Raw genomic sequence first — 531,664 nt, 5'->3', positions numbered from 1 at the left:
TGCAAAAGGGAGGATGTGGGACAGATGGAGACACAGAGGGAGAGGGTATATGTGGCTTTCCAACCTCTTTTTCTGTGCACCTCCCTTAAGGAAGTAGACTTTGTCCCTTTGTCTTCTCCCCACTCCTAGTTAAGCTCTTAGCTTCCTGTGTCCTATAAAAACCTCGATTGTCTGTTCTCCTCAAGAAGGCAGGAATATAGGAAAAGCAACTTGTTAAGCAAGGTATGGCTCAGAGGAGCGTCACTCCACAAATGGCTCTGGCAGAGGACAAGCCCATTAGGGAAAAGCTGTCTGTTTTAAGTGCCCCTGCTGACCAGGCATGTGCTCTTTTACCTGTTGTTTTACCTGTTGCTGATCCTCTTCATCTCTCTCCTTTTTCTCTTTTGGTTATTTGTACTTTTGTCTCTGTGCAGTGCATTGAACACAATATGGTTTCAGTCTGGCTTCTGGGCTCTGCTGTAACAGAGGTATTTCTGTTACTAAGAGCAGTCAAATAAAATCCAGCAGTCTTGGGATGTGAACATTTGTGGTCGGCCTCAAAACCAAAACCAAAGTAGCAGCTTTGTTCTTTTCAGGCAGATCATCAATTAGGGCCAAAATTGGTAACGTGTCAGTATGACTTACTGACTCCAGGCTGCTTTTTAAAAAGCGTCCAAGATACATAGACCATTACTTGGCATGATATAGATATTTGTACAACATTTACCCTAGAATTATTGAGAAGCTTCTGAACTCTCTGGGATGTCTAACTTCAGAGCTTCCTCAGTTTACTATTTATTTATGGCAGCAGCAAGCAAACCACTATTCCTTATGTGAGGCAAAGATTTGTAAGAAAAGAATACAGAATATCATGAAATGCCATCCATTTCAGGAGAGTTGCTGCCTGAATGAGAATGACTGGAGCCTTCATTACTAAACTGTGCTATCAGGTACTTTTGGGGTAATCAGAGATTACCACCTCTGGAAAAACTGCCTCTGAAAGGAGAGCCTGGCTGCCAGACAGGCATCTCTAAAGGGGAAGGAGCTTCTCTGCTGCAAACCAAGGAACATATACTCTTCTCTCCATGTGGCACTGTATGGTAATGAACAGGAGCAGAGCTCTTAGCAGAGCTGTCCTGGCACACCAAACATGCATTTGATGTTCAGTGGCCCAACACGAGTGGAAGAGGAGAGCTTGGATGGGAAACACATGAAAAGGTATTACCTGAGGCCACCAATGCACTGTGGATCGGAGCTTGACTATATTGCTTGAAAAAAAAAAAAATCCCACAAAACCCTGTTCCCTTTTTATTCAATGTCTCATATTCTGTTATTTACTGGTGCCTTCTGTAATTTGCACCACTACGTGTTGGGACTTGCTGACAATGAAATGTGAGCTTGAGAGAGCAGATTTCAACTAGTATGTCATATCCAGGCAAGTTTCCTTGATAAGAACTTTCCAAAATTTCTGGACCTGACTGTATTTATCTTGGGAACAGTTTGCCAATGCCTGTATACCTGCTGCAGATCCAGGGGACCGAGAACCTTTCTCTCATTGTAGCTTGTTAAAACTGTACCTCTGTGAGCTGAGAGGCGCATCTTCACAGTTAAAATAATCTTTGGCCAATGGAGTTTCAGTACTCTTTCTGAAAACTTCTGCCTACAAACAGGTATCTGTAAGAAGGGAACATCTGAATCCTCCTTTAGGCATAAGCATAGTAGGCTCTTTTTTTAGGTAACATGCTGTGGGGGCAGGGAAACAGCCATTATTCCATGGTTTTAATTTGCCATGTGTCAAAGCTCTGGGGAGTCAAGGTGGCTGCTGCTGTCATTGATGGGAAAGAATTTCAGACATTGCAGGGTGATAAATCAGAAATGATACCCCATAGGTAAGCAAGGCCCCAGAACAATGTGAACCCGAACATGGATGTGGTAACTCACTGGAAATCAGGAACTGACCTGAAAGCCTCAGTTGACTGGGCTTACTATGCAATTGGAATCAGCTGGGTAGGATTGGCAGAGGATTTGCCTTCTGAGGGGTTGTTTTATTGCTGCATGATAGGATGCACCTGGAGCAGGAAGGGCATTTGTCTGGCAGTTGGGAGAATAGGCCACACCTGAAAATTCTGGCTTGAGTTTTTTAGCTGGGATGGCAGTGCTACATAGCAGACCAAGATGAAGGGAAGATTTGAGGCTGTGGCTGCAGCCACACGTTCCTAGGAATTCAGGGGTGAGTCTTTTCTGTAATCTGTCCTTGTCTGACTCAAGGAGAAGTGATTTATAAGAGCAGTATCATGGGGATTTTTGTGGCAAAGTGTGTGCTGTACTATGAAGGTGTTTTATTGTCTAAAGAGGGCTTTTTTTGAAAGTGTATTTTTAATCTCTAATTAAAACATGGCTGAAAGTAAATCTCTAGAAGTAAAAGTAGGATTAAAACTTAGTTTGATTTTATGAAGTAATTAGAATGGCATTCATAAAGCCTGTGGCCAGATCAAAAATGCAGTTTTATCCAAAGCACATCTGCTGTATCTTTTCTTATTAAAGAACTTTGACCTTCTACTGCGATCAGCAGAAGGTTTGGCAGGTGATATGATGGGTTCTAATCAAAAAAGTAGGAGAGTTGCAATAACCCTGGAGTTCATGGAGTTTTGCTTCCAGAGAGCTTGTTATGATTTTCACTTGTCCCAATAAAAACTTTGCACTGAGAGCAGATTTTGTGTGAGCTTAGAAAGAAAACAACCTAAATGGTCGTGTTTGCATATCTCTTTCTTCCATGGCTAACCTGGGCTCAGGCTTATCCTAAATTTACCTATTTTTACCTATTTACCTCTTTTATCTAGATTAGACAGAAAAAAAACCCTTTTATACTTGAGAACCTGTTTTATTTTTTTTTCCTATCAAAGATACTACATTTTCCCACTAGCTTTGCCTCGTTAAGATCCTCCCTAAAATACCACAGTGGCTGTGAACAGTTATTTCGTGCTTTCTGCAAGTTGGCCAAAGCTAGCATTAGCTTGTTGCTAAATGATGCCAGAGGTTGTCCTTGCACCTCCTATCTGCAGTGTCATCCCAAAATGCAGTTTTCTGCACAAGGTAGAAGTTGGTCACTTGGATCTGTGAGAGCAGCAGAGAGAATCCTAGGAGCTGGAAGGGCAACAGTTGTATTAGATGGTGGACAGGCTTCTCGGAATTTTCTTTAGAGCCTGTGAAGAAGAAGTGATGATTTTTTGGTCAGGGTTTTAGCATCAAAGCTTGGGGGGGGGGGGGGGCTGGGGGTTGCTTCCAGCTCTCTCTGACAGAGATCCCACACTTGTGCTGATTTTCTTCCTGCCTCTGTTCTGACATGTGGCCCAGCTCTGAACAAAGGTAGAAATTTGCACCCTCAAGTTAGAATATTAAGTATTTCCAGTAGAGCATAGAGAAATTATGTGGAGACAGGTCTACAGGAAAGATTCTTGAACAGAATAGTCACAGGTGAGGTATCCTGTACCCTGGCACAGGGCATGGGGCTCCTTCCCCCTCTGTTCCTTCTGTGTGTTGCTAGCATGGCTGCAATTATGAGCATGGGTTCTAATCTTTCCTTTATAGTTCAAACCTTTATTGATGATAACTCTCCACTCCGTGGACATCCCTAAAATTTCCTTTTGAAACATCTTATAGAGACTCTCTGAAAAGAATGAAAAGCTATCCTCACAAAGCAGATCTTTGAGAGAATATTGCCAATGGGGAAACCCCAGACTGTAAGCCACATCTGAAGAAAATATGGATGGTTTTCAAAAGAAAATGTGGATTTTATTTTCTTTCTATAAAGATAAGATATTGAACTAAGTAGGATCCTAAATAATGTGGTATTAAGTCATTGCAATCAGGAAAACATACTGATTTTCTGTCTTTTGTATTTTTCATGCAAAGCTTCTTCATACGAGAGCTTTGCTTGGCAGCTTAGCTTTCCATGGAAATGGGGTGTGGTGACAGTACAAAGTTTCCTTGTCTTTTCCAAGTATTTATCTGGTCCCAGGGGGTCAAGTTCAGGCCTTAGACAAAAACACAGACCCACCCTTGTCAAACCATCGAGGGATGGAGCCCAGCTGTGCATGTGGGGGTTGCTTCTGCTGTAGAGTCCTCTGCTAAAGGTAAGGGAGAGAGACTACTGCTGCTCAAAGGCTTCAAAGGTTAGAAAAAAAACTTGGTTTCTTTAAAAACAGTTGAATCTGATTTGACTCCCATTGCTTTTTCATTCATTAGCCTGGGCTGCAGGAAATGGCATGGCTTGTATTCACACTGGAACGAAGATCTGTGTAGAGACACCTTGAGAAGGGTCTCATATGCAGTTATACTCACCTGAAGCATGAAGATGCTCTCAGTTCATGTCCTGCAGGTACAGGCTGGCCAAAAAAACACCTTTCCAGGCCCTTGCCTGAACTAAGGCAGCAGAGGCCCAACCTGCAGTTAAAAGTGTAGTTGGCCATGCTGTGGGACTGCTTGATGGTGCCTTTGATTCCAATTACAGCGGTGGGAAATCAGAGGGACTAAGCATGTTCAGAGTGGGGGATGTTTTGGTTTGTTTTCCACCACTGCTTGATTCCTGTTGTAACCCAGCCTCCTGTCAGCTTTTACTGAGAAATGTCCAAAGCTGTTCTGGCTGCTTTTTTGGTAGTTACAGAATTAAGCAGAGTGGGACCTCCTCCACTGCAGGTGTTTGTAGAAGCCAGGGTCACAGAGATAGCTGTGCTGCACAGAGCCACAGCTGTGCTTGGGCCAGCTGCTCTGTGTTGTTCCAGGTGCTGTCAGACTGTGCCCAGGCAGGAGCAGGCTGAGCAGTGCCCTGGTGCGTGGTGGTGCCCATTCCCCAAAGCTGCGCTCATGGAGAGTGGCTGCCTCTTGAAGGATACTGGTCAGGTAGCAGCAGCAGCGCTTAGCAACTCTGCTACCCTGAGAAATCCCATCTGGCAGTGGGATGGGCAAACACAGGGTTTTACTCCATTGTTAATAGTTCTTGTAAATGAAACAGCCTTCTGGAGAACTTAAAATTCATGTCCTTGTATTTAAAAGAAAATTCTTTCATTTTAGTGCTCTGTAGTCAAGAAAGTGAAAATAGTCCCCGCCCTGTTCTCTGCCTTCCAGGCTCTATGTGAATGGAGAGGGAAGGACAGAAACTGCTTGAAACAGACACTAATGGCACCAAAACGTGACAGAACTGACTCTGTTTGAATCCTGTTTGAAGTCCTTCAGATCTGTCATTGGGATGGCTTTCCACCATCTTCAGTCAGATCTAGCTGCAAGCACTGTTTTCCAACCCTCATCTGTCATTTAGGCACTGCCACAAAGGATGTGTGAAAGCAAAATAGGAGGGCTGTCCTTCTTGCAGAAGTGGTTTCACATGTGTCTAATTACCACAAAGTATCAGGGAAAGGGGATAATATGGCTCCAACACAGAGTGCATTCGAAACACATCACGAGTCTTTGATAACAGGTGACCACAGGGACATTGATCAGTGCTTGATTTGTTTTGCTGTTGTAGTAATGCTTTTCTGTGCTGCCCTGAACACAGGGGTTTTTTCTACTATTTTTTTTTTTTTTAATTAGAGAATTGTCCCAGGTATAGAGTGCTGAGTTATTAACCCCTTCGATGCCAAATTCACCAGGATTGTGCTTGGTTTTTTTGCTAAAGCTTTATCTTATGAGTTGCTTTATTTCCACCAATATATATATCTGTCTTTGGAAGAGAACACAGTGGCTTATTATGGTTTTATTTTTATTATTTAAAAATTAAGACACGTTCAAAGGTGTAAACTGACTTGTCATCTTTCTCTGGCTTCATCATAAAAATTAGGGGTATAATATTTATATAGTAAAATGGCAAGGATTAAACATCATTCTCTTGAGATTACCATATTCTTCCAACAGCAGGACTTTCCCAGAATTTATTTTCATTCTGTGTATTGGGACAGGTGCATAGGTGTGAAACAAATAAATAATATGGAAGAAAGTTTCCATATAGAGAGAGAAAATACATTCTGAGATGGTTATCTTGGACAAAGTGAATTTCTGTACAGTCTCTGCAACTGCTGAATAAACCCAGCTGCAGAACCTCATAGAAGTTGTTAATCTCTCATTCTGTTTATGCTTTAATCGAAAACTTTCATTGCATATTCAGAGGTAATATCTTATATAGCAGTGATACTGAATGTACAGCACTGTATGTTAAATCATTCTTACAGGTTTAGAGATTGCTCCCTTTAAAGGACAGTCTGGGTTTATTAAGGCTTTGTTTAGCATCTGGAAGCAGCTCAGGGTGAAGGGAGTTTGTTTTGCCAGCAGCAGTTGTGTCATTAACATACAATCTGTTGGAAAATGTTTTGCTGTTCAAAAATCCAGCATATAGTCGTGGTGAAGTGGACCTGCATCATTTGTATGCATTCAAAGCTGTTCTCTTGATTATTGATTAAGGCATTGTTCTGTGAAAGTCAAGTATTCAACAGAACAGTTGTGCTTGCAGGGATTCTTCCATTGGAGAAATACTATGGAATTTTTTCTCAAGTTTACAAAGGTGAAACTGAGGCAGCACATGTTGACAGGGTTTTCATGGGTGGCCAGTGGGACCTACAGAATTAGATGAGATAGCTTTCTGTTTCTCTCTGGCTTTTACACAGTCAGCTATTTGAAGGCCTTTTCTAAAGGTGTTAAAAATCAGCCCTTGCAGTTTTAGTGAACATGTCTGAGCTGGCCTGCAGAAAATGCATGTCCAGCTCAGACTGAAAATACCACCATGGATCCAGACACAGGCTGAGGTTCAGCCCAGCCAGTGCCTGAATAGGTAATGCAAAAGCATAAAGCTCTGCTGGCAGCGCTGAGGAGCTCAATTCAGGCACATTTTGTGCTGTAAGTGCCCTCTGTGCATGCCCTTGCTGTGGGCAGAGATGCAGGCCTGCTGCTGGCCCCTGTCTGCTCCTGCAGCACTGAGTGTTTCACACCCACTGCACAGAGAGGCTCCCGCGGGCTGCTGCAAACCCTCATCCTTCCTGAGAGTGAGCAGCTCGGATTTACTATTGCCCTGCCCTCCAAGTGATCCAAACTCTTAGGAAAAATGGGGTGGATTTTTTTTTTTTTTTTTTTTTTCATTCACTTTCTCTGTACTACTGAAAAGAAAGAGAGAATATTATGAAAGCATATGTTTCTCATTTTGGGGGTGTCAAAATTGCTTTAAAAAGTAGTTGCAAAGAGTATTTCACACTTTTGCCTTACAAGTTAATCTTCTGTCTCTTCTTGCTTTTTAAAGCTGTAAAATATGCATCATTGTGTGGACCAAGATAAAATTTATTAGTTCTTATTTTGCCAAAGCTTTTTTTTTTTTCTAAAATAAGTGTGAGTTTTGTTTCTAATTAATTGGTAACTAACCAGTCTGCTGAGGCTTCAAATGCTCAGCCAGACCCCCCCGTCAAATCTCATCTTTCAGCAGTCTGATCTATTCATGTCACCAAGCTTGCTGGAGCTGTGCAGTAGTCAGCCAGCAGGAAAGTCTCTTCCATCTCATATCTGTGTGTGGATAGGGAAGCAGCGACTGAAGAGGACTGAGGGGATTCAGCGTGGTCTGCTGTGTCTCAGAAACAGTTTTCCTTGGAAGGAAGTATTGCTGTTGCTTGTCTTTCCAGGGAAGTGGATCCATTTAGTGAATCATGCCAAATCCTCAATGCCTTGCATTAATAGCAAACAAACAGACCAATATCAGCAGGCCCTGGGAAATGGGAGGTGACAGCCAGCCAGGCTGGGTGGTGGTACACAATGGAGACAAGGCTCTTGTGTAACGTGGGCACGTGAGCCCAGCGTTACTCCACTGTGCAGTGAATTTCCTGGTCACTGCACAGAGCACCCTACGTGTTGTTCATCCTTCCCCTGGCCTGTGGATGGGATTGTCTTGTAATCAGTGATAGACGTGGGCATGGTTTTCTGTCTCTTGATCTTGGGGGCATAACCACAATGGAAGGAGAGGGGTGTGCATCATTTCTGGAGTTAGACAGACGGGTTAAGCTGGATGGCTAAAATAAGATCCAGCCCAGGCATACTGTTGACAGCACTCGGGAAAATTCCCAGGGACAGATTCCAGCTAACCCTGGTGCAGCCTACCCGCCCTAACTGCAAATCTAGCTGTTAGCAGCTTGAGATGTGTGCAGAGCACTGAGCTCTCCTGTCTCCTTTATTTTTCCCCAGATATTTATTTTAAATAGCCTTTTCCTCTTGTATGTGTCTGGTTCCACATGTTCCCATGTTAAAGTCAACATAAGGTTCCAAATAAATCCCTGATGCAACTGGGAGAGCGTCATTGAACTTAGTGACAACTGTGGTGAGCTACAGAGGATGGTGACTTCATTGGAAACTACAGCAGGAGGAGGAAGCTTGGATGGAAAAAGGAGGTCTGGTTTTGAATTCTTCTCATGTAGGCTTAGGGTTGAGTATCCAGAGATCCCAAGAACACTTAATCCACATTAATTTCGAATGTGAATTATTTCAAATGAAGGAATCTAAACTTTGGAAATGAAGTTTCATAATATGTTGTGACTCTTCATTTTTGTTGCTTTCTTTTTACAAGTGTTTAGACAGTGTGCTTAATGGACTTTACTGAATAGAGCACCCCTAGCATTGTGTACCACAGGCTCTTAAAGCCTTAGAAAGAAAGCAGGTACATGTTTACACACACATTATACATGACATCCCTCTTGCTGGGGGCTAAGCATAGAAACATGTGCTTGTTTTGTTTAGGCATGATTTTTATCCATAGGATTTGTGGAATTCTTTCCAGGTGTTGCTCCTCCCTGAGCTTACAGCTGTTGAATTGCAAATATTGGCAATCAATGACAGAGCCTTTAATTTCTTTTCAAGGTCAATCTGTGCTCTTTCTCCTGGGAAATCCCTGAAAAGAGTTGTAGGGCTATAATCTCCAAAGATGAAAATCCATTGGTTTTAATGGACTTGCCTGTGTCAGCAGGGAACTTGCCTGTTGGATTTGGCAGAGCAATGGAGACAGCCTGATGGCAGTAGCTTCTGTTGTTGTCCCTGCAGAGGGGAATGAGGACATGGATAATCCTCTTCAAAAAGGACTGGGAATCTCTCTGGATTCCTCACACAGAATTTCAGAATGAGTTTCATGCTTCATCTGTATTTCTCTGTAGCAAAAAAAAAAAATAGTAGTTGAAGTCTGGATAACTGAAGTTGCTTAAAAAATATATATATTCACACAGAATCGCTGGTTGGGACTCAGGAACAGAACACGAGTAGGAAAGCAGGTATCAGCAGTAACTTGCTATAACATGCAGTCTGGGGCAGGATGCTTCTCCCATGAGAAGAAGCCTGGCTTTCTGTTTGAGGAGCCCAGCAGTAAACACCATCTTGGGCCTTGTGTGCTTTGGTGTCGAACCATGGCTCAGCCCTAGGCTCTGGCTGGAGATCTGTTTTCCAAGTGGGCTGTTGGATGGGGCAGACACCAGGCACAGGCCTGTCAGGGCAGCACCCTCGGTGACAGGGCCCACAGTGCCTCTCAGCTGACTCTGCTCTCTGCTGCTGCATCAAGGCTGCTCTGGCTTCCACTTAGGTTGTGTGAAATGGCTCGGGTGTGTTTACACTGTCCTGCAGCACTGACACAGCCTCACCCTCCTGCTCCTTATCAAAGCAGGGTTTGCACACTGGGATTGATCAAAGCTTTGGGATGCTGTATCACAGAACCGTTCTCTCTGTCCCTGCTGCAGAAACTCTGTAGATCAGAAGCAGTACTTTAAATATCTGTTATTTTGCTTTAATACTGACAGATTTCTAGGGCCTTCTGAATACCTATGCCTTCCTCTTGGGTGGAATACAGTGGACTTTGTGGTATATCTTTATTAAGTACTCCAACTTAATCCTATACAATTTTTATGAAATAAAACTAGATCGCAGTCCAGTTTAATGTATCTGCATACATACATGTCAGTTCCTACCTGTAGGAACCCAAATATGTGTTTTGCATATAGTTTACATGTAGGCATATGTACATAAAATCACACATGCACCTTGTATGGAGAGTTTGTGGATATCCATAATGTGCATGTGTTTGCCTGTATAAAATACTTGAAAAAATAAATTAGAATGTATTTATTATAGTATATATTTATTCTGTAATTCTGGTAAGTTCTAAGAAGGATAAAGCCTGTCAAAATTACCTCACAAGATGTCTGGAAAAGATGTCTTTTAAACATCTCCAATATCCCACTATATTTGCAGAAAAGCCAAATGAAGTGGTGACCTCACAGGAGTGATCCAGAAAACTGGAGATACCAGGTATAATGTCCATATGCTGTAAGTTAGTATGAATACAATCACACATGCTTTCCATGCACATGTGTGTGCTAGTCCTCCAAACTTCATTCTGCAGACTCAGCCATGGCTGCATGGAGCTTCTCCAGCTTCACTTTTAGTTTTCTTCTGAATACTGAGAGGGTCTCAATGAACTTTGTCTACGTTAATTGAAATAAATTATATTTTTCCTCAGGCCCTAGATGGTTACAGACAGCAAACTGATAACCCTTTTTGTAGGAGAGACAGGGCAAAAGAGCAAACACTGCTTGCCTCATGTTCATGTGAACTAACTGCTGCTGTACAATCCCACGAAAGCTCTCAAGCCAGTAACCCCAACCCCTATTAATCTTTCATGCAACCGGCAACAGAAGGGTGCAGCAAAACAGCAACTGCAACCTGAGGGCATGGCCAGTGGCTTTATGTGAGTAAAAGGAGGTCAGTTCAGTAATGTTTCTGCTGCCTAGAAATTATTCGTGCCAAATATATTTTCATTAGTGTTTATTTTTTTAAAAAAATCCAGAAAAAAGTAAGACTGAGGGCCTTTCAAAAAGCTGCCTTCACTTCTCTTTTTTTATCCCAACTGGAGAATATTGACTTGCTTCAGTTAGAGGCTGGGAGTTGTGAACGCTTATTGCTGCATTTTCTGATAAGCTAAATCCGCTAATGGTAGGTAACACTGGGAGAAAATTAAACACTACTTCTGTGAGAAGTATAAACTCTAGCCACTGACTATATTAGCAAACACTGAATGATAATAGGCTCCTGTGCTAAAGCATCAATTAAGCTTTCTGTAAGGAGTGCTTATTGTAAATCAGGACCACAGTTCTGTAATGGAAAAGTACATGGGGGTGTTTTTTTTAAATTAATAGAATAATATAGTTATGCCTTAAATGAAAAATATATTTGCATATGTTTACTTTTACAGGAGAAACAAAGTGCCAAGTAAGTTTGAACAAATGTGTTCAAGAGGAAAGGAGGCTTTTGTATGAACAGTCAAACAAAATTCCTCTAAAAAATTCTTATTTGTTGAGTTGCTGAATGACTGTTAGAGAGTAGAGTCTGGTAAGCACTTAGATGAAACCTTCCCATAAGGAGGAAGGAGGAGAAAACAGATGCCCATTTGACTGGAAGCGTGAAAAGTGTGTACAGGGGGTCAGAGACTGTCAGGACAGAGAAGAAGATGAGATGCGTGGTCTACCAAGACACACCACCTGTCTGAGGCAGCAGAACAGATTGTAAAAGCATTGGTGGGGGGGAGAAAGACATGCTAATGCTTAGTACTTTAAACAAAGAGTATGGTGTAAGGAGCCAAAATAACAGGGAAGTCAAGCAACTGGGGAGAGAAGGTGAAGTGTTCGACAGCTGCTTTGTTCAGCTTAACAGAGACAGAGTGAAACGAGAGCTTTACATGGGGGCAGTGCTGCTGAGGTCAGAGGGCTTATCACAGCTCAGCAGTGCCCATCCTGCACAGGTCCATCAGCAACTGTGAATGTCATCACCCAGGGACCCTGGTTCTGCCATGAACCAGGCTTTGGTTCAGATGTTAAAGCTGTAGGTGTTTGGAAGGCCCCAGTCTCTCTCAACAGGAAAGGTGACTCCCTCAAGCTGGTGTGTCTTCACATTACATTTAGGAGTACAGCTCTGAAACAGGAGATTTACTTCTTAATTCAGGTACTGAGAAGTACAGAGCACCTGGTTGGTAGCTGAGCAGGCTTGCTGAGCTTGTGTGGACACCTGCCTCCAGTGTGAGCTGTGTGAGGCAGGAGGAAGGGCAAACTCCAGCCAAGACTCCACTGCCAATGAAGCATCGATCATCTGCTGCACAAACCACACTGACAGCACTGCCTGGGGACAGGGAGAGGAGTTTAGGGATATTGCTTCTCCTTTTCTGGTTGTTTAAATGCACCTATGAGTCTTATAGTTTCTGTTGTACAATGAAGATCTGGGATTGCGGATGACTCCACATTCTTTAAGGATTCTTTTCTCTGAAATTCCTGGTGCTCGCTCTTTACTCTAACTCCAGTTTAACTGCCTTGCCTGACTGACTGAGGAACTAGCTGATAGCCAGGATGAACTTTGTCTGTTTAAATGCTTGTGGCTTTGGTGTATAATGTAATACGATGCTGTCCTCTGGGACATCGTGGGAAAATGTAAAAAACAATTCCATACGCATGTTTACAATATTAGAAAGGCAGCTTGATCAGGTTGGACAGGCTTGGATTCTTTTTATAGTAGGACAAGTAAAACAAGACCGTTTCTCAAACTCTTTGGATTAAGGATTTCTTTCACATGAGTAAATATTTATGGAACTTATATTTAATGGTTTCTTCACTGCAGAAGGATAGCTTATTTTAATTTTTTAATGAGGCTTCTATAAACTGAGGCAGCTTTACCCAACTTTCTCCTCATTTAACCATGTATACCAGGGTAAACAAAAAAAAAATTCCAAAATCCACTTCAGTTCTGGTAGTCTTAATTGCTTAAAAAGGTTTATATGGATACTTAGGTAGATAGTCATTCAATTACACACCTGCCTTTTGCTACATAAAGTAAAATTGCATGTTTCCTGTATGCAACAGAAAATACTTTCCCAGAAGTATTTCTATTTTACTGTTCTTAAAGAAAGGATGATACTCAAGTGTTTCTTTTGCCAAATTATTAGTGATTTATAGGGGAAAGTGTAACTTCAGACACTACTCTAAGGTGACTGAAGGTTAGCTGTGATGCCAGTGGGGCACATGGCAGACTGTGTCCCTGCAAAGGCATCAGGAGCAGCTCTGGTCCCAGAGCCCTTCCCATGCCTGTGAGAGTCCCCTCCACAGGAGGACCTCAGGCACAGCCTCACATTCTCCCTGTATATCAGGAAGCAGTTTGCAGAGGAGTGTGATCTTAATCCTGTAAGGTGTCCCAAGCTACAAGCATGTGGAACCTGTCCCGGGGAAAGCATCAAGAACAGTGGCATGTGGAGGTAATGCAGCCAAGTTTGAACTGCGAAGCTATTTCAGAGTGAACAGAAATAAGTTACAAGATCCTTGCACGCTCACTTCCCTGGTCATAAACAGTGAAATTAGACATTCGTCTGGAGACAAGAAAGAAAAAGCGATCCTCAGTGCCCTGGGCATGGGACCGTTCTGGTCCTGAAAAGCTTTAAGAGGTTCCTCGTCATTCAGTCCCAGTTACTTCTGCCTATCTGAACACAAACTTCTGCAGCCTCTTCCCAGGCTTCTTGTTCCTGAAACAAAGCCGTTTCCATTTAGAGCCCTCCAAGCCCCATCCACCATAAGCTTTTCTTTGACCTGCTGGGTGTGGACATTTTCCCCAGAGCACACTGTCCTGCCCACCCTCCCTTTACTAGACATGGCCAACAATTAAGCTAATTAAGCTATATGCAGGATTAAGTCTATAGGGCCAGATTCACAAAAGGACTTTGGTGTGTGAAATGGGAATTAAGCTGATTATCAGCATATCACTCTCATTATACAGTCTTTGAAACCTTCATAGCCTTGTGCTTGTGCACGTTTCCTCTCGGAAAGTTCCTGTGTGCTCAGAGAGGGAACAGAATTCCCTTTATGCTCTTCCCTCAGTGAGAACTGCCCCAGGGTGAGTCCTGGGCTGGGGGTAGGCAGCCCCCATCTCACCCATCCAGTCCTTAGGATCCATGAAAAGCTATCTTCCCCACGTCCCTGCAATAGGCTCTCCTTGCTCCGTCACAGGAAAGCCTGTTTGAGCCGTCTTGTTTCACACCTTTATGTACAAAGTCGTCAGAGAACAAAAGACATTTCTGTTTGGAGAGGCTCACAGAGCTTTTCTTTCATGTGTGACAGATGCTTTCAGAATCTGTTTGAGGGAATCTGCATAATTGATACACAACACCAGTGACCCAGCCTGAATGACTTAAAGTCTATTTTCATCTCGGGTGGTTCAGAAGCAGCCAGAGGAATTTGTAAGGCTCCATTAAGATGTTCAGGTCTTCAGGCTCTCTGGCAATGGGGACCATGTGAATACCTGAGGACAAATACCCTGGGTTTCATTAGCAAGATAAAATCCGCAGGGCGAAACATGGGAAATCAAATGCAATAAGGAAGTGATTGTGAGCTGGTTATGCATAATGTCAGCCACAGCGGGCTGAGGAATAATGAAAGGAGGGAAAAATGATGAGCTCTAAACTGCAACAATTGCCCTGTGAGCCTTGACTGCTGCAAGACATTTCCTTCTCTATGTCAGTCCTAGAAAGACTTAGCAAGCTTTTTAATAAAAAGCCAACACAGAGGTTTTTTTGATAATGTACACCATTCAAAGTGGTGTTTCTGTCAGCTGAGTGCTATACCACCAATCTCTCTTTGGATTTTTATCTTCATCAGGCATAAAGGCTCATCCCAAAATGAGGAGAGCTCAGGTAGGTTATTTTCCTCTCATTGGACAGAAAGTGCTTGAATTCCCCAGGCTGAGAGCTTGGCGATTCTGGTCAAGACTTTTGAAGAGGCCAAAAGTTTCCCAAGGATGAGATTTAGATAAACACTCTTTCATTTTAAAGACATTTTGCAGATCATTACTTTGCTCATTAGTGGTTCCCTCTTTTATTCTCTGATTTTTCTTCTCATTCCCTAAACCCTATGAATGACTATAGTGACCATGCTTTGGTTTCCAGGGTATGTAGGACTGCAGCCCTCATGGGCTACTGGAATTCTGCTTGGGATCCATAGCAAGGTCTGGCCTACCAGAGGGTCCCTAACAGTAGAGACTTCAGCAATGTTCAAAAGGAGCTGAGTGTTCTAAAAGTAATACACCCAATCATACAATACTCATTTCCAACACAGTGGGTTTATCCCATGTTCAGCTCCCTGAGTCACTGCAAATCATTGGATCTGTTGCTCTCTGTGTCACTATCCTCCATTTAACTTTGGGATCAAGCGTAGTATTTCTTCACCTGCCAGGAACACCGGCTTTGCACTGATGACTTTATGTTCCAAAATAAAGATCAATATAAACATGTAGTTTCCCCAACCTCCCTGTGCAGTTTCGGGTATCTCTGCATGAAGGGCTTGTGTGGGACACCTGTGAGAGATGGGCTGCAAGACCATCTGGCTCAGAAGGAGCAGGGCAGGTCCCAAGTCCCTGAACGTGGCGTGGCAGCACGGTGATAGTACCTGTTCTCTGTCAAGTATCAGCATGGTGAGCAGTACCAGTCTCCAAGACAACATTTGTTCCCTTTCCCGCTCCCCTTGCAATAGTGTTTGCAAACACAATTGTAGATTTTCTTCTGTTCCAGTTCTCTGTGTAATGACAGAGTAAAGATGTCTCACAGAGAGACTGCATAAAAAAGCTTGGGGAAGTATGGAAATCACATTAAAAATTATCGTTATTGGGAACCCATGAATAAACTGTCAGCACCATTCAGCCTAACATTATAATCACTATAAAACATTTTAAGACACGTTTGTGTTTAGTGGCTAGTGGGGGAGGATGCTTGCAATTCAGTTCTGATTGGCACAGTAGGAGCCTCGTCACCAAGTGCCCTGGTTCACAGGGGTCTGCGTTACTTGCAGCCCCCATTGCCTAAGGAAGCACTGATATACTCTCTCTGTGGCTGCTTCAGCCAGCCAGCTGGGTTTGTACCAGTGAACCCAGCGTGCATCACTTAAACAGAGACCAGAAGCCAGCCGCCAAAGGCCACTGGAAGCCTGAGCTCTGAGTTTCAGGTCTTCATTTTACTCTTCCCATTGGTAAAGCCCCTCTTCCCATTCCAACCCAAACTATTCTGTGATTCCCTACAAATGGGCAAGGTGTGTTAAACTCCTACAACAAACTTTTGCAGCTCCAGCATAGGCTTCTCCAGACCTTCAAAAGCTTCCCACCTCCCTATCCAGTGGGATGGCACATGCCAGGAATTGGGCAGGGCCCCCTTGAGTAACAAATTGGCATTTCCCTGAAGGAACAGTGTAATGCTCTTCTATCTGTAGGTTACTAGAGAACCAGCTTTATTGCTTGCTACAGGAATGTACATTGGGATAATTAGACTAAATTACAAAGAAAAGAAACTACAGAGCATGTTATCCGATTTACTACTGAATAAGAGAGATACTCTCTAACTTCTGCAGCCTTTTACTTGCTCCTGAGGAGGCTCGTTAGCTATTTGAACCTCGCCCAGACTTCATGTGTCCTGGAGAACTCCTGCTGGAATGTCTTTCCTACTCTTGTTTGAAGTTGGGTCTGTGCTACCCAGACCACAAGATTATTTGCTCTTTTCTGTAAACCAAGTGGAAAGATCCAGCTTTATTTTCTTGCCCATTCACGATTCTTCTGTTTGGAAAGTTGGGACATCATATGACCCTGAAGATGTTTGGGTCCTTTGTGTCCTCCCCTAACACTTTGATGAATATGCCTATTCCTATTCTTTTTCTAGATTACATATTACCTTCATCTTTGTGCTCTTTCTTGTTGATTACTGGAGCCTTCAGACACAGAAGCAAGATTTTATAAATCTTGTATCACAACACTTTATAATTCTACATGCATTTTAACAAGACAAGTAAAATTTACTACTAGCAATCCTTTGAGTTAAAAAACCCTATTCAAACATGAAGGAATTAAAAAATGGAGATGACACCTCTTATAATTGTCACAAGATCACACTTAGAGTCACCATAGCGTGGCGTGTACAGGAAAATGTGTTACTTTGGCTGGGAAACAGTGCAACTGCATAATTTTTTGTTCAAATCTGCTGCAATATTAGTTGAGGTCCTCGTATTACAAAAAAATTCACTGTGATTAAATGGAATTAGTGGATGATACAGTACTTAATGCAGAGGTAATAATATGATTTCCCTCATTAGCGCAGGACTGCTATAGCTTCTTAATTGATTTTAATCGGCATTTAATTAGAAAATGTGAATCCCCTGTGGCTAGTTCATATTTTACACTATTCCAAGGTAGACTATTATTTTTTTTTTTCCACAAGTGGCATCCCAATTTCAGGTTAGGAAAAATACGAAATCTTGTATTTGGCCTGTGACTTTTGAGGGTCTCTATGTCACAGACTTGGGCTGTTTATCAGCTCTGAGCCTCTAAAAGTCACTATCACCTGTCTCAAGAGAGAATCCCCTTTTCTGTCTCAGCTTTTCCTCTGGAGTAGAGTTTCCTAGTGCCAAAGTACCTCACAGACTGTTATAAAGCATATGTCCAAATATTTCTTAGGGAAATAATGCAAAGACTCTGTGTTCAGAACTTGTGGGAAGATGCAGACAGGAGTTTTATCATTTCTGTAAGACTGAAAACACCTGTGAGCCCATATATTGAAAGGGTGGTGACAGGTACTCGGTGTAATCCCATATTGTTTCAGTTCCAGAAAGGATGACTTGAAACAGAGAGCGAGAATATCCCGCTCTTTGAATGAATAGCACAAAGAAATCCCTGTGCTAGCATGATATGAAAGTTTTATTGCATTCTGGATTTTCAATTGTGCTGTATTAAATCATATTATTATTTGGTTTTTCTAGGGCAGTCAAAAATCATTGGTAATGTTGAATTTTTCATTTACACTAGTGCCAAATGATCAGCCTTAGTGCTCCAAGGTCAGTGAATCATTCCCCTCTGGTGGAACATTTCTGCCTTTAAGGCAAATGAAACTTTTTTCTCTCAATCTCAAGTGCAGATAATTTATGGGACAAACTCACTAATAGTTCATGGTGTGTGCCATGGCTGTTGCCCTATGATCCATCAACATACCCAAAATGAAAAGTGATTTCCCTGGAGACTCAGGGTAGAGCTGCTCACAGCTTTTTTTTTGTGTACCTGAATTTGAGTAGATTCTCTATTAAGCATCCAGATGAAGCAGAGTCTCTCTACCCAGCCATGTTGTGACTTGCTAAGAAGGAAAAAGATCCCTAGAGTCTGATCCAAAACTGGGTTTAATATATGGAGATCCTGATTCCAAGGGCATTCAGAATAGTAATCATTCCCACCACTGGAACAACGTGAGTTCATGCTGAAGCAAAACTGCATTTAAATAAAATGATCTCTGAAAACATTAATCCTAATAGTCCATTTTGTAATGGAAACCTACAGGGCTATTGCCTGAATTGTGGTTTTGCTGTGAGTTGATGTACAGTGTAGGTTTAACAGTCATTTGCCTCGTACAGCAAAGGAGAAGGCAGGTGTGGCCGGCCTTAAACCCTGCTTACAACCTCACATCCAAACAAAAGCATCTGACCCTTTGGTTTCTGGCTTTATGTGGCACAGAAGTGTAACCACAGAGATTTTTCAGTGAAATTCACTCATTTTGTCTTTCTTTTAATATTGCTGCTCTGAGATTGCTGGTATATGGAAACTTGAGTAATTATATCTGTCTGCACAGTGTATTTAGCCTTACAACACAATATTCCTTTCTTTGCTCTATGTCATTTTTTATTGCCTCTGTTCTGAAGCCTTTGAATTTAGCTCAGACTGTAAGGTTGAAGGCTGTTGATTTCTGAAAGGTAAAAATGAACAAACAAGACCTCCTCTAAAGCTCACTAAATCAACATATTTGTTTCCAAACCGGAACCAACAAAAATGTTGCTGAAGAGACCTGTTTGAATCTGCTTCGTGCTGCATGCCAATCCTGCTTTTCCCCTTTTAATTTCTTTTTTAACAGTGTGTCTTTGTTGCTTCTTTCCCACCTGCTATTGCATTTTTTGTCTGCCTTCTGTATTTGTCTCCTGTACCATCTTCAAGTTTCTCTCCTGAGCCAGCTTCCATCCTGAAGATAGTATTTTTTGAGAAAATGTCTTCCAGTGAATTATCATCAGACTGGGTTCTTAGATGCCCTGTAGAGGTGGAAATCAGACATCCTGCATGGTGAGCACGATTGACCAGAAACTGTATTCTTTTTCTACTAGCATTTGAGTTTTGTACTACCCCACTTAAGCTGGCAGGAATAATTCCAGTGAAAGGCATGACATGAAGTGTAGTTGGATTTCAGGTTGGTTTAGGAAGGTAATCCTACAGATCCACTCCAGCTCCAGATTGGTTGTTTTGGACTTTCAGAGAGAGCAGAACACCATTTTGAGTACATCTCTGTGGTGCTTCAATGAGCAAGGTGCCCGAATCTGAGGTCATGTAATCTGCAGTTGTCATTGTTGGTGTCTGCACAAGCAGTGTTCATTTTGTATCTGCATTACCAGTTGTGTGTGGACATCTTAGGCATTTGAAAGCACTTAGCACTGGTCTAATTACGCTCTTACTGGGGGCACTGCTAGAACTGCTGTTGACCGCACTGGAAAGAAGTCTGACAAATGCAAGTGGTTTTGAAAAGCCCAGTGAAGTGTTCTGCAGTTGTCCTGCTCTTCTGGAGGATGTTAAGAGCACTCCCTAATGGCCCTTTCAGGCCTCTCCTGCAGTGACGGCCGCTGCTTTTGCCAAAGCCAAGGTGGAGAGTGAGCATTGCACAGGAGCTGCGCTACGTGACCTAGCCCTGCTCACACAGCGATTCTACTCAACATGAGACCTTTCAGATTTACTTTTAAAAGTGCTTATAAATGTTGTTTGGGAGTGCGTGTGTCCAAGGGGAAGTTAGGGTCACACATCAGTTCTGTGTTGTTCTGCAGCAAAGACAACAGGCATGAGAAGCACATGGCAATTTGAATAAAAATGCAGTGCTTGAATCTGCTCTTGAGACAAACTTGTGAAGTGGCCTCTTCATGTTTCTTAACAATGAGGATCTCTTACTAGCCCAAAGTGGGAAAATGCATTATGTTTGTATGTAATAAAATGTGTATGTCTTTGAAAAATCTATTTATAGGCCTTGTCGATGGCAGCCGTTCAGCCCACTGCCTCACTGCTACCTGCCAATTTTCTCTTTATGCTTCTATTAACTAGAGCTTTGGGATTCACAGTTTATTCTAACTCATTCTAAAGGATAGTAAGCCAAAGTCTCTTGTGTACTCAGTACTTATGAGATACACTGAAGCACTCGAGTCAAACTCCTTATGAAAAGGGAATTTTTTAAAAATTTATTTCTCTATACTTCTGGATGATTTTTGCAGTGATACATTGTGAGTATCAGGATCAAGACTGGTGTCAGAACAGAATGTGTCAGTAAAAATAAAGTTCTGCAATCTGCATTGTCTTAAAGAATTTTGACCCTGATCATCTATGTCTAATTTCCTGGTCTCAGGAATATTCTCTAGTCTTTTAGATAGGAGCTAAATGAAGGCTTCTGACACTTTTACTGAGGCAAGCTTTATATATTTGAGATGTGATTCCCTTAAAGGTGTTACAGACACTGACGGGAGGTCTGTAAGTGAGTTCAGCACACTCAGGGCAGGCTGAAAAAGTTCATGTGGGTCAGGAAAAACTTTACTCTTGAAATATCATTTTCCTTTATGTGTCTCAGTAGCAAGTGCTGTTGCCCGCTCTGTATGTGAGAGGGTAGAGATGAGTGCATTTTTGTAATATTTAGTTGATCCATTTCAACAAACTTGGCTTCATTTCCTCCACACGGACAGCAAGTCCAAGGTAGATGTATTTAGCAAGAGGCATCCTACTTAAGTCAAAATTAGAAGTTATAAAAAGAGCTAATGCTTTGAGTTAGGAAGACAAAACAATCCTTTATTTTCCCAATGTGGCTGAAGCATGGCAGAAATGAAGGCTCAGTACGAATGAGTTAATAACAAGATCTAGTGGCTTGCCATGTTCTCAGAGCTGTTTAAGGGTACTGAAGGAGAAAATACAGTCTCAGGTCATATCATGATAATAATAGGTGCACTATGCACTAGTGTCCAAGGGAATTGTGCTGTTTGTGCCAGGACTGAATTGAAAACTTCATGGCTGGTTTTTTTCAGATAAATGCAGTAACAGAAGACTGTCGGAAAATTATCAGAAACATTATCAGTGGTTATCAAGACTACAAGCACTTCTGTCCTGATTGTATTACCCTTGGGCAGCCAAGAAAGCTATAAAAGAAAACAAATTGTCTTCTGTAGCAAACTGACTGCTTTAATTTCTACTTTCATTTAGAGATGGATATTGGAAAAATATTAAATGTTTCTAAGCTGTAAAAAACCACCACTTCAGTTAACCCCAAAGGAAGAGCATGAACAATAGGTGCAAATGCAGTGGACTCAAAGAGAGAAATTAAATTGAGGTCCTGGAAAAATAAACACAGATCAGGGAATCCTCTCACTGATCAGTGCCCAGAAATCACAGATGCATAAAATGCTCAAATACTCCTTTTATCCCCTTCCCTCCTTTTTAACCTGAATTTTAAAAGTTCTATGTATGAGATTATTTTTCTTCTTTCTCCATACTGAGGGTTTTTGTCGAAGCGCAGTAAAAATATGGAAAGGAAATAGAGAGTCTGCTGAGGACAAGTGACCTAATTTATGGCTTTATGTCCCAAGTCTCACCAAAATGGCCAAGGATAACAGCAGCTAGCCTGCTCACAGTCAGTAATTATGAGAAAGCTTGGCAGGGAGACCTGAACCTTTTTATTAGACTAAGTAATATAGCTGTGGAGAAAAGGAAAATACCTGGAGTAAATAAGAGCTTCTACAAGTTCATTAAAAATGCATGGTTTAGACTGTTGGAAGATGCATGTCGTCCTGACAAGACCGTGTTGGTTACCATGCAAACCTTCCAGATGCCATTAATGTATGCACAGCAGCTTTGGATAATTTATTTGTTCCTGTTCCAGGATGCAGGGCTTTGAATGGACATGATTTCCAGAAGTTACCTGATAATTTTGGGGGACATATGGCGAACTCTGAGACAATTTGGAGTGGGTTTGCCAGAGTCACTGGAATTGGTTCTGTGTATGCTGGTTGAGAAGCTGGCCAATACACAGATTTGGGGGAGAAAGAAGGAAAAGGTGGAAATTTGAGTGAAGTTGCTCTGAAAATGAGTAGTTTAAAAATATCAAGAAAATTTTCTGAGGGGAGGGGAAGCAGAGAAGGCAATGTGACCTTTTCAATGCAAAAGAAAGCTCTGAATCAACGCTGAAAAAACAAATGGCAAGGTCATTAGATTGACAATGAATAATAGAGCAGCTAAGAAAGGCAATTGTGTGCTTCCATTCTTAAGAAAGCCATTTCTTCTGGCAACCAACCATCCCAACCAGAGACTGGAGTCTTATTAGAGTAGGAAATGAGTTGTTCTGCTGACTTCACGCATGTAGTGAATTGGCTGCAGAACTTCTACAACAAAGTTCTTTTAAAAAAAGTAGCAAATTACAGATGAGATTCGTTAATATGCCTCATGGCACTCAGCTGTGCTAATACATACCAGAATGCACACAACATATGGAGCCTAGGTATAGATTGAGACATGTTAAATTTGACTCTCAAATTAGATTGATTATGTTAGTGTTAGACAAATATTATCTGAAGGGACACAAACACAGCAGTTGTCAAAACAGAGCACCAAGCAGAAAGATGGATGTGGCATGCCCAGGCTTAGCTGGTTCCTGTACTGAACTTTATCAGGAACTGAAGCTGTGCTGATTTCTCACTTGTGTGAAGTGATTGCTCTGTGTGACGGCAGCAAAGTCCCAAAGATCTGATTGCAAAGATTAGTGAAAGGCTTGCTGTTACTAAACCTCTGTCATTCTTCCTCCATTCTCCACAAGCATGAAGGAAGTGTGTTTTGAGGTATAATAAGAAGAGACAATTAAAACTTCTGTTTCCCGTGCAGGGAGAGTACAGGATATGCCATAACTCTTGGTGTATCAGGTTCATGTGAGGCGATCCACCCAGAAAGGCAGAATGCCTGCTGAGAGAACTAACAAAAGACCATTCACTGACAAAGCACCAGCAATTAATCCTGGAGTTATACAGGGTTGTAGGCTAGTTAGAGGCCTGGTGTAAATGAGCATAGTCTAATGGTACCCTAATTTACACACAGGTCCTATGGCATTTAAAGCTATTTACAGTATAAGCATTAGTTTTTATAATTTGTCCAGTCAGAGGAGAGATTCTCTTCTATATTGCAGCGTGTAAGTGCTGGTTTCAGCATGTGCTGGTTTCAGCATTTGCTGGTAGAAAAACAGTTAGGTCAGCTTTTCCAGCTGGAAACTGTTGTTCTATTGAAAGTAATTGCAGTTTTCATGATAAAAATGTTGTATGTATTATATTAAATGTATTCCTATACTCTTGTATTGAGCAATGGTGTAATTAAGGGATATACCAGGGATTCCCACTGTAGAAACCAACCACCTATTCTGAAGACTTTAATACAGCTGTAAAAGCTGATTATACGTTGGAGTGTGAGTGTAGAGATCTTGGAGAAAGAGCTCTTTATCGCACATAAAAGACATCTCTGTATAATGGCTTATAAACATCTTCCCTCAAAACCTGACAATATTGAAGGGAGATGATGAAGAGCTACTCAAAAATCCATTTAACTGATAAGCTGAATGCTCCTAATAAGCCAATTTCAGGCATCGCAATGAAATAAGTGAAAACACAGTCTGAAGCAAGAGTCTCAGCCATAAGAAATCCTGCCCTTGCAGGACAGTTTCTACACAGAGTGTGTTCCTTAGAACTCGTGTCATGTTGACAATGTCAGCCCCCTCAATTGGCACCCGCTGCCAGTCTCTCAGTGCCAGGTACAGTAGGAGTAGGTGCTATGTACCAGAGACTCTGGGGCAGCTGATCTCATCAATCACTGAGAGGTTGTTCTTAAAAATGGCAGAACTCTATTTAATTTCTGGACAGGAGCAGTACCCACCTCCTGTGGGACAAGCATGTGGCCCAACAGGCCATAATGCTGAGGGTCTGTCTCTGCCTGAGTTTCTCCAGACTGGAAGTTGTTCTTTGCCTATCACACCAAAAGCAACCTCATTCCTTTTCAGTGTATTCTTCAGAGATTTTTGGCAGTAGTTTATTCAGTAACTAAAATTTTCTGCTTAGCAATTCAGTTTCAGAATAGGAATAGAAAACCAAACAGAGGGTACAGATGGGAACAGCAGCTGAACAGGGCAGGGTGAACCTCAAGTGAGTGACAGTTCCTAAGCAAAATGCTCTACATTTCTTAAACTCTTGGATTTTTGCTATTCTGGCACAGCCTGTCTAGAAATAGCACTGCCTGGGATCAGCTCTCCTTGCAGCAGTGGGTGATGTGGCAGAGAGCAGCACTTGTGCAGTGAGGGGCAGCGTGAGCACTGTGCACAGGGAGCTGTGCAGCCCATCCCCATGAGTGCAGGCACCTTGGGTGTGAGCCGAGGGAGCCCTGGAACCTGCAAGATCAGAGCAGTTTTCATGTGCCATAACCAGGCTTTGTTTTCAAAATAAGGGGCTCTGGCCATTAAGGCTGAGCTCTGTGCTCATCTGAGTCTGAAACTGCCTGTTACTCTCCAGTCCTACATCATCCTCTTCTTGCTTCTGCCTCTTTAAGGACAGACCTTCAGGCCATAATTTGTATATATGGCTGATGTAATTATGCATGTAAATTAGACATGCTCTTTTAACTTCATCGCTTATTTGACTACCCCATTAAAGAGATTTAAGGGCACCTCTGGTCAGTGAAGGTGACTTAAAACTAGGTTGTTTCACACCAGGTGAGTACACTTTGTTTCAGCTGGGTCCTGACCAGCAGAAACATCTTAAACCATTCAAGGTTTGTTCTCAGCTCATGTCTGATGGGTCCCTTAGGGCCATTATATTTATATATACAAGTATATATTCATGTCCATATCTATATATAACCTCATTTTTAATCTAAATTCACTTAGATAAAATAAAGGATTTCAAAAATTTAGAAAAGAAAGGAAAGGACAAGTTTCTTTCTTGTGAGAAGAACTGAGTCTTCCTTGAAGACTGAGCACTTTGGCAATTTTCTGCAGCAGTTATCTTCAACACCAGATTTTGGCAGAACAGGATTGAATTAGGGCCTGAGGGTAAAAATTCTGTTTCGGGAGTGTGTTGGAAGAAGGAGTCTGCCAGCACAAGGACAGAGACAGTATCTCCAGTGTAAAACTTTGGGAACAGAAGGGGTAAGGTCAGAAGAAGGGGGCATGGTGGGAGACTTGACTGGTGAGGGGGTAGCAGACAGAAAGCCTTGGCCAAAGTCCCCTTTGCAGTCCGTGGCAGAGCCAGTCTGGGGCCAAGACACCTCAGTACAGGTGAGGGAGGCTGCAGGCAGAGCTGTGCACTTCACTCCCCTGGTGGGAAAGCACACCCTGTATGGGCTGAGGGTAAGGTGGATTTCTCTGATCCTAGCCCAGTATTTCAACAAAATCCTTCTCCATCCCCGTACGTTTTTTTTACACGTGACTTTATTTTGCCCTAGCTATGGGATGAGCATGTTGGCAGTAAGTGCCAATGAGCACTTTCTTCCTTGTGGTTGAAGACCATACCATCAAAAACAGGACCAGGGACGTTGGTGTTATGCACAAGCTTAACTTAATCCACCCCTGAACTTCAGCTACTTGCATTGTGCCTTTTTTGTTTGTTTTAAATCACTGTGACAATTACATTATTGTTGAGGCTGGCAACATTTTATTTAATGAAGAGCAGTCACTTAATTCATTCTCAGTTTCTAGAGCACATATCTGTGACGGGGTAAGAGCTGGTTACAAACAGCATCACTGAGAGTGAGCGGCCCAACTCCTCCCACCCAGCACAGCAAAGTTCAAACTTATGGAAAGCCTGGAGCAAACTCCAGGAGAGGTAAATGTCTGGTTGGGTGGAATTGCCTATAAATGTCAGGGGCAATGGCATCCTGCAGCACTGTGCGGTGCTCCAGGACAAATCCTGTGTGCAGACAGTGGAAAGGGAAGAAGGCGAGAGAACAACTGATAGTTTTAAGTAACTGAGGGAGTTTCTGGAAAAAGAATAGTTTTTTTAAAGTAAATTAAATATGAAAATTTCCATGTCAATAGATGGAATGTAAGAAAATAAGGTGCTGCTTTACCCCAGTGTCTTATCAAGCCAGGGTAAGCATCTTGCTTTGAGGACGTGCAGCGGGGGAACTGTGGATTCTCTCCAGTTCTTCAGGCCCTGTGACTGCTGCCTCCAGTAAGCTGGACTGCAGGAGCTGCATGTCTGCTGAGCAAACTGCAGGAGAATGAACAAGTATTAACCTTTCTCTCAGGGGTCAGAGCGCAATCAAAATGCCCTTCCACAGAAAGTAACAGAATGAGATTAATTTTACATGCTACAGCTATGATTGTCCAAGTGTTATGGGTAAGGCAGTATAAATCCAGGCAGACAGGGTTTCATTAATTGAGGGAATTTCCAGGCTAATTTCTAGGTGTTCAGGGACCTGACCTATTTCAATTTGAATAATAGCTGATGACAGAGTTTGATATGCACCAGCCTTCTATTTAAACAGAGGGGAGAGAATTGTTTTGGGTTGGGGCTTCTAAATTAGTATTCCACAAATATGGCATCGTTTTGCTAAATGCAGCTAGCATGTCAGATTTAAACTTAACGGAAAATCAGTGCATTTAACTTTGCTCTAGGTACAAGATTTTTTTTAAAAAGCCAAAAAGCAAAACTAAAACACAATCTTGCGCTACACCTGGTTATTGATTTAGGTTTTAATCTGAAATAGAGGGGAAAAATAAACCAAAAAAACTCTCAGATACTCTTTAAACTCTTCCTTTGATAATTAGACTCTAATTTCAAGTTTCATTTAGTTAACGGACAACTATGTTGGCCATTAACTTTATCTAAAGTGGTGCTAATTAATGCTAAATTACACTTCCTAAGGTACTACATTTTATACCCACCTGACTACCACCAGTCACTCACCATTCACTGTGTCAGTAAGAGGGAAACAATGAAAGAGAGGATGACCAGAAGCCAGGGAAGATAATTCTATTATCAGCTCTGGTCTTCCAATTATTTACTGTAACTTGAAGTTACTTGCTGAGTTGTAAAATTTCAGCTATAATTTTTAACTGTAGGGTTTTTAGCCTATTTAGAAAGAAATAATCTCTAAACCTCTGAGGAATCAGTTAATATTTAATGCTCTTTTACTCTGATGTCAGAATTTCATGAGTAGGTAAGAAAGAAATGTGTTGAGCTCACAAATTCCTTGAAGCACAGCACAGTATGGACTACACACCTCTAATACTGGGTTAATTCAGCTGTTTTCAATGTCAGTTTTAAGTTAATACAAAACATTATACTTGCCTAAGGTAACAGTGGCACTGAGCAGCTGCCTCCTGGTAACTGTTGTTTGTATTTCATTAGGGTCCCGAGCGCCTGACAAAGATACTTCTGGTCCTGCACGCTGTGCAAATACTTAGAAGACGAAAGACCCCATCTCTGGGATGTTGGCAGTCTCCTAGATGTAATCAAAAGGCAACCCGCTGATTTTGTAGATTGGTGTAATAAGCTTTAAGTAGAGCAGGGTGCTTTAAATGTGTAGTCTCTCACTTAAAACCAGGTTTAACCTGGAGTAGGGTACTGCCTGGCAGAGCCAGATATCCATTAAATCACTTAGATTCCCTGCAGATTGGTTTCCATCCATTTACATTTCTCTGCTCTGACTTCTCCTGGCTGTAGGGGGAATACAGTATTTCTCACTGCCTGGCCCAAAATTTTGGCATAAATACACCTGAGAGTTTGGGATTCAGCGTGCAGCAAGGTTTAGAAGTAAACTTGTGCTAACGGCAATCCGACTCCTAAAAATAGAGCAGTAGTAAAATGAGACAGCCCCAAATGTCACCATCAGATTAATGACAGATATGCACTAGAAAACCCAGGGGATATTGGTTCCTGAGAATAACTCCTGTTCTCTGTGCCATCCTCTCAGAAACTGAGCACAGACTGTTGATCACAGACATCTGTGAATGGCATTCCTCCATGTCGGGGTGAAGCGTGCGCACTCACGCCCTTTCTCACAGACTGTGTCACACACGGTACCTGTGGCTGGGGAATGCTGGTTCTGTGATGCTCAGTACTTCCCACAGTTCTTCCCAAGATACATTGTCTTGGAATTTGTGAAATATTAAGTTTATAAAGAATAGTGACTTCTTGTTCAAGAAATAGCATTAAGCTCTCCCGTGTCATTTTATTGGTGCTCATTCTCATGAAGGCTAATAATCTTGTTTAGTTCCTTGTCTCTGCTGTGAAGTACATTTGCAGCTTCTTTAATCTTTTCAGGATAAGCAAGCCAGCCAGAGGCTAAATACTTACTGACAGCTGCTAGGTACTGTCTGTCCTATTAGATGTGTTAATCAAATTTTGTAACAGTATAGAAACATCGGCATTAGCAGAGCAAGGTAGCTTTGTCTTTTTTTCACCAGATTCATCCAGAACGGTGTATTCTGCACATTTTTTCTACATAGTTTCTCAGAATCACAGTGTGAGTTGGAAGGGACCTTAAAGATCATCTACTTCCAAGCCCTCTGTATGGGCAGGGACCCTTCCACTGTACCAGCTTACTCAGAGTCCCATCCGTCCTTGCTCCCACCAGTGCTCTTGGGCTTCTGGTGTCCTCTGGGTCCCCAAGCCATCCCCAAACTGACTGTGATTCCTGCAGTGCAGGAGTGGGACCCAGAGTGGCTCCATGTGCAAAAGGAGTGAGAATGACATATCCCTTTATTCATGCAGCATCTCCCAATACAGTAAGTGTAAAATTAGATTTTGGATGTAGGACACAGCAGAGATTAATATTATGGGTTCTGGCCAGAAAAATGTACTCTAGGCAGATGTGGTCTAATGGGTTTAGTAGAAGCATGCTGTGCATGTGTAGGTATATCACCAGGCCAAGTCCCTTGTGCTGTAACTGCTGCTTTCAAAAGCTAATGATACAAAAATGTTAATTTAATGACCTATCTCCAGGACTTCTCACAGAGCTCCCTCTCCCTTGGGATTTGGGAGTGAATTGAGATTTAAGGTCAGGCTGCTGTGGAAGCCTTATGTGTTGGACTGGAGTAGAGAAGAACAAAGCCATTGCTTACAGTGGGTGGCTACTATTTATATGCAGTGACTAAAATAGGTCCTCTTTGCATTTGTCCTGGTGTCCCCAGGCAGGTAGAGCACAAAGAGCCTGGGCCTTGAGCTGTCTTCATGGTCAGATTCCTGTGCACAGAGGGAGCTGCCCCAAGGGGTCCCCCAGCCCTGTCCCTGATAGCCCAGTGGAGGCTTGGGGCCACAGCCTCAAACCTTTCCTGACACACTAATGAGCCTTCAGTCGGTCAGCAAAACTGATCTGCTGCTGTCTCTGCCTGGTTCCTCCCTACCATCACATTCAGTCAGATTTTCTCAGACCCACTGGCCTTCCTTGAAGCCCTCCCCTTCCCCCCAGTAATAAGTATCTGTTGCTTTAGGTTTAGGAAATAAGTACAAGCCTAATGGTTATCAAATAATCCCAGCAAAACTGAGATTCCTCTGAGTACTGGGTCTAAACTAGTCATATTTCTATACCAGAGATCACAGAAAGGAGTAAAACCAAAATACCTGTTTATTCCTATTTCATCTCAAGGAATGCTGAACGTGAAATCAGATCTCAGGGAGAAAACCTGGTCACTGCCACTTGTTCTGCTGTCACTTGTCAATTCTGAGCTCTTCCTGCAGCATCTCTGTGCCTCGCTGTGTCAGTTTTGCTGTGCTCCTTGTCAGCTTCACGATAAGGAGCATTGGGAAAAAATTGGCAACTGGCACACGGGAATCAGAGGTGGAATAAATTGATAAGGAGTGGTTAGAGAGGCATGAAGGCCTTGGAGCTCAAGAATACTGAAAATCCAGCAAGGAATTACAGATGTATTTTAGGCATGCAGTTAAAAACAACACAAGACATCAGGAATGTTCTGAACTAGAACAAAAGGTGAAGAATCTGTAAACATTGCCAAAAAAAGGTAAAATATAAGAGATGGTGCTAAACTCCAGCAAAAGGAAGCCATAAGAGGCAGAAGTTATGGTAATCAAACTGAAAAACAGATTGCAAGTTTTTGGTCTTCTGCTCTGGTTAGTACTGAAGCAGGAGCTTTGGGACACCAGGAAGTTTTGCAGAATAACTGCTGCGTGTCTGTCTGTGATTGCAGAGGCATGGACAAAATTTTGGGAAGCCAATGGGTTTTGAGTGCACAGTTTAAGCACATACTAAGCTCATACTCACTAGAACTGTTCTGAAGGCTCGGTAGGCAACCTCTGCTGCACCCTTGTCTTGTGGGGATCAGCTGCTGTCATGGCATCGCTCCTAGGAAAAGGAGAGGTTTGGTGTGCAAACTAAAAGGAGAAAAATGATTTAAAGACCTCCAACTACCCAAAAAGCAATAGGCATAGGTTTCAGAACAAAAAAATCTCATGCACTTGACAAGATAGTCATGGTAATTCAGTGTGTTCACTGTATGAAGAGGAGCATTTGGGGGCAGAAGGAATTCTGTAGCCTGCCATCCTACACAGCTCTGGCCACTGCACTGGAAGATTCTGGCACTGATCTCCCAGCATCTGTTGGAACCAATGTATTTTTAGTTGTATGTCTGCTGGGGATTCTAAGACTTCAAGAAATGGAAATTTTAACACATCCCTGAATGGGCTGCTCTCATATCTACTTCCCTGGTGGTTAAAAAAAGAAGAATCTTATATCATCTGAATCGCTGCCATTTAGAGGTTTTTGTTACACCTGTATCTCTCAGGTAATGAAGATCCTTCTCTGCTTTGAGGAATTCTCTCTCCACACACACACTTAGGACTAAACTCACTCTTTAACAGCCTAGGCGATATATATAATGGTTGCTCCATGCTTCTCACTGTAGGATTCTTTTCTTACCAATTGCTTATCATTTTGCCAAAGTGGAACCATTAGGTTCATTTTCCAGTCAGGGTTATTTTCGTTCCAAAGTAAGGAAATACTTGTAGTGGTTTTTGGTTTTTGTTTTGTTTTTATTGTAAGTTTCAGCCAAAATGATCCAGTTTGTGCAAGAATAAGGAGAGGGAAGGGTTGTTTTTACCAGTTAAAAAAAAAAAAAAAAGGCAGCCTGGATGAGCATTTGGTATCTTTGTTGTGGAAATACATTCTGTGATGCTTTGAAGTGTTCTGATACCATCTTGCCACTTAAAAAAACCAATAAAAATTAAGTGTTCTATATTCATAGCTGGGCTTAGTGAAAGTACAGCAAACAAGGCAGCGTTTAGGGCCTTGCTTGGAAGAACAGTGCTAAAGCAGAATGTTGAATAATGCCCCCATGAGTGTGCCCTGGTATGCCCTGTCCCTTTTATGCCCCAGCTGAAGGAGGTGATGAATACACCCAAGCATACACAGCTGAAGGCTATGGCAGAATGCATCGCAGAGCTTCAAGGTATAACCATTCCAGCATTCTCAGTGTCTCCATTTGGCCCTTCAAACACACATTTTGGTCTTGTTTTCATGTTGTATTTTGAATGCAACGAGCCACAGGTTCGCTTTATTTAGTCTGTCAGGGTCAGGCAGGTTTCCAGCCTCTGAGCCAGAGCTGTAGCACTTCTGCATCTCCCTTCGGTCTTGCCAGCGTCCTTTCTCTGAAGGAGGCCATGGAGTTCCAGTAATGCTCACACAAATAGTTGCTCTGTAATTGCCATCATTCCCGTGGTATGTTTTATTGGCAAACATCAAGTGTGTCTGAGGCCCGCTCTCCATGCCAAGGGCTCTTTAAGATGTACTGAGCACCTCTCTGCCTCTCTGAGTTCAGCTGGCGTTGACAGCTCCAAATACCTTGCAAGAGTAAGCACTTGGCATATAGGGCAAGTGAGACAATCAGCATTTTATGCATGTCAGGATGTGATCATGCTTGTTTTAATCCACTCCCCAGTAAGCTTCCTTGCAGAAAAACAGCTCTTGCACTTAATAAAGCCTGTGCCATCAACCAAACAGCAGCAGCAAGTGTAATTACAGACTGTTTATGAGAAGGCTTTTGCATGAGAGGGTTATCTTTTGCTTTAGCCATGTTCGTAGCCTATTAAATTTTAGATTACTCAAATAAGATTTTCTTTCTTGTTCATGTAAAAATGTGCCCCATCATTTCATGCAGGTAATTGCATTATCTAAGCACATGGGCTCTTCACACGTTTTGTTAGAGAGGCACTCCTGATGCCAGGTCGGTGTCCCAGTGTGTCTGTGCATGGAACAGATTTTTATGACAGTGCATCACACTGACCATGGGCTGAGCATTACAGGATTTTGGAATACTGTAATATGGTGTTTCCCATCATAAGGAAGGGGAACAAGGTTTGAGGTCTCTGTTAATGGCGCTTTCACCCATTTTCTGCTGACAAAGCACATGTGGTATTGATAGAAGAGAAGGAAAGGAATGACCATCTGAAGTGAAAATATGAGGAGACAGAGCTATTCAATCCCAAATCATATAATCTGTGCCTAAAACAAGCATTTTGGGTTGGAACACCACACAAAAGTGCTCCACTGATGTTCCACACACCAAGTCTTTCCATGTTAGCACCAGACCCCTGTGATCAGTGAAAAATAAATACATTTTTCAGTTTAGTTCTCCTTGGCACCAGAGAATCATTTGTATCACCCCACCATGGCAAGGCTGTGCTAGCGACCCTGGCTGTGCGTAGAGAGCATTTTGTTATTTATCACCTTAAAGTGTGTTCTTCTCTGGAGAACTGCTGCTTTTAATGATAGATTTTTGGTGATGTGAATGTAAAATACATCACAGTTTTGGGTATCTTTTTAATTTTATGGATGGCACAGCTTAAAACCAGGTACATCAAATAAAATAACTACTGCTGAGAGTGAATAAAAGTTGGCAGGTATGGCAGTTGAAAATAACCCTATTTTCACCCTAAATATAGCCTGGTTTAATTGAAATCTAGTGGTAGCTATGAGACAGCTGCTATATCAAAGACCAGTGACAGCCTGCTGAGGTTAAAAGAATACAGGCTGCCTGTGTCTCTGCTGAGATAAAGTGGCATCACAGAGAGCAGAGCAGCAGTTAGATTGATGAAAAGTTAAGTTTTTAAGGCACTGATTTGTAAAGTCCTTATGCAGTTTTATTTATAGTTTGTTTGTCTCTGTCCTCCTAATAAAACAGGTTTCATTCTGAAACCAGAAATGTGATGCAGATCCCCAGCTGATGTTAACTGATTTAGCTCAGCTGGGAAGGAAGCCACGGATACAGCAGGTCAGTCACGTGTCCCCCTGAAATTCTGCCAGTGTAGGAGCAACAATGATAGAATTTTGACTTTTTTCCATGAGAGGGTTTCTTAGAAATGGGTATTTCAGCTTCATGAGGTCAGCCTAAAACCACCACATGGTCTAGGGGAGAAGGGTACATTAAGGCACAATCTGATGCTTCCATATCATTAAGTAAGTGATCTAACAGTGATGATGTTGGTACTCCACTCTAACAGCACCATGTACAGAAAGACCAGCAACTTAATTCTAGGAAGGAGTTGTCTCCGTTGTCACAGGTGAAAAGTGGACATTTGTTATTATCCCACTGCTTTCAATATTCTCTAATTAACAAGCACTTCGTTTAATTCCTATGCTTTCTGGTTATTATTTTTTTACAGTCTAAACCCCAATCTCTCAGACTTATCCTCCCTGGTCGCTATTGATATTCTTTTTAGTCGCTAGTACTTAATTAATATTTGCCATGTTCTTACTAAGGTAAGTCCATACTTTCTCATTATATGAAATTAAAAGTAGATGAGCTTAGTTCCCAAATAAGAGAAGCTTTAGAAAGATATAGAGCACCCTCACATATGGATTTTTCTTTTGATTTTGATTCTCAGGAGAGCCCTTAAGACCTTCTATCAACCCTGTCAATCAAATAAATTGATGAATCATTCGGAGCTAAGGCTACAAGCAGTCCTGCATAGCAAGTTCTGAGGTGAGTTCCTGGCTTTCTTGATTACTGCACGCAGACAAAACCTCTTCATGGCTGTGGGTCACTGCTGATGGAATTCAAAACAAGGGAAATTAAAGCTCATCCACCTCAGCTTTTGTGATTGCTCTTAGGAAGATGTGAGTTCAGTTCCCCTTCTGAGCCTCGTGCTCCCAGGACTGGCAGGACCAGGAGGAGCATTAGAAAGGCAAAACAATCTGCCCAAACAGGAAGAAAAGCATCCTAAAGTAGCCCCTCTAGCTGAGTACAGGACAAAACCAGCAGGCAGGGAAAGCAGGGAGATTCATGGAGTGTGGGAGAAGAGAAAGGTTATGTACGGTGTTACTGAAGGGTTTGCACAGACATGCTGAGAGGTTTCATCAGGATGGATGAGTGAAGTGTTCTTATGAACTTTCCTGGGTAGCTGTAACCTGTGTTCTTTGTTGGCATCATTATATGTATGTGGTACAAAAAAATATCAAACTGGAAAGGGGACCACACCAAAGACATTAACAAACCTCAGAGGGTTTTTGTACCTGTTACTGCCCAAAGTATTCCTAAGTATCACATGACACAGCACACTTCTCTGGACTGCCCTGGGAGTGAAGACTGCACAGCCATTCACAGGAGACTCCTGGCACACTGCAGGACAGGACAAAGGGTAGGAGTCTGTCCTCAGCATCCCTCTCCAGGCATACAGAAGCCCTGGAGCTAATCTGCTTGGTCCTGGGAATGATGTGCTGCTCTGGAGGCATCTAAGTACACAAAGAGCCTCTCTGGGAGGCTGAATCCTTTATGCTGTTCTTCGTGCAGCTGTAATTTGAAATGGTTTCAGATAACCACATTAGTAAATTGAGAGTCTGCAAAGTGCATGTGAGAGAGGGGCAGAGCACAGGGCTGACTTTGGCAATGGCCACTAGTGAAGAGCATACAACAGTGCTTCCACACGGACCCTCTGAGCTTCCAGCACTCTGTGCCTCAGGATCTCTCCAGCCAAGAGTGGTATCTGGGATAAACAGCAGTGTGACATTCCCACTAATGTTAAGGAGAGTTTGAGCAAGGAGGTTCCAGTCATCCCTACTGAGCTGACAAAAATAATTTTGTGGTTTTAGCTCTGCATTTGGCTATCTCAAATTTTGTTTTTCATATACAAAAGCAGCGACTAAAAGAATCGCATCAGAACTTTCAAATCCACATGAACAGAACACTTAATCAAGCCCCATAAATGGAGAATAAGAGGACTTTTCTGGCAGGCTATGCTGCATCTCTTGAAGAATGAAGAGTACATTCATTATGCTTCTTTTTGGAAGGGAAGGATTTTCATCTCCTTTTCAATAGATAGCTTTGAACAGTTCATTTCACAAAACATTAAGAAGGAAAGATTTGGGGAAAATTGTATTTCTCTGCCTTAAAATTGAATTATGGGCAGGGTGTTTGCCAGCTCATTTTTCTTGTTTGTGTGAAACAGACATTTGTGAGTTGTGGAAAATGAGCAATGGGAGGAGGGAGGAAATTGTCCAAGCCTACATAAGAAGGTTAGATAGTATAGTGGTATAATTTATAAGGATTTACAGACACTGCTGTGCTTCCATACCCAAGAAGGCCATTGTGGACACACTGCACGGTGTTTTTGCCTTGTGACCCATCAAATCAATGGCAGCCATTGATGGGTCAGCTTTTGTCTGCCTTGAGGTCATGGGAGCAGCTATTAAATGAACAGCTCTAAATTCTCATACTGGCATTGGTAATTGAACCCGAGCTATCAGGCTGATGCCAATCACACAGGTGTTGGAGCCTGCAGCGTGTATGGGAACAGGGTGTCACAGTGCAAGGCAGGTTACAAGTTCATTACAGCCAAGCACTTCATGAGCTTCTTATGTCAAGAGAGTCAGGAGGGAGTCTCCTGTTCCCACCAGGCTGGAGTTAGGAAGGACAGGCAGTTAGAGATTTCAAAAAGCTCTCTCCTGTGACACTGGGTCAGTCCCCTTCTAAGCAGAGAACTCTGCATATGCTGGGATCCAGTACAAGTCCTTCCCTGGCTAAGCAAATCCATGCAGTTTCTGATAGTGTGGTAAATTCTTCTCACTGCTCAGCAAGCTTCACAGGGGACTTGGTTACCTCAGACTTTATGGACCTTGTTAATGTTATAAAAACAAGAAAGCACAGAAATTAAGCATTTTATTATGCAAGTTTGAGAGGACAGCAAGGATAAAATACAGTGTTTCATTGTAGGACCCAGTCTTTATTTTTTTAATATCTGAAAACATGAAAGAGTAATCTCTTATCAGTTGCATGTTCCATTAGGAAACCACTTTGTCTTTTTCATTTTAAGCAGCTATAGTTACGAAAGCACTCTGTGCCTAATTGGTTTAATAGCAAATTCTCATACTTAGGATATAGGAACTATATATATTGTATCAACAAATAATATTTGTTAGCTGCTGCGCTGGAAGGAAGAGGGAACACAGCACATTAGGCCTCCTTTGTTTTTGCAAACTCATTTTGATATCCCACATTAACATTTCCAAATTTCTTTATAAAGGGAAGGATGCTCTGTTTCACTTGGAAACTGAAAGAGTCTCAATTAGACTGTAATTAGTTTTATATTCACATAATACTGGGAAGAAACTAACAGAGTCCTCTTTTGGGGAAGAAAAAAAAGGAATACTTTGTGAGCTAGCAGTCATTGAAAGGACTCAAAGCCAGAATATCTGGCCCTGATTTTAGTCTCAAACCTGAATCTGTGTTAAAGTCTGTTGAAGGTGCAAACATCAGTCACATCACTATGGATGCAAGTTTATTATATTGTAAGCTTTTTTTGGTTTATCTTTTCCTTTAAATCTGATGGGAAAAATAGAGGAGACTGGAAAAAGGAAAAGAATGGTGTGGATAGAGCAGAACAGAACAGCCACAAATAATCCAATATTTCATAATTTAATTTCACACTCACTAGGCTGCAGAGTCCCCACTAGACTGTGGGGAAAATAATCTAAGAAGGGTATTGGCTTAACAATGGTAACGTCAGGGCTTAAAGAGAGGTCTGGCAGCTTTCTAAAAGTAAATGTGTGTCCTTCCTTCTCCCTCTATTTCTCTACTCAATATAGATTAAAGTGACCTCTGGAGATAAACTCTACTGAACCCCCCCAAGTAGTTCTGCAGTGTAGTTTTTATTTGTACAGTATGTGAAAGAAGAGTTCAGATTAAATTCCTGGCCTTTCAGAAAAGTTTTCTCTTCCTTAAAAGAAGGAAACAAAAAGAAAAAAGGGTATTTTATTTTAAAGCCAAAGCCTCTTTCATGGTCCCATGATCTCACGAGTTCTTTGGCTGGCCTGTGACCTTTCAACCTTGCACTACATGTTTCTTTTCTAAATTAGCTAGTGTTGAGACATCAATGGAGGAATATCAATGTTATTATAAAAGGCATCATTCTCTCCCAAAAATGTCAGTGTGAGTGAGTCATTGCACCTAACTGCTTAGCTTTTGTAAGGCAGCAAGGAAGATTTGAAAGTGTGCTCCAGGGTCCCCCAGTCCACTAACTTCTATTTAAAATGCTTTAAAAAGCGATGTCCCTGGCATCTGCTACAATAGAGGCAAGGGAACTAAGCTTTGCTCCTTCAGCCACAGAAGAAAAGTCCTTCCTAACACAAAACTATGTCTGTGGTGTGAAAATACATAGCTATTACAAACAATTTATTTTGAAGGCTATACTCAAAAGTAGCACTGTAAAAACAAACCAGCCAACAAACTGAAAACTTGGTGGGAAAGAACTGAGTGTCCTGGTGAGTTTCTAACACCCCATGTCTCTGCATCTCCTTGTATTCATGCTCTCTGGCTTCTAGCAGGTTGAGGAAATGAAATCAGATTAAGAGCTCTATTTTTAATCTTAAGAAGATGGGTTTGTGTTGTCTGGCATCTTGAAAAATCCAACTCTGGATGTTTATGTGGTGGTGATCAAAGAAACAGTGATATTACATGAGGATGTGTAATTATAAGGGTACTTAATCTTCAGCCAGGATGAACTGCTGTACCTACACTGGCATCACACTGTCTTCTGAGGGCTTGGTCCTGGAGCACCTTTAAAATGCTGTAGCCATAGACACAAAGACATTCACTGTCTTTGTGTTACAAAATGCATAGATCTCAAAATGAAAAACACACTGGCCCAAATTCATTCCAGCTGTAACTCTGCTCATGTACAGTTACATCGGAAGTGAAGCTGGCACACATTAAACATGTGTGTCACCTGGTAATTATCTCACTAACAGTGCAAAGAAAAAGGCATGGGAAGGACACATTTCCAAACTCCAGGTCAGATTTTCTCCCCTGTGTGTGGAAAGCTGCCCAACATTTGCTGTGAGCTGTCCTCCCAGCTACCTGGTGATAACCCAGGTTTACCTGCTCCACGGGCTGACACCCGCTCGGCGCTGGGTGTTTCCTGTAGCACAGACATAGCCTGGAGTGGGAGAGCCTCTGCTCCCAGCTGGAGGTGTTGGGTGCTTTTAATACAGTGATGTTAGTGTTTCCTCACAGTCAGTTTCCCTAGAAAAACAGGTTATGTTGTACCTAACCGAATGTGAGGGGAAAAAAATAAACACTTGAGCAGAATGCAAGATAATTGTATTAATTCATCTAAGTGCTTTAGTCTGTAGTGTTTAATGTAGCAACAGCTGAGGATAAAGTGCCAGCTGAGAAGTTCCATTAGGGATGCCAGATGCCCGTATGGTGAGTCCACACATCTTTCTTCATGGCCGTAAGTTTTTCTTCTCAAAGAAGTCTGGGATGCTTATCCCACACCAATTTACCTTGGACTAGTGCTCAGGAACACGCTGTTGAGCTGGCATTCCTAGGAACAGAGTGTGTTCCTGCTCGTGTTTTTCTTAGCTCAGTGCCACATACAGATGACAATGAGAATGAGGGGAGATTTCTACCTGAAAAATCTCTTTCAAAAGCAGTTAGGTTCAGGACATAATCTCTTGAATTATAAGAGGAAGTCATCTGATTGCAACTTTTGCAGGAAGTGGGAGGAATCTTCTGTACATCATCATAGGAGCATGCTGAAAGGACACGTTTCTCATCTAATTTTGGGAGAAATTTTGAGCCATTTCATACCATCCAGGCAAGCTCTGCTTATCCAGCATAAACCAAATTCAAGTCCCACATCCATATTCTTTGTTCATTACTGCAAATGTTTTGGAGAGTGGGAAAAGCTTTACTGAAAGTGTCCAGAAAGGATGAAATGTACTTCCTGGGGCAGACCAAATTAGCAGCAGTTTCTCTAACAAGTTTATGGCATTTATTTATTTTTTGGCCTTTTAGACTTCTTTCTGCTGAGAAATCTCTGACTCATATATAATACAAGTACAGTCTAGCAGGCTGGAGTCATTGGTAAGAGGTCATTAAGCAATACATTCCTTTAAGTTGCTGCTGTAAAATTGGGTGGTTCAATTCAAAACACAGCACAGAGTGGCAATTACCTGCATTAGCCAGATTCTCTGTCTGACATTACTTAGTTGTTCCTAATATTCTTAGTACTAGCCAAACTGGGGAAATACAGCATTCCATTTAAAGGGAATTGGTCTGTTCCACCAAAGGCTCAAACAGGAGCTTGGCCCAGCCTTGGCGTACACTGCTGCACTTGTCCTCTGTGCAGCCCCTCTTCCTGTATTACTCGGCAGCCAGAATTGTGATTGTCCTTGCCCTGGGGCCTCAGTCTGGTTCCCTCAAGACCTGGGAAGGGTCCCCAACTCAGTACATCTTCTGAACACTATCCTTGGTTAATTAATCTGGGCACACAAATCCCAGAAGGTCTTAGTATTTTGGGAAGGCAAATGGTGTCTTACAAAGTCAACTGAGATCAAGCTGGATTTGTCGGTTGTACATAGATGCCCCAGCAATTCAATGGGATTGATCTGATATTTTTGGCGCTCAAAACAACCAGACACATGCTGTTTGCGCATGTCAGAAAGGCTTCTTGGGGGAATGTGAGCAGAGGGGAGGGGAAGATGCCAGATTTCCAATGAAGGGAGAACGGTGAAGAAGTAAGTAGCTGCAGATAGCAAGGTGTAATCTAGTAAATCCTCTGAATAACTTAATTAGATTTGATTCAGCAAAACACATGTCCAGCTTCTGCTGAACACCAGCCAGTGTTGTGGGGCAGGGACCAGCAGGGACTTTCATGAATCCCGCAGGAAACAGCTATTTCAGAGATTAAAGGAATTGGGCAGAAGAGGTACTAAAATACTCTTGCTTTGATGAAGATTTTTAATCTAAAGGTGCCAGATTTGCTGATGCTGCCAGAGAATCAAAAGTATCATAAAACTGGCTAAGGGAAAGGGGCAAAGGGTTTCATTACATGAGGTTGGTAAGAGCGAGGAAGCTTTAGCTCAGTTAGGCTTTGCCCATCTCTCTTCCTTCCCTACTCCCCATTCTGAGTGAACTTTGCACTTGATGCATAGGGAAAAAAGTAGAAACACCACTGAATTCAAATGAGAATGCACTATTCTTTTATGTGGCATCAAGGATACACTGCAATTTAATATGGCTATCTGGGTTTTTTCCTGTTTCGGTTTTGCTGTCAAACTCCAGGTTGCTGTAAATGTAACTCAGCATAGGTCCATTTTGGAACCAGCTGGAAGTCTGGTGGGCGTAATTGCATTGCTGTCTGTACAGTTGTTGACTTGTATCAAGGTGAAAAAGAGAGGCATGTCCACTGCATTGCAAAAGTTTTGGAAAGTGCTAGAGAAACAAAGACATCTCTGTGAAAATTGAGGTTGTAGAAAGCTTCTTTGTTCACTTCTTGTTTTTAAAGGGTAGCTTTCCCCACTTGTGCCAGATGATTTGGCTCTTCATCATTCTTGCTTCATAATGCTTGGATCAGCTTTTCAGTGGACAGTGCTTTTTGTCAGGACTGTCAAGAGGTGATCTCCAGAGCAGGATGGATTTTCTGTCTTCCTCTGGCTATCTTGCTGGCTGGCTGTGTGCTTTTTGCCTCCTCTGCATTTTGTCTACTCATCTTTGTGTTTTACCCTGCCTTTTCTTATCTTTACCAGTTCTGGCTCTTTCTGCCTCTTTCTGGACAATCTTTTGTTTACTTTTTGCCAAGTTCCATTCTTTTAGCTGAGGATGTTCAGAAACTGGATCTGGTCCTCAGATATATACACAATCCAATTTATAATGGATGCCAAAAATACATTTTCATCATGACACTTTGAAGATGTTTATTTCAATTTGCTTAAAATGTACCTAGGTCAAATCCTGCATGTGCATACAAACTTAACAGCAAAATGAGATGTGCCTCACCATTTAAGATTTGTTTGCTCAGGATAGGATCCTGTACAGACTTGCAGATATCTTCTCCGTTGAAGAGCTCGTATCAGCTTGGGTTTATTTTAAATTTGTCTACTTACAAGCGTCTCATTATGATAGTATGTGAGCATCTCAAAGGCAGGTGGTTAGATAAGAAACACTCTTGCCACTGTTTAGGAGATAAATGACCTGCTGATGGTCACTTAATCCTGGAGGTTTGCAGCAGAACTTGTAGTTCAGCTGTAGCTTCTGAGAAGAGCCTGGGAGCTGGCAGTGTGATCTGTGCTGGGGCTGGCAGCCTGGTGTCTCACCAGGGAACAGCAGAGTGCATGTGAATAAGCAGAGTGCGTGCTGTGGTCTCCCAGGATTTTATCGGGAATGACATGACTTTAGTCCCTGCCGCAGGCACTGTCACCCATCTGGGGGAAGTGAGATGTATATGAAGAAGGGAAATACTTTGGCCTGTGAAATGATCTATAGCTCAGGGGATGGTTCCAAGGCCAGAACTCAAGGGTTTCAGTCCCAGTTCTTTCTCTGCCAGCAGTTGGTGTCTCAGTGCACTTCAGTAGCTGTATGAGTGCAGAGAGCTCTTCGCTCACAGAGAGCTTTCCCAAAGTCACTACAGGCAGAGCACTCAATATACAACAGCAACAAGTATCCAATCCCAGGCTTTGAGAAGGAAAAAAGGAAGTTAGGTACTGCTTTGGTCCCTCATGTCACCCATCCCAAGTAATTCTGTAGCAGCCAGACCAGGTAAAAGGTTTATGACTCTGCCTTTCTCTCTATCAAGTGCTTTGTCTCTTTGGAGTTTGCATTCCTGGAGTTCATTCCCCTCAACAGACCCAAGTGAGACTGTTGTTACCTGTGTGTCTGCAAGTATTTGATTTTCACTCGTTGATTTTCCTCCAGTCACAGCAATATATGTACAGATTCCTCTGCTGCTTGTTTTTTCTGCGTTATTGTAGTCAGGTTAGTTAGATGAAATGTCTGACACAGGTCTTCAAGTGATATGTTCAAAGCCTGGGGAGAGGAAAGGGCTATGGCTATAAAATTAAAATAAATCCCCAGGAGTACAGGCTGAAATAACCTCATGCCACATAACCTACTTGGTAACCTCTTAAGTGTGCAGTATTTTTGCATTTACAAAAGACTTCTCATTTAAAAACAGGGTAGGTCAGACTCCATCCATGGCGGATTCTTCCCCCGCCCCCCTCCATATTTCCAGGAACAACAGTATTTCCACACTCCAGAAAGCTCCCAAAGCAAGCTCCAAGATGAAGTGTACCAAGATTTGGGACTCTGTGAGCCTTGGGTTTCTAAACTGTGCATCACTGAGAGATGATGCAAGAGGCCAAAAGGCGCAATGTCATCAGTGAAAGAATTAAGATTTGGACCGTATGGGGTGTATCTGACTCATAGCTATTAACTTTTGGCGGTAATGATGTGTCACCTTAGTCATGATCTTCATTACAAAATTCTCCCTGTCTTTGCAGGGATTTTCCCTGTCCTCTTAATCTGCTTTGCCGTATCTCATAGATGAATCTAATTAGGAAGATTTAATAGGAAATCATTAGGTGATTTCATAGGAAAGAAACAACTTTTCCCTACTGCCATCCTTCCTCTCCCCTTGGCTCCTACTTTGCAGTTGCTTCTCCCTTACTCATTTCTCAGGAGAACAAGCAGTTCTGAAGCAATGAGATGAACAACACCAGTTTCCCATGTATTCCTGCATATCTGAGTGACTGACTAGTCCAAAAGCTACAGTTTCTGATAAATTTTGCTAGGTTTTTGGGAGGCACAGTGATGGTGTTTATGTGTGGGGTTGCTGCTATCTTGTAAGGTTTAAGCGCACACAAGTGCTCCAGCTGAGGCATGGGCAGATTCCCTCCCCTTTTTTCACAGAGAACAACTGTTCTCCAAAGGCTCAAGAGTGATCACGGCGTCTTCTGTCTGTCGTGAAGCAAGTTAGATGCTGGCCAAGAGCCTGCAAGCTCATTTGGGGGAAGCACACGGGCATTGCCTTGACACACAGGTGATCACAGATGCCTCATTTCTGTGGGAAGCAGCTTAAAACGCGGCTGGCAGAGCTGCAGAGCACCAATTTCAGGAGCTGGCAGGCTGTTGTAGGAAGTAAACTCCAAAGCTGACAATCTGTCGTAGAAAATTGCCTCTCTTCCCACATCTGCTCTTAAAAGGGCACTTTCAGCCTCCCCGGGACCTTGCTGGCACTCTCCGGCTGTCAGCTGAACTGCTTTCTCCTCGCCGGTCTAAGTGTGGAATGATTTAAGTCTCCTACACGGCTGTTTTCCCACCACGCTGGCGCAACTCGGGCTCCTCAGGTTAGGCACCCGGGCCGCGCCGCAGACAAAGAAGGGCTCGATGCGCGTTGTCACCGCATCCTTCCCAAAGGACGGCGTGCGGCCCCCGAGTGCTGTCCGCGCTGTGGGGCTGTCTGCGCCCTGCCCGGCCGCGGGCTGCCGGTCGGGGATGCTCCCGGCCGCGCTCCAGCGGCTCCGGGCGCTGCGCAGCGCCCGCGGCGGGGGCGCGGGGCGGGGCGGGGGCTGCGCCCCGCGCGGGATTGGCGCGGGCCGCGTGATGCCACGTCCGGCGGGGGAAGCCCTGCCCGCCCGGAGCCGCCCCGCCGCCGCTCGGCGCGCAGGTGGAGCGGTGCCGGCACCGCCCAGCCCAGCCCAGCCCAGCCCAGCCCGGCCCGGCCCCGCCGCGGGAGCAGCCCCGCAGCCCGCCCCGCGCCCCGCCCCGCTCCGCCGCGCTCCGCCCGGCCCGGCGGCGCCGCAGCCGGCAGCATCGCGGCGGGACTGCCCGGGGATGCAGCCGCGCTAAGAACAAAAGCCCTCTGCGCGCTCACGCTCCGGGGCTTTGAAGCGGCGCGGCCGAACTTGGATCTCTGCCCCCTCTCCCGAGCCACGGCGGCGTCCGGGGCTGAACTCGCCGGCGTCTTCCCCGCACGCCGCGGGCAGTCGGGGCTCTCCCGCCCGCCGCCCTCGCCCGCCCGTCCCGCCGGGGCTGCCCGCGGAGGGGGCCGCACCCCGCGCCCCCCCGGCCGCCTCCGCGCCGCGGGACCTTGGCTTTGCCCTTCGCGCGGCAGGTGGCGGGGCCAGCGGAGAAGGATGCGTGTCTTCCCGTGGGGATTTTGGCTGCTGTGTGTCGCCTCCGCCCCGGCTCGCGGTGACAGCGGCAGCAAGGCGAGGAGCTGCGCCGAGGTCCGGCAGCTGTATGGAGCCAAGGGCTTCAGCCTCAGCGGCGTGCCCCAGGCCGAGATCTCCGGTGAGTCCTGCGGGGGGCCGAGGGCGCGGTGCCGCGGCCGGGGCAGCCCCGGAGCCGCTGCTATCCCGGGGATGCCTGGGCACGGCTCCGGGAGCCGCGGGGCGGGGGAGCGCTCGCTGCCCCACGCTGGAGTTTGTCTCGGGTCGTGGGTGGCGAAAAGTCGGACCTGAGAGGTTTCCCTGAGGGCCGGGCTCCCCTCGCCCCTCTCGACACCGGTGGTAGCATTGCCCGGGCTGGAAGGGGTCTCTCCCCGGCAGTGGCGATGCGAACGGAGCTGTGTGAGTGGGGGTGGTCGCACCAAGTGTTCAGTGGTGGTTCTTTCTTTTTTCTCATTGTCTCGTTGCTTCTGTTTCGAGTACAGCTGAAGCGGGTTTCAGGGTTTTGGTTCAGAAATCAAAAATAATCAGCCTGTAATGGGTTTTGGTGTCGGAACTGGAAAATGCCACAAGGTTATGAGAGAGGAATTGATTTATTTAAATCTTTTTCTGGATGGGAAACAAATGTGTAAATGGTATTTGCCACTTACTAAAAATGAAGCAGGAGTAAAATGACCGTGTCAAACGTGAAGTGCAGAGGAAACCTGTGCAACCTACATTAGAGTGTGTCCTCTTGCCTCCATTCTGGCTTTGGATAAATATTGGTTGATTTCCTCCTCTTTGTAGAAACAACTGAAATAACAAAGAATATTCAAGGTCTAGTTCGTGTTGGGTTTGGGTTTGGTTTTGGTTTTTTTCTCTGAAGGTCTGGGGAAAATATGCTGATGTATGGTCAGGTTTTTTTAAATTCTCGTCTAAGTTTTGATACACTAACTTGTGACCCGTATCTGAGAGCCTTCTCCACACTTGTGGGAGCTTCCTCCTTCAGACAAAGCATAAAACATGCAGGCGTACGTGCCAGAGCCAACCTACAGGGACACCCCAGTAAAACTGCAGTTTGTAGTGCACATCTGAGCTACAGAATGCCTTATGTTGAATATTTCATCAGGTATTTTTTCAGAGAAACCAATTTATTGTCTGACCTATGAATGGAGAAGGCTGAACCATGTACATCCCTCATAAATGTGAACAAATTAATACTTTCTTTGTCAAGTTACAACTGAGAATAAATTTCCAAAGTAAAACGAGCAGTCCTCAAACAGTGGGGAGTTTCAGAATCATTTGAACATCACTATTAATAGAACAGTAATTCAGTTGAGCAAGAAAGTGGCTTTTTATAAATTTGCATCTAATTATTGCAGATGTGAATATATTAGCAGTCGTGTTTCAAGTGGAAAGTTCTTGGAAGGCTAAATGTTTACAAACACTCGTGAAGGTGGCTCCGGCATTGTACACAGGGATAGTACTACAGGGCAGTCGCGAGGCTCGCAGCAGCTGTGGCTGCAAGTATCGCATATCGCAGGTTAGCAGCAAGTAAAACGTCTTGTACCTGCAAATTGTTGAGGTTCCAAAAGTGTCAGGACACAGATTTCCAGGATCCAGGAGTTCTGTTTCCTGCTGTTTGTTGGTATGAGCACATACGCTGGCAGTCTCAAGCCACAGTAGTTATAATTGTAGTATCAAACCAGGCATCTCTGGCTGTTACTGTAGACAGGGAAACTCTGTAGATAAATGCTATGAAAACTTGAGGAATCCACATGGAAAGTAATATGAAGAAGTGCTTGGAGGAAGAATGTTCCACATATAAACCTGCTGCTGATACCATTAGCCTGGTGTTTAAAACAGCTAACAGACTTGATGATTTTCATTAGTTATTATCGTGTGTATCTCCTGACTAATACATGTTCTGGAACGTGTTTTTGTGTTGCTGTAGTACTTGCCTTGAGTACTTGCTCAACATCAGTGAGCGCAGATAGAACCTTAGAAATGTCCTATACAGCATTGTATCCTCTGTGCTTTTTAGCAGCTGTGCAGGTTTTTGCAAAGGTTGGTGCCAGTTCTGCTGTCTTCAAGAAGAGTCTCAAGACCCTCCTTGCAGTATCCCCACAAGTACCAAGTACGGGATCACGCAGTTTATAATTCCATATTTGGTCCAAGTGTTTGTTGCTTCAGGCTGGTTTCAGTGGCACCAGTTCAGCTTGCTGACCATGGGGGTTGTCATGTGCATGGAGCCTTGTCAGGTTACACCCACTGACACCTGTGAATGCATCCACGGGCACACAGCTGAGGAGGGGTAGGTGTCTTCTGCCGTGTCTCAAGTGAAAGGAGAGGAAATGGTCTTAGGTTGTGCCAGGGCAAGTTCAGATCAGATATTAGAAAAAAATTTTTAACTGAAGGAGTAGCCATGCATTAGGATGAGTTGTCCGGGGAGGTGGTGGAGTCACTCAGGGATGTGGGTAAGGGGTTGGTTATGGTGGTGCTGGGTTGACAGTTGGACTAGATGATACTGAAGGTTTCTTCCAACTTTGGTGATTTTGTGGCTGGACAACTTTTGGCTAAGTTAAGAGATGTTGATGAAGTGGGTTCAATGTTGTCTCCAGTTGGACCTGTGCTGAGATTTCCTGATGGTGGTCTTCTCCATGTTTTAAGAACTACCCCATGAACCATGTTTTTATTTTATTTTTGAGCTGTCTGGAGATAAAAGCCCTTCACTTTGTTCCTCTCCAAGGAGATCTTGCTGTTCCTTCTCTCCATTGCTTGCCCTAAAGCAAAGGGGAACATTAATTTCTTAGCCCAATGGCCTTGTCCCCAAAGTGGTGCTGCCGTGCTCGGCTGACCTTGCTCTTGTCTGCTTTGACCTGGCTCCAGGCACTGCTTGGTGTGTGGATGTCACAGCAGGCCAGCCCCAGGAGCCAAACCACACACTGCCTGCACCCCCAGAGCTGCACTGCAAAAGGAGTTCAGCGAGCTCCCAGGATGCAGGCTCTGACTCAGACTGAGATTGGCTGTGTTTGTGTTGGGTTTAGAACACTTACTGCACGCTTTACACCTTCTAATCTGTATTCTTAGTTATCATTTAAGAGGATTATGAATAATCTAGCGTCTCCGCAGCTCACCAGAAGGTAGCCCCTGCTTGTGGGCATATGGATCAGTTGGAGAAGCAGTCACACAGTTATTACCTGGCTAATAGATAAGCATCTGATGCAGGGATAGACTCTTGGCTTACCAGATTTCTCATGAACCACCTAGACAGGGTTTCCTGGTTTTTTGCTAATGTTGTACAATGCCTTTAACATGTCTAAGCACTTTGAATGTGTCAGGTGCTGTTATTAAGTGTGTTTAGGGAATACACAAGGTGTTATATCTCAGTACTTTGAAGTCAATGGCAAAATTCCCAAACATGAAAGCAGTGTCTGCTCATGTTAGCAATCCTGACAGACAGCCATGCACCCGGAGTCTTGGGTGACGATCTGCCTGCAAGAGAGTTTCTAAAGCTGGGGGAAAAGCCCCCTACTCCTTGAGTTTGGGAAAGTTACACCACTTGCTCTCGTAAGATGGTAAGATGTACTACTAACTTGATCACAGTTTTCCTGCATGTTGGAGAGCGTCCCCACTCTCCATCTGGATGACCCACAGCCCCTTTCTCTGATTGCTACAAAATATGGGAAATCAGTTGGAGAACTTCCAGGTTTTCTGCTTCCTCTCACGTCTTCTGGAGGTAGGAGGACTCTGTTTTTACTGTCTCACGTTCTTGCTGCCCAGACACCATCACCCCACTGCAGGTCCCCTGCTCTGGTGACTGAAGGGGAGACATACCCTGCTCTAGGGGTGCTTCTTAGTGCCTGTGTTAAGGGCTGGTCTTAGGCTCACAGTGTGGCTTGTGATGGAAGAGAGTGAGCCTACGCCACAAAATATCGCACTGTGGGGGATATCCAGCTTTCTCTGACTTAAGGGAGTGTCTCGGGGTTACTTATGTTGGATGGGTGACTGCTCCCCAGAATCTTGAGCAGAGGTAGTTCCCTCATGGACTGGAGAAGACCTGAGGGTTGTGATTTGATGTGGATGTGCTTGGGCCTTGCTCTGTGTTTGGTTCGGACTTCTGCTTTGGTTTGTTTATTCCTGAGATTAATCCTTCCTAGATGTGGCTCGCTGCTAGGTTGAGCTTGTTGACATGGGCAGTGGGGGCAAGGCAGCTAAAGAAGAGGAGGGTACAGCAAAAAGCCAGCTGGACTTTGCCAGGCTGCCCATCCAGTCACACATCGCGCGCAGATCCTTCCCTGGCTCCCCAGCTGAAAGGAGTTACAACAATTTTTTTAACCTTTTAGGCTGTATAATTAGGTTTTATGATGAAAACATTGTCAAGTGTATGTGTTTGAGCCCTTTAGAGAAGTGTTATCTAAGTAGAGAACAGGTCTGGCAACCGGCTGGGACTTGATCAGGCTCTTGGAAGGGGGTAATGGAACCCATCTTGGAGGGTGTTTCAGCTGCTGGCACTTCCAAAGTGGGACAAACCTACGTCTGTGCTTTGAAACGTAAAATCTGGGGCTCCTCCAATCCCAAGGAAAGATCTTCACCCATGATTAAAAGGGGCACTCTATTGATCCAGTGCTTTTTGAGGTGGTCATTGTATTTGGGTTGTAGTTCGTGAGGGCAGAGGGATTTCTCAAGATTAGCTCCACGGAGGACTCCCAGATGCAACAGGATCCCGTGAATGAACTGGATTTGTTCGGGGCGGATCAGAATGGCCTTTGTATCCTGCTGGGTTTAGAGTGCTGTTTCTGACGAGGCAAAACACAGGGAGCTGTGCCTTTTCCTCCCTCTGGCAAGTGTTTTGGTGGGAATGTCGGGGGCGGCCGTGCCTGAGCGGTGCGTCTCCGTTTGTGCTGGGCCCGAAGCCCCGGGCAGGGTGCGCGCTGGGCGCTGCGGTGCCGGTGCGCGGCCGCTCCATGTGCGCGCCCGGGCGCCCGTGGAAACGGGATCCATGGAGAAACGGGGCGCCCTCTAGCGGCCTTCCCGGGCCCGGGGAGCTTCCTGCCGGCGTCGGGAGAGTTGTGGGGTGCTGGCGTTATTTTTAAGAGAATCTGCTTTTCTGTCACCGTGATATGGATGACTAAGCTCTCACCACATAATTATCCTTATCAGCTGTGTCTGAAAAAAAAACCTATTTCAACAGCTGCTTTTGTTGGTGAAGCAAAAGCCTGCTGTTTCTTTTTCCAAAAAATTTGCACGGATGTATAGCTGGAGACACCCACCAGCACCACTGTGTGAAACTGCAGAGCTCACCTCATGTCTCCTTTTCCTGTTCCCGCCCTGCAAGTGCCCTGGTTTATTTAAGAACACATGTCAGTCAATGTCTGGGTTCTCTGGATGGGTTTAATAGGATATGTGTGGTTTTTGGCAGTGATTGTAAAACAGTTGGTTTAATGTACTATTGCTTTCAGTACAATTGTCTCACATGGAGGGGACCAGATAGATATATTCCTCTGGGTGATTTCAGTAATTAAGCGTGCTTTGACTTAGCCAAAGGCAGGGTGGGAGCTGGTAACTTTGTTATCAAAAATGTGTATTTAAAGCCAGAGGTTTTATTTTCCTTGTAGGTCACAACAATAAGTGAAAACAGAGGCCCTGGAGCACCTGTCCATGAGCAGCAGCTGAACACAGGCTCTGTGCCTGATCCACCAGGGCCCACTGGGCTGGGGAGGGGGGGTTGAGGATCATCTATTTTTATTGCAGCATCAAATTGCATTAGGCACTGTATGGCAGGGGAAGGCAGGATAAAAGGATGGCTCCAGCCTCAGAGAGCTGTTGGTCTGAGCAAGATCCTGACCCTGCTCCTGCAGTAGTCTCAGCACTGTGTTGCTGGGGCCAGTGCTTCAGCTTTGGTCTTGTGGCAGAAGCTTGTGTGCTCTTCTCGCTTGTCTTGTGGGACTGTGGAAGTGAGGAGCAGGGTAGTTGGGGGAGTGACTGACAGGTGTCACTGGCACAAGGAGAAATTCTGTATTTGCTTCCAGCATTCAGCTGAGAATTTCAGGGGAAGACCAGGGAAATAGACATCTCAATTCTGTGGAAATACACAGGCTTCCTTGGGGAAAACAGCTTTAATTTCTGTTTGCTGCCCAGGTCCCTGCTGAATGCTACATGTTTCTGTATATTGGGTTTCTTTCTGCGCCCCGTGGGATGCTTCTGTGTACACGTAGCAGGCAGGTAGCCCCAGGGAGGGGATAATGTCAAAACAGCAGGCTGCTCTGGCACACAGTTGGCTCAGCTGGCTCTGCCTGACTCCTGTTACAGGGCAGGTGTTGCCTCCAGACAGGAGTGCTGCTTTCCTGCAAGCAGCTTCCAAGGTGGTGAGTGCACATGTTGCTCCTGCTCAGGGAAGCTGTAACAAAAGCCCCTGCAGAGAGTTGCCTTCAGCGAGGTGTTCTGCAGTGGCGGGGTGTCCCCTGATGGAAGCACATCCAGCTCCCCGTGCTCCGAGTGCTGCGCAGCAGCAGGGCTGGGTTCTACCTGCCCTGGGTATGGGCAGAGGGCCTCCCATGTCCCTGGAATGTCCTGCCCTGCAGAGGGCATGGAGCAAATGTAGAGTCACCTTTTTGGCTTTTCCTCTGCAAGAGCTTCCGCTTAGTTGAGTGCTAATTCAGAAAGGAGCTGGATGTGCTACTTCTGGTTGGGCGGCAGGAAAGTCACCATCAAGTGCCCTCCTCAGCTTTCATCTGCCCCTTCTGAACTTGCTGCATAGATTGAGTCTTTCTGAAAATCCTAAGTCACTCCTTTCTACCTCTATAAGTTAGGCCAGAGTTGGGCCTTCTTTTTCAATTTTCCTCCAAATACTGATTCCCAGGCACAGCTGGGAGAAGGAAAGAGAGGTCCAGTGGCAGCTTGTGGGGCAGACACGCCGCCTGCATGGGTGGTGGCCTGGAGCAAGTCCATAACAATCTCTTCATCTTTCAATTTACCTGGGAAAAAGTGACACTTCTCTTTTGCTGTGTTTTACTGATGGCTGTAAGGGTAACTCTGCCCCATCATGATGGGGGGAGACCTAGGGGAGATCCTAAAGCTTGTAGGAGCCCTCATAGCAGTTGCTTGAAGGTTATTCCACTGTGTTTTGTAGTTTGTTTGCACAACATTGCTGTAGCTGCCATTGCATTAGAGTATTTCCCCTCAAAGTTACAAAAAATAGATAAAATTCAAAATTCAAAGCAGAAAATTTCCTTTATTCTCTGTTAGCTGTGAAGGACAGACTGCCCTCTCCTCTGATGTATGTATACCCTGACACTTTGTTGCTCAGAATATATTTTATCCCTGACAGGTGAAACCTGTCTGTAAGTAACATTTGATTCCCAGGGAATCGGGTTACCTCTGTTGCCAGATTGTTCTGCAAAAATAATGAAGCTTTAGACTGCAGACACTTAAAATGCTTGTCTGAACGTGACAGAGCTGTGAGCTTGGTCAATCACTGCTGCCCAGTAATGCGTTCCTGTTTTACTTGGAATTCTTCAGATATGGAAAACTTTTCTTTCTCAAAGTTCAAATAAGCAGAGCGCTGTGACAGTTTTTCATAATGCTCTTGCTTCTGAGTTTTAAAAAATACACTCATCACAACTGTGTTGCCTGTATAGAAATTATAAAACTAATTTGATTTTATGTGCCTTTCTGTATAGTGCAGCATGAATCAGAAATACAGAATTACCCAGCTGTTACAGACTCCTGTGCTAGCAACATGAGTAAAACCAGTTTTTCAATTGCCATGCATTCTTCTGAAGCATAAAAAAGAGAAGAAAACAACAACAGAAGTTTTGTGTGGTTTTGGGGAGCAACATGGTAGTACTATGTAGACAGTCAAGCTTTTATATGACTAAAATGCAAATACTCTGACAAATAGTTTTGGCTTGCAAAAAATTAGTATTTTATAGGATTGTAAAACTATCCTGTGTAATTTAGTTGGACGGGCATATTTCTAAAATATGAGTATTTAAAAAATTCTTAGTTGTAATTTTTATTCATAAATATAATAAATGCGCTGTCAGAAATTAGCATTAATTTTACATTTTGTAAATTACAGATATAAAGAGTCTATTTCAGTCTCTTCTGTTCTCAGTTCATGTTGTTGCATTGAAGTTTGCAGTGATTTCATTGTATAATTGATCCTGAAGTGAGTGCCAAGCACAACAGACTTTTGTATGAGGGCTGCTGTCCCAGAGTCTCGTCTGTTCCTCCCCAGATAAGCTGCGTGGTGCAAATCGGGTGCTGTAATTACCGTCTGGGTCTGGAAGGAGGGAGGTCTAGTCCTAGTCCCCCATCTGGATGCAAATTTTCACCATGAAGCTGGAAAAGCCACTTCACTTTTCTTGTTTCAGCAGTTTCCTCTGCCATAAACGCTAAATTGGAATGAGAGAGCTTGAATAACTCACGGGAAGTTTGGTTTATTAAACTCCAGTCCCTAGATGTAAGAGCAGTGGTCTTCTCCCCCGATGCAGTTGCTCGCTGTGCACAGCTGTGCGAGTTTAAAACAGTTGTATAACCAGTTTAGATTTTTAAAAACATCTGTTTGGCTTTGTGACAGAGTACCAAACAAGCCCTGCGAAAGAACCCCTCTCTCTCTCTCCCCTTGCATTTGCGGGAGGTCTCAGAGAGACTTCCATGATGAGGGAGGAGGAGGAGGCTGGTATTTTTATTAGAGAGGCTCTCGAGGCCACAGCGTAGCTAAGGGACTCATCTGCTGTGAATTGGAGGAAGGGCTGCACAATAGTGGGAACGCGCTGGTAGAAATGCCTTGGACTCTGCTGCCGGCTCCCCAGGGCCTGTGCCCCAGCGCGTACAGTGGCAGTGGGTTGTAGCAGTGCCCCAGCTGTTTGTGTGTTGGGGGGATTGGTGTGGAAGAGAGAGTGTGAAGAGCCTGGGCAGGTCAGAGAAGTGCTCCAGTTTGCCTTTTGCAAGTGGTGAGCTTGGCAGTACTGGGTTAACAGTTGGGTTTGATGATCTTAGAGGTCCGGATTTCCAACCTAAACAAGTCTATGGTTTGTGGCAGGTCTGTTCTGTGCCCAAAGCATGAACTTTTGCAGGTGCATGGTGGCCATACGCTGAGCTTGTGATGGGTGAGTGTTACCTGGCCATGTGCCCTGTGCTCACAAACACAGCTCTCATGCAGGCAAAGTCCTCTTTGGGGCATGATGTGATCCCTGTACTTGGATGTGGCACGTGCCTTTGCTTAAGGAATCACTGGTGTGGCTTTAAGTGTATCCATAAACGGAGGAATGGCTCATCCCAAAGCTGGGCCTCCATTGCTCTACTGTCACAGTTGGTATAAAAGTGCCATTGGCATCCACAGCTTGCTTCTGACACCTAGCTGTTTGTCCCATCTGGATGGCAGCATGGGGGACAGTGTGTTTTGCCGTATCCATGTTTCCTGCACTGTTCAGTTGTGGGATCACTAAAGCCCCAAATGTCTCCATGCCAAGCCTTTCATATCAGGATGGCTGAGTGGGCTGATTGTGCTGCTCCTTAGGGCAGGACATTCAGGGAAAACCTAAACCAAATGTTGATAGAAATTCTGCAGAACTAATTAAAATGAAATTTTTATTGGTAAATCTTCACAGGTGCCAGCAAATATAAATAAGCAAAGCTTAAGCTGTGACTTTATTCCTAAAATAAATAGAGAGCAAACACCTTTTGACGGGGCACATTTTACTTGTAAACCAGGAGAGAAAGCCACTGTGTTGAAATGCAGTATCACTTCTCACACTGTCCTGGATCAGCTGTCTGGGAGCTTGAGTTTTGGTTTAATTAGTAACACTGCTGCTACTGTTTGTGTTGCACTGAAGAGATCTCCTGTCACAGTCGTAAATTAAATATTTTTTACTGTTAGCAAAACACTGTGTGACAGATTTTAGGACTGAAATTCCTAAACGTATCTGCTGATGTATGTGTGTCCAGCAGCATGGTGTCTTGTGTTATCCTGCTGTCACTGATATATTTTGAGCACGTTACATCACTCAGGCTGACCTGGCTATCCTTTTTGTCAGCTACAGAAAAAGACTTGTGAAATGTCCCTTTCCAGGGTTCTTCATAGGAGCAGTGGTTGCTCTCAGGGCCTGCTGTGCCTGCATGTGCTGAGACCCTTGGAACAGCAAACGTCCACAAGTGGTGTGCAAAAATAATGTTCCTGTGTTGTTCTGTAAACTGAAGGCTGCAGGGTATGTGTAGTGTAAAATGCATAAAAATGCAACAACTGATAGAAGAAAATAAGTATTTGCATCCTTTATTTTAAAAAATAGTGTGAAGTGCCTTATAGTCTTGTGTTTGGTGTCTGTGAGGCTGCATCTGGAGTATGATGTCCCATTTCAGGGTGCCTGTCAAGGAAAGGTATGGCTGCACTGGAGTGGGTCTGGCACAGCCACCAAGCTGCTGGTGGGTGCTGGAGTGTGTGGTGCCCAAGGGGAAGCTCTGAATGCTGGGCTTGTTCAGCAAGTGAAGTCTAGAAGAAAGAGGGCTAGAGGAGAGATCCCATTGCTGCCTGCAACTACTCAGTGTGTGGGAACAGAGGAGACAGAGTTAGACTGTGTGTGTGGCAGCAGGATAGGAGGTGGTGGACACCAGCTGGAGCTGGGGAAAGACTTTTTCAGCCTGAGTGATTGAACACAGGCACAGGAGTTCAGAGGGGTGGTGTGATTCCCATCTCCATCCCTGGAGATACTCAGAGTGGACCAGGCCCTGGAGCATGTGCTCTAGTTTGTCCTGCCTTGAATGAGGCGTTGGACTAGATGGCTGCAGAAGACCTGCAGGCTTCAATTATTCTGTGATACTGTGCAAATGTTGTAATTGTGCCATACAAGGATCAGGTGTAGGTGTAGGCAGAGGAATGTTGTTAATGATGGTCTTCTGAGGAGAGAGGCATGAAAGAAAATCCTTCCAGTACTGCCATGTAACATTAGCAATTTTTGAACTTATTTATTAGCTTATGAAATATGACGTCTAGTGAAATCAAAGAGGAGCAACAGTGTTCTCCTACATGAGTAAAAACCTGTGCTGGTACTCCAGAGATCAGTTAAGTTTTCTTCTCTGGCACATGTGTCTGGCATGACCTTGGGCAAGTTGCTTAATCTCTCTGTCTCTCCAATCCCCATCTGTTCATTACTGTCTTTAAATTACAATACCTTGTTTTTGTAATTTGTCTTTGAATTATAAAGTCTTGGAATACTGATTCTCACTATTTCTCGGTATTTCACTATACAGTACTTAGCACAATGGGACCATAAATCTTCATCAGCCCTGTGATACACAAATAATAAACAGTAACAGCATAATTTAGGGCTACATTCTGCCTCTGATCTCATGATGCATAAAGACAGGGGGGTTTTGTTGATTAAAATGCTGTGCTGTTCAGCCTAACAAAGATACATGGGCCTTACTGAACAGATTTTTACGAGCCTGTTGCTGGCCCTTTGGTTTGTTGGGGTTTTATTCTGTTTCATCATTACTCATTGATTGCAGGTATCTAAACAATTTGCTTGGCGGATCAGGGAATAATAAATTCCTTTAATCTGTGTCTCTTTCAGTTTAATTATTGTTAACTCATTACTTAGTGTTTAGTTCAATGGGTAATGAACTCCGTTCACTGTGTGGTGAAACAGAGTTGGACTACAGAGACAGAACTGGCTTCTCTGGTTCTTTTGAAGCTACAAACCAAAATTGCAGAGTCACTGAGTGTTTAACTCCAGGTTAGATTGAAGGTTACCAGCAGGCACACTGTGGTTACCTTTGCAGGCTCAATGTAGGTTAACATTATTTCGGTTGGTTCCATGTCTGGCACTGCATTACATTTGCTGCTTTATTTTTAGGCAGTTAAGAAACTGGTAACTACAATGTAGGCAGCTATTTTAGTCTTGATTATAAGACAGTGTCTAATAAATCATATGTAGTACAATCCTAATTACTGCAGACAGACTTTACATTTGTGACTGTGGTAATACTGCGTTGGACTACTTCCTGCAGAGTTTAGCAGTGTGTTCAGACCTTCCCATTTTGGCTATGGCTGGGGGAATAAATCCTTCATTCACTCAGGGGTGCTGTGGTCTCTAGTGCCATGCCACTGAGCATCTGGGTTCTTTTAGGACATTACCCATTTCTCTTGTTTCTTCTTCCTGTAATTTTCATCATCTTCTCATCCCAGGAGGCTCTGTGAGCCCCATGCAGCAGGCATTGGCCTTGGCTCCACGTTGTGCCAGCAGCACACAGGCAGTGCTGGTGCTGAGGGGTCTGTTCCCAACCTCAGGGGAGCACACGTGGGTCAGGGTCACCCCCATGGCTTCGATGTCACATCAGCAGCTTGGTTCAACCCCGAAGCCAATGACCACCGTGTCACATCTAACACAAACTGAAATACACCTGTGTGGTTTTTAACACCTCAGTTATGTATGTTAAGTTTTCTTGCTAAGGCTGGACACCAGAAACTGGGGGAGACTAATGCACCAGGGAGGGGAGTAGGTCATGTGGAGTCCTGTAACAGTGAGCAGCAGCTCGTTCAGCTGCTGCTGCCTGCTCTGACACCCGGCAGGCTTCTCGCATCCCCCCTCTGTTCTGCAGCTATTCATGCAGCAATCCTTTGAGCAAAAATGCTACTGAGACTTTCCTCTTATCACCAAGGCTGGGACTCGGGGGGAGAGCATGAAGCCTGCAAACACAGCTGCCCTCAGTAGAAATGTGACTTTCCTATCATTAGCCTTTTCAGCTAAAATGAAGTAAAGAAAATAGGGATTTTGGTGAGATCCATGCTGAATGGCTTCTGAAAGTTTGGCAACGTGTCATGGAAAGCTTGAGTATGGCTATATGTCAAAGATCACTGTTGAAATGTTTATTTTGGGCTTGCCACTGTATCCTGCTCAGTCATCAGGAGAAGACAGTTTGTAGCATTCATACTGTCTGACCATTTTCAGCACAAATTTAATGCAATGAACTTTCTTGCAAAGTTAACAAGGAGAAAGAACTTGAGAGCCCTAGATTATTAAATTGCTGCTCTGGAGATATTTTTCCTCTCCTGAGGAAGGAGTTGTTTTTTTGCAGTGTCCCCCACAAAAGGCCTTTAATACAAATGACATTACCCACATTTGCAGAAGGAGAAAATGGCACTTGCCAAATCTGCAAATCACAGTTGTGTTTCTGTCAGCTTTGGCAGTTACGTGGCTTCTGGTAACGCTAATGAAGGCAATCTGCTTTTAATTTAAAATCCTCCCTGCAGAAAAAAAGTAGCTGGCAGTTGAGGGATTCGGCAGTATCCTTGTGTGAAACTTCTCTTTCTTTCTTTTCTATGGTTTGCTTTAGCCAAGGAGAAACTGTTAATTAAAAAATATTCCTAATGTAGCCAAATATGCAGGAATGTACTTAGGCAACAACTACCTGTACCCGTTCTGCAGTAAATCACTTTTTTGTTTTCATTTGATGAGCAATTCTAATTAACCAAATAAAAATACTGCTTACCATGCACTTAACTCAGCATGTTTGCTGCTTCTCAGATGATTGAGGGACCCAGGACAGCAGGTTTTGTTTGGATGACTCCTTTGGATTCAGCAGGGCTGAGGTGGTCAGGCGGCACAAGGCGAGGATAATGCCCAGGGAGGACTCAGCCTAGGGAGCAGCTCCTGCTGGCTGTGGTGGGCAGGGTGGGAGCACCCAAGGGTGCAGGCTCTCCCAAAAGGCTTGGCCTGGCTCTGTACCTCCTGCAGGCACAGAGCAGGGAGACAAAGGACGGGGGGAAGACAGCATTGCTCAGACCACATTTAAATGCAGTTTCTTTGAAGGCGTTTTTCCATAGTTCAGAAGGTACTGGACCAAATCATGGATCCAGTCTACATAATTTGGTGCTTTGCAGAGCGGTAAACAGTCTGTGCTTGGAGAAGAGTGTGAGCAAAGTGTCTGTGTGTTGAACATACACAGTGATGGTGATGTGGTCCTGCAGCAGAATCATCTAGAAATTATCCAAGTGCCTGTGTGTTGTGATCCCTTGCTTCAGCCCTTGGTCCTGCCCTGGATCCTTTGCAGCAGTTCAGAGGAGCTGCAGGCAGGAGCTACACCCTAGTATTTTGCTGTACAGAGCTTAGGACATCTCTGGAGCTGTAGAATGAGAGAGTTGGGCAGGAGGTACCAGAAGGCTTCCTAACAAGTGTAAAGTGATCAGATAGCCTGGTCAGTAATTGTGGTGCTTCAAGTGCAGTATTTGCGCAGGTCCCACTTGATGGAGCACCGTCAGCTGCAACCAGTCTCCCACATCTGGGAGCAATGGAAATTTTTTTTTTCCTTTTTTAAAACTATATAAAGATAGAAAATTTTCTCTAGCTTTAGGAAAACCAAAGTTAAATCTACTGTGGAGTTGTCTTGAACTCATCCGTAACTAGGGTAGGGATTTATATTGTCAAATGATGAAAGCATTTTACGCGTTATTGGATTGTGGTGACTTCTTCAGCACTGCATTTTATGTGTGCAGGAAGGTGAGGTTTGGCTTGTTTCACAAATATTTCACAATGATTTGAAACTTACTTGTTCCTTTTTTCATCACAAATGAAAAATGGCCAAAGCTGTTGGGCCTGTAGCTTATTACCCCTTCACACAAACACTCGTTTTGAAAGGGATGGGGAGCTGATGGAGGCATTGATACAACCTGAAGCAGATACTGCTGCCCTTTGCTGTAATAGGAGTTGTTATAAGGCAATAGCTGGAGCCATATTTTTCTACCCAAAGTCTGGGTGTTCAGCAGGAGTCACGACCGCCCCGTCAGGGCTGGTGTAGCAGCAGCTGGTACAGGGGGTTGTAGCTCCAGCAGATCTTCAAAGAGCTGAGAAGTTGGGCACAGGCTTTTGGGGCGCCCCAAGAGTGCAGTTTGCTCGACAGAACTGACTCCCTGCTCCCATCTGCTTTAAGGCTATACCACAGGGACAAAAATCTGGCCTCATTGCTTCCTCCCAGGGGATTTATCTTGGAACTTTGAAACCTAACCTCCTGCTCCATCCCTAAATTTAAATCCAGAGTTTCTCACTGAAGATAGAACCATATGTCAGTGAAGACTGGGGCACAGCCATCCCCTGTATATTTATAATCTGCTGTTGCTTTGGGAGTTTGCTGTAGAAACAGGAGCCAGAAGAGGGCCCAGATTGGCAAGAGGGGTTGTATGGGATGTGCACTTGGGCTGCCAGAGTGCTGCCCTGTTAAAGGCATGTGATGAGGCCCTCCCCCCCCCCCCCCCCATGCTTGGCAAATGAGCGCTGGGAGGGGTGGAAGGATGCTTGGTGTCTAATCCAGAGGTCACCTGAAGTAATCCAAAAGCACTGTGGGAGTGTCATGGTCATGTTTCCCGAAGCAGCCGTGGTCTTGGAGCCTTGCTACACAAAGGAAGTTACTTAAACAGAATGCTCACCACCCCAGCACAGCCTTCTGGAGACTGCAGGCCAGCTGCATCTTCCCTGGTGACCTCGGGGAGGGAGCAAGTGATCTAACAGATGGAGAAAATATATTCTTGTGATTAGTGGGTGATGGGCTCCTCCTAAGCAGAGAAGCTCTGTTCTTTTAATTAATTAGCTGGTTAATATGTTTGTGCAATGGCATGCCTAACTAATGGGCAGTTACTATGAATACACATACAAATGGTAGTAATGGGTGCAGATGGCTGTAATTACCCAGGTTGGTTCCTGCAGTAATCACGCATGCAACACATCAAGTTGGCATAAAAATTGACATGTATTGGGTGATTTGTTTCCCTCCCCCATTACATGTGGTGATGCTCATGTGGCCCTCATCCATACACCCAGATTGCCTAGACTCAGGGTTGGGCTGACCCATTGAGCTGAGGCAAGGCTTTAGATTTTGATGTGTGCACAAGGAACTTGAGCAAGGTGAAGACAACTCTAACTTAGGTTTCCTCTGCAGTGTCCTCCACACTGTGCTTTGGACTATGTATTCTGCCTGATGATGGTGCAGAAGCAGGGCTTCAGAGCTTCCGAGGTCTTATATGTGGTGTCTGTTTGGCCTCCACAGGGCAGCTGGCCCTTGCTCTGACAGCCAGGCCGAGGAGGGGTGTGTGAGGGACTTGGGTGCCCTGCAGTTGCATTGTAGGAGCATAAGAAATGTCTTACTAGGCCACTCCATGGGCTGACTCGCCCTGCAGGCTGTGTCTGACAGTGCTAGCAGAGGACACACTTAGGAACTGAGTGCGGCTGTGCCACCTTTCTGAAATCTGTCACTTTGTACTCCCGAACACCCACAGCTTCTGCAGAGCGGGTATCAGGGGTACATCTCTGCCCAGTCCTTCACAGACCTGTTGTCCATGAATATTATCTAAACTCTTTTTAAACCTGCTCGTTAAGGTCTGCCCCACAAAGCCCCATGGCAGCAAGCTCTGTAAGTTCATCTCCTACTACATAAAATAGCACTTTTCTCTCTTTTAAACTAGCCAAGCCCTTGACTTGCATGACTGTTCTTCACTTGGATGAATCTGTAAAAGGGCTTTTATTAATAAGCCTAATACTGAGGAGGAGTTGCATTCAAAAGACAATTCAAGGTTTGGGGAAGTGATTGCATCTTCCTTTCTATAAGAGCTGCCTGGAGTAAGGGGACAATATCAGATAGCTGTAGTGATGCAGCTTGAGAAGGGAAATTGAGCTGCTTAGAGCGATTTGAGGACCTGGAAGATCCTGGCTGGCAACAGTAGTGGGTGCTGCCAAAACCTCTTTTTGCATCCATGCTGAGTAGCGCTTACTGGAATTGGATGATGGAGTCCCGTTGAGCCAAGTGACTGAGGAGCTACTTTTCCATGAGGCTGAGTTCCTGTTAAGGAAATGGCAAAGACACTTTAGGGGCAGAATGCATCAGAACGCGTTTCTGAGATTGCTAAGCACTGCTCCAGGTATAAGCCCTGAGCACCATCTGCTCTGGGATTGCTCAGCACAGAGCAGGAGAAGCTGTGAGAGCTGCTGCCGCTCCATGCAGTGCGGATCCAGAGGGAAGCACCCCCAAAGGAAAGCTGCCGGCTGCTGCCCTTCGCCCCCGAGGGGGGTGGCTCTGCTCCGGCCATGGGTGGATGTGTGTGTGTGTGTGTACCTGCCTTGCACACTGCTCTGGGCAACAGGCTCTGGAAGAATGAAGGACCTGTGGATAATTCATGTGTCTGCACTTCTTTGTGGAGTGCCATTAATCTTTGCATCAGGAGGCCGCTGCTTTGTCTCCCAGCGTTAAACCTTGAAGACTCGTGATGGCAGTTAAAAAGCTGGGGATACAAAGAGAAGTTTAAAGAAGCCTTGTAAGAGAAATTCATGTCAGGGAGTGAATAATCTGAAGGCTCTGTGCAGTGTAAGAGAGAGCCGAGCTCAGGCTGATGACTTCTACGTAGTCAGTAGTGCAGAAAAGAACTGTAAGTATTTCCAAATCCTATGGCCATCCTTTCTTTCCACAGCAAGAACCATCTCTCTTGTGATCAGGGTTTTTTCCAGGCTTTTTTGTCTTTCTTTTAGCAGGTATGGGCCCTGTTAAATATTTACTTTCCAACTAACATTTTTCCTCTCTGGTTCATTTGTTTTGGGACACTATTTCTTGTTTTTTTGAAGCTTATTTTGTTAGGCTGCTGGGTAAAGCCTTCCCTTTTTTTGACAGCCTTTTTACTCGTTCTTTAAAGCTCTTCTTTGATGTGAGCTCAGAAACACAGATCTTACTCTCTTATCGCTTTCCCCTGTCAGTTTAAAACCAGTTATGAGTACCACAAACTATTAAAAACAATCTAAGCTAACCTCTCAAGTGACAGATACTCAGGGCCTCTCTCTTATTTTCAGGCATGTGTATAGGGCAGAGTTTAGTTTTGAGGAAGTGAGAAAGGATGCTGCTTAAAGAAACATGATTGTGGAGGCTCAAAAAATTGTTTTGGAACCTTCATGTGGAAAAAGGCAGAGCAGTGGAATGTCCTGGTGAGTTTAATATACCAAGAAACTCACTATCCCTGAGGTCTTGCCTATCCTGATCTTCCATTTTCTACACTAATTTTATTGATCCTTTGTTGATAATTGAGTTACCTGAGTTCATTCCTTCTTCAGGAAGAAGGAATATTGGCCTGACACATGGAGTGTGGAGTTGGAAAGGACAGCTGGGTCATGACTTCAGTCCTCTAATACCTCATGCAGACTAATGCACTGAGGTTTGATGAAACACCTCCCTGTATCCTCAGGCATGTGAAGTGCTGCAAAGGCCAATAATGAGGAGAAGTCAGGCAGAGCAAAACCATCACTGGGGTCCCAGTGCATGTTAGAAAAGGAACGGTAAAGACGAACTCCCCAAGCTTTTTGTTGTTCTCCATGAGAGAGCAGCTTTAGGATTCTCTGAACAGCCCATCTCTGCCACCCCATGAGGCAGAAGACTCAGTTGGTACAAACTAAGTGATGTTTTATCACTTGTCTTGTGCAGTAGTGGTGCTGCTACTCTTTTCTTGCAAAAATACCTGCCACCCTGGAGGCAGGTGTGTGCTGGCAACCCCTCATCATGCACACCAGGGCTCCCCCAGTGCTTCCACCTGCTCCAGCCTTTGGGTCTTTGCTGTAATCCACCCACAAAACCTGTTAGGTCAGGACAGGCCATCTGCAGTGGAGCCTTGGTCCTGTGGGAGTCGGGTGAGAGTAGAACTGAGGAGTTCTTGGGGTCTGTGAACCTTAGTAACTAACAGACATCTGTTTGCAGACTTCTGTCCATCAGAAGTGGCTGTGTCTGCCAGGTCCTGGAGCTGCTGAACTAGTAATGGGAACTGGTAGAAACCTGGAGTGGAGCACAAGAGGGCCAAGCATAGCACTGGCAAAAGGAAACCAGCTATTCAAGCTGCTAGGAGAAAACCTGGATACCTCCTTAACAATTTTTCTCACTTCTGCAGCCAACTCTGGCATGGTAGTACAAAACACTGGTGGGACACACAAAAGAAGGAAGCCACCATCACCTTGTGCTAACTAGGTGAAACTATTTAAAAATTTCTTATCTTCGCCTTTTTCAACACTGTCATAATTTAAATCAAAAATTAGTATTTTTCCAATATGTAACTATTCTCAAATAAATATGATTTTTTTATTTTTAGCTGATGGTGTACAATTATCTGGCACTGCTCAGAGGTCCCTGATGTGCTGGGAAAGCTGTGTTTCTCTAGTTCACTGCTCAGAGGTGCCACTGTAGCTCTGAACAGCAGCAGCTGGGCTGAACTTGGCTGGTTCAGGGCTCTGACAGGCTAAAATAGTGTCTTTTAACTCTATCAGATTGAGTTTCCCATATCTAGACTTTCAGTAAGTGGGGTTTGTAACTTTGTCCTCAGAAGATCTGCCAAGCTCTTTTGCTCTTGCCTTTTTGGTCTGAATTAACCATTTTCTTATGGGCAATTTCCTCATATTCCTTTGCACAGCTGCCTGACAGTCCTTCAGACATCTGCAAAAGCTAGAGTGTTCCTTTGCTGTAATGTAAGCATTTGACTTACCAAATCCCACAGAACCCTTTATCTTTTTTACTCAAAGGGGGGATGATTTTTAAGGCCTGTGTCATCCCTGATGGAGATAACATTTTCTGATGGCTTGCATGTGCTGCCTTCTCCCCGCTGGGTTCCTGTGGCCAGATTTTGCAGAGCCCTTGGCACCCAGCACCTGGCAGGAGGCACGAGGCTCTGCCAGCCCAGTGCTGGGTGAGGCTGCAGGGCTGGGAGCGCCGGAGCTCTCCCCAGTGGCCCACGCTTCTCTCTCAGCTGTCGTTCTCAGCTGCTGGTGGACACGGACAGCTGCTGTTGTCTCAGCGTGGGTTTTGCTTTGTTTTGTTTTAATCTGTCCACTTCATTATGTGCCTGAATTAAAGTGTGCTCTTTGAAGATCTAACCACTTGTCTAGAGCCTTATGGGAGTACTTTTAAAAGTGTGTCCCTTGGCCTCCAAAAATTTTTGATTATAAACTCACACCAGGTTGGGAAATGAGGTGTGTCTGCATGGGTTTTCTCCCTCCTCCCTTGCATTTAGCTGAGCATCAGGATATCTGGCACTTGCTGCATCAGAGGGCTTATCTACAGTTCATAAAGGGGAGCTCTCTACCTTGTCCAGCCTGAGAGTTAACAACAGTACCTTTTAAACAGTGCTGCTGGGATGCAACCTGTCCTAGTTCCTAACCTCTCTTGAGGCTCTCAGGGCTTGTCTCTCACCACTGTAGCCTCTGCTTTCACTTTGTTTATGTAAACACCAGCCTCTTGCAAAGGAACCAGAAGTCAAGACAAATTGGAGCTCTTCCTGCGTGTCCAGATCACAGGTTACAGGGCTTTCCAAATCAGCCATCTGTCTGGGTTCCTCTCCTTTCAGCAACATTTGATAAGGCCCCACAAGGGCTGCCCATGGTGTGCAAGGACAGTCTGTAAAGACCTTTCATCAGGATTGACAAGGTGAAAATCGGACTTGTCACACACAGGGGTCAGGGTGCTGAGGTTTATTGAGCTTAATCATGAGGAAAGGATATGCACTAGTGGCTCTGGGGCTAGAAATCTCTGCAACAGAGATGCAGCCAGGAGTTTATGACTTCCCTGAGCAGAGCACCTTAGTCTTCATGTTGCTGTTACATCCTCTGTCAGCCAGCAAGGCTCAGGCCAGGCAGGAGCTTCTGTGCTCACAACAAATGGGGAAAAGCAACGGGGCTGAAGCCCCAGGGCTTCTCAGTTGGCAGCTGCTGGCACACAAAGGATTTTAAGAGTAGAATTTTCAAACCCACCTGTGTTGATTGAACTGCTTCCATTAAAGCTTCTCTTAAAGCTAAAGCACTGGGCTGGGAGCAAGTGCTTTTGGAATTCCAGTCCAACAGATACCAGAATCCATTCACCTTGCAGCCCACTGGCTGGTCTCTTTCTCATCCACCGACACCCCCAAGTCCCTCTCCTCAGGACTGCTCTCAATCTGTTCTCCTCTCAGCCTCCTCCAGGGAAGAGGCCCTGGAAAGGGAAGGACTGTAAAATCTTGACCCAATGAAAGCTGCTCTTCACAAACCACCCTGCCAGGGACAGGGCCTTGTTGCATGGAGAAGAGGCAGCCTGTGCCTTTGGGTCTGTGCTGTGAGAGGCTGAGAAACACAGACCAGGGGTTTCCAGCAGCAGAGACCTGGTTGTAATTAGGACTGAGCTCCCGCAGAGCAAACTGTCTGTGGTTTGGGTGCATGTGTGTATCCGGAGTGCATTTCCTCTGCCCTGTTCAGTGACAGAGGGGGAAAAAAAAGCCTGTCCCAGTTTGGTGCATGTGTCTACCAGTATGCCTCCATTTGTCTACCAGTATGGCCCCTATTTGATCAGCCTTGTGTGGTTTGCAGCACTTGGCAGCTGCATAGTCGCTCCTCTCCTGGATGGGATGGAGCCATGACATGAATTTCTCCTCTCTTGGGAGAGCCATATTAGTGCTGATGATAGTACTGCATTTCCTTCCTGCATCGCTTGGCTCTGTAGCATATGCCTACCCTGCTCTAGGGGCAGCAGGCTGAAAATTGGTTTGACGTTGGCCTTGGTGCCACCTTCATGGTGCATCTCCAGAGCCAGACATCCATGATGGGAGGAGGAGAGCTGAAGAGAGGGGATAATCCATCAGAGCAAACATCTGTGTGGCTTGGCAATCCAAGTGCAGATGTTTGAGGAACAAAGAAGGACCAGGGTGAGAACATTGTGATCATTTGCCCCAGGACGGTCTCCATGCCTTAAGAGGTCTGTGGCTTCAGGTATTTAGGGGTTTAACAGCTTTTTTGGACTTTCCCTTTAGGGCTGTGAAATGAATGAAGAACATGTTGGGAGTTTCAAGCCCCTTTTCTGTACTTCATCAGGATGGAGAAACATAGCACATGATTTCCTGCACAAATTCTCCCATCCTGTCACAGAGTAATGAGATGAAGGGGTCTGCCCATCTCAAATATTAGGTCCCATTTTGTCAAGCGAGGCGCAGGAAATAGCAGTGTGGTTTCTGCGCTCTTCTTCAATTTCAAGTCGCCTTGGATTTCAGTCCCTCTCAGAGATAAATTTATTGCAGAAAAGCTCGGCTTTCTGTGTGGTGGGTGCTGGCTGCCCACAGCCTGACAGGGCCAGGGCACTGCAATTGCACCTGGCAGAAGCAATCTTCAGGCTCGGAGGAGTCTGTGTTCATGGCTTTTAAGGAACCCCATCATGTGCCTTCTCACTTAAATGGAAAGCATTAAATGGCCTTCTGCAGCCAAAAGGGGGAAATAAGGATAGTCTCCTCAGGGCACTTCTGACACATGCTGACTGCCTGACGTTTTTATAATTCACATTTTTTTCATTGAGGAAATAGTCTGTCGGGTACGCTGTCATTTTGCCCCATTGCCTGCAATTTCAATTTCTTCATTCACTTTCTGCTTTTGAGACTCCAATTTCTTGGAATTATTCCTTGTGTAATGACTTCCGTTGCTAATTTAGTTCTAAGTGATCCCTGGACAGCCACAACCATAAATGCATGTAGGTGGCTGGGCGATTTGTCAGGGCTCTGCTCTAGGAGATGCTTAGTTCCAGTACTTTCATGAAGTATTTTAAATAGTTATCATCTGGTTTATGTCTGCATTATAAAGAAATCCTGAAGTATTGCTTTTTTCATTTTTAAGTCTAAACTTGTTGATTTCTGTTAGCAGTCCCAATTCTCTGGCCTGCCTAAGACATTCCCATAGGAAGCAGAGCTGGCTGTGCCCTGCGTGGTGCGAGCTGCCCGTGGGAGCACACAGGGACGTGTCTGTACGGATCTGAGGGAGAAGCATCCCTCTCCTGGTTGGCACAGTCGTGATGGCAGGCTGGTGGCTTGGCCCTCTGCACACCCCTGGGAAGAAGGATTTGCCCCTTGCAGGTGCTGGATTCACTTTCTGGCCCTCAGCAGTCACCAGACATGGAACTTTGAAAATCTGTCATTGTTATGCAGTGGAGTTGACTTCAAGTATTTCCTTGCTGGGGGTTTTGCATGGATCTGGGCTGCCTGTCTTTAATAGTTTAGCAAAACACAAACTCTTCTGGGAAATAATTTCACAATTAAGCATTTAGGAGATGGGTGCCATGCAGAGCTAACAATTTTATCTGGAGACATTTATGCAATGTTCTTCAGGCTTGTTAAGACCTCTGTTCCCACAGGTCCTAAAAAATATCTGCAGTCTTCTCCCTTGTTAAGGTATTTATTTTCTCCTGTTTGTCCAAGTCCTAAGACAGGCAAAAGTGTGTTGCTAGTGACCAGCAAAAAGGATGAACTGATCATAGCTGGTAAAATGAGATCCCACCTCACTTACCCAGGAAAATGCACCTGTGGAAGGGAGGAACTCACATTGTTACACTTTGAAAGCTACCATCATGAGTTAAATGATATTTTCCACTCTCTTATTGCCATTGCTGCTTTGCCATGTTGGAAGCTCAGCACGCTGGGGCATATGAATGTTTCATATATGCATATATATATATATATATATATCTTTATCTCCTCATCAACTTCTCCATCTGCAAAGCATATCCTAAGAGATTTCAGAACAGCCACTCAAATAAAGTAACAGCACAGCATTTGCTCTCCTGTTTCGTGGTTGGGGAAATCAAGTTGCCATGAAGTAGAATGATTTGTTCAAGGTTGCTTTGAGCACTCAATATTCAGAATTACATTTCCTATTTTCCTTGATTTTCATTAATATGGTTTCACTCTTTACTGTATTTTAAGAGCGGCACAGGATGGTCAGGGAACAGTGATTGATTCAGCCAGGCTAAGAACAAAATGAAACTGTATTTGTTATATAGACAAAAATGTGATTCCTCTCTCTCTTCCTTTTCTCCTCCACTGCAGATTTAGGCTTGCTCTGAAACTTGTTTTACTCTGGCTGGCAGCATGGTTCTTGCTGGCCATGTCACCTTACACCAGAGAGCAAAGGTTTGCTGACTGAATCCAGCTGTTCCCAGGCTGGTGATCTAGGAGAGGCTGACTGGGCCAGAGGGACCAGAATGCTAGGGGTGCAATAAAGAGTGTGAATAGGTAAAACCTGAGCTACAAACTAACATACCACAATGTTAAAAAACAGATACCATACAGTTATGGAGGTGTCAATTCACATTAATTGAGAACCAGCTCTTTCCTGGCTTAACATGAAATTTATTTTTTTTAGTTCTTAGTGCAGACCGTGAATAGATACAATGACTTTTTACTGGCAAGATCATCAGAATCTAGTTGTGTCTCTGGCATGGTTGGTGTGAGGACAGAAGGAAGTCAGGCCAGCAGGTTGGAAGGGAAGTCTGCAGGTAAAGGGTTGTATTTCCCATTGACACTGTATGGAGCAGGCACACATTAAAGCTGTAGTCTGAAGCCTGGCTGCCAGCCTCCTGGAGACCTACTGTCTGAATGAAAAACTAATTATGTGTCTCTGCTCCTCCAGGAAAGGTGGCTTTGTACAAGGTGTGCTGCTCTGTCTGCAGTGGTGTTGGAACACTGCTAAAAACTGCATGTGCAGCCTGTAGAGAAAAGAGGGGGACAAAGGTCCTTGTCAGCATCACATAATCCTCAGTTCAGTTACCCTCAAACTCCAGACAAAGAGATAATACACCACATTTTCCTAGAGCGTGAGAAAAGCAGATCTTATATCAACACAAATGCTCAATTTGTCATGTATCTTAGTGGGATATCCCCTTTGGAGTAGCCCAGTCCTCGAGCTTGTTCCAGCTGTTGAATCAGCATGTTATGAAATACCATTTTTTAAAACAAACAAACACAAAGCTGTGTGTTTCCATGCATTCATATATTCACTATAATGTTTTTCAAATGGACCTCCAGGGTAGCACCTTGGTGGGAAAACATCTGCTTGTGCACATGGACCTCAAATGGTGCAAAATACACAGCTGAGAAAGTCCTTCTGATAATGGGGGAAGCTCTAAAGCCCAGAAGAGTCAGTTGTTGGGTGTTGCAGGGGAATGACTTGTGTGTAAATTGAAGCATCGATATAAGAGCACATGGATTTTTAAGGCCAGAAATATTGTCTCCATCTCAAACTGTGGATTGTGTTCCCTTTGAGAGCTAAACAAGGATTTAAAGCATAGTGGGCTTTGAACTTTTATTAATAACCTCATAAGGTGGTTTGTTTAAAAAAAAAACCAAACAAATAACCCTTGCCAATTATTGTGAAAGAAAGCAGGATAAAAATAAAAATCAATAAAGTTAAGTGGTTGTATACACCTTTTCTTTCTTACTCAAGTGCTGATTGTGAAATTTTACCCATTGTTTCCGCCTGCAATGGGTTTTATGAAGACAGGTGAGCCATGAAGCAAATCAAGTTTTCAGAAAGTTTGATAAACTCTACTCTTTTTAATCACCCTGCATAGCTCTGGGTGTTAAATTTACACAGAATACAGTTTGTAGGTTCAGGGTCTAAATAATCATTTTTCCAGAGCTGTAGAGCAAGCCCAAGAGAGCTGTTAGACAGCCTAAAATAAATAAATATTGAGCCCAAGGGAGAGATGAGTATGTAATTACATGAGGTCTGGCTTTTGTGCCCTCTCAGAAAGTTAATTTAAACTTTGGTTAGCTGAAAGCTCTCTGCAAGAGGCGGCACCAGAACATCACTGCTGCTGGTGAATTTGTTTGGTGTGGCATTTTTATCTGTCTGCTTTCTGACTGAAATCGATGCAGATGAGGAAATGGCATGCTTTGGAGGGGAGGCATTGCGGGGCTTAAGTAACAGTTGGGACCATGAAAGACAGGAAAGAGAAGGAGAATAAAAGGCTGGTTCTGCACAGACTTCAACAACTTCAGCATTTCTGTTTGCACAGCAATTTTTGGTTGGTTGGTGTTTTGCTTGTTTTTGTTTGGTGCTGATTTATATCCTCCTGCTTGGGAAAAGATGAACATGGGATAGCTGGGGAGAGTCAGACTTCAAACATGTTCAGTTAAACAAAGGCAAGTCAGTGGCATGATACAAGTGTTGAGGATAGAAGCAAAATGTACTTACTAGAGATGAATTGTGGGTCAGGTCTTGGGAGACGTGTTTTACCCAGTTACTCTTTACTCTGTCTCACATCATCGGGAGCTCTCTTACCTTGGGAATCCCATGTGCCTCAGTGGGGTTGCCCTTATCTCAAATTCAGTAGCACACAGGGATGTTATAAAACCCACTGTATGTTTATTTTCAGTCTCTTTGTTTTTAAAGGTCTGCTTTTAGATGTATTTGGCAGTGTACAAACTGATTCCTCATAAATCTTAACAAAGTCTTCTGACTGCAGAAGTTAACCTATAGCTGAAAATCTGAGTAGAGAATTCAGAGTTTTCTTTTTTTCTCTTCTCTTGCTGTTTTAAATCCCTCTACCTTTGCCGTACCCAAGGATGGTCCAGGCATGCACAGGAGCCTCGTTGTGTTCTTTGGTCACTCCCTCCGCTTCTGTTCAGCCTTCCAATCTTTTTATATTTTGTCTACTTGAGGCAAGTAGCAGCTGTAGCTTTAGCCCAGTGTGGAGGAGGTGGCAGTTTCTGTATATTGGATGTATAAATACTTGTGATCACTTCCCTAAACATTACAGCAAGCTATGAGTAACTGGTGTCTGACTCATTGCTGCTGTAGCTTTTGACGCTGTGCCCAGGTCTCCCAATCACACAGCACAGCAGAGCTTGGCTGCTTCAGGAACTGCTGCAGCTCAGGAACAGTGTCCTTGGGGCAGGGAGCCATGGCTGCCCTGTGCACCTTTGGCATGGCTGCAGGGGGGTTTGGGATTTTACTGGAGCTCCTAGGTCTTAGACCAGGAATAATAAGAAGCCAGATCTCTCTGAGCAGTGCTCCCTCTGTTCCCAGTCTAGGAGGGCTGTGAGCTGGGGTGGCTGGGAGGAAGGAGAGGAGTCCCCCCAGGCCACCAGGAACAGCCTGGTGCTGTGGCTTAGGAAAGCTGCAGCACTTCTTGTGATAAATAAGTGCAGTGGATAAGCATTGGGTCATCCTTCAAATGTACCATATACAGCAGTGTGCAGATGGAGCTTCACCAGGCTGATGTTATTTTGTTCCTCATGCTAATCCCATTTATCTTCTTCTGTTGTGCCTTGCAATCCTACACAGCCTTTAGAATCCCAGCTTTTGGGAATGTTACACAAGGTTTGCCTGTTATTTTTTGCCTTAAGATGCTCATGTTTGGAGATTTTCCAGAGGCGTTCTGGCAATTTTGGATGTGAATGTTCTGTACCAACAAAAGAGAAAAGGACAGTGAATCTGCCTTTCTCTTTCAGCTCCTGAAGAAAGTGGCAGCAGTCCAGTGCCTCAGCAATGATACTCAGAGGAGGATGTTATTTTTACCTTTTTGTATTTGCAGAATTGCCTTGGCTTTTGGAGGAGGTAGCTAAGTCATTGTAAGTAAGGGCCTCAGATCCAAACTGTACTTCTTGTACTATGTCCTTTGTCCTGGACCATTTTTGGGTTATTGCTTATGAGGTTTCTTTGTCTTTAGGCCTCTTTTTAGTGCCTTTGGTTGCTAATGAAACTACATTAACACCAGCTACAGTGGGTTTTAACCTTAGGCTTGAACACATCCTAAATCACAGCAAAATATCAAAAAAACTTGGTAAAAACCCTGTATCTCAACAGGACTATGCAACAAAGCTGTGGGAGATCACTTATTTTGCATTTTTATAGTGCAGTAAATCATTTGAAGTTGCTCTGAATTGAAGAGAAAACCAGAGGAGGTGTTTGTGCTGTAAAGGTACTTCACTTGCAGCAATTTGGTGCAGCTGCTCACTGTTGCTCTTGAAGGTGGCCTGTGACCTTGGATAAGTAGCCCCACAGACGCATCCCCCTGCTTTCAACCACAGAACCTTGGGTGGGATTTTGCACCCAAGTGCCAAAGACACCTAAGCAAACACTGGTCTTCGAGCATTAGTTATTAAATTAGCTCTTCTACTCCGTATGCGAACACTCAGGACTGGAGAAGCTGAAAAGTGCGTGTTTTTCTGCACAGGTGCTCCTGGCCCTGGCTGGTACATGGCTGTTAAAGTCTGGCCTGAATCTGCAGACTTCTGAGGCATTAATCCTGTAGCCTCATAATGCTCTTGGATCTTTCTGCATACCTTCCTTGTTTTTAAGAGTGGGGATTTTGAAAGAGGTCTTACATTGTGTGTTAGGCTTTGCTAGTGCCTCCTTCACCTGAAAAACAGCGCCAAGTTAAATTCAGGGTGACTCTACTGAGTTGCATAAAACCTTCCTTTTAAAATGCACTTCTTCTACGAGGCACTGAACTTTAAAACACTGTACACAGGCATAGATACAAAGTATGAGGAGTTATAAGTCTAGACATGATCACTTTATATAACTGTGTAGAAATAAGGGCAGCTCCAAGTGTGTTCTTCCATGGTATGTACGGTTTGTGACTGTTAAGGATTGTTTCTGCTTCAGTTACAGTGAAATCTCTCTAGGGAAGAGACAGTGTCTTCTGCTTTTCCAGTGCAGGAAGCACACCATTGTGGTCTATAAATAATAACAGTTTGTGTAGCGTTCACCTTTCACCTTCCCATTCCCTTGCAAATAAATAACTGTACTGCTGTCTTTGCAGTATTCTTTATATTAAGCATAGGGAAAAACAGCATTATTTAGAGCAAGGTAAATTGCAGCATAAGGGCATAATATATTTAGTGTGGAAGACCACTACAGTTGTTCCTGTTTCTGGTTTCTAGTGAAGGCAGACTAGATTTACAGCTAGTGATTGATGGTTAATAGAAAACTGTTGCAGAAATCCTGTGGTTAAAGTGTACGATTTGCATAGATCTCTCTGGACACTTTCCAGGTTTTTACTTTAGAAGGCAGTATTACTTCTCTATAATTTATTTTTCCTGGCATCCCTCATTAGAACATAACAAGGTGCTTTGCAGGAAATATCACTCATCAAGTTCATGACCAGTATGAAATTGTGCAGCAAACACACGACTTTGGCTCCAGAGGCTGTGGTGACTGCAGCAGGATGCTGGTCTGGGTACACAGTGCTGCCCTGCATGGACATCCCACTTTGCCTGCTCTCATGGGCCCCCTTGTTATCATCATCTTCATGGCCACCTACAGCAAAGTCACTCCCCTGAGGAGGGGAGGCCCTGGCTCTGCACAGGGCTTCTCCCTGCCCTTCAGTGAGCTTTATGGGCTGCTGCTTATAGGGAAATTCCAAGCCTGTAAGGCCTTCGTGTCAAATATCTGGGATGAATATGAAAGCAAATGGCTGAGTGATGAGTTTGTGTGTTTCCAGGCGGCTTGGGCATTGAAGAGGGCTGGTAAGTGATATGTCTGCCCCTTCCACATACACATGTTGAGCTTTCAAGATTTTTAGAGTTTGACCAAATGATGATATGCCCTGTATGGGCAATACTTGAAGTACTGAGAAAGTATTAGCTCATTTCCTTTTGCAAGAATGCTGGACATGGGTGGCCAAAATATCCTTTTGCACGTGGAGTTTCTGCCTTACCAGAGAAGGTAAAACTGCAGGCAGTCAGAGTGGGTCTTTGGAAAGCTGACCTGGAGCTCATGGGACTTAATGCAGTTCTTGCAAAATGGCATACACTGCACAGAGGGGTATTCCAAGGGCAGCTTCAGGTATTTTACACAGGCCAGCCTGTGTTTGTTCCTGCTCTCAAGGTTCTGATCTGTCTCCATCACTTCTGTAAGGAGATTAGCCTCCTAAGAGAGCCAGGGTAAATATTTATGCAAATAATGGTACTATATCTTCATCCTGTATTTAATGTGCAGTGCTTTCACTTGGACTTACTTTCTTACCTGTGAGAATGACGAGTAACATGGAAATCTGTTCTCATTAGGTTCTCCAGTATGTTGTGTAATGTGGCTTGCACAGTAATTTAAATGCAAGTATAAATTTGGGCTCCAAGACATATTGGCTTTTGAAATCCTGAAATTGCTGCATTTCTACCCACACAGAGCAATCTAAACCCCCTTGATTTGGAGAAGACTCCTTGAGGTGTTTATCCAGGGGCTCTGTGAAGCAGCATATAAAAAGTTTTCTTGTTCATTACCTCCAGTCTGACCTCTGAAGACCCTTAGTCCATCTTCCAGAAAGTAACTTATTCACTGTGATAAAGAAGTGCAGCTTCAACATCCAGTCCCAAATTGCTGAGGCTGCACAGGAGACTGCTTTAGTGGAATACTCTGGGGTGGCCTGAGCCACTGAACAGACTCAGAGTTAAACAGACTGTATTGTTTTAAAATATCTGTCCAAATGAACTCTTTCTTTTCACCCAAGAGCAATCTCTCCTTACTGGCTATATGTTATATCGACTAGCATTCATGGCAGCTACACAAAGCAGGAGGGAGGTATTTTACTTCCAATTCTTGGAACAAATGTTGGGAATTAGTGCTTGCAGCTCATAAATAAAATAGTTTTATTTTATATGCAACTTTATTCATTGGATCAAATGTCTGAGAAACACGTGAAAAAGGTAACTGGTGGCACATACCCAGCTTTCTGGGGGAAGTTACCATTAAGATGAATGACCACATAATAATCACAGAGGAAAGAAACCAAGAGAGCTAAGAAGTGACAGGAGAGAGGGTTTTTGAAGAAAGTTTGGAAGCAGTTGGAGGATTGACGTGGCTGACAGATAAGAGGGCTGTTCAGACAGCAGAGGTAGGCGATGGGGGATGCAGTGTTATGAGTAATGTTAAAATAATCTGAAAGGACAGCATAGAGAGTGGTGAGAGTTGAACTGGGAGAGGAGGAAATGTGCTTTGCATTGAAAACAGTGACCCAACTTCCACTGAGCAAAGGGGAGCTTCCTGCATGTGTCCAGAAGCTGATTTGTCAGCTACCACTGATGGTAGATCAGCAAGGGAGAAAACACTGCAAAATACAGAATTCTGCTCTGATACTTAATGCTTTTCTGCATTGCTAGAGCTGCGTGGTGTGGATGGAGGAGAGCTGGTGGCCTTTCAAAGGGCACCTCTGCTCTGGTCATTAGTTGGCTGTACACAGCTGTGATAGAAGCACACACACAATACCAGAGATCAAATTCAGATCTGTCAGGGAGGATAAAACAAACCACTTCCCTCTCTCTTCCATCCATGATTTGGATAGCAGTGAATAAAAAACCCCGGGTGTCACGCACAAACCAAGCAAGTTGTGATGGTTTCTTTTTTTCCTTTCCCTTATGCATGGCTAACTCCCAATTTCAAGTATCAAAATGCAGTTTCTAGTGCATAGGATGGTATTTTCTTGCTGCTATAAAACTTGTAGTGAACTATTAAAGCGTAGCAGCTGCAGCATTTCATCCCTGAGCAGCCCACACCTCAGTGTTGGGTGGAGTGACCTGGAAAGAGAATGTGTACTTCATCTTGTTAAATTCATAAAACACTGAGATGTTTTTTGAGAGCTGAAGTGCAACATAAGTGCAGGATCTGATTATTTTGGGAAAGATGCTGTGGCAAGTGATCCTGATGTATAGTGGCTCACCTGAGGGCAAAGTGGACTTCTTAAGGGAGAGGAGTCTGTGCAGGAGACCTTGGCATTAGTGCTGTGGGCAAAGGTCCTGCTGTAAAACACCTGAGAACCTGAGCTGATGATTGTGCTCAATGAAGCGCTAACTCTTAGCTGATGCAGGTGCACAGCTGCTCCCAGAAAACAAGCTTGCTCCCTGCAGAAGAACAACAGTACTTCATTTAGTCTTTTGCCCTTCTGAAACTCTCTGCTCCATCCAATGCCTAGATGAAATGGGGTGACCGATAGGTAAATGTACAGTGTGTTTATTATTTTTGTGTATCTCTTCCTCTTCTCCCTTCTTGGTTGTTTGCAACTGGATGGAACATGTGAGTCAAATCCTGCCTTAGCAGACTGGAGCACCCTGTGTTCTGCTGGGTTTGCCAGGCTGGCTTTAGCTGTGTTCGTGCCTGTGTGATAATACAGTGGGGTGGCAGTTTTTGTGTTTGCCTGAAATCAGGTTTTAGAGATTCTTTTTCTCCTCATTTACACCATTTTATTCACTTCAGCACTGGGTTTTTTTTTTAATTAGGCCTTCCTTTATACAGAAAATACTTTGGTTTTAAAGCTGTTGTCTAACTGGCAGGGACAGAATGGCACTTCCAGCTGGGAGAGGAGAAGATACACATTTTTTTGGCTCAGTGAGTTGCACCTAGGAGCTTTTCAGAAAATTGCACTAATTTCCTACTAACACCCAATACAGTGCACTTTATGCTGACACATAGCTTGAAATGGAGGTGAATAGTACCGGATGTTAGCTTGTATTATTATTAATTGTTTGTATGACAACAGCACTTGGTGGTCTGGTTCAAAGTGGGTGGCACTGCATGAGGCTGTGCCACAGCAAAGGAGGGAGTCGGGACCTCACCTGCTGAGCAGAGGAGGGGGATGAGGATGACAAGGGGCACAAAAATCTCAAAATGTGACTTGCCCCGAGTCATCAGCAGGACTGGGAATAGAAATCAGTTCTCATGAAACTCGACAGAAACAATAGGTAGGTGATAGCAGTTTTGTCACTTAATCCCACTGTAGTGTGCTGGTTTATAGGTTTATAAAGTGACTGATCAGTTTGATCCTCTTTAAAGGTTCAATATCTTTAATCTCACTGTCTGTAAGTTTATGGGGAAATCTGGAAATGGAACAGGAAAGTGACAGTTGCTTGAATTTGTCCTAATCCCACAGGTTACAGTAAATCAGCGGTGGAAGCATATTGCCTATCACGGTGCCATGCATGACCGATCAGCTCTGTCCTTCAAATGCTATTAACTTCGGGCTGGTTAATCTATATTCCTGTGTGTTGAACACAAAGCAGTGCTGGCTGAGGGATTAAAGGAGAATTAAGTATTTGTTCTCTAATCCTGAATGTTTATAAATCAGTATTAATTACTTAAGGTGCTTTTAGAGAGTTTACATCCCAGTTCTAATAATTTCATGATCCATCTGGCTAATAAAAATACTTAATTGCAAGAAAAGAAATAAAATCTGTGGCTGTGAACCGTAAGCATGCAGATCCCACACTTAATGGGGACTAAATGCTGCTATTATGGATTCTGATAAGTTAAAATTAATAGTGGGGGTAGCCACATCCCATATCACTGTCTGTAAACTACTGCAGAGATTGGGCCCAGTCCTGGGAGACAGAAAAAAGCTGAACCCAGGCCAGTGGAGCCCTTCCTGTTTCTAAGAGTAAATGTATGCCTTTGGTGCTTTTAAGGGTGTATGGGGATTTTGGGGATGGCATTTTGGGGCGGGGGTGTGTGCGAGACTGAAAAGATTGATGCCTTGAGAGACTTGGAGGTACATGTGTGTGGGAGAGGGGGCAGGTCAGGCCTGAGTTTGGTTTTTTTGGGGTAGGGGAGTTGAGTTATGAGCACGGGAATACCGATGGGAGCTGAGCATCCTGCAGGGTTTGTGCCGGGCTGGTGGTGGCATCCCAGGCACTGTGCTGTAGTGCAGCAGTGCTGAGGAATGGGTGTGTGGGGAAACAAAGACAGACATTGTCTTCAAAGGATCATCTTTCCACTGATAAGGACAATGGTCTCAAAGCAAAGAAAAGGGGGTTTGACTGGAGCAGGAAATCTTGCACTAGGCATTAGGAGGGCTATTGATTGCCCTAGATTCAGCATTTAATCCTTCCTTTAATCACAAATCAATTCCACTGTGTCTTTGAGGTTTTTAAACTTTTCATCCAAATGCTTCAGACTTCAGAAGAGCAGTGTATCCTGTGCAGGGCTTTGGGGACCCCCAGCCCACCAACACCCTGACAATTGCTGCCACTTTGGGGCAACCAGAAAAGAGATATTTGGGGCAAGTAAATCTCTCAGGCCCTGCTATGTTTATATCTTTATCTTGGAAGGAAGGAGACCTTTCTAATACTTTGTCTCCTAATGTCCTTAATCAACTTGGAATTTTGCTAGAAAGAGAGTTTGTGTTTCCTTCCTTTGATCTGTGTGCAGCTCACAGAATAGTTTGTCTGACAGGGGTTACACTCCTGTCTGCCTGACACTCAATTTTCTGTATTGGAATCATGGACTCATTTAGGTTGGAAAAGACCTCTAAAATCATTGAGTCCAACTGCTAAACCCAGCACTGCCAAGCCCCCCACTAAACCGTGTCCCGAAGCAGCACATCCCTTCCATTTAGCCCCAAAACTCAGCTTTTGGGCCTGCTGAGAAACAAAAGGACTGGAAAATACCATGGATATATGTGAATGAGCATGGCATACCACCATGATTCAATCAGCCCCATGTTTGATGCTGCCGCAGCCTTTCTTGGCATTAAGACACATCCATTGTAATTTACAGGGAAGTGGTATGGTTGAGCCTGGGTCCCTGTGTGCATCCTGCTGGCTGCACATCTGCCGCCAGCAGAACACCTACAGGTTTTTAGGGTGCAATGCCTCAGCCTGCTGACAGCTGGCTTTTAGGATCCTGCTTCCTGTGGGTTGCTTAGCTAGTAGTCATTGCTCGCTCACACCAATTTAAAGGGAAGGGACTTGGTTGTGCATATATGTCACAGAAGTGCTTTTTAACAGCTAAACAATAATCTCCACATGAAAGAGAAGACAAAAGGGTCTGAGAGAGGAAAGAATCTCAAAGCTTTGGTGCTTCTTGTTCTTAATTAAATGTGTTTTGTCATAATGTTTTGGGGTATAAATTTGACTGGAAGAGCATTACACAAAGAAAGAATTGAAGCTCAAGGCTTCTGAATTGAATGACTTTTTTTTTTTAATTATTTTTCAATTATAGTTACATTTTGCTCTTGAACTGTTGGAGTTGCTCAGTGGGACAGTTGAATTGGTGGCCAAAGCCCCAGGTCTACAGCAGTGCCTTAAATGTTAACACAACTCTTGGGGGTGTCCCTGCCTTCCATCAGTCCGTAGCACGAATGCTTTATGTGATCATTGTACTGTCAGTCTCATTTGAAGCCTCCTTCAGGCCCACTTCTCTTTATTAGTTTCTCATGAGGAGTTTTTAACCACTCTTTTGCACCATGGCGAAATGTATCAGCCTACCTGCAGAAAGGGCATGTGGTGACTGTGGGTGTTCAGAAGTGCTGTTTGGTTGGGTTTTTATTGCCATGGCTGACAACAGCACATTACTCCCAAGCAGGATGGCCACTACTGACTTAGAGTTGCCCCATTGTAGTAAAACTCCAAAAATTTCACACTGCTTCATGCCATTGTGTTTATGTTTATGCCACATCTGTTTGGTGAATAATTTATCACCTGCTTTTAAAATCTCTCTCTACTCTCTGCCACCACAGGGGCAGGCATCCTGTTTATTGAGCAAACAGGAGTGTTCCTAGTAAAATTATATTGGAGAGAACACGTCAGTGGAAGGAGAATTATAGGTGGGTTTGGGGGACTTTTCCAGGTGGTTTTTTTAGCTCGTGGAGTTTAGACTGCTGTCCCTCAGTTATAAAGCAAGATCTTAGCTGATGGTCTACGTTCCCTGAGAATCAAAGGCCTTACTGGGACTGTAATGTTACTGTTGGTTTCTTTTCTGGCTTAGAGAAGATAATCATCTCTGTCTTGTATCAGGCTATGAAATAGCCTTTATATGTCAGTCTTGAACATGTCCCAGCATTTTCTCATTTTGCACTTTTCTGAGAATTGTGCCTGGACTTGCCATATCACAGTGGCTGGCACAGGGGACACCTCACTATAGTACATCCAAATTGGGAATGAGTGGTTTTGGACATGGGGAGGTTGTATTGTTCTTGGCATGGGACTTCTTTTGTGTTTTGTTGGGGTTTTTATATCCAGCAAATTTTTTTTAACATACTAATGTTCCCATTAGCTATTGCTGACTCAAACCCTGAGCCCCTGAGGTGATTCTTTCAGTACCTAACCCTTAGTCAAGTTCAACAGGATTTGGTCATGGCTGTAGTGAGTTTGATACTGTCTAATCCCAAATGCTCATGCCAGCACAGTCACCTCACCAGGGTAATTTTAAGAAATACCAAATTGACCCTAAATATTCTCATGTAGGTCAAGGTTTTACATTCCATGATGGTTTGTCCTTTTCCTCCTGAGCTCCCTCCAGTATTGTTTTGATATTGGACAGGTTGCTGGAGCAGAAAGTGGGCTTGGAGGATAGGCTATTCTTGACACAAAAATAAACCACAAGATTGGAAAAAAGAAACCATCTTTAGCAATTAACCAAAGAAAGAATGTGAAGGGTGATGAATGATGGAAGGTATGAAAGGCTGGTTTTCAGCCACTGAGTTACTTTACTAGCATGTGGTACTGTGAGAGAAGCAATGTGATACATGAAAATAAAAACATTGACTATCTGAGCTGGAGACTTCCCTTGTGAAGCAGAAAGCTAAGGGCGCCAACTCCTGTTAAATTTTAATGAGATTTTAGATACAACTCCTTGTGTGTCACTGCTTGAAAAACAACACTTGAGACTGATAACAGCAGAGGGCCTGTGAGTTAACACCTGCAGCCCAGCATGTGGCCTTCAGAGCTGAAATATTGGCCACTCTGGAAGGCACTTTGGTCGGGAGTGGTGGGAAGCAATTCCTTTGGCTGAGCTGTCAAAGCTGCTCTGCAGTTGCTTTTGCTGCCTCTGAGCCCTGTGAGCTTACAGGGTATGTGGGGCCTTCACCATGAGAAGGGGAGGACTGGCAGAGCTGCTGTCCTTCCCCAGCCACCGCTGTTTGCCAGCCCTCTGTTCCCCAGATGCCCCAGAGCAAAGTGGGAAGGAGGTGTGGAATCCTAACTGTATGTGAACAGAAGAGTGAAACTTTGGGGTTTGTTTTACTGCTGTAATCATAGCTTGGCCAACAGGTGATATTTCCGGTTTTGTTCTTGTTTATGGGCAGTGGAGAGGTGTGATCCTGCATACCTCCTTTTTGGGCATGTTTTCTTAACGGGATACTATTTTTGTACCAGGCCCATCCCTTTTTCTGGTGGTTGCAGGAAGTGAAGTGTTCCTTCAATCTTCAGGTATAACAAGTAGCATAAGAACAACAACATCATTCAAGTGGATGGGATTTGTGAAAACACCTCTATTTTTAACAAGTTTTGCAAGCAAGCTTTCATGAGGACTGAGAGGAAGGAGAAGGGGGATAAGAAAGCTAAACTATCTCAAAACATTACTTTAAAAGTTTTAAAGTACCAATACTTATTAATTCCTTTGGCATGTATTAGAATAATATTAATCCTGATGAAGTGAATTGGTAGTAGTGCAGATGTCATAAGCACTTCTGCAGGCAGTCAGCTGTAATTTAGCATCAATTAACTAGACCATTATTTAAAAGTGTTTTTTTCATACATTAAATTTCCCAGTGTGTCCTCAGGCAGTTGCTGGAGCTGCTGTTAGCTTCTCTTATCGCTCTCCATTTTTCTTTCTAGCTGTTCCTCCTGCTGTCCTTTGCTTGACAGTGCGTGCTTCATGCAGCCACAGGACTCCTCATGGTGCTTGGCAGTGCAGTCTCACGTTCTGCTTAACCTAATTTAGCTGCAGGAAGCTGCTGCAAGGGACAGTTCTGCCTTTTTCTGCATCCCCTCCTGATACTCTTTTCCATCTAACACTTCCAGAGGTAGGATTTTGAAACTTAGCAATTTTTGGTTGATTTTGTGACCTTGAACACATTGTCTGAGCCACACAGCTGCTGATCAGTGCAGTGCCGAGCTCCTGGTTGTGTAGGCAGCACCCAGGAATGTGGCATTTGTTCCTGTCCCTGCCTGGAGCTGTGTGGAGATGCTGGCTCAGGTGCTGGCAGCTCTGTAGCCATGCGAGCACCCTGCCGTAAGGGACTGTGTAGCCTTGTCACAATGCTGTGACAAAACAGCTGCTTGTTCAGGAGCTGCCAGGGGAATGCCTGTGCCTCCAACTGCACAACAGACAGGGTGATTGCTCATTTTATCTCCCCGTTCCTGGGGAATGCCCTGAAAACAGCTTCTGCCTCCAAAGATTGACTCTTACCATGTAGATGGAAAATGCCCAGTACAGCAAAGCGTTTCTATACATTTCTGTAGCACAAATTAGATACTGGAGAGTGGAACAACCTTTTCCCCCATATAATGTGTAGGAACTAACCTGCAGTCAGTCACTGCTGTGAAGTAGAAATATTCCAGTGTTTTTCATGGAGTTGTTTTCATCTCAAGGAGCAATAGCTGCTGCCTTGCTCTTCGCCTTGGTAAAGGCGGTCTCTGCTGATGCATAGGGCAGCGGGTCCAGGATGTGCTACAGAGGGCAGAGGGCCCTTCAGGCACCTGCCCTGGCCTTGGATCCATCTTCATGGGGCTCAGGATACTTCCCGAGGAGCCTGATGAACAAGCTCCCACTGTGCTGGCAGCGCCCACCCAGCCAGTGAGCTGTGTTCCAACTCACATGCAGCATGTCAGGACAGGCAAAATTCCCATTTGTAAAGAGTGCTGTTAACAAATGCATTCTTTAACCTCTGCATCCAGTTTGCTATTCTCATTTACTCCCTCTGGAAGACAAATCTGTGTGTTCTCTGCAAATGACCTTTAGGATCTACATTAGTGCCTGCAGAAGGCAGGGAAATGGCTCTGTAGAAGCAGCAGCCTTTGAGTCTGGCCCTTACCCATGGGGACAGGCCCCTCTCTGTCTCACTTGTCTGTAGCAGTGTTTCTATTTACATCATTCTGTCATGATACAGAGACATGTATTTTGGACTGAAGAGTTTTATGGTATCTCTTCCCCCAGCTTTATGGTCTTTGCAGTCTTTGTGCTCTGAGTGTGTCAGCCAAAGGCCATAAGCAGGGCTAGGTTGGCTGGGGAGGTAATAACTCCTGTTAAAACCAGCTGATAAATTGAGACAATCTGGATCCTTGCCTTTTCCTTGGATAGAAAGCAGGAGCCCCTCACCTGCTCCTCACCTCCTCACCCTCAGTGTTACGCCATTAAGCAATTTTTCTGCTGACCAACAGAGGCTTGAGTGTGAGCAGATCATGGCAAATTGGCAGCTTCAGAATTTCTGAAGCAGTTGGCAAATCGCTGTCAAAACCTCCAGTAGAACCACCAAAGTCACTGGTTTTATACAGGTGCTGTACTGCAGTGTGTTTTTGGTTTTGTACAAGATGCTTTTGAGAGACTGGTAGGGATTTGAGCAAACAACTGAAAAGCTCTGAAGTCACTTGTAGAGCATGGAAATACCCATTTACTAATGGGAGAACATTTATCACCACACATCCACATCATCTTACTCCTTTCAGTAATAAACTTCATGGGAGAGCAATCAAACAAATCTGTAAATGAAAGTTTATAAGTCCAGTAAGTATCTGATTTTTAACTGTAGTAAAGATGATGGGGTTTATGTCACAATTGGATTTTCCCCAGTTCCCTCCTTCATCCCAGATACACAGGCAGTAATTGTAAGTCTCCCTCCTCCTTCTCCTGTTCCACAAGCACTTTTCTCTTAAACTAGATCAGAGTAAGTAGCATTCTTAATTTGTACTTAGCTTAATTTATGGCTTCAGTTTTAGTCTTTAAGGAAGACCTGTGACCATGAAGTTTGTCATTTTCCATCAGTCTGATAATGATACCTCTCCCTACGGTGTATTCCTGCGTTTAGTTATGTTTCACTTAGGGCCAGTGTTAAGATTTTTATATTATATACTTTTTCCCTTTTAAACAATCAGAATTCTTTAAAGTGTTTTTCAAGTCTTCTTTAACAAAGCAGATGATTGGTATGTCCTGATGATTTTGTTTGCTCTTTCCCCCGTCTGTCCCTGTTCAACGTCAGTTCTGTTGGACACTGTTTAACCTCAGGGCTGTTCATCAGGCTGAGACTTTGATTTGCCATCTGGCCGCTGCATTTGACCGTGCTTTCTGCACAGTGATGTGGCCTGAGATGCCTGAAAAATGATGGCCTTTTGTGTTGTTTTGCATGGATATCTAATCAGTCATTAGGTAATTAAACCCTTGTGACCAGTGCAATGGGGTTTTATTTGTGCGCTTCCCCTTGGCTTTCGTACAAGCTTCTGCGATGAGTTTGCTGAAGTATTTTAGGGTTTTTTTTGCAGCTCAGCAGTGTCCCCTGTCAGTGGTGTCATCCCTCCATCTCCCTGCCTCTGCAGTTCCTCCTCTTGGACTTGTGTAGCCAGAAACGAGCTGATGTCACACACCTTGTGAAGATTTCATCGCAGAACAGTCATTAACTTCCATCTTATGTCTTTGTGCAAAGCAAAGAGCTGCAAGTCCCAGCAAGTGAGGTCCCAGGGAGTGAGGTTTGGTTCAAGGCTCACATAAAGCCAAATTTGCAAGTCTGGTTGGTTTTCTTTTGCCAACTGAATCAGGAGTCTTGTCAGACATAAAACCAGAGCAGCCACTGCTCTTTGGCTGACTCGCTTGGACCCAGCTGCTTCTGGGCTTCTTGCTGCTGTCTGTAGGGGCTAGAACAGGAGCTGCCAGTGTAACTCCTGCTTTCTGAGGATAGAAAATTGACATAGTGAAACCCTGGGAGATGATATTAGTGCCAAGATCTCCTGTGACAGCAACTGCCCTGACTGTAACCATTGGTTATGGCCTTCAGAAATCCTACAGTAGCACAAGGGATCAAGAGGTCTAATCCAGGCATTTATGAGGACAAAGTGTGCAAGAAAAGCAGTGTTTTATCTAAATAAGTCACTAAGGCATAGGGTGCAGAATTAAGGCATTTCCTAGTTTCATTGTTTGAAAGCAGAATTGATCTTCTATTCAATTTCTGGTACGTGTAGTCAGTTGAGATGCTATTTATTTATTTTGACGTTGGGCACAGGTTGTAATGCTCCCTGGAGACGTTCAGCTGTCTCTTGATCTGCTCAGGTTTGGATATTGGTGTCACTGTGGTTTCTGAGTACCTTCCAACCATGTGTTAAGCAATATGACTTAGCATATGTCTCATTTAATGTCTTCTCTGATCCTTCAGTATGATACTGGTTTGGATATGTTCTGCTAATTAAGCTTTTTTTTAAATTTCTCGGTTGTAATGAGCTACACATGTGGACATTTAAGCCACTAAAATTTGACCAGGTGCCTCAACAATGTCAGTCTTTGCTGTGCATTTGGAAAATTGCTATTCCTACCAGTTAATCCCGAGGGATGCCAAATGTTTCAACTCCTTAACTTCAAGAACAAGCAGTGGGTGCTTGACTCTCAAATTGAGTTCCCAAACTTTACACCACCCCACAGCCAATTTGCTGAGATGCTTTCATTATGCAGCATTCATGATATGTAAAACTCATATTGTTCTGAGAGTTCGTTACAGTTCATGGAGATGAAACCAGCTGTGAGTTTTTACCTTTGACTCCTGGGATGCCTATTCTGTTCATCAAATCAGTAGTGTTGTACTTTTCTCATTTTGGAAATAGTGCTGTAACATGGACTGCAGCTTGAAAATGCAGGGGACGAGGAGCGGTGTCGTGGTCCTGTCTGTGTCTCAGTTCAGCTGTATGCTTATGTTGTTTTCTTTACAACAGTCCAACAGTTTTCAAAGTTCAGCTGTTGGAGCTTCTGCAAACAGAAACAGGCATAAACTCTGCTCAGCCTTTTGTATTAGAGATTGCAGAGTTTGAAGTTGTGTTTCAACTGCTTGTGTTACAGTGTCAGAATAGATGGTATCAAAAGAAAATAATCTCTTCCTGATAAAATTTGCTGCCTCATTGATACTCAGCTTGAAATAGAAGATTACAGGAGACGGTGCAGGTCTCGACTCTGTGTTTGAACACGCTTGTAATCAGATGTTTGTGATGAGGGAGAGACCATGAGTGGGTGTGGGTCGCTCCACCTCTTGCTGCCTATTGCGATATGGAGGTTGCAAGTTGTTAACTTAGGGAAGATCACTGAGTTGGTGGCTCTCTGTGGTTGTTCTTGCATCAGCTGAGTGTGATCCTTGTTACAGAGTCAACGTCACTGCCATGTCTTCTCTCAAAGCCCTGGAGTCGTTCCTGCACTTGTTACTTAGTAAGGAAATAGGTGGTGCTTGCCTCAGTCAGCCCCTGTGACTGGGCTGGTCCCTGCCAGCAGCGGAACGCAGGGAGGACAGCTGGGGGATGGAGACATGTCCAGGAGAGCAGCAGGGGCATGCAGGGTGCTGGGATGAAAGCGTGGGGGTCTGCAGGCAAGACTCTTCCTCAAAGATTTGCTTAGAGTCACTGAAGGAAGAAGGGGATTTGATGGAAACTGGTGTGTCCAAGCAGGGAAGGACAACACTAGCGATGAGGGTGCAGTGATGGGGAGCCCGTTTATGTCTTGGTTTCTATGCAAAGCCATGAGTGTTTTCTCTCAGCTCCCTAGCTGTGTAAACAGACGGCGAGGTTTCTCTAGAGGCAGCTTAGTTCCAGTCTGTGGTTGGTGCTTACTCACGGGGCGCTCCAGGAAGATGCTGAATTTCAGTCAGTGATTTTCCTCCTGGTGTGTGAACCAGATTGGGGTCATCATGTAAAGGGCCTGAAGATGACAGCTGATGCTTAATCACATGGAGGGGTCTGGATGGCCACTATATCTGTACCTGCTGGAGTGCTTCTCTGAGCGCATCACATACTGACATGAAATTTAGCTGAAAATGAGCTGTGGGGTGGAGAAATGCTCTTCGCTCTCCTTACAGAAGAACAGACAAACCTCTGCACGGGGAGGTTTTATAATTAAATAGCTAAGACTTAGCTCCTGCTGTCTGAACACAGATTAATTTATGTTTTTAAAATCTCAAATGACTTGCAGCTATTAGGTAGAAATCCCCTCCCTGGAGCTCTGACTTGCACCTTTCTGTGTCTGTCCTAAGGTGTCTGCTTAAATGCATCAGTACATCAGCTAAACAGACACTACCTGTGGGAATGTCCAGCCACAGGGAGTTCTGCCTTTTGGTCTCTCCAGGGATCTGGGAGAGCTTGGCTGTGTAGTCACTGTAGTGGCTCCGTGGTTAAGGCAGGAGTTCCTCTCTGCACCACTTCAAAATGCATTCAGAAACACGTGCCATGGGAATAGGAGTGCAGGAGGGAGGAGAGGGACAAATTAATCATCTGTGTGCCTGGGACACCAGCACTGGCACAAAACTGTCCCAGACATGGGAGGAGCCCGCAGCTCCTCCTCAGGGACTACTGGTGCCAGTTTCCCGTGGTCCCATTGGTGTTGTTAGCTGCACATTTCACATCAAGTCATTCAGTCAGTGTGTTCTGGATTGCTCTCTTTTCAATTAGTGGTTTTTAACAGCTCAAACCCAGACACCTCCTGTTTGAGTTGTGCTTGGCTTTGCTGTGTGAACGCTGGAAGTTGGTTCAGTTTAGCATTGTTAACCATGGATGTGCTTTATTTATTTAAAGGATGTGATCTAAAGAATGCACTTCAACTAGTTTATTGTTTTTTTCTCTTCTCTTTTGGTTAGGATCTGGTTTAGGTGCTATAAAAAGATCTCACCTCATATTTAATTGGAACATGTTTTATTTTGGAGAGGTCATGAAGTGCCATTCCCTAATATGACATTACTGTTAATTAGGCAAAATTCCTGTTGCAGGTGCCTTGTTAAGGAGGCCCTTCTTGTCACAGTAAAGAGCAGTCATGAAAAGTTGTTGGTTTTTACGTAAAGTGGCAATATCCATGTGCCTGGAGGCTGGCAGAGTGCAAGGCACACAGAGCAGTCCAGATTTATTTTTACGTGTGCTTCTCTGTGTGACCAATAGCTTTGTCACAGCCCTGCTGTGGTTGAGCTCTGAAGGGGAAATTCTTGCACTCTGCTGCTTCTGTACACAGAATCTCAGCGCTGATAAGTCATGAGGTTTCATCGCAAGCCTGACGATAGGGAGCATTTGGTTGCCAAGAGTGGGGCTTTGTGAGAAGTTTGTCTCCAATTAAAAACACACAACCTCACACAATAGAAAACAAAACCTCTTCATGATGAAGGGGAAGAGATAAAAGATACAACCCAAAGCATTAAACTCTAGAAGGCACATACAAAAGATATGTATAAACCATACAATGTTTTGGTTGTTTGGATTGTTTTTCGGTAATTTTTTGTAAGCCTTGTGGTTGGATGCTTTAGTTGTTTTCAGGGTCTTGAAAGGGTGACTTTATTTTTTGAGGTTTGGGTTTGCTTTTTTGGGGGGATCAGACTTTCTGATATACCTGACTCTGTAAAGACACCTCTTGGTGGTCTCCACTGGGCTCATTCGAGAAAAACAGCTGAGGAATTAACAGAGCCAAGCAAAAGGTTTCAGGCTGGTGGGTTCAGGATTTGGTTCAGGTGCCTTTTGCCTCCTGCCCCTCTCAGGGACCTGGTTTGGTGGTGAACACGGTGGTGCTGGGTTAACAGTTGGAGCTGATGACCTCAGCAGTCTTTTCCAGCCTTAACAATTCCATGACTGTCAGGTGCTGATGCTGTAGCACCTGAACGGTGACCAGGAGGCCTGATGGGGACACCTTCCCTTCAAGCAGCAGTGTGTCACCATCACCATGGAACTGTGCAGGCACGTGGCCACTGTCTTGCCTTAGAGGAAGCCCGTGGGGGGGGGTGGCAGCTGCTCCATTCTGTTTGTACTCACCTCCATTAGTCCTGCCTGATTCCTCTGCAAGACCTAGTTTAAACCAGGGTGATTCGATGTCCTTTTGAAAAATTGGCAAAAACACTCCCCTATGGCATCTCTTGCTGATTGTGTCTGTTGACTGATTAGAGAAATTCTCATTATATTCCATTGGTTTTGATCACTGCAATCAAGTGAAGATAATTTTCAAAAGAAAGAGCAGCTTTATGCACTGCGGAACAAATAATGAGAGACTACTATGGAATAATGGATGGTAGAAGAGAGAAGATTTTGGAAAAAACAAGGATTCAGGAACTAAGTACATTTAATGAAAGCTGTCTTTCAGAACTCTTTGATACAGCCCTAATAAATCTGGCATATGTAGTAAGCAAGAATTTCATGTAAAAGCCCATAGAGAAATTGAGGTGGACTTCAGATTGTGTGCCTAGATGTGACATTCTCCCTTCATTCATTCAGACATCCTTTTATTTCTGCGTGATCTTACCGTGAATACTGCTGAAGTGGGATCTGCCCACACAGCATATTGCAGCTTCAGTGCCGAAGGCAGTGTCAGCATCCATCCACTTTCTGAATTTGGTTGGGAGGTGGGGGAATCCCTTCTCTTTTGGGTAGCAGATGTCGGTCTCCTACTCTCCCACAGCTCCCAGAAGTGAGCTCTGCCTGGCTCGTGTGGAGTATAACACGAAGGAAAGGATCTCCCCTGCAAGCAAAGCATGACAAATAAGCATAAGAGCTTAAACTCCCTTGAACAGCATTAGCCATAGCTCTGCTTCCAGAGTAACAAATGCCAGATCAGGTTTCTCTGTCTCCTCTCATGTTTTACAGCACCTTTGAAATGAGTGCTTTGGTCAAGAGCAGCCAATGCTTCCATCTTCAGCTGCAGGGTTCCTCTGGCTCTGAGCAGGACTTGCCAGTGTGTGTGGGGCTCAGGTGACTGTCCTCACTGAAGCTCAGTTGGTAGTGCAGTGCTGGGGGGCTGTGTAAGAGCCTGGAAGCTGGGAGAGGAGGAGCAAGGATTATTGGTGCTGAATAGAGATGCAGTGGAGGCCTTTTTCAAGTGCCTGGCTTCAGATTGCTTCTTATGATGGGCACCTGGCACCCAAAGGCACTACTGGAATAGCAGTGGATTTTAAACCACTGCTGCTTGCTGAGGTGCATGTGCTCTCCCATGGAAGAGGGTCATACTTTGGGAAGGAGGACAACCTCTGTAAATGAGGAGAGTGAGCAGACTGCAGGCCAGGATAAATATTTGAGTGCTGGTCACCTGCCTCACGTGTCATCTTCCCCTGCAGCCGGGCTGGTCCCACCACTAGGACAGTGCCTCCCTCTCACCACAGGGCCTGCAAGTACCTCCTGACACCACCTCTGGAACCAGCAGTCCAGGGCAAACTCTGCTCCCAGCAATCAGTCTGTCCCAGAGATCACCCTCCACAGGGCCCTGTGGGAAGGGCAGGGCTGATGGGAGCAGAGGTGCAGCCTGGGCAGGCAGCGGTGGCCACCAGGACGCAGAGTAACGGGAATGTGGCTCAGCACTGTCTGTGCCAGGACTTTTGCCCAGCTGCCTCTGAGCACAGGGGACTCCCTGGGAATGGTGCCAGGCTGGAGCAGCCCTGGTGTGCTGCCATTAATTGTGAGTGCCAGGCAGGCTGTCACATGGCTGGGGACTATAACAGGTGGTAGTCCCTGATGGGTCTGTTGGCAATCTGGAAACCACTGGCTTGTTGGATAATCTCAGCTACCCCCAGAGACAGCTGTTTTTGGAAATGAGAGCAGACACGGAGAGTTGTGGTGGCCCCATTGACACATCCAGCTCAGAGCTTGCACCAGAGCTGTGAACTTGTGGTGGGTGCTGGCCTCCAACTTTGCAAAGAGAACAGAAACTTGTGACATGAGATGTTGCTGTCACAGCTTTGCTCAGAACATCATGCTATAGTCCCACCAGCTTCAGTTTGATTTCGATGACTCCTAAAGGGTTGCCACAGCCTTTGTCTGGAGTACAGCATGCTCATGCTCATAGCTGTTGTGGTGATGGTTAGTGGCAGAGGTGCTGGGGATCTCCTCACTGACCCCCACCCAACCCCACTGGAGAGCTGGGATGCCCTTGGCCCTGCTCATGGCCTGCATCTGGCACTGGTGAGATTCCTGGAGCAGAGCTGAGCTGAGGCACTGCCTGGTTCTGCCTCACCTGTCGAGAACAAGGGTCAATCCATGTATCCTTGGGCTTCTCCCCAAAGCCAGCCAGCACTGTGCCTTCATTGTGTGGGTCTGCCAGGAAAAGATCCCCTCCTCCATGGGAGAGGAAGGGGATAAAAGGGGAATTATGCTCTTTTGTTGGATGGACAAATGCAGCCTTGATGAAAGGAGCCACGTCCCCACTGCCCACAGTCAGCCTGTGGGAGCACTGCCTAGCACAGGTCTTGAGGGCTTCCAAGTCTCCTGTGCCTGCCCTCAGGAAAAGCCCCGCCATTCCAGCACTTTGGCAGAGGTCTGAATGCTCTGCCAGCCCTGCTATGATTTATAAGCTGCTTTGTGGGTGCAAAATTGCAGATGGCTGCATATTATAACTACGCCAGAAACAGTGTTTTCTGGAATCGCCTTTGGCTGCAGTGTTGAATGGAAAACCCTCAAAGTGCTGTGGGCTAGTTCAAAGAGACAGGGGTAAGCTTGTGGCAGACAGGCCTCATTCCGCAGTGGGACGCTCGTGTGGGACCTCGCTGGCCCAGGCAGGCTTCCCCTTCCCTCCCAAGGGGCCAGCTGCACCATAGAAGACGCAGTGTGTGCCCTGCAAAAACAAAAGGAAAAGACAGAATTCGTACCTGCAGGGTTTGGGAGTGGGGTTGGGTTTCCCCCCACCCTTGTAACAAATCATGCCCTGAAGTGGTGAGGCCTGGGCTAAAATTACCTGTGATCTTAATGACTTGAAGTTTTAAAAATTAAATTCTAGCAGCAATTGATGTGGCAGATGTAGTGTCTTCAAATAAGAGATGATGAAAAGTAAAGAAGGATGAATAGATTATTGTTTTTATTAAAGGTATTACAGAGAAATAAATTCTTCTCATGAACAGGCTTTCTTTGCTTATTCCCATCCTCTCAATAAATCATTGCCACAGTGTCAGTTAATGCTGTTTGGGGATCTTGCTCAGGAATGTTTTAGATTGGAAGAAAGAAATTCATATCACAAAACAAACTGTGTCTGCGATTACCATAAGGGTTACTGTAGTTTAGAGAAAGTAAAATATTTACCATCTGATTCACATAATAGGTAAGATAAAGATTGAATGCTAAGGTGGGGAGAACAGCCCGAGGGCACAAGCCACTCCTACCAATACCAGCCGGGATTAATGAATGGCTTTCAGCTCCTACACGGTTTGCTTTGCTTTGTACTTGAAAGTCTTTGCTGCATTAACTTCAGACTATAATTAGATAGACTGGAAAACTGAATTATATGCGAAGAACTGCTCAGATCACAATGAGGTGCATGAACTTTATTTGTCCACCCTAAACTTGTGTCACTTTCAACAAGCAGCAAAATGATTCCAGCATTTAATAAAATAAAAAAGATGTGTCTTAGGAAGTTGGGCATAAAGACACAGCAGCATTAGTTTAGAGAAGGACAGAGTGTCGTGGCTTCTTCAGCATGACAATCCTTAATAAATGGCTTTGATAAGGGTACTTGAGTGGCAGCATGACTCAAAGAATAGTGTTTACCTACTTGAAACTGGTGCTCTTGCTATGAGAATGAATAGATTTCATTGAGCATTGTTCTTTGAACTTAATTAAGCAACAGAAACTCTGCTTTCTAAGCTTGTAAGAACAGTTTTGGTGATCATCTCGGTTTCCTTTTAATGAGCTTATTTTTTTCATCTTACCTTTCTTTTTGATTTAATGCTCTCACAGTTTTAGTGCAGTGTGTGATAATGCTGGTAGACAAATGTGGAGAGTCTGAGCAGCCCTGGCTCTGGCACTGTCACTAAAGGCATCTGATGTTGCTAAGCAGCTCGGCAAGATGGACCTGTAATGGGAGTGTTCTGGAAACTTTGCAGATGTCTCTAGGCACTGAACTGTAGTGCTGAACTCCCACAAGCTCTGGGGAAAGGAATGGAGCTGGAGGTAACTCAACCACATGTCCAGAGCAGTCCATCTTGCAAACCGTGATCCCTAGGGAAGCTTTGCCCACAAGTAATCCAATTTCTGTTTGAAATGAGCTTGAGTCAGCTGCAGAGCTGCAGTCTGCCCTGGCCTTCCTCTGGCAGCAAACCAGAGGGGACCACCAACCTTTTAAGCCCACACTTCACATTCCCCATCCCCTCTGCCAGCACCACAAGTTGTAGAAGTGAGTGAGAAATTATTTATTGATAAAAAGCCTCTTTTTGTGGGGTAAGCTGTCAAAAGGGAAGCTGAAAAATAGGTTTTCTTGTTTTCTTGTGTGGTGGGATAAGCTGGGGTGCTGATCCTCTGCAGTGTCCATCTGCCTGCAGCTTCCTGCCCGCAGCAGTGCAATGCCAGCACTGCTGCACGGCTGCAGGCTTGGGCTGAGCTCTCTGACAAGATCTGGCAAATGAGGGCAGGAATTTTACAACTGAATAAAATGTGAAGTCTATAAATTTAACGGGGCTTGCATTTTGAATTACAATGGAATAAATTTTTCTCTTAAAAGGAGAAATTGTCTCACTTGTGACTTTCTCCAGTGTTTTACAAGGTTATGAAGGAAACTTCTGAGCATGTTTTGGCAGTTCACATTCTGTGGTCTCTATTCAGAAGATATTTTTTAATTTTCCTTTACAGTTAAGTTTCTCTTGGGGCATCTCCCCTGGCTACCTCTTTGAGTTAAGCACCTAGAAAGTTGGCAGCACACTTAAAACTTCAAATGCATTTGCAGCAAAGGCTCTTGTTGGGACATATGAGTGTGATCAGATGTGAAAGTGAGTTTGACTGACTTCTCTTGAGATGTGCTTACCTTCAGTTTCAGTGAGACAAGCTGTCCTCCGAAGAATCCTTTGAAGAGTTTCTCTTGCATGTGCTGATGAGGTACCTGCAGGAGGAAGAATTACTTGGTGGCTGGGAGCCTAACTTTAGCAGACATATCGTATGTCACTGTGATTTTTTTTTTTTTATAAAACAAGGGTGGAATGCAGGGTCAAAATTACCTCATGTGCTTTAACTTTGAAGTTAATGGGGTTTTTTTTGGCTGCCATGACAAGCGCCCTTTTAATGAGCTAACCAGTGATGGTACTGGCACACATGTGCTCCCAGGCAAAGGCAGCATTAGCGCTGTGTCCAGACTGAGGTCCGTGGAACACGGGGTACGTGACCTGTGGCTCCCTGATGCAAAACTGCAGCCTGGCCTTTGGGGGTACACAAGCACAGCACGCTCTGTAGGCATTGCAGATGTCTGTGTTGAAGAAGATGACAGTGGTGGTTGTCCAGTAAGTACCAATGAGGAGGAGCAGGACACTGAATGCAGAGTAAGTGCAGGATTTCAGGACCTGCCACCGCTGGTGAGCCTCCCCACAGCACACGGTTATGAATAACCCCATTCACTTCTGCCGCTCATGGGCTCGGCATTTCCTATTCTCTTTTGCTCTGAGTTCAAATATCAAAGGTCAGCATAAGTTCATGTTACTATTTTACCACAGAAGTGTTACATGGTTATTGAAAAATAATAAGAAATACAAGGGCATAAGGTTCTTTTTAATACCTGGGTTGCTTCAAGGAGGCATCAATTGTTCTCAGAATGTCTCTGGTGAGTCTATGGCAATAGTTTTGGTCAGTATGTTCTTACACACTTCTGTAAATCTTCTAGTCACTGTGCTTGCTAAGCTGTCCCACAGTGTTAGTTTTTAGTATTTGCTTGATTTATTTTTTTTTTTTGATTTATTTTTTCCATCTAGTTTGCAATGTCCCTCCTCTCTGTGATAAAGCAGAAACAGTGAAACTCTCATACTGCTCTGATAATAAATTTTTAGTCTCTTATAAACTACAGCAAAGTTGAAGGAATTAAAATAAATGTGGAGAGCAAACACCTGTTTTCTCAGGAGGCAGCAGTAATTACGCTGCTCCTTCCTCTAAGTCCAGTGCATTGGGTACCTGTGGAAATACTGGACTATTACACCTATGGAACGTGCTTAGCATTAAAGGCTGAAAGAGAGGGCTGACCTCAATATCCACATGTTTCTGGCTGGCTTCCAGTCACAAAATCAGCTTCACTTAAAGATACCCCACTTCATTCTCCACCCAGCTGTGGTAGAAAACCTCAGTCCCTTGCCTAAACATGAGTGTCATTGTGTGGCTTCTTTTGAGAGCACACTGCAAAGAGGAGTAATTGTGCAGAGGCAGAGAAGGGCTAAGCTCAAGTATTAAAGTCCTTGTAGAGGAATGAGCCGAGTGCTTCATCTCAGTACAGCACGTGGCACTGTGAACCCGACCTGTGACTGAGTTTTTCTAACAACAATTAGTCACTTTAAAGCCTTTCTCATAAACAATTGAAATAGTTTGGGAGACTTGATGAAAACAGGAAAGAGTAATAGTCCATGGGCAAAAACGCAAAGACCAAGAACTGAACGGCAGTCTGTGTACTAGGGCAGTGCTGGGGAGAACAGGAAAGGTATGAGAAGAAGAAGAGAAAATGAGAGCAGGACTAAAATGAGTGAAAGGTGGGTAAAAGGCAGAAGTAGGAAAGGAAAAAAAGATGTGAGCAGGAAAGTGTAAGAGTAGAACTATAGAAAGAACAGCAGAGAGATGGGCAGAGACCCTACTCCGTGTGTTGTACCCTACGAGTGGTGCTGTACAAGTAACATATCTAAAAAGGCAGACGGGCAGATTGTTGTTTCCTGCAGATAAGCATTGGTTGAGAATAGTGCCCATGGGTGAGACCTGTTTGGTACTTAGACCACTGCATTAATGCAGGATAGGTGGGATTTCTCCCTTGCAGCATCGAGGACCTGCTCTAGGAAGGGGAACATTTAGGGACAATGCTGAGCACCGAGCACCAGATATGACTGAGTAATGAATAGAGTAAATGCACTTGCCCACAGCCTGATGGTTGAGCATGAAGACAGGGGCACAGAAGGCTCACATGTGGACTAGAGCATCTCAGATCTGAAATACCAGGTCCAAAAGTCGGCTCTCTTCAGGCTGTGAACATGTGCATGCACTGTTGCAGGCTGCACGAGCTTGCTTCTCTCCAAAGGTCAGTCTCTGTCGCTCAAACCGAGCAAAACCAAAAGTAAAGAAAGAATTCAGACTTTGACTAATACCAGCTTAGGCAGGTGAGGGAAGCTCGTCATAAAATGGTATCCAGGTCTTTAAAAAATTGCTTTCTTAATATTTGTAAAGTGGCAGCATGTAAAGGTCCCAGACACGTACTCCTTATAAGGTGGTCTGGTTTTTTCCCCCAAGTACAAGGTATATGGGCTGCATAAGTCTATAGAGCTCATGGACCAATACACTGGGAATGGATTTGTGTACAAAACTCTCAAACGTATCCAGATGCATTGCCCAGTCCCCCGCTCTTCAGTTTGACATAGGCTTATTTTAGGAAATAAATGTTTGAAAACAAACCAACAAATAACACTATTGTGTAAAAATTCTCTGGAATGAGGGTTTGTTTTTATTTCTGTGGGTGTGGAGCTAGGGACCAGAGGCAATAATACTCCCTATTATTTAAGATTATTCATTTTGAGAATTTCCCCAGTTCAGCTGGGTTTCTAGTCTTTGAAGGTCACTGCTATTACTTTTCCATGGGTTATTTTGCATTATGTGAGCAAGAAGCTGAGGACCAGTATCGTGTGTTGGGTTTGTCCAGGACTCTGCCAAATTCATTTGCCATCCTGGTTTTGACTTTCTTTTTTTGAAGCTTATTGCAAGTCAGGTCACACAGTCCTGTCTCGTTTTTTCTGATGGGCCAGAATAAATCTCTCTCAGGCTGAGAGGTATAATGACTGCACCCAGCTCGCTCATCACCTCTGCCTGACTGGCTCTGTAATCATACAGGACAGCAGATCTCCAGTGAACATTGCATATTTGCTTCCTGGGTTCCCAGTGTGTTGATGGTAAAAGTCCACATTTAAAACTTCCCTCTCAAGCGTCATGTCCCATTTCCTGCTGAAGTGCCCTAGTCTCAGGTTTATGAGCCTCTGCTGGGTGTGAGCTGTTTACTCAGCCAGTGGTTTGGATCAGATCTGGCTGTTTATGCCAAGTACAGAGCATCTGTCTGTGTGTGCATATGTAGGAATAAGCAGCTCCAAACTGTCGACTGGTACTTCTCTCTCCTGTGTTTGTGGAATGACATGGAGAACTGGGGTCATCTCCAGGTGAGGAGATGTGAAGTGGAGGAAGACCTACCTCACCTTGCACTAACTGGCCTTCACAGTGACTGACTTTATGGAGGGGTCAGGGAGCAGATGGACGAGGTGAATAAATATTCCACAGGCTTCAGAGGCAGGAACAGCATCCTGAGACCTGCAGGCCACGCTGGTTTGGAGCAAGACAGAGCTGTCTTTTTAGCTTCTCTCTATTCCAGCTTTAACTAGCTGTCTGTTAACACTGCTTTGGGGACACTATTGTGTTTGTAACATCTCAGCACTACATTGCCCTGATGCTCAGTCTAAATTTACTTCTGCTGGTTTCCATCATTCTTTACTTCCTTAGAAGACCTGCTATTCCTTCTCAGCTATTCTTGCCTCTCCCATGGGCCAGCCCAGTTTCCATCTGGGATGTACTGTAAGAAAGCAGCTCATGGGGTCTCACCTGCATTTTATTGATCACTCTTTCAGCGCTGGTTTGGTGAGTTGTGACATGGGAGCAGAAACTATCAAGAGGCTGTTCTGATTAGGTGGCATTATGGCACAAGATGCCACTCTGAGCAGGGGTGAGCTAGTGGAGATACATGCTACCACTCTTGCTCTATTTCTGCCTTGAATAAATAGTACAGGGGCAGTTCACTGACAGCTATTTCGTGTTGTGCTATGTGATTAACTGCAAACCACTCTGCTGGCCTCTGCCCCTATTTATATAGAGCAAAGCAAACTGCTAAGAGCACTCTGATTATTATGGTTCTGAAAATGAGTGTGTGAGGGAGTGCTACATCCTGTAACTGCTGGCTTTTAGGTACTACCATGTTTTTGTCATCAGACTCACTGGCAGGCACAGCTTTAGTCAAAGCCTTCCTGCCATGACAGCTCTTAGCTCTGTCCCTTGGAGAGGGAATATTCTTCAGCCATCAGCACAATCCTGCTGTCATGCTTAGGAGCAGCAAGCCCACAACACAGCTGAAACTCCAGGAGCTGTGCTTAGTTCCTGGCAAAATGCTTCAAAAGGGAGGTAGACATTTATCCTGCTATTTTCAATGGGTGTTTAAGTATGTTAATATGTGTGTGTGTGTGTGTGTGTATATATATATATATGTATGTATGCTCAAAATATCAGCTTAAGGGACTCTCTTCCCTAGCTAAAATCTATGCCATTCTGATCTGACATGGGAGAAGTTGTGCATTGCATCACTTGAATATAAAAGTGCTGCTTCAAGCACTGCAGTCTCTGATTTGAATCAGAACCAGACTGCTGGTGACCACAAGCTTTGCAGTGTAAAGGCTGTTCATCTGTGCCCAGTATGTGCTCTGATTTATTGACCCCACTCCAGTTCCTAGCAGACAGCTTCCCACATCACACAAGTGCCCAGCTGGAGGTGTTACTGGGAGCCTCACATGGGAAGTCTGGGAATGGAAGAACCTGGAAACTCAGAAGCTTCTGGGCATCAGAAGCAGACCCTTTGGATCAAAGTTAAAGCAGAGCATTGCAGAGAGTTCTGAATTGACACTGACTATGTTTTTTGTGCCCTAGGTATCAGTAACATTGCTGCTAACATGCTGCCAGTGCAGATTTAAAGGGAAGATATTTTTAAAAGCAGTGACTAACATGTCAGATTTCACTAATCAAGAACTTTATTGTATGCCTAATATCATTCCTGCCGGTTTCTCAGCAGGACTCGTGCCAGTCCTGGGTAACCTGAGTCAGGCTCCCATCTGGAGGCCCTTCCTACGCCCACCCTGGGGAGGAGAGAGGGAAGATGGTGTTTTGCGTTCCCCTTTGGGCTGGACCCTGGAGGCTCTGTAGCAGCTCCTCAGTGCCAGGAGAGGGGCCACTGAACTCAAACTCAGTTTATCAGTCTCTCAGTGGTGGAGTGTTTTATGGTCAAAAATTAGTTGTTTGGCCTTTTGTAAATTCCTCTATGGTCAGCTTTTCCATGTTGGGTAGCCAGCCTTGTTTTCCAAACATGCATACAGCAAATGACCCTTCTCTGTGTAATCACAGTGCTGTGGCTTCTCCTCAGGAGCTTGGTGCTCCCAAACTCCCAGCAGTGAGGACCTGGGGGCAATGGGGATAGTCTTTAAGTGGAGTGGGACTTAGTACAGAAAGCGTCCATGATGCCACACAGAGAGTGGAGGAAAAGCAGCCCAGCCCTTTCCACTTCATCTTTTCACCGTCAGCAAAACTAATTCCAGACCCCTGATAGAAAAGTCTCAACCCTTTGTTCATCCTTCCCTTTTATTACTTTTTTTTTTAAACAAATCTTAAGACACATGCAGGCACCCACACACATGCACGGAGCTAGATTTCAAGTCCTAACAGGAAATGTGTAATCTGCTTGAAGATTAAAGTGCCAAGTGCTTCTCTTAAGATTGGGAACCTGACACGGATGTGATTATGAATTAGAGATTGCTTTGTGGTATCAGTGAGGGGGAAAAATGAATGGGAAAATAGAAGGGTACAGACTTGTTGAGTTCTGCAACCATCTTCAAAAAGATATGGGGAGCCTGGAGGTTTTGAATGTTAGGGGATATGTGGAAGTTAAGCCACAGTGTTACAAGAATATATTTTCACTTTTGTTAAGCTTCTGTGGTAGGAGAAAAATACTAATTTTTGACAAAATGTTGCAGAGTAGGTGTCTGAATACGTGTCCTCAACACTAAAGGTTACAGGTGTACTGTATAAGTCTTCAGAGAGAAATTCCTTAGTGCTGTATCTTGGTGGGAAAAATGAATCGTCCCTGCTCTCAGAGCAGGAGTAGCAAGGGAAGAAATCTACATTCTACTAAAGGCAGAACTGCAGCTTTTTGAGGAACAGAGCATAGTACCTGCCAGATTATCCGAAGTTTACTCCTAGTGTCAGAAGAAATTAAAAATAAATATTGTCAAAAAGCATTCCAGCAGAGGGAAAGTTTTGTACCTGGCTTGCAAAACTGGGAGCAAAGAAGCAAGGTGGAGAGACAGCAGATTAAGGTGCTCTCCCTGGTGACAGCTCTGCTCATCACTCCTGGATGCTGATGCCCAATGCTGGATGTTTGCCCAGCTGCCAGTACAGCTGGAGCTTGTGTTCTGCCACTGAATGTGGCTTCCCAGAGAGAGCAGCTCTCCGAGTTTACTGGGGGTGTTTCCTAAATGTACCCTTAGTTTAGGAAGTGTGCAAATACCTAAACCCATTTAACTTTTCTCCCTTTTCTGTTAGTCATAATATTGAAAAAAAGTGCTTGGCTCTAGAGTTCAGAAAAAAATGAAGTAGTAGTTGGCTTTCCTGAGACCAAAGGTAACTTTAATCTGCAGGGTGATTTCCCTGCTTTTCCTGTTGTAGCTGGGCTGTCAGTGCTCATCTGAAGGCCATCTTTGCCAGGCTGCTCTTCAGTCTGTGACATGTATTAATACATGTCAAAGAATCCTGGAATGGTTGAGATTGGAAGGAGTCTCTGGAGGCATCTTGTCCAACCATACTTCTCAAGCAGGAACATCCTGAGTGTTTAGACAGCACCGCCTGTGTTTGTGCCCATGGCCTCTTGTCCTGTCCCTGGGTGCGCTGAAAAGATCTGGTTCCATCTTCTTTGCACACACTGGTGAGATGCCCCAAGCCTCCTCCCCTCCAGCACTGGTGCCATTGGCATTGACTGCATCCTCCTTCCTGCCATGGCAGGGACTCCCGTGTGCTTGATCTTACTAATGTCTGGATGAACTGCACAAAAACCTAATGTGATGCATAATTCTGTCGCATGGGAGAAGAGCCACAAAAAGGGAAGACAAAGTCCTCCTTTGTTTTTAGGATGAATTCAAGTCTGGTCAGGAAAGCTTGAGACCAAAAGGTCTGAGAGAAGCTTTGAGTATATTGATGCTACCCCAGAGGCTTTTGCCTCCTTGTAGTCATCTGTAGGCTCTGGGGCAGTGCTCTTACTCTTAGCTAAGAAATGTTCAGGTTTGCAGAAGCCCTGTTCTGCTGATCACTTGCCCTCACTGCGACACCTGCCCGTCCTCTCGGGGCTGTTTGGGCACACGGTGCAGGCGCGTGGCTGACACGGGCACAGGCCCATGTGAGCAGCACCACAGGTACACGCTGCCTCTCCACAGCCGGCTTATCAGCGCCGCTGGCATTTTATCTCACAGCACATGTACTGCCCGTGCATTATCGGAACGGGCTTCTGCTTCCCTGAAGTGCTCTCGGGCTGTTCTCTGTACAAAGGGTGACAGGCTGTGCTCTCCCTGCTCAGCCACGCTGGACACTGCAGCAGGAACGTGCTCAGGCAGGAGCAAGGGTTTGTCCGGGCTGCTCCATGGAGCAGCAGTAGCGACGGGGAAAACCTGCTACCTCCCTGTCAGGCAGTGCCTGCTGGCAGAGCAGAGCTGCTCTGTCCTCTGGGGTACCTTTGGAAAAGATATGTTGTTACCCCATCAGGCATAAGCAGAAGAGAGCTATTTCATTATTAGTTCTGCTGGTTAGCAGACTCCCTAAGAGTTCTCCTTCTTTCTTCCACTCATAATCCAGAGCATCTGGTCTCTGTATTCCCTAGTCTGCTCTTCCATGGGGGGTTTCTGGGATTGCCTGTGTCAGAGGGGTGAGAATGGATAAGCTGTCAGTGGATAGGGGTATATAGTATTGCAGTAATGCAGAGCCACTTACTTGGAGAGGTTCTATCTTCGCAGTTATTTCAGAAAATAATTTCCAAATACCCAAGAATTTACAATACTACTTATTTCTTTTCTTTTGGCTTTCTAAATCTGAACACCTGTGCAAGCCTCAAGCTCTCTTTCTCTGGGTTTGCTGGTGGTACTGCTGTGGGCTATAAGGACAAACTGACCACTAATTTCAGGAACTGGAAGAGTTTCAATTAAAAAAAACCAAACCAAACAAAAAATAACAACAACAAAAAAGTACCACAAAAGAAAAGGGAAGGTTAAGAGAATTAGGACATCTGTTTCTGAAAAAGCAAATATATGATGGAAGGCTGCAGGACAGTTTCTCTTGATTTCTCAAAAGCATTAAGATTGTCTGTACATCTGCAAGGAAGGAGTCACAGAAATAACATTTAACCAAAGGACTTGGTTCTCAGGCAGAAACAGCATGCAGGTTTTGGCACTGGTGCTGCTGAGGCAGGGACAGGCAGAGTGTTGTGTGGTGGCTGTTAGCAGTGGCAGAACACCAGCCTGTGCCAGAGCTGGAGCTGCCAGACAGGAGGAGTGAGGGAGAGCTTCCTCACACCCCTCTGGGCAGGGGGCTCCTTTGGCCGCAGGGAATTTCCCATTGTGGTGGCACAGAACTGTCTCCTTGCTGTGACAAGGGAAGCCTCCAGATAAGAGCACTTTGACCATCACAAACTTCTCTTAGGGGCTTTCTTTCCCTTGGGACTCCCAAGCTGCCTTGCTTTATTTTGCACTTCTGGTTTTTGCCTCTCCTTGTAGCCCCACTGTGTTCTTGTCCACTTTCAGCCAGCCTTCCCTGTAACCTGGAACAATCCCAAGCAGTACCAGGCAGAGGTGGCTCTGGACCTCATTTGGCTTGGGTATGATCCATTGCAGTTCACTGGGGCCATTCCTGGCCAAGCTGATGCCTCTCTTCCTGGTGGATCACCTGGAGATGGGCTGGGCAGTGGGCAGGAACCCCTGGCAGGAGCAGGTACCTTCCTTAACCATGGTCCCCAGAGGCCTGAAACCCATCCCTGCTGCACTGTCTGGCTCAGGACACGAGGCACCACCACCACAACCTTGCTGGATACCAGGGGAGATCCAGGTGCTGACTCTGTCCTCTCCTCCCACTTCCCTTTGGCAGCACACCTGGGAAAAACCAGCTTTCTCCGTGCTAAAGAGGGGCTGAAAACTGGTGAGTGATGTGCCTGTTATTGCAGCAGTTCCCATCCCCCAGGATGTTCCACTATTTATTCTCATAAGGGTAGGATGAACCCAGTCAGCCCCAATAATAGAAATGTCAGAGGCTGCCGAGGATTTGCTGAGATAAATGCTTATTGGAATTTCAGCATGGCAGGAAGCATCAATTTTGATAGTAATTTCTTTTGTGGAAGAGTTTCCTTGGTTTCTTCTTTTTCAGGTATGATTTTGTACCATCTAGACTTCTTTATATCAAAATTTTGAAATGTAGACTCTTAAAAATATATATTAAAGAACTTTATCAATATTGCAACATGCCAGTATAAGTTTGCTGAAGCTGAGCTCCAAGGCAGTGCTGGAGCTGCTATCATGACTGGGGTTTTTCCATTTCTTTTTTCAATTTGTGAGAATATTTATTTCCAGAAGCAGCAGCATAAATATTTACTGGGATTTGCAGAAAACATTTAAGAAAAACAAGAAATGTGTCACACTTCAGGCTTTCTACCTTGATTATATATGTGAGAAAACTGTTGTATTAAAATAGTTTTTGCTGTTGTAAGCTTGCGATATTTGTTCTTCACTTAGACACCCATTGCAAGAGCACCTGATCAAGGGAGGTGACTTCTGGGATGGTTTTGTTTTTTTTCCTTTCTTACGGTTTGGTTTGTTTGGGTTTGTTTTTAAGAGACAGAATCTGCTCAGAAAAGTAAATCCTAATATCACAGCTCCCTTGCTGCAAAATAAGCTGTTGTTATTTTATCACCTTAAGTGTTTGGAAAGCAAGTACACGAAGTTTTGATGGTAATTTGTGATGTTGGGGCAACTGGAGAAGCAGACAAGGAGAACAGAGTATCTGCCAGAGTGGAAAAAAAAAAAAAAACCTATGAAGATGAAAGAAGACTGCTCTCCTTAGACTGGTATGTACTAGTAAGTTCGGCTTAAGGCCAAAGTTGGTATCAAAGTATCACACTTCAGGACTAAGCCCACAAGAGAGATTTTTAGGATAGCTCTATCAGCTTTCACTGGGTTATTTTTAGGGACCTTCTATCCTGATGGAGAGAGGCTCAGGAGTTCCTTCTCTAAGTAAATGTGCCAGATGAGGCCAACTGAACTCTTGGTTTTTGTTGTCTTCTCAAAAGACAGCTTTGGGGTTGCTTTTCTTGACCAGGCTGCTTTGTGTGTAACTTTACAGGAACAGCCTCATCCCTTGGCAGAAGATTTCCAGAGAAGTTCTGGAAACTCTTTTCTTGTCTCTGTGATTTTTTAATTTCGATTTTTTTGTTGTAAGTATTTGGACACAGCTGTGGAAATGAAATTAAACAGCTGCAGCACAGACCCACGGCATGTGCTGTGTGATGCAGTGTGAACAACCAGCTGTGGAGCTTTTGTGGAAGCTTCTCGATTCCTGTGAGCACTAAAGAAAAACAGGATCAATTTGGAATCTTCTCTGCTACATGCTGAATCTCCTGCTGCTGCTTGCTTTTATTGCATGGTTTCACTCAGGGGCCGTGGTGTCCCTGCTGTACGGGGAATCGATGGTGGCAGCATCTTCATACTGCCTTGCTTGTGTTTGCGGTGAATGCCGGGGAGCTGGGCAGCCATCCGTGTCCAGTGACCACGAGATTCAGTGTCTCCTTGCACTGACACAATGCTCGCATTGCCCCTCTTTGCGGGTGTGCCAGCAGTGGTTTCCAGCTGTACATCCCTCTGAGCTTGTGCTGGGTGATTCACCTGTTGATGGATGGGGGCTTGGGAAGTTCTGCCCTGTTTGCAGAGGTCACTGCTTCCCTTGGCTTTGTCCTTGGAAGAACAGCAACCCCTCAGGAGCTGCTGCTGCTTTCCGAGCCTGGTGCAGAGGTGCTCACATCAACCCTCCGGCCTGCTGTGCGGCCACTGCCATCCTCAAGGTGTTCGTGTCCATGGGCATGACCCATGTCACCGTTCCCTCTTTGCTGATCCAGCCCAGTGTGCCCACAGAGGGCACCTCAGCCTTTGTGCCACAGCCCTCCATGCTAAACAAGGCTGATTTGTTCTGTGCTTTGCCACCCAGCTCAGGCGCTCGCTTGGATGTGAAGGTTAAGTTGCAGTGCCAAAGGATTGATTTTTCAGAGCCTCACCAGGGACACGTGCTAATCACTCGGTTGGGGATTTTCCTGCACATCTCTCCACAGAAGTACACCTTAATCAAGTACTCACTTGAACATAAGAAGTGCTTTTGTTAAGAGGGCTGGCATTTCAGAGATGCCCTTTGCTTAATTCCAGTTGTCTGCTTAATTAGACATTTGAGAGTGCCGTTAATTGATTGATGAACAATTAAAACAGCCCCAGCTTCTCTCCTAAGATGCATTCAGCAACTAACCCTTCTTGTCTTCCCCTCTGGGAATTTGCTCTGTGTTGGGTAGCTGTTACCTTGCCTGTTTTGGTCTGTAGCTCTAGAAACACACAACACAAACACGTTAGAGATGTCTCTAAATAAACACACATTAACGTTCTGGGCTTATCGTGCACTCGGAGCCACAGTTAACACCCTGGGAAAAAGAAAGCTGGAATGGGAAAAAGTAAAAGCTGCAGAAGACTGGGATTTCTTTCCTAGGATCTTGTACTTACACTTCCACATTATATTTTATAATTAGACTGAGGGTCATGGGGCATTGTGACAGTCATGCCAACTATAAATTGCCCTTTATCAAAACAGGAAAAAAAATCGGTGTGAGCATGTATTAATTAACTCTGGCCCAGGCTATCCGTGACCGCCAGCCTCACCCCAATTTCTGTTGCTGGGCATGTTGTAATAACCTTTTTTCATTTAATATTTAGAATCCCCGAGGGAGTTGGCAATTTGCAGACATTTAACAGATGACGGGGTGGCATTAAAGGGAATGTCTCGCAGGGCAGCGAGTGTGAGTGTAATGCCTGCTCTCCTCCTGCCTCGAGAGTTGCCCCAGCGTGGGGTGCAGGGCCAGCAGCATGTGCAGGCAGGTTGTGGCTGCCTGTCCCAGGAGGAGCACGTGCAGAGGGATCTGAGTACCCCGGGCAACACAAGGAAAAAGTCTCGATTAAAATTAAGATTAGGTAACAGAGAGAGCAGCTGCTCTGAAGTGTGCTCTTCACAGCAGCCTTGGGGCATTTATCCCTTCTTTTCTCCCACACAGCTTTGTAACAGAGCCCTTTGCTGTGAAACAAACCCAGCTGGAAGGCTCATGGTGGTTTTCTGGAGGAAGCAGTGGGCTCCTTGCCAAGCTGTGAGGAGCCTCTCTGCTTCTTTGGGTCCTTCCTGCTCTCACTTGTAACTCCGACGTGGAACTGCCATATCCCAGCCTGCAGGAGCGAACTGGACATGCCCCACGTCTGAAGTGGGGCTCCCACATGAGCCGTGAGAGACACCATGTCCTGCAGGAGAAACCACATCACTCCCTGGCCCTATTTCTCCTCAGCACTTGCCTTGGTGGTGGCATCTTACTTCGAAGGCAAAACATTGCCAACCTAGTGGGCAGGGGCTGTTGTGTACGTACTCCTTCATTATCCTCGCTGTGTGTGGGCCTCAGGTTTGCAGCAGATTGTGCTGTGGTGGTTTAAGGCCAAAGGAACAGATGTCTTGTGTGTTCATTGCTGTGCCATGATGTGGAGGGGAGCAGTGACTCAGGTGGACATGGGCAAATACGGTCTTGGGCAAACACAGCAGCCATTTCTTGAAGAAAGCTCGGTAGCTGAAGAGCAGTGGACACAGCTGAAGGGCTGCACTGGTGTTGGGAGAAGGGGCAGTTTTCTTCCTTGTAGCTTTGCATATTTTCGTACTCTGTGTTTCATATGCAAACAGCACTTGCAGTTTTCCTCACCGCCTTTCTTCTGGAGCCCAGCACGCCTCTGGCTGGCTCCCCAGCAGATTAGAGGTCCTTCCGTCTGACAGGAGTGTGAGACTAAGTGCACTGTTTGTTCTCCTTTTTCCAGCAGCGAAAACAGTCAGCCACTGTTTGTGTTACTGCCTTTACCTTGGGTTTTGGGCAGATTCCCTGTGCTCTCCTGCTACAGGATACATCGCATGGAGCAGTTGTGAGTTTGGGGATAGCTGTTAGCTTTGGACAGAGCTTGTAATTGGTTAGAAAACCATTGCCTCCGCCTTACGCTGTGACACTGTGGCTTCAGGGGCAGTGTCCCTGTTGCCTGGAATCTCTTAAGGTTTGGATTATGGCTTTCTTATCTGCAGTGATCCTTAACAATTTGTTAAACCTGCCTTTGTGCTAGTAAAAGGCAAAATGAGTGGTAGGAGACTTGATTAAAACATTAAGCAAGATCAGAATGTGTTTTAAGGAATTTCCTTGTTCTCCCAAATGCGATTTAAGTTGCTTTTAAGTGAAAAAGAGATATATCCGCCATGCTAAGGAAAAACCTCTTGAAATATCACAGTGTTCTTGTTAAAGAGGGGAAGAACATGCTCTCAGTGGTCAGAGGTGTGATGTTACAGTCTGAGTTTGTATAAGGTAAGAAGGGCTGGCATTTGAAGGTGTTAATTGAAAAGCACAATAGGAGATAAGACAATAAAGCTGCTGTCTCTCCACCTTTTCTGGCTACTGGGAGCTGACAGGGGCAGAACACTGCACACATGCTGACTAATGGTGCTTGGATTTCTGCTTTGAATGCCTCCGTGGCTGCTTTGATTCCCTCTTGGCAGCCTCCAGGAGGTGAAGCCTTCAGCAGGGGCTTGGTCAGCGGTGTGCTGTAAGGTTAGTTAAGCTGGGTGGGGAACGTGCCTTGCCATACAGGAGATGGGAGAACTCATGTGCTCATCCTTAGGGCTCATTAAATCGTTTGTTTTTTTCAGTGAAGTTTCAGAAAGTCCGAAGTTGGATGGGGAACCTGGTTTTAATGAGCAATACTTCCCACTTCTTCCTGCCAGGTAGCTCCACCATAGGCGCAGCCCATCGTTACCTGGTTTTTTTTCCTGTTCCTGGTTTTTTCAGGCCATCTTCCAGGCTGAAGGAGTGCTGGTTTGTGGGGGGCTGGAAGCGTTGAAGGTGGGAGTGATGCAGACTGCGGCTGACATAATGCCAAGCCCAATGAGCCCTCTCCAAAAGACTGATGGATATTGGTATTATTCAAAATATCCTATCAGAATTCCCTTCTCACAGTACTGATATTATTGTAAAACAGTTGAAGCATATTTCAGCTTTATATGAAGTCTTGAGGATCTTGTTTTTTCAAGCACAGTTTTCTGATATCTCCAGTATTGTTTTCCAAGAGGGTTGAGTAATATTGTCACCATTGCTGCTGGCATTAACACAGTGAGGCCAGAGTTTGAGTCTGGGAGATGGACAAAGTCAAAAGTTCAAAATCCTGTTCCTATATGACTTGAAGGCTTTCTTGACACTGCACTGGAAGAGCTTGCAGCAGCCTTGACATAATGAGTATGTATGTAGAAATCTTCAAACAGAAGAACCCAATATGGCTGATTCAACCCAAATTGAGGATTTTTTCTCAATTACAGAAGGGCAGCTCAGCAGCTTCCAGAAATCTGTATGCCCCTTGGTATGACTCTGATTTTAGACTTTAGCACTCAAAACCCTTCACTGTTCATTTCTGAAGCTCTGGGGACCCTGCAGAGGACTGCCCTTGGGGAATTACCTTTGTGTTAACTACTGGAAATCTTTTGTTTGCTCTTTCCATGTATGCAATGACATGTGCTCATGGCTGGAGCCCCATTTCAGTGCGTGGATTTCCAAAATCTCCTGAGATACAGAGAGCTTTCTGTCGGTGCAAAATTTCTGTGGGAACGGCCCTTCCTGTGGCCCTTGAGTAAAGTCCCATGAGACACATTCAGCCATATGAATGGCTTTAATGTTTAATTCATGCTGTCAAAGTCAATCATCTGGTTCAGATGAACAGTGCTGGAATCGATTTTGAAAGAACTCAAGTGCTTCCCAGACAGACAGATTTCCCTGTAAGTTCTGTGGAGTTTTGCAGGTGGGGTGCTTGGTGAGGTACTGAGTGAGCAGATGTCCTGGTGGGAGGTGGTAGCTTGCTTCTAGCATGAGATTTTCTCCAAAAGGAAGGGATGTTGATCTGGTACCACCTTTCTCTGTCAGCAGATGGTCTTCAGTGCCCTCCTAGGAAGATCACAGCTATCACAGTGGATATAATTTTGATCTAATTATATGATGCCACTTTATACCATGGTGGAAAGCTCAGTAGTTGGCTTTCTACACGTCAAGTTGCAGCCCATAATGCAGCAGCAGTAGTGCTAACAGAGTCAGCAAGGGCTACTTTGGAACAGTTTTATTTATTTGGGTTTATAAAGTGGTTTATGCAAAAGTAAGGAACAGTTTTACAAAGCAGTTGTCGTAGACTAAATACCAGATTCCCCAAACATCTGTTGCAAAAGCCCTGTTAAATTGTCGTTCCATTCCATGGGGAAAGCCTGAGAAAAAAACAAGCAGACCTTTCAGAATGAGCTAAAGGAAATTAGTTGCAGACTAAGGAGGAAGGGAGTTGAGGTTCCCAGGAACGTGTATTCTCATTTTTGCTATGGTGAGCTGTTAGCTGGAAAATTCCAGCTGCCACAGACAGGATTGGACAGAAAACAAGTCTATTAAGCACATGCATCTTCCAGAAGAAAATAGTTTAGTTAACCTGTATGTAGACAGGCAGTGTCTTAATTTCTTGGGACAGACCCCTGCCCTCACACGTGTTCCAGATGAAGCCAAGGTGCCCAGTTGTGTGCGGGTGTGGGTGCAGAGGCTCTGGAAAGGTGTTCGGGCTGCTCGGGGCAGAGATCAGCCCTGTGCATATCTGGTTTATGCAGGTGTGGGCCCTTTGCTTGCAGTTCAGCTGCACACTTGAATCAGCAGTCCTCATCCAGCCTTTGAATGGTTGTACTTGTTTTCTTTTTCCTTAATTTTCTGAGGATGTAGCAATAAAACCAACTGTTATTTGAACTCAGATGGACACACAGGATGTACAGAGCATGCCAAGTGCAGGCTGGGTGGTGCAGCCCAGCCAACTGCTGTGGAGACATGGTGCATCTAAATGGTCTAAAATACCTCCTTTTTAAACTCATATGTTCTAGAGTATTTTTTGGAATGTAATAAATAGCATTAGTCTGGTAAACTGGTCCAGGTAGTTCCTTTCTTGAGCTTCCAGGTTTTAATCATAGTCTGTTTTCACATTAATAAAAGAGCGAGTTATGTAAGTAATTTCACTAATATTAGCCCCAGGCTCCTCACTGCTGAGAGTTTTGTGGTACAGAGCTATTCTCTGAATCCCAAAGCTATGTGTAATTGTACAATACACAATTCAGCTCACCATATGCACTTCATGTAATTGAGAAAATTTACTTAATTTTATCCACTATTAAACCCAGCTTTAAATGAGAAATGAAACTAATTAATACAATGGACAATTCCTCCTGACTCTAATAAACCCTGTTTGTATTTTGTTGGTTTCAAGCAGGGTTTATTTTATTATGGAGCAATAAATATGTCTGAGCATCCAGCCATTTGTCAGTGCAATCAAGGACAGACATAATTAAAAGGTAGAGCTGACTGACCAAATAAAGTTAAAAACCCAAACAAGCACACATTCATATCTTCTTGGAGATCTCTGGTAGGTGTCAAGTCATGCCCACATCTTGGAAGGGAGAGGTTGGTAGTTGCACAGCAGCCTGTGTGTGGCAGGAGGGAGTGCTGCCAGTAGCCCCAGCCCCAGCTCTTGCTTTGGGCTGGTGCTGGGCAGTGGTGCAGGGCCATGAGCCCACTGCAGCTTTCCTGGAGCTGCTCTTTGGGGTTGTACCCCTGCAGCAGGACAGGCTCCTGCTGGAGGCTGCTGAGGATGGGGATTTGGCCTCATAGATCGGCTGCTGCTTCCCAAGCAGTACTGGATCCATGCTCATGTCGAGTGCTCATTTTGACAAGCATTTATATCTCTCATAACGTTCTGGGTTTGTTGCTTTGTTGTTTCTATATGTTTTGTCTTTCTGATACTGCAGAATGGCCTCCTAGGCAGAAGTGTAGCCAAAAGGAAGAATGGGTGTGATCATGGACTTAGGATTCAACAGATAAAACTCCTGTTGATATCACTGTGAGTCAGATCATGCCCACCATTTTCCCTGCCAAAAGTCACTACAGTCCGTTGACATCAGGAGAGCAAAGTGCTAGGTGTCCCTTGACCCTTTGAGGTCATAAGGTGTAGAGTTATGTTAATGTCCAATCACTGGAATCTCAAGGTACTTTCTGTATGGCAATCGAGAGGAAAATAAACCTGGTTCTTCAAATGCTCTCTGTGCTGTTGACCCACCTTTGGAAAGCCATCAGCACATGATGCTGTTGTTGCTGTGTGGATCACACAGACCTCGTGGGTACTCCTGTACAACACCTTCTATCTCAAACAGCTGCTTAGATCAACATCTGGCTTTGCCCCAGACCATTTTGCAGTTTGGTGGAAGTGGAGTTTGTCACATGGGCTGCATGTGAGTCAACCCCACTTTGCCTGCAGCAAGCAGAACGATTACCCTTGTGGAACCCTTTCTCTGTAAGACTGGCCCACGTTCCTGTGGGGTTGTGTGGTGGATCATCAGCTTCTCCACATCTCCCTGCGTGTGAGAGAGGGGCTGGTGGCTGGGCTGTGCTGAGCTCAGCTCTCCTTTCTTGCTCCCTTTGTGGAGACTGGGTGAGGGAGAGCAGATGTGCCAGAAGCCACGTCTGTTTTATATTCATCTTTTGTGTCCTAGGCTGGGAAGATGCTTCTCCTCATGACAAAAATTGCACCTATGGGTGGGTGCATGAGTGATGCATGCTTGCAGTTCTTGTTGCTTAATTAAACAATTTAATTAAGATATCGGTAAAAATACGTGTCAGTGTTTATCTGCAGTGCAAGGGGAGACGTTTCTGACTGCTGGGATGGACAGTGCAGAGTCACTTTTCTGGTAACTGTAAGCAAACAAAAAAGATGGTTGTTTATGGTCTTAAAAGTTTTTCCCAATAAACTAATTTCCTGCATTTCATTCACTCTAACCGGTTACCAAGGGGGCATTGGGAATCTTCTTTTCCAAATCTGCTTTAATTTTGCGTGTCACGCGAATTTACCTCTCAGTTAGGAACTGGTGTAACAAGATAGTGGAAATAATATCTTTGGCTGAAATATGTTCAGAACAGGTTCACGGTTAAGAAAACCCTCAAGTAATTCAGTGCTTGTTATTAAAGCAATAAGAAGCTTAAACAAGATTTCAAATCTATATTTGACCTTTAATTTACCTCAGCAAGGCAGAGCTGAATTAGCATCATGCATCTAAACAGAGATTTTGATTTCCAGAATGATGTGTGAGCTTTGATATCGTTCTCCAATTTTGCAAGCCATATTATAAAAATGAGAAATGTCGGTTTTTTCCAGTCTGCCTGTTTGTGGAGTAAATGTTAGTGACGTATTTCCCCCTCTTTTATAGGCTTTTATTTGTGAGTACTAGATCTGATCTCTTGCTCCATGACTGTACTCACTTGGCATATAAATGAGGATTTATAACAGAGTTTAACTCTTCCAAATGATTGTGGGGTCAGAGGTGACTGCTGCTTTATGGTATGGTCTCGAGCACAGAATGTTGTGATGTTTTAGTCCGGGTAGGAGAGTTTATGGTATGAGCTTCCTGTGGTAACACAGTTTTTAGGAGGAAAATGATTTTGTGCATCCTGGTGGTGCTAAACAAGAAAAAAGGCTTTGTTAAACAGTGTGTACGTGGCTGGCTTAAATTTTTGGTACCTCAATAAGGCCTTTAAAATACCTGACATTTGGAGCAATGATGCATGCCGTGGAGAGCATTCTCTGTACAGGATGGACTCTTCACTTGCTCTTCAGAGGTGGTCTCAGCAGGTCCAAGGGGAACTGCAGTAAGGTCAAGAGTAACCTCTTTCTTCTTAATTCATCAAGGCAGCCTCATGCTATTGCAGGTATAAAGCTTGCACAAGTAAATGGAGTACAGCTCAGTCTCAGCCTTCTGGTACACAGATCCAGGAGGTCATGAGAGGGGGTTCTCTGTGCTGGACTTCCTCTACTGCAGAAAAACATTGTTGTTTCCACAGGTCTAAAGTGCATGGGACAAAGCATTACAGGTTATGGGATCTGTATGTCTCCTGACATACTTGTGCAAGCCAGGAGAGTGAGTGAAAACTCCTATGGGTTTTCCTTCTTTTTCTCCAACTTTTCTTTTTTGTTGTTTAGTGGAGGGAGGAAGGGCTTTGTTACGCTTCTGAAGCCAACTTGTGTCACAAGCACGCGCAAAGAAAACGTCGTAACTCATACATGTGTGATTGCTCTTTGTTTACTCACAGGCAGTTCTTTAGGTAGGAGGCCTCCAAAAAGGTTTCTTAACATTACAGGAGGTCCTTGCCAGAATGAGGGGACAGAGAGTGAATTAACTGTAATATGTACTGGAAAAATCATGCTACGGCAAAGGTGCTGAGTGCAGTCTTGCTGCCATTCTGAGCTGGGATTTCCAGGCAGTTCCTGAGGTGAGAGATCTGCCCCATGCTGCTCCTCAGCTGGACAGCTGACTCCTTCCAGTGCCTCTGCAGAGCCAAGCAACACTCTCCACACAGTGCACTAACTGTGAAATATTTTGGGTGCATTTCAGTCCCATCCTTCTGCGGTGGCTACCTTTCCCTTTACTTTGGCTTTCTTGTTCCTCTGTCATCCTCTTCTGTTCTCGTTCCTCATCTGCTCTCACTTACCTCTTGGTTTATTCAGGTGTTTTGGTGGCACTCTAAAGTTGGACAAATTGTAGCAATTCTTGTCCCCACACTGGCCTTCAAACCATGCCCCTGACAGCAACCCCAGAGCAGAAGTGTTGAAAATGAACTTTCAGGACTGTAGTGCCCCCTTGTCAGTGCAAGGAGGAGGATTGAGGCATCTGAATCACTGGTTTTGATTCTGGAATAACAGTAGGACAGTGCATGGCTCAGGTTCCTAAATGAAAAGAAATTCTGAGCCAGCTTGAGTTCTGTAAGCAAGGAAAGAAATATAATGTGGCTTGGTGCATGCAGCAACACGCTTATTTTGTTGAGCTGATTTTATTTTATTTTTTTTTCTTGACCAGGGATAAGAGAACTGATAGAAGGCAGCTAGAGGTGGCCTTTGCAGAGGGATTATCATCAGAATTTAAGTGCAGTGATAAGAGTCCTGCCTCTGTCTTCGTAACTCCTCAGTTTAATTTGCCATCCTTATGGAGTTCCTGAGCTTGTGTTTAAGAACTCAGGAGGATGTGAATGGTTATGTAGCCAAGCACAGAAAGGTTTTAAAAATTACTTTCCCAAGAAAATCCCTTAAATATCAGGAGCAGCAAACCCCACAAGGAAGATCAGTTTTTTATGATTACTGCAGCTTATTTGGGTCAATGAAGAATGTCTGCTTTTATTCAGAGAAAGTGTGACTGGGGCATAAAAAAACATTACAGGGACTGTTAAGGGATTTTTAAGTTCCTTGTGATATGTGAGGAATACCCAGGAGGCTCTCAGAACTTTTTTTATTATTCTGAAGTTGTTTTATGTTGTGCTTGGTCTTTATATGGAGCACCAGAACTGTCAATGCTTCAAGCTCTAATTGAGTCGGAGGCAGTTACTGGGCTCAGCAGGGGAAATGGTACTTTACAGGTGGTCACATTAAATGATCCAGTGGCCCCCTTCTGGCCATAAAAATGTAGGATTTTTTTCCCATTATCCTCAAACGTAAAATATGCACCGAGCTCTTTGTTAGCCTTTAAATCAAGCTGCAGGAGTTGCTGAAAGCAAACCTAGAGTTTTATACCAGATTATGAAAAGTATGAAGAGAATGAAAACAGGAAACAAAGCATGTCTAAAATAAGCCAGTGTCCAGCCCAGGAAAGCTAAATCAGAGTGTTACAGTGTCAGAATATAATACAAAGCATAGCAAACTGTTTTATGCATTGCGGGGCCTTCTGCTTGCTGTACTGCTCTGATGTTCTGTGTGACACCCACAGGAAGGTCTGTACCAGGTACCATCAGAACCTGGTAAACCCAGGAGTTGAGGAATGCTCCCACATTGCTGGGACAGCTCATTACCTCAGCTCTTGGGCTCTCGCTGGTGTCACCAGCAGAATGCTGTGTGTGCAGCAGTGCCCAGGAGAGCAGGACCTGCCTGCAGCCCACAGTCCCCAGGGCTGAGTGTGCCATGGCACCCCATCCCAAAAACTGCCATGAGCGTGTTCTGCTCGTGGGGACTGCAGCAAAGGGCTCTGAGGGTTGAGGACTTTGTCAAAAGCACTTGGAACAGGAGGACTTCCTTTAGCTTTTGTTACATACAAGTGAGTGCAGAGAGAGTGGGAGTCAGCCAGGGGTTGGGGCTGCTGCCCCACATGGAGGTTAGGAGTGCTGGGGTTCATCCTACCCACTGACACTCCTTAAATAAGAGAGGGCTTTAGATTATGGGACTGGAAACATAAAGCCTATTACAGGGCATAGAGTTGCATTAAGTTCAAAGATCAGCTGCGTTTTTTAAGAAATCCTTGCTGAAGGTGAAGTGTGTCCATAGGGGTGTGCATGTGGAGATTGTGGCTCTGTGAGGCTGAACAGCAAACATCAGTGACAGAAGAAGTCACTGAGGTAATTTAAGCCAGGTATGATTTAGCAACAGCAACAACAAAAAGATGTGAAACTGCATACTCTGGATTGTTGTTAGCTCCCAGCTATAGCAAGGACTGACATGTTACATCTCCCACTGCCCTGAACAGAGACAGCGCTGTCCTTGGTCACTCACTCACATCTCCTGGCTTTTTGTCCCCAGTGAATCTTCTGGAAAGCTTGTTTTCTGTTCTGTGCAGCTCATAGATTGGGTAAGAATATGTAATCCTCTTTTCTTATTGCATCATTATTTTATTGGAAGCCATGAGGTGTGTGCAGGTATGTGTGTTGTGAGCCACGCACTGTGGTCACACCATTGAGTTTGCCACTTACCCTAGAGGGGCTTTAGTTCTCGGTGGCACGGAGTGGTTTCCTTCTGGACTTCCTATCCCAAATGGCACAGCTGATATTTCTGCTGGTACTGAGAGGTCAAAGACTTTGCTGCTTTGAAGTAGCCACCGAAATAATGCTGACTGGAATCCAAGGTGTGAGCAGAATGAGAATTCACTGGTGGTTTGGTCTGCAGACAGTGGCGACAGGTCACAGCTGTTTACACCTGGGTTGCTGTCTGGCTGTGATAGGTCCCTGGAGGTGCAGGTGGCAGAAGTTGGCCTCTTGCAATTGCTGGGGTGGGTAATAATTTTGCTTTCTCCTCCCCTAATAACATCTCCACTCAAGAGAGGCTCAAAAAACTGCAAGGCATGTTCAACCTACTGTTAAAAGCCCTTTGTAGGCATTAGGGCTGCCCCTGTGTTGGGGTATTTTGGCAAAAACTTCCCTTTAAATATAATGGCATTACCTTGAAGCCTCTGTGCTGCCCTGGTGAGAGACAGCACACAGATATTTCAGGCAGGTTTTAGAAATTGGGAGGGGAGGAAGGAGGAGAAAATGCTGCACAATTGTTTGATGTGCTGATCAAAAGATAAACTAGAATCAAATTAAACCCCAAGGGTTTGTACAACCTTGCTTATGTTTTATGCAAACCTTCCTCTACCAAAGGAAATAAAACACTGTTGCCTTTCAAGGCAGATGGAGTGCAAATGATGAGCAACTTTTCCCTTTTTTATTCCACTACTTACGTTGTTGTTTTACAATTTTTCCTTACCTGTACCACATCATTTCTGATTATTAGGAGTATGGTACTTGCTATTCATTCTACCACTTTGAGTCCCTCTCTTGTGCTGGCTGGAGAAATGGAGCCGTTTGTCTCTTGGCTTCTCATCAAACGGCCAAAGGTGCACAGTGGGCAGGCAAGGAGGCATTCATTTCATTCCCTGAAATCAAGGGGGAATTCAAAAAATGGACTCTTTCAAAGGCACAGGCAAAATCTCAAAATATATCCAGGTATCTTCTGAAATTAAACACCTCTCAAATGTTCTAGGTCACCTAAAAACACAGAGGAGAGTGTGTAAGAAACAGTTTGTCTCAGGTATGAACAAGTCCCAAAATATCTTAGAACAAAACCTGCCAGTGCTGCTGGCAAATGTGAAGCCTCCTGTAAAGCAGGAGAGCTTTGCTCTTCCAGCAACAAGTACTGCACAGTTCTCCCCTGTCCTCTGGTCTGTAGGAGCAATCCTGGGAACAGGAGATAGTCCTGAGCTGTGGGACTGATTCCATCAGCAAGGGGGTTTTGATTTGTTTTCTTTGGCTCCTGCAGTTTTTGAGCCAGCAGAGCTCCTCAAGGCACTGGCAGATGCACGTGTACAGATTTGCATGTGTGAGCACAGATGCTTGTTTGGCCTCAGCTGGACTGAACACACAAGTGAAGTCTGCACAGACCCTACAACAGCTTCAGGTGGTGACAGCCTCTGTCCTGCCCAGGCTCAGATGAATGGCCTGACAGACTCTTTCTCCCCATCCCAGCTGGGCCCTGCAGTTGTTTAGCAGCAGCAGAGGCAGTTCAGGGGGCATGTACTGGCTGCCCTGTGCTTACATCATGTTTGCTCCCTAGTGAAGTGTTTCTCTGTGGAAGCGAAATGCAGAAGTTGGCCTGTGCCAGGAGAGCCAAATTGAGTTTACAGTATGGTTTGTGTCTTAAGAGTTTGACTTCCAGCAGGTCTGCTCAACTTGTGTTTCCAAGTAGCAGGAGTCAGTGTTTTCCTTGGACGAAGGACAATGTCAGGCAGTCACTGCTTCCAATTTCTGGTTCTTTATCTTATCATGAAAGAGTGTAGGATGGTTTTTAGAAGGTGGCTATTGCCATAACTGCTATTATCATGTTACTTGCTTGGCTGTATTCCTGGCCTTTTGTCTTTGGGGAGCTGACTAAGGAAATGCTAAAAAAGCTGCTCATGGTTGAATCCACAAAATGACAATGCCAGGTACATAGGCAAGGTTTCAAGGCACTGTCTCATTTTTCATGATACCATGTTTATCTCCTCTTCTCTGAGGCCAGAATACCCTGTGCTAGAGAGCACCTCTGTGCTTGTCCAGGGTGTTGTACCTGTGCAGGGTGACCCCACCCTGCCAGCCGAGTTCGGTGACACCCTCTGACACTTGGGAATTGCAGGCTCTGCTGGAGCTGCCCTGGCTGGCTGGGTGTGATGTGCATGGGTGGTTTTTAAACAGTGCTGCAACACAGGATGCAGGAGACAGCCCTTCCCTGGGCTGTTAGTGCTGCCTGTCCCTGGGCTGGGATGCTGTGGGGACAGGCAGAAGTGCGTCCTTGGGTACAGCACTTCCCTTCCCAGCATCTGAGTTTGTCAAGTGTATTTAAAAGAGAACATTAGATGAATGAAAACTGATGAGGCCTGCAAGGCACTGAAACTCCTCAAGACTGTCAACTTTAAACCAGTTTTTATCTTTAAATTTCATTTTTTTAATCTTTTAAATTCTCACTGCCATGGCAATCTATGTACAGATGGTGATAATATGGAAATGCTGACATTCACAGAACCTTTTTCTATTGCAAAACTTCTGTATGAAGATGGAGTTTTGAGATTCTTGAGCTGGATATACTGCATTTTCCCGGCCTATGCAGATGGCCCTTCCTGCTGTATGCCTGTCAGTCATAGCATAGGGACAGACAAAGAACAGCCTGGTGGTTAGAGGGCAAATAAGAGATGCAGGAATTGTAGTTACAGTTTCTGGTTCTGTTGCAGACTTGCTGCACAAACTTGAGCACATCAGTGCCGCGTCTGCACAGAGCTTCCTTCACCTTCCCTTTTCCTGTAATGTCCAGTGAGGCTGTAAATTCTTTAGTACATGGAAAGACCTTTTCCAGAGCTAAGAAAGCAGCTCTGTACATCCATACAAGCATGCAGCCAGAACCCATATTACACTGATGGCTGTTGGCAGTAATTGCTAATGAGGAGTGAGCACTTCCCCATCTGCCTTTCCTCCCAGGATCTGCCCATAGCAAGTGCCTTGGAGCAAGTCCTGCAAGGACCCGGCAGTAGCCCAGCTCCTTCCCAACCATCTCACACCTATCCCTTGTCCCTCCAATACATGCAAGGAGATCAAAAGTTCTTCCTTGGCAATAGCATGGAAAAGCCCTTGTGGGGAAGTCTGTGGCAGCAGAAGAAGCAGCAGTGCAATTCCTGCATTTGAGCAGCCCTTATACATACTCCTCTGCAATAAGGGTAATTAATGGATGCCAGCTATTAGCAAATGAGGCCAAATTCAGCTGCTCTGGCTTACAGCAGCCAATTCACTGAATCAGAACTAGATCCATTAATCACAGGTTGGTGCTTTTGTTATTGTAATCGAAGGTTGGATTCAGGCCTCACATCCAATCGAACTCACCTGACTATCCTTGACGATCGTTGTTATTAAAAAAATGTAATAGAAGTCTTATCAACCCAGGTGTTCCTTGAAGCAAGTATAGGAATGAATTTTTAAAGCAAAAACAAACACACATGGCTGACGTGGCCGGACTTCCCATACCCAGTGACTCTCTGCTGACCTTATTTCTCAGCTGAGATTCACACACGGTCAGCCTGCTTATCCTCTGGAACAGGCAGGATATTGATATGTACAAGAATTGTGCTCCTGTAGCCTTCAGTAATCTGTCAGCTCACAGAGCGGAGCAGACAGGCGTAGGACAGGGAAGGCATGATGGAAGCCAGGCCTTGGGAGTCTGCTCATCAGTAGTGAATAGAAAGAAGGCCATGGGGTGGGAGTTGCGGCAGAGCTCAGGCTTTTGGGGGTGAAGCTGGGGAGTTTTGCCCTAGTGTAAGTGGTGTGCCAGCTGCCAATCTGCTGCTTCTAGGTGGAAAGTGTAAAGGAAGGTGTGCTTGAGAAGTAGGGCATGGAAGCTACCTGAGGCGGGAAGACACCATTATCCTTCCTCTTGGGCTGACAGTGTGTTATGTTTCAACTGATGTTAACCAGTAGTTTTACAAAGTAAAAAATCCACTTCTCAGATGTTGTTTTCCAAATGGTGAAGCACACAGTGATTATGGTGAAGTATTTAATGGTAAGGAGTAATCACAATTACCTGTTGTCCTCTTTGAGTGGGGTAAATACAGAGCGCAAGACCTGCAGTTTAGCAGGGTTGTGTCCTATCCAGACTGCGATGAGATACTAAGGTACTGCAGTCCCTCAGAATGGCATTGTCTGTGTTGAAAGTGGAATGCCAAATTCCCAAGGAAAAGCAGTGTAACAAGGGTTCAGCTTTGCCATCAGTTTGTGGACTATAGGATAGTTGCTGACTTCAAGCTGGGCTGTCAGACTTGCTGGTTGCAAAAAGCAGCAGGATGTGGGGCTCATACAGCTGGATTTAGGGTGGACACATTTAGCCTTCTGTGTCCAAGCCTGTGCTACTAGGCGGCCTGCTGCATCTTCTCTGCTGTTGGGTTGTAATGGAGTTTGACAAGGATTTTTCCCTCTGGAAAACTCGCAAGAACTAGGCTTTCTTGCACATTCATGGAGATCATTTAGTGACACCAGTACCAGGGCCCTGGTGGAGTTGAAACAGCAGATGAGTAACAGCCCGTAAGTAACTGCGGCGACACAGCCCTCGCAGGGAGCTCTTCTGTGATTTATTTTAAACAAAAACAATTTGTAAGTTGTGATTCATGGAAACAGTTGATCCTGAAGAACACTTCTCTGGAAAATGACTGTGCACAATAGGTATGCAGGTGGGCTGTATCAAGAGTCTGGTCTATTTAAGTTGCAGCCAAAATAAGCAAGTATTGCTGTTAAGACAGGGTGGATGTTGACTCCTCTGCAGCTCTGAGCATGAGCTTGTTTCCCTGTTCTTTCTTGCATCTTCGGCTAAAAGTTCACCTGTTTCCAGTCAGGGAACAATGTAACTGCACTAACCCTGCTGAGTCTGTATTTAGTATTTATTGGCGGTACCAGGGAGCAGAAGCTCTCCTAAACTGAATTTGCAAGGTACCCGTAAGGGAAAGAACGTGCGTGTCAGCTTCATGCATGCACACAGACGTGCATATATGTATATATCTACATGCACATCTTCTCCCCTGAGCCACTGCAGTAATCAGGCAGCAGTACCTGGAATTGCTGTCAAGGAGCTCTGCCCCTAATTGCTTTTCAGTTGGTGCACACATGAAGCACGAATCTGTGGGACAAAGTAAGCATAAGGCTGCAAACAGCAGATGAAGCATCTGGTGAAGAAGGCAGAGGTGTACTCAGCATGGATCAACTGTTCAGCACTTGGAAATTGGGTAATGCAAATGACAGCTTTCACGGTACCCAGGGAGCATTTGGGGACTGGGAATTCAGCAGGCAGGCTGTCTCACTCCCGGCCTCTTGGTTGGTTTGGATGAAACACGAAGATACACAGGCTTAGCTCCACAATGTGCCTTTTCAACTGATAGGGGCCATGAAACCACTCTCACCATGAAGACAACAAGAGGCTAAAGGCAGGGAGGAGGAGGAGGAGGATGAAGTGCTGGTTCTTGAACTTCTTTAGCTGCTGTTGCAGTGAGTCAGAAAGGTGTTTTCCTAGTGGGTGTTCTCAGGCATGGCTGCATGTGCTGCTGGATGGGAACTGCCAGGCAGATCATCTGAGCAGGATTTATTCTCGTCACTAACCCAGTGGAAAGAGGCAGTGGGGGAGGCAGTGTCTCTGGAAACAAGGGATGTGTTTGATCTTCAGTGTCTGTCCTGGGCTGAATGCACAGGGTTGCATCTAATTTTGCAAGCAAACAGTTCTAGCCCTGTCCAGACCATGGATGGGAGGTGGAAAAGAAATTCCAGATATTGTTGGCACATACCAAGGAGTCTTGGGGTAAGAACTAGACCACAGAAATGAAGTGAGTCTAAAGATCGCGTTTTGGGTGCTGTGGCTTCTGCAGGCAGGTGGTAGGAAAGCATATGCTACAATCTGAAGTGCCTTAGGTGGTTTAGACAGGGCTTTTCAGGCACTTCTTTTCTCTTGTTCTTGGGTTGTTGGAGGTGCAACTGTATTAACAGTCCAGTTACTGACTTAAATGCTCTCTTTACATGTAAATTCCTTACTTTATATACAGACAAAGCAAAGAACTGATAGAAATCTTTAGATATGCAGTGGGCCTGTCACACACAAGAACCCCTGTCCAGTGGATATCTGCTCTCAGAGCTGTTCTGCAAGAGAAACCTAAACAGCAAATAGCAAACTATCCCTTCTGCATCCTATTGCACATTTTCTCCAAAGGAAACTTAGAAGAAACCATGAATATCTTTTACTGCCAGTGGTAGATATCTTAGAAACAACCTGGGTTCAGGAGACAGCCAGCTGCTGTAGTGTCAAGAATACTGAGTTTATGACTACTTAAACCAAGCTTGTTCTAGCTGTGCGCCATTGTACTGCATGTGCACTATCTTTGCAATGGTTGTAATACCTACTGTAGCTTGTGATTACAATGGCATAAAATTCATACCCAATGTATCTGGACTCCAGCTAGAGGGCTTTTTTTATACCCCAAGGAATGGGGGGAATAGCAGGTGTATAGAACCAAAATGCCGGGGAGCAGAGCGCTCTCTGCTGGGGGAGCAGCAGCCAAGGTTGCACTAGAGGACACTTGACAGTGGCTCTGTGGGTTTGCCCCAGAGCAGGGACTGGCCCTGGGTCTGGGGAGGGCAGCAGGCTGGGTGCCTGGGCAGCCAGCACTGCTCTTCCTGCTGGCTTCTCTGGACAAGCTGTTCTCCACCCTGTCTCCTCTTCCTTTCCTCCTGGCACGCCTCTGATAGCATGGCAGACAAAGACAGCAGTGTCAGCCGCTCCTTGTCAGGGGAAGATCAAACCCAGCCCTGTTCCTGGGAGGTGCTTTGCCACCACTTGCAGGGTGCCACTTGCTCGTTTGTCTCCTGCACTCTGTCAGCAGATAAGAGGATGGGAGATGTACTGCAGAGACCTGGCAGTTGTTTGAGGAAAGTTTCAGGCTTGCCCAAATGATGCAGAAAAGCCACTGGGGGCTTGCAGCATCCACCCAGGGTGGAATGGGGAGTGGGAGGGAGGGTGGGTAGGGAAGCACACTTTGGCTGGCTGGGTTTGTCTCTGTGGGGTGGGTGATGGCTTCCTTTGATCCCACAGCTTGGCGTTCTCTCCCCCTGAGTAACTCTGTCTGCTCAATTCACTGCCATGTGATTTTGGCACAGCAGCATCCTTATAAACCTACTGCTGTCCTTAAAGACACCATTTAGCTCCCTGGTGTTTTCAAAAAGGCTCCATGTGGTGATTCCACTCCCATCTCAGAGGAACATCTGCTGTTTTGAATAAATACAAACCCAATGCCTTTGCTCACCCCGGGAGCTGCAGCACCCTTGCAAGGCAGAGGTGTGCAGCTCTGAGCACCGTCTTTGTCCTCTCTCTGGTACCGACTGTTCTGGTGTGTCCTGGCTTGCAGGCACAGTTGGAAGTGCATTGTAGCTCCCTTCATGCTCAGCGAGGTACATTTTTACCTCATCAGAGGGACCCACATTCTGCTCTCTCAGCATAGCTGCTCGCTCCTGCACTCTGACATGAGGGAGCCGAGGAATGTCCCCTGCAGGGAGCTTGCACCTGCTGGTGTTTTGGAGAGGTCCAGAGAAGTCCCCTGCTGGGGAGAGCTGGAGCTGGCAGCTCAGGTAAAGCTGCAGCTGTGGTGCTGCTTTGTCCTGCTGCCCGTGGTTCCCATGCCATAGGCTCCTGTCAGCCAGCCAGGATGTGTGAAGCAGACCTGTCAGAAGCTCCGTGATGGCCTTCTGAGCCCCCTCCCCAGGGACCTCCCCTCTGCGTTCCAGCCCAGGTGTGTGCTGCTCTCAGCCTCCCACCCGCAGCCCTTCGCCCAGGCAGGGGCTCTTCACAGGCAGAGGCTTCACCTGGTCCTGCACCACACCAGGAACCCAAGCGTGACACAAGGCTGAGCCTTGTTCTGCTGCAGGGCCTGCAGCTGGCATCAGGCATGACTTAGATGGTCAGCGTTTTCTTCACCTGTGGCTACCTCATCGTGCTCAACAGAAAGAGAATTTAAAAATAAATCCATCTGTATTCAAAACATTGGAAATGTGGGAAAAAGGGTGCAGAAAGATGACTGCTCCTGAGTAGCACATGCCCTCCATTTGCTACCAGATTTTCATAGTTAACTTCCATTACCTTAGCTTGTTCGCATCAGGAGAGACTCTGAATTTTGGAAGGCAAATTTCAGTGGTTTTTGAGACCTAGGCTCCTAAAGATCCCTGGAGTTAATCACTCAAAATAACAAAACATTCTTGAAACTAATAATCACATTATTTTAATAGTTCAGCTCCCTGGGGAATAATGGCTGGAGTGGACAGGAAGATACTCAGACAGAGGGCTTCCCTCATGAGTCACCTGCCCTGACCTCAAGAGCCATGTTTAAGGGCTGCCACATTCCAGGGCCATTGACCTGCTGGTTGGTAGCAGTAAGTGCATGGTATCCTGGATCCAAACAGTACCAGTTTTCACAGATCCAGCTTCACAGTCTTGAGCATGCTCTGGAAGTGGGGGGGACACATCCCTCCCACAGCAGAGGCAAGAAACTTGGCACAAAGCGAAGAGGAGCCCACATGGGCCTCCCTGCAGTGTGGTCCCCACCTGGGGCTCTGTGGTGGTCTGGCCCCAGTGTGTGAATGTGAGCAAAGGTTTTTCTGGGTCCAGATCAATAGTCTCAGCTATTGATCCCATTTCAACTAATGCTGAACCAAATTTGCAATGACTGAAAAATACGAGGGATGAGAACATGAGCTGAAAAGGCTGGGTGTTAGTCAGGCTCTGGGGGAGAAAATACCAGTGACCAGTGGGAGATATAAACACCAGATACTGCTTAATTTACTGGCACAGAGGTTCATGGGCTGGGAGCTGAACCAAAAGCAAAACCGTGGCTGTGCTGCTGGGAAAGACAAGGGTTATAAGCTCTTGTAAGAGCCTCCCACAATCTTACTTTCATCAGTTAGTATAAAGAAAATATACAGCCTAGCTGACAACAACTCTTTACTGCTTGGGGAAACAAATAGGGATTGCAACCGGGAATGACAGACAGACCAGAATTGTGCTTTCCCAGGCTGAATAGAGCTGTTAAGCAGCATCTGAAGGGCTTGAGCAGAGGTGATTAAAGAAGATGCTATCTCCCAGCCCCAGCAGACTACAGAAGGTGTATTTTCAGTGGCTAAATCCTGAAACAATTAGGGCCTGGAGTGTAGTCAGGTTATTTCTTATCTTTCTGATGGCCTGCTGGCAAAATCTGTTTTCTTAAATGAGGTTTGTAATGTCTAATACTTCTAAGGAAAGATGGTATTGCCGCTGCAATGTGTGTGGTAGTAAGGATCGAAATAAACACAGCAGGCATTGCTAGAACTGCGTAGGCTTATAATTAATATCCCATTCCTCGGGGAAGTGATATTTTCATTTCGGTTGTGGAAAGACTTGTTGCTTGTTATGCAGGAGTGCAGAGGGTTGTGCCTGCTCCACATTGCCCCTGTGCTCCCTCAGCACAGGCGGCTTTGACATTTGCATCTGAATTGCTGGGCTTGTTCCTGCTGGGTTCTCCAGACCCACTCCTGTGGAGGGGAGGTCGCTGCACAAGGAGGCTGTGGCAATGCCGTGTGCCTGTGTGGAAGTGCAGTGTGTGTGGATGGGTGGGTGCCGACACCCAGCCCAAGGCGGTGGTAGGTTTCTATGGATGAGCTGTTTCACAGCACACCATGGGTTTTTTTTCTCATCCTGGCCCTTGACCATCTTGCTGTACCATTTTGCTGTGCCTGTCCAAGATGGATAGAGTGCCAAAGTCCGTCAGTGGTATAATTTGTCTCACCTTAGACAATGGTGACCAGGTACCAGCAGGCAGGACGACCCTTCAGGGGCTTCCCTGAGCCTGCCCAGGGCTGAGGGCACATAACAGTGCTGAGCTTTAGGTGTGCAGCTCATCCTGAGAGAAACAGTGCCTTTGCTTTAGTGGTTCTGTGAAGATAAGCACAAATTATTATTGTAAGCTTTAGTGCAATACACCCTTGTAGAAAGGCTGCTTCATTCAGCGTTTCTTTTTCTGACATCCTGAGAGCTTTACTGTGAGGAGTTTGTTTTCTTTAAAAAGGAACACCAAAGGGATACCCATTCTGCCTTGCAGAGACAGTGAATCCATGGCACTGCAGCTGATGGTGTTCATTTCTTCCCACTATAACATGCAACCTCAGCATTGCATTCAGGTAGTTAAAATTCCCAGTTGACACACTGCTTACTTATGAGATGGGGAAAAGGACATGATGGCAAAGAAGTGTGGATGAGTGAAGTCAGAGGAGGAGAAAACAGGCTGCTGAGAAAAGGGAAGTCTGGCCGAACGGCACAGCACGTTGTAACGCAAAGGTTTCCCAGCAGCAGCCGCAGGTCTCCAGAATTTAACTGGTAGGTGGTGAAGCCACAAGTGATTGTGATCTTCTGGAGTGCCCTTCTGCATAATCTGTTCCATAGGATTAGTCTGCATTCATTCCTTTATAAGGCAAAGCCTCCCTTTCGGCAGCCGATGTCAGCCCCGGACAGCTGAGCAGGGAGAGGACGGAGCAGACTGAGGCGCTGCTGCCAGGGAGCTGGGGAGGGATATGGAACGGGCAACCAGGGCTGGCTTCTGTGCTGGCTCACAGAGGTCGATTAAGCAGATGCACTTTGGGCTTGGGCTTTCTACCTCTTGTGCTCAGGAGCTTCCTGGCCTGGTACATTGGGGGTTAAGAGAAAATGTATTTTCTCTCTCTCTCTTTGGTCAGATGAATATATGAGGATAGTAGAGACTCTTTCAAATCCCACAGAGAACCATCAGAATTGGAATAGTGTTGTGGGTTTCTTGGGGTTTTGTAGGGGTTTTTTTAATGAAGCACCCAGGGAAGAGGGAAGGAGTAGGATATTCCAAAATGACAACTGTCCTGAAAAGTGTCCTGAAAAATTTCTGCTGCATTGCAGGCTGCTCCATTTGGCTTCTCTGAATACAAATCAGCAATGAAAGTGAAATTTGCTAGGAACTGAAGTAGATAATATGAATAAGGGACACACTGAAAGCTGTCCATGTTTAGAGTGTGGTGAGGCTTTGAGATCATTTTCCTGTTCTGGACCTGTTCTACTGTTCTTGTTTTCATACGAAATCTTGGTGGCTTTGAGCTGCCTCGGGAAGTAGACATTGCCTGGTTCTTGTGACCCTTGGGCCCCTTTATTGAAGTGTCACGTGTCAGGCTGGGAAAAAACAAACCCTAAAATTCATCTAGAAGTCTGCATCTTCTGGCAGGCAAAAGCATGGAATTGGAGTACTTTCAGGACTTATGAAGGAAGCTCATCTCTGACAGTATCTTTAATTACAGTCTGAAGGCCACAGCTAGAAACTAGGTGGCCATCTGGCACAGAGCTTTCAAAGTCCACCTTGGAGGAACTGGAGGCCAGTAGTGTCTGTAAAGCATCTGACTTGCAGCACGCTTCACTTCTGAAAAGCAGCACTTTATTCAAGCTCCTGACACAAGGGCAGTCGCTGTGTAGTGGTTGTGATTAAAGTAATGGAGCAGAAGCCTTGGGCAGTGTTTGGACAAACCTCTCTCGTCTGCTCAGAAGATGGATGTGAAAGCTCTTCCCAATTTGGCTAACCTACTGTTAAGCACACAGATGGGTTACAAGAGTTGGAATCGCTGGGGGTCCAGTCCCTCTGCCTTTGAAGGCAGTAGGAGTTTTGTCCATCAACTTCGGTGGGAGTACTTTTCAGCCTCAGGTGGCCAACAGCCTGAAGTTATAGCAAGTGCTTTGCATCACATTGAAAAGGATCTGGATTTCTAACAGCAGCTCCTCTGCAAGGAGATCTGATCCATTCCCATTTGTTCCCCCATCAGATGCTGCCTCAGAAACTGGTAGTTCAGTGTCTCTGCTGGTTTAAGGCAACTGCTGACCAAAGTGCAGGTTTTGTTATTTGTGTGCCCTAATAAATATCCTAAGGCAGATGCAGAACTCTGTAAGCAGAGGGGAAGGAGCCAGTTGCCAGTGGAAGGCCATGCTGGGATAGAGTCAGGGATACTTCCTCCATGTTCTTGGTAAGCCAGGTGATCGCAGTGTGCTGCAAGGGATACGAGGACTTTGAGGAAACCCAAGATTTTGTCTCACAGGATCCATAGAGTTTGGAGCATAACTGCTGCTCTGCCACTCCAGCACTGCACTTCTACTCAGCACAAATGTGGGGAACCAAAGATCAAAGTGAAAGGGGTCAAAGGAGGAGTGAGTGGATAATCTGTGTCAGTCGGAACAGCCTGGGGAGGAAAAAGAAGAGGTGAAAATTGAGCTGCCAGTCCACCACGTGGTCTCCTTTCTGCAGGAGTGCAGTGTGGGCCACAGCTGATGAGGCCTGTGTAAGAGGACATGTGGAATTACATGTTCATCATCTGTTGATTACAGGAGATCGGTCATGTACCTTTCATAAAGGTAACAGGGAAGTCTCATGGCTGGATTTCAGAGATGGGGCCTGAAAGACACGTGGAAGACATTGAGTTTGTTTTATTAAAAGGTGAAGTTCTGTATGCCATGGGAGGCAGGGCAGTCTGGAGTGCTGAGGAAGCTGAACGAGCCAATCATACTCAGAAAGGGGGGGAAGGGGATATTTCATGCAGGGGAGAGGTATCCACAGCTGTCTTCCTGCTCGAGTGAGGCTGAATGATGGGCATCACAAATCCCAGGGGGCTCTCAGCAGGAATGGGACAAACATCCTCTGCTGGTGGTTGGAATTTGAAGTAGATCAAAAATAGACAGTGTATGAAGTGTATTAATTAAGGGGGTTTCAGCTGTCACAGGGAGTGAGGTTGTAATTAAAGGTGCGGATCTTGTTGCACTTTCTTATTTCTAATGCTGGGCAAGTAGAGTTTCCTGTCACTCTTGCACACTGATGGGTCTCTCGTCCTGATTCCCAGATGAGGGAATGATCTATACCATTGCTTGACACCCCAGCCAGGGAGATGGGCAGGTCATAACATCCTGGGAAATGGAGAACAAAAATGTCATCTGCGGCCACATGGTTTCAGCAGATACAGCAACTAAGAGTTGATCAGTGGAGTCTATTTAGATCTGTTTGCCCAGCCTGTTTCTAAGCATCCCCAGTGATAACACCTGTTCCCATGAGATTTCCACTTGGATTTTCTCCAGTGCAGGTGCACTGAGGCTCACTGTGACTGGCATTCAAGCTGTGTGAGCACATATGGTAGGGGAGCAGCAGTCCCTCAGCAGTACCCTGAGTAAGCCTGGAGGCTGGAACATGACTTGCTTATAAATACCAAAACCAAGAGAATTGCGCAGTTTACTTCCATGGGTGCTCAGAGGAGCAAATCCTCTCCACTTTCCTACCAAAGTGGTCAGCAAAGGCCACAGAGTTAGCTGGTGGGAAGCAAGCAACCTGCATACAATTGTGATTGCTCTACAGAGCAGTCTCCTGCTCTGGAAGACTGCTCCTCTGTGGGCACTTGGTTTTATGTCAGTAGCTCAGAAAGAAGCCCAGAGGTAGGCGGGGTCAGGGGAAAGCATGCTGCAAGGCATTGCTGAAACACATACTGACAGTGATGGTAGTCACTGTCACTTACTGGTCAGACTGGTATTAAATTTTCCTAGCAGCTTGCAAAAGGAGAAAGTGCTTTTGAATTACATTAATCATTTAGGCAAATAGTGGCCAGACTGGTGAATGTCTGGAGGTAGTATATCACATCCTTAGGAGTGCCAAGAACATTTTCCACTGGTGTAACTGAATCTGGAAGCAGAGTTGACTTCTAGACTTGATAAACCTCCCAGGGATGGTCCCTTTTTTCTTATGACAAGAAAGAAAAATTTGGTGACAGTACTGTTGTGCCATGATGCACAAAGGATGTGATTATTCAAGAGCAAAAGCATCTCAGTGAGTAAGGGAACGGAGGGAACAAACAGAGACTTACTGCTTTGACTGGGGTCCTGGGTTTAGACCGAGTAGTACCTGGGACCTGACTCACTTTGAAGCAGTATGGATTTTCCCAAGCAGGACTGGCATACTTACTCGGATACACAGTATCAGGAGAACTAAATTCAGATTTTAAAAGTTGCATTTTTCACTGACTGGCCCATAGTGTCTTCTAAGGTGGGTGTAGAAGACCTATTGCTTACATTCAGGGGAAAAGTGGTGAAGGAGAAGAGTGTGCAGTCTGCATTTGATGTGAATCTGCCACTTCTTAGCAACACTCAAGCAAAAAAGACCCAATAAGCAAAATGTTGAGAATGGACCTTTTTCAAGTTATAAATTCCTGAAATTGCAGGGCTTTTCCTTCAGCCATCTTTCTGCATTTAGCTGAGTGCTTAATGAGTGACAGTTTCTCTAATCATCACCATATTCTAGGGAGACCTGTTACAGCATCGTTATCACCTCTTACTCTATGAACATGTTATGTCAGGTTAATAATGTTGCAGCAGGAAAGTGTGATCCAGCCCTCTGAAGCACAGCTCTTGCTAACATTCCTGTAAATGATTGAAGGTACATGAGTAATCTTACTGAGTTCATTTGCCTCTTAATTTCTAACTACCACCTTGAAAAGCAGATTCAAGCAGTATATGTAGAAATTTTGCTTTGTTCTGTTTTTAAGACATGGCAGGAGTTCAGATCCTCCTTCCTGCAACATAAATACTGTGCTTGCTGCAATTTTTAGCAAACATAAAGTGCTTTCACTCTAAAGAGAGAATTTCTCTTTTATGGTTTTCACAAATCATAGTGGTCAAAGTGGTGGGGTATCTGCAGAGACAGCTGGTGTTGCTGTTCCAGTCCTGTGAAGAGTGCATCGGGATTTCAGGGAGCTTGGAGGCAGCTGCTCTCAGAAATTCTTCCTGGTACCTTGCAGGCACTCATCCTTGTCACTCTGCCAAGCTGTCCAAGGGGAAGCTCATTAGTGCTGGGATGGGGAGCTCCGAGGAAGGCACAAACCTTGCAAGGCATGAGAAGCTCAGAGGTGGCCCAGTTTCCCATATGCCAAGATCATAGTCCAGGAAAACAGGGTTTGAAGCATGGTGATGGTAAATGGTGCCATCTGTTTCACTAGAAAATCAAATTGCATGGATAAACTAGTCTGTTCTTTAGAAACTGTGCACCAAAGATATTGATATGAACACTTGGGCCATTCACAGTGATCCAGTTGCAGACTGAGGCTTGTAAGTCTTCCAGCTCATGGTTTTACACTCGTTTTTTTCAAGCTGTTTAACTGCTGCCCTACTCTGAGCTGGGGCTGCACTTGAGGCAGTTCCCTCTCATGCTGCTTGTGGCATGCAGTGACAACCAGGCATAGTGCCAGAGGCTTCTGTACCTTTCTGGAGTGTGGTCTGTATATGTGAAAGCAAATCTCATTCATGCCCAGGCATGCTGAACCCCTAGGATGCTTCAGCCAAAGCTAGTTGGAAAAGAGTAGATGCATCCCTCTGATGTTCTTACAAATGCAAACAGCAGTCTGTTTTTATTGAGTAGCTGAAAATGTGAAATGCTCTAATTTTATCTGGGACAAAATGTCCCATGGAGATGTTTCTCCTGTCTGTTTCCCTTCCTCATGACTCCTGTTAGTGGTCCCCACCATGCTTTTTGTTCGTGCTGAAATGTGAGCCCTTATGGAAGCGTCAGGTAGGTGAGGAGGAAACAGACAGGTGAATGTAGGGCTTAGGGTTGAGTCCAGCAGAAAGTAATCTCTTATAATCCCTGGAAAATGTTCTTTCAAAGCAAAAAGATGTAAAGAAATCTAACAGCTCTATCCCATGAAATGTAAACCCATCTTTGTCATTAGATGGATATGCAGGTTTACTCAGTATGTGAAGGTTCCTTAATGCATTAAGTTAACAGTGTAGATACTAATGTTCATGGACATATCCAAAGGAAAGTTGAGTTGTAACTCTTGTGGGAATCGAACTACAAGTTTTTAAGACTTCTCTTTGAAACCCCCTGCTAAATTGATATTTTTGGTCCCATTAACCACACGGAGACATGCACAGAAACCAAACATCAAACAGCACACAGAAGTGTTTTTTGTTTCTTTCATAAGTACTGCTACAGCCTCAGAAGTGAGAGAGCAGTTGAAAGTGAGGGGAGAAAAAAAGATCTTTAAACGGTTTCAAAAAAAATAATCCTTGCTCTACAATTTCTACTGCCAAATTTCATCACAGACTAATTCCTTGCAGCTGAGCTGCAAACCTCTATGAAAATAGGGGTTTACAGTGGAAACACTGACTAACTATAGCTGTGCAGTCCCATGAATAATGACGCTCTAATTACGCCTTACGATTTACCAAGACCTGCTTTCTGTATAGCTATTGCTGGTTTGGGGAGCAAGATCTTTTTTTTCTTGACTGTGGTTTGCTTCTTTCTGTTCATATTATGTTGGCACATAGTTTTTGAAAAGCTTTTCTCTGAAGGGAGCTGGGCAGACAGCTATGATTAAGTATGAAATGATTGGTTGAGCTGTTTGTCAAAGTTATAAATAGGATACCACACAAACCCAACACTAATCTCACTGAAAGACAGATACTGGCAACATTTCTTAGTCATCTGTTCCTGACGCTCAGGGGAGAACAGCTACACTTCCATTAAGTTTTCAAACAGAAGTTGCCTAAAATACATTTCTCTGGTAAAATTTTGGGCATATGCACTGTAAGCCACACTGAGATCTAGCAGGATGTTGGAGTTTTAAATGTTTATCTCAGTTTAAACCTGGTCCTCTGGATCCACCCCTCTGTGTAGGGGTGAAAGGTGATGGTTTGATGTTTGTGGAAACAAAGATCTATTCATGAAGCAGTTCTGGCATGACCAGACTGATGTCCTTATCTTCTCATAACCCTGGATTAATTTTAAGGGCAGAAGAGGAAGTCTGTAGGGATGTCCTTTGCATCTTCAGGTTTACAGGCAGCTTTCTGTAATGTGCTTTTGGAAGATCAGATGGAGGCATAAAAAGAAGAGCAATGGCGCAGGTTTCACTTACGTGCGTCTGCAACCAGAAGGGAAAGGCAGCATATTGAATTCCTTCTGCTGCAGATCTCTCACACAGCAGCTTCTCCAGCCTTGATGCTGGTCCTTGTCCATCTGAGTTCTGCATCAGCTGCATCTGTTCTGTCAAATTGGAAGTTTGCAATTTCATGTTCCCACAAGATGACCCCATATTTGCTGTTTGCTTTCATGGTGCCTCAAATTGTAGGGAAGGGCTCCACAGTTCGGCACTTTTACTGCCGGCCAAAACATTCACGAGACAATTAAAGCAAAGCAATAGCTGAAGGAGAGGCAAGCATTTCTGGGGCTGAAAAAAGCTTCAAGTTGCGAAGTGAAAAAGCCCACAGCAACCAGAACTTGCCCCTCCAATCCCGCACCTTCCCACATCCCTGCCAACACATACAGCAAAGAGTTTTAGAGGAGGTATAAGCACTTCTAATTTATGGCATAAGTCAACAGCTCTTCATAGGTAAAGTGTCTTAATTTTTTACAAAAATCTAAAAAAAGATGATCTTGAATTTGTGGGGTTTAGATAATTCAGACATGCATATTTTTATTTTTAGCTTTGATAAGTGTACACACATCTATGGAATTTCAGATTAATGAGCTTCATTAAATCTAATTTCTTAAATTTTTAGGCATAGACATTTTGGTTTTGCAAACTCTCAGAATGAGATTCGGGTCCAAAAACTTTGTTTAATAACTATTTAAAAACAAGGTTTTCTTCAAATTCAGGAGTCATTTTCATTCTTACCAGCAGACAGAGTGGTTGAGGTTTTTTTAGCTTCCTGATTTTCCCTTGGGAGATTTTTGTTGCTAGAGAGCAAGCCCCTCCTTGTGTGCATAGAGCACCTCACCTGGGTGATCTGGCAGCCAGGAGTGCAGCTATCGGGGTGGGCAGCTGTGGCCTGCGCCCTGTGCAGCCTTCCCAGCCTCCTCCTCTGGTGTGGTACATCCTGCTCATCCCACTGTCCTGCAAGGGTGGCAGAGGGATAAGGAACAGGGAGTGCCTTCCAGGAGCCCAGGGTTGAGCATGCAGCTGAAACCCAGAAAGATGATTTTCATGGTTTTCTCACCAGCGTCAACTGTTTGAATTTTGCTGGGTTTGTAAGGAAATGTTCCCTAATTGCTGACTTCTCCATGAGAGGTTAATACAGGTTTGTTCTTTGCACTGAAATGATTGGGAGCAGCCATAAGCACTCCCCATTCTTGAGCAATGTTTACAAGCTTGCTGAAGCTCTTTAGTCTCTATCTCAAACTAGCCCCAAGTGCAGTACCACTATTTTCCTTGCAGAGCTTCAGCAGGTGAACTGGAAAAGCCTTTTGGTTTTGTCCCTTCCTCAAGTTCCTGACATGGACTATATGAATTACTGCCCCAAAATTTGGGGTTTTTTAATGGAGAATAAACCAAAGGCCTTCGGCTCTTAAACTTCTTAGTGTGAACTACATCTTCAATCCATAGTTTACTACCCAGATTCCTTTTGCAGTCTGATCCTACTGACAGTGAGCTGCCAGGGCGTGAGGAAGAGCTGACAGTTTCTCCAGTAGATATTTTTCTGAGAAGAAGCTGGTAAAAAAGATTCTGCTTAATGAATTGCTTTGCCTCTTATGTAATAACATATTTATGTTGTTATGAAGCCTGCAGTGAAGCTGTATCTGATAAGAGTGATAGGTTTCCAGTTTGATCTTATTTTAGATTGCAGCAAACTGAGGATAAAAAGACTCTTTGTTCCAAGAAGAAAAAACACAACTAAACATCTGGGGAGAAGCTGATGTGCTCAGGACAACTCTGAAAGAGGTTGATAGTGATGGATTGCGACATACAACTTCAGTACGACCCCACAAGTGTTATGTGAAGAGACAAGATAATTCTTCCCTTGTCTAAGATTAAATTTAAAAGTTTTCTATTTGTCGGGGAAGGGGGGAGGAAAGGGTGTAACAGTGAACTCCCTGTGTGTTTCTCCACGATTCTTGCAACTGGTCTAGTTTGAACTGAAGGCTTCTTTCAGGATTGATTTACTTGGAGAGTGTTAATTGTAGACCATGTCCTAACTCCCAGTTGAAGCCTTTTATAATGGATCATCTCATGTAGCAGCCCTGCTCAGAAGCACCCCCACTGTGTGTCCAGTGCCTAGAAGAGGATCTGGGGCGTGTTGGATTCAGTGTGTTCAGTCAGTTCTGCTAGCTGGAGGTCTTTCACTGCTTGTGGTACATGTGGATTTGGCCCTTTTTCTTTCATTCCTCTCTCAACCACTGAAAAAGATATTTTCTACTGCAAATTATAAAGCATTTCCTACTCTGTCCTTAAATACAGGCTTGGATCATTTCACCCTGTGCTGATTCCTGGTGTGTGTACAGGTCAAAGGCAGAGGCAGAGTCAGGCCCATGTAGCTAAAGGCAGGTCCTGAGAGAAACTGGGGGAGCAGAGTGATGGGAAGGGGTATTCTGTTTCATTCAGAAAGACACTCCCAAAACCCAAAGGAGCAATGCGTGGGTGAAGTGCTTTCATGCAGAGCATTTCACTAAGAATCAAGTCTGTTGTCAGCACTTGTGACATTTTCTCTGTTCCTTTCCTCTGGGCAGTTTGCCACTGTAACATACACAGATGACATTAGGATTTTCAGACTGTCATTTCTGAAGGCACTCTTATCTACTCTGTACTTAGTATTTTTCCAGGACACGGAGGTGCCTCGTTCTCCTCTGTTAATTAACTTTTTTGCCCATGTTTGTCTGCCTTATAAATTCCTCTGACATCAGGGTCTAGGATTAAACAAATTGATACCACACTTCCAGTGTGTGTGAGCTTGACACTGAGCTGACAGCCTCAGAGCCTGAAGTATTTTGACACACGAACAGAGCAAATACAGAGGAAATTGCTGTTCAGCCTCCTCCGCACCAGGCTCCCGGTTTGAGCAGCCTGTGTCGGTACTAACGGGGCAGTCCCAAAGTCCTCCCACCCATCAGTGGGTTTCTGCTCGAGGTGCCAGTTGTGACATTTCTCAGAAGTACCTCTATTTATTCACTCTGTCAGGTTTTCACTGTAATGCAATTACAGAACAGCACTAACCTGGTAGGGAGCCAACTCCATTCAGTAGCCAGATTAAGTTGTCTTATTTGGTTAACAGTATTTTGATAGTTTATTAAATCCTAGTAGGAGTAGAAAGATAAGAGTGGAAAGAACAAATCTTACGGATTACCTGCTCTTGGTTGTTCACTCCTGTTGGTATAATGCTGGTCTGAATGACGAGCTGTGGGAACAAGTGTTTAATGTTTTGCTGTTGTCCCATCTTAAACATGTGCATTGCTTTATAAGAATAAGCATATTCTCCAGCTATTTTTTCCAGTTTGCTGTTTTTGTCACTGATGTGGAACGTAGTGCTTGTTTTCTTTATCTGGAACGAAAACATTAGTTCATCTCAGCGCAACCTGTTTGATCAGCCTTTAGATGGTGAGGCATTACAAAAGCTGCTGACATGGGACAAATTCAGACCTGTGGTGTGCAGCTTGAAAAGACTTCATGCCCTTGTTATCAGTTCCCCGAGATATCCCCAGCTACTCCCTCAGCAGCAGCAAGGAGATAGGATTGATTGTGCTAGACCCAAATCCCTCTCTCCTTACTGAGGCCGGGAGGCAGCAGGGATGTGCGTGGGGTCACCAGTGTGGATGCAGCAGATGAGAGAGCCCCTGCCTCTTCCACAGTCATGCTCATGTGTCAGCTGTGACACTGCTCTGTCGTGGCCGTGGGCCGGCTGAGATTAGCCTGGGTCTTGCCATGTAGCAGGCACTGAGGTTCCTGAGTGGTTCCTGCAGGGTGTTGGTGAAGCAGACAGCTTCCCTCCTCTCCACCTTGCTGCATTAGCTCCCAGGCCAGCTCGTCCAAGATATCCCTGAGTCCACGGCAGGGCTGGTTTCCAGCTACACCCTGCCACTTCTGCTTCTCATCCTGAGAGTGCATCTTCCTAGGAAGTGCAGGAAAATAAGGACTTCATTTGAGCACAGCTCTTCCTCATGACCATATTTTGCCCCCGGTTTCTGGGCCAGCCACCTTGCCTATCCTCAGCCTGCAGTATCACTAAGACCAGGGAGAACATGGTTCAGTGCATTTTGATCACAGTGTTTGCTGTAGGATACTTGATATTCAGGCCTGTGGTGACTCCCCTGACATTATGTGCAAACTGAAGCCAAAATGACGATACTCTTAATACATGATCAGAAAATAGAATAATCGTATTTTGCCAACAGCTGACTGCAAATCAAAGTAGTAGGCTGCACAGCTAGCATCTGTTTTTGCAGTATGGGAAAATATCTGATTTTCACTCTGCTTAAGAGAGCAGTCTGGTCTCTGGTTCAGTTTGATGGTAGCAGCTACTGCAAGAGATGAGCTGTACACCTGGACACCTTACACAGGTGTTACGGGGCGTAGGTGTTTGGCAGAGCTTGCCAGCGGATGGTTCTCAGTGAAAGAGGCATGAAGAGCTCTTCCTAGGCTGGTCAGCCAGGACTATCTCCTAGTCCAAATGTTTTTTGCGTACCCCTGTTTCCCCTTAGGAGTTATCTGTGACAAGACTGGGATTCAAGGTAGCATCATAGTAGCTAGTGCTGGCTGTGCTGTCAGCTACTTATTAGCACGTGCCAAATCATGTTCTCCGTAAAGATAAATATTTGAAGATAAATGGGGACAGGAACACCTGAAGCAGGAAAAGCTGGGAGGCATAAGGAAAGGGATTTACTTTCATTGCACTACCTCTTTGCGAGGTATTTTTAACATCTGTACCACCTCCAGGCTCGTTTTGCATCAGCTGCAGACACTTTGACATGGTTAAAAAAAAAAGAAAGAGAAAAGAAAACCCGTATTCTAAACTACACTGTTTTGTCCTCAGTTCCTGGCTGTGATGCTCATTAGCCTGGATGGGATTTAGGTGTGAAGAGGGAGAGGCCAACAGAGACTAATGCCTACCAGGGACAGTAGGAGAGGACTGGAGCTCCTCAGCTGCCAGGTGCTCTCAGGCTCTCTGGCTGCACCTGGCCAGGGGCTGTGTCCTGGCATCCCTGTCATGCCTGGCATGCCTTGCACTTCAGCAAGACTGATTGCCTGAGACATGTCCACCCAGAAACCCCCCAAGAGGGAGCTTGGGCTGGAGTTGTCCTGGCATGGGGGGGCTGGACTGAGGCTAGGAGCATGAAATGAGCTGTTGGAACAGTTTGGAGAGCAAGTGGGAGGAGGGTTACAAATATGAGGGAAGAATTATGATGGATTTATCACAGCCTGAAATAAATTAACCTCTGGGAGGAATGATTTTGTAATAATTTGCATTTAGATACTCTGACACAGCCACATAACCCCAAACCTTCTGCAAACATTGTAATTAATTCAATCTCCAACATCCTGTGAGAGGGATAGAAACAGCACTATTTACATGGTTAAAGGAGCCAAGGACTCTTCTCTCAGTATTGCATTTCACACCCCTGGGACTGCCCTTCTGTCTTGTTTTCAGAGCCTCCTGGTGGGGTGATAGACAGGAGTAGTGAACAGCTGGAGAGCTTTCCTGGGCACAGTTAGCTGAGCTCCTGTGTGTTACAGCCTGTGGCAGGCAGCCCCGGGAGCCCATGTGGGCCAGGGCAGTGAGGCTGGAGAACACAGTGGGAGAAGCAGGGAGCTGAGCCCTGTCTTAGCTCCTGGTAGTGGTGGCTGTGGGCAGGGCTATTCCCCCTGCAGGGACCCTGGACCTAACTCCATCCCTGAGTGGAAAGCGGTCAAGTGATTTAATATTCAGCACTTTGAAGTGCAGTAATGAATTTGATGGCCAAAATGATCTGCTAACCCAGCCAGCTCGAGAGGGTATTTCAAGGACAATCCAAGCCTGTAGCTATGCAGTGTGATATTCTCTTGTCATCAGCCTCCTGCCTATTCCTTTCAATTCCAGGGCAGCTAATCATAAATTAGATATTTGCTTGATGCTGTTTTCATGCATGCTTTACCCTGTTTCTGTTTCCAAGGGACCACGCAGTTGGTGGGTTACATCCCACCCCAGTTTCAGCAGCTTTTGCAGGGGAGCTGGCTCTTCCAGAGAGACCCAGATTGAACCTCACACTGTGACTGTGGAAGACTTGGCCAAGCTGATTGTTTTCAGAGCATCGAAAAGTGCATCTTTTCTTACTTACAAAGGTGTCTTAAATCCAGAGTTCTTAGGGCAGCACAGAGCTGGTGTCAGCTGAGCCATTGAGTGCAGCCTGGGCACCTCTGTGCTGCACTGCCAGACCTGCTCAGCTGTGGGGTTGCAAGTCTAGGGCTGAGGAGAGATGGCTGGGTTTCAACTACAGACTTGGGATAGTGCAATTTTCTTTGGGTATGACCCAGAGCTGGCCTTGGTGGCTGGAAGTGTATCTGTCATCTTCAAGATTTGAGCAGCCCTCCCTTTGCTGCCAGTTTGGCTTTTGCCATGTCTGTCTGCTTTCTGCAAAGCTCTTCCAGGGGCTGGGAGCATGTGCTGTCCAGCAAGTGGTGATCAGCAGGTCAGCTGTATACAGGGAGAACTTGTGCAGCACAGCAGCGGGGAGAGAACACACGCTCTGTTGTGGAGATTTACTTCTCGTAAAACGCCTCTGGCTCTCCACAGGTATCTGCAGTTTTCTCCTGCCAGGTGAACCCAGAGATATTTATAGTGCAAGCTTCAGCAATGGGACAAAGGCAAGTTGGCAAACAAAGGGACTTTGAAATATAAGGAGAACCAAAATATGGTCTGGAGCACATTTATTTTGGAATCAATAGAAGAAGGTTAAATAATAATAGTGAATGTTTCCAGGGTGGGTCAGGTTAAAAAGCAAAGAAAGCAAAGCATTTTCACAGTGCTGTAAGACTGTTCTGTGTGTGCTGAGTTTGAGTTACAGAGATAAATGATAAAAACTTTGCTTCCCACTGAGAGAGTGTGGTGGTGCTGAGCACCACACAAACACCTGCTGAGTACCTTACAAACACCTGCAGAAAGCTAAGATAAATGCTACTTCAAAAGGGATTGAAACTGCTCTGAGTTCAAGAATGGAAAAAATTCTATTTTCAATTCACAAAGTTGTGTAAAATTAAGCCATTTTAGCTATAGGTGTGACTTTCCCCCTGCTTTCTGCCTGTTTTTTCCAGTTGTGTGGAGGCTGTGCTATCACAGCTGGGTTGGAGCCATCCTGCCCAAACACGCTGTGCCTCGCCCGGGCTGGGAGCGAGGAGGGTTTGTCTGGACATGTCACATTTTATTTAGCACACCTCACACCACTGCTGCCCCTTGGTGTCCATCAGGGAACTCAGGCACAGGGTTCTTCCTCCCCATCTCTCCTCCTGGGGGCAATCCCCACACTTTCCCCCTTCATTTCTGAAGCCTGTGCAGGGGACCTGCATGACGGGCAGCTTTGGTGAACACATTGGTGTCTCCTTGCAGGGATGTCCATGTTTGCTCTCCTAGTTTCAGGCAGGTCTCTTGCCTGAATCCTGCTGGCAGCAGGCCAGGAGATCAGAGATCCTCAGGGTTCCCACTGATTTGACTCAGTTTCCCAAAACAGGGTATTTGTAAAGGGCTATTGGAGGCTTCACCTGAGCCTGCCAGCCCTGGTGGGAAATGGCACCCAGAGGAATGGCGAGAGTGCTTATGTTGTTGAGTGCAAGGCCTCTGAGCAGGACCAGGATCTCACCAGCAAAATTCACCATCAACTGAGGTGGTAAAGGCACTTTTGGAAACAGCTGGGATCCCTTGGGATCCATTTCTTTGTTGACTGGCTTTTCAGAGAGGCCAGACCCTGTAAAGGCCAAGCTTTGTCCTGAGGGCATCGGGGGCCTCATGGAAGGATGCATCCCACAGTAAGACTGCTGTCCACAAAGCTTCCATCCTTGCCAGAAATCCTGTGGCAGCAGAAATTGGATGGAAAAGGCTGGACAAGAAAAAAGGTTTTAATTTGCCGTGACAGGAATCAAAGCCATGTCTTGTCAAAAAATTACAGCTCCCTTTTCCTGCCTGTCTGTCACATGTCAGCAGCCCTGACACTGTACAGATAAATGCAGCTCTCCAGAAAGGAGCCCAGGGAATGACTTGGAACAATCTAGTTCATGAGGGAAGGAGAGGCTCAGGCAAACCCCGGAACTGAGACTGCATTTGGTATGGCAGGCATTGAGCCACATGATATTTATATTTGACTCTAAGTTTTTATATTGAAGTAAGTTGTTGCTTTTCCTGCTGCTTTGGCAGTGGTGCCTGGGCACTCATGGGGACAGGGAGTGGGTCTCATGGGAGACGGGCAGCCCCCAGGACACACCACCCTGACACTCCTCTCAGCTGGGAGCACAACACAGAGCTGATGATGGGAGTTACTCTCCTACAAAAGCTGGTGAGCAGCAATTCCCATCACATAGGCAGGAGGACTGGCAGTACAGATGCCCATGGTAACCTGTTTTCCAAGGGCAGGCTCACCCCACACCCTGCACAGGTTGCTCAAGGGTCATCTGTGGGCAGGAATCCAAGGAGAAGCAAAATGCAAACTCAACCTGAATGCCTTCTGCCTAAAATACATCAACTACAGAAGTTGCTCTTAGGCTGCTAATGAGATACCTTTCACAAGGGTAGGACACATGCCCAGTTTCAGAGACCCTTTACCATGCATTTGCTAAGAGCTTTACACTGAAAATAGCTAAGGACTTTAATGGGAAAGTCTGGAGACTGTGTAGGTTCAGGATTTGAAGCTGTTGAGACACACAAGATAAAACACAATTTTAAAGATGTTTAGGCTCAGCTATGACATTAAGACAGCAGTCCTGTAAAAGTGCCAGCAAAATCATTGGCATTCCCAATCAAATTACCTTAAACATGGTAACTGCTTGGTAATTGGTTTATGTCAGAACAGGCTTGGAACAAGAGGGGTATTTTTTTTTAATAAATGTTTGATTTCATTCAAATGAATTCTTATTGCTTGGGTAAGGAGAAGGGATGTGTTTGCAGGTGGATGTGTCTTTGTAAGGACTCACAAGAACTTGAGCAATTATTTTTAAAATAATATATAATAATATTTTTTGCTGACTCTGCCTATGTGAGCACTTGCTTCTTTACAGTAAAGAAATTGCAGAGGGCAGGAGAAGCTCCATACTGGAGAATTTTTCAATGTGACTGCTGAGTCCTCTCATCTTTCCTGTTCTTTCTTACAGGAAAGGGTATATTCAATCAGTGATTGTCATAGCAACCTTTTTTGGGGTGGTCTTGTCTCTTTCTGGGAGATAAATTTTTCACTGAAAATTTCAGTATGTGTGGAGGGGAATCAGTCACCCAAATTCTGCTGACATTCAGCACATCTCTGTCTCTTGAAAACTCACTGGCCTCGCCTCTCTGGTTAAGGAAATGGCTTCTCAGGATAGATTTGGTAGGGCGGGGAGCACTTTGGAGTTTTTTCTTTTTTTCTTGACAAGGCAGTTTCAAACAGCTGTGCTAATATACATATTAAGTCTAATGAATACAGCTGTCATTTAATCAGACTTCCATGTCTTCTGGGGTTCTAGGCAGAGATGGATTCTAGGACAGATTTGAAGCAGGAGACACTTGTATTTCCCTTCTCCTTGCTCCATATATGAATTTTTTTTCCTTTGCATTTTCTTCCCTCACAGTCACACTGAGAAAATTTGTGCCTGCATTGACACCAACTACTGTATTAAAGCAGGAGAACTCAAATTAGGTGGTAAATTCAACAGAAAGACCTAATGCAGATCTAGGTTACCAGGGAGCTGGGATATTTTTAAGCTGAGATTGTCTGGGGTGAAATCCTCCCTTTCCCAGACCTGGCCATTAAACTGCATTTTCTCTTATTTTAGGGGAGCACCTGCGAATCTGCCCACAAGGCTACACCTGCTGCACCAGCGAGATGGAGGAGAACTTTGCAAACAAAAGCCAAAGTGAATTTGAAGCCATGATGAAAGAGTCTGGTCGCTCTGTACAGGCAACCCTAACAGCTCAGCACAGAAGCTTTGACAGTAAGTAAAACCTGCCTGAGTCCCTCTGCTCAGGATCCAGTCACTGCTCCGTTTTCCAAGCGCTGTTGGAGCCAGGAGTTCGTGTTTTACACACTTTTCTCTGCATCTCACTCAACGGTTTGCGTGAAGCGCTGACCTTCAGTAGGAACTGTACCTCTGGCAGTGTTTCTGTAAGACCAAGGCATTTTGAGAGCACTGTTTCAGAGCAGCCACTGGAGGAGGCTGGCAGACGCTGGTGTGCCTTGGCACCGACACAGCTTTGACTGGCGTGGTGTAATCAGGTCCTACCGCAGCAGAGTAACATTTGAGGCAGTGATGTAAAACCTGGCACTGTGCCTTGAACTGTAAGTTAAACAATATGGTAAAGGTACTGGCTCAGTAGGTGGGGAGAGTTTAAGGAGACATGGATTTTTCTTGCCCTTTCCATGTAGATTGCAAGTGAAAAGGAGGTTAGTTCGTATTGGATGCTTATAGCTGTCAGCTTCATACAAATACCAGGAAATGTTACAGAGCAGGGAAGGTCTTAAGAGACTGTGGTGCATAAGATGTTGTGGACAAACATTCTCTCCAAAGTGCAGTATCCCTCCTAACATGCTAAGCAAAGGCTAAGGATGGCTCTCTTACTTTTATTGTTCCCTGAAAAATCCATTTTGCAGTGCACAATAAGCCTCGAGGTCTGAAGGCCACTGGAAATGAATGGTTTACTGGCAAAATTGAGATGACCTGTGATTCAGAAACTGTATTCATTATCAGATTTTGAAGAAGGTCAGACATTTAGAATCATGGCCCTCCTAACTTTATCAACAGTCATCATATGGAGTTACTGTGAAAAGGAGTCAGGGAAAGAAGCTGTAATAGCCAGAAAGGTGGAACTGGAAATTCAAGTAGTAAATAATAGATCTAAAGAAATAAGCCTGACCTTCAGGGAGCTGATAACCAAGATGAAGTGCTTTTACACTAAATAGGAAGAAAAGGCAGCGTATCTCTGCAAAAGGCATTGTGAGTGTGTGGCCAAGGTTGGCTACAGCAAAGGCATTCCCTTTATAAGCTCAAAATTAATTGATTTTCACCCGCCTTAAAAGGTGACAATCAGGATTTTCAGAAGAGCCTGACAATGGTGGTTGCTCAGACTGATGTCTGAATGGGACCTGATGTAGCTGGTGCTGAGCACACTCCCTGACCTCTCAAATCCAGCCCTTTGCAGGGGTTAGTGCTTGGCACCCTCGTTCTCCGCTCCCTGTCACCGCAGTGGCTGGTATATCTGCTCTTCATTCTTGCCACAGACACTCAAAAGAGCAGAGTTCTGCATCTGTCATGTAAGAGAGTGCAAAATTTGATGGAAGCTTTGAGGGTTACATTAACAAGCAGAAATTGCCTAGTGAAGAACTGGTTTCGCCTGAGTGTGATGTTTTGGTGGATTAATAATAATAACAGCAATAAGAGTAATAGTAAGCAAAACCAAACATATGAAAGGGAGATGCTTGTGTTGAGATGTCAGTTAGAGCCATTTGTTTTTATTCCCCACTATTTTATTTTATTTTGGTTTTATTCCCCAGTATTTTACAAAGATAGAGCTTTGTTTCTGTGGTGCACACTCAAGTTTCTTTAAGTATCAAACTTAATAATAAGTGTTCAATAAGCCAGGTATCACTTTAACAGACCATAATGCACAGATCATTGGTGTTTTGCAGTGGGAGCAACCTCATTTGAGCCCACAGGCCAGGAAGATGTCTCCTGCTCCCATTATACCCTTTTAGTTTGCTTAACTACCCTTGCAATCAATATAGAGTTTATAATTTATGCAAGACATGATTAAAAAAAATTATCGTGTTGTGTCTCAGTTTCAAGCATGACTTTACCTTTTAGTAGTACTATTACTTCTTTCTTTAGCTACTGCATAAATGGTTTAAAGTAGAGGGAGTTCTGGTGATGGGGCAATGGGATCACCTCAGCTCCTGAAACAATGCCACACAAACTGCCCTAGCTTCCAGTAAATGTTACTAGTCTCACAGTTAACAAGACTTTCTGCAGGTAGTGCTGCTTAGAGCTGTTCAGTAAAGTAGCTTTTTTATGTCAAATTGATGAGTTGTAGTCTTGCTGGCCCCGGATGCCTGGGTTTGCTGGATTTCCTTAGCAGCAGCTTGGAGTGCAGCTTTTGGGGTTGCAGAGATATCAAGGCACAGCTCATCTTCACATTAGTGATTTCATTTGGCCTTAGGAGGGAAAGGTTCCACTGGATGGGGATAGCCAACCCTTTCTCAAAGTATTTGTAGCCTGGAGATCAGATTATTCATATATTCCCTGCTAGCAGGTGTGGCACATTGAACTTTAGGCCTGGAGCTGTCTTATTTTTGGATTCATCACAGCAAATCTTGTGCCTGTAATCTCACTGCTGATCATGGCAACAGTCTCTACTTGTAAATTCCCCAAGCTCCAGAAAGAAAATAGCAAGGCTACAGCAATCTGCCTCTGAAGTAGTGTTCTCCATGCTTGTGGTCAACATTTTGCTTTGGAGAATAATTCATCCTTGCAGGCTGTGGTCTGTAAAGCCCTAAATTGTCAGTATGCCTCTGCTCTGAGCTGCAACTTCGTCCTGTTGCAAGGAATTGCAGAGTCTGTTGTTTCAGTCTCCCTGGCTGCTTTTGGGGTGAACAGTTTGTGGCCAAGAGAAGAATGTCCTTTATCTCATACAAAGTACTTTCAGAGAAAATACATGTGTGAGATGCAGATGACAGGCAATAGGTATAGCCGTATATTCAAAAGTGAGGTATGTGGAATAGGATCCTAGGGGCTGAGTGCTCTCTCTGCGTAGCAGAGGACACATGGCTTCTGAGATGCCCTTCCTCCAGGATCTGCCAGGGCTAAATTTAAACAGCCTATGGTATTGCTTAGCTGCTTACTAGCACATTTGTTGTTTTGCTTTATGTTACTGTAGTTAGCAAAATTTGAGGACATTGGTTTCAAGCAATACATGTGGTCACAGGCTTGCTGTTAACGTTTTAACTGAAAAGGTAGCATTTTGCTCTATGACCAATTGGTTTTAATTTAAAAAAAGAAAAAGAGCCAGAAGCACAGACCATGAGTGATGGGAGCATATGCTTTTGATAACTCAGTGCTAGGAAGGATGTTGTGGTCAGAGTAGAGGTATTACATGAGCAGGATTATAGGCACAAATTCTTTGTAGATTCTGATGTCCCAGGGCTCTTGGTCAGACAGAAAGGGAAATGTAGTTACCTGGAAGCACAGCCTGTAGCAGAGACCTACTAGAGGCTGCTAGGTTGGTTTTGGTTGGCATTTATTTGCCTGGAAAATTGTATATACCCTATACTTAGAAAGAAAAATATTAATAATAAGAACAAGCTGGGGGTCTTAAAGGGAGCTGGGGTACAGTCTCTGAGACTGGTACTAAATACTGTTTCAAAGGTGCTTACAACATTGCTTGCAGAATATGCCTCTTTTCAAATTGGTATCTTGTCAGTGAATGGGAAAGTTTTGGTATCTGTTACTACAAAATTAAATGCATTGACAAGGAGCTTTGTCCACGCAGTGGTTCAGGATACGGATGTGAGCTGGCTGTGCCCCCTGTGACAGCTGCAGAACAGGACTTTGGCTCTTCAGTTGCACTGAGAGCGAGTTACAAACATTGGTCAGGTCTGGAGGAGATTCCTGCAGAACATGAGCTCTTTTTTGCACATCACACAACTGCATGTCAATGTTGCTCAGTCATGGGACTCCTGAACTCCTGTCCCTCCCAGTACAAGTGAGACTTGTACTTCCATAATCTGTTGCAGCAATGAGCCTGGAAAAACTTCTGGACTGTGCAGGAAAGGCTCTAGAAGTGATCTGTGGTGCCTGGTCAGAGCAGTCCCATTCCAAGGCCATGCAGCTGGGGATAGCTGCAGGGTGGTGGAAAGAGGGAGCAAGAGAAGTGGTGCTTGGGGTGACAGTGAGGGGCTGCAAGCAGCAAGGAACAAGGCTGGTTTTCTAATCTTGGTGAAAGCGCAATTGTTGAGAGTCTAATCTTTGTCTGTCTCTCTGTTTTCTCCCTTTTTCCCCACTTAAATCACTTTTTAATAATACTGCAATGTTGCACCAATCTTTCCTTTTGGTACACTTAGCAAGCAGTCCCTGTGTGACTGCTGACCTTTAGCTGTGAGCCAGGAAATCTGTCCTTTTCAGAATTGTTTCATGTTTTCAGGAAATATCAACAAGCCAAAACAAAAAACCTTGGCTTTTAGTCTACACTGCACAGTGTAAAAACGATTTGTAGCTCTCATAAATTCTGTGATTTTTAAGCTGTGACAATCAAATGCAGATTAAAAATTTTGTGGTTTATAACTGTCGGGTCATTGGAAAGCTGATGTCGTGTAAAAGCTTTCATAATGTCCAGTGTTGGTAGCTGGAAACTGCATATACAGAAACACAGGCCATGCAGATAATTAACATAATTTGAGTTAGTTTCAGACAGTTACATATTTCTTATGAAGATGAATCATTGTTTTAAATGTTACAAGGTGCTCAGGTTTCCTTGGGAAACGTCCTAGAAGCTGTTACACACTGATGGTTAAAATTTTACAGATTTCTAAAGGTCCCTTGTTTAAAGTTCAACCAAATGTGTCTGTGTCAGAGGAACTGAGTTACATAACCCTCAGTACCTAGAGTTGCGGCCCCTAAAAGCACTGTTGAAGAGAGGCATATATAAATATTTTTATTTACATTCATTTATACTGTGAATGCTTAAAGAAGCTGATCAGGAGGTTGTGGAGTAAGCCCAGCAGGCAAAGCTCTGTTCTACCCTGATGTCTTTAAACATGGACTACAAAATCCAGACCTGAATCTGAATTTTGCAGGCATTTTCTCAGTTGATGAGAACATGAACCAAGCCCTGATGACCTGAAATTGTAAAGTGTCTGAATTTGGTGGCCCATGCACCAAAAGATGTATTCTGAGAGATGCAGGACTTCTCCATGCAGAAAATGATTGACACAAGAACCAAGCAAGGGTTATCTGTGTCACAAGGGCTGCAGTGCCTGTGTCCCCAGATGTGTTGTCCCAAAAGCACTGCTCCACACTTCCAGTGTCCTGCCGCCACTGCTCTCGGCTGTGGGTGTTTCTCGGAGGTATCGCATGGTTTGGGTTTGGTGAGGTGCTGTCTAAAAGATGCTGCTTATGTAGAAACAGGGGAGAAGGGACTGGTTATGCCTTAAAATGTGGAAATGCTGCTGCGTTTAGAAATAAATTCCTTTGTTTCGGAGATGGTGGAAGGGAGCTCTTGTGGAGTGAGCAGTGTTGCTCCAGCAGTCGCAGGCTGCACTCTGTGAGGTGGCTGCCTCCCGCTGCCCCTGGCATCAGCACTGGCTGCTCCCTAGGGCCAGGAATTTGAGTTGGGACTTCAAATGTATTGCTTTTGAACCAGAAACCCCTAATTGCCCAGGAGCACTCTTTCTTGTGGTGACTCCCCAGGCCAGGGCTCTGCCCTGAAATTGTGGTGTGTGGCTCAGCTGGTGGCCTTGGCCATCGGTTCAGCACTGTGGGAGAGCACTGACCTCTGGGGCATCCTCGGGCAGATGGAAGGCAGCAGGACTCTCAGCACCCCATGGGACAGTAGGCTCAGCTGTCCCTCTGGATATGTGCTGGGAACATGGGATGGCTTCCATAGCTCACCTGAGGTTTGTCTTTCCTAACATCAATCTTGCATTGGCTGCCTGCTGTCTCCCAGCTGAACATCTACTATGGAACAGGACCTGGGCATAGGCATTTTTTCCAAATGGAAAAGAATGAATGGGCCCAGAACATTTCAGCTCCTGAACAAAAAGCTAGTAGACTCAGGGGGACTGAGTTAGAGGGGAGACTTAAGGGCAGGAAGATGTCTGATCATTTTTTCTAGTGATGTGACAAAGGAATAGGAGGAGAAGAAATCTGGGAGTGAATCTCTTCTGCTGAGTGTTCATCACCTGCACTGCATTTTTCTGACAGGCCAGGGGCAACCTTTTTGGTAAAACTGGACTACTCAAAACACCACTGTTTTGTGCCTCTTTCTGTGCAGTGCTTGGGCAGCATCATTCAGAAGAAGCCCATTTGTCCCATAGCTTTACCTCTGGGATGCTTTATCAAAAGGAATTAGAGGCCATCAAATATGATTCCTTTGGCTCCCAAGGACTTCCTTCCCTTAGGGTTGGTTTGGAGACAATACAGACAGAGAGAGCACCTCCTTTAGCTGAAATAAAAAAGCAGATCCAGGATCAGGATCCAGGACAGAGAAACAAATAAGGGGGTTCCCTTGGAGGCATCCATAGGAGGAAGGCAGCAAACACCCATGCTCGCTTCGTATCTTATTCCCCCCAAGGAACCACCTTAAAAAAAGCCCAGCACAAGACAGGATTGATGCTGGTTGGGCTGTCACTCCCCCACAGTCATGGTCCAAAGAAAGGAGGTGCTTTCATGTGTGGTGCTGAGCATCTCATTATATATTTATGGGTTCCTGGAATGGGGTGCGGTGTCTACCGAGGCGCATTCCTGGGCTGACAAGATTAATGCTGACAGGTAGCTGCCTCGGGGAAGCAAATGCTTAGGCTCACCTGTAACAGCTCCAGCACCTGGAGTTTTCTCTCCCCTTACAGCCACTTCTCTTCACATTTAATCTGCAAGGCTCTGTTATGTGCTGCAGGGTATATTGCAATGTACGTGCAGTACTTTGCTTAACAGATGGCATAGGCAGGGTACTCTCTTTTATTGCAAGAAAAGAGAGCAAAATGCTGGAGTGGCTGGGATGAGAGTACTGCACTGGGGTCCCTCCTGCAAGGGCCTGCACACCCCAAGAGATGAGCTGCTTCATCCCTGCAGAAGACAGTTTAGGTGGAAAAGGTACATCAGGCATCTCAGTTTCAGCAGCTGTCACCATGTTTTGTCACACACTCAAAAGAAGCTGCCTCTGAGTGCTCAGAGAACAGTGAAATGTGCATCTGCTTGGGGACATAAAAGAAAGCACCTGCTCTTCCGAGATACGGGATAACACAGGCATATTTTGCAAGAAATTAGTGATGCCCAGATAGTAATTTCAGAAGAAAGTGTTGGCAGAGTTAATTTTAACATTCAGGACACAGTGCATGAATCTCTTTGAAAGCCTCTGATATCACAGAGTAAGCAGCCACGCAGCCTAACTTTCATCACAGGTGCTGGGTGTTTCCTTCAGTGGCTGCAGAGCCTTACTCCCAGATGGCTGGATGGAAGTCAGGGCAAGGGATGGGAGATGAACAGCTGAGGTTTTTCTGCAGAAGAGCCTGTGTCTTTAACCACTTTATGCTCAGCCATTTTCTAGCTGGTTTACTGCCTTCTACATGAAGCAGTTGTCACCCTTCATCTTTCTGATGCCCAGTGTTTCTCCTGAGGAAAATAATAGGATCTCCTGGGCTGCTCTTACCGCAAAGAAGCGTAGGTGCTCTGAATCAGCTCTTGAGGGGATATTTTTGCTCCAGCTCAATGTTTGTCAAGAATCCAGTCTCTGTTGCAAGCCAGGTGCTGTGGGTATTCGGGAGCATGGAGGGCTCCAGCAGCAAGGTGCTGTCCCTGCTTACAGATCGGCAAACACAGTGAGCTGGAAAATATGCTACTGAGCTATGTGGCGTGTCCTGACATAGGAGCTTGGGTTATTTTGAGTACTTCAAGGTATCTGTTCTCATTTGAGATGATAAAAGTACTTTGTTCTTTCTCACCAGAAATGCTTGCAGCAAACTGTTGATTCTGCTTTATTAATTATTGCCATTGAAGTAGCACATCCATGGAGCCAAGAAGTGCAGTAATGCACTGCAGGGCATCCTGCCTGTCTGAGCCTCAACCTATGGTCCAAGGACTTTGTTTGAAAACAAAAATAAACAAACAAACAAATATCTGGTTTGGAGAAGTGGATTATGGAGGGAAGGGATGAGTGGAAGGTCATATGATAGGTTTGTGCTAGAGATGGGAACAGAGCTCAAGTCCCTGCGTGTTGAGTGAGGTGCGGGAGTACCAACAGTCCCTCTAGTTGATGAAACAGTGATCCTTTTCTGGTAAGACAGCAAAAGACATCATGTCATGCCCTGTCTTACAGGGATTTATATACCAAGATCTATGCAGACATCTGTTCTCAGCAACCCAGCCTAAGAGGGAATAGGCACTGGCTCTAAATGCTCTTTGGTCATTGGTTTTTCTGTGCAAGGCTCCTTCCGAAGTGGAAGTAATAATCAAAATCATGAGGGAGGTTTGCAAACAACCTGTGTAAATGGGAGCAAGTGTGTGAGAGTTTTTTGGTGTCGGGTAACCTGTTGTGATTAAAGGAGTTGATCTGTTTTTTGAGTGTAATATGAGTAGCAGTAGTGCCAATAAGAGCTTGAAGGTGATCTCTGCCTATGAAAAACAGGCTGAGAATTAATTGTCTACAGGGAGACTCAGAGATAATCCCTTCTTGTGATAGAAGGAGGCTGAATACCTTTGCTGATGAACATTCCACCTTTGTATTTTCTGTAGCTGCTTAAGGATGTTTTACTTCTTCCCCCCCACACCCCTTCCTATTCTCCTTTTATTTTCTCCCTTCAGACCAACACAGCTTCCTGCATTTAAAAGTACAGTTAAAATGGTGTCATATGTGCAGAGCTTTTTCCAATGCTTCACTTCCTGTCCAGGCAATGTTGAGGTATCTTGATTCTATTTCTTGTATTTTCTGAAATTAACCATGATAGAAGGAAAGAAAACTCACATTTTACCCAGCAGTCCATAGCTACTTCTGAAGAAAGCAGCTAGTGTTGAGTCATTCTTATTAAACCTGTAGATTTGGCCAAGACAAATCTGAGTTTGTTTCACTGTAAAGAAAAACAGAAATCAGGAAACCCAGCTTGCATCAGGCCTGATATTACAAAATGTGAGTGCAGCATCAGGTGCTCTGAGGTGGTGAACCAGGCAGGATACACAATGGATATTACTTCAGCTGGGTTGGGATCTTTAGGAGATTATGTGGAAGAAAGATTGAGGGGTTTTAAAGATTTGTCTTTAGTAATACTCCTTCTAATCCACTGATTTCCCAGCAGGATCTACCCTTTGCAGGAAGTTGTTCAACATTGCTCAGCAGTGATTCCTGCTGACCAAGGGGGTAACATCAGCACACTCTCCACCCCAAGGCCAGCGTGAGGGCAGCCCGTGGTGCAGCCCCAGTAGAGAAACAGTGAGGCTGGTCATTATTAGAGAAAAGAAAAAGGATTCATTTTTTCTCTCTGAAGCACCTTGTTATTGATTACCCAGCTTTGTTTTTACATGTACTGCTGGAACTCTTGTTTCCATTTGTCATAGCTACATCTCCAAGCTGTACATTTCCACATTGTTCACTGTACCTGCCACATATTTTTCAAAGCAGTACAGTTAAGACTGTGAATTCATTTAAACTCAGTGACTTGGAGATGCTGATAAAGGAAGAGGGTCAAATCTATAAAGGATATATATAAAGTATGTGTGTGTGTATTTCAATGGAGAGGTGGCAAGCCCAAATTTCAGGAACTGCTGTGTTCTTTTATAGGTGTTGTTGGGAATGAATATTATAGTAGTATTTACATGTCGAGAGGTAACAAGCTTGTTAATTTGACTTTGGAATGCCACAAATACCTAGTTAAATGTGAATGCTGAATTGTGGGTCTCCAGCTGTTCTTAAACAGAAAGGAAGCGCCAAACGAAGGAGACATCAGATACAAAGAGGAGTGACCTTACTGTGAGTACAGAGGGGATTCAGTCTTCTGCTTTTCATTTCCAGTACTGTTTAGCAAGAAATGTACCCAGTGGTGACTGTCTCTGCTCTGCAGGTTCCCAAGCTGTGTGGCAATGATAAAATAAACAAACCCTAGCACTCCCAACCTCCCTCCCAAAACCTGAGACAGCTGTGAGCTGGAGATCAGCCTGTGGGTTAATCAAGGCTGGGGGAAATGATGTTTGTTACAATTTAAGATGAGTATTGAGTCTGGATTCAGCTTTTAGTGCTCTGGAGATAATTGAGCGGCTTCCTACAGCCCCAGCAGTAGAGCAATTCCCTTGTAGAATGCAGCCTTGTTTTAATGCTGCTAAAATGAATAAATTAGTCCTCAAGGAGTAATGAACACCAATAAAAGTATTGTGTGGCAGCATGTAGTAAGCTTCTTGTGGAGAAAATGGCTGGAATTGACTTTTCTGAGAGCAGGATTTCGGCTCTCTTCTGATGCACCCATCTACACCTGCAGCTCTGCTCCTGCCCTCCAGGTCATTAAGAAAGGCAAGGGCTTAGGTGGAAATAGCCAAGAATAATGTATAGCCTCAATTTTCTGGCTTTGTGCTTTTTTTGTGACATCTGAGGGCAAAGTGGAGCATCCTGTTTGTCTTGGTTCACTGTAAAGAAGGACTTGTCTGTGTCTGCTCTCCATTTCTGGCTCACAGGTAATAACGAGAGAGGTAGGGTTCCTCCTCCTCTAGTGCTGACTGCTCTGGCTGGAGCACGGACTGATCCTCCTCCTTCACACCTGCAGGTGAACAGGAAGGCTGTGCAGTTGGCTGTGCCCATGACAAATACAGCCAGTATTTTATATGTCAGTGTGCATTTGCCACAGCTCTGAAAAACCATGGCTGTTTCAAAGCTGACTTTTGTCCAGCTTGAAGAGCTCTTTGAAAGGAACATAATTGTTCTTGTTTCTGCAGGATTTGGCATCCTCTGCCTTTTGCATCTGCCATGCAGTTTTCAGTCAGGTTGAAGATGACACAGCTGAGCTAAGCCAGCCCAGCTTTCCTCTCATCTCCTCGCTGTCAAGCTCACAGCAGGTCATGGTGAAGCCCATCCCAGTAGTGCATTTGCCTTCCTGGTGGTGCCTGACCTGTCACCACCAGGTCCCTGAACTGGTGCACAGTTCAGCTTCTGTTTGATCATGTGTGAAACAGATAAGAAACATTAAATATTTTTATGTTTCCGTAGTCCATATTGAAAAAGACAGAAGGCAAAAGACTAGAACTGAGATTTTTTTTTTTTTTTTTTTTTTTTTTTTTTTTTTTTTTTTTTTTTTTTTTTTGTAGTTTTAATTTGTGCCTCCCTGTCTGGCACAAATAAACTATTGATACTTAGTTTTCATTGAAGTGACCCTACACTATTTTTTTCCTCACAGGCCCCTTACCTCTTGCAGGACACATGAGATATGATGTCTGCTGAATCATCAGCATTTGTTGGGTAGCGTGGTATGTTATTTACTGTACAGCAGCCAAATCCTGCACTCAGAAATAATTCTTAATTTCCTCATAGGCTAATTAAAGATTGTATCATAAAGCACATGCATCAGGGGGTTGAATTAAGGTTTCACCAGCAGCTTGAATTTTCTCAGATCCTTAAGTATGGGGGTGTTTGGCTTTGGAGTTACAAGACAGCCTTGACTGGAGTCTTTAAAGTCTAATGTAAGGCCCCATTTGCACCAGGAGGTGCCAGTCTGGCTCCCTCCCTGCCATCGCTGCCCACTCCAGCGTGCCAGGGCCCGGCAGCTTCTGGGGGAAAAGCAAAACAAGGACAGCTGATCCTGTTGTAAAGTACCAACTCCTTTGCTTAATCTCAGCCTCACACACAATGTGTTTGGCTGATCTTCTTCCCTAAAATTCATCTCAAAGCAGATTCCCAGCATGGAAGGTTGGTGTAAGATGTGCCAGCTAAGTTTGTTGTGAGGTGTATAATTACACTGGGAGCTTTTCAGTCTGGAATTTGCATCAGGAATTTGCATCAAGTATGATTAGTTAAGTGGAGACCTCCTTATTTGATTACCACTTTTTTGTTGTTGCCTAAAAGAGAAAATGACATAGTTAGGCAGGAAAAGCTTTAGAGAGGGGTGATCTCTTTATTATATGTTTCTTTGGTGTTTGGCACAGTGTGGTTGAGAGCTTCCAGTGCTATAATAACAGTTATAATGAATGTGCACTGCCAGTGAAATTGTACTTCAAACATCACAGGTGAACTGATACAGACTCAAACTGTTACCTAAGAAGAAAATAGCTTTTATTTGTTGTTGCCTTTAGACTGTGACAAGTGTTTCAGCTGGAAAAGGAACAAGTACTTTTTTACATTTTTAAAGTTAATGCATAGAAAGTCTTCAGTTGATTAGCAGAGGTCCTGTGTAGGATGGCTGTTTCATTACTAAGAGTTTAAGTGAGCTATAAATATATTTTATGCCCTTGTACAAGTTCAGAGGACCATGAAATACAATTAAAAGATTCTGGGCACTGCATGCACAGGAGCAACATAGGAAATAAACGTTTGACCTTTCTTACCTTTGGTCACCAGTAAGCAATTGCTCTCTGTGCTTCTTGCCTGCATTACTTACTGTTTTGGCTTAAATACAAGATTCAGCTGCCTATTGAAAATGTTGAATGAACATTCACAATAGAGTAGTTCTTCTGTCTGGATTTTTCTCTTCTCTGGAAGAAGAATAGCTAAGCTATTAAGAAGTTAACAATTACCTTTGATTATGCAGACCAGCTTTGGCTATGAATGAGAACGAGATTTGGAGTCTATTGTTATTTCCTTTTATTTCTGAAAACAAAACAAGAAATGCTAATCAAGACATTTTATACAACTGAAACACAGTGTGTCTGAAGCAGTTGTTTTATTTCTAGCCAAGGGAAACACCATATATGTATTACACCAGAGTAGGGTCTGCCTGTGGATTAACATCCCTCAAGATTTACTGGGAAGCTGACTCACCAAAGAGACTTCTCTGTAAAACTGAGCCAAGTTTTGACACTGAATAAGTTGATGTAACTGGGTTAGGACATGGCCCAGTGATTTTCAGGTTTGCACTGGGGAATATAGCTGTGACAGACTATCATTCTGAAAGAAAGCCTGAAAATTAAATACACAGTAACAAATATAAATTTTATCTCTTGGGGCCAAAGAAAATAGAACAAGCCCTTGTCTGCTGTGTGTGAAACAGGGGAAGAAGCCAGTGGCTGTCGAGCTAAGGGAAATGAGTTTGCAGGATCCAGTTATCTGTTATTTGAGTCTGTAGTCACTGAGCTCAGAGCAAGCCTGTTGGCCTCAGCCCTGCAGTGCCATGGCTGCACACCACAGTCTCCTGAGCTCCATGGGATCATCCTCTTGGCTCATCCTGACTGCTGGTGGTGCAGGCTCAGAGCTGGGAGCCCTTTGGTCAGCGATGCTGCAGTCAGTAATGCTCCTGGAGGAGCTGGCAGTGTCTGCGGCAGCAGTTTGGGACTTTTGCTGGAGGTGTCCACAGTAGACTGTCATTAGTTACCTGCTTTGGGCATCTTCAAAGGGAAGGGAGGAGGTAGCCAGCATGAAATGTGAAAAGCTTGCTGTAAGCCTGCCCTCACCACCCAGATAACAGCTGCCTCAGGCAGAGTGCCCTGGTGAAGCGATGGTGGGAATGAGTCACCCTGAGAAATCAGCTCATCAAACCCAACTGCTGAGTGAACAGCAGTAGCAGAAGTACAGCTGTGGGAATAGATGTCTTTATTAGAGCAGAGGTAAGCCTTGTGGCAAGACTTCCTAAGGAATGGGTATGTGTACAGCCTCTAAGTGCCTGTGGTGCTGGAGGGCAGTGATCCAGGTCACCGCTGCTCTGGATTCCACATGGGAGCTGGTGGGGCACAGGGATGAGGAGGAGGCACATACTTCATCCTGCACTGAAGGGCATGACCATACATCCCTATTGAGGGATCTCTGACTTCTCTCTGCAACAAGCAGAGATTGACACCACCAAAAAAGGACCAGTGATACAAACTGGGCTGTCCTCACAGCAGCTTTTTCCCTGGTATCTCTGCTCTTCACTGCAAAATGAATAGACATGCTCCTAGTCCCATGGCCCTTCTTACGGAGTGTAAAGCCTCCCTTCTGTTTAAATAAACATACACATGGCAAGGATCTGACACAGAGACTGTTGAAGTTGCTGGAGGAGCACTTCCATGGCCACTGAAGTGGACACCGTGTGGATATGGTGAAAAACCACCTTGAGACATAGGTGTGAAGAAGCTGGAGAGGCTGAGTTTTAACAGGCTGTCCCTCCTGAGGGTAAGGACTGAGAATGTTGCTGCTGTGCCTGATCCATGTTTGCAGAACAGAAAGAATCTCTGTGGAAGGTGACCTGGCTTCGAAGATGTGGGTAGCTTATCACCAGGAGAATATATAAATAATGGGTAAGCAGTAACTTGCATACGCTCCATTCAGGCATATTCCTGAGCACAGAGGAGGGGGATTTGGGCAGACAGCAGTCAAGAGAAGACAGCCTGATCAGCAGCGGTCATGTTTGAGCATATAGGGGATAGATTGGGATATAAAGGCAAAGAGGGAACAGGGATATTTCTTACAACATGAAAAACACATTTGAAGGAAGTAGAAGTGAACACTGTCAGCAGAAACAGTTTAGGTTTAGTCTTTTTCCATTAAAAAAAAAAGTATTATGGTTAATTTTCTTTAAAAGGACTATAAAGATTGGAATCTCCACTGTCATAAAACTTACAGGTCTCTGTAGTGCAATATATTTTTAAAAGGCAGGCACCTGACAGATCAGGTGATACCTGCACAAACCACAGACCACAGCAGGGATAAAATATTTCCCAGTCATACCTGAGTGATAGGACACAGCACCTTGACTGAGCACTTCCACCTCCAGAATTGGACTGTTTGATATTTGTTGTGTTCTGTACCAGAAGTTTCCCAAGCAACCCAGGAAGGAAGCAGGCACCAACAGCACAGTTAAATCTTCTCAGGTCTCTTCTGCAGTCATAGCACTGCAGTAAATCTTGCTAATTATTTCACTGGAGTTTTATCCTCTTTGTATGTAAGCCCAGACATTTATCTGTAGAGTTGCACATTTAGGGTATTTTGTAGTGGTGTTAAACTGAAAATAGAGTGCATATTCTCCATAATTCCAGAGAGTCACAATGAATTGAAACAATTTGGAACCTGAAATCAGGTACTGTGAGTTCTTTTTCTTCCGATAATAGAAATTCACTGTGTCAACCTAAGCTGATAAAATACTTCCATTTCAGATTGCTGCAAACAGGCAATTTGGGCAAGGAAGCAGTTGTACTTTGAACTCCTATTAGGAATAGAATTAGTTTTCAGCACAGTCAGATTAGCAAATCCAGTATCTAAGGGCCTATTTGTAATTTCTTATTTAGAGCAATTGCTAATCTGATGAATGAGACCTGTGTTCATACTCTGAGGGACTGCAGTCATGGCCATGCTAGCATGTTAGCATCTAAGGCAAAGTGAACAGTGCAAGCCCCAAAATACAATCTAATCCTTTATGGAGGCAGTTCTCATCTTTATCCATAAAGGAGTTCTCAACTTCATCACTTCCCCCCTCAATGCACATGGTTGTTGTGTTTCTTAGCTTTATACAGAATCCCCTATTTTTTACATTCTAGAGTTCTTTATGTTAATACAAAAATCCACCTAAAATAATGAGACTGGAAATAGATAGTATATTTTTTCTCAGCTTCCACTTTAGGGAATTTAAGTGGTCAATTTTCAGACAAAATTCTGTGCTTTTAAAGTAACGAGCATCAAAGACTGTTTCTAAGATGCTGAAAGACATTGAAAACGTTCAGGTAGTTAGCTTTGGATGATTTAATACTTGGCTTAATTTAAATCCTGGAAAGATTGAACTAACGCGTATCTTAAGAGGTAATTGCTTTGAGCAAGTGGAAAATACCGTCTCTTCTTTATTCAAAGGAGTGTGTCTGTGGCAATTAGGATGGAATTATTTTGGGCTTACTGTGGACTGCTGAGTGACCATGGAGGAAAAAATCATATCTTCCTGTGGTCTCAGTTAGAAAAAAACAGCCACTTGTGTTGTCCTGATGAATATTTGGCCACTAAAGGTCATGGTGCCTTTGTATTAGGAGGCCAGAGTGCTCATGGTAACACTCCCAAGGCAAGAAGTTCGGGGAGCTACATGTGGGACCACCCGAAGGTGCCCATATAAAGCCTAGCTTTGACACAGTGAGCTGTTGTTTCATTATGAAAATTGCATACTATTACCTTGTATTAGACTGGTTTGCCGTTTGCTTTTGGGGAGTTTGATGCTGGAAATAGATACCCATGTTTGAAAGCAGACTATGTTTAGACAAATTCCCAGGTGTGGAGGACAGGAACTACCCTGCTCCTGTTGTGCCATGTGGGTAAGTGGCTGGTGTGTTTCGTATGTCTGTTGCTCAGAATTAGGTAGGGAACTGGTGGAGTCCCCCAGGAATGATGGAAATTTCCTTTGTAAGTGTCCGTGCTGGTGAGGAGGGGGGTGTGTGGACACTGCACACCCGCCCAGCCCTCACCTCAGCACGCTCTGCTTTGCAGGAGCAAATGCAGAAAACTGGTGCTTCAGCAGAACAAAGTCAGGTGCAGAGGGCAATAAAAGTCTGTTTGTTGCTCTGTAAGGAAGGAATCCAGGAATGCTGAGCTAAACAGGAGATTGGGTAGTTACTTTGGCAGTTTTACGTAGAGCTTTGTGAGGGAAAACTGAGCTGGAGTAGAGCAGAACACCCCGAAGTGCTTTGCAGCCTGTGTATGCCAACAGTACTGAAAGCTTTTCAGTTACACGTAGACAGAGGAGAACAGAGACAGGGTTTTTACCTTATCTAATACCTTCATCCTTGGGCAACGTAAGACTAAATCAAAACAGGAAAGCTGGTCCAGAAATGAGCCCCCCAGCCTAGGTAGTGAGACTCTTACGAGTGGTTCCCTGCTTCATTTAAGATGTCCTTTGTGATTTTAGGGACACAGTGGAGGCTCTGAGCCAGAAAAGCCATGGGGCAGCTAATCCCATTATCTCAGTGGCAGGTCCCTAAATATCTCTGGTGTTCCGAGCCTGAGACTGTAATAGGACTTTCCCAGCTCCCCCAGGTATTACTGATGCCTTAAGAGGCCTCCTAGAAACAGAGACTAGAAAGGAGTAAGGGAATAAAAGTAGGTGTTTGTTTGAAAGGCCTTCAAAGGTACACCCTGGGAGCCAGAGGCTACTGCCAAGATGGACCCTGAGATGGACGACAGGTCACGAGTTCTTCACACTTTTATAAGTTTGGTTCATTTGCATATCAGGGTTAATTCTCCAATTAAAGCTTCAGTTAATGATGTAGTTTTCCCAAGCTTGCCCCTCCCTTTAGAGGCTTTTGGTTTATGCTTTTTTGGCCTAGGATGGTCTGAGTGTCCTTGGAGAGCAGGCCTGGAGAGGCTTTGTTATGTCTACCTAGCATGAGAGAGCAGAAGTTAACAGGCTACAAGAAACTTCAGAGTTACACACTAGGCAGCACAGGGTTTGAAAAATACGGAAGTTAAAACCTAAGGCATCATTACAAAGATAGATAAACTAAGGAGGTGCTCAGATCCTTGAGCCATCTAAGTACCTTGAATGCATTTTATTATGCATGGAAGGAGTAGGACACAGGAAAGATAACATTGTGTTAAAAACAGAGTTTGGCTCAGTTAAAGAGGAGCAGTTGAGAATTAAGCCATACCCAGGAGAAATCCATGTTAAGAAGCATTTTTGTAGACAAATCTTTACCTCGTCTTTCTTTACCCTCATTCCTCTTTATTCCAAAATGAAGTAAGTGACTTCCTTTTCAGAAAGTCCTGAACCCAGAAATTGACTAAAAACTTGCTGCACATAATGAGGGGGACGCCAAAGTACATCATCATAACTCTGAGAGGTAATTTCCAGAGCTAGATGGCCCTACATTTGCAAATGTTCATCCGTCAAAGCCATTCACTTTCTGTACTTCCCAGGATTTTCTGGGTTACTGGAACTTTACAGCACAGAAATGGGTTCTACTCTGCCTAATTTCAGGGCAGCATAACGGAGCTGGTGTACTTGCCAGTGTCATTGCTCAGTGCTCTGCACTCCCACCAAAATCAATGGACATTTGAAGGAGGCTCAGGATGGCCCAAGGTAGGTGCAGTAATGACCATTAAAAGATGTTTCCTAGGCTTTGAAGTGCTTGCAGTGATGATATTTCTAAATGGATTTCACTTGACATAAGCATGCTGGGAAGATGAAACTGCAAATTGCTAGGAAATACAGCTTTCTATGTGCCTAACATTTTAAAGTTATTTTGGGTTAAAAGGATGACAAATTTACACATTGGTAAGGAAGCTGTACACAGCCAGGCCTGTTTACATAGTGGTGCTTCATGGGACACTTCTCTGTCTTGTTTCCATGTACTCTGAGAAATAATGAAATGAAGAAGACATGGAATTTAGCATTAATTCTAGAAACAAAGCAAAGGCACTTCAGTATTTTCATGTACATTTACTTTTTTGTGGCTCTTCAGACTGATGTAAATTCTATAAAGTTCTATCACACTATTGCCTTATAAAATGGAGTTTTATGCAAAGATTTGCAAAGCTCCCACAGCACAGGCTCTATAGACTTTTTCTTAATAGATGCAGAAATCAAGCCACAGTGAAGGTGTCAAAAAATAGCCCTTGAAATATTTCCTCTTCCAGCTTCGAAAGTAATAACATTTCTACTGCTGCTAAGCCCAAGCCTGGCAAATATTTTTCTGTCATTAAAATAAGCATTTCCCAATGCTATTTCCTTCCTGTCACAGTGAGTATTGGGCTATAATTCTCCCTGCTGCTGCTTTGCTTTGTGAGCAGGTGGAGGAGTCTAGACGGGACGTGGTTTTGAAGGCGTGCCCTTAGCCCCGCTGTCCTGGGAGTGGATGGGTTTGCTACAGGCAGCTTGGTGCTGGTAGCTCTTTTCCTGCTCATTTGAGGTTACATATCTTTGCTTTTGCAAATAGGCCCTTGGAGCCGGTGAGAATAGTTGTGTGCTTGAGGCAAACAAGATTTGACCTTAAAATAACATAATAGCAAATATACGGGTTCAAATTGATGGGCTGCTGGATGGAAGTACCGGGAAGGACCTGCAGCAATTAGTTGCTCATGGATTAGAAATTTTATGCTCTGCAGCCCTCATTGTAATCCCATTTATTCTTTCACATATTTCAGGAGAGGTACCATTTAGTTTACATTAGCATGAATGATGAGTGCTAATCTGAGATGACAGAGCAATTTAAAGCTGGCAGGAAGTTGCCGAGGTAATATCTCAAATATGAAATGTCTCATTCATTAGGAGAGGTGAAGATGGTGAGCTTAACTGCACCCTCCCTCAAACTGATTTTATGCCAAGGCTGTAGAGCTGGCTTCAGTTCAGATTAGAGTCAAGGTCCAAATATCACCTTCTTCACAATAGCTCAGCAAGGTGTGTATGGAGCCAAGTGCTGTATATATGTCAGCAAAAATCAAGCAAAAAATGTTAATGGGGACTTCACCCTTTCTTTTTCTAGCGACAGGTAGGATAATTTAGAGTGATCCGAGAAAAATTAGTTCTCTTAAGCAAGGCAGTGTGCTTCCTATCTTCAGAGAAAAGGAATGACAGCTGTCCTTCTCCTTGAAAGCACAAGTGACACTGTGGCACAGCTGGCATAATTCAGATTTTTAGAAGGATGTGCAACTTTTTTCATTACAGGCTCCACTAAATGATCTTGGCCAGAAATATATGACCAGATGGCATTAGAACTGCTTTTCCTATAAGATTACAAAGTGCCACTGTTCACAATCTCAGCAGCTGAAAGATTATAAATTGCTAGTGCAGGCGGTCATTGCTTTTTCAAGCTCATTTTCTTGGTGCATGGGGAGTCTTTAGGTTTTTCGTCATCATACCTTCAACTTAAATATGTCAGGCTTTATTAGTTCCCTGGTTTAGCTGTCAAACCCCACCTCTTCTTTGTTGTGAAATTAGTGTGATGTTGTATCCTCATCCTTTACTCTTTTTTGTGCTCCATCTCTGGTCTTTGTCCACGTTTGCCGTGTTCCCTGACCCTGCAGGGTGTTCTTCTGACCTGGGTATTGACTTGGGTGAGTGTGTTTAGACATCTGCCAACTGAGAAACAGGCTGTGGTGTTCCTGTGTGACAGATGTGCTGCTGAAGAGGTAGAAGTGCTTTTCTTGCTGTTTTATTCTGGTCTTTGTCCATCTTGGGTGCTAGGGCTGCCAAAGGAATATCAACCTTCTCTGGACCCAGGAGGTGAGCAAGTGGGATTGGGGATGTGCCTGAGCAGAGAGTGGTGAGAAGAAGAGATACTCACTAATCCTGGGCAGTTTCTGGGCAAGAGGAGGCAGCAGTAGGGAATGAATCTTACTGGATAATATTCTTCAGATCATCTTTGAGTATCAGCTGTTATTTTAGCAGGTAGATCTATCAAATGAGCCCAGTCTATCCACATAAGATGTGGATTTTTGTAAGACCACAAAAGGCAAAGATGAAAAAACTTCACTATTGTAGACTACAGCAATGTCCATTTTTTGAAAGTCAGCTCCAAGAAGTGTAACATGATCCCAGAGAATCAAAGAACCTCATGGGGTAAGTGAAGGAAGATCTGTGGATGCAACCTGTACTTTGGAGGGATGCCCTCTGTCCCTCTGCACTTCCACTGGCATTCCAAATGACATTTTCTATGGTGGGTGATGCAATTAGTTTGTCTTACAGGTTTAAGAGCATCAGTATTTCGCAAGTACAATGTTTGAAAATATCTGCCTCTGCTGGAATCCTTTGAAATGGAAATTAAAAACACTCTGGTTGCTGGTCCACTAACCTCTTTTTAAGTACAGAACTCCCTAAGTCTTAAGAAAATGGTTTTAGAGGATGTGAAATAGGTTTCTCATTAAGCATTCCAAAGGATGTTTTTCAGATGTGTATTAAAAGACATCTTCTATCCATATACACATTTATTTATTGCCTGTAATTTTCTCAGCACCGTAACTCTGCTTGCACAGTGCAGCTGGGCATAAATCTCATTTTTAGGAGCACTGCTCATGTTATGTTTCTTGACTTTCTATAATAACAAGAAATGGGATGCTTTGAGATAATCTAAAAAAAGCTGTGTGCAATCTAATAACATCTAGAGGAGTTACAAAGGGATCACTGAAGCTGGGGGACCTAATGACTGAAGGCTGATGGTCACTGTGATGTGAAGGTGACCTGAGCTGGAAATCAGTTGCAGCTGTGCTGGCCAAAATGCTCACTGGAGCTCCAGAGCAAGGTACAAGGATCATAGTGTGAAAGAGGATCAGCTTGGCCAGCATTCAGAAGGTACTGTCCTGTTCAGCCCACAGCTGCCTCTCCTCAAACCATGTGGTATCAAGGGAAGAACAGACTGGGCAGAGGAATGGTTTACCAAAGGAGGAGGAGGTCAGGGAGAACAGACTCTGGAGCCTGGCTAGACCAGAGTCAGGGTGGGCAGAGATGCTGTAGATGAGGGTGTAAGAGTCTGTTCAGAGATGGATCCAGCAAATGGGCAAGAGTGACTCCAGAGTCACAGCCACTGCCAAATAAGCAGGTACTGCAGGGTTTATCACTATTGCTTTATTATTATTATTATTATTGTTGTTGTTGTTGCTGCTGTTGTTGTTGCTGTTGTTATTATTACTGTTTATTGCTCTGAGCACTGCTGTGCAGTAACATGCTGTACTGTGTTCTGGGCAAGAGGGGAATGCCAGACTCTGGAGGGGGTCTGGCCTATGTCTTCACCCAGGCTGGCTCTGTGTGTGACCTAAGGCTGATTCTAAGCAGAGAGAAGAAAAGCAGCCTTTAAATTTGCAAACAGTGATTAATTCTAGCTGTATTTGAACTGATTATGGATGGAGAAGGAATCAAAGCTGGGATTAGCGGTTTAGCAAGCGTGAGCACATCCTTGGGCAGCTACTGCTATTTTGCAACTCTGTTGCACTTGAATGTCAGTGTGCTGGTATAATGCTATTGTCCCAAGGAACCTGCAGAAGTCCCAGTGGTTGCACCCGGTAAAAAATCATCTTGGTGCTCCTGCCTTCCTGGTGCTCTCTTGTTGTGGCTGCTGGAGCCAGACTTGTTACATTTTATTATCCTCACCATGTTAGGCTGATATTTGCCTGCTGTTGAACGTGAAGGATTGTAATTTTGTGCGCAGGTGAAATTTCAAAAGGCTAGAAAAGTTCCTTGACAAGGTGACATTTCTTGGCAGTGCCTGTAGTCACGGGCAGTATTTGCAGTAGTATTTCTTGCATTACATTTAGAGCTGATCTCTCCAGTATTAACTTGGAAAGGTTGTGGCCTCTTTCTCCTGGACTCTCAGTGCCTCTTTCTATTCCAGTGCCGAACTACTGACAAATCACCAGGACAGGCAAGGTCTGTCTTTCAGGACATACCTTGGAGCAGCCTATGTTACTGAAATGCTGTGGCAGTGCTGCCTGGCCAGGGCAATGTGTCTACTGTGTCAGAAAGCACACAAGCCACTTTTTAGGGGCACATTTCTGGGTTTGGCACATGGACATTAATTTTTTCCCAACTCAGTATTTGTTAGGGTGTAGAGATTTCCAGGCTTCATTTGCCTCCTACCCTTGTTTTAAGAAAATTAGTAATTGTCACCATTGGTCTTTATTCTTTGCAAATAGCTCTTTATCAGAAAAGTATTAACAAAAACTTAGTAAAAGAAGTTTGCTTTATCAAGTACTTGCCAATTAACGTTCTATGTGTATGTATTTTCACATTTGAAGAATATTAGCACTCAGTGTTTCTTGAGCTGCACAGCATCTCTCTGAAGTTGGCCTGAACATTTTAAAACATTACTTAAATAGGATCAAGAATCTTGAAAATAAGATTTGTTGTAAGCTTTCTATTGTTGCCTCTCATACCCTTGCATGTCTGTTTTTCAAGCATCACTTTATAATCTGCACTAAGCCCTAAAGGATGCTTAGTTGTTATGGTTTGACTTAATATCATCTAAAAATGGCTAGCAATAAATCCAATCATTTCCATGTAAAGGAAACGTAGGATTGGACTGGTGGAGCTATTATACCTCACTCAGGGGAAGAGCCAATAAATCCAATATATTTGTTCAACTCCAAAATATCCACCCTTAATTTGGTACGAGGGGGGAAATTAAAAAGCACAAGCCTATATTTTGAAGTACGGTACAACAGTCATGGGAACCATGTCTTGCATTTCTGAGAGTGGGGAAGGCCGAGACGAGTGGGATTTGATGTGATTAATACTGGACCAGGGATGGGGAAAGCTGAAAGGAAGACAGAGCTGTCTCCCAAAGGCTGTTGATCTCTGCTCTGGGCTCCTGGCCAGACTAGCTGTCCGCTGAAATGGCTGTAATTTCCTGAATTATACAGAGCCAAACTTCCATTTTTGAAAAGGACAAATTGGGCCATAGGACAATCACTTGTCTTTACAGCTCATGACAAAGTGCTCCCAACTTAGAGGTTGGCCTCACCTTTCCTTGATTTTATAGAGCTCTTATTGGCAAGTACTAGTCTTGTTATGGTTTAATCAATATTAATCTCAGTTGGAAGGATACTTCTGGTTGCTAATTGAGATCAGGTTCAATTCCATCTCATCATATTTGCTGTATAATTATTAGATGCTTTACATCATGGCAAAAGAGCCCTGGCTAATAGCATTGGTATGACATTCCCATATGCCACAATGTACAGCACAGAAAAAGCTCTCGTGAGCTTGTTGCTGTCTCTGCTCAGGGTATAATTCTCTGAAGTTCTCCAAACTGTGGAAAGGTTCACAAAACCTAACAGCAGCTCTCCTGCTTCTGTTCAGCACATGTTGTTCCTCTCATTTATAGTTTAGGTCTTCCAAACACTTAACATGATGATATGGCTGGATATTTCTGGTATGTGTTAAATAAATTGCACCCTTTTCTGCGTGTTTCCCTTGAATGAGAAAGAACAGTGACCAACAGCACCTCTCATACGCCTGTGATGGGAAAGATGTGAGCAGTAATACCTATCCTGAAACCATTCCTTCTGTCCTTTGAGAAAGACAAGTCTCAGTGAGGAATGCACTGACCAGCTCTGTGCACAGCAAATGCAGCAGAGATCACCCACACTACCCTCACCCAATCCCCACTGACCACCTGTGTATCCCAGGCCATTTTACTGTGCACAGGTGCTTCTAAAGAATTTTGGTTTATGTCAGGAACATCTGTTCCCTGGGCTGCACACGCACTCCACACTGCGTGATTCTGCGCTGCCGCAGGGTTTGCTCCCCTGTCCCCGCCCTGTCCCAGCTCTGGCACTGCAGCATTTCTCGGGATCGCTGCCTTGGTGCAGATGGTTCCAACCCCTACACTTGCTGTGGGAATCAGGAACACACAGTAAGAAGTGGCTGTGCTGGCAGGACCTGGGCATCCACCAGGCAGTTGCAGAAAGCCTGGCTGGAAGGGCTGTCCCCAGGAAAGCTGCTCCCTGCATAGCTCTGTGTCTTTGTGACGTGGTTTGCTTGGAAATACAACACTAAACTTATTAAGCTCCTGTTCCTGGCACCAGTTTCTGATGTTGGTGGGACCACTTCAGCCCCAGGAGATCAGGACCATGCCTGGGAACAGGACATGGGATGGGAGGGGTGGGTGGGGATTGTTTCTATACTGGGATTGATGCCCTTGATTGAAGTGTGCAGTGTTCCCATAGGAAAGGGAGTCAGGTGTGGGAACTGTAGGAGTTGGTGAAAAAAATAACTGTTCCCTCCATTGCTCAGTGTCCCACACTGACAGTGAATGGCCTTTTACAGGTTAAAAAAACATGGGGGCAAACATCAGTGCACTGGAAGGTTTCAGTGAAAACTGGAACGTTTTGACAAGAGTATGATTTATTTGTTCCCCTCTTTGGCACAGCTGCCTAACTTTGATGGTGCCAAATGTGGCCTCTAACAGGTTGGCTCCAGCTGAAATGGCTGAGACTGACCCAAAAAAGGGAGCAGAACTTCTCATCTCTGCAGCAGGAGGTCTGCAGGAGTCTCTGGCCACGGGGGGTGAAAGTGCCATGGCTGGGCAGCAGCCGGGGCAGCTTTTGGGTGGGAGGGCATTGCCCGAGTGCCACAGGCAGCGGTGCTGGGGTTGGGTTTGATGTTCAAAGAACTCCTGGGGAACCTTGCTGCAGAGCAATCTGGCCACAGTTTGGGGATGCACATGGGTATTTTTAGAGCTTATATTGCAACATGTGCAAATTTATTAGAGCTTGTTAATTAAAATTACTGTGGTAAGTGCTCGTTACTGTATCTGACCAAAAAGCTTGCACAGTTAAAAGAAAAACCACCAAACCCCATGTTAGAATAAATGCAGGTTAGTAACTAAAATGGGGTATCTAAAAATAGTCACATTGCAAATGAATTTAGGCCTTTATGTGGTGTAGTTGCTGCTTTTTCCTGCCTTTCATTTTATGAGTTTCTTTAAAGATTTTCTGGTTTCCTCTTTGTCATATATATTTTTTTTTATTCATATGTCCAGAATCCATTTTTATTTCCGTGCTATCGATCCAGATGTACAGCACACAGCATTGATTTCTGCTCGTATGTAATACATACACGTTACCAATGGCATCCACCTCTGGCAATAGTGAGAGCCTGGCCAACTGTGCTCTGCAGAAGAATGGGAGTGATTTTCTAGGATCAAATCTAGGTGTAGTAAGGACTGCAGAGTGTAGTGAGATTTAGCTCAGCACTGTGCAGTATTTCGAGAGGATCACAGCCAATTTCTAAGTAGATCTACATGAAAAACAGAAGAGGGTGGAAATTTAAGCTGTGAAGAAGAAGGAAGAGAATGTAAATGGATAAGAGCATCGGGACAAAGAACTGGCATTGCAGAAGCAGCTTAGAAAACTAAAGAGGGTATAAAGAGGCCAAAGGCTCATCCCCCCAGCATCCTCCCAGCTCTCAAGTGTATCTGTGCTCTTGGCTCTTTCCTGCAGCAGGGCATGAGGAGTTTTTAAGATGGAATCCAGACCCCATCGCTCCGGCATGACTGATGAGCAGACTAAGGCAAGGGAGAGATTTTTTTTTTTGCATGGTTGGACTGGACTCACCCTTCCTGTGGAGGGGATTTCAGTTGTAGCTTGTAGAGCAGGCTGGTTTTGCCCTCACAATTAATAAGTGTGGCTTAATCCTCTCTACCTTCTAGTTACTGATTATTGGCACCACATTTTTCTGTCAGAAGAGCTATTTGTAGACAATGTCCTGTGTTGGTTTGACAGGCTGTAAGTTACCATCTTCCTATACTTCTTTACAAGTCATACCTCAGGTCAGGCAGGGCACTGGCATCAGGCTGGCAGAGCTGCAGCTGCTCATTTACCTTCTTCAGAACTTGTACAACATTCACAGTTTTCTTCATCTGAAATTTGTCCAGTGTTTTATGGGTTACTGAAAGTAACTATAAAAGTTACAGCCGTTTTAGCACTTGCAGATACTGAGTAGTTGAAGGTTTTGGATTTTTTAAATGTGCTATTTCAGTTGTTACTGCTTTACTGCTGGAATGAGAAATTTGGTCATCACCCTGTGATAACACTGCATTCATCTGAATTTTTTCTAAATAGTGAGGAAATATAATTATTCTCCCCCTTGTGTTATCTTTGGCAAGTCTGCTAGTTCTGCAGAGAAGTAGCTCTATGTAATTGTAAAAGCTCTTTGCGGTATCCTTAATTTTTTCTTAATATCCTTCCCCTTGTCCATTTTGCTTCTGGCTCCAAAGTCCCCTTCTGGCTCTATTCTGCGCTGGAGCATGGGTCTGTGTGGGCTATGGAGTATTCTTCAGAGGCTCTGCAGAAAGACCACTTTGGCACAGCTGTTCTGTTCAGGTTACGTTCTTCTCCTTCTACAGGAAATCCATGGTAATTAGTATTTTTAATAAGCAACCACACAGAAGAGACAAGAAAGGAAATTTCTCACTATCAACTTTGAGGAAGAGGAGCAGAGAAGATGGTTTTCTAAGGTCCCTCTCCTACCCCGAGGTGGTGTTGCATTTTGACCCTAACTTCGAAGTCTGTGCTGTCAGAGGTTTTTGGTTCTGGAGCGCAGAGATGTGATGCTGACAGGCTGCAGCACTGGCTGTGTGTGACACTCCTTGGAAACGCCTCCGAAAGGCGACATCCCTGAGCGAGCCCTCCCACCTGACAGGAGAGAGAGGCTGCTGTGCCCTGCAGAAAGCCCCTGGTACTTGAGCAGGAAGAAGGGAGGTGCTTCTCTGCTTTTAAGGCATGCATGAAATATTAAACAAGGTTTTGCTGTTCTCGTGGTGTCAGAAGTTGAGACAAGCCCTAACCAAAGCCTCCAGGACTGCATGACCACAGAACTGAGGAGAGAGGTATGGCTATAAATACCAGCTCTGTGGTGAAACTTAGCACTGCTTCATGGGAGGAGCTGGGTAGGGAGATGCTGCAAGTGCAGGTGGCCCTGTGGTCCTTGGCAAGTCTTTATCTTGAAGAAGGAACCTTTGGAATGAAAATATGAGAAGTGTCTGAAAAGATGTGAAGTATAGGCTTGTCTTGCAGCTATGGGGTGTTTAAAACTCCTTATTTCTTACAGTACCCAGACACATGCCAGACGTTCCACAGCATGGAGGTGATGCTGTACTGCCTTACCTGGAAGAACGTGCTGTAACAGTACAGGAGAACAGGGTGGATGCAAGAGGGACAATGAGTGTCTGTCTGATAACCTGGTAGCTCACTGGAGCTCCACACAGGCATGTACACCATAGGGAGTATGTTTCTGAAGAAATAAAATGAATTACAGAGCAATGGGAGAGGGAGGAGAAGAGGGCAGAGGAAGGGAGCAGTGGGGGAAGAAAACACGAGACAACTGCGAGAGGAACAAACACTGCTTTGAGGATTTGTGCTTTGTGCCTTTTGCGGGTTTTTCTACATTGCCTTCAGGCAGTTCAGGATGTGCAAGAGAAATCGGGAGATCAGAAGTGGTTGGATAAAAGTCTGCTCAGCCTCCTTCATCACTAAGCACACTCTCCTTGTTGGACATGAAAAACAAACATTGGGTGCACAACCTGCTGTTTACACGCCTGGTGGGTCTGTTCACGCAGGGCTCTCCTTGCAGCCATGGAAAAGACTTTTTTCATGGCTTCTTTTTGAGGTTTCTTGTTATTTTCACAGAAAGGATAAATGTGCAATCTGAGTAGGGCTGAGCAAATGACTTGGGAGCGTAGGCCTGGAAGGGCTGGGTCTCCGGGATGGCAGGTGGCTCTTAGAGAGGCACAGGGTTTCTGAGAGCAGTGCAGATTAGCCCTGAAGCAGGAAGGAGCTGTGGGTGCTGCAGGCAGCCCTGTGCCTGTGTGGAGAGGCTGGGATAGCCAGTGGCATCCTGCCCATGCAGTGAGCCATTGTGGAGTGCAGCTCTGGGCCCTGCAGCAGGATATTCCCAGGATCACTGGATGCCTGTGTGCATCATCCTGGCCCCATCCTGGGGCTGTGCTGTGTTTTGAAGCAAACAGACATGTTGTTATGATGCAACTGGTGGACTTTAGAAGTTGCAATAGTTCCTTACTGCAGTATTTCAGAGCATGGACTCGATCCCTGTGTGGTGGTGTGTTTGGAGGAGCTTGCTGTGTGCCAGGCACAGGTGTCCTGCGCAAGTGCTCCAGCAGTAGGTAAGACTTCTAGAGACATGTACTATAAATATACCCTAAAATTTAGAGTTACTTATCAAAAACAATTGAGAAAGAAGAAAATTTATATGCAGGGAGTGTTCCCTTCAACTGTGTCAGCATTGTTTCGGTACTCCATTGCCTGGGAAGCATTTGTTATCACTGAGCTTTAGTGTTCCATAGCAGCCTTTCATTGTCAGATGGATTTTCAATCTTTATTCACTGCTCTGATCGTGTTTCCTGTTCATGCCCTTCATCACGCTGTCTCCTGAAGAAGAAATCCCAATATTACATGTACTTTCAGAGTTAAAAAAAATTACTGTTATCTGAAAATACAATGCTGATTTATATTTCTAGTCCTGTGAGACATCAGACATGTCTGAGGAACCTTTGCTGACATGAGGCTAGATGTGACAAGCCTGGTGCACCCAGCCTGCAGCCCCTCGGTGTTCCGAGGGTGCCCACCAGGTACAGCACAGGCCTGCTTTGTCAGAAGTGTTTGTTCCCTTCAGCTGCCCACTTGGGAAGTAAGCACCTTGAAGCCTGTAAACACTGCTCTTTGGTGGTCCCTTGACAACAGTCATGAATTTATGGAATATTATGGTGGACATAGGGAAAAACCTGCATCAGTTTTCTGTAAACATATTTATCTTTTCAGCTGCAAATTAAACATTACAGATTTAATTGCAAATTAAACATTTGGGCCAAAACCCAGTGTTGTTATTTGGAAGTGGTGCTAGGAGCTGTGGGTTGTTTCCATCCTTGCTGGCTGGGCTGCCTGCCGGGGCTGCAAGGCTCCACGGCTGTGTCTCGGGAGCTGGGAGCATCCTCAGGAATGTGTATTAGGGAACTGAACTGTGGGTCCCTCTCACAGGCTTTCCAGACTGAAATATCTCAGGTTCAGTCCCTCCTTGGAAAATGACACTTATGGCAAAATGCTTTTCCCAGCTGTACAAATTTCCATAGAAAATGCTTATCAGCCTTTCCTATTTCAAAGCAATTTGCCAATTAAAGTAATCCATAGTTGTTATTTAATAGAAGGTAATGGTCACACCAGCCCTAGGCAACATACCCACAGATTGTCTTTAATGGCAATATTTAGTTGTGTTCTCTTAGTTATAAATGAAATAATTTTTCTTTGTTATTATAATGATTAACAATACAACAAATTTCAATTATGACAGCAAATCATTACAGTATATTAAGATAAAATCAAGCTAAAACATGTTGTAAATAAGAATCCATAACTTACCAGAATTGCATGGCTAATACGTTATTGGATTTTTTCCCTTAGTCCCATGGCAAAAAGAGAGAGATTTTATTAAATGTCTTTTTGCTTTTGAAAACTTAAAGTTCATGCTACTTTCATTTTTCACTAATAAATTCAAGATGTCCATATTAGTTTAACCTGAAATGAATTTGGTTTATTGCTGAAACTGAAATTCCCCTGTGAACATCTCAGTGGATTAGATATATATGTTGGTTATGTTCTTCTATGATTAAGTTTTTATTGATTTTTTTTAAAGTCAGTCAGTTTATGTATGTTACTCCTCATTGCCCACCAATATTCTGCCGTACTGCCCTTGACGTGTCAAAAAGGATGGTATGTATTTAATTTACTTGGTTTCTCGAGAAGTTATTAATGGCTGTTTAATACCCTTGAAGGTATGCTAATTTGGGTTCTAAAATAGATGGTGTTTGGTACAGCAGGATTCAATGCTGCTAATCTGCAGAACAGACATTGTAGCCTGTTCTTTCCTTGTCCACTTTCTGAAGTGCAGCCCAGAGCAGGTGTTGGTTTTCCTTTGCTGCGGGCTGGGTGGTGCTGCTGCACCAGGACAGGACACAGGGCTGTCTGTGATCGTGGGGCAGAGCAGGCTCTGGCTGTGTATCCTCCAGTCAGGTTTGGGCTGTGCTAGGAAGGGATTTGAAACACTGGCCAGCCTTCAGTAGAAAGAATTCCCTTTTTTGTAGATAACTGTTAAAGTAAGCAGTGGTCAAGCTTTTGGAAGGGGAAAAAGATTACTGTTACTGTTACAAACATTTTGTTGATGAGGTGCTGAAATCCGGGCCCACAGAAGCTGGATCAAGTTTAGGAGATTTTGAAGGAGCGACCCATCACAATATTGCGTATTTAAACACAAGAAATACCAGACAGAGTCAGATTTTTCTCTGTGTTTGATTTAGATAATCCTTATTTGTCTCCACAGGCTGAAATTATTTTCTTCCCAAGCATGTGAAATAGCTAAATTATTTTTATCCATGGTGTCATGACTCAGTAGCAAGAACTTTCTGATGGCTTTTTTTCATCCACACCCAGCAAAACTCCCTGCTTTGCTCCAGCACAGAGCCAGGCAAAAAGGCTTTAATCATAATAGGGTCACACCTTGCATTTTGCAAAAGCCAAACAGCTGCACTTCTGCCCTTGCTGCCTGTGTCACATGCTGTGAGCCCACTCCCTCTGAACATGGGGCCCTTTTTGGGTTGGGTGGTGTTTTTTGGGGGTGGAGGTTTGTTTGGGGTTTTTTTCCCCACTGGAGGATGATGTCAGAAAAATTCAGTTACTTGGGCAGATAAGTGATCCTCATCATCTTCATCACCTTAAATGATTCAGAGGAAGGGGGACTGTGTCCAAAACTACAGCGAAATCCATTTGGATAGGAAGAACAAATATTAGAAATGCAGATATTGTTTTCCTAGGGTTTGAAGGTCATTTTCACACTACATGGAGATTTTCAAATGCATCCATGTATAACACGCCGCCTGTTAGCATTTTGCTGTCGTAACTTTATATTGATTGTCCTCTGCAAAGATTTTTAATAACAGCAGTAACATGAATTCATTGAATGTGAATAGAGGCTAATTAAGAACAAATGTGCTGGTCCTGTTAGGAAGTTATTTATCACTAATTATGTACCCTTCTTCTGTGACTTGCTATAAATACTCTTGTCCAAGCTGATGCTCTAAAAAGGCCAGTCCTACCTGTAGGTGTGTGGGCTGCCTGTCCTGCAAGGCAGCCTAGCCCTGCCACGGAGGAGGAGGAAGGAAGAGGGCTGTGGCTGGGGCAGCCCAGCCCCTGGGTGGGAGTGGGAATGTTTGCCAGAGGAATCCAGCTCTGCTGGGAGAACTGGGGGAAGCTCCAATTTGAACCAGAAACCCTTTTGCAAACTTTCACATACTTTGGCACTGTAAATCCCCTTGTGCCTCAGCCCACCATGAATACCACCAGGTGACTCCCAGAGTGGCTGAGTTTGAAATCGTGACACTTCAGCTGTTTTCTCTCTGAGTCCTTTGCATGGCTGACAAAGAGGGATTTGCAACAGGTTGATGCAGAGGAGAATTTTAAATGTGCCCATTTGAGCATTTGCAGTAGGGTTAGCATTTCCCTGTGCATCAAGAGATACTCTGCTTGACAAGCCCTACTGAGGAGCCCTGACATCAGGCAGTTCAGGGGCTGAGAGAAGAGCCCAACAGGACCATGTGTAGGCAGGACCACCCCTGGTCCTTTGTGCCAGGGGAACAGGGCAGTAGTGCATGTTTGCAAGGGTTGGGACACTGCTTCCCAGCAGCACGAGACCAGTGTTTACCACACTCTGGCAGCTCAGGCTGTGGTATCACATAGAATCCTGAAATACAGAGTCTAAATCCAAGCAGTGGCTCTTACCTCTCATCCCCTTTCCCTTGGAAAGGTGCCTGTGCCAGTGTGGCTTGCCCTAACAGAAGTGCAGTTACCTGGTGGTGCTGGTTCTCCACCTCTCAATGAGCTATGGGAAAGCCCCAAAACATTCTCAGACCTTCTCATCCAGCTCAAGAAACTGAAACTTGCTCCTGGTGCTGCAGAGACAGGCATTCCTTGGAGCTTATGATACAGAGCAACAGTTGTTCCTTGCAAACAGTTTGTGAGAAAGCTCATAAAATGAAAAGAGCCTGTGAAAATCATTAGGGTCCTTCAAATAAAAGGTTGGTACTTAAGAAGAATAATTAATTAAATAATTGACTACTGTTTCCTTGCCTGTATCATGCATAACTGTCCCACATCACAAATTATGAACTTAAATCATATTTTCTAAGGGAATAAAATCCCTTGTTTAGCTTTTCTTATTAGTACGCTTTTGTTCTTGGGAAGTGATGTGTTATTACAACATACCTTTTGCAATCAACTTCTATATATTTGCTTAGAGTGGAGGGATTGTATTTGCTGTTCCAGACACGGTTTATCGTAATCTCTGTCCTACCTGCTCCAGGACTTCCCACTGCAATGGGGAGTATTGCATTTCATGTTGGGGAAAGCACCCCAGCAGCCTCAGCAGCTGAGGGGAACTGGCTCACCAGATGGATTCTTGAGCCTTTCCCACCACAGCTGTATTGACAAGAAATTAAGTTTGGGTTTAACAACGCTGTTCTGTTTTCAAGGGATGATATATAGTCAGTGGTGAAATAACAGAGTGATATCATATTGTCCAGTGAAATCCCTTAGCAACTGATTCAATATTTGCAGGAAAATAGTTGGAATGGTGAAAGCCAAAGCTGCTGAATGAGTGACAGTGCCCCAGCTTGCAAAGTTCTCCCCTGCAGACTGTTTTGCACATTGGATCCTCAGAGCTTCTGGGAAGGGTTTCAGAGGTGATAATTCAATGGTACCTGTAGATAACAAAATTATTATTTCTTTTTTTTTTTTTTAACTAACATTTGTTTAATGTCTGAAGCTTGGCTGGCAGCTGCTTCCAGCATTTGAAACGCCCTGGAGCTCATGTTTCAATGACATAAATTGGGCAAGGCTGATCACTGGAGACTGTTGTACAGTGAAAAGCTCAGGTCTGGAGGAAGTGTTCAGTGTCTGCTGCTGACATTTGCCTTAACAAAGAAGCACTGTTCTATTGGAACAGCCCAGAAGACCATAATCATGCTGCTCTGATGTGCAGGCTGCTGTTGTACAGGGTTTCTCTCTCTGTACTCCTCATGGCTCGAGGGGGGAGTGTTATATTTTTTGTTTGGTGGAGGCTATAAGGGGGGAGGGGCAAATTTCACATGAATCCACTGGGACCTCAGCAACTGGCTGTGTTTTAGCAGGCTGTTAAGATTTATTGCACAAACCCTTCTGAAAGCTCTGAAGAGATTTGCTATGCATTTTGGTGTCAGAGGAGCTGTGGGAACAGAAAGGTTGGCATTTATCTCTAAATGACTCCCATAAAAAATGAACTGTTCTCTCCAAGTAGATGAGAGCTCCTGCACTGGCTGAAGGCGTTCGGTGTGTTCATCACCTCGTGTGGTAATGAGCAGGCCTGTTAATGTGTGATGAGAGCCCAGCTGGGGTCACACAAGCTAAACGAGCAGGAGAGCTGAGCTGGGGAAGGGGAAACCTTGGAGTCAGCAGCTGAGGCAGCTAGAGGGGCACAAGGTTTTTTGAATATACATTACATTAAATTTAGTTCTTTTTGTAGGTTTTGCCCTCAGAAATGTTCAGGAATGGTGCCAGAATTGTGATACATAAATCCTACTTTTCACCACGAACTGTCTTCCTTGTCTTCCCTGTCATCTGCTTCTATATTAGTGCTGTCAGCACTTCTGCTTTCTTTGCCCTCCAGTTTGTTTTCTTTCTGGCCTACTCATCTTTATCTCTTCTCCTTTCCTAAGCTTTCTAAGTGCTTGTCACTCTTTTCACGCCCCCCCGTCCTTTCAACCCAAACCCATGATATAATTCCACTTTACCTGATTTCTCTGCGGTGATGTCTGGCTGAGGCAGCTGTCAGTAATCCCCTTCTATCAGTGTTCAAACTCTTGGATACAGCAACCAGGCTAGAGTTTTGTATTTCTGAGTTTATATTCTGTTCAGTCACTTGGACTTTGAGCTCTTTCCTTATCTACTGCTTCTGAAAATGCATATTCCCTGTTATTATGGGCTTACTTGCAGTGTCACAATCTGGAATCCAGGAGGAAAAGTAATAAATAAGAAAAGGTCAAACATGAGTATTTAACTATAAAACTGAGAGTAGAAAAAATACATAAAATTTTAAAATTGACTGTTTTCTAAATGCTTTATTCTTGTGCTTATCTCTTTATTTATAAGAGACTGTAATTTGGTTCAGATGTGCCTGTTCTGATACTGGAATTTGATGGGGTTTTTAATAGCATGACCATATAGAGGCTTGAACTTCAGCAGAAAGGAAGGCTTTGATCTTATCATCATGCTGGTGTAGTAAGGGAGATTAGTTCTCTATCCAAACCACATCTTGCTAGATTGTAGAACTGTTTGGGCACATTCAGCATTCAGGCTTTTTAATCAATTGTCCTTGATTTCAGCCTCTTCAAAACTCGTGCAAGAGTCATCTGGAAGAATTTGGTTTACTTTTAATGCACTTGAAAGGGAAAGCCAACCAACAATTGGATTTGTTTATTTGGTTTTTGTGTGTTTGCTTCTGAATTCATCTGATGTAACTGAACATTTGGTGCTTTTCAACAGTCTGACATGTTTTCTACCAACTCTTTAGCTGGCTTAGGTTGGCAAAGGTACTGGACATCAGCAAAGCTAAGCTGAAGATTGGCCCTCTGATCTAAGCAGTTCCATACAGCTACAAAAATTCCTGCTCCACACATATGGGGAGAAGCCATATTTTTGGTCTTGTCCAGCTGAATACCAGCTGCTTTGATTTTGCTCCAACTTCTCAAAAGCAGAGAGGGTTGAATGATGAAGCAGAAATAAAGCAAGGCAGGAAGGCCTGGTCAACCAGAAGCACCTCAGGCATACTCTCTGTTTTGTCTCTGCCATGGCCTCTGAAGAGCCCGTGCTGTTGCATGGATGTTCAGAGAGGGGAATTAACCTGTGCTGCCCTTGGCAAAAGCTCTGCCTGTGCCTTCTGCCTTCGTGCTGCTGCCCAGAGCAGACAGTCGTGTTACTCGTGCTGCTGGGAAAGCACAGAAGCTGGGGAAAAGGCATGGAAGAAGCCCTCTGAGGCCTCCTTACACAGATAAACCATTTTCTCAGCAGGGAGAGAGGGTCAGTGTCTCTCTGTGCACACTCCCATGGGCCCATCCTCAGTGGCTGGTCTCTCAGAGGATCCAGGGAAAACTGGGGCCATTCCCATTATGGCCACTGATGTTGGCATGGTCTTTAGCAAGCTGGGGCTTGGCAGCCATGGCAGCTGCCAGGCAGTTTGATAAGCCCAAAACAGGCTTGTGCATGCTTATCTCTACTAGCTGAGGTCCTCACTCTCTCTCCTCTCCTAAATTTTTATGGCCATGTTATGAACAACTAGATTATAAGCTTCTGGTTTGGGAAACATGCTTTGCCCTTAACTGTAGTTCCAGGATCCCAGGTTCATCAAGACACGTGTCCCTGTACCCTTTTCTATTTGGAGCCCTACTGTCATTTGCACTTTTAGGACTTAAGTTTGCAGACCACCCCCAGTACTAACAACTGCTTTTGCCAAGCCTCCTATGCTCTGGGAAGCCTCCCATTTCCTCTCAGCTTTTGGTGAGTCCTTGGCATCTCCTCATCCCCAGGGCTACTCATCAGCTCACAGCGTAGCTGATGGCAAATTCCTCATTTCTCCTACTGGCGCCAGCTGTTTGTGCAGCAAGCAGGGGCTTTTCAGGTTTCCACAGCATTAATAATGTGCCTGAGGCTGAGCAGATGGAGCAGGGATGTTTGCACAAATAAAAGCAACATGTCCAGAGAACAGCGATTTGCAAGAGCTTGCACTGTGTTGAGTCTCGCTTTGATGGAAGGAGAATTTCACTGCAGAGGCACTTTTCAAATTGGAAAGGAGAAGGGTATTCCTGCAGTAGCCCAGGCACGGTCACCAAGTGGGTTCCCCATTCATACTGCACCTTGTTTGAGGTTGCATGGTTGAGGTGGCACCACCTGATGACTGTATGTGACTCCTCTGCACTTGATTGTTGAGGGAGGAAGTGGTAGACTTGGGGAAGAGAAGGGTCTGGCTAAAACCAGGCACATGGTATGAAGACAGAAGGCTGAGCATCAGAGATGAGAAGTGTAGTCCCAAATGCTGTGTACAGATGGAACCGAATCTGCTCACTGAGCAGCATCTGCACAGGTAAAATACTGAGAGAGTTCTGATGAGTCTGAGTGCTTCGCTAACCTTGTTTGCATTGAAAGCTGGTTCTGTGGGGATAAGAGCACAGGTATGTCAGAGAAACAGGGAAATGCTGCCCAGCATGCAGCCTGCATCTGGGAGGGCCAGTCCACCATGGGAAGAGCTTACAGGAGTTTTATTTAGTTATTCCCCCTCTGCAGAAGGGTACAAGGGTTTAACAATTTAAGCTTCTGCTTAAAGTTGTTTTTTTAAAATGTTTGATTTTCACATTTCCAGCTTAACAAACCAGCTTAAAACCAGTTTTCTTGCTCAAGTATCCTGTGGAGCTGGAAAGAGGAGCAGAGGAAAGCTCTTCCTTGCACAGAACGTGTGGTTGGTTGGCTTGCCCTGGCCACACGCTTTCCATCTCTGCAGTGACTGAAGCCCATGCTGCACTGGGAGCCAGTCATACCCTGAGCCATGTCGGTGACACAGGGGTCTCTCACAGCTCCCCAGGGCAGGGCTGTGGCAGAGGGAGCTGGCTCTCCACACGGTACCAGGAGCAGGGCAGCTCCCATGGGGGCTGTGTGGGAGCCTGCACACTTGCTGGGCTCTGTGTATTTGGCCAAGTGTTCCTGCTTCACTTCCATGCCTAAGGGGGCTTTTCTTGGCACTTCTGTCCATCCCTCTCTAAAGATACTGGGTCATTTGGGGGAAAATCCCAGATTTAAGACCAGCCCCAATGAAGGCTAACTATTCTTGGCTGTTTGAGAAATAACATAGTTTTTGGTTTGAAGCACTGTTCCCTGGAGCTTCTTTCTGAAAATACAAATAATATCTTTTTACTAAAGATAACAGCACATGTTTTGAGGGCTGGTGTGTTTGTTCATTTTCTTAGAGAGTAAAGCCATGTATTTAAAACCCTGAATAACCTCCCCAAAGGTGCCCTGACTTCAGTGAGGTGACTCCAGGTTTTTAAGCAGAGGGAAGTGCAGCCTCCTGAAACAAAAACGGGTCTTTGACAGCCTTGTGGCTAAAGACCTGGTTATTTTTGCTGACTGATGGTTCCTTTCCATTGTGTGGGGTCTTTTTAGATATTACCACTCCGGACAAATGGCTGCAGTTTGCCGTAGGCAGCACAGCGTGGATGGGGCAGGCTTTCCCTCTGGCTCAGGAAAAGCAGGTTGTGGTGCACTGCCTGGACTCACAGCCAGCCAGGGCTGGGGTCCCCTGGGGCTGGAGTCCCCTGCACCATTCCCTGGGGCTGCAAATGGGTGGTAGGAGCACAGCCAGGCCGAGGTCCAGGCGCTTTGCCCTGGACAGGCACAGCCACATGGGTCCCCACTGCCCCCACCACACATGGGATGCGTGTGGTTAAAATGGAGAGAACAGCTGTAGGAAAGGTGGTCTGAGGGGCCAAGGAAGTGCCCGTGGAGCAAAGGAACGTTGTTTCAGTTGGGAGGGGAAGGGAGGAAAAACAGCACAGACATTCCTTTCCCTACAGGACTGCCAGTCACCAGCCCTTTCTTTCTTCAGGGGGAAATACTGCACCTTTGGAAAGGGATTTGAATGATTAAATTACTAGTTAGTGAGATCCTATGGGACTTGGGTTGGTAACATTTCCTAGCATAAAAATTGTCATGTTGAGAGATTTTTATTTTTGCCCCATTGGAATTTTTTCCTTTGGCATGTCATGTCCAGCTGCTTCTCCAGATGGAGGCAAGGGAGCAGTTGCCAACCCCCTCTGGGACGAGGAGAGGGATGGGAGTGATTATGCAGGAGGCACCACGGCGCAGCTGTTCGGCTGCAGCCACGCGAGGTTGGGCTCCCCAGTGCTGCTGGGCTGCCTGTGCTGCCACTGGACACTCAGAGGCTCTGCTGGATGGCCAGGCTGGTCACTCAGCAGCTGACACCTGGCGTGCGGCCCCTCGGACAGCGTGCCTGTTTGCCCAACCCCAGCTGGCAGGCTGATAGTTTTGGAGGCACAGTATTCTTGCTGGCTCCCCTGGGTTATTCTGTATTCCAGCTGCTTTCAGAAAAAGAAAAGAAAAATTTTTTAAAAAGGAAACCAAAGTTCTAGAGAACTTCCCCAGACGCTGCTCTTGTTTTGCATAGTATGATTTCTGATGTGGGGAAATCAACAGGATTCAGTCTGTCTGGGCAGTAAATGGGTATTTTATCTAGAATATTTTCTGCTGGTTTAGCTTTCCATCAGGGACCCAGCATGGCACACAGAGTCCAGCAGGCCTCCCTTGCTCATCCAAAGCCATGTGGTCATGGTCAGTTTGCCAAGATAGTGAAGTTCCCCTTTAACTTGATCCTGTTTCGTCCTTATGGCTCCCAAAGGGCCAATTCCAAGGTGAAACTTCCTCAGAGTTTGCTATCAGTTTTTACCCATCTAATCTTCCCTGTTAAAGGCTTGCATTTCAAAGGCTGATAATAACCTTTCTACCAGAGAACTCTGATACAGTTGTATCATGCTCTGTGTATCCAAGCTGGCTAACACTGTTATCATTCTCAGCACCTTCTGGGAACAGGACCTCCATTCCTCAGAGGCTCTCAGAGGCAGAAGAGATTCCACTCAAAATTCTGCCTTTGCATCTGGGTACGTGAAGTTTGTACTGAAATTCAAGACACAGAGAAAGGGATGAGGGCAAGACAAAGCTTGCAGTGATCAGCCAATCTTCAAAGTGAACCAGTTTTCCTCTTGCATTCCTGATCAGGAGGCTGGAGGACATGGAGCTACAGAGCAGCAGTGTTATCTGGGAGCTGCTGGGGGAAGAGCTCAGGCATTAGGACCAGTCTTGCAACCTTTCACACATGCAATAGTTTTTATTCATTTGTGTCTCCCCATTATATTCTGTAGACTGAAGATGGCTTCAGCTGGAGACATGCTTTAATTACAGAGAGGCACCTGAAGCCTTTAGGACTGTGATGGAATTACTCTCCATTTCCAGATCTCTTTCCCTGGTATTATTTTCCCTTTGATTTTGATTTCATGTTCTGCACCGCATCAAATTTTGCTTATCCAGACTTTGCAGGTACCTTTCCTCTTTGATTTAGCTTGATTGCAAATCAAACATGTCTGTGGTTTCTGCCTGCAGTGCTTTCCTATGACTTTAAGCTCAGCCTAGCCTGGATTTCCCCTCTCTGGCACTGCAGGCAGGAGGTTCAGGACACATGAAGCCCATCTTCACTCTGTCTCAGGCTGCCACATTTTTAGTGTGTCTTGTCTCCTCCTTTGACGTAGTAGTAGATTCTTTGCAGGTCATAGTGATTCATGTTCCAGTGTTGCACCATCTGAATAAAGTTCTAGAAATCATTCCTAGGGTAAGGCAAGATTCTCACTTGCCTGGAATCAGCCAAGATCCACAGAGATGTGCTGAGCTGCAGCCAGCCGGGAGACCTGGCTCTGAGGCTGGAATTGCGTGAAGAGGGTTCAGTGTGGTGAGTGTATGTGGGTACGGACACAGATGGTACAAGAAGCTCAGAATTTCCTTTAGCCAAAGGCACTTGACAAACAGGACAGCTTTTTTCAGCATGTCTCGTAATATTTATTCATTCTACATATGTGAGATGTTCCAAACTTTCATCTCCAAAATAGCAGGAACAGAATAAGTAGCACTGCCAGCCAAAGGAAAATTAAAGTAAATCCCCAAAGAAGTGATTTATAGGATGTAAATCACTTACAATAATGAATGTAATCCCGTCGAACAAGTTCTTCATTGTAATAACTTAACAGGCATCTGTTGATTTTTATATCAGATCATAAATGCAGTCCCTGCAGTTTTGTAAAAACATTTATTTGCAAATGATGTTGAAAACTGTTTGACAAAGTAAGTCTCATCTTCTAAACAGAGGGCAGAGCTCTGCATTCCTTTTCAATTTGGAACTATCAAGAGCTTGTGAGCCTGCCCTTTCTGCCTGCCTGTGATGTGAGCCGAAGGGGCTCTGTCAGCAGCATCTCGGCAGCGCTGCTCTCGTGCTGTGACTGTAATCAGGGCACTTGTCACCAGATTGTACAACTTCATGTGCAGCAGCTTCATGAGCACAGACCCAGCCAGCGCTCCCAGCAGAGGGGACGTCTGTGTAGGGGAGGCAAATAAGTAGTTAGAATGCTGAGAGCTACAATTAGAAGTTAGATATTAATACAGAAGAATATTTCTTTTCTTCTGTACTTAGTGTTTAGCTTTGAAGTTGTTCAATAACGTCTGCTGGTGACCACAGAAGATGTTATAATTCTGGTACATCAGTTGCAGCTTAGGCTTCATTTGAAGCTCTGTTAGAGGCCCTGGGTCTCTGTCAGTTCTCTGGTTCAAATCAACTCTTCTCCCTCTGAAGACCCCAGCCCTTAAGGCACTGGATAAAAATCTCTTACTTTTGGTACTGCACTAATTAGTTGTTTTAATGAGAGTTTAATTATCTGCCTGTCTAAAACACTGTTTACAGTGTCAGAGAAAACTTTGAGTAAAAAGAATGAAAAACAATTTAAACAATGTAAGAACCCATCCCCAGTTCCTAATCAAGCTAAGCGCAGGCAAGTTCTGAGAGTTAGGAATGGGCTGACACCCGTATGGTTGTTGTGTCAGTTTGCCTTGCCACACTTCATCGGGAAGCAGAAACAGAGATCTCAAAAGAGTGAGTAGGAACACAAATATAAACAACATAAGGAAAGCAAACTGGATGTGCTTGGATAAATGGGCAACAAGCCGTGATTTTTCTGCCTATTTCTCTGAACCCAAACTTTTGAATAAGGTTTTTGTGCAAACCAGGAAGCCAGTGATGGAATTTAAGTGTCTGAGGGTGTGGGAGCCTGAAGCCGCAGCTCAGGCTTCCATCTGCCTCTGTGGTGTGCTCTCCATCAGCATATTACATCATCAGTCTCAAGAGCATTAAGGATTTGGTTGTTTGCCTTTTTTCAACCTTGATTTTTTCCTTCATCAGTTCCTCTTGCGTAGCTCCTCTTTTTGTATTCTCCTATATTTGTCTGTTTATGAAGTTTCTAAAAGGTGGCATTTTGAGTATTAATGAAGGTGTATATTCACCCTCATCATATGATAATGGACAGCATTTGGGATGTGCTGGATGTGATCCAAAATCCCACTGAAGTCAGTAGGAGCACTTCTTTTAAAGGACTTTCAGCTAGACCCCGAGCTGTGAATGTGGTCTGCCTTTTCACAGAAAATGCTGAGTAGCTAACTCATTTCATTCCACATCTTGACATGCATAAAGGATGTTCATTGTGATTTGGGGAATATTTCCTCCTGCTGTCTGTATGTAAGTCAGTGTCCACAGTGCAGACACAGTTGGACCGTGTTCAGCAGAGTACACATGTGCTTCACACGTGGGGTTTGTTCATTTCTCGGGGCAGGTTGAACATTTTTCTTCACCGTTTTCTCCTGTGCTGCAATTAAAATCAGATTTTGCTGTAAAAAATCACCTTGTCTGGAGAGCTCATGTCGTGTCGAGAGAAGTATCTGTAATCTGCTGTTAACTTAAATGGGTTCCACCATGAATACAGAGTTATCTATAACAGATTCATCTCAACAGACTGACTTGTAAAGCAGCTCATCATCCAAGTGGTTCCTACTGTGGCATCACTTGGGTTTAATTATAAAAAACTGTTTTGAATGGTTCAGAGTGGAAAATGTTGGCTTAAGTAAAAGCTCAAATCCCAAAATATTTCTGAAAAATTGAAAGATCTGAGTTGGCATGGGAAGATTCGTGTGTACAGAAGTGTTCCTGAGGTTTAGACCTCACTGCTCATCTGTTAGACTCCCAGGAAGCTTTTTAAGTGCTTAGATAGAACTAGTTTTCTCAACTGGGTACAGGGAATGAGTTCCAAAGAGAACTCTGATGCACAAGCTGAATTATATTAAATACTGTGAAAAATGAGTCATTTTAATGAAAGCAACCAAGAAGTGTTATTCCCTACTGTGCAGCCCTGTGTGCCCTTGGTGTTCAGTGTGGACAGTGTTCATCTGGCAAGGGAAAAAATTCCAGATTTCCTGCTGACAGAAGAAAAAATACTAAATGTTGCTGTAGGCAACTTGCCATCACACATTATTTCTTATGAAACATGTTTTTGTGGTTTGATTTTTGAGTCATACCATTTTTAAGGCACACAGAGGGTGTGTCAGGGTAGCAGGACGGGTGCTTCGTGTGAGGCTCCCAGCACACTGCCAGGCTCCATACCAGCTTGCTGAGTTCTGTTTCTGACCTGTCACTTGCCTGTGGCTCGTGAATCACTTGCTTTAAGGGTTATTTTATAAATCCCCCACAACAGGTGTCTAGAACTAGATTTAAGTATAATAGGGGTTTGTTTTGGTTTGGTTTTACTCTAATTGCTTTTTCTCAGTAGCTTTAGGCTTAGCAAGTCCCTTAATTATGCATCATCACCTGGAGGCTCCTCCCAAGGTTACCACAATGCTTTAGTCATGGCTTTGTATGTAAAATATGCATTATGCATGTAACCACTCCCAATTCCTGGCTCTTAAAGCCCAACTACTTTGGTTACTTATCTCTTTGTATCTATGTGCATGTTTGTAGTATACCAAGCAGCATGATATTTATCAAGTTTGAAAAAGAAGAAACAACATGAAAAGCATATACCGCATGGGGAGGTATGACTCAGTTATTGACATGCCCAAATCTTTCTGTGTGTGCACAAACCTCACTGAACATTACCAGCAAGGTCAGCACCAGGACTGTAGTTTCACCGCCGCCCTCCTGCCAAAGGACTCACCTTGGCCAAACTACACTCGCAGCTTTGTATGTAAGCAATGTCTGGGTACGTTCTCAGTCATTCTGTTTTTTCTCCTTCACCAAGCACCTTTTATTCCTGGCTTTCCAGTTTCTGCTTTGCCTAGACAGGTACGGTAGGCCTGTCAAAAGCATCAAGTTGTGTTCTTGGGAAGCGGGTCAAGGAGGAGCCGTGGCGGCAGCGGGACGTGCTGCGGGCGCCGCGGGAGCTGAGCACGCATTACACATGCACAGTCACAGCCAGGCAGGCTGCAGAGCCCGAGCAGCCTGCGGCAGGTCGGGGACAAATTACTGAAGATACAGAAAACAATAGCTGAAATTAACATTTTGCTATTTCAAAGGTCACTTTTAGTTGCTCTTTTTTAACTTTATGTATTTGCTAGGTTGTGAAAGGCAGTGTGAGTCAGTATGAAAGGGGGGTGCTTGGGAAGCCTTTGTGGTGTTGGTAGCCAGGATTTTGGAGTGTCTCCAGTATAGGGTTGTATACTGTATATTCAGTGATCCACCTGAAGGGAAAAAGATACACAGGAAGTTTGCTGTCTGCCTTCAGCTGCTGCCATCTCTGTTTTTGTTTGCTGGGTCCTAAAGTCAGCCCTTAAAAAGCTTTTTTTGTGCAGGTTAGTCCACTACTTTCTTTCTGAAACTGTCTTTCTGTAGTAGTGACCTAGTAAGAAAGAGTCAAGTCTGTGTGATGTATGAGCTGATTGCTACTAATACCATATCAGTAAGGTGGCAATTTCCATGACTTATCCAATGTTTTGTAGCTGAACGTTAAAATGGAATAAAGAAAGGTCCCTTTAAAAAGTAGGGTAAAGGAATGAATACTTTCCAGCACTGTTGCCCAGTCATCAGAAGTTATTTTCATCAGCTCTAAATTTACATTTCCCTTGACAGAAACACACACAGTTAACAGATGAAAATGCTTGATTAGTTGTTTTGGATACACTTGCAATTAATTGCAGAGAATCCTACTATTTTTGTTCAGACCTGCCCTCAGTGAGAGGAGACAAGGATGTTCTTATTTTGATTTACTGTCATTTATGAGGTTTCAAAAGGGAATGGCCCTTTATTTTCCATTTTCTGTTCAAGTTAGCCACTGTTTCTGGAGTGTACAGATGTTGTATAGGAGCCCATTTTCCCCCTAAATAGAAAATCACTGCTGTGTCACTCTTACGGTCATGCATAGTCATGTACTGCCATGGTGCTCTCCATCTCCCAGGCTCTGGAGCCTTCTGGAAGCAGCACCACTTCTTTTTCCTTTGGAGAGGACAAGTAGAACTTAGGAACTTGCCTCTGTGGCTCCCAGAGAGCACAGTGCTGGGCACAGCCAGTTAAAATCCAAGTTAATGCAGTGGGTCCTGTACGTTTTTTGCTGGGGAGAAGGGAAAGAGTGTTCACTTCTCTCCACGCCTGCTGACAGAACAGCACTGATGAACACCCAGTCCTCAAGGAGGGTGGCCCAGAGCCAGGCAGAGTGAGCCTGGTGTGCCATCAGCAGCTGGAAACAGAAAAGACTGATAATGTTCGAGGGGTTTGGTTTGATAGAAGAGGGCACAGATTGGAAGGAGTGGCATCAGCGAGACCAGAATATGTGCATCGGCCTTTTTGGGAAAACAGCCCCTGGCAGCTTCCCCAGTTGGAATATGTTTCAGCTATTCATGGTACTTAGAGGTGGCAAATACTCAGTAATAAACAAATGGGAGTTAATTTCTTGGAGGGACTCAGTTTGGGTTGGCAGATCTCTGTTGCTTCTGAATGTCTGAATCTCTTTTTTTAGAGTCGGGCAGGAATTTGGGTTGGTTTCAGCTGACGGCTGTCTTTCTGTGGGCAAGCGCTCTGCAAGCTGCCCAGGGATGAGCAGAGATTGGGAATTACATGTGTCAGCCTACCACCAACTATCACTGCGGCCAAGGAGGGCCTGGAAAATACAGGTTTCTTTCATTGGGCTCCAGAGGGACTTGCCAAAAAGCCACACTTTTCAGACAAAACGTGGAGAATTACATCAGTTCGAAGGCATGCCACGCTGAAACCTCCAACACAAACCAGCTGACTTAGGCATGGCAACATATCCAATTACACCACGATTACAGAGCTGTCATCAGCTGTGGCAGGCACCATGAATACTTCTGTAATGACCATGGGCACCAGTGCTCCCAGGGCTTAGAGAGAACAGGAGCTTGTTTTGGAGGGCAGAGAACTGTTGAAGAGGTGTAGGGTGAAGAAATACATTTCTGCATTTCTTGGCACCATTTGCCAAGGGTTTGGTGTTTTTTTAATTTCTTGGCACCATTTCCCAAAAAAACACGACAAGCACATGGTCTCTGAATAAAAATAATTAATTAATATCCTTTGAAAGAAAATAAATATAGTTGAGCAAATAGTCACTCTGTTGCTGAGAGACTGGACCAACAGGACCGAAGAAAGGCCTTGCCAGAGGTACGGATAAAGCACCTTTGGAAGCTTCAGTTCAGAGTCAGTAGGTGCTGTATAAATATAGTCCTTCACCCTGAAGATCCTAGTGGCAAAAGTTCATGTGAAAGACAGACAGAAGTCACAGAATCGCTGATATTTTTGTAGGTTTGGTATGTTTTAAAAAGAGCTCGTCCATGCATGAGAGGAATGATGTGGGTACCTGTGCAAAAACATGCCTTCCCCCAGTTCCTCCTGGATGCCCAAGTGCTTCAGACAGGATTGCTTCAGAGTTACAGTTGTGACCCTCACCTCTGCCACTGATGTCTGAAATATTCCACTGTATCCTAAAGAGAGGGAAGAAACTCCATGCTTCTTGCTAAACTCCTGGACAAGCATTTTGCCACTGGAGCTGCTCCTATCTGGTGTGTTTCAATGAGCTTGGTTGGGAGGTTCCGCTCTCCAAGGCTCCTGCTTGTGTTACACTTGCAGTTTGCTAGCAGGCAGGCAGGGTGCTAAAATCAGTTTGATGTAAACTACGGCGTGTATTTTAGCACCCAGGAAGATTAACTGCTGGAACATATTCCTGAGAGGAGCAATGGAGTCTGGTTTTCACAAACCCTTCTGGAAGATATGTGCTACCAAAAGGCAAGTTATGGTGCTTCTTGTGATGCAGCTGATGAAACTTAGCTGTCTCTGACATGAAAAAACCTTGGTCAGCCTATGTGGCCCACAGGCACTTCTGGACTCAGGGTCTGTCCGGCTGTGGAAGTACTGCACCCAGAGGGTGGTTGGGCACTGGAACAGGCTCCCCAGGGCAGTGGTCACAGCACCAAGCCTGACAAAGTTCAAGAAGCATTTGGACAATACTTTTGGGCACATGGTGTTCCTCTTGGGGTGTCCTGTGCCAGGAAGTTGGACTCGATGATCCTTGTGGGTCCCAACTCAGCATATTCTGTGATTCTGTGAAGTAGGGACACATACGTTGTTGTTAACATCACCATCAGATGCCGTCCTTTCATTAGTCCATGAGACAGGCTGAGTCTAAGGGAGTTGTGTGGCAGGGTAAGCATAATTAATGCTCTGAGAGACCTTCCTATAACAGCTTTGGAGGCAAGTGTAGTATCTGTAATGGTTCCAGTTCCTGCACAGCCTTGAGCATTCAAACCCATGCTATCAGTACAGCAAGGGGGACTGGTTGCAAGCCTGATCCAAGAGATCCTTGCTCATTATAAAATATATCACAGCATCTCCAAGTTTTACCATATCAGTTTCTACATGAAGGAGATACACGGAGACAAGCCTCTTTATCAGGGAAACAGTGCTTCTCCTTTCCAACAGCTCCTGGGCCCTGTGGGGTTTGGCTTACATGAACCAGTGTTCTTTGAAGTTTTTCTGCTCTAAGCAGCATTGCAACATTTCTGTGATGCATTGGTTTCATCTGTGGAAATGCAATTTATTACTGCCATCAACTTCTGAAGAAACAAAGGCATTGTTCTGAGTGGCCCCCCATGGATTAGGTGAGTTAGGGAATGCAGAAGATGTCTCCTAAGGTTTATTAAGAAAAGGAGTGGAGCTATTAAAGTGACGAGCAATGTGCCGTACCAAAGCAATGTAAATTCTTCATCAGCAGCTTGTGCTTAGCTCCTGTACCAGAAGGCAGCACTCAGGAGAATAAGTGCATTGAGTGGACCCCACCAAACCCCCAAGAAGCTATTTGCTCATTTTCCTGCCTTGTTGACTCGTTATGTTGTACTACAGTGTGAAGCTTTGGTGTACCGCATGAGTCAGGTGACACTGTGCCCTGGCTGTCACTGGTCTTCAGGAGGAGCAGGAGGTGCAGAGGTGGAGCTGGTAAGGCAGAGCTGAATCCCACAAGTCAGACTGAGTTGGACAATTTTCTTCATGGGTCTGGCAGATTTCACTTCTATGGAAGAGGAGCTACTTGGTTTTGTTTGCAACTGTGTTTGCCATTTTTTATCAGATGGGAGAGAGGGTCTCAAGGTGTGAGTCAGCTGATTCTGTGTTCCTTAAGTTTTGGGTGTGACCAAAGCTCTCCATAGATGAGGGATGATTAATAACAAAACTGAGAGTATTCTTGAGTATTTCTGCAGAAGCAGCTCATTGAGTGCCGCAATCCATGTTTTGCTGGTTTTGTTGCAGAGGAGGAAACCCCTTTGAGCAGAAAAAGAGTTGCTTTAATGGGCTGTGATGTTGGTTTGTGAATCTTCCCTGGGAACACTGGCTGAGGAACACTGAGTAGAGGACATGGAGTGTCAAGCATAGAGGCATAAAAGTCATGTATTTTTAACTCCATCAGTTCATGCAAAGTCTGGGATGGAGGAACTGTTTGGGTTTTGTGAAAGAGTGACCCTCATTTGAATTTCAGCTCCGGATGAATTCATACTCCTTTACTGAACTGCCTGCTGGCTTTTGGCATCATGCCCCTGGGATCTCTGTGCATGTTTATTTGATTAATAATTTGAAGTTGTCTCTAGTTATTGCTGAGTGGAAGCACTGTAACACAAAGACTAACAATAAAATTATTGTTGGGCTTCTTTAAAGATCATATAGCAGGCCCTCAGATGCAGAATCTTGCTTCTTAAGATAGAGGTGTCACGTAAATTTTCTTTTTATGTCTATAAAAAGTTTTCACATGATTTAGGCAAAACCTTGGCTCAGGGGTAAAGCATCTTACTCGTTATTGCTGGAGATTGTATGTCAACTGTACAGTTTCTAACATGTTCACACTGGTCAGATTTGAAGTTTCCAGCTCATTTCTTCAGGGTTAAGTTTCTTGAAGTGTTCTCATCCTCCCCGATGAGTTTCCCCAGGGCAAGTAATATTTTGCAGTATGTGGGAATTGAAGTGGTATGTCTTTATCCAATGTTTTGTTAGCTCCATTGTTTGTATGCATTGGATTGCCTAGGAAACCATAATAATCTTGTTAAAATAAAGATATAATCTCTCTGTGGCATTGGGGCTAGTTCAAAAGCCACACTAACACTGGCAGCTCGTCACAGAGCACATTAATTTAGACCATTTCCCTTTCTGGGAGGTGGCTGAGCTCTGGCACCTCCTAGCGCTGCCCTGCAGAGCTGGGCACCAGCAGCAGCCCCGCGGTCACTGTGGTGCAGCAGGGCTGGGCTCCAGGGCAGACCACCTGCAGCCTTGTGCAGCTGGAGAGAGCCCTGAGGAGAGCCCTGGGTTAGCACCTCCCGCAGGATGAGCCACGGTGAGTCTGTGCAGCGGCAGCTCCCAAGGACACAGAGCCAGCTGCAGCAGTCACCAGCTCATAGCTGCCTCTCTGAGCCTCTTCTGCACCCAGAAGAGTTGGAAGTAGAATCATCTGCCTTTCCCTGCATTTGGGTTGTGGCCAGCTCATTTGGTATCTGAATGCACTTTTATAAGCTCTGTTCTGCTTAGTGTTTCCCCAGTTACATGTGCTATTACGTTTTTTAGCAAAAGAGTAGGCTGCCTTCTCCTCTAGCTCACTGGGAGATCCCTCTGGTGTAGGCTTTCCAGGAGGGAATATCCTGTGGCTTCCATCATCTCTTCCCAAGAAACTGTCCCAAGTGGCTGGGGCTGGTATGGCCAGACCCATCATCCACTGCTTGGGATGCTGAGACACTGTAGGTGGCTGTTCCTCCTCTCTTGGTCATAGCTTTCAATTTTGGATTGCGTCAGGTCATTTGTACATATGTAGTTAAGAAAAGGAACAGAAGCATTGAGCTCCGTTGACATCCAGCAGCTCCTTCAAACAGCTCCATCCTTTCTTCTCTTCCCTGGTTCTTAATTTGCACTTTAAAGAGCAGGCTGCTGCTCGGAAGGCAACTGAGTTGCTGATGGAATAAAACTTGTCCCAGTTTGAAGATAATCAACAAAGTTAGTCCATGAAACAATTTCTAAGATATAAACAAGATCAAAGCACTATCAGATATGGACACCAAAAGAGTAGGCTTTGATAATTTAATCTACCAAATTACCAATTTTGGGATATTTGATTTGTTATTTCTGCAAATTAGAGGCCAGATGCTGCTGCTCTTAGTTTTTAATCTCTTAAAAATAGAAGAGATTACTGCCAGAGGAATGTGCTGCTCAGACGGAGTGATGCTGGTTAACCCTTTCTTTAAATTGTTTTACTGCAGTTTCTGTCTGTGATAATACAGCCCTGTGCTCAGTGTGGTGGTTCCAGAGAGGTGAGCCCATCAGAGCTGCCTGGTGCAGCAGAAAAGGCTCATTGTGGTCTTGGCAACTTCCTCCTTTGGTTTATATGTTTCTGTCTCATATTTTTCTGCTCTTACTCCTGCTCTCGGCCCAAGCAGGTCCATCCTGCATTTTCAGAGTCTTTTCATTTCAGCCTCTCTCTGTTGCCTTCAGTGCATCTCCTCATCCTCTTTTCTACCTGCCTGGTCTCATGCCAACCTCCTGCTCCTACATTTTCCAGCTCCATGGGAATCCACTGCTCCGTGTTCTCCTGCCCGAGAGGAATGAGCAAGGCTTGTGTCTGTAGAGGGGTGGGTGGAAGGAGGAAGGGGAGCCCTGTGGGGAGAGGGCTGGGAGAGGCGAGCAGTGCTGCAGGAATAGGCTCCAGTGTCAATAAGCATCTCCACTCAGCTCTGCAGGGCATTCTCCAGTGTGCTGGGAGACACTGGGTGGACTGGTGCTTCTCTGGTATCCTTTGGAGAAAAGATAATCAATCTGGCACTGATAAAAGCTGCTCACCTCGTGCCACTGGGCGGAGGAGGCTGGATTATGTGATGGACAAGTCTGTGTTTATGTATTTCTGATGGGATTAAAGAGCCTGTGTTTGACCTGGACAGTTCCCATGCTTTGGGCTGTTTGTAAAACCTCCCCGGGGAAGGGAGGTGTCTTCAAGTGGCAGAGTTTTCTGTTATGTAAAATAATAGAGAATAAGCTCTTGTGTTATAAGTATGTTTTACTGTCTATATTTGCTTAGCCCAAATTAATTCAGCATGTTTTCAGACCAAGAGAACCTAGCTGAGCTCTGCCAGAAGTCAGCAGCAAATTTGGTAGTAGATACATTCTTTTCTTTCAGCAGTGAAAACACATTAAAGCTCAGGAGAACAGCCCCTGGTGGGGGAAATTTTATCCTGGAAGAGTGATTTGGAAAAACTCCTAACTGTGGGCAGAGAGCCTGTGAGAAACAATGAGATGACACATCTCCTGCTGCTGCTCTGCTCTCGTCTCACTCGCCCAAAAGCTGGTGTTGAAACACTCTTTCCTCTTCTGCTGACAAGTGCTTATTATGGCCTGATTTTTGGTGAGAGAAAGTTTGGAAGTGAGCGTTTTTGATTCTCATTATCAGTGCAGGCCTTTCCCCAACTACACACACCCAGCACCCTTCTACCAAGTCATCTTGGTATTTCATCCCCTGCAAACGATGCCGTTGGGTGCTGATGAGCCAGCGCCTGTGTCACCACACAGCTGTGGCCTTGCAGAGGGACAAGCGCCCGCACACTGATGTTTTGCACCAGCTCACACAGAAAAAGGGCATTTTTGTATCCTGCAGTGTTGCAGAGGACACCAGCCTTTGAGCAGCACTGTTTTAACAATGGATGTGGGCCAACATGCAGCCTCCTGCCACAAACCCACGGCAAGTGATGAGTTTTTCCAGGAGTTAAACATTCCTGCAGCTGCTGCATCAGTGGGGATACCCTGGCCTCCTTCACCTCATTCAGTCATTTTGGACTCAATGATCATGGGTGTCTTTTCCAACCTTAATGAGTCTCTTTTCACCTGTGTTCTGATTATCACAGGGCAGAAGAAATGGGGAGATACCCTGGGGAAATGTGATCCACTTTCCTCTTAGCAGGAACAGGACAAACCTGGAACAAAGTGCTTTCTCAGGAGACCTCTTGTCCTTCTATCACTGAAGAGTGTCACTGACCTGGTGCCTCTGTTTGCACCAGCCATTCCATTTGCCCGCTGGAAGCAGAACAAGGACTTCATTTAACCACATCACCAGGACTGGCAGCAGGGGATTCTGGTCTTTTGAGGTTTTTTAATTTAAAGAAATCCAGATAGTTAACAGGCCTTTGGAGTCTGTCTCGCCCATTCGTCAAACACACATAAAAATAGCAACCCTGCTGTTTTTTGAGGTCCCAAGGGAGCTGCCTGAGCTAAGCCTCAGCACAAGGAACATAGTGATGAAGGAATGCCTGGAAGAGTTTCACAGCATGAAGAAGAAATGATTAACCACCTCAGCTGATCGTTGCTGGGCTCTGGCAGCCTGCAGCTACATGCCAAGCTGCTGGGTTTATATCAGAGGAGCTGCAAATTGTGGATGGGCAGAATGATGTCTCTCTGCTGCAAAGTCATCCCTTGGTGGGGTGGGAAAACCTACTGCCTGATCCTTCATGGAGATAAGAGAAAGGAAAGCCCATTCATACCAGCTCAGTTAGCATTCAGTTTTCCATATAGCCAGGCAGTGAATTAACCAGAGATAAGAACCTGAATACATTCATTTTTCTGTCAGGATCCTCTCTCACACAGCTGTGGTGCTGCAAGAAGTTTCCCTTCATTCATGCTTGCAGGGGCAGCCACTGCTGGATGGCTGGAGCAGCCACACCCCCATGGTTTTTTGGCTGGGTACAACAGGGAATGCCATGTTCAACTGCACTGGCAATGGTAGTGTTGCAGGTAGCATGTAAAGCACTACAATTAGCTCCACAGGGGTTGAGCTTGTGATTTATAGTCCCATTAATGATAACCATTTATTTGTTATTGCGGCATATCAACAGGGCTGCAATCTATCAGGTGTATACAGGACATGAAATTATAGATTATAGGTGTGCAGAACACTGGAAAAGGAGGAAGGAATTATTTGTAAAATCTCCTGGTCTTACACATATACGAATTTTCCCGGGGGCAGTTTGGTTTCTACTATTTGCTGTACTCAAGCAGCAGTAATACCCCTGAGACATTGAGGACCTCTCACCTTTCATGCTTGCCACCAAAAACCCTTTCCGTGTGCTGCTGAGGCTGGATGTACAAAGCCACGCTACACACAGCCCCTCAAACAGCAGGGGAGTGGATGTTTGCTGGGTGGGGTTCAGCACTGCCTGGGGCTCAGCAGGATTAACCCTGATGAGCACGTGGAGACGGGGACCAGCAGCATGGGACAGTTAAAGTCAGTGCTCCTAAAAACTGCCTTTCAAAAAACTGCTTCCAAGTCTGTCTGAATAATTTACAGAATGTTTACAACTGCCTTCCATGTTAAACCAGTAGCTGAAATACAAAGCCTGGTGTTTCCAATATCACCCCTAAATAACTCCCACACACCCCACGAGAGTGGTGACACTGAAAAAGCACAAAACCCACCACAGGCAAAAGCAAACTGCAAACAAAGACCCCCAATCCCACAAAGTTCAGTTCTCAGAACACATTTAACTTGCGTGACCTCTCCCATTGACTGCTGTAAGACAATCATGCTGCAAATTAAACACAGGCACAGATGTTGTTCCTGAAAATGTCTATTTGTGGAACAAATTATTTATAATAGGAAATGGCATCTGTGTCAATTTAAGAAAAGCTATATATGCACAAGGCGAGGATAATGGGTGCTTTATAGTCTGAACTGCAGTGGGGCTCAAGGTGAGCTCCCCATGAGCAGAGTGGTGGCTGTGCAGCCCTGGAGAGGCACGGGGGAGTCACAGCCTCCCTGCTCCTTGCCTTGAGGATGCTCAGTCTGTCCATCTGTTGCCAAGTCTATCACTCTGGTAATTTTAGTGGGAGCATTTTTTGCATCACCAAGCCCTAGGCCTGCCTCTTGCAGTTTATGGAATATTTTAAATGTAGAAATCCTATGTGATAACCCTGAAAGTCTTTTAGGAATTACTGGCACTCAATTGTAAGACTGTGAAACAGCAAAGAGGAGGGAATAAAATTCTGGCAGTATAGGGAGAGAAGTTTCATATTTTAAATTCTTAAAAGATTTAAGGTCTTTGAATCCAATAAGTTTAGTTGGAGCCCTCTGCACGCCTTCCTGACCTCAGCTATAGAGTTAACTCCTGAAGTTGCAGAAGTCCGTGAGCCTTAATAATAAATTTTGCAACACTTCTAACTGCAAGCTGCCAGGAGCTGCCATGCAGCTATTGTTGCCATAAAATCATTATTTTTACCTCGCTCACAGAAAATATGGCTGCAAATGCGATGTTCACGCATGGGCACTGCCAGCACGGGCTGTGAGATTTAACCCTCTGTGTTTGGGGGATTTACTATTGTGCTGATGAATTCTATTAATAGCAAAAACTTTAAGAACAATAGGGATTTTGGTTTGAAAACCATGTTTGTGTGTGCATTGTTTAAATCAATAGCTTTTTCTTACTAACGGTAGCACAATGAAGTAATTGCAAAACTCAGTATTGTGACAAATTGATATTTTTCATATCGAAACAAATGGAAATCTCAAAGCTGACTGGATTAAATTGAAGAAACCAATATTACAGCATTTTATTTGCTTTTATGTGTGGAAATTCAGTGTCATCTAATTTTTGCTACTTTTTGTGCAATTTCATGTTTGTTGAAACCACCACTTTCCAATCTTCTTCTCCTTCCCCTGGGATAGCCCAGTGTTAAAACCCTAAAACACACATAATTTTTCAGTAAAAGCAATTACTGGTTTTGCTTTGTTTATGGTCGAGATCAGCAGTACTTGATAGCCTACCTAAATTATCACAGATTCAATTTTTATGTAGTGTGAAATTATTGGAGAATCAAACTCTCCACCGTGGCAGATGACTCAAGATTGTAATAAATACTCTGGATGAAGAATTCTACTACGTGTTCTTCATCCCTTCCTCTTATCTGCCAAACACTTCCTCAGGATCAGTGGGTGTTGTAGAAAAAGTCAGAAAACATGCACAGAGCACTGATCCCTCAGCCCTGCAGTGAGGGGGACATTCAGATGGTGCTGGTTGATGTTTCCTCACACTGGGGCCAGGTGGCTCCGGCTCTATTTTTCACATCTGTCTGTAGCAGGGTGGCTGAAGGACCCTGAAGTCAGCCTGGCCCAGGTCCCTGTCCCAGCAGCACAACAGTTTGTGTTTTTGCAGGCGAGAGGCTGTGAGCTGGCAGTGCTGTGCTCAGCCCCTCACAAGAACAGCACCCCAGTGACAATGTGCAAGCTGAAGTGCCCCCACATCCCCCAGTGCTCCTCCTGTGCAGAGAACACTTACAGGCAGGAGCAGCACGATCTGGGGTTTAATGGGCCCTCAGCGGCAGTTTCTGAGCAATAAAAAGCAGGTTTGTGTTGGAAGAAGACCTTTGAAGTGAGACACCCTGGGATGGTGTGCACTCTTATCTATGCAATAAATATGTGATTTTTATATTCAGTGGCACATGGTTACTGAAAGGCCTCTGAATTGCTGAAGAAAAGTAATTTAATTGAAGTCACACATGAAAATACAAGGCAGACCCAAATATAAAGGAATTAAGTATATTCGGCTGGTCTTATTCTAGCGAGGGATTTATTTTTAACTTTATGATTATGGATTTTTATAGTGTCACATCAACATAAAGGGCTTTTCTTCACAGTGAGAGCAGAACAGAGGAAGTCCAAGTAAATGAGATCCAGTGTCCTTCAAGGGGGCAGTGGTAAACATGTTCTCAAAGATGGAAAAGTTCAAATATAAGCTAACTACACTTGCTGGGGAGAGAGAAAAGAATACGTTAATTATGTTTGAGAAGACAGCTGGTTGAAGACCAAAATCAGTATTGTTATCCCCAAAGTCTGCCACAGTGATATTTCAGAAAGCCATTCAAGCCTCACGTGGCACAGACAGACAAAAATAAATCTGATAGGGCTAACTCCGTTTAAAACTAGACAGCAGAAGCCCTTCAGATACATCAGAACCTCCCTAGGAAAAGGAAGAAGATGAGGGGAAAAAGGAAGAAGAGCATGTTGGGGAGAAAGTTCCACAAAACTAATAATGACAGTGGCTGTGTTGTGCAAGTGAAACTCCCAGGCGGGCAGGGCACTTGCCTGGGATCTGTGCGGGATTCTGCCCTCCTGGGTGCCACAGGGAGCCCAAGGAGCCACTGTCCCTCCTCCACAGGCACTGCCTGTGCCTTGGTGTCCTCAGGAGCTTCAGATAAAATTAGTGCAGAGGCATGAGTCCTGTGATTCAAGCTACACTCTCCTTGCAGCTAATTGTCACCATGCTAATGAACACCAAATAGCTTTGTTTTTAATAACAGTACTTTAGCATCGTGGTCCAATTGTCAGCCTGAATAAACCTTTAAAACAGCCTATTTTAAGAGGATTGGAAAAAGGAGTGCTGTTAGATCAGACCAAGTGATAGAAATGCCAAGGGCTAAAACATTAATTAGACTTAGTTAAAGCTTTCAGTAACACAACTAAAGTTAGTTCCAGAGTGTACACTCCACCTTTGATAGTGTGTGTGTGTGTGTGTTCTCCAAGTATTGTCGTCCCAGTGTCTGTCACACAGCCCTTGTATCCGGTGGCAGAGGAGCAGAGAGGAAGGGCATGGCTTTCTCTGGTTAGAGCTGAACCCCCATTTTTCTCTCCCACCTTCAGGCTGAATCACAAACTGTTGCTGTGGCTGAACAAAGTTGAAAATCCAGCAGATACTCCTTCCCCTTCCACACTCAGCAGGGAAGTCTTAACATCAGCTAGGCTTGTACTAGGTTCTCCCTGCTTTAGGGGAGAAGGGTCCACAGCTGATGACCGGGATTTGTGTTGTTGGTGTTGTGGTGAAGAACCCATCAGAGACCAATTGCCCCATACTCAGGTGCAGAGGAGCTTCACACCTGCGCGTTCTATTCACAGGCAAATGCAGGTGACTTTTTTTCCCAGCCACTTGTATTCAGGTGCTTTCCCCTGTAATTTGCTGAATTGGAAGAGTGTCAGAAATAGTGTAACCCAGCTCCCAAGGGTGGCTGTTAGACTTGAGAAAGTAGTGCTGTGTAATTTAAAAAAAAAAAAAAAAAAGCAGCACAAATATGTTCTGCTTCAATATTGTTACAGATTAGTTCCTTCTATGGCAGTTCTTTAAGGAAACAGCTTTTGCTTTCTCATTTGTTGAGGATGAATTGGTACAGTAGTTTCCATGGGTACAGTAGGGTTGTTTATTCAGTAGATCTCTAATAAATAAGTTGCAGCTATTTGGCTTCTTGTTCTGAACTCATTTTAGCTCCTGGACGTGTGGCTCTGTTCTGCCGATATTTTATGACCAGCTTTTCTATTATTATTTTTTAACATATTGTCCAAGTGGCTCCGTGAGCACTAGAGCTAATGAAGTCTGTTTTGCTAGGGCTTTGTATTTCATGCGCAATTGACTTCCGTGTCAGAGAAGGTGTAGGATCCCACTGAAGCTCTTCCTGAACTCAGTATGTTTGCAGTGGCTGTCCCCTGCATATTTTTCCCCGGAGTCAGTGACACGAAGGCTCCCTGAGCCTTACCCATGTAGAAGTTCTTCACTCAGAGGGTGCTGAGGCCCTAGCACAGGTTGCCTAGAGAAACTGTGGATGCACTATCCTTGGAAATGTTCAAGGCCAGGTTGGGTGGGGCCCTGAGTGACCTGCTCTGGTGGGTGGCATCCCTATCCATGGCAGGGGGTTGTAAGTAGATGATCTTTCAGGTCCCTTTCAACCCAAACCATTCTGTGATTTTATGACTCAGGACAGCATGCTGAGGGTGCCTCTCTTCTCCCTGGCGTGCTCTCCCTCATTTCCCAAGCGTAGTAGGAGTGTGTTGATACCCATCTCATTCAGTCTCTGTGATAGTCCTGGTTTGAATCCACCAGCTCATTCAGCCCCACCCTAGAGGATGGACTAGCCTAGATAGGAAACTGCTGGGGTTTTTTCCCTTTCTTTTAGCTTGTTCAGTCCACTTGCACAGATTTCCACATGCACATATGGGCTCGTTTCAGAGATGTTACAGACACATTGCACACTGTCAGCTATGTGAGACTGCACACAGAAAACCTCACTGAGGAGCATCAGCACCTCTGTCACCAACTCAGCAGCTACAAAGACCCACAGTGGCTTCTTCCCTGTTTCCAGCACCACAAAGCAGCAGTGGTTTGTATCACTGTAGGACACTGATGAAGGGAATTGAAGCAGGAGCAAGCTTCCAAATGCCAGGGGGTTTCCTTCTCCAGGCATTTGCTGTGAAGGGCAGGGAGGTGGTCCCACGAGAGTAGCATGTTAGTTTAATTAATTGGAGGGAGAGTGAAGCTTGAGGCCTCCGTGTGTCTACTGTGAGCAAGTGCATATGAGTCAGGGAAAGGAGGCATCTCTGGATGACTGGCAGAACTACCGTGTGGTACTGCAGGAAGGCTTGGGCAGATGGATCATGCAGAGCAGCTCCTCTGTTGGTTGTGCAGGAGAATGGTAACAGCAAATGATCAAGGCAACAGTGCCAAAAGCTTTGAAGGCTGCAGGTTTGGCTGTCCATGGTGTGAAATGGGGGTAGGGGAGTGTCTCCTCACAGATCATTGCCTCTATGCTACTGGCACACAAATGCCACCCCTTCCTTATAGTTCTTGCCCTTTTCTGTGTGAAGAATCCAATGCTGTGAGCCCTGCAGCATATCAGAGGGACACAGGGAACTCTGAATGAAGTGAGATTACCCTTCAACTTGCTAATGAAGAGTTGAGCTACTTTTTCTCTTTTCAAAGACATAAGAACAGCATAAACACGAAGTTGCCAAGCATATAGCTGAAATGAGCATTAAAAGATAAGGAAATCAGCTGTGTAAAGTGTTGGTTATTTGCAGCAGTTCTGTGGTGTAAATGGGAATTTCGGAAAAGGCACTGTGAGAGCGTGCCCAGTCGGGGGCTGGTCCTCCTCCAAGGCCCCTCCAGTCAGCCACTTCCACATCTGTGGTTTTTAGGGCTGGGAGTGCTCTTCTGCTCCCCCAAACATTGGGAAAGGTCATTCAGTTTGCTTTCTGATACTTAAACTGCACAGAATTGTGCTTAAGTCCTTTTGAAAAGCTCATACAACCCAAAATTGGTTGCTCAAGACACAGATTGGCTTGCTCGGAGGACATTCTCTGGGGAGTATACATCACCTCACCACACTAGTATTTTCTCTTGAGCACACCAGGAATTTATATGACTGTTTTATAGTCAGCAAGTTAAAAGCAGAGTTCAGCTGAAACAGCTGGGTGGGCCATTGATCTGAACCCAGATGGAGCATCCTAAGGGAATTAAAGGCAAATTGTCGAATTACCCACCACCACAACAGGCATGGAAAAGTCAATATGTAGGATGGGCTCTCCTTACCAGAGAGCCTTAATGAGGGCACTGCTCAGGCTGTCTTGTTATCTATTGCCTCTGCCCAGGGCTGACACTAAGCTGCATTTGTTATAATTGTTGTTGTTTCAGTGGTAGTGTAAGACAACTTTGTAGGTTTCCATGGATTCCCTTACAGGCAGAGGAGATGTTCAGGTCTCACTCACTGGTGTGTTTGTAAAGAAAAAGCTGGATCTGTGTCACCTGGACAAGCTGTTACTGGGCTGGCCATGATCTGCTTCAGCCAGTGTGAGCTCCTGTCCAGAAAGCACTTCTGTACATCAGCATCCAGTGGTGTAGCACATGGGTTTTCCTTAACAGGAGGTACATAATTACTGCCCTAATTAAGTTAATCACTGAGCTTCTGGGCTATGGAAGATCTCTGGAGATACATTTAAGCACAGCAAGGTCACAGAAGGGTATTTGCATCAGCAAGAGGGTTCTGGTTAAGATGGCAGTGCCAGAAAGAAGAGCTTGGTCAAGCCCCAGGACCTGGTCGTAGGAGGCTGCGGGTGCCCAGTCCCCAGTGAGCCAAGCAGGACCCAGCAGTGGCTCTGGGCTGGGTTTGGTGGGTCTGTGCTCTGAGTCTTCTTTTCCCAGAGAATAAAATTCACTCTGATTCTTGCCTAGGTCTTGAAAGCATCCTGGGGCAATTAGGGTGATGGCAGTTAGTGAGGTGCACCCTGGCTTACAGAGAAAGGACCAGAGGTACCTTGAGTGCCTTCTGCCCCATGAATGTTTTGTGGTTCCTCTGCTACCCTGGATGTCTTGTTCACTTTGTTTCATGTCCACCTAATGGACTTGTTTTTTTTCTGATTTGATCATCTTCTGCTTTTATTTTAGTCTTCAGTATCCAGGACATTTTGTAACAGGAGTCAGGTTTTCCATAACTTGGCTGTTTAAAATAGTATTTCCTTTTGTCTGTTCTGAGTCTTCTGCCAGATCTGAGATTATTTTGATTGACTTCAAACATTTGTGGTAAGAGGAAAAGGTGAATGACAGCTGCTTGTCAGCCTCTCTGTGCATCCTTATAAATTGATTAATTTATCAAGGTGTTTAATGAGGATTTCAATCTATATTCATGGGAGACATTTTAAGGAGATCAGGATTTATTCTCGTGTCCAATTCACTGGTGCAGTGTACTTTGGATAAAAATCTGACAGGAAAAAAAAGGAAAGTTTTATGTTGGGTAAGTGAATCAAGCACACGCTTTTAACAAGTATTCATTTCTCCCATCATTCAAATTTGGAGCAGAGCCAGAGATGCTTCAAAAGCAGCAGAAACCCCAACTCAGGCAGGAGGAGTATGCCAACATCTCAGGGTAACCAAAGCCTTTTTTTAGTTGTTTAAAATGAATTTTTAAAAAGAAGGAGCACGAGTAGTTTCCTGTCTGTTTTTCCCAAGTGTAGCTGCAGCCAGAGTGCAGTTTAGCATTCTGGTTCCCAGCTAATATTTTCTTTCATGTGTGTTTTTGATGTCCATTCCATAAGCTGGATGCCAGCCAGGGGCGGATGCAGATGTCCTCAGTCACTGATGTGTCCAGCTGATGGTCCTGAGAGGCACCCAGACAGGTTGTCTTTTAAAGTTTTATCATGCTTGCAGATTTGAAAGTGATTTATGTTTGATGGATACAAATTTTGAATACACGTGTTATGTGTACATCTCAGAATGGAATTAGTGAGGATGAGAGATGAGACATTTCTCAACCTTTTGCAGACTCTTTCCCAAGCCTTCAGAATTGTATTTCCTCCAGATGAGGTTCAGATGAGTTTTAAATGTCCATTGGTAGTGTGGAGGTGACTGCCAATTTCCCAAAACAAATAGATTTTGTGGCAGATTTTCCATGCTGGTCACAGTCATGGTGCAACTTATATACAAGTAATAAATCAAACCAGTAATATGCAATGTGTATAGTCCACAAACTAACAAAAAAATGTTTATGTCTGTTAGAAAATATGTTCAGACATAATTATAAAAGGTCTGAGTACTGGAGAAGGTCTTTTTTCTACCTCAGTGAAATTAAGCAAAATCAACCAGTATCAATTCAGTAGTAGTACAGCTACAACATAGGTGTCAGTAGGTGTCTCAGTGTTTTGACTCATTCTAGTGTTGAACTGATCCTCTTCATAAGGCTTTCAACACAAAGTCAAGGGACAGGAGACATGAGCTAGGACTGGTCAGGTGCCACATCTGCATCCATCCATTTAGAAGGAAGTCTTTCTGCTTAGGTGCTTTTCTGTGATCTAACACTCACTGAGTGATCAAGCACCTCTCCATGGCTGCAGCCAGGACTGCCTGTGGGTTTCAGGTGGGCTGCAGCCAAGCAAAGCTCCCAAGCTCAGAGAATCCAGTGGTTTTATCCCAGTCTGGTTATAGCCAGTGTATGCTTAGCAACCTTTAAAAAAATAACAAACGACACTCTGAAGGAAAAGGTTGGATAAAGTAAGCTTAAATCTCCCTTTAGGACTGCTTTTTAAGTGACTTTATGTTTTAAAACAGAAGTAGTTAAATGGGACTAGGGTCTTTTGAAAATCCATCTTTATCTAGGTTTTTATCTTTGGACAAGGTGAAAAGTCAGTGGTGTTTAACTGAGCAGGTGCCGTCAGATGGGGCAGAAACTAAACCTTGCTACTGCATTTATTATTGTAATATCTGGCAGGGAACATGAATTTCTTTTCCTCACCAATTGCTAAAATTTGCTTCTTTTGAAGCAGGCACCTGGGGAAAGAAGTACCATGTGGTTATCCCTAGGATAATCCCCATGCATTGAAGGGCTGAGGGAGGGCTTTGTTACCCACATCTTTCTGACTGTTCCCAATTTCTAAGTGTGTGCTGCAATGTCTTCATGTTATTTCAGAGTAGCTGTTTATAAGATATCCGTATTTCATCTATATCAAAATAGCAATTGAGACTAATTTGTTTATTATTCCAGTAACAGATGTGCATGTTATTGTCTGTATGTACATTCTTTCCACTCCCAGCTGTCAGAGGTACACACATGCTGCATTCTTCAGGTTGCATCTCAACACTAGCTGTCTACAGTCATCTCTACCTATTTCTCCTTTTCATACTGGTTCCATGGAAGCAAAATATTTTTACGAAGAGGCAAGTTATTTTCTGAAGGCACTGAAAGAGAGAGAACTAGAGATTAAGGGCTTCATACAGACTTAGATAAACTCCTGGAATAATAACAGGGGAACTTTGCCTGTCTGGAATATTATCCCCACAGCCAGTAATTCCCATCCTCCTTTTTCCTTTGGGAAAGCCCACGTGTCACATACTCAAGATTCTTAGATATCCAAGGACCTTGTGTCTTAGATACTCTAGACTGCAAAAATGCAGTGGCAAGCATAGATCCAAATGATCTAATTAACCCAACGATAAATAGTTTGTCTAGAGGCCATTTTGAGCAGAGGGCAACACTAATGAAGAAGATAAAAAGCCAAAGTCAGTTCTGTCTCACTGCCACAGCTTTTGTGAAACTCAAACAAGGAGTTTTGATCTGTAAAACCATGTCATGGGGATGCTCAAGTCCCTCTGTGAAAGCAGGAAGTGTCAAAAATAGATGCAAACTATGGGATTGTTTCCTCTGGTTTTTTTGCAGAGACAATTTAATTCTAAATAGATAATAATTCACTGATATTTTTCTCAATTAAAATCATACTGTAAAAAGCCTGACTGAGTGACAAATTGATTCCTGGTATATTTCCTAAGTAAGGAAGAAGTTGAAATATGTGTACTGAAATGTGTAAAGACTTCATTATTTTCAGCCTCGAGCAGTGTGTATGGGAGCAAGGGATGGCCCCTGAGGTATTGTGCAGGTTAAAGTGCAGCTCTCTGGAGCTTGCTGAAAGGGACAGGAAGTCAAACTCAGCCTCAGTGAGGCTCATTGGGATGGTGTTCCTGGAAAAGTGACAACCTTCACGGGCACATCCCGAGCAGATCCAGTGCTTGTCTCATTCCTGCCGTGTCTCTGCAGCTTGTCACCAGCTCCAGTACTCAGCTGGAGTAAAGGAACACTTCTTTCTGAAGTGAAAAATGCCTTTGCTGCAGAGGTGTGTGCTGTATCCAGGGTGTATATCACACCTTTTAAAACTGCCAGCAACCCTCAGTATTGTTAGATACTTCTGAGTTTATTTTACCCTTGGAGAAATGGAGCCCTTCAGGTCTTACTGAGTAAACCTGGAAAGGAACAAGCAGTATTAGCAATTAATTTTACTGCCTTTATGTTCCTGTCAGTGACAGCTGTGGTGCTTATTGCTTGGCCTTTAAATGCAGCCTTTCTTAGAGGGAAAAAATGAGTGCTAAATTTATCTCACAAAATTTCGTTTATCCAAAAGTTTGTCTTGCTCTGGCTCAGTTATCCCAACTCCTACTACAGTCCAGAGGGAGAGGAGTGGCTGTAAAGAAGAGCACAGCTCATGCTAAAGAGGGAGGTGCCTGCCCTTCCTCAAGTGGGGACTGAGCTGCCAGGTCAGACTTGACTCCCATGTTATGAATCCCACCCACACATCTCCCCAGTCCTTATCTAACAGAGAGGTTGCTCTGAAACCTATTTGATAACAGCCTGCTGGGGCAATATTTGCAGTTCATTTGCTGCAAGTCTCTGGTTGTAGCACAGGTATATTTAGAAGGTACCTTGATTAAAATCCCTTGCCAGCTCAGATCCCAGGAAAACACGTGGGTAAAATAATCTTAAGATTCACATCTCTTGTATTTGCTTATCTCACTCTGGATGCAAACAGAGCAAATCCCCTATACAAGGGCTTTCGGTCTGCAGGAGATTTATTCACAGCAGCACAGCTCTTCATTCTCTGCCAGGCAGGCTGGAGAGGTACAGGGAACAGGGTTGGAATTAGATGGGTGAAAAAACTGTGAAAAGTCTAGCCTAGGTGCAGCTTGTCTTTGGTTCTGATGCACAGGCTCAGAGCCACAGCCGCATACAGGCTGTGAGTCCTTGCACTGTGTGTGTGCCTGGGAGCACCACAGCAGCCCAGCTGACCTGGTCACTGCCACACAAAATGGGCACACCTTAACAGCCACCTCCTGCTCCATCATTCCACCCCCTGGAGCACCAGGGCACTTCCCCATGTGCAGCTCAGAACCCCCATTGCCCCACACCTGCCCTGGTGTGGTGTTGCAAGTCCCCAGCATGGAAATTCCAAGCCTAAACAATCAAGGACCTGCCAAGAAACTGGCAGAATATGTTGTGGCATTTTAGATCCCAGGGTCTGTGAAGGGGTTGTGTGGTGCCTGGAATTCCTCTCCAGGCAGGTGCAAGCCGCTTGCTCCAGCTCCCTCCTCGCTCTTACACTGACAGGCAGAAGGGAGTGCCAGAGCAGGCTCAGGTGCTCCAAGGGGGGGATGCTGACTCCTGTTAAAGCTGCAGTCTGTGCACAGGCTTTGCTTCTATGTCCTGCCACTCCTACAGATTATTTTGTGTTCTTTAGCCCCAGCCCCAAGTGACTTTTGTCTCACAAGATTTGCTGAACTTGACTTCAGGGGTGTCTTAAGGTTTGCACAGAGCTGTTCCCAAGGGTCATCAGGATGGTAATACTGAGTGCATTGGGATCATCAAAGCCTAAAGTGGTTTCTTCACCAGCCATGTTTTGGAGAGCGCTGCTGCTGGGGCTGGAGAGGGTCTCTGTGGCTGTGCTTGTGGTATCCAGGCTTGTTGCTGTCACCTTGGGTGACACCCTAGTGCTTATCAGGAGGACAAGCAGAATATCCAGCTTCCTATTGTTCCTGGAGTAAGGGCCACCTCTTTCCTCTGGGGAGCTTCTCTACCAGGGAACATCCTCCACTCCCCTATTTTGACAGCTGGATCCAGTCCTGCTTAACTTAGATAAAAGCAACCTGTCTTGGAAAATTGTAGAAACAGAGGAGAGGCAATATGCAGAAGAAGAAATAGCTGCAAATAATTACATCTCTCTGCCATTCAACACAATGAAATGAAAATGTTATCCAAGTCCTGGCAGAAGAAGTGCAGTTTCTTTGGAGTGACTGGAGGTGCTTCCTCCCAGGCAGAAGCTCCTCTCTTCACTAGTAGCAGAGCCATGCTCCAAACTGCATTTTCATGAAACAGCATCTCTCTTTTGCAGGAAAAGGTTTTCTTTTTCTCAAAAGATCTCCCTTTCCCTACCACAAGAAGCAGTCTGCTGTATGTCCCAGTCTAAACCGGTTTAAGGTTGGCCAGCTTTTGCTCTTATCCAAAGGCAGCTTGAGTAAGAGATTGTAAAGATTTGGTCAAATCCTATATCCAAAGCCTGCTTTCACTGTTCCGCACAGCGTGCCTGTTCTGTCAACTAATCCATCTCAGGAGACTTCAAAGACATTTGCATCTGTGCCTTGAGTAGTTAATTAAGCCAAAGAAGATAGAAATTAGTAAAGGAATTATCAGGTGAACTCACTAAGGGGGAGGCAGCAATACATTGTGTTGAAAGATGAGCTCCTGGGCTGGAGGGAGGTCCCAGGTGTGGTTCTCAAGACAGGCCTAGACCCCATCCTGGCTAACAGCCCCATTAAAAACTGACACAAGTGATAGGAAATGCATTCAGGAGATTAATTGGTAGCATAGTGCTGGGAAAAGTTGTCACTGTTGAAGAGGATAGTGGATAACTATGACAATAAAAATAATAGAAATAGGGTGAAATCCAGTATTTCAGAGTTAGGCCTACAGCTGGGGATTAATTGGTTGGAAATAGCAAGGGGGAGAATTAGGGATGTACCAGTTGCTGGTGGAAAGTTTGTGAAATGCTAATGTGATGAATTCCTAAAAAAGGCAAGTGCAGTCCTTGCAGTATTCACAGGGTTATTGCCAGTGAAGGAAAGGAGATGTACTTTGTGCTTCTGATGACCCACAGTTAAGAAGAGTTAATGCCAAGCAGAAGAGGTGAAGAAAAGAGCTCTTGGAGTGATCCAGAGGACTGGAGAGCCTGTCAGGTATAAAGAGGGGAAAGTACCTTTGTTTGTGTAGCAAGGCAGCATGGATGCTGAGAAAGTGTGGGACTTGCTGTATAAATGTCTCAAACAGTGAACACCAGGGGGAAAAACCCAGCAATTGAAACTACAGGACCATATTGGCAAAGACCAAGTGGATAAAGAATGAACTTAGACCAAAAGTTGAGAAAAGAAATCCATCTATCAGAGGAGGTGCCCTAGACCAACCTTCCAGCAGGATTGAGGTCAAAATCTTGAAGTGCTTTTGTGCTGGGCACTGAGCAGGTTTAGGAGAGTACAAAATTGATCTTGCATGGCAGAGCTGGCACTTGTCTCGTTGACCCACAACATCTCATCAGTCCTCCCAGGACACAGCGTGCAGAGGAAATATGAGTCAAGTGGCTCTTTGGAGCAAATCCTACAGGTTTTGAAGTTGTATTACCTGAAGGCATCATAATTCTTGCATCCTAGCACATTCATTCACACTGCTCATCCTTTGGCTTCTAGGAAAAAGCTAATTTTTTCTCCATTTTTTTGGGCTTTTTTTTTGTTTTTACAATGTACGCCTTGGTTTATCCTGATGCCTCTTTGGCCACAGCCACCAAACAGGGGTGTTGGGAGGGATGTACATGGTAGTGATCCAGAAGACAGCAGAGAGGGACTGTGTTCTCCAGGGTGGCTCAGGACTGAGGAAACAGCTACACAGCAGCAGTTTTACCCATGTGTGAAGCTGTGAGGAGAGCGAGGTGACCCCCCCAGGAAAATGGCACCAGGATTTCTGTATCCAGTACTACCTGCTCGTGGAGCCTATCCTTCAGTCTCACTGTGGTTATTTCCTGTGGCAGGACCCAGCCAAGGTATGAAGCAGAGTATATCACTGCTCTTGGATACATCAGCTCTTCATCACAGCCATGGATAGTACTTAAATTAGTAATAACAATTTTATAAATAAAATATCATTGTACTTGCTGAAGTGAATAAAATAGACATGAACACATTAGAATTGGATTTTAATGGCTTAAATCTGTTGCTGAATTATTCCCTTCTAAGAATAATACAAGAACAGCATTAGAACCAACTGGAGAAGCAAACTGGTATTGGGAACTGCAGCAGGGTATTAAATGGGAGCTCAGCCCAGGAAAAGACTGTTCCTCAGACCAACAGGGCTGGCACCGAGCAGGAGTTCTGCTCAAGCAGACATCTCCATCCTGTTTCTTTCCCTGCTTGGCTGGGGTTCAGGGCATCACAGAACCAGCTACATTTCCTCTCCTGTGCTCAGTCCAGTCCTGAAACGCAGCAGTTTGTTCATAGTGAGCATACTTCCCCAGCCTTCCTCCAGAGCTGCAGAGATGCTCCGTGGCTCTGGCCCTGTGTGAATTCCACCACAGGCTCATGTGCTTGCTCAAAATTGAGAAATTACAATACAGGATCTGATACTTCTTCCTCCTCACATTGTTGCCCCCACCTCCAACTGTGCTGGCAGTTCATGGCTAGGCCCTCGGACCACAAACTGAGCTCACCAGGCAAAGCTGTCTGGGTTTTAATTTCACCCATTGCTTCAAAACTCTTGCAGCATTTTCACAAGAACACCATTGGTGTTTCTCCAGTCTCAACTCTTTCCAGTTGTGCGTAAGACATTTTGTGCTGTAGTTTTCTGCTTAAAATTTTAATAATATTCAGATTGACAGTAATTCAGTCACCTTTCTCCGTTTCTCATATTTCCTCTAGCATGCCTCTCAAATTTGATGGGGCTTGAAGAAAGCCAGCTCTGCTGCATGCCAAAAGAGCATTTGGGTGTTCTTCCTTCAGTGATCTCATTCCCTCCTGCATCCATTCCCATTGTATTAGTTGAAGAAACCCCAGTGTGTTCCAGATGTTGAGTGATCAAATGGTAGCAAAGAGCTTAGATAAAGTATTTGGTGCTGGGGGGTTGAGGAAGGAGAAACTCAAAACTTTTCCATCTTCAGAGGGAAACTGCCGGTCCCTGCCGTGCTGTTCACAGCTTCCCAATTTGAATCCAGAGTTGTGAAAATGTGGAAACTGTGAAAATATGAGCTGCGAACACTGGGAAGCTGTGAAGCAGGGAAATGGGTGGGGATTTGCAATCTCTCTTGAATGCAAAGGTTATAGATTCTGGTTGAAAACTTAATTCTCTGAGAAATAAGTTTTTATCACTACAACAACAAGAGAAAGCACAGCCAAGGTGGCAGAATCGTTTTGCTTGTAAAAACCTTTCATTTCTTTGCTCATAACCTTCTGGCATTTTTTTATTTGATGCAGACTTCTTCAGACCTGGCCTCTGCCAAAAGGCAAATTTCCTTTGAGCAAAGCCAGTTGTCTTGTTTCTGAGCCTGGAAGTGAGAAGCAATGATAATAGTAATAAAACAGACTTCCATTTCAGTTTATTTTTCTTTTGAATACTTTGCAGCAAGGGTGTGAAAGGTGATGTTTCATGTAGGAGCAGCCTTGGTTGAGGAGCCATGCCTTACATTGGCCCAGGGAAAATTGAGTTTGGTTTATCTGAAGTACTGGTGTTGAAAGTCACCTGCTGGGCTTGGCAGTGTTGTGTCCCTCGGCTGGCAGTGGTGAGGAAGGACTGGCCTGTTCAATGGCTCCTGAAGAAAACTTTTTGAAAGAAGGAAAGGCCAGTCGTGGATTTAGCAGGTGACTCACAGGGAGATGTCTCTGGCTAGTGCTGTCAAGTTCCTGGGGCTTGCAGAAGCCCAAGAACAGCCATGGTTTTTCAGCACAGGTCCACAGAATCTGTAGCTGCTTTCTTGTGACTCAGAGTGGAAGCAAATGCATCCTTTCAGAGGGAAGGTGGCCTCTGCAGAGCCGCCTCAGCTGTTCCTGCCCCCAGGGATGGGAGCGCAGTGGTGCCTCCTGGAGCCAGAAGGGCTTTACACGACAGCACTGGCTCCTCGTGAGCCCTTTCCCTCCATCCATGCCATTCACGAGGCTGACAGAGCCCTGTGCTACAGTGCATGAGTGCAGTTCACGGCTTGAGTCTTTTGCTGGCACAGAAAACGTGGTGTCAGCAGAGCTCAGGGGCCTTGGGGCTGTGTCCAGTGTGTGACCTGGGTGATGCTGCCTCCATGTGCTCATGCCCTGCCTGAGCTAAGCACTCTAATGGTGCTCTGGGAGCCAGGGCAGACCCAGCAGCGGTGACCAAGTGGCAGCTGATACATCCAAAGGTACCTGCTTGCCCTGTTACTGGTAACTTCTGATGGGAACAGTGGGACAGCTGCATTATTAGAGACTTGGAGCACCCTGTTACCTGAGGGTCCCCCACCCACCATGACTACAGATAAGGGGTGCTCCCCTTCAAATAAATAATTCCTTCTACCTGAAATCAAGGTAGAATGGCAGGAGCCTGAAGTGTGCTTCAGCAAGCTGTCTTATCCCAAAGCCCTGCATATCCATAATCTATGGCACATGTCTAAAGTCATTAAAAGGCTGGACATCAGCAGGCAGGGAGTGTTCAGGAGGAGATGCAGTGTTACTTGGAGATCTCAGCTGACACTACTGAGGAACAGGGAAGTTGGCATCCCTCTTGACAAAGCTCACTTGGTAGTGCCTTCTGATACTGCAAAATGGGCATCTAAATTTCGTGCCAGGTCAGCCATTCATCACAAACACGTGTAGGCTTAATTGGTGATTAATTTTCCCTGGCTAGTGTAGATTTTTTTTCCCTCAGTGTGTGAAAACTAGAACTTTGTGAGAACCAGCCACAAATGAATTGGCTGTAATCAGTGTTCCCTCCCTTGGGTGAGAAGTAACAGTTCATCAGCCCTTAATTAGCTCGGACTTTTTTGAGAGCAGGCTCCAATTTTTTGACAGGGAGATACACATCTTGTTTCTCTTGTAGCAAAACAGAGGAAGTAATTTTGCCGTGAATTGACAAATTGGGCTGTGTTTGTTGGTGTTTTCTTCCGCCTGATGGTGAGTGCAAAGCTGCATGTCGGACCTGGATTGCTGAGCAAATTGTTCAGTTCGTGTCTCTTGTCACGCAGAAAAGAACACTGATTATACAAGGAAGAGAGTTTGAGCTCAGTTTAATTAATTTGTGAATGGGCAACCAGCGGTGTTTGGAGTGATACGTTAGGGTAGGGAAGAGCTTTTTGATGATGCCTCATCAGCATCAGAGAAACTTTGTACTTTATGTCTGTTGGAGGTGAGTGCTGTTTCTGTTCCTTGTACAGGCAGAAAGGAACAGAAAAATGAAGCCACCGTACATTAGTCAGTTCCAACAAGTGTCCTGCCAGGACAAACTTTCTGCCTGACAGTCACCTGCCTGGCTTGTGAGCCCCTTCGGGAGGCAGTGCTGGGATGCGCTGGAGCTCAGGGCTGCCTGGACCTCACCCCGCTGGGATCTCCTCAGCCCCAGCTTAGGTGTGACACTAGGGCAGGAGAGAAATGCTGGGTGAGAAATTCACAAAGAGCAATCATCCTCCTGCAGCCTCTCACGTGTTGGTGGAGTGGCCGAAATTCCAGAATTGTGTGCACACAGCTGCTGTGCTGGGGACGGAGCGCAGCTGCCAGGGGTACCTGAGCGCTCTGCAGCAGAGGGATCTGCGCAGGGCTCCCGGGGTGGGCGCCGGCTGTGTGCCAGGAACATTTGCCAGGGTTTAATTATGACTGTCCTACCTTGGGAGAGAGCTCCTCTCTGGCGGCTGGGGCAGGGGAGTGGGAGTTGGGACCCAGGGAGAGGGCAGGGGTTGAGTCAGCCTGTGTCTTCAGATTCCAGAGGAGAGGCTTTGATAAGATGTGTTAGCATTGGCATGTGCTGCAGCATCTCTTCTTACTAATCTGATGGGTTCTGGTTTTGTCTTTTTTCCCTATTGAGAACCCCCCACTGCAAGGTCATAGGTGGCTTTGATGCCCTGACACCTGGTGTCTGTAGGGAGAAATCCAGTTTTAGTGGGGAAGATGCATGATCAGTCATTTGAGAGATGGAGGGATCCCAGTAAAAATGATTGGAGATACAAACTTCCAACACAGTCTTGCTGAATAAGAATAAATGTCTTCCCAAAGTACATTTGAAAACCAGTTTTTATTCAACATTCCAGATAACAGATCTTTACTTTCTGCGTAAGTGACTAAACCAGACTTCTGCTAAGACCTAGCTTGCTCACAATCTTTTAAAAGTAAAAATCTCTTAGATCAAATTTTAATCTATTAAGCAGCACATGGTAGTGGCTGGAGAAGGCCAGGCTATTAATGCTCGGTGTTGCTTTGTTAAAATAGCACAGGAATTTTCAGTATTAGCAGCCTGTGGTGTAGGTGCAGAGAGTTCTTTTCACTTGATCAATTCACTTGTTAAGTTTTAGCTTCATTCAAATCTGAGAAACCAATGACAGATCCTTAATGTAGGAAAGCTTCCTTGTATGGCCCTTCTCAGTCGGTGTGTATAAGCAAGACTTATGGATCTGAGTTTTACTGGTTCTACAATTTTAGAGGTCTTTAATTGTAGTCAGTGCCATTCCCTCAAAAAATACTTTTTAATAAAGGTTTGTACATGCAATATGCATTTTTCAGAAGCTTTTCTTTCCTTTCTTATATGTCTAGACCACTAAAGTTAATTTATGTACCTAAATACACAAGCTGTTTGATTTTAATTGAATAACAGTTTCTCTCCAACTAGAGCTTATCGTGCATCACCAAAAAAAATAATAGTAATTTAGATTTAAAGAATAGTTTAATCAGGTTTGCTTCAAAAAGACCCTAAAAAGTAAAAATGTAATTGAAATTAAAATTATTATTTAAATTATTTTTCCTCTCACTGACTTCATTGATGATTTAAGTTACTTATGTAAATCTGTTAATTGAATCAAGCCGATCCTGCTATGAGTTCCCCACTGTGCAGTCTCAGGCTGAAGGTAGCTGGCATTTGAGAGGATGGAAATAGCTAAAGATGTTGGTAAGGGAAGAGTCAAATCTGTCATTTTTACCCTGCTGTGTGTAGCAAGAGCATCACATTTCTGTCACATCTAAGACCACTGAACCAAGGGTGTAAAACCACTCAGTTATTTATGCTGAAACAAAAGCAGGATGCACACCCAAGTAAGCATATGGGATGAGAACCCCAGACCCGAGATAATATTGCCCTCGGTTAAAAAACACTTGGGTACAGGCCTGTCTTGGAATACCCAGGAGGATGTGCCTGTCCCTGACACTGCACTGGGACTCTGGCTCCTGTCTTAGGGGCTGTGCCCAGAGCCAGCGTGGCTGCCACAGCCAGGACTGATGGGATGTCCCTGGGAAGGGTTGGTGCCCTCGTGGCAGCCTCGTTTCATCTCACTGGAGCTTTGGAAATAACATGTGGCAGCTTAGGGTTTGTGTAAGCAATGCCAGTTGTAAAGAAAACTTACGAGTAACACTGTGACACCTTGCGGATTCAGAAAAGAGACCCAGTTTTGCTTCCAGGTAAGGCCGCCAGAAGAGGTGGAGAGGCCCAGACCAGGGTTCTCGAGCATGGGGGGGTTCCTCCTTTTATCTTCATGGCTAAGGCTCAAGTCTGAGAGTGTGGGTAATGTTGGTTGGAGGAAAAGCTGTGTCAGGGCCCTTCTCTTTTCTCTGGGTATTCAGTTGTGCTGCCAAATGACACAGCCTGTTGAATTCCAGCTTGTCCAACAGATGCATCACCTCTCCTTTTTCTTATCTTTCAGGTTATTTCCAGGATTTGTTGAACAAGTCAGAAAAGGCCCTTTATGATGCTTTTCCAAGCATGTATGGAGAATTGTACACTCAAAATGTGAAGGTCTTCAAGGACTTGTACAGCGAGCTGCGCCGCTACTACCGGAGCTCCAACATCAACTTGGAAGAGGCCCTCAATGAGTTCTGGACACGCCTGCTGGAGAGGCTCTTCAAGCTGCTGAACCCCCAGTACCACATCACAGATGAGTACCTGGACTGCATGGTGAAACACGCCGAGCAGCACAAACCCTTCGGGGAGGTGCCCAGGGACCTGAAGGTGAAGGCAACCCGAGCCTTCATCGCAGCGCGCTCCTACGCACAGGGCTTCCTCGTGGGCAGCGACGTGGTCAGAAAGGTGTCTCAGGTATGCTGGGCTTCTCCCTTCTCCTCCATCCTCACGTTGGCTGGAGCCAGTCGACCGCTGCTCTTGGGGGGGGCGGGTATTTCCACTTACGTTTTCATTACAAAGAAAACAGATACTTTACAGTTTTAAAAAATAAATTGCTTGAGGGTTACCCATCAGTGGGAGGGAGCAGCAAACCTGGACTTTTACAGGCACTGACAGCAGCACTGAGGCAGTGAGATGTAACTCACTGCAAATCAGCTTTTGCCTCATTTTAACCTGTGTAGCAGGGTGCCAAGGAGATGTCACTCAGCCAGGCTGCAAAGCCATTCCATTGCTTGCCCACATTCCTCGTGCTTCCCCAATGTGCCTCTAAATCACACTGCCATGTTTCCCTCCTTGATGTGCTGCAGGGCGTGCAGAGCTGGGTTGCCACGAGTGTGCTGGGAATACAGGCAGAGGGATGTGTTTCAGAGGCTGGTGATGGGATCCTGTGTCTGTTTGTGTAGCCTGTCTATTTGTACAGCTTCTGTGTACAGAGAGCGGGAATTTGTAAAGTGCATTGGGATCTTCAGGGATGAAAGGTGCTATATAAATGTAAATTAACATGACTGGATCCAGGGTTCCAGAAGGGAGGAAATTGTCTGTATTCTTTACCGTGGAGGCAGCCTTTCAGAGGCAGAAGAAAGTGATTGTCCTGAAACAAGATAGTCAGGTTTTTCACACAGGTAGCAAGGAGAAAATCCATAATAAAAAAATGGCTTGCATACTGCATGTGGAGATGGGAATCAGCAGGTGTGAGAATCAGGGTGTGATTAAACTGTGAATGTAAAAATCCAGAATCACAATTCATTTCCTCGGAAGGTAACGTGTGGTGATGCGAAGCAGAGGACGGTCCCACTTAATGCAGCAAATCCAGACTTTGATCTCAGGAAGAAACATTAATGTGGTAACAGTGACAAATGCTTAAATTTATCAGTGTGGGACTACAAAACTGTTCTGCTACCCAAAAGCCTTTGTACATCTCATTAACATCACACTCTCCTGGCACTTAAGACAGATAAAAGAGGAGAATGATGTAATTTCAGGGGGACAAAAGCAAAATACTTTCTATAAATCCTCTGAATGGCAGAGATTTCAAGCTTGATGGGCATGATTCTGCTTGTAGCTGAGATTGGTGGGTAAAACAGGCTGGCAAGGCAACTGCAGGCATGGTATCAGCCAAAGGGAAGGACCTGAGGTACCAACATGAGGCATTATTTTTCCCCCACCTTCATGTAGGCTTCTGACTCACTGGATTTTGTTTCTGGTCCCCCTTTCTGAAATTTCCTTCTCTCGGGCATCACTTATCAAACAGGATGTGGGGAATGTGACGAGTCACAGATCCTCCTTTTCCCTCAGCTTTCCCCAGTCCATTCCTTCAGGATGGAGGATTTTCTAGGAGGGTCCCAACCGTTCCTCTCTCACAGGAGCCCTCTCTGGCATTGCAGTTAACCCAGTGTGTTGCTGTTGCAGCACCAGCTATATGAACTGAGTCAGAAAACCTCAGCACAGCCTTCTTGAGAGCTGATTTTGTTATGAGGACCAAAACTTGATTTTATTTGTTTGCAAATCCCAGAAAAACTACAGATTTCTACTAAACCCCTCCTGGTTTCAGCTTCTTGGACACTTCCAGTTCAGTGTATCCCCTGTATCCTCTCGCTGTTTCAGGTCCTTGTGCAGAGGCAGCATCACTGGGCACTCCACATCTGGCACAGGCCAGAGTTCCTGGCTGTCTTTAAATGGGAGAGAGCCTCCCTGAGTGAGCTACAGGCATGGATTTAATGAGATTTCTTTAATTCCTGCTGCCTCTGCACTGTGCCCAAGGGGTGCTTCTTCCCCAGCCTTCAGCTGCCCCAATCTCAGAGGAAGCCACAGCTTCAGGTACCCTTGGCCAGTGGCTGGTAGGGATAGAACAGGAGCCACATGTGGGAGCAAGACCTCTGTGTCCTGCTGGGCATAAATAGTTTGAGGGCAGACAGGGAGAAAATGGCAAAACCATTTTTCATCTTTACTGCCATCCAAGCTTTCAAGGCAAAGTCACCCTGACAGACTGCAGGCTCTGACACCAAGTTCTAAAACTTCTCATTGGTGGTTGCTGCCACCAACCTGGCCTGACACAGACAGCAGTGGAAGCATTGCCATCTGGGCTGGGACCTGGGCTGTGGTTGGTGTGGCTCTCTGGCAGGGCTGAGGATGGATGTGCAGGCTGGCACCCTGCCGTGGCACAGAGCGAGGGGTTACGATGGGCCACGCCTGGGTAGGGGGTCAGGGCACCATCTCTGTGTTCATGTGCAGGTTCTGTGTTTCTGTAGCTGTGCTTTCAGCACAATCTGCAGGTTTTCATTTAAGTTGCACGATGCCAGGTGTGTTTTTCATCACCTGCATGAAGTAGCAGCTGCCAAAATGGCAGCAGCCACAAAATCCTTAGTGCAGGGCACTTGAGGAAGGGGCTTCCCCAGGGATGCTGCCTCATGGTGTGTGCCAGAGTGAGAGAGAACAAATGTCCCAGTTCTGTTTAGGATCCTGTTCATTGGTTGTGAGATTGGCAGCTGCCCAAAACCAGCATTTGCTCCAGCTCTGAGCATCATGTGAACAGGAGAGGGCCTTGTGCTGGTGGAGTCACTGCCTGCCAGCTGCTGCCCAGAGACCCTCCCTCACTGCTGCCCAGAGACCCTCCCTCACTGCTGTGAGCAGTTGCTGCGCTCAGCAGTGAGAGCGAGGACGCGCTCCTTGGAAAGACGTGGTGGAGGTGAACTGGAATATTGCAGGGCTGGGGGGAGCAAAGCTGAGAAAGAAGAAATGGTAAGGGCTGAGAGGTAACCCTTTATAAGCACAAGCAGAAAACCCTGAGGGAGATGCAGCATGGTAAACAGCAGTGGCTGTAACCCTGGCTGGGTTTGTTACGTGCTGCTCACGCGGCTCAGGCCTCTCGGGCCAGCTCTGCTGCACAGAGCGCTGTGGGGATGGGCAGAGCTGGTCCTGTCTGCAGCAGGACACCCGGCAAGGGCAGTGAGGCTGCACAGGTCTGTGCTGGCCTCCTGCATCCCAGTGCCGTGGATGGCGAGGAGAGCTGCCCTGTGCATGCCAGAGAGTGCCCAGAGTCCTCCAATTCCCCTTGGAGCCCTGGCAGCTCGTGACTGTCAGGCAGAGCACAGAGAGCAAAGACGTAATGTCCCATTTCCAAAGGCAGCAAGAGGAAATAATTTGAAATGAATTTTGCTCATCAGTCAGAAAATGAGTTATTATGACAATCTTTCCTTTGCTGGGTCTTCATTGGTTCTTGTTTCTAAATTTTAAGTTTTCCCAAGGTAGTGGAGATTTATGTGAAGCAATACCAGCTACGTAAGCAAGAAACACTTACTCAAATAATCGATTTTAATAGTTGTTTGCATTTCCTTTTCTCAGTAGATGTTCTTAAGGCTGATTCTCATTTGAGTTTGAAACAAAATGTAATGATTTTCTTTATAAGCTTTTTCACTAAATCCTGTATTTCATTTTACCAATGCAAGTTAAAGTCAGCTATCAGTACATTTTTATTTAGCCAATAGTGTGTTTCACAATATATTTCAGCCTTATTTTTTTAAACTTTTCTGTTAGGATAAGGTACATGGCAGCTTTCCTATTTACCATATGAGTAATTTTTAAACACATGCTGGGTCAAGCTGCATTTGTTTGGGAACCGAATTCCAATTAAAAAGTCCTAAAAATAAAATTTTTAGAAATGCTTTTAATGGTTAAGTGAATGTGCTGAAGACATGTGGAAAATAATGTTTATCTAAACATGCTTTACATTTCCAACAAGTCAATAACATAACAAAGACAGTATGGTCCTCATGTCCTTTAAGATTGTAGCCATTTTTCATACCCACTTTTTTCCACAGCTTGAAAGGACATGTTTGACTTCTATCTTTCAGTTTCCAGTTGCTTTTCTGGTGAAGTAAGCATAAAATTGATCTTACTGAACAAAATGAAGATAAAATCTTTTTCTCCCACTTACGATACCACTGTGCTAAAGCATCTCAAGAGCAGTGAACTCTGGTCCCATGTGCTTGGTGGGACATCTCCATCCTTTCAGTGGCTGATCTTTTTTGAGAGCATCAGCAGCAAGTAAACACAACCATAAATAACATGTTATTTCATTTAAAGGATTTTACTTCTGTTATAGTACTAAGCATTTATCTAAATTGGCCTCCTCTTGATCCTGAAAAGACAGTGTTAGTGTTTGTAAATAGATGTTACGAGAGTGTTGTTCCATGGCAATGTCAATACCCTCATATCCCCACGTTTATTTCCTTGTTACTGGATGTTGTCCCAGCTCGGGCTCTGGAGCTGTGCAGTTTTCTCATGGCAGAGATGTGTGGGTTTGTGTCCTGCAGAGTTTCCAGGTGGCAGCAGGAAGCAGCAGGTCCCAAAGGTGCTGGTGTCACCAGCAGGGGTGGGGGTGGGAGGGTGCAGGGATGCCACTCACCACAGCCACGTACGAGCAGCAGCTGCTTTTGCTTGGTTTTCCTTTCTGTCGTTGCAAACCACTGGTGAGGCTTTCGAAAAATGAGCTGGTCAGTGCCTGTGCTCGAGGTTTGTGGTGCTGCAGATTTCAGCAGCAGTTCACAGGGTGCAAAATGCCACAAGGATCCTTTGCAGGACTGGCTGTACTCGGGAGGAGGACAAGGAGGACTGAAGGCCCAGGGTGGGGACCTGCAGTGCTTCAGACACCCCTTCCTGTGAACACCGTCTGAGACTTCAGGCTGAAATAGGCTCTTGACCTTCAGGGACTGGTCTTGCAGCAGCTCTTGTGCTGCCTGCCTTTTGCCCTTGTAGCCTCTGGCACGGCTGCCAAGACCTGCCCATGCCTGGGCAACCTTGGAGGGGGCTAGGACCTGCCCTTCCTTCCCAAGAGAAGTGTCACCTCTGCTGAAGTGCCTCATGTTTTCTTGCCCAGCTGTCCCTGGCAGTTTGTATGTGAGACTGCATGGCTGAAACCATTTTAGATCTAGGTTCCAGTCAGCCCAATTCTCCCTGCAAACCCAGGAGCTTAATATCCCTTTCCCTGAGCTGGCTGTGCTCCCTGGATCATCACCCTGCCATCAGCTGCCTTCCTGCTTTAAACACCTTGGTACAGCAGCTCCTGCAGCCTCACACACACCCCTGCTCCTTTCCAGCCCTGCTGCATGTAAAGCTGGGGAGGGAATTTTGCAATAACATTGGAATTTGTTTGGATAGATTCAAATCAAGCTGGATGAGAAACATGCAGTCTTGAACACATCCTTATGTATTTCACATATTACTTTCCAGTATTTCTATCCCTTATTATGTTTCAGTCACAACCCTTCAGGGATAAAAACCCATAGGTGTTCTGAATAGAAAAGAAATAATACAGGAAAGTAGATATATGTCTCCCATATTTACCTGGTGGTTAAAAGTCAATTGAATCTAGCTTTCAAAGGATTGAAAATTGTACCAGCTGGAAATACCTGTGTTAAATGAACAGAGCAGGGAGTGTGTGGAATAGGCAGGTGTTGGCTTGCAGTGTTTTCCTCTGGAGGGAGAGGACATGACAGCAATCTGTCTATCTACATGAATCTCTCTCATTTTAATATCTGAATGCAGTTAGGTACTAGACAGGAATCAATGACATAGATCCTCCCAATTAGCTGTGGGTGCTGCCTCTGGAGCCATTGTCACTGCCCTCTCCAAGTGCCCTCACCACTGGCTGGAGGGAGACTGGGACAGTGCTGTGTTCTGTTTTGCTGCCTCAGTTTGCCTCGATTACCCCAGCCTTCATATTTTTTTTCCCCCCTGAGTCTGCAGAATGGCCATTTGGCTGCTGGCCTGGCAGGGCTGGACCCAGCCAGTCTGTCTGGCCTCAGGCCTAACAGCAGCTGCTGTGCTGGAGCATGAAGGGCACAGATTTGGCATCAGCCTCCATCCTCCGTGTCCCTCCTGCAGTGCAGCGCTGAATGCAGTAAGGTGAAAGCAGGAGGGTCTCTGAACCGTGTTGGGGCTGTCTGTGTCCTACCTGTGCTACCAGACCCCAGTACAGCCACCCCCAGCACACTGCACCCTGCTCGCCTCTCATCCCTGGCAGGTTTGGGAACGTGCTTGATGGATCTTGAATGATGGGCTTGGCGAGGCTTAAAACTCACCGTGCTCCAAGGACTCGTGGCTGTGCATTTATGGAAGGAAGATGCAAAATAATGACTGAAGTGATTATACAATTCATTAGACTTTGAAAGAATCATATTTCTGTCAGACCTGCAGCTGTTTCTTTTAGAGTTTCACTCTGAAAAATTGGAAGGCTTGGTTCATTTAACACATGTCAAGGTGCTAATTACATCAGGGCTGGCATAAACATGCACAAGGCAGCTGCTGACCGTGTGGTGGAGGGAGCAGGATGTGCTCCCCACAGCAGCTCCCCTGCACCAGCCGAGGGCTGGGCACACCTGCAGCTCCCGCTCCTGTCACCGGACTGCCCAGTGCATGGAGCTGCTGTAGCCTGGATTTCCAGTTACACATGTGGAAGTGCAAAGAACATCACAGCCCTTCTGGGTTTTGATCATAATATTTGAGGGTCCCTCCATGGGGCGACTGTAAAAGTGAAATGTTTCCCAGCATGAAATGGCCACATTGCAGATAGCCCTGATCACAGAGCTGGCCAGCTCCCCTGAGAAACACAAACCTGTCCTCTGAGTGCTGGTTTGTTCTAAAAGAGAGCAAGGCTGGCTTTCCAAGCCCATTCCTGGGCTGTTGGGCATCCCATGGGAAGCTCAGGAGCACTCCTCATCGCCGGCCCAGCAGGATCAGCTCCTCTGCTTGACCCGTTTTTGTAGGTGCTGTTCTTCACACTGACAACTTTATCCCAACTGTACAATTCCAGCCAAAGGATTTGGGGTAATTTGAGTGGCTTTGAATACCTGTCTGCATTTCCCAGCACACACAGCCTGATCTGTGGCTTGAAGAGCTGACCTGCTTTCCTTTAGACACTGCTCCAGAAAGAGCTTTTCACAGCAGGCAGAACTTCCCTCACCTGCCTTTAAAATTCCCACGAGGAGGTAAGAGAGGGTGCCACGAATGGCTCAGCTGCAGCCACCCGTGTGGTTCAGCCCCAGCCCTGGGGAGGTCTCCAGCTGTGGGTGCTTCTGCCTCCAGCTGCCCAGCACCCATTCCTGCCTCTGAGACCTGCCTGCTGTCTGCTGGCTCCAGAGCATCCCTTGGTTTGGAAACCTAAGAGGCCTGATGTCACTGGGTTTAACTGGTGCTTCTGGAGCCTAGAATGGCCATTCAGACAGCAAGGCCTTCTACCTGGGAAGATACACCTGAGTCAGTGCAGGCACATTGTCACAGATATCTGATGCATCTGGAGGCACTTTGTTTCACCCCAACCAACCCCATACCTGACCAAAACCACAGGTCCCAGTGCCCACCTTGGGTCTGCACTGCTCCTCAGAGATGAGACCCAGGAAGGGAATGGGAGAGCAGCCACAGGGCAGGGACGTGGTCAGTGTGGGAAACACCAACACCACGCCACAGAGAGCTCCCTGCAGGCCACCCTCATACTGCCTTGGGCAGGACTTTTAGAGGGAATAGAGCCCACAGAACAACACTTCTACCAGCAGTGTTAAGGACCAGCTGAGCCTCGTCCCTCCATCAGCTGATCTGCCCTTGTCCCTCTGTCAGTCCGGGGGGTGGGGGTGTGACAGCACTTCAGCAGCCTGTAGTTTTCACCCAGGCAGGCCTCTCTCTCCATCCCTGAATCTCTCCACTCTACCTAACCCTGCTTCCCCTGGGAAGCAAGGCACAGATGGCTCACAGCAGCCTGGGGGGAATGTGCAAGGGGAGAAAGGGGGTAGGAAAAATACCAGCAAGAGCTCAATTTATTTTATTGGTGTTAAATGCCTTTCAGATGTACTTAAAGGCCCCTGAAGGCCAAGGAGTCCAGTCACATTGCAACTAGGCTGCAGGTTCTCATTTGCTTTTAAACCAGGCTTCAAAAGGAGAAAGGATTTGGGGCTGGATGATTCTTTTCTTTTTTTCTTTTCTTTGCTTTGTTTGAAGCCAGCACTTCAAAAGCAGCATCTGCAGCTTGGCCTGCAGGCTCTGGGTGCCAGAGGAGCTGGCCATCTCCTGCTGGGCACAGAAGAGCCCTGCCACCAGCCATGGGGTCAGTCTCATGCCTGGAAGGTGTCCAGAGCCAGGTTCTGTGCCCAGGAGCAACAGCCCAGCCCAAACACCCTGTGCTGCTCTGGTAGGAGCTTGGTGCTGCCACTGTTGGAAAGATTGTCCAGATGCCTGTGGCTTCCTAAAGCTCAACTTATCTCCAACTCTCAGGAAGCTGGGATGGGAGGGAAGGATCATTGCTTGACCCTGTAACTCCTGGATGTGATGTACAGAGCTGGACCCAGCACTAGTGCCTCTTCAGCTGCAGTTCCCTGAGGCCTTCCTCTCTGCATCTCACGCTTTGGTCCTTCCAGACACCTTTTCAGGAATAATTGACTTGGATAAAGAAATGGTTTTTGGAGTGAGGAGGGTGTAGAAGTTTTTAGCTGCATGTGAGTCAGATCATCACTTCCATGATTCTTTTGTGCCCTGATATAGCTCAGGGTATTTTTGGAGGCTTTGAATATCTTCGAAGCACTAGGCATTAGGGTAATGATGGAAAATGCCTCTGCTCTTTGCCTCTCTCTGTTCTTCTGTGAGACCTGTCAAATGAGGTCCCAGTTCAGAATAGCAAAAACTCTTCTACTGTTGCAGGTTCAGCAAGGTCTGGGGTCAGGAGGAATTGCATCCCTCTTTTGCACCAAACCTGACACTGTAAAAAGAGGTCTACAGATCAGTGGGTGCTGTTTGGAAAATCAGCATGTAACGTGGGGAGGAGCTTCAGTGGGAGAAAGAACAGGCCATGGTGGGGCTGAGGGAGAAGTGTTCCATGGCTCTAGAAGATGTGCTCTTGTTACCTCTGAGCATCTGTAGGTGTGCAAAGATGGGTAACTTGGGTTGAACATGCACACTGGAAGTTTGATTTGTTCTCCATAGGCACAGAGGAAGGATAAGAAGGTTTTTTCCTCTGTTCTGGAGAAATCTAGCCCATTTTGACCAGTGCTGCTGTGTGTCCTACGGGCTCTAAAGCCCTGGCCATCCCCAGAACTGTCAGCACTCAGGTGTCTCTGGGCCTTCAAGTGCCTGTGCAGGGGTGTGTCATGCATTTGAGCTGAGTGCTTTCCTCATCTACAGGTAGTTTCTCCTCCCTGTGTTTGTCCTTCAGAAAGTTTATAATTGTCCTAAAGTTATGTTAGGTGCTGTGAAGGGTAACTTCGCTCTCCTGAAGTGCAGAGGGAGAGAGTTGGTGACTTGTTATCCACAAGCCTCCTGTGTTTCTGTGATTCTCTGCTTGGAAAACATGTTAATAAAGTACATGGCAGGAGCTTTTTTTTTTTTGTTAGAAGCCTTCACACTGAATGTTCTCTAAATTGGCTGGGGGGTGGCAAGGAACCTAGTTAGTCACTAATCCCCCAGCCCATCCTCTCAGCAAATGGCTTGTGAAAGCCATTAATTTTACTGTAATTAATTTAAACGTTGCTCAGGAGGAGGAAAAATTAAGGAAACCAATGCCACTCTGAATAGAGAATTATGTGTTCTCAATTTTCTGTCAAATTATCTCCACACGTGCCTGTTCTGCACTGGTTGCTGAGCAAACACTGTGCCAGGGAGTCACACAGCAAATCCCAGCTCAAAGAACCTGTGCAGGAGGCAGGAGAGCCTGCAGAGGACTTTGGCTTTGGCAAAGTACTCGCCTCCAGCAATTCACATCTGGTTGTGTGGCTCCACCAACAAAGCATGGGCACGTGAGGCTTTGGAAAGTCGCCATGGAAAAGCCCAGAGCTGGGCTCCTGCTCCAAGCACAGTGACAGGGTAATACCTGCTGACAGCCTCCTTGAAATGTCAGTGCTTGTGGTGGAACGGGGCTTTTTATGAGGCAGCCACCTGTTCCCCTTGCATTACCTCATTGCTAGTACTGTATCCCCAGCTGTAAAGTAGTTTTAATTAAAATTATTTATTGCTCAATAAGATTTGTCCCCTATTTTGGGTGTATCTTAGAAGATAACATTTTTTCCTTATCACTTCATCACTGGGCTTACACTTCAAAGGACTGTACCCGTGGATGTCACTGTGATCAGAATAGAGTATGTGGATTTTAGCTGAGCAATGACGTACAATCAATGTATTTTTAAGCTGAGCTTAGCTTTATTTTGCATTTTTATTTATACTTCTGACAACTGAATGAGTGCCCTGGCTCCAAGCCATATCTCTCAATAATAATAATCTTTTTTTCAGATTCTTGGGAAAGGGCGTCTCCACTGTATCGTGCATGTTCTCTTGACATCTTAATGCAGTTTCTAGGTCACTGAGCTAAGAAAAGACTGTAGGTGCCACTAAAGTCCCCTTAAAGAAGAGCCAGCCACAGGCTGGGCCAGGTTGATGGTACTTAGAGAAATCAATTATTGTCATGTACTATCTTCATGCTGTGCCAGATCAGTTAAAGATGAAGCAGTTTTGTCAGGTTTCTCTCCATCTGCAAGACTTTTCATGCTCCTGCCCTCAGGCCACTTGTGCTGAATGGATGTTGCTCATGGACCCATCAGTTGTTGCAGGTCTGTGCTGGGAAGCTGGAGGGACTCCCTGCAGGTCTTAGCTGGCACCCACTGGCTGTTGGGCAGGGGGTAACTCAATGTTTCAGGTTCTTTTGAGGGCTATGGGATGAAAGCAGAAGCACTAGGAGGTGAAGATGTCTAGGAGGTGAAGTGTGCAGGTGGAGGTCAGTCTTGCCTTTGCCAGACTGGAGAAACTGCCTCACTCCCACCGAGGGAGTTCATCTGGAAGGAGCTGCCAGGAAGGGAGGATGCGTTGTCCCCACAGCTCCAACCCAAGAAGCTCCTCTCCCTAGTGCCACTGCTGGAGCTGGCTGTGCCCCAGAGGTGAGCAGGCAGGACAGCTGCAGCTTTCCCCTGCTTGTGTTGTGGGATCCATATCCTAGGAGGGAAGCTCAGCCCCTCCTAACTGGGGCTGGGATTCCCATGTGTGGATACAGCATTGATGAAAAAAACCTGGAAGCTAACTTCAGCAAACTAATCCGTGAGGACTCAGAGATGTTTGAAAGACTGTTCCTTAATATGTTGCAAGTCCCCCAACTTGCAGGATCAGGGCTGGGAGGGGTTCTGGTTGCCCCAGACCCTCACTCTCTTCTGCCCTGTGTGGAGCAGTAGTGCAAGGGCTGGGTGGAGCAGTGAGAAACTGAGCTCTGGCCAAGCAAAACACAGAGAAAATATTTGGTGTGATTCCTCTTCCTGCTCTCCTATCCTTCTTTTCTCAGTTCACCTCTGCAGCCTGCTTGTGCCAAAGGACTGCTGCTGCCAACAGAAGAGGTTGGAGTCATTCTCTGGGGAAAGGGAGTGGAGCCTGGTGTCATGCACCTGCAAAAATTAGTATTTATCTTTTCTGCCAAGAGATTAGGTTGAATGCTTGACACCTGCCAGATTCAGCAGAGCAATGGTGGTGATGGAAGGTCAGCTGGTTGTCTTCAGAGTAGAGGCTGTGGGGCAGGGAGTAGGGGCCAGGCTCCCCCTCCTGGGGCACTGGGACACTCCACTGTCCTCCAGGAGACAAAGCCACCTTACGAGAGTGACAGACTGCCAGTGCACACACAACTCCATCTGGCATCCAGAAGTGTTCCTTACTGAGGTGCAGAAGTACTTCTTTTTCCCCCATACTCTCAGGAGTTGAAACTGAGTCTCAGGTGCTGTTGTTGTCTGCACCCCGTGCCCCACTGCAGATGGCAGCATCCCAAAGGAGTGCATGGGCATGGACACGGGTGGTGTGGCTGGTGATGGTGAGTGTGGCTGGTGATGGGCAGTGTGGCTGGTGATGGGTAGTGTGGCTGGTGACAAGCAGTGTGGCTGGTGACGGGCAGTGTGGCTGGTGACGGGCAGTGTGGCTGGTGGCAGTGGCCAGGGGAGGAGGACGGAAGGCAGCTCTCTGCAGCACCGGGCCCCTGGCAGCTGCCCACACTCGCCAGCTGTGCCAAAGGGCACACAGAGCCGGTGGGCACCGAGGAGCAGGCGCTGCCCTTCTGCAGCTCTGCGTGGTGGCCGGGCACGGGTGGCCCTGCACGGTCACTCTCCTGTGGGTGAGGGAGTGCTGAGCTCCGGGTGTGAGGGTCCTTTCTGGCACACACAAAGTAAATCCCAAGGCCAGAATGAGTTTTGCAAGCAGCAGGACTTGTGAATGCCCTGTCACAAGCTTCACTGAAATACGGGATCGCTGTGGTCTCCGTGGAGCTGCAGTGCAGGGCTGGGTTTACACTGTACTTTAAGCATCTTGGAGATGCTTTTCTGAGCCAAAATCTGACTCTTGCTTCTTTCAGTGACTCCCGTGGACTCTGGCAGGCTATCAATAGCTTTGTGTCCTTGCTTCTGGTGGCCGTCCTCTCTGCTTGGGGGGGGCTGGCCCACACCACCTCAGGGGTGCTTCCTGCAGGCAATGCTGTGTTCCTTTTTCCAGAGTATTTCAGCTCCCTCTGCTCCAGAAGTCTGTGCAGTGCAACCAGGGATGTGTGTGGGTAAAGGCAAACGATCCGCCTGCTCCCTGGTTCCCCTCAGTGCTGTGGAAAGTCCCACGTTTCAGGATTCACCTGTGCCGCAGGTCCCAGTCCATGCAGTGGGAGCTGACAGTGCTCCATGGCCACAGCTGGATATGCCGGGATGAGCAGTGATGGGCTGTGTCAGTAAAGCACAGGGACCAAGTTGTGTTCAGGAGCTGATGGCCTGTGCAGGCTGCAGGACTGGGTCATGAGTGTCACCATATAATCCATGTTTGTGATTGCTCTGCCTGGGGAAGGGGAGGTCACAGCTCCTTTCCCATCTGCATCCCTGCTTTTTGTGTGAGTTCTCTGGAGCTACAGCCTGTGTTAGCATGCACCATGCTCTTACCTGGTGTCTTTTCAGTCACTATTCAGCCAAGCTTATTTAAGCCCTGAGATGAAAAACGAAGCACTCTTTTGTTTGCCTGTCCCTCTGCTTTGTTGCATTGCTGAGGTAGGAGACAGTGGTGGCTTCAGGGTTTCCCGTGCGATGAGGCGTGCGGCAGCCGTGCGGTGCAGCAGGATGGAGCCTCCATCTCCTGGCGGCAGAGCCACATGGCAGCCGGGCTCTGCCTGCAGGAGTTGTCCCAGGGCAGGGACCCAAAGCTGCCCCAGGAAGCTGAGGGAAGCTCTGGTGTGTGTGGGGGGTTCCTGCTGGGCTCAGCCCCTCTGGCCCCGATGGGACACAGGTTTATCTGCAGTCGTCTCATGGCTTCTTTGGGCTGCTGGGCCAGGGAAGCAGGTTCTGTTTGGGTTCTTTCTCCAAAACTTAAAAAATTTTGTCCTCATCCTGAAGAAGGTTTTCAGAAGGTTATTTTAGTGTATTCCTACCCAATGAAGCCTCAGCACCATCCAGCATCTGGTTTCCAAGGTTTACTGGAAGTGGGGTGGTACCACACAGACAGTTTCCGGAGGGGGGAAGCTTAGGGATTTTCTCTCACAACCTCTGACACTGGGCTCAGCATGTTCACACTCTCCCAAGGGTACCTCAGAACTGAATCTTTCTGGAGGCCCAGGGATTTTTCCTTTCAAGATTTGTCCCTTCCATCACTTTTCTCCCCTCTGGGGTCCTTGGAGAGTGTCAAGTACCTGGAACCAAGGGACACTTCATAGAGACATTCATTTTTTCTTTTGTAAATGATTTAAAAAGATTTACAAGGGAGTAACAAATGGATCTGAGCAAAGATGGAAAAAGACCACAAAAGAGAAGACATTTTAGCAACAAAACAGGGGAACATGGACCTTTGCCAGCATCCCTGCAGGGTCTGCCAGGCTGTTATTCACCCCTCAGTGCACTGTCAGCCCTTGCCCACGGCAGCTGGGGGGACACTGGCCCATGGCTGATGGGCTGGGGGGACACTGACGTGCTGCTGAGGCTGTGGCCCTGCTCTCTGGGCTCTGCACCTGCGCTGGCTCTGTGCTTGCAGGACCAGGGTGGTCTAATTAAAGGTGGCAAAGCCACCTCCAGAGTCAGCTCTGCAAAGCACCAGCTGCATGTGCAGGGCCTGTGAGCTGCTGGCACGGCGTGGCTTGGCCCAGGTCTCTGGCTGCCTGCGGTTCCTGAAGTGCTCACAGAGAGCAATCACTTCCCAGTGTCAAGTGCTCTCAATTGCCCATAATTTTGGAATTGTGCAAGTCTTCCCCCAAGACTATTTTCCTTTCCAAAGATACCAGCTGGGAAGGTTCTGTGTCCAGGGCCCCACTGTGCGTCCCCCCAGGAAGCTGGAGGTGCAGTTTGTGTGGGACGCCTGTGTCTGCAGGACAGTGGCAGCAGAGCCTTGCAGAAGGGGCACGGTGGTGGCACTGATGGCAGAGGCTCCAGGGGCACACGTGCACCATGTCAGGGTCCAGGTTACAGCTGGGGACAGCCCAAGCTGTCCTTGTGGCCACCAGACCTGGCTGGAAGGGGGATGGTGCTCACATACAGGTTTTTCACAGAAGCCTGGGTTCAAACACAGCCTGAGGAACTGGCAGCTGCCCCAGAGGTCCTGTCCCTCCAACAGGAGTGACACCTGAGGAAGAGTGGGGGGAAGGAGAGGCAGTGAGAGGGGAAGTGGCTTTTCCTGGTCCATGTATGCAGGGGGCTGTGCTGCCTCTCAGATCACAGCAAGCTCCTTCAGCCCAGGGAAGGGGGAAGCTCACCCACATGTCCCCCTGAGCAGTCTGTGCCTGACTGACCTGTCTCCCCAGGTGTCCCTCAGCCACGAGTGCACTCGTGCCATCATGAAGCTGATGTACTGCCCGCACTGCCGGGGCATGTCCAGCGTGAGGCCATGCAACAACTACTGCCTGAACGTCGTGAAGGGCTGCCTGGCCAACCAGGCAGACCTCAGCACCGAGTGGAAGTACCTGATGGGTAAGATGGCCTTTCTCTGCTGCAGCACAGCTGCCTCTCACCTTTGAACTGTCTGAGGCTGTGTTTGGCGGGTAAAGAGGACGGTGGGAGGCTCAGGGGAGGTTGTTTGCAATGTTAAAGCTCTCAGTCCTTGTGCCCACACAGCATCACTCAGCAAGCTCCTCTCTCTCTCTCACAAGCACATGCACAGCTGGAGTGATCTGAGACCTGAGGGAGCCTTGGTGTTTGTCTGGACTCACGGAGGGCAGGGACCAGAGGAGATGACCTTGGGCTTGGCCTTTTTTTCCCTTGCCTTGGCACCCGCTGCCTGGCCAGCCAAGCTGCCAGCTCACCTCCCAGCTGCAGCCCCACAGGCTGGCTCAGGGTTGGCATTAACAACAAAAACCCCGCTGGAGTGCGAGGAGTGTCACCTGCCTCTCGAGGGACACTGCAGAGGGGATGCGGAAGCGCTGCCTGGAGAGGTGCCCAGGCCAGCTGTGCCACAGCTAACTGGAAATGCTCCCTGTGAGAGCAACTGGGAGGCTGCTGCAAAGGAGGGGGAGGAACTGTCCCTTCCCTAGGGGTTCAGTGGCCCTTTGGCCTTTCTGACCAGAGCCAGCCAGGTGTTCCTGTCACTCTGTCCTGGTAGGATGACGGCCTGTCTCCTGAAACATCACTGTACAGCTTTCCTGGATTGACAGGGAAGCAATTCCATGTGCATTTTGCATTTATTCTGGCTTCCTCTTCCCAAGAGACACTGCCAAGGGGTGACAGCTAGGAGGAAATTGGAGCTTCTTTCAAATTGCAGTTGTACATTGCAGTGTCAGAGGTCACAAATTGATCAAGGATGGGAGCAAATGGAGTCAAAGGCTGGTTCACTGGTGGTGTCCTTCCTTCACCCTTCTCCAGGCCCTTCTCTGTAGCCAGAGACAATTTTGTTACATGAAATACAGAGTTATTCTTTCAGTTTGACAAATTAGGGCAGGTCAAATCAAGGAAGATTTTTATACTAAGTGGTTCAAATATAATTTATCACTATTTGGGGGTGCAACCTTTGATTTAAACATCTGTATCTCAAGATTAGTGCCTCTGCAAGACACTATTTGTCTGAAATATGCAGTCTCAAAGATGACACCACAACAAAGTGGCAGCAAAATTAAACTGCAAGCTATACCCCCTTATATTGAGAGCATATAGGCTGTCCTTCCTTCAGACCCAACTGGAGTGTTGAGAATTGTCTCTGGAGGTAGGCAGAGATTGGCAATTCTTAGTAAGCCAAGCACAGTCCCAAAGCAGCAATCCAAGCTGGAACTTCCAGGCCAGGCAGGAGTGCTTGGACATCAGAGCTTTCCAGGAGGAGCTGAGAGCAAGAGGCAGCCCTCAGTCACTCCCTGTTTACCAGTTAGTTGTGGGCATACTGGTCTGCTTCTGTACCTGTATAGCCTGATATTTCCCTGGCTGTTGTCCTTCCAGAGGTGAAGGTGAGAAGAATTACTCCTTTTCTCACTCCTTCACTGCCACAGAAGCTATTTCCCACATCCACTACCTCTGGCACCTTATTGACCCCAATTCTCCCACTTTCTGCTGGCTGCAATGCTTTGCTGAAGACATGCACTGAGTTAGGAGGGTGAGAGCCAAGTATTGCTCTGTGTTTCTCAATAATTCTGCACCAGTTTTCTGGCTTTCCCTTCTGTATCACCCAGGGAAATGCTGGTTACTTTGGGTGAACACTCTAGCCAAAGTGCATTTACCATTTGCAGGAGGTTCCTCTGCCACAGAGAGTGGCTTTACTTACATAAAGTGAGGAAAACAAGCGTGCACCTGGGCAGTAATGAAAATGGAGAGGTGTCTCCCAACAAGGAGACCTGCCAAGGGCTCAGCAGCTTCTCCCAGCCAGCATGAGCATGATCCTTACCTTGGTTTGCCCAGAGTGATGATGAGAGCTGTCCCTGCCTTGTTCCACCAGATTCCCTGATCGGGGTGGCTGATCGGATCGACGGACCCTACAACGTGGACACTGTCATAGGGACCATTCACATGAGGATCGCTGAAGCCATTTCTAACTTGCAAGAAAACAAGGATTCAATCACGAGCAAGGTAGGAGCGTGTGCCTGGGCCTGGCTGAGGACACATCATGTGCAACTGCCAGGACCAAATGCTCTTTTGTGCTCACTATTCAGCTGAACAGCAGGAGATGACGAGTGAAAGAGAGCAAATGCCCACTCTTTTAATGATAAATTACCTTGGTTTCCTACCACCCATCTGACACAGGCACAAACCTTTGCAGGTGTTTCCAAATACTGCTCCCTGCCACATCCAGCCAGCCTCCTTTGGGTACAGGCACAGGAGCTGGGACTGCATACACAGTGACGGGGGGAGGCCATGTGCCATTTGCTGTCAAGGGCCTCTGTGCTGAAGAGTTTTGAGATGTTGTGGCTGAGCTGAGGCATTTACACAAAGTGCACAGTCCCCAGTGACAGGAGGCAGCTGCTTTAACCTGCCTCGAGGGGATGTTGAGCAGTGGAAATACTGGGCTATCAGGTTGTACCGTGGGACGGAGCTGCAATCTGGCAGTCCATCTGGGGAGTACAAACCAGGCCCTCCTGAGGCTCACCTGTCTTCCAAGAAGTATGTATCATGAAGGTCTCTTCTGTTGGTCTTCTATTTTTAGTGTATTTATCCACTTAACCACAATCACCTCTGTAGCTGCAGGTAAGAGAAGCTTTGGGAACAAAAGCAGCCCTCCAGGGCTCCTGTCTTTTGCCCAGACACTCCCCGGGTCCTGCAGCTATCCCAGTCAGAGCAGAGATGCAGATGAAAGAAGCGGGACAGGTCCTAACTGGGTTTTGGATAAGGGAAGGGCCAGAGGTATTGCTTGGCAAACAGGAATTCACTGGCACACATCAAAGCACTAACAGCAGCATGCATCCCAGTACTGGGTTAGGTTTCTTTTCTGACATGAAAGGCCATGTTCTTTCTTTCCTTGTTAGGTGAGACTGAGGCTTTCCACATAAAAGCAAATCCATGCTGTGGGAAAACACAGCATCATCTGCAAAGAGAGGTGTTTCCAAGGGGAATACAGTAAATCTGGTGAAATGAAAAGGGCTAAATAGTCTTAATTGGTGTTTGATTGGAGCAACTAAACATGTTTGATAAGCTCCTCAGTATGACCTGGTGACCAGGTGAATGGAGCACTCTTTGCTGGTGGCACAGATAGCAGAGGGCAGGAGATGCGAAAGCTCTGAGCTCTGGTTTTGAGCATGGCAAAGCCATCAGATGAAGGATGTTGTTCTCAGCTGAATTCAGGACTGTCCCAGGCCAGTCCTGGCCATCTCCACTCTCAGAGCCAAGGACAGCAGGTTGGGCTGCAGCTGAAGGCTTTAAACATGAGGGTAACCTCCCAGTCTGGCCAGCCACACTCCCACCACCAGAGACCATTGCTGCTGCGACTGCAGTCCCTAAGTGTGGCACATCACTACCTGAGAGGTCCCCACTTGGCTCCTGCACATCCCACTCACACAGCCAGGCCAGGTCTCCTCGCTGGTTCCATACCAGGTTTCCCATGGCAGTCTCAGATCTCTCGTTCCATAAAGCAATTTATTCACAGCACAGTTACACAGAAGAAACTCGAACTGGTGCCTCTGAGGACAACAAAGGAACCCCTAGGCTTTTATCCCCTCACAGTCCAAGCATGCAAAAGTCTCATCCGGGTATGCCCCATCTCTCAGTGTCTGGTCACCTGGCTGGTGCCCCAGGTCCCTGTGCCCTTTGTTATGCAAAGGGTGGGCAGTGCACAACTCCTGGCTCGGCGAGCCAGAGCTGAATCTGCAGCTCTGAATTTGCAGCTCTCCCTGCAGCTGCACCCCGAGCCACCTGCACAGAATGTATTCCTCAACACTGAACCCCTTTTTTGAGAGGAGCCAGGAGTGGCCCTTGGCCCCAGTGCCACCCTCAGTCACAGTTTGTCCTGGGTTCTGGGGTAAAACTGGAAAAAAGCACTTGTGGTACTGAGCCTTGTGTTCAGGGCACCACAGAGCACTCTCCCTGCTTCCTCACACTCCCCTTTCTCCCTGTGGCTCTCATGGATTTCAGGTAGCAGGAGCTATCAGAGGCTGCAAACACCTACTTGCTCTCATTATTCAGGAGGCTGTCGACCCCCTCAGTCTGCTGAAGTTGTGTTTCCTCCAGCAGTAATTTGCGTTTCTCACTGCAAGCGTTTGGGCTGTCAAGAGGTTTGCCTTGGTACCACACTGTGCTGGAGCTGCTATGGGAGCCACTGTCCTGGACACCTCCCCAGACTTTTATCTCCTGGAAGAGGCCATCTGCCAACAGCAGCAATAGGCCAGTAAAATACAGCAGTGAAACCAAGGTTTTGTTTTGTAGAACCAAGTTGAAAATGCTCTACAAGCAGTTTTCAGGGTGGGTTTTTTGCACAGAGTGAACGAGACTGATGAACAAATTGGCTTGGTGCTGAACTGCTGGAGTCATCAGATCCATCTGGTCAGCAGGATAGGGCACCCCAGGAGGGGCCTTTGGGGGCTGAATGTCCCTCAGACACACCAACAAGAGACTCTTGGCTAGGTTAGGAGTTCACTGTCAGAATCCACGAGCCAGCGCATTCAGCGAGCAGCACGGGCTGTGTCAGCAGAGCTCCTGTCTGCGGTCCTGACTCCTCTGCTTTAAGGGGACACCAGGCAAAGTCACGTTTATCAACAGCTTCTGACAGCACCTGGCAGCCACAACAAGCTTGGAGCCCTCTTTTCAAATCAGATGGCTTCCTTTGGAAAGGCTGGCATTTTCTGACTCAAACTGACAGTGCAAAGTCCCTCCTGACCTCTGATGCTTTGTGCAGCCTGGCCCTCTGAGCATTCCTGCCACCAGTGAGGCTCAGCTGCCCAGCCCTGGTGATCTGCAGCAGAGGTATTGCTACCTGGACTGGTGATGCAGAGACTGGGAGAAGCAGGTGTTTCCAGGACACCCCTCACCTCATCCTAGAGGCCAGGTCTGAGGATTTGTATCTTCCAAGTGCTTCTGCTGCCCTCTGGCTGCAAAGCCCACCTGGGCAGGTAGTTAGGATCATAGGAAGTACCTGAAGGTAACAGACAAATCAATTCTGCTGCTTCATATGCCCCTGAAACGTCCAACCTGACAGATTGTGGCACATCTGCTGTCCTTGCACTGCCCTGGTTGGAGGCACATTGATTTCCCAAGTGTGGATGCTGAGTGCAGGAGTCACAAGGATAGTCCCACATTGGTCTGTTGTCCATTAGTGAGGCTCCCATGCTCTGTAGTCTTGAAGCACATGCCACTGATGTAATGAGTGTGAGCAACTCCCATCTTGTTCTTCCCAGGATTTTATTTTCCAATCATAAGAAGAACAGATAAAATTACTATAAATAATTTAATATCAATATTGGTGACTCATCCAAAAATGTGTTAACTGCTGAATATTTTGCTTGATAGTGGTAACCAAAACCAGTTACAATGTGGTGAAAACACATCTGGCACTAGAAACTAAGCCAGAATCTCTGAGATCTTGGCAATAGGAAGGATAAATATACTTAAGAAGGAAATAAAACCCATAACTGTGGAGTGTTAAATGATTAAAGGAATAGCATCAAAACGTGGGATAGAAAGTTTGGTTTGTTTTTCAGGTATTCCAAGGCTGTGGAAATCCCAAAATCAGCACAAAAGGCTCCAGTAGCGAGGACAAGAAGAGACGGGGGAAGGTGACATTGGAAGCCAAATCCTCTGCACAAGCACTGGAGATGCTGGTGGGTTTGTGTCTGGAGCTGGTGTCCAGGGCAGGGGTGCCCTGGGAGCCTGGCCAGCACGGCCCTGGGTCCTGCAGGTCGGGTCACACCCTCTGGGGGCTGCTGAGCTGCACGTCTGAAGATCAGATCATCAAGTGCTGGTGTGACCCAAGCAGACCTGGTCTTCTTGCCTCTGCACAGGGTTGGGTATACATTGCTGATAACCAATTTCCCAGGGATTTGGTGCCAGACTTATCTGAAGAGGCTCCTAGTCTGATGGTCTTCTCCTGATTATCTTGCGGTATTGGAACAGTCCTTGGCATGTAACCTTTAGCCTTGGGCACTTGGGTTGATGGTCTTTAGGGGAAGGTTGATGATACATCCTTGTTTGCATAAAAATAGATTTTATGATGGTAAAACAAAAAACAGGCAGAATCTTTGTACTTCCCTCAACCCTAGGGCATCCCAGAGCTCTCGTGGCCCTGAGCATCCCATTTGCTTACAGGTTTTAGATGCGAAAGGGAATCTGACAGCTCTCAAGACATACTGGATCACCCTGCCCAGCAGCCTGTGCAGCAAAAAAGTAATGGCCAGCTCAGCGTCGGATGACAAGTGTTGGAATGGGATGACCAAGGGCAGGTATGGAGTGGGTCACAGTGCCAGGGCAGCACCAGCCTGGGGTGAGAGGAAGGGTTTGAAAAGGCACTTACACATCACTGCAGCCAGCCCCACTTGTTCAGAGTGAGCAGTCTGTCCCTGTCCATAGCAATGCTGCATTTCTGGAAAAGCTGGTACCTGGGAATGTCAAGCCTGGTGTCATTTTGCTGTGTGTTGAGGGTTAAGCACTGAAATGCACTCACCATGAAATAACTGTGTAGTTTTCTACTAAGGAAGCAGTTTTGCAATTCCACATGCACTCAAAAGGCAGCAGGGCTGGATTTACCTCACAAGCTCCAGAGCTGCTGCAGAGAATTGCATACATGTCCCTTTATCCATACCTGCTCTGGAATGCTGTTCCCTCTGAAAGGGGGCACCCGGGTGACGTCAAACAGCTGCACAAACAGTTCCTACCCCAGCCAAAGTTAAAGGATGGCTGAGGGGAGACTGGCAGCTGCTGGACATGCACCTTTCTTCTCTTCTCTCCCCAGACCTCTTGGGCTTGGCTTTGCCAGCCTGAAGTCAAAACCTTCAGCTCTTCCATATTTCACATTGTTGCCAGCAGTGTCACAGATCTGCAGGAGCAGGAGGACCAGGGCACTGCAGAAGGCAGCAGTGCAGCTCTGGTTGACAGCTCCCAGCTAACTAAAGCTTCCCTGGGAGCCTGTCTGGTCAAACTGGGCTGGGGCCATTCAGTGGTCCTGTCAGTCTCCATGGGATCTAACCAAGCAGGGATTAAAATGCTCCTCAGCCTCCCATATGGACAGAGACTTTTCCATGGGGGAGTGTCACTGTGGGCCCATTGGTACCAGCCTGAGAGCAACCCCTCCACCTTTCCTGCAGGAAATCCCTCCCCATGCTGGGACAGGGATGCTGCGAGGCCACCAGGCACCTCCTGCAAGCTAAGACCCCTCTGCTGGGGTATGGCCATGGCAGCATGGCTCGGCCATGCAGAGAGCTGGCTGCCTCTCAGCAAACACCAGCTAGAGAGGCTGTTCCACAAGTCAGTGGCACTGACTGCAGCCTCTCTGGGGTTCACAGAGGCTGGATTCTCACTGGTGTCTGTAGAGCGAGGAGCTGAGCTGGGGGGGGAACATCTAAACCTTTTGCCTTCCTTCCCAGCTACCTGCCCCAAGTCATGGGGGATGGTTTGGCTAACCAGATTAACAACCCAGAGGTGGAGGTGGACATCACCAAACCAGATATGACCATTCGCCAGCAAATCATGCAGCTAAAGATCATGACAAACCGGCTGGGCAACGCTAACATCGGGAATGATGTGGATTTTCAAGACACAAGTGAGTGTAGCAGAACCAGAGAGGTTCGAGGGGGTTGAGAGAGGCCAAGCAGTCCTGCAGCCTGCACAGATGCCCCTGCAGATGCTGCTGGGCTCTGGGGGCACAGAGGGGCTGTGGCAGCCTGGCTTTTGGCAAGGGGCTGCTGAGGGGGCTGCTTGAGTGCAGCCAACTTCTTGTGGGGTGGCTGGAGGCTGTGGTGTTCCTAGTGCATTACTGAATCATGGGGAGCTGTCTCCAATCCCAGCCCTGCTGGCAGGGCCATTGCTCCTGTCTGCTCCAGAATTTCCAGCTGCTGCAGCAGCAGGTGATTAAAGCCTGCAGGAGGTCAGGTATGAGCTTGTATCCCACGTTGAAGGATGCAGAGAGGAGGAGGAGGTGGCCAGGGTAGGGCTGGTGACCAGAGCTCCCCGAGGTTGCAGCAAGGGGAAGGCCTTGCCCACCATAAGGAAAGTCTGTGCTCACTCATGTTTGTCTCTGCGCAGGTGACGACATGAGCGGCTCTGGGAGCGGGGACAGCTGTCCTGATGACGTCTGTGGCAAAAGACTTTCTAAGAGCCCCAGCACCAGGCAGCCAGAAACAAACGCTATTCCTAAGCAGTCTGGACACGGCGTCAATGGGGCCAGCAGCAGATCTTTGCCTTCTGCCTCCCTCCTCCTCCTCCTCTCGGTGGCTGTCATCGCCGCGCAGCATTTGTGGCGGTAACTCACTGGCACAGCCAGGAAACAGACTGCGGCTGAGGGCTTCACTTTGCCAAAACCAACCAACCAACCAACCAACCAACCAAAGGACATATTTAATTCACCTTGGCAAAAAAAAAAAAGGAAAAAAAAAAAGGGAGGAGAAAAAGGTTTCAAAAGGTTTCAGTTGTTTGCTATTTCTGGCAGTGCTCGAGCTGTTTTCTTCTTTCTTGGTCTTTCCCCAATGCTGGGCCCTTCTTTCCGTACCTCATTGTTTTACTTTTGTTATTGCCACAAACTGGCTCTTGGGGCTGAAACAAGCCTTTGCAGAGGGCTCCAGGGGAACTTGGCCAACCCCTCCGAGGGCAGCTGTCCTGCTGCCTCCAGTGGAATATGCAATTGCCCTGCCCTTGTTCCCCAGCCGCGGGCCAGAGTGCCGCTGCCGACAGCTCCACAGTGCCACGGGCAGCGCTGGCTCCTAACGCGGAGAGACTGGGATCTTTGGCACGGCTCACGTGCTGCATTCAGGGGCTCTTTCAGGTTCTTCCTCTGTGCTTCCTAGGTGGGCAGAGATGGCCCTTCACTTCCAGTGGTGTACGTAGGAGCGTGAGCAGGTTTGGTGGGTTGAACTGAAAGAGTTTGGCAGTGGCTGTTGGACCCAAAAATGCAGAACTCCCTTTTTCTTTGGAAAGGTCACAAGTGGGTTTCTTGACTAGAGCTCGTAGCTGATGACAATTTGAAGTGTAGGTTTCCTACATCTAAGTGACTGGGAATGAGTGTTAGGGGTTGGGGTTTGGGGTACTTTTTCTTTGCATGCTAGTTGGAAAGCCATTTTTTACCCAAGTAACAATGGTCCAATTTCTACCTGCAGTGCAGTACCATCGTAGGTAACAGAGAGATGCAAATATGTACAGAGGGATTCTCTGTGTGGCAGACAGTTGTGCTGCCTCCTCCTTCTCTGGTCCCAGCCATGGACAGGAATCTCGTTTTTATCTTCATAATATGAGAGACCAGGGACACTTTACTAACTGGAGCTTTGGGATTGGTTGTGCCCCAACCTTAGGGCAGAGAGGGGCTGGTGGGAATCACCATCGGCTCTGGGTCCCTATCCAGAGCACTGGCTCAAGGCAGCACCTACCAGGGGGAATGTGAGGATGGGACACATTTTGTTTGGGATTTCTTTTTAGCTTTAGTGTTTGTTCCAGTTGCGTTGTAGGTTTTTAATGGATTCCCACTTTTCCTGTTCCTTCCCCATCATCCAATACACCTTCCCTAACCAGTGCAGGCACAGGCTGAGCCAGCGGGTCAGACACCCACTGGCAGCTCCATTTTGGCTCAGGGGAGGGCCAGGCTCACCCTTTGCTGCCCCGTCCCACCACTCACCAGCCTTTGGGTGATGTGGGTGGCTGCCCTAACTCCGAATTGCTTGGTAGGGTGGGCTCTGTGCCAGGTTTTGAGACTGGGGGTGGTGAGTGAAATTATAAATGTCCTCACGTAGCTGTAGGAGTGTCTGTGCTTGTTAGGGCTGTGTGTTTGGGGCTTCCAGAGACTTCTGTGCCTGATGAGCAGCAGGCGTGGGCTGGAGGCGTAGGTGTAGCAGATGTTAGATACAACAGTCACTGTGACTGCTTGGGCCAAGAGCACAGGCAGGGGTTGGGTTTGAGCTTCAGATGGGTTTGTATTGGGGTGAGAGGGAGGGCAGAGCTGGGCCTGTTTCTTGCTTTACTGGTCTGCACAGCATTTGAGCATTTCTTCTCTGTCTTGCCAGAGGAGAAGTGCCTTTGGGCTGAGCAAACATTGTAGGGTTGGGGTTTGGCTGTTTTCTAAGAAGGAAAAAAAAAAAAAACATTTTTAACAATAGCAGTTTCTAAAGTGTGCAACTTAGGGAAAGATGTGGACATGAGCAAGGTAATGCAAAAAGCCAGTTCAAGGTGCTCTCATTTCCTGCCCTCCCTGGGGCAGGGATTCCACCTGGGGCCCACTGGCGGCACTGGGGGGGGCCCTCAAACTAGGCAGAGATTTTAGGCCAGCTTTGACTGGCCTTTCCAAGTCACAATGATTCATGTCAATGACTGCCTATCCTTTCTGCCTTGGCCTCACCTTCTTGTAAGGCAAAATCATAACCTAATCTGGTAGGGTGTCAGAAACAAACACCGGGATGCTGGACAATGGCTGAAGGACAGACTGTGCCACTAGACCCATCAGAGCCCTGGAGAGGATAAATGTAAGTTGTGGTTTTGTCTATTTACTCCTAGACATATGGCAAATTCGTATGATTTTTACTGCTCTGAAGAGTTCCTATATTTTCTTTTTAATTTTTTAAAATCAGACTTGCAAATACAAATTTAACCTTCAGTTACAACAATCCCCACAACCAATCTTGCAGAAGCTTTACATCCAAAGCAAAAAAAAAAGGGAGGGGGGGGAGGAAGAATTAAAACACTGTACCCTGTTCAAAATACAGTGGGGTTGGAGTTTTAACACATGGATGCTGAGGCCAATGTTTTGCTTTGCAGAATGGGAGCTTGAAAGTCACTTCCATTTCTGTGCAATTAGTTTTTGCTGTCTGCCTGTTATCCTCAAAGCTTCTTATGGTCCCCTTCACATCTTAAATGTGAAGCCAGGAATTTGCTGATTATCCAGTTACAATTTAATAGCCCAAGCTAGTGGTTCTTTTACAAGAAAAAAAACCTGACAGTGCAAATTAATAAGGCAAAACCTCAGAGAAACAGTAAATTCTGTTATGCAGGGGAGACCCTTCCTGATGCCTTCACCACCAGGCTGGGGTTGAGCTCCCATTTCCACATCCCTCCTGACCCTGGGAGTGGCAGCTTCCACCCTCCAGAAGCCAAGCCAGGGTGAGACCAGGGCAGCAGCCTGAGGTCTGGGCCAGCAGGCAAGGGCAGTGCAGGGGGCTCGGTCCCCTCTGTGCCAAGAGATGGACGATGGTGGTGGTGACGCTTCCTCCTCGGCCCTGCATCTGCTGGGGTTGATTTTTATATCTGTCCATGGTCAGCCTACATTGCTGCTTTTTGTTGGTCCCTGGTTACTCAGTTTTTCTGTTCTCTCTTGCCCTGAAGTGGTTTCCCCAGCTGCTGCCATTAAGTGGCCTGGGGAGGAGCCACTGACCTTCCCCAGGAGCTGAAATGGCTGAGACCCCCCCGGATATCAACTGGGTATCCCTCTAAACTGAAGCAAACCGTAGTTACTGCTGACTAAACAACCGCTGGTGTGGCTGAACAAGCTGAAATCAACCCAGGTCCAGACAAGCCCCGAGCCTGTGGTCGGGTTGGTGCAGAACCTGGGGCCTTTCAGTGCTTATAAATGACATTTCCTGGGCTACTGCCTGCTGGAAAACACTGTGACACACCTCCCCAGCTCCGTGGCTGCTGGCTGCCCTGGGTTGGCCGCATGAGGGGATCTCTGAGGAACTGGGCTGGCTGGGGTGAAACATCTGCTTCAGTGTTGTCAAGATGGTGATCCATGGTGTTCTGGTGTGAACAGGCCTCGACAGGGGTGTGAAGGGGGTGGTGGTGTAGGAAAAAAAAATTTACAAAGGCCCCATCCCTGGGAAGGGGAGAACCACAAGTGGTGGATTTCCTGGTGTCTCCGTCTTTCAGCCTGCTCTTTGTGCCATAACGTGTATGTTTTAAACAATGGTGAGGGTCTCAAAAGGCTTTGAGAGCACAGCTACTTCTCATTTAGAAATGACAAGCTGCCTATTGTTTTCCGGTGGGCTTGGTAGGGGCTGCGGTATAGCAGAATATCTGAAGTCCACCTTTGCTTTAAACAGATGCATTTCTATCTGCAGGAGTAAGAATTATTTCACTTATCAGCATAGCCGGACAGTTATCTATTTCTTTCTGTTACCAAGGTACTTGTAACTCTCTTGCACTGTTTATCTAAAGTTGAAATATGTTCTTTGAATCCTTGTATAAATAAAAAGGCTGGAGACAAATCTGTATTTACAGGGCAATTATTTCTTCTCTATTTAAGCTGAGTCTGGCATTTTCTTTCTTTTTCCCTTGTTAAGGCCAGGATAGGAGCCCTGAGGAATGAAACCATGTTTCAGCCACGAGTCTACAATGGGCTGATGCCAGTGTTGGTGATAGGGATTTGCCTGCATTGCTGTACTGTTCAGAGGAGCAGCTGCTGGGTTGTATGGATGTGTGTTTGTGGGAACAAGGTGAGCCTGTTCTGAGTCATCAAAGCAAGGATCCTAAGTGGTCTCTTTCTCATCTAAAAGCACAGACAGTCATGGCATAACAGTATAAAGAATCAGAAATGCCCTTGGTATTCATCATTACAAAGTGTTGTGGTAATTACAGATCATGGCTTTGCACCTGTGCAGCTACTGGAGGGGCTCACAGCAAATAGAGCAGTGAGGGGGATGTTTGATCACCAGTATGTGCTTGAGACTGAACTGGTGCAGCAGAAAGGTTTGTGCTTCAGCTCTGTCCACTTCCAGAAGTGGGTGACTGTAGCTATCAGGGTGATGTGTTGGAAGCTGCTCGTGAAATGTCTAAGAGAGACTTGGTAACTGGAAACTACTGAAAGTGTATCCTTCTACCCTGGAAGCAAATATCAGCTAAATTTAATAAACTGACTGATACCCTTGAGTGAGTAGGTATTTATTTAGATTCCTCTCCTGCAGCTATAGCTATTTTCACCATATGCACACATTTATATAAATACAAGTGCAAAAATATAGGTTTTCTCCTTGGAGAAGTTTTGTGCACAACAGTCGCCTGCTTTGCCTCCTCGGTGTCTAATTATGATCTGAAGTGATGGCTTCTTACGGCTCTGTGTTTACTAAAGGCGCCTGAAAATATTTCTGCAGTTCACAATGTCACCGAACACTGCATGTTTGCACATTCACTGCTAAGAGCTTGCAGGAGGTGTAGGGTGTGATACAAGCTCAGCTCCCACTTCCTTGCAGCCATACGTCACTGCTCTCCTAAGCAGGGAAGGCTTCAGGGGCTCCAACAGCAGCAGCAGTACCTACTGCGAGCTCACAAAGACAGTGGGTCCAGGCACTTCGCAGGTGCATGGCAAGAGGACAAGACACAGCCATTATGACTGGGGCTGTTGGCACTGTACCCCAGCTGGCAGCGCCACCAAGACCAGAAACCCCCCCAGCAAAATCTGGACTGAGGCATCAGACCTTTTCTAGTGAGGGGGTGAGGCTGTTACCCTGCAGTTCGACCATCTTCTTTACAGAGGCAGCAACTGGCTTCACTGCCAGGAGATGGCATTTGTGTTTAGCTTATAAATTACTCTATGTGTAGTGACAACTGCCCTGTTCCTAACTCCTCCTCTGCACAGAGACACGGTACAGGGCGGGCTGGTGGGAAGGGACAGCCTTTCTGGCATGAATGACCATCCTTAGGTCAACTGCAGGCAGCTTGCAAGTAAACAGCCATAGCCTCAGAGTGAGGGAGCTCAGGTGCAGCCCCAGTGGCATTTGCTGGTGTTAATGTGACAAGAATGCTGCCCTGAGATGGTGTCACCCGGGGAACACCTGGACCAGTGCTGGGGTAAGCTGCAGGGACTAGTAAATCACACCAGAGCAATCTGATGGGCTACTGCCACCCATACAGATCAGTGGAGGGTTCATGGCATGGCAAGTGTGATGCCATGCAAAATAAAGATCATGGTTTTGGTATGAGCTGGAGTGTGCCCATAAAGCACCACCCAGGGACTCTCTACAAGGGCCCAAGAAAGCCCACTGATGAATGCAGGCAGAAGAAGGATGAGCCTCTGCCAGTTTCTGGGCAGGAGGAGGAAGGTAGGGCAGCAGCTGGCTCTTTTCCAGTGTGGGGAATTGACGTGTGCCTGTCCCACAAGGAAATCCCTGGCGGTGATTGCAGAAAGGCTCCTTGCCTGACTGCCAGCCTCATGGCCTGGGAATAAGGGGTGTGTGCCATGGAAATGTTAAATTGAGTAAGAGCCAGTGACAGGGAGGGTCCAAAATCCATGGAAACAATGGCTGGGGAGGAATCCAGGACCCCTCCCCACGCTGCTGGGGTGGGCAGCATCAGGGCAGTGCTCTCCTGCTCAGGTTCCTCCTTTCCAGCTGCAGGGGCCCAGCCAGAACCATGCCTCCTGGGACCATCAGAGCCTTGCACTAGCCACATGCCCTGAGCAAAGGAAGCAAGAGGGCAGATGAATAAGCCTACGTGTGGGAGCTGAGGCATGTGCTGGATAACAGGAGGGGACACCATGCTCTCGTGCACACGTGAGAGAGCTGTCTCCTTTGGCCCCTGAGCCAACATCTCACTGACAAGTTGCTATTGACACAAACGATGGCAGATGTGTGGCAGGTCAACTTCTCCTTCTTCCATGGTCGAATAAAAGCTCATTCTTGTATCTCACTTCTAATTCCTTAATAAGTGGCACTCCATTTCACACCAGTCTGTGCTCTGCTGCCGCGACAGTCCAGGTTCATTTTTGCGTCAGCAGCAAATACCAGTCAAATGCTCCTGTTTTGCCTGAAAGCAAAGGGTTGAAGCAGCACAGCCTCCAGGAAGCAGCTGGCACCTGCGACCAGCCCTGGAACGCCATGCCCAGCACTGGCCAATGTGACCTTCACCTGGCTGGGCTTGGCCCATCTCCACGCGTCCTGTGCAGTTCAAACCCATGTCAGCACAGCCTGGTGTAAGATACTCTCTGCCCTGGCAGCACACCAGCAATTCTACTGAAGTCCAGAAAGATTAGCACTACGCTATCTGGCCAGCTTAGTAAATCATTTCCTGGGTACTGAAAACGTGCTTCTGTTGTAGGCAAGGGGCACCAAGATGCTGTGGAGAAGATCAGATCAATCACAGAATCACAGAATATGCTGAGTTGGAAGGGCTCACAAGGATCATGGAGTCCAACTCCTGGCCCTGCACAGGACATCCCCTGGAGTTACACCATGTGCCCAAGAGTATTGTCCAAACACTTTTTCAACTCTGTCAGGCTTGGTGCTGTGACCACTGCCCTGTTCCAGCACCCAGCCACCCTCTGGGTGAAGAACCTTTTCCCAATATCCAGCCTAAAACTGCCTTGACACAACTTCAGTGTTGCATCACTGCACCAACAGCACCGCCTGCAGCAGCAGCATTCCTTGTGCACAACACAGCAGGTAAGCAGCTGCTGTGGGGTAGGGAAGTACAAATCCACTGGCTTTACAAGTGAGCAGTGTGCTCTGGAAGTGCTTTCAGCTTTCCAAATGCAGCTCTCGGGATGCAGCCGGCACTAGGACCTGCCTGGAGCCTCTACGCCCCAGCCTGCAGGGAGCAGATGAATCCAGCAGAGCGCGGGTGGCACTGCCGTGCTGCCGCCGGGAGCCCCGCACCGCGAGCCCGGTGCAGCGGGGCCGGGGCCCTTGGCCGCCGATGCTCCAGCTCTGCCAGGTCACGGCCTCGCTGCTCCTGGGCACGGCCAGGGCGGCGTGCGACGAGGAGCTGCTGGCGCGCGAGGGGGTCACCTTCTGCGTGAACGTCACCAGGCAGCAGCCGTTCCCCCGCCTGCAGCGCGTCCGCGGCATTCGCGTGCCCGTGTTCGACGACCCGGCCGAGGACCTGTACCGCTACTTCGAGCCGTGCGGCGCCGCCATCGAGGAGGCCGTGCGCGGCGGGGGGAAGTGCCTGGTTTACTGCAAGAACGGCCGCAGCCGCTCCGCTGCCATTTGCACGGCTTATCTGATGAGACACCGCCAGCTCCCGCTCAAGGACGCGTTCGAGGTAATGTACCTACATCCACATTCGTATTTACAGCTCTTCTGGAGAAGAAATGCAAGGCTTGTTATGAGTAATGATGATTTACCGTACAATTATTTCGGTGCTTTCACCTGCCCCTTGCCAGTTATAGAGAGATTAAGTATTTGGATAAACAGTCCCCTGTAAGTTTTTTCATGCCCAGCTTGGTCAAATAAGTTTTCAGTGTGGGGTTTCTAGGATGAACATAAATACAAATGCAAAGAGGCTTTAAGCACAGGCAGCAAACACACAAAGCTGGTTGCTTAGTGAATATTTTTCTCTTTTCTCTATCATTTGCATAGGCACGATTAGTGAAGACAGAGACATAAAGAAAGTGAGTGGGTGTAGGAATTGTTATGCAGGATTTGCTCCTATCAGCATGTGACAGTTCCACACTGTCACAGACAGACTCCGTTAGGCCTGCTGAATGCCTAGGGACCAGCTAGCTATAAGCTATAACTATACTGCTATAAGCAATGACATGTCAGCTTTCCTAGGAAAAGTACAAATTACTCGTGCTCTATGGGCTTTCAGTCTTCACCCATTTGTCAGGTATATCACTGAAGTCTTTAGATAACCAATTTGCTTAATTTAGACTGTGTGCAGATAGTGACCAAGTTTCACACTATCATCTTAAACATGTTAAACATGAGCAGTGTCACTATACTTGCTGAGAGACTTTCCCATTTCCAGCAAATCAACCAAGAGCTCTGTCTTGCCCATGAACCTGTTCTGTAATTGAGCCCACGTGCCTGTTCTTACTAAGCACAGAGTGAAGTCAGCTCACTAAAATAGCTGTTTGTTATTCTGTAGCCAAATCAAAACCAATCTTCTCAAAATTTAAAGTTAAAAATTCATTTGCATGACTCCCACAAATGCAGGATACCTTGCTTCTACCATGTCTCTCCTGTTCCCTAGGCTGTGAAAACTGCCAGACCCGTAGCAGAACCAAATGCAGGATTTTGGTCTCAGCTGCAGAGATATGAAGAAGATTTGCAGATACCAAAGCAGTCTGCTCTGCTGAGCAAAGGACTTAAAAATAGCAATGTGTGAAGATACTTTAAAGAAAGTGAAGTGACTTGCTACAGACTTTAAAAAAAAAGGAAAAAAAATCACTTCCTAAATCACCTGTACATAAAACACTTTACCCCCATAACCTAGTTGATGGTTCAATAAATTCATTCAGAGCATTTCTGTTGACAGTGCCTGGAAACAGAGCAGATAAGCAGGGAATAACAGCAGAAACAGAAAATGGTTGGAAGGGCTGTAAGCAAACCAGAGAAAGGCATGGAATCTTCAGCAGTTATTTTCCCTTGAATGGCACTGAATATGGTAACGATGTACTGAGCAAAGGAAGGAGTTACCACACAGGGATTCTACTCTTGTTTTTTAATTAAACTTCCCAGTGATGCCATTAGAAGACATGATGCCAGACCAAGGAAGTTCGGAATTTCTCTCTCACCTACCGGACCATAATTCATGTTAATGAGCTGACACAACCTTTAGTGGGAAATTGACACTGGTTATTGCTTTGTCTCTGCTATTTTCCTTATGTTCAACTAGACCGAAGTACCTTCAAGAATTACCTAAAAATCCAGAGGACAGAATATGCAGATGATGGTAAGGAGTTCAGCTCCCACCATGCAGGCTAAGTGCCTTTTCAGCTTTTGAAATGATTCTCTAAAACAGCAGAGGAATTCTTTAAAAAACTGAAGATGACAGTGGAGGGAAGAAGATGACACTGGCAATCTAGAAGTAATAACCACTCCTTTTAGCTTTACTTACTAAGTCTAACAGTGCCCAGTTCATGCCCTAATGTGTTAGTTTACAAGTCAGCTGTTCCTGCATGCAAGCAACATGGCTAAATCATTTCTGCTGAGACTGCTTGCAGGTTGCCCTCTGAAATTATCTATTGGGCCATCAAGGAAACCACATGAAACTTCTAGGTCAGACTGCTAGATGTTTATCATTAGCCATTCAAACTAGATTTTTGTCAAACTGTATGAATACATTTGTAATTTTAAAGGGACAAGTTATGGAACCTGTGAACCTGCAAAGTGAAATTCCATTCCACCTTGCTGAAGGCATAAATACAAAGTAAAGTTACCTCACTGCCATCTGCCTAAGTGCTCGCACAAGGCAAACATATGCTCCCAGCAGTGGAGTAGTTGAAGAAAGAAATTCTAATGATGGAACAATGACAGAAAATAAAACTACTGGGGAATTACTTGAATTAGACAATTCAGATGCAGTAAAAGTTCCCAAAGTTAAAGACTGCTCAAAGTTAAAGTAGTATTATTGTTTTCTTAGTTACCACACGGCATTTTGCACCAGGTGCTTTCTCCACTCCCAGCTGTGTTTGGTTCATTCTGTATCATTTATCTTCTGTATCTGCATTACAACCAACAAGGAATTTGTTGCACATCTGCAGATTTGAAGGTGAGTGGTTGCCAGATTTGAAGGTGAGTGGCTGCTAGAATATTTTTTTGTAACTTTTATAAACCTTGACTATCAAAGATAAGAATTTCAGTATAACATCAGATCCTTATTAGAGGATTCCATTCGTCAAAAAATCTGTTTCAGTGAGTCTGTGGAACAAAGTTTATTTCTTGTCAAAACTAAAGCTGCTAAACAAAAGAAGGAAGCTAAATATTAATGAAAACACATTTCTAACTGTGAGGCATATGAACTTGCAGTCAGATACAGCTATCAGTTCCACATGGTTGAGTCAGCTGAAATAGAAACCATTGCTCTTGAGTGTCAGCGTATACTGTGCTCTGGTTAAATTTTACCAGGCTTCTCAGCACACAGAAAACCTTCATGCCACAGGATTTCACATCACAGCATCTTCTGTAGAAAGCTATTTACATCTGAAAACCATTCCTATTTACAGCAAAAACCATACCTCCTCCTTGTACTGCTCCAAATTAAGGCATAGGATTGTAACTTGGAACCAGAACAAAGAAGCAGTTCACAAGCCACTAACACTACAGGTGATGCAGAGTGTAAGCTCAGACATACTCCTTGTTGCTTATGACCGTCTCAGAGTTCCTGGGGTACATGCGTGGCTGAGAAGCTGCCTGGGCTGCTGAATATGCATATTTGTTGTGACTGTAAATTAAGAAAAAAAAGATATAAAATAGTAGGTATTAGACACATGCCCATGGTCTCAGATACTTAGAAGTTACTCAATTAGCTCTGTATCCAACCCACCAATAGCACATTCTTCACAACGATGCAGAAATTAGAGGCCTCCTGTTCTCATCATTCTGGTAGCTAAGGGGTAATAGATGGGGTCCCTGATGGGCTGCACAGCCCATTCCCTCATAACCAAAACCACACTCTGGATTCCTAACTCACATGTGCTCTTCCCTGAGGCATTTCAGTCAAGGCCGTAAAGCAGAACAGAACCTAGCCCTCAACACTTTTGTCCAAGCTGCAGGTTTTAATAGAGGAATCAAGATGATGAAGAAAGAAAACAGAAGTGTCTTCAGCCAACCCCTTCAACTGTCATTCATCACACTGAACATCTATTTCAAGTATCAGTTTTACCTGATTTTCAGGACATTTGGTACTTCATATCAAAGTAAGGTGAGCAAAATCTAAAGTCCAATGTGGCTGATGAAACATTACCATAAAACTGAAATGGTTTCAGATTGGGCAATGGAGTATCAGAGGAACACTCACTCACTATATTTTGACATAACTTTCCTAAGATTAAATACAGCAGCAGTGAATATGCTTCTTCCTTGCATACTGTAATCCTCTCGAGCTTAGCTAGTACAACCTCCAAGCTATTTGAGTTCTGGCAGACATGGACTTCTGCTATTTCTGTCTGTTTCATCCCTCTCTTTCAAAAAGAGACCTTCTGTATGTGTCAAAATTTAAGACTGAAGTAAAAATGCAGGGAAGGTTAAATATTGAGGCCAGAAATCTCAACTTCTGTGATTTGACCTGCGACAAGACATCTCCATAAAGAACAAGAAAAAAACCATATTTGTAGTGATCAGTTCCAGGGGCTTTCGGAAATGCCTTTACACTTTCTTGCAAATTGAACAGTGTTTGAATATTTTACTCACAGTGTGTACTGCAGAGAAACTGGATCATAATACATTATGGGGTTTTATATACTTTTCTTTTGGCAACAGTTTGCTCTTTCACTGCACATATTCACCATGTAGAACTTAGAACCACCAGCAGTGCCCAGAATTACCAAATACAAGTTAGAGGTGACTGCTGATGGTGGTGCATGAAGTACCCTGTCTGGGAGGTGCAAGTCTTTGGGACAGCATCCCCTGCCATCACCAGTCTGTGACATGCCATAGCACTGTTTGTAATTTACACATACTTATACCAGGGGGTGAGAGAGAGACAGAATAGATAGAAACTGGTATGTAATTGACAGCTACTACTTCAACTGAGAAATCCAAGATTACCTGTAATTCTGTTTTTCCTTCCCTTTGCATGAACAGGTCAGTAAGATCCCACCAAGTATATAAAGGACAGATCCAGCCCAGCCTAAGTACAGAGCTTCTCCTAGCTCATACCTGAAACACGAAAGATTTTATGGAAACAACTTGTAACAGGATCACAAAGCCATGCAAACAAATTCTAATCTGCATAGAAATCAGCTAACTGAAAGGCACTCCAACAGTTAACAGAAAACAGATCTGGCTTTGGGTCTGCTCTTCTTTTTATAGAGTTGCTCTGCCAAATTAGTGCCAGTACAGAGAGTACTAAGCAACATAAAGATAAGTAGCAATAAATAATTGTGTGTATTTAACAAATTGTTGATAATAAATAATAACAACATACCTCCTGTGCCACCCACAGCACTTATTTTGCCCTTTTATTGGCTGTGTCACTGAAATGATTTTGTGAAACTGAATGATTCAGATCTTACTGTCTGTATGCTGAGAAAAGGCTGACCAGGGACATCAGTCTTCTGGGAAACACAACGCTAGGTCACTTACAAGTAGCTGGTTGTATAGGGCTAGTTTTAAAATTTAGGTATCCTAAAGGATATTCAGCACCCTCTGTGGCTGTATGGCTGAAAGGCATTTATGAATGTCCCAGGCTGAAAAAGAATAGTTCTCTATTTTACTGTACAGAACTATACCTTTCAGGAAACCTCGTAGTCCAGTCCAAGAAATTCATTGATAATGAATTTCTCCCAAAGACTAGACACAACTAGGTCTGGAAAAGTCTGGCAGGAGTTTCACAAAAAGAGGAACACAAATTTTTATGATCAGAGAAAAACTATATTCACGATCCACCTGTACATCTGTGGTCTGAAATAAAAGGGCAAAATATAAGGGCAAAATAAGTGTCATGAACTGCACTGAAGGTACACTGGAACCAGAGACTTGTGTTTTCTTTCCACTTGTAAACACAAAATCATTATTTTAAAATGTCAAAGCTTCTGACTCTGGAACTCATTGCTAACAGGAGGGTTTCAGAGGTTTACACAGGTTCACAGCTCTCCATGTTCTCATTGCACATGGGAGCCACAAGGTCTCTGATGGTTTAGGTACTTCCAAACATGGAAGCACAGAGTCATTATCAAAAAAACCCAGGAGTACAAGTTGCACATTGCCCAATGCCTGTAATTATTTCTGCTCACCGGTCACCTACAGACAAGAATGCTGCAGATGTCATACCAAAGGAAAGTATATAGGAGACATCTGCAGGAGAACTTCATTTGCCTTCAAAGCTGTAGGAGAAACTCCTCTAAGAATTGGCAGAGGTTAACTTCACTAATTTGCTGAAGTCACACCAAAAAAATGCAGTCTGAAAAACTAGATTTGCCAGTCTCTTAAGAATGAAGATCAATACTGGCATGCAATTGAATTTAAACTCATCTCACAGACTCCATGTCCAGCTTTACCAATGATCAAACTTAATTCATCAAGAACTTCTCAGTGAATCAATAGCTTAAACATGAAGTTTAGATATTAAAAAAAAATATATTTCTTCAGCTACTGAATGCAAACCATCTGGTAACTGATTAACAGGCATTGATGTTGAAGCCCCAAAGCTATAGCAGGTAACTATAAAACACACCAACTATCCGACTAACCGAAATTCCTTATCAACAGTTGTTTCAGTTCTCTGATGTATTTATTACCCTTCACGTAGTTCTCTCAAGGGGATATAAAACAACAAAAAGTAACTGCACAAATACAATTTCTTTGTAAGTACTTCATTGAAAACACAGGGAAAACTGACAAACAATGAAAGCAATTGCTTAAAGTACTTTGATTTATCACAAAGCACTTCACCTCTGACTTCCCTGAACTGATTCTGGGGCAGGAACTTACAAAACACTTCAAATATGATCCTAGCAACTAACAATTTATAGTTTACTGATCTATGAATTATATACTTGGTAGAAGTATGTTATAGATGTCTCATATTCCACAGACAATATATTTCCCTCTTCTTTTCCCCCTCTCTGAAGGAGAGGCCCAGTCACCTCTACCCTTGTTCCTCATTGCTAAACAGGGCACCTAGATAAGGTGCCATAAGCTGCCATTTGGTTTTGACAACTGTTAAGTTTTGTATCAGACAAAGAGTAAGGGCTTTTATACCTCAAAACCTGTTTGCATGCAACTGCACTAGCTGAAAATCCCAAAAATTTTGCCTCATTTTAATTCATAGGGCAAAAAAATGTTGAGCTGTTAATATATAGACATATATAAGACAGGCAGCAAATTTCTCTGCAGATCACTAGTACAAAGCTCGAGCTGCTTTGCATGTGACTTTCCCTTGCATGTACATCTGAGGCACTTTATTCTAGCCAAAACTTGTCTTTTGTACCTCTTTTGGTTTAAATGCCAAAGCAGATTAGGAATTTTGCCGTTTCTTCTTAATAACACTGAGATATGCACTTAATTGAGTCTCTCAAGAATATACAAACACAGTACAAAACCCCTCAGATGTGGGGTTGATATTCCTCACATATTCACTAACTCTTCCAGGAAAGAACTCTCTTCCCTCCCCAATGGCACCTCTGAGGTGAAAAGATTCCCTGATTACAACTTTTTCCTCCTGTAGGACTGGATTATGGGATCCATCCAGGTTCTGAAACTCTGGAGCAGCTGAGGTTAGTGCAGCTGTCTAACACATGATGGAGTTTGGTATGACAAATACATTAACTTACTTGGTTCCAGCGTACAGTTGGTTAAAAAACTGAGCAGTAACCATTGCAGCATACCAAGAAACAGCCACCATGGAGCAGAGACCTACCAGAAAAAGTTAAAAAGCACACATGAGTGATTCATTTAAAGGCTGTAACAGCTTTAAACCAAGAACAAGTTCATTTCATTTAGTCTGGCTGTGAAAGCAATACAAAGTATCAATAGTGCTCTCATTTCAGCCTCTATATTACCTCCTAAAATAAAAAGAAATCCGCCTGTGACAGCAAACTTCATTTTTCCATCTTCATCACTCAACCCAATGTTTGTGCACTTCAAACCAAGCAGTGAGAGTACTGTAGCCAAGAATCCCAGAAGGATGGAAGTAATCATCAGGGCACGGCATGCCTGAATGTGAGCTAAGACAGAAAAAGAGAAAACAAATCAGGATCTATACAGAAATTACATTAATGTTGTGCTGAAAAAAAATAAAAGTGATTCGAGGGAGTGACAAAATTAACAGGTGCAGTAATGAGTGAATCTTGTCCAACTTTGTCATATGGTTCAGAGAAGCCTCCAAACCCAGGTGTGTTTAGGCTTCAAGTCAAACAGATTAGAGAGCTGAACTATGCCTACACTTTATAAGTTTGGTAAATCCTCTTGTGTCTTTAGTAAATCCTGAAAAACTACAGCAAGCCCCTCATCCCTTACATTCCTGTGAAAATGTGTAGTGGTATACATGGTCATTTGCAGGAACAGAAGAAATCTCCTACTCACAAGTCCTTCTGAATTCCTGACACCTGTACAGCTGAGTGCACAGGATACACCTGAAATCCAGGTGCTAGCCAAGGTGTGCAAGCCTCCAGCACTACTGAGGAACTGGAAAAAGGTGCCAGCTTTGCTGCTTCCAGGGAGAGATAGGAAAGAATTGTGCTCAAGTTAGCAGTGCACTTCAAACTTGGCGGAACAAACAGGAGGTCTGAGAGCTGCAGCACTCCTCCCTAAGACATTCTCCTGTGGAGAGGTTGCAGCTGGTGTGGGCATGTTAGGCAATCTGGTATACTGGCAGTTCTGCATCCTTTAAGCTCCTGGTCTTCACATCTAGGTATAGATTGCACAAAATCCAGGACTAGATTAATAGTCAGCCTAAGAAAGAAGGTCAGACAGGGCCTTTGGGCTTCTTTAAAATGGCACCCTGCATTTGGCAGGTTCCAGGTCAAATGGCATTTCGGCACCTTTGTAGTGAGATAAACGTGCCAAGCATCACAGTCTGGCAGGGTCACAACTGCTCACTTTGTTGACTTGATTACCTTTAAGTTCTCTTCCAACCTAAATTATTCTATGACTCTACAATTTTAATCATACGTCAGAAGGGTCAGACCTGACTCCAACTGGACACTGACATCACTGATGCCAGCATTCAGCCTCTTGCTCCCTGACCACCTCCATGTCCTCCACGGTAACCTGCTGTCTAGGTCTGTAGTGGAGTGAGCCGTAACTCTCCAGACAACAAAAATCAGACAGAGAAACAGAAGACAAAGTGATACACTCAGACTCAGCAGGCTGTATTGCCTAGTGTGGCTTTAGAGTACTGGTCCTACAAGCTTTAGAGTTACCAAAGACAGCAATAAGCAGTCATGAGATAAATTTACAGAATTAAAGGCTAAAGTAATTTGAGGAATTAATGCTTTGTTAAACACTAATTTTAAATTTTTCATGGAAAAAAATGAGAACAGTAGTAAAAGTGGAAAGACCCGTCAAAATACCACTAACAGTTCAAGGTTTTTGCCTGCAGAAGATACTGTTAAGGTAAGTACTCAACAACACTGCTTTCAGGTTTGGGATTTTACACCATGCTAGCAGCAATCACCCAGTGGGGTCCAAGAACTCCCATTTCAGTCTTTGGGACTCCTGCAGTGTTAGATGGAACTCCCCCTGTCTTTCCAGGACACAGGCTGGATCCTCGGGCTAACTTCTTGCAATCCGGTGGGAAAGAGTTGTCATACAACTGTACCACAATGCAATAGCCTCAACAGCCTTAACTGAGAACCTTAGTTCACAATTCAGAAAACTCAATTTTTTATTTTAAACTTAGCTTATTTAACAAGATACAAAGTCAGTCCATTTTATTAGTCAACACTAATTTAAGAAATTTTCCCCAAATCCTGCCATTGGAAGAAACACCCATGGAACCTTAAAAAGAAGAAAGGGGGAAAAAAAAAAAAGGGTAGTTTACAAAGCTTTGGCAACTAGTTATATCAAATGTTTGACTTAGTTGTGACTAGATAGACAGTGCTAGCTATATGGAGTAGCCAGTCATGGTTTCAATCTTGTGCAATATTGCATTTAAAAAGCTACTCACTCAAAATAGTTGTCATTTAGACTAATGGTTTAGTGAACTCAAAAGTGTTAAATTGGTTTAAAAGAATCAAGTCTGATATTTCCCATATATTAAGCAAAACCCAGAAGTATTCCACATAGCTCAGTTGCCAATAAGGAAACCTCCACAGAAAATCTTCATTGTCCTTCTGATGAGAGGTAACAAAGACACTTTTGTTTTTTCTTTTACCCCTCCCTCCAATCACTGGCATCCTCACAGCAGTTTCAGCTAAGTTTCTAAACAGGAATTTGAAACACGCCTAAACTGACCATGATTATTTTTAGTCTGCTTTGTTCATATCTGCAAGCACAATGAATGTTTCTCAGAGGTCCCAATATCTGCTGAGCCCTTGTTGTTACCAAACCCATTTTCTTCCTCTTTCCTGCTTTGCCCAGCTGTCCTTTCAACTGTTTTACTACCATCCAGTGTCTTCTGATGTTTCTTTTTCAGTTTTCCTTTCTAAAAATATTTTATCTGCACAGTTTTACAAGCTGTTTTTCCCTTTCCCTTTCCCTTACCTTTACTCCTCAACTATACTGCCATCTTCTCAACTGCAGGACTGATCTCTTCAACAGATCAAACCTCTAATCTTCACAAATTCACTTCAGAGCCTGGCCCAGTCATTTACTTTCTGGCCCCACTTTTTTCCTCCCTGCTGACTCCATGTTATTTGTAGTTCTCAGGAGTCCTGCTGTTGCTTGCCTTCTGTTCTGTTTGCTTTAACACATCTACTCATGATGCTCTTTTCTGAGCCCTACCAGGTTCTTTAAAACCCACTTTTTTCTTGGCAGCCCCCAGATGCTGCTCTCTTGAGGGCCCATCGCCCAAATCTGCACACACTCTCAGAGGCAACACCCTATGCAAACACATCAATGCCAAGATGCTGCCTGGAGTCAGAGGCAATAAGCTATGAACTAGCCCTTGAAGTGGTTTTTACAAGAACCAAATAAAATCACAGAATCATTAAGGCTGGTAAAGATGTCTAAGATGAAGTCCAGCTACTAACCCAGCACCACTGGTGCACACTGACATAAGCGCTCTGCAGAGGACAATGTCTGATGGAATGATCCTGCTGTTACCGGGTCTAAAATGTTTAAGTAAGGTTATGTTCCTCTTCATCCACACACACACATTCTAAAAGCAATTGTTAGAGAAGGCAGGAAGATGAAAAGAGCAGATCATTCCTTAAATACTAGACACAGTTTCAGACAATTGCTATGCTACTGTTAGAGCTGGTCAACAACAAGCCTTTACTTCAGACTGAGGGAGAAAGGGATACCCCATTCCCACTAATCCTATATTACACATTCTTCAGATTAGGAGTATCCTCCTACCGATTTAGTTTAGCCACCTTCTAGGGCAGATTCAGCTAGAAGGCATTTTTATTCTGGATAACTATCTACCTACTGAATTATTCAAGATTAATAAAAAATAGCTTTACTATCTATATGCTTACTATCCACAGAATATTCCTTACTTGGACATCTGAGGACAGCCACAATTATGATGAAAACTGATACAGAGGAAAGGGGCCAGCAGATCTAAATTTCTTTATATTTAAAACCACATCCAAAAAGATGTTAGTTAGCAAGCCCTGACAGTAGTTAGCATTAGTTAACAAGCCTAATCATATATTAACTTATAGCATACACTCCTTCTATAACTTATAATACAATATGTTATAATATGCGTAACATATTCTCATGTATTTCTTGGATTATCTACAATTTTCAATCTCAACTCACAAAAACCACTACCACTTCTCAGCTAAAAACAGTATTTCCTGTAACATGAAAGAACTCCAGCTACAGTACATTAGCTATGAAGTATTGCAAAAGAAGGCTTATACAATAATTCCAAATAAATAAATAGTTAAAAAGTGTCTCTTACTGAGATGTCCCACAAGATTCTAGAGAAGAGAGTATAACCCACTTTAAATGCCTGTTAAACACTTGATCAACTGACTTCATTTGCCTTATTTTATAGCCTTTCCTAACATGCTTGACACATTCTGCTGCTTGAGAGATTTTTATTACTTCAGCCCACAAAGTCCTTCTTGGCCAGTTATTTTCCAGTATTACCAGATTACCAAAACAAAAGCCTTACTGCTTTTTGGCAACAAATTTTTAGGCAATATAAACAAGGCTGCACAAAGTCACCTACCAGGCAGTGCAAGCATAGAGTCAAATTCCCTGCAGTTGGATACTCCAGTGCTGTCTTCTGCACAGCTCTTCCACAGGTTTTCAAACAACGTAGATGTTGTGATGACAGAACCATGTATACTGGAGACTTTCCAGTAATTATTTGGCAAAGTAGCTCCAATAACTGCCAACCCACCCAAGCACAAAAGAAAACCAACAATTTCCAACGGAGCAGTCATGCTTGTGAGTAGTAACAGTTAAATATCCTTATAATTAGATTACAATCAAGTGAAGCCTTTCAGAAGCCACCTTGCTGTTTTATCTCTGGGTTTCACTCCAAAATGAGTCTACCTTTGCTCTTTGCTCTTTCCCCATAGATAAGGCTTACTGGGCATGACAATAAGAAATGGGAGCAGTTCATGATAAAGATATTAGCGTGTAAAAAAAGTAACAATATTAATTCTATTTCTAATAGGAAGTGAAAAATGAGCCTATTCTTTTTCTCAGCCTAGAAAGTCCAGTCAGTATTTCTACAAAATACCTTGCAAGAGTGATAATATAGGCAAATATTTTATTTCTGTCTCTTCTCTGGAGTCAACTAGATTTTACACTAGATTAAAATGGCTTGTAATTTTATTATTGATGTCAAATCAAAAAGCTTTAGTGTATTATTTTCTTGGGGATTCAAACATAAAACAGCTTGAGAACAGGAGCTTTATTCTGCTGCTAGAAAATTTAGCACAGTTTTTGGAGTTACAGTCATAAGTAATCCACAACAACTGTACTGCCAGCTTCTTTCAGGAAGGTTAGGTTTATGGGTGAATGGTTTCCATTAATATTTTACTGTCTATTGATCTGTAGCTGAACACATTCAGTATTAAAAATAGTCCCACTTACACTGTACAATTGTACCATGTATTACAATTGTAATAATGTATGTATCATGGAAATGAAATGTAAGGAAATGAAAGAGCTAGTGTGACAGATCTATCTCCAAAGGATTAAAATGATGAAGAAAAACAGCTATAAGAAAAATAATATATATCAGCAAATTGCACCTGTTTGTTAGAATACCTGAGGGTTTAAAAAAAGCTATTCTAGGCAAAGAATATGTTAAACTCAGTTTAGTTGCTTCTGCTCTTGACTAGACAGAATCACAGGACTCAATTCACATCACCCACTTACGTTAATACTTTAAAGTATACATGTGTCCAAACGGGGTTAACCATCTCTTGCAGTGATAACCTGCTCTTATCTCCAGGAAATGAAGTCAGAGTTTCTTCATAAAATAATTCTGTTATGATGCAACATGGTAACAGAGTCACAGCATTTATGTCAACACTACCAGAAGGATTAGCCTTTGAGAGAGCCACAACTTGTCCCTAAAAGGTATGTGTTGGCTTCCATCAAAACTCACTGGTCACTTTGAGCTGATGCTCTAGATTGGTAGGTGCAGCTGCTAAAGGGTATTACAGTGCCACTATTACATTTTTGCTCCCTTGGCAGTCAAGAGGATCATTGCCACTGATTTAAACAAGACTAGATTTGGCAGTGTGATCCTGTACAGCTCTAAACTTGCAATCTTTTAAGGAAACCAGATAGTGTGGGGTAAGAATTGATCTCTGATGACTGTTACAGAATTCCCTCCTTCTGCTAAGTCACTGCAATTTGAAAAATGATGGCATAGTAAAATGAACACACTGTACCAGTACCCTGGAGTATCTGCATCCCATTAAAAGCCCTTCAAAGAGTTTCCAGCTAATTTACCCGTACTCTGGTGCTATGCTGGTGGTTTTAGCAATCACTTCTGCTGACAGCACTTTCAAAGCTGAGATAGTCGGAACCTTGAATCAAGCGGTCCCAGCTGTTATACTGCTGCCAAGGATAGAAATAAAAAATTAGGAGTATAATTTTTTAATAAATCTCTTTCTAGTTAAGAAATGCATTTCAATGGGCAGTCATAAAGCACACATAGCAACAGAAAAGACTAAACTGCAGACCTGAAAAGCCTGAGTTTTCCTATACAGTACCAGGCATTTTAGTAATTCCCTTCAGGAAATCACTCTTCAATATGTTAAAGAGCGTAAGGCTATTCTTCACTGAATTTTGTAAACTGTGGCTTGTTGAGCAATGGGCATAACAGCCAGTGCTGCTCTGCAAGAGGTTCTGCATCAGCAGGGCTTAAGAGCTGGTGTTGACAGCTTCACATCAGCACCTTCCACAGCTTGGGACTTTTCCTTTGGGCTTGCTCTAACCCGGTCAGTTGAACTGAACACTGTCATTTTTGGCCCCATCTCATCACTCTAATTTCCAGAAACTCAGGAATCCTGGTCTCTATGCAGAGGAGGCCCTGGAGAGGAGCTGAACAAGTACGAGGACGACATGAAAAGCTGACATTGCCTCTGATGCTATAAGCAGTGTTTTTAAAATCCTCAGAAGCATATGATTAGCCTCCTTCTGAGGCTACAAACTCTGGCCTCATTATGGGATGCTGATACTTATTCTTAAACTGGCATCATCATTATGAAGGCAGATGAGGCCACCAAAGCGAGGGCCCTGTGGAAGAAGCATGAACATGCTGAATCTTGAGAGTTAAACTCTCACCTTTTAGAGATCTGCCTTACACCTAGGCAGCTCTGACTCCAGGGGAGTCCACATCTGTGTCAAGAAAAACAAGGTTCATAGTCTGTGAGACATGGTAATTTTACAGTTTGAGCACTGCACGTTCAGAATACATCTGCTGGAAGAGTCCAGACACATAGCAATGACAGTAATCAGGGACCTATAAAGCACAGAAGATTTGAAGAAATGGTTCTATTAACATCACTCATAAAGTGACTGCACAAAACTGAAAGTTGTAAAAGAATAAATACAAAGTTCGTTTTAAGACAAAAAACAAAATACCATTTTCAAAGGCTACAGTGTCATTGTTTCTACACTCAATTTGCTGAGGAACGAGTATCAGTCCTTCCCAGTCCTTTACCAAAAAGATGGTATTTACAGAAATGTATTTTTAAAATCCAGAATGATTCAAACAAATACTTTCCAGCCCCTACAGAGACACTTCTTCTCTTTCTAGCTGCAGATAAACTACCCTACTAGCCTGGTCTACCCTAGAAAACAAAGAAGCATCAATTGCACAGATGTATTTTAGTCTAAGCTCGCCACCTCTGAGAAATTCCAGAAAAAATACCCAGTTACACAGGTTTAGCACAAAGGATCAAACCAGTTCTGGAATACCTAATAATTCTTGTCTCACACCAAAGCACAAACACCAGTGCTCACGGAACTATGATCTGCTTGTATTTAAGAATTAGGCTGAGTGAAATGCTATTTCTTCCAAGACTATTTTTTTAAAAAAGTCTTAAGTTTACTGTGTATCACCCATACCTCTATGCTAACACACCAGAGAGGGCAGCAAAGCCACAGCAGTCAGTGACTGAGCTGAACTGCAGGGTGAGACACGGGTTTCATGGCAGCCCTTTAACCTGTCTGCAACCACTACAGGATTTGTCCATACTAGATCTTCTGGGACAACTGCATTATGTGGCCCCGAACCTGCTAACATGCTGTCCAGAAAGAAAGTATAAAACCACATCCCTGGATTTTATAAACATATGCCATGACCACTTACGGTCTGAACTCAGCATGTAGAGAAATTTCTTGCACTGTACTGATCCAACAGTTGCTGCACAGTCCATCCAAAGACCTTCAGAAACCCAGTCTGCAGTAACCAGCTCTGTTGTGGTGTCCAAAACTTTCCATCTGTTGGACACTGTAGTAACAAGTAATGTGGTGAATCCTGCTAAAGCCAGCAGCAATGCACAAATCTGTAGAGAGGATGATGCCATTGTGACAGTTTTCTTCAAAGAAGTTTCCCAAAGTTTCTGATATTAGAAACCTGTTGAAACAGTTCATACACACACAGTATATGGAGTTACCTTTACTAAAGCCTGACCTTTGCAAAAACATCAAAAAGATGCCTACCTACAAAATAATGTATCACACAAGGGAACTGTAAGGTGGAATTTAAATCCCATTAAGTAACTGGAATAATTGAATATTCTATACATTATTTTCTTAGGATAACTTTTATTACTGTACATGTTTACCACAAAAAAAATGCAAACAGCAAAACCACAGGACACAACTGAGGAAGTCTCTAATTTTAATTTGCAATGTTTCATCCATTCATTACTTGTTTGCTAACTCAAAATGTGTTTAAAAATTAAAACTATCAAATGCTTTAGTAAATTATCTGTCTTCCAATTACAATATCTACCAATTCAAATTTAAAGCAAGATAAATTGTGATACTCACGTTTATGGTATGTTTTTAACCTGTTTCATCTACCCTCCTGCAAGATACTAGTGTCAGCACTTCGTGAGGACCAATTTGATCACTCAAGTGGAAGTTTTGTACTCTTTAGGACCTTTGTCCCATTCTAAAAATCAAGGACCCAGGGCCAAAGCTCTGTCCAAGTGTTGCACAAACATCTGGCATAGCTTTTTGCTACAGCAAAGGGTCAGTGAAAGGGAAAATTACAAGAAAATTATGTAATTTAGTACCAAAGATACTCAGATTAACCTGGCACCCACTTGCGTATAATTTGCTTCATCAGGGCCACAGAGCTGCCCAAGCACCATCAGATTACAAAGCACTGCAGAGAAATATAGCTACAACTTCCACAATGGCTGTTTTACCCGAAATTTTTTATGCATTTGTTTTAGGATGCATCCTAAAGAAGAAATACGCAGCTAGACACCTGTCCAGTGGATGACATTAACAAACCAAACTGCTTTTGACTGCAGCCATGCCCTGAGGAAGGACAGGCCTCCCAGGCTCACAGCCAAAGGGGATCTGGCAGCCTGGGACAGCTCTGCAGCCACTTTGTTGCTGCAGTTCCTCTTCTCTTTGCCTGCCTGTCTCAAGGAGCCACCCTCACTCACCCCTTCCTAGCCCTGCTGCTACCACACAAACCCCATAGGACTGTTCAGATAATGCTTTATTCCAACACCACATCCATCGCCTTTCAGCCCATGACATGGACACCCTACCCTACAGGACCTGATTGTACCAGCTGTCATACACTGTAATGTTTATCGGTTGAGGTGATGGCACAAATGATAGCAAATATGCATTGTAGCTGTCCAAAGGAGAATGACAGTAAACAAAATCCAAATAAATACACAAAGTCCAGAGCATCATATGCAACTAAGAGCTGTAATGTGATAAAAACAATCCCTGGGAGAGCAAAAGGGGTCACTGTAACATTAAAAACAGCACATGTGTGTATGTGGTTTGAACACAAAGCAGGAAGGATTAGCAAAGAAAAATGTTTAAGTCACTTAAATAAATAAATTACTCCTGATAAGGTAGTGGTAAAAGTGTCTAAAATGGAAAGTTTAAAACCTCTTTTACTTCTTTTTCATTACACAGAAAAACAGAGAAAGAACACTGATTACAACGCTACTTTAATTTACGTATGTATATATACATTTCTAACATCAGCAATATATGTCTTTGAACCTACTAATCACTTCTTGGTTCAGGTAAATTCTGAGGCTGAACCATGCCCACCAGCACAATCAGAAAGAGATAAAATGCAAATCTAAATACGGTACTAAACCACTTCGAGCAGTTTCCCACCACCGCTCACAGAGGTTTTCCGTGGTCAGAGTCTGACCTTGGGTTGAGAAGGCAAACTCATTTCACTACTAGTTAAGGAAAAAAAAAAAAAGAGTAACAATGTTAATTCATTTCCTACCACTTCCAAAGAACGTGACTTTGTAACTTTGCTCCTGAAGTTGTCATAACATCTTAATAATCTAATCAGGCTTATAGCCACTTGAAATTACAATATGCAGATCACTCTCATCTTGCCATTAACTTTGCCTTCACACAACAAACTACAAAATAACTTGGGCTGGCAGGGGCCACAGGGATGCCAACCTCCCACTAAAGCACAGTTTCAGTGTTGGGTGAGGTCACCCAAGCCTTATCCAGTCACAACAGAGTCGTCTCCAGAGCTGGAATTTGCACAACACTCTTGCGGAGCATGTTCCTCCCACCCGTGCAGAACTTTTCCTGCTGCAATATGTGGCTGCTGCCCCTCGTCCTCCCCGTGCACCCTTGAGATAAACCACTGTTTATTCTGCTGCTTGATTTTGGCTGCTCTGTACTCTGCCTCCAGCAGCCCAGGCATGACCGGCATGCAGGTGGCTTCACTGCCCCACGAGTATCTCCACGACAACACAGGTAACCAGGAAGGTGCATGCAACTTCTTCAAACTCACAAGGTACTTTCAGAGCAAATGCCTGTTTTCTTTTCCCATTTAATTTCAGGAGGCTGGTGATGTGTACAGTGCACTGTTCTCTGCTAACACAGCTCTCCAGCCCTGCAGAGCTTTGCTGGCATGGAGATGGTGCTGGGAAGAGCAGCACAGTGCCAGAGAGCAGGAGCCCTGGCCAGCAACAAGGGGACCCACAGGGCACTTGAGACACCTGCTCAGCCATGTGTGGGTTACTACAGAATCATGGAATCACCAAGGGTGGAAGACACCTTTCGGATCATCCGGTCCAACCATCCACCCAGCACTGCCACTGTACCCCTGAGCCACTGAAACACATCACCCAGCACTAAGTCTAGACGCCTCTTGAGCACCTCCAGGAGTAGGAACTCCACCACCTGACAGCCTGTTCTGATGCCTGACCTCCCAAGCAGGGAAAAATATGTTTCTAATATTTAATCTGAATCTCCCACCTCAGCTTAAAGCCATTTCCTCTGGTCCTCTCACTGCAGACATGGCAGAACAGACTGGCCCCATCTCACTACAGCCTCCTGCCAGGGAGTTGTACAGAGCAAGGAGATCCCTCCGGAGCTCCTGGAGACTAAACAACCCCAGTTCCCTCAGCCACTCCTCGTAAGACAAGTTTTCTAAGCCTCTCACAACCCTAGGTGCCCTTTGCTGGACACACTCCAGCACCTCAATGTCCTTTTTAAAGTGAGGGGCCCAAACCTGCACACAGAACTCGAGGTGTGGCTTCACCCACACCAAGTGCAGAGGATGATCGCTTCCCTGGTCCTGCTGGCTAAATTATTCTTGGTACAGACGCAGGGAAAAGCCTGGAAGGAGGTTGTGGGGTGGGAACCTGATCAGCCAGCAGCCCTTTGCTGGAGCAGTCTGGTGGCAAGGTGAGGTGAGGTAGGGTGAGGTGAGGCGAGGCGAGGCAGGGCAGGGCAGAGGAGCCAGGGGAGGGAAGGTGCTGAGGTGCGGCAAGGTGATGTGAAGCCACACATGGAGAAAGGCAATGCTGAGGCAGCAGCTCCAGCCTCCACCTCACCTCCTGAGCTGCTGCAGGCTAGGAGGAAACAGGATCTGCCTATTCCATGAGACTTCTAGAGAGCACTACATTGTATCAGCCCTGCAGAGAGACCTTGATAAATAAGAGAGCTGAAAAATCACCAACTGTATTAAGTTTAAAAAAGGGAAGGTGCTGGATTCTGCACCTGGGACAATCCCAGTGTACCTACAAACTGGGGAAAAAGACACTGGAAAGCAGTGCTGCAGAAAGGGACCTGGGGGTCTGGGTCAGTGGCAAACGGAATGAGTCAGCAATGCCCTGGCAACCAGGAGGGCCAACTCTGTTCTGGGGGGCAGCAGGCACAGCATCACCAGTTGGGCCAGGGTGGGGATTGTTCTGCTCTGCCCTGCTCAGAGGTAGCCTCACCTTGAGTCCAGGGGGGAGTTTTGGGCACCACAATATATAAAAGATGTTCAGCTATTTGAGAGTGTCCAAAGGACAGCCACAAGGATGGACAAGAGCCTTTAGAAGCCATGTAAGAAGCAGCTGAGGACACTTGGTCTATTCAGCCTGGAGGAAACTGAGAGGAGACCTCATTGCAGTCTGCAACTTCCTCATGAGTTCAAGAGGAGAGGCAGGCACTGACCCGCGGTGACCAGTGACAGGACCCGAGGGAATGGCCTGAAGTTCTGTCAGGGTTGGGTATTAGAAAAAGGTTCTTCATTCACAGGGTGGCTGGGAATTGGAATAGGCTCTCCAGGGAAGTGGCCACATTACCACGCCTGACAGATTTCAAGGAGCATTTGACCAACACTCAGGGGGTACATGGTGGGATTCTTAGGGATGGTCCTATGCAGAGCCAGTAGTTAGACTCAATGCTCCTTGTGGGTCTCGTCCAACTCAGCATATTCTGTGATTCTGTGAAATCACAGATGTTGTAAACGAGACTGAGACTTTCAAAGGAAAAGTCAACTCGTTTATTTGTTAACTGCTCAGAGCGGGAACCCAGGATAAGCCCAGGCTCCGCGTGACAAGCCAGAACAAAACAACGCTCCAACAAGACACTGAGACCCACTGAGCGCTCCCTCGGACCCCATGTTCTGCAGGAGGATTCCCTCCCCCCCCGGGTGCAGGTAGCTTTTAAAGTCTCTGGTGCCACCGGACTGGTGCATTTTTTAATCCTCGCGCTGGTTGGTCCCTTTCCTGTTCGCTGGTTGGTCTGTACCTTCGTGCATTCCTCACCAATCATTTTCAAACAAGTCCACTTCATTGGTTGGCTCGCTCTCCAATCACAGTCCAGGGCATCGTCCTCATCCCTTGTACCCTACGAGGCAATGCACTAGAAAGTTCCTTCCATTAAACCCATTGGGTCCTTGTTATATCCCCATCCAGTGGTTACATACCAGCATTGCACCCGTACAGTCTCAACTTCCCTTCAATTAACATGTCCATCTATCCACCCTCAACTCCCCTCTTCTACATCCTACCCAAACAGCAATAACCAACACCCTGAAACCAACTCATTTATTACAACTCCCCCCTCTAAAGCTTTGATCGGGCTCTGGCCCACATCAATTATTCAAAATTTAAATTGTGTCTTCATAAACTTGATATTTTTTTGTAGTTTTTGGTACTTCTCCTAAGTTTCCTTTGCTGTTTTTGGGGTTTCCTCTTGTTTTTTTTCCCCATCAATCACTGCATATCCTGATGCTCGTTTTCCTTCCACCACTTTAGAGGAGCCATCCACAAACAGGATTTCTCCTTCAGTTAAGGGGAGCTACGATAGGTCTTCTCCTCCTCTGTGTCTGTAAATCTATGGTTTCAAGATACCTATGTTCTAATCTGTCTTCTGGTTCTCCATACAAAAACTGGGCAGGGTTCTGAACTCTTGTGGTAGCCAGTTCCAGGTTTTCAATGTTATTTAAAATTAATTCATACTTTAGAAGTTGGCTGTCTGATATCCATTGACTGGCTCTCTTGCTTAATATGGCTTTTAAATCATGTGGGGTATTACCAAAATAATTCAAGTCTTATATTTAAATTAACTCCTTAATATAATAATTGGATTATAATTTAAATATTTAATGCATTACTAAAATAATTCAAGTCTTATATTTAAATTAATTCCTTAATATGGAAACCTAATAAGACTGCTGGTCTAGAATGATAACCCAAGGTATCTCAATAATGCGGGAGAGAAAAAGAATAAAAACGATGTGTGGAAACCTCAAAGAGATCGTGGGAACTAAAAAAAAAAATGGCGGTCCGTGGGAAAATACCGTGAGAATTTAAACAAGACTCAGAGGTTACTAGAAACTGGGTGGACCCTGAAGTTTTCCAGCCCCTCTCCTTCCCTAACTTCCAACACCACCCTTCCTGGAGCTGGGGGCGTTCCACAAATTTTAAGATGGCCCTCGTTAGCTGTCGTGAGAACTTTCTCTAGAGCTTTCTCTAGAATTAAGACCAAGCCCTGACCAATTTTACCGAGCCCTGACCGCTCCAGTGAAGTTACCAACAACCACCTCAACAACTCTGCGATTTAAAACCTTCTTATATTTGAAGAAATACATAAAATCCCAACATCATACTGACAAGCTCACTCTTACACAAATACACAAACCTATCCACGTATAATACACTCCAAAACAAATAAAAGCACCTACACAAACCAAATATTTTACATTCATACACTCTCTCCTTAATAGACGGCCTGAGGATTATTGGATGAACCTCACCTCAGGACCTCGCCTATCAAGCCTCCCGCAATCACGCGACCAAATCATCCCCCCCCCCCAAATTCATATATGTATCACTGGTAAGTTATTAAAAAAGTATTTAGATAAAATAAATACTACTAACAGAATACACCCAAGTAGTCTTGGATTCCAAATTGAAAGATAAAATCACTTAGACATATATATGTAACAAAAATAAAACTTATCCCTATCTTGGCAGGTTCTAACACCCCCTCTCACTCCTATTGAGTGAGGGAGCTTCTCACAACCGGTGGCCTCTGTCACCGCGCTGCGAGGAATTTTTCTCACTCCCTCAACGAATCCCCCACACGCAGGATTCCCAGCTTGAGGCGCCGTGAGAAACTTCCCCCCTTGCGAATCCACACTCGGGATCCCTAGCGTGGGGTCCTAATCCCCCTTGGGTTGGGTACCTCCCCCATCCCCTGCCAGAGAAGGGGCAATCCCCTGTTTGCCGGCCACACGGACCTGATGGTCTCCGGGCAGAAGTTATCAACCTCCAACCTCAAAGGTCCTAGTTCCCCGGGTGCCAGATCTCCCCTTGATCTGCCCTGAGGAACTGCCCTCCAGGCAGCCGTGGCCGGTGAGGCTACTGTGCCCCCCCCACCCTCGTTGGGATTTCACCGCGTGCGCCGGCGCCCCACCCCATTGTCCAGCAGCCCTCACACCCAGTACCAAGCCACCCCTCGGAGCCTCCAACCGCGGAGGAATGGGAGCCTACGCGGGTAAGGGCGGCGAAAAGGAACTACTCCCCCGTCTCCCCCTCCTAAGGGTACCACACTCTCTCGCCCACACTAGCTTCCACACTCGCTCCGAGAGCCCGCTCCACGCAGCCCCCGCTCCAACCAGCCACCCTAACACACAAACTCGCACCCCCTTATGCCTCACCCCACTCGCAATACTGACCTGTGTATCTGCGAGCCCCACTCCCTCCCGGAGGGCTCTTCTCCTTCTGGGTTGTCGTGCTCTCAGCCGTTACTCGGGAAAGCCAGCTGCCCCTCCACGGTCTCGAAGAAATCCAAACTCCGGGTAGCAAAAATCTGCCAGACGCGTCTTCCCTGGACTCGTCCTTCCTCGGGACCGGCCAGGGGGCGTGGCCTATCCCAGACGAGCCTCCAGAATTGTTGTAAACGAGACTGAGACTTTCAAAGGAAAAGTCAACTCGTTTATTTGTTAACTGCTCAGAGCGGGAACCCAGGATAAGCCCAGGCTCCGCGTGACAAGCCAGAACAAAACAACGCTCCAACAAGACACTGAGACCCACTGAGCGCTCCCTCGGACCCCATGTTCCGCAGGAGAATTCCCTCCCCCCCCCGGGTGCAGGTAGCTTTTAAAGTCTCTGGTGCCACCGGACTGGTGCATTTTTTAATCCTCGCGCTGGTTGGTCCCTTTCCTGTTCGCTGGTTGGTCTGTACCTTCGTGCATTCCTCACCAATCATTTTCAAACAAGTCCACTTCATTGGTTGGCTCGCTCTCCAATCACAGTCCAGGGCATCGTCCTCATCACTTGTACCCTACGAGGCAATGTACTAGAAAGTTCCTTCCATTAAACCCATTGGGTCCTTGTTATATCCCCATCCAGTGGTTACATACCAGCATTGCACCCGTACAGTCTCTCAACTTCCCTTCAATTAACATGTCCATCTATCCACCCTCAACTCCCCTCTTCTACATCCTACCCAAACAGCAATAACCAACACCCTGAAACCAACTCATTTATTACAACAGCAGCCCCTGGTTTCACGGCGCCAGCGCCGCGCGTCAAGGGGGCCGTGGCGGTGAAGGCGCTGCCACGCTCATCATGGCGGCAGAGCGGGCACCACCCACCCGACATGGCGGCCCCGGGAGGGCTCCGACCCGCCGGCGCTGCCCGCTGTGCCCCGGCGGCGGCACCGGGAGCCGCGCGGGCGGCCATCCACCCCTGTGCGGAGCGGCCTCAGGAGCCGCGGGGAGCCGCGCCCGCCCATGCGGTGACCGAGAGGCTCCCCCGCCATCGGCGGGAAGATGTCGCCCGGCTGCCCCGGAAGCGCTCGGGGAGGCGCCAACATGGCGTGGCGGTGCTGGGCCCGCGCCGGGGGCCCGCGGCCGCACAGGTGCCGCCGGGACGGGACGGGACGGGACGGGACGGGGAGGGGAAGGGGCAGCTGGGGCGGGCGGTGCTGACGGTTCGCGTGTTTCCCCCGCAGGCTGGCGGTGCTGCTGCTGCAGCCGCGGCGGGGTTTCCGCCGGGCGCGGCCGCGGCCCGAGGAGCCCCCGGCAGCCGCCGCCGAGGCGCGGCCCGTCCCGCCACCCCCGCGCCGCAGCCTCTGCCCGCCGTCGCCCACCACGGCCACCGGCCGCCCCTCGCCGCGCCGCCTGGTCAAGCCGCTCTTGTTCGCCGTAGGGGTAAGTGGCTCCTGCGGGCCAGGTGCTGTGCCCGGGTGGGGGGAGCGGGTCGGCAAGGAGCATATTCCATCTGTCCCACGGGAATGCTTTTCTGGGTTTCGCTTCTCAGTAAGTCAAAGTTAACGCAAGGTTGTTGGCCAAATGCTGTGGCATTGTACAGAGATAACAGAAAGTAACTTCAACTAAGTCAATGGGAATATTGTAAAGGTATCCCAGTTTCATTCCATTTCAGTGAACTTAATAATTTCATTGACCAATTTTGTTTGTGAACCTTTTTGATAAAGCATCACCCCCTGCAACTGAACATTCAGTAAACCTGAGGAAATGGCCTCAAGTTGCACCACGAGCGATTTAGATTAGATATTAGGAAAAAAACGAAAAAGCAAACAAAAAAAACCAAAAAAACAAAAAAAGCAGAAAGGCTTGTAAAGCGTTGGAACAGACTGCCCAGAGCAGTGGTGGAGTCACCATCCCTGGAAGTATTCAAAAAACACGTGGATATGGCACTCGAGGGCATGGCGAACTCAGTGGTGGTGCTGGCTTGACATTTGGACTTATGATTTTAAAGGTGTTTTCCAGCCTTAAGGACTCCGTGATTCTGTGAGTCCCGCTGCTCAGCGCAGCCGCAGCTCCCGTTGCCGTGCTTGCACCGGTCGGGGCCGAGCAGCCGGCTCGGCGTGTGGCATTAGCCCGGGATGGAGCGGTCACTGAGCCTTCACTGGTATCGCCCAGTTCACAGGCTCGGCCTTCGGGTCCGCCGCCATCTGGCAGTATGAGTCGCTCAAGTCGCGCGTCCAGACCTACTTTGAGGAAGCTCGAGCGGACTGGATGGATAAAATGCGGCCGCAGAAGAGAGGCGACTTCAGAAAGCAGGTACACGGAGCCAAGCCCGGGCTGCTCGCACAGGGGTGGATCCCTGCAGGAGTGCGAGGCACAGCCTCATCTCTCCTCTGGTGCAAACACCGTTTGTACAACAGATACTTGTCCTGGTTTTTCTGATGTGGAACTTGGAGAAATATTGGGTTCTCAACAAATTACAGTAGATAGTTGACTTACAAGGAAAACTGATAAAATTAGTTCTAGAAAACTGTAACTCAATACCATTGCAAAAGTTATAGTGGAAAAAAATAGAGAAAAATATCATCTTCACCCAGGAATGCAGGAAAGAGAGGTCAGTAGTAGGAATTTGTTCATCTAAACTAGTTACCATTTGCTGTTTCACCATAAAAAAACCCCCAACAAATGTTCTTGCTGTATCTTAAGTGTTCTCGAAAGTGAACGTGAATTCCCAGAGGACAGAGCTAGATTAAATTCTCAACCTTATGCTTAAGGCTTTTCAGTGCTCTGGCTTCTGAAATGCATTTGTATTTTCTGCCTCTAAACCCATAAAAATACAAGGTTTTAGAGGGCTTTTTTACTTTGAGAACTGACACTTCCATGCAAGTACTTTGAAGTTTAGGCAGCAAGAACAAAATAAATGCTGCAAGATTTGTTATAAATTGAGTTGGCATCCCAGAAGTATCAGTCATTTAGTTTTTAATTAAGTATACTTAAAACTAATGTAATCATTCGTGTATATTCACATTTTTTTCAAGGTTATTACTGGCTTGTGATAGACAAGGCTTGATACTCTTTCAGGTCTCCTTGTCCAAGGGAAGTAGGTCTGAGCGTGGAGCTGGAGAGGCTCGGGATCCTGGATAGGATACGCAAGAGCTATTTTTTGAATGCATATTGTGCACACCAGCACTGCTGTGGAAATGGGCATGTGGGATAACCCTGGTTGGCAGCTGAGCTCCATGCAGCTCCTCGCTTATGGCCCCCACAAACCCCCAGTGGGCTGGGTGGAGAAGAAAAGCAAGAAAACTTGGGGATAAAGATAAAACAATCACCAAAAATTTGTTTAGTAAGTGTGAGAAGAGAGAAGAAAACAAGTGATGCAAAGGCCATCACTCACAATCTCCTGTGGAAAGACCAGTGCCCAACCAGTTCATGAGAAAAATATGTTAAATTTCCTGAAATCCCCTCTTTTGAGGGGATGGTATTATTTGGTAGGGATCTCTCTTTGGTTAGTTCGGGTCATCTGCTTGGTTGTGTCCCGTTCCAGCCTGTTGCAACCTGCAGCAGCAGAGCGAGAAATGCAAAAGATCTTGATGTTGTACAAATACCATTCACCAAAATATAGAACAATAGGGTGTTAATCAGTACTGTTTTGGTCAAAAATCTAAACTACGGAACCATGTATAAGCTGCTAGAAAGAAAATTACCTCTATCCTAGCATGCTTTCTTGCTTGGTGTATATGAACTGCAGGGGAGATTATGATCAGCACTTAATATTTTTAAATAATTATGCCTTTATACTTTTTTTTGCCTTCAAAACCTGAAGGGGAAGATCTGGTGATTAGCTATCAAAAAAGAAAACTAAACTGCCCTGTTGTTAATAGGCTTAAACTCCCAATCCCCTTCTTCAGTGGGTAAGTTCTATTTCTAAGAGTTGAGGATTCTCCCAGTGGTTTCTGAGGGCATATAATCCTTGTATTTTAGAAAAATCATGTCTGTGCTGTGTTCTTATACTGAAGAATATCCTCTGCCAGAGAATTAAACAAAAAATGCAATGAAGTTGTTACTTTGATATCAAATAGTGAATACTTTTTTTCATACAGCATTATATCCCCTGCCTCCAACCTGCAGATAATTTTTATTACACTGTCCCCATCAGTATGGTTGGAAGGTCGTTGAGGTATCAACAAAGTATATGTCCAAAATTATTACAAGCTGAGGAAGGAAAAGGGGGGTGCAATTTGTCTGTGGGCTGACTGCGCTCAAAATAAACTTTTTTCAGGGGTTTTAAGCTTGGAGGAGGGCTGGGTGAGCTGGACGCAAGGGGGAATGGATTCCATATCTTGTGAGTCACCTCTGCAAAAGTGATCCTGGCACAAAAGTGGAATCACTCAAAGGTGGGTGGTGTGATGTTAGCATTAGGGTGAGGCTTAGTCGAGGCAGGATTTATGCTAACTTTGGCTAATCTGCTAAAGTCAGCATTATGGGCTAGATCTTTGTTTAATGCAAGCAGGGTAAACCCATTTGAGTTGTGTACAAGGATATAAACCCATTCTTTTTGAAGAAACTCTTCATCCATATTGGGGTATTTTATGAAAAGGAGGGTAAAAAGCTGTTCTTCAGTAAGGAAATGTCAACTTGAACAGCTGAAGCAATCAGAAGTAAAAAAACTTGAAACCTATTTACTTCAGAGATTTCAAACAAATGCTTTCCATTCTTAAAAACTTAGAACCTTACATGACTGTTTTTGAAATTGCAAATGCTTTATGGTGGCATTGATGGACAATAATTCTGTTTTCAGGTTAACAGCTGGTGGAATAGCCTGACTGAGGGTCAGCGGACTGTGACAGGTTTGTGTTAGCTTACAAGTATTAGACATTCACAGGAAGAGAAATATGGCTAACAGGTACAGTATATTAAAACAGATGGCTTTCATACCATGTTTAGGTTGTTGGGCACAAAGCATATGTAAATTTACACCTGCACATACCCTGTTTCAGCTACACTTCCTTCTCACAAACTATTTTTTGTATGCCTTAAAAAAGTTCCTATGCATCTGTGTGAGAGAGTGTGGAGGATTAACTAGAATCCTCCCCCAGCAATATTTTTCTCCGGAATTATGAAAAACAGCAAATGCTTTTAGAAGAAATAGGTGTATATATTCCATTGAACTGTGGAAATTAAATTCCCTAATAGTTACATGTTTGCAGTATGACATGTGAAAAGTAGCAAAAACTTAGCCTTTGAGCTTTCCTTTGGTTATAATGTAGTTTTGATTGGTTAGCCTAATGCCAGTTGAAATCCCCAAGATAAATGTAATGAGTGAAATGAAATTGATGAGAACTTGGTTCAAATCCAATAGCTGAGCCCTATCTCCTGTTACATATTCTACATTAGGTATTTACTGAATCTGTATTAGCAAGCTGTTAGCACAAGGTTACTGAAATGGTATTTCTCTGCCATTTACCTTTTCTACATTTTGGAAAAAATAATTTCAACCAACTTACTAACTCTTTGAGGTATTAACTCCCAGTTTGAAGACTAGATTGCGTAAGTGCTGAATGTTTCAGGCCAAAATCATCTCAGACCACTCAACTAACAAGTGATCTCAGGAAGTTTTGTACAATGCTTTGAATTGCTTCACTGTGCAAGTCAGGTCGTGATACAGATACTGTGCTGGGGCTGTGAGGTGTGCAGTTAAATTCAAGTGTGCAGTAGATGGGTGCCATTTGGGAATAAACAGCAAGAGGGGCAGGAAATGGGACCTTTTAACTGGCTCCTGTTTCACTGATTCTGCAATGGAATAGCAGTTTGAAACTATAGCTTGAACCTTCTCAGCACAGATCTTTCTGGACTGCTGGATTCATTACACTGTATGTTAGAATGGTTGCAATTAAATGTCATATTTCTGAAAGACTTCCACTATATAAATGTAGCTTTCAGTATTTTTCATTGCTTTTTTTAAACTGTATACAAAGTAAGAAGTGGATTTTGTTTTTAATGGGATTGTGAAGAAAAAGTACAATCCTACAAGCTGCCTTTTTAAATACTTGCTTTCAGTAAGCATTATGGTGTATTACATTCATAATTTGCTTTTATACTTTTTTTCCCCCTCTTAATAGGTATTATAGCTGCAAATGTCTTTGTATTCTGTTTGTGGAGGCTGCCTGGCATGCGACGGATTATGTTTACATATTTCACCTCAAATCCATCCTCCAGTAAGTAAACAATAATTTGGGTGACTTTCCTACACAGAGATGTAATAGAACCTCTGATCATACATGAAGCAGAAGCTTCAGGTGGCATATGGTTTACTTAGAGCTCCATCATCCACAAGCAATCTCAGTCATGCCCAAACACATCATTCCATCTAGGCAGGAAGTGGCTTGAGGGGAAGAATGTTAGGAGTAATGGATCTGATTTTTTAAAACAAAGAAAACCGGTGCTTTTATAAATATTGTAATATCAAAACTGTTGCCTGCTATCTGGCCTTTTCCTGCATGCAGTGGGATGCAGCTCCTGCCTGAATAAAAGTGAGAGGTACTCTTCCCAGTGACAGCAGCCGACCTGCTTTCTTGGACAGAGTGCAAATCAAGCCACTCAGCAAAGGAGGAAAATAAACTGTACTACATAATGCCATTCATAAACTAGACTCAAGTGTGACTGTTTCCCTCCTTTAATGTTCTGGGGGATGCAGATAGAACCATCATCAGTCACATGTATGTGTGCTTTCATCAGTAGACAAGCATTAGTCTCTAGGCTTTGTGTAAAGAGTCCTTGTTTCAAAGCTGTGCTTCGGCTTGCATTAAGAAAACCCAAACAAACCAAGCACCAACTTGGCTTTCATTGTGTGTGAAATGTATTGAAGATACTAACCTAGGGAAAAACTTTAGTAATACTTAATGGCAGAAAAATGGGGTTTCCTTTCTACAGCAGAGAAAAGAATTAAAAGGAGAAGGAGACAAAAATGTGGTCGGAAGGTACTTCCTGCTATCCTCTTAATTTCTGCTGGAAATGTGGAAACTCAACCAGTTCCCCCATGCACTCCAAAGCTAAAGAGATCTGCTACCCAGATCTGAGCATGTCACCCCAAACACTCCTATTTTAAATAAAGTTGACCTTCAAACCTGCTAATTGGCTTGTTTGCATTTTCAAGGCTGCTGTTTCAGTGAGGAGAGCTAGTAGCTTTTGCAAAAAGGAAGAAACTGTTTTTTCTCTGAGTTCATCTTCATTGCAAATTAATTTTATATGGCTGCTTATATATTAAAAATCTTTCACCATATACGTATATAAATAAAATACCTTTTTTCTGTTTCAAAGCATAGGACACGTCATAAGATAAATGTTTTCTATGAAACAATCCCCAGTAGGTAACTAAGACTGTTACTGCAGCTTGCATATCTTTGGGGTGTATGTTCTACCTTTCCAAAAGTCATTGCTTGGAATTTGAAATTGGTAGGTTTATTATATAGCTTGTATTTGAGAATCTAAGTGTAATTAGCCTATAGTGTGTCTTGATAAATTTCTAGTCTGCATGATGTGCAAGTTGAAGCAAATGAAAATACTGACTTCTTTATGTGCATTGCTTTCTCTTTTGTAGGAGCCCTGTGTTCTCCCATGCTGCTCTCTACGTTTAGTCACTTCTCTCTCTTCCACATGGCAGCAAATATGTATGTTTTATGGAGTTTTTCCAGCAGCATTGTCTCTCTTCTGGGGTGTGAGCAGTTCATTGCAGTATACCTTTCTGCTGGTAATGTTAAATACTTATATTTACAACACTTTAAAAATATAAATATGTGTTCATACAAGTAAAGTGTGTGCCTGGTTAATAGATGTATGATGACAGATGGCCATTGTTCAATCCCACACATTGCTTTATACTAAGTGCAGTACTACTTTGCTGCCATACAGATTTTTAGTGGGTTTAACATACTGGGCTTTGAAAGATGATAAAACTGTATCTGGTTTTAATTCCTGCTTTACTACCAAAATAAAACAGCTCTTTATACAGTCTCTTGGGATTTTTGTGACAAAAGATGACAGTTAATTTGTACTTCCTGATGCTTGTCTGCATTGCTGCCATCATTTCCAGTAGTAATGTCTCTTTTTCAGGGGTTATCTCCACTTTTGTCAGTTATGTTGCTAAAATGGCCACGGGAAGGTTTGAACCATCCCTTGGAGCTGTAAGTATCTTGGAATATGAGAGACTGATAATGATCTTTGAAGCCAATTTGAAAGCCTGCTGTATTCTTTAACCTGCTTAAAAGCCAAGAGTATATTTGGGGTAATGGAAACTAGAAAGCTTTACCAAAATCAAGGAACCAGGTACGAACTGGTTCTCCTGTGAAACAGGCAAGTGCCTGTTCTTCAGATCTGTTACCTTTGCTGCAGCAGCTGCCCAGAACTAACACCACTTAATGCTGAGGGCTGTAAATGAGTCCTAAACAGCAGGACCTCTTGTCCCTGAGCAGATCAGTTATGTAACTTATTGCAGAAGTGGTATTTCATAATTGTGTAGCAGTCTTCTCTAATTAAAAATAGTATACTTTAGAAAGAGATAATGTAATCAGACAATCAAACTCAGCATGTGATCCCAGTGGAAGTTGTAGGGCATGCTGTGCAGGAAGGGCAGCACTCCTGCCAAAAGTATCACCCAATGAACAATATGAGGCAGGCTGAGGAGCTCCAGTAGCTGCCAGTTCTTTCCAAGTGTTTTTAGTAGTGGAACATTTTAAAACGCTTAACCTGCATTAAATTTGAGGTTAACCTAGACATTTGCCAGATTTTAAAGGCTTAACTTACTATACTAAATAATTCTGATAAAAGCCCAAAGTTAGATTCTCATTATTCTATTGCAATGGAAAAAACTGTTAAGCTGTGCTGAGGTTAAAATTTTTGGAAATGCTGTCTGTGTGTTGTCCTTTTGTCTTATGAATAAATGATATCTAGAGCAAGTTACTTTTCCTTAGTCTTACTGGTCTGAACTTACTGAAATTACCACACATTGCATTAGTTTACTGTATTCAGAGCCTTTCCATTGAGATTATTTCAGGGATACAAAAGCCCATGGTCAATTTAGTACAGTCCAGGGAATTACTTGTTTCATTGACAAAAGGTTCTTGTCTCTGTCTATCTGTTATTTTCCTTGGTTTTGTACAGGCTTCAGAATGATTCCCTTCATCAGATATGTCTGTGCTAGATTAATAGTGTTAGATTTCTAGGGTTTACTTGGGAAAAAGCACATTTACATAAATCATTATCTTAAATTCAGGAGTGACTATTTCTTAATTATATAAGAGGATTTGAAGGATGTTTTTCCCCAGTATTTATAATTTCAGATACTGAAATTAAATAGTGGTGCCTTGTTTTATTTTTATTCTGAACTTTTCTGTGGTGTTTTGTATTTTGAGATTTACCATAGGGCTGCATTTGAAAATAAAAACCCAAAGGAAAACAGGTTCACATGCAGAAAAATGTATTATCCCTTATGTAACATCTTAGCTTGCTTTGCTGTGTTTTCCTGTATTTCCAGTCAGGAGCTATAATGACTGTCCTTGCAGCCGTGTGTACGAAGATGCCAGAAGCAAAACTGGCCATCATACTTCTTCCCATGTTCACATTTACAGCAGGAAGTGTAAGTGCCTTTGAACTTCAAAGAAAAGCTATTCTTAAAACACTTTCCCCATACCTCTTCAGTATCTGAGCATGTGTCCTCTTTGTCTGTGTTTCTAAGCTGTTAAATTTATTTTGAAAGAGAAGAGGGGTCATAGAAGTCCTGGGGACCAATTCTGAGTTGTTGCAGCCTAGCACAGTCATTCCAGCAGAGTGGTGAATTCAGAATTATCCTGAATTCCATCCTCTATGGGTCTGTTTCAGATCTAATCCCAAGAGGTGAAAGAAGTTGGGAGGGGGTCAGGTTCACCTGTCTGAGGAAACCTACATACACATCCTCTTCTTTCTGATGAGTGATATTTTTTATAGCAGCACTTGAAACAGGCTGATGTAAAACTGGTACATGGTTGTTAAAGAAAAATTCATCAAGATGAGAAACAGAGAATTTCACTTCTTACAGGAGATTGCATTCCAGCCCTGGAGGAATATTTGCCTCCTCTTTTGCATATCATCTTTTGATACTTCAGGAACACTGTTGGAATTAGAAGTAGGCTACTGAGACTTTTCTTCGTGTGTAGTACTGGGACTCCTTTTTTTTGTTTCATTAAGTTCTTTTATGCAGATCCACTGCCACGCTTAAGGAAAGCTTCTCATGTATATCTTAACTTGCTTTAATAAGTTAATCATCTTTGGTCCACTACTTAAAGTTGTTTTACTGCTTAAAGCAGTTAAGCCAGGTCATTCCAAGATCATGAGATTTACTACTTTTTGTAAGTGAAGCTTACAGATTTGAACAAACATTCTTAGATGTAGCCTTCATGTTTTTCTTGCACTTCTGCTTGAGTTGACCTGGGGTTTTTTTGGGTTGGTTTTTTTTTTTTTTTTTTTTTTTTTTTTTTTTTTTTTTTTGCATGCTACCCTATAACTGCATCTTTCTTTATAAAAATGGCCAGGGTAGAAATGCAGGCAGAGCCACAGAGAGCATTGCCATGAGCAGTGCTCATTGCAACAGCAAAACAAGAGCAATATCAGCTACTGCAGTATAAACAATACTGTGGAATGATTGTAGCCCTACTATATAATTGTATATCTAAACTTCACAGACTCCTTTAATCTACCTTACGTATACTGTAATGGGCTTTTAAATTAAACAAGCCAATGTAGCAATAGAGCTTCTATTCTAACACCTATGCTTAAGGAAAGAAATCCTGCCTGAAGTACCATTTCATCCTTGTGTTAAATCTGTCAGTCTTTATGAAATGAGGCATTTAGTAAAACCTTGTGTATTGACAGTTCTGGTGCCTTGTGTCTCCTGAAGATGGTACACCATTGCTTATGCTGCTCTGGGTGTGGAATTGTTCACTGTCATCCGGATTTTCTGCCTTCCAACTAATGTTTATATCAGATAAGATAACAGGGATGCTGCCCCACATGTTCCATCCACTAGAGGGTTGTGTTCAGGAGCACAGATGCACATAAATCTAAGCTACATCAGAATTAGAGAATGAGAATGTTGCAATCTTTTGTGGTGTCTCTTACAGCATGTACTCTTTCAAGTAATTTCTGTTTCCTCCTGGCTCAAGTTTGGAATGTATTTGTAGCTTTAGAAATGAAGACTGGAAGAGGCTGAGTGTTCAAAAAAGACACATTCTGCACTATTCTGTAGCTGCTCACATCTGTATTTTGACAGCACAATACAGGTGAAGACTGAGTCTCTTGGTTTAAAACAATTTTTTTACAGTAATTGCTTTGATATAAAATTTATAGGCTGTTTTTTGATTCCAGATTTTTGCTCTGTGCTACAATAGGAAACTGTTATCATTGGCTATTTTATGTTGTGACTGATCCTGTCTGTTCCATGTTCTCTCCTTTCTAGGCTTTAAAAGCCATAATTGCATTTGACACTGCAGGGCTTGCTCTAGGCTGGAGACTTTTTGACCATGCTGCACACCTTGGGGGAGCTCTCTTTGGAATGTAAGTCTGTATTTACTGACTCTGTTTTGTATTTTAAATTAATACCTTATTTTCCCCCCTTCCTATATTGCTGAAGTGTGGGGGGTTTTTTTGCAAAGTTGTCTTAACTAGCAATGAATACAACTCACTGTTACCCTTCTAGTGCTGTAAAATTTTATGGAAAACACTGTTAACAGACACTTAGAACTGAAAGAATTGAGATGAACTGCCTTAGAATCATGGATTAGATGTCAGGTGGTCCTGTAACCATAACCTGGGCTGGTTGTCTCTGTTCTGCTCTTGCCAGCACATTGAAGAGAGTCACAGGGCAGAAAAGATTCTCACAAAGCACAGAATGGACAAATTAAAATAACTTTAAAGAGCTAAAAAAAAGTCTTTGTCTCAGTGTTTTTCCTCTAATTGCCAATTTAGAGTGAGCTACAGAGTTAATACAAGCTCAGGCCAAATTGCTTTGAGCAGCCTCTAGTGCTGTTTTCTCAGTGTTGCTGTATTGCCTTTGTGGGGAGCCTTCCTAATTAGTAAGAACTACTAGAAACAAGTTTGTAGGAAACAATTCTGTATTGTTCCATGTTTGAACTACATTGAGTTTTTCCCCTTCTACCCAATTGCATACCTATTGCTAAGTGCATTTTTTAATATTTTATGTAGGCATTTGAAAAGCCTACCTGAGATTTCACTAGGCCAGACTTAAAGGCAAACCAGTTTGTAGACCAATTTGTTTCCTATTTCTTGACTTTGGTGTCAATAAGCTCTGTGCTGTACAGTCTCCCTTTCTCCTCTTCTCTGGCATCACAAATGCATCAGATGTAGTCTTGCTGATTCATAACTGCTTTCTGTCATGATGTATCTGTATGAGCTTGTTCATTGTAATGAAGGAACAACCTGCACTGGTAATGCAGATTCACATATTAAAAGAGGATAGACAGCAGTTGCAGTAAAAGTGCTCTGGAGTTGGCAAGTTTCTTGCTTTCCTCACCCACATACATTTTACATGTTTGTTCTATTCAATGATGATTTTAGTCACTTCATCCTGAAACAGGGCCTTATTTAGGATATATGTTGAACAACAAAGTATTTTCTATACATTACTTCCCACTTTAGAAAGCAGCTGTATAATTTGGAATGGCCAGTTTACTGGCTGCTGGCTCAAGAAAAGTGCTTTTGTTCCTCAGGACTCAGGTGTGGAGTTCAGCTTGTGAGAGAACCCTCAACCTATTTCCACGTGGTTGCTTCCCCTCGTGCCTCTCCACCAAAACCTCCACTGCTTAATCACTTTTGCTGATACTCATATATTAGCATATGTGAATATAAACAAAGCTAGAACACTTTAATAGATTAATCTTTAGGTGCTTATAGAAGAAAATTCATTTTGAATGGAACATGGTTGTTCTTTATGGGGCAGTTGTATTTATATAGAAGAAGAACACTTTTCCTTGGTGTTGTCAGTAAGGATTAGCACAAGCAACAGAACTGTTTTAACAGTCTTTTAAGTGGAGATAATTTTTTACATCTCTGTTAGTAGAAATCACAACAGCGTCAAATTAAAGGCATGAAAACTGTGCATTCACAGGACTGAGGCAAACAAGAACACAAAGTTAACTGGAGTCAAGAGAACAAGTGGCTTACCTGCCGTTTTCCAAGCATGTTCTTTGTGCCTTAGTTTATCTTGTCTTCTATACTAAGCATTTACTTGGTCTTAGTGCTCAGTCTGGTTTCCCTCAGATGCAGAGAGAAGTTGCAGTTAAGTTTAACTATTATTTCTTTCCCAGGTGGTATGTGACTTATGGCCATGAGCTCATATGGAAGAACAGAGAACCACTGGTGAAAGCATGGCATGAAATGAGGACAAAGAACACAGGAAAGGGAGGAGGTGGAAAATCTAACTGATTCTAATCCTAGAGATTCCTCGTGCCCAAGTGGTATCTTACTTGAAGACATGGGATTGAATTGGTTTTCAAGGTTTTTTTGCTACTCCACATTAAGCCTCTAAGGAGCTGAAGTTTCTAATGTAACAAAATTATGTTACAAAAATGCATATCCATAGAAAATGAACTCTGACAAAAGTGGAACAATAAAGGTTTTTATCCTATTGCTTTTTTGAGGTAATAGTCTGCGTTACCTTTTTAAAGGTGGAATAAAACATGTTTTTCAATTAAGTGACCTAACTCTCTGTCAGAAAAAAAACCAAAAATAAAATGGGGTACAACTGGTTAATACTTAGGAAGATAAACATTTCCGAAACTGAGGACATTAAGGGACCACACACACCCCTCATATCTGCCTGACAATACAAGGTGCTTTCCTAGAAGGGAAAGTGGGACTTAAATAAGGCTAATATGGTGAAGTTCAGTGGTTTTTATTGTTGAAAAGATTGGATGAAATGAGGCAATGGTCTTGTTTGATTTGAAACTTGAAATAAGTGAAGCAATACTGGATTGTTTGCCAAGGCTTATGTACTGGTTTAATGGTCCAGATTTATTTGTCAGCTGTGGCTTTTTCAACTTGTGTTTTTCATTTCTGTTGAGTTCCAGCAAGCTTTCAGATCTTGTTAGATTTTACTACAATGATATATCCTTTTCATAATCACATGCAGGGGAAGAATGTCATACTGTGGTTTTTGACATTCTACCATGAGTTATACTGCTTTCTGTATTCTTTCAGTACATTGATTTGGGAGTGGGGGGGAGGGGGTATTCTTTGAGCTGTGCTTTCCTTTAAGGTTTTTCTAAGAATTTTAAACCTGTAACATTTGGTTCAGAATCTGCCAGTTTTAGAAAATCAGCAGCTTCAGCAAAAATAGATGACGTGTCTGAGATCAGCAACACTGTAACCAGAAGTAACTACTAAAGTAAAATTGAGGGTGGTACCCAGTTCTCCTATTTCACAAGTAGAAACTGGATTTGGGGTATGCTGCTACTCAGGATGACACTGAACCCATTGCAAAAGGCTGAGGAATCTGCCCAGATACAAGCTGGTGGGTTCAAGCCCTTTAACTCTTTCCTGTCACGTGAGTTAGTCCTCCCAGGTGGACTGACCTGCCAAAGAACATGTTATATTTGTAAGAAGCAACTTGTGTTTTTACTTTACAGTAGTGCCTCACATAAAGTATATTTTCTGTGGGGAAAAAGAATACATAATGCTAAGTGGCACCAGTTTTAATAAATGATGGAGTATAAAATTGGTGTAAACTCCCTGTCCCATGCCAGTGCTTGTTTAAATTTTTTTCTTCATTAGAAAAAAGAGGCACTTGAGGATTTGTGACTTCATGTGCCTGTTGACATAAACACTCAAAAACTGAAAGAGCTGCTGGAATACCTAATATTCCTTTGCTCTGCTCCTGAACTTTTCCTGCTTTCAGTTTCCAATCTATGACTTACAAAGCAGGAAAGGGGAGTGCTATGGTACTCTGGACAAGCATGCCAGTTCTCAGGGCTTCAGCCACAGTGCAGCCCTGCCTGCATCAGAGAGAGGGCAGCCGAACATGCAGCGAGAGCACTGCTGCCTGCTCAGCCAGGGAGAAGCCAGCAGCAGCAGCAGATGATGGCCACTGAACAGGCTTGTCCTAAGGGAGTATTTCATGCCCGAGAAGCTCAAAAGCTGTACTTCAGACTACTTCACGTGCTGGGTTTGCATCTATTGTGTTTGACCACTCCTTTTTCTCTTCCTTGTGTTACTTCTTGCCCACTCAGCAACTTACCTAGTCTCTTCAACAATTACTTATTTGCTGAGAGTTTTTCAGAGATCATGGCTGAAAGCAGCAGGGAATAATACTGCAGGAAATGCAATGCCTAAAACCTGAAGAACATTTTATTTTACAGGTCTAGTAGAATAAGCCAAAGAGGTGATTAAGTTCTTCAACATAGCAGCCAGTACCTCCTGCCCCTCTATCATCTGCAGAGTGAAGTCCCACTTGTGCTGTGTTAGACCTCCCTGCAGCGTGTTGCTGCACCCTTTCAGCTTGCAGGCAGGGACTCAAAGCACCTGAAAAAAACATCCTGGAACTGCCACAGAGGTTTGGAAGTCACCAGCTTTTCTGCCAGTGGCTGTGGTTTGAGGGTCTCATGCCTAAGCTTCACCTTAACTTTAGGCATAAGAGCGTTCATCCTTCTAAAGGCTGTTCAGTATCTCAATTTTCCTCATTTATAGAGACCCTAGAGGTGTGTACCATATGTAAGGTTGTACAAAAATCTTCACGTAGCCAAGCAGTGGGTTTCATGTCATTTTACACCTGAGCCTTTCTGCAGCATTGTTTGGTAAAGACAAACTATCTTTTCTGTCCAAAATGACTTTAAAACTGCAATAGGAAAGTCAATTCTCAAGTCACTCAGACAAGGAATGCCCTGAAGTTACAACAGCTCACTAGAGTACATAGGATACCTTTCTGGCAAGCAAATACCCTTCCTCCAAAATGTGGCATCAGCAAGTGTCAGTATCTCAGCATTTTGTCACACCTTTGACTGACAGAAGAATGACCAAAAAAAGCCCAAAATCCAACCCTAGAAAAAAGCAACAAAAAGAACCAATCAGCTAAAGCAAAACCAACCACACGGAAAGACTTTCCCCTCCCTTTTCAAAGAGATTATTGTGAATAAAAATACAATGTGGTGATTATGCGGACACTTGGCAGAGACAACAGCTAGTGTTTACGTGGGAAAATAGCAATAAGTATAAAGTCATGGTTAATCGTGTAGAGGCACAATTCTTCATCCTTTTTCAGTGGCTTTAAAGTCTGCTTTGGCCTTGCCATATTTAAGGAATAATTTGTTGCAGTAATCTGCTCTACTGTAATTTCACTTCAGTGTTAAAACTGTTTGAGCTTTCAGCCCCCATTCCTGGCAGCAAGAGCTGTTTTGCTTTCTGATTTGATGGCTTTTGTCTTACTGTTGCAGTATTCCACCCCTCCTCCTCCCAAGCTTTTAATCATGACAAATCTTCTAAATGCAGACAACTTTTAATCTCATCCAGCATCTTCTGGTTTTCCTGTCTGAGTTAGCCTTTGTGCCAATTTCATCCTACAAACTGTGATGAGCAGCTGCTCAAAGCACTCCCTGATGCTGTAGGTGGGCTCTGAGACAGGCAGTGCCAGAGCTGAACTCAGTACTAGGAAGCGTCAGGCACAGGATGAGCAGAGACATCCAATTTATTCAGCAATGTATTTGCTAAGTCAGGCCTAGGAACAAGGATCAAGAGCATCATTTGTACTGTGCCAGTGGTAACATGATAAAACAGATGTTCTGTTTTCTCCCATGGCTGTAAAGTCTGCTTCTCTTTACCCGATATGATTTATTTTTAAAAATTACAGCATAGAATAGAGCAGTTCCAGAAAACCAAGATCTGCAGAAAATTAATAAATGTCTCCCTGCATATTTTTAAAAGTAAAATTATGTTTGGGGGGTTTTCAGACAACAAATGAAATGCATCTAATAGCCTATACAATATTGTGACAAGAGTTCTGTGTTGGGATCAAAATGTTTTCACCTGACATTTCTGAGTCTCCTTGCCCCAGCTGACATGTGAGGAGGGGGGGGTGGTGAAATCAGAACTGTTAGCAGCAGGGGAAAGTGCTAAATCAGATACTTGGGACAGTAGGATCATCTGCAAAGGAATTTCTTTTTATCTCATGATTGTGTTTCAGAGAGAGGCCAAACACTCATGGAGAGGTTCTGCCCCAGTCCATATCCACATTTCTAGTACTCCTTTGCCCCAGGAGCAGGTGCAAATCTGGACTGAAGTGAGGTACTAATACACTAGGATAGAAACTGCTTAGCTGAAACAAAGCAATAAATCTTACCTTCTCAAGTTCCACTGCATAATTAATTTCTTACTAAAGCTTCATAGAATGGTGTGGGTTGGATTGGAAGGGACCTTAAAGATAATTTCATTCCATCCCCCTGCCATGGGCAGGGACATGTTCCACTATCCCAGGTTGCTGCAAGCCCTGCCCAGCCTGGCCTTGGACACTTCCAGGGATCCAGGGGCAGCCACAGCTTCTCTGGGCGACCTGGGCCAGGGCCTCACCACCTTCGTTAGGAAGAATTTATTCCCACTATTTAATCTAAACCTGCCCTCTTTCAGTGTAAAGCCATTACCCCTCTCTCATCAGACAACCACCTGCAATTGAATTATTATATTCTAAAATGAAATGCCTGTTCTGTTAGCCTTTCAATAGATTTTCTAATAGGTGGCGTATCAGTTTATCTGCATTCTTCACTTCTACAGCTTTGCATTTCCCAGTTTGGTGACCCTTTGGGAGATTCAGCTTTGGTAATAACCCGCTGAATGGGGAATTGTGGAGGAGCATTATGTAATAAGTGGCTACAGGCCATAAGATGTCAAATTTCAAAAGCCTGACTTTATTCCCAATGTAATTCTGTCAGTTTCAATGGTTTGTGCCAGGACTGTTTGGTTCTGAACCTGAATGTACAAAAGGAGAGCTGTAATTTGCAGTCTCAAGCAAACAATAAAGGATGCGGGCCCTATATTAAGATATATAATAAATGCTTGGATTTTGGTCAATAGGTAGTATTTTTAAAGTGAATTGGTTGAACTGTTAATGTAAATGGAAGGAGATTATGAGAGGTGGGGATCTGTACGCAGCTCTTGGAAACCAGCATCGCAAGGCTGCTGTTTCTCACCCAGATCACTTATTTTATAAGCGCCAGGTTTCGCATACAAACGCTTTCTCTAATCATAAGTGTTTACGGCTGCCTCGAAGGTATAACTGAGCAGTACCACGCAGCTAGAGCGGAGCAGCGTTCCTCGCCGGGCCGGTGCCCGTCACTGGGCGCGCTACCGCGCTCCCGGGCACAGAGCGGCTCCGAAAGCACCGACAGACAGCAGGACCCGAAGAAGCACGGGCAGAGCCGGTCCCCCCCCCCGGGAGGCAGACGGGGGGCGCAGCCCGGCAGGGTCCGGTCCCGGCCGCCCTCCCTCCCCTCCGCACCGCCGCCAACCCCCGCAGCTGCACGGGGCTCCCGCCGGCAGCCGGGTCACGTGTGCGGGCCGTAATCCCGGCGAGGGGGTGTCGTTACCGGGGAAGGGGGCGGCAGGAGGAGGGGCTGCCGCCGATGAGGGCTGAAGCCGAGAGCGCGGCCGGCTGCGGGCGCCGGAGCCGCGGGCGCCGCTGCGGGCGAGGCGGGGGCTGCGGCCGCGGCCATGGCCTGGCCCTGCATCAGCCGGGTGTGCTGCTTGGCCCGCTTCTGGAGCCAGCTGGACAAGTCCGACCTCTCCGTGCCGCTCACCATCCACAACTACTCGGACATCGAGGAGCAGGAGGACGGGCCGCCCCAGCGCAGCGGGCCCCCTCCGCGGGGCAGCGCACGCCCGCCCGCCCCGGCGCGCCGCCCGCGGGACCCCGCCGCCACCGCCGCCGGGAAGCCGAGCGGCCGAAGGAAGAGCCGGGCGGCCGCCGCCGGAGAGCCCTTCGCGGCGGAGACCCAGTACCGGCGGGACTTCAGAGCGTGGCCCCTCCCGAGGAGGGACGACTTCCCCTGGGTCAGCGCCAGTAGCGGCGGCGGCGGCGGGAGGGACGGGGCCGCCCCCCAGCCCGCCCCGGGACGCGCCGCCTGCGCCCTGCCCGGCGGCGGCGGGAGACCGGCGGTCGACGGCCCCGAGCAGCTCCGGCCGCGCTCGCAGGCGGACGGCGGCCACACCACCTCCTACAGGTAACCGGGCCCGGCGGCCGCCCCGCTCCGCCCCGAGCCGGGGCTGCTCCTGCCGCGGTCGGGGGACGCTCCTCCGCAGCGCGGGGCGGGGATGCCGGCGGGCGGCCGCGGCGCGGGGGAGCCACCACCGAGGGGAGGGGTACGGGGGCTGCCGGCTCGCCGGCGGGCTCAGCCTCTCGCCGAAGCCGCCTTTGCTTTTGGAAGTGCGGTCCCTAAAAGCGTCGCTTATGCCCCGGGCGGATGCCTGGCCCCGGCGGCCCCTCTGCGTGGCGGAGCTGCGGAGCCGGCCTCAGTGAGCGCCGCTGCCCGCCCCGCGCTCAGGGAGAGGAGGGAGCACGCCGGGGTGGGATCCATGATGCCATCCCTGGCGCAGCAGCGCTTTACCCACCCGCTGCCGGGAGACACGGCACCTCCGACAGCCGGAGCTGCCCGCGTCCCGTCCGTGCCCAACAGCCGCATCCCTTAGTAGCATCATCGGCTTCCCTTTAAAACTCCTGGAATGTGACATTCAAGGAGAGCCAAATTACAGCCTTAAAAGATTAGTCAGACAAGAATACATTTGCAGGATATATCCCCTATGTCATCTAATGGGCAATGGAAAAAAATGTCATAAACCACTTGTCTCAGAACCTTTAAAAATTAAGTGACTTATGTGATTGATGTCTTCCTTTCCCTCTGAACTGTATGACCGATTACAGATGCTTGTTTTCTGGAACAAGAAGTCAGGTGGGATGCACCTAAATCCAACTTTTGTTCTTACTGACATCCCCCACGGGAGGAGAGGGATTTCAGCTCCTACAACACTGCTGTTGAATACTGTATCAGTTTCATGTTGTTACCACATGCTCTCTCATAATGATGTTTGGCAGGTTTTAATATACCTATGAGGTATACTAATAGAGTAATTATTTTTATTCTAACTGATTCATAAGTATTCAGGCACTTACTACCTATTATTATGTACCTAGGAGACATTTCTCTTCATCACTGCTATTTATTAGATTATTTATTACAGTGCTTTTAAGACAAACTGGGGTCCCCAGGCAGGATTACCAGCCTGCACAGCAGTATTGCTTATCCCACTCCTCCTGCAGCTGTCCTGCTCTATGTGCAGTTAACATGCACACTCTGAAAGGATAACTGCAGTGCTTGAATTTATGTGCTATTTTCTCCTTCGCCACATCTCACAGGACAGTCACAGAGAAATTACTGGTTTTGAGGCAAAGCACTTTTCAATTTCAAAGCAGCAAGGAATTACTTCAGAGAAACCTGCATAGAACAAGACTAGCAAGATTCATCTTCCAGAAACACATCCATCTCCACCTCGTTGTTGAAGCCTCCCCTGCCTTTTCAGCCTCACACCAGAGGAAGGCTGCATTAGACTGCATTAGAGCCACAGCTTTCCTATGGCTGTTCAAATGCTCAGTCACTTCTCCCACCTTCCTTCCCTCTGACTTGTCGGTTCTCACATAGGGCTCTGTCATCAAAGAACGAGAAGTTTACAGATCACAGGACAAAATACTGGCTGGGGCAAGATACCAACATGCAAACCAAAACAAAATTTTATAAAAAGTAAGACTTCAAGGTAGTTGAGGAGCTACTCACAGCTGAAAGAAGGAAAAGTGCATGACAAGGATGGAGGCACAAGCCAGGGCAGCCACACCAGAAAAAAAGTTCTCTTGTAAAACTTTTAAGCTGTTTAAAGGCACAGTAAACAACTGATGCAGACAGAAAACTCTATTAATCAAACCACTTTTGCCTTATTCCAGTAATTCCCATAGTTTCTTTAGATTATCACCTGGTAAAACATCGTGTTTAAGTCCCCGTACCACTGAGCACACAGGAGTCACAACAAGCAGCAGGAGAAAAGTTCACAATAGTTTAACAGGCTACAAGAGTCTCTTTTCATTTAGACTTTTTTTTTAAGACTAAGCATGTACTTGGCAGAGTTACACTCATTTTCAGTTACACTTGGGTTTGTATTTGGTAGCTTCAGTGATGGCAGCGCCCAGGACCACTCCCGCAGTCTGAAGCAGGGAAGAGGTGATCACAACACACCCACCTTCGGTAAGCTGAGCACTCACAGCCCACAAGGACATTTCCATGAAAACCACTACAGTTCACTCCTCTCCTCTTACCATGTTTTCCAAAGGCAGCACTGCAGGCTGCAAACATTTGTCCGATATTCAGGTAGTAGCTGAACAGCACCATTAAGGATTGATATTCTTCATCTTCCTCTGTATCAAAGACCATAAACACCCTCCTTGTTTATTAAACTGTCCCTTGCTGGCCATGCACAGCCCCACTGTGCTCTGGCAATAGGGATCTGCCCCACTTCTTGTAGACTGTTCACTCCCAGAAGTGAGAAGGCAGCAGAGAAGTCATATCACCTGTGGTATAGGCAGAGCAAGGGGGTTTCTCTTACTAAGGGCCATTGTGTCCTGAGGAGAAGGTTGGTGAACCCCATGATGTCTTCGGGAGTGTTGGACAAAGGGAGAGTGGTGCTACAGAGACATGCAGGCAGAGAAGAGCAAAGGTATGAAAACACATGTTTTTTGTAAGACAGTCTCACTGCCTTGCTGGGGAGAACATTATGGAGATTCCTCCTTTTCTGCTTGCAGGAGTATCAGCCCTTTCCTGTAGGTCAGCCCAGTGAGGAGGTGGGGCAGCCCTGAGGACCAGGTTCTCTGCATGGGGAGCTGTGTCCACTCTCCCAAGAAATGGGTCATTTGAGTCCTTTGTGCTCCAGGTGCTTCAGCAGGTTCTGTGCACAGCTGAGTTAGGCACATACCATGAGGCTCTTCCTGGAGGATTGGCTCCTGCAGTGTGGGCACTGCTGGTCAGTAGCCTCCACCTGTACTTTGTGACTGTGTCAGGTCTCAGCAGCTGGCTGGGCTTGCTTAGTGTTAAAGACAAATCAAGACTGTCTTGAGCAGGACAGCACAGAAGGGTTGGCATTGATACATGGTCCACTCCATGCTTTTAATGGCAATAGTGGTTTTCTTGCTTAACTCTGTAAGGTGTTGGGACTTTTTTAGGTTTTGTAGTTTGTTTGGGTTTTTTTAATTCAGGAATTTTGATTCTGACTGCCGACTGTGTTTGTTTCTCGTAACACCCAAGTGTTGAGTCCCCTGTAACATTCAACACCATTTGACATGCTTTTGTGTAACAGTGTAATTCTCCTGTGAGACTTCATTCTGCACTCTGCTTTAAGCTCAGAAGGAAACAGAGCTGCACACAAAACTGTCTGTACATAGTGAAGCTGGTCAGCATGACCTAGCATTTCCCAGAACAAAATAAACCTCTGGGATAAGTGACTGAGACTGGAGGAATCTGTCTATGGCCAGAATAAAGATGAAGGTGGAGGGGGTATTGGAAGAATGCCTGTACTCCTGAGCAAGCAAAGATTTTTTGTATTTTGAAAAAATAACTGAATAAAAGGTGAAAGGACAGCACAACTGCCTGCCCTACAAACTATTGCCCTGTGTCCCCAGATCATTGGGTAACTTCTGTCTCCCTCCAGTCCCTGAATTTTGGCTGGAGTTTTGCAGGGTCTGAATGAAGTCAAACCCCATGAGACTGCATCATGGGAGCTCAGGCACACAGGCCAAGGCAAATCAATATAAGCTGCACTTGAAAGGCTAAAATGGGATGTGCTCCAACTGTGAAAGGATCACGGAGACTGCTGCAGAGGGTTGCAGTAGATTACACCTTACTGATGCTGGAGGAGGCAGAAGAAAGTGCTGAGTGGCCTCTCTGCACCTTCCCAAGAGTTTGTCCTTTGGCATCACAAAAGTGACTTCTCCCTTCAGCAGTAGGTTGCAGGTGCTGTGTACTTTTGGCTTTGCACACAATTAATTGTAGTACTAGGTCTTGATTGCATTTAGCAGACATTCTAGAAATAGAGAAGTGCTTTACTTAGCTCCCTTAACAGAGGATGAGAGAATCTGGTGCTGTCAGCAGGTGTCTCCAGCTGGCTCTGTTCTCTGGATGTCATCTTCTTACCTCATTAGAAGGCACCAGGGATGAAGGCACAGCTTCTGTGCCAGGGCCAGTATTGCTGGGAAGAGAACCCTGTTCAAGGCTCAGCTACATGATAAGTCACTACAGACAACAGTTTTCCCTTCAGTAACCTGCCAGCTTTTGGAAAACACTTCAGACATGTAAGTGAAAACGTTGCACCTGAGCTGTGAGCAGTTGTTTTGCCTCTTTTCCCCCCACCCATCAGCTTTACTTGTATTGGCACTTGGGGAACTGGGAGATGACTGCAAATTTCTGCACACACACAACAGCGCAGGCCCCAGGCAGAGCTCAGTCTGTGCAGCTGGGGTTTCTGTGACAGGTATTTTGAGTACGTGTGAGTCAAGAGCACACAACTTATTTGCACTTGAGAGGCACAGCAGTGAAGAAGACCAAACTGGGGCCCTGAGATCAGGAGGGTTTCCTGCTCACCCAGAGCAAGCCATGTTGTTCTGATGAAAAGAAACCTCATAAAGAGGTATTAAGGAGAAAGGTGCCTGTTGTGCCATTGCTCATGATTTTTGGGAATAGTAGGTGGAAGATAACTCAGCAAACTGAATTCCCACCTTCTTGCACAAATACTCAGCACATGCCATTCCGTGACCATGAAGCAGACATCCCCCCACCAGGAGGGATACTGCAGAATGAAGGGGAATGACGCTTTTCCCCATAACTATGGGTGCACTCACAGATTGTGTGGCTGCCTGTACATTCATCTGCCTTCAAATAGTGCCTGTGTAGAAAAACAAAGTGAACTGTGGTGACTCCTTCACATTGAGAAGCATCTAATTACAGCTGTGCAGAAAACAGAGAAAATACCTGCGCTTGTGTTCAGCAATGTATGGGATCAGGGCACACACCTGAGCTGGCAGGGTTAATAGTACTATGTATGAGGAGTCCCATCCTTGATCCAGAAAGATCTTTAAAGGCAAGCTTATCCTCAATAATAGCAGTAAATCTTTTATAATCAAGGCTTACAGTTATCTTTGCATTCTTAAGTATCTTGCTGCTTGGGGAAATTAATACTCAAGCCCCTGATTTTTATGGTATTTAAGAAGTAAGCTTGCTTGGTCCAGGCATTGGGATGGATCCAGAGAGAGTCACTGTGCACTGCATAGCCTGGCTGGGGCAGGGAGGGCTTGGAGGGGCATGGAGGTGTGTGAGGAGAGACATAGCGGGGCTGGGAATAGGGGCTCAAGAGAGGGTGTGTGTTATGCAAACTATGCTGTAGAACTGAAATGTGGGATTCAAAGATGTTCCTTAAAGTAGGAGGAATTTCCTCCACTCAAAGTCCTCTCAGCCTTAGGTTAGAGTGAAAGAATGAAAAGTGGGTTAATGGCAGAAGTCAAGACCCTCAAACCTACCCACACACCACCAGTAATATAGTTCTTATAAAAGGGAAGCAGCTGCCTGTCCTGTCACACCAGTGTAAGTGCTTCTCCCTTGGGCATCTGCCTGTGAGCAAAGCAAGCCCCTAAAACTCACCCTAAGATAACAGTTTGAGTCTTAGGGTTTTTGTCTTGAACTTTCATTCAAGTCTTTTGCTGTTGCTTCCTTCTTGTGACTTATGAACAGCTCCAGGTTCTGCCTGACCTTGCTGGATGTGAGAGTTGAGACAGGAAATATCCAGGTGGCTTCTGTTTTCCTCCTCTGTAATTCCTGTGCACTGGTCTCTATCTTTCTGCTATGTCTTTTCTCTTCCCCTCTGGTTTTTTCCCTCCTTCAGCCTTTCCTTTCCCTTTTTCTGTCCTTATGCTGGGCTCTTTGGCTGGATAGGAGAATGGGCACAATCTGCCACTGTGTCCATCCAAGGACTGGAAGGGCACCCCACCGCTGTCTGACACAGCTCAGAGGAGAAGCAGTTTGATGGCTCCATTATCCAGGAGGGCTCCTGACTTTGTTTGTCATGCAGAGCTCTCACTGTGACCATGACTTGTAACATTTGCAATCCTCCATTTACCAGGAGACATCACAGCACCCTCTCTGACCTATGGAGGTCTTTGCCAACAAGTGGACTTAGCCTATCCCTTGGGAGAGCACTGCTGGCTGCCCAGCTCTGCCTGGGCAAACCAGATGCATGGCCCTGGCAGTAGCCTGTGAAGAGCTGTGTTGCAAACGGGGAGACATTTCACACCCCACACCTTCTGCCAAAACCTCTCACACACCAATCTGGCTTCTCCAGGGGACATCTAGAGTAGTATGTACTTTGAAAAGAAAATAACAGACACCCCAAGCTGTGCCCACAAGTTCCCTTCTAAAGCGAAATTTGGAAGAATGTTAATTATGCTGTTTAATTCTCACTAGTGTGCTGGGTATGAGAAGGAAGAGGGCAGAAGAATGAACACAGACTAGGTCAGGCAGCATAGCTTTGAGTTATGGTCAGCTGTATAGAGTGAGCCTTTTTCTCCAATTCTTAAATAAGAAATGTTATGCAGTGGCTCAGAACCACCACTGATAATTAATCATGCGAAGCAAACTGTGACATAGAGATGAGGTACTAAAATGACAACTGTTCTGGCATTGGTGGTGTATGACTATCAATGCTGAAGATAAATCTGTACGGAAACAGCAGCCTCAGCAATGCAAAGAGCACTGTTGGGATTCCCACTGCCTGTCTCCCTATGCCTAACAGAAGTGTCCCCCACCTTGGTGAAATTAAAAAGCCTTCTAGACTAGATTTTCACTAGGTCAGTGAAGTAAAAAGGATTTTGCAGACAGCTTTCTCAGCAAACCAGAAAACATTAGTGGAGCACATGAAACGGGGAGAGAGCTGGAGGCAGCACATAGATCATTGTGTAGTTCGCAGCATCCAGCAGCTTGAGCTGCAGCAGCAGCAGACACTGTGTTTGGAAAGAACTGAAGGATCAATCCCAAATCCATCATTCCCAAATCTTGCTTGAAGTCTGCAAGGCCACATGGTGAATGATGGTGGGGGCATCTCTCCTGCCTGGCCCACTGTCTCAGCTGTTTGACAGCCTGGCACAGGCAGTCCTGCTCACCCAGGGTGGGGAGGTGGCACATAAACACCAGCTCAGTGAAACAGCTCTCATCAAAGCTGGGCCTCATCACAACACCCTGGTAATTAATAGTCTAGTGCTTTTTTTTTTGGTTTCTAGCCTGTACATTAGTTGTACTTCCACTTGCTCCTTCTCTCATCACCACAGGGGTTAAACTGTCCCAGCAGGCCACAAGCCTCCATTTCCACAATGCACTGAATCAAACCTTCCCCTGCAGACACATCCCCACACATTACAAAAGAAATGCCTTTTCTCGGGCTCTATTAACCAATTTTGAGAAGGAGCAAAGAAACAGTTGAAAAAGCAGTGATTTATATGATCAAGCACCGGGGCAACCCACACACAAAAAGCTGCTTCTTAATTGTTCCTAGAGTGAGTTAGAGGTAAAGAAACAGCAGTACACAAAAAGCAGCCCTTCCCTTTTGATCCCAACTGCTTTAAAGCCTGCATGCTACTCAGGAAGCCTTTCTCTTTCACAACCCCAATGGTTTAGTACTTCAAGTACCACTGGGTCATTTCTATTTATGGAGATCAAAAATCTCACCTCTAGGTTGTAACAGTGGAGGACAAAACAGAACCTAAAGAGAGCCTGGTCACTGAGTTACGGGCCTGGAGGCTACTTTCCCTCCATGCTAGATCCTTGGAGTCCTAAAGTAACCTGACAACTGCTGCTGTCTAGGCACAAGGGGAGGAGAGGGGTGCAGCAGGAAGAATGAAGATTATTATCTCCAGCAGCAAGTCAGTCTTGCATGTTCATCCCCAGCAGCAGCTGGATGTCACACTACACAGGGTACTGTGGGGAAGGAAGACAGTCACTAATCTTGTCACTTGACATCTTAAACTAAGTAACATTAAAAACAGGTCATTCCTCTTCCCCAGGCTTTGATTAGATTGACTCCACTCATGACTCCAAGACTGGTTTCTAGTCAAGTCACCAGACTGGTATTTGGGCTCATGTTCCTTCTGACTCTTGGCTATGCAGCTGGAGATGAGAACATGTGTCTAACCTGCAAGGTTAGAGGCAGAGGAAATTTAGTTAGCTGTACTTTCTCAACCAAAGGTTATAATATTTCTTTCTTGTTTTAAGTACCTCAGCTCCCAAAAGGAGCTAAGCTAAGCTCTCTGTTTTGCTCCACCCTTCACTTTTGGCTCAGAGTTCTGGGTTCCCCCAGAGCAAAATCCCAGTTCCAAATCAGAAATGCTGGTGTGGTGTGGGCCATGACTGTATCTGCCCTTATGTTTCTGATTCTGTGGGGAGCATTTCCTCAGTGCATGTAGGTGCCTCAGAAATAGTTTTGACTATCCAGGCTGAGAGGAGAATGGTTTGACTTCCAGCCAAAATGAGGGTCTTGTGATCCAAAATGACTGTGTTTGGGGGCCTGCCAAATCAGCAAATGATCTGCTATAAAGCATTGAGACAGAGCTGGCTGCACAGACAGGCAGCACAGTCATTCATTGAAAGCTGGAGACACACTCCATTGCAGCGGGGAGACCAGTCAGCACAAGGATGAATGGTTAGGAATCAATGCCACCAGCATTCTTGAGGAAATCGGGCTTTATGTGGAGCAGCAGGTTCCAGTTCCTAGAAACTGTGGGGATGTAACTGATGGTTTTGTACCATTTTCCTGGTATTTTGCCCAGTAGCTGTGTCTTCCCTCTGGCTGTGCAGTAGAGCAGAGGTCAGATTTAACTCTGCTTTCATGTACATCTGGGATTCCCTGATGAAAGGTTGCCTTCCTGGGGCATTGTGGCCAAAATCACCTTTCTTCAGAAATGCTGCCTTATCCTGAGGTGTTACAGGAAAGGAGCAGGAACGCCATCACCAGCACCAGGGGAGCTGCATGGGCACCCACCTGCTGCCTGAGCAGGCCCAAACAGCATGGTGCAGAGAAGGTGGCAGCTCAAGACAGCAAGAACAAACTGATTATAAACAAGATTTGCAATGCACATAGACAGCCCTGACAGGGGCCTGGCTTTGCTTTCCAACAGCAGGAAGGTCTTCCATAGGACATGATCCGTAATATACTAAAAGGATCAAGTCCAAACTACACATTCTAAAATAATACGCCACATTTGTGCACTTTAAATTAGATATTAAAAGAGGAATTCACAGCTATTATAAATATAGCAAATAGCATGCTTGGGAAAAATGAAACTCAGAGAGGCTGTGATCAAAGATAAGTTTGACACATTAAAACAAGCCTATTTCCCTAGCCTGGGCATGGCTCAGGACTGTCTTACCCCTTGATATTGTGTATAAGCAGATAGTAAAATGCAGTTATTGAACCATGCCAGGGTATGAAAATAAGATTGTCACATCTCAGCTAATCACCTCTCCTTTTGCTACAGAAGCTGCCTGAATTGGTTGCCAGAGATACACAAACAGAGCAGACTTCTGTCTTCCTCTGAGCAACAAGACAGCTCAGTTGGCTGCTACTGCAGCATCCAGGCCTAATGGCAAGGGCATTAGTGAGGCCTGTTTGTGACAAGGGATACAGGGAAGCAGAGGGAAAGCTGCAGAAGGAAGCTGGCAGCTGAACTAAGCAGACCCTGCAATGCTGTTCTTAGGTGCTCTTGAAACGTGCTGCCCCTTTCTCAGTGCAGTCTCTGTGCCCATTTCTCAGATGACCCTTGGCTGACTTATTCTTGGAGCAGCAGCTCCTTCTCAGACATCATCATGCGGATTTAAAGCACTTTCCCCCATCTGAAGGAAAATCATTGGCGTAAGCATCTGCCAGCTGAGATGGTGTCTGTCTTTGTGTGCATTTCAGACTGAGCTGCCACACACTGGCAAACATGCCTGCTGTTGAGAGAGCCACAGCCAAGTATGGAAACATCAGCAGGTTTTCTGCATATGTGAGGGCCACACACCAGACCAAGGTATCTTACATTGTAAGTGGTCAATGTGCCAGACAATGTTTTACATTGTAAATGGTCAGTGGGCTGCAAAATGTCACCCTGACTTCTTATCCAGAAGGGAAGTATCAATTACCTCCAGGAGAGAGCACATTTTGTAGGAATAAAAGAAGAGTTAAGTCAGGGAATCCCGATAGCCCAGTCTATGCCCTGTTCCGTCTTTCAGTCTGAGCTTTCTGAGAGAGACAGGCTGGTAGACTCAATTCTTTTATTCTCAGTATGCCTCAGACAAGTTCAACCTTGCAAGCTAATTGTATCCCACCTTGCCTTCTGGCTCTGCAACCACTCTGAGCAGAAGTGCCCTGTGAGAATGTTGTCTTTCACAAGTTCTTCTGTCTTGACAATCTCATTTCAGACAAGAGTATCGCCCATGGACTGGAGCAAAACCATCCAAGCCTATAAAGTCAAAACAAGGCTTCATTATCCCAGAAGACCATTTTGTTCAAGAGACAAGCTACAAGGCAGACTTTAAGGTAATTAGCAGTTTTTAAAAATCCTAAAATCAATGCGAATAATGCCCACAGTACACATCAGGAACTCCTCATATTTGATCATTGTAGTGCATGTAGGATAAAGCCACATCCTCATTGACTACTGTTTTGTCACTGCCCATTAGGTAATGTGGCCATCCCTTGCCTTCAGAAAGGCATGCTAGACAATGTCATACTGTAATTGATCATCATTCAACCCAAGACCAAAATTTTAAACTGCATGACAGAAAGTTCAAGATTTACGATTCCCTCAGCTGGATACCTTATATAAAAGGTGTGTGTCATCACCTCTCTGTGTGTAAGGTGCCATTAACACCTTCTGCACTAACTTGGAGCAGTCAGCGTGCACGAGCACTAGGGCTGCAGAGTGAGATTCAGCCTCTGGGCACAGGTGTTTGCCTGGGAATCTTTGTGGATCACTGCCTAAGGAACAGCACCTGCCTAGACAGCACAAAACTCCCCCTTGCTGGTGTGGGCAGAAGCTGCCCCTGCTAAGAATGCCAAGGAGGACATAGCTGTGATGAACAGACAAGCTGCACAGGTCTGAGAATTCCTTGGGATTTCCCTGTGAGTTTCTCAACTTTTTCTGTGAGTTTCTCTATACCATCAAAGATAATTTTCTTATTGTGAAATGCATGTACTAGTGAAAATCCCATGAGGAGACCTTCTGTACTCAGCGTGTTCCCTGACAGGGCCCCCCACAATCCCCATCCCCATAAGAAAGGAAAGTGCACACTGACAAGGCTCTGTTGTAGCTGCTTTTTGCATCAGACCATGAAAGAGAACAGCACCTCCCATCCAACCACGGGAGTTGTTCGCAGGCTGCACTGAGTCACTTAGAATGCAGAGCCGGGGCTGGGGTGGAACTCCCCAGCCACAGTGTGCTGTGCCTGTAGAGGTAATAGCAGCTACTCCAGGGCCACACGTAAAAAGTAAATCTTTGCCTTGGAGGAGACAAAGCAGAAGTGTTTAATCAGCAGACAGTCAAGTGCCTCCTCCGCAGAGGATTGCTGGCACACTGCTGCGACAAGGCTCACGATGGGTACAGCCAGCTATGCTGAAAGTGGGACAGTGACCTCAGGCAAAACAGAATTTGCAAACCTCACCAAAACTTCCTTCTTGCTCTGATTAGTCTGGGCTGCTTACTGAGGTGCAGCAATGAGGATAGACCTTGCATTTAACACTTAAACCTTGTATTTGACCCTTGTTAATTTAATTTTGCATTTTGACCCTAAGGGGTCAAAATACAGTGTTTTCCAATTTGTCAGATAGGATGCAAAGAAGGGGGTCCTAGATAAACCCCTGAAGGTCCTTTTCCCAGTTCTTGAGGAAGGGAAAGAGAAGACTAAAATCCCAGACACAAACACTTGCTACCAAGGACACTGTACTCTGAATCATGCAAGCAAAGGTCCCACCTCCTGGAGCCCCAAGGCACCATCAGAATCTTCCTAACAGACAGCATGGCAAAGGTGTAGTGAGGAATGAAGATGGTGCCAAGGAGCCACCAGTTCAAAGAGAAGTCAGACTCTCCCTGGTTCAGACACCATCTCAGCTGGCCATTAGGACTTTCCCTCTTACCTGAAGTCTCTGGCTTTGCCAGACATGTCAGAATCAGGTTTATATGTCCTGACAGCCTACATGTAGAACTCAGGCTGCTGGTTTTCCCCAGCCACTGAGCTGTGCATATACTGTTTGTGACAACTCACTTGTTCCTTAGTGTGTCAGATGCATCCCCAGAGGAATGGAAAAATCAGAACAATGAAACAACATCAACCAGAGATCAATAGCTTTCCCTATTTCCCTATACTCTCTTTGCCTGTCGTTTTGCACTTTTTTCTTTGTTTGGATGCAGCATACCCAGCAGAGCATTCTACCCTTTCATGTTTTATGGCCAGATTCACCCCAAGTCCTGGGCTGGATGCACATCTATGGCCAGTCCTATTTCAAATCCTTTGAGTTTTCAGCATTAGGGATGACAGAAGCACCCAGGTGTCCTTCATGCTTCAGTACAACTACAGCAGCTACATATTGCATGAAATTCTGATTCCACAGACATCAGAGAAAGCAACCATTGTTATCTTTGCCTTTCCTCCAGACGTGAGAAGTTTACATCCTTATCCAAGTCCTTGCAGTTTAACAGCCTGGCATGTCCAGTAACCAGTTTTTCTCCTTTGGGTCCTCCAGGTCTGCACCTCTATTCACAGCAGACATAGATTGTGGCCCCATAAAGCATTACAACGGAACATTTTGATGGATCCTGGATGGCATTCTCCAAAAGGCTAAGGACCAGACACACACCACTGTAATTCCTCTCACTTAAATCCAGCACCCATCCAGCAGTGAATTTGTTGTGATGGTCATAGAGTGTTTGCCAGCAGGGCTTTGTGAAGAGGCAGCTCTTCATCTTGCAGAGGCCGAGTTCCAGCCAAAGCCTGCCCAGCATCCCAAGGGCTGGGTTACAACTAAACCCCTCCTCACTGGCCCAACATCACACCTGCCCTTGAATCAACCTGTGCAGCAAGGCCAATCTCACTGATGCCTAGCCAAGGGCTAACACCAGTGTAGTGGTTACAGGGAGAGCAGATAGATCCTCATAACACCCCAATCCCCTCAAACTCTCTAGACAGTTGTATCCTGTGTCACACTAACGTTTCTCTCCCTTCCTCACCCCACTAGATCCCAGAGGTGAAGACCAGGTTCTCCCCCAACCCTTCTGCTGTTTTCCAGGCGCCATCACGGATCCTCAACGTGTGAACCTGGACCCTCCTCACACCCAGGCAGCTTAAACGTGGAGCTTCTGTTAAGATGTATCACTATGCAATTTTGATGAGGAGTGTTAAGATCAAAGAACTGGCGTTATCAAAAGCAGCTCCAGTGATTAATGATATGCACACACACTTTCTGTTAACACAACAAACCGCAAAGCGCTTGGTTCAGAGCTGGCAAAACACACTGCAAGGAGTGACCTAGTTTTTCACAGGAGCAGGTTCATTGCTATGCCAGCTGGCGTCACATTAGGAGATTGACTTTGGGCAGCAAAGGCAGGATTGCAGGCAACATCCCTACGCAGAAATACAAAGGGTAGGAGGGAAAACAATTGCAAGTGGGATGGATAATTAAAACCCAAACCAGTTTTATTTAGCAACACCCTCTAAGTAGGCCACTGAAAGACAGGGAGTAGTCTGGCTGACTTCTGAGCTTCTTGAGGGGTTTTGGGAACAGCACCTCAAATGGCATCACCAGAAAGCACAGCTTCAAAGGGGCTGGTCTGAACTTCCAGAGTTGTTTTAGAAACTGGAGAAAGCCAATGTCATTGAACTCTAAAATAAATCCGGCACATGCAATGTCTTGGGCGTTTAAGGCTGGGAAGCTCGATATTTCCAAAATTGGAGAGCTGATGCAGAAGCAAGAGGGGACTGAACTCCAGGAGGCAGCCCTGACAGCAGTGCACCAGACTGGTTTGGAGAAGAGTGCATGGATGCTGTCAGGTACCCCGCAGACTCCTCCACAGGAGCTAAGATACTTATGTAATTTGTACAGCTGTTAGGGTGAATGTAAATATTGTACATGGATTTTACCTAAAGCAATTTGTGATCCTTTAATGAAAAGGATATGCTTATACTTTTAATAAATGTTAACTCTTTGCATATGCAAGGTGGAAAATATTGCCTTGAAATTCCTAAATTATTGCCTGTATATTGGTAATGCTAATGCTAGGAACAACCACAAGCGAATGTTACTTAGAAATTCTTCTTAAAGAAAAATGTAATGTAGAATGTAAGCCATCTGTCATTTTTAAGATAGGCCGTTTCAAGTGTCATTGTTCTGAAGCTGATTTTTTTAGACTGCTGTGCATTGATCTTTTGCTGAGGTACACGTGTTTTAAGAAACCATTTTTTTAGCCTTTGTTCATCAAGACTGTACAATTTCTATTTCAATAACTTATGCAATATAATTAGTCTACTGCTTATTTAATGGATTTACTAATTATTTTGGAAAACAAATTGAAAAACTTTTACTTTGTGTTTGCAACACATGTGTGTTGTCCAGAACAAAGGGAAACTATCCTCAGACTTGAACAGTGATCAGATGTTCATTCATCTGTAATGAAACAGACTTTTAACAGGAGGATTTTTTCTTAACCTTCCTACTAGCTGAAGTCTAAGGCAAATTTAATGAACTTCGGGGATTCTGCAAAAACATACATATTGCTGACAATTCCCGTAAGAACAATTTTTGAGCTGTTGGCATGTGAATAGTACTTGGAATACATGCAGACAGCATCTTCTCACTGCATGATGTGAGAATTTAATGGTGCCATCTCTGTTCACTACAGTGGGACTGAACACAACCACCAGAATAGGGAACACCTGCAGTAAGCTGCATTTGGCTGGGACAAGGGATGGCTCTTCCCACACTCATCCTTGGATAAACTTACAGCAATCCCAGTGCTTGCCAAAATAATTTTTCAGGAGATTAATTTTTCAGGAAATTCATTTGAAACATTCAAACTGTGCTAAAAGTTTTGCATGTTAGATGTTTCTAAGAATTCAATCTGCTTGTTTAATCTCTTTATAATGTTTTTAACAGTTTTGTTCAAACAATTTAAGTTCATTTCAATTCTGGACTTTATTAACAGCAAGGAAAAAAAAAGAAAAAAGGAAATTGTCTATGATCTCTTCTTAATTGACTGTATTTCTTAAAACAAATTACCCAGGTTTAAACAAATTGGTAATAGAATAAGCTTGTATTTTATCAAATGGACTGGATTTAATTTAATAAATTAAAATGTATTTTGGCTATTGGTTCTCTCCTATATTTTTTGTTGTTGTTGTTGTAAAATACAACCCTCAGGTATTCAACCTTGCAGTATAATTTGTCACTGCATGTCTGTCTGCCCAGCTGCACGAGCAGGACAGCAGGGCACACTGAATGCCAAGCAAGGTGTCAGGGATGCATTCAGAGCCATCAGCAGTCAGTTGCCTACTCCTGGAGCTTACCCCCAGGCACAGCCCCCAGCAAGGACAGCTTCCAAGGCACATTCAGAGCTGTGGCCCAGCTGCCTGTCTGAGAGCATAGCTGCTTTCCAAAGGAAAGCTGTTGCTCTGCAGAATCCATAATCACTTACAGGACTTTCCCCAGACCTTTTCAAAGGGAAAGCAAACTATTCAGCAAGCAGTCCGTGACCGTGAGTGGGAAGAGGGGGTGAACCAATGACACCAGTGTGCTGCACTCCCTAGCGAATGCACAGAGGTTAGATCCACTTCAATGTAGATGCCATGTTCTGAAGACCCCTTTCTGCAGTACCCACACTGTGCCCTGTAAAGTTTCACCTCAGTTTCATTCTGCCATCTCACATCAATCACAGGAAAAGGTGATAGCTTTGAATGTTAAAAGTGACCATTGCTTTACAGTTATTCCCAAGAACATTTCAGTCAGTAACAGTGCTGAAGACACAACCGGCTTCCCTAGACAGTGCAACAGCTCTTCTAGCTACACCTCAAAAGACTTCCAGGAGAAAGCCAAAGTCTCACAAGCTGCTGCTCAATGAACAGAAGGAAAACTGAGCAGGTACTTACCACTGTAAGGTCCAGGGTGATGCCACTGGCTGTCAATGTCTGCAACTTACCTGATTTGTATGAAAAACACCTGCCTCAGCCAAATTAAAAGGTATCACACCAAGTTCCTCTGAAGAAGTCAAATCTACATGAGTTTTGCGGGCTTCAGGGAGCAGTGATGCCAGGATTGCTTCCAACATTGCTCTCACACTAGAATTTGTCTTCCCAGTTGCTCTGGGCCCATGTCCAAGTCTCTCAAGGATTTTTGACTGTGACTCACAATGCAAGTAAGGGTTATTTGACACATAAAGAAATGTCCTTTAAAAAGGAAGGCTTTACACCTGTAACTTTAGAATGTACTACTTCTAGGGTGACACTGAACCTGCTTGTTTTGTTTAATCCTGCTGACACCTGGCCTGTTGGGATGCTGAAGGTGAGTTTTGTGTCAGGGAGCAGTGAATACCTGCACTGCCACATGCTCAATTTAAGCTTTGGCGTGGGAAATACACCATTGCTCAGGAGAGTTCTTGTTGCGAACTTGGAAAATTCACAAGCAGCACAATACTGATTTGCTTGCTTTCATAAAGTGCGCATTTCTCTCTACATTACACTAATTTCTTTGTGAACAATCAGATGCAAACCGGGCTGGTGTCCAGCGCTGGCAGGGGGACGGTGGGATCTTTGAGGGGAGGGAGCTGAGGAGGGGTCTCTGTGAGGGGAAGGGGAATCATGGAGGAGGGGTATCTCTCTGGGGGCAGGGGGTCAGAGGGGGAAGTCTCTGTGTGGCGGTCTCAGTGAGAGAATGGGGGGCCTCTGTGAGGGGAGGGAGCTGTGGCAGGGTCTCTGTGAGGGGAGAGGTTGCCCGTGGCCCCGCCGCCCCCGGGCAGCTGAGGGCGCCGAAGCCCTCGGAGGAGCCGGGGCCGGCCTGAGGGAGGGAGGCAGCAGGTAGCAGTGAAGGACTAAAGACACCATTCTGAGAAAGAAAAGTCGGCAGGGAAAGCATTTTGGGCTTTTGTTCCGGTTTTTTGGTTGGGGGGGGGAGGGGGAGGGTTGGGGTTTTGTCTTTGCCTCTCACCACCCAGCTTCTATTTGGCTGTGAGTTCAACTAATTTTCTCAAGTCGAACCTGTTTTGCCCGTGCAGTAACCAGTACACGACGGCCCTGTTTTTATCTACAGCCTACCTTGATGTGCCCGGGGCAGTGGTGGCGTCCCCATCTGTGGGAGGATTTAAAAGATATGTAGATGTGGCACTTGTGGACGTAGTTAACGGTGGGAGCTTGGCAGTGCTGGGATAACTATTTGACTTGATGACCTTAGAGCTGTTTTCCAAACGCAGTGAGTGATTCTGTGGTACGTTATCCTGACCCACATGAGACATGTTACTGTCTCCCGAGTTCTGAAGGGACGAGTGAGAGCGGCTGGGTGGGTGTTGGGGTCCCTCCCCTGCCATGGAGCCCTGGGAGAGGGGCCCTGAGGGGAGGCTCAGGGTTTCCCTGCCCCTGCTCAGCCTCGTTCCCTTTGGTTGGTTTGTGTTTCCCTGCGCGGGCAGAAGGACCCTCAGCCCAGACTGAGAGTGCCTCGGCAGAGCCCCGGCCGTGCGGCTGGAGAAATAAACATCTCTGAAACATCTACCAAGAGTCTGTCCTTATATACTTCTTTCTACGGGCCTCCTGGTTTGATATGCGTGTTACAGAATCCCCACTGTAACAGGTGTCTGGCAGCTGGCCAACCTCAACCCACCTTGCTTTTCAAAAGTCTTCCACACAAACCAATGACTTGCTATTTAAACAGGTTGCTCTGGAAGATGAAAGGTTGGAGACGCTCAGCTCCTGGCTTCTCTTCCCCCAGCTTCCAAAACCAGGAGCTTTTTAAAATAACTAGAAAAGGGAAAAATTACATTTTCCTTCAGATCAATTCCTCAACTACAAATTCTTATACAGAACTAACTATGACATTCTGAATACACAGAGCACAAAATTATCTGTGGATCTGGAGAAACTGAGTGACAGGTGACAGTCAAGACAATCCTAGCACAGCTAATAAAAGAATTTATTGTAAACATACGTATATTACACAATTATACAGTATAATACAGATAACATGAAGGATTTAAACACTCAGCATTACAAATAGGGGCAATATTTGTAAAGAGATCTTTAACTCTTCAGAAAGCCAGAGAAATATACGAAACATTTCAACACACCGCACCTGTAGCATTCCACAAACACCGGAACGGATGTGTGAAATTCCACAACCTCTAACTTATCTCCAAGCAATTCCCACAGGAACTTCTCACCGACAAATTCTTCTCCCACCACTATTCAAAATGCAAAGAACTTGTTGCAAACTTTTCCTACATCTGAAGAACTAAACAAATGTGTCATTTTCTATCTGCTTTTAACAGTTCATTTTTCTTCAGCAAACTTTATATACTAATAATATAGCATCTCCTAGGAGAATAACCTGTGGTTGCTCAGAAATGTAGCAATAGATCTCCACTACAAGAACCCCATTAAGAACGAGGGGTCTGTACCTGCCTGCTTGAGGGCCAGGTTCAGGACTTTTTCTGAAACTCCATTCCTCACAGAAAAGCAGGACACAGGCAAAAGAAGCCACAATTTGCAAACAGATGCCCAAAGACAAACTCCTGCATCCTCAAAAGCTGCTCTGGGTGTTACAGAATCCCAGAAATAAAACCTGCAAGAGACAGGGGCTGGAAATGCATGTGTATAGAATCCCAGAACATGCTGAGTTGGAAGGGACCCACAAGGATCACTGAGTCCAACTCTTGACCCTGCACAGGTCACCCCAAGTCACACCATCTGTCTGAGAGCATTGTCCAAGTGCTTCTTGAACTCAGACAGGTTTGGTGCTGTGCCCACTGCCCTGGGGAGCCTGTTCCAGTACCCAACCACCCTCTGGGTGAAGAACCTTTTCCTGATACTCAACCTAAACCTCCTCTAACTCAGCTTCATGCCATTCCCTTGGGTCCTGTCACTGGTCAAGGGAGTGAGGAGACCAGTACCTGCCCCTCAGGAGGATGTTGAAGACCACAATGAGGTCTCCCCTCAGTGTCCTTCAGGCTGAACAGACCAAGTGACCTCAGCCGCTCCTCATGTGGCTTCCCCCCCAGACTCTTCCCCATCCTTGTGGCCCTCCTCTGGATGCACTCCCATAGCTTAATGTCTTTTTTATATTGTGGCACCCAAAACACAGTACTTGAGGTCACTGCAGATCATAGCACAACTGAGTTTGCCCAAAAGGCTGTTCCCACAGAACTTGCAGGCTGTCATGATAGTGACAGGGATCTTGAAAATGCCCTTCATAAAAGCTTTCATAAAAGCTGTGTACAGGGATGCCTGAAAGCAGTACAGACCCCAAGTTCACTACAGCCTCCAAAGCATGGGGCCTGCAGTTCTCCAGCTACCTGGATTCCTCCCAACTTAACACTGAGCTGAAACATAATCACTGCTGCTCAACTCCATCACACTGACCTCCGCTGATAAAGTAATGTCAGGGCTAAGCTCTGCCCTTTCCTTTCGCAGGCAATCCTGCACTCAGCTCACCCGAACAATCCAGGATTAGCTTTTGAATCCAGAGCATCTGTAATGTCCTTCCTAGGGGGCATTTAAGTCCTTCTCTGAATGCTGTTTGGATTTCATCCATTGGTCCCATTTCCTAGATTCAGGGGTCAGGTTCTGCCACTCTTATATTCAACAGAGCTGCAGCTCCCTGTTAGCTGTGATGAACTGAGAGGGGCTTTCCTGCAGACCCTAGTTTTATTTAAGGTGGAGAAGACAGGTGGCATCCCATCTGAGGTACATAGTGCTTTCTTCAGTTTAACAACTGCATCAAACTTACACTACTCTCCTTCCAAGTCTGAAACCACCCTCTAACTGAAGCATTTTTCACAGTTCCTGCACACTACTGTAGTTACAATCACCTGTCTTCTAGCCCCAAAAAAGCACCAAAAGATAACATTCTGCTCCCACCCCAGGCCAAGAAAGATAACTGTAGTTTAATGTTTATAAAAGGCTTTGTATTGTCAAAGCACGGCACCAACAAGAGCGAGGCCTCAGTACACCCCTATGAGGTAGGTATCCTGCTCCCCATGCTCAGAGATGGGGAAACTGAGGCACAGAGTGATTAAATCAAAGGCCATGCAGCAGATCAGAGACCCAGCTGAGATCAGCGCACTGGAGGTTCTGGCTGTTTGGCCCATGCTCCACCCATGACAGCACTGCCAGACAAAACAAGCATGCTGAAAGCATGACAGTCCCACAGGAGTCCCACCAACTTCACAATGGCTTATTCGCACTACCAGCAAGCACCCATGGGGCAGGACAAAGGGGTGGTGGATGTGGGGTGGTCAGGATGTTGTCAACGAAGCTTTCTTCAGCAAGATGTTGATAGCCAGGCTGCAGACATGTCTCCCTCACCAGTGGTGTTCCTGAGACAGGTAAGTGCTGGGGTTAGTAGCAGAACTTCTTCCTGCAGTCAAGATATCAGAGGATCTCCCCACAAGCAGCAAATCTTTGATTTTTCAATCCTACCAGGCCTCTCTGTGTTGAACAGAAATTAAACCAAAGCAGTGCTGCTCCCACAGCACTTCACAGTTTAGGTTGATACTTGGTGAACACTGCTACCACATTAAGACTTGTACAGCACAGCTGGTCATCTGCCCTCCAGCACTCCACACATCTGCCCTTCTGGCAGCCTGGGGAGGCACTCGCTGGGCAAGCAAAGCATTTCAGCCAGCCCAAGCCCACAAACCCTAAATACCATCTTTGTTCCTCTCCTTTCCCATGCAGCACAAGTGGTCAGTCAAATCTTACCAAGCCTGATTGGGGTTTGTTCATCTTGCTTGAGGCTGTGCCAGTCTACCCTTTCCAAGGTGACTAAGAAAGGTGGCATCTGGCACCTCCTCTAGAGAGGCAAGGAATTTGGTTAGGTGACAGCTCAGTAAGCGACTGACAGGCCTACCCAGCTGTGTTCTCAGTCATGTACATCATGCTCAGGCAAGAATGGCCAAAATTGCTGCAGCCATCAGCCTTCTGTTCCCCCAAAACCACCCTAATCTACCCATCTACTCAAATGAGCTTTAAGACCTTTAAGAGCTGCCTTTGACTTTTCTCATATTCAGAGTGCCAACAAGTGCCCTGCTCACTGCATGGGGAAACCAACTTGTATGTAGACTGCATTAAAAAACATAATTTCTCATGTTAAAAACCAGTTCAGTCTCACCAGCAGAGCTGTCTCAGAGGGACCAGGCCTGTGGAGTCTCTCACAGCTAGCAACTCGATGCAAACTGACAATGTTTGTTCAGCCACTGAACATACACTTACCAAGTAAACACTGACATTTAACAACTTGATTTGGAACAGAGCATCGTTTTGTTGCATTAAGGTGCATCTTTAATTGGAGGTAACAATCTAGTAGCCCAATGTTATAAATGTATGTAATAGTGTCCTACAGAAATACTGGATTTGTCAACCCAACTTCAGTCATAAATCCACCTTTCCTGTAGCATCTTCTCTGCTCTATTTCATTGCTCCTCATTTAGTATCTTCATATGTTTGTTTGTGAGGAAGTCAAGAAAGGGAATATTACAGATGGCTTTGTGAATATTCATCACTGTGATCTCTCTTGGAGTCCTGCAGGGAATGCACCAGAGATGCTATTATAATACACAAAAAACCACATATCCAATAAAGCAGCAAGTCAATAAATTTACCAACGGGAGGAGGAGGGAGAGAAAGCAAAAATAACAATCAAAGCAAAAAAAGGATATAAGAGCAGGTGTTAGAGCAATGCAGGGAAAGCATTAAAATATCGCAGCACAAAAAAAGCCACTCAGATGACTGGGGGAAACCTGTTGGGCATTGGGGTAGGAAAAGCAAGTACTGAAGCATGAATTCTTGAACTTGTATAGCACAGTTGTTGTGTATGTACTTCTATATACAACATATATACATATTTTCTTATATATTATGTAAATATTTATGTATTGCATACAAGTGAATATTTAAACTGAGCGTTTTCTCATAGTGTTTGGGTTTTTTAAATCAATTTAAGCTATCCCAAATCATGCTGCTGAACAGAAATCAAAATGTGGCCTAATCATTAGGCATTAAAAAAAACCTCTTTACTGTTGAGGGTGGTGAGGCACTGGACAGGTGGCCCAGAGATGCTGTGGCTGCCTCATCCCTGGAACTGTTTAAGGCCAGGTTGGATGGGGCTTGGAGCAACCTGGGACAGTGGAAGGTGTCCTGCACATGGCAAGGGGTGGAACAAGATGATCTTTAAGGTCCCTTCCAATCCAAATAATTTTATGATTCTATAAAAATCACTCAGCATCTGAGGCAGAAAAGTGTGTATCAGTAAAATAAAGAGATTATTTAGGTTAAGTTCTGGCAGGCCACAGCTAAGTTGTCTACACAGTAACCTGAGATGGACAAGAGTGAGCAGGTCCTTCCAGCGTGGCTCTGTAGAAACAGGTCATCTGCCTCTGAGGCATGGCAACACCAGAGAATCCTGCCTTGGTTTTTAATGTTTATGTTCCCATCCTTTCCCACTAGGGAGCCACAAAATGACAAACTCTCTCTTAAGGCTTGGGTCTTCTCAGAGTATAGTCCATAAATTCCCTCACTCTTGTGGTCTGAGCCACACAAAGCCTGACTAAATTCCCGAAGCCATTGAAGTCCTTAGTGCCGGTGTAAGTGGTGGCAGAGGAGCCCTGGTGCTGTACCTGTTGTGAGGAGCTGTCTGGTACGCCACAGCGAGCGCTTGCCGTAGGATATCACTCATCAGCTGTTCAGTGGCCTGAGACAAGAGACAGCATTAGGAGACAGCATGACAAAAAGAGCAAAGGAACTTGCTATTTGCTCAAGTACCAGTGTAAGAGCAGCTGAAATCCTGGCTCACTTCAATCCTCAGTCGATCAGCACAGGGCAGTTCAAGACACCCGAGTGAGTTTTATCACTTAAGACATGAGTTTATTTAACAGAAAGAAACCCAGAGCTCAGGCTGCAACTGCCCAGCCTGGTTTCCCTCCAGACCTGAAGAGCAGTACGTGCCCAGCAGAGTGGATCCAATGTTCCAGTGCCTGTGCTTCCAAGAGCATTTCAGGACCCTTCCTCTCACCCACCAGAGCTGGTTTTGTACATGGCAGACTGCAGATATTCTCCTGGGAGCCAGTACCTGCATCCCAGCCCACTCCCTGTGGTCACCAGGCTTGTGTCAAGACACACTCACAGAAACCTCCCAGCCTGGGCAGCCATATGCCCAACACTTGGCTTAACCAAGGTTCAGTCAAAAGCTAATTAAGGCTCTTGGCTTTCTGTGCTGTATCGAGACCAGAGGAGAGGTTTCTGGAATGTTCAGTGAGGAAAGCTGGCACAACTACAATTAGAATGGAGCAACCTGATGGCTACAATCTGTGTCTACAAATGGATGTATCTGTATCAGAGTTCAACTGTGGTAACAGGAAGCACAGCACAGGCACGCACATGAGTGCATGTGCCACCTGGAATCAATTAACTTTTGTAAAACTCATCTTCTGATAAGCTGCAGTCTGTATAAACGACCCCAAAAATCATCTTTGGCATGAAATGCACCAGAGTGCTGCTAGAAATAATCTCTGTTAGCCTTCAGTCCAAACCCAAGAACTCCAGATCTCTGCTGTTCAAATTTTGGTGCAAAACCATTTCTCTGTTTTTCCAGAAGTGATGAGGATAGAGAAACAGTTTCTCGCACACGGCAGAATTGTTACTGTCCACAGGAATTCAGCAGTCTCCCAGCAGAGACAACCTGGGCAAAGTAACTGGGCAGTATTTAGGAAAATATAGCTAACCTTGTGTAAAATAATCAAGTCTTACACAATATGAAAGATTCCCCCCAGTTCTGAAGGGAAGGACAAAGCAAGGGGTACTTTCAAAATTACAGAATGAGTCAGTATCTTAGTGGTGGTGAGAATTTGCAAATCACTATTCTGTGTCCAAGCCAACAAATCAGTTAGAAAACTGAAAACCCACACGAAAGTGTATGACCCTCTTTGGGCAGCTATGTATCTATCTATTAATGCAGAAAGACAGACTTTGATTTGATAAATGCACATTAATAAAGATATTCCATCTTTTTTTCTAATTGCTGAGTTGATACAATTACAGACAAGCCCTTCCTGTGAAGTAATTTCTTACCTTTAAAATCATATCTTCTATTACAGATGCATAAACATTCTTTTGTACCTCAGCAGGTTGAAAAGAAATCCCTATCTATAAAATACAAGAGAGAAAAAAAATTAGTATATCAAATAACACAACTCACGTTGTACTACAATTAGATAAGATTAACAGAAAAAAACCCTACTACAAAGGGTAGTTAAAAGAGAAGCAAGTAGACACTACAGAACTTTCAAGCAGTATAATCTCAGGCTTAATTTTTAAAAAATCTGGGTAAAATTAACACAGCCTGTAGAAATGCCTCTGAAAGTCAGAAGAAACAAAAGCAGGTTTTAGTTTTTGTTTCAGAGTGTCCACACAAAACCCAGGCTGCACCGGGTATCTTTGGGTTGAGAAGGGAAGCTCCATTTTAAAATTGTACATATCTTCAATCCATCTACTCATCATCTTTCCTGCACCCAGCTATGGCCACTGAAACCACTTTAAACAGTACTCCTGGCACAGAAGTTCCACATCAAAAGAGTGTTTCATCTCTCAGTTCCACTCTCATTGTACCCATGCCTTTGTCACCTACATAGCAAGAGACCAGATACACTGCAGAACCAAAGTTTTGTCCCTTGGTGTCAGCAGGTGAGGTGGGGGCGGAGATCCTTTCTTTCTCCAACAATTGCTCCATGCAAACCCCTCCTGCTGCTCCCGTCTCCTCTGGTACAACAGCAAGCACTCTTTCCTACAAGCCAAGTCAGTCTCCTCTCTCGCTCCTGCTGCTGAGACAAAAGACCTCCCTCTCTTTTGCCCTGAACTGAATAGGAGGAAGATATTCAAGCAGTAGAGAAATTTGCTAAGTTTTACCACAGTCCCTTTTCAGGAACTGCTGTTACACAGCATTGGTCCAAGCAACAAGACCACATCTTCTGCGTGATGGGACAGGAAGAATTCAGTGCTAGTGCTCCTCATCCCTCAATTTATCCTTGCTTTTAGCCTTTCAAGATAATTTTTCTGTACTAAGCCCTGCAAAACAGCTACTCTGAAGTGAGCTCCCAGCTGGCACTCTTCCCTTTCCCCTGCCAGAACTGGCAGCTGCGTGTCTTGAGTCAGAAGGTCCCGTTTTTCCAGGGCATTTATAAAAAAAATCATTTAAAAGTCCTGAGGCCTATATAGATGAAAGAAATGCAACTAAATAAATGTAAGACCACAACCAGCTTCACAATAATTCTAATTAGCTTTATGATTCATTCATTACCTTCTCAGCAGTGTCCCTCACAAACTCTGATGCAGGCAAGGAAGCCATGTAGAACTTCATCTCTTCTTGTTTCTCCTCCTGTTCTTTCTTAATGTTTATTTTTAATGGCTCGCTGAAGTTGAGAATATCTACTTCCTCTTCATGTTCTGGTTCTTGTTTCAGAAATTGCTGTAGTTCCTCCAGTTTTCGGCACAGCTCCTCACCACTGCTGTAAGATGAAGGGCATTCTGAAATAGAAACAATCAATTAAACACATGATGGGTTAGGGAAAGCTGTTTATAAACAGATGCACACTCAAAATATGGTAAGAAACTAAGGTAATTGCAAGTTATTTTTGTAGTGCCTACCAAATATAAGGATGAATAGAAATGCAAACAGTCATTGAGAGCCTTCTAATTATATCTTCATGACACTCATGGTTCTCTCCCACATCTGCTGCTACACCAATCAAGAAGGCTGTATTTCATACAAAACAAGCTTATGTCAGTCTCCCAAACATTCTCACAGAAGCTTTTTAAGCTTTTTGGCAACTGGCAAATCAGTCTGATGCTCTTCAACTTGCTTAGAGAAGTGGAGCTTTTACTATGCAGGCACAATGTAGTGCTAAATCATCTTTTACATTGTGATGAGCGTTATCATGCTGCTTAAAAAAATCAGAAGACAGGTTCCCAGTGGAACAGCAGAAGGGTAAGCTCTTCTCTGCATGATTGACACGAGCTGGTAAAACCTTCAGTGCAAAGCTATGCAGTAAACAGATTCTGCTCTTCAAAGACAAACACAAATACAGTGATTTAAACAAAAATATTATAAGGTAGATGCAGGCTTCCTTTCCACCTTCAACAACTGCAATGCAGGGCCAGACTTTACAACATATAATCAATACCATACACTTCTGTGAAATACCTTAAATCCCTGAACGATCAGAACAGAAGAACATTCAGCTTTTGGAAAGGGATTATCTGAAGGTGAAACAAGACAGCTTAACTGTGAAGAAAGGATGAAATTACAGACATGATTTTAATATATACTAAAATGAACTGTGGGGATCCTAGAGCTGTGCTAGTGGAATAATGTAGCAGCTGTAATGCAAAGCATGAAGCTTCACACGAGCCAATTCACCTCACTTTTGGAGACAAATTAACTCCCACTGAGCTCCACATTGCCACTGCCAGGTTTGTTTTTTTTGTTTTGTACCTGAACTCATTCATACTGTTTGCATGGTAAGTCTTAACAGAGGCTAAGCCTACCCAAGGGCAGAAATGTCATTACTCCCTAAGCTAACTTTGCGTATCCACTTATAAATGATTACACTGTGGAGAAAAAAATCATCTTTCATGAGATTTATCTACACTGAGCCTCCAAGAGCCCCAAAGCACAATAAAAACCAAGAGAAGCCCCAGAGAAACATCAGGACTGACAGGAACAAGGGACAGCCCCACTTGTAGGCCTGCCCTTACAATCTCCAAGTTTTGTTATTCCAGACTGAATTAAGTTAAAGCAACGACAGTAAGAATCCCCTTCTCCAGATTTGCTTGAACACAGGCATTTAATAAACAGTGTCTTTGGCAGAAAGGAGCTTCCTGTCCCTCCACACTCACCTGGCTCACTGTCTATCTGTGTCAGCACATCCTCAATGGAGTCCTCATCGTTCCGCAAGGCCTCGGGGTCAGGGGGAGTGTAGCCATGGCATCGACACCAGTGCACCACGTGCTTTGTTTTCAGGGGGGTGATACTGTGAAACCTGGGATGCTTCTCTATGATTTCTTGTAGGATCTTTCTCACTGTCATTGCTCGTTGCCACTGTGACCAACCAAAAAGAAAGCTCATTACACTGGCCAGAACATTTACGGTTAGCTTACTTACAGCCCAGAAACATAATCCAGGTTGCAAGGGAAACAGAAAAGGAACATGATTTTCTCAGAAGTCAGAGTGACTTCTGACAGGTCATTTAAACTTTGCTTTATCATCCAAAAAAAATCTCAAGAAAAGGGACACACATTTACAGGGGCCTTGTCACATTTGTCTTGACTTGAAATGCCTCATCTCCCAAGTTAACACCAAAGATGGCATAGTGCAAGAAATCCACTAGAGCAAAATATGTTCTTAAAATTTGGTTAAACTCTTTGATCAATTAAGCTGGCAACAGCAGAGGATCTAATTCAGTGTTAGTTAACATCTTCCATGTAAAACTACACAGCAAGATGGCAAAGTTACGAAGAAATAGAGGGAAACCACAATACAAAAGGTCCAGGTTAACTGAAATATTTCTCTTTGGTGAACTGACAATCTATTCCAGCACTAGTACTGCTTATGTCAGATCCCTCAGTTCTCATCCTGCAGAAAACAGACACAATCCCCTAAAAAGACAGATAAAATATGTTGGGTAAAATTCCCTTGACTGTAACATGCCACAGAGGAGAGATGAGGATAAAGTACTACCCCTTTGAAAAAATTTAAAGTTTTAAAATGCTTCAAAAACCATCTTACTATAAATAAACTGAAAAATGACCTTCAGCATCCTTTCTGCTTGAGAAAGCCTGTGAACAATAAACTGGATCACCGTCTGAACACAAGTCAGTGCACCTTGCAGTAGGGGATGCTGCCATTTAAAGTCAGATTTATTCAGGAAACAAAACAGACAACAAGGAAGGTTCCATAATTCAGAAATCCTTCTTGTGTTCCTAGTGACTGCTTCTGAAACAGTGGATGAGAGAATTACCTCGGCTGCCCTCCTCTTCCCAATATTCCAGCTGTAATACTGTTCCACTGAACCGGCACAAAAAGAGCTTACATCCTCACCTAAAGAACCACAAAATCAAAAACACTATTAAATTTTCAGTAAGTGAAGTAAGATGAACTCTGGGTTTGATGTTATTCAGCAAAGAGGGAAAGAGAAATGCCTTTCATGCTCACAGGCTCAATGACTGCAACTAACTCTTACACATGCTGTGCTCTGTCCAAGAGACACTGACACTAGTTTTTGGATGCAAAACCAGCCTCCCTCTTGGTCATATACACAGACACCTGTAGCTATGGGCTGTTTTAAGCCTCTTTCCCACTGCAAGCTCTATTATGTACACCTCTAAGTCTGCCTTACTAGTCAAAGTCTCTTCTTCTGGAAAACTGTTTTGCTTTTTTTTTCCAAACAAATTACAACATAAAAATGAAACAACAGTGAAAAGGTTTCCTGGCAAAAGTGCAAGAGCTGTATGTGATGAAGGCTTTACTGTGCTTCTCACTCCTACTTTGCTGCCTTTGCTTGCAAGGGTCTGCTCTACCCAGTCTCCGCTACCACTTGTTCAAAGTGCATTAGTTACCAGAGAAAGCTGAAACATTTTCAGTTATGTACATGAGTACGAGGAATGAAATAATAAAGTACCACACAAGATTAAAATATTTCTCTGCAAACTATCCCCTTTTGTTTAAAAAAGAAGGCAAAAACGCCAATAACAAGCACATTTCAGTGTTGAGCTATGTTACTGTATTTGCCAGCTCACTGAAACCCTAGTGTTAAATTTAAAAAAAGAAAGAAAAAAGCACATCCATTAAGGACAAACCAGGAAAAAGAAGACCTACTCGCAGCCATTATGTGAAGAAATGCAATCTATTTCTAAGGAAAAAAACAGATGAAAGATTTTAGCTGCTAACAACATACTTGACTTTACTGGAAGAACCTAATTCTAAGCATCTCCAGAATAACCCCTGGAGTAAGCTCTCTAGGAGAATGGCTTCATTTCATTCCACCTTCTAATAACTTCTGCGGCTACGGAGTATGCAAGGCATTCTGTTGATACACTGACAATACAGAGCAAAGCCTTTTCATTTACTGCTTACTTTTTTCAGCAATTAATGGAACCTTCTTCACTATTGCTGTTAAAAGCTGCTGGATGTTCTCCAAATATTCTATGCTGCAAGGGATAAAAAGAATCACAGTGAAGACTGCTGTTGAAAGCAATGAATCAGATGTAAAAGGTTTTAAAATCACTGCATGGTTTAAAGTCTTTAGCCCCAAGGCATTACAAACAGCGGTGTGAGGATAAACTCTTATACCCCAATCCAGTGAAGGTATTTCAAACAGCCCCTCCTCTTGCCAAAATGTCCACATCTGAAGCTGCATCTGTCAGGCTGAAGAAACTGAAGACAGGCTTGGAGAAAACCCCTGCATTATCTTGCAAGCTGCAACACTTCTTTGAGAGGTAACTAGTGCAGGTTGTCCCAGTAGGAAACACGGGATACTGCATAGGAAACTTTCTGTTTACAGGACTTTACTTAACCAGACATAGTCTATTTAACTCTCAGGAACTGTATTTTCCAACTGTTATCTTATAACTGAGATAATTTTCAGTGTGTAGTGACTGGACATTTATTCCTGTCTCTTACACACTCTCCATCAGGATAGTGTCTTCAGGGATACGCCGAGATAACAGAACTTTTCGAAACACAGAGACAGGAAAGTTGGAGGAATCAAGAGCAGAAGAGACATCCTACACACTGCAAGAAATATGCAGAGAAAATTCTGCAGTTTGAGTTCTGGTGAAAAAACACTAAGAAGTACTTGCAAAAGCATCACAAACAAGGCACTGGATTTCACAGCATCCAGTGATCAAATACTCATTATTATTTAATTCTAATTCTGAAGCAAAGCAGCCCTCATACTAAGTAATTACAGAAGTATATGAGTTTAGCAAGACTTGAAAGGCTAGAAGGTGGACAGCTCTACTGATTTCAGATGCCCCTTTTCAGAGCTGCATTTCACTGGGCAGTGTGACCTGACTAAGGACATGCAATGGCAATATACAAGCAGAGGATGATAGAGAGATTTTAGCAGTCTGTGATTTTAAAAAAGCCCAAAACAACTGCAAATCTTCAAATAATTTTTCCTCTTTCATGAACCCTGCATACAAATCCATTCAAAAATAAAACATTGCAACACTGTCTGAAACAAATGCCACCCAAGAGGATTAGTACAGATACAGCAGCGTATGGGACAGAAGATTTAATAATTTATTATAAAAATTATAATTTATATACTTATATATAAATTATAAAATCATAAATTATAAAGTATTTATAATTATAAAATTATATATATATATATATAATAGATATGTATTAATTATAATCTATTATAAAAAGTATTTCTAGGTCAAAGTAACACTACTGCAGAGGCATCCCTAGAACCATCTCCATTCCCTCAATACTTCAAAGATCAGAAATCCTTATAGAGAAATGAACAATTACTTGATAACATAATTCCCAAGTTCAGAGCTCTCTTCTGTTTTAACTGCTGCTTGGCCTTCTTGGGTACCCACAGAACTGCAGTTTTGTCCTGTTGAATCAGGCTCCATCTTAACTTCAAAGAAACAGAACACATTTTAAGACAAAAAGTACAGCCAGCTTGATAAAAGTACCAGACAGTCTTGTGAGACTCCAGTAAGACTAAAGGTCTTACATAACATAATTTCATTTATTGTTTACATTCTCATTGCTAAGCAAGAACAAATTTGACCTTCAATTCTGCTGAAAGGGACCTACCAGAACATGTTCCCCCCAAAAATCTCCACACTCACTTCTCATCCTTGTCAGAAAACCTGCATAATCATTTGCTGCTGTTTTGCATATGACTGCCTGATCTAAACTGAACTGCCTGGCCAATCTGAAAACAAAGAGCTGCATAGAAAGCTACCAAGTTTTAACAAGAAGTGACATTTCAAAGTGACAACTTTTAGAAGACATCACTGATTCTGACACCTGAACTTTCTCATGTCTAGGACAGACCTCTGGTGAGACAGAAGCAGTGAGAGACGTGCCGAACCCAAATAACCAGGCAGTCCGGTCATGCAGCTGGGGTGGAGAGAGACATGACAGTTCTGCCATAACTGGACTTCAGGTGTGTCAGCTCTGCCCCGTGCTTTATTCTGGGAAGGACTGTAGGTACCTCTTTCCCCTCTGTGTGCACAGGGACATGTGCTGTCTACAGCTAGTGCTGCTGGAAAGCAACCTCCAGTCCATCTGTCTGAGAACTGCAGTCTGTGGTTAAATACTTACTGCTCTATGCAGTTCTGCAAATACGGATTGAAACAGTAAGTGTTTAAGCTACACCTTGTAGCTTTCTAGAACATTCTCATTTTTCTCCATACTTGTCTATGCTGTGGGATTTGTTGAGGGGGAAGTCACTGTTAAATTCCTAGTCCCCAGGTGTCATTTTAACTTGATTTAATCTCTACTAATAATGGAAATAAAGGAACCCACAGTCATGGAGTCTACTTTCATAGGCCACTTGCATAAAGCAGCATCAGCTTATTTTTACTACTCATCTTACTAAGAAATCCCTTGTTACCTTTGGCAATGGATGCCGTGGAGGGACTTGGGACAACTGTACTTGCTGCTGTGACTGCTGAAACTGCTGAAACTTTGCTGGTAGAAAGTGACTGTAGCACTGGCGATGAAAACAAAAAAAGAAAGGAGGGGGGCAACAAAGAAGAAAAAGAAAATCAAATTTCATACACTTCGACAAATTAAAATTTTCAGAAGCAACACACTCTTTTTGCAGCACAAAGTTTAGGGATGAATTCCTTGCTACAATTTCTTCTATCTCTACTTCAGATGTATGCCAACAGTGACCAAGTGCTACCCTGTGTCAAAGGAGATTTTCAAACACCATCTGTCATCCTCCTCTGCCCTTTACCTTTGTTCATAGGCATGAGTATTGTCTGAACACCTCCAGAAGCTGTGTTTACACCGAGCTGTTTAAGCTGGCTGGGAACTGTCAGAACAGCCTGCTGTGGACTAGACTGATTTGAGTGGATTTTTAGCAACCCTGCAAGAAGAACGGAAGACAAAATGTTAAATAAAACACACCAGTTAGTTTATCTCCAGCTACTTCTCTCCCTTTCTGCTTGAAGCAGGATGGCATGTAACCTAGCACTGCCATCCTCTTAACAAGCCACAGTTCGGTGAGCTGCCAGGACGAGTTTTCCCTGACACAAGTGATGGCTCAAACTCTGTAGTGCTGCACTGCAGTGTGCACACTGTCACACGCTGCACAGCACTCTCAGAGTTATAAAGCAAATCTCCTAATTACCTAAGGAATCTTAAGCAAAGCTGATGTAACAAACCTTTCAACTGAAGCAGGCTCAGCAGAGTAAAACACTCTTGTCAGGACCAGACTTTGTGTTCAAGGCTGTGATAAGCCAGTGAACTACAGCTCTGTTGTACTCACACAGCTGCTCTCAGGGAGGTATCCCAGTGCCACTCACACCTCTGCAGTTCAGCTTAGCAGCATCCACTGCAGTCAGCAGAGCACAATCAACCCTGTTCCAACTATGGGACAAGCCCAAGGCTGCTGTGCAGCAGGTCTGACAAAGGACATAGCTGAACTGTCGTGTGTCTGTCTGCAGTGTGCACTGAACACACCCATAAGGATGGCTAATCAGGCTGTGAAGTACATTAAACTGGAGACCGAACTAAATCCCTGACTTTAGTCAAGGCCAAAAGAACAAGCAGGACATTCAGATATTAACAGCATTATCAATGGCAGCACTCAGCAACTTCAGGAGATACCAGCACAACTCCAAGCTGCACCATAGTTCCATGGGTGAGGGGTACTCATCACTTGTCTGCCAGCTCTCTCCTCCACAAGGAGATGTCATCTCCTTGTGATGACATCCCAAGCAACCACAGCCAGCAGTCTAACACTGAGATTTGGGCCTATGTCCATCCTTTCTACTGGTAAACGGGCTATTTTCCATGTAATTGTATTCAATCTGTAGCTAACTTTTCTTCAGATTGTGGAAATTTAGCAGGCTTCTATTTTAAAACATTGACAACAATAAACTTCTTAGTTTCACCATGGCAATTTTGTAATTATGATTTGACTTAAAGTTTCCATTTTCTTTATATTATTATTATTAGCAGTAGTAGTAGTACTGAAACACAGCTGGCCTTCCAAGTACTAGACATGCAAGGTCTGGTGAAGATGTCTTGGCTTTTAGGGATGCCCAGCACTGGGCAGTCAGGCTTTCACCTCCAGGCAGGAAGGCTCACCTAGTGAGTGTCCTTTGTGTGGGACATACTGATGTGTCAGGGTAGGATAGCAAGGGACCCAACAGCAAGGCTGGTAAGAAGGGACTTTTTCAACATACCCTATCAGCCTGGTGGGTGGGAGACATTGCTTGATACAAAACAAGGGAAAATTTGAAATCCTTTTTAAAAAGTTGCCTTTAAAAACACAAATGTTCAGAATTTCAACAGTTTTGTTTGGGTTTTTGTTTGTTATTACATTGAAATAACATGTTTTATAGCCACTGTTCCTTCTGAGATTCTTGAAGAAAGAGTTTTCCACGAAGAAGTCAATGCCTCAGGTTACAAAAAACTCCACAAACAGAATCTAGACACCATTCTCATATATAAATGGGAGTTTTAATCTGAAAGCTGTTTAGTATGGCTTATTTCCTACAAAAAACCCCACCTGGCCACTTTCCTTGCACAGAGAAAAATACTGAATTGCTTCCTGCAGGGTTCTGTCAGTCTTAGCAGTCTATGCTGTTTATTTTCAAGCTCTGGGTAAAATATACTCATGAGAAAGGAGCAGTTTAAAAGTCTGAGTAGAGAGGAAACAAGAAGAGCTGCTTCAAAAAGACACTGTCAGATGAGCTCAGTGTCAGTTACTTTCTCTTTTCTGTATTTTTACTCTGCTTTCACTTTATAAGAAACCACTTCAAGTGAACAGAACATGCCAGCAGGTAAATTAATCTAAGCAAAAATTTCCAGTTTTAACTCATAACTCTCAAACCTGCTGTATTTGCTCTCCCTGATATGAAAGATGATGGAATACAATAAAACTAAACACGGAGAACTCCCCTCCACATAAGGGCAGTCCATTTTTTATTACCTCATTTTATTAACTTGAATGATCCAGATCCAGCCAACTTCACCGTATCTAATGAATTTTGACTTCAAAGGCTTCAGTTCCCTCTAATCGACATCTCTCTCCTTTTCAACCCCAACAGAGCAGAGGCAAATCCTCAGAGACAAATTCTGCACATGCAACTTCTCTGCATACAGTGGAGTTTCACAAACTAATCAAGTCTGTAGTACTGCTGGTATCTTCATAGTTTCCCCACTCAGTGACACACTGTGCTCCTGATAGGGAGAATGCATCTTCTAGTGAGGACCTGGCATGAAAACTAAAATCCCTCTCCAACACCAAAGGGCAACTTGTGCTGTTATTTGCAACAGATACAGTCAATGCCAAAAGGATGCCAAATTATTAGAAACTTCCTTGGCTAAGCCAGAAGTGATGCTACTAAGATGTTTTAGAAAGCATGACACTTACACACTCACAAATGCAGGTGACTCTATATTCTTCCATTTACAGTGAAGACATCTACAGAACTCACACCTGGATTCTAAACTTTCTCTAGGAAAGGTGTGAAGGGAGTTTAATACCTGATACTGTAGCTTTTCCCATCACAGGCGTTGGTGTAGTCATCAAGGAAGCAACACTTACAACACTGGAAGTCGCAGTCTTATTCACTACCGATGAAGTAGACTGGCTCTGGCTTACACAGGTTTGGTGTTGCTGTCCAGATGTCTTTGCTGCAGGAGTTCCAGAAGATGATGAACTGGAACCTGCATTATCTGTTTGCTGCATAAGAGGCAGAGGGATAACAAATCCCTTTTCATGTCACAGGTGGTTCAAAAATAAGCACAACAAGGTAATAGAAGCAATAAAAGTAGCAAACCCAAATATTTATCTATCAATTGTCAGGAAGCAAGAGATTCTCAAGCTCATATCCGAAAGCCCCCACACATATAGAATGAAGGCTGTGGCAGCATGGCAGCAACTCTCCGCAGGTATTTGGGAGGCACAGATTAGGGGCTAACAGAAAGAAACAGGCTCAGAGTGAATTACACACTATTTTGCTGCCTCCTCCCCTCTCCATGAACTGCAGCTCCACTGCAGGTGGACAGCCTGCATCAGTTGGATACATGGCTGCATCCACCCACAAGAGCATTCACTTTAGAACGCAAATGTTTTGCATCCTGCCTCCCTCCATGCCAAACCAGCTCCTTCCCAGGCTGCACTGTCACAGCTGCCCTGGGGTGGAGAGCAGTGACACCCTCTGCACACAGCCAGGACCGCAGATGCCTGCTGGCAGCAGCCTGGGCACCGAGCACTGTGCAGGGCCTGTGGTCTCAGGAGCACCTACAGTCTGCTTACTGCTGCTTGATACAAGGAAGAGCAGATCCACCAGCAAGCTGGCTGGGAAGAATACCAACAGTGGGACAAAACAGTAAAAGTCCTTTCCTGGGACTGTTGTGGCAAGAGTGCAAACACTGCATTACAGAATACTGGCAGTGCTGTTTCTCACCTGGGCCACCCCATTTGTGGGGAGGGCCATGGCAGGAGCAGCAGCTGTGGTGATGACACCTCCTGATACTCTCAGCACAGTGGTGCCAGGTTTGGAGAGCTGGGATGAGGCAGGCACTGATTTTATAGACCCATCTGATATTTTCACCAGTGATGTCTGTCCACTGGATGCAGCCTTTGAGAAAGAATGCAGCATAAGGAAAACAGTCTATTAGTTTGGGTTTTAAATTATTTTAGAAAACCAAATCAAAATAGAACAACAACAAAACAAACAAGATAAATGCTTTTTATGTTACTAGAAAGTATTTTCAAAACACTTTTGAAAAAAATCAAGTTCTGGCAATAATCGCTGGAACAAAATTATCACCTCAGGAATCAACTTCATCAGTGCTGACTTTGCAAATATATGTCTATCCATCTTGAATTTTGGATAATCAATTGCAAGTACTCTTGGGGCATTTGAATTTCATAGGGACTACTTGGTAGTTTTTAGAAAGACCTTTGAGGGACACCAAACCCAAGATTTTTAAGAGCTTTAGCAGGTGGCCGATTTCTAGCATTGAAGTATTTAAGCAAATTTTTTTACCTGACTCTATTCACTTTTCCAATTCCATTTCAGTAAGAAATCCCAGAGCCCGTTTACAAAGCAGCAACCCCAAGTTTACACAGATTGCAAGCTGACCCCCTCTGAGGAGAGAAAGCTGGAAATCTGTAGTCTGATGAAAGTAAGCCTTTGTGTGCTTTCCTCATCATGGTACAGCCAGCACCACAATTGTACAAAAACCCACATCAAACCAAACAACTGTGAAAGGAAATGCTCTCAGTAATGTGTGGCTGTGGTTCCTATATTTTATCTGACAAAACTAGTAACAGAGAAACACATCACTTGCACATTACCTGTGTAAACAGAGCTGTTTTCTGTCCAGTTATCACTTTTAGGGCTTGTCCTTGTGTGGAAGATGATCCAACTCCTACACTGCCCTGAACAACTGATGCTGGAGTCAGCTGCTTCCCAGAGCTCTGAGGCGAAGGCTGGCCAACCAGAAAGGTGCCCTGCTCCAGAAATACATCAGGGAGGTCAGCACTTTGAAACACAGTTAAGAGTCAACAGAAATCTAGGAGTGTCAATAACAGATAAAAGCTTGTAGCTATAATGTAGCCACAACAACATTTCATCTTCTTAAACAATGCACTGCTAATTACACTGGATGCTCCTGCACTAAGAGCTGGATACAGCCTTCTTGCTGCAGAACACTTTCTGATGGAGAAAAGTCAAATAAGATCCAGACAGCAGAATCCAAGAACGTTTTATACACTACAGAACCACAGGACATCCACCTAACACCACTGCAGCATTAAGTGTCAATGTGCTTCAACTGAGATGCTTGTGCCACTGACCTGGGGTGTCTGCTTCAGGATGTAGGATGTATAGGTGAGGTGCTGGGACAAGTTACTGCTTGTGCTTTGGGTTCCTCCTCCTCCTCCTCCTCCACTATTTGTAGAAGAACCAGACTGAAGACCTGTAATCAGAGGAAAAGACTTGACCCTTTGGTAAAAAGACAGCGTCAGCTGCTAAAGCATCCCTGTATATACAGGTACTTGAAAAGACTTTGCAAGACATTTGGTGCCATGTCTTTTGCAGCCAAGTAACATTATTCAGTAGAGTTCAGCTGTGCTGCTGTGCTCTCTTACAGCTCAGCTAATGCCATGAACAAGAGGGGCTATTGGGAAAACTAGGAGGGCTGGTGGGCAAGCAAAACTCCTTTCAGGCTGTTTTGAACTTTCTATCAAATGAAAATGCTGTCCAACAGAAGAGCAATCTTTTCATCACTCTTTTGCAGGTTATGGATCTGCAGCAAAAGCTCTGGAAATACTCTGAATTCACTGGCTTCTTAATTTTACTTTCACTGGCTGTCAATGCAATTTTGTTAATAGAATAATGGATCATGGATACCAAGCTGTGGCAATCTGCAGTGACACTTTGATATTGCTACATCTCCAGAAGGAACAGCCTGAACAGCAAATTCTTTGCAGTCTCTCAGTAAGAAACGAGGGTAAAAAAAATACTCATGGCTCTGTCATAAACATCACAAGCATTTGATCTTCCTTGCTGCCAATGAGATTATCAAAGCTGAACTGCCCCAGCTGCCCCCCTAAATCTCAAGCAATGGGGCTCCCAAGACAAGTTCTACATCCCAAAAATACCTTCAGCAAGAGTATCTACTTTTTCAGTAGACATGTACTCTATTGCTATGTTGCTAGGTATTTACAGCCTTATATTGAACTGAATAATACCTCAGGCAGGCCAAACCAGAATTGGGAGCAAAAATTTTTCACCCAATCCATCTCCCATCCCAACGCCAGCCTCAAGAACAGCATTCTAGAGAAGGCTCACAGCAAATCCTTTCATCTACACAGTCCAAAGCCTGCAGTACTCATTCCCTACAGCAGCAGCACACTGCACACAAAACCTCGCCCACTGGACTATCTCAGCAGGCTGTGTTGTTCTGCAGGTATTTCACTGGGAGTTCCATTCACTGGCCTATTAACAAAAAACACGTTTCTGCATTGAGAGCACAGCATGAAAAGCAGTTTCACTGAAAACAAAAGCCACTTGTGAGATCTCAGACTTAAAAACCACCACATATGGGTTGTCGTGAACAAAGAAACCCTATCCCGTTACTGATTTCCACAGCACCAGGATGCTTTATAGCAAAAATGCCAAACATATTAATTATGCAGTGATTACATTATTTAACTCATTAGATTTCCCTGCAAGACTAACTAGCATTATTTGTGGCTCGCAGTATGGCTCCTTGGGGTATCAGCAGCAGTTTTCCTTTCCCAGAAGGGTTCTTGCTGTTGGTGGTAAGATACAGCTTGGTGCCTGGTGGTAAGTTTGCCAAGTTTGCCAGGTTGGTGGCTGGTAACTGCAGTGTAGCCATCACTAGAAAGAGAGAATAGAAAGAAATAAAAGAGCTGCTTGCAAAAAGTAGTATGCACTGAAATCTGCACAGGATGGAAGCACTCAGTGACATGCAACTAGCCCTCAGTAATCCCTCCTTAGCTGCTCTAACCACAGATTAACTCCACCAGTGATGCACAGACAGTTTTTTTAATAGGTCTGGAAAAAATCTCTCTGCATGCAGTTCCACTTGTGGCCACAGGCCAAAGCGGCACAGCCATGGGGTCTGCAGGCTTCCTCCAGCCCCAGGCACCACACAGCAGCTTTCCAACAGCCCAGAGCCCCAGCCTGTGCTCAGCTAAAGCAGCTGTGTGCAGATGCAGACAGGATGCTTCTGCCCATACTCCCGTACCTCTAAGTGCTGGGGAAGATGTGGGGATGAAATAGAGACACTTTGGCTTGGGCTGGCTGGATTAATGGGGAAAGGACCATAATGCCAGGCAAAAATGTGAGACCTGGCTCCATGAAAGTCTGCTACGTCTCCTGCACATTCCCCAGTGCCCGTATTCCGGTCTCCACTCCCAGAACACTGCATGTTTTAAAGCACATGTGCTCTCTCTTCCCCCTTACAGATAATGAATTAACATTTTCTTTATTATTAATCTCAGCATGAATTTTCCTACAGAGCTCTGTGAAAAGTAGTAGAGATACTCATTTTCAAGTTTTTCAATCATGTATAGTTATTTTGCAGTTGAATAAATCATTATATAGACCCATCACTAGCTATTAACAAGGTGCAAAATTACTCTACCTGAGCCTTGAGATGTACTTTTCTGAGCCCCTGTGGAAGAAACTTGAGCCTTTGTTATAGTCTGCACGGGCTGAGCAACAATTGTCCCTCCACCTCCGCTCACGATGGCTTTGGCTACACCTTGAGTCACAACCTGCTTCGAACCAACAGCCTTTGCTACTGAGGAGCTGGACTTTGCCACAAGGATCTGGCCACCACTTATTGCCACCGCTTGTTTCACTGTTGACTGCAACGCTGAACCAACGGGAACACCAACAACCTGCAACAAACAAGGATGGGATGGTGCACTGCTGGCCATAGCCACCATGGGAATCCTAGCTGGTACACGACCCCCATTTCCAGATACTTCAGGACATGCATGGTCACAAACAGAAGCTCTTCATTCAGGAGCAAAATTAAGTTGGCAAGAGGCCAATCCCAAGTAAAATGATAAACTGTTAAACACAATCAGGATCTCGGCACACCCACAAAAGATTAAGTTCATTGAAATTACAGGGCAATTCCTTTTTTTCTGATTTACAAGCAACAGCTTAATTCCAGCTGAAGATAAAATTTGCCTTGGTGAATTAAAGAGATGCAGAAATTCAGTTTCAATGCATTCATGGGAACAGATTCCCTGGGAAAACTACAGCCTCCAAGCAGAACCCACAAAGTGCTCCAATTTTATGTGTTAACAGTAACTGCAGCGGAACATGAGTTTCTGCATACCTGCTCAAACAGGCAAGAAAGGCAGCAAAAAGAACAAGGAAATGTTGCAAATGCAAAAGAAGTATTTACTTATGCAAATGTGGAAGTTCTGTATGTAATCTCTAGTGCTTGGCATGTCATTTGACTCTGTCCAAAATGGAAAGAGGCAAGAATGGAGACAATTTCTGACACATCTGTCATCTTGTCACTGCACTGTGCCTTCTCAGAAGCTGTGTCACTCCTGTCAAAGCAGGACTGCATTGGCACGACTCCTACAGTAAAACGGCTGAGTTGCCACTCAAGTAGGACTGCTTTCACCTAATGCTAGTTCTGGCTCAGCCTCCACCCTGCTCCCTATTTGTGCTGTTCTCTTGTGTTGCAGGCCTGCATTCCTAGGAAAGAATTCATCTTTTCTTATGGAACGACCTGGATGAGTTTCAGCAAGAGCTGATGATGGCAGCCAGCTTTCTGGGTTGACAGTTCAAAAGCACCTCCACCCCCCTGTCGCACTGGCTTGGACAGAAGCAGGAGATGTCCCTGTACACAATAAAATGCAACAGTGCTTGTTCAGCCTGCTCCCCTCCCAAGGACTACATGGAAGCAGGATACGAGCCCCTCTGCATACAAGAACCCAGCTAACCATGGTGCTGCCACCTGGGAGCGAGGCAGAAACGACCCTGCTCCCCTGGGAGAAGCACCAAGGGTTGCAGTAGCACCACAAGACAGCTCCCACCCCTGCAGAGATGCCCACGTGCCCCATACCTTGGACTGCACCGTCCCCTCGCCGGTGCTCACGACGGGTTTCTGCGGGGACAGGGCCAGCATGTGGCTGCCCTTGACGGTGACGTACTGCTGCACCGAGGGCTGCGCCGCCGTGCCTGCCGCCGGCACCGCCGCCTGCTGCGGCAGCTCCCCGGGCTCCTGCTTGATTATCACCTTGGCAAGAGGAGGAAACAGTTGTAAGAAAAGCAAACCCCTTAAACCACAGAAAATCGCTTGTGGAGCAGCCTGTCTGCAGGGGAGGGCAGGCACGCTCTCAACTCAGACGTGGTGCTCACCACCACAGGGACTCTCTAACTCAGCTCCAGGTGAGGGCTGCTCCCAACACTGTGTGTGGGGTGGTGTCTGCAGTGACAGAGCAGCCCATGTTTCAGAGGTGGTCATGGAAATTACAGAGTCACAGCAATTGCTGGTAGTGTTACAAGTACCAGTCATCCCAACAAGGGACTTGAGCAGAGCTGACTTCTTCAGACCCTGCATCTCAGCATGGAGCCACGACACTTTAAAGTTTCAAATTCACGTTCTGAACCTGTTTTTTATTTCTATCCTGCAACATTACAACCAATAGCTATAGACACTGCAAATGATTATAGCTGACATATACACAAGTCTCTTGTGTAAATGTTTTATGTTTCCCCTGGGACAGCCCTACATCTAATCCCTAAGGGCAGTGACACAAAAAAGCCTGTTTTGGGGGGATTTTTCATGTTAGATTGTTGTAGGTACTGTAACTGGTAGGAAGCTTTCTTCCACCTTTTACTTGGATCACCTAACATTGCCAGAAACAATTTTAAATTCCATGTGATAATATTTAAGGAAACATAGTCAGAAGAAGCAACATCTGAGATTCACAAATCACTGTTATAATATTTAAAGAAGCCCCTGAAAGATGTTTGCTTCTACTGCAGTTTTACTTCTAGTACATCCCATTAAAAATAGCTTTCAAAATATCAGCCTGAACATAACAGTGATTCAAAAAGAACCCCAGAAAGGATGGAAGAGGTGATAAAAGGAAAGGTACAGCAGAGCCACAGGGAAAGAAAAGAAAACAAGACACATTTTTGAGAGATGCTACAGAGCCCTTAGCAGCAAGATACATTGGTTCCAGTAAGAGTTTTACAGGCACTGGAGTTCCATGGGTTGTGGCACAAGTCAGCATGAAATGACACTACCAGGCTGCCTGTCCCAGCACAGAAGTCAGGAGGAATACCTTTGTAAAAGCTCCAAGTCCTCCAGTGACCGATTTGGGGCTTTGCACCTTGGAATGACTCCCAATGGGACAAAGGGGTGGCATGGTGGCAAAAAGAGAATCCTCCTGCTGCAAACAAGAAGACATGGTGCAAAAATCAGTGAAATGTCCAATAAAAGGAAGAAAACAAGTGACTGCTAATAAAGGGCAGCACGGACCATCTGAGCAGGCCAAATTACCTGGGCAAATAAGACAATTCCAAAATCAGTTGACACTGGAGTAAAAGGAGCCTGACTTTCTTAATATAATCCACAAAGCAAATTTTATTTGGAAAGTTACATCTCCAACTGCAGTAACTGTTCCTTACCAAGTCATACACAGGCAAAAATACCGACTCATGTTCTCTAATCAATTTTTTATATAAAAGTATTTCACTTAAAGTTCAAACAGGCTGAGGGGGCATCTTATCAATGCATACAAATACCTGCTAGGAAGGTATAATGAAGGTCAAGCCAGACACCACTCAATAGTATCCCCTGCAAGGACAGAGTCAATGGGTACAGATTGAAATACAGGAAATTATAAGGAAAACTTTGTTGTTATTGATGGTGATCAAACAGAGTAACAGGTTGCTCAGAGAGGCTGTGGACTCTTCAGCCTTGAAGATACTCAAAACCCAAATGGACACATTCCCAAGGAACCTACTCTATTTGACCCTGGTTTGAGGTGGAGTGGTTATCTCCAGAGGTCTCTGCCAACCTCAGCCATTTTGTGATTCTATACACAATCTCAGAGAGAGAAGACAGCGTGAGAAGAAACAAGTTATGGAGGGGAACATTCTTCTCTCAGAGGAATTTATGCTCTCCTCTACCTGGAACGATGCAGTGACACACAATCCTTCCAGACAGAACTCCCCAAACAAACAAAGCTATGTAACTAAATGGAGTAAAAAACATTTTCACACCTGCAAAATCATGCACCTGGCACTTCTGGGTCTGAGGCCAGCAGAGAAGTCAAGTGCATTTGAGGCAGTTTGTTACAATATAATTGCTCTCTTCTACAATCAATGTGAACCCCAAAGCCATGGTTTTACAATCACTTGGCCCATCCTTGGGTTGGATCACGACCAGAAATCAGGCCCTGCAACTCCTGACATCTTCCTCCTTGTACTGACACACATGGCAGGAAACACATTAGTTTTCAAGCAGGTTGGCTGTCTGCTCTAGTTCACCACACAGCTGCACAACTGGTAGCCAATGGGAGGTGTGAAGACGAGGCTGGAGGCATAACCTGTCCTCTCAACAGCAGCTGCATTTGAGACTGGCTGGAGAAACACAGCCTGAAGTCGTTAAAATAAATAAAGAAAACTAGCACACAGTGAAGAGATGAAAAGTGGTGAGTTGCGTAACTCACCAACCTGTAATATCCCACTGGACTATCAGATACACTCTTCTCTTTAAAAAAAACATAAAATTACAGCTTTTCCACCAACCAGAAGACATAAATCAAATGACATTTCTGTTTACAGAAGTATGATTTTTTTAAATGGGTTTTTAAAACTATCTGCAGTTTTTACCTTTGCCCTGGAAATACAGAATTCAACTGTTACTAATGATATGGGCCTACTCTGACTTATTGAAAACTTTCCAGTAAAAACTGTCCCAAATCAGTGAAAAATAAAGAATAATGAATTATTTTCAACACAGTTAAGTGAAATCCATCTGAGCACACAGGTTTTTAAAATCTGACTAGCTAGCTGCACACTTGATACTTAAAATGCTACTCCAAACAAACTGCTTCAGACAACAATCTGCAACACTTTTTCCCCAGCAGACATAGGCAGCATCTCAGTTCCAAATGTGAAGTGATTTGCTCTCTGCAGGCTGACTGGCAAGCCTTCCCCCACCATATCCTGCATTAATACTGTGGCTTGGAGTCGCTCCTGTTTCCAGCAGCACACCCACCAGCTGCTTTCAGAGCCTCGCTGACGCCACTTCCCTGCCAGAAATATCATTCCTAGCACAAGATGTGGGAGAGATTTTATGCGAGACAGTTCAGCTCTGTACCTTTTGGGCTTTGCAGATCAGAAGCATGAACTGTATTTACTGCTGTTTGTTTACACATCCAAATGTTACTCCACTGTTTACGCAAACATTTTTCTAAATGCAGGCAGTTGTAAAACCACTCCATGAGTTATTTTCAGGCTGCTAGGAACAGCTGCTGTACAAAAATAATGAATAGAGTGAAGGTTTTGAAGTAGGCACCTCTGGTTTAATCATAATCTGTCACTAGCAAAGTGAAGAAGATCAAAGTCAGCTAGAGAAGAGCTTTTTTGAAAGATACAGCGTTTTGGGAGCTGTGCCCTCCATGGATTTCCTTGCAGAAAAGTAAAAGAGCAGTGCCTTTAACAGATATGTAGGCAAGCCTAATTAGAGCTGCATGAAGTGACACTATCATCTTGTATAACCACCATGTTCTCCTATGGCTCCATCTGTTAGACACAGTAAACCTTCACATGAAATAACAATCTACGGAATTTGCCTGAAGTGCGGAATTTTTAATACAAAGAAGTCCCATTTAATAGGAAGCTGAACTTTAAATGGGAAGTACACACTTAATGAGAACATTACCTTGACAGCTGAGGTGACAAAACTGCTCCCATGGGTCTTTGACACAGGAGATCCAGTCCCGTGAGAGGCCTGACAGACACTGCTCAGTTTGCTGGTCGGGCTCCCTGCGCAGCAGGAAATAAAGTAGATGCTGGGTGAGGGCTGGGAGCGGGGCCACTGCACACATGAAACCTCTTCTAACAGGGAACAAGGCATTTCATTTCATCTGCATTCTCCATGAGGTACATCAGCAGGAACTGCCATGGGCACAAAATAAATCCACCACCGAATTTCCACCTGCAGAGATCATGGCCCAGAGAAGGTACTCTCCACCCACTGCTCTGTGTGCAGCAAGCAAATGGTCAGGAACCTTCCTGGGTTGCTGAGGATATCAGCAACGTGTGCAAATATGTGAAATTAGGACAGAACTTGCTGCTGTAGATGCAAAGTCCTCCCAGAAGCCCTCTGAACCCATACTAGCCTTGGACACTGGCATGGAGGAAGGCTTGGAGAGGGAAGGAAAAGGAAGGCCAGAAAAGGAGGGAGACAAAGTGAGGAGTAACAAGAGCAAGGGACAGAGTGAGGAGGGTAAAGGAAGAAACAGAAACAAGGAACGAAGGCATAGGGTCCTCTGTGGCAGATGCTCTTGCAAAATTAACAGATTGACACGTGCCACAGCACTCCCCTGGCCCCCAAGATGGACAGGGGTCCAGTGGTAAACTTACCCTGCATTATCAGTGTGTACACAACACTGCTCCTCAGCAGTCTTGTTACTGCTGTTGTTGGGCTGGTTTGTCAGTTTTGTTTGTTCAAGAGACACTAAAGCCATGTATTACACACATGAAAGCAAAAAACCAGTCTCTCCTACAGTTGTTCTAAACTTAAGTTTAGAAGTAAATGAGCAGCCATTTCTGAGAATGAAGGCTTGGGAAGGCTGGCTTTCACAGAGTATGATGATCTCACCCCTTTTCTCAAATACAATCTGCAGCCTTATCAAAAAGTGCCCCAGTGACTTTTTCTGTAATACACATTATGCTCAATCCAGCCTGGCTGCTGTTGCCAAAAAGTCAGTTCCACAGACCCTCTTGCTCACTCACACAGGGTCTGGTGATGAGGCTCTCTAACAACAAAGCTGTTTGGGGAGGGGAGGGTATCAGTTTTCTGCTCTGCCACTGATTTGATCTGACTTGTGCAGGATACAGGGGAGGCACAGGAGTGCAGGGAGGGAGAGGAAGCAGGCAGTCTCTGCCAGGCTGCTCTGTACTTACATCTCAACTGTGGTGGGAAACTGCAGCTGTAACAATAACTGCACTAACATTTGTATGTCCAAAAGACCTGGTGCATCTACACATCCTACCCTCCATGTACAAACCTCTATTAGAAGAGCCCAAATGTCACCCAAACCATGATAAACCACTTAGACAGAGTAGACAGTCAGGCTGGAGGTAAAGAAGAAATAGAAAATAAGAGGCAGAAATCCCCCAATCAATCAAAAACCCCCAGGTAATCAAACCCTCTTGGTGAAACAGCATCAGTGTTGCCAAGAAAGCCCCAAAACATACTTTAAAAAATTCAGATACAGCTACACAGTTCCTACCAATTACCATACCAATTCCCTCTGTGATGAAGTTAAAATGAACACGATAGCTGTGATCCCTCAGATAAAGGGAACAAGCATTAGTAAAAGTAATTTTTGTGCTTTCCAGCCATGCCCAACAAACGGTTTGTGTTTCATGGATGCTGCACTCCTCACTTGGCCCTGGGCATCCCTGCTGAGATGCTGTGAAGCACAGACATACACAAACAAGTCTGTTTTAAAACAGACAGCAGTTCTTGGCCATATATCACAACAAATAAATGACTTCTGAGGGACCTTTCCTCCAGCCCCAACACAAAGATTACTGACTGACTCCTCTAGCCATCACCTGTGTCCTGCAGTTCAGCCCTCCCTATGACCCCAGGCTTTTGTCACCACTGACGGAATCCAGTTAAGAGGAATCCAAACCAGCTGGAACTGGACCAGGTAGAAGCTGAGAGCAGTACCAAAAACCAGCATGGCTGTTCTCCTGGTAACCAGGGTCTCTGCAGTTCAACACATCTATACTGTGCCCCACACTGGGACCCCAAGACTGATCTGCCAGTCACTGCGACCTCTCCATGCTCTTTGCCACATCCATGCCACCATTGTCACCCAACCACCTGTGCACTGTTTCTGCCTAAATCTGTGCAACATGATCTACATCACTTTCTCCCCTTACCTTTTCACCTGAAAAGAACAGGCTCTCTTTGAAGTGGTATCTGTGAATTCAGTTTGGCTTCACACTATGCTGCTTCCTAAAGGAAGCTGTGCTCAAGTCCGAGACACCCTCAGCCACGCATGCAGGCCAGCTGTGCAAACCAACACCTTCCTCTTTCTCTGCTGAGTGCTTTTCCATCTTCACAAGCTGAAATGCTGCTGTTATACTGATCATTTTAAAGGGAGAACAAACTTGAATGGGTAAGACTAAGCCACTGCCTTCTGTGGTCACACTACACACCTGTGCTTGTGGCTGCAGCTCCAACCGTCTGTCCAGGCTTGTCCACAATAATATACGGGTTATTAATGACTGAGCTAGCAGAGCCTTGCTTCATGTGCACCGGAGTGGACGTTGGGGTACGAGGTAGCGGAGATGGACTAGGGGTCGATATTGGAGAACCTTAAGAGAAAAAGTCCAATGCTTCTAGCTTGTAAATGTTGTCAGAACATAAAAACATGGCAATAGTAGTACTTTTGAAAATGGCTTAGAGAAGGAACATTTTTTGAGGATGCATTTCCCAGCCTGAGTGAGGTCACAGGACTTGGAGAAGGAAAGAAGAGACAGAAGGAAAGGAAAAGGCATATAAAGCACTACAGCTCCTATGTACCCTGGACATGCTCTGCCTACCAGGACAAGCAGGGCTCAAAGGTAACTTGAGAAGCCATTTGGTCCATCCCCGAATCCTGAGGGATATTACCTCCATCATTCTCACTGCTAAGACCAGTGCACCCAAGGAGATGAAGAAAGAGAGCTGAGCTCTCTTGCCCTTGTGCAGCCCATGGTACAGGCACTCAGAGTGGGAACCAAGGAGTGCCCCTAAAAAGGCTGTGTGGAACAGCCTCGGGCAGCAGGAACACCTGGGCCCCTTCCCTGCTCTGGTCCCTTCACTGCTCTCACTACAGCAGAAACCCTTGAAATCAATCTGTAAAATGTGCAACTTCTGGGTAACATAGTCAGGACAGAGAGAAACTAGAGAAGAAAAAAGCTGCATGAAGAGGTAAACAAGAAATTCAGAGAAAAGGACAGGCAAGGAAGTGATCAGAGAAAAGAGCAGCAAACACCAAGCTTCACCTGCCTGTTCATCTACTTTCTTGGCAGTTACTGATAATTAAAACAGAACATAAATGCTCATCAAATAAAATCCCCATGTCATAAACTGCTTTGAAATCTGGAAGGGGTAGCCCTTCTCAGCGGACAGCAGAAACTTGGAAAAATATTTAGCAGGGAAACATTTAAATAGCAAGGATCAACAAAGAATAGTCCAAGGAGTTTAGGAAAGACAGGATGGCCCCTGTAATGCCTGCTTTCTAGGAAGCTTTGGGTAAAGATCAAGAGAAGAGCTTATAATGAAAGAATGAAGCACTTGGCATAGGTTAAAGTGTAAATCAACCTGAGTACAATTTTAAGATGTCAAGGAACAATACTGAAATTTAATTAAAAAAACCCCAACCAAACAAAAACAACAACACAGCCAAAACAAAACAACATACCAGACACACTTTAAGAAAATTACCTGGGAGCAGATCACCAGAAATCACACATACTGAGAGCTGGTGCTTCACCTTCTCTACCCTGAACATCAGAAAATGAAGAGCTGCAACAGGTCACCTTGCAGCTTCTCAGCATGTGCCACAGTGAGCTGTACACTAACACTTTCTGATGTAAAACATCATCCAGTGATTGGCAGCACACCCAGGCAGGGAAGGGACCACAAGTGAAACAAGCAAAGCAGCACCTTGGCCATGGTTTGGTTCAGAAGCTGTAACATTGCTCACCACAGCCAGCTGGCAATTTAATCCAACACAAGGTGGACTTTCAGAAGACAAAGAGCAAAGCTGCTCCATCTGATGCAATATGACAAGCACAAGAGGGTCTATTTGAGTCTACAAGGTTAAAACTAATTATTTGCCCAGTAGTCAAGAAAAAAATTATTCTTAATCCATCCCAGCTGCACGAAAGCAGGAGGGAGAAGAATGGCTTCTTCCCACATAAAAATATTCCACAAGGAGGATGTGTTTTCGCCTGGGCCTTTCTGTGGGTAGCAGTCCATTTCAAGACTATCTATTTCATACTTAAGAGCATTCAAGAACAACTCTCATCCTGCTTTTGATCTGTTGTGAACCATTTCACACTTGTATTTGTTTTCATTGAACATTAAGAAGCGTGCTTAGCTCCTTATTCTAGAGTTTCCTATTGTCTGATGTCCAAAGACTGGAAGAAAATCAAGGGAAGGACACAAAACAAGTCCAACTGGTTCACTCTCTTATTTTCCCGGGGGGAGGCACTGGGGTAAGTAAACTAACATTCACCTGATACAATCTTGCAACTCATGGTGATAGGCTGGAAGGACTTTCCTGGTGACTCTGCAGGGCTTGGACTCTGACCTTGAGGCACTATTTTACAGCTAGCTGCAATGGGTTGAAAGGCTGAATTTCCATGAGAGCCAAAGGCAACTTTCTGTGTGGCTAATTTGGTGGGAGTCCGTTCTATCGAGGATGGCAGGGAATAAAACGCGGCATGTCTTTCGGTTTCAGCATTCCCAGAGAATCCTGATTAAAACAGGGAAAAGAACAGAAATAGTTCTTAGGCTGATACATCTAATTCCTTACTGTGCTTCTCTACATGAGCATAACTCAGGTACGACAAACACGCTCTTGAATGAAGGAAAAGCAACTGGTGGGAGGCGTTGAACAGGGAGAAGTGAGGTAGGGGATTGCTCCTGCACAGGCCTCTTGGATCTGCTGGACAAGAAGAATAAAATGGTAACATGCACACCCTGTTCAGCTGTGGCAGGTGATCAGCCACCTCTTACACACTTTCTTGGAATGACCTTCCACTGAACAAAAGCTGCTGCTAGTTCCAAGTGTCCTTGGTTAGGGCTCCACAGGACTAAGGCTGGGTCTCCTTTGCAGAGAATCTCGCAGTGCATTTTCTGGAGTAAGAGGTCAAGGAGTCCAGAGACTGCCTTTTGAGCTGGGCTATGGAATCCACTTTATTTGGTGTAGAAGGAGATCAATTAACCTGGAGCTGCTCAGAGAAGCCACTGCCTGCCAGTGTAAAAAGAAGGTAGGTTTACTTCCTTCCTGTTGGCTGTAGCACTGCTCAGCTAAAGATGCCACAAATCTTCCTGTTTGAATAAAAAACCTGTGTGTTTAAAATTTGATTGAGTTTGTCCTTTTCTGGCCCCAAGAAAAGACCACATTTATACAGCAGACATTCTTCTTGCTGAGCTTGAACACCACCAGTGGCATCACAGTGCCTATCAGGAAGCACAACCATGCACAGCACCAGCATACTGCCACTCCTTGAACACAGGAGTGTCAGCATAAATCAAGAAAAGCATCAGACCATGCTGCACCTGAACTATTTTGAAATACAGCATTGCTGTGTCCAGGTTTCTCACACTAAAGAATGTAAACTGTAACAAACTGTAACACACACCCCGGTATCTCAGCCCAGGTAACCAAGGTCTGTCGTGCAAGCCTTGACACCGAGTGTTCCAGAAAGCAAAACTCAATGCCAACAGAGGCACAGCTCTTTCTACTTCAAACTACAAATCCTAGCAGCGTGCCCAGGGGGCCAACACTGCCTGCTCCAGGCAATCCAAGTGATCCTAAGGCCTCAACTGCTGCTCCACTGCAATGGACCCTGACTTTCCTGATCTTACAGGGGAAGGGGAAAATGAGACCCCGACGTGCAGAGATGCCATCATCCCTGAGACAAACAAACACGACTTTTTCAATCTCTATTCCCAACAGTACAGTAACTGCAGTTACCTAGGGATTTTTGCTCCCTCATAGTCAGCTCATGTTAAGCACTAACGTGTAACTGAATGCACCACTAGACCAATTCCTTAAATGTATACACAGTCCCTAAAACATTCAGAAACCTAAAAGCCCCTCTGAAAATAGTCTGCCAAAGCCAAAACTACAAGTGCTATTCAACCGCCTTTTTTCCAACTACATCTGCTCTTCCCTATTCACTACATTTTAGCAAAACAGAGCCTGCTCAACAAACTTCAGATAAAAAACCGGAACAAAACCGAACCAAACTCCAAAACCAAATAATCTGTAACAATTTCTGCATTACATTTCAGAGCACATTAAGGAAAATATGATCTAGGGTGAACAACAAGCATGTAGCACCAGCAACCTTTAAGGCATAAGAGCAATTAAGAGGAGGTATCCAGCAGAGCCAAAGTTCCAAGAACTTGCCTTTCACCTACACCCGTTTGCTTTACCTTTGTCCACAGAAGCATCTGGGCTGGAGTCCCTCAATTGTTTAATTGGTGAAGAAGCTTTGACTGGTGCTGGGATACTCAGTGGCAGTGATAAAGATGTAGGAACATCAGAAAGGTCAGACTCTGAAGACTGGGAGAAGAGATACTCCTCGCCAAGGGAATGCCTGTGAAGCTCCACATCCACTACCTTCCAAAAATAGGAGAAAGGACATTAGTATTTGGTAGCTAGGTAAAGATATAAAAACCAAGAACAACGATGTCTATTTATTTTAATGCCTAAAAACCTCTCCCTTTGTTTCCCCCACCTCTACATAACATTTCCATTCATTTCAGGGACAGTTCCCAAAGGTCCATCAGTACTTGAGCTACGACAAAAATCTTGCAACACTGAATCCCCACAGTAAAATAGCATATCTCAGTCCATGGGGAAATCTGAACTGTAAACACTGGAAGGATTATGCAGCCCAGCTCCAAGCAGCCCACTAAAGAAAGGACTGCATACCCCTGTAGAGACCAGCACAAAACTGAAGCCTGCCTTTTCTGGTAAGGCCTTGAGAAACACACCACATGATCTACTCTTCAAAAGTGTTCTTTAATCACAGTAGACATTTCACATTAATGTTTTCTCCACAAACTGAAAAGCTGAAGTAATGCGATTTCACCATAAAAATTTCCATTCACTACAGTACAACAAGGGGAAAACAGTATCAAGAAAACTTCAGAAATACAGTGAACTATGGGTTATTAATTAAGAGTTCATTTTCCATTAATGTCCTGAATCTTGACAGATACAGAAACTTAGAAGTACTTAATATACAGCAAAATTTCAACAGAATAGCTGGGTGATCCCTTGAACTTAAATTCTTTATGTGTAAGCTCTGCACCACATCAGAACGCAAATCAGAACATTTTGCACCAAAAGCTTCACAAAGCAATAAAATTTAAAGCTCCAGTACAAGCCAAGTTCTTTGTGAAGGAAGAGCTGGAAACGGTGTCCCCTGAACCAGGAAGGAGAAAAAAATACTGTTGTCATGAATAGTGACAAGGTGTCACAATCCTTTCATGCAACAAGAGAGCAAAATCTACATTCTAGAAATTGTGAAAGCAAATGGGTTTGACTCTGTGCTTAGTCCCATGCATCTTTTCTTTTTAAACATCTTTAAGGGAATCAAAGCACAACATCCATCCCATGACCCTCTGACTCACCGTTTCTGCGCCAAGTGTCTGCAGGCCTGTGTAGGTCCTGTCCAGCTGGGTAAGACAATACAATATATTAGCCAGGGCAAAGCAATGTATTAGCTAGAACTTACAATACAAATTGTTTGAAAGAATTTTCAAACTATCTAAGTTGAGCAGCAGCGTATTCAGTATTTTGAGGCCATAAGGTCAGAAATCTGTGGGCTTTGATAAGTTCCTTCCCTCTCTTCTGCAAAAAATTCAACCATGACCCAAGGCCCACACTAAAGTGGAAAGGAGCAAAAAAGTTGAAGGAAATGAGATTGCTGAGGGAATATTTCCATCTAAGAGAAGTCCTCAGTCAGTGTCATTTTTTTATTCCTGATGTCAGTATAAGGAAATAATAATAAGAAAAACTCTGAATTTTCAACTGACCAACACAAAAGCTATGTTTAAACTACAGTTCTTGATTAAGTAAGTGTTCACACCGAGCCATCAGCTGATAAAGAGGCACAACATCCCAGAGGCATCTGTTAAGACACCTATAGAAGCAGCTGGGTTTGAGAGGAGCACAATGTGCCAGAGTGCAGGGGCACACGAGGTGCCAGTCACGGAGGAGGGCTCAGCTCACTCTCACACCCCCATGGCAGCCACAGGCTCAGTATGGGAACAGCAAAGATTTGCTGATTTGAGCTCCTGTGTGCCATGGACTGGCTCATTTTTCTTCTGTAGGCTGAGCTTCCTTCACCGTCCATCACAGTGTTAATAATTTCTCCCCAGGTCGTATCTTCCCAAACACATTTTACTCACCACCTGCATTAAAAGTCCCTAAGTTGCAGGGGAATATTTTCAACCTCTTCTACTGTCTATATTTAGGGTTGTAATGAGGTACCTTATTTAGCATGAAATTCATTAATGCAGGCAGAGCTCAGATAAAACTAATGCTGCTCAAAGAAACAGGAGACTAACCCAGCTCAGGACTTAAGTCCACTCATGCCAGGGACTATTAATTAAAAGGAAAACGAGCAATGGCCTAGTTTTCCAGGACTATAAATAGCTGCATACTATAAATCCCAAGTGTTACAGGGGTGAATGAGTTGGAAAAGGGAGCTCTTTTCAAAGGGAACATGGGCTGAATAGGGAATCTCAGCCCTCCCTGCCCACTCTAACAACAAAGATCATCATTAGCTGATACATGCCTGTGCTGAAGGAACAGAACAGACATGGTAGCCACTTTACCAGGAGGAAGACAGCCCTGAAGCACCATTAGGTTAAAGCCAGTGAAAACATGATGAAAATCTCAAATTGTACAGAAGAAACAGGTAAACATTGCTTCTCTGAGCAGCTTCAGCTGCTGCAAGGCTGGGTTCCCTGCTACTGCCTCAACTCCATATAGCCAAGGTAAGAGGCTTTCCTGGATCTATTTTGATCCTCCAGCTCAACTATTCATATGAAAATAACCAGGAGGACACTCATAACACAGAGAGGCAAAAGCACATACACAAGCAGAGCCTCTTCTAGATTATGCAAAAGAGCTCATTTAAATGCCTTTCTCTCAAGTATTTTGTTCAAATACCTTCAAATTGTGTATGATATCAATCCTTTTGTTCTGGCTATCCTTGAAGTGTATCTGCACTCTCACTGGAAATTCTCCCCAGCCTCTCCTGGTCAGGTGAAATGGAGGTTCTCTGGAAACAAACAGTAATTATATTTTGATGCAGAAGTGGTACAGCTTTCATCTCCCTCCTTTCCAGAAAGCCAAAGACTGTTTTTCTAGCTGACAACTTAAGCTATCTTTGGGTCTAATCACAGCAATGAGAATTTTATGGCTTTGGACAGCTGAAAACATAGTTTAACTTTACACAAGGGGACAGGGAAGAAAATGGTAAAACACTGTTGGATGAGACACGTGGGAAAGAAGTGTCATATTTTTAAAAAGAAGACAAGAAAAGGGCTGTGCTATGCCAAATGAAAAACACTTGGTTAAAAAAAACCCCAGTCAGATCACTGCAAGGTGAGCTTCCAATGCAGCATTTTGCAATCACTTCCTGCTGCTCCCTATCTAGTAGCAAAAAGGCACATGTTTCATAAAACACCAAGAGAACAACATACAGACATCAAGGAAAAGTTAATCACTGTCATTCTCCAAGCTGAAAAGGAAGGGTTTGTAACATTTACTGTTACTCCGTATTTCAGCTTGTTATTGTAAATGCAAATGTAGTTTCTTCAACAGAAAAAAATGCCAAAGGTTTAAAGGCAATTTTTAGTCCAGAACATTAATGTTCACTATGATAAATGGGACTGTGACACCAGAAATCAATTAACCAGATGGGGTTAAAACAGAAGATAACCAGCACTTACAACTGAGAAAGGCACAAAAAGAGAGCAATCAAATGCAATTTGATATGTTACAAAGGAATTTGCTTTTGTCCTGTCAGGGTTGTCTTCTCAGAAACACTACTGATCCATACCAACACTTCTTATCTCAGGTAAGTCTTCCCAGAGTTGCCTTTCAGTAGTTTAATTTTGCCAGCATTAAATTGCCATTCTGTACCTAAGCAGTCCTTCCCACACTCCTCCCTCCAGGAGGCAGCTGAACATCCTGTGGAGAATAATTTCTTTGGGAAGACACCAACTATTTTGAAGGCATCCTCCCTCAGTCTTGTCCAAGGAAGAAGGATGAAATACTGACAGGGCATTTCCCTGCAGCAGTCAAGAGAGAACCTACCCCACAACCAGGGCCACAGCTTGTGAAACAGGTGTGGAATACAGGTCTGGCAGAGCACAGGGAAGCTGCCCCATTTCTGTAGCACCAGCACCATGACACTGATGGGGAAGTCCTCAAAGCACGAAGCCAACGCCACTGATCTCACTACCATGGAGAAATATTTTGGAGTGGGATATTCATGCCCAAACACACTTGTGGCATTAAAAATATGGGCAAATCAGCTTTTTGAGATTTCTCTTCCTTTTCCACACTGGAATAGGTGGGTGGTAGAAAATACTTTGTTTAGCACCAAGTCTAACGTGAGCAGCAGACAGTGTATGTAACACATAGAGGAGAGGTACAACCCACATGAATAGCATGAAATGCAACAACTGGATGCTTTTTCTCAGAAGGAAATTTAAAAAAAAAACCCAAGCCAACAAACATTTTTGGCACATTTACATAAAAAAACCTCATTTATTTTTACTACGGTTTTGGAGTAAGCCTAGTTAAGCACAAATATGGAATACTAAACCAGGAAAAGAAGTTGTTAATTTTTAAACAAACTTGGCATTGTAAGCCTGGCAAGCATGAAGACTGGAATAGTGACTGGAATAATTCCTTATTACCTCACTTCTACCAGGTCATTAGGTTTGTAACTGGGATGGAGGAAGAACCAAACTTTCTTGACAAAATGATTTATGCTGGGTTCCCTCCGAGAGCCTCGGACGTACACCATCCATTTATGGGTTGACTGATCATTTTCTTCTCTCTTGTCAGGGGGAATGTACCTGACAAAGAAATTAAATAACAAACACAAGATAAAATAGACAAATACTGCAAAAAGTACTTCAGGAAAGATTAGGCAAAAAAATTGGGGATGTTAAAATGCTTGTGGGAACCTTGCCCCCAGTACAGTTCTGCTCATTTGTCCTCACTCTGACCGTTCATCCAGGAACAGATACAGGTCCCATAATCTACTCTAAGCTTCTAACACATTTCCTCTATTTTAATGCACAACTGCCATATGAAATTTACCCGTTTAAACATTTGGCTCTTAATTAAGAAGACTTAATTTTAACATTCTACCACTGTCAAATTCCTTATCCTGTCCTATTCTGAGATATCAGGAAGCAAAACCACACCAGAACACAACATCAACAACTCAGCTACCATAAATACAAAAAAATACAATTTTTCTTATAAAATTTTAAGCAACTTCAGTCAACACTTATTTCTGGGTCCAGCCCTAGGTAGATTTTCAAGAAGCAATTCTGACTCTAAGTTTTATTAGCAAATGTCTGATATAGTCTGTGCAAAAGACTGACTTGAGTAGAGCAAAGACAGAGAGTTAAAGCCTGGAATTGTCCAGTTTCCTAAAACTAATGCCTTTCTTCACTCATTTCCTAGAAGATCAAAAGTTATATATATTTACCTGTCTTCTTCCTTTACATATAAATAAAAAATGTATGAATTAATTTATTCAGACTATTCTGAATTTTTCTCATCGTGGTTGGTGGGGCATTATTCTCTTGGGGTTTTTCTTCTGTTTCAGAAACCCCCACATTGTACCTATGGACACACTGAATTAGCCAACTAATTCAATTAGCCAAGACACTGAATTAGGACAACTTGCTTTTCCAAATTTTTGGGGGAAAACTTCTGACTTCCACCTGATCAAAAAAGGCTGAAAGACTTTCCTTGAGAGAGAAACAGATCTTAAAACCTCTGTACACATATAAATTTATAAATAAAATAACTACAAAAACACTTGTTCCTTCCACAAAAAAAACTTATGCTGAGACCAGAGGAGGGCTGCCTTGGGTACAGTGATTATTCAAGGGTAACAGCTCATATTGCAACAGCCTAGCAATTTCATTTGTCTCCTAAATGTAACTTTCTATTCAATTTAATCCTGAAATAAAGGACCATCCCTCAGGCTCTGGATACTAACTTGGAGACGTTGCCAACCACAATCGTTTTCTTCACATAAAGTCGTGAAGTTTCATCATTTGACAGTCCGGCATTTCGTTGTCCTGGTTTTTGAGAGCTTGAAACACCCAAACTGTCCTGAGGGTAGGGGAAGAAAAAAAAGGCAAACAAAAACCCAAACATTCCTCTTAAACATCATTTTGTTTGGTGCTAGAAAAGTAAAGTGTTGTTAAAAAAAAAAAAAAAAAAAAAAACAACAAAACCCTGCATAAATGAAAGACCAACAAGGAATCATCCCTAAAAATACTTAAATTGCTCTCTAGGCACATTTAAGCAAGTCAGGCATGTAACAATGCTTCCTTCCTAGCCAAGAACACACTGCATGGCTTAACTGAGCAGACGTGGTGCGACATCCCATGGAGCTGAGCCACGACTTCAGCTTGGGTTTCAAAAGCACTGCCCCTGCACTATCTGAAATAAAACTGGGCACAGCTAGAATGGCATCATGGTGGTCACTAATCAGGAACAAAGCTCAATCGCCCATGAGTGGGGGCTGAAAATCTAAATCTTTCTCAGTCCCAGTCTCTGCTGCTCTGAGACACTCTGGTGTTGCCTCACGGTGAAGAATCGAGGCTGGGTTTGAGACAGGAATTCAGCTCCAACTGAACGGGGAGAGCAGCCATAAACTGTCACTGCCATCCAGGTAAACCCACAAATCCATGGCAGTACCGAGGCACAATAAATCCAACCACCCTGTAACACAACCCCAGCTATTAAGCAGTGGCCAACACTCTCACAATGATCTGACCACCCACTATGTCAACACAAGTGGAAGTGTTGTTTGCATGGGACTGAGAGGCTTTTCTACAACCCTGTTGGATGAAGTGTCTGTCTGGAAAAAACAGGACCACCATTCTCAAGTGACCACGGAGCAGCCCACTGGATGCACCCCACTGACCACACGCCAGACAAGCGTGGGAAGCACTGGATTCACTAAGGAACCATTTCCCCTCCTCTCTTAAGTCAGGGATGCCTCAAAGTGGAGCAAGGAGTCATAGAAGGCTGGGATGGCTCCTGCTCCTCATCACTCCCTCAGCCTCCTCTGCATTGGTCAAAGATGTCCTCATGTGCTACCCCCAAGCAATACAACTGCTCCATCTATGCCCCTGGCACTGAAACAAGTTCTGCTGGTCTGGTGGTTTACAATGCAGGTGGGTCCACATTCTATATGGCTCATCTGCCTTCTGCTACAGACCCAGGGCAGAGCTCCAGCAAACTGCAGCCCTGCTATCAGGGGTGTCATGCTGTTTAACGGAGGCAGAATCACTGCTCTTTCTGCCATGTATTAGTGCAACTTATTCAGCTATGGAATGCAACCACATTCACTGATACACCCATTCCTGGCTGTACTCCTCTGGCACCACTTAAAGGAACTGAAAGGAAACTGAAGAGTTTCACCTCATCTCCTAAGGCACATTTCACCTGCAGACACTGAGTGAGCCTCCCCAGTGGAGCTACCTGCAGCCAACAGGTGAAGCATTTGTGTGGCTGCACAGTGAGCCACAAAGGGAGGGACTGGATCCAGGTCAAAAATAACCCCCAAAAAGCATGAAGGAACATTGACAGGATGTATTTTTACTTGGGTCAGACTGGTTCAGTTAAGCAAATGGTGATAATGCACAACAGCAAGCAGCAATATCAAGAGAAAAAACAATTCTGTCCTGTCTGGACCCAAGCTGTGCACCCAAGCTCTACAAACTCATGCTGCCAGGGTGAGCTAATCCTCCAGTGTTACTGTTTGCACTACAGGCTGCTGAGGAGGCCAAACCCCTCCAGTGGATCAACCATTCTACACAATGCAGTCCCCATGTGCACCCAGAGCCAGGCAGCAGCATTACTTCTTGAAAACAGTGCTGAGAACGACACACATTGCTCTCCTCTGCAGGCTCTACCTCCCGACCTGACTTGCATCCATACAGCAAAGCTCTGTGCTCAGGCTGTGAAGCACCTTCTTCCCCAGAGGCTACGACCAAGAGGGTGGCAGAGCTCTGCTGACCCCACAGCTCTCCCCAGCCGGCTGAGCTCGCTTTGGGCAGGACTGAGGTAAGAGGAGGTACCCACGTTACAGACACTTCAGTTGGCCTTACAGCAAAGCCAGGCTGAGGGAGTGGGAGCAAGTGGTTGGAGAGGGTAAGAAACAGATCTTCAGCAAGGTGGGTGAAAACATGAAGAGCTCCTGGTGCCAGCACCGAGTCCTCAGAGCACACACCTCCAACAACGTGATCACCACTCGAGTTTTACTTTACCCGGCCAGCATTTCTGCTCTGTCTCTGGTCCAGGCTGTTTGTCAGCCGCTCGTCTGCATCCAAGTTGCCATTGTCTTTGTCCAGGAGAAAGTCATTGTGCTGAGAGAGCGAGTCGCTCTCGGAGTGGTTGGCAGAGGGAGTGTCTGAGCCCTGGTTAGCTGGAGACGATGATCTAGAGGGAGATTCCAAGAATTTCTTGATTGAAGGGTGATTAAGAATTGTTGCATCGCATGACCTGGTCCCCTGCAATGAAGAAGTCAGGAAGATTTGGTCACTATTTCCCCACAGCCCAGATAAAAACAAAGCTGCGCCAGAAGAGAAAAAGTCAAAGAATGAAGAAAAAGCAAATATTTAATCATCTGCCCTGCAGGAAAAGCATATGCTGCAGAAGAGAAAAGCTTAAAATGGTTCTACAGAAACAGTACCCCAAATTGGTTTTGGAAGGAAGAACTGCAGCCTAATCAACTACCTAGAGTGTCCCTTTGAAAATAACCTCTTCTCTTCCTGTGTAGACACCTCCAGTCTCACCACACACAGGAAGGCCACAGCTGCCCGGCTCTTGCAGGCAAGCAGGGTAGGTAAGTGCATCAGGCTCTTTAGCTTTGATACTCACTGGCAGTCTTGTCAACACCGACGAAGCAAGCTACACCCTGTCTGCTCCCAAAGCTTAACAGGGGATAAACAATAATGTGCTTAGGCATGCTTGCAGACTTTCCTCAAAACGAACACCTTAGAGCTAATCTTAGATCCTCCTAAACCTGCACAGGGGAGGACAAGGCAGGCTAGTGTTTAAATCTCTGGTTTTTTCATTACCATGACAAAGGCCCTTCTTTCTCTTGCATTTGCTTTTTACTTCAGAAGTAGAAGAAAAACATTCATCAACTCAAAACAAGTGTCCCGTGGCCACTTCTTGACCGAAGCACCAGACCTCCCAGTCACCTCGGTTCCACGATGAACCAAGTCAGCAGGAACACCCCTCTGCAGCAGCAGAGCACTGACAGCCTCCCTCCAGTTCCAGCAGCCACAGACTCACACCAGAGTGGCACTGGCAGCTTCTCTTACAGGCAGTACCAGCTCAAAGAGGCTTCTTCTTCCCTGCCCAAACCACCCGGATCAGCCAGGCTGGAACAATTACTCATGGGGCATGTCACAAAGGAAAACAAATCAAGAAATGGACCTGGGATTTATTTGTTGCTTTGTTTGTTTTGTTACTGTTTTTGTTTGTTTGTTTTCCTTTGCAGGCTTATTTTTAATCCACATTAAGTTCCCTGACTCAGAATTCTGCCAACATGATTGAGGGGGAGGCAGACACCAGCATCACTACAGAGCAGCACAACTGCCCTTGAGAGGTGGTAGCAAGAGTGGAGTTTTAAACATTGTCCCACCTTGGCCTTTCAAGGATCATTCCAGAACTTCCTTTCCAACTGTCCATTATGTGCACAAGTGAAGCAATTACCAGATCTCAACTGCCAGCTTAGGAGAGTTAGATCCATATATCCAAGGGCAGGGACACACACACATCCTGTCCAAAAAAACCCAAAGCCCAAACCAAACCCACACCAAGAACATCTTTTGTTTTACCTCTAGTCAAGTAAAATGACCAACATCTTGTCAAGTAAGTTGTGGGGAAACATAATAAATTACAATCATGAGCAATCCCAAGCCTCAAACTCAGCAGCATTGGGTTCGAGAACTGTATATATTTATGAGAACAGGTCAGGAAGCTGCAAATCATCTTCCCAGAAGTTCTGAATTAAACTACAAAGACTCCTATTCTACCAGAAGCAGAAACAAGACAATCTTTCACTGCCTGGTCAAACATACATGAGCCACAATTAAAAACAGACAATGAAGAAAACTGAACATTGAAAATCAGCAACAATTTCAAAATAAAGGAGAAACTGATTTAACCTGTGTGCAAATCAGGACTTTTAGAAAAAGATTAAAAATGCAATTAAAGATACAGCTAGACTAGCCATAAGCTCATAAAAACTAAAACTAAATAAAGCAAGGAGGCACCAGCAAGTTTTGTGAATACCTCAAAACAATTACAAAATATATTATTTCTGGAAAGTGTGAAAATCATCAGGGAAAAAAAGTGAACACCCTCCATGGCAGAACAAGAAACAGTACAGCTCCTGCAGAGACATGACAATGGATAAAGGCACTTTCAAAGATTAGAACTTAGGTCACATTCTTCAGCTGCCTACACAAAAATCAAAGAGGGCAGAGAGATCTCTAAGCCTCCCAAGGCTACCACAACCTTTTCCAACTCCAGTTGCTCAACTCAGGCTCAGAGAGGGAAAAACAAGCTGAACCTTTTTGTTTTTACCTCACTCCAAGTCCTCTGAAAAGCACAACAGAAAAACCAGAAGTAGCATTGAGAACAAGTGCTTGGAAGAGAAATTCTTATGGGACTAGAGTGAAAACCATGTTTGTAGCACCCATCTACAGCTTCCAAAAATCACTGGAAATCAGATCAACTTGAATTGAAAAGATGGTAACAAAATGCCTACATCAGTAATGAACTACATGTCATTTGGGAGCCTGCACGAGTCATGAACACCCTGCAATTAGCAGTCATTAAGGGCAGAGTGCTCAGAACTGGGGTTTAACTAACAGGGTTTGAGGTTTTTTAATCTTGTGAATATTTAATCACTCCGTGACACCTCCTTGATTTATCTCCTGCTTTACTGCTGCCATCAGTCTGTTCACCAACCCATCAACAGACTGACTGCCAGGGCAAAGGGAGGATGGTTTCACAGCACTGCCCAAGACTCAAGAAATCTTGAAATCTTTATTATTTTTCTTTTTTCCTGAAAAGTCCCCAAACGCATCTGTTGCCACTCTCCTCCTGTGAAATAGGAAAACATATTCCACACTTTTCAGGGCTTTGCAAGGACAAACTATGCAGTGTCTGAGAAACAAGGCACTCTCAGGGAAAAACTGAGGATGAGAAAAAAAATGCAGAGTATTTCAGAAACCAGAACCAGGGGCTGCTGAACAATTTCTCAGCTGCTTCTTGAAGACTCCTCTTTGCCAAGTACCCGAGGCCCAGCAGGTGATACAAAGGTCTCCTCTCCCACTGCCACCCCATTTGCAGTTTGTATTCCACTATTTCATTAAATCACATCTCAACACCAAACACCAGCTGAAAAACCACTGAACTCCACGCCTTCCTTGGCAAAGATTCCCTGAAGTCTTATTATTCCCAAAGTAGTTTTTACCTCTCCAGCTTTGAGGAGACCAGCAGAGGCATAATAGTTAGCCACAATGCAGGCACGCAGCTTGTCCATCATCCTTCTGGCTTCAATCAGGCGCTGCAAAAAGGAAAGAGAGTAATGACAAGCACTGCAGCAATCCCCCAGGCCCCAAACACCAGGATCTTAGGTGTTTATAAGAACAAAACCTTTATACCTGATCTATAACTTCAATTTCATGTTCTTTACTCTTCATTTCGACAGCAAACTGTTCCTTTATAATAGTCTCAATCTTCTGCACAGTAACATCTCGAGCTGTACAAGGCCATGCATGGAAAATAAAGAAGGAGGAAGTATTTACATTCCTATTTTTGAGGCTCTATTTGAAAATAGAAAGATCAGAAATCACTACGGAGTGAGAAGTGAAGGGATAGCAAGTCCAGCACGCACACACATAAGGGGGACGGATCATTTTCCTGCAAAAAAAAGTTACGTCTTAACAAAAACCACATGGATCTTTAAAAGCTGGCTTACGTGGAGAGCTATTTTCTCCTTTTTAGGTCTGAGATGACAAATAACAGAAAATGGGAAGAACAGGGCCAGTTTGTTTACTTCTGCCTCAGTAAAGCTGTAAACAGTAAAACTCCACCATGCTGGCCCAGCGCAGTTGCCACTGCGATAGCGCCGGAGCGAGCTGGAACACTACAGACATTTTTCTGCTCCCCTTGGCCAGATTCACATCCAGGAAATTTACACCACCTCACACAGCAAGAATAAAACAAACTCATATTTATATGTTCAGCCCTGGCATGAAATGCAGCCTGCTCTGGAGTGCCCACAAGCTGTTTATTAAGCACAAAGGAAACTACATTATCAAAAGCTGGTCTACCTCTTACAAAATCCTCTTCCAGCACAGCAGTCAAAAAAATTTAGCCTTTCAGAAGGAGTTTACTAACCTTAGTGGAAAGTATGTAGTTTAGGATTTCAAACTGTGCAAATACCTTACAGCAAATTAGTGGCTAAGAATGGAACTGGTGTATTATCATATTTTTCTAGGACATGTGTAAACATAGGAAGAACTATTCTTTTTGCTCTACACCTACTGTAGACTTTAATATTGACCTTCATTTAAGCCACCTCCATTACATCAAGGGGTTTCAAACAAGTTCTGTTTTTATCAAATTCTACATAAGAACCTGGAAAAGCAGGAATTACACTTCTAGAAGAAAGCCTGGAAAAGGTGCTCCAGTCTGTGTCAGAAATAGAGTGACCCCTCTATAAAGCAGATCAGCAAAAGAGTCTGGTTTTCCCTGGAAAAATCTCACATTGTTTCTACATGAAATAGGAGGCAACAGCACCAAGACTTTGGTTTGAGCTTCAGAGGAAGTGTATGTCTTCCTAAAAAGTACATATCTGTTTGAAGAGATTTCTAATATCCCCATAGAGAGGAGGAAGAAAAGCAAGTAAAAGCTTTGCTGGCATCTTCCAGATAGCATACATAGTTTTACTGTCTGATCAGGTACCTACAACAGGAGTGAGGCACCTGATGCCTCTATATGCAACCGGGGTATCCTAAATAATTTTCCTTCTTTCCACATACATATATACACACACACGCATATATATGCATATATATATGTTTGTGAGTGTGTGTGTATATATATATATATTTATTTTAGGACCAGAAGTAGTTCAAGCCTACATTAAAACACAATTATGGTTAAATCTCTATGACTAAGGCAAAATTAAAAACCAGAGGGATATAATTTACCTCCAGCCATGAGCACTATGACGAGGAAATTCTCATGTAAGGCTACACTTAAAATAAACCTGAACAGATTAAGGCATGAGAGGTATGGTTCAGAGAGGGGTAACTGCATCTCTTCCCAAGGCTGATGCCATGCCACGCCAGCATCATGACAATTTAAGCACTTTAGGATTTGTGGTTATATTACAGAGGCTTTCAAGAACACTTTATATTCATTTTTTTCACAGCTTAGTGTCAACCACAGTCCCTCATTAGGATCATGTTAGTGAAATTTGTGTACTTAAGGAATTCTAGTATTGAAAGCTGGAGATCTTCCATGAGAAGAAAAAAGAAGCCAATTTGAAGGAATCTGCTGAATGCAAAGTTCACTTGCCAAGGACAGTTTTCCAAGGCCCTGAGACTCTGCCTGCTCATCATCAAGACCTTCTGCAAAGTTGTTTCAGAAGCAGACTAGAAACCCGCCTGCAGTCCCTGGGACATGCCAGAAGAGAGGGTGGTGACTTCTGGCAGCCAGGCAGGGCAGGCAGCTGGGAGTGGTGACATGGCCAGCTCCAGCACAGCTGCACTGGGCCCCCACTGGCAGGGCCCCTGCCCCACGTGGCAGACAGGACCTGCCCACATTCAACCCAGAGTTCAGCCTCCTCAGACTTGTCCAGCTGTACACCATCCTCCAAAACATCACCCACGAAGCCATCCTATGTCCCTCTCCAACTGGCAGCTCCGGCTCTATTCCTGGATCTTCTTCAGAGCCCACAGTCAGCCTCAGTTTTCTCACCTCCCAGTTTGTCAGTTCTTCCCATCACGATCCTCTCTCACTAGCTGTGCTATGCCAAAATTCACTAGCCTACTCCCTGCCCCCAGGGCAAGAAGCTCTACTCTCATTTGCCCAGAGAGACTGCAACCTGTCCCAGGCACTCTGCCAACAGGCTGGTTCCCAAAGCAAGCACATCCAAGCTTGCCAAATGCAAACCTACTTATCCAGTCACTCACTCCACTACACTTCTTTATCCACCTTTCCTTCAGTCGTGCTCCTCTTCCTCTTCTCCTGCATGTTTCAAAGCCCTTTCCTACTCCCTAAATTATTCTTTCTATACTTCATCAAAGCAGCTCGTTTCTGCCTCATCTGCCAGTTCTTGCAAACATTCGTTATCTTCCAACAGCCAGTGCATGTACTGCAGGGTCGTGGGTCTCTTTTACCCCTCCTGCAGGGTCATGGAATTTTTTTTCTCCTCCCCATGCTGTACTGTGACCTCTGTCCCCCAAAATGTAAACAGCCTGCCAATCTTTCCCAGAGCAGACTCCAGCCACAGAACAAATGCACAGGCTGGAACACAACTCAGCACAGGAAGATGGACTGTAAATACTTTAGGAAGCAACAGGAACCAAAGTGCTGGGGCAGTGGAGAGCTTGTGCTCCATCTCCTATCATGCACCAAAGGCTGCATCCTCATGCCTTACTTATGGTCCAGGTAGCAGGCAGGGATGACTCCACATATGATACATCTTCATTTGGCTACACAGAGGTATCACTACCTGCCTTGCTCAACATCTGTCCTTTGTCCCTTAACTCCTATCCCAGCCTTTTCCTGACCGGTTTACAGACAGCATGCACGTCCACAGAATTTCCCATTCCACAGCTCCTACCTGACTGTTCGGCTGCTTTGTGCCGCTTGTTGGGATGTGTGATGGTGATCTCCTCATAGTCGGGGTCCTTCTCTGCGATCACTCTCTTGATCCCAGACATGTTCTCTACTCCACTGACAGGAAATATAAAAGCATTAACGTTTCCTACAGTGACCTTCTGGGCAGGCTTCAACCTCTCACCATGGGGAGGCCTGTGATGCAAAAGAGCAGCGGCACCTCTCTGGTGGGGGCTAGTGATCATCGCAGGGGTTCACAGCCGGGAGCTGGTTCTGTTCTGCACAGCCCAGGAGCCTCAAATGCCTCCTGACGCCTGTGGCTCACCACAGCCTGGGTGCCCACAGCCCCAGTGGGGCTGCAGTGGCAAAGAGTCCCCGTGCCCCGCTGGCAAAGGGCTGCCAAAGAGCCCCGTGAGTGATGCTCGGGATATCACCGTGGTCTGGCGCGTGACTACAGGAGAGCGGGGCTCCCTCCACGCAGGCACCACCGTCCCTGGAAGGGGGAATGCTGGGCACCCAGGTGACTGGGGCCGGCGGACGGGTCCCGGTGCCTCGGCACGAGCCCAGGGCTCCCCGCTGCGGGGTCACACACCGGCTGTCCCTCGCCCAGAACCGCTCAACCCGAGCCACGACCCTTCCTGTGAGGGGGCAGCGAGTCCCCTCGAGGCAGGAGCACCGCGGGACTCGACCCGCAGGCGTGAGGTGGCGCGGAGGCCGCCGGGGGGGCGGTGTCGGCGGTGCCGGTGTCGGGGCCGCCCGGGGCGGGGAGGGCGGAGCGCTGCCCGCGGCCGGTCCCACGTGCGGCGGCGCCGCTCCCCTCCCCCGCCGCGCACACAAAGCCGCCGCCGCGGCCGCGTTCCTTCCCCGCGCTCCGCCCGCCCCGCCGCTCACCGCGCTCCGCCGCTTGGCCCGGTCCGGCCCCGCCGCCTGCACCGGCCGCCCCCGCCCGCCGCGCCGCCCGGGGCGCTCAGCGCCGGCCCCCGCCGGGCCGTCCCGCCGCCACCGCCGCCATGAGCGCAGGGCCGAGCGCCGCCCGTCACGGCCGGGGCGGGCCCGCGCAGGCGGGCAGCGCGCGCGGGGCGGGGCGGCCGCGGGCAGGTGCCGCCTCACGGCCCGCACCGGCCGGAGGGGCCGGGCGCGCGCGGGGCGGGGGCTCCCTCAGGGCGGAGCGGCCGAGCCCCGGGGGGCTGCGAGCTCCGGCCGCGCCACCCCCGCGGCGGGCGAGCACAGGCTGTGGGCAGGGCGGGAGCTCGGCCGCGGCAGCGGAGAAACCGAGATGGGCGACGCGGTCGAGTTCCTATATAGAGAGATGAATGCAGTGACTTGATCCTGACTTGTTGCCTGGAACGACCGTGTTTTAGCGTGTAAAAAGATTTGAGGAAGACTTAATGTGGAGGATATTTCACGAAAGGAAGATCGAGGTGCTGCAGTGTGTCCAGAGAATGGCAACGGAGCTGGGGAAGGGGCTGGAGCACGAACCGAAGGAGGAGCAGCTGAGGGAGCCGGGGGTGTTTAGCCTGGAGCAAAGGAGGCTCAGGGGGGACCTTATCACTCCCTACGAGGTTGTAGCCAGGTGGGGGTCGGCCCTGCTCCCAGGGAATAAGGGACAGGATGAGAGGACATAGCCTTAAGCTGTGCCAGTGGAGATTTAGGTTGGACATTAGGAAGAAATTCTTCACAGAAAGGGTGATTAGACATTGGAATGGGCTCCCCGGGGAGCTGGTGAAGTCACCTTCCCTGAGGGTATTTTAAGGAAAGACTGAATGTGGCACTTAGTGCTGTGGTCTAGTTGTCAAGGTGATGTTCAGTCATAGGTTGGACTCGATGATCTCTGAGGTCCTTTCAGCCTAATGGATTCTGTGTTTCTATGATTAGCAAAAGAAAAGACCCAAGAAAGGAGTCTTGGGCTGATTGGATTGAGGTGCAGGACAGTAGGAGCCCACAGCATGGGCCAGGATGGGAGGCCTGGCCTACCCTTAGATAGGCTTCAAAAAACCTTTATACCATATTTAGTGCTGAAAATACTTCGTATTCTCTCAAATCAGAGCTAAACTAGTACAAGTGAGTGCCGTTAATGCCATGGTTTCTGCTTGTTCTGGCCAGGCTGCAATCCCTCTGTCGGGTGCAGCTAATGGCATTAATGCTATGGCCTGTGGCAGTCTCACCTTCATGCAGTGAGCCCTGAACCAGCATAAACTAACCTGTTCACTCATGGATTTGCAAACTTATTTATGAGGCCACTGATTAGCAAGTTTATGCTGAATGTTCAAAGCTTAACCCTTAAAGTCCTCTTTTCTTCTGATTTCAGGATCACTACTATCCTTTTTGACACTACTAGCCTTTCTGCCAGGCAACAAATGTGAAATACGGCAGATTGATAGTATCCTGCTCACCAGGAGTGACTATAAGGTAGTTCAATTTTATTTTCTTCCTTATTTCTGCTTAATGGAAAGAGGAAGAAGCTGTTGTTAGAATAGTGCCACTAGTTGACTATGCTTAAGACTTAAAATATCTTAAGGTGGGCTTTCCAGCTCTCAAAAATATTTCCATTGCTTTACAGTCTGTGGATTCTCTTTTTTTTTTTTTTTTGCAGATTACTTCTTTCTGAAGTAAGCTAAGCTTCTGCAAGCATTGAACTTGATTGGAAGCTGCTTTTGGCACTCCAGCCAAGAGCCACTCTGGGGCTGTACCCAAGCCTGGCCAGACTGCGGAACTGCAGCAGGCACTGCTAGCCTGCCACATTTTCAGTAGTGCTCTACCAGTCTTGCCCCTGCTCTACCATGTGTGCGTGGGATCTTGAAATGGCCAAGCCTCTAATTTTAGGAGAATAAACCTTCTACAGGATTATTTCCAACCCGTTTTGCCAGTCACCTTCCTGATATTTTGTTACTTTTTCCCAATTTCCCATGCTGGTTTTGTCTTCCAAGTCCATTCACATTCTTTTCTCATCACAATACACAGTACTAACCAATATTTCAACATCCCACCCCCTGCTTTTTACTTTTGCCAGTTTTCTTTCAAGTTTACTTTTCTGTGCAGCCTCCAGCTTGCCTTTATTCCCCTTGGTAGCAAGTTCCATGTTGAGTACAGAAAGATGAAGAAGGAGAACACCTGGACTGGGAGACAGGAGCACAGATCAATGGAGAGAGACTGCACAAGGGGCAGAATCCAACAAGGTAAATGACCCCCAAAAATCCAGGAGGGAGTATCTCCTTGTACCACCAAGCCCCCCCCTCCGGAACTTCTCCTGAACTAAATAAACCACAGTGAACTATTCAAAAGGCAAATGTTTATTAGATACACGGAACTTTAAAAAACTTTCAAAGAATTATGCAAGAAGTATATTTAAATATAGCAGGTGTTACTGCAATTGTGCTACATTACAAAATCACTTTTCTACTGTCAGCACAATCTGAAGACCTTAATGTTATATGCGAGCTCCGTTACATTGACTCTGGCACACAGTAAGTGGTCTGAGCTTTCCTGTTCAAATGTCATTTGTGCTGCACCAGGCTGTTCTTGAGGGCAAGATCAGCTCTCTGTGGAACTACAGCTTTTATGTTTCAGTAGATAAAGGAACTGGCATGGAATAACAAGAACTGCTGTTTTCCTCAGCAAAAACAGGAAAATCCAAATATGATTTCATGTGAAAATATCGTATGAGTAATAGTTCAGGAGGTAAACTCTCTTTCCATGGGCAAGTAGTTCCTATTAATCCGACTCCAAAGTGCTACAGGTGCACCAAAAGGAGAACGACTCATAGGTCCAGCATTTACACAGATGAAACAGTACATTACATTCAAGTCTCTTGATTTGCTTATTGCCATGCTGCACCACATTATTGCTTCTTATTTTGTATCTTGAACAAGAGGTTGATGACTTCAGAGAGTTCAGAAATATCACAGAGGCTACTGACTAATACAAGAAACTGTACATGTTAAGGACAGGAAGTCAAAGACTAAACTCAGTCCTTTGTCACTGAGGTGTGCTGGAAACAAAAAATAGAAAAAAACAAATACTGATTTCCCTAGATTAAATCTGCCATAGCACTGCAATAATGGAAGCATTCTATGCATATTCTAAACAAGAAGTTTAACTGTTCTGATTAATGAATGGCAATATTTATTTCTCCTACGAGGACATTTAACTGTCTGGACAGTAAGACAAGTCATAATGAAGGTAACAAACTGGGAGGAGTAATCCAAGCTCTTTTTCACAATAGATAAAAATACAGGTGAATTCAAGGCACGGGTATTTTCAAAATTAACACACATTATTTTCTTTGGAGCTAATAATACAAACTAAGCCCTAATTACTAAAAAGCTGTACACAGGGCCTTTATGTGCATCACTTGTAACAGCACTATCAGAAAGTGATCACAAAATTATTCACATACAGATGTGCACATAAACATACAAGCATAGACTGGATCTCTACAGTAGAAAAAAAAAGAAATATTCCTGTAAATAGCTTACAGTTCTTAGACAGTGATGTTATCATGAACTTGTGTGTAATGCTGCTTAGAGAAGACGGCTGACACAGAGGCAGCATGCAGAGAACATGGAGTCACAGCTGGTTTGGGCTTGGTGGGAGGCTGCTGGTTTGTGGCAATGCTCACAGCACTGACACAATCACGATCCATTTTAATTAATTCCATCTGAAATAATTCCATACTGAGGAAACTTGTGTGTTAAACAAATTTTACAAAACCCAAAACACTGCTTGGCCCCCATCCAGATAGCAGGTTTCTGCTTAGGAAGTTCATCTTACCCTGTAGGCTCCTTTTCTGAGTATACGGTGCTCAGATTTTTTTTAACCAGGCACAACAAATAATTTCATTTGTAATTTGTGTACACGAGACTACATTCAGATGAAAATATTCATTGTGCCTCACAGTCATCAAGCCTTGTGAGTTTCTTAATGCTCTTGAATTGGTTTTTGCCATCTTCAGTGGTGAAAAAGAACCCCACATCTACTTGTCTAGTTGGGCAATTCAGAAAAATGAACCCCTGGCTTTCCTGAGTATTGCCACTAGCAGGCCATAAGCATATCTGCATCTTTATTGCTCCAGCTGAGTTCACTGAATTTACAAATATGAAACATTTTTACCACCTGAGTTTCAGCATCTGGAATTGCAAACTTATGAGCATCCAGAACACCTTGGTTTCAGCAAGCCCAGCCAAACTACAACCCCCAAACACACTGGGTCTCCTCCTGCCATCTCTGAGCCCACTCCAATGCATTTCTTTTGTCTCTGCTCTTTGGAGGCGGACTAAGCTCGGGCTCTGCTGACCAGCACCGCACTGTGCCTCGGGCAAGGGGAAACATCACCTCACAGGCAGTGAGTGGGCCTGCTTCTTGTTCTGTCCTTGCAGCAAGTCAAAGAAAAACAGGATAAACATAAGTGTTTACCTAAGATAATGAGGTGAACTCAACTATTTTGAGGAAGAAACTGAACAGGCAGTAGCATCCTTGCTCTCAAGCACAGGTGACCAAAGCTTCCTCTGAATCTCTGTTGAGGTGAGCATTTCCTCTTCCTCCATCATCAGCCTCTCTCAAAACTTTGCAATGTTAAAAATACTATTTTAAAAGCTTCAGTAAATTATGATAAGGGTCTGTATCAACATAATCTGCTTTAGTATCTCTGTTTCAAGAGAGTACAAACAAAGCAATCTTTGATGAGAACTGCATGGGTGCCAATTAAAAGAAAAAATAACAGTACAATCTGGACCCCTTGGTGCTGGAGGGGAAAGGACAGTGCCCAATCTCCCAAATGCATGCCAGACACACAGTATAAAATGATTTATCTGACGGTACACATGGAAGAGATTGTACAAATTATGCCTACTTAACCATTACCAAGGAGGCAGCCTACAGGTACAGCTACGTGACTACCAGGCAATGTACCAGCAGCTGATGGCTGTAGAAGGGGAATGCTTCAGCCAGAAGCCAAGGGCTAGAGGCTGCATGTGGTGCAGTGATCAGTAAGTGATTCAGAACCTTCCAGAAGCCTGGCTGCAAGAAAGCATCAACTGTCTTTTCAATTAACATCACACTGCTAAGAACAGAAGTGGACATCAAAACAGAGAAGAAAAATATTTACTCATTTTTGTTTAGCGGAGTAAAGACAACTCTTAGAATTTATTTTTCAGGTGTGACTTGGAGATGCTTGAGCCCTCATATGTATGGTTGGACTGAGGTTACATCTTTGTGCCAGTGCTCTAGAGCTACCAAACCTACTACCATTTATGATAGAAATATTTTTATTATAGTAGATGACATTAATAATTTTCTCTCCTAGCTGAGACAAAGGAAAAAACTAAAACCAACTTGCTGCTCAAGCCCATAAACTGCAAGCATCTAGATATGCGTAAGAGTGAGAGTTTAAATCTTGGAATTCATTTATATCTAAGTGAAATGCATTGGAGAACAAGTGGCTCAGGAATGCAACTTCCAAATTAATGCATCCTTCTAGAAAAATGGTACATTTTCATTAAGTCAAGGTCAAATTTTTCTTTTCTAGTACATCTAAAAATAATTGTCGTTACAGAGCAGGCCAGAAGTGCAAATTATTTACAGAGTTAACAAGCAAGAAGAAAAACTCACTGCCCATTTTAAGGAAATCATTGCATAAGTAACTGACATTTAGCAGTGCTCCACACCTGTAACTGTTCAGCTTTGATAAAGGTTCTCAAGAACTGTAAGCAGAAGTTCTCTGCATCTACACTTCTGCATTTACTGGTTCATTAAACACTATCATTTTCAAAAATATATAACAGTAACAGTACATAAATTGTTAAGAAAAGACAACTAAACTATAAAATGAATCTTCAAAACCATGGAAAGCAGTATCTTGTTATTTACAGAGTAGTGCAGTATTATAAACAGAGATTAAATGACACTGTTCTACACCTACAGAATAAGGACTGTTTAAAAACAGTATAGCATGACAACATTACAAGTCTGAATACAAACAAGAGGAAATCAAAGGAAAGGAGGATATTTTTCAAATTGCATCTCTAATTAAGTGCTCCTACAGTCTCTGGTATTTTCATTTACAATGATGGCACAAGCTATATACACTGTTAGTACATAAAAATCAGTTACAGGGCAATTACCATTGCAATCAACAGACCTTATTTACAGGTACTGAAATTGCCATTCCAAAGTAAAACTTGGTGAGCAGAAGCAGATGAAACTTAGAAAAGGATTAATTTATCTGATTCATTTGTCTTACATTACACCAAGGGATTTTCTTTTTAGGGCAATGTGAATCTACATGCTCAGGGATTGACCTCCTGATTACATCACTGATATGCAATGATTTGTATTTTATCAGTATTCTTACCATATCCAAAACAGTGTTTGCTATTCAGCCAGAAATTAAATTTGTGTCCTTTCCTGAGGTTACAAGTTAATGCATCCCAAAGTGCAGCTCCCAGTGCTCTTTAAAAGTCATGACCATGTTACTGAAAATGGTGACTCCCAGTTTGGCATAGCTTCACTGAGGGTCAGAATTTCCATCTCATGAAGAAATACTCTGGGAAAACAGATGAGGAAAGTGCAGTGGAACAAACAACGTTCCAGAGATGGTGCTTGTTTTCACCCTCCTGAGCAAGCACAGAGACCAGAACCCCGAGGCCAGGGCTGGCTCTGCAGGGGTTTCATGGGGTTTTTCTGCCCTGGCACTGACCAACTTCCCTACTGGCTGCTGTCCTCAGAATTCCTTTGAAAGGCAGTTCCTGAGGTTTTTGGTGATTTACAGGAAATTGGTACACAGACGATATTCATTTTCCAACTCTCAAGTGCTATTTCAGTTTTTATGAACTTTGTGCCTCAACTGCACAACTGTGTACTGGAAATAAGGAGTCCTAGTAGAGAAATCTAGGGAGGACATAAAGAAATACCTTTACTGAAAAAAACCCAACCCAATAATGGTGGTGCATCGAAATACAGGTGCTTCCTAGGCTTCAAAATTTTCCAAAACACGTCATATGGCTACATGGACAGGTCCACAGATATTTTTCTGGTGAAAGGAAGGACCTTTCCAGAACTTCTGTATCTGTGGCCAAGCAGTTTATACAGTGGTTTAACTGTGCTACAGTAAGTGATTGTCTGAAGAAAGGCCAAGAAATACTTGGTGGATACTCTGCCATCTCTGCAGATGAGATAGCCAAAATACTAATTTATAGCTGTAGGGCACAAAGGCAAGTCCCCACCTCTATCATCAGCTAATTTATAATGTGATTCAGAAAGCTGGGAGAATCCAGAGTTCAACATCCTTTATTTCTTAAATAGTTTAGACATTGCAGTGAGCAAAGAGTGAACCCAGTAATTTTCAGCCTTCACCCATACTATTCAAAAAGGTAAAAACTGGGATTCAAACTTTGCCTCAAGAGATGCATGCCTGAACCCACTGGTTTTCCATGTCATGTAGCCTTGTATTTCTTTGCTGGATATTTATCAACACTCTGAAAAGTTCCACAGGGTTAAGGTACATTACCATCATCGCAGACTGTTGTAGTGGTTCACCAAACCACCAGTTTCTCCTTCAGAAGTAAGCATTCCTCAAAGATTCTCATATTTGTCCAATGTAGCTTGTTTTGTTGGCATTTTGGTTTGGTTTTTTGGTGGGTTTTTGTTTTTTGTTTTTTTTTTTTTAATTCCAACCCATGCATGACCTGACAAAAAATCTACTTGGTTAAGCCAAGTAATCCACTTGGAAAAACGATGCATATGAATTAGAATTGAGCTTTTTAAATTGCAGATAATTATCCTAGATGATTCTTTGGGATTTACTTGCCGATATTATTTTTCCCATTTAGCAGAACTGGAAACACCTTGCAGATATTGCTTTTAAGACACAGGCACAAATGCTGAAGGCACTTTCCCCAAAAAGCTTTTCAAGATTTTAATTACTAATCACACACAGGGCAAACTTTCCGACCACCAGTACAACGTACTGCTCTCATATCAGAGCCCACAGCAGATATAACTGAACTCTGGTTACTGGATAGGTTTGTAGACTTGTTTGGTAAGTTAAATTAACCCTTCTTCTAAAGGCACAGGATATAATTTTCATATGACACTTAGGCAGGGAATTCCCACTTCAGGAATCTTTAAAAAGCCTGTCTTGCAGCAGACCACCGGATTCATTCTTCTTCTTTTTTCAAGAAAAGAAAAAATTACAGTTTAAAGCCTTTTTCATTATATCTATGAATGGTCACACAGCCATGATACGATACTGGCCTGGGCATGGCTGCTACTCCTGTGATAATGCCTGTTGCAGGGTCATAACAAAGAATAGTGTCTGTGGCTTCACCATTTTCCCGTCTTCCACCAAGGATATAGATTTTTCCATTACACACAGACATGCCACAATTCTCCTGTTTCAAGAAAACACAAGGGAATACACAGTTATTTCAAAAGCAAGATTAGATTCATGCGTGTCTGCCCCAGTGCAGGAGGGCAGCATTGTAGACTGCCTTTTGTAAACAGCCTGGCCTATACTATTCCCTCCTGAAAGGGCCAGTGCAGAAAGGACAAAAATTAGGGAAAGCAGCAGCACAAGCCTACAGAAAAGACTATTTCAGGTCTAAGCATTTACTACATGTAGCTCAGACAAAGGAAACAATGGAATACAACTGAACACTGTACTTACCATTTAAAGATCTGAGATAGGGAAAGGAGGAGAGAACAAAGCTTTTCAGAAGAGGGACCACAGTAGGTACTATTAATGCAAAGAATGGGAACAAGGAGAAGCAACTTAGAGGAGTAACAGATAATGAAGAGGGATGTAAATGGGGAGAGGAAAAAAGGCATGACTAAAAAGAGTGCACAAGGAAAGACAGTGCTATGTCTTACTTGAAACAGAGACAGGATTTTATTTCTTCCTTAAAAGCAGGCATGGAAAAAATACTCAGTTAAATAGAGAACACAGATTAAAACAGAGGAACAGAGGGAAGGCTGGGAAAAAAGAACAAATTTCTCTTAAGGTAATACCACAGAGTATGTGACTGGTGTTTTAGAAACATGGGGAAATGTAACTGCTACACACACACACTTCACTACTGAGGGGACACATGCTCCAATCCTGCTCAGTATCCCGTATGTGGAAGTGACAGAGCTCTCACTGCTGAAGTCAGATGGTTTCTGTGCTATACAGTGGGGTTTTTTTACACTGTAAAAACAGCCTTCAGTATTTCCTGTTACACTGAAAGGCTTTAATCAATTATAAGGAAATTAATTCCTTCAGTCTAAAGGAAAACATGCAACAGAAGATAATTTCTATACAATGAAATCATCATCCACTATACTGTTGTTCAACAGTACCAGCTCCCAAGCAAAGTCTGGAATGGCTAACAGTGACACCCAGCTGAAAAGCTACTGGTTTAGAAACTTCCTCTTCTGTGAGGTGGAGTTATGGAGATGAAGAGGTAAAGCAAGAATGGAATCAGAAATGCAATTTTATCAGGGTTAAGCAAATGTATGCTTATTTAACGCCAAGATAACAACATCAAAAACTACCTTTCAGCTGTCTACAGGTTTTTGATTGGTAATTACCTGTCTGCTGAATGTGTTCTGTACATGCATCCAGTAGTCCTCGATTGGGTCATAGCAGTAAATGGCTTTGGTGAGCCCACCAGCAACGTAGATCAGGTTGTTCAGGGACACAGCCGTGATACATCTCTTGGCAATGGGGATGGTTGCACGGAGCAACCAGGAATTGGTATCAGGATCATACGACTGAACCTGGAAGGAAGGACAACCCTTTCAGATTGAAAGCCCAACTTAAGTAACAGCCTAGCATGCCCACACAGGTTACACAAGGAGAGACAAAGCAGCAGTACCGCCCCAAAAAAACAGAGTCAATGTAAATGCAGATCCATATATCAATAATTTATATATATGCACAATATTTGACATTGTTTTCCGAACACTCACATTTAAGAATTCACAGAACTTGTGAAGCCAATGACACGAGCAATGTATCCATGAGAAAAGACCACAGTAACAGTGTATCACTCAATTAACATTTTCTACTCCGTATTTTTTTATTAGAATAATCCCACAATCCATCCAGCAAAAAACAGTTCAAGCAGATCTCCTGTAGGATCTGGTTTTAAACCAGCAGTGCTGTTTGCTGTGGATAGAAGATGCAACCAAACACAGCTAACTGACCTTGTCAGAACAGGTGTTGTCATCAGGGCCACCTCCAATGACAAAGAGTTTGCCAACACAGCTGGTGACAGCTGGGGAGCTCACAGCCTCCTTTAGGGGAGCCACCTCGGTCCAGCGATTGGAGAACGAGTCGTAGCACTCCACACTGCTCAGGCGGTTCTGCCCATCGTATCCTCCGACCACATACACCTGCACAAAGTGGTGGAAACTACCATCATGTCGTGTTTACAGTAGGTACTACATTTAAATATAAAATTAAATTAATTTAAAGCTAATTTGCTAGGTTTGTCAAGGGATGCATTCCTCAAATTTTTAATTTATACACAGGAGGAGAAGAATATGGTCTAAAAATAAAAGGTAAGGACTCCCTGGAGAGTTCCATTCAGTCACATGAGGAATGACACTGCAAACACACACCAAAGCATAGTATTATTAATACTGCAATAGAAGCTTCCTATTTGAATAGCATTTGTTAGAAAAGGCATTTCTCTGTATTTCTCTTTTTTTTACATAACATTCAACAACAACAGCAGCAGCAAACACCCAGCTGAGTTTATCTTTGCTTTTTGGCATTTTGCTTTTTCCCTCCTTGCTTACAGAAGTGTTTCCTCCTCTCAGTTTGTAAACTCTACTTTCTTGTCTCTTCTTTCATATTTAGGAAGCAGAGCTCCTTACTATTACTGTCTACCTTCTGCCCTCTGCTTGCTCAGCTGCACGTTTCATCTCTAAGAAGATCAAGTGACACCACATGCACATCTTTTCTAACTTTCACTGAGTCCCAACTAGGGATTTCATGTTCAGGCACATATCCCTTCAAAATACAGAAAAACCTCCCATTTCCACATTCCATGTGTTTGCTTAACTTCAATATAAAACATTAAATAAAACTGCTGACATTCAGAGTAGTATCAGCTTCTGTTAATAACTACAGTAACTGTTAGGCAGCACTTCAGAAGCCCAGGCAAATCGAGATGCTTCTTTGCTTCCCAAAAAATTGCTTCTTGGAAATAAGCCACTTCAGTGATGAAAAAAAAACCTTCAAAAAATAAATGACTGAGCAGTGAGATGATTTTCATGTCCATGGGTAGTGTCTGATGAAGAGCCTAACTGTTTAAATTGTTTAAAATAATTATTTGAAAATACGTATTTTTAAAATAATTTGATATTAAATACAAAGTAATGCTTAAGTGTTTTCTCCACTGTTTTCTTATATACAGCAAACATTCCCATTGTAAAAAAAATAAAATATACTTCTCTTACTTTACCCAGAAGAACAGCCATTTTATGTCTCCATCTGCCTTTATTTAAGGAGGCAACTCTGATCCAAATGTTAAGTTGAGAGTTATAAATCCATACATCCCGGCTATTGATTCTTCCACCTTTAAAATGAAACATATGCCAATTTGAGTAATTACTGAATAGGTAATGCTAACTATTAACATGCTGCCCTAGAGTGGGCAATGAAAATTTCATATCCCTTTTTGGGATGTAATAAGGATCTACCAGTATTTATATGTTACACTGAAAAAGTAAGTTGCAGTGGCTTTCAAAGATGAAATCACACAGTAAGTTGTTTTCCTCATGCTTTCCTTTCCCATAACACTGAGATCACACTAGATTATTTCTAGAAGTTGGAATGCATTTTAATGGCTTTTGCCCAAGCTCTTCAGACTTCCTGTAGTGTCACTACCCGGGTGAGACCCTCGAAATCCCATGCCTGTGGCACATCCCTCCCGCCCGCTGCTCCTCTGCCTGCCCTGTGAGCACCTCTTTCATTTCACACTTTGTTCAAATGACAGGCACACACACCTGAGGAGACGATTTCTTTGGTTAAACCAACACACACTGGTGTCTAAACCATCAGCTGCACCCTGTCATTGTCGCTTGCTGAAGGACTGAATATGCTGCTGGGAAAAGCCTGCTTGGGATTTTTTGTCTGTAGTTTTCCCAGCTGTTGCTGCACACAGGCTCCTGCTGTATTTTAAAGCAGCCGTAAGCCAGTCTCTTTAAATACAATTGATGTCCTGGAATCAGCTGTAAAAAACTGCAGATTCATGCCAAACAAAAACTCCAGAAAACACTTTTGTTTATAGTAAGATTGTGCTGGGGCTGGTGTTCACAGCAGAAAGTGACTTTCAGTTGAGCTTCTGGAAGTTCACAGTACAAAGATCTGCCACACCATTTAAAAAGCAAACCAAAACAAACACACCCCACAAACAGCACAAAATGAAAACCAACCAACCAAGCAAAGAAAGAACTCTTGAATTTTTTACGATTATTCACCTGAAACAAGAATATCATTCCGCAGAGCACACACCGCATACTCAGACTTGGTAAACTCTGGAAGTTTAGCCAGTGACTTCCACTCTCCTGTCACAGGATCATAGCACTCCGTGTATGGCAAATTAAACCCTCCAACTCGTTCACATCCTCCAACAACAACTATCACCTCAGAATAACCAGTTGATCTAAAAAAGTGAACACAGAAAATTAAGATGGAGGAGATATTTATTAATACATGGAGGCGAAACAACATTGTCTTCAAAACTGTATGAAAATCAGAAAAAATACTATTTAGCTTTAACTTCCACAACAATGGAAAAAGAAAATAGAAGAAAGTCATTTAGCAAATGGGTTTTCACCCTTTCCAGCTGTCTCATTACACAGCAAGTTACCACACTGACAGGTGCCCTGCGTAAGTGGTGGAGTTGCACTGCACAATGTTCTATGTAAAAACCGTGTCATTAAATAACACAGAAAGCCCTTACTCTAATAATATTTTTCCTTTGACTGTACACCTAGATCCAAAACAGTTCAAGCAGGGCTGGAGACAATGAGATGAGCAATCTGTTTCACAATGAAATCAGACTTCATTCCCCTCCTGAGCTTTACAAAATTAATAGTACTTTACATCCCTAAATATTCCAAGTGTTTAAAAGCAGAAGCAATGTAGTCACCAAAATAAGGAAAACCAAAAAGACCTTAGAGCCAATACACAGTAAAACAGAAAACAGCAGTGACAGGAGGAAACATTAAAGAACACTGAAATAAAAATTCAAACCTAAAACCAAAAATTAAAATTCAGTGTTATAAAACTCAGGAATAAATTAGGCATTAGACAGTCTGCAATGTCCCCAAATAGACCTTTAAGTTCTATTCCACACACTCATCCTCCTTCTACTAACCAGATGCTTCTGCATTATACATATTCAATATTCACAGCAGTAACAAAACTTACCTAACAAAAATTAATCCACATTTGAATGTAGAGAATCAACCAACTACCTCTGATGTGCAAATCAAACCGCGACCACCTTTATTCCTCCTTTCAGACTTATAATTTCTTGTCAGCGTTTGTCAAACTCCTATCTTTCCAGGGCATTTTTAAAATAAAGTACTTTCTACTGACAATAGTTATTTCAAGGACTGCTGTCAGTTAAGCAAAACTGAATGCAGGACTGATTTTATTTTTGATGAGCCTATTTGTTGTGTTGTGCTTTGTACTATGATTCCACTGTGAATAGGTATCTCATAGAACAGACATTCACATCATTGCTGAGTACTGCAGTCTTCTCTCAGTAATAACGTAAAAAAGAGTTATGAGTGGATTTGAGGTAAAAGTTGCATGACCTGTCCCTAAAATTCCTAACATGAACTTATCACATATTCACCTATAAATCCTGAGGAGGCTTTCCCTGTTTTGAAACATCATGAACAAAACTAGTTAGCCCTTCTATCTCCTTGTCACCACACACCATATTGAAATATTCCACACATGTTTCCACTCAGAATATTGTAAACAGGCAAAGGCAATGCTAAATAGTAACATCCTATAGGATAATATAAGTGAGATGTGTCTGAGAAATGGCACTTACGCACCTGAACCCATCAGAAGAAACTCTTGTCAGCTGCTCAGCTTTGAAGTCATGCTCCTCCTTGGTTTCTGTATATTTACTGTTTACTGGTTTTTGCTTTTTTGAGGAACAACTCCAAAAAGAATCTCTCAAAGGGTAAGAGAGGGGAAGTTCCTGTGCCAACAAAGCATTACCCAGGAAAAGAACTTCCATAAAAGCAAGACACTCATCTCCTAATTTGCCTTAGAAGCAAGCCCAAAGACACCAGCTAACTGTGTACAAAGAGGTTTGTCTGTGGATTACTTTATAGATTAGAATTAAGGTCTCCATTTACTCACTGACAAGATGACTGTGCCAGATTATCAATCTTTGGTTTAAAAATATATGAACTGAAAATCTTTGCTCAGAGAGAGCTCTTTATGAATTGCTGTGATGGAGTTTTTCAAGAAAATATTCATTTAGCACAGTATTTCAAATCCAAGGAGAACAAAAAATTTTCCTAACATTTTAGTACCTATATGACCACATTCTTTCTTCCCTTAAGAAAATTTTTCTCCATTATATTTTCTAGAAAAAGTCTTGCACTGTGCAGGTTTTATGGTTAGTTTCACTTTTTTTTTTTTTTTTCTTCCTCAAAATGACAGAGGGCACATCCATTTTTTAAAAAAGTAAAATGTGGTAGGAATACACAAAAAGAACATCCAGGCAAAGGCTAATTCCAGAAAAGAACTATGGATATACTTAAATGAAGTTTAGAAAAATCTGTGACCTCGACCAGGAAGCTTCTCTTGTAGCCCTCAGAAGAAACAGTGTGAGCAAAGTAACACAGGCACTAAAACAGGCTCTAAAGACTCCAGGAGACATTATCCCACCAAGGACAGGTGCATTAAATAGAAAAGAGGGAGTGGAAGACAATCAACAGTGTCATACTATTCCATGCATTCCCAAGAGCAGGCTTTCCAGGGGTCCTGAGCTACACACACACCTCTTGATGAGGTGAAAACACCAACCAGCACAACATGAGCTGGACAGAAGAACTTTCGGTAGTTCAAACAAATTACATTCAAAACCATGGTAAGTTCAGAAAATAAATTACACAAATTCTGGTAGATCACTACCTTTTTCTTTCTCACTGTTCAATCAATTTTGGGTAGTAAATGAGGCAGCAGACAAAATGTAAAGTGAAATAGAAACCCGTCTCTAAGTGGGAAAAATAAGGGACTACATTTAAGTTTTCCAACAGTAATCAAAAAGGACATGTCAAAATGTATAAACATCGTAACTTCTAGCTAAAGAGGACACTCATGGATTGTTACCAGACAGCTTAACAGAAGCTCTGATGAGAGTCTGACGATAACTCAAAGCACGCAACAGAAGAGCCCCTCCAGTTTTGGGTATGGAAACGTGTTCCTGCTCACTGCTTGGTCTCAGCTTGGAGATTTCGTGTGCAACACAACCAGGAGGGACAGGACAGCCTCACAGGGAGCAGGAGGGACAGCCTCAAGATGTCACTGTGTCGTTACAAGTCCATAACTGAAAGCTCTCTCACAAAGACCTGCATTTGCCAACGATGCCTTAGTAGCAAAGGGAACAGTTATGCCACACTTCAAACATTTATTTACTTCAGGTAACTCTTCACTGGCTTCAAAAAGAAAAAAAAAATCAACTTGCGAATTGCAATGTAGTCTGTTCTTTGAAAAACAAGCAGAACCCACTGCAGCCATAGGTGCATCCACAGCCATACAACCAATCACAATTTATTTCCCAAAGTTTCAGTAAAAGCACTGATGTGGGAATTTTTTATCCTGTAGCCTGTCTCCTTTTAGAAACAGTTTATATAGAAGAGACGTTGCAGGAAGGCAAGAAAAAAGAAAAAGAGCTCTCCATCGTCCTCCCCTCCCCAAGGCCCCTCAAAATGCCCAGAAAAGGTGCGATGAAAACATGGGGGAAGGGGGACCTGGCAACGATTTTAAAACATGATCTCGTTTTGCTATAGGCAACAGAAACAAACAGACAACAGAAACAAATGACAAAGAACTATTCCATGAATGTAATATAGAAAAGGGGAAAAAATTCCTGCTGGGAGGCCAGCCAGTTTTTCTCTTTGTAAATTACTTCTCTTGTTCCTGCCTACTCAAACTCCCACTGCAGTTTAATAAAGTCAGCAATAAAACCAACAATCCCCCTTGCTTCAGAAATCACCTGTATTAGACAAGATACTTCATTTGCAAACTGGAGGACCACTCTGGGGATGCTCAGATTCTCAAGCACATACACCCCACACACTGACAAAACTTCTGAGTGTATTTGCCTTCCTCAGCCAATTAAATAAGAAAAGCAGAACAAACACTAAACCAAATACTGCAGCTTGCAGCCCCCTCCAACAGTCTGAATTCCCATGGTCCCTCCCTCAGGCCCAGACTCAGAAACTATCACTGCCGCAATTTCCAAACTGCCGGGATCCAAACGCTTGCAAAGACTCCCCACAGCAGTGCACAGCTTAGAAAGCCTGGGAGCAGGGCTGCAAGGACTTTTAAGAAGAGTTTCTTCTCTCATGGCAGGACTGGAAATTGGAAAGCCACTAATGGGGCAAACATTGCCAAGTATTTTTTTTCCCCTTAAGCAAGCCTTTAACACCTGCCAAAAAAATAAAGGCTCCCTGCACAGTCACTGTACAGCAACCACATATGAGTAAGAGTAAACAAAGAGGAGTAACTCCTAACACAATCTCTTTGTCTAGACCATCATTGCATCACCTTAACATAACACGATTTTATAAAAAACAGCTTAAATCAGCTGGAGTTAACTTTATTGTGTCTACTATCATTGACATGAGGCTGGGAAAATATTTTTCAAGAAAAAAAGAATCATAATAGCCATTGCTCATAAATGCCACTAATGGATTCTTCCTCATTTCTTCTTGCAACCTCAGTCACCTATTTGGGCAACACATTATTAAGTGGAAGCAATTCTGAATTATTAAAATGTCACCGAATGAGCATGAAATACTTCAGGAACTGTTTCATGAATCTTTAAAAATACAATATTTGGTTTCTTTGCAGTTAAGAACCAGTTGTTCTTCTGTCTAATACAAATACATGTGCTACTCCATCTGTAAAATATTTGTTATGTAGCAAGGAAATGCTCTGAATACATAATACCCCCATCCACATCCTTTGTGGTGTGCTGTACATTTACATGACTGTTACAAAAAGAAAGATGGGGAAATGGAGTGGTTTACCTGCCACAGCACAGTAAGCTCTCTTCAAGACACTGCTATTATATGAAGTACCTTAAGATCTCCCCTAGCAAACATTAACCTTATACTTTACTTGCAAGGTAATATAACTTCACTTACCTTTTTTCAGAGCAATGAAGTGCTCTGTGCAAAAAGAGTCATTTATGCACATTCTCAAGAGACATGTGAGCTTCACACATGTGGGGAAGTACAGAAGCGTAACTGCAGCAGCTCCAGAATTTAGCAAAGTAAAATTATCTGCAAGAGATTTTTCTCCAGGCATGTGTATATCAAACATCTGTACATCAAATTATGTCCTTCTGCAGAAAAAAAGGTTAAAAACATTTCCTCACCTGCGTGGCCTAGTTCTGGGAGACATCATCTCGTTTCCAAGGATATGGTATCGCCTGGCTTCGTGCAGCAGCTGATAGCACTCTGGGGAATTCTGAATCAGCTGGTCCACCTCCACAGTCTGAACAAAGTAGTTGGGGTGCAAGAGCGGGAGCCTGACGTGCGTCAGGAGTTCGTGGAGCACCGGCCGGCGCAGCTCGACCGCGCGGTACACCCAGCGCATCACGGCCTCAAACACCATCTCCTCCTTACTGATCACCAGCTCGTCACTGCAAATGTAATCAATAAGCTCGTCCTTCCCCAGTTCCAGGAATTCTTCGTGCTGGGACACATCCTCAAACGTCTGCAGCGCAAAATTCCTGCACTTGGTGAACAGTGTCTTGAGTGAGTGCGTATCTGCAAAGCGCTGGATGCCCAGGCAATTGCAAGGATCCAGCTGCTCCTCCAGGAACTTGGCGCAGGCATCGCGCAGAACGCTGATCTGGAAGAGACTCGATGTTTCAAAGAGATACTGCACGTTCTCCGTCGTGATTTTCACCTTGCCTGTGTACACGTACTGTAAAAAGCAATCCATGGCTTCGGCAAAAATGCCATTGATCTCCACCAGCATCTCTCTGCTCTCCCTGTGGTCGTTGCAGAACATGGCTCTGAAGTAGCTGCTGCAGGCCGAGAGGACGGCACGGTGGCAGGGAAACTCCCGGCCCTCCACACAGATGATGACATCTGTGAACAGCCGGCTGTCTCGGAATTCATTGAAGATCTGGAGAATGCTTTCTGCGTGGGATGATCCCGAGGAGAAGTCGAAAAACTCAGGGCCTGACAACGATTTTGGGTCCATTTCAAAAACTTTCCGCTTGGTTGCAGGGGAATCTCGTATCCCACTATCCTCTCTATTCAGTCTGCGTCCCAATATTAGTACCATTGTTACATCAGTTGGCTATAGAGTCATTGAGAAAAATTCGCAGAGGTTCTCCTTCTCAGTGCAACGGTCTGAAAAATTAAAACACTTCAGCATTCAGTCTGGCACACTCTTGGCTTCATCACAGGAGTTAGACAAGATACTTGTTTGCTCACCCTAAGAATTGCTGAAATTGTTGACCTTTCTTGGAGGTGGTACAGGGCAAATCAGTGTGCACCTTGCCCAGGGCAGTGCAGCTCTACCTGCCACATGTTAAATGCAAAATATACCCAGAAAACAGCTGTCCTGGATGGCAACTTCTGAACGTCCCAGCATCACTGGTACCGCATTAGTGTGCAAGATAAAAAACCTCAAGATCTCAGCTCCAGCAAATCAACTGGCTGACAGAAGCCAAAGATTTCCTGGATAATGATCCAGAGCTTGAACTTTTCCCTTTTTTCAGTGGGATCCTCATTTCAGCTGGAGCCTCCAAAGTACTAATGTAACAGCACTAGTCAAAAGGGGGGGGAGGGAGGGAAGACTGAAATTCTAAAAGCAAAAATTTAATAATCACTCCATTTTCATTAGGAAGTCTATCATAATGAAGTCTTTTAACACTAGTGTTAAATAACAATCTGTGATCTCAACAAATAACCTTGACTGTAAGTTTTTACCTGTTCATTCGTAACATCTACAAATTAGTTCACTGATAATCTGTTACTCAATTAAAAATTAATGTACTAGCACACAAAACAGAAGATGAACAAGATTTGTTTGTGTAAAACTACTGGAAATATGAACAAAGGGCAACTTGCTGAGGACAGGGAGATTTTCTGTTTCCAAAGCACTACAGGCAAATAATTATTAGCAGGAGTTTTTGCTTGAACACCTTCCAGTTTCAAGTAGAAGTGTAAAGGTTCCTCCCAGCATGCAAACACACACTCACATTATCAGAGCACTGAAGTTGCAAAAATCAAATACTCAAACGTTTGCACACGCCAGTATTAAAATGTGTAAGTGAAGAAAATACATTGACTTTGCAAACAGCGCATGTTAGAGGTAGTGAAAGCAACCAATCTACCACAACAGGGCTTTTTGCCTTTCCTGAGCTTAAAAATGACCTGGATGAATGTACACCAAGACATACTGAGGCAGCAAGAGGCAGGCAAAGCATCCTCTTGGGCCTGGCATTGGTACAAATGCTTGTAATATTTATTTGTATGTCTAAAAGGCCACAAACTGAATTATTTTCAAATTTATGGAAATTTTTTTCATGCCTCCCAAAGGCTTTATTCAGTTTCCCAGACTGCACAGTCAGGAAACACCAGCTCCTCACGGCAACTTCATTTCCTGATGAGCTCCCATCCTTAGAGCTGCAATTACCCAGTCCCAGACTGGCCACGTCATCACTTAATATAGAACACAATAAACGAGCTTTTTTTAAACAGCCTTTTTACACAACACCTTTAAAAGGCACCATCTGAACAAAGAGCAAGGAAAGAATGTGTGCTGTACCTTATTCATTGAGAAAAGAGGTTCTAAAACTATCATGTTCCCAACAAAATTTTTTACACACATTTACATGGTAGATTCTTGGTATGGGGCTCATTTACCCTACAAAATACTTTAATTTGACTTAAAATAGGACCAGTTGTCACTCTGATGCCCGAAAAACACTGTTGCAATGAGCCTATCTAATAACTGATTGCCTCAGAGAAACTAATGAAACACAAATGGACAATCTGATCTGTAGCTGACATTCTATCCACTGTATTGCACAATTACTTCACTCTGTAATGACACAGGCCCGACACAAAACAACACCAACAACCGCCCCCAGCACCTCACCAGCTCTGCTGCTAAAATCCTACCCCCTAAATTGAATTTCATTTGCAACTAACTACATATTACTAGCATGAGAAAGTAGGCAGAAACAAAGCAGCACCAGCAAAGGGAAATATAACAATGCAAATAAAAATATAAACACTAAAGGCTGAATTCCAGTCTCACAGATTTAAATCAGATGAATTTCACAAAAGCTAATGGACCTTTTCCAAAGAAAGTTAGCCTGAAATGAGAAGCAAGACCCTGACAAATTGCATAAAAGGGCAAAGCACAGCAACTAAGTAAAAATTCTTCAAGATATCTTTCTCATTAAGTGAGAAGTTAAGACAGCACTGTATTATGCAATCACTAACAACCAGAAACAAGGGCTCTGGGTTACAACTGCTCACTGAAGAAACAATGTCTTCCTTATGCTTGGAACATCACAAAATTAGTGGTCAGAAAATGATTTTTTTTTAACGTCCTAATGGTTTAAAGAAATGGGAGAATAAAAAAAAATCCAGATTAAAAACTAATCAAGGGGATAAATATAATAAATTCCCAAATAAGATACTAAAAAGGAGAAAGAATTCCACTTCACTGCAGAACTTACTGTTTTTGTTTTTTGTACTTTCCTTCAATTTCTGCCCAGTTAATTACTTCTGCAGGTTTGTTTCAGCAAAACAACTTCACAAGCCTATCAGTAACAGTGTCACATGTTCAGCTCTATCACATATACATGCTGCCTTCCTGCAAATCTTGCTCTGGCAGTTTCAAAATGTCACCTTCCAGCTGCCTGCCCCAAAGTGGGAAAGGCAGAGGAGAACCTGTGCCTGAGGCTGAGCTGGGGAAACACAGCAAGACAGACCTGTCAGCACCTTTGCTGTATGCAGAGGTACTTATATGCCTTACCTGCCTACAGGCCCTGCACTGTAAAACACCAGCCATTTAGAGAAGTTAACACTCATATCTCTCCAGTAAGTTTAAACAAAGCAAAATACATTTTTTTTTTCCAAAGACAAGTATTGGGAATTATTTGATCAAATAGAAAAAAATAATACAAAATCTACTGGATTGCTTGTCTGAGCAAGGGTCAACAAGGATGGATCTTAAGCATTCAGAATCTGCCCGTCTGAAAAACTGGAAAGGAAAAAAAGATCACACTTCCAAAATGAAGTGCTTTACAAACACAGACATAACTCTGACATGGATGTTACCTCACACACATATTTCTGAGGTAAGCTGGGTTCACCATGAGTTCAGGTTCCTCTATTTCCTTCACCTACACTGTAGGCTTGTCTACACAAGTTGTTCCTCAGAAATACCCTACGACCCCAGTTCAGAGGCTGGTAAAAGAGCTCATAAAACATTTGCCCTGACACCTTCTATCAGTAAATCCTCTTATGCAAAATACTTTTATGTTGCACTAAACTCCTCCTTCCTCTACTGCCAAACTGTCCTGTGTGTTACTCCCGCTCCCTTCACCCACAGCTCTGCCAGCAGCTGGGTTTCTGTGACCTGTGTGTCACTGAGCTCCCTGGGCGAGGCCCTTCAGCAACACCTTGTCACCAGCTGTGCCTGAGCTCTGCCTCCAGAGCTTGCCCTCGGGGTGCAGTTTCCGAGTACCTGAGGCTGCGCTGGGCTTCTGCGGCTGCCAGTGGAGGTGACGTCCGGCCCGTGCCCACCGCTGCCAGCACCGGCGCTCGCCTGGCGTGGCTGGACCGCTGACCGCCTGTGAGGGGAGAAAAAGAGGCGCTGGGAAGGGGCGGGGAAGGGCAGAGCCAGCAGCACAAGACGGGTCCTGCCCGCTGTCACCTGGTGCGGTGTGAGCAGCAGCACCCCCCGGTATGTAACAAGCAAGCCGAACACCCCTGAGAAACGAAACCCAACTATGGCAACGGTGTTTTCATTCCGAGGCCTGGGAACTGCAGCTCAGGTTTGGCCAGTTCCGGGTATTTTGTGATTGGAGATAAGGCGGTGGCAGGCTCGCTTCACCTCAGGTGTGTGGTTAGCACAGAGTCAGAGAGAACAAACTCCCCACGGCAGCAGCCTGGCGAAACCACAGCACGTGCTCTTTTTGTTTTGAAAGGAAGACGGGGGTGGGGAAAAAAAGCATAACCCTTCCCTCTAATAAAATACAAACACAACATTTAGCTTTCTTTCGTCTTTTTTTGTGATTTATGAAAAAGACCAAAAGACTGTTGGTTTTAAAGAAGTCTTTTAAAAATAAAAATTCTTGTTTTACAACAGGTATCAAAGATCTGAATGTCTAAGATGAAGTCTTTAAGAATACCGATTAACTAGTAAGCAAGAATTCATAGTGATCAAACTGACTGACATGGTATGACTTAGTTGAACTGCAGAAGTTTTTATTCTCATGTAAGACACTATTGTGACCTTTAAAAAAGAAAGAGTATCAAAATTCAATAGTAATCCAAGCTAATGACACACACACAAAAAAGCCTTAAGTGCCCTCAAAAGTCACCCAGCAAAAAACAGGAACTGATTTGGAAATGACAGTCATAATTATTATGTAAAGCAAAACAAAAACAAGCATCGAAAAGGGACACCTTAAAAGTGCAGAACCCTTTATGTGCCGTTTTGTAAGCCAAAACATCCCTCAGAAAGGCACACATCCACTGAAGTGGGGAAAAAAGCACACTGCGCAGTATTATTCATGTATGGGGAAGAAACCGCGAAAAAGTCACAATCCCTCCCCTTTGGGAAGGATTCAGGAAGTACTCCAGATTTTGCTAAACCACACCAAACCAGAGCCTGAGCCCCGGCCGCAGTGTCCCCAAGGCTCTCGGGGTTCAGCCAGATGCCAGCACACCTGACACCGGGCAGTGCCCATCGGGCTGGAGCGCGGCCCGGCCACCCGAGCGAGCGGGAACCCCGCCGGGAAAGCTGCAGAACGGACCCGCCCGTGCCCAGCCCCGGCACAGCCGGGCAGGGAGCTGCCGCGGGAGCTGCCGCGGCTCCATCCCAGGGCGTTGCAGCCGCTCCCGCAAGGAACAGCGCAGCGCCGAAACCGAGCAAAGGCAAAGAAACCGCGGCCGGAGGCGGCGGCACAAAATGGCTCCTTCCGTCCCGCCCTCCAGCTCACCTTCACCCCGGGCCGCCCGGCGCGGCCCCCCCGCGCCCCGGCCAATCCGCGCCCGCGGCCCCGCCTCCCCCCGCCCGCCCGGCCAATCCGCGCCCGCGGGGGGCTCGGGGCAGACCCGCGTTACGAAACGGCCGCGGGCGGCGCGGGGGCACCGCGCGCCCCCTGCCCGCTCTGCCCGACGGGACGGGAGCGCAGCGCCCGCCCGCCGACACCGGTGCGCGCACGGGGCTGGGGGGAACAACAGCAGCACCACCGCACACCACAGGACACACACCGCCCTGGGTCGCGGGGCTCTGGCGCTGCCAACAGCCCTCCTCCACCGTGGCACCGCCGCTGCGCGCTGCCCGCAGAGCCGCGGACGCGCTGTCCCTGCCGCCGCGACTAACGGTGCCGGCCTACCCCGCGTCTCGGCCCCGCGCCCCGGCTGTCCCGTAGTGGCCTCCCCACCCTCCCCGGGGGTTCCCGGCCCGCCGCGGGGCATCGCACCCCCCGCCCCGCGCCCTCACGGCCGGGAGCGCGCCCCTCCGCCCCGCACTCACAGCCGGGAGCGCGCCCTGCCGCGCTGCGCCCCGCGGGAGCCGCCGCCGCCGCCGGGGTCGAGTCGGGTGCGTGGGCGCGGAGCGGTGCGATGCGGAGCGGTGCGATGCGATGCGGAGCGGTGCAGCGCGCTCGGGCCTCTCCGCCGCCGGCGGTCGCGCTGCCAGCGCCGCTCAAAACAAAGGGGCTGGCGGGGCATGTGACCTCCGAGCACCGCACATGATGTCACCGGCTCCGCGCGGCCCTGGGAGCTGTAGTTCTGCCGCCCCGCCCGGAGACGGCCCCGCTGCTGGGCGGCCGTCAGCGTCCCGGGAGGAGTCGGGGACAAACGGCGGGAACGGGAGAGCCTCGGTGGCAGCAGCGATGGACGGCAGCGCCTTCCGTCGCTGCGAGCTCTTGCCATCGCCGTCCCTTTGCCGGGGCTGGGAGAGCACACCCCCGGGGTGCCGCGACCGGGGGGAGAACACCCCGCGTACCCCTCGAGTATACCCGACCCACCCCACCCCACCCCACCCCGTCAGCAGAAGCTTCACGTGCATGGAAGCAAGCGGTGCATCGGGATGGCACCTTCCATTGGGACAGTCCCTTATGCCAGCTCTGGGGAGCTCTACCGAAGCCCTCCAGCAAGAGCCGTCTCCCAAACTGAAAGCAACACCCTGTCTCGGGGTAGGTGTTCAGCCTACATGACCGAAACAAAAACTATTACATGAAAAAAATTAACCAAGATAGAATCTTTGTCTACCTGAGCCACAGCTCCACCCAATTAATTCAGAATTTCCAATTCCTCTTCAACAGTAACACAAAACAGAGTGTCCCTGTCCCTGCTGACCACGGAAAGCCAAGGTCATCTTTAAGCTGGGACACGGAGAGCTCTGCTGTCACAGCTGGGGGTCGCAGTGGTGGCAGCCAGTCAAGAGCAAATATAAAAGCAGGACCCTGGTGTCATCGCCCTGCAATTTCATGAGCAGGTCTGAGCCTGTCCTGGAGCCCAAATTCACTTCATATCCAAAGTATTTGGACACTGGCCCATGCTCCAACACAGGCCGGTGGAACATGCCTGGGAGTATGGAAATTTATTTTTGTTCTGCCCTTTAGCATAAGCAAACTTGCAAGCCCATAATGCAGAGTAGCGAGGCAAGGGCAGGGGTGTGCATGCTTAAATTAAGATCATTACCTGGTACTAAATGAGGCCTTATGCAACGTCGTGGAGCTGATGTAGGCAGGTAACTGGCTGTGTTCTCCTTCCTAGAAAGATGACCTCCCCCTCTGGCCCCTTACTGCCAAGGGAAAGGAAGAAATACAGGTTCTTGTATAAGCTCCCCACTACTTTACTCTCCTAAATGTTGGATATCAATCCCAGGCATAGTATATCTTTACCTTTTGGTGAACCTCCCAATCTTCTGACCCCAGGATATTCCCTCTTGGGCCCTTCCCGGGAAGCGTACCCAGCCGTGTGCTCTTGGCAGTAGCTGACTGTTCTCTGTCACTGAAACTTGAAGAGCAGCAGTGTGTACTCAGGACTCCAGGACTGACCCCCTCCGGAGCAAACTAGGCTCAGATTTTCATAGGCTAAGCAAGCTCTGCTTTCTCCTGCGGTCAGGTAAATTGCAGCTTTGCAAAACAGTTAGAATTACTGATTAAAAATTAAAAGGATAAGTTATGAAAATAGACTGAAAATGTCAATTGATTTTGGAAAATGTCCATTTGATCTATGTTTCCACATAGATCTTAAACCTTCAACCATTTTCCTGAGAGCTAAAACTTAGAACTGCTTAACAGACTTCATTAGAAGTGAGAGCATTCAATCCATTTCTCATCCTCTGCCTGGAAAAGCAAAAGGGACCCCAAACAACATAGACAGCAAAGAGAAAATCAGCAGCAAGTTCACTGTCTACAATACAGGTCTGTTGCAATAATGTATTTCACTCACTGAATATAGGAAATATTAATAACCTGAAGTCTTACTTGTTACAAAGACATTAAATCTAAAAGTGTATGACCTAAGAAAAATGTTTTGCTTAAAATAGATTTCTTATCCTGTATTTCCTCTTGTCTGCCCCAGTTCTTTGAGTTTGTAACTCTTGGGGTCAATATGAATACATAGAGTTCACTTGAGAAAACATAACTGGGATTAAAGGAATGAGTCAGAGGAAGGAAAAAATCAAAACAGGATCAAGATACCTCTGAACTGGCTTGAAGGAGCTATCTGAAGGGACTATGTTTACTCCCAATAAAAACTGCACGTGGCAAAAATATCTTGAGTGAAGAGGGTAAATGGAGCATTTAAAAAGAAAATACTAATTCAAAATACTCATTGAGCAATCAATCATTTCATAATGTGCTCATGTATGCCTGTGGTCACATCCAGGCACTTCCAGCTCTGAAAGCCAACGTCACCGAGGATGTCTGAAATTAAGGATACTTGAGTTGCCACTACATCCTATTGCTCTTCATTCCTCTGCTAGCAGGGGCATTGGCTGTTTTTTCTCAAGCTGTGCCAAGCATTTCTCTCAAAATAAGCAGTTGCATGCTGTCTGAGAAGCTGAAACCAATTATTAAAGATTACTCATTTCTATAAAGCTTTGTTAATACTTTTTTAACAATGTAAAGGACTTGTAAAGCATTTAGGCCAATGTTTTCCAAACATGTTGGTGATTTTGGAGATTTTGAAGGCTTCTTCAGAGCACTGGAAAGGTTAAAACCTAAAATTAGGAGCCTGTGTGAAGTTTTTGGCATGCATCCACCAATGTTCATGTGTTTTTCCGGTGGTGTTGGATTTGAATACCACTGCTGGGCACTTTTCAGACACATTGCACCGATGCACTGGGCCACCTAAATGGTCCGTGCATTCTTCCAGGTAAAGGTATTAGCTATTTTGGGAAGTTTGTGCCTGGAAACTTTCCTCTGCTGTGGGGAGCGTGGTAGCTTTTTTCTAAAATTAAGGAAAACCCAAAGGTTTTCAAGTAGTTCATACACAGGGAAAAACCCAAAGAAAGTCCATGATTAGTGCTCCTGGACACCTATGCAAAACAGTCTGGGGAAGGGCTCAGATCTGAATGAGGGAAGAGGTGAAGATGAGCCACAACAACCAGAGGAGGAGGCTGAAGAAGAATAGGAAGGGAGAGGACAGTCTAAGCACCACATCCCTTACCCTGATCACTGATCGTAGAGAAGAGAGCAACATTAAACTGTGGACAACATTAAAAACCCTGAATGCAACATGGGGAGGGTATCACTGGGTAAAAGAGAGGATTTACACATTTGGGTTAAGACAAATATGAGTACACACTGGCAACTAATAACCAACACAAGGAACGTTATGAAGAGCTGTGCAACAAATGGAGCAGAGATGAAACAAATCCTTCTGTACAAGGAGGGAGAACAGATTCTGCGATTTCTATGAAAAGTTTTAGTGGTCAGAAAGCTTAAAAAAAAAAAAAAAAGAGGTGGTGTTGAGTGACATCACTGCAGAGCCTGATGCAAGTATGCACAAAATGTAATGGCAGAAGCCATTCAGCAGGATTACAAATAGTGCTGAGCAAAAGGAAAGGTGACGTTACTAGGAATGTGTGAGGAGAAGCAGAAGAGTGAGTTCAGTAACTATTGCAGAATCTGCTTTTTGAGTATGCCAAAAAAAGCACTAAGGTGCAATAAGTAAAAGAGAAGATGTGTATGGAAATAGCATTAAAAAAAAAAAAGGCTGGATGAAATGAAGATGAAAGTACAGGCAAGTCTCTTCATGTGACAAGGGGATGATTCTCCCCTTCCACTCTGCTCTCGTGAGACCCCACTTGGAGTACTGAACATAGCTGTGGTGCCCCCAGCAGAAGAAGGATGTGGAACTGTTGGAGGAAGTCCAGAGGAGGCCACAGAATTGATAAGGGGACTAGAGTAGCTTCCCTGTGAAGACAGGCTGAGAAAGTTGGAGCTGTTCAGCCCAGAGAAGAAAAGGTTGTGTGGAGAACTCATGGCAACCTTCCAGTACCTGAATGGGCCTGCTGGGAAGCCAGAGAGGAACTCTTGGTCAGGAACTGTGGTGATAGGACAAACAGTAATGGGTTCAAACTTAAAGAGGGGAAATTTAGGTTAGATATACGGAAGAAATTTTTTACTGTGAGGTGGCTGAGGCACTGGAACAGGTTTCCCAGAGAAATTGTGGCTGCCCCATCCCTGGCAATGTTCCAGGGGGCCCTGAGCAACCTGGTCAAATGGAAGGTGTCCCAGCCCAGTGCAGAGGGCTTGGAATGAGATGATCTTTAAGGTCCTTTCCAACACAAACCATTCTATGGTTCCATAATTCTGTTATTCTGTGACAAAAGACATCTCACAGAAATACAGTCAACACACCTAAATTTTCTAAAATCCTTCCCATTACTCTGGACTCTCTCATTATCCTACCAAAAGTCCTGTGGGTCATGTTGACTTGAGCTGCTCTGCTGGGATAATCAGCAGGTACACTCATTTAGGCTGGAAGGCATTTTTCCAGGACCAGTCCCTTTCAGCCTCTCCTCTTCCCATCACCTGTTTGAAATGGCACCTGCACCAGGAAATGTCATCTGCAACATGGGTTGTTGCACTGGCACTTGCATAGGAAGGGCCCTGGCAAAAAAATACTACTGCCCTCCAGTTATTTTTTTCATTTTCTCCCTCCTGGCTGACTCTGTAGATCCCCCTTTCCTTTGGACAGTTATGCTGCTCATCCTAGCCCTTTGTTCAGGCTGGCAGTGCTTCCCTGGGTGTCTCTGCTGTGGCGAGGCAGGAGGATGGGGAAGGAATGGACATTCCCCAGAGCCAGGTGCTGTGCTTGGTCCTGCATGCCCCGTGCCCAGCTGGGTGCTGTCCCACTGCCTGCACGCTCAGTGCTCACTCCTGCTCAGCCAGGGAGACTCTGAGATGACAGTCGCTTACTTCCAGTACACACAAAAGCCACTGTGTAAAACATCAGTAACACATTTACACATTTAGCACTGCAATTAGTATTGCCTATCCCCCTGTACACCCTGGTCCTAGGCCAGCCCATGTTCCTATCCCATGCAAGTCCCCTGTCTTCTCACTCATCCCAGTGATTCCCACTCATTCACTGCTGTAAGCACCTCAAAACAAGGCCCATGCCAACAGTCCTCCTGGGCAGAAAGTATGTGTCTAATTTTTTCCACCCAGTATCTCCCATGTTCCAAGCTTGGGAGATGACTATGGGAGTGTAATTGCAGAGCTGAGAAGAATGAAAATTGCATCACTGCTGCCATAAATACTGAACTATTTCTTTTGTACAGCAGAGTATCGAGACGCCATGAAACCAGTGCCTAGCTGGGGAGATAGAGTGTTGTGCTGGTGTTTGTCCGGTTCCTCACTTTGGGGAGAAGTAAGAAACAAAGAAATGAAAGATGTTTGAGTTCTTGTTGGCCACACAGGTGATGACTTGAAGGGAGTTGTTCCTGTGGAATGGCAGACAGACACATGCAACCACTAACCCAGCAAGAGATTAGTAGGGACCTACAAAAACAGTTCCCTGAGCCCACGTGGTGTTACTGCTGTGTTCCCACCCAGCCCCGTAACCTCAAGCCCAACCACGGCCCCACAACTGTTTGCATTAAATATTCTCTCACAACAGTACTTTTTCACACATCCCTACGCCACAGGCCTTCCCTTTATGCCACGCTGCCACGGAACACCCTGCGGCAGAACTCCAGCTCTGCCCTTCAGCCACACTAAATAGCTCCTCAAACCATTTGCCAATGCCAGGACCAATTAATAGGCAGGAGCATTGCACCTCTTCACCTCCAAGACCTTCGGGCATTTCACAAGTTAAATAAATCCTTTCTCCAACCCAAGTAACCATGAAAAGCTTAGTCTGACATTGAAGAAAACAGACAGGTTTCAAATAAACAGTATTTTGAATGGGCAGATGCATGCCAGTCTCCCAGAATAGAGAATCTCAGACTTTCAAAGCTGTAAGTGACCTCCAGGCTTGCAGATCCCTGCCACCACCTGCTTCTGGTGCCCCTCTGGCAATAGACTGAGGAATGGAAAGTTTAGAAATTGGATAGCTTGGACTAATATCCTTGCTGCCCCTAACAGTGACAGTGGACAGCATGTTTGCAGTTGTAGGACCAGCCATTCTATGTGCCAAGGTCCTCACACTGGTGTGGGCTGCTGTGCCTTTGGGGTGGTTCTTGGGCAGATATCTAGATGACATTTGCGATCTTATATTCTTGTCTACCCCTTCACGTTGTTCATCAACAAAGCTTCATCAGTAAAGTTAATCCAGAAGAGTTAGTTCACCAGGAGCTCTGTGATTTCTTCCTCCTCTGCTTGCAGCCAGAGCTGCTGAATGGCTCAGCCTCTGCATTCTAATACACACTGAGCTGCTCCTCTGTTACTGGCACAGGGGTGCAAAGCAATCTCTCTCCAGCCTGACTTGGCTCTCCAAGGATGGAGGAATAATGGATGCCAGAAGGACAACTGACAATTCTGTCCTCAAATCCCATGCTTCCTGCTTCCTACACACAGGAGAGCAGCAGAGTAAAAGCCCCCTACTACCCAGAAATCACTGGCTGGGCTCACCATTCCCTGCCTGAAAGCTGCTGCCTTGTCTAAAAGTGGTGGGTGCCTTGGACATGGACAGCTGGGGAGGGATGTGGAATAGCTGCTGTGCCCATACATCTGCTTTGGAACAGCACTCAAAATCCCAGCTCAGATCAACACCCTGGTCACCCCCTCCTTTGTAAACAAGCTTTCGAGCACCTGTTCTGAGATATAAAATGGGACTGTTTCTGGACCTGGAATAATCCTATGAAAAAGAGTTGTGTCTTTCTCTAAACAAAGTCCTTAGCTCTATTAAAATGCTCAGCCAGACTAAAGCAACTTCAGATCACTGGTCTTGGACAAAAATTTGTCACACAAAGACAGGAAAGAAAGTGTTAGCCAAAGTAATCCCAGGAAAAACACTCGTAATGAAGGTTTGCAGATTCCAATGCAGCAGCTAAATCAACACCTTGCTTTGCCAAGGAAACATTGTGAAATCTGCGGTTTACTCTTTGATCCTAAGCCTTCCCTACCCATGTTTTCATAAGCAGTATCATTAGTCAGAAATGATTGTAAAACTAAGATCGGTTTGTCAGTGAGCTTCTGATAAAAAACAAATTGACTTGTCATGTCACGGATAGCTGCTAGACTATGCTGGCATACATTAACCTGGATTATGTAAAATATTCCATATGGTATGATAAGCTTTCTTGGACTTTTTAATTAACATTTTTGTGTATAGGATACAATATTTTATAATTTTAAAAGGAGAGGAGACTGAAATGAGGAACAAATCATTACCACAAGCAGGAAGCAAAACAAGGCAAATACATGTCTCATTTTTTAAAAATGTATGCTATATTTATATTATTCATATTTTTCTCTAAAATTTAATAAACCTAATAATGCCCTTTAACTCAGAAACACACTAATAAGAGCATGAAGTTCTGAAGAACTCCTGTCTTTCCCCAGGGCAGATATTATGGAAATAGCACTGGAATATTAAAATTCTCCATTATCTTTTTAGGAGAAAATTTTGAAGGAAAAATTAAATTTTTCTTTAATCAGTAGTGGTTGGCACAAAAATTACAGTAGCACTTCTAAAGCTAAAACTCCATAATTGGAAGTGGCAAACTTTTAAAAGTTCCCTGCTTTCTCCACTCTAAGATGGCTTTGGTCTCCTCTTTCTCCAATGTCACACCTCCAAAATTTCACACACAGTCAGCTGGACTTGTGCTCCCTCCGTGCTGCTCGGTAGCGCTCAGCTCCGAGCCGGGCTCCGCCTCCTGGCTCTGCCGGAGCTGTCACAGTTTCCACCCTCGAGGCGTTGCGGTGTTCCCGAGCTGCGCGCCTGGCCTCGAGCGGCTGTCCCAATGCCCTACATTCCAGACAGCTTCCCTGATGGATCGCAGAGCCCTGCCAGCCACCAAGGAGCCCTCACAGCACCTTGGCGGGCCCCTGGCTATGCCAGCGCCAAGGCCGGCACTGGCTCTGGAGGCTCTCGGGGTATGTCAGCACTGCAGAGCCGCGGTCCAGCGGCTCCTGTAAGGACACCTCGCCCCCTGCTCCTGGAGCTTCCCTGCACGCTCCCGTGAGGAAAACCAGAGCTCGCGGGCACCCTCGGCTCCCTGCCCGAGTGCCCGAGTGCCGCTGTGCCCCACGAGGAGCTTGGGGCCACGCTCAGACACCCACCCGCAGGGTGGTCAGCGGGAGCTGCGCTGTGCTGGAGATGCAGAGGGACCAGGCGGGGCTGCCCTCGATGCCCGGGAGCCTGCGGGGAGCAGAGCCTGGGCACCTGTCCTGCCTGGCCTGCATCGCACACGAGGAGGAGGGCCGGCTCTGGAAACTCTATGTGCTTTTCTGGCCACTGCTGCTGGGAATCTGATGTTCAGAGGCAGGCAGTTATGGCTGTGTTGAGCTAAGATGACTCTGATCAGCTTAAAAACCAAACTAGCAAAGGCATAGGCTCATAAGAGCAGAATTCCTTCAAATTTGGTACGCAGGCAGTTAAAGCACACTCAGAGAATTCCCTTCCTCAACAGGAAATAGTACAACTTTTTCAGTGCTTCCTCTTTTTATATTTGAAATCTTTGCACTTCACGCAATACCTTTATTTGCATACAGATCGTAACAACTCACCTACACTGTTTCTAACTTTAGGTCATTCATAATTCACTTACGTAAAAGGCAGTAACGGTTTTTGCTACTGGTAATAATTAGCAAATTGTACTTTTCTACAGCATAATCTCTGCTCAGATAAATATTTTCCCACCTGCTCAGCTACTTAGCTAACAATCTGACAACTCAATTCTTCCGTAGGCTGCATGTAGCTGGAAGCTGTGAAGCAGGGCTTATCCACATCCCCAAGCTCCCTGGCTCACACCATATGATTCTAGTGGACAGTGTCTCTGTCCGTGACAGGGGCTTGGAACGAGATGGTCTTTAAGGTCCCTTCCAACCCAAACCATTCTATGATTCTATGGTTCATACAGAGTTAAGATTAAAGACCCTTCTTCTATAAGTAAGGTTGAATTCTCTTGAAAGCTATCTAACAACACTGCCTAAAGACCAGTTTCACACAAGTTTAAATTTCTTGCTAAAGAGACAGGTAAGACACCCTGCTGAAAAACTGCAGAAGTTCCATTTTTTTAACAGTATTTTAAAACCTGATGAAGCTTCAGTTGCTGTAATGATGTGGAACTAACTGAGAACTACAGTCTGTTTTCTTAAACTAACATTCAGGTTCACCAGACATTCACCGTTCTTGCCACCGTTAAACTGAAAGTTTAAATGTCAGGTTTGAGCTAAAAAAAGTAGCTGCAGATGAAAAGAGTCAACTGGAAAATCAGATGGACATAGGTAGTGGTTTTGTACAGGAGAGCACTTGTATGTGGATGTATTAAGTCAAATTGCACTTTGACCAAAAGTTATGTATTTATTAATTGAAAACATGTAGATTTCTGCTTCTTTCCAGTTTGCTTCTTTCCCCTAGACCAAACAAGGCTCAGCTTTCAGCAGTCAACTGTCAGTGAACCAGTTGATTACCCCCTTCATTATGTCAGAATAGGAAACACAAGAATTAATTACAGAAACTTTGGGATAAGTTTATCCCAGGGATAAACCTCCAGGGATAAACTTATGTTCCAAGAGTAGCAATATTTGCCAATGCCACCCCTATTTTTTTTGATAGTTAGATAAGCTAGTAAATGACCCCATGTCAGCCAGCAGTGTAAGCTGTACCATATGATGGTCAAAAGGAATGACTGACTCTGTGATCTGCTGTGTGCACCACACAGATTGTCACTCCCTCCTGCAAAGAGTCCTGCTCCCTTCTCCTGTTACCATCACCAGAAAAAAAAAAATCTCATTTGGCTTCAGAAAGTTTAGATTGGACTTCATTCTTTTGCTTTGGGTCCATGTGGGTTTCTAGTCTGATAGACTCAGTCCTGCAGGGAAGCAAACAAAGCAGCCTGATGCAAGTCAGCAAGTGGTGAGGATACAGAGCACACAGACCATCACATTGGCTTCTCCGCTTGTGGTCTTCCCAAGTAGGAGGTTGAGAGGCTTTACAACCCAGGAAGGTTATCTGTGTTGCAAATTAGCAGAATCCCACCACAAGGAAGGTGAGGAAGGACCACACTGATTTTGGGGCCAGCATTTCTAAGCTTCACACAGTCGAAAAACCAAAGGAAAATTCGGTCACAGCTCTGGACCATCACTCAGAGTGTGAACTCATCAGTTAGGTATGTGTGCACAGAGCTGGCTGAGATCAACAAGCCTTATGAGAAATACAAGTCAGCGTTGCTTTAGACATCAATCAGAGACTAGATTTATTTCCCATGGTTTGGGGTCACTCTGGGAGCTTTTCGCAAGGCCACTCAGCAAATGCTATGAATAGACTCAGGAACTCAAGTCTTAGTCCAACCAATGTCCCATTCACACATCTAAAGTGCTGTGCTTTTGCACCTGTACTCTGCTCTAGATGGTGGCTGGGCTAAACAGGGCAGTGCTGGACAGGAGAGCTGACTCCTGTGGCCTTCCTTCTGCTCAGATGGAGTGCTTCTCATTCCCATCCTGTGTGCCAGCCAGAGGGAACACCTGACACCACTCAGGCTGATCAGGCTGAGCTTCTCCCCTAGGGATTAAAAAGCTGCCTCTGAATCTTTCTGAATTTACCCTCAGGAGGCCCTTAATCCTTCAGATGTGGCTACTAATTCCATTGTCTGTTTCCCTGGTTCTTGTCCCTGTGTAATTCTAAACTGCACCTTTGAACCAATATGTACTCTAAGAAATGCACATCTGAAGTGAGGGCCCAGTGCCAAATTTAGATACCCAAAAATGGATAAATTTAGAAAAATTTCTGAATTTTTCCTAATTTAAAATTAGAGAAATCTCAATAAAATAAATGAGGGGTTGCAGTTTGTGAAGCACTTTTTAAGCACCCACCCACACTGGAATGCTTATGCTTGGAATTATGAACCTGACTTCAAACAACCACGCTGGAGCTCAAGGATGCTCTGGAAAATGGCTTCAACCTCTCCCAGCCCCATTCTCCCATTACCTTAGGCAGTGCAGGATTAAAGAACTACTGTTCCACCTTAGTCAGCTGGTACTTGCCTTCTCTGCTTTGTTGCCATCACACAGGCAAATGGAGAGTTAATGTTTTTATGTCTACGGGTGCAGGATGTCACAAGAACTAGTCTATCTACTCTTGAGCAGTGCTGAAGAAGGACTAGAAGTGGTTAGCTCTGTTTAACTGTCTTCCAGTCAGCTGCTGTGGATTGCCTGCACTGTGGCACCCAACGTTCAGGAAGGGGGTTGTATAACTTGCTCCTGCAGGGGAATGAAGCCCATGAGTCACTGGGTCCCTTTGCTTTGCTCCGGTGCATGGCTGTTAGAGGTCCTGTAATAGCATGGAAAACACAGACCTCCACATAATTCACTGCAATGGCAGTTCCCTCCATTTCCCAGCTCCTGCCAAGCAGAACAGCTCTCCTTCATTTCAAGAGCTGCTTAGTTGGTCAGGTTTTGTTACTCTGTGGAACAAGTGTCTGAGCTATAGTGCTGTTACTCTTGCCAAGGCTGTGTTCCTTACCTTGTGTGCTGGATGACAGAGCCTAGCCACAGCAGCAGATGGAGGTGCATGAAAAATAGAAGATCAAAATATCATTGAGGACAACAGGCCTCTACTTCTTCTAGCATGGACCTTACTCCTGCTGTCCAATTATGGAGGTCAAAGGTGTAATTTACTTAGAGGAAGAATTATTTGCGCATAAACAGCCACTGGCTAATAATACAGAGAAGATGCTAATAAATTCTAATGGGTGGCAGAGCAGACAGCACTAGACAAGTGACCTGAGCATCTTGTTACATAAACTGAAGCAAGAGGGAGTCTGATGCTGATGACAAAGCCTTTTTGTGAGTAACACGGGCAAAATCTTTTAGAGAACAACTCAACTCTTAAGTTAAAGAAAATGGGGCTCTTCTTTCCTACTAGAAACTAACTTTAGCAACTTCTTTCCCTCTTCACATACAACAAGAAATGGAAGTAACTGCTGCTATTTTGTTTCAAAGACAGATTATCTTGAGATGGAAAAGGAGGAACACTGTTGTCATGAAAAACCTGCAGTAGTGTAAGGTGTTGTCGAAGGGACATCCTTCTTCCAGGGAGAAGGAAAACACTGTTCTGACTGGGGAAGGCTTGTTACAGTTCTCAACTGCCATGGCTGGCACCTACTGCATTTCTTTTGGTTCTTACCTGCAGCCACATTCCTAGGCCTCGGCCCTTCCAGTTTTATTTGGATGCATCTCATCTTGGGCTATAAAATCTTAAAATACAGTGCTAAGTGATGTCTCAGCTTGTTCTGCCTGCTGCTTTGGGAGTGACCATACTGCACCCCCAGACTGCAATTCAGCTGCTTCAAATAGAACAAACACTTATTTAAATAGCAGCCTTCCTCCACCACTCCCTCAAAAGCTAATGAGCAGGGGATCAAAGATTCTTAAGCTCAACTGGCCCATTCACATGTCAGGGTGACCTCCATAGCCAGTAACACACATGGGAGCAATGTAACAACCAGACTTCAAATACTGAACCCAAATAATGTGGCATTTACAGCTTGGTCAGCTGGGACCTCTCTTTTATACAAGGTGAAAGCACGGTTTGGAGTCACTCATCTGGATTGTTAGCACAATGCCTGACTATCCCGAAGAAAACAATACATGGAAGCAGCAGTTTTTCTAGAAACATCCTAGTATCTTAAAATACATGCAGGAACACTGAGAGAGCAAAAGATGGACAGGTAATAAATGCACCACAGCAGGGTAATACTGCAATCTTCTCTAAATAAGAGGCAATTTTCAAGAGTGAGGGGACGAGACAGGCCAGCTTCACAGAATCACCATTGTTTGCTGACTTTGAACAACTGCAGCTCCCCAGAGGGAGGGATATGAGAAGGCTCAAGCAGTAGTTTTTGAAATGGAAGGTGGTGCTGGTTCAGCAGAGGAAGTAAACTGCAATGAAACAAAGATTCCAGTTTGCAGTTTATAGAAAATCTGGTCCAAAAGTTCTGTATGTATTTTCAAAAACTAAAATCCCATTTGTTCTCCCATAGCTAAATTAAGAACGTGCTATTTTAAGCTAGTGAACATTATCCCAGTGTACTGAAAACACAGACAGAAATCCAGCAATTTTCCAGGGTTGACAAGATTATCTCAGGCCTCAGCTATCTTGCTTTGCGCTGTGCTAGAAAACAGCTGAGGGTAAGATGAGCCCTGATACATGTCCAGCTGCGGTGCCCACCCCTGCTCCCACACCAAGGAAGTCTCTGCTCCCCAGCAGAGTCCTCTGCACTGTGAGGTGTTTTCTGCAGTGCTTATTGGGATGCACAGTGGAAGCAATTGCAGTGTTGTTCTACTTGAAGAAGTCAAAACCTTGCCAAGACCTTTCTTCTGCTGTTGAGTCCTTCCCCTCTTGGAGGCCAGCACCTTTAAACAGGCTCTCTCAGATGAAGGAACGCTGCCATCCACAGCCATGAGGACGCATGTTGAGCCCTGGGGATGTAGCTGTCAACATGTTGTTGGGTGGCTTCAGCTTTGCAAACTATCTGGAGTGTAAGAAGTATAAGGCAGAATAGCCTGGAACAGAAGCCACTTGGTCACAGAACACACATACTTGGAGTATCACTGGTGGCAACAAAATGGACGTGGTCTGGAATAGGAGGAAGAAGACAAATGGCAAGGATCACATTGTGTGAGCTCCAGGTCAGAAATATGAAGTCACTGCCATCTGCAAGTTCAGCAACCTGCTCATTACTTAGAGTATGAAGTTTCCAGATCCCATTGTGATACCAGGATGGCTGAGCATCTTCTTTCTCACTCCAGAAAACCTCTTGCCAGGCTTTATCTGGCCTCTTCCTTGAGACAGCCTCACACTGCCATGTTTCATAGCTGGTTCCTCTTATCTGGTCCCTAAGGGCTCTGTTAGCTAAAGTACAACGACATGGGAAGAAAAACAAGTAACAAGAGCTGTCAGAAATAGGTTCCTATGTTTCTGCCTTTCTTTAAAGAATGCCTCAGCTCTTTGCTCTTGATCCATTGTTGGTGGGTGTCCCAGGTGAGATTTCTTCTGTCCCTCCTCTTAATCCTGGCCGCAAGTCCACGACTCTTTCCTGGGACCTCCTGAATCTTTCACTTTACAAGATGGGAACCAGGACTCCTGGCTGGTCTGGGCAGATTAATCTGTCATGGTCAAACTTTACAGTGCTGAAATGCCACAGTGCTGAGATCCTGGATTCAGGAACAGACAGTTGAAAATGGGCTGGTATTGGCTACAGACCAACATTAAAACAGGGAACACGGTCAAGGGGGAACAGAAGGCGCAGAGGTAAGGAAGTCAGAGCAGAATGGAAAGCAGCCTCTGAACCCAGCTCAAATGTACTGTACCAGCAGTACAGATTCATAGGTACCAGCAGCAGCCTGTGATGTTACAGAGCTCTGTAAACTTGCTATGACACAAGTGATGGATATACATTACTTACACAGTAATTCCAGCCAGTTAGCCCGTTCTCTCAAGCTGATACAGAGTATACTAGGTCAGCTCAGTATTCCTAAGGTAAAGACAATAGACAAACAAATTGTGGACAGACAAACCTTCAGCTCTCACCAGTTCAGTGTTCATTTAGCTAGCAGGTAATTCTTTACTGAAAACAGTATAAAAGTGCAGACAGAACAAGTCTCTAAAGGCCAAATAGAAGAATGTATCTGGAAGCTTCTACCATGAAGTAACAAGCTGGATTTGCCCCAGGATTAAATAACACATTGCTACTGCAGTCTTGGGCCATAGAGCACCTCACGAGACCAGCTGCCTGGTTGCTGCATTTGTTGTTCCCTTATACCTGCAAAGACACAACACCTCAGCACTGTCCTCGTGCTAGTCCAAAAAGTGAAACTAGCTACTACGTTTGCAGATTAATCCCTGAGCAAGGGATTCTCTGAATACAAGGCAGCCCACTGTGCGGCACAAAGGGCAGAAATTTTCATTGGGATGTACTAGACTGAATTTATAGCTGTTATTGCAGTTTAGCTAGTAATGAGCAGGCTGCTATGCTTGCCATGGGACTCGCTTGCCTGCCTGTAAATTACATTCTGGTGCTCATTGGTGGTCACTGCTGCTGTGCTGCTGATCACCTCACTGTGTTGTGCCTGGGAGCACTTTGGTGACAGCCATGGTGATGGGCCTGGGCTGGCAGGTGGCCAGGGTGTCACTGCAGTGTCTGTGCCGCTGCACCGGGCAGGCTGGAACTCCAGTGAGAACTGGGGTGGAACAGACTGTGTCCTGAGTCGGAGTCCGTGATGGAGCAGAGATCCCCCTTCAGCCTGTGGAGCACCCCATGACAGAGCAGGGGGATTCTTGAAGGAGGATGTGACCCCATAAGAAGCCTGGCCAGGAGCAGGTTTGCTGGCAGGACCTGTGATCCCAGAGGGGACCCACACTGGAGCAGCTTGTGAACTGCAGCCCACGGGAAGGACTCATGCTGGAGAAGTTCAAGGACTGCCTCCTGTGGTGGTACCCCACACTGGAACAGGGGAGGCAGGGATTCCCCTGCAGCCCATGGTGAAGACTATGGTGAATCAGCTGTGCCCCTGGAGCCCATGGAGGACTGTGGTGTGGACTATGCCAATGGTGGGCTATAGAAAGAACCCCTTGTTTCACCAGGCTGGGGACAAGGGGAGGAGTTCATTGCAATGTTAAACCCTGTAACCTGGTCCAAAAGGACCTGGGGTGGAGATTGTAATGGATACACCTTTGCTGTAAGCCATGATTTGAGTTGTATGTTACAGGAATTACTATAAGGGGAACCGCCCAAATCAATGGAGGAGAAGCCTCCTAAGAAGCAGCTGCAGTGCAGAAGTGACCTGATCTAAGCTGGCCTTGGTGCCCAGGAACTCCACCTTACACAGTGCCTTTCCTGTCCCAAGTAGCCACCAGAACAGATTGAGCCCAAAGTCACAAACTAGATTAACTCAAAGGACATTTTGTGGACATTGTGCAAGGGCGATCCATAGACTAAGGGAATGACATCTGTGTATTATATCCAAGTGTGGGAGGTGGGGTGGTGGAGAATGAAGTTGTGCTGAGTAGTGTGGGACCCAAGCATGATGTGAATGATACGGAGTACGGGGTGGAATGTGTTTGTTTTGTCTGGGGCAGGGTTGATTTTCTTCACAGTGGTTAGTGTGGGGCTTTGTTTTGGATTTGTGGTGGGCACAGGGTTGATAATTTAGAGGTGTCTTTGTCATTGCTGAGCAGGGCTTACACAAAGCCAAGGCCTCCTCTGCTTTTTGTGCCACCCCACCAGTGGGAAGGCTGGAAGTGCACGGGAAGTTGAGAGGAGACGCAGCCAGGACAGGGAACCCCAACGGATCAAAGGGATATTCCAGACTGTATGACATCATGCTCAGTATGTATTGTGGGGGGAAGAAGGAGGACGAGGGGACAATTGGAGTGATGGGGTTTGTCGTCCCAAGTAACCATCATGTGTGATGGGCCCTGCTCTCCTGGAGGGGCTGAACACCTGCCTGCCGTGGGAAGCAGCGAATGGAGTCCCTGCTTTGCTTTGCTTCTGTGTGTGGCTTTTGCTTTGCCTATTAAACTGTCTTTATCTCAACCCATTAGTTTTCCATCTTTTGTCCTCCCAATTCTCTCCCCGGTCCCACTGGTGGGGGAGTGAGCGCGTGGCTGCCTGGGGCTGGGCTGCTGGCTGGGGTTAAACCACACCACCATGGCAACAGAAGAAAGGAGGGGAGCTGCTTGTCAGGAAAAAAACAATTTTAGGGATTAAAAATACACCATATGGGTTGGCAATGGCACAGAAGGAGACAGACTGTGGAGAATGATCACTGCTACTAATAGTCAACAGTTCTTTGAGCTGCCGAGGTCACTCCTGCAGTGCAGTTACTGTGTAGCGCACTCACAATACCACAGCCATCGACCGACCTAGTTACTGCAGGGTTTCCGTTCCCAGCACTCACAGCCAACACAGTCTTACTTCAATTTCACAATTAGTAATGCTTTGCTTAAAGCTTCAGCAACTGGAATCAAGTGATTGCTGCGGAATCTCAGCTTTGCTTAAACTGATAAGGACAATGTGAAGCTTCTCACCGTCAGAGAAAAGCCTGATAAGGTGAATTCCCAAAGGTCAAAAGTCATGATGATAAACAAAGAGAACCTAGACCAAGATAGGGTTAAAGTATTCTGATTTTTAAAGCACACCTAGTACTTTTGAGAGGTTTCCCTAAATTTTCTCATCTTATTCCTACAGGAGTACTTAGGAAAGAAGGGGCTGGCTTTAGAAAAGGGAGCATTCATTGGCAAAAGTTAGCACAAAAGGCAGCAGGAACACATTTACATCAGCTGGGAAAGGAAAAAGCCAAAGGGCTGCACAGACTACACAAAATGAAGAAAACCCCATTACAAGGAGGTAGAGGAAAGCAGGAAGGAGATTTTTTGCTTTCCTTCCTCTTCATCTTCTAATCCGTCTCTCGCAGACCCGCTTTCACCTCCTTCTAGAAGAGGGGGAAGCCAAGCTTCCCATAACACTGTGAGCTCAGCTATACAAGCTGGAGACAAAAGAGGAAACCAAACACACAGTAAGAACCTGCGGATTGGCAAAACAAGGATTCCTAGAAGTAATTATCACAAAAGCAAGGTTGGTTAGCACTCAAGCTACCAAGGTGAGGAGCTGGCCCTACATTCCTCTCAGGGGGAGATAGAGGTAAGCTTTTCTACTTCCCAGCATGAGAGTTTCCTAAGCAAGCCGGGGATTTGCTCTGTTACTCTCAGTAGGCTGTGTTGCTTTTTAATTCAGCTTGGATCAGCTTCTCATCTAGGTGACGTCCAAGTAGATCTGGTCCATCCTTAGGTGAAAGCGAAACCTTCAGCACTGTGTGCTCCTGTCATGCTGGAGGGTCAGCCTCAGAGCTCCCCTGCAGTGTCCCCACTGCCAGGTGAGCAGGCCTTGGTCCCGCCACCGTCCGTGTCTGTCTTGGGGACAAGTCAGATGCAGCTGTGACTCAAGCTATGCCCAGCAGTGAGGATGGTGGGGACGAGCATGGGTACACTGCTCCCCAGGCTCTCTCCCTTAGCTTTGCCTGCTAGTCAGAACTGATGGCATGGCACTGGCTGCATGGACCACATCCCTGTGCCCAGCAGTGTGGCCTGAAGACACTCAGCTCTGAGATCTTTGATGCTGCTCCATGTCCTTAAGAGAGTTGTGCCCATTTAGCCTTAAAGAAAAGCCATGCAATGTTTGCCAGCTAACAAGTCATGAGAGACAGAAACATCCACTTTAGGGCTTTCTGAATATGCAAGCATATTATTAAAAAACAAAGCCAAACCCCAAACCAGCTCAGTTATTAATAACCACATACCTGCAGAAAGAAATATAAATTATTACACTTTTTCCCTTAGCAGCCCAGTCCACTAGGAGTGTCTTGATAAGAATGTGGTGCACCTATCAATACAACCAGCAGACCCAGATAACAGCGAGGGACTGGATTGAGGGTGGGAAGCAGGCTGTCCCTGTCACTTGTAATCTTCTCACATCCAGAGGCATCTTAAGGCCTTTCTAAACATGTTGATACTGCCTGAAAATCACTGAAAAAACCCACCCTTTGTTTGTGTTAACAGGATGAGAAAGTGCAAGGCTTCCTGTTATGTGTGTGTGACAGCTACAGATAAGCAGAGACCTCTGGACAGGAAATCCGCCCAACTTCTGCAGTGTGATTCGCCCGAAGCTGAGGAGCTCTTTTTAGATCGAAGCACCAACAGAATGAGACGGGGCTGGCCAGAAAATGGGGGACACACTGGAGAAGAGCTCTGAGGAGCCCGAGATCTCTTTGGACAATGAGTGTTCGATGAAAATGGGGGACCTGGTGGAAGTCTCGAGCTGTGAAAAGGTCAAGTTTGACGATACGGGTCTCTCTCTGGTGCTCCAAAATGGCCTGGAGAACCTTCGGCTTGAAAATTCCCTCACAGATGTCATCCTGTGTGTGGACAGCAGGGAATTCTCCTGTCACCGAGTGGTCCTTGCTGCAGCAAGCAATTATTTCAGGTAAGGTTTGTAACAAACAAAGCCAATAAACTTATTTTGCTTCTTAGACTTGAACTATACGTCTCCAAGGAGTGCAAATTGGGTGCTAAAGTCTGCAAATTTGCACTGAGCCTCTAATTCCTTACATCTTTCAGCTTGTTTTTTAAAGTTCTAGATTTAAATAAGGCAGGTGCCAAGTTGTGGATTTGCTGGAGTTCTGATACCAGCACTCACAAAGTCTGCTGGAGGCGTGCAAAGGAAGACAGAATATTGGCAGTCAAGTGCGTGAGAAAAGGGTGTTTTAACCAAGTTTCTTTAGCCACTTGTCTTGTCCCTTTGGGACCTGGGCAAAAAGGAATACCTATTCAGATAACAGGCTATTTTTATTGAAATAGGGGTGGGTTTCTGGAACTTGCTGATTTTTCCTGTTACCATTCTGGGGTAAAAATATACATTGTATTAAATTGTTGAGGAGGAAAGAGAAGGAATTTTCAGTCTGTCCTAGGGTTACTGGAAATTGGTTGCAATGGGAAATATCCCCTTGAAAGCAATTTTGCCACTTCACCATCTCCTTCTGTTCTGCTTGAACTTTTCATTCTTTCAGTACAATAGACATTCTGAGGCTACTGGCCAACAAGAACAAATTTTAGACACACAGGGGAACTCGGTATCAGTTTTAGCACAGATTTTCCATTATCATTTAGACAACATCATTTAGACCATCACATTTGCATGGCTGGGATTTTTTTCTTTTTTTCTTTTACTGCTAAAGTGGTCAGATGACTGAACAGCTACAGAGGAAACACGAGAAAAAAGAACCTGTGACCACTTGTGACATGAGCAGAAAGCTAATTTTAATGGAGTCTGGTAAGCTTTGCTGGTAGTGCCTGGAAGAACAGTTCTGCTTTTCTAATCTAGTATAGAGACTGTGTCTGTGAATATTTGGAGACAGGTATTATTTCTACAGAGAGACTATATTTATTGCAGATGAGAAAATGTACAGCTAAAAGCAGAGACGCCCAAATATTTCTTATCAGCATTGTGTGCAGAATGGACAGCAGATGCACAAATTAAAATCAAAATTATCATAATGATACTTTGACAAAAAACCCCAATTCCTCTATAAGGAAAGGTGCTGCAATCAGAAGGACTTCACAGTTAAAATTGGGCAAGATAGTTTTATGACAACAGCTGTTGGCCAGCTTTCCACTGAGCCCTGAGCTACAGCCTGTCCATTGGAAGGAGGGGGGATACCTGCCTGGAGGTCATCTCATCCCAAGGCAACTGCACACGTGTGCAGGGTCTGCCCCTCTGGGTGCTTCTCTTTGGCTTGGCTTCCCACAGAGCTGAGATTTATTACATCTCACTGTTGGCCTCTCTTCCAGTGCCCCTTGTCATGTCTCTTTGGGTTAGTTTCAGTCATGTTTGGCACAGGATGGAAATCTCAAACCTGAAGTTCCTGTAAGTTTGATGGAAGTCTGCAGCTAGGAGAGGAGAGATGCTGGACTGGCACCCCTGGCGCTCCACAGGGTAATGAGCAGGGTGTCCTGGCCAGCCAGCACACACAATGCTCAGAACAACCACACTGCCCTGCTCCACTGGGCACAGCCAGCACAGAGCTGAGCATCCTGGGAGGGACCCCGAAATGTGTGTGAGAGGAATAACGAGGGAGAATGGAGGGCTCAGGAAGGGGAAGCTGAGGTTACTGTGAGGAGGGAAAGGAGGATGCAAGTCTGCAGGGAACTGAGCTTCACTGCTTCTGCTGCTCACAAGGAGGCTTCATTCATCTTGCCATAGTTCGCTAGAAGCTGCATGGCCCCAAAGAAAGAAGGAATTCTTAAATCACACTGTTCCTGTGAGTACTTTCCATGCTATTACAGGACCTCTAACAGCCATGCACCGGAGCAAAGCAAAGGGACCCAGTGACTCATGGGCTTCATTCCCCTGCAGGAGCAAGTTACACAACCCCCTTCCTGAACGTTGGGTGCCACAGTGCAGGCAATCCACAGCAGCTGACTGGAAGACAGTTAAACAGAGCTAACCACTTCTAGTCCTTCTTCAGCACTGCTCAAGAGTAGATAGACTAGTTCTTGTGACATCCTGCACCCGTAGACATAAAAACATTAACTCTCCATTTGCCTGTGTGATGGCAACAAAGCAGAGAAGGCAAGTACCAGCTGACTAAGGTGGAACAGTAGTTCTTTAATCCTGCACTGCCCAAGGTAATGGGAGAATGGGGCTGGGAGAGGTTGAAGCCATTTTCCAGAGCATCCTTGAGCTCCAGCGTGGTTGTTTGAAGTCAGGTTCATAATTCCAAGCATAAGCATTCCAGTGTGGGTGGGTGCTTAAAAAGTGCTTCACAAACTGCAACCCCTCATTTATTTTATTGAGATTTCTCTAATTTTAAATTAGGAAAAATTCAGAAATTTTTCTAAATTTATCCATTTTTGGGTATCTAAATTTGGCACTGGGCCCTCACTTCAGATGTGCATTTCTTAGAGTACATATTGGTTCAAAGGTGCAGTTTAGAATTACACAGGGACAAGAACCAGGGAAACAGACAATGGAATTAGTAGCCACATCTGAAGGACTAAGGGCCTCCTGAGGGTAAATTCAGAAAGATTCAGAGGCAGCTTTTTAATCCCTAGGGGAGAAGCTCAGCCTGATCAGCCTGAGTGGTGTCAGGTGTTCCCTCTGGCTGGCACACAGGATGGGAATGAGAAGCACTCCATCTGAGCAGAAGGAAGGCCACAGGAGTCAGCTCTCCTGTCCAGCACTGCCCTGTTTAGCCCAGCCACCATCTAGAGCAGAGTACAGGTGCAAAAGCACAGCACTTTAGATGTGTGATTTCTGCAGCTCACAGCCGTATTACATGAATCCACACCCTACAAAATTGGGAGTGGATGGCAGCTCTAAACCAATTACAAAGATTAGGAGACAGATAGGCCAAAGCACTTTGACCAGACCCCTGTACAAAGCCACCACCAGACTCCTGAGGCTGGTTTCTGAGCAGCCTTGCAGAAGTGTAACATTGGGTATCTCTGACTGACCCCATCAAACGCTCTGGTTTGTGGGACGGAAGTGAGACTCTCACCTCCCCGACAGTTCAATACAAGATTGGAGTCACCAGCTTAAGAGATGAAAGGAAGAAGAGCAGACAACACCTGCACCCTCCATGGGCCCATTGTCATTCAGATGAAGCATCTGGCACCCGTGAATCCCGCACAATTGAAACAGCTGTTCTGTGCCAACCTGCCTCTCCGTGCTGAAGCGCATTCCCAGGGAGAAGTGGGAACTGAGGGCTGCTGTTTTCAAATGGCCACCTGCCCACACATCCCCTCATACGTCACTTGACATTGCCAGAGGCAGAGAAGCTAAACGAATCCCAGTCTCGTGGCCACTGAAGTTAAGGAGCATTTGTCTAAATGCCTTTGAAATATCCTGATTTCAGTAGTAGCAGAAGCTGGACCATGAGGCAGGGCAGTGAAGCAAAAACCTCTAAGGAACTGAGGTGAGTGAAAGGAAAAATGAGAATTTTGGCAGAACAATTTTTCTGACAAGTAACTTCTCTGCCCAAATTTCCTGCTCAAAATTTAGGCCTCCCTATCTAAAGGCAGTTTTGCACACTGAGGTAACTACGACCTTGCTATAAAATTTCTGCTGAGGTAAGGAACAGGTAGTTCTTAGAGCAAGTAGCAGCTAGTATCTTCCATCCATTTGCCGTTCATCGTGCCTAACTGCTTTGCAATAAAATCTGTTTACATCTTGATTCCAGTAAGATGTGTCAATCAAACAGCTTTATTCAGGCACTTCTTTTACAAGAATAGTATGGCCTAAGTCTTGGGACTTCTTTCCATTTCCCAGGTTGCATTGTCCTGTCAACATTGTATATGACTAATAAAGGAGGGCTTGGAATGCAGGGTAAAGAGCGCTTCTAATTACACTTTAGATCGGCACATGTTTTTCACCAGTGCAGTTACAAGTGGACTCATGTAATTCTGATCTGTTGAGACAGATTCCAAATGATGTGACATCTCATTCTCTGAATGCAGTGAACAAGAAGGGGCTGATCAAAATCCTAAGTAAAAGCAAAAAACACTGGAAGAAATACCGAAATCTATGAACTGAAAATGCAGAGGAAGATGCGTGTGTTTGTCTTGCAGCTGTCACAATGAAAAATGGATTTAAATAGCCCTTAGAGAATTTCTGATTTATACCCCACATTAAATATCTGCCTAGTGCCAAAGCTATGTGTGGTGGTCACCTTTCCAATGCAGTATTATCCATCAAAGAAGAGTTGGTATCAACATGTATGAAATCATTGCACTTTCTGCCTAACAGTAGTACCAATTTATGCATGTTCAATTGCTTGTCTAGCCAAGAGGTACCAACTCTACAATCCTAAAATTTAGCAGAGGAAGAGTCAGACTCTAAATCAGAAGAAAAGCCATAAGCCATTTTCCCCTGGCCCACTGCTGGTATTAATGTGGTCAAAGATATGTTGGGAAGCTGAGAAGTGAGGCTCTCAGCCAGGTGGATCTGGTCTGGCCAAAGGGTACAGTCCCAGCAGTGTCCTGCAGCTTGGAAGCAGGAGGGTATTGACCTGCCAAGGGGTACAAAGTACATGTGCTAAGTGTTAACGAAGTTTGGAGAATGCCAGGCCTTAACAAGCTGCATCTGGACTAGAAACAGACTGAGTAAGAGGCCAGCAGGTGAGACACCACAACTGCTCCACAGCACCAGTCCAGACACGGGCACTAGTCCCACTCAGGCAAGGTCCCAGCTGCCTTTTGCTGCCATGGAGCCCCCAGTCTGCCATAGAGAACAGCTCAGAGGTATCCATCATGTGTGCATGCCTTATCAAACTCATGAGTACAGAGGTAGAAGAGCAACAAAAAGATTTTTCTTGTTTCTTTTCAACAGGAGTAATTGCATAAAACATGAAGCAATCAGAGTGTTCTGTGTTGAAATCTAAATAGCCCAATGTTTTCAGAATGCCTCATCCTGACTGGAATGCAGTAAAAGATAAATGTCTTTCTTTCCAGGGCCATGTTCTGCAATGATTTAAGAGAGAAATATGAGGAGAAGATAATACTAAAAGGGGTTGATGCAGAAACCATGAATATACTCTTGGACTATACCTACACCAGCAAGATGCTCATCACAAAGCAAAATGTACAGAAAGTCTTGGAAGCTGCCAGCCTCTTTCAGGTACAGATAAGTCAAGTGCACTGACCCAATCTGACTGCTCTGGCAACACCATGTCTTACCCTGGTTAGCACACTGCAAACTTCCCTGATTTCATGGGTTCCGGAAGCATTTTGCTTCATATTTACTTACATGAAGGTAAAAAAAAGGCAGTGGCAGCCATGCACTGGAATGTTGCTGTGCTGAGTGCCATGCAAACAGGGAAAGAGCCGGGCTCTGCCTCCAAGAGCTGCTCCCACGTGCTGCCTGCCTGGCAGTGCTCCCCAAAAATTGAGGTCAGCCTGTCAAGGCCAGTCAGAAGTATTAGTGGGCAGCAGCTGGCATGGCTGGCCACAGCAGGAAGCTACTTTGCCTCTCTGTCTCCCCTGCCTTGAGATGGAGGCTTGCCAGCCAAAGTTAGCATGCTTCTTTGTAGAACTCGTGATGTAAAAGGTTTTAGTCATGGCCTGGGTCTTGTGGGAAGTCGGACTTGGGCAGTGTTACTCAGTCTTTGGTCCGTGAGGTATTCACGTGTCCTGTAAATCATCTGTGAGGTCTACCAAATTGCAGTGTCTGGTACCACGCTGCAAATTGCTAACAAATTGTAACCAACATAACCTGCCAAGTGCCAATGTGCGTGTTTGTCCAGGCCTCTCATTAAGGACGGCAAGAAACACCCAACTCCATGATCATCGTGGTTCATGAGGGAGTTCAGATTCTTGCATCTTACATGGGCATTTTGCTCTGGAGTTCTAGAACTCTGCTTTTTAGAACACACATCCCATGAGGAGGGGCTGATGGAGCTGGGGGTGTTCAGTCTGGAGAAAAGGAGGCCCAGGGGGAACCCCATTGCTCTCTTTGACTCCCTGACAGGAGGTTGTAGCCAGGTGGGAGTCAGGCTCTTCTCCCAGGCAAAAAGTGATAGGACAAGAGGAAATTATCTCGACTTGTACCAAGGGAGGTTTAGATTGGATATGAGGAAAAATTTCACAAAGTGCTCCCCAAGGTAACTTTAATGTCACCTGGGCCTGCAGTGCAGTAACTCACTGACATTTTCAGCACACCAACACTACCAACTGGTAGCATTCATTTTCAGGACACTTTTCTGTCTTGTGTTTTCTTTTCAACCTTTTTTCCTTAGGATCATTCCTCAGCTTTTTGTTTTGTTTTTTTTTTTCCCTTTTGGAACTACCAAAAGTATAAACATATGTTTTTTCATGTTTCTTCCCTATTTTTCATTAAAATTAAGATTAAATTTGATTGCCAAGCCTGCTGCTTGAAGAAAACCATCAAACTGTTAGAATAAGGATAAAATTGTGAGGGTACTATAAGCAAGAATAGTAAACTAGAAAAAAATAGATAAACCTAGAACACCAGGAATGTTCAGCTAAAAACAGTGGTTGTTTGGATACTATCAAGATTTATAAGGACTTAAAACCTCACATTATCAATGTGAGGGTTTGGGCTGAAAATGTGTTTTGTGCAAAAAAGATTTAGTAACTACTAAATCTTTAGTAATCTACTAAATCAAGCTGACAGAACTAGAGTTCTGCCAGCTTGTCCATGCTATTTATGCTGAAGAACAGAGTTGAAAGAGTCAAATGGTTCATTTGGATATATCAACAGCTGAAAAGATTATTTCTGCAATTTATTGTAACATTTGTGTTTGATAAATTCTTTCAAATTAGTGACATGTGAGAAATCCAAATTCAAAATAGAATCTTTTTATCTGACTGGCAAGAACTTGTGGCAGTCTTTTTAATCTTGCAGACTTGGAAAAGAAGCAAAGAATAAATACCTTGCACAGTTCTAGATATTGCAATATAAATATTCCAATATAAATTATCTACTTTTCTCTAGAAACTGTTTTTGAAAAAGTTTTACATAATTATGCCTTCCCTTACTCCCTTCTAGTAAGTTTTGACCAAATGCAGTCAAAACTGACAGCAGGAAGAGGTGGAGGGCTATTTGGAGAGAACAGACATCCCTGCTGCAGTGTGCTTTCCTCTGGTGGGAAGCAGGTGAAGGGTTTGGAACAGGGAGCTGCTGAACAGCTAAGCCTCATCCTCAAGTGACCCAGACAAATTTTTTCCACCTAAAGCACAGTTGCAACATGAGTTCAATAGTCACCTCCTCTGTCTGGGCTGGTGGCTGCCCAGCCACTGCGCTTGCAAGGTTGGTGCCCACCCTGGATCCCGCCCAGCACCCTCTGCCACCCACAGTGCCTGCGGAGCTGCTCATCCTTTCACCTCTGGGAAGGGTCAAGATCCCAGCTGTTTCCCAGGGCCATGGCAGGGAGCCCTGCTTCCCTCACTGTAACTCAGCAGCAACATTCAGACCTGTCTACACTGCTCCTGCCCCACTAGGAACCTCTGCATTACCCATTCCCTCAGCAGCGTTTGGGTGAGGGACCACATCAACTGCTGTGGTGGAAGCAAAGAAATGGTGAGAGGGAAGCAGGCTTCTGAGCAGATGAAAAGAAACAGTGTTGTCACCGAAGGCTGTGATGCCTGCTGGCATGGAAATGCCACATGCAGTGGGAACAGTGGAGGATGCCCCGAGCTGCCCCTTCTAAGCAGAGCAGGGCTGCTCTACCCTCAGGGCGTGGCTGAAGCACCACCAGCCTGGTGGCCTGACTGATCCCCAAAGCACCCCTTATCCCTATGTTAATCCACTTTCCATGAACAAGGCACTCTAAGGGAAATACCGTTCCAATAGTGACAGCCATCCTGAGGCCACCGAGCAGAGAAGAGGCAGGGTGGCTGCTGCAGGCCGATGCCACCGTGCAGAGCCCACCGTGCCTGACAAGGGGGCACGATTTGCTATCAAAGGCCTTCAGGGCAGCTCTCGGTGGGAGAAGGGCTGGCAGGCTCGGAAAGCCGCCAGCTCCCGGGAGAGCAGCCCTGCAAGGGTGGCTGTGCCCCTCAGCCGCCCGGCTGGCTCCGGCCAGGGCTCCCTCAGGGTGCAGGTGTCACTGCTGAGCTGGGACATGCTGTCCCTGCAGCCACAGCAGAGCCGGTGGCCGAGGGCCACCAGCTGCAGGGTGCAGGATCCGACCCTGAAGTGTGCTGCATACAGAGAGGGATTTTGAATGAGACCCCTTTCAGTCACCATTCCCTTCCCTTTCTGGGGGTTCTAGCCGGAGGCAGGGCTGCTGGCACTGCTTACAGTAGACCATTGAATCAAAGCTGGGACAAGCAAGGACTTATATGGGGAGAATAAATTTTACTATTCAGAGTGAAAGCCAGCTGGAGGCCAAGTAAGCATATGGGATGTCTCTAGCAAGTGAGAACCTGGATTCAAATGGATACTGGGAGAAGGACTAACTTATTGAAGAAACTGTTCCCAGGGAACAGGGCTTTTAAAGTGCCTGGAGCGGCATTAGGAGGGGTACTCAGTGGACAAGCAGAAGATTCGGAGCTCTGCCAGAATAATCAGAGCAGATGAAGCAGAGGCTCAGGGGTGTCTTCATTCTGATGCTCTCTTGAGTCACCCACCTGCTCTTCTAAGACTGACTGACATATGCCCAGGAAGTTTTCGGGGAATTTTAGGGGGAATTTAATCTCTAAATGAAGGCAGTGGTGGGGAGACAGTGCAGCGCAGAGATGAGGAGCAGAACCAGGGAAAGTCCTGCCTTGATTTGCTCCTAAGCAGCCCAGCCTCTCTGGTGAAGCCCTCAGCGGGGCCGTTTCTCACACCCACACCTCGCAGTTCTGCATTCGCCTGGCCACAAACAGCTACCCAGCGAGGCAGTGGGGCCTGCTGGCCGTGAGACCAGTGTGCACCGCCTGGGAGAAAACCTCTGCTGTCACCTCGTCAGTATCGCTCTTAACAAGCCATGTATAAATAATTAGAGAGCTCTACAGAGGTTTGCTGCAGGCTCATGAGAACGTTGTTTTGGGGTCTATTCCCAGACATGACTCTATGAATGACCTTGGCAAATCCTAGGTTTGTTTTTTTTGTGTCTCATTACTGACAACTTTGAATGCTTATGCTTAATAAGCTTAATAATGCTGATGCTTAACCTGCCTCAGGTCTGAAGCCTACCTGGTGGCAAAGCCCTTTCAGATCCTCAAGGAAATGCCCTGATGAGTTCAAAGTGCTTGCCTTGTGCTAGCCCTGAGAGCAGGCAGGGTGAAGGTGGCAGGTGCTGAGGGGTCACCAAGCTGTGCCGTGGTGCCACCGCGGGCCATTGACGTATTTTTATCACAATGGCGGCAACACATTCTGAGACCTCACATAGCCTCGTTCATCAGTCAGTTGCATTTCTCTAAACTTTTGACCACATCTAAATGTAAAACAGGAACCAGGCAGTCTGTACACAACGTCTACGACCGCTCAGCTCTGATAAACAGTCTAAATATGTCAACACGACACCGATGGGTCTGGAAGATTCTACCCTAATTACTGAAACAAATCTACATACTACAGTGTTTAAAAATGTTTCGCTTCCTCTTTGCCCCTCAATTACTGTTGTGCAACTTTCCCCCATGAGACAGCATGAGTTAAAATGGTTTGCTTGCTGCCACTGGATGGAAAAACGACCCAAAAAGCACAGATGGCAATGTACAACATTAGCTCTGATCCATATTTATTGTGCTGTTCAGTGGCAATTATCTGTATCTGAAATCACAGAGGTGACGGAAAACCCATTAGGATGAAGCACTGTAACTGGTCGGTTCTACCCAAAACTGGTTCCCAGTTCCTGAATAATCATCAGCAATCCAACTCAGATCACAGTTTTTGGAAATACCCCGCAGACACCTGTGGCCCAGAATATGTGCATTTGGGACACTCAGGTGGGATTATTTTGCCAAGGAAATTTATGAGTAGTTGTGATGCCTTGTTGAATGCAAACACAGACAGCTCTCTGATTAAGGAGACTCTGTGTGTAAAATGTGCATCAATATTTTTTTCAGCCAATGGTGATGACAAATGTCACTAGACCCTCTGAAGGCCTCCCCCACAACAGACTCTTCCCAGAAAACCCTGTCTGTCAGGAAGCTCAAAAGAATTGCTGATGGCCAATCTCTTCCTACCACTTACCCCAGCCTAGGACTGCTGCCCATACGTTCTGGGGCAGCATGCTGGTCCAAACCTCCCAGACCTCAGCGCCACTCTCACAAGGCCTCAGATACACTTGGAGTTTGGAGGGTGGGAGCATAAATGCAGACAGTGGAGCCACCTTCACTCTGAGTCAGCCAGACTCTGTTCTAGTTGGTCTGAGCTGACATGCAAGATGAAGCAGGGTAAGCAAATCAGAAACCTGGGGTCCTTATCTGTGCTTTGTAACTCCATGATTGCTAGTGCTTTGAGATCTCATGGAGGAGAAGGGAATGATAGGAAACTCTTTTTTGAAACAAAATTCATGGCTGTCACAGGTCTTCTGCATCTTCTGCATGAGGGAAAAGGAGCAATTGCATGCAGAGGAATAAAAACAATAGAAGGAAGAAATTCCCATTTCAGACTGCAGATCTTGGGAGATACCTGTCCCTAGATGATCTAATTCTTGTCTCCCCAGGCTCTTTGCTGTATTGGGCATGGCTGGTTGCTCCATAGCTCTCCTGTGATGCAGTCGCTCAGTAACCCTTCTGTGCTTATACAAGCTTTTTCTGCCCACAGTTCCTTCGCATGGTAGATGCTTGTGCCAGTTTTCTCACCGAAGCGCTCCAGCCAGAGAACTGCGTTGGCATCCTGAGGCTGGCTGATGCCCACTCCCTGCACAGCCTGAAGCAACAAGTGCAGAACTACATTATCCAGAACTTCACCCAGGTCCTGAACTATGAGGAGTTCCTGGAGCTGCCAGCGGACATCCTGTGCAGCACACTGAAGAGCGATGACCTCTACGTCACGGAAGAGGCACAGGTGTTCGAAACTGTGATGAACTGGGTCCGTTACAAGGAGTCAGAAAGGTTTTCTCTCCTGCCGTACGTGCTGGAGAACGTCCGGCTGCCTCTCTTGGACCCTTGGTATTTTGTAGAGACTGTTGAAGCCGATCAACTCATTAGACAGTGTCCAGATGTCTTTCCTTTGCTCCAAGAAGCAAGAATGTACCATCTGTCAGGCAATGAGGTGAGTAAAACAGGAAGGTATTAGCCACTCTTTGTAAAAGTCTCATGCTTCAGCTCAAAAATCGTTTTGGAAGGAGCAGTGCCATGGGGCAGAAAAAGGTACTTACACTGAAGTTTCACTAACTGATGCTACTGAAAAGTCAAAATGGGCCTCAGAATTTATCCTGCTGTCTTAGAGAGTTCAGAAGCTTTTGGCAGGTTGTTTAAAGACAAAGTGTATGGCTTCCTGTTTATGAACATCTGAGCTTGACCCTTCATATGCACTCTTGCTCACTCTTGCTAGATGAAGAGCCCAGGTAGCTTCCCTAGTAAAAAGGCAAATGGTGTTAGCCCTGACACCTCACCCTCTCAGCTATTACTTCAAGCCTAAGAAAAGAGGAATAATTTTCCCACCAAACTGTGCTACAATCTGTAATGACTTTCAAATGTGAATATGTAACATCTTCCCCTGTTACTTATGTGGGAAAATGTTTCATAAAGGGAAACATTCTTCCTCCTGTGAAGAAGACAGTCTCTTTCCGGAGGAGAGGACTGCCCATGTGCCATTTGCAGAGGTCCCTGCACCCGCAGAGACAGATTAATCCTGACATCCAGTCGAGTCCTGTCCTGCCTGCTCAGTGCAGGCTGTGATGGAGCTCCGGTTCTTCAATTGCCTGTCCCCTTTGGAAAGTTAGGTATCAGTCACATCTCCTTGCCCAAAGTACGGGGGAGAGGGGAGAGCAACCAAGAGGTCAGATTTCACAACAGGAGCAAAGCACGTGAGTGTGTGAAGAAAGGTGTACCTCCTCAGTCAGAGTCAGAGGAGGGCAGGAGCAAGCTGTGGGCTCATCACTCACAGCGGATGTGTCACCGGCACGGCGAGGGGGGAGAGACCAAGTGCTCCTTGTGCTGGGGACTGCATGAGACTCTGCACGGTGACCTGGGGCAGTGCCGGCCACTCTGGTGGGAACTCCCTGAGGAAGCCTTGTCCCGCTGAGCAGTGCTGTCAGGTGTATGCGGGATAGATAAAGGGAGCGTTACCCCGGGCTGAACACGCATTACACTCATCTTCAAAGGGACAGCCGCGAGAGGCAGCGCTGCCAGCTGCCCTCCCCCGGGGCTGACGCCTGGCAGTGGTGGCAGACAGGTTAAAACAGAGTCCTGGAAGCTGGCAAGTTCTGCGACTCATGTTCTGTAAAAATCAGAATGTGCCTAATCATTTTCTAGACATAGTCTAAATGCAAGATTCGTGTCTGTGTAGATAATATTTTGTAATATAGATAAATTATACCGATTTATAGAAACATGTTAAAAGCAGAAAGAGAAGTAAAACTTTAAGCAAGATGCCTCCTGACACAGCATTTAACCTGTGGGTCTTGTTTGCAAGCATTTCCTCCAAGCAGAACACAAGTTTCCAAGCACCCCTTGCACTCTTTGCTCCTGGTGAACAAAGCCCTCACCAGGCAAGTGACCTTCTTAGTGCCATCCTAGTAATTCCTAAAAGGATCTGAAAGGGTCCTAGTAGGTAGGCAAAAGCAACTAAGTCCACAGTTGGAAAAATCCTGCTGAAAGAAGGATAGAGCAACCTCTATTGAATGCTTCTAGGACGCTTTTCAGGCTTTCAACTTACAAAGCATTGGCTAATTGGTTCAGCTGATGTAAGCCTGCTGTGATTTGAAAAACAGGTAATCAAAAAAAAGGTCACCTGGCCTTTCTGTTATTGTAGGTGTAAGTGCCTTGTGTACTCACTCTGTCTCACTTGCGTTTAGATTATTACAGAAAGAACCAAGCCCAGGATGCACGAGTTCCAGTCTGAGGTGTTTATGATCATAGGGGGCTGTACAAAGGAAGAGAAATTTGTAGCAGAAGTGACTTGCCTGGATCCTTTGAGGCGAAGCCGTCTGGAAGTAGCAAAATTACCAATCACAGAGCAGGAGCCGGAGAGTGAGAATAAAAAATGGGTGGAGTTTGCATGCATTACTCTAAAAAATGAAGTCTACATATCGGGTAAGGTACAAGACATTGGGAGTGCAAGAGGGGAGCAAAGGGTTCTCACAATTATTTCCAGCTTTTATCAAGACCATGCTTGAGGCAGATTTAGAAAAATTAAGCACTACATTTTAATGCTTTGGCTTTGGCCATGCTCCAGAGAGCACTGGCTGTGTAAGGACACTGCCTAGCTCTGATTTGAGCACAGGATTCCTTTTTACCAGTATTAATCTATATGCTTGGGTACTTGTGTGCAGCACCCTAAACAGTGACTGAGGTCACAGAAAGGTTCTTGGGAACAGTTTACCAAACATAAAGTGACAAATTGCTTCAGCATCTTCTCACGACAAGTCCATTTGAAGCTGCATATGCATAAGCAAAATCCTGCCAGAATCTGAGTCATTCTGCAAAAGTCAGTCAAGAACCTGCAGGGAACTGTCACTGATGTTGGGCTGCCCCTGAAAGCTGCCATCACAGAGAACTCTAGGACTGCCCACCCGTAGCTCTTACCTTGGCAGTATAAACTGTCAAAGCCAAATGAAATCCCATGGTCCAGACACCCAGTGTGGGGCTGAACAACTCATGGGTTGATCATCATCCCAAGAGCTTCAGGAGGTGTATTTAACTTCCCACACAAATACAGTTGAGCTCCACACCGGGGTTTGATCCCAGAGCTACAGAGATTTTACTCTGACAACCAAAAAGGTTAAAATCAAGCTTGTTAGCCAGTTTGAGAGCTGCTTTTGATGGCCTGTCAAAAAACAAGTTTGAGGATCTTGTTCTGCTTCCAGAGGAAAAGTGACAGCACGCTGTCCATCACTGTCGCATTACAGACCATGATACAGAGCAGGGCCTTTGTAGGTAGAATACTTTCTTTTTTGCAAAGCAGCCACCAAATTCTATACTCCCTTAAAACAGAAGAATAGAAAGGAGGAGGGTAGGCCACAGTGTGAATGCTTTGCTTAAGTGTGAATAGTGGTCTACTGCCTTTATTCAAATATCTTCCATTGCATTCTTTCTTTTGGGAATCCACATATTTTTGATACTTCATTACCATTTAACATTTTTTAAAGCTTTATCCTGGGATAAGAATTTGATTACTCCTCCCATAACTACAAATACAGAACATTTTTCCTTTCAGGCCACCATAGAGAGTTTCTGGCATCAGTCCCTCTGTTAAAAGTTAGCTGTAGAGAGGAATCTAAGTCAAACATTCCAACTAGGGAATATTCCCCTCACCTTCACCCCCTTGAGCTGAGAGGTCTTTTTTCCATTTGCCTTCAATTTGTTACCCTTCCCTCTTTTTCAAGGCTTTTTGCATTCTTTTATTTCTGACATCTTTTCCAATGTCTCTTCTCCACCTTTATTTTACGGTCTATCCAGGCTACCTCCAGGCCAGGCTAACATTCCCTGCTGTGGTGAGTCTAAGCTGGCTTTCCCTTTGCTTCTGTTCTCACAGGTTCTCTTTCTTCCTTCTCTGCTTACTTGCATATCTCTGATTCTCTCTCTCCATTCCCTCTTTGCCTTTCACCTTTTTGCCCTTTGCACACAAATAAAAGGCTGAGTGGACCAAAGCTGTTAGCGATTTTTTCTCAGCTAAACCAATTATTAGTGTCTCAATCCTGATTAAACATCTGCTTCCTTCTGCATGTCCTTCTACTTTTGTTTTCATTCTTTAGCTCCTGTACTTTGCTTCTTCTCTAACTTGACTTTAATTTTTCCTAACTTGATCTCCCCTTGCATGTGCTCATTTCCCTCCGTATCTTCTGGAGTACAGTCTGGAGTCTTCCCTGCTCCTTTAGCGTCTGAAAAATAGGAAAGACCTTTGCACAAGATTATGACTACTGTTAGATCATGATTTCCCCAAAACAGTTTAAATGCTTTGACTGGATGGCCTGAAAAACTACATTTGTAGCATAACTAAAAATGACATGACCTATCATTCACCATTCTGATACTTTTACTAATTTAGGTACAATTTCTATTCAAATTAGGAAGAATTGTTGTCCTGAGGGAAAACAGAAACAAAATAAACCTCCAATTCTCTCAAAAATCTCTCCCTGTCCCGTGATGTGCAACAAATTCACCCACTGGTCCAGCTCAAGCTGCTACATGAGTTTCAGCCTGTGGAGGAAAGCACAAGCTCATGTCAAAGGGAAATTTCAAGGGAGAGTAGGGGGAACACCTGCAGTCTCTCAGCCCCATTGTAGCCATGAATGCTGCATTCAGGCCCTTTGGCCACTTCAGCTATTTGAGTGCAAATAAAATTCAACACATACATGTGAAAAATACTGAGACAAAAGCATTACAAACGACTCTTTCTAGCATGCTAATTATCTCCCATTCAATCTGCTATTTGGCCGAGAGATAGGCTTCATCAGTTTGCAGTGATCTGGCTGCAGTACAGAATACCAATGAAGGCAGACATTTTCTCAATGGAATATGAATTCTCTTTTCAGCATATTCACCAGTGAAGCAAATGTTTAATCAGGTTGCAGATGACGGAATAAGCTGCTCAGTCTGTAAATGTGGGTTCAAGCTTAACTAGATCCATTTGTATTACAGTTATACCAGAAACTGTAGGCAAACAACAGTGCTTGTTTAAAACACTGCTCTCTGCTTTAGCACAAGCAAAGATTCACTTGCAAGTCAGCTCTAGCATGAGTTTGCAGGGTCCAGTTTTGATCTTCAAGCTACAAATATGAAGCACACCCAGGTCTGTAGAGAAAGAGACCAGAAGGAGAGGCACAAAAATGAGATCCCAGCCATATGGTCCCAAGGTTGAATAGTAAAACCTCCAAGTCGTGCAGGACTATTGTTGGTAGGAGTTCAGTCAGGTCTTTTGCTTTATGATGCAAACCACAGGGCTGGCTGGATCTGCCCTGCACAACCTGGCAGTTCTCCAGTGCAGGACTGTCTTCAAGGGATTTGGCACTACCAGCTGCAGCATCCTCCACTACCTTACTTAAATCATGTTTGTTTATTTGTCCCTTTGCAGCAGTTCTGCAAAGCCCTCGTGGTGCACAAAAATCTCCTGCATTTCACCCTGCTGTGTGGTTGGTTGTGCACTCGGTATTAAAATGAAAGTGGTTGTGGTCTGGTAAAGTGAGGAACAGTGATTTGTCTTCACTCAATATTTGGCTGTAGAAATTGTTCCATTTCCTTCACTGTTAAATAAACTAAATTCAGAAATTTTATTCTGTTGCAACAGGACCAGTTAACAATCAGTAATAATGATTTTCATTGTGAGAGAACACACTTAAATTTAAACATATTGGAGTTTTTAACTAAATACAAACTGTGCTATCATATTTACATATGTCATGTACACTACAGGTGGCAAAGAAACAAAGCATGATGTCTGGAAATACAATGCCTCCATCAACAAATGGATACAAATTGAGTATCTCAATATTGGGCGCTGGAGACATAAAATGGCAGTGTTGGGTGGCAAAGTGTATGTCATTGGTGGGTTCGATGGCATGCAGAGAATCAACAGCATGGAAGCATATGATCCCTTTCATAACTGCTGGTCAGAGGTAAGAGGCTGCATCATGTAACATTTTAATCATTTGGAACATTTTAATCAGAAAATCTGAGGGCTTGGATTCCTAAAAATGGCCTTGTATAATTCTTTGAAGTACTGCTGGTCTTTAAAAAGCATAAATATTTTTTTTTCTATAGATATGCATACCCTTTAGAAGGTAAAAATCCCTGGATTGCCAGTCAGTCATTTCCTGTGAGACATCTAATACCTGGCTTTCCTTTCCTTAGTTGGCTTTTAAAGTTAGTAGTCCGTAAATCAAGGAGTAAGAATATAGTACACATGAGCCAGAGCACAGGCTGAAAACTACTGCTCTGACACATTTTATATGTATATAAAATGTGTATATCAACCTGTACATTATATATGGTGCGGGTTATACATTTAAGTTGAAACTACAGGTTTGAAGGTAAACAGGAAACCCACCCCCCCCAGTTCTACTCACTGTACTTCAAGCAGTGAGAGGAGAGAATTAGGCAACCAATTAATCCATGACAGTAATGAGATTAGGTATCATAACAGCAGATACAACCCATTGTCTCTGGATTATACAAAGCAATGTGGATGACTCTAACAATCACAGCTGCAAGTAGAAAGATCAGTATGAACAAATTTCTTGTACTTTTTTGCAATGTATGTAAGTATGTAAAGGAGATCTTTGGCACTTCTGACATTTCCTAGTTTTTGAATTATTGCTAAAGTAATTTTAATTTCAGCATTTGAACAGAGCTTATTTTTATTAAATTTTATTATGTTTTTGCAGTCTTAAGAAAAAGCTGAAACATATTTCTCCCTTATCCTTAGAAACATCATCTTCTGAACCCTGCTTAAAAAGGGATGTCTGACTTAAAATTCCCTAGGCTCTCTCCCCACAGGCATCAGTCTGACTGCTTCAGATGGTTACTAATGATTATTTTTGGTCCACAGGCTGCTCCCCTCCTGGTCAATGTGAGCTCCTTTGCTGCAGCCAGCTACAAGAAGAGGCTGTACGTGATTGGGGGAGGCCCCAATGGGAAGCTGGCGACAGACAAGACGCAGTGCTACGACCCTGCCACCAACACGTGGAGCCTGAAGGCTGCCATGCCCGTGGAGGCCAAGTGCATCAACGCCGCCAGCTTCCGTGACCACATTTATGTGGTGGGTAAGTGAAGCACCAGTGCCTCTCCTTGTCTACACCCCAGCAGGGCTTGTCTCTGTGCTTCCGTGTTAGTTTTACCCACACGCTCCATGGAGTGTAGTCATGGAGTCAGCTGGCTCTTCCCATTGAGCTTAGCGAGGGATGGGAATCCAGGACATTCACAAGCAGTAGGGAAAGGTCACCAAGTCAAAATTCCTGTTAGCATGGTAGCTATCTTGGAAAGCTGGAGGTAGCCCAGAGACAGCTTAAAGCCATCCAAAAATGTATTCCTAGTGGCAAGGGCATGATCTCATGGCTACATCATGTCCCGTCTCCTCTCCAGGGGCATTGCACAACCCACTGCATACAGGATTTATGCAGGGAGAAGAGTACTAGGAGCAGGTCATAGGAGCAGAGCCACTGATACCCAAAGACCCAGAGCTCTTCACTAGATTGTACCGGGGGTTAATTCAGTCAACCATCAGAACTGGAAGAAAAAATGGAAGAACAAGAGTTTGATGGTGGTGAGCTGAACTATGGAGGGAGGAGGGAGCCTGCACACATCTCCAGATGGTGCTGGAAAAACCAAAAGGAAAGAAGAACATTTGTTTCCAAAATGGGAACTCTGAAAAGTTTCCCCTCCCTCTCTCAGCCTTGGTGCAGGGAATTTCCCACTTGCAATATAATCAATATGGTGCTGAGAGCTGGCATAGAGCTGGAGTATTCACCAAATAATTAATGGTGCTCTGGAGGGAGATTTATAATCTGCAGGTGTGTGCACACATATATATACACACCCCTCCCCCCCCTTTTGTTTACATAAATACCTCATGCTTGTCCTCAGCACAGGAGTTGACCTCACCCTGTTTGTACAGGATGACAGAGAGAGAAGGCACATGACTTAGGGGCTAGCTGATATAACTCCTGATAAAATGGATGTGATACTCCAGACACATTCATTCAGCATCTTTCAGCCAGGAACATCCATGAATAAATATCTTGTTTACTTATCTGAGAAACAAATCTACTTCAATTGGATAGAAATCAGCCCCTTCTGAAGTTTAGAAGATAAAAGGGCATTGGTTACTGCATCCAAAGCAATCAAATTACCCAGACTGATGAATTACCAACTGCCAGGTGAATCACTACAACTAACAATGTCTGTTTTCAGTCTGTTCCAATTAAGTCACCTCTCAATGATTTGATCAGCCCTCAGGTACTGGACCAGTATTGTCAAACTCAGCATCTATAATAACTACCACAGATAAACTCTCACTTTGCCAGCAGGGAGGATCCCAGGCATTGCTGCACCTCATCAGTAAGACCATGGCTTCAGGGTTTCCCCAACCCTATCCAAGAAGATGGTGCCAGACTCTTTCCAGAGGTGCCCAGGGACAGGACAAGGAGCAATGACCATAACTGCAACCTAAGAAGTTCCACCTCAGCCTGAGGAAGGACTTCTTTATGTTGAGGGTGGCAGAACACTGGAACAGCTTCCCAGTGAGGTTGTGGAGTCTCCCTCTCTGGAGACATTCCAAACCCACTGGGATGTGTTCCTGTGTAACGTGCTCCAGGTAACCCTGCCTTGGCATAGGGGTTGGACTGGATAATCTCCAGAGGTTTCTTCCAACCCTAACAATTCTGTGATTCTGTACAGCTACTACAGAAGACACATTCAGTCCCTGCAAATTTCAGAATAAGAACCATTTAGCTGTTGGTAGTCTCAGGAGCAAATATTTTTTCATAGCCTTTCTTAAGAATTGAGGTACTGACCATTTTTTCAAGAGAAAAGGACACTGCAAGATTGAGAAGGTGTACTAAAAGTTTAATGAATGACTTCAGTTTTGGGAAACACAGAGAAACGGAAGGTCAGTCTGTGTTTAACAAACCCATAGGAAGATTATTGATTCAGTCTGACAAACCCTAAACAAGGAAGGGTTTTTTGAGAGCAGCCAGCTCCAGGAAGAAGGAAGTTTGATGGACAGATGGACAATGAAGTTAGAGGAGTGAGTGGAAAAATCCTATACCCATTTCTAACAGTGATGGTTTACCACAGCTGGTACTCCGTGATCTAAGCTCTTTTAAACAAGATCGTATTTTTCTGAAGCTGTGTCCTTAGCTGGAGCAGTAGGTATGAGAAAGGTCTGTTGCTAGGTGCACTGTGGTCACACTGAATGATCACAGCAGTTTGTTCTGGCCTTAAATTCCACAGCCTTATGAGTGGCCTTCTGCAGCTCAGGCTTTCAAAACAATAAAGTATCCTGTGACCTTGTTTTTTCTTGGCTTTGGGGCAGAAATCGTTGTTATGAATGTCAGGAAGAGAGTCTTGTTGAAGTGGATGGTTTAACTAAACTCGCTTCAGGAATGGTCAGTGCAAACAAATATCCATTTCCTTCCCAGGTGGGGCAATGAAAGCGCTCTATGCCTACAGCCCCCAGGAGGACACGTGGTGCCTGGTGACTCAGTTCACCCACGAGAGAGCCAGTTGTGGGATTTCTCCTTGCAACAACAAGCTGTTTATCACCGGGGGCCGAGATGAAAAGAACGAAGTCATTGCAACAGTGCTCTGCTGGGACCCTGAAACTCAGAAGCTGACAGAAGAGTGTGTCCTGCCTCGGGGGGTGTCTCACCACGGGAGCGTTACCCTCAGGAAGTCTTACACGCACATCCGTAAGATTGTGCCCGGGGCAGTTTCTGTCTGAGCGCAGAGAAACCCAGTGCCTCCGTGCCCGGTGGCACAGACTGCAGTGAGGATGGTTTTTAGCTTCAGGTAGCAATGAATGGAAACACCACCACAGGTCCTCTGGGGGGTATCTGTATATATGCTCAGTCCTTGCGTTTCCCCTGTATAGTATATCCTTAAATTATCTTAATTCCTTCCCTCCGTGGAAAAACAAAGGGACCAGCTGCAGTTTACTCCTGCCAACACAGTACCTCGGATCAGGCAAAGAAATGTAGGTGGGAAATTAACTTCCCAGCTATATCTACCCTGAAATGTGCTTGAACTGTCTCAGTCTGGTCCCAGAGTTTGGTCAACTATTTATTGTGTTAAGTTGGATTTGCAATACCTACTAGTGAAAAAAGAGAAGTTGCTTTTGGAATTAAATATTTGTGACATTGGTGGAACATAATGTTGTGTCTTCCAAAGCTGTGCTTTTTCCCCGCAGTGTTTGGCACATTAGATTAAGTTTGAACCAGCTTGTTTGTTTGTTTGAAGATACTTTGTTGGATTTTTCAGTTTTGCATGACCAAAAAGAACCCACCTCAGTTTGCAAACCTTGCTCTCATTCCCAAGAAAGAGACTGCACAGGCTGCAAATGTAAATGAACGCTAATTTGTTTCCACTGAACATTCACTGCGGCTGTTTTCTAAATAAAACAGACCAAAACCTAGTTTCCCTTTTCTTTGTTCTGTGTCGGGGGACTGTTCTGCCTGGAAGGCCTTTTCCTCTCCCGGTTGTTGTGCCCAGGCAGAGCAGCGGAGCCCGACTGCTCCATCCCTGCCTCCATCCCCACTGGGTGGCAGTGCACTCACAGGATTTTTCTCACGAGTTTTGGTTTCCTGGAATGCAATCGTACAAAACAGTCTGCTGGAGAGAAAAACAGTTCCAGGTACTGTTCCCAGCCTGGTTCCTGAGATTATCACATGCTGTACCAGAAGAGGCAAATGTTCATCGGGCCAGGAGGGCCCAAGTCGCGAGTCCCAGCATCTAGGTCAGTTGCAGGGAAAGAAAAACAAACATTGAAGAGGTCACGCCCGGGACGCCCTGGGACACTCTTGGCCAAAGACTGGGAACATATTCCCGTCCCTCCTCCCCTGCCTAGTTGCTGGAAAGAGCCAACTCACTATTAAATCAAGACAGAAAACACTGTGCAAAACAAATCTCTCCAAGTGGAGATCAGTGACTCCTTCCAGCCTTCCCTCCCTCTCTGTAATGTCTCCTTTTGCCTTATACAGTATTAAAAATAATATTTCTGTCATCTTAGGCTGAGAAAAAAAACATGGATTCCTGAATTTCAGCACACTAATGCCAGAGAGCTCAGTGATGTGGCAGTGCCTGCAGACAGTCCTGGTGCAGGCTGAGCAGGGCAGACAGCCTGTGGGGTGGGTGCAGTCTTCCAACAGGTCTCCACTGCATCCTTTCCTCAGAAAAACTGCAAGAAATCCTGTTTCTTCTGCAATTTGCCCCATGCCTTGAACTCATCGCTGTAATTTCAGCCAATCCCCATATTTTCTCACTCTAATTTTCCCACAGGCCTTCCATTTTCAACTACTTTTTAATAGCTCCCCTTCCTTCTTTACATTCCTGTCATTATGCAGGTCCAGCACGTCTCACACTTCCATGCTGTCCCACACTATCCCATCCCACTCTGCTTTTCAGAGGGCATGAAGAAATACCCTCCAAGCAGAGTATTTAATTTCAAAAGGATTTTTTGAAGAACAGTTACCTTTGACTTGGCTGGTCTAGAGGGACAGAGAAGGTGGATGAATGGGGAGTCTCCCTCTCCCCTTGAGGAGCTGCATTTCTGTATCTTTACCTGTTGGAAAAACTAATTATAGCAGCTGCTGAAGCTGACTAGTTCTTCCTACTGGGAATCATCCTTAAAACCAGCAGCTCTCAGGAACTGGTTGCTGTTTTTTTTCCCTGTAATGTCCATAGCAAAAACTTGTATACTTTTTTCTTGAGAAAGATAAATCACTGAGTTGGAAAAAAGTTGTTCAAATAAACTTCCTAAAACAAATTCTTAACTCCACATCTCAAAGGCAGAAAACATCCTCTTGTCTCTCCTAAGGTAGTTTCCTAGTCACATGTGCAAACCTTGGGCAATCATAAGCCAAAACAGCCCTCATTAACAAACACGAGACAGCACAACCACAGCTTGGCTCCTTTCCCTCTCCTAACTCATGAATCTCTCAGAAATTCTGACGTTTTAATAGCAGTGCATGAAGAATTGAGTTTATTTGCCTCTCTGCTCTTTGTACCTTCTGGATTCGTGTTGCAATCTGAAGGGCTTGAAGTATATTGAAAAACAAAAACATTGGAAATTAGTAGTTTTATACAGACAACAAAAATCACAAGGTTTGTGAAAAAATGACAAGAACCAGCTGTGCTGGGCACTCATTTGCCAGCAGCAAGGTGGAGGTGGGGACAGGAGACAACAGAAATCAAGTTTCAAGGTAACCTTGCAATTTCCTTTTCCTATCACAGGCTCTTTCTCATCTGCCGTGGGTACCCGCCTCCGGCAGGGAATGACCACAATCACAGTTTCTGCCCAAGGAACACAGAGTATCTTGATGTACAAAACAGCGACCAGCGAAGCAAAGAGCCGACTCCCCCTGCAGGAGCTGCCTGAGCTGTCTCGGGGGAGCTGGTGCTGTTCCCCAGCACTGGGACACAGCCCTGGCGGTCTCGGGGCTGCCCCCAGTGCAACCAGGCAAATGCCACTTTCCTTCTGCCTATTCCTATATTACCCTTCCAGTAGAAAATGACACAGCCAACTGATGGAGCAGAAGTGGACACTCCAATAGTAATTACTAAAACTGCAGGAGGTTAATTAGTTTAACTGAATGATTACTCAAATGCTTGCAATGAACTGTACCTCAAATCCAAAGCTGTGTGCTTGTTTACCTGCGTGGAGATCCTCTGTATCTCCTGACAGCGAAACTGATCTCATTTGAGGCACAGACCTATCTCTGATGTAATGATGTCTGCAGTGATGTATAGCACAGTCCCAGCCCCTGGAATGCAGGTCTGACTCCCTTCAGTCGGCAGGTTACAGACAGCAAACTGCACTCTAAATCCAGCTGGGAGGGGGAAGAGAGCAGTGGTAAACGTTGTGACAATCTTGGCTCAAGAAAAGAGGGGAAAAACTAACAGGAATATATTTAGGCTATAAAGTAGAATACCGTTAGTGATTCATGCTATTGCAATTCATTACAGGATTACTGCCCCCAGCTGCCAAATCACATGTTAAAGCCAACTGCTCTCCATTTCGTTTCAAATTAAAATGCGGGCAGCCACTGTGACGTCCAAGAAGTTCACTTATGTGACCTGGGAAAGGTCGATTACTGGGCTCTGGTAAACAGTCTCAGTTTGAATTTCCAGAGCTTATGTGGAGACATCCTTACAAGGCTGGTGATCACTACACCCGAGAGGTTCTGGAAAATGCAGAAGCCAAACATCTTTAAGACAAAACTCGAGACATTTATGAAAAGCATTGTAGGAACCTAGTGCTTGTGACGTTGCCCTGGCGAGCCCTTTGATCCTATTCAGATAGACTGGGGAAATCCCAAAGGCAAATGGTTCAGGCACATGGTGTGTTTCTTGTATGCACGCTATAACCCGCTGCTTTGTACCAAACAGCACAGTAAGAGTCCATGGGAAGAAGTTGTTTACAAGCAGTCACTTAAGAAAAATGTACCTATCTAATGTTAAACCATTCTAAAGAGAACTAACGTCAGCTTGCAATGATCTTTCTTAGAAGATCATCTCCACAGAGCAGTGTTTTGTTTGCTTGGTCCTTGTGATATCACTGTGGGCAGGCTTTATACATACATAAACTTGCTGCAATCACTGATTCACTTTTGTTGCTGTTATCCCCAGAGAGATGGCGAAAATCACGACGTAAGTCCAGGTCAGATGATATGGCTGAAGCGACCTCGTTTAATCACCCATACCTTTTATAGCATGGTTCGCAAAAGAGAAATTACATGGCTGGCCTATTGACCCACCACCTCTCAAGGTGATAGGTTGAGCAGTAAGACACTCATTTCCAAATATTATTCTTAAAGAAGGAAAATAATTTTCACAGTTCTCATAACAACCCGCAGGTGTAAAAATGGTTTACATTCTCTCAAACTGTTGTCCATCCAGTTCGCATGAGAATGAAAGCTTTCACAGAGAAGCTGTGAGAAGCTGGATTTCTCTAACTGCCCTCTCATGAGAAAGAAAAGTTTCACAGGAAAATTCCTCTGCCAGCCCTTCCTAGCATCCACACACTTGCTCTGTCTTTCAGCATCCTTCTTTATGTTACCAAACTTCTAGTTGTATTTAAATATATCCATGGGATGTGTATGTAAGAGAGAGTTACAGAATTGGCAACAGAATCCTGCCCAGGAGATTATACCTTCATAATTGTCAGAGGTCAGCAGGAAGACCAAGTACTGTTAACCTGCTGTTACACAAAGTCACCTATGGCTCCATATGGAATTACCTTTATGCTATTTACACAGTGATCTTTATGACTTATCATGAAAATTTCCAATAGAGGTAAACATGAATGGACCTTGCATGGGCAAAACAACCTGTAAGTTATCAGCATCCTTGTCATTAAGCACTGGCATAAAAATTTGGCCCAGGATATGAGAGCCTGGGGATTCACAAGTACCTCTTCCATTCTTGATCTTCCAACATGCCAAAGGGGTTCAGCAGAAAGAACCTGACCCAGTATGCAGACATTTTCCCCATCCTTCCTTAGTGTTATGGAAGACCCCTGTTACAGGCTGAATATGAGGTATACAAACATAATTTCTGTGACAGATGTCAAAGGTACATTCATCTTGGAGAAAAATAAAAGCAACCAGTAAAAAGCAACTTCTTGATCCTTTTATTGAAGAGGATTGAGAAGCACAGAACCATGGTTAAAGCAAATATGCAATATTCCAGTTTATTCACTTGCAGCAATTTTACCTTAGAGATACTTCTCACACAAGAAGTATCCCTTAGCAGCAAAGCCTCTAAGATGTCCCTGCTCATTCCCCCCACCTCTGAACTGGAATTTGTTACACCCTCAGTTGTGCTGATGCAGCTGTTTTCAGAACATCCTATAAAACAGATAACTGAGGTAATCTTGGTTAAAATGAAAACACCACTTCTCTTTGAAGAGATATTTTTAACCTGCAACCCCAGAAGCAGTTGCATCAGCAAACAGGAGAGAGCAGACACTGCAGTGTGAGGAGAGTAACAAGCAGTTCGGGAATGAGGAGAGAAGATCAGCAGGAACTGCTTGAACTGGCTTCTCTGCCAAAAACATTTCATGCAACCAGACACCGATCTCCTCCTGGCTCACACTTAGTGGAACTCTTCAGTTGAGTGTGAAATAGCCAAAAGCCACATTCAGCACTTTCTGTGTATTGCTTTAAGCAAACAGAAGGTGGAGAGAGTCTGCACAAGGAAAATACTGCACAGAGTGAAATCAAGGACCTTTTTCTAAAGTCCAATGTTTTTTTCCATAAATATTATCCTTAGAAATACAGAATTCTTTTCTCAAGTCCAAGGAACAGAACAGCAATTTAAATTTCCCACACTGATGTTTTTATCTAATGAAATTTTGGTTTCTTCAAAAGTCAGAAATATGTTTCACTTGTCTTCTGTAGGTAGGTGGCTGATTTGGAAAACCTAACAGGCTCTTACAGGATCTCATTTCTCTTGCCCCGATACATCAACCAGCTCTGCAGCCTCTCCTCCTGACCTTCCTAAGGCTTTGGTGGCAGGTACCCAGCAGCAGCTCTGACATGTTGTAGCTGTAGACTGAGATCAAGCTGCTGGAGATTTTTGGGAGGCAGAACTGGAAGCTGCCTCAGCAGAGACTCAGAAGCAGGGTTTATGCTTAGTCCCTCGCCCCAGGTCCTGTCTGAGCCACGGTGTGGGTACCCTTGTACCCAGCCTGGCACTTCTCTGCTTCTACCCTGCTGCCCCAGCTGCTGGGCTCAGCCTTGGCTGGGTCATCTCAGCACGGCTCCAGCAGGGACTGGGGGCTCTGGGCTACCCCAGGCTCCCACAGCACCCCCTCAGCTCCACAGGCACAGCAGTTCTGTGCCCAGCAGGGAGGGAATGCCACCCGCTGCCCCCTGCTCTTCCTCCCTCACCCACCTCTGTAACGACCTGACAGCATCATGTGCTGGGCTGCCCAGCAGACACTGATCAAAGCTGGCTTCCCATCAGACAGAGATTTTATCAAACATCAATGTTTTGCAGACTGTCAGACAGACTGCATAAGGCAGCGAATACACCAGCACACTGCACAAGCTAAGGAATGGTGTTTCACTGAGTGCAGCAGTTTCCAGAGGCACCTCTCAGTGCGTGTTTTAAAGAACAGGACTTTGGCTGCCAAACTTGCAAGAATATACCGTGTACGAAAGAAATGGTTGTTGTTTTCACAGTGTGTTTGGTTAAGGATCCTCAGCTGTAGGTGATGCTGCCACAAGACCTGTAGTTACTCCTTTGCTTTGCATTATCTACTTCTAATTTTCTTTTTCCAGAAAGGCATCTGCAACAGCTGGGTGAAAATGACCTTAATTCAAGATCTCCTTCTAAAAGTCCTGCCTTTCACATCAGAACAAAACTTGGAACTTCATCCAGGGTAGCATTCACTATATTCTCAGCTGTGTCATGATGAAAGATCTGTAGCCTTTTGGCACAGAGGAGGCAGTGATGAACCCATGTCTTCTTACCACGGGTTGATCACTTCTCCACTTCAGAAGCTGCGTGATTTCCATCAGTCCTGCACGATAACAAGGTAAGGACAACTCCTCCGCTGTGGCTGTGCCCTGCGTTGCCTCAGGATGGTGGTGGAGCAGGTGACACCGTGCGAAGCTGCTTCCTCCTGACAATGGATTTGAGAGAGGCTGAGATCTCTCTGTATCGAAGCCCATACAGAAAAGGAAACAGAACTTTAGGAAGAATCATGAGAACATTGCAGACTGTCAGGGAGACCAGGATTCCTGTCTGCAGTCTGATGGCAACATTAACACACAAGAATGATTCTATAAAAAGAGCCAAGAGTGGAAAGAGGTAAAAAAATAACACAGTGTTGTGCATTAAGAATGTCACACTGGCTCTGGAGCAGATGCTCTCCCATATACCCGAGTGTTTGGTTTTAAAATACAGAATAGCATAGCAACCAAATATTACAGACAGACAGAGAAAGATAACTGTGGTAGAAACCCAGAAACAGAGTTTCACAGTTTCAGTCCCATTCAGAGTTAATATTAGTATTACTGGAACTGAGCATGTTTCCAGGACACAGGGCACAAAGCTGTGTGTAGTCCATAGCACACAGAAGAAAATCCCAGAGAAAGCTCCAGAACACATCCATAGTAATGCAATGATTTTTTTAGTTCGTGAAGGAGGCAAAATAACAATGTAGCGCAAAGGAAATGAAACAGCTATGTACGTGTCCAAGACTATTGCAACAGCTGTGAACAGTCCTCCACAGTAAGCCACTGCCAGCAAAAATAAGAGGAGGACACAAGCTTCCTTTGGGAGGTGTAGATGTGCTGTATTGAGAGCAGCTGACAGGGTGTAAACCAACAGGTAGATCAGATCAGAAAGCAGAGTATTTCCCAGCAGCATGTACCTTGTTTCCTGACGGATGTCAAACCGAGAGAAGATCACAAATAAGATGGTAGGGATGATGAGGACACCTGCCACAAGGCAGACAACTGGAGAGATTAAAAACATCTTCATGTTTGTGCCTGATGGGGTGAGAGACCATTCCTCCAGCAAAAAGAGCAAAGTTGTGTCATCCAAATTTGAGGAACTGTTGAACTCTGTCTCCCTGAGGTGGTGCACAGTTCCATTTGCTCTCCTTACTGAGGCACAGCCAGGGAAGTCCATTTCCTTAGGATTTTGGGATGATTGTCTGACTTGGAGAAAGCAGATCTTCTATGCCGAGTCCTTAGAAAGGCAAATGAAGCAGAGGATGCAAAAAGCCCATGGAAGCAAAGTGATTTCTGTAGCCAATTCTACCAGCTCTCCTCAAGGACAGAAAGTTCAAGTGAGTTCTGTGGTGCCAAAAATGGTTTTGCCTATAAAGGAGATTTTATTTTCTTTCTGCAAAACCTAAGGTTTAGAAAAGAGAATGAATCTCTGGATGGCTTAAAAAAGACTAAATCCCCCAGCTAGCTCTATGAACAGAAGTGAATGGGCTGATCATTTTCAGTAATTTGTTTTTTCTCATCACATTATCACTCCAATGGGCAGATGAAATATTAACCTGATTAAACAAATATGCGATGATACAGAGCAACATACCATGTGTACTGATGTAGAAGAGTCATAAATGTGATTGTACCAATTTGTATGCAATAACACAATTGATTTGAAGTGATCAATCAAAAATGCTCTCAATCCTGTTGTAAAATTGTAGCACAATCACTCTAGTGAACGAAATGATCTTATTTGTAGATGAAAACCATTTTTGGTTCAGTGAATCAATCCATGTTATTCATGAATGATAAACCTTCCCCTACCTTTTTTCATGCATGATACACAATACTGAATTCTCACCTATTGCAGCCTTCCAGTCAATCTGTGCATTGTCTGGGATGAGTGACATACACTGTCATGAACCAGCATACCCTACAGCAGACTTGGCACTTCCAATGTCCATTTGGAGACCAATTCTTGGTTTCCTGGCCCACACACTCTTGCTGCACTGTGCTGCTTTTAATGCCAGATCTCAGTATCAGAGCTGGGGGTGCAATGAGAGAATTGTGAAGGATCTGGACTGCAGAGAAGGAACATTTCAAATTCTTCCAGGGGTGGTGTGACCAAAAGAAAAGCTGATTTTTGTTTTTTTATAGGCCCACCTAACTTGGCATTATTGTATTCATTTTCTTCCCAGCGCTACCAGCCCACAGCAGTGCAGCTTCCCTCCATAGGAGCAAGGGCACAGCTCACCATGCAGGAAGTCAGGAAGCCCTGCTGTGCCATGGACATGCTGCCTCAGGGCATGCCAAGTAACGAAGCAGACAGCTCATGAAACTCAGCATCAGTCATCAAATCTTGTGCACATTTCATTTCCTGTCACACTGATAGCTGGCATCCATGGAACTGGATGTTAAGATAGTTGACAGGGTGCACCATATGGAACAAAAAGATAGAAGGAAAAACCAATGATAATTTTAAGCACGGTATTTCTGTTGCTATGGTGTCTGGGGCAGGCAAAACAAGGTGATTATTTTTGCTCACTCAATCCTGCATCCACTGAAAAGTGTGTGAGCAATATTGATGCAATTATGCATTTGGCTTCAGGGTCATGCCCTGCATCTATAACTGAGTCACAAAACAGTTAATACCTTAAGTAGACAGTAGTATTCAAAACTGTTGAATTATACTTTTGTCGCAAAATGGAAGGGAAGGAATGAAAACTCAGGCGTGTAAATCACTTCCAACTGTAATTTCAGATCTCTGTTAATGGTGGAGGTGTTTTCTGCCTCCCAGCCCCTGGCACTCCAAGGATGTCCTATTAATGGTCAGAATCTCTAATTTTCATATAAAATCACAACTGTATTTTCCACCAACTGCTTAGGATTCAATGTGAAAAAACAATAGTTCATTGTCGTATCAGCTGCAGACTTTCGGCTGATAGAAAAATAAATCATAGAATGGTTTGGGTAGGAAGGGAACTTAAAGTTCATCCAGTTCTAGATGAGCGACTGAAGGCTCACTCAGTTGACATCCTCACGACAAAGGGAAAGTATCTCATGACTCTCTCGTTCAGCCCACCTACAAAGAGTACCACACAGCCCACAAGGCAACACAGGTGCAGAGCCCTGTGTGTCCTGCGCTCAGCTATTCCTCTGCTACAGCTGGCAGAGTAAGCCCTAAGGCATGAGCTTGTTCAGTTTTAACTGTGCTCCTGTAAAAGTCTTAGGAGCGCAGGAGGGCTTCAGTTTTACAAAAATGGACAACAGCAAATAACTGGAAGACAGATTCAACCCCACCAGACCTGGGCAGGTCCAGCCAAAGCCACTCCCCTCAGACTTCCACAGGGGCTTTTAACTGCTCAGTATAGCTGTGCTAGATTTAGAAATGTGAAAGGCTGGTGTCTTGGCACATTGATATAACCCAGAATAGGTGGTTCTGAAGAATACCTGTTTGTTGTTTCCTTTCATTTTCTTGACCTTAGGAGGCATTTCCACGTCTGGACATTTGCAAGGGGCTGACAAATCTGAGAACCACTCCTGAGGATTCTGAATTTAGCTCCTTTTGCCATTGCACCTCAGTGTTCAATAGTTTGTGGTGCCAACCTGAATGATCCTCTTGAAATTTCCTGCAAACCTCTCCTTAATGCTCTGGTTATTGATTTTTTTAAATGCTCTCTAGTAAATTTATGTTGGGTGGACGCACTTTTTATGTATCTTGCTGATGCAGACACACTGTATTAGCAGCCTCTCTTCTGGCTCTTATTCTGTATTGATTTTCAAGCTGAGCCACGCACTGTTAATTACTTTACTCATTTCTGCTTCGATAAGCATCCCGCTGAAAGCTTAGTTATATTATCTGATGAGTTTGGGAGATCTCAGAAAGGATGCAGCCAGCCATACTGAGCACTGTAACTCCTGCAAAGACTGCACTGCATCGTATTCTCTTACTGACTACAAACAGGTATTGTCAAACTGAGCAGAAAGGGTTAGAAATATTACTGTCTTACAGCATTTGGCACAGGTATAACTGCATACGCACATAGAGAAGGTTCCTGCTTCACAGAGTTTACCTGATCCATTCAACAAGTCAACAGGTACACTGCTGCCAGACAGGGAGCATCAGACAACAAAGAGAAGCCAACAGAATAATGCTAGGATTTCTCCAGCCCTTCATCCCAAGAGATTGTGTTAGAAGGGGATACCCAGAGGAATGCCCACATTCACCTCTGAGGCTCCCTGGGTGCCATCATGTCACTGTCTCAGTGTGATCACAGAATCTTTGATGCAACTGCCATGTCCCAGCCTAAAAAATGTATACTGTGCTGTGGGTCTGCCCCAGAGACTGCTGCTCCTGGCCAGGAGCCCAGGGAGAGCAGGGTAGAAAGATTGCCTCAGACTCCATCACACCTCCTCAAACAGAAGTGTTTTGGATGAGACAGTTGGGTCCAACAAATCAATATTTTTACTGGGATGTTGTTCCATGGGTCTATTTCCAGCTATGCTTAGTAACAGAGCCTTGGCCTCAGGAGTCTTCATGAGCTGTTAGAGTTTCTTCACCTTCCTTCCACGAATGCCCCCTGCCCCTTCCAGGCTTATGTAGGGCCAGAAGGCACCTCCCTTGCTGGTGAAGCTTTCCCAGTCATGAATAGCCAAGTGCTCATGAGCAGGCCAACTCCTCCCAGAAGGGCAGGAAGAACCAGGTTTTTGCCTATATCCATGTTCTCACTCTGGGGAAATGAGCTGCTGCTGCCAGTGAAGAAAGTAATCAGAGCAGTTTAACTGTGGTGTTTTTCTAGTTAAGCTTTCCCTTTTTCTTCTCCTTTAAAAAAAAGTCAGTTAGAAGACAACTTTTTTCTAAACCTTTAAGATTCCCTCTAAAGTTTTCTGCAAGCCACAGGCACAACTTGTCTGTGCCTCAGCCATCTGTCCCCACGTGGCTCCAGAAGGATTGTTCAGTGCCCTGCTTGTTATTTGCTGTAGATAAGAGACATACACACTGCTCTAGTAACTGTACAAAGTCCACAAATCAGGCAGAGCAATTACTAAAGTTAAGGGAGTGAAAAAATGGGTGTGAAAACTAAGCACATATTACAATGCTTTAAAAGGTCAAAGGAAACTCGGAACAAAAGAAAACAGGGATTAGAAAGTGCTGGTTTGAAGACGTTTTAATGAGGCTCTCAAACTAAAGTGGACACTGAGAGAGACTGGGAGGACTCAGCATTAAATCCCTACATCACTTTTCCTAATTCCAAATACCATCAAGCCACGGTGATCACAAAGTCAAAATAAATTTTGTACCAATTTGGCGTTGCAGAAGCAATATTGAAAAATAAGCTGGATGTCAGAAGAATGGAATTCTGAAATATTTGACAAATATTTCAACAAAAGTTTTGAGAAGTAACAGTGTAAGTCCCAGACACCTCCTGCTTTCCTGCAGATCACTGCACGGCCCTGACTGCTGCGAGCTGAGGCCAGCAGAACTCACCCATTTTCATTCCCTGAGCCTGGCAAAGCAAAGAAAGACAGGTTTTCCTCTTTTGTGCTGAAAGGACACATTAACATGTTTTCCTGTGACAAGCTGCAGATGTGACCAGAGATTTATAGCAAACAACTGCTACTTTTTATGGTCATTTATGGACAGACTCACGGGACTTCAAGAGAAGCCATCCTAGACTGTTCCTTTGATTCAATGATCTCTCCTGCCTTCCTACTTTTTATAAAAATGCATCTGTGAAACAGGACAAATAGCCTACTAAATAAGGCCTATTTATAAAATATTAGCTTCTTTCCTGAAGCAGTTTAATTTATAAGGAGAAATCTTGCTTAACTTTTGAATGCTGTACAACAACACTGGTGCTAACAGGAGTTACCTGCAGAAATCTAAGTCCTTTAGATAAAGAACAATAACATTATTCTTATCTGGGTATTTAGCAGCTATCAGAAGAGATTAAACCAATATTCAATACCACACAGAGTGATGAGCAGAACTAGAAATACACATCTGACTCCTTGACTCCTCCTTTAAGACAGGAGAAAGCTCCTTCTCCTGAGAGAAAGCTCCTTCTCCTGAGAGAAAGCTTCTCAGATGGGGAGATACATCTCCCAACCTCCTTAGAGCACCCATCCATCTCAGGCTGTCTTTCTGGTGGTGGCTGGCACCAGAAGTTTTATGTTCCTGTCCTGTCTCACCTGCGATGATCTCCAACATTGCCTAGGAAGGGCTGCTGCAGGCAGGCAAAAGCAGAAGTTATCTGGCTCTGTCCCTGTTTTACTATATCTTGTCTCACGTAAAAAGCCAGGCAATACAGGAGAGGCGTAGCATGATGGTTCCTTGAAGGATGGCTTGCTGAGAAGGGATACAGATGGCTGCAGAGTGTTAAGTGCAAGCCAAAATGAAATACCAAAACAGAGCTGGAATTAGAAAGGGTAGAAGAGACAGGTTGGCATATACAGCTTGACAGGCAGGGGCTTCAGTGGTGATGCAGCAGCCAAGAGGACCCCAGCCACAGCTGCACACTGTCACAGCTCCTCTCTGAGAGCTGGGAAATGCTCGCCTGACTGCACATCCCGGGGGCAAAGGCAATATAGGAATCAAGATGGAAGGAAACACTCTAGAAGTGGAGTTGAAACAGAAGAGGGAGGAAAAACGCAGTGTGAAAGAAAATACACGTTATGTCTTCCTATTCATGCCTTTTGATGACAGCTGTGAGTGAATGGATACAGTCTGTCCATGGCACAAGGCACAGCACCATCCTGGGGAGGAAGGAGCGTCGCTGCCAAAGTTAAGATGCTCCTTTCCAGTTTCCAGTGCTGCACCTATGAACAGCAGTGGTTCCTGGCTGGTAAAGACACTGAAGCAACATTGATTCTCTGCAATAACTCTACCCACAGGGAGATGCTGACCTTATCTCGCACTGATGGAAGCAGGTGCCAGGCACAGCTGCCATATGGCAGAGAGATTAACTGCCAGCATGTGCTGAATACGAGTCACAGTCTTATTAGCCAAGCAGGGAACATGCCGTGGGCTGCATATACAGTGCCATTCACAAGCTCTGTTGTCCCTTCCCAGCACCTCCTTTGTTACTTATCCAGCACAGGTGCTTAAAAATTAGGTTTTCTCCACATGAGTCCTGACTCTGCCTTGTTCTTCTAACAAAGGCTTTGTACTGCTCCCACTCATTTCCATAGAAATACCCTGTTGTCTCACACCCGAGGTTCAGACTTCCTGATAGGAAAACACTGTTAGGGTGGGAGTACAAACACAAATGTTCCAAAATTATAAAGAGAAGAGAATTCTTTTTTTTGAGGGGGAAGAGCAAGATGTAACATTACTACTGTTATGTAAACCCACATTAGTCTTACTCTCCTGGTGACCTCCACAGGCACAGGGTGGAGGGCACATAACCCCCTGGTATGTCCAGAACTTCTCACCAAACTGGCAGAGTTACAGCTCACAACAGGGAGAGACCAAGCCATGGACAGAACAGCAAGCTGAAATCCTCACTAGACATTGTTAATATAATTTCTAGTTTAATTATTTGTTTACTTCTTCTCCAGTTCAAATTCCAGCTCATTAAACGATGTTCATGAGAAGCACCAGAGGAGACACATCCTCTCTTCTCCTTTACTGTTGTCCTCTGCAGCACCAAGAGCCAAAAGCAGCTCCAAACTGCCTCCAGGTAGCTCAGAGATAGCTCAGCTGTCCACAGGCAAATGCCTGTTGTGTAGGAGTTCATTACATTTACAGCTACTGGTGTGACTAGAAACCAAACTATTTTTCTAACCCATGCTTAGCATTTTCTCAGGAATTCCTAGGTCCTTTTAATTAGCTGTTTTTTCCTCCCATAAAGCAGCAGTTTCTTTCTCCAAGGAAAACATTTCAATGCCAGCCCAGCACAATGGATAGCAGCTACAGGAAATATAAAGATGCACAAAACTGCTATAGAGCACAAAAGCTTCAAGGCAACGTATACAGGAAGAAAACTTAAATGAATTAGCAATCCTTATTAATAAGCCATTTCAACAAGCTGTGAGTTGAACCCGATCAGAACTACCCCAATCTCTCACCAAAGTCCTGCAGTGATGCTCTGGGACAGTTCAGGGGCACACACTCTTGTGCAGTTCCCATTCCTGGAAGCACTACCACCATCAGATGTTCTGTCGGTCACCCCAATACCAGCTGCCCCAGCACTCCTCCCCCTTTCAAACACCTGGTTCCCCTGGGAAGCTGACAATATTCTCATGATTTTGGATCTTGTGTTCAAACCAGTGCGGTGACATCAGTGCCAGCTACAGCTCCAGCACAGCAGCTGTGGAATTATGTGTGCCATCCCCCAGGACACCACCTCAACCCCTGCCACTTGCGTCTCTTCATTTCCTGCCAAGTATCATGCCAATTTCTTCCACATCAATTTCTAAGCTGAGACCTCCTCTCTACTTATTTCTCTCTCCTGCCTGCTGCTGGAGATTGGAATGATGGTGAAAATGAGACACACAGTGCCACTTTTCATCCCCAGCTCTCTGTCCTGAAAGTCTCCTACAATGCCTATTTGTGAACCTCTTCAGCTGCTGTCAAGACCCTCTGTGAGGCAGTTTCTGATGTGCAGCACTGCCCCCCACTTTTAGTTGAAGCCATCATGTGTCTAAGGCTGTTTCTGCTCTTGGCAGCCTGGCAAGCTGAGGAGTCAAGATAAGGGGAACCCCTCTGCTCCCATACCCTCAAATCTACACCACCAGTCTCACAGAATCAAAGAATAGTTTGGGTTGGAAGGGACCTTAAAGACCATCTAACCCCCCTGCCATGGGCAGAGACACCTTCCACTAGACCAGGTTGCTCAGGGCCCTGTTCTGCACATCATTGTCCAAAGACCCTCTGAGCTCCTCTGGATGCTGGAAGGTTTTATAGGGTCTTCCCAGAGCCTTCTCTTCTCCAGGCTGAACAGCCCCAATTCTCTCAGCTTGTCTTCATCAGAGAGGAATACAGGCTTTCTACACAAGTCGAAAGTTCCTGAACCCCTGCTGTCTGCTTGGGCTGACACAGGAGCTGCCTGACACGTGGTCTGCACTTGGTTTCACAGCCGGTGTCTCACCTTGACACTGCTAAAAGCATTACAGAAGCAGTGACCTCAGCCCTGACGGGAGAGAAAGGCATAAAAGGACAGACCAGAGGAAGGCAGGGGCCCTTGAGGCTACACCCCAAGCTGTTTACTGGCAAGATTCCAGGCCCACTCTTTCTATTCCCAAAATAGAGAGAAGTCTGTCCCATTATAAACCATCAATAAACACCAGCTTGGGGACTTTTCCCCCCACCAAGCAAAGCCTTTCAGTCTGTTGGGGAACAGCTTGCAGTGGGTTAACTCCCTCTTTGTCAGACCAAGATGGGGTCCTTGGAGCCTCACAGGGTGTCTGCAGGGATACAGAATTATAAAAAGGAATTTGTTTTTGTAAATGAACTGGAAGAGAGTCAGCTACTCCTACCCACCCTTCATGCTGTCCTTTCTGGTTCTAGTGTGCTATAAATGACTAGCTTCTCTGATAATTTATGCATAATTGGGACTGTTTTCAGCAAGTGGCCCAACAAAAGCTGCTCTGAACTACTAAGTAATTTACTGATTTTGTTTTCAATTAATATAGTAGCCTTAGGAACAAGCAGCCTGTGTTCCTCTTTTAGGCACAAGATCTCTAGCCTAATGGAGAGACATCTAGAGGTTAAGCAGCATCTCATCAGCTCAACCGTGGGAAGAAACATGTTCCTACACTCATGTACCTTATTTATTTTTCAGAAGACCTCTCCTAATCTGGAAACCTTAATCAATTTTCACCCGCTCTGGAATTTCCCTTTTTCTGCCTCCAGACTATCCCTTTCCTCTTCTCATGGAAGTATCATTCCTGCTCTGATCTTTTCCTTGGTTAGGTGTTGGGGTCTTTTTGGGGGTGTAGGGGGGTGGTGGAGGGAAGGGCCTTTCTGTTCAAACCTGTCCTAGGACCTGATCAGCCCAGGCCTCCCGTGTCTCCGTGGAGTCCAGTAAAGACAGCAACAAATGCAATACCCCAATGTCCTGCGCCTTGGAATCGGTGCAGGAATTGGGCCAGCCATGAAAGGATGTGCGGAGGAAGAGAGAGAGATTGTGGCTGTCTAATTCAGTGTGCTCTGAGCAGGCAGAGCGCAGAAGGCATCTCCATCTGATCCACTTACATTTCTGCCCTCTGATCCCTTGTGGGGACTGGACACGAGTGGGTCACGGCTGCTGTGAGTGGCACAGAAAAGCCACTCTTGCCTGCCCCCTGCTACGTGCATTTCCCCCTCTGGGCCAGAGCACACAGGTTCTTGCTACTGGAGCCCCCAGCAGAGCTGTGACTGACACCTCCAGGGCTCACTTCGTGTGCTGAGGTGCACTTGGAACCACATCTACCTTGAAACACTGAAAAGGATGAACCATCCTGGTTTGGACTGGGCACAGTTTGTCTTTTGTTTAGCAGACCTGGCCTGGGTTTGGCGCTGCTACAGTATGAGTGTGATGGCATTTATTATGACAAGGCAAGACTGTGTACAAGTACCCTTTTTTACAGACCCAACTCCCACAATTACAAAGGTTGGCTTAACCTGAAAGCTTGCCTTTTCCTTCACAAATTCACACCAGTAGCGGCGCTTAAAATTATTCTAACTGCAATTCACGTGCCCACATCTATTCTCAGCTTCTATTTCCAGCCTTGAGGTTGTCCAGATTGTCCCTTTGTCCTTTTAAGACCTCTGCACTAACCACACTAATCCTCAGTAAGCAATCAAATCTCCCCATCTGCGCTTTTACTCTTTCCCTTGGCACCATGGTATGATTTCTCTATTTTAATTAACTCGAGCCGGATGCCTTGTCAAGACTTAGCTGCTCTGATTTCTCATTATGTTATCATAATACCATTTAGCAGCACCACCCTTCTCAGCAAGGAAAACTAATTCCAGCCCCTTGAAGGCAATGTAGTGAGACACAGAGCACTCACCAGGGCCCACAGCAATATTTGGTCTCATTCTCGTTAACCTGCTGCATTTTCCTCCCCGTGAATGCACCAGTTCTGCTTACTCACGAAAGCACACTTTGGGATATGTTTTCTTCTTTTGTTTTTGATAGTCATGATCACTTAATTTCAACTTTTAACCCCTCTGAACACTGCTTGAATGCCAACCACATGTACCTTGTTAATAGCAGTTTTAATTTACTCATTACCAGCCACAGTTGGTAGCACCCCCACACCAGTGTTTGCCCTTTTCCTGCCAAGCAACTCATTACTTCAAATTGTCCTGAACCTATTTCATATTTGCAGCCATTTAAGACCTGAAGTCCGTGAGTCACTTCACAAATGAGAAGGAAGACTTTTGCTTTTATATCCTTCCAAACCTTCAACACCTCAGACTCTGTCCCTTCCTCAGGCCTGTTTTCATCTCTTAAATTGCTGTATGATTGCTGCAGGTGCTGTGAGTTGCCATTTGTGCACAAAGCACCAAGTCAGCACCAGGGACCTGTTTCACATGAACTCCTGGTCAGCTCCTTAGTAAAACTCCCTTTGTAAGCACCTGCACATCAGCAGAATCAGGCAGTCTGTGCTACACATCCCCCCTCAGGCTCACATATCCAGCTTTGTAGTGGTTGTGTGACCCTAATGGGCCATGAGTTGTCCTCTGGGAATAAGGAGCACTGAAAAGGCTGCATGGAGCTTGGAGCTCTTGGCAGGAAGATGAGACTTGTGTCAAGCATCCAGCAATTTAATGCTAGGCAGCATCAGCAAAATGCAAGGAAGGTGTAATTTGGACAAACAGCAGTGACTTGGAGGAACAAACACAAGGAAGTATTCTCTGTCACACTCCAAGGAAGATGCCTCCAGAAATGGCCTCCTGTGGGCTTGTCATAGGCTGAATAATCAGAAGGGATCTCTCGCAAAATCAACATTGAGGTTATTTAATGCAGTTCTTTAAATGTCAATAATGTTAGTTTACATCCTCTGAAAGTGTTCTGTGTTTTTCCACTCTTAGGAAGCCCTGCCAGAGGTAAATATTTTAAGCAAAACAGGTGCAAGAAGCCAACTGAGCAGGATGTAGTATCACTGCTCTCTCTTTTGTCAATGAACATGTATGAGAGTCTCACAGCCTAAATTTTCAGGTCTCAGTTTGTTGTTTGTGAATGAAAAGCACATTTAACAGCCACTTCTATAGCTCCCACACACAAGAATACAGGATTTTAAGCATATATATTCAGGGTACAGGTTGACAGTAAAAAAAGACAAGGATTTTTAATGTAGGAAGGCTGCCCAGTTTCAGGAATTTAGATGACTTGAGCTTGCCCTACGTGAATTGTGGAAAAGAGGGTTTGTTGACAAAGCTCACAGTGAAATTCAGAGCCAAGTTGTTTCCGTGTTCGCCTGGACACGCATCCAATGTTGGATGTGCAGGGCCATCTAGTGGGAAGTCTCTGTGTGCAACAGCAGCCCAAACAAACAGCGTTTCACAGCAGCCTGAACAAAGACATCTTTGGCTGTCACATCTCAGAAGTGCATTTTACGAGTTTTTCTCTCCAGACGGAATGCTTCCCTGCTGAGACAGTACAGCATCCCCAGGATGCTGTGGAACAAGGAATCAAGCCTGTCTTGCTGCAGGATCCTGTGCTACAAAAGGGTGCATTTCCTAAAATTAATTTCTTTTGGCCAATGACTTTGGGAAGATTTCTCAAAAAAAGGAAACAACAACAACAAGACCCCCCAAACCCTAATTTTCAGTTTTTCTTCTCATAAATACAACTGCAAAAAAGGCTCAGTGGCACTATCAGGCAGCACTGTGTGATGGAGCAGAAAGGCATTGGTTTATGTGTAACACTCCATCTCTGGTATTGGATTGAATTAAGCAGATAGTGGTGCTGGCTGGGACTCAGTAATTTTTCACAGAAATATCGAATGTTCTGAGTCAGATCCTCTGGTCAAATGACTGTGATAACCCAGGGAATACTGGTGTCCCTTCAGATTAATTCCCACATCTGTGCAGTGAGGAGGGTGAGAAGTGGGGTTTACAGCATTTGCAGGGTTACCTATAAATTCCACTGTGAATCTGGAAAACTAGGTTTTCCAAAAGCATGGGAAAATCGCTCATATTTAAGTTTTTACCATTTTCTCATGTTTTATTTACTACTACATTAAAGCTTATAAAAGCATTGCTGCTTAACAAACAAGTCGTCCCCCCCCCCCAATTTACATATGAAGTAATAGTTCAAGCCCTGTAACAAAGCCTTCTTTTCTGGGACCTTGTTAATCAACTGCTTTTGCTAAGAAGTTTACCTGCCAGCAATGCAGCTTTTCTGATTTCTAATTAAATTGGAGTTTCTTTTCCAGCCTTTTCCCCACCCCATGGAGCCCCTTACACAGCCTGTCTCTACCTAGTTTCATGAAACCTTTAAATAAAGGCAGTATTTTCTGAGGCCTCTCTCACTTTGTCAAGTTAGGCTAAGCCTGGCTAATAGGTGTAGAAGTTCTTCAAAGGGAGGGGCAAGTAGGCAGGTACAAAGAACAAGATTTCATAAATCTTTCTGATCTGGAAATTAAGCTAAAAAGAAGCTACAATATTAAGATAAATGTTCCGGTTAAAAACTCTTTCGACCTGTGCAACCAATTATTTCATTCCATGAAAGCTATTTTATTTTTATTGACTATTTATTTCTTCTTTATTATTAAATTAAAGAACAATTATATTAAATAAGAATATGCAGAGTGTGAAAGTAGAGTTTGGACTGTTCTCTAACCAACCAGCATCTTTCTTATAAGTACACCAGTTAATATATTAGTACAAATTATGCCTAATTCAACCAGAAAATTGAAAAAGCCCAAAAAATTAATTGAAACAATAAATCCTCACATTCGCCTAAACATTTTTTTCTGCCTAGAAATATTTCAAATTAATTTAAAAAAATGATAGCTGTTCTTCTGACTCCTTTTGCCCACACTTTCCTCCTCTTCCTCTCTTACCCGAGTTCCCTGTGTATGCACTACCCACAAAGCAGGGCGAGATCCAGAGGGACCCTGGAGCTGCTCTGGGGCCTCTTGCAGCGCTCGTGTGGCAGCCCCAGCCCCAAGAGCACGGAGGCCCCAGCTGGATGTGCAGGAACTGTGCCCCCTCCCCCTGCCTCCTGTCCTCGGTCCCTGCAGAGCTGGGCTGTCACCAGCGCGTTCCCCACGGCTTGGGATGGGGGCTGAGCCCAGCCAATAATCTGCTGCTGGGCTGCTGAGAGCAGTGTCATTACTCCTGTTTGCTTCAGAAGTGGGTCTGGTGTCCCCCTCCTCACAGAAAGGGCTGATGACTGCCACAGTCTGACAGGCACATCACGTCCACTGAAGGCTTTTGTCCACCTATGAACAGCCAAATGGGAGAACTCTGAAATAAAGCACACATTACTGATACGCTTGGACGCTGAAGGGATGTGACAGGCCAGCACCTCGATAATCAGAACTACATCAGACATTTCACCTGGAAACAGCAGCACACGTTAGGTAGATCAGGCAAAAAATTCACAACTTCAAATACCTGTTCAAGTGTCAAAAAAAGACCTTTAAGGGATAGGGAAAGCAATATTATAGTCAGTGAATCTAGAAGCCCTGATCAGAATGTCTTGGGGGCACGGTGCCAGGCACACAGACTCACCTGGGAGCCACTGCTGGGAAAGCAGGTGATTCCTGCCCACCTGGCTGCCCACTCCTCCCCTCACTGCCACTTGTGGGAAGATCACAGCAGTTCACAGCTGGCCTCCTCCCTGACTCATGCTTCTCTGCATATTACCTGGGCTCTTCCACTACTCAGGTATTTCAGCACCTTGTTATTTTAGGTAATTTCTAATTACTGGGGCAATGCTTCCCAATCTGGAGCAGACTAACCTGAGTCTGATCCATGTTGGCATTAGGGAAAACATCTGTAAAGGGAAAGAGCCAAAGGCAGGGAAATCTGCCTGCTCCAGCCCTGTCTGGCACTCCTGTGACTGATTTGCAGGGCGTCCACCACAGACCCCCTCCCCTTTGAGTGAGGGGATGCAGCAACATGTCTTGTACAGAACTTCATACTAAAGCAACAAATGAGGAAAGCAAGGTCTGTCATCCTCATGCCATTTCTGTCTAAACACACGTACCTACATGTGAACCCGGACTTCATTCTTGACTGGGCAGCTCATTTAATGAGCTGAGGAAGAAGTTAACTCATTTTGTGGTGGGATTCTGTCCACTTTGGGATACCACTCTGTCAGTTCTAAAAGAACCAGGCTCTTTGAGACACTGCCAAGCTCCAAATAACTTCACAGCTATAACTGTGCAGTCAGCAGCACTCCCCACTTCACTCTCATACACCTCCCACTCAAATTCTGCAAACTCATCAGTCACCTGCTGCTTTTTTTTTCCCACAGCAAAATCCCAACACATCAAGGGCCTTGAAGCGCCTTAAAGTGTCTGATTTTCAAGAAAAGTTAGACTCCTTGTTTCAAACCAGTTACATAGACACTTTTTTTTGAAAGGTGCAGGTTCTGGAAGTGCATTTTAGGGCAAGAAATTTCCATCTCCAAGACCAGGCTGAATGGGGCTTTGAGCAATCTGGTCCAGTGAAAGATGTCCCTGACCATGGCAGGGGGGTTGGAATGAGATGATCTTTAAGGTACCTTCCAACCGAAACCATTCTATGTTTCTATAATCTCTGTATTAAAGTTCAAGAATAATTTCTGAATCTCTTTCCCAAAATCAAAGTGTCCTATTTCGCAGGCTTACCACCCTCCTCAACACACAGCAACAAAGAACAGAGCATCCACCCCACACTAACACAGCCTCACTTGCATGGTCCCACTGAGCTCGGCTCCAGGCTGTCTGTCCTCCCAGCAACTGTTCCCATCTCCCAGCCCTGCACTGGCACTCAGCTACGGGCTCAAAATGGCTTCTGCACATTTGTTAGAGAAATGTGTTACAGATTAATGTGCTTGAGCCTCGCCTAGGCCTATCAGCTGGCTCAGAAACATTAATAACCCCTCTGTGAAAAATCAAACTGCTGCAAGAGATTGTTTTGTTGGAGTGATGGCAGCAGCCAAAACCATGAAAGGATAAACCCAAAGAATAGTACTCAGCAAACCATCCCTCCCTAAATAGCCTGCCAGCTACAAGACACATAAAAGATCATATTTTAAAACTTGCTGGTAATTAGTGTAACTGCAAACCAAATGATGACCTTGGCATTGTCAATACTCATGATCCATTAATGTAGCATTTCGTCAGATGCTGAGTCCTTTCAGTTTCACTGCTTTATTTACTGTTACTGCAAAAATACATTAGTGGTCATATTTCACCACCATAAGAGCCTTGCTTGTAATGCCATACTCTACCACAAACATCATTTGGTGATCTTGAGGAACATAGAGGTTTCACCTTCCAGCTATGATGGCAACTCAGGCAGCAGCAGGCAGGAAGCTTCTGGAGTTGGCCACCACCACCCAGGATGTGGAAGGCAGTACAACAAGAGCGACCAACACTGCCAAGATTATCTCCAGGTCTGCTAGCCAACTGCATTTAAAACTGTGTGTTTTATTCTCTTCTAAGATTTACAGCTTGCCACTTCAAAATGAAATCTGGCCGTAACATTGCCCCTAACAACATAAATCAAACACACAGATTTATTTCAAAAATGTATGTTCCACCAAGTAAATCAAGCAGAAGCGTTGCTAACCACATTGTTACCACCTGCACTGCTGGCAATTTCAAAGGCTTCATCTCTCATCCATCTTCCAAATGTTCTTTTGTTTGTCTGCATTTAAATACTGACTGGAAGACCAGTGGGATTTTACACACAGCACAGGGCTACCTGTCACAGTTCACAAACTGGCTGTAGTGCTTGTTTTCCTCAAGGACCAACCACCTACACTCAGCCAAGAGGTTTCTTCCCTCAGAACAGGACTTGTGATTTGGTTCCTGGCCTCCACACGAGCCATGAGGACTCCTTTACAAGATCCTGTGACAGGTGTGTCTTCTGCAGTGTGAGCAAGCCAGCTTCTGTACAATGCATGGTTGTTTATTTCAGTGGGATATGAAATAAAAGCATAGAAGCAGTGGAAGGGAGCAGTGAAAGAGAACAGTGAAAGGGAGCAGCAGCCTGTCCTGCTCACAGCTCGGTGTGCCACTGTCCCTCCATTTAGATCTGAGCCTGCTGTGTTATTGCATTCATCCTCACTCACTTCTTTCTTGTTTAAGCTGTTTTGCTTTTAGGCCTCCTTTGATCCCAACTTTATTGTTTGAAAGGCTGTCCCATGAGAGCCACTGAAAAAATTTCTGCCTCACTGATGGACTGTATGTATTATTTGAAGCTGTGTATCTATGGCTACTTACACCTATATATCTCTTTTTTCTGCTTCCTGAGTCTTTAACAAAGTCTTCAGAGCATTTGATGTATTCAGGCAGAGAGCAATATAAAATTAAGCAGGGAAACCAAGTCACACAAAACAGTAACAAAATATTTCCTATAACCTTCCCTCAAGGCATCACTACAGCATCTTCCCCAGCAGAAGCTGAGAAAATTTTGCTTATAGGTTGCTCTGGGATGGCTGTGGAATAGCACATTTTGCCATCCCCATGCTTTGTGCTGAATAATTATTTTGCCTTTCAGACAGCAGTGCCTGCTAATGAAGTTCAATAAACTGGAGGTATTCTTGCCTCATCTGGACAGATGTCTATGACACACAGGCATATCTGGAAGGAAAAAGTTTCTAAAAATATGCCTTGTATTTAAACATTTCTGTAGTCATGTCCCTGAGGTTTCTTGTCCCTCCCAGGTGTTGTCTCTGGTCTCTAGAGCCCTGGAGTTTTTCGTGATTTGGTAAAACAATTCTTTTGACATAGTTCTTCGTAGCATATAATGCAGCTAATTTTTCCACATTGATTTTAATAGACAAATATTTATTACTCAAGAGCTTTTTGTTTAAAGCAGAAAGCTTAAGGGCAGTCACTACTCCAACAGAAGCAGCTGGAGAAACATCTTCAATACTTTCTTTTCTTCCTCAAAAGCCCTTTAAATTCTTTGGGGCAACAAGCACTTCACAATCAGTCATCCGCAGTCCCCAGGATAGCAATAATGAGACTGTGATCAGTCCCATTCCAAAGGCACTTGGCATTCCTTCCTACCCCTGATGGCATCATTGGTGCAGCTGGGAGGCCTGGCTGGCAGGCAGGACAGCCAAGCTTTTTAATACCCTACCTGCTGCACCTCATCATGCCCTTCACTGCAAATATGGCAACATCAGTGCCTCACAGGGAAGACAAGCAGGAGACGTTGAGGCAGAGCATCCTTGCAGAAATCTTTGGGTAAAAATCTCTTTATTTCTTTTGCTAAGTACTGATGTTATTAACAGCAATTCACGATTCTAAAATTTGCAGCTTACACTAGCTCACCAAGCAACTGAGAAGAGAGTAACAATTAACTTAATGAAAGCCCTGGGAAGGAGTCAGATAAGTAGCAAGGATTGCTCCCTTCCACCTAGGGCAGTCTCCTGCTAGCAATCCGGACAGAAAAAGCTCCATATCCCATTACCAATTCTCTTCGACATGCAAGCCCAAGAAATACTGATAAGAATCCATGAATAATTAAGTTTAACCTGATGTTAGCAGAAACGGGATTGGGGATGTTAGGCTCTTCATTAGTTCACTGGCAGGAAATAGCCTGGATCAAATTCATTCTGTAAGCAATTCCTTGGAAACAAATAGAGCTAGCTCAGCAAACACTTTTGTTCTGAGTCTCAGGGTTAAAGAATCTGCTGCATTATTCCATGGCACAAAATTAAAAAATAGCATAGACTGCTTTTTGTGAATTGCTTATGCTAATAGTTGTCTTTAATCACTGGATGCAAACATTTCCTACCCACCGTGAGGAGACTCAGGCTTCCATGTTCTGGGAGGCTGGGCCTGCTTCATCTAAAAACTCCCTCTTTGTTTTTCCACACTGCCCCTCATGAAGGTTTTCCTCCACCTTTCCCCAACCCTCCTCATACCAAGGATCTCTGCCACCCTACTCTTCCCTCGCCAGGGACTATATATTCCTTAGTCCCTCTTCCTTCAAGGGCCCTCCTCCTACTCACCATGCCAAGGGCTGTGTGCATCTGCTGAACAGATGGCAGCTGTGCCATGCGCCCTTCATTTACAGGTTTTTGATTTCCCTTCCCTTTTATGCCCACCGATGCCCCAAACAATTCTGGATGGGCTGAATTATTCAGAATTAATCAGAGAGGATGATTAGGTTCTCCAATGGCCAACATTTTGAGCCAAGTTGATCAACAGCCATGGTGAAATAGCCTGAAATGAAGTGATAGCAAAAAAGGACAGTTGAGGGAACTGCAAGTTGAGGACTACTTAGGAAGTAAAAAAAGCTCTACTGTAATGCATGAGGGCTACCATGGATCAGCTGCTATTCAACATACTGTGCATTTAGCAGTGTGTGCAATGGCACTGTGATTTTGGTCAATGCAGGTTATGGCCATGGATAGCAATGGCCATGGACAGCTGATGGATTTAAGCTACTTCCCATGAGGGAGGGAAATAAAAGGCTCTAAAGCTGGAAATTTCTGTCCATATGGGCATCCCAAAGTCAACATCCTAAAACCTGGAATTCTCTCATCATGGAAGATGCTTTACCTGAATCTCCAAGAACAACTTTGGGTATCTCATCCAGGTCTAGAGTGATCCCCTCTAACTTCTCCAGCAAAGGGACAACAGGTCCCATTTGTTAGAAATGAGGACACTACACGAGAGCTTTCCCAGTTCCTGAGGAGCAGCAACAGACTGTTCTAGAGACTGCATGTATGGAAACTACCTGAAATGATGTTGGAGGTAAGAGCTCCTCCCTGTCCAGATTATTTTCTCCAATTCCTTGTTTATTGAACTTGATTTGAACATGAAGTAGGCTTTAAATGTAATTTTAAGTGCTCTCTGTTCCCTACATCCTTCTTCACATGGCATATTTGGGTATATCTTTTCTGATGTGCCTTTACCTTTAATGCCTACACTTCAGAGTTCAGAAACTCAGCTCAGAAATTGTATGTGTGAATAACTTTCAAATAGAAAATCTAAGCTCCTAGTTTTGCTCAGACAATACCAACACCAGCCTGGAATCAGCACCAGAATCACAGAATCATTAAGGGTGGAAGTAGACCTGTAAGACTATCCAGACCCACTGTTAACCCAGAACCACCCCGATGTTCATGGCTAAAGCGTATCCCCAGGCACCACATCTGCGTGCTTTATGTACACTTCCAGTGATGGGGACTCCACCACTGCCCTGGGCAGCCTGCTCCAATGCTTGACAAGCCTTTTGGTGAAGAAATTTTTCCTAATATCTAATCTGAACCCTTCCCTGGCACAACTTGAGGCCATTTCCTCCTGTCCTGTCCTGTTCCTTGTTACCTGGATGCAGGGTCCAATCCCCACCTGGCTGCAGCCTCCTTCAGGGAGTCTTAGAGAGTGAGAAGCTCCCCCTGAGCCTCCTTTTCCCCAGCCTAAACACCCCCAGCTCCCTCAGTTGCTCCTCACCAGACTTGTGCTCCAGCCCCTTCCCCAGCTCCATTCCCCTCTCTGGACACACTCCAGCCTCTCACCATTTTTCTTGAAGTGAGAGGCCCAAAACTAGTACTTGAGGTGTGGTCTCACCAGTGTCCAGCACAGGGGGATGGTCACTGCCCTGATCCTGCTGGCCACACTATTGCTCATACAAGCCAGGATGCCACTGGCCTTCTTGGCCACCTGGGCACAGGTGACAGCTGTGACCTCTGATTGATTCTCATGTCTATCAGCACTTCTAACACACCTTGGTGTTACTTTGAGCAAAGAAGGACTTCAGCATTTTATGGGCCTCCTCTTTCCAAAACAAAGGGGAGACTCTCAAAAGCAACATCACTGCAGAGCAATGAGGTACTACCTGAAAAATTGGTGGCTTTGTATACCCCTCATGAAGAAAGGTTCCTCCTATACTAACACAGATATCTTATGCAGAATAAACCCCATCAAATCTATTTCTAATTAATGTATTTCTTCTCACGATTGTTCTTAATCTACTTGCCAGAACTACTGGGATTCACCCACAGCCTGTTCTTTCCTCCCACCAGTCTCTTGGTGAAGTCACGCAAAGGATTTCTACTTGTTGCAGGTTGGATTTAACTCGTTTTTTTCCCCCCAAGGTGTAGTTTTCCAGTCTCTACCATCAGGGGCACTTGAGTAGCTTACTGCGTGACACTCACAGCAGGAGCACTCTGTTCTGCCGGCTTTAAAGTTAACAGGCTGATTTTTCAGCTTTAGAAGCTTAGATGGCATAAAAGTTCAAGCTCCTTTCCTCCCCTGTCTCCAAGATTCACCTAAAGCACACAATGAAAAGGAAGATGAGAACAGGTAGCAGGTTAAGGCTTTTGTTCCCTTTCTGCTTTTTTTTTTTGTTCCCTTTCCCTTTTTTATCACATTTCTGCTGTGATATGGGGACAGAAGAGATTAGCTCTCTGGCTGATGCACCTGCTCCAGTTGTGAGGGAATGCTCATTTTCAGTTCATGCAGAGCTGGAGATTTTCTAAATGCCTCCTGGATTGGACTTGTCTGAAGTTGCTCTGTCGCAGACATCCAAGAGCTGCCTGTTTGTTGCCTTAGAGCAGCTGAAGTAGCCCCTATATCAGGAGGGCATCTTCCCTGCAGATACACCAGTCTGCAACAACTGCTGTGTTATCCTGAGTGCAGCTCTAAAATGGAGCTCACATGAGAGCTACTGAAGTGGATTAAGCCACTGCTTCATGGCATACACTCTGGCTTTTAAGAGGCTCCTATCATGCCCTCAAGCAGAGGTGTTTCAACAAGCAGGAAGAAGGCAGGGGGCTTGAGAGGCTGATGTAAAGGACTTAGATAGGAATTAATGGGACAATCGAGGTACGATCAGGTTGGGAGCCCTTCAGGAGAGAGGGCTGGGGGAAGGATGCCAACTTCACACTTTTGTGAAATTAGAGCCCTAGTGTTTGTGATGGTAATAAACTCACCTATATAACAAAGAATGATGTTGTAACATCAGATGTTGCCTTCACTGCACACTGAAGCAGAAATTAGACTGACTGTAAGGAGAATTTGGTAAATGATTGTTGAAGGCGGGATGAGGCTAGCACCAGGCACTCCAGCCTTGGGCAGCTGAAATAGTCACTCTTTCCCCTCACACCACTTTGCTCCCACATGAAATCTCTTCCGACTCCAGTAACACAAGCTCTACAAAGGGTGGCACAGTCCAATAGCCTGCATACATTGCCAGTGAAGCATCACACTAACCTAAAACACATTCAGATCACTTTTCCTGAATCCTAGTCTGAAACAAAACAACATGTGAGAAGTGAAATTAATTTGGATGTATTCCTCCCTATTCAATAAGCAGTCATATAGAGAGAAACCAAAATGCTGGATCAGAAACTCCCGAGCTTACGTCCTGGGCTTTTATTCCTGAAGCAAAGAAGGCATTTCCATGGCATCAAGCAGATGGCTGAAATAAGCATCTTTCCTATATCAAGCTCCATGTGGAAGCTTAGGATCTATGTAAGGTATGAAAAAGCTACAAGCTGGAGGAATGAGGGGGTGGGGATGAAGGAAGAAGGAGGAGGAAAAGACAGGGGGGTGGAGAGTAACACTGGAGAGCAGCAGTGGTCCAGCCCCTCAGAATCTGAAAGCATCACCGGAGCCTCCGGATAAAGACCAGCTTCAGGAGCAAGGCTAGGAGACAGAGGATTTCTGCTCAGTAATAAAACATGGTGAGTAGGATTTTTGTGATCTGCCTCGCTTGTTCTGGTGCAATGGCATTTCTTTTGCTCTGACACAGCAACTCTGAGTGACTATTATTTTGGGATGACTGTTTGTTTCTGAAGCGTTGCTTTTTACCTCTTTCTCCATACATCTGACAAGTCTGTGCCTGTATTTATAAAAATGCACATCCTATCTCCTTTTAAAGCAATAAATTACTGAGGACAGCCAAAGCTGTCAGTATTAACACTTTGCTGTCTGGTACCAACAGGCTGCTGGTCAGGGCAAAAAAAAAAGCTCTGTTTCCTTCTCAGGTATGCAGTGGAAATTTCTGCTCTGCTGCCTTCTCTTAGCAATACAGCGATGATTCGGAAGCTTCCTGCGCAGGAATTAAAGCTGCCCTTTTACATGATGTAATTGGAACATTTCAAGCAGTTATGTTTCTTTCAACCTCAGGTATAGAAGAAAACTGAGTGAGGGGTGCAGAGGTTTTGTCAGAGAAGGAGCCTCCTTTTGTCATGGTCTCAGCCTCCCTCTGCCCTGCCACACACCCCATGCGTGGCTGGGGGAAGCTGTGGGTGCCCTGGATGGGGCCGGGGGAAGCACTGGGTGCTGCTATGTCCCCAGGGATCCCTCCTGTCAGCATGCAGCAGGACAGTGTGCTGGGAGTAGAAACGTGGTTAATTTTACTACGAAAAATCCTGAGCTCTACGAAACAGTTGTCAGGGCTTAAAGGAAGGTTCAGACTTCCTTATAGCACATTGCTAATAAGATTAAGCATTTAACTACACATCTTTCTAGTATTCTGCTGCGGAGTCTAAGATTTTACTTTGTGTGCTCAATGGAATGAGGGTTGAATTAAAGACAAACCAATGTGCTTTTCACTGGTTCTTCATGAGAAAGCCATTGCCTGACCTAAATGTATATGCAAATAATTAGGCATCCTGGGTTACCCAAGAGAGCCCAAATGATTAAGGGGAATGATACAATACAGCCACTAACAATGATGAGAGGAGTACTCCTAAGGAGAGGCGTGATCTCAATGCAGGTTTGTGTGTCACACAGGCGTCTTTAAAAATAAACATTCTGCTGTTTCCTGAATCATGACTGTCCCTGATTACATCCTCCATCCTTTCCACCCTGTTCTTTTCTGCTTCCTAATGGAGATGAGATAGTAGCAGGGTAATCAGTTTAAGGGAGAAGATGAGCCCTGCTTTAAAATCCTCTTTGGTTTTTACCAGAAGAACTGTTATGTTTATTTGCTTACTAGAAACAGTGTTACAATAACTGCAGTGAGAACATCACTATTCTCTGGCAAGGAAGCCGTATTCTGCTTTGCAATTAAAAATCAAATTAACAGAATGGAATATATGTTCATGATTATTGCTAAGTATTTCCATTATTAACTTCCATCTTCTGAAATAGAGAGTTAATGTTTTTGTCTGTAAATAAACAGTGTTATTCCAAAACTACTTCCCTCACACACTTTACTGGGAGCACCAGCTGTTCCTTATGTGCTGCTAATTGATTAGATACTAAACACTAAAAATTAGTGTTGTTCACTGACTTTAAAAGTGGCTATGGCTTTCACCACCTCATGCTTGCTTGTTTTTGCATTTTAGGACTTCCAACTGGTGGCCAGTAAAAATCCTCCTGAGGTTAAGAAACGGGAGAGCCTCCCAGAGTGCTCTGTTCTTTTCCCCTTTCCCATTACATATTTTATCAAGAAATATCTTTAAAAAATTTTCATCCTAAACTGCATGGATTTGAAGCATAATGCATGTCCATACACCCAAACCAGAGAGATGCTTTTGGGAAATTTATTATGCTACAATTTCTGATGGAAAAGCAGGGTAACATTTTCAAAGGTACCTCTGATACTCAGCATCTTAAGTCTGATTGATATGAAGCCACTTGTGGAGAAAGGATTTTGGACTCACTCCAAACTTGTATTCAAAAACATAAAAGCAGTACAAAGTGAGGTTTTCCCTTCTTTTTGAATTACAAGGCCTAAAAGACTATTCAGTGTTTATCAAATTTTTCATTTAATAAAGGGAAAATGCTTGGAGGGAGGTGAAATTCAGATGCCAAGTGACATGCAGAACTCTGCTTAACAAGAGACAGCAAGGCACCACCTCCACAACCTGCCAGTTGTAAGCGTGATCTAAATGTAAAGAAATCTAAATGTAAAGAAAGAACACTCCTATCTCCCCTTCAAAACCACTATATTCTGAATTTTATGTATTTCTATCTCCAAGAGAGATAATTATACATAAATTACACATCAAATGAGCAAGTAAGAGAGGTCCAAGATGGATAGCTGAAAAGATTTTTAAGTAAATGAACCTCAATTATATTTTTTCCTACTTGAGCAAAGTTATTTTTGAACCAAACTTGCTGAAGCTGGAGACTTTATCTAAATTTCCTCTTTGTAATAGTATTACTTCTACCCATGCAACCTCACTGAAACAGATACTTCTACTTTCCCAGCTGGATGATATTCCTAGAATTACATGCAAGAGGACTGATATTTTACCTTTTATTTGAAGATAACCTAAACAAACCTTTCTACTCTGTTATAAGCTAGCAAGATACAACAGCTTTCACCCAGCCCAAAACACAAAGCAAGGCTCTCTCACATTCCACCACTGAGGGAAACTTGTAGATGGCTGGCAGAAAGTGTTGGGGGCCATGGGCAGAGGCAAATGTGACCCTTCTCTTTGACTCACATGACAGAGGCAATATCTGGACAGTTTGAATCCTGTCTCCACCCACTTTCCTAATGAATATCTAGCTCCACTGCACCCCTCTTTGGCCCTTGTATGTTGGCCTGGACTTAGGAAGGATTTAGGCTGTCTGAATATGGCTCTTATTAACCAGAACAGTTACCTAACTTAGACTTGTTCAGGTCCTCATAACCCAGAACCAGAAGCAATTGCTTTGACTGTCCTAAAATCAAGTCTCCTCAGCCCACAGGAGTGTATTCATCTTTCCATTCTAAAACTTAAATTTACTTTTAGATGAATCACAAACACAGTAAAACCTTCTGGTTTTATGAGAAGGCTGTCACACACCCTGCACAGATGGTATATGTTTGAGCATGAAGTATCTCTGCATTTTATGAGCAGTATTATCTAAATTTAAAAGAAAACCTTATTTCCATTATAGTATAAGCCTCAAATCTGGTTCTAATTGCCTGCCTAGACACCTGTGAAATCTTAAAAGTGAGCAGCTGGTCTGATCAAGCCAGATAAAAAGTACTGTTTACTGTAGATGGGAAGCCTCAGTGCTGCTGCTGCACCAAATCTTATTGTAAAAGACAACTAAACGTAGCCCAGTGTAAGATTCAAGGATGTCCTTTATTTAAAATCATTCCATAAGCAATTTTGCAGATAGTAAAAACTCATTAATTTGTTATTTATGAAGAAAACATTGAGACTCTCAGTACACTGACTGCTGGTTTCCACAGGTTTCTTTTCTTTACAGTGATTTTTAAATTGCAAATTGTATTTCCTTTGCAAAGGTGGAAATCAGGCCCTAGTATATCTTTTATCCCTGTCGAAGAGGCAATATACTGCAAGTCCAAGAGAAGAATAATTGAAAAGGAACAGAGACGGGCACTAGTGTAGCCGAGTGCATGGGTCAATAAATCCCAGAAAAATGTACTATGTTTTAAATGCCTATAATAATATTTCATAGAATTTTGATTAGCTTTACACAACCACTGGAGGGTAACTTTCCCTTACAGCACTTTAATCTGTTTCTAACTTCACTGGTACAGCTTCTGGGGTTAGAGATAGAACTTGTGTCCCTGCAGAGACCAAAAAAAAAGGAATCATGGTATAATCCATTATAACCAGAAGGGCTAAAAGTATTAATAGATATAGAAAGAGAGAATCATCACATAAATATTTCTGGTCTGTTTTTGGAAAGAAGTTCATTGGTAGTTTATGTCACATGAGTATGAGGAGAAACCCAGAGTATGGGAAGTTACAAAACAGCAACTAAGATGAATGTTTTAAAAAATCTGCAGATTCTGGTAGCCTGCCCTGAAGAGCCCTCAAAGAAGTTGACTGAGGAGGTCCTGCCTTTCTTGTTGTTCATTTTAAATAACATTTTTAATGGGGAAGTTTTACAAAGATGTGACAGTCTTAGAATAAGCAGGATGACACAATGAACTAGATACAAGGTCTGGCATGAATCTTGAGGGAGTATTAGAGAAAGAATATATGGGAATAAATAGAGACATCAAATAATTAGAATATATACTTGGTGATTCTATCTATCTATCTATCTATCTATCTATCTACTAGATATTAAAAAACCCAACAAACCAAACCACAAAACCCCCACAAAACCAAAACAACAGCTAACACTTTTTTCCTCATCAAAAGAAATGGAAAAGGCAGCACAGGCTACCATCAGTGTATCTTACATTATTATACTACAGATATTCTCAGTAAAAATGTTATTTGGGCCATTTTGGCTTTCATGTTAAAACTGTTCATCTAATCTATAAAAAAAAAAAGATGGAAGAACAAGCCTTGAAATTTCTATAGTTATCAAACTGGTCATCCATTGTGTTTCTTATCAAGGAGATACAATTCAGATCAAACATTACTTTATTCCAAAGATGAACTTATGTCATTCTAAATTGTTAGCTTTAATACATTTCATACTTGACAGTAAATAAATCCATCCCTGAAAGCCTTTTTAATGCATCTGCAGAAAAGTTCCCAAGTATGCAATATCCTACAAAAGTGACCTTTGCTTAATACTCAGAATGGGCAGAAACAGCTGCAGGACTTCAAAGAGTCCTACATAACATTGTTGTAAGGCTGGCACTTGCCAATGTCACAGACCTCTAAGGAGCTTCTCGGCAGCATCAGGAGCTTCCCACAGGGACATGGTACCTACTTCTGCACTTGCAAAGGACTGAGATGTCAGACACTTTATTTCTGGGATATTAATAACTGGTCTTGCATCAGCTGTTTCTGATTGTTTTCTCCACCCTGCTGGAGTTCTGCACACTGAGTTGCTTGTTGATCACACCTTGCTTTTCAGAAGAGGAGTGTAATCGTGTCCCAGTGACCTATTTCTAAATATGCAAAACAAGTTTCCCGCAGCATCAGTGAACTCCAGATACCTGTCAGTGTAGTAAAATGTTTCCTGGCTTTCATTAAGGATGTTCTGTAACATTCACATGTAGTGCCAAGTGCAAATAAATGTGCCAACATCTCAATCACACTGATAGACACCCATCTATCACTACCCACCACGTTTTCCACCGCATGTCAAATATTCACACTTTGCCCTTACGTTCTCTACCTTTTGTCACTGGCCTACATTTAGTTGTAAATATTGCTAATCACCTGCTAGTTTGCAGCTTCTGTAAGAAAGGGGCTGTCACTGATCTGCCTGCTGGAGAAATGCTCCCAAATACACAGTCCCGCATCTTGTGAGTTGCTGGTCAGAGTGTGGCTGTTCCAGCAAGGCCTGGCAACTAGAAAGCTTCTGGAGGCTACAGACAGCTGTTAGAGTTCAAAATAGACTGAAGACTGCTTTAAGTTCTCTATTAGGAGTACAAAGGCTTGGCTTGGTGCTGAATTTAAAATCTCCTGTTCAGTGTCTCCAATTGTTTATTTATGTCTAACCAATTCAAAACAAGATAAATCATTAAATGAGGTTTCATTAAGGAGAGATTCAAGCATGCTCTTTCAAGAACAGGACTCTGAGTTATTGTGCTGCTTCCCACCAAGTAAAAATCTGGTTGCTCTGACAGCTTTTAGGTAGTGCTTGCTTCGTCCCTGACCTACCTTTATGTAACTCCATTGACTTACTCAATATTCAGGTTGATGTATGACAGGAAAGGGTCAAATGTTTCTACAAAAGAACTGCCGGAAAACTGAAAGTGACATGGCTAAAATAATTAATGACTAATTAGATTAATGAAAACATAAAACAGGTTCAATACTAAACTATATAGGCAGAGCCTGAAATGGGCATTGATACAGGTACTAGAGTATTTTTAGAAACAGCTAATCAATGCACAGTGCAGATTCACTGTGGTGATTCCTCTGTGTGCTACACGGGTCTTTGTAAATTGGAGATGACACTTTTGTCATGACTAACAATGATTTTCAATATGGCGTTTTTGATTTTTGACAATAAAAGTAGCTGTGTAGAAAATGATACATTATGCTCAGGGGGAAGCAAAATCAGTAATTCAGTTTCTGCATGCTTCCAGGGTGGTACCAAGGTTTATGGATTTTCTATTCACAGATAAGAATTATTTTAATATAAAGTGAGCGTCATGTGTCAAAAGTTTGATCTGTGTTCTCAGGAGATTTCCCAACTTGGGATCTTTGTTCTCCTCTAAGGTATAGATGTATGAACTGCTGCCTCCCTGATGCACACATTTGCATGTTGAAGTTTTTTCAGGCATTGCTTTTTGTTGATGCCTCTTCTACCTTCAGAACAGAACCTTTACCTTGTTAAAAGCCATCCTGAAGTCATAATCCTCAGTGCAAATCTGCGTATTTGTAACAGACAAAATGTTCTCTGAGCCTCAGCTACCAACCCATAATGTGCACTGTTTTCTCCTTGTTGAATCTTCCAGCCAACACATCCTTAGTTTCACTCAATCTGTTCCTCATGCAGTACCATGACTCAATGATGGAAATGTCTGGTGACAGACAAGCTCAATTTTTTGGTGCTTAATATTCCTTCCTTTGTTCTCCAGTTGCTTTCAAAATTTACAAGTGCTACCCACCAACCTCACAATGGTTGTGTTCTGCTGTTTTCTTTACAGAAACAGATGTGAGGAAGCAGTATGGAGCTCAAGAGAGGAAAGACTTTCATAAAATCCAGTGTACAACATGAGAAAGTGCCACCGGTGCATACAGCTCCTACCAACAAAGATGAGATGGGCAAAGACAAAAAGGCAGCTCTGGAGGGAAACCAAAGTGTGGCTGAAGTCCAGCTGGCATGTTTGGCCACACACAAGAACTGCAGATTTTCTACCAGAGCAGCAAGGAATGGAGCTGGTGATCACAACCTGGAAAAATCATCTGGATCCTCCTACAAGCTTGTAAGGAAGAGTAAAACCCATGACTGTGTTACTGAGGCAGACAAAACAGAGCACTGCAGCCCCAGCAGCAGGGCTTGCGAAGAAGGATTTTTTGGAAAGGGCAAGGGCCGACTTGTCAATAGCATCAGCTTTACAGGGATGTCCAGCTCCAGCAGTAAGAAGGAGTGTGTGGTCAGCCCCAGCCAGTCTGCATGCAGCAGTCAGATGATAGATTACAGGAACTTTGTGCCACAGATGCCTTTTGTACCAGCTGTCGCAAAAACCATTCCCAGGAAGAGGATTTCCCTCAAGAGATCTAAGAAAGGGCTCAGAGATATATTTCACATAAGAAAAAATAAACCAGACAGCCTCTCATTTCTGGTGGAGAAGGACAAGAACCTGTCCTCTCCAGGCTGCAGGAGTGAGTTGTCTGGACGTCTTGCAAAGTATCTTTTCAAAACTGGAGAAACTTGTGCAGCTGATTGCTTGTCACAGGACTGCTCAGACAGTGAACTGCAGTCTGACTCCTCCTATGACTACTGCAATGCCCTGTGTGAAGATGTTGCCTCTCTGAAGAGCTTTGACTCCCTCACTGGCTGTGGGGAAATCTTTGCTGATGAGACTTCTGCTCATCTGGAGCTGGAGAACAGCAAAGACCTTCTGCTGAGGCGAAGCAAGCACAAAGACAGCCCTGGCATGGGCTCCTTCCAAGGAGGGGTGGAGCAGCTGGCCTCTCCTGGCCAGAATGAGACAGTGGAATTTGCAAAGTTTTGGGACAACATCAACAAATCAGTAAGGCTACATCAGAGTGCTCTGTTTGAAAAGAAGTTACTGAAGACACCTAGTTCTGACATAGAAAAGGATAGAAATCAGGCTGCTGTACCGGTCACAGACCCCCAGGAGTCACCTGATAAAGAAGGTGACAATTCCAAAGACAGCTCCACAGAAACAGAAACACCGAAAAGTGAAAACCAGGAATCCACATCTACAAGTGATGAAGGCTACTATGATTCATTCTCTCCTGGACAAGATGATGAACTGAAGGAAGCTCAGACCCCTGGTGTCCCAGGTAGATTTCCAAGAGACAGTTACAGCGGAGATGCCCTTTATGAGCTCTTCTATGACCCAAATGAAGTCAAAGTAAACCCTATCCTTGATGATGACTTGTGTGCATCTGAAAGTGTTTCAGAGCAAGCCATTGAAATCCCTTTGTCCATTTACAGCTTTCATGTTGGAGCTGAGGAGAACATGGCTTCCCAACCAACTCTAGATATCATCAGCCAGGGTTTTTTCCACAGCACATGGAAAGGCAAAGAATGTTTGCTAAAGCTCTGTGATACTGAGCTTTCACTGACCATGGGGATAATAAACTGGCTACGAAAACACTCAGGACTCATTTCCTCCCCTGATTCTCTTCAGAGTCCTCAATCACAGCCAGAAAAGTCTAATGATTCATTGATCCTGCGCAGTCACAGTCCAGAGCAGAAAGGGAGCGCAGAAGCTCAGCAGGAGACACCAGGCAAGGGTGAGTCTAATATATTTAATGTATGTGTGCCTTTGGAGGAAAGAAAACACACAACCCAGGCCTCTTCAGTAAACATTGACGGAAGAGACCACAGCCTGGACTCCTGCCTGAACACATCTAATCTGGGTTTCCAAGGAAGAGAAGGGAGTCACCACAAGGACTTATCTACAGCACCTGGGACTGTGGAAACCACCAGATCATCAAGTTATGCATCACAATCACAGGCTAACAGAGACACTCTGCAGACATCTTCGACTGAGAGTGAGAAGCTAGCAATTTCATTGGGATGTGAGACATCTGGAGATAAAAACCCACTGCCAGAAAAGCTGAACAGAGAGAGTGGCTCCCAGAGGTCTGAAAATCCTTCATTAGATGATAATCACGAAGTAGAATCATGTTACTCCTACAAGACTGCTGCGACCTCACTCCGAGATCCCCTTGAGAGGGAAGACAGAAATAAACCAGTGTATCGCTCTCTCTCTATCTCCTGTGACAAACCACCACAGCCTCTAACCCTCAATCACTTCCAGAGCTACATGAGCCCCACACCAACAGAGAGCAGCACTAACATAGTGCAGCTCTTAGAGCACTGTGTAACACAGGTGGCATCATTAAAAATTAGCTATGAAAACAAGCACATGGAAGGCAAATACATCGGGAATGAAATGAACAGTATCATTCATAAGATGTCTCAGTACAAAAACAAGTTATTTTTGCAAAATGAATGCAACTGTGTTGCTCAAAATCCAGAATATCCCAGTATTCCTAGCACAAACCAATATAACTATGAGACAAGTGAGCAAATTTGCTCTGAAGATCTGAAAAGTAGAGCAAAAATGACCGATGAGGTTACTCAAAGCAAGATAAATTTTGAATACTCCCAGCTGAATAATCAAGCACTCTCCTATTTAAAGGACTTTGGTCTCAGTTCAAGTGATTCTGGCCCTGAGACATCTCTTAGTAGACCAACATTTTTACCTCTCTTTAACTCCATCTGCCCAGACATAGCTGGTACCTTCTCACAAGCCTCACACAGCACGGCTGTCTCTCTGTCTGACTCACTGGAGCCTGAGGAGGCCAAGCAGTGCAGCCCAGGGCCCTGGAACTATGCAGAGACCCCCTGCCATGGCCTGGCTGGAGGGAGTGCTCTGTCCCCTCTCCTAGAGGCAGTGGCCAGGGATACAGCAGTGACAGCCAGGAACCACCAGTGACACACCTGCACGGAGAAGGTGAGTGCTCAGGGGAAGGGTAAAATTAAATGTGAAACAAATAACATCTGTTCCTGTCTCACAGAGGGACACTTAACAGTAGTGGAGTCTGAGGTATTCAGGGTCTGTCATTTATGCAGGGGGTCGCATGAGAAAGCCAGGATCTGCCGTGTGAAACCACAGTGCAGAGGTGCCCTGTCCCGCAGTTGCTGTCAAGCACAAGGGAAAAGCCACAGTACTGTGCTGCTGCTCCTAAGTGCACCCAAAGGATGGTCCTCCTTCTTCCAAGCCTGAGGTCTTTCTTCAGAAGGTGCAGTTGGTCTCTGTCCAAACTGTGCTGTGGCAGAGCAAGAGCTGAAGCCAAGGCATACTCCACATGCAAGGCTTGACAGGCTTCTCAGGAGAGGGATTACAGGGTCTGTGCTGCAACTCAAGCATTTGAAAATCCTTCAGCCACACTCACATAGTATAGGGAGATCCAGAATCTGCCCTGTACTGTGGGTAAGAAACACCTTTGCTGCAAACCAGAAACAGCTGATGAAGCACACAGTGATTGTGCTGGCTCAGGTTTACCTGTCACGTGAGGCTTTAGGCCAGAGTAGGTACTATCTGTACAGAGTTCTAACTCTGTGCCAGCTGAGAAATCCTCTGGCCCCCAGCTGCTGAGAGGAATTTGTTGTAGAAGTAGGAAACTTGGGTAAATTCTCTATCATGTGCCCTGCCAAAACTGACAGAGTGGCTGGGCTCTGCCCAGCCTGGGCCTCTGAGAACGCCCCTTTGGAGGTGGTGGAAGACAAAGAGGAGGCTGCAGCATGGCCCAGGATAGAGAATTAAGGAACAGCTCACTATTGAACAGAAGGATACAGGGAACACAACATTTCTCTGACTCTTGCTGCTCACAGCAGTGTGACTGCTTTCTGGTCATCTCTAAAGGCTTCCTAAGCAGCACAAACTAAAAAGGACAGTGTTTCTCTCTGCATGAGGCAAGAACACCCTTACTTTTAAAAGTCTGGGTAGATTCAGCCACCTGCTTTTCTATTTACATCATTGTGAAAATGACCTTGCCCACAATGACAAGTCTCCCATTGCAGACAGGGATATTTTTCAGGGGTCTGCATGAAGTTAAGGGCCAGAGACTGTCAGTCTTCCATATCCTTAACCGACACATTTTTTAGTTATAATCTGCTCATCAGTAAATTAGGTCTTTCTCAACAGAAAAAAGTGATCTTGGTTTTTTCCCATTTTTGTTGTAAACAACACTGCATTTGTGGTGGCTCTTCTGATTAGCCAGTTAGGTTTTTGTGTCACCAGAATTATTAGCAGACCTTGCTGTCCAAGGACACACCATAGTCCTTAGAACTACTCATCTCTTTTAGATATTTCTGAAATGGTAGACTGAGTACAGATGGGGCAAGGTTTGTGCTTACAGCTAGCATATGTATGGAACCACAAACTAGGCACAGCTTCTTGGGGTTAAAAGAACAGATCAATGTATACATTGGCCTGACATTTTTATTTTGCTGTGAATATTAATCCACAGGGTACTGCTAGGAATATCCCTGCCTTTGCAGGCTAGGAATGCAAAGGGATTCTAATTCTGAGTGGCTTTCTGATAGAAACAGAGAAGGGAGCCGTGGCTGTGTGACTGTCAGGAGTGGTAACAGACTGTATCTTTACACTGAACAAGACGTAACACAAGTAGACATTACTGGGCTTGGGGCACGCTCTTTGCATTGTATCAAGTGGCAGCTGTTGTGTGCCACCACATGCCAGCACTGATAATACCTGCCATGGCAGGAATGGGACCAGGTCACGCTTTCACCTGAGTCCCAGAGAAAAGACAATTCAAGCTTTTTTCCAACAGGGAACTGCTGATTTTTGATAAAGGTTTCTCAAACAGTAAAATGAATTAAATTTTAGAATATAGATGGGATTTATGTATTCATAAAGTGACTTTGAGGACTGGGCTCATTTTAAGGAATCATTTAACAGCAGGGTTGCTTTTTCTTATAATTTTTTACAGAAAAAGAATTTAGACGATTGTTAAAATGTCATTTACCATGGTTAAAAGAACTGGCTGTGGGGACAAACACTGGCATGTGACTGAGTTTTCCTACCCAATATTTTCTTGCCTGCCCACATTAACAGATGGCCTACAGGTTTGCTGGAAATTTTAAATCTTTGTGAAGATGACTCAGGAGCTTTGCCTTAATCACGGGGGTGGTAGTGCAAGAGAGGCAATGTACAAACACGGTGTCACCTCCGACTCCATGGAGACAGACAGCACTGAGAAACACTCCTACGCTGGACATGATTGTGCAAACTGCAAGAGCTTATACGCAAAGAATACTCTAAAATGCCACACTTGGGAGCTGTGAAACAAGTGACAGATCCAGAGGGGGCTCCTCCTTTGTCCCTCAGAGCAAACGCAGCCCCTGATCCTGCCATGGACTCCCAGGTCTGACCTGAAGGAGGTGGGAAGAAGGTCACCTTTCTTGCCATTGTTTGCAGGGCAGAGGAAAAGCCCTTATCAAAAGTTATTAAAATCTCCAGGTTTTGTCAGCCCATCTCAACATATCCCAGGACCCATAGTAACAAACAAGCCCATCCTCTCTTCTCCAAGAAGTGTGCAGGGTTCCCCTGGGCCATGCCTGGTCGCTTGGGCTTTACTACCCTGGCAAACAGACACAGGACTGTGATGAAGAATGGTACAAGAAATGCCAGTCACAGCTCCTCTTCCATTTCTCCCTTCCCTGGCCTTTTAGAGAGAAATCTGCAAATGCCTTGTATCTGAGCTCACCAGGAATCTGAACCCTGACTGTAAAGGAACCCCAGGCATCCTCACATGGGAATATGGAAGGCTTATGTAGCAAGTGGGAATTACAGATAAAAAATTGCAACGAAAACCATAATTTTCATTCTTCAGTGTCTAAAGGTTAGGACTTAAGAAGTGAACTCAGTCCAACCCTTGTGTACTGGGAGGACTCCTAGATCTGTACCTTCATGGATCATAGAAAACAAGCACAGAAGTTCATGATTTTCAACCAGATGTTTTTCATCAGGAAACTTCATCTTTAGAAAGGAAGCACAGTCCTCAAGCAGTGCATTGGGAGGTCTTTTCCTGACTCTTAAAATATCTGGAACTGACCAGACAACACTGGATGTCACAGCAGTTGGACACATGCAGAACAAAACACTCTGCAAACAACATCATTTCAGACCACTGAGCCATTTCCACCACTTAATGGGTTTTGAATTGCATCTTCCATTAACTGGTAGATGTGGCAGAGCAACAAAACCTCTTGTGCCCCCAACAATATGTGCTCACTTCATTCAAATGCAGAACTGCCACATTATGCACCAGTTGAAGATTTTGGATGTGTTTTAGTGATAGCCCTGAAAGGAGTGCATTGCAATAAGCTTGCCCTCAGGTCAGAAAAAAGTACATAACTGTCAATCAAACAGGAATTGCTATAATAGATAGGGCAGCTGTAGATAAAAGAAGACAGCATTGCATATGTGATTGCTGTTATCAAGGAACTGAGATTCAGAAGCAGAAAAAATACAACCAAGGCACTGCGAAGTGACAGAGGAATGTGTATCTGATCATCACTAACTGAAGGGCTACTCAAGTCTAGGCAATTCCTGTAATGCTTTTTATTCCCTCCTGGTTCAACTTCACTCCCTCTCTCTTAAATAAGGTTGTACTTCTCCCAGACAGGTAATTTCTCTATCTGATAGGTATAGAGAAGGCAGACTGCAATATTTGGATTTGATAAAAAGGAAAAGCAGAATGAAGTTTCATCTGCACATAGGCAGTTTTCTGCTCAAGCAGGGTATTATTTCTCAAAATGGTCAGAGAGATACCTTAACAGATGGAAAAATAAAGGCAGAACCTCTGTGCACACAGCAGGGAAAGTGTGTGGTAGCTTCTGAAGTCTGGTGTAAGAAATCCTCCTATTTCCATGCTCCCTTCATGACACAGTAAAGGGATGGTCTCTCAAGCCGCACAGGATGGAACATAACAAGAATACAGCACAGAGACAGCCAGCACATTTTCTGCACTGGAAACACCTCTGGCTCTGAAACATACACCTGTGTAAAGTCAGTTGCCCAGACCATGTTGCAGTGGATATTGAAATCTCATCTGACAGCCCACCGGCCATACACACACACACACACACACACACACACACACACTCTCCTGTTACTCCTGTTCAGACAAATGCATCACAGAGTACAAATGTACTGTTTGTCACATGTGGTAGCAAAGAGCAGGGAGGCAGAGGTGACAGGTCACTGCCTCTGCGAATACATTTGAATGTTAGTCACCATGTGCCCAGATACTTGGGCTAAATGATAAATTTAAACAATTTTCTCCTTCATTAAATGCTGTTGCTTCTGGACTTGGCTCTGTCTCACTGTACTGTCTTCATGGTACTTTGTCATCAGCGCTAATTCTACCCAAAATCAGAATTCTATCAGGAGGAAATGTTCTTTCCAGAGTACTTGCTAGAGGAGGGTTTTTCCACACAGTTATCAGCACAGATAATCTCTTAAATGCCAGATGCACTATAATGTGTTTCATTTTAAAACTGAAGAAATTGATTTGCTGCTTTACCCGCTATTGCAGCAGGATGGTTTCCATGGATACAGCCTTATAGGGACTCTATTTTCCCCCTGTTGACAACAGTACAGAAAGCTAAATTCTCATCTTCACTGCACCAGCATAAATTTGAAGCTAGGGGAATGATTCCCAGATTTAACCCTGAGAGCAGAAGTTGGCTCCCAGTCTCCTTCAGCCCTGAATTTGAGGTTTTGAAGGGGATGGCAATGGAGGGAAAAAAGGAAAAAGAACAGCAGCATGGTCTGAGGGACAGGACATATGAAACCCACAGTGGCTCTGTATGAGAAATGGGGAGAAGTCAAGGCAGAATGCAAACACACTAACTCAGTTAGAGGTTTTGTGTCTTGCCTGAGATTTAAGTGCAAAAATACAAGTCAGATTTGGGCTACAGAAGTTTGGCTACAAAATTATCTGCATGGAATTGGGCCCTTTTTGTTCAAATGAATCAGTTGTTACCATTCTGAAGAAAACCTGCTTCACTTCAGGTCAGGAAGGCATAAGGGTGGGAAGAAGGGGGAAGTGAGAGCCTTGTATCCAAAGCAGGCTTCTTCTTTCATCTAGGAGAGAATCCGTCCCCCTCTGGAATACAGAGAAACCGAATGCAAAGGAGATCCTCAGCTTGAGAATGGGCTGTAAGAGTCTGATGGCATTTATACTCACAAGTCAGCAAGTAAAAAAAGAGTAGGATGAAGAGCCTGGTGACTTCAGCTTTTTGGATCTCAAATGTAAAATATTTCATTCTATTTCCTCCATCAGAAAATGCAGAGGGGCAGAAAGAGAGGCCTCCAGACAACTCTCTATTTTACTCTGCCAAGGGGCTGCAGTAGGTGTTTGGAAAAGGAGTGTCAGAAACAGGGCAAATGGAGAATTTTGAAACCTGAAATAATCAATCTCCTATCTTCTGGCAATCAGTACTCTCTGAGCTAGACCTTGGCTCCTCCTGGATGTCTGGGTTTAATGCTCCCTCCTTTTTCCAAACTCCCTTAAGCATGGGAACTTCAAAACCTTTTAATATCTGTTATGAACCTTTCATCGTTTAATGTCTTTAAGGCAACTCTTAAAATCTCATGTCTTTTGTGCTATACTTATCAGTTACGCTTTGCAAAACTTCAAAAATATTCCTTTTGAATTTTCTCTTTTTCTGACATCTGTTTGTTCCTAAAACAGGCACTGTCCCTTTTGTGGTCTAGCAACACTGGGAAGATTACAGACCTTTTGTGATTCAGGGCAGAGGCCATGCCTCAGTATGTAAGTCTGGGGTCTCTGTGTAAATGAAGACAGAGTTCAGGGAGATGGAAAGCACAGAAATCCCCAGCATCAACAGATCTTCTGTATTTGTCTAAAAAACCCCACCAAACAAACAAACAAAACCAACTCAAATCCAACAAGAAAACCCAAAACCCCAACCCCAAACCAGATAATTTTAAATCTGGCTAAACTAAGAGTGAAAAAAATAACCATTCAGTGAAAGGCATGAAGGACTTGTCATGAGCACTGGAGCACTGGGAGCCTGCACTGTTTTGATGAAATGTCCAAAATGAACACAGTTCCCCATCAGGTCTTATGGAAGGCTGTTCTGTTTTAAGCAAACTCTCCTACTGCTCAGTTCTTCCAGAAAGATTGGAAGGTATATATCTGGTGTGGCAAGTTTCTTCTGTCACTCAAATCATGGGGACTGCATCTCTTTTACATTTGAAGGTGAGAAAGATATTCAGAGTTCTTGGACAGAAATAGAGCTCAGGAGAAAGAGACACAAAGAAGTACTGTATGTTAGGGTTTTCCTGTGGAGTAAGGAAATATTCTGAGCTTCTCTCTACAGGCATGTGGCAGGCCTGCTCAAGGAAAGCTTAAAAGATCTTGTGGCAATTAATAATAGTGTCAGCCAGTGATGACAAATACACAAGTGATACCAAGGTAATACAGCCATAAATTTCTCTCCTCCCACAATCAGCTATCCTCCACTTTGAGGTGATTATATTATCCAAGGGGAAGCTGTCAGTCTGCAGGTCAAGATACAGGAAAGATTACTGGAGATCCGTAAAGAGGAAGGTCCTTTTTGTCTTACAGAGAACAAAGAAGGGGTATTTCTCCATCTCCTCTTCACTAGTCTTCTCCAGCTGCAATACTTTCCTTTCCAAATAGATTTATTTTTCCTTTCATGACAACTTTCCATCTAACTTGCCCCAGACAATCTCAACTCTTCCCTATCACATGCTTCACGTTCTTTCTGCTCCCTCTTGAGACTGAACCTACTTCAAAACCCTTTTCCCCTTCCCATATGCCTGTGAAGCTGACACCCCTACCAGACAATTCTCCCCACCCTCAAGAGCCTGGAAACCCCTCTTCAGGCAGGTAGTTTCCTCCCTAGACTCCTTCCCTGCATCCCCACCTCACTGGTCTGAAGCAGTGGGGAACAGCTGGGAAATGAGTTCCACATAAAAGAAGCAAAGCCGTAATTTAAACCTGGCCCTTTGCTGTCATGGGCTCCTCTCCCTCTCCCTCTTTCATTCTGCAAAGGAAATGTACAGACTCCACAGACTCCAAACATGCAGCATGTTGTAATTGATTATGCACAAAATGGAAACAGAGTGCTCAGCACACTGAGAGCAGACATGTTTGCCCAGCACACACGGTGCCATGCCTGCAAATGCCATCCAAGCTCTGCTTAACTCCCCAGAACTGAGCCTTGTGTTCTGTGCATTGCTCATGCTGCACAGGTGCAGACGGTCACTGAAGGACGTGGGAGGATCACAACCTATGGCCAGGCAGGATTAAGGAATTTTGACATCCCCCAACCTGTTTGTTATATTTCTCCACCTCACAGCCAACAGAGGGGAAAAAAATCAAGTCAAGGTGGCTTTGGGTCTGTGATACACAACCAGGGAGCTGCAGAGAAATCAATGGCAAGAGAAATTCTATCTGACTTCAGTAGGATAGAGAGGGACCCTGATTTACAGCAGGAGACGTTAGACAAAAGATTGCATCAGAAATTTTCACAGCTCCAGCTTTTCAAAGACAGTGTGCCCTCCGCTTTCAGCTGCACTTTTAGGAAAAATCTGATTGGGTGTTAGCCTTAATTAACCCTGGTGCAGTTGCATTTCTGAAATAAGGGAGGGTTGTATTTCACACAAACATCGAATGGGGCTTCTCAGCAGCAGAAAAAACACTGAGGAAAAGGAGCAGCTCTTCCGTCTGTGTACTTAAAATAGAGGATGCTGCAATTTATGGCTCTTGTAGAAATAAAAGCTCAATTTCCCTTCCTTAGCCATTCTGTCTTCCCTTGAACATACAGGCAAGTAGGGTTTTGCTCTGGAAAAAGCACTAAGTAGACTGTTGCTATAGCAACCAACTCACTGAAACCCATTTATAATTAAGATGGTGGTCTAGCCACCCAAAAAATACATCCTGCAAAACCCCCAGGTTTGTTGCTTCCCAAATAACAACTGTGTGTTTTTACAGTGAGTCCATCTGATCAGGGCAAGGCTGGTTAGGTGGAATGGCAAGAGTGATTATGTCTTTGGAAGTAGTTTGCTGCTGAAATAGCAAAATGATGCCAGGAAACAGCAGGGTTGCAATGCAAGGTGCTTTTTTAAAGCTAGATTTCTTAAAGCTTCAATCAATAACAAGATAGTACTTGAATCATTTCGTCTCTCAAAAGTATTCTTCAACTACAATCTGTAAAATTTTGAATAATACTTGCAAATTTAAAAATGCCCTCAGGTTTTTTTTTTCCCCCAATTCAAAAGCTGTTTTAATTTAAAATCATCCAATAAAACTAATTAATAATTTTTATGTTAGGAAAAGGTATGTTAGTTTTCCCATTAGTGTTTATGAAAGGTGATGACAGCTAAACTGTATGATCGAGTGCAACCCTTGAAACATAAATTAAGAATGGATGAGATTATTTTAACAATGACATTTGTTGCTGAGGGCTGTATAGTGTGAATGATAGAAATGTGAAGGTTTTATGAGATTTTATAGATACAAATATATGAACAGACACTTAAAAGGAAGATTTCTGTCTATTGCTCCCTTGACCTCTGAACTTTAGATTTTATATTATTAAAGATAAATATACTGTACCCACCAGTCTCTCCAGAAACTGTAATACCCTCGACCCACAGTGGTTCAATAAAATAGCCCTCCACCTGTGCAAATATAAAATGCCAGGACAGCTCACTGTTTCTAAAGTAAGACTTGTGTCTCTTGCAGCATGTTGCAAACTTACTCAATTAAAGGGCCATTAAAGTATTAAATATTAAAAAATAATCCAAATACAAAGCAGGCTTTGAAAAGAAATCCAGAGCCCAGGCAACTTTCATTTAACTGAATAAAATTTATTCTAAATATTTATTGTTTATACTTTACTCCCATTTTCCTACTTTTTTGTTTGTTTTCTTGGGAGAAGTTTTTTTCACTCTGTTTCCTCAATTTTTCAATCAGCCATGGTCTAACATTTTATAGACCAGTACTAACCTCAGAACCACAAACTGGAAACCACCGCTCTACAGTGTACTTTCAAAAATTCTACATTTCATGATCATAAAAGAAAGGTTCCACCTTTTTAGTCCCCTTCTAATAAAAGATTCTTCTTTCTAGCTTGGTTCTACCCCTTATCAGTCACCACTGCCCACCATAACACCGTTCCCATCCTGCTGCTCCTCTCTGTGCCCTAACTGCGTTGTAGGGAAGCTGTATTTTTGTAAGGCCAAATCCTGTATCTCATTTTTAGCCTAACAACCAGTAAACACAATTAGCAATTTTTATTGATTGAAACCGATAGGATACCGCTCTCAGTACCTGTGGGATTTCCTCAGAAATCAATTTCACTTACTGCCATCACGTATATGCTCATGTGAGCAACACTGTGTTCTATTTCCCAGGTCAGCAGGGTAGCATTCTTCCCTGAACTGAAATGTGACCTGTGTCAGGAGCTATGCTGTCTCCCTTTATTTGATAAAGAGAAAATGGAAAAGTCTATAATTGCATTAGCTATTATTGGATACTATTATTGCCTTAATCCTGAGTAGCAAAGTGACCTCAGATGTGTTTTGGATTATCTACAGATAGACAATTGAACTTCCAAGTAGCCCACACTGGCAAAACACCAAACAACCCCAAAAAGAAAACAAACAAACAAACAGGACCCACAACATACCCCCCAAACAAAGAAACAAACCCCAACCCTAAAAAGAACCCACACCGCAGTTTCTCCATTCCTTTATCTAATATTATACCTTGCAGTCTATCAAAAGGAATGGAAAATGAGGCAACACAAATGAACGTACATAAATCATCTGGCTGCACATAGACTATAATTACAAATTTTCATCTAGGAAACACAAAATTCTTTATGTTGAAAGTCAACAGTGAATAATATATCCTTACATTTACCCATTTTATGTACTTCAAACTTTGGAGATAAATTCTTGTAAGGTACAACCAGTCTCCTGTAGAATTGCATCGTGAAGTTACTTTTCTAAAAGTATCGAATGCCCCCCAGAACAGGCTTGGGGATTAAGGGCAGGAGACAACAAAAACAGACCAGCTGGGTTGCTCTTCACCTGTGCTGAGCACCAGGCAAGCCAGTAGTGAGGAATCAGCAAAGGGAGAAACACTGCCCCCTGAAAGCTAGCGCCACTTGGCTTGGGCAGGATGCACGCTGTACGCCAGCTGGCCCTTTTGGCAAACCAGGAGGCCACTGACTGAATTTGGAAATTGAGGTGGTGGCCAGATCTGTGCTGAGCTGAGCTGACTAAGGCAGGAAGTTAAAGGAAGGCTGCAACCTGTATAGTCTTAAAAAAGGCAGTGAAGATTTTTATGAAGTACTGGTAGCTGGGAAAGCTACCACTGAAACATTGGCAACAATCTAAGCAGCACCATTTGGCTACAGGCACTTATTTTGTTAGACTTCTCAAGGTCACATACCTCTTCCCTGCGTATGCCCAGGATATACACACAGTGTATAAGACAGCTGGTCCTCCTCAGACAACAAAACATCTGTTTTTGGGTTCCATAGATTTCTTCAAGTGCTGACAGCTCTCCATGATTTGGGCTTTTCAGTGGGCTGGGAACACCTGGATAGTGATAAAAACAAAGAAATATGGGCTTTTCTGAGGGTATTGCAGTAGGACCAAACATTTTTTGCATGGAAGAGCTTCCATCTGGCCTGGCCTGCTTGAGCAGCTAAGAACCACAAGCCAATGTTCTGGGAGAACACCAGACACAGCACATTCCCACGCACTTACATTGTGAGGCACCTTAGCCAGCCCTGTGTGCGCAGTCTGCTTAATCCTCAACCCACGGATCATGGAGCATTAAATTCAAATCCACCGGTCCCCACTGACTCCACGCAGTGCTTTGCTGGGAAGCATTGTTCCCTACAGAGCACAGGCCATGCACTGTCCTTTCACATTCCCTGTGCACACTCTGCTTCAGTGCCCAGCCGTCCCATCACTCTCCATGCTGGCCTGCCTGTGGCATAGAGCGGGCATGGACTCTGGCCCAGGAATCGCAGTGCTCCAAGCAGCCCAATTGTTTCATCACTGGCTGGTTCTATTAATAACTGCACTGTTAGTCACTGGGATTTCTGATGGGATGCTACATGTCTTAAAAGAATGAATGCTTCACATAGCTGCCAATTAGCTGGGAAATGTGTTCTGGTTCTCTGCCTAGAAGGACAGAGACAAGGGTAGCATTGTCAGCAATGGACTGCCACCTCCTAATGTTGAGTTACAAGAATTAGTGGGTTAGTAAACTACCACTGACCTTCTTTTATTGTTTTTCTTAATTACTCATGAAGCTTTTGAAAAATGCTATTAAAAAGATATTTAAAATTAAGAGAAGTTGGGAGAGTATGTATTTAGAATAGATGAGATTATTTGCACCTCTATGGCACCAAACTATTGTTAAGTAAAAAAAAGGACAAGATTCCTAAATATGTTTTAGACTGGCTTCCTCAGTGCTCTGTAACAAACCAGTTCAGAAAAGCAGTCTTTTTTAAACAAAGTGCCTTTAGGCAATCGTAGACCCTGAGCATTCTCCATCAGGATACGATGCCAGATTTTCTTCCTTCTATTCATCAGACTCAACCCCTTCACAATCCTGTGCTACTGCCCTGCTTCTGCCTCCTCTTTCACCTCTCCCCGCCCTGGTTCCTTTCTGCAGGGAAGGGAAGAGACATAGACCTGAAGGCCTCTCCTGCTCCAATGAAAGAGGCTGCAGAGAGAACAGTTTGTTATCCACCTCCCTCTGCCTTTGCTTGGATGTTGTTTGGACACCAAGCCACAAGACTTCAGGAAGGTCTCCCAGGAATGGACTTACAGACCATATTCTGCTGCTACTGGTGCACCTGCTCTACTCTTAACTGTGTCTCTTTGCCTTGAAGCAGAGAGAGTGCCTCACCTTCAACCTGACCAGAGGCATTGCTGTCTCAATCCTGATTTTATTTAATGAGCTCAGGAAATCCATAGGAAGTATTCTGTTACCTAATGATATGGCAGTCATCCACAGCATAGAGATCAATAAACTTCCCCTAGCAGCAATTTATCACTCAGTGTATCACACAGCAATCCACTGAGTGCTATAACTGAAGGCACAAAAATTTAAAGCGAGCCCAATACAGTGATGAATGATGGCCCAGTACAAATCACTTCATAGGTGGAAAAAAATCCTACCGTAAAGACTGTTTTCTCTAGCACCCAGGAAAAAAACCTTAAGTCAGGTAAGACCTAACTGTTAACAAAATAAGTGACGCAAATACTGAAAACCTTGTTTTGCTGTGCTTTCTGACAGGAGATTCCTGACTTTTTACAGGAACTAGTTACTTAGTCTACAGTAACATAAATATCCAAAGCAGCATAATCAACTGAAAAATCTACTAAGTTATTGACACACAGAAGAGTTCTTTGTGGTTTTGAGGCATATCTGAAAAATCCATTTCAGAGAGAATAAAAGAATGTGTGTTCATCCAAAAAGTCAGAAAAGTTCATCCCTGTAATTTTTTTCTTCACATTTCCACTTGTGCAGTTCCCATATTGGAGTATTGACAAGATCATGGGTAAAGCCCCATTATTAGAACAATTCACCAATATTTCAGGAATGTTCTCAAATTTCCCTTTCATTAATTGGCAGAACTAGTAACTTCCCCAGGTTTAACTGAGAAGTAGAGATTTCTCCATTGGGTTATTTACTGGGCAGTGGTGCTACTTCTGCTTCTTTAAGAAAACTTAGTTCTACTTTCCTGTGACCACTGTTTGATCTCCCTTCTTGAAAGTTTGAACATTTAAAATTGTTATTGGTAATAGGCTAAACTCCCTTCTACTGAACCGTGCTGAAGACCAGCCCAGTGATAGGGAAAAGCACAAACCAATCAATGCTGCCTAACAACAGATCTGATTTTGCCTAAAGGTCAGGCTATTCTTCAAACACAGTCTCTTAAAATGTCAAATACTTCTAACGTGGCAACTCTGAATCAGTTTATAACTTGGCATAATTTCTTAACTGCACTTCCATGAACATAAACACCTAAGACTATGAAGCACACTGCATGAAGTCCTTCACTGATTTCTCAAAGTCTTGTGTGTTTTGTGCCTTGGGAGCTAACTAAAACCAAAATATTTGTGTTTTATCACAGTTCCAAGTTTGGAAAACATCTTTCATATCAATGAGGTTCACTTCAAAGAATAGCAAAGCATGAAGGCTTAGACTCAATTTGTAGCAAAATAAATAAACAGAAATTACAAGATTCTGGAAATTCTTCATAGTAATTCACAAGGCTGAACTCACACCTTCCATAATTCAAGAGTACTTCTGAGTACTCTTGAATATTTCTGTTCTCATAAACGAGAGAGGAAGAGAGAGAGAATTATGATCAGACAGATATGACAGACAGAAATAGACTCCTGTCAGGGAGTTGTGGAGAGCAAGAAGGTCCTCCCTGCACCTCCTTTTCTCCTGGCTGAGCCCCCTCAGCTGCTCCTCATCAGACTGGTGCTTCTTCCCCTTCCCCAGCTCTGTTCCCTTCTCTGGACTCACTCCAGCTCCTCAATGTCTTTCTTGTTGTGAGAGGTCCAATACTGAACACAGGATTCGAGGTACCTTAGCAGTGCCCAGCACAGGGGGACAATCACTGCCCTGGTCCTGCTGCCACACTATTTCTGACATATGAAGGAATTGCAGTAAGCTACATACTAGTGGAACCGAGGTGTCATATGATATCACTTTCTCTTCTTTATTCTCAAAGTTTTTATTGGAAATTTTAGCCATAAAATATAGAAAACTTTTAACCTCTTAAGTGACTTTCTGAAGAGGATGCAAATGGAAACTTGAAATAAGACACATTATTCAGTTATGATGTTTAAGTAGCCATTTTTCATCTTTTAAATAAAACAGGATGCTTGCATACTGCATAGATCTAGGCTTTTACACTGTATGGCCTTTTAGCTGATTCATCTGCAAGAATACAAAAGCTTACTAAACATAAATTATAACTGTGTAAGTACTCTGCTTTATCACGTAGAGTTTCCTTCCCCAGAAGGTCAGGAACAAGAAGAATGCCATATTCAGCTTATTGTGTTGCAACTGGGAACCCTTGGACCTAATTTCCCAGATACTCCAACCCATTCTATATTCACATCGTTTAATGGACATGCAAGTTTACAATGCCACGTGTCCTAATTTTTGGACTTGGGGGGAAGGGCTACAAAACAGCCTGTGCTGGGTTATGAGATGAAAACAGGTCAGTGATTCAATATTTTCTTACAAAGCACTGGGTGAACAACATTAACTGATGGTAAAGGTGATAGTAAGTGACAGGACAGATTCTTAGGATTGATTAAGGACCATAAATCCACTGGATCCTCTCTTCAAGACTGCCAGTGTGGAAAGGGAATACTTGGGTGGCTAGGAAAAAGCATTCAACAGTATAATCAAACTTTGGCAACATCTCTGTGTCACACATTCATATTGGCCAATTTCCAGTTGGCAGAGCAACTCTATAGGGTCTGAACCAAGAGACCACAGAGCAGCCTACACTGATGACTGAAAAAGAGGAATGCAAAGATGACACAGAAATACTGTCTTCTCCATTTGGTGCAGTGCTGGGCATAGTTCGAGTGTTCCTGAAGAAAACTCAGCTTACTTGTGCTCCTATCTTTTAGTTCCCCACCAGGCTAAGACTGCTTTTAGAGCAGAACCAGTAACCCTAGTAGTTCCTTGCATGTTCTTCATTTTTATCCAAGCAAGTCTTCCTGGATCCAAGACCTGTTGCTACAATACCAGACTCCTGGTAATAACTGTTGACCAAAAACCTGCCAGACTTGCCACTGAAATGGTGTGTTTACTGTGTAGCATTAGAAGAAAGCTTATGGTGTCTCAAGAGAAGTATGTTAAACCACAGAAGAGTTTGCAGAATAACTAACTTAAAGTGAGGTTTTCAGCTGGCAGAAAAGCCAAGGATGGCTTAACTTCTGTAGCACTCAGGACAACCGCAGTCTGAAGGAGGCACTCATTTCTCTTCAAGAGGAAGGGAAATGAGCTCATCTCTCAGCACAAAGTCTGCCCCACTGTTCACAGTCCTTGTCATCTGTTGTACCCCATCACTGCCAATGCAAACAATTAAATCTGGCAGGAACCTAGAGGTTACAAAGCCCAAAGGAAGTAATTTGGGCATTTGCACTTTGCCTACCCCGAGGTGTTTATCAAGGCACATCCTAGACTGACTCACTGCTTTTTCTTCCTTTTTTTGTCTCTAAGAGACTTCTATTGCATAAAACCCATAAAACCATACAGGCAGTTCTAAATAACAGCATCATAAAACTTACAGAACTTACTACAGCCCAGGACAACTGCTGTATTTATGTCATGAACATTGCTAAACATAGCACAGGAAGACTTCCTTCTCCTTTCCTTCCCACCCCACGCATGGCTGACAGCTACATTTATCAGATTCACAGCCTCACAGTTAAAAAAAGAAGTTCACTTCCAAAATTAAAATCACCTCCTTCAGCAATGTGAAGAGAGTCACTTATACTAGTTAAGATGTAATTTATATTCATCTCCCTCGTCATGTGTTTGACATACACTGAACCTAAGCAAGTTTTCAAAATAGATCTTTTTAAAATATTCCAAAAATGAGAAATTCTTAGAATATTTGCCTTTTTATCCTTTCAGAGGCAACTGAGTTTCTTTAACAATGATCTGTTGATCTGAACAGATCATGGCCTGATCTGTTGCTGGAGTTTGACTAACAGTACATAAAAAGGGCAAAAATACATTGCCAATACTTTAGAATCCTGCAGAAACTGTCTTTCAAAAAACAACTGCCAAAGTGGATCAGTTCTAAACTGTAAGCTTAAAGCAGTCAAAGACTTTGGCACCATCAGTGCTTTTTCTTATAGGCCTTATCAGACCATGAACACTTAAATTTACAGCCTTGTGTGCCTAAATTTAGCTTTTAAAAGCAGATCCAAAATTCTGACTCAGCCTATATATTTCAGCTCTACATATTCCATTGGGTCAGACTATCAGGCTATAAAACAGGGAAATTCTAATTACATGAAGAAAATAAATGGAGGAATAGTCAAAACCATCCTGCTATTGAGCTAACTGCAGGCAACAAGGAGGGCATTAAGTAGATCAGTTCATCGATAATGGAATATGGAGACTTTCAACACTAAGTAGGTCAGTGGTACATATTTCTGTTTTACCCTTGGATAGTGACTCAGTAGCCTACTCATGGTGAACTCAAACTGCCTTCCTTCTCTTCTTACCAGACAGTCTTCAGCATCACAAAATTCACCAAATCCTCCCATCACTCTAGAGAACTCATGAGCTGAAAATGTGTGGGGATTGAAGTTGGATAGTTGAGGCTGTCATCCAGGAAGGTTGCATTGAGAGGTGCAGTGGAATTGTTTATTCTCTATCAGCTAGGGGTTTGTAAGAAAACTACCCTGTGTGGCTGCTAACAGGCACAATTCCACATAAATCCAATCCTGATTTCTGTATTTAATGGAATGCCTGCCATCAAGTTATCTTGCAGAGGCTGTCACAAATCCATGGGATTTTTTCAGCTATATGAGTGGGTTCTAAATCAGTACCTAACATGACTACACCACAACATTTTGTGGTACTTATATGAAGCAATACTGATATTTTTACTTTTGTGTTACTTTTGGTTCTTTGGCTAAGAAAATACAAGCAGAAGAATGGACACGAACTATTTTGAAAGTCCCACTTTTCTTTACAGGCTGTAATAAATTATTTTTCATTATTTCAGTTAAAGGAAATTTGCTCTTTCTTCCTCTTTTTCAAATTGTTGCCACAGGGATATAAGTAGAAAACTGTCCAGCCAGCATACCAGATACTTGTTGAGTCTGTGCTGAAATGGTTTCAAAGCAGATAGGAGAGGAGCTGTCCAGTTACAAGCCAACATCATCCAGCCCAGCCCTACAGGAGGGTAACACAAGTAGAAATACAGAAGCAACTGTCTACTCAAAATTGTGGGCAACCATGGCATCTAATAGCTTCTTCAAGAATGCTGTTGACTGACTAACAGAAATCTGCAGCAGGATCCTTGCTGGCCACAGTAATAACCAGCCAGGAGATCTGAGGGCCAAAGGCTGTATAGAAAGCCAAACAGATTACTAGCCCCTGAAAAGATTTAATAGGCAATATTTTTACTGTGACTAAACTAAATAGGGAAAACAAAACCGAACAAAGTTATTATTTCTCTAGGACAACATAGATGGTGACAGCTCAGTGTGGCATACCACACGTAGGAAAACTGAGGGATTCCATAACATAATAATTCTGAAGACCAGGTATTAGTCAGTCTGGTAATTTCAACTGTTAAACAACACTTCTTATTTGGGTTAGCACAGGCACTAGCTAATACAGAACATGTTAGTTGTTCTCTATTCATAAATTTCACTGAGAGTATCATAAAAAAAGTCTATTCTTATCTCCTAAACTTTACAAAACATTCCTTATTACTTCTTTTAAATCAAAACATTTATTTGAAAATGCATCTATAATTAATAAATGCTCTGGAACATAGAAATTTTAAGTCTAATGTATTTGCCACCCCAGGGTGCTTTTCATTTGTTCTCCTCACTCTTCTTAACTGAACAAGTAATTTACGTGAGTAATGAAAATAATCTTATTGTGCAGCTTTTAATCTATTATTAAATAGCTAAAAGGAAAGTAAAAGTCACCCTTTCTATCAATAATTCAGCCTCGGTGCTAATGCAGCCATTCAGCTGCCCCCCTCACAAGGGCCTCATGCATTTTTAATGTGTTGGCTCTTTGTTAGGAGGTCAAAGATGTGAATTGTGGTTAGAAACACAGTTACCAGGTGAGGGAAGGTCAACTGAAGAAAATATTCCTGTTGCAAGTGAAACAAATTAAACTGGCAGGAGTGCAAAGGAAAACTACACAGTAAGGTCCTCCGTGCCTGACTTTGCTGAAGACCAAAAAGATAAAGCCCAGCTGCCAAGGCTGCCCTAGCTGGTAAAGAACCAGGAGCTCTCAGCAGTGCCAGTGAAGCTGAACAAACTTCAGCCAGGTTGGTCTGATGGTGTCGTACAGTATGTGTCCCAATTCTGCCTCTCCTCGGGTACTGCTTGTTACCCTACTTGGATCCAAACCCACACGCTGGGACAGGCACTCTCTCCAGAGCACCGTAGACAGAGGTCAAGGATCTGATGACAGCAGTATTTCCCTCAGAGCCAAATTTTTACTGGTTTAGATGGTACTGCAATTTGGAGACCTGCCACTAAACTTCAAACCTGGGCTGCCTGGACCAGATATCACCATCTAACGAATCCACCTGATCTCTTCAGCTTTACTTCCAGTGAGGCATTTTTAGAGAATTGCTCTTTAAACACCGCAACAGTTTTGAAAGCCCCAGAGGCACGGATGGCTTCCTTGGTCTGCCTTTCTTGCAATGTGTGAATCAAGCACCTGCAAAAAAAGAACTTAGTTACCAAGGCTTTTTTGTCTGCTAATAACTCCCTCTGAGAGTGTAATTTTCTCTAATAGTATGGTTGTCTTCTTTGGAAAAGATTAGCATGTCAAGAAGCCTCTTCACGAGGACTCCACAACCTCCGAACACAGGCAGGCACAATCTCCTCTCAAGGGTGGCACAGAAAACTCCTGAACTGACACTAGAGAGACGGATGAACTTTTAGACCTCACCCAAGAACTGGTGCTTATGATTGTGGCACCAAGCAGCTGCTGGTATCTTTGCATGCCTTTCCATTCTGTCAGACTAAGGAGTTCTGGTAGAGACTGAGCCCTGCTCACAAGTTTCTGGAAAAAACATTCCTTCCCTGGTATGAGAGGCTGTCCCAATCAATCTTACTCCTCTGCTAAAGGGTCGACAAGTCAGCTGAAGCTCTGTACTGGAAATGGTTCCATTTTATTTTTACCTCTTTAGGTTTAAACTCTGCATGACCCAGCACATTTTATGGCAGAAGAAGTACAGGATTTGCCTTACTTTATCATGGCTCAAAATGAAGCCAATAAATTTTTATGTAAAATTTGGCAATTTCTCTCTAGCTCTAGTTGTTATTGCTGCCCAGTCTTCTTCAATAGGACAAAGTGATATTAATTTCTTCCCAAGAGTGGAAGCGCTCATTTTACATCTGGAGTTGTTCCAGATGGAAAATAAGGCTTGTTTTCCTGTGTGTCACATCACTGCTTCATGTAGATTTCCATTACAGTGAAGCTTAGCAAAAATTTATACAGATCGATATAATGGTTTTTTACTACCAAAACACACAATGAGCCTTATAAATACACTAAAGAGATAAAAATGAGCAGGATTTTTTAAGCTCTAGCACCAAGCTGACCATAGAAAACATTCAGGAAAAAGTCAATTGCAATTTCAGTTTTGCAGGAGCAAAGAATAAAGATTATGTAACCATTTCTGTTGCTGCCACGACCACATATTCCAGACCTCTGATTTCCTACCCCTTTACCCTCCTCCTCCCCACATGTTAAGTGCTGTATAAATCAGGATCAAGTTTTGGGGCTGTACTCCAAAGGGCTCAAAATGATGTCTAGAAATGACAGTGCAACACAAATACCTGTAGATAGCTACATGCAGATGGAACAGTACAAGGAAAATGAGAGTACCTGTTGGCCCTGCAGAAATAGAAGTGTCATCAAGGTTTTCATACTTTTAGGAATGGACTTCCAAACACAAGAAGCCCCACAGAATAAAACATGACATTTCTTCATTGGAGGCGTAACAAGGAGATTAGTGTCGACTAATCACAAATAAGAATCAGTATTTAAGTAGACTAGGATACAACTGACAGGCAGAGATTGGCCCTCAGAAGCCTTGGAAGGGGTGTCAACCACCAAATCATGGATGTTACAGAGTAACATAAATGAGGGAAAATATACAAAGCAACATGTATTTGGGTTTGCATAACCAGACAGAAAAATAGTGATTTCAAATGACAATATTCTGAGTAGATATGAACAGGCAGGACTGTGCTTATCAAGGCCAGAGGAAAGGGAAATTTTGATACCTTAGAAGTAAACAGAACATGAGTTACAGCCTTAGACATATGGATAGAAAGATTTTATGCACAGAATAAAACAGATGCAGACACAGCCTGGATATGAGAACAGACAGAGAATTTTGAGTCAAAGAGCAGTGCAGCGACTTGCAGGATAGTGGGCTGTACCAGCAAAAGAAAAAGTGTTAGCTCAGGAAAATTAATTGCGAACATACTTAGAGCAGTTTGCTCCTTACTATTGGTTGCTGGGAGCTTGTCTGCTGACCCTAACTTTAGCAAGTCAGCAAATATACCATAGATGTGTAACACAAAGATGACACAGGGTTCTTTGCAACCCAGACTGAGTGTGCCCTGCAGACACAGCCAGCTTGTACTTGGCAATCAATGAGCCAGATGCGATTGTAACACTGTTAACTGCCTGTAAATGATGCATTTTTAAAAAAACGGAGCCATTTGAGAGACTGTATTGCATTCATTACCATTTCAATCAACAGCAGCACAATGCAGCACTGACAAGATTTAAATGACTATCCAATATAAATAATCTGAAAGGCTCGTGATAGCTGGAGAAGAGATTATTTACAGATTATTTTATTATAGACTTCCTATTTGGTTGAGATTTTGCACATGTGAACTTGTCCCATGCTTCAGCCATAGCTGTGTAGGCAGATCTTTCAGCGAGAGAGATAAGAAAAGAAATAAGGTTGAGGGAGGCATAATGGAGGCATGGAAAATTGATTTTCAGACTGACAGTGACCTTGACTCAGAGGTTGAACGCGAGCTGTGAAGCAGACAATGAGGACGGGAACAGGCTGCAGAAAGCAAAACAGCAAACTTTGTTTGGAATTAGGTTACAGACAAATTCTGACGGCCTGTCCCTGCCCCCATAATCAAGTGCAGTAAGCATGTGATGATATTTTAACTTGCAGGGATTGTTGGGTATTTATGAAAGCACAACAAAGCTCACACACTATTTCTCTCACAGATAGCATTTCAGAAGGAAGTAATTCAAGTCACTTGTGATGAAGAAAAAAGGAAGAGAAATTTCTATACAATGCGTCAGTTATTTTATCACATTCTGATTTCATTTGTTCACATGCTCATAAAATATTTCATCTAACTCATTTTCTGCTCTGAAATTTTTTAGGATGGGTCTGAAGTCACACTAAGTTTTACAGAAAGAATGTAGTCATGAAGGAAGAAAAAACCACTGTTTTCTGATAAGCCACACATGATGCAGTTCAGAAAAGCAGGGAAGAGTGGCTAGAGTGGTCTAACATTTACAGTTTGTCACCTAGTTATGGGGTCAAACACAAACTGTTCAGAACTACAAAACAACCAAGGACCACATTACTGCTGTATGACTGTTTCTCCAGCAAGAAGCAGTTAAAGGGGCTCTGTCTTTATTTTCTTTCTGTGCCGCTTCTGTTGTGTAGCTCAGGAAAGCAGGAGCTGCAAGTTAGGCTAGGTCCACAACCAGAATGCTTTGTCAGCACAGGTATCATGTATTATAATGTCATGCAGTATATTATGCTGGCACAGCATTCCAAGGCAGATGCAGCTTATAACAGCAAAAAAAGGTTTTTACAGTATAACTTCTTGATTACCTGGGAGTGACAAGTCGGTTTTTATGCACAAGTGACTTCTGGCAGCATTACTGTTTGTCAGGTCACACCCCAGGTGCTGATCTGTGCATAACTGTATCATTGCAAAATCTGTAGAACAGTCCTGGCCTTTGAGCCATGGAGGAACATCTATTCTACCTAGAAAACACTGCTTTGGCTTCTTAAAACCTCTGGAGTGGCATATAAGGGCTGGAGAAGGATAGGGAATATGCAGTAGATTTTTTCCCTGTCTAAAGCTCGTTCTGACCCAGACTGAGAATTTGAGTTCCACAAGCAAACAAAACTGCACAGTGTTCAGAGATATAATATTACAGCATCAAGGTCCTCTGGCCCTCGCACAGAGATCCTCTGAGCTCACAGAGCACCAGCACGGCTGCAGTATTTCTATGTGGGTGGCCAGTCTTCAGCAGGATTGAAGTCCAACCCACTACTGCCAGTAGTATTGGGAATTTCCTACAAAATGTGTTTCTGAATAGAAATCCCAGTACTTATTTTTGTTAGCACGCAGAAGTGTGCTCAAGATGCTGTTCTGAAATGATACACACCCTGAAACTGAAGTGACTGGAAAATAAAACCCCTCAATTTTTAAAAAAATCAGGCCAATTCGTGATTAGTTTTTAAAACAATACTTTTTTATGGGAAGGGAGTTTCTGAATATCTCCATGGTAGATCATTAAGATAGAATATCTGCCTGTTCTGTGCATGCTGATTACGATCAATTCTGTTCTACTGTAAAATCTTCTCGGTAGTGACGCATTTTCCTGTTTTCCTGGGAGCACTTTTTTATTGTTCCAGTAAAACCGAGTTTTCACAAATAATATTTAAACTTTTGAAAAGCAGTATATTCCCCATCTGAAAATCATTCCATCATAAAATTCCCAGCTAACTGTCAATCTACACAACCAGCCAGAGCAATTAGCTCTGCATGATAGCAGAGCTATTAAATAACCTTGGCATCAAGGTCACAGCAGTTCAGTGGCCAGGCTAGACAAAGAATGCTTCAGGGCATTCCCCCATGGTAGAAACAGCTCTTGCAAGGGCCTGCCTCAATTTCCCATTCCCAGTGTCTACTTAAGTTAAACAGATTTTTTTTTTTTTTTTTTTGGGTGGGTGGTGGTGGGGGGGGCAGAGGTGGGGGGCACTGAATCTTTATTCATCTCTTAACTGATGTTGTTATTAAGCTTCCAGTTCTTGACTTAGAGTCAGCTTCTCCTGTTCCTCCTCAACTGCAATCAAGCAGCCTTTTCCCCTAGCTTGGAGAGCCCATATTAGCCTCATCTTCCATCAGATACATGGTCAACTTCACTCATCCAATCACTCTTGATTCTAAGGCTGACATAACAGGCTTTGCCCAGATGAGAGAAGGAGAAATCTTACAATGCAGGATTCTGCATCCCAAACCCTTAAGGGGACAGTGGCCCTACATTCTAACTTGCTCCTGACATTAATAACTCCCAAGACACTCTTCTCTCTAGCAAAGGATACATCAAATATTTTTTAAACAGATTTCCTTAGGCACATGAGGAATTGTTTTTACAAAACATCCCTTTTGGCCTTAAAGGCCCAGTGTTCAAAGTACCTACAATGAGGCTTAGAAATTCAACTGATGAAAGAAAAAGTCACACCATATAAAAAAAAAAAAAGAAAAACCATCAAATGTGATTGTAGGAGGAAGGAACTGAGAGTTGGAACATCACTGAGTCTTTCAGTTTTAATTTGCAGGTAGAGTGGAGATGTCATGAAAACTTCATCATAAAAGAGGACCAGCTTAGGAACAGAGTAGTTTAATAATGCCAGTAAGGACTGAGCTGATATTCTCTCATAAACTCTAGGGAATCTGCAGATGAAATGACTGAGCTGCTGCCTAGGCAATACTAAAGAGTCAGGCACTCTTTGAGAGAACTGGACTTAGTAGGGATGCTGTTATCGGAAGTTACAGGCTGCAATTGCCAGACACACAGTCAGGACCCGAAAATTCAGACCTACCCATCACCCTGCTGCCGCCCTCTCCTCTTCCCCCGACTGCTACTGCTGCTCTGCTGTGCCACCTCGTGCTCGCCAGCTGACACTGCTGCATGCAATGGGGCACCTGCACGAGGAGTGCATCACTGAGGTCCTTCATGTTGAACTTTCTGGGACCAGAGCAATGTACACCTATGCCCGGTGACACAGCTGTAAGCAGGACACGTGAACATTGAATGCTGCTCTGTCAAAATCCTTTCTGTATTCTTGTGGAGGCCGAGATGCTCACAGTTGTTTTCAGACTTTCAGTGATTACAGACAGAGTTTTGGGTTCACTGCAGTTCAGATCATTAGGTAAGAAATTTCTCACAATTGCTACCAGAGCCATTGCACTGTCTGCTGTCCTTGTCCTCTGGGCTGTCAAGCAGCATGTCCCAGGGCCCAGAGGAGGGAACACACATTAAAAACCTCCTCATCCTTTATGAACGTTGATGCTGACATGTAGTATTTTGAATAACCACATGACCACCTCGTGTCTTTTACTTACCTCACTGTAAAATGGATGACACTTGTTTATTTCTCCATGGTGACAGAGCTTTGGCGTGATTTTTCACAGCAGATGGGGCCTTAGAAATCTGCAAACGACATTGCTTTAACTAACTGGCAGAATCACCTTTCTGACGACAGGGCGCACACTGGGAGCTTCACAGAGCACATTCAACAGAAGGAAGCACAGCAATCCAAACAGCTGAAGAAGGCCTTTGCATTTAGGAGATTTTCATATCATTTGTCCAGGTGTATTCTAAACCTCTTGCATTCTTTCAGGAACTGCCGACATTCAGGTTACACGGGGACTTCCAGGTACCAAAACCCTTGCTTTTGGCAAGCATCCTGAATGACTTGAGAGTGGCAAAGAAACTCTTCCTCTAAGCAAAAAATTGCAGAAATTATTTAACTTGGGAGTCAACCTGATAAACTCCTCACTGCAGTCTACCTGGCCTCATCAATCCTGTCACAGAAAGCCCAATCACAAAATACATGCAATAGGTAAAAATTGCGCAGCTGGGACCCTGCAGCCTGAGGCTGCTCCAGCAGAGCCACACAGAGGGGTGTACCCAGGGCCTGGAGCCGGAGCTCAGCCGCGAGGGGTCAGTGCTCCACCAGCAGTGCTGCGCCTGGGCTCCGCAGGGAAAATCCGCTCGGCGCTGGGAACCGCTCCGCAGCTCCCGCCGGCACTGCACAGTGCGGGAGGGGGAAACTGGTTCATCAGTGCCTTCCAACCCGTGGAAAAACAGCCTCCAGATCAAGGAAAACAGAGCGTAGCAAGCTGATGAATATCACAAATTCCTGTGCTGGCCTGCCAAATACCGCTGCGGTATTTGTGTTTGGGGTTCTCAAAGGATTAGGCCTCCTGCTTGCTTGGGAAGTGTGCCTGGGTCAGCAGAGCAGGCAGGAATGCAGCTGTTCCCAGCACTTTGAGCATGGACACAAACTGGGGAGTCATTTCTGCTACTGCCTAGGGACACTGACAAGCTGCTTGTGTACAGGAGACCCTAAGCATCAGTTTCTGAGTAAGAAGAACCTCTTGAGTATTGAAGGAGTACAAAGATGCCTTATATTTATATTTCCAGTTACATGAACTGTAAAGATAATAAGGGGACAACAACTGTTTTTTTCTTAAGTAAGCCACCTCTAGGCACGTTCTAAGATTTTTCTGGTTTCTGGGGTGACTTTTATCAGTTGAATTTCTAAGCCCTATTGTATGTGCTTCAAAGCTTTCACTGAGAACTGGGTAAGAGCAAGCTCCCACTGACACAGAGATGGCTTTGGTGACCAAGTCCCGTGCTGGGGACACCCTGTCCCAGACATCAGGCAGGTTGCCCTCCACTGCCTACCCAGTCACAGTTCTGGTGCCTGCTCCTCACAATGGGCAGAGGCTGCAGCTGGCACAAGGGACTCAAGAGTGCAGCAAGAGTCACACTCTGAATTGCATCTAAGCCTGTTACTCCCAATATGCCAGAGAGGTCTATCTCAGCTGATATGATAATATTTTTTAGGAGTACCTTAGGCAGGTGCTTAGAAAGAAGCATCCAGGCGAGGAGTAGGCATATTCTTTCCTCTACTGCCTCATTCAACCTGGAATTCTTCACGTTAGAGCCTTCTGACCCATGAAAAGAGTAATTTAGATGAGCTTGAAAAAAGGACTCTGCCTTTAAGAGGACACAAATGACACCAGAGAGAAACAGATTGATCTGTCCAAATGTATTTTCTCTCTTCTAGTGCCACTGCTGTCTGTGACAGCAGCAGTGACAGAGATGTCACAGGAAAGGAACAGGATAACAACAAAGAAAGGGAAAGCTGAGAAGTCTGGGCTGGGTAGGAGGGGCAATGGGAAAGCTGCAGGTGGCAGGAGAATATTAAAGCAAAACAGAACCGGTTGCAGCTTTCCACCTTCAGTTCCTTAAGTGAGGTTCCTCTGCAAAAAGACTGGGAAACCATCAGACTGTATCACTGGAAAGAATAATGCAAAAATATAACCACATTTTTAGAAATAGTGAGAGCTTTGGGGATTGCTTTACTCATATCATGAAAATTCAGAAGCCTGCTGACAAAACTCATGCTAAAAAGACACTTGCAGGAAGATGCAGATGGCATGTGGTACAAAGTTGACAAGTTACTCTAGACTAGTTTGTCTAAACAGGAAATTCTTATGTCATGGCTAATCTGGCCCTGGTTGCATTCTGGTGGTAGCCAGTTTTTATTTCTGGTTTTAGTTATTTTTCTTCATTCACTCACCAACATATTTTAAATAAAAACCTGAAACAAATATGTGAACATTTAAGATGTTTTTGCTTATATTGCAGGTGCAACACTGAAGAATCCATTTGTAGGTATGGATGCACCCCCCCCACACACAGTATAGCATGACAGTTCCATGACGTTATGCCAAGACCAGAATCAACAAGGATTTCTCTCTAGAGATCTCACCAGAGGTGTTGCAGCAGAAAAACATGCCAGTCTGTTGGAATGACAGGCACAGCTAGGAGTTCTGGACAACCACACACTCCTAAAGCCATATTTGCAGATGGCTGGTAACTAACTCTTGTTTTTAAAAACAAAAACAAACCCAAGTTCAGTAGGATTTTGAAAAAATTCATGCCATGATAAGGTTTAAGAAAAAAAAAGGATAGCATATTTCTGTCATATTGTGCCACACAACAATTGAAAATATCACTATATTTTTAGAACATAGGAATGTGGAGAATGAGCTTTCATTTGGGAAGCTGTCATGAAGAGGTAAAATTGTTTTCTGTTGTACTAGTTTTTCTTTAGTTTTAGAGAAAAGCTTTATATATGTTATGGCAACCAAGCCACAAGGTTCTAGACTGCAGATTACACTGGTATGGCAAGATGTACTGCCTAGGAAAAGGTATTTTTTAAACAAACAAACAAAAAAAAAACAGGAAGCAGAATATAGTATGCCCTATATTGTCCAAAGACGTGTTTATCATAGCAGAAATTGTGAGTCGAATAATGAGTTATATGTGAAAATCACCATCAAAACCATAAATTATTTGTTTCAATTTTAAATGAGAGAAAACACGTTTTTAATACCCATGATAACAGCTGCACTTAATCCTATATGAAGTCTTCCTTTCCTAATTGAAAAGCTGTTCTCAAAGTACTGGATAAGATGTGTTATTAACCCAGTTTTCAGTTTTTTGTGCCATTCTTGTGAACAGTTGTTTTCATACCTCAGTTCTAATCTGGTCTTGGCTGTGTTATATTTTGAGAATAAATTGAAAAAAACCAACTATGCTTTGTAGATGAAACCTGATGATTAAATGGTCCCTTGTGGCCATGGTGTGTTTGTAGAGATCTTTACAACCTCCTCATTAGTATCCTGCCTTGGACAGTGTTTAGGGGTAGTGTCTTTGCCCTGAGATTTTCTGTCATGGGGAATGTGGAAGAAGGACATGAGGCTGGCAACTGCAGCAAGGGAAAAATACCTTAGATTAGATGCCTGAATTTTGATGTCAAAAGTTAATTTCTACCTTTGATCAGTAATAATGTAAAGAATATATAACCACAGTATTTAAGAGATGTCTGCATTTTGCAGAATCTGGATTTCAAAACGCGTTATATAGCAGGACTATGAAGCTATAAAATGAAATCACATCCCCTAGCTATTGAACTTTCTCAGTATTACTCTACACTTACAAAGAGGAGAACTTCTATCTCCAACATCCCACGACTGCCAGCACAAATCAACTTTGAGAACACAGTCGTTTTACCACAAGTTTCTCCTGAAAATATAGATTATAAGTGTCTAAGACCCTCTTTCATGGCACAAAATGGTATTTCTGAAGACTGCTTTGGAGTTGCCCTTTAGCCTACAAAAGCCTGAAATGCCAAGCAGTTCATCATACAGGCATTTTCCCCTAAAATACTCAGTGACACATTAGAATTGAGCTAATCAAATAATAATAAACACAGGGCTTAATACTCCAGCAACAGACAGTCTGTACAAAAACTAGCTGTTCCTCACACAAGTGATCCCTTTTGCAATTACTGCGCTAGCCTCCTTCACTGCCTTCAGCTCATCAACATCTCTTGTACTGAAAAGCCCAGAACCTTGAGGGAGCAGAGGCAGAATTTCTCATCCTTGTAGCATACTGCACATCTCTTCCCTGGATTTCAGGCTGAGTAACTGACTTCATGGAGGAAAAGAAAGGCAACAGAAAGAAAAAAGTCATCTTGCTCCCACACAGCAATGGAGACAGTATTTCAAAGGAGACTATTATTTCTGCCACCCTACAGGCACAGGGCAACAAATTATTTGTCTGACTTTATTTACCTCCCCAAGTGGTGTCTTTCTCCTGCTGCTACTGTTCTTCTCCCTCTAAACTCAGCTCATCTGTAACAGCTAACCAGTCCCTGCTGCAAACCAGAGGGAACAAATGCAGACAAGAAAGATGGGCTTTCAGTCCTCTTATGCGGATCCAGCATTGACATAAATAGCCTGTCCAGGTCCCTCTGGATGGCATCTCTTCCTTCCAGAATTTTGGCTACTCCACGTATCTTGGTGTCACTGGCAAATTTGCTGAGGTGCACTTGGTCCCACTGTCCATGTTAAACAGGGCCAATCCCAAAGCCAACCCTGGAGGAATGTCACTTGTCACTCTCCAACTGGACATCAAGCTGTTGACCACTCTTTGAGTGTGACCATCCAGCTACTTCCTTATTCACTGAGTGGTCCTTCCATCCTCCATTTAAGAGCCAAGAATTCATGTGGGACAGTGTTAAATGCTTCACACAAGTCCATGTAGATGTGAGTTGCTCTCCCCTTGTCCACTAATACTGTAACACCACCAAAGTTGTCAGGCATGATCTGCCCTCAGTGAAACCATGTTGGCTGTCCCAATCACTTCCATATTTTCCATGTGCCTTAGCACAGTTTCCTCAAGGATCTGCACCATGACCTTGCTGGGCACAGAGGTGAGACTGACTGGTCTCCAGGTCTTCCTTTTCTCCCTTTTTAACAATGGGGGTTATGTTTCCCCTTTTCCAATCATTGGGAACTTCACTGGACTGCTGTGGCTTCTCAAATATAATTCATAGTGGCTCAGCCACTTCATCCACTAGTTCCCTCAGGACCTGCAAATGCATCTCATCAGATTCCATGGACCTTTGCACCTTCAGGTTGCTTAGATGTTCTTGAACCTGATCTTCCCTTACAATGCACAGCTCTTCATTTTCCCAGTCCCTGTCTTTGTCTTCTGTGACTCAGGCAGTGTGGCTGGAGCACCTGTTGGTGAAAAACAATGGAAAAAAAAGTCTTTGAATAACTCAGCCTTCTCTGTATCCTGAGTAACCAGGTCTACTGTTTCCCTCCAGACAGGGCTCACAGTTTCCCTAATCTTTCTTTCATCACAACATACCTATAGAAGCTGTTCTTGGTGCCCTTAATCTGCCCTGACCAGATTTAATTCTGGGGTTTAGCTTTCCCAACCTAATCCCTAGCTGCTTGGACAATGCTGGTGAGGACAATTTCTGTGTATTCCTACCAGACTACATGTTCTTTCTTCCATCCTCATTGACTTATTTTTTTGTGTTTGTTCAGGAGCTTCTTGTTCATCTGTGCAGGTTTCCTGGCTTTTTAACCGCCTTTCCTCTTTTTTGGGATGCATTTCTCCTGAGCTTGGAGGAGATGATCCTTGAGTATCCACCAGCTTTCCTGGACCCCTCTTGTCTCCAGAGCTTTACCTCATGGTATTCTACCAAGCAGATCCCTTAAGAGGCCAAAGTGTGTTCTCCTGAAGTCCAGGATAGTGAGCTTGTTGTGCAGCCTCCTCACACTTGCTCTCTGACACTCAAAGGTCCTGGGTTCAATCCATGCTGCCAAAAGAACAACTGTGGATCTGCATTACACACCATGGAAAAAATGCTTGTGGGTAGTCTGTTCTAGTTCTCCCTGTGGAGTTGCATGGCTGCTAATGCAAAGTTGGGGAAAGCTCAAAAATCTTTGGTGCTTAATTAACCTCCATTTAAAGAACCAACAGAAAATTTCCTTCCTCAAGGTCATATTGAATAAGGTGTTTACCAAGATTGCCTGTACATGAGTTTAAAGGGGAATCTTTAAATTAAACTTGTTACATTACCCAAGCAACATCTCTTCAACAAATGAAGACATGCTGGTGAAATTAATGTGGATGTTAAATATTCACTACATGTAAGTATTCAATTTCTCATGAGTATGTAGCTGTGAGAACAGTTTTCTTCAGCCAGCACTCAGCCTAACATACTGTCATTCCTCTTTGGTGTTAGATGGATTTTTTTAAACTTTTCAATGTATATAACAGAAAATTAAGATAAATTATGAAAACTTTTCCAGATTTTTGTGGGTACAAACTTTAGAGCAGCTTGTATGAAACTGTTCATCTACTTCCTGGCCTGTTTTTGCAAGAATGGAAGCAGTGACCAGTTGTGTCCAGACAAAGATCAGAACAATAATTAAAAGAGCAATACCTTTGTGCTGAAGACAACCTCCAAAAAGGAAAAAAGGGTTTTCCCCCTCCCCCCATCTTATGGTTCATTAAAATGTAAAAAAAAAGTTCTGGAAAAATTATTAAGAAAAACCTATATTCTTCTCAAGACATTGAGAAGGTCTTGACATCAAGACATCTCAGGTCTTGACATTCCTTCTTTTAATGCAGGGTTCATTGGAATTTCAGAGGTATATTTGGAACTCCCAGCACAAAGACCAGGTACCTGAATACCCTTAACAAACCCACACTTACTGCTATGAGTGGAGAGGGCACTCGCCCCTTAAAAAAACTGCAGTGCAAACAAACTCATACTAGTAAAAATGCCTGAAAAAAATGTAGGAAGAAATATCAGACCCACATGAATTGTCAGGTAAGTGTTCCTTCCCAAAGCAAAGTATTAAAATGGCAGTCAGTTGTCCCAGTCAGATGTAAAGGATGTGAACTTAGGCACAAGTCCCAGAGAAATACTTTGCTTCACTAACAATATTCCATTGTTATAAGGAAGTTGCAACATTTGGTGGCAGGATATTGTAAATGCTTGAATTTTACATCAAATGCACAGAATGCACAATATAGTTGCAGGTAAAATGAGGAATATTCAAGAGAGAATAATGTTACATATTCTGACTTCTATGTAATGAAAAGAATAAAACTCCTGGATCGACAATGTATATGCATGGTACATATATATATATATAATAAGTGTGTATACACACACTTGAAAAAAAGATTTGTTCAAGAATAACTTAAGCTCAAGAATAAGGAAGAAATATGAAGCAGGTACCTTTTAAAAATCTGAGTAGCAGATTAATAAAATTTCAGTACAAACATGGTTTATTATGTAACTAAGATACATGCATTTATATGCTGTTTAATGTATTTTGTTAACTATTTTTCATATATGTCATATCTAATGTACATATGCTTTAGGTATTATATTTTAGTTACCATATTCTACGTTACGCATTAAAGTCACTTGGTTTCAATCTTATGTTTGGTCTCTAGTCAACATCACATTATTGTTTTGCATGACATTAATGAATTACTATTTTCCAGCTCTGCAAATTCTTTATTCAGAAAAAAACCCCCTCCTACTGCTTATAGATAATTTCTTTTCTTTAAATCCCCAGCCTATATGAAAGGCTTATAGAAGCAAAATTCACTGCTTCTCTAATTCTTCTCCTCTGTGTAGGACAACCTGCCTTATCAGTCAACCAGTACTGGGAGAATCAGAATATCAATATCAAAATACTGTAATCTTATCCTGATACTCTTATATTGAATATTTAAATGGATTCAGTTTTAAGTATGTGTCACTCAATTACAAGGACTTTTAAAGTCCTTTTAACAATTTGCTTAATGTTAGCATAATTGTATCCCTGCATTAATGCTCCTAAGTAGAAAATTGCAGAAAGGGAAGGAAGGAGCCCAGTTTTTCCACGGTGGAACACCAATATACTGAAAGTTGGCACAATCTGAATTACAACAGTAACCGTACAAACGCAAGAAAGTACTAACCCACATATTCCTGTCGGGGATACTTTAGAAGGTGAATCTTGAGCAACGAGGAAGGTACTGACAGGCATGATAACAAAAATGAAAGGAACGCGACTCAGCTGATAATGCATTAAGAAGGAGCACCTTATTTAACACATATGGAACAAAGAAAGGCATGCAGAACACCATGAACACCAGGTGGTGTGCTAGGGATGTGCCAGATAACAACCGGCGGTGCTCTTCGGTACCTGCTGGCTGAGCACGTGTTGGCACCGGCCAAGCGGGGCTGGAGTGCTCTCCTGACGCTGCTCAGCAGAACCCTGCTCTGCTCTCCGACATGCGGGCTCCTGGGGCCCCCCGTGACTCCCGCCTACGGAGCACTCACCCGATCACACACAAACAGCTTCAGTCTCTGTCACATAATTCCTACAAACAAACAGCCTCAACTGTTTCCAGCTGAGCAGCTTGTGCCTCAGGTTCCAGCTTCTGTCGCGGCACCCATCAGCCAGCAAGCATGAAGCGCACACCCTGAACCTGTGCGGTTTGAACGCAGAAACTCGAGAGGCTCTGCGAAGCTGTAGAGAGCAAGGCTCACGCCTGACCCCTCGCTACCCTGCGGGGACGCTCCTCCAAGGCAGCCCCAGATCCTCGGGCTGCCAACACCTGCCTTGAATAAAACTACCCAGGTCCGTTCCACCACGGGCATTTACCCGCGCGGCACCTGTGCCCGACCGCTCGCCTCTCACTGCACCTGTCCCCGTCTTCTCATCAAGGCACCTGTGCCGGCCCGCCCCTCACAGCACCTGTGCCGGCCCCTCCCTCACAGCACCTGTACCCGCCCCTCAAAGCACCTGTGCCGGCCCGCCCCTGCACCTATACCCGCCCCTCAAAGCACCTGTGCCCGCCCCTCACAGCACCTGTGCCGGCCCGCCCCTCACAGCACCTATACCCTCCCCTCAAAGCACCTGTGCCCGCCCCTCACGGCACCTGTGCCGGCCCGCCCCTCACAGCACCTGTACCGGCCCGCCCCTCATGGCACCTGTGCCGGCCCCTCCCTCACAGCACCTGTACCGGCCCGCCCCTCACAGCACCTATACCCGCCCCTCACGGCACCTGTGCCGGCCCGCCCCTCACAGCACCTGTACCGGCCCCTCCCTCACGGCACCTGTGCCGGCCCCTCCCTCACAGCACCTGTGCCGGCCCGCCCCTCACGGCACCTGTACCTGCCCCTCACAGCACCTGTGCCGGCCCGCCCCTCACAGCACCTGTGCCGGCCCGCCCCTCACAGCACCTGTACCCGCCCCTCACAGCACCTGTGCCGGCCCCTCCCTCACAGCACCTGTACCCGCCCCTCACAGCACCTGTACCTGCCCCTCACAGCACCTGTGCCCGTCCCTCCCTCACGGCACCTGTGCCCGATCGCCCATCACGGCACGCCCCAGCAGGACGCTGCTCACACTGCCTCACCCCACGAAGTCCATGAAGCCCCCAAATCCCAAGACACGGGGTGCGCTAGGTGGGAGAGGAGGTTGGTGTTCCTGGAGTATGGGGCTGGGAAGGAGCCTGAGGGTGCCGACCTTCCGCTCCCACCAGGCTCTCAAGAGCGGCTGGGGTTGAAGCTGCAGCTGAGAGGGGCCATCTCCCACCTCCCCTCGCACTGTGGGGAGGCAGCTCCCTGTTCATCGTGGGGAGAGGACTCGGCTCTTCCATTGCTGGAGAATAGGAAGGCTCTGCAGAAGGATCTGGACGGGTTGGATTGATGGGCTGAGGTCAACAGCATGAGGTATGAGATGGCCAGGTGCCACACATTGGCTACAACAGCCCTCTGCAGCACTACACGCTGGGGACAGAGTGGCTGGAAAGTGGGCCAGAGGAAAAGGCTCGGGGGTGCTGGTCAACAGTGGCCAAACGTGAGCCCAGGCATGCACAGGTGGCCAAGAAGGCCAGTGGCACCTGGCCTGTGTCAGCAAAGATGTGGCCAGAAGGACCAGGGCAGTGATGAAGCCACACCTCATGTACTATGTCCAGTTCTGGGCCCCTCAATCCAGGAAGGACATTGAGATGTTGGAGTAAGTCCAGAGAGGGGAATGGAGCTGGGAAGGGGCTGGAGCACAAGTCCTGTGAGGGGCACTTGATGGAACTGAGGTTTTTAGCCTGGAGAAAAGGAGGCTCAGGGGAGACCTTAGGGCTCTACAACTCCCTGACCAGGCTGTAGGCAGATGGGGGTCAGGCCCTGCTCCCAGGGAACAAGGGACAGGATGAGAGGAAATGGCCTTAAGCTGTGCTGGAGGTTCAGGTTGGACATTAGGAAGAAATTCTTCACAGAAAGGGTGATTGTGGACATTGTAATGGACTTCCCAGAGAGGTTGTGGAGTCACTGTTCCTGAAGGTGTTTAAGGAAAGACTGGATGTGGCACTCAGTGTCATGGTTGAGTCGAGAAGGTGGCATTAGGCCATAGGTTGCACTCAATGATCTCAGAGGTCTTTTCCAACTTAATTAATTCTGTGATTCCCAGGACATCATCAGGGAGTGAGTTCACCCCACGGCCCCTCTGTAAGGCTGCGCAGGGACCCCTCAGGAGGGTGGTGGGGGATGGCTCTGTAATGCCCCATGAGGGCACAGTGCTGGGCTGGGGTGAGGCTCTCAGGTGCCAGCAGCATCTGTGAGAGTATGTGTTTTTCAGAGATCCTGGGGATCTGCCAGCAAACTTCAGGGCCCTGCTCAGGCTGGGACACAAGGGCTGTGTGGGGTAGCTCAGGGTGGGAGAAGCTGGGAGACCTGAGGCAAAAGGGCATGAGTCTCTCAGGCAGAGCCCCAGCTTTCCCCCTCTCTCCTGGCATGCACAGCAATGATTTCAAAACTATCTCAAACAGTGAAAAAAACATGTATTTACTGCCACTCCTCCACACCAAATCCCAGGGCACTTGTAATGAGTTCAGAGTGAGGATGAATGCTTGAGCAGGTGGCCAGAGGTCTCCCAAAGAAGAGTAATGCTCGCCCAGGGTGTTTACATCCTGCTATGAACTAGAATAGTCTCTCTCATGCCAAACCACAAGCTGCTGGTTGAAACCTGAGCTGAACTTCCTTGATGATCAGAGGAGCCTGGATAACTTTCAGCACAGGCAGTTTTCATTTTCACACCTCTCCAAACTTGCTGGGACAAGAACCAAATGTATAAGCACACAATGAACTCCTATTCCTGGGACATTGCTGACCCAATCTCAAGCAGCATGTGTCAGAATATGCTAAAAAAAAGGTTGTTTTCTCTCAAAAGTTTTCCCAATTTGGCTTTTTGAGGCTTATGTGGTTTCTGCTGTTCACATAAACTACAGTTTTGGCCATCTGCATTTAGGCAAACCATGGTTAACTCACAGCGGCTTTCATCTGAGAAAGCCTTGCATGTTTCATGGGACCCAGTTTCTTCCCTTAATGTAAGGCAAATGTTGCTTCAATGCACACAAAGGCTGCAGATTCCCCAGAACACTGTGTGGAGATCTGCTCGTCCTGGCTTTTCACCCGCTGGTGTTGGTGGTGTATGTGCACACACGCTGGCTACCAGATTAACTCCAGGGCTCCTCAGTGGATTTTGCACAGCCTGAGCTAAGTCTGGATCTTTACTGCTGTGGGCACACACTAGTTAGCCAGCACCATCTTGGGTGCTTTTACAGATCATACCTTCAGTTGCATGAGGACAGATGTCTGCTCTTTATATCCCAGTGGAGGTTTTAATGGATGGCCATCCAGCAGTGACTAACTCATGCAAGAAATAGCTCTAAATACTTCTGTGCATTTGTGAATAATTATGAAGTGCTACAAAACTCAGAGTAGTGTGCTGGCTAGTAGTCCAGCCAGATGGAAAGAGTATCAAATACCACAAGAAGCCCAGTTACCTAGAGTGCATCTCTTCCCTGTGCAGATTCGGGAGGCTTTTCTGCCTTCTTAGGTGCTGAATAAATGTAAGCACTGCTGCAGGATTGCCAGCAGGTTCAAAATAATCATAAATATCATGTGTCCTCAGCTTTTTTTGGGGGGCTTTCTCAGACAATTGAAGAATTCTGCTTAGAGCTCCCCTGTAGCTCCTTTTAGGATTTCTGGTAGCCAAAATGCATTTTTTACTCAAAACTCCAGTGCCTTTAGCCCTACAATTAGCAACAAATCAAAACTGTGATCTTTTAGCAAAAGGCAGTGAGAAAGGCAGGAAAGACAACAGCTTTCCAGCAGGTTACGGGCATCCTGTTTCCTTAAGGCATGTAAAGATTTGGTAATGAAAGGGGAGAGGGGATGCAGGCAAGACTGGAGGATGAGAGGTCCTGGAATTTCAAGAGAGCCGTGAGGTAGCTGCAGAAATACTGGAAAGTGTATGGAGGAGCAGTGCTGCTCATGATAAAACTAGTATCTCTAAACAAGGGAGATACTGTCTTAATGCTTCCCTCTGCACAGACAAGCAACTTGTGAGGAGCCAGGGCTCTCATATTAAACAGATTTCTCACCATCATAACTGGTAGAAACATAAAATATTCTGAAATACAGATTCAAGAAACTCCTTTGTGGCAGTGGGAGGGGAACCATTACCCCTCTGGTTCTGAAACTTGGCTTGTGGTTACTGGGCACCTGACACTCGTCACTGTGAGCAGGAAAGGACAATGCTCGGGCAGTTAATAAAGAAGTGAAGTCCTCATCAGGAAGAGACAGGTTTACATTCTGTTTCATGTCCTAAGCTCTCTCCTACTGGAAAGATTTATTCCAGTCTCTCCCCTGTATCTAAACCAGAACAATGAAAAAAATTCTTCCAGTATAAAAAAAGTGCAATCAAATAGAAAAATCTCCATTGTGCTGATGACAGAATAACTTGCAGTGAGAGGTGGTATGATTTAGAGATATTTTTTGGAAATATTCTAGACACCATTTATATTAGTACCAGCTTAAAAGTGTCTGATTCCTACTGTTGTGGCTAGAGCTAAGTCTGATAAAGGGGATAATCAGTCATGATAGGACTGAAATGGGCTATATCCTATTTGAAGGTTTTATTTATATAGATACTGGACAGTTTGTAGGAGTTTAAAATGCTGTTTATTGCCATTTCAGTGGGCCATTCGACTGAGCATTAGTAGAACCTGTGACCATCAATTACTCACCTAAAACCTGCTTATATCAGCTACATACCTGTGGTGAGCAGTGTAAATATATATAGATTATACATATAAACTCAAATCGTACTCTATATGCAATTAGATATTTACTATAAACCAGTCTGAACTGGAACTTTACTATGATACATAACCATGAGATATCTGTTTCAGCTATACAAACCTGCTGGGGGAACACCAGAGCCGAGCAGTCAGTTGGGTAAAGTCGAGGTTAAGTGCATTCCCGGGGCTCTAAGATTTAATTAAGTAAGATTTCTGGGGCCTGTGAAGGTAGAAGTGTAATGTCAATGCTGTACTCCCTTTCCCACTTCAAAAATATACCATTGTAGAATCTGGCAACCAAAGCATAAAGTTTAAACAATTCACTCATTGTGTGATGACTACTTAATCTAGATGATCAGGTAAACTGACATCTCAATAATGTTACCCATTTGTTCTTCATAACTGAAACAGCTTCTCAACTGCTTTACGTCATGTTCCCTTGTGTCTGAAAAATCTGTTACCTTACATTTCAATTCCTTGGCTTTTAGCAGCTTGCCCTTCTAAACTCCCATTCGTCTGAAATTTCTTGGCTTCTTCTCTACAGCCTCCAGTTATTAACGTGGGACTGTGACCATTTCAATGTCAAACATGTTTGATTTCTTAAATACCTCAGACTGTAGCTACTGAATGTTACAGTAATACTGAAGGCTATTAACAGGCCAGGGATAAATAAGGATGGCTATGAAAACACTGGCTTGAAGATTTTAAAAGTTGCTTTCTGAGCTCCATTTGCAAAAAGGCTTCTTACAATACTTTTAGAAACAAATGGGACAATGAGGTAGAGGTGAGGATAATAGAAATAAAACCTGTGGGGTGCTTTGGGGTTTTGTTATGTTTTTTTTGTTTGTTTTAGTTTGTTTGTTCAGGTTTTTGTTGTGGGTTGGGGGCTTTTTTTGGGTGGGGGGGTTTGTTAGTTTTTTTGAGGGGGCAGAATTGGTTGTTTTAAAATCTTGGGATGGGGAAGTATAGTCCTATCTAGAACTCTTGTAAGCAGCTGTTCTTCAGGCTGAACAGAACTGAGTAGGGGAACATGGTATTGGCTGCCAAGAGCTTACATGCACTCCTCTGGAGTGTAATATGCTCCTGCTATGAGTAATTTTTAATTTAAAATAGCAAAACAAAAAACTGGACCCATTTTTCTATACTACACTTTGTACTAATGAAGCTGGGGGAGCTGCTCAGGAATTATATCTGGCAAGAAAAGCTGTTTCCAAGTGTGAATCAAGTCCAACACAAAACAAAAATTTGACTTGTAATTACAGTCTGTGAAAGGAAAACTACTTATCACAGTATGGTGCTAAAATTAATTCTTCACAATTGCAAAAATTTGTCATCAAGTTATAGAAAAGTTACTATTTAGAATACTTGTTTTATCTTAAGATTTTGGAGCCATTTGAGATATTGAACATTATGAAAACAAGCAAACCCAGTATCTGGACACTGCATGCAAACTGCTTTTTAACTCACCTTAAGGATTCCAGATCAGGGACCCTTAAGGCTTGGTCCAAGTCTATATGATTTATTTTCCTAAAATTGCTGAGATCTGCTGTCATGGCTTCTGCTTGGGGTAGAAATGCTGGGAATGAAGGTGAATGCTGACTATGAAGGATGTAGCAAGTGGATCTTAATTTAACTATTGTTTCATTTGCACTCTGAGGGCTGGAAAATAGCTTAGACAGACTCGTCTTTGTTGATTCATATCTCATTATTCAATTCATAAATGGCAAGGATTAGAGAAGAAATACTAGGGTTGAAAACATCTCATGTAGAAACTTCTTAGTGGTCAGAATCAAAGAATTGGGAGACAACGGAAAGACAAAAATAATGTGCCTGTGCCAGTATGTGGCAACGTCATGTCCTTCTGGGAACAGATTAAGAGAAAATACCTTAGTAGTATATGCAGTCTTCATCTGCCTCCACCCTTGTAATTTTCTCAGCTGACAGTGTTCTACAAGTTTATAAGATGGCTCAGTCACCTGCTTCTCAATATTTTTTTGGTTTGACTTCTCCTTTCCTATCACCTTCTATGTCAAGTGTTCTTTAACTGTGTTTAAAATTGGCAGCAACAGTGAGCAGGTTTTTGGCATGGCCACAATTGCTTTCAAACAATGGTGGTAGTACTCTTCTCACCCCTAGGGACAGGAGAGCAGGTGAGAGTTGTGGAACTTTCCTCCCCATGCTTGGGGGTGAGGAGTGCTGGCTTGTCCCTGTGGGGGGAAGGTTGCCACACAAGGACTCTGCCTGCTGACATTTGGGCCTGTGAGTGGTACCCTAATCACCTGCAGGTGGGAAAATGTAGGGACTGCTGCTGAGGATTACTCAAAAGTTGTGTTATGTCAGGGTAAGCATTGTGTGGGAATTGCAGGCTCATGTTGTTGACAGCAGAGGGATATGGTGAGGAGGAGTGAGCACTGGGATGCTATCCAACTCCTTTGCAGTTGCTAGAGCCAGCTTGCCTTCAACATCTGTACTCAGGATTGCCTGCAGGAAGAGAAATGGTGTTCCACTTTATTCTAGCAAACTATCTCAGGAAGGCTTGGCTCTCCAACTCATATTTTCTCCTTCTCAAATTTGTGTGAACATGAAAAGAGAGGGAAATAGTGGCAGCTGTACCCACCAGAGGAACCAGGTGAGCCAGAAACCTTGCAAAATATATCAGACTAAAGAAATGTGTGTGGTTTCTGCATTTCATTTGCTGTTTCTTGGGGACAGGCTGTATATGGGTGCGTAGCAATTTTGTTTCTACCTTTTGTTTTCTAAAATGCCCATTCTAATAGTAAAATGTATGGCTCAGGAAGCCCTATGTAAGTCACTGAGATTAGGTCAAGGTGGTGTTTAATATGATTAAAGATTGTAAAATTGGATGGTAAGCATTTACTGAATAACTGCCATGAGATGCTTGAAGGTGGTCCAAGACGATGGAGTCTTTGAGTGTTAGATCCTCTGTAAGTTAAAAAGGGCAATATTTCAAGATACTGGAACTCTTGATTAATTCTTCAGTGAACCACGGCAATGTCTTCCTTTACTTGAATATCCTCTCTGTGGTGGGGGAAATAATTTGCAGAAAGTGTAAGTTTCTGCATGACACTGCCAGTAAAGTTAATCCTATTCATTAAAAGAAAGCCTTTTAGTTGTTGATGCTGTTGAATTTTTATAATTGAAACAATTAAACCTAAATCTTTGGGTCTTTTCTGTCACCAAGAGTAGGCTAAAGGTCTTTGAAATTTCTCTTAAGGTACAAGTTTGAGCTGTCACAAGGAACAGATGAGCTGCTTAACGTTTAACTAAAATTTACTTAGTTAATCTCTTGCATATTTTCTTCATGTTTTGGCCTATGGAAGGGCTGTTCATTGTTTCAGAATGTCTTGGCTCCAGTCCATCTGCAAGACCTCATTTTTCTTTTGAAATTTGTAGTCTTCACAAGCTTGGCATCTGTGATATCACAAACAATGAATTACTGTAGCTGGAAGTCTCTGGAATTAAAAAACCCTCCTCTGTAAGAACATAATTTTTTTTTTACAAAATTGGGGTTTGTTCTGAGGAAACACAGTTGACATAAAAAAGAGTTTTCAAAGATAACAGATTTTTCATCTTTTTTTCCCCCCTTCAAATGAACTGAAGTCCTGATGCCGAGGACTTGCTCTTTAAATAAATGGGATCTTTCTCTCCTCTCTTGGCAACAGCAGGAGTATTCTTGTGCTGTATGACAAGGCTAGCTGGTGCTATATTTGTCTTGTAGCTGTACACGCATTTGTAAGAGGTTGTTTAATAAGACAGAGGCAGAAAGCCAATACAGTTTAAAGAAAGTTTATTCTACTACAGCCTGAACTTTCTGGGTTGGCTTAAAGACAACGCTGCATAGTTCTGGAGGATCAGGGAATATCATTACTGATATGAAATTAAAACTTTCCTGAGTTGTCTCTGGAACGATCAGGGCTTTGTGGAGAAGGAGGGGGGCGTGGGGGTGTGACACGAAGGACGTTTTTAAAATGGAGTTTAATAGATGTTTGGGTGCATCAGCAGTAGAGGATAAAGGAAGACAAGAGGGTGGGGAAGAAGATATTGATAATGCTGGGAGTAGTGTTGTCCCTGAAGAGCTGGATTTGGTACAAACGTACCTTACCTGTTTGTCTGAACAATATACGAAACTGAAATTCACTCTGACAGCGTACCTGACATGCTGGCTGTTGTTGAAACTCTGCAAGGTAAGAAATTATAGTGCAAGTCTATGATACTTTTAGTTAACTTCCTATGTGCTTAAAATACAAATTAATCAAAATATCTGCTGGAGCATTTGAGAATTCATTACTATGTACGATGCAGTTTCCTTCATGGTTTATTAGTAGCAGGAGCTTTGTAAATACTGACATTGTACCAAGAAACAGGTGATCCAACAAGGGAAAGCATGTAGGGGCTAATAATGGGGTGCTATACAAAGCAATGCATTAGTAATTGCTAGCCAGTTTATCTCTGTATACTATTACATAATTGCAAAGGTTTCAAGATTATTTTAGATTAATTTCTAGGTGCAATTTCTTGTCATGTTCTTCACTGGTTTGCATTCATCTCTTGTGTTGGATGAACACTGGAATGTATTTTAACTCTGAAAATCTGAACCTTATAAAAGTAAAGAATTGGTTGGGAGTTTGGAACATTTTTGTTAAATATAATGGAGTTTTTGAGGTTGTGGTGGGACTTATTTTAAATTTGATCTGGCCGCATCTAATAAAAATACTTCTGCCTAATGTGTTACTGGATAGGGAAGCAACAAGGCAATGGACCAGGTACAAATGCTATAGTTCATTCCATTTCATTCTCTGCAGAAAGCTACTGTAATGTTCAGATCCAAGCACAGAAACATCGAATTCTACAGAAGCAATACAATTTAAGGTTTTAGGTTTAAGCAGAGAAGCACTGAGACATTTGAGCTTCAAATGCTGCTGGTTACAATGGTGTAACGAGGCTGTATGAGTAAATTTAGAATGTGCAATAGGTCTTTGTTTCTCCATTTCTGCATTCAAATCTTACTGTCATAGGCATTTAGTTGATGGGCAGATCACCATATAGACCAAAACAAATGTCAAGGCAATATTTGCTGGCTGTTTTTTCTTCAGAAGAATGTGACAGAGGAGATCCATGATGATGGTGGGGTGGAGACCACAGGAATGGGACCAGGTGGTGTCTCAGCAGCAGCAAGCACTCTCTTCCATGTGCGTGGCAGCTTTGTGGCAGCAGCTACATTGGGTTTTTTGAAAGCATAGCTATGCAAAAATATAAAAATGTGAACTGAACACTACTAATAGTTTTATGTGTTGGGTTGCTAGATAACTTTGTTTCCATGCATATTGCGTATTTGTAATGTCTTTACTCTTGTCTGGATGTAGCATTTGTCCTGTGGTGCCAATTGCTTGCATTAGGGGGCAGATAGACACCCTTTCATGTAACTTTTTCTCATTTTTTTTCTGCAGGAATCTTTTGTAAGGCTGACTGTAAAGGGGTAGGAATCCACACAGCTTGAGGGGTGGAGTAAACAGCCCTAGGTCAGATGCCAAAGCCAACTTGTGAGGCAGGGTCCTGGTCAACAAGCACTTCCTGATGGTTTTGAGGAGTGCTGATCCAGGGTGGGGATGGTTGCACTGTATCTGGTTGCTGATTGGTTTGATTGGTTCTCTTGTAGTTTGATCTATTTGCAGCCATTGAATTTGTAGGTTTTAAGAGCCATACTTGTATTACAGAATGAGGCAGAACCTCATTTGTGGCTACAAATCTGGTAGTTGATCTGGGTGTGTGCAACAACTTCAGCCCCTGGGACTCACTGCCTGGGCATAGATTTTTTTGTAGATTAATTGCGAAGTGTGCACAAAATGTTGAGTGGTCTGTGCACAATGGTCTTGCACAATGTGGATGAGATATCCTGTAGGATAAATGGTTGTTCCATTTAATTGTGAGTAGTTTCTTAGATGACTGGAAGAAGTTTAAAAATACATAAGTTAGAAGAGGTGTTTCTGTCTGTGATTTTATGTGCTTGCATATAGTGTTACATTTGCACAGTACATATAAGTTTTTCAAGTTAGAAAGGAACAATTCTTGCTACAATAAAGTAGAGTGAGAAGAGGTAATGCAGCTTCTGTTAAAATCACAGATTTCTTCAGAAAGCTTTCTGGGAGCCTTACAATGCCCCAGCTAAGCCGAGAGGATAACTAAACCTCTATTAATGCTTCTTTCTTGCTGTGCTTTCTTAAACACTGTTCAGATTTGAGACCCCACTTTCTTATTTCCTGACACTCTGCCATGACTTAAATATCTTCCAAGTCCTAATCCATTCAAAAAGTGCTAATTTTTTTCTTCTTCCCCCTGACAAGAACAAAAGCCGCACAGTGTTGCTTTTTCTCAGGTTCTGCAACTTGGCAGAACCTAGCAATCCTGCTGAAGTGGGAGGGTAGGGAAGGCCAGCAGTACTGAAATGGTGCTGTTGTGTTACAGAGGCACCCTTTGTAACAGTTTGTGTACATCCTCTATACATCCAAATGTTTCCAGTTCTTGGCTACAGACAGGGCCCCGGGTGCTCACGGCTTGGAAAATGTCAGGGACTCCCTATAATTCCTTATCAATGCTCCCACAGAAAGAGCTACATGTCATTTGTGTAAGGGGTGTGGAATGAGCTCTGTAGCTCACCCTTCTGTAAACTAACACAAACAGAATGAGGAGAGACTGTGTTTAGCAGGTGAGAAAACAATCGGAGTGTACTCTCATGCAGTTTGACACAAATTTTAGTTACAAAATAATCAAATTCTGCCCATTTGTAATGGGAACATATGCAATGAACCTGTCAGAGTTCAAGAAGCATCTTTGTAGACTGCCATCTGGGACATTTCCCACTCACATTTCCCTGAGGGAGGCTTCCATTTTCAGGGGTCACCGTGACTTGTGGGGATGAGGGAAGAGACTTCAAATCTTTCTTTAATTCAGATTTAACATAAATTTAGTTGAACTGATTCTCTGTTTCAATAGTTTACAATACCTCAGTAATATTCTGTACCTCTGAATATCAAAAGCAGTTGACTAATGCATGTGATTTCCCTGTCATTATGCTTATAATTTAAGCATTTTCTGTCAGCTCACCTGTTTTTTTTTTACCAGTCTAAAGTCTATAAAAAAGGCAAAATAATGGTGAGACAGGTCTGTAATTCAATTTCTTGTCTCTATTTTTGAGTACTGGGTTCTACAGAGCTTCAAACTTTTGCTATCAACTTCTGTGTGCCATGTAAACCTATGAGAATGGATCCCAAGTGAAAGATTAAATCATTGTCCTATGGTTTAGGGCACAGGGACTTGATTCTTAGCTATTCAATTGATGTATCAGTCTGTGTTCATAATCTTGCTGTCCTTGGCTCAGCTCATTGCCTGTAAAGGGGAAAGGAAATTTGTTTTATTTAATTTCTTAATTTTTTTTATTTTACTTCTGATTATAAACATTGTAGGGTTGGACTATCTTCCTGTAAACATTTGGAAATAGTAAGGGCAGCCTGTGCAACAGTACGGGATGAATCCCTTCCTAGGGAAAAGAGAAGCTGGGTTTTCCTATACTATGAATGAACTTTCTAGCCATTAGCCTGTGATCACAGGGAAGTGTAGGGGCATTACCTGCCTTCTTTTGCCACCCTTTTGAGGAAAAAAAGGGTGCAGAGAGGCAATTTTTAGCCCTTTCTTAGCTGCTCACTTCTAAAAGATCTTCAGTGAAAGTGTGGCCACTTTTGGAGGTGACACTTGTGTTTTCCATATGAACAGGCTAGGAGCTCTAAGACATAGGTGGTTTCTTCAGGAGAGGGTTTTCTCTGGATTCCAAAGGACAGCCTCTAAGAAAATGGTCTAGTGAAGGGGGAGAAGACTATCAGATATATCTTCTTGTAACAATTTTAGAGTGGTTAGATGCAATTGTTGCCTGCCAAACGTGCTGCTACTCTGGTTTTAACACTCTCCATGTACTCTGCTGAGAACATTTAACTACCGTAAGTTTTAAGCATGAGAACATTTGGTCTGGAAAACCAAATTTGAGGTTCCCATGTCTTTTTGAGTTCTTTTTCAACACGACTTATTATGGTCACAGAAAGATTTTGACAGAGGAAGGAGCTGGACCTTGATATACAGAATGTGGGACATGGGTTTAACCAGTGGACAGTCCCTCCTGGTAGGTCACACTTGGACCAAAATTCTGTGAGGGGAGCTGGCCGACTCCCTTCACAGCTATTTTCCAGCTACCTTAAGCATTTGTTGGAAATTACAAGGGTTTGGCTTTTGTTTGGTTTTTGTTTGTTTGTTTGTTTGTTTGTTTTTAGTTTTTTGTTTGGTTGAGTTTGGCTTTTTTGTGTGGTTTTTTGGTTGTTGTTTTTGTTTTGAGTTTTGTTGGTGTGTTTGTTTGCTATTTGATGTGCTTACATGGCCTCGCTGCATCTCTTAACTCCTTCCTAATAACTTTTGAACATTCTGGCCAATCTCAGCAAAATTTGAGTGAGGTAGAAGTTAACAGAATTCACAGAAGTAGGTAGTCAGGGAGTGAAAGCAGACTTAGCTAATGCTCCTCCTGAGGGAAAGGCTCCTGCATAAAACAGTTCCTTATTAAACATCAGAAATTTTTAAAAATGATTCCATTTCCACACTGGACAACTGCAGAGCTGTAGGAAAGAGGACTGACGGGTCAGCTGCTTGCAGAAATGCATGTTTTCTCAGTAAAGTGTTTTTTGTTTGGCTATTAATGGAACTCCACTGAAGCCTACTGTTTGTCTTCAGTCCTCAGAGTAAAAGCCAAGAAGTGGCTTTAAGAAGTAAACTTGAGACAACTAAAGAGGGATGTTTTGCAGAAAGCTTTAAACATTTCCTTCCCCCTCCCTTTGGAGGACTGACATTTTAAGCTTTCAGCCAGAATACTCAATCTCCTTTCACTCATTTGGTCAAAACTTCCAATATTTTATTCAGGGTCAGGCTCAGGGTGAAGAGTCTGATTAGATACACTAAACTCCTAAAACATCATAAGCTGTTCTATGGGGCTTGTTTTGTTTAGGGATAATAGTTCTGAATCTGTTTTCCTTTAATTTATGCTCCAATTTTCTGGATTCCTTTGGGCCAGAAATATTTAAACAGTCTTTTTTATATTGGAATGGTACTTGCAAGGCTGGGTAGAGCTAAGTGCTGTAGAGAGACAGAGCAACGAAAACGGAAAACAACAGAGGGAAGCTTGGAATGTATTGAACCTGACAATGAGCTTGGTTCAGATTGGTTTCTCATTCTGGGCAGAGATTCAGTTCTTTATGGGCAGTGTAAACCATTCATCAAGTGCTGGGGACTTTGACTTCGACTTCCTCATTTCCCCATTGCAAAAAGCCAGGAATTGAAAAATTTCCAGTATCTTTAGTATTCATCAAGCCATCTCCTGGATCCAGCTTTGACCTACAAGCAATGTGTTCAGAGTGCAGGCTGTGAAAGACTGATGTGCAGAACAATTCTGAAACATTCTTTATAAACCTGGGGAACGATTGTTGGAAAATCCAGCCACATTCCTTTTTTACAACCTCATTCTCTTAAAATTTTCACACCTTCATTTGCATGGGAGAATGTGTTCAATAGCTACTTCTCAGTGGAACTGTCTTTCTCAGCTATCACAGTTCTCAAAAAACACTATCAATCAAAGCTGTATTATTTTCTTTATGCTGTTAATTTAAGCCCAGTTCCTGTAACAAACCTGCAGGCTTCTGCAGCACTGCACCTCGTGAATCAGGGCAGAAATTTCTTGCTGAATTGTGACTTGATGATTAGCGTAAAAAAATTTGACTGGAATCCTGCATGACTAACAGAGTACACAGGGTGGATTAAGAACCTGTAAGCAGATGATTGAGAATAAATCACTTCTTGTGCACACTGGAATATTTGATGCTCTTCCTAGAAAGTTTCTCATTATTACAGAGATCTAAGAAGGCGCTGCATGTTTTTTCTCCTCCTGATGTTTTGTGTTGGAAGAAAAGCAGAACGGGTTGGAAAGAAATAAAACTTCTCACTTGATGCTTCAAATGTGGGGTTCCGAATGTGATTATTTACAAATCTGGATGAAAATTGGCAAATAAGGAAGAATTTGTGCTGTTAAAAGCCTTTAATAAGATGTTGCCAGATAGCAAAATGATAAATACCCACAAGAATGCTTGAACAGGGCAGTTTTAAAAGTTAGCTAGATCACTCTACCATCCAGGAGCAAGGAGTGAAATACAATTTCCATTTCTAAATAATAACAAATGTATTCTTTTTACATGCTTGAGTTTGATTTTTTTGGAAACTTGCATTTGCACTGAGAAAGAATGTGTCTAAATGTAAAAAGGCTATTCTTTGTAGAGCCATCAACCTTCAATCATACTAAACCCAATTTCTGTAAAGATGTTGTAGAATAATACAGATAATTAAAAACAAACAAAAAGCAAGCAACTTTTATCCCTTTGCTTTGAATTTTAATAGATATATTGCATTTTTGCCTTAGTCAAAGGCAGGTTTTGTTCTCTAGCTTTGTTTTGCTTTTAGCTATGTTTTTGGATTAAATCAGTGACTTTATTGGTAGACTACAGGAAATAGTATCATTTTGATTATGGTCATTGTAAGTGGACTGTCATTCTAGCAAAAGAAGATTCTAGCAAAAGAAAATGACAGGATGAACCTTGGGAGCTCACCTTTTCTATCTTAATGCAATAAATGAGACTGTAGTGTTGGGGTTTAGAGAACTTCCAGGTAATAGAGGAATCCAGACAGAATTATTTACCACAGTACAGCTGCAAGCCCTGAGCACAGACCAAAGTTCACAGGCAAATATTCGAGCAATGTCCATCCAGGTGTACCACTCCAAAATCTCTGATCCACTCTCTGCCAGCAGGTTCTGCTTCTGCCAGAGGGGCAGTGCCACGGTAATGTGCAGCTGCCATGCTGAACCACAGGGTTTAATGTCCAGATGTGTTAAGATAAGCTGGAGTCAGCACTGCTGTTTTCTTTAGCCATTCCAGCCGACTTTCTGTGTTTATATAAGTGAGGCCCACTAAGGCAGACAAGGTCAGTATAACATCCACTTATATGGTACAGGTGATGTGAATCTATCCCCTGGACGGCATCTGGAAAAGCTGGCTGGTAAGATGTGTTACAAAATTATTTACTAAAACCTCATCTACTGATTATCAACATAATCTGGTGGCTTGTATGAGACAGGAAATTAACAGGACAAAAGATACAGATTTTTACAGCTCCTTTTGTATTTTCTACCTTTTCCTGGTAATTATATATGGTATCATTCCCTAGAAAGCAGTATGAATGCCCTATATTAAATTATATGGGAAAGAATGTCATAGTCCTTTTTCTACTTTGTGTGTTCCTTCAGAGCTGAATTGGGGGAGAAAACCTAGTATTTGGAAAAAATTTTGTGAATGTTTCTGTGCTGCCAAAGCAGACAGATAGCTTTCATGCTCAGACACAAAGTTATGGGGTGGGGCAGGCAGAAGGGATTAATGCTGTTTCCATATGAATAAGTAGGGATTTTTTTGGTAGTATTTGCTATAATCCTATTAGCCAATGGACAAGCCTAGTACAGTTTGGTAGCCAGTCTCTCCCTGCTGAAAGAGAGACCGGGCCCTTAAGGTGTGGTGAGAAGCGCGTGGGTGATAAACTAGAATGTGGAAAAAATATTAATGTCAATGCTCAGGAGACAGTAACTTTCGTAATGTTGCCAGTTAAAGTTTTCAAATTGGCATTTTTTCCCTTGAAGTCCCAGCTCCTGGAGGCATGTGACTGCGCAAGGGTCTGATTTAAAAAAAAAAAAAAAGTTTTCAGGTTCTGTAACTTCAGAGGAAAACTGAAATACCAATTTACAGCGGGAAGTTCTTAAACAATGAGTCTTTCATCCTTGGACTTGTCAATCATCTTTCAAGTATTTTAGACCTTGGATCAGCTTGTAAAAGATGCTGATTATAATAGCTGCTGGATTGACTTTTTGCTTTGCTTAGTCCAAATAAAAATTCTAAATGCACGAGTGTAGCAGTATTCATCAGAAAAGCGCAGGCTTTCATTTCACTTCCCACATAAATACCCAGCCAAGATACCCAGCAGAGAGAGAGTGCAAGGGGACTGACATCAGCAAAATGCAGTGGAAAGAGAGGAAAACCTCTTAAGAAGAAAAGAAAAAGACAAAAAGGGTGAAAAAAAAAAATTGCATTTTAGCTGCTAGAAACAAGCAAAGGCTTCCAGAGCAAATCTGCACACAAGACATCCTGGGAGCGGTAGTGGTCATAAATGGTGGAAGGTTTCCCACTGTCCAGCAGACCAGTGTTTGCCACTCTCCTAAGACAACAACTGCATGTTGAATTGTGAGGGTGACAACATAGGGTGGTACTAATTTTAAAAAAAGTGATCTCAGTGTGATCTCACGGAATTTCCAATCTTACTGAAACCAGGGCTCTGCGTACATCTTTGTTTCCATGGATGTGCACTCTTTTTCATCCTGTTTGCTTCCAAGTATCTCTCAGTCCTAAGAGAATGGAACCTTTGGCTCCATGGTCCTGTGTTCAGAAGTCCTGTGCAGAGCAGTGTTTATTTTGTGTTGGGGACAACTAATATGGGTCCCCAGGGGTGCAGCAGCCTGGCTGGAGCTGGTGTTTGTCCAAACCCTGATCTCTGGAAACACAGACTGTGGATTGACGTCCATCCCACAACACTGTCTTCCCACATGTGCTCAAAACAACTGTACAATTCCAGTTCAGTAGAGTTCATCTTTTCCAGACTGAGAAATGTGAACAGTCCTGTGTGAGCACACTGAATATTTGGGTTCACTCCTGTTCCTGCTTCAAGCTTCCAACAGGGCCTGGATAAACTGCTTAATCTCTGAATCAGTTCTTCACCTTAAGGGAAAATTTGCTTATTCCCATCAGGAAGTACACATGTGCCTTGCATAGCAAGTCTCTGATTTGGGCAGCAGCCTGTAGCTATCACTGCATTACAAAGAGCAGGTGGAAGGGGAAATGGCCTAGTCATTAGCAGGAGAGAGGAAGTTAAATTTGAATGACAACTGCAGTTTGTGAGTTAAAAAACCATGCAAAATTAATTGAACATTTAAGTTTTCAGATTAGATTTATTTTAGAATTGTGTAATAAAGAAATTGTAGGACATTGCTGAGACGCTTATGCAACTATTTTTGGCTTTTAAGTGCCTTTTTTGGTGGTGCTCATGCCTAATTGCTTGTTTATTAGTCCATTTCTTCCACCCCCACACACACTTGGAGCAACACAACTCACAGCAAGTTGCACAAGTCAAGGAGTAGATGTGTCTGAAAACCTAATTTCTCTCTCACTTGGCCCAGTAAATTTTCTCTTCCATGGAAGTGCCATGTTTCAGGGCACAGTCCCACAAGCAATGCAGAAACAGGTGGGAATATTGGTCAGCTGGAACTTCCTTACACCATCATTGCCCCAACAGCATGGGACTATACCCCATTCTCATTAGCTGCCAGAAAGCCTTTCCAAGAAAGCCAAACCTACCTAGACAAGGTCAGGACCTGTATTGTAAAATACACAGCAGCTGTGAAAAGATTCAGGGACTGTTCTGTTAAATTGTCAGAGAGAAGTCATTTTTCCAGTAGATCAAAGGATCATGTAAATTTACATGTTGTGTTTGATCCTGCTGTCACTTTGCTCTTCCCCTGAGCAGCACTAGGAGTAAATTATCATCAGATGAAAAAGACAAGGTTAGAGACAGGAACTACTTTTATTTGCCAGTTCTTCAGGTTAAGTACAAAACTCAAGAAGTGGTTATGCAATGGCTTATAGAGATAGAAGTGTGCAGAATCAAAAATGTATTCCTCAGAAATCTGGTAACTTCATTTGTTTTCAATATGTGATCCTTGATGATGCAAAATTATTTAGAAGACATTAGTAGTGGTTTTTCCTTTGTTTGTTTTATTTTCAGAACATCAAAGTGAGGTTTCTGAAGATGGGTTTTTTGTTTTTTTTAATGGTTTACTACTGCCACTACAAAAATGGTAATTCTTTATAAAAAATAGGGAGTTACATAAAAAGAAACAAGCTGACAGAATAGGCTAAAAATGAGCATGGAGAAAAGTAGGTAGTATTGAAAGCTATTTTAGAACAAATGTCAGGAAACTTCATTGTTCAGGGATAAACTAATTTTGCTTTAAATTAAAATCTATTTATTTGAACAGGTATAGCATCAAGAGTTACCTATAATTACAGATGGTTCACTCTCCCTTCTCATTTTTATGAATCCCTTTGCAATTTATCTTAAAGCTCCCCAGATCTGCAATGCCTGTTCTAAGAGAGAGGTTTTAAGTGAGTGTGTTAAAAATAGAGGCTGAAACTGAGGGTAAGGACCTCCCTGAGAAGAACATGCACTTCTCCAGAGAAACAGTGGGGCACTTGCTTCCAGGAAGATTCAAAGCAGCCATAATCTTGGTTTACTGCAGGGTGGTGTACATCTATATGTTTATATCTATATCTCAGGCTAATAAATAAGGGCAGGTAATGGAATCTGTGACCCTAAGGTCGGGTTTACTACAACTGACAGGACCATGATCCATTTTCCAAGTTCTTCTATTATATTCTTTTCTATCTTTCTTTAAAAATAGAAAGCAACTTTTCATTTGACCTTGGAAAAACTTAAAGAATGTTATCATGTTATCAATTACTTAAATAAGCTTTTTGGGATGGAGGGGTTTTGGTCCTGTGAGTGAAGGATTATGCACAGCCTACAGTGTTACTATAGCTGAGGATCTTCATCCTCATCTTAAAGATCATAGTTTCTGTGAAACCAATGAGGTGGGAAAGGTCCATACAGAAAAAGAAAACTGGGACAATGTGTATAAGGAATGGGGTTTGAGATCACTGTGTAGAATACAACATCAACTTTTGTTTTATAAGGCATCAGTATTGGAGATGGGCAAAATGTCTTATGGCAGAAACTTCAACTTGAAAGATTTATTTTATTTTTTCCTTTCCAATGCAAAGTTCAAGCCAAGGTCAGTAAAGTCTGTGAACCCTTCAGCAGCAGTTGGCTAAGTTACAAACAAGCCTGAAATTGTTTGTGGTTTGGGTGCAAATTGGGATGGGTCTGATCCCAAGCCACTTGAAACAGCACTTCTGGCCACATGTAGCTCTGTATTTCAGCCTTCTTTTCAACCCAGACCTAGACTTGCCTAGAGGGAAGCTGTAGCTGAAAGTCCTGTGAATGGTGCCCACTGTACTTTTCACTGTTTTTTCACAGAAATGGTGAGCATTGTGTACTTGCCAGGCTTGGGTTCCAGTTCAGCTAGAGGGTCATTATAGATATCCCTACGTGTAAACTTCAGAGTTGAAGGGGCAACGTGTGCATCTCACCCAGTTTTCCCCCGGGAGTTTTCTTCAGAACAGACTCACTGCTGCAACTACTCCTGGTGAAAGCCAAAATAGTTCCAAAGGGTGCCCATTGGGTCTCTTCCTAGGCATTACTAGGAATTTTTCAAAAATTAATCTGTAAAGACTTTTTGAATTGTAGTAATAGATTCCTTCAGATAAGTCTAAAAGTTTTTCAGTTCTATTCTGCGTAGTGCAAGGTCTGGGGAAAATTTCTTCTGGCGGCCACAATTTGGTTCCTGCAGGTCTCAGGGATTTCTTTGTGCCAGTAATCACAATATGAATACCTGCCATGATGGTAGGGTCAAACCTTTGGTAATCCAGAATGAGCAAATGCCGGTCCTGTCTGTGTTAAAGACTTGAACCTCTGTGGAGTTGAATAGCTAGATAAGATGTTATTAATAATTATTAATAGAGTAATTAATTGTTATAAATGCTGAGAGGACTTTTACAAAAGCTATTACGGAGTGACTATATTTTGCTGCCAAGTAGTAGTGTATTATTTTGTGACATTGGATATTCTTTCCTTTTTGTTACTCTGAGTTGAACAACCTGGAAACTCTGGCTAAACAAATCTCCAATGTTTCTGAGTTTGTATGGAATGACTAAGCTTTGGCTGAAAGTTTTCTGACATGGTAATGTCTGTTCATGTCTTTTCCTGGCTTCCTTTCTTCTCTGTGAAGGGCAAGCTCATGAATAAGACTTCTGGGAAATATATGCCAGCAACTTTAATATGAAACATGAGGAGTAAGTCTGTAGCTCTTATGGCAATGTTTTAAAGAGTTGCCACATAATCATTTGTTTCAGAGCCAGCTCCTCTTAGACAATTCTTGGGATATACTCTGTGTGTAAGATGCTAAACCCTGGGGCCCAAGGGAGGCAGAGTTTCTGGCTTTTCTAGTTAGGAATGGGTAGGTTACTTTCCCTGTCACATGTATGCTGTTGTCACTGGCTGCTCCCTAATATATTGCATCCACTGTCACTTGAGCAGTGGCTAAGAAAACGTGGATGTCCAACCCTTTCTAGAGGCAGGTGCTACTGTTTGGCTGTAATTACTCATCTGTGAACATTTTTCAAGTGACACGAGCCTGACAATTATCTTTATATAACAAGCATTCAGAAAAGAGCTGCCTGAATTTTTCATTTTATGGTCTCTATTGTAACTGACAATAATAGAGGCAAACTTTGGATATGGAATAAATTTTTAGAACTAGGATTGCACAGTTTAGAAATCTTTCAGTTTGCTGTTAAACTGTCCAAATGTAATCTTGATGTATGCACTTTGAAACTGTTTTGTTCCATAGCCCGCAGTGAAATCTAGGATTCAAAGCAATTTGACATTAAGTGCCATTTTTAGTGTATTTTGATATAGGTCAACTTCTATTACCTCTTTTCACTTCCAAAAATCACTTCTATTGAAACCCAAGCAAACCTAAGATTGTGATTTCGCAGCAGCATAGGTTATATGTGCATATAGGTAGTACAAGGTAGAATTTACCACAACACTGTCTGTGCACCAACCTGTGTTCACCTTTGGTTGCTACCACTGTCTGTGCTTCTCTTTCCAGACCAGTCTCAGCTTCCAGCCCTTGAATGCCTGCCTCCCCTGCCCACCTGGGTGTTGATTATCTTAAAGAATTTCTTTTTTTCAAGTTCTCCTTTTCAGACACAAATACCTCTATATGGGGTGTGGATTACACACATTCTGGTGGCAGATTCTGGACTTCTACAAGCAAAGTTCTCAGCAGAAATGTTATATTCTACTGGACTTAATTACATCCAAGACAATGTTAGTATATTCTTACAAGATAAACAGATTTTTTTTCCCAGAGAATGACTTGCACCATGTACTGCCAAGCACTTGAAGCTGATCTGCTAAGCAAGAAAGAGTTTAGGACTCATTTATGATCTGACACTGCAGTTTTCTAATGCTCACAAGTTAGGGAGTTACACCTGACTTATATCACTATGAAGTCAGAGCATGGTTGGCCATTTATATAAAGTTAGCCTCAGAGAGCTTCCAAACGGAACTTTTTGTTTTAAAACATTCTTCTGAATCCCCTTCCAGACTGAGGTTTTCGTGTGGTAGCAACACATAACATGACTACGGTTTCAGAGGGTGTGTGATCTTAAAGAGAAATGGAGAGAATATTAAAGCATACTTTCTAACTGGGATACTGCTAGGCAGGAATTCTGCTCCCATCTTTTTTTTGCAGCATATGTAGATAGTTTCCTCTCCTCCCTCTTGTACTGAGCTCCTCTCTAAGTAACTGGTTAGGTTAAGTTAGGTTTTCCTTTTCTCTCTCGTTGTTTAACCCACCCTCTCAGAAAGAGTCCTGAATACATAAAAAGCTTTTGCAGTGTGCCCTGAAGCATGTCTGCTGATGAAGCACATACAGTGTAATTATGGACAGCACGATGCAGCATCATGAAGTGTCTTTGTTTACAACTTCTCTACCAAGAGAGTATAATGAACAGATTCACTGAGGACATGCAAAAGCAGATGCCTTTGGCTGGCTCCTGTTGTTTTCTTTTTGGCAAAGACAGAGGGACGAATCTGCTCTGGGACAACCCCACTGAAGTCAGATGAGTTACACCAGGCAGAAACTGGAACTTTTTTTCTTTTCTTCTTTTTCTTTTAATTATTTTTTCCTTTTTTTTTTTTTTTTTGTCTGTTTGTTTGTTTTAAAGAACAGTTTCCAGGTCTCTTTTCCCTGACTGTCACAATTTCTCTTTCCACAGAAAGCCTATGAGAAAAGACTGGCTGCTTCTAAAAAGGTAGGATATCCTTTTAGTCACTAACAGCTAATTTCTTCAGCTGCATAAGTTCTATATATATCTACCAATGGATGTAATAATAAAATTATTATCTAACTACTTATATTCAAAAAAATACTAAAAAGCTAAAATCTTCATTACTGAATGGGACAGTAAGAACAGATTGTGCTGTGAGAGGATGGAGTACTAACACATAGCTGTTCTGCTTCAAGTGCATGAGGTGTGCTCAGAGCTGGCCTAGGCCAGCGTATGGTATCACCTTGAAATGTGTACTCATACCTGGCATGTACTGAGGTGTAACAGTGGGCAAAGCTTCTGAGTGCAGATGTCTGTGAAAGCACCCTATTTCATATGTCTGTGAAATCATTAGGGAAGAGAAACCTGTGGCAACTCATAATATCATGCGTATTTGCAAGTGATAATCTTTAAAACAAGTTTGTTAAGGTAAACTGGAATTGCAAAGTGTAATAACAAAAGTTAGCAGTACTGCTGCTGCTGCTTTCTGCTTGCTCGTGCAGTGACCATACTTCTGGGTTCTTTTCTTCTACTGAGGGCCTGAATGGTGCCTCTCATATAAAACCTACCATTTACAATTTGCCTTTTGCTGAGGCCCCCTTTGTGTTCACACAAGGCAGCTGGCAGGAGTGCTGACCTCCCCGGTGCAGAGCCTGCCAGCACTGGCTAATCAATATTCAGTTGAGTCGGCTGCTCATTGCGAAGCCATTGATTATCTCTGGAAGGTTACTCCCCCTGTGTGTCACTTTTCAGTCTCTTGCCTGTACCTCCTCTCCACCCCCATTCCAGGCTTTCAAGAGGACAGAGTGCTGGGATGGAAATGAGCTTCCCATTCAGGATCTGAATAGTTTGTTGTCAGATGTCAAAACAGTCTTTTGAAAGAAGCTGATTTCCTCACTGCCAGATTTTTGTTTATACCACTTGTGTGCTTTTAATATCTGGGATACTTTTAATGATTGCAAGCTGTGGCAATTGAAGCATTAGTTGTATTTGACTCAGGCAGGTTGCACTAAGCCTTGGTTTCCTGTGACCAAAGGACATTTTTTGCACAGCTGTAGGTGACCTGTCTGACCTCTTGCATGGAATGGGAGAGCCATGATTTCATATTCTATGCTATTCAAAAGTAAATGAACAGGGAGACTCATAGAAATATAAAAACATGGCACAAATGCCTGTTTGCTGGTGTGCACTGCTCAGAGCATACCCAGTTCCTCTTTAACACAAGAGAGGAGGCCAGTGAGGTTTGTGTGGCACAATACCTGCCCATTACCCTAAAGTGAGTTTGGTAAAAACCAAAACAAAGTCTCTCCTTTTAAATGTGAATTGTCCACTTAAGGCTGTATTCAGTCACTAATACAGCAGTAGAGAACTGTGAAATAAATATACAAGTCTAAACACTTGAATTTATTAGGAGCAGTAGAGTCGAGGTACATAGACTGAAAAAAAAGAGTTACGGAAGGAATTGTTTGGTTAGTTTGATTTGGTTACTTTGATTATAAATATAACATTAACAATCACAGCACAGATTACAGGTCAAAAAGGCAAGGTCAGAGGTCTCAAAAGAGGGGAATGGACAGGTGGAGCTAAGCGGCAGAAGGGTAAAAGAAAGGCATTTGGCACAGAGTAATTGCATTCCTATCTCCATGACACCGATCAGTCCAAATCCTTTCCAAAGAGCAGAAACTGCACTGCGTTATAAACTGTCTACATTAGCAGAAGAATCGACCTTGCAGCTGATGGGTAGTAATTCAGTGTCCAACTTCCTGTTTGTAATAAGGAGATTGAAAGTCAGTAGCTCTCAAGCTTTATCCTGCTTGTCTCTTCTCAGCTTGTATTTAAGGCATCACTAAATCCAATCCAGACACTTCTGTCTGAATAGGAGTACAGTCAGCCATGCAAGCCAGACTACGGCAGAGGTTACTAAGTCAGTGAAGGTGAGCATCTATTCTTCCCCTGTCCTTAGCACTGAGGGAGGAGCTGCTGCTGCACGGGGAGCAGACCTGCTCTCTGCTTCTGGCCTTGTACTGAATGCTCTTGTAGTGGATGGCACTATTGAGTATTGATAGAACAATACCTAGGCCACACCTGGTCAGAACCTTGCTTTGGTTTGTCTTGGTTCATCTCACAGAATGGGCTGTGGTTTGTCAGGTGCTGATGATTCAGCCCACGTCTCCAAGGACTAGCTCAGCACCCAGCACTGTGACCATTGTCAGCAATCTGGTCCTGTCTGCTAATACATACCAGAGAGATGATGACAGGGATGTGAAAAATGACAAGCTGACATTAACTGGGTTTTTTTTAGCAAGGGGGTTTCCTGTCAGCTCCCCATCTTCCTGAACAAGGCATGTGACACAATGGACCTGCCTGACTGCCAGAGAAAGTTCAGGTGTCATTAAGGGATTAAAGTGAAAGTGGACAAGGGAGAGACAGTTCCTCAGCCGACAGAGAGGGAGCTGTCCCTGGCACTGCAGAAGAGTGACTCCACATGCCATCCTTTTTGTCAGGAAGTACTTTTTTTTGGTTTTGTCAGCCCTCTGGCACTAGTTAGTGTTTTAGCTATTGCCTGTAAAAGGGCTGTGTTTGGTACTAAAAGGAGATCCCTGAGACATGGTTTTGTAATAAGTTTGGAACCAATGACATTTACATCCAGTTTGTCTTTCAGCTGTCTTTAACACACCTGAGACATACTTAAAGGATGATGTGAAGGACTAACACTATGCCATGGTTAGAGAATATTATCAGTGTACTACAAAGGAAATCTTAACCCAGACCCTACGGTTCCCATTCCTCTTCTTGGCAGAACCTTCCTGTCCCATTTATATCTACATTACCCTGTAGCAATCTCTGCAGTGCTAGAGGCAAATACTAAATGGAATGTGCTTCTAGCTATTGCTGCTGATGGAGCAAAGTAAGTTGGGACCAAACTGCTCACATCAATCGCCAGCAAATCGATCTGATGTAGCAGGAATATCTGCCCTGTATCTCCTTTCCACTTGTGCTTTAAGATGTAGTGAGTGTTTAGGGAACCAGAGTTCTCTTGGGGCTGCAGTGACAGCCTATAGGTTGAAGAGCAGTGACCTCTTTGTGAAACACTGTATGAAAAATCTCCAAAGAGACATGAAATGCCCCATAAGCCATCTTATGTGTTTGGCAAGTAAAATTTAATCAGAGTACACTCACATTTTTCCTTCTGCATTCTTCATTATGCTGATTATGCCTACAAGCTGCACAGACATTCCAAGTGATAGAAAAGAAAGATCTCATAACGATGTCTGAGAATGTATTATGTTGAACATGAGAACCCTACATTTGTTTCAAGCATGTTTTTTCAGTGGAGAAAAAGTATGCGTTTCTGTCCTGGCAGCAAATGTGGAAGGAGAACACAGAGGTTAACTGTGAAAGGCTTTTTGTAAAGTGCCATGTCAGTATGGTCATGAAGACTAAATGAATGTAGGACTGACCTCCACAAGTGGCAGGTGCGGAGCACGAGTTTATATATTCAGTGTAGCAAATGAAATATCCTTTGGAATTCACGGGTGTTGAATAAAATTTTGAAAGATCAAGAAAAGTTTGGCAATGGTGTTATACTTGCATTTTTAAAAATCCCTCCCTCAAATAGATGTGAAGTAATGGCTGGTATTTTGGGCTATGGGGATTCTCAGAGCAGCTGAAGGTCAGTGGCTGTCTGCAGACTTCAGACTGTTGTAGTGTAGGTTTGAACAAGTGATTCTGTTCATATTGGAGATAGCTACAGTCCCTGAACTCACATGGACCTCATTTTATTACAGGATTCCATAAAAAACTTTAATATATTACAGTCTGGAAGTAATAAAACTCCAGCATCCAGAATTGTATGTAAAGCCAGACTTTCGTAGCAGGTATATGGTGTACATGCTGTTACGTACCCTTACACTGTCGTGTACTTACCTTTAAAAGGACTGGTCAGAAAGCATTTTCAGTAATCCTTGCCCCCAGGCAGTGGGCTGTGTCAACTGTCAGTGCAAAAGTCAGCATTTCCCATTATAAATGAAATATATTTCTAGTAGATAGAGACAAGCTCTTGTCTTGCATTACCAGATACTGTCTTTGATTAAATACTAGTAAAAAGGTCCACTAAATAATGTCTTGTGTGTTTGTAACCTGAATTATGATAACAAAGATACTACAGATCCTTGTTGCTTTCCATTTTGAAGTTGTGCCAAGTATTGTCTCCTCAGCTGATGAAGTGCAGTGTTGGTTATTCTCTGTTTGCCGTCAGTGCAAGATCGACAAACAAAGATAGAATCTGGGCTCATTTGTCCGCAGTTAGAACTTGTTTTCATCCTGGTACTTCAAAGGCTATTGTAGAAAGAGTACAGTGATGGTTTGTGCTTCTCAGCTCACAACAGGTGGAATTGTTGCATGCAATGATTATACTTCTCAGGTATTTGCTCTGCGGTCAAGAGAATGAGTTAGTTTCATTGGTCAAACTTAATTTTAACATGACACTGGTATGTAATAAATTCACCTGTAGCTTTCTGATGACTTGGTTTAGCTTTCAATGTAAACTTAGAAGCACTTAGAAGATGACCATGTCCTTTGAAAAGAAGGAAAAGAGAATGACAAAAAAGCATTTGTTGCTTAGCAATTTTTATGATAGAGAACAAAACCCAAAAGACAATTCTGTCCTGACACTCTATAAACGATATGCTTTTCTCAAAAGTCAGAAAAGCACATAGTTTGTACAGAGTCAGGACAGCATTATCTTTTCCTTTAAATATGCCTGTACTTTTTTGTATAGAGCTGTGGGCTTTTTTTGTATAGAACTTATCACCATGGTGTCTGAGTGCCTTCTCCATGCATTCAGTCTTCCAGTATCTTTTCATGAGGTAGAAAGGAGAGTGAGGGGTGAATACAGTGAATTATTTGTTCAAGGTCATTCAGCAAGTCTAAGACAGAACAAGAAACTGAATGCAGATAACCTAACACTCATATATTTTCTATCCTTTATTTTAGGAATGAATGGATCCCAAAGATTGAAAGAAATCCACAATATTATTTCCTATAGCTATTGTCAGTTTAGACTGACTCAGACTTCTCCTTGGCATCCATTTGAAGTAGTAGATAAAAGGTAGATGTGCTCAACAGTAAGCCCCTGTTTACAGCATGACATTTGAGCTTGTGTCACTGCAGCCTCCTTTTTCTTACAACTGTTTCTGTGCAGTGTCCTCTTTGCCTGCCTGGTGCAGAGAATCACTTTCTATACAAACTGGTTGTAAACTGCTGGGCTTGTGGCCAGTGAGGACAAGGGGTTTGCCTGAGGGCAACATAGAGCTACTCCCTTCACACATTGCTGCTCTGGATTCCTTCAGTCAGCTGTGACCTGTTCCCCCTTGTTGCCACTTATGCAAACAAGAGCTCCTGTTCAGGGTGACCTTGGCCCAGGAGCTCCTCCTGGTTCAGAATGGGAGTAAAATGCATTTCAATATCCCCACTTCACATCAGCGTTGACATGTCTGTTTGTGGCTGTGCTAGGCACCGTATAGGTAGAGAGTGCTGGGATGCTCAGAAGGATGCTTTCTTCCTGGTAGATGCCTGCTTATGGTGGTGATTTTCTCACTCTAGGGTTTGTAGCAAGAGTGGAGCTTGGAGCTGTAGCAATGTGCAACTTGTCCATCTTTCCATTTGCCTCAGTGGGGGCAAAGCACATGGCTTAAAGAACCCTCACCCCCTCAGTGCTGTGCTAGTCTGGGACACCAAAGTATTTTGTTTCTCATTGCTTGGACTCAGTTCCTATCTTCTTTTCATGTGACAGAGTGAAAGATCCCTTGGGAATCTGTGCTCCCATCAGGTGCTTTACCTGATCCAGTATGATTTCAAATCAGAATTTGTCCACTAGTTTTGAATTTAGATGGCAAGTCAGAATACTGAGGAGTGTGACTGCACTGTACGTGGATCCTACATTTTCTACCTGTTGACCCAGTGACTCAAGATTATCAGCTTCAGTTTCCCTCTAAAATAAAACTAAAATTGGTCTATGGCTTGCATTCAGGGAAGAGGAATTGCATTCAGAACAGTGAGGAATTAAATACTAGAAATTTCTTGGTTAGGTGAAATTGATGAATAATTTCATACCCACTCAGTTGCCACTGGAGTATCTCATTGTAAATTCAGGATCATAATTAAAATCCATAGTCTGCAGGTTATACTGCTTTTAAAGTTACATATATGAAGCTATTAAACTACTATTTTTACCAGGTTTTCCTGGAGAAACATTTTCTGAGACTGTGTACCATAGACAGCATGTAAAAATATAGGAGGCACCTCAAATTATAGTAAGAAAAACCTGAGCTCAACCTATGAAGTATGAATTGCTAAAGCACACATTTCATACTATATTTGCTTGTTTGTAGCAAGAATGTTGCAGTTACTATCTATATAATTATTCACACTGTCTGTGTTGCAAAGAGAATGGGGAATCTGCTTTCCAAACACAGATTTACAGTCCATTAAAGACTTCTGGTTTAGTGTACAGCAGGAGATACATCAGGAAACAAAGCTTAATCATCACCATCCAGATGAAAATATTTTGAAGGATAGAAAGTAATTCAGAAGCCCTAGATCTATTTCATTGTTGAGACTTTTCATTACCATTTAATGTCACCACTTTGCAGCACTAACCTGGAAGTCTGCAATAAGCCTGTATCTGGTGGCATACTCATACTTTTTATACCTTGTTGATGTTTCTTCATTACTTGCTGATGTCTGCAGCATATTTGTGTGAAAAATAAATTCAGACTGAGGTCTTGCAGTAGACACTGCAGAAAATATATGAAGGTGTATAAAGTTAAGTCCCTCAACCATTTGACAAAGAGAATCCCTAAGAATACAGTACTCTCTCCCTCCAACACCTAGATCAAAGTATTATGTACTGGAAATGGCCACTGCCCAGCCTTCACCACACACACACTTTACAGAACATTATACACCAATTTCTGCTGTCACAAACTTCCCAGTCATTTATTGACACTTACTGAAATTGTTTGGGTGCTCAGAGTTTAGTAGGATTTTCTTTTCCCGTACGGCGTTGGAATAGTTTTTATCAAAATATTCATCCTTGGAAGGTATGGATGTGTTTCTGTTCTTATGTGCATCCCAATCCAAGGAAACTTAACCTCTGCTGCCATCACATCTGTGAAAGGAATGGGTTATTGGGAGTCCTGACTATCCCAAAATGGGCAGTGGGAGAATGCAACTGTACCCAGTATCAGAGTTAACACTCTGACTACTGAAATGGCAAAGGACCATCTTTTACAGTCCCAAAGAACTTGAAGAATCACTTTTTAGTAAGTTTTAACTTTGTTCCAAATGAAATGAGGCAGTTGAGAGGTCTATGTCTGTCTGTATTGCTGCATACACGTTTTGAAATTATTGACAGTTTTTAACCAAACTGCAAAGAGAGGTAGAAGAGTATCAAAGTTTTTTGCAAGTTTATAAAAACTGGCAGTTAAGTAATCCAGGAATATTCAAATTAGTGCTCTTACCAAGGGAACTCTCCAAATGTGTGTTTTTCTTGGCAAGCCCCAACTGGTCAGTCAGCATTTATGGGTGAGAACAGAGCTAATGTGGTGAGAAAGGATATATTAGGGGGCAAAATCTGTAGGAAACCAGGCTTCATCAGTTCTGTCTCTTGGGGAACAAGCTATTGTTTAGCAGAGCACAGAGATGCTGCATAGACGTGAAACTTCAATTACAGTTTAGCTTTTGTCTTTTACTAAAAGAGTGTAATGTGTAGAGACGCTTTCAACATTTGGACAGTGGAGCTAAACAGAACAGAGACCATTATATGCAATATCTGTCAAGACTTGTGAATGGTCTGTGTTAGCCTGCCAAATGCAAATGAGGATTATCCATTCATTTAGTCCAAGAGAGAAAATGATATAACTTTTTTTGTTCAATTACTTTACTGTGACAAATAAACAAAGAAGAGAGGACTCCAGTATGGCAAATGGTCAACTTCAGATAGCTGTAAGGGCTGTAGGAATCACACTGCTCTGTTAGTAAGCCTTATTTCACATTCTTTGCTCATAGTCCCTACGTCTTCAAAGTGATTTATGTGCTCCCCCTGAAAAAGAAAATCTTGTCAAAGAATTGAGACCCAAGTCTCACTTATTTGCCTTGGACTTTTAAGGCAAGGATATACTCATCTTGGTTGGAATGTGGGTTGTTCTCAAGCAGCCTGAGCTACCCGATTTTCTCTCTGCAGTATTTCCAGTCAAAGCACTAATGCAATTTTGTACATCTCTGTCATGAAGTAGAGACATTTCACTATTTCCATGGTGATGGGTGGGAGTGAAAGGGATGTAGAGCTGAAAAGAGCCAGCTAGATTCCAGCACATGAGTCCCAAGCATTTTGCAGAAGGAGGCCACAAGGAGAGGGTTCAGCAGCTTCTCTGCACCTCAGCTGAGTTTGTGAGGCTCACCTGAGGAGTCGGTGAGGCTCACCTGAGGAGTGGATAAGGCTCTGGGAAAAAGATGGGTGTGCTAAGGGGAAGCAGACATGCATTTATGCGTTTGTGGTTGCTGATAAGGTTGACCCTCTCAGAGATGGACAGGGTACAAAACAGTCGAGCATCTCCGAAGTGGCGGGTTGGATGCCATCGTGGGGCACTCCCCTGGCTGTTCTCTGTTGCTGGTTCTCTGTTCTCTGCATGTCTGGGAAATACTCAGCAAGGCAGTGGGTCCAATTCTGCCCAGAGGTCAAGAAACTGCTATAAAAGCAGGCTTTCACCTGCGTCACCTGCCCCACAAGCTGGAGGTTTCTTGGAAAAGTAGCTGCGCTTCTGGCAAAGCCTCATGTCCTCACTAGCACCATGTTACAGCTGCTCACTCAGCACAAAAACCTCTTGTCCATCATGCAGAGATCACAGACCTCCAGTACCTTTAGCTTCAAGCAGGTTTCATCAGTACCTTTTCACTGCAAGACCTAGGAACTTAGTTTAGAAAATAAGAAATGAGGTTTGTTATCTTTGTCTCACAAGAATGTTTTTTTGAAAGATAACAGACTATTTTGGTTGGAATAGTTATTCCAGAAGCCCGATTTGGGGAGGCACTTGATGTGTGGTTCATCTTTCTTTCCCAGCACTGGTGGGTTAGTGTCATCCCCCAGACCTAGCTCAGTCCAAAAATGTATTTGCTCAGATATTTTTGAAGGAAATGGAGTGGGGGCAGCTTGCCCTCTGCTGGCTGCCGGCACCCAGACGTTGGAGGGAACTCCTCTGGCAGCACAGCCAGGGACTCTTGGGAGGTCAACTCGTGATCTGCCTAATTCTGCTGGAATATAAACCGGTTAGACCCAGATGGGTGTCGACATAAAAGCCCCTTCTTTAAAGTGGAAGTGTAGTTGTCTGTCAGCAACCAGCATGAGCAGTAGCGTAATCATCCTCTGACTTGAACTTGAACCATCAGGTGTCAGCCTAGTTCTGTCTCAAGGGTTTTCAGTGCTGAGTTATATCAGTTATCTTCTTTCCAACAAGCTCCCCTTCTCTGCCCCACCATGCACACAAAAATGAGGGACAGGTGCTCCCAGTGAAGCCAACAGCACCTTCATATGCCCTTGGAGAGAAAAAATGAAGGGATAGATGGGTAAGTCAGGAATGGCTAGTACTGCTTCCTGCATGTTTTTGTCTTTTACGACACTGTACAACACACACAAGCTGTGCTCTCCTCCTGCTCCCTTGACCAGTTGCAGAAAAGATGACCAAGAGTGGCACAGTCCCTCCCAGGGCTCCACTGTGCACTCAGGATTATATACAGCTTGTGCTTCCATACTCAAACTTGTCTGCCCTACAGCTCCTCTCTCCTTGTGAACTGGTTCTTCAGCCGCCCTGAATTTGTTTTGTCATGACCTTCTGTCAAAAAGAAAAACTGTTTCCATAACCCTTGTATTTCATGCTTTGATGTTAATCCTGACATTCTTTACCTAAATCCAAATATGCATTGCTCTTACAATTCTAAAGGGAAAATACTTATCTTGGATCTTAAATGCCTAATTGCATCTGACTAAACAAGACCACCTTAAAATAGACCCCAGAAGGAAAAGATCCAACTGTTGGCTTGTTAAATACCAAATTTAAACAAAACCCTGAAGAAATGAAGGGGTGGCAGTCAAAGGTGTTACAGTTGCATAGGGACTGATAGTAAGAAAAGTGGCATATGTCCAGAAGAGGCCCACAGCAAAAAGAGGGAACCTGGCTCATATGGAGAGTGGGATAAAGTACTGCAGAAACTGATTTGTATTTGCAAATGAAATTTAAGAGAAAAGTGTGTATGTATTCTGTAGTTGGAAGACTATTCATTAAGTAATATGAAAGAAAGTGAAGAAGAAAGTAATTATGATGACAAGAAACAACTCAAAACACTACTGTAATTTTTCTTTAGCTCCCTGAAGACTGCAGGTCTTTGTGTTTCAACGAATGAGCTACTGTTTGGCATGTTTCCTGAACCACTTTGTCTATTCACTTCTTGCTAATGTGAAAGTGCCCAGACTCCCTGGAAAGGCAGCTTTGTTGGAAAGCTTTCATTTTCAAGGATTAGCTGTTTGGTAAACCTGTGTCCCCTTTAACAGTTTGACGGGAAGTGGCGACTAATGAAGGGCTCATTGTGGTGGTGCTGTGAGTGTGGGACTGGAGGCTGTTTTATTGCTCAACTTGCAAAGCAGGGTCCTTTGTGCTCCCAAGGACTGAAGGGAAACTGAGTCATGCCCTTTGATTCTGCTGAAAACGTGGCGAAAAATATGCTTTCCATTCTTGGTGTTCTTGCCTTGCTTGTGGTCTAAAGTCTTTATGTATCTGGGAATTTTGTTGATATGTTACAGAATATGTGTGTAGATTTAAAAAGGGTTGTGTCAATGTCTAGGTACAGCTTACCTGAAACCTTTCCGCATCATACCAATATGAAAAACTGAAATAATACAAACCACTAAGTGCCTTTATCACCTCATAGTGTAGTTGTAAAGCTTTTTAAAGAACTAAATCTGACATCCTCACCCCACCTCTAGTCAGGTAGAAGGCATGGCAGACAAATACAGGATTTACGTCTTCACTGATAAACTTGCATATGTGTTTTAAATCTCAAGAGATATTTATTGAAATCCTTTATGAAAGTAATGGATGAGAAATCCATTCTGTATGAAAAGCGTCCAAGTACAACTTAAATAATGAAGAAATACTGCTGAAAATCATCATCAGAGTCTGTGATGTCAAACAGGATTCTTTTATCTCTAATATAAATCTTTCTCATTGAAACTCCTATACCACTCATAACCCCAAGGATGCCCAGTGCCTGCAAATGCAAAGAAGCAAAGAAAGGCAGCTCTGTTAACCACATGGGCAAGAAAACAAAGCCCTACCCACAGCCCCAGGCAGGCTCCATGTGTTTGGGGAGATGAGTGTGGAAGCACCCAGGGAATGGTTAAAGGTCCAGAGACAGTTAAGCACCAGTACTATTGGATGGTGGGGCCAGGTCAGTGTGGAGCTGCTCATGTTCAGTTGAGAGAAGGCCCCAAGAATATGGCTTGGAATTTGCTCTCCCCCTCTGTTAAAGTGAGTCAGGCCAAGTGCAGAGAGTGTCCCTACTGATCCAGAATGCAGGTGACACAAGTGGTTCCTGCAAGGAAAGTGGCTCTGTGTGTTATCAGCTCTGTCTGTGCAGGAAGGGCAGCCAGGTGACCCAGGGATGTTGTGTGTGTGATTGGGGGATTCATGGAAGAGATTGTGATCTAATGCAGAGTTTTGAACTCATTATCTCTCCTGCATTCAAAGGCTGCAAGAACACTAATCATGCACATAAACCTGTGTGGTGGGAAGTGGCTGGAGAGTGGCCAACAGTACAGAGGGTGCTGCAGCCCACATCTCACTCTCCCTCTTCCCAAGCCGTGCCTGACCTCTCAGCTTCACATGGCTCCACCTGTCCAGTTGTATGGGACTGTGTGAACACATAAGGACTGTGTTACTTTTTACTGGTGATCCTCAATAGTTTTTCACTGTAAGCATTTTATGTCTCGATGCCAAAGTGTCTCCATACCATTCGTAAAGGGAGGAGATGTGGTGCTAATTCTATACATTTTTGTGTAGGTATGTAAGCGAGTTTTAGTACCCCAGTTCCCATCACAGTTCAGGGCTTTGTGGTGGTGCAGGGGGACAGGGCACCACCGGGACACAGGACAGGAGCTGTGGTGCTGCTGGTGATGGATGACAGAAGTGCGAACCAGGCTCTCCATCTTCAAAACTAAACACTGACCTGCCTCTTTATTCTGGCAGTCCTTCTGTCCCCCAATAGACACATACAGCATAATGCCCCATTTCTAAGATGCACCTATGATAAAAGATATACTAGAGTCCTCCAACCACCTGTCCCTTGGCTAAGCAGGAGGATACGAGATCATTTTGACAGACGCAAATCTCATTCCCTGGGTAAAACTCTGGCCCAAGCTTCTATCCCTGCTGCTGCAAAGCCACAGGCTCTAAAACCTGGTCCAGGTCTTGGCCCCAGTAATTTCTCCAGGAGCACAGCACCTCGGTAGCACGCTACAGTGACAGATCCTCACTGAGCACCCCAAGACTATTCCCACACCCATGGGCTTACAATGCTCTCCCATCTACAGCACTTAAAGAACCAAGACTGGAGCCACATCCTGAGACAGGCCAACAGTGTCACATTTTTTTCCTTTTGCTTTGCACAGCAAAAACAAGGCACTTAGTTCCCACCAATCTCTTGGGTGTTTCTCCAGGGAGGTAGAGGGGCAGGGCAGACCCTGCCAAAGGGCTGCTCTAGCTCGGTCCACCCTGGGAAGATGCACCAGGGTTCATCCTGGTTCCAGCGCGATGTGGTGATGGGCAGGGGACTTGGAGCAGGGAGATCCCACTGAAGGACCCCTTCTCACAGTGAGTCTGTGATTCCTGCTGCCATGCTGAGTGCCATTTGAGCTGTCCCCTCACTGCTGGGTCTTTTCCTCTGTCTTGCTTGGTCTCGGCTCTTTTTTCTTTGGTGAGGGGTGGAAGAAGGGGCAGGGAGGTGCTGTTGGTGTTTTTCTCTCATGTTTCTAGTGGAGTGAAAATGTGTAGAATTATAAAATGAGGAGACAGAAAATGACTTACTGTCCCACACAGCCCAGCCCCTCAAACGTTTGTGTGCCAAGTTTGAGCCTATTGCTTACTTACCTGTCCTTGCTGTCCTGAACACTCATCCCTTCACTTTGCATGGCCATGACTTTTGCCTGCAGACCTGGCATGCCCCTGGACAGTGTTTCTATCCTGGTTTTTGTCATTTCCTCTGTTGTGGATTGAGCTTTTGTGGTCTTCCTTAGACATGGTACCACAACCATCACCTGTGTGCAGAAGCTGGGGATGGAGTGGCAAGTGACTCGAGTGTAGGCACAAGCATGGAGTTGCCCAATTAAAGATTTCATTGGTCTCTCTGAAGATGAAATCGTACCAGCATGTAGCCAAACTCAGAGAGAAGGCAGTAAGAAAAATTCTGTTTAATTATTATAGAAATTACAGCTAGAGAGCCCCTTTCTGAGTAACACTGAGACCTTACTTTAGGGCACTGCAAATATGATCCTGGTAAGTTTTAGAACTACTGGACATAAATACAGCAAGTGCTGAAACCCCCTTGTCAGCTCACATAAAGAGAGCTGCTGTGCTAGAGGGGTGTCAACCACTCTAGCTCAGCCTCACAAAGCTCTCCTGCCTCTGGGCAAAGGGTGTCTGCTCAGGGTTTGTTGATCCTAATTTGATTCTTTCTGGCCTAAGTCACAAGTTGACCATACACAACGAGCAACAAGATTTTCCTGCTCGGGGCTGTTCTGCAGAACCTTCCACCAGAGGGCAGCTGGGAAAAGGAATGTGATGGACTTGCCTGGCTCAGGATGAGACAGCAGCTAATTCGATGCTAATTATTATGCTTGTAACTTCCTCCCTAACCAGATGCAATCCCCTTCAGCCATTTCCAATGGCATTATGCCTAGGGAATGCTTCCCACAATAAAAGCAAAGGCAGCGTTCTTTCCCAATTGCCCCAAGATCCATTCTCAGATGTAATCTGAGCTAGACACAGTACAATTAGTTATTTGTGTTCCTGAATTAGCAAAAGACTAAGCTTTAAAAATCCAGTAATGCCTCCAAATGATGTGTTTGCAATCAGTTTATCCCTGAGCTCCATTAGTTGCAGATCTGGTATGCTTTGTGCAGTCTAAGGTGGGAAGAGCAGAGGAGTCAGCAACTTTTTACTTAGCACTGCATCTCCTCTCTTTATGAATTGTGTGGACCCACTTTGGAGCCACTTCTAGATATAAAAAGCCTATGGTGAAAAACTATTGTGGGATTACAAGTGAAAACAAGTAACAGCTGCTTCCTGGTGTAGTCATACATGAAGAGTATAGGGAATGGAGCAAAACTACTTGTGATAAGTACTTACTTTGCCTTTCCTTGTGATGAAAGAAGGAGCTACTCAGTTACAAGACTTGGTATCCATCTGCACTACCATATCCCACACTCCCTGTGGCCATGATGTGTGCTTTTGCTGTTACATATTACAGATAATCACTGAAGACTGAAACAAAAGATTCAGTGTTTTTCAAACTGAGACAAGTAGCAGTTCTGAGCACCCCCTAATGACTAATCTCAGTCTAATTGTGTTTTTTCTTTTCATACTTTCCCTTTTGCAGTTTCTCTCATTCGGTTTCCCTTTTATTTATACTGTTACTTTCTCTGGGGAGAGAGATTTGCTCTTCCATCTCATGTTGAGGCTGAATTCAGCTAAAGTCAATGAGGTCTCTACTGCACTAACAGCAGTTCTTACTGTGGAAGTGAATCGGAATTCAGAGAAGCTGGAGCTTGATGATGGTTGCAATTGAAATATTATTTCAAGGTTTTCATGTCTCATGTTGTAAATGAGAAGCTACACCACTGTATTCATCTGTCACAAAGGTAGCAGAATCCTCTTAGTTATGACAAATTCCTCTCCCTCCAGAGATACCACTCATGTTAAACCTGAATGTTTGTTACTTCCCAAGTTTTGATAAAGACCTTTCATTGAACTGAGAGGGGGTATGCCCTCCCAGAGATGTAGGCATTCTGCCACTTGTTGCCTTCTTTGCAGTTTTTGACTGGGAACTTGACATTTACATACCCCTGATGCCTCTTAGTTTGTGTGACTGGTGTCTGCTGATTGGGACAAACATGGGAGACAGCTGGCAGAAACATTATCTCCACATGACAATAGGTTGGAGTCAGATGGATATGGAAAGAGTGGGGGGATAGGAACCTTAAAGAAAGACCAGTTAACCTCAAAGGCATGTAGAAGAAGTGAGGAACTGAGTTCCTGTCAGTTTGCCAGACTGAGAAACAGCAGAAATATCTTTCCTCCTGGAAGCCCATAGTGGTACCCAAATGAAGCCATAGGTTATGCAATGTTTGGCTGCTGGCAAGGGAGCACAGGCTGTGCAATTCCTCACCAGCATGCCCTCGGTTCTCTGTGGACACAGGGCTCTTTTGGTGCCTAACACAGTTGCTTGTTCCCTCTTCTCTGTAACCCAAACAAAGGCGATAATAAATGCAAGTCTTAAGTGAGTTTTGTCCATTCCTGTGTTGAGTGAAGCATGGAACTTGCGAAAACTATTATGTAGTTAAAGACTGTACTTGAATACCTGAATACACAGTGTCACACAAGTTGCCTTAATTCTGGTGATTCTTAACATTTGAGAGCCTCATTTTGCAAACAGAGTGATGTTCCTTTAACTCTCTTCTCTGTGGAGCATTTTCAGTTAAATCAAGAAAGCTTTTTTTCCCCAAGGGCAGGTGGACTGAAAGCAACTGTATTGATGACTCCTTGTTTTCTAAAGGTCAAATTGACTTTTTAAATTTCTTCCTGTATCTCTGCACAGGAGTGCCAAGGAAGTGCTGTAAGAAGGACTGCTGGAGAAACAGAAGAGAGTACTTCTGAGAACACACAGTGCCACACTGAGGTGAGAGTCACTTCTGTTTGAGTTGGGATTGTGCTTTCTTTCATGGTATAGTCAGAAGAGCTCTTTGTAGGGACTGTAATCATCTGTGCTCTAACAGTTTAATGCAAATTCTGGCTTCTTTACATGGAAATATTGGAGCATCACAAGAAAATCTTCAGAAAAAAATCTATTTCATTATGATCTATACCAGCTTTAAAAACTGCCAGCTGTCTTTAAAGAAATTTTGGAACATCCTTCAGTGGAAAGCTAATTTTTTAGCATAATTTTTCTATCAAGCTCTGACAATACCAAATACACAAATGTAAGTTCACTCACTCCTCTTATGTATTATGATATTGAATTATGATAGGTTTTTAGTTATGACACTACAAGAAATACTATATACAGTGTAACAAAAGGTAATTTATTGATTCTTCTGAAGACAATGCAACCTAAGGGTGTTCAGACCTTCCTAGGATTGTCTCCCACATAGGAACAAAAGCTACAGCTCAAAAGCTCAAAGCAGCAGTGGAATTTTTTTTGCATGATTATGAGCTATGGGGAATTAGCTGTTGTTTGCATTTGTCAAACTATGAGATTCCAGAACGGAATTCTTTTTTTCATATTAAATTGAATTGGATAAGTCACTGTCTGAAACCTTGTACCTGGAGCCCTGTTTGATGCTAGTTTTACTAGTTCATTTCATTAATTTTTGTGGCATTATGTAGACCTCTGTTATGCAGGTTCATAATGCTCCCAGAGCACTCACACCTTTCTGTGTAATTTGTGTGCTTGCACTGTCACAGGATGTAAGTGCCTTCCATTCTTTGTGTTTGCTGTTCCATTATAGCAATACAGGGAGGCACAATTATTCTTGGG

The 531,664-nt window shown here is 44.5% G+C and overlaps 10 protein-coding genes across 19 annotated transcripts; 6 read left to right on the top strand and 4 right to left on the bottom strand.

Moving 5' to 3' along the window:
* Window positions 1–44,490: 44,490 nt before the first annotated feature.
* On the top strand, window positions 44,491–239,426 carry GPC1 (glypican 1; the record flags this gene model as incomplete). The annotated part of the gene is made up of 9 exons (XM_082287701.1): window positions 44,491–44,647; window positions 142,932–143,090; window positions 215,637–216,028; window positions 230,871–231,036; window positions 232,982–233,112; window positions 236,670–236,789; window positions 237,274–237,407; window positions 238,548–238,723; window positions 239,206–239,426. The coding sequence occupies 9 exons, from the start codon at window positions 44,491–44,493 to the stop codon at window positions 239,424–239,426; spliced, it is 1,656 nt and encodes a 551-aa protein (XP_082143827.1).
* A 7,336-nt stretch (window positions 239,427–246,762) lies between these two features.
* Window positions 246,763–263,853, top strand: DUSP28 (dual specificity phosphatase 28). 2 transcript variants are annotated; one of them, XM_082287961.1, is made up of 4 exons: window positions 246,763–247,128; window positions 248,062–248,763; window positions 249,454–249,582; window positions 263,531–263,853. In XM_082287961.1, the coding sequence occupies exons 1-2, from the start codon at window positions 246,781–246,783 to the stop codon at window positions 248,194–248,196; spliced, it is 483 nt and encodes a 160-aa protein (XP_082144087.1). In that variant the 5' UTR covers window positions 246,763–246,780; the 3' UTR covers window positions 248,197–248,763; window positions 249,454–249,582; window positions 263,531–263,853. The 2 variants fall into 2 exon arrangements, with proteins under 2 accessions (XP_082144087.1, XP_082144088.1); XM_082287962.1 differs by lacking the exons at window positions 249,454–249,582; window positions 263,531–263,853 and having other exon boundaries at window positions 246,766–247,128; window positions 248,062–248,198.
* Window positions 248,758–262,651, bottom strand: LOC309576566 (claudin-19-like; the record flags this gene model as incomplete). The annotated part of the gene is made up of 5 exons (XM_082287960.1): window positions 248,758–250,254; window positions 251,580–251,690; window positions 254,306–254,387; window positions 254,534–254,698; window positions 262,435–262,651. 5 exons carry the CDS (start codon window positions 262,649–262,651, stop codon window positions 250,155–250,157), a joined length of 675 nt encoding a protein of 224 aa, XP_082144086.1. The 3' UTR covers window positions 248,758–250,154.
* A 7,048-nt stretch (window positions 263,854–270,901) lies between the features above and the next one.
* On the top strand, window positions 270,902–283,486 carry PARL (presenilin associated rhomboid like). Its single transcript, XM_082287812.1, has 10 exons — window positions 270,902–270,950; window positions 271,044–271,242; window positions 271,975–272,115; window positions 274,601–274,649; window positions 275,922–276,017; window positions 277,400–277,549; window positions 277,912–277,982; window positions 279,332–279,433; window positions 281,288–281,385; window positions 283,155–283,486. Exons 1-10 carry the CDS (start codon window positions 270,904–270,906, stop codon window positions 283,270–283,272), a joined length of 1,071 nt encoding a protein of 356 aa, XP_082143938.1. The 5' UTR covers window positions 270,902–270,903; the 3' UTR covers window positions 283,273–283,486.
* A 5,054-nt stretch (window positions 283,487–288,540) lies between these two features.
* Window positions 288,541–302,247, top strand: MAP6D1 (MAP6 domain containing 1; the record flags this gene model as incomplete). The annotated part of the gene is made up of 3 exons (XM_082287943.1): window positions 288,541–289,049; window positions 299,358–299,475; window positions 302,170–302,247. 3 exons carry the CDS (start codon window positions 288,541–288,543, stop codon window positions 302,245–302,247), a joined length of 705 nt encoding a protein of 234 aa, XP_082144069.1.
* Window positions 302,248–307,083: 4,836 nt separating this feature from the next.
* Window positions 307,084–356,100, bottom strand: YEATS2 (YEATS domain containing 2). Of its 5 annotated transcripts, XM_082287871.1 has the most exons (32): window positions 355,988–356,100; window positions 355,101–355,213; window positions 351,907–352,004; window positions 351,717–351,809; window positions 348,490–348,732; window positions 346,206–346,321; window positions 344,881–345,042; window positions 343,121–343,232; window positions 341,575–341,619; window positions 340,369–340,555; window positions 338,438–338,677; window positions 336,369–336,527; window positions 333,853–333,956; window positions 331,244–331,351; window positions 330,016–330,189; window positions 328,567–328,825; window positions 327,636–327,797; window positions 326,249–326,370; window positions 325,748–325,903; window positions 324,852–325,025; window positions 323,926–324,124; window positions 321,164–321,295; window positions 320,816–320,914; window positions 319,717–319,828; window positions 318,310–318,383; window positions 317,195–317,274; window positions 316,074–316,275; window positions 314,476–314,702; window positions 313,251–313,325; window positions 311,801–311,874; window positions 310,569–310,706; window positions 307,084–309,502 (listed from the first exon to the last, which is right to left on the bottom strand). In XM_082287871.1, exons 2-31 carry the CDS (start codon window positions 355,198–355,200, stop codon window positions 310,598–310,600), a joined length of 4,197 nt encoding a protein of 1,398 aa, XP_082143997.1. In that variant the 5' UTR covers window positions 355,201–355,213; window positions 355,988–356,100; the 3' UTR covers window positions 307,084–309,502; window positions 310,569–310,597. The 5 variants fall into 5 exon arrangements, with proteins under 5 accessions (XP_082143997.1, XP_082144001.1, XP_082143998.1 ...); XM_082287875.1 differs by having other exon boundaries at window positions 307,084–310,706; XM_082287872.1 differs by lacking the exon at window positions 336,369–336,527 and having other exon boundaries at window positions 307,084–310,706.
* Window positions 356,101–358,368: 2,268 nt separating this feature from the next.
* On the bottom strand, window positions 358,369–381,613 carry KLHL24 (kelch like family member 24). 5 transcript variants are annotated; one of them, XM_082288056.1, is made up of 9 exons: window positions 381,463–381,613; window positions 381,260–381,362; window positions 378,069–378,174; window positions 373,723–374,710; window positions 368,561–368,745; window positions 367,538–367,656; window positions 366,278–366,466; window positions 365,660–365,848; window positions 358,369–364,482 (listed from the first exon to the last, which is right to left on the bottom strand). In XM_082288056.1, the coding sequence occupies exons 4-9, from the start codon at window positions 374,640–374,642 to the stop codon at window positions 364,282–364,284; spliced, it is 1,803 nt and encodes a 600-aa protein (XP_082144182.1). In that variant the 5' UTR covers window positions 374,643–374,710; window positions 378,069–378,174; window positions 381,260–381,362; window positions 381,463–381,613; the 3' UTR covers window positions 358,369–364,281. The 5 variants fall into 5 exon arrangements, with proteins under 5 accessions (XP_082144182.1, XP_082144185.1, XP_082144183.1 ...); XM_082288059.1 differs by lacking the exon at window positions 378,069–378,174; XM_082288057.1 differs by lacking the exons at window positions 381,260–381,362; window positions 381,463–381,613 and adding an exon at window positions 380,828–381,033.
* A 17,337-nt stretch (window positions 381,614–398,950) lies between these two features.
* KLHL6 (kelch like family member 6) lies at window positions 398,951–421,541 on the top strand. Its single transcript, XM_082288187.1, has 7 exons — window positions 398,951–399,224; window positions 404,249–404,414; window positions 410,013–410,462; window positions 412,210–412,447; window positions 415,766–415,968; window positions 416,901–417,114; window positions 419,491–421,541. Exons 1-7 carry the CDS (start codon window positions 398,965–398,967, stop codon window positions 419,790–419,792), a joined length of 1,833 nt encoding a protein of 610 aa, XP_082144313.1. The 5' UTR covers window positions 398,951–398,964; the 3' UTR covers window positions 419,793–421,541.
* A 5,108-nt stretch (window positions 421,542–426,649) lies between these two features.
* GPR148 (G protein-coupled receptor 148) lies at window positions 426,650–427,708 on the bottom strand (the record flags this gene model as incomplete). The annotated part of the gene is made up of 1 exon (XM_082288213.1): window positions 426,650–427,708. The coding sequence occupies one exon, from the start codon at window positions 427,706–427,708 to the stop codon at window positions 426,650–426,652; it is 1,059 nt and encodes a 352-aa protein (XP_082144339.1).
* Window positions 427,709–456,142: 28,434 nt separating this feature from the next.
* AMER3 (APC membrane recruitment protein 3) lies at window positions 456,143–459,115 on the top strand (the record flags this gene model as incomplete). Its single annotated transcript, XM_082287919.1, has 1 exon — window positions 456,143–459,115. The coding sequence occupies one exon, from the start codon at window positions 456,143–456,145 to the stop codon at window positions 459,113–459,115; it is 2,973 nt and encodes a 990-aa protein (XP_082144045.1).
* Window positions 459,116–531,664: the final 72,549 nt, after the last annotated feature.

The sequence above is a fragment of the Coloeus monedula genome (genome assembly GCF_965178545.1).
Source record: "Coloeus monedula genome assembly, chromosome: 10".
Classification (NCBI taxonomy): Eukaryota; Metazoa; Chordata; class Aves; order Passeriformes; family Corvidae; genus Coloeus; species Coloeus monedula.
This window is presented reverse-complemented; position numbering and strand designations above follow the sequence as displayed.

What these genes read in the sequence shown, in the direction of transcription:
- DUSP28 (XM_082287961.1), top strand. Translation starts at nt 246,781, where the DNA reads ATGCTCCAGCTCTGCCAGGTCACGGCCTCGCTGCTCCTGGGCACGGCC. An exon ending in CGCTCAAGGACGCGTTCGAG is followed by an intron (nt 247,129 to 248,061) that starts GTAATGTACCTA and finishes CCTGTTCCCTAG; the next exon opens with GCTGTGAAAACTGCCAGACC.
- PARL (XM_082287812.1), top strand. Translation starts at nt 270,904, where the DNA reads ATGGCGTGGCGGTGCTGGGCCCGCGCCGGGGGCCCGCGGCCGCACAG. An exon ending in GGGTCAGCGGACTGTGACAG is followed by an intron (nt 274,650 to 275,921) that starts GTTTGTGTTAGC and finishes CCCTCTTAATAG; the next exon opens with GTATTATAGCTGCAAATGTC. An exon ending in TGCAGTATACCTTTCTGCTG is followed by an intron (nt 277,550 to 277,911) that starts GTAATGTTAAAT and finishes TCTCTTTTTCAG; the next exon opens with GGGTTATCTCCACTTTTGTC.
- YEATS2 (XM_082287875.1), bottom strand. Translation starts at nt 355,200, where the DNA reads ATGTCTGGGATCAAGAGAGTGATCGCAGAGAAGGACCCCGACTATGAG. An exon ending in AAACAGCTCTGTTTACACAG is followed by an intron (nt 325,026 to 325,747) that starts GTAATGTGCAAG and finishes TCTTTCTCAAAG; the next exon opens with GCTGCATCCAGTGGACAGAC. An exon ending in ACTCATGCCTATGAACAAAG is followed by an intron (nt 320,915 to 321,163) that starts GTAAAGGGCAGA and finishes TTTCATCGCCAG; the next exon opens with TGCTACAGTCACTTTCTACC.
- KLHL24 (XM_082288056.1), bottom strand. Translation starts at nt 374,642, where the DNA reads ATGGTACTAATATTGGGACGCAGACTGAATAGAGAGGATAGTGGGATA. An exon ending in GAATGATATTCTTGTTTCAG is followed by an intron (nt 367,657 to 368,560) that starts GTGAATAATCGT and finishes TTCATTTTAAAG; the next exon opens with GTGGAAGAATCAATAGCCGG. An exon ending in AGAACACATTCAGCAGACAG is followed by an intron (nt 364,483 to 365,659) that starts GTAATTACCAAT and finishes TTCTTGAAACAG; the next exon opens with GAGAATTGTGGCATGTCTGT.
- KLHL6 (XM_082288187.1), top strand. Translation starts at nt 398,965, where the DNA reads ATGGGGGACACACTGGAGAAGAGCTCTGAGGAGCCCGAGATCTCTTTG. An exon ending in AAATGAAGTCTACATATCGG is followed by an intron (nt 412,448 to 415,765) that starts GTAAGGTACAAG and finishes TGTACACTACAG; the next exon opens with GTGGCAAAGAAACAAAGCAT. An exon ending in TGACCACATTTATGTGGTGG is followed by an intron (nt 417,115 to 419,490) that starts GTAAGTGAAGCA and finishes TTTCCTTCCCAG; the next exon opens with GTGGGGCAATGAAAGCGCTC.